The 551,638-nt window shown below is 39.1% G+C and overlaps 13 protein-coding genes and 2 long non-coding RNA genes across 27 annotated transcripts; 5 read left to right on the forward strand and 10 right to left on the reverse strand.

The window, feature by feature from the left end:
* Window positions 1-1,678: 1,678 nt before the first annotated feature.
* Window positions 1,679-19,718, reverse strand: LOC146655757 (uncharacterized). The gene is made up of 27 exons (XM_085428334.1): window positions 19,386-19,718; window positions 18,824-18,935; window positions 17,631-17,754; window positions 16,138-16,531; window positions 15,960-16,037; window positions 15,770-15,865; window positions 15,635-15,688; window positions 11,847-11,900; window positions 11,691-11,744; window positions 11,565-11,618; window positions 11,382-11,435; window positions 11,241-11,294; window positions 11,109-11,162; window positions 10,654-10,707; window positions 10,509-10,553; window positions 10,378-10,431; window positions 10,230-10,283; window positions 10,086-10,139; window positions 9,873-9,944; window positions 9,752-9,787; window positions 8,800-8,844; window positions 8,686-8,718; window positions 6,421-6,567; window positions 5,762-5,938; window positions 4,950-5,040; window positions 3,096-3,173; window positions 1,679-2,835 (listed from the first exon to the last, which is right to left on the reverse strand). Exons 2-27 carry the CDS (start codon window positions 18,900-18,902, stop codon window positions 2,633-2,635), a joined length of 2,292 nt encoding a protein of 763 aa, XP_085284460.1. The 5' UTR covers window positions 18,903-18,935; window positions 19,386-19,718; the 3' UTR covers window positions 1,679-2,632.
* A 513-nt stretch (window positions 19,719-20,231) lies between these two features.
* Window positions 20,232-117,792, reverse strand: dst (dystonin). 5 transcript variants are annotated; one of them, XM_085428342.1, is made up of 103 exons: window positions 117,641-117,792; window positions 117,148-117,361; window positions 101,190-101,251; window positions 98,946-99,035; window positions 97,262-97,297; window positions 96,045-96,122; window positions 93,492-93,584; window positions 84,292-84,458; window positions 83,978-84,090; window positions 83,762-83,868; window positions 83,559-83,678; window positions 83,214-83,309; window positions 82,994-83,121; window positions 81,535-81,628; window positions 81,295-81,449; window positions 80,733-81,201; window positions 80,507-80,635; window positions 80,312-80,389; window positions 80,044-80,205; window positions 79,691-79,795; window positions 79,384-79,479; window positions 79,174-79,299; window positions 78,934-79,086; window positions 78,687-78,841; window positions 78,452-78,578; window positions 78,100-78,283; window positions 77,337-77,494; window positions 77,068-77,246; window positions 76,831-76,969; window positions 76,552-76,745; window positions 76,276-76,438; window positions 76,115-76,198; window positions 75,791-75,898; window positions 75,601-75,699; window positions 69,278-69,424; window positions 68,019-68,107; window positions 67,825-67,933; window positions 61,785-67,247; window positions 61,535-61,681; window positions 61,203-61,418; window positions 60,981-61,124; window positions 60,654-60,890; window positions 59,805-59,957; window positions 59,483-59,716; window positions 59,088-59,372; window positions 58,263-58,811; window positions 57,670-57,846; window positions 56,706-56,829; window positions 55,826-56,034; window positions 55,385-55,702; window positions 55,135-55,301; window positions 54,842-54,998; window positions 54,316-54,442; window positions 54,078-54,128; window positions 53,582-53,817; window positions 53,306-53,435; window positions 52,834-53,033; window positions 52,238-52,736; window positions 50,661-52,129; window positions 43,832-43,993; window positions 43,561-43,731; window positions 43,115-43,281; window positions 42,816-42,975; window positions 42,268-42,594; window positions 42,028-42,112; window positions 41,091-41,332; window positions 40,789-40,995; window positions 40,576-40,695; window positions 40,338-40,445; window positions 40,032-40,250; window positions 39,741-39,944; window positions 39,198-39,429; window positions 38,744-38,970; window positions 38,517-38,639; window positions 38,331-38,432; window positions 37,365-37,466; window positions 36,838-37,011; window positions 36,422-36,577; window positions 35,959-36,156; window positions 35,502-35,630; window positions 34,767-34,937; window positions 33,629-33,784; window positions 33,079-33,285; window positions 32,702-32,821; window positions 32,002-32,171; window positions 31,763-31,922; window positions 31,032-31,226; window positions 30,817-30,945; window positions 30,317-30,460; window positions 29,839-30,027; window positions 29,584-29,713; window positions 29,228-29,391; window positions 28,978-29,140; window positions 28,739-28,893; window positions 28,584-28,658; window positions 28,366-28,383; window positions 27,424-27,540; window positions 25,432-25,549; window positions 24,687-24,800; window positions 22,485-22,675; window positions 22,126-22,236; window positions 21,447-21,573; window positions 20,232-21,329 (listed from the first exon to the last, which is right to left on the reverse strand). In XM_085428342.1, the coding sequence occupies exons 1-103, from the start codon at window positions 117,650-117,652 to the stop codon at window positions 21,073-21,075; spliced, it is 23,106 nt and encodes a 7,701-aa protein (XP_085284468.1). In that variant the 5' UTR covers window positions 117,653-117,792; the 3' UTR covers window positions 20,232-21,072. The 5 variants fall into 5 exon arrangements, with proteins under 5 accessions (XP_085284468.1, XP_085284470.1, XP_085284466.1 ...); XM_085428344.1 differs by lacking the exons at window positions 24,687-24,800; window positions 27,424-27,540; window positions 97,262-97,297; window positions 117,148-117,361; window positions 117,641-117,792 and adding an exon at window positions 115,893-116,048; XM_085428340.1 differs by lacking the exons at window positions 97,262-97,297; window positions 98,946-99,035; window positions 101,190-101,251; window positions 117,148-117,361; window positions 117,641-117,792 and adding an exon at window positions 97,199-97,216.
* On the reverse strand, window positions 69,441-71,976 carry LOC146655759 (desmoplakin-like). The gene has a single exon (XM_085428345.1). It carries the CDS (start codon window positions 71,884-71,886, stop codon window positions 69,787-69,789), a length of 2,100 nt encoding a protein of 699 aa, XP_085284471.1. The 5' UTR covers window positions 71,887-71,976; the 3' UTR covers window positions 69,441-69,786.
* Window positions 117,793-130,020: 12,228 nt separating the features above from the next.
* Window positions 130,021-139,123, forward strand: znf451 (zinc finger protein 451). Of its 5 annotated transcripts, none has more exons than XR_014914355.1 (14): window positions 130,021-130,111; window positions 131,184-131,247; window positions 131,491-131,574; window positions 131,677-131,790; window positions 132,312-132,423; window positions 132,807-132,954; window positions 133,062-133,188; window positions 133,276-133,435; window positions 133,618-133,756; window positions 133,889-135,405; window positions 135,475-135,543; window positions 136,821-136,886; window positions 138,244-138,349; window positions 138,428-139,123. XR_014914355.1 is itself a non-coding variant. In XM_085428351.1 (14 exons), the coding sequence occupies exons 3-14, from the start codon at window positions 131,188-131,190 to the stop codon at window positions 138,282-138,284; spliced, it is 2,637 nt and encodes an 878-aa protein (XP_085284477.1). In that variant the 5' UTR covers window positions 130,773-130,937; window positions 131,041-131,083; window positions 131,184-131,187; the 3' UTR covers window positions 138,285-138,385. The 5 variants fall into 5 exon arrangements, 4 of the variants coding, with proteins under 4 accessions (XP_085284475.1, XP_085284476.1, XP_085284477.1 ...); XM_085428351.1 differs by lacking the exons at window positions 130,021-130,111; window positions 138,428-139,123 and adding exons at window positions 130,773-130,937; window positions 131,041-131,083 and having other exon boundaries at window positions 138,244-138,385; XM_085428349.1 differs by lacking the exon at window positions 138,428-139,123 and having other exon boundaries at window positions 138,244-138,385.
* A 418-nt stretch (window positions 139,124-139,541) lies between these two features.
* Window positions 139,542-142,240, forward strand: bag2 (BCL2 associated athanogene 2). Its single transcript, XM_085428356.1, has 3 exons — window positions 139,542-139,800; window positions 140,084-140,193; window positions 141,453-142,240. The coding sequence occupies exons 1-3, from the start codon at window positions 139,679-139,681 to the stop codon at window positions 141,845-141,847; spliced, it is 627 nt and encodes a 208-aa protein (XP_085284482.1). The 5' UTR covers window positions 139,542-139,678; the 3' UTR covers window positions 141,848-142,240.
* A 575-nt stretch (window positions 142,241-142,815) lies between these two features.
* Window positions 142,816-149,864, reverse strand: rab23 (RAB23, member RAS oncogene family). Its single transcript, XM_085428355.1, has 7 exons — window positions 149,503-149,864; window positions 147,143-147,376; window positions 146,150-146,235; window positions 145,734-145,890; window positions 145,523-145,605; window positions 145,331-145,423; window positions 142,816-145,226 (listed from the first exon to the last, which is right to left on the reverse strand). Exons 2-7 carry the CDS (start codon window positions 147,295-147,297, stop codon window positions 145,093-145,095), a joined length of 708 nt encoding a protein of 235 aa, XP_085284481.1. The 5' UTR covers window positions 147,298-147,376; window positions 149,503-149,864; the 3' UTR covers window positions 142,816-145,092.
* Window positions 149,865-150,013: 149 nt separating this feature from the next.
* prim2 (DNA primase subunit 2) lies at window positions 150,014-180,632 on the forward strand. Of its 2 annotated transcripts, none has more exons than XM_085428354.1 (14): window positions 150,014-150,154; window positions 152,260-152,409; window positions 152,541-152,653; window positions 155,500-155,594; window positions 155,696-155,816; window positions 156,578-156,673; window positions 157,649-157,786; window positions 162,369-162,436; window positions 163,150-163,222; window positions 163,463-163,648; window positions 171,799-171,925; window positions 172,111-172,193; window positions 177,732-177,800; window positions 180,024-180,632. In XM_085428354.1, the coding sequence occupies exons 2-14, from the start codon at window positions 152,265-152,267 to the stop codon at window positions 180,249-180,251; spliced, it is 1,542 nt and encodes a 513-aa protein (XP_085284480.1). In that variant the 5' UTR covers window positions 150,014-150,154; window positions 152,260-152,264; the 3' UTR covers window positions 180,252-180,632. The 2 variants fall into 2 exon arrangements, with proteins under 2 accessions (XP_085284480.1, XP_085284479.1); XM_085428353.1 differs by lacking the exon at window positions 150,014-150,154 and adding an exon at window positions 151,307-151,427.
* Window positions 180,633-204,238: 23,606 nt separating this feature from the next.
* On the reverse strand, window positions 204,239-280,311 carry khdrbs2 (KH domain containing, RNA binding, signal transduction associated 2). Its single transcript, XM_085428373.1, has 9 exons — window positions 279,960-280,311; window positions 264,519-264,646; window positions 250,552-250,668; window positions 245,313-245,459; window positions 236,634-236,761; window positions 234,133-234,319; window positions 212,739-212,821; window positions 212,006-212,064; window positions 204,239-204,484 (listed from the first exon to the last, which is right to left on the reverse strand). Exons 1-9 carry the CDS (start codon window positions 280,048-280,050, stop codon window positions 204,390-204,392), a joined length of 1,035 nt encoding a protein of 344 aa, XP_085284499.1. The 5' UTR covers window positions 280,051-280,311; the 3' UTR covers window positions 204,239-204,389.
* A 4,467-nt stretch (window positions 280,312-284,778) lies between these two features.
* Window positions 284,779-292,994, forward strand: LOC146655765 (isoaspartyl peptidase/L-asparaginase). 3 transcript variants are annotated; one of them, XM_085428360.1, is made up of 7 exons: window positions 284,779-284,895; window positions 285,541-285,737; window positions 286,435-286,577; window positions 290,533-290,696; window positions 291,341-291,459; window positions 291,655-291,765; window positions 292,047-292,990. In XM_085428360.1, the coding sequence occupies exons 2-7, from the start codon at window positions 285,551-285,553 to the stop codon at window positions 292,253-292,255; spliced, it is 933 nt and encodes a 310-aa protein (XP_085284486.1). In that variant the 5' UTR covers window positions 284,779-284,895; window positions 285,541-285,550; the 3' UTR covers window positions 292,256-292,990. The 3 variants fall into 3 exon arrangements, with proteins under 3 accessions (XP_085284486.1, XP_085284487.1, XP_085284488.1); XM_085428361.1 differs by lacking the exon at window positions 284,779-284,895 and adding an exon at window positions 284,901-284,972 and having other exon boundaries at window positions 292,047-292,994; XM_085428362.1 differs by lacking the exon at window positions 284,779-284,895 and adding an exon at window positions 284,917-285,016 and having other exon boundaries at window positions 292,047-292,994.
* Window positions 292,995-294,347: 1,353 nt separating this feature from the next.
* Window positions 294,348-306,313, forward strand: phf3 (PHD finger protein 3). 2 transcript variants are annotated; one of them, XM_085428363.1, is made up of 16 exons: window positions 294,348-294,499; window positions 295,611-295,861; window positions 296,432-296,548; window positions 297,700-299,017; window positions 299,170-299,446; window positions 299,836-299,887; window positions 300,813-300,933; window positions 301,029-301,185; window positions 301,283-301,399; window positions 301,590-301,712; window positions 302,005-302,149; window positions 302,260-302,434; window positions 302,522-302,669; window positions 303,579-303,668; window positions 303,834-304,029; window positions 304,120-306,313. In XM_085428363.1, exons 2-16 carry the CDS (start codon window positions 295,627-295,629, stop codon window positions 305,904-305,906), a joined length of 5,058 nt encoding a protein of 1,685 aa, XP_085284489.1. In that variant the 5' UTR covers window positions 294,348-294,499; window positions 295,611-295,626; the 3' UTR covers window positions 305,907-306,313. The 2 variants fall into 2 exon arrangements, with proteins under 2 accessions (XP_085284489.1, XP_085284490.1); XM_085428364.1 differs by lacking the exon at window positions 295,611-295,861 and having other exon boundaries at window positions 294,355-294,499.
* A 721-nt stretch (window positions 306,314-307,034) lies between these two features.
* LOC146655767 (protein eyes shut homolog) lies at window positions 307,035-402,126 on the reverse strand. Its single transcript, XM_085428894.1, has 18 exons — window positions 401,920-402,126; window positions 395,596-395,786; window positions 395,387-395,478; window positions 373,813-373,925; window positions 373,264-373,520; window positions 363,384-363,560; window positions 354,243-354,393; window positions 345,419-345,527; window positions 338,162-338,385; window positions 323,942-324,114; window positions 317,694-317,876; window positions 315,137-315,303; window positions 314,046-314,190; window positions 311,888-312,062; window positions 311,463-311,635; window positions 311,181-311,342; window positions 308,671-309,277; window positions 307,035-307,230 (listed from the first exon to the last, which is right to left on the reverse strand). The coding sequence occupies exons 5-18, from the start codon at window positions 373,394-373,396 to the stop codon at window positions 307,035-307,037; spliced, it is 2,775 nt and encodes a 924-aa protein (XP_085285020.1). The 5' UTR covers window positions 373,397-373,520; window positions 373,813-373,925; window positions 395,387-395,478; window positions 395,596-395,786; window positions 401,920-402,126.
* On the reverse strand, window positions 394,717-441,436 carry LOC146655768 (protein eyes shut homolog). Its single transcript, XM_085428895.1, has 16 exons — window positions 441,355-441,436; window positions 439,330-439,527; window positions 437,643-437,764; window positions 434,667-434,788; window positions 433,540-433,799; window positions 419,707-419,803; window positions 419,205-419,312; window positions 417,874-418,019; window positions 408,459-408,630; window positions 408,026-408,104; window positions 407,363-407,562; window positions 406,195-406,288; window positions 402,520-402,705; window positions 401,920-402,133; window positions 395,596-395,786; window positions 394,717-394,779 (listed from the first exon to the last, which is right to left on the reverse strand). The coding sequence occupies exons 1-16, from the start codon at window positions 441,434-441,436 to the stop codon at window positions 394,717-394,719; spliced, it is 2,334 nt and encodes a 777-aa protein (XP_085285021.1).
* A 3,716-nt stretch (window positions 441,437-445,152) lies between these two features.
* On the reverse strand, window positions 445,153-448,850 carry LOC146655769 (uncharacterized). The gene is made up of 4 exons (XR_014914357.1): window positions 448,623-448,850; window positions 447,159-447,281; window positions 446,943-447,056; window positions 445,153-445,265 (listed from the first exon to the last, which is right to left on the reverse strand). It is a non-coding gene; the product is annotated as an uncharacterized LOC146655769 (long non-coding RNA).
* An 8,957-nt stretch (window positions 448,851-457,807) lies between these two features.
* LOC146655770 (uncharacterized) lies at window positions 457,808-460,489 on the reverse strand. Its single transcript, XR_014914358.1, has 3 exons — window positions 460,363-460,489; window positions 459,954-460,207; window positions 457,808-457,913 (listed from the first exon to the last, which is right to left on the reverse strand). It is a non-coding gene; the product is annotated as an uncharacterized LOC146655770 (long non-coding RNA).
* Window positions 460,490-461,445: 956 nt separating this feature from the next.
* LOC146655771 (protein eyes shut homolog) lies at window positions 461,446-480,780 on the reverse strand. Its single transcript, XM_085428896.1, has 8 exons — window positions 480,774-480,780; window positions 480,205-480,401; window positions 479,236-479,363; window positions 478,473-478,587; window positions 476,740-476,899; window positions 466,382-466,486; window positions 461,580-461,719; window positions 461,446-461,463 (listed from the first exon to the last, which is right to left on the reverse strand). The coding sequence occupies exons 1-8, from the start codon at window positions 480,778-480,780 to the stop codon at window positions 461,446-461,448; spliced, it is 870 nt and encodes a 289-aa protein (XP_085285022.1).
* Window positions 480,781-551,638: the final 70,858 nt, after the last annotated feature.

Below are 551,638 nucleotides of genomic sequence, written 5' to 3' on the forward strand. Positions count from 1 at the left end.
TGCTATCTCCAACCATTATCAAAACACTAAATGAGGGAATTTGTTTTAGAAGAACGGCGCTCCACCTCTTGGTGTTGTTCCAGAGACTTGTCCCCTTTAATTAGATCTCTCTCTGTATGGAAAATGTAAATGCTTCAGTATGACAACAAATTCTGTAACTTCTTTTTATTAACAAGTTCACCTTTAGGCAATAATATGGGAAAAAGGCAGATCAAAGACAGCTGAAATCAGTTAAAAGCCTCCTTTGTATTTGGCTGTTCATCACTGTAAGTGATTCCCATGATATGGCCCCACAGTCTCAGGCAAAGGGAATAAAGGCCTTTTAACAGATTCTTGCATTGCCCTCTTTTTCCTTCGTGATCAGAAGACATTTTTGCACAAAACTCAACCCCATAATATTTAACATTTATATCTGGGACGAACTCCAATGTCCTGTCCTTTAAAAAAAGAGAAGGGATGAATCAGTTTGAAGTCTGTTAATAAACTAAATGAATCTGGTTTGCCCAAATTGGAAAATCATATATCTGCATGAAACCATCATTATGTCATCTGCCCATACAGTGCCATCGCATTTGCCAGCATATTAAAACTTGTGAATGGGCTAAAAAGTAACATTAATGAAAGGTTTGCTTGTCTTTATTATCACTTTGCTGATTCTCACCTCTACAAAAAACATGACTATAAATTTGGCTTCTTACTCGTATCGACCAACATTTACAGCGTCTGGCAGCTGTTGCTAAATTTTAAGTAACTGTGTGAGGACAACATAAAACAGCTCTATGAGAATCTCTGATTTAACTCTGTAACTTCTGTCGGTGCTGTGCTTTTTTGGAAATCGAATTTCCCAGAGGAACCCACCCGAGGGATTAATAAAGTTCTATCTAATCTAATCTGATTTGGTGCCATCACTTTGAAGCTCAACTATACTGAGTCATTTTTAGTCAACTCATACGCATTAAGCCATATTTATCATGATCACTTGTCTGGTTCGCCACAGAGATAAATAGCAAGCATGTCCTGAAGCAAGTGGTTGAGCACAGAGCGAAAACTCGGAGGATAATCATGGATTAGTAATAGTTTCCATGACAGAGATTGCTATAGCATTCTTTGATGGTGCAAAACAAAGCAGCATGGCACACATGATGCTGCAGTCGCGGAGAGTCTGGAGGATGACCATCTACTTTTGATGGGCTTTGCAGAGGAGACAAACATAAGACACTGAGAGGAGCCACACACAGCGTTCCACGTGTGTTTCTTCTTTCTTCATCAGATTTGGACAGTGGAAAGAAATCTTTTTTCTCAACTCATTGACTCCTTTGTGGGCTGCAGGATTAATGGGACCTTTCCAGCATGAATGGATCACAAAGCAGGGAAATGCCCCGCGTAGGGCGTTGGCCAACTACACGGCAAATACAGATAGATAGACTCAGCACCTCTTACCCGCGAGCAATTTAGAGCCTTTCCACTTACGCAGCACCTTTTTCAGCTGGAAAGTCCACAAAAGGCTGAGACTGAGCCAACTCTGCTGCACTGCTGTGAAGCAAAAGCTTTGTAACAGTAGTTAAAGAGCTACTCTGTAGGAAACATTGCAGCTTGTGTCATTGTTGTAGGATTTTGAAACGTTTTGCTCGTTGAATGCAAGGACTCACAGATGTGTAAAATTCAAAAGGCTGAAAAGTACACCAACACCCGATTTTATTAAAATGCATCATGGTGACTGTGATGGCTGTTGGCAAATGTTATAAGAAAATTCAGTAAGTGCATCTTTGTGTGGGATTTTTCTGCTTCGAGGAGTTTCTGGAAACACCCATCCAGAGTTAAAAATACATTTTTAATTGGGGTTTCATTTTTCCATGTCTAATACAAAATGAACAATCACAGATTTCTTATTTCAAATAAGACTACAGAGTCTTCGTACTTACTTGCTGTAGTGATGGTTGCTGTAAATCAGTTTACAGGGTTTGGAGATAGGAAAATCTGTGAATGCAGTGCAAAACCCCTCAACAAAGGTAATAATTATTCACAAGAAATCAAAAACCCAAACTTGATATTACGTTCCAAGTTGGCACCCTATTCAAACACTGCATGTTGCTCACCGAGTCCAAACACCAAGAATGTTTCTCTTTGCTTTTGGAACACTTTAAGCATTTAGTAACATCGTCTGACCCAGACAATTAAAGCAATGATAATAATAATAATATTAAAATACAGATAAATCTCTTCCAGACTTTTGGAAAGATTCAATTCCGATATTACTGAAGGGGAATGTACTGTTGTGGAATTTGTGCAGCACACTAACGTCACACTAGCATCCAGTGCCAGTTTACAAAAATACATGCACAGTGTAGCAATTGATTAAGAATTAATTAGCAATTATTAGCAACCATCAAACATTACATGGTTGTTGCACACACAATAACATGCTCTCTTACCAAAAATGGATTTTTATTATAAAGATGTGTAATTTTGTTTTTTACAAATATATTTTTTGCACCACTTTTGTTCTCACACGATCAGTTCACGTTTGATTTGCATATTTACATTAAATTTAAATGTATCGTATCAGATTCTAACAAACATCATGCATGTTTTATTCCTTTAAGGTCAGTATTGAACATCTATATTTCTTCATCTATGGCTGATTCCTCAACCTTCGCTCTGCTGGCTGCGGTGTCCCACCAGTGGAGTTCAGCTGAGCACACCCAGAGGTGACGCACACACCTGGAGGTCCTCTAAGACCCGGATGGCCCCTGAGCCCAGGCCGGCCCGTATGCCCCCTTTGACCCTGCCTTCCAGGCTGGCCATTGAAGGCTCTGCCAGGACGTCCACGCTGACCTGCGACGGAGTCAAAAATATTGTTTAGTCTTCAGTTCGTGCAGTCTGCTCAGTGAGCTGAGTAATGCTTCTTGTGCAGATTCCAAGACCAGCGTACTTCCAGAGAAAAATCATTTCATTCTGTCCAAGAAGTACTCATGTTACTGTACACCAGCCCCTTTTCCCTGGAATTTAAAACTAAGAATAAGCTGAACATGCTTAGCAAAGATGTCGACATCAGTTGATGCCTTAATTTCAGTTAAAAAAAAAGTTAAAAGTACCCTTTGGTCCAGGGTCTCCAGTATTACCAGGCAGGCCGTAACCCTTGGCTCCTTTATCACCTTGCTCTCCTCTGTCACCTGCAATCAAAACACACACGCAGATGCATGAGTTCAAGAAAGATCTATATGTTTGGGCTGCTAGACTACTCTTTACATCATTTCCGCTTCGCCATGCTCTCAAACTTAAGTAGTCATCACTCTGGTCCACTCATTTTCTTGGCTGCCTCATATGAACCAATCAGCCTCTTTCCCTTTAATTCTCAGTACTCTTCTGTCACTCTGTCTTTTAGCCTCACTTCTGTGTGTGACCCAGTTTCTTTGTCACGGCGGGGTGCGCCGATGTGTGCGGAAACAGGACCCAAAAGCAGATGATGACGAGGAATAGTAATGATTAACAGAAAAGTGAACCTTTATTGCAATGACGGCAGGAAATGAACCAAGAGACCAAAGCAAACAGGCAAAACACTAAGAAACAAAACACTGAACTGGCAAAACACTAAGAAACAAAACACTAAAGGTACTAAGACCAAAAACTATAACTATGACCGAGGTGGAAAATAAACAGGCTAAGGCTATGACTATGACTGTAACTCTGGTGAGAATAAACAGACGAACTGACAATGGCATGAAGAAAACAAAAGGCTTAAATACAGACATGAGGTGATCAGGGGAAGTGGCGACACATGGGGGAAAACAGCTGACAGACATAAACCTAATGACAGGACCAGGAGAGGAAAGCTAAATACAATGAACAAAGAACACATGACATTGTCAGAATAAAACAGGAAATGACAACACAACTTAACAGACCTAATACGTGATGAAATAAATAGAAAACCCCAAAACATAGAAAACCCAGGAACAATAACTGCCTAAACTAAAGGCAAATAGGAAATAACACAAACTAATAACATATCAAAAAATACAAAGAAAACTCAGAGTGCTGGGTCGGAGACCCAGCCTGTGACATTCTTCCCATCTCCACCTCATCTTGGCCAGACAGAGATCCTCATCCAAGTCTACACATGCTTCATCTTTGCCACCATCAGCATCTAGACGCCGCTATGTAGCTTAACTGGAGTGTAATTGCCAGAGTTCTGACTTTACTACTCAAACTCTATATTTCAGGAAATCATGTTCAGTTCCTTTCTGAACTCTACTAATGACCAAGCTGTTGATGTTGATTAAACACCATACGTGTTACTGAGATCACTGGTAAATTAATGTTTAAAACACCTTATAAATATTCTTCAGTTTCATTGGCCTGGCAGGGGTATGACCGTGACATCACACTCAGGCCTCAAACCATAAATAAGAAAATGTACACGTTCATGACCAGGAGCTGAGCAACCAAACTGTGCACACGGCTAAAACTTGATGTTGATTATCTATATCAGATATTATGACATCATCATGTTGCTCAAAAATATGATCACACAGAGCACACCTGGACCCTGAGCCCTTGAAGGGTGCAGGTAGATGCTGGGCTGGTGGAACGCTTAAAAGACTCAAGAGATTTCTTTTTCAGTAGTGTCCATTTGGGACATGATTCTACGACAGTGCAAAATCTGTGATGCAGCGCAGCTCAATTTGCTGCCCTGAAGAACTTGAAAAAGAGTCAGACACCATGTATTTTGAGTAAGCGTTCCATTCATAATGTACTGATGTATTTCTGGGGGGGTTTGTCCTGATGGTAAGAGGCCAAAAAATAAAATGATGTCTGTTTAAGTATAGGATATCATAGCCTTCTTTCCAGCACGTATTCTACCTAAAATAAACCTTGATTAGTTATTATTTTTTCATGTATATTAGACTGTATTCATAAATACAGTCTCCCTTGTTTGTTATCCATACCTGCTTCTCCTTTTCGGCCTGCTTCTCCAGCTTCTCCGTAGAATCCCGGTGGGCCCACTTCTCCTTCCGTGCCATGATTACCAGGATCCCCCTGACAACATCATCAACAGGAAAACACATTGTTAATCTTTTGAGTGTTTTCAGCTTGAACCTGGCCACCACTTAAGTCCTGTTTCACCTCTAACCAGCTCTGAACAAAAAGTCTGAAAAGATTTATTTGGCTGATAACTCAATACTCTGATGGGAAAACACTGCATTTTATTGGTGCATCACTTGTTTTAGCACCAAACGCCACAACATCAGGCTTACCATCCAAAATCTAATATAGAGGAATATTTTTATATAGTCATGGTTTCAAGAACATTTATCAGCCAGAGAGTTATTGTGATTAGGAGTTGTGGGACATGAATTGATTCTACACTGTAAAATAATGTGGAAAAGCCTTTCTAATCCAAGGACAGCCTTGATACTTTCCAAAAACCATGCAAAACAGACCAAGTGTCTAGTCTGTGACTCCTTATTTGTCCTCATGGAGACGTGGAAAATTGTAATGTTTTCATTCCAAGCTTTTCTGCCAAATACTTCAGCTCTCTTAGTCCAGTCCAGACCTTCGCAATGTGTTTGCATTTTACTCAGCCAGGCAGACAATAATGAACAATGTATGGAGAATGTACTTGGATTCTGACAGTGTGTTTAAGCTAAAGGTCTGCACAGGACATGTGCAAATTTTTGTTCTTTTTTTTTATAGTAAATGTTCCTAGAGTGTAGACTGATATGTCTTGAACAGTGAACACCCAAAGTGTAAAACTCACAGGTGGTCCGGGGGGTCCTTTCTGTCCAGGGGGACCAGGGGCACCCATGGGAACATCCCCGTACAGAGGACAGACAGCAGCACATGTCCTCTTCACTGAGTTGGCAAACATGGACATCTGCTCCAGGACCACTTTCTTACAAACCTCAATCACGTGTTGAGCAGGGAGGGTCGGACCCTGTGTAAGAAATCATTACCACATCCATCACTGGAAGGATTCCAACCACGGGACATGTAAAATGGATTATTACAGGACGGGGCACGCTGAAGCAACGGCTGCCTCTCTGAGGGAAATGCAGCGAACAAAGCCAACAATATTTCCCGAGGCTCATTATGGATTTATAGCCACACTAAACGAAACTCTTGCTGTGACTCACTACTAACTGCAGGCTAATGAGACACTGTTTAAATGTGTTCTTGACACCAAAGCTGTTACCAAACACTGTGTGTGCCAGTCAGTGTAACTACTAGAGCAAATGATTACTCTGCGCTTTCTGTGCCATTTTTCACAGAACGATGACGTGCCAATTATAGTAGAGACTGCTTTTCATGTCAGTTACAGAGCTAAATACAAACAGTACTACTCTATACTGTAAGCATTTAAATGTTATTTGTATCAGCCAAAAAAAAAAAAAAGCCGGAGGCTTGTATTTTACTTACTGGGGGACCCGGCGGCCCCTGAAAACCATCTGGTCCAAGTTCACCTCGAACACCCTTGACTCCGACAGGACCTGAACGTCCAGGTGGGCCTGCAGGCCCGCGCTTCCCTCGTCCTCCCCGAGGACCCTGCTTACCCCTGTCTCCAACCTACACAGGATGTTAACAACATCAGCAGGACACGATTAAGGATGGAGCAAGCGTATACGTCAGGATACAACATGTAATCACTTCTGCATGGATGCAAGCTTTATGGAAAGCATTAACTGCTTAAAATCTGAATGATATGAATGGTTATAGGTTTAGGGACAAATGTTATACTGAATACAGGAAATAAAGAAAGTGTAAACAGACATTTAAAGAGTAAAATCTTTCAACCTCCCAAAACCTGCCCTGGAAGTATAATGTATAAATATATTTTTAAAAAAACATGATATTTTTATGGACGTTTGAAAATAGAAATTAAATCCGGCAGAGAGCTTTGAGAAATGTGCAGAATTCATTTTAGTGCATTTGTGCTTCTGTTCTTATCACATTGACAGATGTTCTAAATATGTTTGGAATGTTATTTAATGGATTCGTATCATGTGACGATCGGATTTTCTAATCGCCGTAGCTGCAGAAATATTATAGTGTTAGGAAACTCCACACCTGCACAACTCCTCTCTTCAGTGACTCAACTAATCACAACTAGCCTGATATATTAAATCGGAGAACTGGGTTGATTGCAAATGACAGCTTATAGTGACAGAAAAAAGGTTCGTGATCCCTCTGGAATTCCCAGGAATTCTGAATTGATTATTCCTAAAATGTGCTCTAATCACAGTTATAGCTGCAATCTAAACTAATAACACAGAAACATTTGTACTTTTCATGCCTTTATTCAACGCATTGAGTAATCACTCAGCGCATTCTCCTTTACTGGCCAGGAAGTGTCTCCTTTCAGCAGACACTTCCTGCAGCTGCTTATGAGTCTTGAACAACAATAAAGAGGAAATTTGGACCATTGCTCCTACAATAAGTCTTTCAAAACATTTCTTGGATTGTTCTTGATGGAACGGACCTCATCAAGTCAAGCCAAAGCTCAACTGAGTCAAGATCAGCAATCGAAATCAGAAAAGGGATTTTTTGTTTCCCCTCCCCCTTTTCCATAATTCTTGTGCTGTCTTACTCGTGTGCTTTGGGGTATTGTCCTAAGCTTATGTGATGCTGCCCTCACATTCACCTGTACAATTTATCTCAATGGCTGCACGTCTTTCAGAGGTAAGGCAGCAAAACAATTCCAAATCATGATACTCCCTACACCATCTGTGGTTGGGATGAAGTTTGGGTGTTGCTGAGCAGTTCCATTATTTCCACTTAAGTCTCATCTGTGGCAGAACAGAGTCTCAGATGTGTTGTGGAACATCTCCGTGGACATTTGTAAACCGAGGACGTGTTGCAAAGTGCAATTCCAGTAACATCATTCTTATTTTTAAGTCTTCTCAAGTGGCATTTAAACACTGTAGCAAGTTTTATTAAAGTGTTTTTTTGTTACCACCGAGCTCTTTGCAGGTTGTGCTCTTGATGTGATCATTGGAGAAGACTTTTGCTTAAGAAAAGTAGCAACAGTGTTCAGTTTTATCCATTTTTTTCTTACTTTGGCTTGAACACCTTGAAAAGTGTACTAGAAAGCAAGATTAATGACTTAGCAAAGTAGGTCGAGCCTAGAGTTGGGAGTTTTCAGTGTCACAGAGGTGACCTGACCTGGCTAGATCATTATGGCAACTTATGTTGAACACATAACTTGGTCTTTAGTAGATCATGTTCAGAATTGTGTTCAATGAATACAATTAATTTCACTTCAATTTTGTGACAAACTAAAGCTATTTCCATATCTCCTTTATTAGACTATGGGAACTCAACAAACTGAGAAACCTTTAATTTTCAATTGTAGACAATGCACTTTAAAATTTCAGAATTCTTAGAAACAAGCAGCAGCACAGTGAGCACACTAAGGGGTAATATGGATGCATAAACTCGTAAGAAGTGCAAAACTTATGTTGTAATTCTCTCTCACTTAGATGACACTGAGTCTGGAACTTCAAGTAATTACACAGCGTGCAAAACGTTTTTCCTGTAACTGCAATTGAACTCTTTAAATCAGTTTGTTCTTGAAATGAATGTTGTACACCAAGACTTTTAATCATTAGTCGGTGTTATAATTATTATGCTCCAATTTATCGTTAAGAAAAAAACACACATACAGTCTCATGTATGAAATCTCACCTGTCCTGCTGGGCCCTTAACTCCTTGTTCTCCCTTTAAAAAAAAATTAATTTGATGTTAAGATAGAAAAAATGAATATGTTGAGCAACAGGGAAAAGATAAGTAAGGCAGTACCTGTACACCTTTAACTCCTTTAATACCCTGGATTCCCGTGTCACCCTGTACAAGGCAAAAGAAAAATAACATTTTCATGATTTTTTGCAATTATTTTGGTTCATTATATTGATCACATTCACACTGAGCAGTCCCACACATACTTTAGCAGGTTAGTCCCATACACTAAAGTCCAACACTGTTAGCTACTCTACTCTATCATTTTTTGCCAGTGTTCATCCCACATCCACTGTGGGCTGACAGCTGAGATGATCCAGTTGTAGAGCTATGAAATATTTCAGTAAGCATATCTCCTGCATGCATTCTAATACCATATGTCCATCCATGCTGACCTTTACCAACCCATATGCGAAAGTCATGTTTGCAAATTGAAAACACTTCTGAACATGCTTTATTTTAAATTACTTTTCATTTATTGATTTATTTGTTACATAAATTATTTGTTTTTCTTCTTCATGTGAAGTAAAACAGTGGTTTCTGCATGAATATCTCCCCTTTTCATTGGTGTGGGATGTACTGTAAACACTGAGAGCAGGTCCTGTGGGGGAGTTTAGCACTTTTAGTGACCTCCTGTCCATATGGAGAGACAAAAATACACTGAGCCAACATGCCCTGAGCAGCAGCCTCTGATTTGACATATTAAACTGTTTCCTCGAACTCTACCAACTTATGTTACATTAGTGGGCAGCGAAATTAGGGATGGTTTATACAACATTATAAAAAAGTGCTGTCTAGTATCTAATTGGACCTACCATTGTTACCTAAATACAAGGTTGCTTTCCAAACCAGGAAAATGTCTTGGTTTGGACAGAGAATCCATCTGTAAATCTTAAATTCTATGTGGCTCATTGACCCAGCAAATGATTCCCAAATAGCCGCTATAATTGAACCATTAACAGTAATTTTGCCCCCATTTTATTTCTCAAATGGGTAATGGATAGGGATGTATTACCTTGGGCCCTCGTTTTCCAGGCATGCCCACATGTCCCTGTAAAAAGATGACATGGTTTAATAGCTCGAAGAAAATGAACTAGTGTTTGGAAGAGTTAAGAAAAGTCATCTGGAGCACTTACAGTGGGTCCAGGTGGGCCAATAAATCCAGGTCTTCCTGGCTTTCCTGCAGAACCCTTGTAACCTCTGGGGCCCTAGAGGATATAACATTTATTAACCAACCTAAGCTACAGCTTTATTCTTTGTCATTTCCCTTTAGGATGGCAAACTACTTTACAAACAAAATGGATTATGTGCCGTCTTTGGTGAATGAAATGCCTGAAAATGTGACTTACAGTTTGCCCTCTGGGACCTATTTCTCCTGGTGGCCCCAGGGTGCCTTTCTCCCCCTGTAAAAGGAACAAATGGCCAGATATTAATCTGCCAAAAAAACTACATTTTACACTTATTTACAAAACTTAACAATATCAGTGAGTTACCTTTGCTCCACTTTGTCCAAGTTTTCCGCTGAGGCCCTGTGGTCCTTGATAAGCCTGTAGAGAACAGATGACATTTACAGTATAATGATAAATGGGCACTGCTTCCAAAATTCTACATAAACATGTCATTATAAGAAGAATATAATACCTCTATTCCTGGATCACCATCTCTGCCAGGTAAGCCCGGATCTCCAATAATGCCCTAAGGAGACATATTATTTTTGCAAGTGCAAGTGAGCCCTCGGGTGTGATGCGCTGAGTGTGTTGGCAGTGAATTACCTTTGGTCCTATGGTGCCAGCTCTGCCCACAGGTCCTTGAATTCCCTAGATTTCAAGACAAAAACACTCATAAGAATTCAAAATTATGTTGTTATAAATTTAATCAAGCAAAATAATATATCCCCACGGTTGATCTGTGACTTACAGGTCCCCCCTTCAGTCCAGGAGTTCCCCTTTCTCCAGGATCTCCCACAATGCCCTGTAAATTCATCATACAAAGTGACATAAGTTAAAATGTTGCTTTATCTGCAATACATTTGTTTCAGTAGTAAATTAATAGGACGTGCCCTCATATAGTTCATGCAGTGTAGGTATCATGTAGGTTATCGCTGCAGTTCAAGCCCTTCTTCCAGTGACTCACCAGCTTACGTTAATATAGTTCAGGCCCTCAGATCTCAGCCAAAATCCAGCCACATGAACTAATGTTGTTTATGGAGACGGCACATAAGCCAAAAACATAGCTCTATTCCATTGTTTTACAACATTAAAAATGATTTACGCACCCTTCATGCTCACATAAGGGGATTTTGAAGGAAGCGCACAAAGACTGTAGAGTGTTTTTTTATGGATCATGGAAAAGGGAATCCCACAACCACCCACCTGCTTTCCTCTAAGCCCAGGTCGCCCTGTTGCACCAGAAGCCCCTTTTTCACCCTAAAAATAAAAACATAACAGTTTCAGATTATATAATATGAGGGAAAAATTAAGTAAACTGTCAGGAAACTTGAATACCTTAACTCCTTGAAACCCAGGAATCCCTTCATATCCTCTGATGCCTTTAATACCCTTCAAGGAGGTCAAAATGTTAGCTATACAGTAATTATATAATGATTTGCTTAAGGACTTACCACTGGGCCTGAAAGGTTAACTTACAGCTTCTCCCGATTTTCCAGTCTCTCCAATGTCTCCAGGTGGTCCTTGAATTCCCTGTAATTACAGTCAAATGTCAACATTAATTTCTTTGAGTCATCTATAAAGTTATATAGCTACAACAACAAACTTATAACTTCATTAAGTGGCTTGCCAATTAAAGCAAGAACTCAAAAGGGTTATTACCGTAAAGCCCGTTGCCCCTTTTAATCCTTTCAGCCCTTTGGGACCTCTGTCTCCCTGTTAACACAGCATCCCATTAATATTCATCATCATTTGTAAAATTCTGAGGTAAAGAAAATGATAAATTACCACTTGGCCCCAGGGTCCTCTCATTCCTTTCTCGCCTTTGATTCCTTCTTCACCCTGAGGATACATACATGCATACATGAGGCTTCATTAATGAATCTTGAGAACGAGCCAAAGTGAAGTGCAGCCCTGATGGGATCGTTTAAAGACAAATCTCACCTTTGGGCCTGGTTCGCCAATGTTGCCATAATCTCCTGTGTTCCCCCTTATGCCCTGCAAAATAAAGTTTGACTTAATCAAAAGCAAGACTTCTTGCACAACAGCTATTTGTTGGTGAAAGGCCCGGGGAGCAGCGTAAAATTTAATTAACGGTGACTGTTCTCACTGATTACAAGTTAATAAGATTTTTGTCGTTAAACTTTGGATACATCAGACTAAGAGTCTCTTACACTTCAGACTTTCATCCCTAATAAACACAAGGAGGAAAGGTGAAGTGCTAGAGAGATGAGTGACAGGGTGATTTGGGGCAGAAGGACAGCAGCAAGAGAGACAGAAAAAGGGAAGATCTTCAAGCTGGTGTCATATATGGTTTGGAGTGAGAGTTCAGATTGAGCAGTTTGGAGACAAAGTTAGAGAGCCGAGGCGGAGATGGTTTTGATATGTGCAGAGGAGGGAGAGTGGATATACTATACAAAGGATGTTGAAGATGGAGCTTCCAGGCAGGAGGAGAAAAAGACGACCACAGAGAAGAATCATGAATGTAGTGAAGGGGACCATGTAGAGTGTTGGTGTGACAGATGAGTCAGGGAAAGGGTGAGATTCAGGCAGATGATCCACTGTGGCAACCCCTAAATGGAGTAGCCAAAATGATCATTTGGCCACTGTAAGACAGAGCTAGAATAGAGAAAGAAACATCCATCCATTCACTTCCGCTTATCCTTTTCAGGGTTGTGGGGGGACTAGAGCCAATCCACAATGTCTTAGGGTGAGAGGCAGGGTACCTCCTGGACAGGTCACCTGTCTGTCACAGGGCTAACACAAAGATGGAGACAACTATTCACACTCGCATTCACACCTATGGGCAATTTAGAGTTTCCAGTTAACCTATCCCCACTAACTGCATGTCTTTGGACTGTGGGAGGAAGCAGGAGTGCCGGGAGAGAACCCACGCAAATACGGGGAGAACATGCAAACTCCACACAGAAAGAAAAGGAACTCAGGACCTTCTTGCTGTGTGGCAACAGTGCTAGCCACCATGCCACTGGGCAGCAGAACACATTTTAAATAAAAATACAATTCTTTGCTTCCCTTTCCCACCATTAGCTAAAGTAGCAAAACCATTATCATTGTGTCAAAATGATAACGGGCGACCGTGGCTCAAGGGGTTAAGAATCACATCTGTAACCGGAAGGCCGCCGGTTCGATCCCTGGGCTCTCTGGCCTGGTCGTTGTGTCCTTGGGCAAGACACTTTACCCTACTTGCCTACTGGTGTTGGCCAGAGAGGCCGATGGCACGATATGGCAGCCTCGCTTCTGTCAGTCTGCCCCAGGGCAGCTGTGGCTACAACCGTAGCTGCCTCCACCAGTGTATGAATGTGAGAGTGAATGAATAGTGGTATTGTAAAGCGCTTTGGGTGCCTTGAAAAGCGCTATATAAATCCAATTCATTATTATTATTAAAACATAAGATTAAAAACACTGCAAAGTCTACCATATAATCAGTTGTTTGTTTTTGCATTATTTTTGCTTATTTTCCATTATGCAACATTATTATTATTATTATTATTATTATGCAACAAATTGGCCTAAATATCAGCTCTAAAGCTAAGGTTAATACCTTAGCTTTAGAGCTGATATTTAGACGCACAGCTGGTGAAAATAGCTTTCAGTAGAGAGTGGGACAAATGCTTTGTACAGTGTCACAGCAAATTATTTAGACAAACATAAAAGCAGCACACAGTAAATAATGTTCTTGGCAAATAAAGGAAGATTTGTTTTGCCTTTTTGTTTGTGTTTTAGAGAAAAAGCTGGCTATCTAGTTGTTAACCGTGTCTGGTATTGATCTTTTGATTTAATTCCAAGCAGAAAGAAAAAAATGAGACAGTATATTTCCTAAAATGTCACATTATTGCTCTAAAAATTAGTCCCCAGCCAGAATAGAGTGAGTTTAGTTTAGCCCACTTTGACCTGGTGGGAGAGATGGGAAAAACTTGGTTAGTCTCTTTTAAGATCAGTCATTTGGTGCTCATGTGTAATAGATAGGTGTAGTATCTATTTTATCATTGATTGATTTCTTTTTTTTAATCTTTTGATCTTAGACTAGACCATCTAATGCTAAGCTAACATTTTCAAGGCTAGAACTTCCAAGTATTAAGCTTACCATTTGGAACAAGTTTATTTATTTTTCTTACTGTCAAACTAGTCTGAGAATACAAATAAGTTTAAATACTGTAAATGTCAGCGCTCTCATATTAGTCACTTCAATGAAAAATATACACTAGCACTATTTAGGAAAGCTTGGTATAACATGGATCACTGTTGTTTGCACAGATGCTGAGTTCCTTAGTAGTAGAAGGAAAAGTGTTTCCCAATTGGCTGCATTTCACTAAGTCAGCAAACACATCAAGCAAGGCCAGGATGCCTTTGTCGTGACAGTTTATTTGTCTATCTCACTTAAAGCTGTCTTTACGCAGACTCAGCTGGATGGAGTTGAACCTCTAAACAGTGAGCCGAGAGGCATGACCTTGAACTTTATGACATATCAGAGGCAGTGAGGCTGAGAGGAGCAAAGGACCACCCACCACCTGAGATGGCCAGTTCATATCCTCTGTGCCAGGAAATGCCCTCGTCAGATGCCAGCAGGGAAGGAGATAATCAAGCTGGGGTTGTGTACTTCACAAGCCAGCAGGAGATCAAAACTCTAACCACTTACACAAGACAGATGTTTATTCCCAGAGGCGCTACAGCCGCAATTTGGGACATGAATAATGTAGCATGTACACTTCTGGAAATGTGCTCTAAGTGTATGTGAGTCGACACTCAGGCAGCATGGGAGATTTCTTTGAGAGCAAAGGGCATGTTAAAAAGCCAAACTGACGCACAAGTATAAAAAAAATGCTCCTTCTTTAAACACATGTTCAGAGACTTTCTGATCCGTGCCAATAACAGTGACTGCTAAGCATCAAAGAGATTAACAAGTCATAAATTTAAAGTGGAAATAATCACGTCTGCAGCTCTCTGAAGGATAGAAAAGTGGGAGTATTTATTCATTCACTGATGCATGTATAACTGGCTCCGTTAGCCTAATGCTTTAATCTTTCGAATTTTCTGACACCTTTTCTCTTTTTCCCAAATCAGTCCTCCTCTTGTAAAAGAATTTGCCTTTTAGAGAAACAATACATTTGACAATTTTTACACAAGAGTTAAGCAGTCTAATGCCACTCATTACCAAGCACTTGGAGGGCATGGTTATTGCTCAACTGCCTTGTTTTCCTGTGTGTGGGATTCATTACGTTTGGCACGGTTTCTTCCAAATGGGAAAGCAAAACCATTACAAATCCTGTGATCGTTTGCCAGTTTGAGTTTAATCCTGTATTCTAAAACAACAGCGCCTAAATTTTAAGATGTAAATGCATATTTCAGAGCTACAACAACAGCTTATTGTCGCATCCATGTTGGTTCATGTTTATCTAGGATTCTTCAACATGAGTTTTCGAACTGTGAATGGAGCCCCCGTGTTTACTATCGCTAAGCGCTTCTGCTTCCAGATCTGTTTCCATCCTGTCGTCTCTCAGTTGTGCCTCTGTTGCCATTTTCCACAGCTTTGCTGCTGTCTCACGAATGAAAGTTTTACAGTCTCCCTCACCCACAAGCCAGCTTAACTCTTTATTGAGCGGCAAGAGGAAGAAGATTCTGCTCATGCTGAGAATACGTGATGTATTGTATACTGCAGTATGCATTCATCCAGTGAGGTTTGACGCTTTCATGGAATATTGTATATTTTTTACCCAGTTCCCTGGTCTCCCTGGGTCTCCATCCTCTCCCGGAAGGCCTCTATGACCCTGCAGAAGAATAAAAAATATGGCATGACAGATTCAACTTGTCTGTCAACTTGAACCAGTTGCATGCAGAATGACATTCACCTTTGGTCCTGGAGCGCCCTGGATGCCAGGCTGCCCATGCATACATTTGCAAGAGGGTCTTCCCCCTGTGAGGCCGATCACTGCATATCCTCCACACTGCAATGGACATATAGGTAACCATGTGACTCCACACATACTCCACACCTATCACTAAAAACAGAGATGCAGTAATGTTAGATGGATGACTCACCACGCTCGAGAGCTCACAGCAACCTTCTGAATAGGCCTTTTCTGGGTCACATGACACTTCCATCTGCTGTAAATCCACCTTGAAAGAAACGGAAGATAATATGAGAAAATAAAGCTATATAAAAAAAATCAAAACAAAGACTAGTTAAGATAATTGCAAATGCAAAGTGTCAACATACAGACACAGAGCGATCTCCTGCAGCACGCTTTACAATGGAGGTATATCCTTGGTGGATGATTGGCCTTGGCTCATCAATGGACTCCACTCTGATCTCTTCACAGTCTATCAGCAGTTTCACCTGGCTGCCCTTCACACTCAGTCCTACCTTGTGCCACTCTCCATCAAAGACCTTCTCCACACCATGGAAGGTCCTCAGCATCTGGCTTCCATGGGGGCTTGTGAAGAAGAAGTCTAAGGAACGTGTATCACCCTGGAACCGAAGGCCAACCTGCTCTTGTCCCTCAGGGTCACTGATCTGCCACAGGTTCCAGGACTCCTTGGCAGTGTCTTTGGTCGCCCGAAATGTTGCAATGACCGAGTAGTCGGAGGGAAGTCCATCTGGGTACACGTCGCTGTGGCACAAGAATCAGGTTTAGAGGGCTGGGTGACTAAACAGAGGGTACTTTATTTCAAAAATCAGCAAAAAAATTCTGGGAATTTAATAGTTTTATTTTATATGAAGAAGTAAAAACTGAGACACTTGAACTATGGTGGTGGTGGAGTTTTATATATCACTAGTGCCAAAGTTAGCTTGGTAGCTAATCTACAGCTGTAGTCTGCACAAAACTAAAAAGGAAAAAAAATGTTAAAATGCATTTTCTACATAATAAAGTGTCAATCGATGTTGCTAAGCTTTTAAAACAGATGTTTTAAACGGTGAACTTGCACAAAGGCAGGACCTCCCTCTCTGAGCAAAACGAAGCCATCATTAACACCTGTGATTTTCCTACTGTGACAAGTTAAATTCTCTGATGTGAAAAAGCTCTACTGTGGGAACTTGACCTGCAGTGACACCTGTACCAGAATCCTACACCACAGTTGTTTGTTCATACTGCAGACACAACACAGTTGTCAGTGTTAAGTTGTTCAACAAAGAGAAATTTAACACCAGTCTTGAAAGATTAAAGGACTCAGCTCCGTTTGCACTCCTGACCAGATGCAGTGTGATCAGAGGTGTCCTCTGCTGCACCTGTGACCACACCTGATATTCAGTGTGCACTCCTACACACACCTTGGTTACACCACTTGAGATCCGTATCAAGTAATATATTATATGAAAGGGAATGAAGAGAGCTGTACAACAAACTTTTTTATTTTGTCAGCATGATGCCCTAGGATTTCACAATGACGCCTTATGGTTTGGCAAAATCGCACACGGATAACTATATCTTTATATTCTCAAGTTTTCACAGCTTATAGAAGCTAAAGATTTCAGGCAGTTCTGCTCCAGTCATATGAATAAAGATAATTAAAAGTCAGCATGTAATGCCTCAAGGTCATAGGCCAAAGGTCAGACATCAGCCAATAAGAGGAGGCTGACATCCTCATATTATAATAAAACAACATAAAACATCAAAGTTTTAGTGTAGACCTTCGGGGGAAGTTCTCAGAGTGCTCTTAAGCTAGTTTTTAATTATTTCTAAGCTCTAGTGAGGTTTAGCAGATCTGTACCTCATGGACTTCTGTAGATGGATGGAGGGGTTGATACGGTAGGCCACTGCCTCAGGTTGAGAGCCGTCCACCCTCCTCACTCCTCTTGAGTCAGGCACATGAAACTCCTCCAGTAAGTCAAAACCTCGCAGCACAAACACTCAGGTTAGTTTGCTTTATAACTGGTTGAGCATCAAAGGTGTTGGACTATTTCTGAATCTTACGTCACTGCTGATATCACCGACTTTTATTAGATAGATGCATTACTCAGTGTTGTTATTAATGCCATCTAATCAGTGAGGTAATCCATTAAACCCATTAGCACAACAAGGCTGTTTATTTTCCTTCATGGGTGAATTTAACCACTAAATTTTAAACACTGGATGCTTTGTACTGCACTCTGAATGAGATCAGCATTGCTGCAGAATTTCCTGTAAATGTTCAGATTAAAGCTGGGGAATGTTTATGATTACAGACACTGTGACCTAAATATACACCTGCTAAGAAATATTAGCCTTAGATTTTTTGGAAAACACTGTTGCCAGGTTATTTTTATGTGAATTGGCTTGTTTGTGACTTTAATCTGTGGATACTGAACAGGACACCATAGCTAAGAAAATGTAAAAAAAAAAAAAAAAATGTTTCAGGCTGCACACTCTTTGGCTCCAAATAGTAATCTAATCCTCAAAACATTTGTTCCTGATTTCTCTCTTTTTTTTTTTTTTTTTTTTTTTTTTTGCTGCTCTGTTTTCTATCAAAAGAAATAAAAACACAACGATAACTGTTTTTTAGTGATAGCGTAACTCTGCTGCAGGAGTTCAAAGTTTAATGTGCAAATCTTAACCCTAGATTGACCTCTGCACACCTTTTACTGTGCATATTGGCATGGAGCAGCTGTTGGACCAGGCACTGGGCTGACAAACAGTGACATCTGCTGGTCAGAATACAGTAGTGGGCTACCGTTTAGAAAAAAAGAAAAAGAAAAAAACAACTAATTCTTAATATGATATTTAGGATTATAACTGCCGTTTACTTTTTTTTAACCACAAAGGGCTGATCTGAGTTTAGATGGCATCATGTATAACAAGAGCTGCACCCACACAATCAACCAACACCTGTCTACATTTGGTTATGATACATAAAAAATTGTTCTTTTTATACATTCGAAAATAGGCAGTAATATGAGGTTACGCATTTAAAAAATGCAAACTTACTTGGCAACTTTTGACACTGGGCCAGTCGCAAAAGAGAAAAGAGAGCCACAAACACCAGCATATTTTTCTGAGCTGGCATTTTCAGTTTTTTGATGTCTGGAATTATAAGTGCCTGTAATACAGCAATTAAACAAACCAATAATTCTAAGAGATCAGGTCGCACACTATGTTAATATAGGCTTTGTGAAACCCTCCGATGTCTTCCAAAAGTACTCCCTACCCATGCACAAAGGTTAAAGATATCAAAAGAATAGAAGGAAACTAAGAGTAATAATAATACCAATAAGAAAGCATTTTTCTGACTATGTTTTATTGCAAGATTATCTTCAGTATGAGCTGTAGTTACAGCTTTGCCTACGCAAATGATTTGCAGTTTAAGCACCTAGATTGTTACCTATACTATGATTACAAAACTAGATAACATGTGTAACTGATCCAATTAAAATGTCCTCAGCTCAACAACCTGATATCATTTATTGCTTTTAAAACTTTCCTGCTACCTCCTTAAATTGTATTAAATGTAAAAGTTAAGAAAACTGTATGGAATATTAGAATTACTTACATATTCCTGTGAAGCTTCTGGGAGTTCCCGTTGATGGATCTTTCCCAGTTTCTGGTGTGTGGATTTAAACCGTTCTAAAGTGCCATCACAGGGCCGGTGTTTGAGCTGAGCAGGAGGATCATTCAATCACAGGATCCCTGAGAACCCCTGAGCTCCACTCCACCTTTGGTCCCCAGAGGATCCTTCTCTTCTCATACGTCAGCCAGACCTAAGACGACTAAACAGCCCTGCGTCACCACATTGAAGAGGTGCAGGCATACTTCATGCAAGTTAAAACTACTGAAATGATGCTTCAGTGTTGGAAACTAATCCTGTCCTTGAACTTTGATCAAAATTTTGATCAGTTATGCTAAAAAATAGTTGAATTTAGTGATTTGCCTTCGGAAAATCAGTTTCTCTGAGAGAAAGATGCAGTATGTCACAGCTAAACACAAGACGCTCTGCAAACATTCCATGTAGAAAAGATCACACCTTCAATCTAACCCGCCACTGCACCTAAACACTGCTGAATTATACTGCATACAATAAATACCTGCAACACATGAAAAAAAACCCCAAAAAAACAAAACATAAACTGTTCTGTTTTTGCTTAATAAAACAAGTTCCCATTTCCCAAGTTCTCCAGCTTATGTAAAAAAAAATTGACAGACAAACAGAGATGACGAGAAATATCCATCCAGTCTCTTTCACTTATCCAAATCAAGGTTGCGGGGAGGCCGGAGCCTATTCAGGGAAATCTTTCAGACAGCTATTGAGAGATTGGCTGGTGGTGTGACCAACATCAGAGCTACAGGGCCATTGTGAAGTTGCCCATGCAGCTAAAAATAACAGAGGAGACAGAGGCGATTCTGTGGTGCACACCAGTCTCTGGTGGCTTTCTGCAAGCAGGTTTATTACAAAGTAATGTTACAGTAACAATTTCAGCTCTACCGAAATTAACCATACATTGACATGGGTGCACAGAGAATGTCTACATGAAGTGGTACCTCTTCGAGGTCAGAGTACTCATTTGCTGTGAGGTGGTTAAACAAAAGACGGGCTGCAGCTGCTGACAAACGGGTACATAAAAGCATCATGGTTACGAGGTTTTTGCTACTTGTCTTAAATAGGGGTTTTCGAAGGCTTCTGCAGTGCTTAGTGGGGTTTATTGTAATATATTGCATTGCCCTTTAAATGCATGTTGGCAGTATAACATAGCACTTAAATAGATAATCGCAGTGTGTCAAACGGTACCATAATGCACCATCTACTCCAAACAAAAGCATACATAAATAATAGTACATTCAGTAACTCTTAGAGCACTATCCTGCATCTTTGCCCTTCATTAGTGTAGAAATGTTAGTTCGGCTTGATCATTCCCAGATTTTCTAGTGTTCATCAATCCTCTTCGGGATTTGCATAAATAAAAATAAAGTACAATAAAAACAATTTGACATATTTTCACAAAAAATAAAATACATTAAAAACAAATACACAAGGCCATTGACTTTCCATTCTCACAAAATATTAAACCATATTGCCTCTTAACAGAATATTTTACATCTTTGCAAGAATTTAAATAACACGTGACACATTTGCAGTCTTTTTTACTTTTTTTTCTTTAAGTTACACATCTCCAGTGTCCATTATGTGTTTAGGGTGCAAATAGCTCCTGGGTTTGTTGTTTGTTTGTTTTCAAGGCCACTGTCTATCGCTTCAATCCCTTGGCCAGTTTGCTTGTAGGGGTCATTCTTCTTTGAGGTGTGGGGATCTTAGAGGGTTTCCCTCCGTGTTGACGGGACGCGGAGCGCGGCGTCGCTCTGGCAGAGTCGCCGACCGTCTCGGAAACATCTGAGCACACGGATTGGATGTCTGAGATGTCAAAGTCGGAGGCGTCACTTCCTCTGCGACTGCTTCCTCTGCTTCCGGCTTTACTTCCTGGTCGGCTGGAATTTTTTCTCGATTCTAGAGAGATAAAATCGGGAAACACTTTAAGAAACACTGAAAAGGAATTCAAATTTACATGTGAATGCGATGGATAGATGTGGAGAAAAAGTTGCAAAGATGATGCTTTCTACTCACCACCTATTGCCTGCGTTCGAGCTTTTAGTACAGCAGCACTGATCAAGCTCCCTTCTTCACCTGACTGAAATCCTTTGCCGGACAGGTACCCAGGCAAACGCAATTTGCTGCCTTGAACCGCATTACTCTGCGAAAGAAACAAACTTTTATTAAAATGTAATCAGATGCAATTATTAGTAAAAAAAAATAGAAGACCAAATTTTTAAAAATAAAAGTCTTGAGTATGTATATGTAATAAAAATTAGTCTTAATTCTTATTTTTTAAAAAAGAAACATTTTAGTAAAATCATAATTTTTCCCATAACTGAGGTGTATCTGTCAGATGCAGTTAGTATGAATTCATGTACAGCAGAGCAATACGTCATTAGACATTAATGACATGCAGAGGCGACATATGAAGTTGTACATGATGTAGTGGTATAAAAAATAAAGGTTAGGAAAGAAAAGAGCTAGTGATTGAGCCAATTATTCAAGAAAAATAAAGGTTACAAACCCAAATAAAATCTAATAAGCTCATTTTGCATCTTCAAATCCAATGAAGTCAGAAATAAATCTACAAAAAGGCACTTTTTGCTTCTTCTTTTTTTTTTTTTTTTTTTTTTTTAAAGATTTTTCAATAGATTTCAGTTGGGTCATATATCTGAAGTGTTTCACATCATGTGCTGCATTATGACTATACCTCTGAGGATGAACCTTGGCTCCCAAAGGAGTCTGATGATTTAAGAGGAGTGGAGGGTTTGCTGTTTGTAAGCCATGGTTTATCATAATTGCGGGTTATGTGTTGGGGATTCTGGGGAACAACGGCAAATCAAAAGACAGAGAAATGGATTCACAAACTCAAAAACTATCAGGAACACTAGATGGAAGAAACACAGAAATCAAACAACAAAATGACCAAATTCTGCAAGGGTAATTAAAAAAAACAAAAACAAATTAAAAAGCAGATAAATGAGAGGAAAATCATGATGGTGGTGGAGAGGTTGGGGGTGAGACAGAATGAGGCAGCAGCCAGCTCTAATGGCAGATGTAGCCTCTCACCTTGGGTGTGCTGGTCGCTGCTGGGTTGATGGGGACGGGGAGGCTCTGACTGGAGGTGGATCTGTTGGGAGAAGCTCCTCGAGATGAAGGCCGAGACCTCCGGCCTCTGTAGCGGAAGCTTGCCATCACTTGAGTGGTTCCCTCTGGGAGGATGAACTTCTCTCGCAGCTCCACATTGGTCCTGCCTTTAGCTAAGAAAGACACTCAAAATGAGCCATGATGCACAAATACACCTGTCACTGTTATTTTTGTGTTAATGGTGATTAAGATGATGGTGAGTTAACAACCCACCCCCTCATTTCTTTATATTGTGCCAGAAAAATGGGAAAGAGATGCCGAGATTTATTAAAACATGCAGACTGAGAGTAAATGGGAAAACAGTATATGAGGCGAAGTCTGAACAATTCTAATGAGCTTTTATTCTTCAGCACAGTTTGAACTCTCTTATGAAAGGCTTCTTATAGTTTCTGATACTTAGTAGTCTTCAGGAATAGCTCTCCAATCTTACTGAAGGATATTCAAATTTCTTTTTTAGATGTTGGCTGCATTTTGTTGCACAATAATAATGTTGAGCTTCAGGCTCAAGGGAGCCCAATCCATGACAGACAGTGTTTCACTGTGATCTCAGGATCACTGTCATCCTGTTAAATGACGCTGTTGTCAGTCAGATCCTCTCCAGATGGTATTGTATGTATGTGGATCCAAATCTAATGGTAGTTTTTTCTGTTCATGATTCCAACAATTTTGACAAGATCCCCGACACCACTGACTCCAAGCTCCAAACCACGACAGAACCCCACTGAGATTTACAGATTGCTGCAGACACTTACTGCTGTGTCTGTCCTGACTTCTTCAGTACATATTGATCACTATTTGAACCAAAAATTTCAAATTTAAATTTATCACTCCTTAAGACATGTTGCCACTTATTTTCAGTACAGTTCTTGCCTAATTTGGTGCGCATCAGCCTCTTCTCTGTTCCTTATTCTTAAAAATTGCATCCTGACAGCCACATGAGTTTTTGCAACAGGCTCTTAGTAACCAAGTACCTAAATATACCATTTAAAACTGGCTCTTTGCTAGATTGTCTGTTGTGTGTAGATAACACTGCGTAAAGTGCCTTGATTTATGTTTTAATGATTCACAGGACGGTGTTATTCATCTTAACAAACAAAAAGCATTCCTCTGATGCTGGTCAGAATAAAAATGAGTGAAAAAGCAGCCAATGTCCAAAGAAACATTTTGAAAGACCTCCAGAAACCCAGAAGAACTATTGCTCAAGACCACTTTCAAAAATTTACCAAACATTCTGGATCCTTCGATGCAAAATATAAAGAAATGAGGGGTGGCTCCAGACTTGTGCATGTCTTGTCGTGCACAACACTGCATGCTAAGCTGTATTCCCGGCTGTGTAGAAATCTGTTGCTTCTAACGGTAATATCATGAATTGGAAATTTACCAATGTATTTTTCTTATAATCATCACTGAACTACACAGCAATTTCCAGGCGACCCCAAAGAACAGACCAATGAAATGTTATCATGATGTGACTCAACAACAAAACAGCTCATGCAGTTTCATATCTCATCCATACTGTTGAACAGACGTCCAGTTCCTGTTGCAACGGTAGTGGAATAAGTGACAGCGAGAAAACTAAAATAAATCAAAGTGAGTCTAAATACTCTCACAAACCAAAGAAGAAGAATTATAGGAAACTAAACTACAGTGTATAAACTAAACAGTACGGTTACATTGAAAACAAACAGACCTGCATGCAGTTTTAAACACTAAGCCACCCTGTCAAACAAAGTAAATGGTGTAAGAAATACTGCTTCGGTTTTGTGGCGTGTGTTTCATAGAGGCAATGTAACCATTTTCCCCTATGAAGGAGCCTATACTACCAGGCAATACAGTCAGATAAGCACAGCTCGAACCCTGGACTGTAAAAAGAAGCTTGACTCAGAGCTCCCTATGACATGCGGGCGAGTAAAATGAGCCAGTTTCATTGTGCTGAAGTGCTCGAAGGTGATGTGATTCCCACAAACAACTGCATGCATGAAAACCAGCCGCAGCTGAACGACAGCTGACTGCAGGTGGAGCCGGTTTCCGAGGATGACATTCTTTCACACTGAGCGCTCACACGCAGCTACAGTACGGCACACACCAGGACCAACACAAGCTCGGATGTGCAGACACACATACCACTGGTGGGTTCATGGAGCAAGGTGAGAAAGTTTGAGATTTGCCAACCTATAGGAGACTGAGTAATTGAAGAGTTTGATTCCGAGCGCAACATTTTGCTCCCGTGGTGATGCACTAGAAGAAATGTTCATGTTGAGCAGGAGGCGGGTTTAGTGGGAAAAACAGAAATTAATCATTAATACAGATGCTAGCAGAAACATGTCGGAGTACCAAAGCTAAATGTGGGTCGCATTATGGTATATATAAGTATATATGTAGGCAGCACTGTTAATAAAAATATGCTTACAAATGAAATATATTTTTAACAGATGATTTAACTGTGTTATCTCATTCAAGCATTCAGTGTTGAGATAGCGGGAACAAAAGAAAATAAACTCATTTTAACCCTCAGAAAATTGCAGTATATTATGTAAAGATATAATATAATATAATATATTGCATGAATTATCGATATATGTGATATATCTTCTATTTTTAAGCTCCAAGTTGCCATTTCAAACAGGCCTATATAAATAGACATTGGACAGTAGTTACGTTTCATGTTTCAATAACTGAGCTAACATCACTGAATACACAGTAATCTTAATCCAGATCATCATCATCCTCCATGTGTGGGTAGTAAAAAACAATGATATACAATCAAATTCTTTCATCGCACGCGAACAAAGAAAGTGAAAGTCAGTACAACAGCTGACCTTTAAACAAAATTGGATCGTGACTCCTCAAAGTTAACCTTTGAACTCACCTCGACAGGGGTCATTCTTCACCAGAAACTCGTCCAGTGCCATCCAGCCTCCTCCCACCCGCACCATCACAGTGCTGCGCAAAATTCTCACAAGGCGAAGCTGCTGAGAGTCTCCAAACTGCGATGGGGGAAGGAAAATAGAGAGGGGAATGTGTGAAAAACCTGACCTTCCTGTGAGCACATCCACACTGCAGACCAGAAGCTGTGCAACACTGGAAACCAGAGTGGAATGAAGAGTTACATTTATTCCAGCTAATTATTTTAATTGTGGGGGAGCAGATGGCTTTCATCCAGATTATTTCACTGAGCTTCAAAAACGACCTGTCGGAAAAGATTCACGTCTGCTTCTGGTTTCTCTTATATGTTGTACAGGTTTAAACACACACACGTAGACATACAATCATAAACACAAACAGATTTTGACACAAAAACATGAATTTTATCTTTTCATTCTCAGACACAACAGAACACAAATTACACAAAGGTCAATCCAACTTTTTTTTTTCTACAAGCGTGTGCTATTGTTTTACTAGTTCTAGTTACTAGTTCTAGTTACTCATTGAGTTCATGCTACAGTGAACTGACTACTTCATAGTCATTGATTCATGTACTATACACTACAACTTGAAGTAGAGCCTGACTGATTTTGTTAGTTGATATTCATTTACTTCAGATATCCCATACAGGATATTGGTATCTGTGTAAATAAGACAATAAAATAATTACACAACATAACGTTCAAAAAGAGCTTTTTGTGACATTATCATGAATTTTGTGAAGCCCAAATGATTTTTACTGATACCCGTACCAATGATATTCCAATGGCCAATATATTTTTCTCTGTCATGCACAAAAAACCTCACATTGGTTATGTGAAGTTATTTATTTACATGCCCACCTCTGCTCGGAATGTTTTCAGAGCGCCCTCTGGTGGACACACATCAACACTCATAACATGGTTGAATGGTTATTTCTCCCGTCTCTTTTTTACTTTTTAATTTTCATTTATCAATCCCAATAAATGCTGATGCTGACAGATTAGCAAATAACGTTTTTTCCTTTAATCATATAATTTCATTTGTATTTTTAATTAGAGCTATCAGAATCAGCCTCAAAGCCATATCATCAGTCAGGCTCTACATTCATACCTGCTGCTGTTGAGGGTTAACTTAATATGAGATGTTGTAAAGCAGTAAATACATCAAACTTCACAGCTTTACAAACTTAACCAGCCTATTTTTTCCTCTCTTTTTTCAGTGATCACTGTGTAATTGTGGTTTCTGGTTGTAATGTCTATGTGTCTGGCTTTATCTCAGCAATGTAAGACTCCACTTTTACTGCAGAAGGAGCCTGTGAAGAAAAAAAAACACCATAACTGAAGGCACATGATTACACCACCAGGGGGCCCCAGTGTGTAATAATTTGACTTCATGTCACCTACCACACATAGCAGACATAGGAACAGTGAGCATGTTATGGGGAGAATGATTCAAGCTTTATGAGGGCATACCACACATGTCAGCCAGTTGGATGAGACCATGAGCATCAGGCACAAAAACGGAGTTTGCAATTACAGCGTGCATGCTTTCTGTCAAAATCAACATCACATTCTGATCAAACGCACAAACATCAATCTCCTACAATCCAGCACTTTGTTGCACTTTCTACAGCTACAAATACTCAGGATGCATTGACACTGATGCAGATCCAATGCAGCTAGCTCCAAATGGCACACATGAGGAATGGTTCAAATCACTTCTGTCTAAATCCACCACCACAGTGTGACACGCAGACATGACCAAACACTGATGACGGTCCACTAACTTCCTATTATCATATGGTATCTCTTTAACTGATAACAAAAATCCTGCACTTGTATGATTATCATAATGATTTAATGCCACTGGTGAGTCTAGTGATCAAATACATTAAAGGTGATGATGATCTGGAGTAAAAGGAGGCACAAGAAACAGCTTAAGAATAACCATTTACCAGAATACAGCTTTCCAAAACTGCAACGTGTAGGTGGGGGGTAAGATTTTGATTTTCCCTGTTTGCTATTGTCTCATCGCCGATTAAGGAGTCATGTAAGCAGTGAACCAGACCAAACTGTCAAAAGAATTATTTTTAATTTATTGTTGTGTGATAACAATAATACAAACTAGTTCATAAAGCATCACTAACGCCCCTATCCCCTCTCACTGACCCCTCAGTAATGACCTTTTTCCGACATGCAGGTTGCCAGCACATATTAACAAAGTAAGAGAAGTGAAAAGCAACGTGTTCATTGAAATCATCAAAGTTGCCCAAATAATGTAATAAATAGTGTCAGCCAGTGCTGAGGTAAATCATTCCCATGACACTGAAGCACCAAAGGCAAGCACACAGAAAGCATTATTGTATGCCCAGCAGATGAATTTATGCCCATGAACCAGTAAAATATGGGCTGAAATGGTACTGGCACGCCAATATTGCATTTTCTGAAACTCAAAAGCAGATATACAGATATATATATATATATATATAGAAACATTAATTGCACTAATTATAACGCAAATAAGTCTTATTTCCCCCCAAAAAACATAACCTATGTGAAAAGAACAAATTTAGATTGGACATAAACGTCGACTGCCATAAAACTTGAAAGCATGCTTCTTTCATTTACTCATTTTAAATCAGATTTAGAGTTATGTGTGAAGCTACCATAAATTCTCAGACCAAACACACATCTCAGGCCAGTGTTAAATAAAGTTAGATTAAATCAGCAGGCCATAGACTTTTTTTATTTCTACTTCTGAGTTCCAGAACATCTGAGAACATCAGCCAGGAATCTGGGCAGAAAGTGTTAATTGGACAGCAAACGTGGTAAACGAAAAAAGGACGCAAGGCTCGATAAGGCACAGAAGAGAAGGAGGGAAAGAAAAGAGGATGTACCTGATTTCCAAGGTAGAACTGGTGATGTGAGGAACAATAAAAAATATAAAAAGGTTAGCACACATTCGCACTTTTGTCATCATGTTCAACACTTACCTTTAACAAGAGTATTCCCTGAAAAGTCTTTTATTTTAAATTATTTCATAACCATGTCACAGCTTGTATTGCTTAAAAAAATTTCACTGTTAGATAAGCCAAACACATAAAAATGTGCTTACCCGGTATTTATTGGCACCAATTTGCTCCACCTGGAATCGTTTTGGACATTTGCACTTCGCCACTTGGCGCGTGACCTGCGAACGCATCATTTTTTTTATTAAGCGACGCCTCACATTTGAAAATGTGAAATTAATGCCGCAGGCGTTCTTATTACCTCGTCCTCAATTTTGTCAGCATCTGTTAGTGGTTTGTAAGCGTCTTTGTTGGGATGTAGAGCTGCTACAAACTCGTAGTAGTCAATGTAGCCGTCACCGTCTCTGTCAAAGATGTCTGCCACGGCGCTCATCTCCAGACGACTTGTTGGGAATTCTGTTGAAGAGACACTGAGTGTTGCAAAAAGGAGCATTTTGTTCAGCGGTGTAGATGTTTTTCAGCTTTGAGTCTGACACTTACTGGAGGAGAGGATGCCTTCTATGAACTCCTGTCGCGTCACTTTGCCGTCTTGGTCTTTGTCAATGCGGCGGAAGAAGTCCATGACGCGAGACTTTTTATGGTTCATCCAGCGCATGTAACGTTTCCGCCACACATCAAAGTCAAAGTTGGCAAATTCTTTCAGCTGAGCAGATAAAGAAAGAAAGGTCAACATTAATAACTAAAAAGCTAGAAATTTGCAGAAAAATGTCTGCAGATTTTGCTAGATTACCTCCTCCAGTCTGTCCAAAGCATCATTGAGTTTCCTCCTTCTGTCCAAAGCCAGCAGCCACACGTGCTGCCACTTGGTCACCAGCAGGTTAACCCGTGGGTTCTTTGTTTCAATGGGAGCTTGTGTTGATGACGCATACATCGCTTGCGTGGGAGAACGTTTTCCTGTAAGGGAAAGACAAAAAACTTTAAAATGACTGTGTTTCCACCATATAATCAGGAGGAATGCATTCACACTGACATCATTCCAGGTGCTAAAATGGGCAAATTGAGGATGTCGTGTCACCCTGAAGTGATTCAGAGCATGGCCAGATGGCTCGGGTCATACTCTATGAGGAACAGTGATTGGATACATACTTCCAGCTCTTCCTTTGTCCAACACGGGGATCTGAGACTGGATCTGGGGCTCCGCAGCAGCCTTCCTTTTGTGTGTCTTGGTGATTTTGTCAACATCTGGTTGCTTCCTGGTCATTTCCTCCATGAATGCCTGCAGGGGGCGAGCAGCAGTAAACTACTGTTAACTGAATGCCCACGCAATCATTAAAATATGGAATTAAAAAAAAAACTAAAGTTATAAAATTTGATTTATTATCATTTGCTTTTTTGATGTACCTGGTGTTCTGCTATGAGGTTTTTGACCTCCTCGATCTCCTGAGGGAGTGGCTCCTTATCCTTGTCGTTGAGGTTGGTCTCAGCCCACTGTAGCCACGTCAGAAGATTTTCCAGCAGCTCCTGAGTAGCTAGCAGCTCAGTGAGGGCTGTGGCCAGTCGCTGCTGGTGCTGTCTGGCCCAAGCCTGCACCTGTGTAACAGCAGTAATACACTTATATTACTAATAACTAAATTAATTTCAGATACACTGAAATCAAGTTAACTGCACACAACTTGATTTTGTTTACCTGCTAAGATGAATCATTATTACTTTTTTTTATATAATGACTATCCATAGTAACTTTTTCTCTGATTTTTTGAGTGCTATAAAGAGTTTCTGATCCAACCCTTGTTAAAATGAGTAATTCTTCCTTATTTTAATTTATCAAAATAGGTTAATGTGTTCTGTTAAACCTGAAGGTATGAAACAGTGGACTGACCTCTTCAAAGCGGGCTTTAATGATGGTGTTCCAGTGCTTGATGGTTGTGATAGAGTCTGGATGGCAGATGCTGAGAATGGCCTCCCCCATACTGGCCGCTTTATTTAGAGCCACTCGCTTTTCTTCCAGTTTTTTCATGAACACCTTTAAAAGAATTTTTTTTTTAAATTGAAAAAGCGTTGGGATTCGAAACTATCCCATCCCATATCTAAAAATAAAAACAAAACATTGCTCATACTTGGTTTAAAACCGGAGCAGAGCCCAGTAATTCTAATCAGATGACCTCATAGTTAAGAAAAATATTTTTGGCACTGAAAGCAGCATGCCATCTACTTTTAGACAGGCTGCAATTACAGAGTCAGGATCTTAACTGTTTATTCAAGCAAAGTATTGGCAATGTGTTTTATTTCTTTAATAAAGCAACAAAAATATGAAACAACTTAAGACATAAAAGTTTTTTTCTGAAATAAAAAAAAGCAGAATCATTTGCATTGCTTTACCTTGTGTTGTTCGATAAGCGCTCGCAGAGCTTCTTCATCGTCGGGCAAGCTGCCATGGAAGCGCAAACTTTGCTCTGCCTCAGCTAGCCACTCCAGCAGGATGTGAACAGCAGAGTGAAATTCTTCAGCCTGCAGTGGGAGAAGACGCATATGTCAGGCTAACATACTTTACTTACCTTCTACCTTGTGATTGTTTGGAGTACTGTCAGGAATACCTGGCCCAAAGCCTGCTCCAGCCGGGTCTGCTTAGACACAGACAGGTTGCACACCGTCTCCCAGCGCGTGCTCAGCTCCAGCATCTGGACTTTGACCCAGGAGGAGTCATCGTGAGTGTTCTCAATCAGCTCCCTGGCTGAACGTTTGAGGGCCTGGACGCTTACCGTCCGCTTTCCCAACTCCTTCTGAAAAACCTGCAGTAACGAGACATTTGAGGACACAGTCAGCCAAAATATTAACAATATCCAGTTTTTTAAATGACAAATTCTTAAATTAATTTTAAACATTATTTCAAAAAACATCTTTTTGTCTCTATTTCACAGCTGGCCCAATGACAAGAAGCATAAAACAGGGTGCTTTTAGTATCTGTTGTCCTCTTACTTCAATAAAATGCTAACACAAAGAATGTTATTAATATAATATTAATAATGAGTAAGGAAAAACACACCAGCATCAATTTTCAAAGCTTTGCTCAATACACAACCCGAAAGAAAACAGACTCTCAATGAGAAAGTAATACAATGCCTCCCCTTTTGTTGTTTTAATGTATTGTCTATCCCCCGTGTTAGTTTAAGATTCTTTCGTCTTGTATTGTGTTAGGAATGATAAAAGGTTTGGGCGTGGCAGCAGTGAAAGGTTTCACTTGATTTCTGCCACTAACGTCAGCAACAAATGGGCCAATCAACAAAACAAAGGGATCCTGGGTCTTCGGTGTGGTGCTGTTCTCTACCTTGTGGTTGTCTATCAGGTTGAGAACCAGGTCTATGTCTCCATGTACGGGCTGGTCCTCAGCCAGCTGAGGTTCCACCCTGTACAACCAGTCAATAAGAGCCTGGAGAGCATCTGTAAACTGGCCGGAGAACAACAAGGCCTCTTCCAGCTTGTTTTGTCTGCAGAACAGAACAAAATATTCACAGTGAGGCTGTTTAGCAGAATGAAATACAACCCTCATTGGGAGAAAATCCTCACCTTTCCACTGACTTCCCACAAACAGTGTCCCATTTGTCCCTCAGTTCACTCAGCATGTCGTCCAGCTTCTGTCTGTCATCCTGTAGAGTGGTCTTGTCTTTCAAGGCCCGTCCTGTTCGAGTGGTGGTATCATACACAGAGTGTTTGCTGCCAAGAGCTTTCTGGAACTCCTGCACGATGGGGAAAAAAAAGGAAAAATAATATACACAACCCCCAAGTGGTCCGGTTTAGTGGACTCATAATGCCTCTATCTTCAAATGGAAACAGCAAATCATCTCAAGAGATTTTATTATTATTACTACTGGCATGTCAAACAGTATCTTAATCTGCGTGTGGTGTGTGCTTTTTGTGATTAAGAATACAGTCTTCAGCGAGAAGAACAAAAAGGAGGTCAAAACTCAAGAGCTCTTGCTCCATAGAGATTAAATGTATCCAAAAGCTAGGGCAGCCTTAAAACATTTGGTCCATTCAGGGATTATGACAAGATTAGCACAATCTCCCAGCATAACACCACAAACACAACAATAGTCAACAGCAATGTAAGCATTTGGATTCTACTGACTCTGTAATTTCAAATAACAGATCCCATTTTCAAATTCCAGCTCTGGTGTTTCAGATATTTCTGTTTAATGAATGAAACGTTTTTTGTAGATGTTGCTCCATGTCTCTGGCTGTGTTAACACATTTTTCTCTCAGTTACCTTGTGCTGTGCCAGCTGCGTCTTGATTTTATCGGGATCATTGGCAATTTCCACTTCAGAGTCCAGAGTCTTCTCAGATTCATCTAACCACTCCATCAGTTTATTGAAATTTTCATGGAACTAATGAAAAATTAAGAACAAAAAACAGTGTAAAGCATTTTAAAAACAGGTATGAGTTCACTAGATTTATGGCAGAGCCCTGCTTAATGTTAGCATGATTGGAGCAGAAGGGCCCTATAATTCAGAAAGTTCTGTAATAGGCTGCAGAAAGAATAAGAAACAGGTTTAATATCCTATTTCCAGAGCTTTCCAATGATAATAAAAAGTCCTGATGTCATGCCTGTTCAAACTCAGCATAAATATTCACAGAACAGTACCTGCTTCGCCCTCTTCCTGGCGTCGTCCAGTAGACGACCCCGCTCAACAGACCTCTGCACCAGCTTCTCCCAGCGCCCTTGCACGCTGAGCAGCAGGTTCTTTATCAGGACCACATCCTGTTTCTGGCTGAAGTACTTCAGATGTGTGCCCGTCTTGTCCAGTTCAATAATGTGTTCTCTGTGGGAGTTTACCTCCGTCACAAACATCTGCACAGACACAATGCGAGGGAGAAAAGGGAAAGGATTCAGGCCAGATGTTCTAACAATAAAAAAGGAATAAAGGTTTTTCAACTGACAGCAGAGGAAATGTAAGTCATGTGGGTAATGTGCTAATGAGCTCTGTTCTCAAGGATAATACAGATGCCATTAAGTCATTGTTGGCTTTAAGACAAAGCAGAATGATGAGCTGGTAATCATGAACCGGTAATCAGGGTACTAATAATTTTAATTTCTCACCGACTCAATAAGACTACTAGACGTTACCGCAGTAATGTCTAGTAATCAAGCAAAGTTGGACCAGAAGGCCTGTCCTCCACGTGCAAAGACGTACCTTATGCTCATCTATCTGAAACATGATGGTCTCCAGTATGAGGGAAGCGGGCGAAACTGTGTTCAGCGTCTGCTCTGCTTGGGTTAGCCAGTTGATGAAATCTTGCAGGGAGTTGTGGAAATCTGTAGCCACAGTCAAAGCTTCTTCTAGTTTCACCTGTGGAGACAAAACGTTAAAAAAACTGAAGTAATACTGGACAAAAATCAAAGAGCGCTATCCTGTTTATAACACATGTGCATTGTTTAGCGGTGTAAAGTATCTCTGGTTGTTATAGCAACAGATAAAGAGGGCACTGCGGGGGATACAATTGCACTTCAACAGTGCCAAACATGACCTCTATTTAAAGAGAGGAAGTTAATATATCTGGAGGGGACTGATGGCTGAGGCATCATGAGGTTTTAATTGAGTAAAGGAAACAGCCACTCCATCACTGAAAAACATCCGTTTGGTACAGCTGAGGCCGGTGGCTCAGGGTCATCACATGGCAGTAAATGCTGTGCTAATGACATTACAAACCTGGTGAGAATTACGGCTGCTGATGTGTTTTTCCCATTTATCGTGGGTCATGTCGAGTGTCTTGCTAAATATGGAATTGTATTGTAGCAGTGCATATGTCCTACAGAAAAATAAGCCACTTGACTGCAGAGGTATCACAGGGAAGGCTGTAGAGAGTTTGGCCAGCAGCTCTGACCAGCGCTAAGATTTACCAGACTTTGATTTCCTGGGAAGAGGGCCAAAGTTAATAGGATGCAAAAGCAAGATGTTACAGTAAAAGTTGAAGCAGCTAAAATAAGGAGAACCATATCTGAGAGCAGTGGTGGTGTTTTATACATTTTAGCAACAAAACTAAAAAAAACCCAAAGTGAATGATGACATTTGGCTTAAATATTAGCTGATGTTTTGTCAACCCTACACTGTGGAAACGTATGACACCACTGTTGTTCCACTCTGATCTACAGTGTAACCGCATCCTGTGTGTCCTCGCCAGCGCTCTGTCTTTACACCATTGGTTATCGGCACTGGGATTAGAAGCTTTCAACCACACAGTCATGGCTCAAGTGTGTGTCAGCGATCCCTTAATCTGAAATCCTGAGTCATCAAGCTAAGGGCAGTGAAAGCCATTCAGTCATTCCCCTACCTTTCTTTCAGCGACCTTCGCTTGCACCGCTTCCCATTTTTCCTTCAGGTTGGCGAGGTCCTGCTCCGTGTTACTGTCTGGACCCTCGGGCATCATCGTTAGCAGTTGCTGACCCTTGTTCTGGAGCTCCTGATACAGCTCCTCTTTTGACTCAAAGGCAGAACACAACTCCTGTGAGGAAAAAAAAACAACAACACAGAGGAGAGTGATGGTTTTGTCAAACAGGCTGAATTACAGTTAAAGACCGATCTATTGTTACTTTTGGATTTCTGCAGTGTTCAATGGGATGAATTTGTCAGTCGCTAGTCCAAATGTAACTCGAAAATGGTTAAAGAATGAGCATGGTGAGTCATGCCGAGCATCTCAGAAGCATGTTTCTCACAAACATTTGACCAGGATAATGTTACTAATTTGATGAAAGTAATCTGTCTGTTTTCAGTTCCCTGAACTGTCACCACTGCTGCCTCTTAAGGGAGAGCTCACTGTGAAAGTGTCTCCATTACAAAGTAGGAAGACAAAGCAGGAAAACATTCCTAAATTCATTATAGTCAGATACGGATGAATCAATTTGAAACACTTGAAGAGGTCTTTTTTATCACAGACTGCAGGGCAATGAGAGTAGTGTATTTTGTAGTGTCGTTTAATTTTCACACTTCAGATAAAACACAGAAAAGACAGTCACCTCCTCCCAAGTCTGCCATCTGTATGCAGCCTCTCATATTGTTAAACACATACCAGATGGGCGTTAAGCTGCTCCCGGGCCGTGTCTGGTAAGCCTCCCACAGCCTTTGATGCCAACAGCTGACGTTCTGTGTCTTTCAGCCACTGCTGCATGTCTTCTATCTCACCATGGAAACCCTGAGCCTGCAACACAATTCAACCTGAGTCAGGACAAAAGGTGCCTCACACACTCGCTATTAGCAACCTGTGATTCAGAGAGGAGGATGTGTGAGTTTTTAATTCCTTGGATTCATTTAGCTCGGTATTTATAAGCCTGTTTCATAATGAATTAAAACCTTAAAGTGAAAACAATAGAATGATTTACTTTAGCTTTCAGGATGCAAATCGAATAATAAGAAGGGGGTAGGGAGAGAAGTCTCTCCTCCCTGCAGAGCTTTTTGACTTCGACCTAAAAACTATTTTCTCACAATTTAACAAGAAATGAGACACAGGTTAACTTTTTTTAATATACCTGAAGCAGAGAGCTTTCCAGCTGTTGCTTCCTCTGCTCCGTCTTTTCCAGGATGGCTTTCCATCGCTGGTTCAGATTCTCCAGTTTGCTCTGCAGACTAGAAGCTTCCTCTCCAGCGCTGGACTGCACCAGATCATTGCCGGCTTTGTTCACTGTCTCGACTGTTGACTTGTGAGCCAACACATCTATCTGGAGGACCTGCAGAGATAAATCAGCAGGAACGGCAAGATGTTGTGCAGATGGATATTAAGCACAAAGTGGATAATGACTAATTTACTGTAATAAACAGCACACTGACAGATACCATAAATGTTTACTTAATATGGTTTTAATGCCTGTGAAGTGTTTTACATTTTTGTATGTGATACTGGGCTATACAAATAAAATTGAACTAAACTGAACTGAAAGGACTTATTTGAAAAATAGCCCCCTAAAAAACCACAAGATAAGAGGTTTGTCATACGTTGTGCTTGGCGAGCTCTATCTCGATGGCTTTGGGGTCTCCTCCAGCATTTTTCTGTTCATTGAGCAGCTCCTCAGTGTGGCTCATCCAGGCCAGCAGCTCATCCAGTGCATGCTGGAACTGCCCCAGTGCGAGAAGGCCTCCCTCCAGTTTGTGCTGGATTAATGACAGATTAAACCATTTAATTTTGCAGGGAGAGAAAACAAACTGTTTAAGCCATTGCTGAGTCTGGTTTCTAGCCCACAAGAAGCTGTAGAGGTACTATACAATATATTTCACAGAATGATTGCAGACCTTGTTTAAACATGATATTGCCATTCCTTTTAAATTTAGATATCAGTGTCAGCGTTTCTGTTTTCTTATATAGCTTGCACTTTCGGTGTGAAGCTCCCCTTCTGCTTCTTTCTCTCGCTGACCTGCCGACTGATGATCTTCTCATCCAGGTTGTCCCAAAGCATTTTGAGTTCAGACATCGGCTCCTGGATGGCGGAGCGGTCAGCCTCCTCTGTCACCTTCTTCAGCAGGAGGCCGGCCTGGTGGTTCAGACGCTCCATCTCAATCTGTAGCTGGTACGCTTCTCCTTTGAACTCCTGGCAACCCAGCACATGCAGCGGTACACCCAATCAGTCAACAGAAAGAAGGACGCACAGACAATACCAGCTTTGTGTTTTCAGAACAAGATTTGTCTTATTGTACATCAAAGTAAATCCGGCTACTTTATGAAGCCATTTTCTTAGTGCTTTTGAACTAACACAAAGCAGACCATGAATCGAGAACTCAGCATAAACACAGCTGGTGTTTGACACAGCTGCTCTAACATCAAGGAGTCAAGTTAAAAGAATTGAAAAGTCTGAGAAGAGCTATAACAATAATAATATTTCTGTTTTTGTGAATGATGTTTTGATCTAAAAAAACAAAACAAAACAAATCTACAAGACTGTACCTTGAGTTCCACAATCTGCTGCTTGACGGTTTCCAGATCCGTGCCCACAGGTGACATTGAATCCAGCTTGCTCTCCAGAATATCCACCCAGTCAAACATACCCTGCATACAGCGTTGGAAACCATTGTTAGTGAGAGAACAAAGCTGGGTGCACAGGGTGTCAAGTTTCAAACTGAGTTTAAAGTTATGCCCTGAATCTTACAGTTGGTCTGTTTGGCTGATAAATTAGAAAATTATACACAAAGAAAATGAAAAAAAAAAACCCAAACAAGCCCTGAGGTTACATGCCAATGTGCTGAAGAAGTGCAAAGAGGAGATTTAAACTTGTGTAAAAGAATCCTTCCTCACCGTGAAACTTTCTTACACACTAGTTAATGTTTGAGCCAAATATATCACGACCACGCTCTGGCTGGTGTTTCAAAATCAGTAGAGCTCTCATGAGATGTTATATCAACTGTTAGATCAACTGCATGGTAATATGTGGTTTCATCAAAAGGCCTCGGAAACTCCCTGGCTCACTGTATCTGTTAAATATCAAACATCTTGTGATGAACAAGTGCTTGTATATTGTGTAGCTTGATATTAAGTATTTAGCCCTTAAAGATGACATTCCCTCTTAATCTGACACCTCTATATATATATTAATAAAGATGTGGTTTGATGACCCTTAGAACAGTTTCCAGGTTTTTCCAAGGATAGCTACACAGGCAGAGACAACCCTTATTAACTTGCATGCTCAGTGTTTTGTTCTATAAGCAGGCCTGATATATGAGAGAAACCCCACGTCAATAAAATAGCTTCAAGGGTTACTCCTAGGCTTCCAAAAGATCACATCAAATAAAGTTAAAAACCACGAGAACCGTGACTGGGAAGTTTTGGAAAAGGTCTGCTGTTTCAAAACTTTTTAAATATTCTAAACCCTTTAATTTTCTGATTGTGTTGCTCTTGAGGCAGTGATCAAAGCACCTGCAGGCCATCTTGAAACTGCACAGCAGCTTGCATGGCTTCTTCCAGTCTCTCTCCTCTCTCCTTCCACGTCTTATTGAGATTCTCCCACGCTGTATTCACCTGAAAAAATAACACAAATATTTTAGCATGATTATCTTGTAGGCAAAACCTGTAGAGTGAGTGCTTTTCAGTGTAGTCTATTACTTCATCCAAGCTCTTCTTTATCACAGGTTTATCGGGTTCCCCGCAGGCAGTCATGAGCTCCGCACCCTGGTTTCGAACCCCATCGAGTTCCTCCTGCAGCCCATCAATCTCCTCCTTAAATCCCTGTATGGATGCATTGTTTTTTTAAATTATTTAATAATCAAAGTGCACCACCTCTCTTAATTATCCATTTGTTAATGATCAAAAGTAATAGGTTTTTTATTTACCTCCACAAATTCCTGTTGCTGTTTGACGACTGAAGGATCGACTCCGGGCTCCTCCAGCTCCCTCAGCAGGTCGTGGCTGTCCTTAATGGTGACGATGAGGGCGGTGTGGTCACACCAGAACTTGTCTGCGAGGTCCATCACATCCAGCAGCTTCGCCTCCCGCTCTTCCACCAATGCCTGGATGTCGTTCCACAGGAAAACCATGCGGTCCAGTTTGTCTTGCACAGCTTGTACAGAGAAAAAGTCACAATTAGGAGGAATACAAAATGAGGCAAAGAAAGTTTTTCCACGTTTACAGCAACATTTACAGCGGGAAACTTGGACTTTTTCTTGATTCGTTAGTTATCCTGAAAAAGGAAATACATAAAAGCTACATGCACCTGGAGAAAAGCTTGATGTTTGATAAATAATAATAAATGTATAAAAAATGATTGAAAGCATATCTATACCGTACCTTTGGCAGACAGGTCCTTGTCTGCCCCTTCGGATCGTGCGATCATCTCTTCACCTCGTTGCTTCAGTGTCTCATAAGATGGCTGCAGCTTCTCCAAATCCACAGAGACCGTCTTATTTTCTGTAATCTGCTCCCTGATCTTGTCCACCTCCACTGAGATGGATGGAGGCTGATGGAGGCGTTCAGCAATCCGTTCCAGGGATTCGAGCATGGGATCAATTTTATCATGGAACTGGAAAAGGAGGAAAGGAAACACGTCAGTTTGCATATATAATTTATATCATGGGTTTTTATTATGGAAAGTTACCTTGAAACAAGAACACGTCTGTATAATTATTTTTTACTTTGACAAATTTGCACATATTCAAAAATGTAAAAGCTACTCAACTAACTGAATAGACAATTAACAGCCAAGGTAATGTTGATGTTTACATTTGCAAACTATGACCACCATTTGCACCAGACATCACTATGATCAACTTAATTATTCCCAATAATCATATATTATCAAATAATCAAACCTAATAAACAGCTACTGCTTACCTGAGTGGATTTGGAGATGGCTTCATCCAAAGTGGCAGCTCTCTGCTTGACATCAGCTTTCAGTTTGGTGTAAAGTTGGTCAGTAGCTGTGTATTTCTCTCTGATGGGCTCACCCTCCACTGGGCTGAGCTCAAGTAACTGAGGACCAGTTTTATTCATCTTATCAATATGGGGCTTGTGCTCTGCAATCAGTTCCCGCATTTGCTGGAGAGGATGTGACATGATCAGTTTAGTTTTTAATTATGTGATTAAATGTTTTGTGTTGAGCATCAGCGCACATTGACCACTTACCCTGAGGTCCTCTTGTTGCTGCCTGAGCGTGTCGTACTCAATGGCAGGCGGGGGTAACTGGCTGAAGGTGTTTAAAGTTTCCTGAAGCCATGGCCCCAGCTCCTCATAGGTCTCCCAGAACTGAGTGGCAAGAGACTGGGCTCGCTCAAGCTGCAGACAACGCTCTGAATTCAGCTGGCTGACGACACCATACTTCTCGAGGAGAGTCTGTGTCTTGGCCTGATTGAAGCCCAAGAAGAATCATTTTGAAATTTCTGTCCATTTTCTTACTGAAAAATGTCTGAAATTTGAAATATATTTTCTTACCTTTAAGATTTCTTTCTCCTCTGGGTTTTTGCTGGTCATGATGGCCTTTCCTGTTTTCACAATCTCATCTACAGCATCTTTGTGTCTCATGATGTCCATGGAGAAAATCTGTAAAACCAGTAGAGTGAGTTTGGCTGTATGTCAACAAAAGAAACCACTGTGTTTACTCTAATTTGTTTAAATAGAGATCTGTACGCACACACACAGACATGCACACACACACACACACACGGCTAACCTTCTGTGCTTGGAGCTGAGCTGTGGTTTGGTCCTGCTCCAGCCTGATCTCACCCATCGATAGCAGTTTCCCCTCAGCGTCAGTCAGCCAGGAGAGTTCATTGTCTGCGGCCTGTTCAAACTGGAAACAAGAAAAAACAAGAGATACATTTAAAAAATAGAGAGAGACAGTCGAATGAGAATAAAAGGCAGTGCGTTAAGTTATGTGGTTTACCTGTTGTGACTTGAGTATGTCAGCATTGATCTGGTCGACCTTCTGGGTCAAAGTGTCATAGGCAGCTCTGTACCTCTCATTATCCTCAGACACAAGTTTGTCCAAACTCTCACGAGTGTGCCAGGGGATCAAATCCAAGAGTGAACTGCTCAACTCATTCAGCTGGTCCAACACTGGTTTTTGGTCTTTGATCTCTTTCAACATGGCCTGGACAGAAAGCACCAGTTCATAAGTAATAAATGCATTGCTGCATTGTATGAATACAATTACAATGTTTTGGACAAAGTTGTAGAAATCCTTACCTTCTGCCTGCTTTGTGAATGAATCAGCTGCTCGCCGACTGGCTCCTGATGAGCAAAGCTGTTAATCTCAGCCTCTGCTTTCTCTAGCCATGAGCTCAGATCCGTGTGAGTATGCTGCAGCTTAGAAGACAGACTCAAAACCTGCTCCAGTGTCTTTAAAACACTGGCACTCATAGAGTTTATCTCAGCATATTTTGTTTTTATTCCATCCAGTTTGCCTTGGATAACGATCACCTCATCACCTATAGACATAAAGTAAATAATAATGTTCACTGTCATATGCTTCTTTTGTTCTAAAACAGAGATACCTTATGCTAACAACTTCCTGCTAGCTGAACTCCGGGCCAAAATTCATGAGGTTAACAGAAAAGAATAAGCCTGCATCCTACACAATGTTGTCATTTACAATCTGCATATTAAATTTATAGCAACATACATCTAGCTGAAGGTTAGCTAAGCTGATCACAAAGGCTGCAAACATAGAAGGAGTTTTTTTAAAAATTGTATTTGTCCTGTACTATGCAAATCAGAGAACAGGGGTTTTATCCATAACCTTAAGTTTACCTGCCCCTGTCCAAAAGTAACAAAGCGTGCTTATTTGCACAACCAGGGCTCTCTTTTTGCTACAAAATATATACTTATATGGAGATTTATATTAAATAGATGGTGGCTAGCAGCTACTGTGTTTTAAGCATTTCTATTATGCTAAGCTAAGCTAACTGGCTGTTGGCAATAAACAAATATAAATCCCATTGGACAGACAGGTGTTATCTCACCATCATTGAAAAATTAGAAATCTATTTCTCTGCAGAAGTTCATAGATGTGAAAACAACGTAATTCATGCAAAACGTCACTGCTCAATAAAAAGGGCAATAAACCTTATGATGAGTAGTACAGAGACAGAACTGTTTGCTACACTGATAAATGAAGACGTGCCTGTTGTTTGCTTCAGTAGCTCTACCCCATTGGAGATGGCTTGGTCAACATTCTTCTTCCTTAAGCCAATATCATTTTGCAGTGCCTGAAAAGAAAAAAAAAACAGACTTCAGAGAGTCACTGAGAGTAACAAGAAATGTTCCTATGGTGACACACAAAAGAGCAAAATAAACTGAAACATGATTGATGCAACTTAAATGAAAGGGCTACAAAATGTGTGGCCTGAGGAGGAGTGTATACCCGTTGGTCTGCCAGCTGCTTTTCAAGAACCTCTAGTCTGTAGTCTTCCACCGACACTTCACTCAGCCTTGTGTGTATCTCGTTGAGCCAGTTCATGAGAGCCACTTCATCCTCTCCAAACAGCTGGGCATTTGCCAAAGCTTGCTGAAGCATTTCAGCTTTCCTCCTGCATCGCTCCTGGAGCTCTATGTAACTGGCCTGAGCGGTGTCCAGTTTAGACTGAACAAACTCCTTATCGTCCACTGAGCTCACAGTTTTGAGCATTTGGCCAAGATTGACAGCCTGAAACAGGTCTTTACTGTGATTCATAATCTCCTCCTCTAATGCCTGGCGGCAGGGGATGGGAAATGGACCAAGAAAACATGACAAACAAAAAACAAACACGTGATAAAAAATATTCAACTGAAATTTAGAAAGATGAATGGGAAATAATGAGAAGCGCAAACTTACAAGTAACAAGCAAAATGAATAAAACTGAAGTGAACTTAACTGATAGTTTAAAAAAAGCATGAAAACAAATGGAAATGATGAAAAATGATGGATATTACCTTGTGCTGAGATATCTGATCTTCCAGCTTAGAAGTCTCAGTGCCTATTGGCTCAGAGTTGGCGAGGTGTTTCTCTGTGGCTGACAGCCACTCGCTCAGCGGCTCCAGAGTCTCATGGAACTGCTGAGTCACCACTAAGATGCTCTCTAGTTGTTTGTGCCTGGAGATTGAAATCATACCAACCAACAGACTTACTCCTACTGGTCATTAGAAAGAATGCACCTTCGCTTTTAAATATTGAGGATCCACCCATCTTTTATATGCAGTCTATGGTTTTACATTGCAGTGTTTATACTAACCTGTTTTCAGCCTTCTTGAGAAGCGTGTCCCACCTCTGTCCCAGGCATTCAATCTCTTTTGCCACTTTCTCCTTATCCACAGACTCTGCCAGTTCAGCAACCTTCCCTCCCTCCTTTTTTATTAGCTCCACTGTCGGCTTTCGGTCGTCCAGCAGTCTCTGTAAGAGCTGTCAAAGGCAAACAAAGAAAGAGAGTCATTGGGTGCCTTTTCATTGCTTTATTTTGAAGAAAAAAAAAAAACCCAGTAAATTTACCCAACAAAAAAGAAGTGCTCTTTAAACACAAAGCTTTGTGTACCACACTTGTTTTTAACAATTAATGCCAATTAAATAAAATTAATGGCGGGGCCAATGTTAAGCAAACATGAAGTATTGAAGTGCTAACATTAAAACAGACTTCAATGTGTTTTCTCTTTGTGTGAATCTGTGATTGCACCACTGGCTTACCTTCTGCTCTTGTATCTGTGCCTTCACCACTTTGAACTCGGCAGACGGAGGTTTTTGATTGGCCACGAGCTCCTCCGTGTCAGTCAACCAGCTGAGTAGGGACTCCAGAGCATCCTGGAACTGGCCACAGTGCAAGAGGGCTTCGTGCAGCTGGGCTGAACGCTCAGCAATCTGCAGACCAAATGGTAAATATAGATGTCACCTGTTTTAAGGGCCAAGGTCAAGTCTTCATATTTTCACAATGGAAAAAAAAAACACAAACACGTGTAACCTTTTTGTTGAGGGTATTCCACTTAGAGTTGACACCTTCCAGGTCGTCCTCGAGTTTCTTAGTGCTAGTGCCTTTAGCAGCATTCTGGATCAGACCCTGCCCGAGGGAATTGATGTCTTGAAGCTGGTTCTGCAGTGGATCAATGTCCTCTTTCTGAAAAGCCTAAATAGACATGGAACAAATCATAATGAATATTTTAGAATTGCTCAAAATACAATGTCATTAATCTTCAGGACATTATTTCCTGTGGCCTTGAAAAATCACATTCATACAAATCCAATTAAACTTGCATTATGTGTATGGAAAGAACAGATATTTCCATGAATTCATTCAACAAATCTGGAATTTGAGAAGGTGAATTACAATAATGTCCTGTTTTATAAGTTAGTTCAAAAACAGCTAAAAAAAAAAAAAAGACACACATAAAAATTCATAAATTCAGTGCATAATCCCAGGAAGTTATTTCATTATTCATGTCCAGAGACTACAATCGCCACATCAACACTTTTGGTTAACTTTTAAAAATCCAGCTAACACATTCAACTGTTTAACCAGTTAAGGAGTCATCAGCTTGGTTAATGGTTAAATCCCAGCTGTACACAATCACGCAGACAGACTTCCAGTCTGGCTGCTGAGAAAAACCTCATTCACCCATCGTGTAATCAGATATGTAAGACAAACACCAATCCATCATCCATGAAAAACGTATCTAAAGAGATGCATAATAGTGGTCAAAAGTTCAGAAATGGAGGGAGAAACTATTTTGGGCCACCTGTGGGGTCAATAAGCCCATAGGGTCCATTTCGGGGCACGCAGCAATGGCATTCAGTAAAGCCTCGATCTCTTGCTCCCCTGCGTGCTGGAATGTCTGTATACTTTTAGGCAGACAGGCTTCCAGTGACTGCAGAAACTCCTCCAGCTCCTCCATGCTGTATTTGGATGCCCCTTGTTGTACAGTACCGGGTTGTGTTTGCTGGCAGCTCTCCGTGGGTAGAGTTACAGAGTTTCCGTAAGTCTCAGGCTGTGTCACTACCACACTAACCAACTCACAGTCATCCTGAGATGACACATCCTCTAACAGTTCAGCAGTGGATAGCTCATCATAGTCTGTTAAAGTCCTGGAACGCCATCCAGGGGTGTCATTTTGAGCTCTGGAGGCTGACCCTGAAGATGACTTCCCTGTGGAAGATTTATAATCTCCATTGCTTAGGTTATCCCTTTCATTAACCTTGCTCCCACAGGATTCTGTCTCCTGAACCAAGCTGCTACTGTGGTAAAGAGATTGGTTGTCCCTCACAGGCGAGAAAGGAAAGTCCTCCTGCCCTGAGCTGAGCGATCGCCCTGTTTTCAGGTCCCCAGACACATGCATTGCCTCGGAAGATGAGAAGCTTCTTGTTCCGGGGCCTGTTCTTATGTGGGATCTACGACCATGTCGCTCCCTCTCCACAGTAGGGCTGTACAAACCCGAGTCCTCTTCAGATGTCAGTGAGCTGGTCCTACTCTGTCCTCTTTTGCCATTGATCAGGCCAGGCCTCTCCGCACTACCAGAACTCACTGTTCCACTGCGGCTTGCGTATTCGCCCAAATTAGTGGGGGCAAAAGTCCGCCATGACCGCCGATGATGACCGCCATGGTCCTTTTTCTCTCCTCCCTGCAGACGTGACTTCGACATTACTGTGTCATTCACCCTAATAATGTCCCCATTCAGCTTAAGTCCATCAAAGATGGCACGCTCATCTAGCGTGACAGGTTTTCTGGTTTGGATCTCAAATGAGCTAGAAGGAGTGAGAGCTCCATTTCCACACAGGCTGCTGAGGTCTAACGTGCGATGGGTGTAAGGGAGGTTGCCTGTGAAGTGACGGGAAGAAAGACTACCTTTAGAGCCCGAGTCTATTTGCTCATTGAGCCGGACGGTGTCATAAATGGATCTCTGGGGCACATAGCAGTCATCAATGTTCATATCCTCCTCCTCCCCCTTCCCAACACAGGAAGGGTTTTGTCTGAGGCAATCTGGTCTGCTCAGAGGCTTGCCCATACTAAAACAATTGTCACAGCTTACAACAACAAAAAAATATAAAGGAGGTATTGAAATCCTTTGAGGTATAAATTTAGTGTATGCTGAGTAGTTTAAAAAGAAGCCAACATGTGGTCAAAGTAACCGTGTGCAAAATAACACTGTTTGTCCTCTCTTAAATGAGAAGCTAACAACTGAACATAAAACATTTCAACTATTTTTTAAATAAAATATTCTCTCAAATTACAAATTCAGCCACAATTAAGATGATCAAACTTCAAAACAAAAGGCTTTGGATATACAAAAATATTCAAACAATATCTCCCAAAAATGCTCGGACTGTAAAACAACTTTATATTCCATAAAAGGAATGAAAGTTCAGTCTTTCAATAAAGTCACCTATTCCAAAAATATATTCCTCTGGGCTCTTCTCCAAGTATTGCCAAATACATAATTACTATTCCTCTGGTAGAAAGTGCTTCCTTTTTCCTGAAATCCTTACAACATCCACGTAAACTTCAGGAAAATCCTCAGTGCAAAGTGAAAATATCCAGAAACAAATCCAGCAGGCTCCACTAAAAACTGCAGGCAGTTCTGAGGAGAGCTAGTACTCCTGGATAAACAAAAAAGCCTGCCCTTCCTCTCCCATCGCTCCCCTCGCACTGACAGACACTCTGCTGGCAGAGGGTTTCATGCCCCGCCCCCGCTCATTATTCAGACAACATCTGCCACAACTCCTTTTGTGCTCTGAGCCGCTCCGGCCCATGTTGATTGGTGGGCATATGACCCTTTTCCCCCCCTGTTTAATTCCCCCTTATGTCCGCACGGCCCATATGACTTCACTTCTAACCCATGTTTGCATCATGACACATACTCTCACTTTTCCCTTTTTTTCCTTCAGTGACTGAGGAAATGAGAAGGGGAAGCAGTACGCACCAGCTCTCACTGTGATGACATCACACTACGCTGAAACACACACACTTTTTTTTTCCGTCTTTTCTCGCTTTGCCCTCTGCTTTCTTCTCGTGGACGGTTGCTGTGGACCCCACAGATATTCTTAATTACAGTGGAATGCTGAGGGAGGCACAGGTCCCAGGTAATTTAACACCGACGGCTCTGCCAAGTGCATGACGCGACTTTTTAATGTCCACTGACCGGGGGTAGGAGAAAAATGCAGGATAGAGAGGAGATAATGAAAAGAGTTTGTATCTGTTTCCTGCATTGTCAGCACCGCAGCAGCTCTGCGTGAATTTCAACAACCCAAACCACGGTTTCCAGTTCTGCACGCTTGAGCAGAGACGGAAAGAGGAAGACGTTAGGGATAAAAAAGCAAAATTTTAAAGCGAGCGTGTGTGAAGCTGGGACAAGTCTGAAAATTTCAATATATGAATACCAATTATTTTTCCTTTTCAGCTGCTACAGGTCTCTTTGTCACTCTTTGTAAGTTACATGTAGCTTTACAACCTGGCAAACTTTTCATAAATTGTGAACACTACATTTTATTTAAGTTCTAAAGACCAAAAGTAGAGGGCACTAAAGGTTGAAGAGGTGGTTTGTTTGTTTTTTAAATTGAGTAAAGCTCTTTTATTATCACCAAAGATGAGCAAACATTATTTAGAGTGCATGTAGTGTGTGTTCGAGGGCGTGTGTGCACTTCTTACAAGGATTACCAAATCTCAGTGATGCTTTGCTTTGCTTTCGTCTCTATCGAGTTATTACTTTTGGCCTGTAAATGGTAAATGGCCTGTATTTGTATAGCGCTTTTTCTAGTCCCTAAGGACCCCAAAGCGCTTTACACAACCAGTCATCCACCCATTCACACACACATTCACACACTGGTGATGGCAAGCTACATTGTAGCCACAGCCACCCTGGGGCGCACTGACAGAGGCGAGGCTGCCGGACACTGGCGTCACCGGGCCTTCTGACCACCACCAGTAGGCAACGGGTGAAGTGTCTCGCCCAAGGACACAACGACCGAGACTGTCAAAGCCGGGGCTCGAACCGGCAACCTTCCGATTACAAGGCGAACTCCCAACTCTTGGTTGAGATGGCCTGAAACAACATTTCACTCAAACTCACTGCTTTCACACTAGATGGGTCTTTTTTTTTTTTTAAATCCTATTGCATCTAAACTTTATGTCTGCTCTCTCCAACACTAGAAACCTTTAATGAGTAAAAACTCAACATAACAACTCCATTACACCGCTCGGCTGGCCCACAGGGGTTTCATGTTTCACATTAATAATAATTTCTCATGACTTTGTGAATAATGAATAATGTGGCTCCAGTGACACTTTTTACAACTATCATCACCTTCAATGAGCTGGAGTAGCTACAGTGTGATTCAGAAGGTAGACATTTGTCTTGACTTGCAAGAGACACTGATGTAATGTCTCAACAGTGAGAAAAAGTTGCCACACCAGCCCCCCACCCGTACAGTTGAGTCACTAAAACATGACCTTGGGTGCACATAAAGACACACAGGGCTTCCAAGCTCCTACACAACTCACGGGAAAACAACAGCAAACACATGAAGTCGAAGACGTCTCATTCGAAACTTGACCTAAAATGGTAACAGCACATGAAAGAAAGGAATCCAAGCGCTGTCTTTCTCTGTTTATTTCTTGCTCACTAGCTGCCAATAAAGTCCACTTAACCAACAGCAGAAAATAGCCTGATTCACTGGATATAAAAAAGAAGATGACACAATTATCCAGACTGCTGCTAAATAAAGAAACAACTTCAGGTCCAACACTGATTTGCTGTCCTGGACCGTTCCCCCCCTGATATTGTTACAAATGAGTGTAAAGAGGATTTTCCGCTGACAGCTGAGGCCGTGTATGCCCTCTAAATGCAGAGTGGCAATAAGACAAAGACTTGGGGGGTGAATCACCGTGACAATGCTGCTTAGCAACAACTTGAATCAATCACTTTGTTAATAGCTACCCTGCAAGCTCTTTAAACTAAACTCCACACTAGAAGCAGGCACCTCCGACCTTGCTACCCCAATGATATTTTAATACAAGCATCCCTTGTGGGGGTTGGATGCTCCCCTGTTCGAGTGCAGCTCCCCATTAATTGAGAAAAAACAATCCCTTGACCTACATACAGGACAGATCTGTGTGGTTTGCCTATACACAGCTGTTTACATTGTTTGGGGGATTTTGGTAAATACTAATACTATAAATAAAGAAGGCCTTCATCATTGCACCTCTACAGCAAATATAGGTTAATCTGCTTTTGAATCCACAGGAATTTAGGAGCTTTTAGAATATTTTGCATCCGTCTGTGAACCTTAGTACTGGCTAACCCATGTTTGATCCCTAAGTGATATCAGCAAAGGCACCCATAATTTTGTTAACAATGTGTGAGAGTTCGATTAACTTGAAAACAAACCATTATGTCTGTAAAACTTTCCAATATGCTTAAAGGCCCTACAATAACGCTCCAATACACTTAAGTCTATCAATTTTACACACTGAATCCAAAAATTACAGGCAAAAGTTGAAATCAAGAATTTATAGACTTTGGGATTAAAGTGTTCATTGGCATAGGCTGTAATTACATAGCAGATAGTTAAAATAATCAACCTATTGATTGATTTAAAAATGCTTCACCAATTGTAATGGACACTTAACTGAGCACAAATACTATATTATTCAGGGGATTTAAAAAATGACAGCAATGTCTTTACCAACAGGGGTCAAAATAACAGACATCGACTTTGAGCTCAGAGCTGCAGATGATCAGGTTGCAATGGTTTGGATCAACCATATCTGTGTTAAGAGAGGAAGATGCAGGCTCAGCGTCATCATAAACTCAAGCAACACCCTGCTGGCAGCCACCTGGCTATGACGGCCCTTCCCTTTTGCCCCATCACTGCATATGGAGCCCTAGCTCTTTTGTTGACACCAGATGCCCTAAATGAACCAGGAGTCCCCAGAGGATTGTGTGCTCAGTGTGCTGGTATAATTTCTCCTGTGCGAGGTTCTGTGGGTAGACAGCATGTATATGTAGGTTTTAAAAGTTGTTCTTTTTTTTCTTTAAACTAACGGAATCCAGATTTAGGCTTAAAATTAAAGCAGGATTCCAATTAAATCTATGTAGATCACAACTACAGTTCCCTCAAAGTGCTCTATACTGTAAGGTAAAGACCTAAGAATAACTAAGAAAACCACAATGAGACAATCCTCTGTGAGCAAGCACAGTGGAAACAAAAAACTCCCCTTTACAGGAAAAACCCTCCAGCAAAAAAATAGATCATTCTTAACTCATTTTTTTGTAAAGCACTTAATCCACTATTGTAAAATGAAAATTTTTACTTTAATGCTTAAAATGTAATTTTAGCAGGAATATCAGATATATTATATATATTGTTATAGATATTGTTGAATTTATTATATTATATTCAGTGTTGCTAGAAATTAGTTTGAAAATATTAAGCTTTAACTTTATTTTGGAGGGCTTACATCCGAAACAAAATCGTTAGAGTAGAAACTGACAAAAACACAGCACACATGATAAGATATCAAATGTCTACTGCTTTTCCAAAAGTAAAAAGTGAATGCAAGGCACAAAAATTGAGATTTTTTTATGATCATAGGAAATTACTGACTTTTGAAATAAGCTAGATGTATGAGGAGGTATAAAGTTCCTTACAACAATGATCATCAGCTTTACTACTGTAGCAACACTGATTCCCGGAAATCACAAACCAAAAAGGTGCAGATATACTGTGGTTTAATGTGTTAAAAATGCCATATTATCAGGCAAAAAAACTGAAAATAAAGCCTCAGATCAGGACAAACATACCTTAAAAGCCTCAAGCTGCTGGTTGATCACTTCTGTCTCCATGCTGACTGGCTCCTGGGACGCCTCCTTGTCCACAGCTCTGCAGAGTTTATCTTCCATTTGATTGAGTTTACCATACAGCTCCTCTAGCTTTGTAAGAGTACTCTGCACCTGGACCTCTCTTCCTTTGGCTCTGTCTAACAGTTTGCCACACTGCTTACTCAGAGCATGCAGATCTCTCTTCAGGCCCAGAAGGTCAGGTGAGGGTTCAGACTCTAACATCTTCTTACAGCTGTCTCCAGCATTGGCTGTGTTAGCCATGAGCTCTCGCAGCTTAGTCACAAAACTCTGAATGCTGTCCTGCTGTTCTTTAAGAGTGTCCAAATTGAGATCCACTGGGGACATGCTGTCTAGCTCATCATCCAGCTCTGTGAACTGTGCAAACATCTCGCGGATGTTGTTTTGAAACTGTCCGATACCCTGCAGTTTACCCTCCAATGCTTGACATGTCTCCTCCAGTTTCTTATTAAGGTTGCTGTAGTCCTTTTCTATGCTGTCTGCCTGTAGTAAGAGGTCTGTCACTCCTTCAGCATCTGGGACATCCACCACAAGGTCCTTGGCCAAGGCCTTCATGTGCTCTACTTGATTCTGCACAGCCTCTAAACTCTTGTGTTGGGCTTTCATGTTGGTTAGGCTCTTGTTGCTGTGTGCCTGAACTCCCTGTGTTTCATAGGCATCCACTTGCTTCTTAGCTCCCTCAAGCTGAGTCTTTGCCTCTTTGCACGCATCATTAAATTCCTTTACTGTGTGCGAGATCTTCTCTGAAGATTCCCTTTTGCTCTGCAGACTTTCCACTATATTGTCTACTCTTTTGCCAGTGCTAGCCTTCTCTTCTTTTATAGCGTCAGTGTCTGTGTTGGCCACTTCAAGAAGGCTATCTGCAGCTGCGTTGAGCTGCTCCACCAACCCTCTGTGCTTATCAACATCCTTCTGGAGAGCTTTCAACTGAGAAATGGAAGTCTCCACAGCAGCAGGATCAACGGTGAGCTTGACTCGGCCCTCGCTAGCCTCACACTCCTGAATCCAAGAGTTAAGCTTCTCCGCATGCTCCTGATACTTCAGTGATCTCATCAGAGCAGTTTGGAGTTTGTCAGCCTGCTCTGCGGAGCTCTTCTTCACTTCTTCCCAGTTGGATGAGAGGGTAGTAAGCTGACCTTGTAGTGCTAACTTCTCTGCACCATCAATGTTGTGCAGAAGCATCTCTCCCTCTCCAATGATTGTATTAAAAGCTTTCTCATGTTCACCGAGAGCCTTCTGGAGTTTACTGTGCTCCTCCACAGTTTGTTGCAGAACCTCCACTTTGGCAGAGATGGGTTTGGGCTTCGATTGGTCCTGGAGCTTCTCACCCAGCCATGACTGTAAATCTCTGGAAGTCTGATGAAACTGCTGAGAACTGGCAAAGGTGGAGTTTAACTGTTCAATTCTTTTTGCTGGAACAGAGAAATATGGAAAACATATTCAGTAAGTTGATCAACACCAGCGATAAAGTGAGTTTTATACAATATAACCAAACAGATTTTAATTTTCAGGACACTAACCTGCTTTCTCTTCCAACTGCTTAAAAGGCTTGCAAACACTCTCCAGCTGCCTTGCGAGGTCTGCTTTGAGGTAGTCCTCAGTCACCATCGCTGTGAGCTCTTCATTGATGGCCTCAGCCTCCTTCAGCTTCTTCTTCTCCTCTCGCAGCTGAGCCGAGATGTTCTGGGCATCCTCCAACTGCTTCTTCACAGCATCAGGTTGCGTGCTGAGGCCCTGATGGTTTGTGAGCTGACTCTCCAGGTGAGTGGCAGTGTTACTGAGGCTCCTCAGTAACTCCTGAAACTTTCCGGTTTTCACCACTGCCTGATCAATAAGGCTGTCTCGCTGGTCCAGCTGTCCTGTGAGGCCTGCCCACTTCTGAGTGACTGCAGCAAGCTGCTCGTTCACCAGCTTCCCACTCGAAGGGTCCTGATCACCTGATGAGCTTAGGATGGCGGAGGCAGCTTCCTCGAGTTGTTCATATTGAGGTTTGCGGCTCTTAAACTCATTCTGGAGGATCTGGGGGATAGAGAAAGAATATCAGATGACGATGAGCACACCTTAAGAAATCCTCAGGAAATGCTCAGTGAAAATGAGTCAAAGGCGCCATTCTAACCTGGACTTGTTGCTTCTGCATTTTAAGCATGTTCGGGTCTATGGAGAGGGGTCCAAGGACACTCATCATCAGCTCCTTCTCTGAAAGCCACTGACCAAGCTGCTGCTCTGTTGTTTGGAAGATGTCCAGATTCTTGTTGGACTGCTCCAGGTGCTGCTTCCTCTCCTCAACAGAGCCACTGATGTCTGCCCAGGCAGCATCTGAACAGGAGGACAGAACAATCACACCAATGTCCATTAGTCAGCACAACAGCACCTTTATGTCCTCTGTCCCACTGTTCTCCTAGCAAGCCTCCCACCTATTCACAACCTGGCACAACACATGTGTTAATTTAACCAGTGTACCGGGGGAAGGGACTGAGGTAGGCTCACATTTTGATAAATGAATTTATTAAATGCAACATTAGAAGTCAACATAGACACATAGACATAAACAACACGAGGCCATTTGAAGCCAACACCACGAACCACACCTATTTCTGCCAGCATCTGCTTCCATTTTGCTGCCTCGGGTGAGTTTGGATGAGTCTTAATCAAGTCGAGAAGCTTCTCTCTGAGCTTGTGAAGCACCTCTTGTTTTTGCTTCATGTTGTCTTCAAATGCCTGAAAGAGCAAAACAAATCATAAATACCTAATGATTTCTTTTAAGATTGTCCAATGGCTATCATATTCACAGTGAGAACCACATGCAGTTTTGTTATATAATTAAATGTAACACTCCACGTGGAGAGCAGCAACACTTTTTGTACCTTCTGCTGTTCAAGCTGTGTTTTCACCGAGTCTTTCTCTGTGGCTGCACTGTTCCAGGACTGTGCGGTCTTTTTCATGTCCTTCAGCCACAGCATCATGTCATCTGTCTCCTTCTGGGCCTCTTTCACCTTCTGCAACAAACTACTCAGCTGTGCTGAGCGATTCTTCAGCGTTTCTCCGAGGTCCGTGTACCCCACATTGATGGAAGACATGTTCTGCTGAATAACCATCAGCTCTGAGGATATGAAAAATAATCTCACTGTTATAATTTTATTTTTTCCAGACATTTATAGTCAGCATGAGATATTAATAATAGTAATACATTAGCAACATGCTATATGGTATAGGACAGTGTATTCAGAATATGAGGACATTTCTTATTGTCTTTTTTCTTTAACTAATAGTTGTAATCTGAAGATACTTAGAGGTTATTTACGCAGCATGGACCACATACACTCTGATGACAAAGCAGCACCCACATACACACTTCATTACCTTTGTTGGTTAGGTAGGTATGGCTTGCTGGACCATCACCATTAGTAAGAGCTGATGCAAAGACATGAAACAAAGCTTATGTTAGGAACAAGCAGCTGGACCAGAACTCATGGCACCAGATCCTTCAATGATCTTTAACAGTTAGTAATTAAACAACACTCAGAAGACAACCCAAACACTACCCATCTGATTCAGTTTTATGACTCATATACACGAGTCTATGTGTGCTGATGTTTACCCGACTTGTTGGGAGTCTTTGTCTTGGTAGGTGATGTGAGGAAAGTAATCAAGTTGCACAGCATCGATCCTTTAGTGTTCAGGTCTTGGACAATGGGGCCTTTGGATGTCCATTCATCTAGTAATCCCTGATAAAACATTCATTATATGTCATTTAGAAGATAGATAGATAGATGGGTAGATGGACAGACAGACAGATCTTTTTATCTTTTCTGTGAAGAAAACAGTCTCTCTGCTGGACAGCGCACTGTTTCACTCTTAGATATGTCCTGTATAGATACCAACTATTTAGCTGTCATTAGCAGGCAGAGTAAGCACATTTGGGTAGTTTGGACTTTAAGGAGACTCGGACTATAATCTACTAAAACGTAGTGACTACCTATTGCAAAACCCATGAATTCCAAACTGCTGTGTCAGTGTGTAAACAGCAGTGACTTCTATTCCAGCACCTTAACTGCAGTAAGATAAAACACATATAAAAATAACACTCTCTCTAAAATATACTTTGTATTTATCTCATGACTCACGGTGACTATCTGCAGGTCGCTCTCCAGAGTTTTCTCACTGCTGCTTGGCTGATCTGCAGGTACTTTGTCATTAGCCTCCTCCAGCCACTTAGTGAGAGCGCTAGCTGCAGATCTGAACTCTCCCAGCTGGTCCTGACAAGATGACAGTTCCTCTTCCCTGCAAGCAGGCGTGAGGAATCAGTCAGAGTTTGCATCCATTTGAATATTACAAACAATGCACAAATGTTAAAGTTAATAAAAAGAACTCAAAATTAAGAGTTAAAAATAGCAAAACCCTGTTCTTCCAGACTTACTTTTCTTTGATGGTGTCTTTAAAGGTGCTGAAAACATTTGAGAGATTGTCCAGCTTGCTCTGAATTTGGGCTTTGTTTCCATCAGGGCTTATTTCAGACAGTTCCTTGGACAAAGTCTGCAGCTTCTCCAAATCACCAGCATATTCAGCCATATCAGCTTTGGTGTTCTGCAGAAAAATATCATCTGTCAGCTAATCTGTGCATGATGAAATTAGATTAGTGAGAAAATAGTCAAAATTTTTAAACGCACCTGCATTAGCTGAGACAGTTCATTGAAAGTTTTCCCTGGGCCGTCTGTTTCGTGCAGGTCCTGTGAGCGCTTCAAAACAAACTGCTGGACTTTTTCGGCTACATTCTCAAACTGCTCTACCTTTTCTTTCAGCTTCTCCAGAGTAGCAATTTTTTGCCTGTGCTGATCACACGCATCAGAGAAGCGCTGGGAGAGAGAGTCCATCTTAGACTGCAGAAGCGCGGCAGCAGAGGGATCAGCCGTCTCCACAAACTTCTTCACCTTGGCTTTCATGGCTGAGATGCTGCTCTGGCGACTTGCTATGTCCTGCTCTAAAGCCTTAAACAAAAAAAAAAGATTGAAAACAGTAAAGTTTTATTAGATTATTAAAATAAATATGAAGCTGGTACGAAATTTTAGCATTATTAGAGCGCTGAAATGTTGACCAAAAAAACCACATACTGCTTCTTTGCTCAGGATGCCTCCAAGAGATGCAGAGTCCAAGGTTATTTGCCCTTTTTCTTCCACACTGGCCTCAACTCCCTCCATCCATCCCATCATCTCATCCAAGCCATCCTGAACACTCATAGAGCGAGTCAGGGTGATCTGCAGCTTCTCATTTCGATCGCTTACAGACTTGGAAAGGTTGTCGTAACGCTCCACTATGTCATCTAAAACGCACGAAAACAAATCAGGTTCTGCTTAAAACAGGATCATGTCTCGCTGTCTGGAACACACCATAAGGTAAACATTTCAAACTAAGGTAGAAACATATTTGGCTTTTATGAGTTTGTTTAGGCTATAATGTTGGCAAAGGACATCCATTAGCTTTTTGGTTGAGGTAACAGCATTTTAAGTACATGCCAAGAAACCAATAACTGGGGAAAAATGAACACAAATGATTCAAAAGCCATGAATCACACTGATAACATTTTTCTGTTGTAGTAAAGTAATGGTGAACTCTTTGTGGTATGTTGACACCAACCTAGCTTGATAAATCATGGCTTTCTTTTTTACATTAACACAGTGCTCGATTAGTATTTCACAGGGCAGTTTAAAATATGTAAAATTTTCCAAAACTACTTCCAAATTATTTAACTGTCTGCTGCCTTTCAAGTTACTTATTTAAAAGGTCTAAATCTGAACAGCAGGAATTTGGGTGTCCCTTCAGCCCTGAGTAGCTTTTCCAGACCATGGATTAGGCCCAGACTAAAAGAACAAGTAGTGCAGACTTTCATTAAAAAAAGTTCATAGTCTAGGACACTAGGCTTAATGTCTGTCTGGGAAATTGAGCCATTAGGTATACAGATCATGCTGTGCAGCTGACTTTTATTTTTCTCACCTACTGTCTCCTGGATCTCATCTGGATTGCTCAGCAGGTCACCTTCAGATGTTATTAAAGACTCAGCTGTTTTACGTAAAGAATCAATAGCAGTCTGGTGCCCCATCATCTGACCTTGTAAAACCTGGAGATTAATAAATAGTGACAAGAAAGGTAAAAAAAAACAAACAACAATCCTCATAAATACATGCTCTGTTTCTACAAAATCTACTCTTTTTATATAGCGTACTTGATGATAATAACCTCAGAGCGATCGTGTCTGGGTTTAATATTGGTTAGCTGAATGCACCTATGTGACTTCACAATTACTCTTAGAGAAGTGCTTAGAATTTCTGCAGTGATTTCAAGTCCAAGCCCAAAGTACTGTGTTTCTTGGTTGGCTCACAGGCAGCTCTTATCTGTGCATATTTATCCTGTAAGTCACTACCTCGCTACAGAGAAATGTTGAAACTAGCTGCAGCCAAAGCCTTGACAGAGACAGCTCTGTCAGCCCAGTTCGTTATCTTCTCGTAGGAGTATGCGCACTACAAATGACCAAAGTTAAACTATTCACATGTGGGTTTGAGTTTAAACGCAAAGCTAAAAATAACTTTGTTGCACTTAAGTCAGTGGAAACACTGTATATGGCGAGGCAAGGTCTATTGCCCTTATAACCCCTATAACTGTCACGTCTAAACAAGGCTGTTCCTTCTGTCTGTGCTTGGATTGCGCCTAACCTTTAGAGTTGACGCCGAGTTGATGAAAGCTATAATGAGGATAAATAACACAAAAAATAACATAAAAAAATGTCTAAAAGTATCTTTTCACATGAATTCTCTTTGGCCTCGATAACAAGGGATAACAATGAGATTAAAGAAAAAAATACCACAGGGTTGAAACAAATCTCGGCTTTTCAACACAACATTCTTGACTTGACTTTAAACTCTTAGGCCTAATTAGTTCAGCTTTTTGCTGCGGTTCTTGCCTTGGTGTCCTCCAGCTGTTTCTGTAGCGTTTGAGGGTCAGCTGCTATGGCCTCTGATTGCTGCTTTCTCGCCTCCTCCTCTGAGCTGTTGAGCCACTTCAAAAGACCGGTGCTTGAGTCGTCATACTTTTTGTACTTGTCAACCACGTCTTTGAGGTTGTTGCCAAGCAGATTGCACTGTGACAAAAGAAAAATAGATTCACTTTGGTTGTTTAAATAAAAGAATAATAGCAAAAATAACTGACCATAAGATCTCGATCTCAAAAAGCCATTTTCACAGTAAAGTTAACTAAAAGAGGTGCTGCAGTTTTACTTATATTATAAAATAATATTTTCAAATCTAATTTCAATCAATGTTTTCTGTTATTTATTCCACTGTAATTCCAACTAGGACAGCTCTAAACTTTCTGTGCAGCAAATCAGCTTCATGTTAAACTACATCAACTTTAACCTTAACCTTATATACATTTAAATAAAAATTAATTTGCCATTTAAAACTTTTTTTGGTGTTTATTTTTTATTAGGACAGATGCTGCCACACAGTGGGAAAAATAAGCCATTACGCCCATTCTGATCAGCTGCATACTAAATACCTGTGAGTGTAGTGTTTTATATCGACTGGCTGCTGAATCTAGTTTATCCTTGACAGCAGAACAGGTCCCTGAAGTATCCACATGCAGCAGCGGATTCTTAGCTGCCGGGTCAGCTGATCCAAATGCCTTAGCCACGTCCAGCACTTTCTGTCCCGAAATAGTGATGAAGCGAAGGTCCCCTTTGTGGGAAATCACATCCTCCGAGAAGCTTTTCTGTCGCTGAAGGTTATCACTGAGGATATTAAGGGAGCTTGCAGGTGCTCCCAGTTCCAAAATCTCTTCTTCAGCCTGGTTTAACCAGTTTTCAAACTCCTCACAGTCGTCCTGGAACTTCTTCAGCTCCTCCTGGACACACTGCACCTGCTTCATCTGCTGCTCAGCCTGAGTCAGGGACGTCTCATAGCGCTCCTTTAGCTCTTGGATGTTCTTCTGCAAAGCCTCCTTCTCCTGTGGAGACAGCACGTTGGCTTGCTTGTCAAGCATAGCCTGAGCTGACTGGGTGGCCATGATCAGATCCTGCTGCTGGGACAGAATCTCCTGGTGATGGGCCTATGGTCACAATTATAGCAAAACATGTTATTAGTATGCCATAAGATATTTTAGACATTTTTGAGACCTTAAGTGTAGTCTTATCTATTTTTTAATGTTTTGAAAACACTCAGAGGCATTTCTTGTCTCCACCATCTCTTTAATACACGTTATATTTCAGTTATTAAGACAGCTTCATGTTTTCAGTCTAGTAATCTTAATATTGTGAGCTGTTAGGAAAAATGGTATGAATCACTATTGAAAATAAATAAATAAACTCCAACAAACTAACTATACCTTGAGCCCTTGGTACTGCTTATCAAGATTCGGGGATTCATTGTCCTCGCCACTGGTCTCTCTGCCAAAATCCTTTTCAGTGGCCTGCAAAGCGTTTCCGTTGGCATTATCATCGTCTGTTATCAGTCCCTTAGCTGAAGGTTCCTCTGGCAGGTTTCCATTTTCCTGACTTACATGGTCTGTTTGATCCAGGCTGCTCTTGTTTTTATTTCCTACATTGGAAATCCAGTCCAGAAGACCTTCAATTTTGCTCTTACTCTCCTCAAGCTGTTCGACAGCTGCTGCCTGTGCCGACAGACCACACATTAACAATGCTGATTTCACTCTAACATACAATTCAAATTCTCAGGAAACAGAGAGTTTTTACAGAAAGCACACATGGAAGGAAGCCAAACCTTTTCGCTCTCCTGCTGTATGGCTGTCGTGACAGCTTTCTCCAAATCTTTTCTGGAGTCCTCGGCTCGCTGGTTGATGACCTTGGCTTTGCTTTTAGCCTCTTCCAGCTTGCTTTCAATAGCGGTGATTTGATCTGGTGTCATCTTGCTTCGGTTTTCCACGAGAAATGTATTAGTACTGCTGATCACATCATTTAAGGCACTGGCATTTGTCAACACGTCTTTTTGGAGAGCCTTGTGAAGAAACAGAACGTTTTTTTAACTGATGAATGAAGCATAATATATTTTTTTGTAGGGCAAACCAAGTGAAGTTATGACAAACCTGATGCTCCTGCTGGTACTGCTGCAGGTCTGTAATGCTCTCAGCATTTTCAGCCTGTTGCTTATGGCCAATCAGGCGGTTCTCAGTCAGCGTGAGATTATCACACACGTCCGCCAACTTGTCTGTAAACTCCTTCTGTTTCTCCAATAAAGACTGACATTAGAAAAAAAAAGGTCAAACTTTATATCTTTAAATTTCGTGTTGCGCAAATCTATTCTCACTAAAACATTCATGTAGACACAAACATCAAAGGTGTAAAATAGTTTTCACATAATGAAAATGAAAGGAAGGAAAGGAAGGGAGCAAGAATTCGAGCACACAGAGGTAACGTGCAAAGTTTGCTTCAGAATAAACTCTCCTAAATCAAACCACTGTAAATATCGAGTTTGCTGTAAACATGCTGTTTGCCAATTTGTTGCCATGGTGCTAAAAAGCACAGGAGGACATCATATTGTGTGTTAGTCTGTTTGTTTTTCAGGACATTTTCCAACAGAGATAGCACATTTTGTCCAGTTAAATGTTCGCCGGAGTCTCAAAGCCTGTAGAATGAAAACAAGCACAGAAGTTAGTCTGCAGCAGGGATCGAGCACTCAGGCATGCAATGCTGTTATTTCTCTGAGCACTTACAACCTCAAACTCTGGAAAAGAAACAACAAACTCAGACCAGAATACACTGAAACATGCAGAATGTCTAAAATAAAAATAAAAACCCACTCAGATTTACAGCTTAAATTCAAGTAAAACAACTGAAAATGTCAATCTAAACTGCAACAAAAACAGAGCTACACTTTTTCTTTCCAGGAAAAATCTCAGTGAAATGATATATTTATAACATATACACAGGCAGACCTCTGCCAGGTTTTCTCTCTCTCTGGCATCAAGCAGGACATCTAAGGCACTCTTCTGTGTTACAAGCCTTTCTATCTGGTCTCTGAATGCTCGCTGAGTGGTGCTGAGGAACTTGAGGAGGTAGCTACTCTTAGCCGGACTCAGGAACTGAGTGTGCTCTGAAATAAAGCACTGGATATCAAACGTGACATCCTCTAACTTGAGCCTGGCTTCTTTTTGCAGATGGTCCTCCATGTCCTGGGAAAATAAAACATGGAAGGATGTTGAGGGTTTTTCTCCTCTTGTTTACTCAAGCTGTGCAATGCTTTAAACTGCAATTTAAGGTACCTTATTCTGCTGGCTCAGATGTTTCAGAGTGTCCACATCACATGTGTTCAAATCCACACCCAACATCTCAGAGTTATTTTGAATGAGCCCCGCCAGCAAATTGAGATCACTGAGATGCTGCTGATATGTTGATTCCAAGTGTACCTAAAATCATATATAAAGGGGTTAGTGGCTGATGCTACTGCTATATTATTGTATTTTAATTACTGCGTTAAGACTGACCTTCCCTGTTTCCATCGCTTGAATCAGAGAGCTGCTTCTTTCTGCACACATCTGAGACACAGCAGTAAAATCTGGCTCTAACTCCAGATATATCGAGGCCAAGTCGTGGTGGATCTGCTGGGGAACGTCTTCATCAGCAGAGTTTATGAGTTGTTTGGCTTTCTCCATATCGACTGTCAGAACATCAGCCAGACTAGAAAGCTGAGACTGCAGAGACTAGATAGAAAAAAAAAGAATTTGATCAGGAACTGAAACACATGTTGACATTTGAAATATGTTAAAAATCGATCATTTATTCAAAAACAAATGGGCTTCAGCTGGTCATTTCTAACCTGACATTCCTCTATTTGGTTCTGCAGTTCTTCCATGTTGTTGTCTGTGGGTATTGGGGTTGAGAGGTCTTTTCTGGCATCTTCTAAAACATCAGAGTGATCCTGCAGTCTCCCAACACACTCCAAATAATCGTGGATGGAGAACAGCTGTGGGTAAAGAAAAAAAAATGAATTCACAAAAGGAACAGATGTTACTAATGTCCAAAACTAAGAAATGATGAGCTTAGCATTCAGCCAAAATAAACCGCACCTTATATTTGACCTCCTCAACTTTGCAGCCATATGAGCTGGCAGAGGCCTCAACAGATGGTTGGTGAGTCTTTGGAGCACCGTCATCCTCTCCCGACTCCTCATCCTCTCCCTCTGAACTTTCCTCTTTGATGCTCTCCAGTGTGTGCCACTGTTCCTGCTGTGATTCACACCCCAGAGCGCTGCTGAGGGTATCCATCACTTCCTTAAGCACTGAAAGGTCTTGGCTTGTGGAAACAGTCTTAAAAACCTGCAGCAGCTGCAGCTGGATATTTGGAGCATCAGACTGCTCTGTCTCTTGACTTCCTCTTTCATCCTGGCTTATCAGTTTTGCTTTCCTCATGTCCTCGCTGTCTAAACTGAGAGAATTTTGCTTCAGTAAATTCATGAGGTGATCTGGGTGACTGCTGTCTGTGAATCCTTGAGATGTGCTACTCTCGTGGAAACTGTTTTTATGTAAAGATTGTGCATTATTCTTATCTATAGAAAGGGCATCTTGAGAATCTTGAGCTTGTGCCCTTTCCAAACCACTGCTCTTATCACTGTGTGTAATATCTTCCCCCTGGTCATCTGCATATGTCTTTCCAGGATTAGAAAACACTAATGGGCCTGAAGAGGAAACAACAGGTATTATACTGCTCTCAGACAGGAAATCCGTAACTGTGTGAGTATCCACAGAAACACACACTTCTAAACGTTGATCCTCTTCTATAGGATCAGATCTCATCTCTTCTCCTATTCTACTTCCAGGCTGTCCAAAGTTGTCTGATAAGGGAAACGATGGATTTAAACAGGACACATTTCTATCACTATCAGGATCGTCTGTGTCCGTTCTTGATGCAGAGATCTGTTCAGTATCAATAGCGAAAATGCTGTTGTTTTGCCTCTCTGGGAAAAGCCTCTCAGCATCACCTGTAACACCAAGCACTGGCTCTAACAAGTCTTTAGGAGTCACCGCTAAATCTTCAACATCATTGCTGCTGTGATAAACAGTATTTGTAACAGCAGGTATCTCAGAAGAGGAGCTCTGCTCTTGTGGAGGTCTTTCACAAACAGGTGCACCCCTTTGGCAGAGAGGTACAGAAATCTGTTCAGCATCAATATTAAAAATGTCATCATTTTGCTTCTCTGGGGAAAGCCTCTCAGCATCACCTCGCCCTCCATGGGCTGACCCAAACAAATCTTTAGGAGTCAGGGCTGAATCTTCAATATCATAGTAGCTTTGGTTGATAGTACTTGTTGTTATGTCTCTATTAACAGAAGATATCTCAGAATAGGAGCTCTGATGTTGTGGAGGTTTTTCACAAACAGCTGCACTCAGGCTCCGTTCTCTCTGACAGAGAGATACAGGGATTTGCTCAGCATCAACAGTGAGAATATCATTGTTTTCCCTCTCTTGGGGAAGCCCCTCAGGATCACCGGCACCTTCATGGGCCGCCCCTAACAAATCTTTAGGAGTCAGGGCTGAATCTTCAATGTCATTGTTGCTGTGATTGATGGTATTTGTTGCTGTTATGCTGCTGTAAACAGCACATAACTCAGAAGAGGAACTCTGCTGCTGGGGCCCTTCACAAACACCTGCACTCAGGCTCCGATCTCTCTGACAGAGAGATACAGGGATCTGTTCAGCATTAACAGTGGGAATGTCATTGTTTTGCCTGTTTTGGGAAAGCCTCTCAGCATCACTTGTAAGGCCACAAGTAAACCCTAACAAATCTTTAGGAGTCAGGGCTGAATCTTCAATATCATAGTAGGTTTGGTTGATAGTACTTGTTGTTATGTCTCTATTAACAGAAGATATCTCAGAATAGGAGCTCTGCTGTTGTGGTCCTTCACAAACAGGTGAGCTCAGGCTCTGATCTCCCTGACAGACAGATACAGCATCAATAGAGGGAAGGTCATTGTTTTCCCTCTCTTGGAAAAGTCTCTCAGCATCACTTGCACCACCATGGGCCGACCCTAACGAATCTTTAGGAGTCAGGGCTGAATCTTCAATATCATTGTTGCTGCGCAAGATGGTATTTGTTGCTGTTATGCTGCTGTAAATAGCAGGTAACTCAGACGAGGAGCTCTGCTGTTGTGGAGGTCTTTCACAAGCAGCTGCAATCAGGCTCTGATCTCGCTGACAGAGAGCTGTGGAGATCTGTTCACCATCAATAGTGAGAATGTCATCATTTTGCTTCTCTAGGGAAGGCCTCTCAGAATCACCTGCTCCACCATCTGTAAACCCTAAGAAATCTTTAGGAGTCAGGACTGTATCTTCAGTATCATAGTTGCTGTGATTGATGGTATTTGTTGCTGTTATGCTGCTGTAAACAGCAGGTATTTCAGAAGAGGAGCTCTGCTGTTCTGGAGGTCTTTCACAAACAGCTGCAATCAGGCTCTGATCTCTCTGACAGCTGCTGGGCTCAGATTCATCATTATAATCACTTTCTGCTTGCTGACGTAATGCAATTCTGACATCTTCTGCCCTGTTTTTCACAGAGTTACAATTACCCCTGGAAACCGAGATGACTGCACCCTCAACCAAATCCCCAAGCGATGTGTAATCCACACTCGGAGCTGGCTCACTGCCCAAAGTTGACCGAACCCCACTTTCATCTTCCACTCTAGCTTCCAAAGACAAAGCACTGGAAAATGAAACTGACGTGCCGGTTTCACTCTGAATGAATGTCTGTTTTCTTACACTGGTATCATATCCATCACCGAAAACATCATCATCACTGGGTATGCTGTCAGATTTACCGGAGTGATAAGCAAAAGTGGCAGACTGAGTCTGGCTTTTGGAATCAGTATTGATGCCAGAGATTCTTCCTGTCAGCTCGCTATCCATTAAGGTGTGTGACTCACTGTCCTCAGCCCCTAAAGGCAATTTTCCTATATGATTGATACGCTCTGCTGTAACCTGATTCCAATAAGAGGGTGAGATCATCTGAGGCATGTTACCACTTTCTGATGGAAGGGAAAGATGTACTTTATTAGTCATTGTTTCTACACTCCCCACTGCCTTACACGCCAACTCTCGATTTCTATTTTCACTCTCTCCTTCTTTGTTATTAGCCTCTTCTTTGGCTAAATCAAGCACCGTGACAGCAGCATTTCTTGAAATCACCTGCTGTGTGTTTTCAGCTGCGTGAATTAAACCCAGATCTTGATCTTCAGAAAGAGAGTAAACACGGTTTTCCTCTGGGTAAAAGTTGTCTTGCGAATCTGAATCCCTGACTAATTCAAGCGGGAGTGCCTCACCAATGCTCCTGCTGCAATGAGACCTCAAAAAGCTCTGCTCTGTGTGACATCTGCTTGACAATGCCTGTTTTAATCCAGAAAATCTGTCTGTCTCAACCATCAGGATGGGATTTTTTTCATCTGACTGTGAGTCATGCAGCTCTAGTACCATCTTATCATCCACTAATCCTTTATTAAGAGCTTCCTGCAGGTTATAACAATTCCCAGAGGTGACGTCCAAAATGCCCTCTTCCTCCATTTGGGTTTTCAGAAGCGCAATAGCACTCTTCCACTCATTTCCACCCTCCACTGAGTCCTCAGAGCTTAAAAACTGAGGTTGTTCAATATGAACACTTGTTGTATCAAAGCACTTAGCCTTATAGTGTGGTGGCACCTGATGGCAAGATTTAAATGAGGACTCAGAGCCAATCATCACTGAAGGTGAGCTAATATTTCTGCTTTCCCCAGAGCAAAATGTGTGAGGGACTGACACATTTAGAGAACCTGGAATATCAAGACCTTCCCTGGCATAATCTCCGGCCTCCTTTTTCAAAGTATTTCCAGAAATTCCTTCTTCAAACTGATCTGACTTTGTCCACCATGTGTCGTTTTCAAACGCGTTTTCCACCTCTACACCTCTGGTGTTAAAATCAATGTCACTACTCACTAAAAGGTCCTTGGCATGATCGTGTTTTGAAGCTTTGTCATTTTTATTCGATTTTTCATCAAAGGTTATTCTTCCATTGCCAGAGGAAACGAAATTATGAGGCTCAAATGTGTGTTGTGTGTTTTCATCAAAGGTGATTCTCCCGCCGGTCTGGGAAACAAAGTCATAACGATCAAACATGTCCTCTGTGTTTTTTATTAACTCCTCTGATTCATCATTTATGTGTAGCGACATCTCAGAATCTGCGTCTTCAAAAGGATTTTTGGCATCAAACAAAGTCAAATCAGTCAAACCTTCATCATCGTTCGGATAAAATAGCGTGTCTTCAAGAAAAGCATGAGCCATTTTGTTTAACTGATCATCAAGTATCAAAACCCTCTGTTCTGACTTTGGATCAATGTAACTGTTCATCATTAAGTATGAGATGAATAACTGTTTTGCTTCCGTGGGAGAGGGGAGATTAACTTCTGAACCATCATGAGGCCACCCATCAACTGCCAGCTTTTTATAAGTGAGCCAAGATGAAAACTTTTCACTAAGGTGATCAACATCTGGCAGCACATCTGGGATCTCTATGGATTTCAGAACCTCTGCTGTGTGACTGTCGATCCAACCATTTTGAATAGCGGTAGTGATATCTATCACCTCTGAATTTTCTGGAATGTAAAATGCTGCTATTTTCCCTCGATTAGTAAAAAGTCTGCAGGTAAACTCACTGGAGGTGCTTTGACAATCAGATTCATGCGAGGCAGACACCGTTTGGATTTCCCCAGAGTGAGGCAACGCAAGTCCCATGAACTGTTGCTGATTTCCCAGGACGATGAGTGTGCTGCTGGAGCTCATCAAGTCACACTGAATGGCCGCATCCACCTTCAGCCCACCTCCAGCATTCTGGAAGTTACCATTTGACACCTCAGTTTCATTCTGACCTTCTAGATCCCCCTGAGCACCTAACAACCTCACCATAATCTCCTGATTACTAAAACCACCCGAAGTCACACTGTTAATATTCCCCTCTGATGTCTCTGAGCTCTCTCTGCTCAGGCCCTTGAATATCAGTTTATTAGCCTCACAAGCTTCACCCTCCTCTTCAGGCTCTAAAAAAGACAGACTTTCTGCAGTGCCAGGATTTATCATATCCTGGTGAGACTTTTTCCTCTGAAGGATGTTTACGTAGACAGAAGCAGGAATTAAACCACACTGAAATGCCTTCTCCAGGGTCATCGTGTCCCCTGTGTAGGACATCTGCACTTCATCACTGACCTGGCTGGCCTCTATTATCTTTATGATCACATCTTCACACATGGACCCTTCTCTAGCTGCTGCTATGTCAGACAGGGACACAGAGGAGACATGTGAACTCTGTATGCATTTGCTTGAATCATTCAACACTGGCAAGTGATTCAGCGTTGATGTGTAGATGCGATTTTCTTCAATAGCTTCGTCACACCCCAGATGAAATTGGGGTTCAGAGAGGTTAGAGGTTAGGAGGGGCCCTTGATGATTTACCAAACCTCTCTGATCAATCAGGCCAGTCATTCCAGTCCCAATCCTATCAAGGGGTTTGAAATCCTGCAGGAAATGAAAGCATGACAATTAATCTCACTAGCTTTGGCTTCAGCCTCAAAATTTGTTCAAATTTTACTAACTGAGGCAAGACAAAATCTATACTCACCACCACACAGACACGGGTTTGTTAAGACAGCGTTTGTGCAAGAGCAAGACTGCAACGGGGTTGCAACAGGAGGGTGATGGAGAGTACATTTAAAGCTATCATGCATCTGGAATATAAGCATTCAGCATCTTGCAAAAAGAGTGTCATTAGTCACACAGCACACTGTAAAGTTATATATCTGCTATCCTGTTGAGCTCTTAAAGAGAGCTTAAGCACACTGAAAGAAGTGAAATATCAGACCACAGCTTGGTGCAATTAGCATGTTTACAGCATACTCAGTATGGCTGAAACCAGTCAAACCTAAGTTTCTGTTCCTAAGGAGCCAGTCTAAGAGAAAGTGCGACAGAATTTGGCAAACACTGTACTAGGGAAAAGAGGATAATGGTTAGACATGCAATCGAACATCAGGGGGCACTGTTTTCCAACACATTATAGGGCACACTCCATTAATAAACACGAAGCCTATAATCCAACCTCATCTGCAGAGGGAGTCTGATCTGAACACTGCTGGGAGAGTTCATTGTAGGCCTGAGTGAGAGACTGCAGCTGCTCTTGGGCCTTCTTTCTTTCCTCTTCTGTCATTCTGTAAAGACAAAAAAATATTAAGGATGAAGCCCCTAGCTTTACCAGTCAGTCTTTTGCATGCTAGTCCAGGTAAGGAGGCTTACTTGTCACTGTGTTTGTTTAGCATCGTTTGTGTGGACCTCAGCGCTTCTGCAATTTGTTCTTTTTTAGTGACGATTTCCTCCACTGACACCTAGAACATCAAACAGCAACAACATGCATATCACCATGTTAGAGTCAATGATGCATAGTGACTTTTATGGTAGTTTTACTTTACAATTGCAACAAAAAAACAAGATAATCCTCAAAAATGCACACACACACACAGACACACAAATACTTTTTACAGACTAAATTAAATTTTTCATGATTCATTATTTACATGAAGCATACTGCACACAACAACTTTGCAATAAATATTAGCAATGGAAACCTACATAACATTTTAGTGTTTCTCCCAAAGAGGACTTGACTGATTTACACAGTCTTTAATGAGGCTATAATTTTAACACTGTTATTTCTGATAGCACTGTGCACATTGTGCTTTATTCTGTTTTACATAAGGGGCATGATATCAGAAACATAATAAGGGGAAGGGGAAGGTGATTTTGACATAATTTGACAAAATAAAGTCTAATTATGTTACACTATAATTACTGAATTGTGATTTTACTTTACAGACATTTATTTAAGTTTATGAAAGTATTACTACAGAAATGCAAAGGTCCACTACTAACATCAAAAGATATATAAGAAGTCAGTGATCTCATTAGCAAATGACATGTAATGAAAATCTAAACTTCTTTAATTCACACATTTATTTTATTTTCTATTCTTTTATGTTGGGCAGATTTAATTATGGACCCCGTGATCATAAACTGCCTCTCACCACTATTTAGCCATGATTTAATTCCTTTTGCAATATAATGAACACATCAGGGATAGTTTTATATAAATTTCATGTAACCTTAAGGTGAATAATATCAGTTTTGGGCCACATGTTAAAATATTTCAATAACCCGTGAGACTGACGTCATTTATTATTCAGTGAAGTGCATTAAATATGGGTGCTTGTGCAACATATGCATTTGTTTTTATTATGAATAAAATGAAATAAGTATTTCATATTATCTTTGTAGGTCTTTGTAAGTGCATTAATTAAATCCATGAGCTTCACAACATATATGGATAAAATGAATCAGGAAGTAAACAGTTTGTTTTATTAGAAATCAAACGCTGTGACAGCAAAGGGTGGTGGGATCATTTTGATTGGAGTGTTTTTGTCATTAAAAAAATTCATATATAAACAAAAGTTAGCAATAATAAAAAAACAGGACACACCAGGAACATACACATTATTTACCTGCGGCTTATTAGAAGCATCTGTGTTGGCATTACTATCTTTCAGAGCATCCCCACCATTGCTCACGGTCTGTTTCACATTGGACATCCACTGCAATAGTTTGTTAACCTTATCACCATTCTCTCTCTTCTCCTCATCAACAGATCTCTAGAATTAAAATAGACGGACTTTTAACAAGATTGTTAACTTTGCTACAAAAATAAACCAAAACACAGGAAGAGAGCTGTCAAAATCCATTCATGATCAAGTTAAAATCAGCAAAAACCAAAAGAAGAAAACACAAGAAAGCTTTGGACAACCATGTACTGAAAAACTGTTTTGGTCAGAGCTGAAGAAGAATCAGCAGCACTGAAACACAAATATTTTTTACCAGTTTAGCAATGCGAGGCTTCATTGGTAATACCACAAGAGGCATCTTTGTTCATCAAAAGGTCAAAGATAACGAGAAAAGACTCACTGACTTTAAATCCACCCCACCAAAGGCTAATGCTATAATAACTGACAGGTTTTTATTTATATGCCCAAACATAATGAAATGTTGACTTTGGTCCAAAACCGTGGGATTTCGTAGCTTCCAGTAACCTTAACCCGGTGTGGCAGTCGTACACGCTTCTCTCCAGAGCCTCTTTGAATGTAATTCTTCTCTTGGTCCTTGGACAGGTGAGGCTTTTGGTGTGGAACTTCTCGTCTTTGAGTACAGTGGCGGTAACTTTATCAACGAGTCCGCTCTGAACGACTTCTTCAAGTGAGATTCTGTCGTGGGTGTCAGGTTTTATCAATCCTCCAGTCAGGAGCTGGAATTCAATACAGCGGAAACCGGCGTCTTTTGGGAGGAGATTTTCCTGAACAGCCTGGGAAACAGACAAAGTCTTTGCAGTCTTGGGATGAATGAAGCCATTAAGTGCTTGGTCAAACTGCAGAAGCTGCTGACTCAGTGCTTCATCCAAAAGACCTCTTTTGAGAGCCTCGGTGAGGGTAACTCTCTCTCCACATGACGGGTCACAAATACCTCCAGTGCAGGCCTGGGCCTCTAACAGCCGCAAAGCAGTAGCTCTGTCAGTAAAGCCCTGTTGAAAACCCTGAAAAACCGAAAGCCTTTTCTTCTGAGTGACATCCCAAAGTCCAGCAATGGGGCTGTTAACATCTTCCACAACAACCATTCTTGAAAATATCATGTCTGCGATCTCAGTGATACTAAGAAGACCTCTGCGATAGCTCTCAAGCTCAGACGATTCCAGGAATCTCTGACTTAGAGCCGACTCAAGGCAAAGCTGTCGGCCACCTTTGACATCAGTAATGACGTGAAGTGGGGTTCCACTGGGGTCAGCTGTGGACTTCTCCTGCCATTCACTCTCCTGCTGTGACAGAAACAGATATGTCTTCTTGTCAATGTGTTTCCCCTTGAATGCTTCATAGGCTGACATCTCAGTGCCACAGTTGCTGTTGACAACTGACACCCTATGAGAGCTGGCAGGAGATGTGCTTGTTAGGTGCCTCTGACCAAACGGAAAGAGAAACACTCCACCACTGATGTCGTACAAGCATGCCTTCAGTATGTCAGAGTAGTATGCTTTCTGTCCAGTGTCAGGGTTGTGATAACCTTTGGGGTTACTGACTGGATCATAGAGACTCTGTAGAGTCTCCTTGTTCAAAAGACCCTGATCTACAGCAATGTGAGCTGTTACCCTGACCCCAGTTGCTGGGTTTATCAGTCCTCCAGTAGCAACCTGGACCTCGAGGATCTTTTTGGCTTTGTATCTATCGAGAATCCTTTCCTCCATGGCCTGAAACACAGACAGCTTTTTGCCTTTAAAGATGTAGCCACTAATAGCTTTCTCAGCCTCCATCAGTCTGTCTTTCAGGCTCGGATCTATAATCCCCCTCTCCAATGCCTCGGCAGCTGAATGCGTTTGTCCGGTAGCCAGATCTGTAAGGCTTCCTGTTGCAGCCTGAGCCTCGAGAAACTCAAGGGCATATGTCTTTGCTAGGAAGCCCTTCTCAGCAGCTTCCAGGAAGGATATCTTCTTCTTGCTCGACTCCACATAAATTCCAGCAATAGCAGCCGGTTTGCCGATGTACTCTTCATCCGAGGGCCTAAATTTGACAATATTTTGAATGCTTACACCCCCTTTGAGGTCTGGGAGCTTTTGGGGAGTTGAATATGTCACGCTCTGCTGTCCATTGCGGTCTGTTATACTACTCTCTGATGCGCTTTGGTACATTTTTGTCTTGCTGACATTAGTTTCGTGCAGCTGTTTGTCTTTAAGTCCCAACAGAGCCATGTATCCCTGTGCTGTCACAGAGCTTTGGAAATCAGTGTTAACGTGGCTCTTGTAAGTCACACTTTGCACATCTTTCTTGAGAAAAGCGGGAGTTTGATAAGGGGAGCTATCCAACATTGAGTTTGTTGTTGAATCCTGCTGAAGGCTTTGACTGTGAATGATCTCCCTCTTATCTTGTCTGACATGTTTAATCACTTCAAGGGTGATTTTGTTCTCCGTTGTTGCCATCTGTAGATGTGACATTGGAAGAGCTATTAAGTTTTTACAGCTACAATTATTAATATCAACTAACAGAAAAAAACAACTACTGAAAGGAGCATACTGCATTTAAAAATACTGGATCTGTTAATAAATGCACTATTATGTTCCTGTAATGCAAAATTCAGCCTTGTGCGTACCTGTGAGGACTTTTTCACTGAGAGAATCTCTTCATCTCTCCTGCTTTTTGTATCTTGATTTGAGTGCACCATTTTCTGCATTATAGCGACATCTGCATTCATCAGATCAGCCTTGTTGTCTTTCACATACTGGAAACTGCACTGAGTCGCCTCTAATCCGAGTGTCGAAAGCTTCTCCTGAAGGCCTTTAACCTCTTTGACGTACAGCACTATTTGTTCCCGCAGAGATCTTGCCTCATTTTCTCTCATTGTGAGTTTCCACTCGCTGTCTTTCAACAGCTGTTGAAACTTTGTCCATTCACCCGTTTGCTCATTGCAAAGGCTTTGCATAGCACTGATTTTTGACTTGAGTTCGACTTTTTCTTCCTCGAGTTCGTCTATTTGAGATTTTGCTTTTGACAAGTCTCGCTCGAGCTTCGTTCTCTCTTGCTGCACTTTGTCCGTTTTGATTTGAAGCTGTTGGTCCAGTTGTTGCTTTGAATCAGCTGTGCTCTGATGTTTTATCTGCTTCATGTCTTGCTTGAAATACTTATTCAGCATCTCTGCTAGTTCAGCGCTGTGCACTTTGGATTTCTCGCTGTCGTTTGTGAGCTCGGACTGCAGTAAAATGATTTTTCTCTCTATTTCAGTTTTCACTAGCAGCAACTGCCTGTCATAGCCCTCTCTCTGGAGTTCTAGTTTGCTCTTTAACTCCTCCAGCATTTTCTTACACTTATCCAGTTGTTCCTCCATCTGCTGGGACCTCAGCTGAAGCGCAGCGTTTTCTATTTGCTTTTGCTCGGCTTCCGATTGGGCGTGCTGAAGGTTTTCTCTCAGTTTTCTGACTTCAGATCCCAATAAGATGCTTTTCTCTAATGCCTCAGCTTTCTCCCTCTTTAAAAGTGTATTCTCATTTTGTAGGTTTGATCTGGATTTCTCAGAACTGGACATCATTTCTTTGATTGCTATTCTATTTTTCTGAAGCTCAGCCTCCAGCTGAATTAGTTTGGACTCTTTGACTTTTCTCTCTTGGGCCTCTTTCGCTAACTCGTCTTTTGTTCTTTGCAGTGAGGAGCTTAAATCTGAAAGTTTAGCGTTCAGGTTCTCGGCTTTCCTTTCCGTTTCTCTCTTCTCACTCTGAAGCGTGTAAAGTTCCTGCTTTACGTTTTCTGTCATTTTCTCCGAGGTGCTGGTTAACCCCTTAAAACTGTGCTTTTGTTTGAAAAGCTCATCTTCTAAAGCTTTGATTTTACTGAGATGCTTTTGATTCTCTGCACATTCCTTCTGCAGTTGTGCATTTTTAGCATTCAGCATCACTTTCAAATCATTGATTTCAGCTTTCTGCATGTGGACCTTTTGATTTGCCGAATTCTTGTCAGAAAGCACTGACATCAGCTCAGTTTTAAGAGAGGTTATTTCTTTCTCATAACTGGCAGTACTTGAACTGAGAACTTTGATTTTCTGCTGCAGTTCAGTCATTTTCTTTACCTCCTCACTGTAATCTTGCAGTTTAATTTGAAGCTCATGAGAGCTTTGCGATTTCTTATTCAGCTCCTCCTCGATAATTCTGACCTGTGATTTGGTGCCCTCTACTTGAGCCCTGAAGATTTTAATTTGCTGATCCTTGCTGTCAATTTCCATCATCGCCTGATCCAGTTTAGCTTTGATGTTCTTTAGATTTTCCTCCATCTCCAGATTGATCTGTTTCATCTCATCTACTCTCGCCTGCCACTGAGAAGCAGCTAATTCACTTTTTTGAAGTTCTGCTTCCAGATTTTTACACTTGCCCTGCAGCGCCTGCTCAGATTTTTTCATTAAGCTACTTTCTTCCTTTGCTGTTTGAACTTGCTGTTTCCAGCTGTCGATCTCTCTCCTTAAAGACCTGAGCTTTTGTTCTGAAAGTGACCTCTCTTTTTCCATTGACTCCATCTGGATGTGAAGACCTTGAATATTACTCTCCGATGAGACATTCATCCTCGTCAGCTCACTGCATTTAAACTTCAGCTGATCTATTACTGACTGCTTGGAAGCCAGGTCTAATTCTAAGCTGTTAATCTTGTAACTATTTTCCTGTTCAATGGAGCTTTTTTTCTGCAGCTCTCCATGGGCGATGTTCAGCTGCTCTTTAAGGCCTTCTATTTCAGTGCTGTGAAAAAACGTGTTTTGTTCCAGAGAGGACTTTGCTCTTTTGAGAGATCTGATTTCGTCTTGAAGCTCATTGATGGATTTCTTCATGTTCTGTGTTTCCTGCTGGAGTTCCTCTGATTTCTGTCTCATGCTAATCCTCTCAGCTTCCAAGTCCATCTGAAGTTTCTTCAGTCTGTTATTGCTGTCATCCAACAGCTTTTTATAACTCTGTGCTTTTTCTTCAGCCATGTCTGCTTTTCTCTGGACCAGGACCAGCTCCTCTAATTTCTGCTGCAGAACATCCACCATCGTGCTGTCATTTTCTCTGAATGCAGATGATCTCAGCTCACAGTCTCCTGCTGACTGGCTGTCAAAGGCCAAAGGCTGCTGAGCCACACTTTTAGCATGGATTTGGCTTTGCAGCTCATGAACAGTGGCAAAGTCTATTTCCTCCACATCTTTTTTTCTGTGAAGGCTTTGGGTATTAATATCGTGGCCATCGTTTCTATCTTTTAAGAAATCGTCTAGCTTCTTCTGAGTCAAAGACCACGTGGCCTCTGACTGCTCGATTAACATTTTTGTGTGCTTTAATTCCTGCTCAATTGCCATTTTGTCTTTAACTGCTATCTCTAATTTAGCATGATACTGATTCAGATCATGCTCGAGCTGGGATTTCTGACACTTTAGATCACCAATTGTCTTCTGCTGTGTTTCTATTTCTCCTTCCAACTTTTCCAACTGTTCTTGCCTCTCAGTCAGCAAAGCCTCCTGCTCCCAGACCCGCTGCTTAAGTTGACTAATCTCTATATCCTCTGTAGCTTTTTGGAGCTCCATGCTTTCTGTCCACCTTTCATTCTCTGCTCTTTCAAAAGCTTTTCTCTTCTATAATGGGAAAAAACACAAATCATCCACTGTAGACATTGTAAATTAGCGCCATTAATAATAAAACAATCTCTCCAGGAATTTCCTTAATGAGTTTTGTTTATAAAAGAAGAGATAGTTGTACTGTAAATGCCTAAAAACTGCAAACATACCATCAATATTTTAGGTTTGATTTTATTTCAGTTATAGTTTTATATGTCAAAACTAAGCTTTAGAACTAATGCACAGATTCCTGGAGAGACATTTAAAAGAGACATATAAGATCTACTGCAGCAGAATTAGAAAAAAGCTTTCTCATCCCAGCAAGTCAATATCTCCAGGAAGGAGCTACCATCCATGCAGACATGCACTGCTCCATTTCCTTTGCTTCTTTTGTACAATGAAGCAAACTCTCTTCCCTCACGATGAGACCTCCATCTGGGATAATTGTCTTGGAGTGAGTCAAAAAGTCAAGGTAGACAAGTAGTGGAAGTGCTGTGAGCCACTAAAACAAGCTGATAAAAAAGAGAAGACCACCCAGGAAGCATGCCCATGTGCGACAATACAGCTACATTGGCATCAGGAAACAAATGGTGAACAAATTGAAATTGAAAAAGTGCCACACGAATCCCTGTTACCACAGAAAGTTTTATGTGTTAAAGCAAGAATAACTCACCTCCTCGTCCTCAGTTCTCTTCAGCGTTTCGCTGGCAAACTTCACATACTGAGTCATCAGAGTCACCAGAGCAGTGTAGCGCGTTCGGAGATCCATAAACTATAAACACAACCAAGTATATTACTGAGCAGGCACTGTTGTTCATACAGAACTCATTTCTTCTGCTGACAAAGCCAAAATAAAGTTTGACCTCCTGCTGAATGGCATCAGAAGAACTCTGCATCCTCCGTTTCTTGAGAGGAGATTTGTGCTGGGAGTCGACCATCGCTCTGAACGTCATCAGCTGAAGTTCATAATCCTAAAAAAGAATTTCACATGAATTGATGGTGAACTAGTTTTTGTTAGATTATTATTGCTCAGTCTCCTTTCACCAAATGTCAACAAAATGTGACTAACTGCTGCACTATTCAGAAAAAATATTCTGCAAAAGCCTGCAGACCTGATGCGTTACTGTTTAGATAACAGAACTGTAAAGTGGGGGTTAAACTAAATTAAAGACAACAAATGGCTTCACCTTAACAGCAGATGAGTACTGCTCTGAGTACTTTTGACATTCGTCGATACTGCTCTGTTTCTTCTCAATTTCAGCAACAAGGATCTGAAAAACACACATTTTAATACATTGTGTATCTATATAAATGTTTTTTGCTGTGAATAACTTCTGTGTTGTCCTACTTTTTGTTTGTTTAACAGCTCAGCCAGTGCCTTGCTATCCTCAGGCTTGTGTTCTTGGGCCTTCAGCTGTGCTGCCTCCATGTCTCTAACCCATTCATCAAGGCTACTATAGGAGTCTCTGTAGTGCTTCAAAGATTTGCTGATACCATCCAGGTCGCGGAGCCTGAAAATTGGTTGGATAAGCTTTTAGTGATCAATACATACACTGACTATTTTCTGCAAAAACAGCTGGTGTGCTTGATTTAATTCAGAATGAATAAATGAAAAAAGCCAAACCTGCTATCGATCTGCGAGTGGATGTTCTGCCACCTCTCGCTCAACTGATCCGCCTTTTCTTTGTGCCAGTCGAGGTCAAAGTCGCGCTCGTTGTGCGCTTTAAACATGCGGTCACTGATGAGTCGCGCCTTCTGCAGCTCATCCTCCATGTCGTGGAATGACTCCTGTCTCTCATCAATCTCTGTCCGCCAGTGCTGTGTGCAGAAGCAGGAATGGTTAACAAGTGAAATCAAAACACTGGGTGTGTTGGTGAAATACTGTATCATGTTGGTGTAACACCTTTAGTGTGGAAATGACATTTTCAATGGATTTGACATCAGGGTTCATGGCATCTTCTTCATAGAGTTTGGACTCATAGGCCTTAACAAGCGCCTCTGCACTCTGACTGTGTTTCACCACTAAACTCACAGTTTTTAATCTGCAATAGAAGAAAAAGGTCTTTAGTTCTAATATTCTTTTGTATTACAAACATACATATAAATGAATTACCTAATTACAATGAAGGGAAACTCTTACTTGTCCATATAAATGGAAGACATGGAGTACACTTGGCTCATGCTCTGAATGAGGACTGTGAGCTCAGATGAAAGCGTTGCCACAGACGGAGAACCTGCGGCCTGTCTGAGGAACAGCTCGCACTTCTCCTTCATGGCATCCAGATCCTCCTTCAGCTTATTCAGCTCTGCCGTCTTCCTCTGTGAGAGCAGATGAGGGCGGGGGGATGATTTAAACTGACAATAACAGCGAAGTTCTCGAGTATCATAAATGAGTATTGCAATGTGTACCTCATGCTCTGTGATACGCTGCAGACTCTGCTCCAGGTCATCTCTTTCCAGGGGTGAGCGTATTTGCCTGATCAGGTGTTCTTCATGGGCCTCCAGATGCATACGGAAGTTGCGTATTTCCGAGATGTAATGATTGTACACCGACTCCTCGTGTTCCTCTGTGTAACAGAAAAGGATCAAAGTCTATTAAAAATACTGACATCTTGGTTGCATTTTTCTTTTTGAGAGTAATAAATATAAAGCTTTGCGTTATTTTGAAAATCATCCAAAGGAAAATAATTTAAACCCAAAAATACTGCAGTTTAAACTGACTGCCTCTAGGTGGCACCCTTATTATGCTATAAGGTCAAGTAAGGTCTGATGCAATGGAGCTCAATCCACTGAACTTTGTATTCTGCTGAGGTGGAGTCAGTCCCAAAATGAGAAAATTATGACTAGTGCATTGAGAAAAAAACAATCTTTTAAAAGGAAATGCAAATATTTTATACTGTATATGTGAATACTGCCCACGTGCATATGTATCAACACAGCGGAACAAATATTCTTCAAATTTTCCCAAAATTAAAATTCATGACTACACATAACACTTTAACGGCATATCAGTGCAGTATTTACATTCACAGCAAAATCAGAGTAATTCCAATAGGTATTAACTTAAGGCTTAAAAGGCTTAACAGCCATGTGTTTCCCTTTGCTGTGTTTTGTACAATGTACACAAGCTGCTTGTTGTTACGCAGAAGGGGAAGGGAGATTTGAGCCTTGCCTCTCTCTGCGGATCTGAGCAGTTCCTGGTAATACTCCTTACACGCCGCCACGTCTCTCTCGAGCTTCGCGCAGTCCGCCATAGTGAATACCTTTGACTCCTCGCTGTCTTCCAGGAACTCATCAAAGTGGGACTGCAGGTTGCTCAAGACCTGCTGATGCTCACCTGGCAACATGGTCTTTATCTGGAGTGATGAGAGCAAAACAGTCAAACAAATAAAAACAAGTGTAAATAACACAAACTGGCATTTTCCTTAGAATGATCGTTATCAAACTGAAGCGTGATTATCACAAATGATCGTCAAAAGAAAAGCTCGACTGACTGCAGTCTGAAAAAACAAACTTCGACATACTGAAGCCACATTCCAGTTGCGGATGGCTTGAATGTCAGCCATTAGATAATGCCAAGACACCACACTCTTCATGTTGACGTGGGAGTGGTGCCACAGTGCCAGGACGTTCTGATATAACTGCTCAGTTCTGCAGAAGCAAAGGTTATATTATTAATATTATTTGCTGCGTCAATGAAATTTGTGAAAAAGATTACTATAGGGGAACTGTAGGAAACTTAGCATCCTACCAACTCACCTTGAAGCCATATCAACGGCCTCTTTGTTGGGTGGAGGGACAGTGAAGCAAACAGAGGGAACCATCGCCTCATTACCTGCTGGGTTGATGACTTTCCACTTAGCCCGGTGAGAGTTACTGGCCAGTACGCACTCATCCTCTTTATAAATGGTAATCTGAAAGAGTTGACAAACCGTAACTGATTTACTATAAATGTTTTATATAAACCGAGATTAAATGTGGTGATTCACGGCACCAATAATAGTACCTCTATCTGACGATAATCACAGATCGCTTTAACAGGGATGGAGGATCTTAGTGGATTTTCAGGGTTTCTGGGCTTGAGCTGCACAATATTTTTAGCCCTGCCCACCAGCCCAGCCACAGTGCTGCGGTACTGAAGGAGCTGCTCTTTCTCGTCCTAAGGACACAGAAACCCACAAAAAAATGTGTTTTCTTCATTTTGCCTTTAAATGCACACACACTTCATATCTTTCTGTCATTTTACCATGGACTCCTGAATGAGATCCTCCAGTCTGTGTAGGCTACTTGTTCGATCACAGCTGTACTTTCTTTGAATCGAATCCTGCAAATTTTTCAGGTAATCCATGGACTCTTTGGCATCACTGAAAAACTGCACAGTGAGGGAAAGAGAGTTGAATTAGATGTGGCAAACACTTTGCTGCATTCGCTGAAACAGTCCACGGCAGCAACTCACCTCAAAATAAATGGCATTCTCCTTGAGATGTTGTTCGACACATGAGCAGAGCTGTAAAATCCAGCTCCACTGGGTCTGCATTGCAGCTTTGTATGCCTTAAAAACAAACCCCAACATTAATTTTTTCAGATTAAAAAAATACATACATATCTTGGCATCATAACTGGAAAATTACAAGTTGAATCAGGACTTTATAATCTTGTAATCGCTGTGAAAGATGAATGCAGGGTGGAGTCACTGCTGCTAGTCCAAAATTTGGATTCTTAATTGTCATATTGAGGATGCACAAAGAACACAAAGGGCTTACTTCAATAGTTAGCCTGGCTGGGTGGTTCTTGAGCATAAGGCGCTCTGCCTTGTCCTGCACAGACTTGATGGCTTCCTCCTTTTCATCCAGCTCCCTCATCAGGTCCTGTATTAAGACATTAAGCTGAGCATCACTGGCATTCTGCCACGGCATAAAACCAGTTAGTCCATCATCTAACAAAATCTCATATCCCGTCTCACTGATTTTAAGTTTAAAGCTAAACATTCAAGCCCCAGTTCCTTTTGATGCGAATGGTGCCTCATTAAATAAATGGAGCTATAACGTAAGCAAAAACTAGAAAGCCAAATCGTTGTTGATGGAAGGTTTACTAGCTTCAACAAGCAAAGACTTACAGCGTGGTAATCCCTTTTTTTGGAGATGTTAATGTTGCGATCGCTCCAGTCAAAGGCAACCTCCTCTTCCTCCTTCTCGTTCAGCCAGATGAGCTCTTGAGTTGCCTGTGATACAAAGTCATGCAGGCTCTCCAGGTGGCTTTGCCGCTCCCTGGATGAGCTCTGAAAGAGACGGGCGAGTCAGACAAAAACAAGCACGTAAGCAGTTGTAGTATTTATTGGAAAGCCATTCATAAATTCGGAATATTAAGCTCGACAAATCTCTCACCAAGAGTCGTTCATACTGCTTTTCCAGTTTGTTCAGTTTGTCTGAAAAGCTGAGCTTTAAAGGCATCGTCATCTGAATCTGAGAAAAGAAAAACATGTTTGTTTGTTTTTTATTTATTTATCTTTTTTTTTGGGGGGGGGGGGGGGGGTTCTAACACAGCTAACAAAAATTTATGCAACTGCAAGAAATACTTACTTCACTTATTTTGGCTTCTTTAAGACTCATTTGGAATTCTTCGATCACTCTGTGTACATTTTTGTGGTTATCTAAATTCATTTTCACACTTGGCATATCAGATCCCCACTCTGAACGCTCCAGCTCCATCTTAACAACAGAAAAAAAACTCAACACAGATACTCAGCATCTCATTTTAAGTGCCTTAAAATAAACCCACACCAAGTTATAAATCAGAGATGCTCACCTGCATCTCTTCTACCCAGTTTAGAAGGTCCTGAACAAACTTCATGTTGACCTCTTCTTCTGTCAAGCTGGGGTCTGCCAGTGAGGACTTCAGTAAGGGCTTCCGGATCTGCATGTTTTTCAAATGCCTGAGGCTACCTGGGACCATGTCACCACCGCTCCCCAAGTAGCTCTGGACTGATGCAGGCTGCAGACTCGGGGTCAAGGCAGGAGTCAAGGATGGGGTGAGGCACGGCGTAAGGCTGGAGGTGAAGGTGGACCCAGGGGTACCTATTCCCCCTGGGGTGAGTGCAGGAGTAAGGGCTGGTGTCAGGTTAGTGTTAATGCTCTGGGAGAAGCCAGAGTTCAGACTCTGTGTGATGCCTGAGATCATCATTTTGGTTTGCTCTGTTGTCAGGGTGCGGCCTTTGCTGTACACAGAGGAGCATTCGGCTCTCAGGGCTAGAAGATCATCGCGGAGTTTTGACACCCTGTATAGAAGCAGATGACAATTTGAGACATATTTTTTTAATGACATGAGGAAATTTCAGTGTTTTATTTATACAGAAGGATGTACTTTGTACCTTTGGACAAGCTGATCTGCAAATGGGAATTTTCCATCCAGGAGAATCTGGATATCCACTACTTGTTGTCTGAGAATATTCTCACACTCCAACAGGTAGCCAGCGATCTCAGCTTCATTTAGGAACTGAATACCAGACTCAAGACGTTTTGCATCCTTTGAAAAGAAAAAGAAAGGACTTCCAACTCATTGCTATTTTATCACAGCTTGCTGGAGTATTAAACTGAGAGTGCATGCTTACAGACTGCAGGGCCGTTCTCGCCAGTGCAAGCTTGTCCTCGCCGTTAACACAGTCTCGCTGAACCCTGTTGGCAATCTGCTGCAACATTTCAAGCCTAAAAAAACAAAGATGGAAAGTTATTTTACTTGTTTTCACTTGTTTAAAGTCAAAATGTCTAACTCCCCCCCCCCCAAAAAAAAAAATTGAGTTGTCACACAGTGCGCTCACCTGGATCCATAGGCAATGTTGTTATTGAGAAACACTGAGCTGTTAATCTGTAAAGGCTCAGAGTAGACGGTGTCACCAGAGCCGTAGCTGGTGAAACTACTGTTGCTCCCGCTTAAATAAGCCATCTTACTTTACAATGCAAAACTCCTACTGCAGACAAAATCACTGTTTTTCATCCTAACCATCCCCCGAAACAATATCGGGCTCCAAATTCGACAGCTCGATGAAAGCATTCGCAGACCTAACTGAGGGAGCTGTTTTCAACTTGCTCATATTTATAGTGTCACAGCCAGGTGAGGAGCGAGTACAAACTCCCACCCTGAAATACTATGCCGCCCTCGGGGAATAAAAATTAAACGGCAGGTTGAGACAGTCCAGCGTTGTCAGAACTGAGTCTGTTTGGAGGACAGCCAAACTGCTGTAATTGCTGTTTCTGCCAGTTTTCACCACACCCTGAAATAATGCAGTAAATATGATGTGTTTATAGACCATGGAGGAAGGAATTGATATGTAAACTTGTTTAAACGACCATCATTCATAGGGAATTTGGGAAGGTGATGTGTGAGTTTCCATAGAAATACCAGCTACACTGTAAAGCAAACAACAGATGGGGTTCAAATACTTGAAAGCCTTCGCCAAAGAAAATCGCTGCGTCGGTTCACACTTTGACATAAACTTGTGTTGAATCAAGATAATCGAGATTTGTTTTTGTGCTGCTGACTTTGCACTTCATTATTCAAGCAGAATGTAGCCCATCCTCATCATATGCGTAGCATGCACTTTGGCTGTAAACCTGAGCTGAAATATATCATGTAAACGAGATCTTAGATCAGTTGGGGGATTTCTGCTTTAATGAGGCAAATCACTCTCCGACATGCTACACTGACCATCGGTGTCTGGTTTCATTAAAGCCATTAGCAGGCTTGCAATACGACACCGAAGCACTCTCCTCACGCCACCCTCAGAAAATATTTTGCAGACTCACTTAGCATGTGTCTTCATGTTTATCCTTTTTTTTTAAGAAAAGCAGCTCATCAGTGATGGTTTGATTTCTGCATGTGACCTCCAACACACACACAGTTTGTCATATTAAATACCCACTACTTTGACTTATGCGCCTACACATTAGCAGAGTTAATTTCTTCTGCCCATTAAAACCATAAAGTCATAAATAAATTAGTTTATAGAGACTATAAAGATGAGACCTTAAATCACATTAGGATGAGCCTGGGCAGAAAAAGTGCACACCTACCTTTCCACCTCTGGCCTCAGGCTCTTCTCTCTTTCCAGCATGGCGACAATTAGTTTACCCCATTCCTTCTCCACATCATTCGGATGATGACCTGGGGGTAACTGAAGACGTCCAAACTCGATCCACATCTGTCAGGGACAACGCCGGCACACTTATTATCGCTGCAGTGCGTAAGACCATAAATGCAGGAAATGTGTAATCCAATCGTGCACATGTGTACCTCAAGCATTTTGTAGAGATTTTTGATTTTTGTTTTCTCATTTTCTTTTTGTGGGATTTCATGTTCTTTGAATTGAAGATATTGTGTATAAAGTGCCTGTAAAATAAAGAGCAGATTACATAAAAAACAACTTATTTAAAAGTGTCCGATCACTTTTCTGTACCCCCTGCATAATAATCTCTCATGCAGCAAACGGATGCAGCTGCCCTCTCACATCATTAGCATCGCTTTAAGTTGAGCATTAAATTGCAATTATCCTTTACCTTTCAGACATACAGATATGCCTACATTCCAAACACAGTGTAAAACGGGATAACTGGAGCTCATCTTGTTGTGGTGCCATACCTTGAGTTCTACAGGGTTATTGGGGAATGATCTACTTGACATTATGGCCACATTGTGTTTGATCCACTGGCTGAGGTATTTGATCATGTTCTGGTACTCCACCCATTTGATATCAACGTCCTGTTTATAAGAGAAGAAGAATCATGAGAAATAAGGGATTTCTTAGCATTTTAACTTGGACTCGTTGAAGTCGCTTAACTTACATTAGGACTAACTCCTTCAACTCCATCGGGTACTTTGGGGAAGGCATCGTACAGTGTTGAGACGTAGGTGATGACTGATTTTTCATCAGGAGACTGGACGTCAACATCTGATGAGAAACGTACAAACCCAGGGGTCACGAATGACAGCAAACAAGAGCAAGCTGCACTCTGAGAGTTATTTTTCATGATTTGAATGACTCTGTATGTGACTCTTACCCTCAGGATCCAGTAGTCTGGCCACCCCCAGCTGTTCAGCTACACAAAATGCGTCTTCTAAATTTGATCGGTTGGTCTGTGTTGACACACGGCTCATGTCCACAAGGTCCGGTCTGTAATAGAAAGAGGCAGAGGTAGGTAGAGGTAAGGTACACACGGTGTATTACTGTAAGGATAGGGCAACTAAAGCTATAAAAATAAACTCAAGCAGTGATGTCCATATTAGCTGCATTTTTTGAATAAATCAAAAGAAAACCAAAAGCACTATTGTTCTGCAAAAACATGCTGTGTTGTGTGTGTGTTTGTTATAGTACCTGTATTTGTGAATAAGGGCATTAAATAGCCTCCCATCCCTCCACGAGGTTGTGAAATTTTCACATCGCACACCTACGTAGCCCTCTGTCGTCTGCTTGGACCAGAGCAGCAGTCTCTCCTTGGCTGTCATGTCCTCGGACTCTCCCGTCACATGGATCTCCGAGATCTGCCGCAAGGCAAAACAAAAAAACAAAACGCAGAAATGAAATGGCATGACTTCCACGCCTGAGGGTTCAAAGACATCAAATCAAACACATAAACTTGCGATGCACTGCTCTGTGGCATTAAAACTTTATCTTCACTGATTTGCCTGTTTTATAATGGGCTTTAAATGGTCTGGCACCTTCATGTTTCTCTGACCTTTTGCACCTCTGTGTTCCATCCCATCCTCTCCAATCTCAGGCCCCTGGCCTTCCAAAAGTTCCCAAAGCCAGAAGAAGAACTACTGGGCAGCGTGCTTTTTCTTTTCGTGCCCCATCTTTAACTTAAGCTAAGTTAAAGACCAGCTTGTTCACTCTATCCTGCTGGTCTTAATCTTATGCCTAAAGTTTTTACTGGTTCTTATTGCTGTTCTCTTTTGTTTTATCTGTTTTTAACTGTATTGTTTTTATTTATTTCCCATTTTTACCTTCAAATAGCAATTTATTTGAAAGTGCATTATAGATAAAAATTTTTATTATTATTATTATTATTATTATTATTATTAATATGAGGGGAAGGGCATGCAAGAACAGCAACACCAATGGCTGTAACTTAAATGGCTGCTGGATCGACACCTGCGTGCCTGATAACTCGCTCACAGTGAGGATACTCAACTCTATAAGGAAAGTTTTAGTTTTGATTTGATTAACATGAAAAAGTGAAATGGTTGTCTGTCCCTGTGTGTTAGCCCTGCGACAGACTGGCGACCTGTCCAGGGTGTACCCTGCCTCTCGCCCTATGACAGCTGGGATAGGCTCCAGCGCCCCCCGCGACCCTGAAAAGGATAAGCGGAAGCGAATGGATGGATGGATGGATGAAAAAGTTTGCTGAAAATGTCTGCAACATACCAGCAACGTGAGACAGAGTTGCATAATAAATTATCCAATAGTTTTACAGCACACTATACAGCTTCAGTATGGTATAATGACGTAAAGCAAACACTGCCACGTCACAGGTTGATTTTACAGCTGCGTGTTTATAACGTGTATTAAAAATGTGTGGTTGGTGCACTAGTTTCAAAGTTTATTTTCATATCTGGAAAATCTCTTTAACTTTGGTTCAAAACTTTCTAGGAGTTTGTTTTTGTGGAACACAGATACCAAGTAGCCGAAAGTATGGAAACATTATGCATGAGAGACAGGCTTTACACATAAAGCAGAAAAATCACAGACTGTGGTTTTTTTACAGAATGAACTGCAGTCAGTTCAGTAAATCATCAGTCAGTTGATCAGTAAATCAATCTATTCAGGTAGGGAACATGGTGACAACAACAAAAAACATGGCAAAAAAAGGAACAACAAAATCCTTAACATACACATGAATAAAATACAGCGATGTATAAACCTCTGTTTAACTGGACACCACTTTAGTCCTTTTATGCTTTAAACGGAAACCATATATAGTGAGCACAATCGGGCACAATTATGCAACAGTTATACTATTATTATTATTATTATATTATAGCCACAATTCCAGCAGATCAGCTGATCTCAATGCCAGTCCACATCAGCTGATTGCTTATCTGATATCAATATAAAACTCACTATCCGACATACAGGAAATCAGACTGTTTAGGCTGCTAGAGCACTTACATGCTCATCTGCAAGCTGCTTTGCAACCCAGCTCCAGCTTTCACATTGAGAATCTCATATCTGTCACTGACGCCATGTTCTGTGCTGAGGACTTGCTGCTTCTGTCTCCTGTTTGCATGTATACACGTGAAAGGGCTTTGATTTCCCAGAACATGCCACCAAATATAAATGACTGCAAATCAAAATATCAATCTTCCACTTGAGTATAGATCTGACTTAATTATGATTGTGGTGGTAAGTCAAACTTCCCAACCAGGGATTATTACAGACAAGCCAGGGTAACCACAGCTTTCTTCAAAGTGAAAAATAGAAGTGTTAAAGAGCTTAATCTGATTAACTTCATTAATTTAACTGAATGCCTTCATATGACTGTGGCATCCATACCACAACACAACACAAGGGTAAAGGAGATTTAATAAGACTAACAGCAATTTGGTGGATCATCAGCAGGGATGCATTTCAGGGTGAATCACTATATCATTTACTTTTGCACATTTTAGCCTCCATAACCCACTGAAGCTACAATACTATAATAAAAATATGTAAAAATACAAATTAATAATTGAGCTGTTAAATATCCAAAAGCAAAATCTGAGTAACTATTTTTCTGATATGGTTTCTTTGTTTATTTTTGTAAACAAATGGGGGAAAAAGTGCCAAAAACTACTGATGTGACTGAGTTGCAAAATGGTTTGAGGTTACACTTTTTTTGTTGCATACGTGAATACAAAGTTAAATATGAAAGCGCAAATACTTTTGTCACATATCTGACACTTCCTCCCAAACAGCCAATTGATAATGCACCACAGATATTTACTTTATCTCCTACCAAACTTTACTCTGTGGAGAACTACAGTTTTCTCTCTTCTCTGTTTCACCATAAGTTGCTGCTAATGACCAAAAGAGATGAAGATGAAGATAAATTTGAATGATTCTCAGCATTCCCTGATAGTGTTAGCCAGCTAACGCAGATAACATCAACAGGAGTTTGTAGATTTTGTTTGAAGGAGGAAGAATAATGACAAACAAGTTTCGAAGAAGCATGACACTAGAAATAGCTCCCATACTTCAAGATAAAGTCATCTGCCAACTGAGCAAAGCAAAAATGAATCATATACATCTCAACTCTTAGATGTAATAACAGTAATATTATAAACTGTTCAGTCTATAAGGAGATCTATAGATGTGCCTTATATAGAACAAACACACAAAAGTTTGGACCAAAATATTAGATTTGCATTGAATCAGTGAATCTCAGGTACACAAGTACAGATACTGAATTTCCTCTCTAAGCATTGAGATGAGTGCAGAATAGTCGCACATTAAAACACATTTATACAAAATGCTTTCACTCGTTCACAAATGGTAAAACAACAATTATGAGCTTATTTTCACTGTTTTTTTCCATATTTATAAACTATTTTTGAAATACTGTTAAAATATTGTGTACTGTATGTACTGATCATCAGTATAATATGAATTTTTTTTAATGCAAATCAAAAATGTTCTATATGAAATATACAAAAACGTACACGTATAATGAATTATTCTATTACAGTATATTCTTCTCAGTTCAAAACAATAGTTCTTAGCTAATGTGATTATGTGACCTAAATGGTTTTCAAATCGTTTTCTCTCACGTGATCTTTAGTTATTGTGTCTACAAAAAGCTTTTAACAATGCAGAGTGACCTATTTTATCATCTATCATGTACTTGGACACCACCATTGCACTGTTACAGTATCAGACTTCTCCCTAATCTACATGATTTACCCCTGTACCGCCTACAAATAGCACATGGTTTCTTGGTTTACCTCGTGTTCGCTGGAAATACATTTGGCCAGAGCTGGAGCATGTTCTACGTAACCAGAGCAGGTGTAGGCCCTCCGTCTCCTCCTTCGGTGTGCTTGAGAGCCCCATATAATCTTGGCAAAGGTTTCCTCACTTCCAGGTCTGTCATTACCCCTTAGTGTCCGTAGCGTGTGCTCCACTGCTCCAAAGCTAACCGCCCTCCTTAACTGGCGTTGTAGAAGCTTCTTTACAAGCAAACCCTCCTTAGCCGGGACACCTTTGGAAGTAGTGCTGACACCATGGAGCTTCTCTTCCACAGAGGACCTCCTTCTGTCACCATCTGCCTGGTTTGTAGAAAACTTTTCCAACCTGCACGTTAACCTTGTGGCAAGAGGTTGAGTCTGACCATCCCGAAGGATCAGAACTGGTATTTCTCCAACATAAACACCTTTGCTGATGCTGTCTTGCCTAGATAGAGGTTTGGCCACTCCTGATGGCTCATCCAGCTCGGTTTGGTTTTCTCCTGTGTTGCCATCTGGGTCATTTTTACACTCTCCACCACTGCAGATTGCTTTGGTTGTAACAAAAGTCTCACTTTCAGGACTTCTGAGAGATCCAGCAAGCTTTAAGTCTTCCGATTTCCTCTTTTTCCTCTGAAAATAGCGGCGACCTTTAAGATCTTTAGATTCAGGTCTCAAAGGAGCCCTTTTGGGGTCCAAATAATATTCCTCTTTCGGACCCCGAACACAACCACAGGTGTTTCCCATGGCTGTAAATCATATGGTGTCCTAAACATCCACAATGTTAAGCTCCAAACAGCGACCGGTTTTAAGGCGAAGTATCCAGTAAACTCTACTCAATCTAAAACAGCAGGATCCCATCGACATGAAGCCATTGACAGCTTTGCAAGTAGAGCACCGTAAGCAGCGCTTAGCAGGGCAGCCAGACATAAAGCTGGCTCCACTCAGAGCAGAGCTGCCTCCGTCCTTTTGTTGACTGCGGAGAACCGGTCAGCCCCTCGCTCTCTCTGTCTCTCTCACTCTGCATTTCTCACTTGCTCTCTCATGCGTCTCTCCTCTGACACTGGAATCTTTTTTGACCTTTGAAACATTTCTCTGGCTTTGATAATCCAGCACAAACACCATAAATGCACACACAGACGTGTGCTGGTAGCCCTCAGAGCAGGAATGAAAAAGAGTCGTGGATAGACCTGTTTCAGGATGACAAGTCTGTTGCAACAAAACAGTAAACACGCATATGATAGCCGCCTCTTTCCTGTCCTAATATTTATGTAATGCCATAATGTTTCTTTGGGTAAGAGGAGAAGGATCTCAAACTGAAAGTGCATTCCAGTAGAAAACCACGAGCTATGCTGCTTGAGAATTTGGTTCAACAAGTTTAAAGTTCCGTTTAATGCGACGAGTCAGAACGGCTTTGAAAAACAGCAACATATATAGGCCACAAAGAGCAGAACAAGCTCAGGCAGATCCGAGCCGGACAACATAGTGCTTTCACTTTGTCTATCGCTCAAACTCTGCACAATGGCTGAGCCAGAGGTTGGGCTTAAGTCCAATGGTTTAACCAAACAATATGATCTCAGCTGATCACCATGGCAGCAGTTCACATGGGGGCAAATGCTGTGCCCGAGAAATGATTCACCGCATAAAACTCTTCTAGCAATTCAAAGAATTATATAACACTGGACACTTAAAACACTGTCTGAGAAAGAGCGGGACAAACGCACTGCAGAAAAAAATGAGGGAAAAAAGTGGATAATAAGTGTGTTAAAGTGTAACTATAATCCCACCACACAGGAAAGCTTAAAATAGCTTTGAGAGTAACATTTAAACGAGTCCCTGAAGGTCAAAGTCACCTGACAGCCAGCACAGTCCAAACTGCCGGTCACTCCTGCTTCTTCTCACGTTCACCTCATGAGACAACTACGTTGGCCAAGCTGCAGTATTAGCCTATGTTCATACATCTGACAGTAAACATGCTAATATCTTCAAAAGAGTGTGTTAGCATTTGGATTTTTGTTAATGGTAAGCTCTATAGTGAATGAAATAAAACATGAATGAATCACTCATCAATGTGTGTGTGTGTGTGTGTGTGTGTGTGTGTGTGTGTGTGTGTGTGTGTGTGTGTGTGTGTGTGTTAGGTAAATGACAGCACACATGGAAAGAGTGATACTTCATTAGGGTAAAACAAACTGGTTCAGTCAGCAGCAGCAGTGCTTTGTCATGCCAGCGGCATCTAGCCCTCCACACTAAAATTAATATTGTACTAGTTCCCCATGTCACAGGTAAAAAAATAAAGATAAATATAGTGTGCACCATTTTGAGAATAGGAATATCATCGGCTTTGTGTAGCAAGGAAACCTCTTGCACACACAGGAATAAACAATGAAGAGCGACATAACGAGTTAACTGAAGTCAAATATTTGCATAAGTCATAATAAAGTAGCCTGCAGGTATAAGAAAAGCGTGTCATGGAAACAACCCTTTGTTTTCATGCAATATAAAAGTAGTGTTGAGTTCATACATGCCAGTGTGCTATCAGCTGTGACATTTAATAAAAACCAAAGCTGTACACTTTCAGTAAAGCTCAAGTTCTCTCCTGAAGTACCCTTGTATCCTTTTTAAATCAAGAAGAAACAGGCCCCTCGCTGCCACATCCACAGCTTAAGGGCTTGCGTGAGACCGACAGCAGCAGGTGTTGGCATCCTCGCAGACGCTACCTGTCAGCATGTCCAAGCAAAATTATATCAGCTACTTTTCCTCCATTAATTCACTCAGGGCTAGTCAGACAGATGTTTGTTCTATTAACGCTATACGCCTGTAAGACACAGAATTATTTTTGCAATATTTTTCTTCTGACTCACAACTGCCACGTGCCAAAAGCATAGTTAATCTAACAAAAGAAATTGAGATGGGTGAAGTTTCTGCATGCTGTTAGACTTCAGAAGAAGACTGCATGCTGGGTGGACACTCACATTCTTCTGGCACGCACATGCAGACTAGCTCGCTTGGCATAATGTGCCACTGTTCAGTGAAAGAATATTTTTGAGAGCATTCAGGAGGAAATATAACCAACTCTAGAGCACACGATACCCCAAAGCTTTTTTTGTTAATGCACATTAATGCTTAGTTGTACCAATGTGTGCACAAACATTCCCGAGATACTGAGAACATTAAAAAAATTATCTTTTTCAGTAATTTCCCTTTTGTTTAGACATTTAATATTCATTAAAGGCCCTTTAGGCTGCTAGGAGCCATCTGATGTTACAACTGGATATTAATTAAACATGAACTAAAGTAAATTGTCAAGAAAGACAGAAAAAAGCCCAGAGAGATGAATGTTGATGATGGGCTTGATGGAGGGTATGGCACTTGGCAAACCAGCTTCAGAAGGGGTAAGAACTCATTCTTATCAAAAGGAATGGCCTTTTTTTTTTTACTATGTTTAAAATATTAACAAACTTAATTACAAATGAATCAACTGTGTCTGTAACAACTTGTCACATCATCCCTGTGCTCATAAACAGCTTTGTGTCTAAGCAAAGCCAAGCTGTGACGAAGCACTTCACACATCAAGTGCACAGGCCAGATGATGACACTCACGCAGGGGTGAAGAAACACCATCAGAGGTGATGATAGTGATTCTAAATTACACAATTGATATTGAATACTACTGGAGGGGCTATAATAGAAGCAGTAGAATTATGCTGCTGATACTTCCCAGTGCAACAAAAAACACAGGAAACACACTGAATAATATCAGAAGGTACGACAGAGGCGTTCCCTTCAGACGGGAGGCGTTACAGGTGCTCATGTTGGAGGGGAGATGTATTATATGGATATCGATATCTATAAGAATTATCTATATCATTTGTAAATATAGCTGCTACTGCCAACAGGGTGACGAAGGAAGCCAACCAATCTACTGCTGGTCAGCACCCACTAAGAGCTAACTAAAGCTACTAATCTGGACTAGTGCAAATATACAAGACTTTTTTTGAATGTGGAGTCAGCCTCTGCAAAGAAAGACATCTCTGGTTGACAAATGAAGCAGTGAAGTATAGCAAGCATGTCCCATCACAGTGGCATTATGGGTGTCGTCTTGATGATCGTGGTGAGATGATGATCTTGGAAAGAAGGGTTATTTGCAAGTGGTGGTCTGTTGCGGTGGCTGGGCCAGGACTGTGGCTGGGGGGAACCTACTGCCCAGTGAACATCAAGAAGTTAGAAAGGTGCTTGGGTCACCCTTTGGCTACAGCAATTCATCTACCAAATGTGACAGCGATGAACTTCCAGTGTATATGCCCAACAGGATGATTTTCCAGGGCCTGAGAGGGGACACAGTTTCTCTTTGGTGCATCCCAACAGTGGAAGACAGGCCTTGTGATGGCAGATGCTTTCATCGCAGTGGATATGACCACCATGAAATCCAGAGAGGGGTTTCAAGAAACTTAAAAGGCATCAAGAAAAAAATGGCTAAAGTAATGAATATATATGAAATCAATAAGCGGTTATTTTTCGTCTAACTTGTAAACATTTTTGGATATTTTTGTAGTGTCCTTAAGTATGTTCCTCAGGAATCATAATAAGGCTGATGTTTATATCAAGCAAACAGCCTTCCAACAAATAACATACCCACACACACCTACAGTCTCCACTTTACATGGCTTAAATTCATGTACAGGATGCTGTTTTTTTACATCAGTCTAGACAGATAAATCATTCAAAGCATCAGGCTTTTCTAAATGTTCATGCTGCTTTTCCCACACGTTTGCATGAAACAGCGAATGTAGTTTGTTATTTTCTTACAACAACAGTTACGAAGTACTTTTTCACAAGTGTTTACTTAGGTCAGTATGATCTAAGTAAACACTGTCGCTAAGTTACTTATCAAAACTAACCACGGTAACAAGGACCTATGTCACCACAAACTGTTGCGCCTTTTTATACAGCAGAATAAGACAGTCCAAGGTTAGATGAAGTTAATAGTTGATTCTTTTTGTGTTACTGCGTTTATAACTCCTGAAAACATTTTAAGCTGTTAGCTTCTGCAGGCATTAAAATACACGTTTTCTTCGTCTTCTGTACCAGTAACACCTCTTCAGTATTATAAAAGTACAGACTGGGTGTCTGTAGGTTCTGACCCATTGTCTCTACACTTTACTTTTTAAAGGGATTTGTCAGTTTTTATTAGAAGTATGGCTTTGGCCAGTAGGGGTGCTTATGAAAATGTAGCAGTCTCCTTCACTTTAGCCTTTAGAAAATTCATTAAAATCTTGTACTATTGGGCAATCCAGCAAGTTAATCATACAAATTTAATAGGAAAGCTAAACTGGACCCCTATGGTGCTATAGTGCTATGGCAACGCTGAAAACATGAATAATGTGCTTCACTAAACTCAGCATAACAAATGCTGCACAACTTTGACACCTTGTGGTTAAAAACAGAAACACCCAAGTAATGTCGTTAACTAATTTTAAAACAACTGACCTCATTTAGCCCAACACATGACATTCAAAAGCAGAGGGTGCAAAGATCTTAATTACTTGGCAATTAAAAGCATGAGGGTGACAAAAATAACTGGAGTGCAAGACTGACCTGAAAGTGCAGAATTATGGTCCAGATCAATCCCAGCGTCAGTTTTGGGTTGCCGTCTGTGATGTCATCATTTCTTATATTTACAAGTTTGACCTGGTAGAAGGAAATGCAAATTTAGCACATGCAGACTTATTTAAGTACCGTAGTCATAGCCTGCTTCTTCTTTTTTTATATATATTCACCTTTAAGCACTAACAATGAGTTTTCCTCTTCCATATTATGCCTGTCATTCCACAACCACCACAAGAGGGCACAGTCGCCATTGTATTGTGCTAGGGAAGATCGTTACCATAATCACAGTGTGGCACTGAGGGGAACTCGTTAATGTTTTGTAGTAATTAAACGTTTTATAACATAATATAATGAAAAAAGTGCACTTTTTAAACACCCCCTTCAAATAAAGCAGGAAACTACTAAAAAACTAAAATAGTCTGACCACGGTTAGATATTATAGCATTTAATAACGAACTCCTCTACCGCCCATCAGATCATCTGTAACAGCTGTAATCAATCAAAGTTCAGCTTGGACAGTTTACATGCTATGACTACAGAAGTTGCATCATGTGTCTGGTATGTACTGAAGCAAAACAATAGGACAACTCATTTGTTGCAATCTATGAATCCTTTGTCTCGAGCCTTACGTCACATCTGGCTGTGGCTCAACCAGGCTGCCTTCTTCTCATCCTGAGCATGGTGGGGGAGGGGGATGCAATCAAAGCTCTCTGAAATCCCACTGTTGGGATTTGCAGTCAGCGCTCCTTAAATGCTGCTATTACTGTTCATGTTTCATGAATTTTTTGTAAGGAAACAGAAAAATGCCATGAATCCAGCTGTGTCTGATGGTGGCAGTGTCTGAGAACCTGCTTGAACCCAGATATCAGCTTTTTTGCTGTATAAACAAACAGATAGCTACCCCTAAACATGAACTGATATATTTGTGTAAACCATTTGTAAGCCTTTATGTGTACTTAAATCCATAGGTTCTTGAGGGCATGAGACAGTTAATTAATGTTGCCTCTGTACACCAACACAACAATTTTACTGCACATTAATCAAATTGTAATCAAATGACAATGTAACTGAAATGCAGACATTCAGTTTTAATTCAAGGGGTTTAACAAAGCATTGCAAGGGCTGTTTTTAGTAGCTGAATGAAAATCCTTTGTAGTCAATGACTGTCTGAAGTCTAAAACCCATAGATGTCACCAAAGGCTGTTTCCTCCTATGAGGTGCTCTGCTAGGCCATTACTGCAGCAACATTCAGCTGCTGCTTCCTTTTGGGTCTCACATCTGAAAATTATGCTCTCTTGGGGTGAGATCAGGTGACTCATTTGTCATTAAAGAATATGCCATTTCTTTTTCCTTGAGAGAGCCTGGTTTGGTTTGGTAGTGTGCTTTGGGTCATTAACCATTTGTACTGTGAAGCTCTGTCTGTCAGTTTTGTAGCATTTGTCTGAATCTGAGCAGAAAGTACATTTCTGTACACAGTTCTTCCTACTACATCTATCAGCAGTCACAGCATCAATAAGCACTAGTGACCCAGTTCCAGTGGCAGTCATAGACTCCCATCCGATGATATATTCTATATCATGTTTGATAGATGAGGTGAAATGCTCCAAGGCCATTTCTCTCCTTCTCCATACTTTTCTCTTCCCATCACGCTGGTAAAAATTTATCTTGGTTTTACTTGTGGCTCTGGCTGTTTCTAATCTGCCCTTCTTGTTTCTTGAGAGCACCCAGTGGCTTCCACTTTGTTGCAAACCCACTGTATTTCTATTTATGAAAGGGTCTCTTGAATGCAAAATCTGGTAATGATACACCTACCTCCTCAAGAATGTGGGCTCGACAGGGTTAGATATTAAGAAGCTGATTTTCATAAACAAATAAAGATTTGTGTTATATTCTACTTTTGTTGTCTTCTGTGCAGACCTTTTGTTGGTTCTGAGCAGGTCAGTCCATTCCTTTCTAAGAAGGTACCAGATTATTGACTTGGCCACTCCTAAAATCTTAGATATCTCTCTAGTTGGCTCATTTTGGGTTTTCAGCCAAATGACGGCCTCCACGGGACTCCTATCGAGATTTAGAGTGAGCAGCTGCAAAGCTCCAGCTCAAAATCTGGAATTAATGCTTTATCTGGAATAATGAGAGAACATGTCTAACCACTAAACAATTAATTATGAGCCTCTGAAAATGGGGGGTTGTCCATAAAAACTGCTTTCCTAAACAGTTAATGCAGTACTTTTGTAATACCCCCTGAATTGAAGCTGAAAGCCTGCATTTATATCAGATATTAACTGTTTTATTTAAAATTCACTGTGGTGGAATACAGAGGTCAAATGACCAAAATAAAAGCATAATTGGCCAAAAACATTTGGATCTAACTCTAATTCATTACCAAATCAAAGTATAAAAATTACAGCTACTTTTTATGGAAACTTTCAGCTGTTTTTTCAGCTTTGTATGCAAGCTGATTTCCAATAGTCAAGCTGATGGTGTATAATTTAAAGAGTGTGTGGCAATATTGGTGAAATTACTCCAGTCACTATTCCTTACCTGCCGCCTCTTTAAATAGTCCAGCGCTATCTGTACATTCTGGAGTCTGTGGAAGCGCATCCTCCCTCTTTCCCGAGGCTGTGGACATAAAAAGGGAAAGGGAGCCATGTGTGCAAATCAGGATCTTCTCAATGTTAAAGGACACATTTTAAAACAATACAAATGACATGGAGGAAACAGGACATGCGTCTAAGGTTCTTACCCACTATTCTGGTAAGATGACATAAAAGAGCAAACACACAAAAGCTCTTTGCACAACAACAGTGGCCATCTCCCTAAAGAAGATATGCTACATATCACGTACCATCTTAGAACATTTTCCACCATTACCACCTGAACATGTCATAACAAATCACGCTTCCTATGACCTGAATAAATCAATATTATTTGCATGTCTGTCTTCAAATCATCACAGAAAGTTGCATAATATGATCACTTGCGGCAGATGCTTGTGAATAGTCAGGGGCCACTGAATGAGGTCATGAAATGGAAAATGCATTCAAGCCAGGATGCAGCAGCAGCTAAAGACTTGCACTGCATTCAGCTACCTTATTTTGTTTAGTAACGATGAAATGACACCATAAATATAAACCCCATTTGGGTAGTGAATGGTACTCAGTTCCCCTTTTGAAGCCTTCTTCTCAAAAGCAGCATATGAAAAATGTCCAGATCATCACGCAAGACTGAAGAGTTTTGACTGTATGACTAATGATGCGCAAAGCTAGTGAAATGAGTATAAAGACCCAAGCTTCATGGACAGCTTCTGTCATATTTTATTGAATCTTTTTAATGATTTTGCAAGATCAGTGAGCCAAATCGCTCTGTCTTTTTTTAACAGGAACAAAAACTGAAAATTAAAAAGCCTGGGTCTTTGGATCAAGGGCACATTTTTTCTGTGCCATCGGTATCACATTCTAATATGAAAGAAATTTTATAATGTGCTCATGAAAAAAGGTGACTATGAAACAAAGTGCTTCATAGAAGGAAAAATAAAATGGCCAAGTTGTAAAATTCGTCCCTGCTAAAGCAAGTATTTTAGACTACAGTAAGCACAAATCCTATAGTGGGATTGTGTCTGTGCTTCTGTTAACTGGTCACAGCACGCCCTGAATTAGTTTGTTACTAAAGGGGGTGGGAGGGCAAGCCACACGTACCCCCTTATCATCATCCACCGTGTCTCCATGCTGCTCAACTGCGCATGCGTCTGTCCCACTCACCAACCGCAAAGTCTTCAGAAAATCACGCTCCCTTGGCTTATCATCGAAAAGGCAACACATGGGGAAGAAGAGGAAGACATGGACACACACAGCGGCCAAATCATAAGGAAGTTAGACAGTGGACAGAAACAAGTCAAAGAGTGGAGAACAGAGGAGGAGGAAAGTGGGATGTAAACAGAAAACTGATATGCAGGAGGATGAAAGTTAGTCATACTAATGGGGAATAACTGCTGGGATTCCTTGCATGGGACTACATGCAGTCTAAATATACAGACTAGCAACATATTAACACTGACATGTACTACAGTATGCACAAAAAATATCTGAACGTACTTCGGGTAAATAAAGGATTAACAGGTTAACAGATGAATGAAATACTTCAATACTGAAAACATGCAGTACTTCAGGAGCAAAGCATTGCAGCTACATAGTTTTTACTTTCAGTTTTGTTTGAGTATACATTTTCACAGTACGACTACTCGATACTGCAGATTAACATATTTTAAAATGCTGGTCAGAAACAGAAATTTAAAAAAAAAAATGTGACTGGTGATGTTGGGAAAAAAAATCTATCTCAGTTTCACTTCCTGGTCATTCCAGGTTTTGCATGACAGAAAGTGGCTTCAGCAAAGTGTTGCTAAAGAAATCCCAATGCTTTGACTTTAACTGTTTATATTTTTTCAATGCAATTCTGCCCACTTAAAAAGATTTTACATCGTATATATAAAGTCAAATAAAAAATATTTAATTTAATGCATATTGTCAAATTAAATTGACGTGTTTAGCATACATCAGTTTAAACCAAGTGTATCCTCTTTAATAATTAATTGTTTTCATAAATGAACCTTGAATTTTATTTATTTCACATGCATTTTACTCTAAATTATTGCTTCGTGCTCATGAGGGTAGAGACTGTTTTTTAGTTGTTTTGAGTGAAGCATTGAAAGTAAAGTGATTATTCCTCTGAGCTGTGATGCAACATTTTATATCACTTGTTTTAAAAGCAGCCTCAGGAGTTAGAGGGCGAAAAAGCTTGTTAGCAAGTTTGTTAAGTGCCCCAATTAATGTGTCAGAAACCACAGTGGGCAACCACAGAGCTGATTTAGAGTTTACATTTCTGAATGACAGACTACTTAAATGTTATATCAAATCCCACATGAGCTTGGCACAACTTGAGAAGTAATACTGCTACTACTATCACAAATAAACAAGTAACAAAATGTGAATGTAAAAAACAAAAGACATACTCTACTGCTCACATTCATCTTAGACTGAGTAGAACAGCTCAAAAAATTAAAAGAATGACCACATGAGGAAGTTGCATTGATGTCACAGAGAAGACAGAGAGGAAAATTCATTAAAAGTGGGATTTTGATGAGTGGGTTTTGGTGGATACAAAAAGTGATTGGATGGTTTTCTCCCAAGAATCCCTCCCTCCCACAATAAGCCATGTGAGTAAGAAGAGGGAAGGGCCAGTGCATCAGTTATGAGATGGTATGACATAGTGCCCCATGGGAAAAAGAACAGTTCTCGCACTCTGTTTATTAAAGTCAAATGAGAATCTGAATGGGTTTGTAAGACTGGTCTCATAGGAAACTCCTCAGGCTAAGAATTCAACTGGATCCACAAGTACCAAAACACTGTCAGTGTTTATGACTAGAGTAACAGAAAAACATGAACTCACCAGTGTATCTCCAGACAAAACCTCCAACAGCGAGATCAGGTTATGTCCATCTCGTAAGTCTTCATACAGATCATTTATATGCTTTCGTACCTACACAAACAGGGAAGAAACGACACTGTAAACTAACTGCATGCATCATATTAATACCAGACTCTTTTTTTTTAATGTAGTTTTAAAAACATTTTAAGAACAGATCTCACAAACAATGAAGGTCTATCACATTCATAAAGTTGGCATGGCAGTCATTGTTTTTGTTGATGCTTCCATGTGTCAATCACTTAAATTGGTTTCATTTAAGGTCTAATTTTGGGAAAACTTGTTTTAGATCACATTCTTAAAACACGCTGAATCTGTTGAGTTGTAGCAGGATATCACTGTGACACCTCATCTTAACACCTGCGAAAGGCACTTTGCAAATCCAGTTTGATGCTTCCTCCTTACAGCAGGCCAATTTCTCCTTCCTGCCGTAAATACCGCGCCTCTGAAATCACCCTGCTGCCCGATGACCTGCTTTCACACAGGGCTTCCAGCACTGTTATCGCAGATAGTGGCCACAGCTGTAGAGCCAAAATAGTCCTGTACCCTTATGTTACTGGATCAGCAAAGCAGGTCCCCGACTATTATTCAGCACCTCTGAATTCTCCGGGACCACATCTGAGGCCTGCTCACACAGACATTACAATAACTTAAAGTGGCCCGAAATCTGTCGGTGGATCAGAGAATACAATGTAAATATTACAGTAAAACCATTAAGTCAAGTTGAAACAACTAGGGGTAAAATGTTTCTGATGGTATTACTATCTATAGATTTATTGATGTGTCATGTACAGACAGAAGACATTATTTCCTTATTTCTTCTGCCAAGATTGTGGTAAAGTTTACATGGTGTGTTGATGCAAGCTGTAGCAAGCATTTCCTCAAGGTAGGAAATAGTAGATTCTTCTCGTTCACCCTTTTTTTACTTTTGAAAATAATAAAACATTTCTGCTTAACCTCACATGTAACCAACCATCCATAAGTCATAACCAGTCACTGATAACAGGAGGCCCATAGAGGACTGATTTTAAGAAATCAGTTCTTTATTCCAAGTTTATCCTCGTATTTGCTGATAATTGCATGAAAAGCACAAAATACGCTTATTTCATATACAGATTAACCAGACACTTTAATAGGTATACCTGTTCAAGTGATGGTTAACTCAAATATCTAGCCAATCACATGGCAGAAACTTAATGAATTTAGGCATATAGGTGCATTTCAGTGCAAGCCATCCTTCCAAGACCAGAAATATCACAATCTTAATAGCAATCAGATGCATGCATGTCTATATATATATATAATATAAAGTCAAAATGCTTTTTTATATTTTGCTTTGTTCATTGAATTTATTTTTGCAAGACACCACATTTGACTACGAATGGATTAAAAACGCTCCTCATTCGGGAAGCTAATGCAAAGAGTTGCAAACTGATTAAGTGGCTGCACAGAACAAAGCCGGACATTTATTTTTGCTTCAAAATGTTTGTCGTATTGGCATTTATTCAGTTTTAATACAGACAGATAAAGACGTCCTACTCACAGGAGCATAGGATTAGGAACTAATCAGAACTAATGAGCAGCTCACTTTTTTCTCTGCTTCATTATGTTTTCTTTTCTTTTTAGGGACTTTATTTAAACTGAAGCAAATGAAAAAAATGTAACTGAACTACATATTTATAACTCGCATTACATACTGGACATAATTGAGACTTTGGTGATTAATGTACCACTTATGCAAGAACCTCATAAAGACAACACTGTAAATTGCGCCCAGATTCTTTTATTACAAAGACATATTAGACGAGACGTGCCGGTGCTTGTCTGTCTGTCTGCTAAAGTGTTTCATTAAATCCACACAGATTAAAACGCCACAGTAAGCATTTCAAATTCCTGAGTCAACAAAAGGCAATCATTTGCTGCAACAGTGCAGCAGAGCATGTCCTTCTAAATGACTTTTAATAAGTTTTAATAACATCTGAGGAGGAATGTTAACGTGTTAAGACCTAACAGGGAAAGTCATATTACTTAGCCAATAAATAATGAAGAACATGAAAATGGTTTTTCAAGCTGCTGTGGAGAAAAAATGTTGGAACACTAGCAAGCATTCAGACTGAATCTATAAACGCCATGGACACAGAAATTGGGATATTAAAAAATAATTTAGAAGTTCAAAAGAAGCACTCATAAATCAGCAATGATTCTTACCTTCACCAGATGCTGGTTTATCCATTTTGTAAATGTCTTCTTTTGCACTCTGTCTCTTTCATCTGCAGAGAAAAAAAACACTTTCTTTAGATTCGGTGTTTTGGCAACATACACCCCTTTTTGTAAATGCCACCACTAAAGAAGCTTAATCCTGCTATGCATACCTATTCTACATAACCTTTTGGGATGCTTTGTGTTTAAAGTAGCAACAGGACATTATGCAAAGTGTGAAATAAAATCTTCCCCAATGTATGTATGAAGGTAAAGGTGGTTGTTTTTCCCCACAGACGGGCATCTAAAATGTGCTGTAAGTGTTTCAAATAAAATAATATATTTCCTGTGCCAGTAAGTCACTCTGTAATATTAGTTTGTGGATTTACAGCTTTGATGAAAATCATGTTGAAAAGTAAGTAGAGAAAATATGCCCCAGTGTCTCTAAAGAGACAGAAATAACTGTATGACAGTGTTTTTTTGTTTTGCGTCACCATAGCAGCCAGACTTCTTGCAGAAAATGGCATATAGGTGGAACCAGGAAACAAATGGATGCAATTAAAGGAGAAAAAAACAAGAAAACTAAAAAATGAAATCAAGTTAAGTTTTAAAATATGTTTCTCAGTAACATAATAACGACTGAGAAAAACTACACTCTTTTCTAAACAGTGACTTGTTTAATATTTTTCATCATATTTTTCTTTGAGTTGGACGTCCATTCACTGGCAGAGGCAAACCAGAATCAACCCTGTCACCACAGCTATGACTCATTTCCCCTGATTCCACATCTTCCAGCTTCCAGCAACTTATCCTCATTGAACAGAAAAAACTCACATGCTCAATCAATAACATGACTACACCATCTGTCAGCCAGATCACATTCATTCCAGCAACACTGTGGAAGCCTGAAGCTCTTACTGCAGACGAACAACACAGATAACCTCCTGTCTTTACTAATCTTCAGCGTGGAAGATTAGGCTTGCAAAATAAGTTTTGCGTAAGGACATTTTACCTGCAGTTAATAAGAAGCAAGTACAGGCATGACTAATCTTTTTAAGGAAATGACAAAAACCAGTAAGACGAACACTAACCCATGCAGCACATTAGCGCTACCAAGCGCTCCCTACGTTCCCTCTCTGTCATTAGGCGGTACTTCATTGTCTGCACCCCTTCCTGAGGGCTGTCGAGAGGATCGCGATCCAGGTACACAGATGCCATGCGGATAAGTGACTGAAGAAGAGGCAGCAGCAACGGTCTCCCTCTTCTCGCCTGCTTGCCAACCACCCTCTAGGGCTCTAGCTGTGACTCCCTCTCTCGTCAAACTTCCAGAACGAGTCCTGTCAGGTTTTCCATGGCGGCTTGCTAATTTTGGTTTCCATGTGGTTCACTGTTTATCTTGCAGCAGCGCTCAAAAATCATATAAGAAAGTCAGTGTGCTTCATGGAAAAAAGGAAAACGGAGAAATTGCTCCTTGTTAGCTGACTATTAACAAAGAACTAGTTTCTTTAAACCATGTATCACACTTTCTCATGACATCATGTTTCACTTAACTATTTCACATATCAGATGCATCTTGTGCAATATAAACATTATCAACTGTGAGCCCCAATTTTCAAGAGTGCAAAAATAATCATCTTTCTATTGTTCAACTGCCGCCAAGACTTAAAATGTTTACTCCAGGAAAAACAACTGAGAACACTTTAAGTCAAAGAACGGCCAAAACCTCCTATTACGCAACATGAATAATAACAGTTTTTAGTTGAAGTCCTTCATCTGTTTTCTTATCATACTGAACATCACAGTTATATAAGACAAAAAATGAAAGTGCTCTTGTAGTGACAAATGATGCTTCAGAAACTTGCATACTTGCATCCAACACACTGTATTGCAATGCATGGCTATATACATAACTATAATATTTGTTTGTAATATTGTAATCCTGCATTTTGAAAGCATTAGTTTCTAACAAGAACTGAGCCACTCTGTATCTACCTAAGTTTATAAAGGACAGCATATTCTCTGTGGAGTCACAGAGTCTGAAAGATGCCCACACAGTATATAAGCTCCCTTTTCAATGATATAGCAGCTTTGCATGTGAAGGGAAAGAGTCCTTCAGGTTTATAATGAAGCTCGAAACATGCATTTACAGAACAGGGCGCCTTCAGAGCTCTGTGACTGTATTCTCTGCAGATTTGTACATTTAGCTCATCTAAAAATAGTGCATGATTAAAAGCAGCTGAGAATTCAAAAGTGGGTTGGACTGATAACTATTACTTTTTTGATAATCTGCACAAAGCTCAAAGACTGAATTAAAAAAAAAAGATACAGTGCAACAAAACTAATCAGGAGAAGCAAACTGAAAGGAAAAGCAAGAGTGATGCAGTGAAACCCCTTCCCAGCAGCACTGCTGTGTCATTGCTGATGTGAATGTCCCCGTGACTCCGTCGTGCAGCTGAATCACACAGAAATAAAGCAGTGCACTCTGCAGCAGGACACCAATTTGGTGCGTAATGCCCATGTCTAAGCTCTCTGCTGCATAATGCATAAACCTCTCCTGAAAAGCTCATTAATATAGATTGACTGGGCAAGTTTTCCAGGAAACTCTCCAGCTCAGAGCAGAGGTCAGGAGCTGAAAGAAGTGTCATCAACCAGCTTTCAATCACAGTCAGTAACAGATAACCTTAGAGCACATGATTTCACATACTTCACAGATTACTGATAGCGCACAGTCAATACACTCATATCAATAAATGTCACAGCATGGCAATCAGGTTGACATTATTGCTGCCATTCATGTTTAAATACAGTATAAATAGATAATGAACAATTTAGCATATTATTATGTGCTACAAAGCAAGTCATTTCTGTAAATAAGCTTCCTAAATATTATTAAAGTGAGTTTAGTGGAATGGTGCCCTCTTGAGGACTTAACAAGAATAAAAGTGCTCTATAAGAGCAGCCTGAAAAGTATGCCTTATAATTCTAGTGATATATTATTTGTCTATGAAATCAGTGAAGATCAGATATTAAACAGCAAGTACTCAATCTCTGCCCCTCTAAACTAAAGTCAGACCTAATGTGTTTATACAAACGTCTCGTCATGATATAAAACGTTATCAGCCTTATCGCACACTTACTTATTACAGTTAATAAATTCTATGATTGCACTGCTTGGACTTTTGTTTCATCTTATATGCGGTGCCACATTTAAGGTTCCAGTGACACAGGCGTAGAGACAGGCCAATGACACCCCTGACAACCACAGGTCGTTTGAGAAGATTGGTTGCCGAGTGCTTGCACACGGTCAAAGTGACCCCTGCTAGCGATTGCTAGCACACACTGTGACTTTGTGATCCACTGACAGCCAGCAGCTGCTCACCAACCGGTCCAGCAATACACATTTTTCCCAGAAGGTTGCTGGCCATGCTCTTGGCCTGTGTGGCTGAGGCCTTATTGTGCTAAAACAATGCTGTGCAAACGTGCATTTGAGCCATCTACTTTCTTCCACTTATCCAGTTCAGGTTTGTGGGAGCCTGTTCCAGCTGTCACAGGGTGATCGGGAGGGTGCACCCTGGACACATCGCCCATCTGTCACAAGTCAACATGTAGATACTGATACAGCATTTCAGTTATGACTAAAACATGTGTTATTTATTACTGAAATACTGAATTAGTATATCATTTGAGTATGTAGATGAAATCTCTTTAATATACTGGCTCAACCCCATTCGGTTACATCAGTGACACACAACATCCATGCAGTTCATTTTAGCAGTTATCTGAATGATGCCAAAAACTATGATACTGTCAATAAATAAGTAAGAAAGTGAGGAAAACATCATATGAACTAATTAATAACTCAATACTTGAGGTAGTAAATGTATGATGTTCGGAAACCTTTGCAAAGTAATTAAACTTACAGCGTGTGATTGCTTGTACGTGTCTGTTTAAATGTTCTCACTTTGGTAGATGATTCACCTCCACCAAAAGTCTGGGAACCGGATAACTGGATTGTGACCTCTGACTTTAAACGGTTGATGTTTGAAGAATCACAAGTTGTAGAAAGCCCGACCCGACAAACCACCATCCTAACGTCTACAACCTCAGGCGATGTCTACAGAATGCATTTATCAAAACCTTCTTCCGATGAGCAAATTTACACCGAGGCAGGAAGTCAAACTGGTAGTAATTAAGGTGTTGTTTACTGCACAGTCTTACATCGCAGTGTGTGAACATATTCAAGTGAATAGTTTCTTTTAACAATGACAGCAAACAGCAGTGCTGTGAATCATTAGCCACAGCAGCCAGTCTTGTATAAAACTAGATGATGAGCATAACACTGTTGTGAGGCCTGTGTGCACTCGGTCTGCAGTCCATGCCGAGTGCAAGCCAAGAGTCCACCCACAGCATTCGAACGGTCAGCCTGAGACACTTATTTGTAGACCTCAGCAAAGCACATGTGCATGGCTATAAATAGCTACAACCCTAAACCATGCTGCCCCTGCAACTGCAGGCTACATAATCTGTGCCACTCAGGTGACATCCTTCATTTTCTGCCACGCAAAGATGAGTGAAGCGAAATCGTCCTTGTAATAGAAGTGAATGTATTTATTTGAACAGAGATTAAAGTTGCATAAGTTTGTATCCTTTGATTTTGGAATCTGATTGATGTAGCGCAAAACAAAACGGATCAAATCCTATGATATGTTCTCCAGCATCGAATTTGCATATTCAAAACTACATATTCAACACATGAAACTGATTTTGTACCCAAATAAACAATTCAGATTCTAATTTGCTTTCAACTGACTTTCAGAAAATGAAAAATCAACCCAGCAGTAGTACAGCCTACCCTTTGACTGGCTGTTCAATTTGTAATTTCATCATTCTGTTTAAACAGAAGCAGAAACACAAACAGATGAATTTCAGTTTTCCTGAGAACATCTGGCAGAGAAGGACAGGGACACCCTTTGGTATTTTGTTATGTCACAATGCCTAAAATATCCTCACATTCTGAGAGGAGCAAAGAAAGCTCTACCAATCACAGTCCACCCTATGTAATCCCTTTGCTCTCATATGTGAAGGAAATAAAAACAAGCATAAAGCCTAAACTCAAGAGCACTCAACCTTCAACCCACTGACGAGGACGCACTGAACGTTCTTGCTCAACGGCCTCCTTTCACAGCTCTTATGCTGCAGCCACTTCAGTAAGCAAAGGCCTGTGTGCTTTATTTAGAGTACAAGGTAACCCATTGCACCTTTATTTAATAGTGACTCTGGTCATTTAAAAAAAAACCTCAAATAATTCAAATAATAAGCCCCTCCTCCACACAGTGGTGATCCTGCTCATACACTAACATACATTAAAAAAATTAAAAAAAAATAAACCTTTCACTAAATGCTCCATCAGGACAAAACCTGTTCAGTCTTTGCGTGTTCCTTTTGAAAATGTTGAAATAAATCTATTTATTATATCACTCTACATCATAATTATGGTGTTTATTATTTAAACGCTTATTATGTTTCGAAGCAAGAGTGCACACTCGTGGCCTACAGCTGTGGCTTTGTGAGGCTGCACATTAGAAGAGTGGCGCTTTGAGCAAAACACCAACATGCTGGTGACCCCTGGTTTTTGTCAATCGAAGGTCGGCAACCTTTGCTATCGAAAGAGACATTTTTGAGCTATTTTTCTACCCCCCAAAAAATCTATATGGAGATGCAAAACGTGGCTACTTATGATTATTTGATACTTTAACTGCATTTTCAGTTTCTTATTTTGGATGTTTTGCTAATTATTTTAATTCTTTTTTCTTACCAAAAAATAGATCAAGTAGAGGAAAAACAGTCTAAACTACTACTTCAACTGCCTTTTCTTCTACTAACATTATGCTTCTGAAGCGCACATGTACATAAAGACAATGGCGAGTCAGAATGTTTACCAAATACATACCATATTTGCTATCTTAGCATATTGCCCTAAATAGCATAATCGCATTTCCTAATTAGTGATAAACACAGTCTACGGCTAAGCTGGTATAGCTTTAGGGCTGCCACAAACGATTATTTTGATAGTCGACTAGTCACCGATTATTTATGCGATTAGTCGACTAATCAGATCATCATCCACTGGACGTAAAACTACAGCTTATTGCACCAGCAGCATCTGCTCTTATATAACTATCATTAGCTTACAGCTTTAAGCTTTTAAGGTGCTAACTAAAAATAAAGACAAGATGATAGTTTATTCAATTTTAATGAAATTTGCAGATTGTTTCGGTAAAGTTTAATAAACTCCTTGCTATCTAAAATATAACAGGACACCGGAGTATATTCTCCAGCATCTCACACTTCTGATAATCAGCTGTCTGCTTGACGTTTATTCAGCTGTGTAAAAACTATAACTTTAATCTCAGCCAAACCGATTTACTCAGGAACAAATAAAATACTAAAAAAAAAGCCAAACAATAACATTTTTAATTTATCTAAGTGACTCATATATATTTAACCTGAGTCGCGAAGGACGGCGGTGGGTTTGAAAACAATTTGCCGGGAGTCCGGTGTTCTCACGGCGCTAGTGACCTAGCCCCCGGCTAGCTATCGAGCTAGTGGGTAACAGACGTCTCCGAAAACGTCGGAGCGCTTTTGAAAATATGTGGTGTCCTGATAAACTGAGCAGATATTTGAGGTTTACACAGCTACATTCTCGCCTGAAAATATGTTAAACGTTTATTTTGTGACCCAGAAAGAATAATAAGAGTAATATTAAAACTAACTAGCTACCGCCATTGTTGGAAACTAAGCTGGGCCGCGCTATGAATTCTGGGACACAGCTGCTTCTTCTTCTTCGGGGTTTAACGGCAGCTGGCATCCTTGTACATGCTGTGCTGCCATCTTCTGTTTCAGTCCGTTATTACACTCTTAAATCCTGCTATTATTCCTGCGTCTTTTGCGATCTTACAAAGCTTCAAACGACACGTCGACTATTAAATCAGTCGTCGACGATTTTGATAGTTGACGTAATCGTGACTAGTCGACAAATCGTGGCAGCCCTATATAGCTTTGAGGGCCATAACTCATAATCCAAACTAAAATGAAATGTTAATGTGATGGTGATGGAGCTATGTAAGAGACACGTGACACATACCACAGTCAATCAAATCAGAAAAAAAAATAGTGATAGGACCGAGAGACTGTCAGCCCTTAAACATCAAATCTCTTGCAACTTACAGCAACCTAATATTACTGATTCTATTATTCAACAGCATATGCCTGTCAAACTATAAATTGGAGGTTTATATAAGCTGAATCACAACAGAGGACGACTGGTGGCTCAGTTCAATATGATCAGCTGCAATCAGTGTGTGTTTTAATAGGCACGCTGACAACATTGTTCCTGGTGTAAACAAAGACAGAAAAACATCATAGAGGGGGAGATACCGGAAGGTGCATTTTTCCCATTCTTTGTAAGTGAAATATTGTAGCCAGTAGGGTAGGGCAAAGACAGAGGTATGTGACTGGAACAGGTTGCCAAGCCTTCAGAGCAGCCTGTTCAGTCAGTCTTTGCTTTTTTGGAGACTAAAGTAAAGAAGAAACCATAATATTAATTTGTTTATGACTCCTTTCCTACAACTGCTGCTGAGAAAGTGCAGGCTCTACATTAAAAACGGGACAGCATGAACCAATGCTGCATATCCTTAAATTAAAAGAGCCATCGCTTTCTGAAAACGTGCAGTAGCTGCAATTTTAGCTGGATACACAGACAGAAAATAATAATTAATGACTATTCTCACCATTTCTGGTGTAATAATGATGCGCCCTGCTACACCCATGGGTGAACTGACCCTTGATGAAATACAAATGGAGCATAAAGATGAAGCTGGCAGCTTACCCACAGACATGAGCTGTAACTACTCAGGTACTCAGCAAAGTCCAGCAGAGGAAACAGAGAGCCATTAATGATAGCTAATGGCACATAAATACAGACTTACGGCACTTGCTTGAAAACACACACTCACACACGCTCAAACACACACAGCTGCAAACAATCCAATAGCTTCCATTTCTTCAGCAGCTGCACCTGCCTTATTGGACCATGACACCAATGAATATTTGGCTCAAATGTGGCCCATATCTGTAGATTTCTGTGCGCCATATTTGGCCTTGACTAAGACCATTGACTCAAGGTGAATCAGCCACAGGTTCACTCTATATGTAGCCCACAAAACACTTGTCATAACACACATCAAGCCCATCTCATAACTTTGTTGGCCAGGTTTGCCCGACACAACGTTTGCCAACGTCCTAATTGAGACGTCACTCAGATTGCACTCAAATTTTGCTGCTCTCCACTGTTGTAAAACAATGACCACTCAACATCAACAACTGATTCTTTTTCTTTTTTGAAATTAAAGAAACACCGATTCACAATTCACACTGTTTTACAGACCATAAGAATAAAACAAAATTAAACAAAGCCACATTTTTCCATCATTCTGAATTATTTTGTCCTAGTTTCCCTCCCAGTTTCTCTCCAGGTACTCGGGCTTCCTCTCAGAGTCCAAAGTCATGTAGTTACTGGGGTTAGGTTAACTGGTGATTCTAAACTGTTGATAGGTGTCAATGTGAGTGCAAATAGTTGTCTGCTTCTCTGTGTTAACCCTTTGACAGACTGGCAACCTGTCCTGGGTATACCCTGCCCTTCACCATATGGTATCTGGGATAGTTTTAACCCCTCCTTCAACCCTAAATTGGATAAGCAGAAGAGAATGGGTGGATGGATGGATGGATGGATGGATGGATGCATAGTTCAACTGTATAAGATACACAAAGCTAATAATTATCTAGATTTGTTCTTACAATATTAAAAGAGACAGAATATTCAATGGTATCTATAAGGTGGTTCAGTGGTCCTTACTAAATAACTCTGCCTTTTTTTCCCACAGATACTTCCTCATAAGGAATAATAAGATATGATTAGCACCATTCCACTTTCAGTCAAAACAATGATTCCCTTCACGCTGTACAAAAGCAGGTATCCCCGTGCACTCATTCAGGTTTTTCCACTAATTTGCCATTATTGCGAAGCTTATATGCTACATTAATTTCTTACAAGTGAGCATAGCAATAGCTAAATCTAATATGAATTCATAATGTTTTCATTTTCACCAGTTACACAAGGTATAAGGATAATCACAAGAGTATTGAAATGGTTTTTAACCAGCAGGTTTCGTGATGTGAAGGCAAACCAAAAAGCAATGGAACAACTCATTTAATGGCTGTTCCACTTTAAAACATGGAGCAAGGAAACCTGCTTCCTCTTGCCACTGCGCCACTGTGGCACTGCTTCCCAGCAACGGCTGCATTTGGGAGAGAAGGGTGTTGCTGCTGGAGCGGGAGAGGAAAGGCTCCAGAGCATGAGTCAGGGGTGGGACACAGAGACTCACAAGATGATCTCATGTAAGCGGAGCTAAGCGGGCCTGTGGAATGAGGTTCAGTCATGCTGGTCTCATCACCATGACAGCATATAAATACAACAGAGAGCATGTATTGCACTCAGGCACAGATTTGTTTTAATGCAACGACACTGGACTGCAGTAAAGCCATATTATAGATAGATAGATAGATAGATAGATAGATAGATAGATAGATAGATAGATAGATAGATAGATAGATAGATAGATAGATAGATAGATAGATAGATAGATAGATAGATAGATAGATAGATAGATAGATAGATAGATAGATAGATAGATAGATAGATAGATAGATAGATAGATAGATAGATAGATAGATAGATAGATATGACAAAAATAGTAAGTTGCAACATGGATGCTGGGTCTCTCCTCTGCTCTTCTCTGAGTCGGGGCTGCGGTAGTACCTGCGGTGGTCCTACTGAAGCTCTCGTGCTCTGGGGGGCCTGAGGATGTCTGGAGCCCAGGTCTCCTTCATGTCTGCTTCAGGTCCTCAGCTACCCACTTACATGGAGAAACATTACGAACACAAGCGCACTCACACAAACAGGTGTACATAAAAGTGTTCACACAGGTGTTCACGCAGGTATTGACAAACACACTATCTTGGGCTGCTGCTGCCTCTAAAAAATCTTGTACTATTACTGTGTGTTTTCCAGTAACATTGTTTTTTATGCATATATTGGTTGTTGCTGTGGTTGCTCTGCTTTTTTTTCTCAACAGCTGTTGAAGCAGCGTTTTTCTTTCTTTATCCCTTTTCATGTCCTCTATTTTCCCTTCTTCTCCTTTTGTTAACTTTCTTCCCAACTTCTCTTTCCTTTTTTTTCCCCTTTTCCGCTCCCCAGTCTCATCCGTTATGGTTGTAATAATCCAAAATAATAAAAAACTAGTTAAGTTCTAATAAAATATGACTATCAAGTGGACAATTATAGTGAAAACCGTAAGGCTTCACTTGTGAAAGTACATCTGTTTGGCATTTTTTGGCCTTCGGACAACAATTCAAGACAACAATGCCGAACAGGACGCGGGAAAAAAAAAAAGAAAAAGATGATAAAGCTGAAATCAGAAACTGATCCAGAAATCTAATGTAATTTTTCTGTCATGAGCAAATGAATCTGCAGCTATCAGATGCATAATATGGCAGGACAAACCTCATTTTCTTCCTTTAAATAAATTCCTATAAATAAATGAATTTCAGGAGTATCACCTTAATCACCATGGCACATGAACATGTGTCTGCAACTTGTATCTTGCTTCCATTAAAACAAAGTATCTTTTGTACGGTAGCAGACTGTCTCCATACAGCCAGCCTGCTTTGTGTGTGGGCCACTAGGCCATTTGAATGTGATGAGTGGGCTGTCGACATAGAGCAAAGGGGTTGGGCTGCACAGCCCAGGAGGGTGGACAAAGGCAGTGACTGTGCAAAACATGCAAAGCTCTCACTTGCCTCTGTGTGTGATAAAACAAGGCAATAAAAATATTAAAAGGGGTTAGCTTAAATCATACGAAGATATTTTTAAGTATCTGCAATAGTCCTGCAAGTCATAATGAAGAGCACAGAGACTCACAGAGAGAAATCTGACAGACACACTGGCAGACCACACCCTAATAAAAAACAGAACAGGCATCCTAAAGACTGGTTCAGTGCTTTGTATGAGTACTTGCAAATAACACACATTTTTAGTACCTAGCTGGTTACAGTACACATCTTCTTGAAAATTTATTACAAAATTGGAGGATTTTGTGTAATGTGCTTTATTAAAATCTGCAAACAAAAATGTATGTGTACTGTAAGGTTTACTGGTTAAATAAACATTTCCAGCAAGATTCTCCTTTATCAGCAGGCAAAACATGTGCATGTGGGGTTCTTATTTCAATTATTACATTGTTCCTCCAATGTAATAAAACCATCCAGGCCATCAAACTTCTTAAGAACAAAATGAACTGCAAGAAAAGCTGACTGAACCACCAAATGGTTAATCCATTAAATCTTTCCTGATTTCGAAGGATCATCAGCTGTTAAGAAACCCAGTGGCCCCTTCATCCTGACAGCCTACCAAGCAGGCTCTGCTAGAACAGTGTGATCCCATACAGCCACTGCCCAGTGCCATTAAGCACTGCATGTTTCTAAAAAACATGTCTTTAACTCATTCCTCGAGTTTACAGTCTTTTGTATGTGTACCCTGCATTGAATTTCAGTTCAACCCAAAGCAGTCGCTCTGTTTAACGTATTATTAGTGCAAGTACCTAATTAGTGCCACATTCCTACATCAGGTATAATAACAGCAACATACTTGCCCTCATTTGATGGCAATTGTGGCAATTCTAAGACCTATGAACTCACATTAGCTCAGAACCACAGTATGTTTGTAAATTGATTTAACTCTTCAATGGTAAAGTGTACAGAAGGTAATATAATATATTAAAGCCAAAAGTGTAAGGACAATAATCAGCATAATAAACGTATACGTTCCTTGTGTTTGCATTATAAGCATGAGTGATAAATACATAACTGATACCAAACAATTATAAAAGTTATTATTTACTGAACAAAGCATTCACACTCAGTAGTGACCCAGTGCAGCATTATCTACCCATCCATTTTTTTTAACTGCTTATCTTCTTAGAGGTTGCAGGAGCCTATCAGAGTTGTCATAGGGCAAGAGGCAGGGTACAGAGCACCAGTCCATCGCAGATAATACACACCAATCACCAATTATCTTAACAAGCATGTTTGGACAGTGGGAGGAAGGCAGAGCATCCACTGAAAACCTACAGAAACAAAGGGAGGACATGCAAACTCCACACAGAAAGCCCTAAGCTGACAAGGAGCATCAAAACTACACCACTATTCTATTTTCACTAATAACATGTTTGACATAATTTATCTAATAGCTTTATTCAGTGAGCGCAGAGTATTCATGGTTAAGTCTTAAAGCTGAAGGCACAGTATAGAAGTGTATACTTAACATGCACACTTCATTATTTCTTTACTTGTCACAAATCTTGTCATCACTGCACTACTGAGAAATGTTATCGCACACCGAAATGTTTCCTGACATCACGGAGGCCTAGTGTGCCTGAATTTCAACAGGTAAAAATGAAAACAAAACAAACAAAAATCTGTCTCTTAGCCTGCTCACTGGCTTTTCTGTTTACTGGTCTGTGTTTGCTTAGTTACTGTTGATGAATTTGCTATGAAAAAGCAACTCTTTGATACTCTGGCCATCACATGGAGAGACGCTTCAGGCTGTGATCGTATCAACTGGAAATAAATAAAAAATAAAGCGATTTTTAGACAACGTCCAATGGAAAAATGTCTCAGCTCTGAAGAAAACAACATACTTAATGAACAAAAGGTTGCACAGGATTGATTTAAAGAGATTTATCAGCATTACCCATATGGAAAAGATGTATATAAATCTTATAAAGTTTGTATCTGTCTTGTGTGAAACTTGTTTGAAAAGCATACAAGAGTGAAAACAGATATAAGATCCCTAGAAAAATTATATAAATGAAACTTCTATGTTTTGGATACTTACTAAAACAATATATGAAAGTGGCCACTTTCATGAGTAAATCATATAAGCCTTATATGATTCACTATATGAAGTAGGCCACATCTGATGCAAGTCTTTTATAAGTTTTTTCTATTTCTTTTCCATATGGATATCATCCGCTTATAAACACGACTTATTAAGGCAACTCAATCCAGTAATTTCATCAAACTTCTCCTGTTGTGTAAAACTGCAGATGCAAACAATCCAGAACTTTGTAAAGAATCACTTCAGCTCATAAGTAATGTGTTTCTGCTTTCTTTAACAGACTCTGGTAAATGAATACTGAAAATCTTTTTACTTTAACCGTCAAAGTTTGTTGTTTTTTTCTCCGATGAAGTGCAGAACGTAACCAAAATAGATTGGCTATAAGAAAACTCACAAACAAACCTTAAGTTTTAACCAGGGTCTGTCTGTCCAAACAATTCTGTGCAGAATAATATCAATAAGTCCAAAACAAGGACACTAAACCTATTTCATTTTTCTTGACATAGTGATAAACTGGTTAAACAGTAACATATAAGCATTATTCTGCAACGACAATGCTTCAGACTGATGCAAAATAGTTTCTTAAAATGATGAGGAAAACAGAAAAGAAGCACCTTACCCTTCCTTGATAAGTTCATATTTCATGCAACTGTTGATGCAGAGTTAACGTTTTCCCTAAAATCAGTTTATAACATCTAAAGCGGATCACAGACTAGCTGTGATGGCAAAAGAACACTCAAAAATAAGTCTGCTTGTTGTCTTATTGCAGCTCTTCTGCCGGAAGACACCAGCCACAGATTCCTAATGATGCTACATCATATGATCCCATTAGAGTGCAGTCGGGGCGTTTAAGCCTTATACCACAGCTGACTGTGCCTGCTGGCTAAAATACTCAACAGCTGAGAGAACATACTCGCAACAACTATCTGGTACAACAGGGCATAGTAATAGTTACATGTTGTTCTGATGCTTCAGATTCAATGAACAGGAAATACAAGAGTTGAAAGCATGACTGTCTGTTTGAATTTTGCCCTACCGGATCTCCAGAGGCCTGCTACGAGAATGCATGATTATGAGATGTCAAGATCTAGCCGTCGCATATATGCTGAATGAAGTTAGCCCTTTATGTGTGATGGATTTGTTCTATTTAATGAGATAGACCCAAAAGGAGCAGCCAGAAAGCTACTGATGAGAGCTGACGCGTAGCCTGCTATGTCATTGTCCTGCCAGGTCTGAAGCACCAGACATTTGAATTTCATTCCTGTAAGCGAGATCATTTTAAACATACAATAATAATAATAATTTACATTTTGAAAATATGATTTGCTCATACTGAAGACTTGTTTTATCCACTTGGACCTTGACGCTTGCAATCAGAGTTTTTCCTAAACATATTTCAAGACTAATGTTTTTAATATAACAGCTAAATAAAATAATTAATAAGCCTCCTATTTAGTGAACAACTATGATGACAAAAACCCTTTGTTTGGACTATTCAAAATCAACCTAAATGTGATGTCATGCAGGAAATATTCCCACTTTTTCCACAGCAGTGATAAAGACACGAACACCAGCCAGTCACCAGAGAGAGAGAACGGGGGGGCAGGCTGACATTTGTTGAACTGTCAAGCAGCAATCAGGCAATTTCTTCTTCGCCCTAAAGCTGACACATATCCATTCAACACTGACTCTCCTACCTTTGTATTTTTCCAATACATCCTCATAAGCTTGGAGGTATTCCTGTTCGTCCGAAAGCGCATAAGCCGGCGGTGCGTACTGAGCCATAACCCGGGCTTCCCAAACTGGACATTCACCAGCGACGGACAGGGACACAGCACGAGTGAGTGTGTGCGTGCGTGTGTATGTGTGTGGATTCAGAGTGTAATCGGCGGTGTTGTTGTACGAAAGGAAACGCCCTACAACCCTCCCTTGTCTGCGCTCCGACCAATAGGCGACACTTCCTCTCCGGACTTCACCAGATTGATAGGAATGACTGTCGTACAGGCTACACTGGAAAAAACAACCTAAGGTTCATTTTTTTAGCATGTCACTTAAATCAATACTGGCTTTAAGGATAAATTAAAGCCATTTCAAAATCTTATCGCGAGTGATTTTCATTAAACCGGAAGGACCTCATCTCAGTAGGATTTTAAAACTGGGCTGAATCATGCTAACTTCTCGTTTTTTTAGAGTGCGCAAAAATAAACGCCTATTCTTGTCAGCCTCTCCAAATAGAGACCGTGTAGCTATCGCGTGTCCGAGCGGTTTTGGCTGATTTGGCCCAAACAAAACGTTTGAAATCGTATATTTATCTTTGTCGCCGACATAAGCTCTACATTAAATCTACGGATACCCAGCTTTCATTGAACGCGTCACGCATGACAATCTGTATCTGAAACGCTATTTCTCGTATTTTACGGCGTTAATTAGAGTCAAAGTATCATTATAAAATGCTTACGTGCTATAAAACAAGTTTTCCGATCAACTTATCAAGTGTGAAGAAACTGCCAGCCCATGGCAGGGGGATAAAAAGCTTTAATTACCCACTTCGGCGCCAATAAACGTGTACTGTGACTGTGCATATCAGCAAATACATTTTAAAAAATTATTATTATTATAATAATTTTTTACTTTTTGGTTAATAACAAGGGACAAATGTTAAAACTACACTAGACAATCAAAATTTTGTTGGTTGGGTTTAAAGCATCAGTCTAAAAGCAGAAAACAGGTAGACCAAAATACCATCACATGTGCCACAGATCCACGTCACTACAGACAAGCTTGTCCCCAAATAAACCTGAGCTCACGAGAAAATAATAAACTTAAGGAGGTCTGTCATTTTTTTTCCTCTAAATACATCATATGTGGGGATTGTAACATATCCCAAGACGGTTTTTGTCCTTACTGCACATTGCTATCTAATAACTCCATATTAAGGAGACTCCCCCTCACCTGCGATCCTGAGCACAGCTCTCTCCGCCGGATCCAGCACGGATCCTCCCTGGATTTTCCTCTTGGACCGCTCATGTCTCGGCAGGTTCCAGGGTAAAGTGTCTCCGGGTGCGGGAGACGCCGATCCAGATTTAAGACTGTACTCATCCTCGTCCGAAAAATCCGCCGAGGAAGACATGGAGCAGTGTAGGGAAGGATTGCCCGAACTGGAGCTCTGTGAGACAAAAGAAAAATGGGGATAAGGGTGGAAAGAACAATGCTTGTCTTGAAATGTATGAGAAACACAGCTAAGCAATTAAAACGTTCACAACCCATCCCCTCCCCGCCTCACCATCGCGGGTCAAGGTGCATAAATATGGGCACGTTAGGTGTGAGGACGCACACTTGATCCACCAACTCCAAATGACCCGTAACAATAAGCGAACGAGGCAAATGAAAGCGATGCGAAATCAATAGTATCTGGCTCCCCCGCCAGGTCAATGACAACACTTACCACTGTATACATGGAGACCTGTCAGCTGGAAGAAAGGCAAAAAAAAAGAGAGAAAAGAATCCTTATGCGTGTTATTGGCTTTCAGACTTCATAGACATTTTTCACAAGGTGCCACGCCCTTTGAGTGATGCTCCGGCCACGCGTTCGTTCCTTGTCGGAGCATTAAAGATGTGAGGTGATGTCAGATCTCCAGAGGGCTGGAGGGATGATACGCTGTGTGTTGTCGAGGCAAAGCTGGACCGTGATGGGAGAGCAGAATGCATGTGTCTGCGCGTCATACCCGGTAGCCAACAACAGCAGCTCCAGGAGCAGCGACGGCGGTGTTAGAGCGCCATCCTTGTACAAATCTGATGTGTTGCTACAAATAGCGACCTTAAACGCGGGGTTAATATGAAGACGGGGGGTAATCCCACTGATTACCATGGCGAGGACTCCACAACAGACCCCCCTGGGTCACTGCTCTGACTTTGCACACAGTTACACAATTACGTGCGGATGGACACTGAAGTGTTAAACAGAGTAAACCACTGTGCTAGTCAGAGTCCAGCGGTTGCACAACACGACACACTTGGTTTAAATATTAAATCAGAAATATATATTTTAGAACAAAACCAAATTAACTGACATTTAGTTCCAGGATTGACCAATTAGTTCAGTTCTCACACATTCTCCTTTTGTAACACAAGTCACAACAAAAACGCTCAAAGGCAGGACTGGTAAATGGATTACCTTCTTTTGCAATTCCTTGCTGCACCCTAACACACCTGAGGTTGGGCAAGAGAACAAATACAGGCAAGCACAGCCCAGTGGATAGGGTGGGGCAAAGTTATAGCAACTTCAACCACTTAAGTGACAAAAGTGCAGTTTAATGACACTTGAAACAGATAATCTGTGCACAGGAAAGGAAGAGGTCTGCCTTCCTCTTAGTCCTGTGTTATTAAAAGGTAAACCTAGAGCTTCTGCACAGATTGTGAAAGTGGAGGATATTATTTCTTTGGAGTGACAGAAAGTGATTTGTGGCTTAAAATAGCCACTGCTTTCATGGCTGTCTGCAGAGCTGATAAAAGCAACATGCTGTTAATATTAGCAGCCTTTTTTTTTTTTAATTGTCGCATCACTTTTCATCTGGATGAGATCAGTCCTAAAAAGTGCAGCTTAGTGTTGCAGTTTTTATCAGCTCTCTTCATAATTCCTACTCATAAAATGCAAAACAACTGCACGATTCGAGGAAAGTTAGTACTAACTTACTACTGGAATAAAAGCATGTTCTCAGAAGTCCGTTTGCACTTAGTTTCATTTAAAGAAAATTACAGGCATAAGACTAGCTGAAATATTAGATCCACTCTCACATCACTTGGGGAAGTAGATGATTCTTTATTACTTTTTAAAACCTCATAATCTTTGCCCAAGAGCTGTTACTGGCGCTAAAAATAATATGAGCATGATCATCACGAAGGTTACTCTTTACCGGTGAAGACTTCTTTTGGTTACTGTAAAAGAAACCAAATTTTTCCACTCACGACCTGGTTTGAATCAACACTGGGCTGAAATTGCTTGTTTAAGCTGTATTCTGCTGCTGGTCAGTGTCATTTATATAGATTACATGTTTATCAAAAAAAAACATACACAAAGAACATTTGGTTTTATCACAACAAGCGAACCATGGTGGATTATTCATTTTAAACACACTGTTGTGAGCTAGGCATGTAAACACATTATAAATGATGTATTGTGGCCTGAATTAGGCCCGTGCTCACTGATCTTGTTGTTTTCATAATTGCATTCATCTCTTAATTGTTATTCTCATTGTAATTCAAGTAATTTGCAAACCTCCTTTTCTTGCTGTGTTGTTAAACTAACAAGATTGTGTCATGGCATCATTTATCTTTTTCTTAATCCTTGGTTAAACATTTCACCTGCATAACAAATGTATAAATAAAACGTCACATAAAATGTTAACTGGTGGCAGCAAAACATCTGGTTCAGAAGCCAAATGACTACATCTCATAGATAAGTCTTTCCTCATAGTTGGCTCCAGTCAAGTTGTTATTCATCTTGTCTGCTGACCAGTTAAATAGTAAAAAGCACAAAAGTGTTTCTGTTATCTACAGTATTGCAACACAACAAACAACTATTGGTGGAGTCTGCACCAGTGATGGGTGTGAGGAGATCAATATCATCCTTTGGACAGTTTGTCAGTCTAAATTTATACACTCATACTAAACAACACCAATGTAAAGCAGTAGGGGTATGCTGTATGCTGGTTAGTGTATTTAACATTCTCAATGCAGTCACATTTGAATCAGACACATTCAAAAACACCCACAGATGAGATGATTTTGTGAAATCAGAATTTCTGTCTCAGGAATTCAAATATATATTCCCAGATTGGAGGAGCAATACATAAAGAAAGGGCATCAAACCAAAGGACTTTAATGTGGTTGCACCTTTTGTTTCTGTAAGTCACCTTCTTTAAGGGGAGGTCCCCTCCTTCTTCTGCTTTGTGCTCCTGTAATCATACGTTATCCCCCCACCCACTCGGTCTTTGGGTCAAATGTTGTCCCTGTCTTTCCTTACTGTAAATTTTTACCAGCACAATCTGAAAGTGACAAAAGTATTGAAGGACAACAGGCCCAGTCGTGTTCTCAAGCAGTGCAGCTCACAGACAAGATAACACAAAGAAGGTGGAGATGTGGAAAAGGTGAAGATCTAAAACTGCGGTGAGTTAAAGGGCACAGGGAGCGTACCATATTATGCTTCCAAAGGCACGCACTAGCGTGCAGGCTAGGATGACTAATTCAAATTATTTAAGGAGTCATAAAATCTAATAAAACGGGTGATTCACTTGTGAACTTCAAGCTGCAGCAAAACCAGAGTTTATTACTATAATTATTGTTATAATTAAGTGAAATATGTTTGGATTGTTGAGTCCACTGAACCTTTTTAATGATGCAGCTCCTTTAAAACACCGCGGCATGGGGCATATCCATAGAATACTTTATTTCTGTTGAGTTCATGTACTTTTTAATTTCTGGGGAAAAATATTTAAAGCAAAGATTACAGGATCTGTTGGTAAATATCTTTTTTAAATTTTTAAATGTAAATGCTGCTGTTGATTATTTGCACTACTGTCCATGTACAGCTCAAAGGCTACTTTATTTTTTTTTATTTAATGTATATCTTGCACCACTGACACTATTCTACATAGTGGCAGTAGTTCCTTAGAGTGTCCTTTATCTTTTCTTAATTCTTCTTTATAGTAAGACTAGGGAGAGACAGTATTTCAATTCTTCACTATGTCCTGTACAGGTAGCGGATTGGCAGTAAAAAAAAAAAAATCTTTAAATGTTTGGTCTTGATTATGATGATTAGAAACTGAACAAGACACCCTGCAGTACCAGCACAGCAACGTTTCATTTCTTGGGAAGAAACCCATCATTCAACAGCACACCAAAGTGTCAGGTTCCTTAAATAAGCATCTCCCCTTTGCCCTAGAGCAAGTTAGCACTCCTTTCCCAGAATCAAATGTACATTGTGATGTTCCTGTTGAGGGGAGCAAGCAAATCCAGCGTATTGTTTTATCATTACTCTTAATGGTAACAGTGAAGTGGGGTACCTACAGGTTTACGTGTAGGGGTGACTTGTACAGACTGGTAAAATTCTGGCAGGACTCTCTTCTTCACTTTGCGTTTTCTTAGAGACGATGATGAATCGGGTTCACTTTCAGGAACCCCGACCAGATTGGGCTTTTCCTCTGTCACTCGAGCATGTATGCTCCTTCTCGGGCGATGTGGACTGTGCCTGAAGCCCTGGGGAACATGAACATGTCAAGCTGGTAACAGATTATGCATTAAGCATACCTTAGCATAAGAAGTTAAAAGCTGTGTTAGATTATGAAGAATTACAGCGTTTGCAGTTCAGGTTTAAAGTAGAGGTGGGATGCTGTTACTTTATAGGCTGATCACACAGAAACTTCAGTCACTCTGAAGAGAAAATGTGCTTTTTGAAATTACATTTATCTCAAGTTTTCTTAAAGATTGAGGACACTGTTTTACAACATTAAGGCTCTAAAACTGCCCTGCATTTGATGTCCTTGAACATGATACTGAATCCCTACCAGCTAAAGTACTGAGTCAGTAGGGATTCTGTATCATGTGGTTCAATAACATGACCTACAAATGAAGGCAAGCTTTTGGTTTTGCAAATATAAAAACAAGAGAACTGCATTCTATTCTATAGCAGTGTGGTTGGCCATAACACTGGTCTGCCAATGTTGCACTTGAAATAAAGAATAGCTTTACTAAAACCTTACACTGTCATTAGTTTCCAACAACTCCATAGTTGCAATTGTAATTAAAAAGAGGCTATCTCTTTCATAGGCCAAGTCAGGAAGATTAAAACCGGCTACTAAAACAGCTTTATCCATAACATAATGTTAATTTTTAGTTTAGCATAGCTGTTGTAGCGCTTATTTTTATTCGTAATCATTCTCTTCCAGGCTAAAAGCTTAGTACTTACATGGCTATTTTCTTAAACCATTTCTACTTTTATTTTGAAAGCAAAAAAGCTTAAAACGGAAACGGATCGACAGAAAATGGTCTTCGTGTTTTCAGTCGTCAGCACCAAATGACATTTAACATAATGATATTGTGGATCGTTTTTAAAAAAAAAAAAAAAAAAAAAAAGCGGTTTCTGTGGACTCAGAGTTAGCTCTAACCCATGTGTTTCTGGGGAAAAACAGTAGTGAAACTGCAATATCACCCACATCATTTATTGATAACACATGCGCACTGCGCACAGCATAGACCCTAAAATAGCCATGCAGCCCTCGATAAAAGTCTAAAAGAAACGCTCTTTAAGGTGAAGCGTTGGTTAAATCACAGCTTAAAGCTTAAATGTAGTCTCACTTTAACACAAGTGATCATTCCTCCTGGCTATTAGGTGACAAAGCCATTATGTAAAAAGTTCATCTTACCTCTGATCGAAAATGATGCGTTCGCAGGCCAACTATAAGACAGATAACAGATGTTACAAAAAAGATGTTAGGATGTAAAACATTGCAATGACTGCAGCTCGGCTAAGAGATATGCATTTGGTCAGAAGTAATAACAAGTTTAAGATGCTTCAGGTTACTTTACGCACAGCATCACCTCTGAGTCTCACAGCCCGAACAGGCGTTAACAGTGATGACTCTGCTTTTATATACAAAAGATAAACATAATCAGACTATGAACGATTACACGTATCTCTAATGTCTGTAGGCTACATGAATATATGTACCCTGAGCTGTCAGGAGGAGAAGATGGGGCTGGCCTGTACGCTACTCACCGCGGTTCTTGGGGCGTCCAGAGAGCACAGATTTTATTGGATGCTTTCCATTACGAAGCCTGCGATGCCAGCAGCAGAAAAACAAAATTGTCGCAATAGTCCCCAGCAAAAGCAACAACAACAGCAGCACACATTGAATACTGTACGGCCTTAGTAGGACCAAAAACGCCGCAGCGATCATCATAAGACGAGATATAGGGCAGATCTGGCAGCCTCAGACAGCCGGCTCCTCCGCTGCCGTTATGTCGCTGATAACTCGGCAAGAGAATAAAGACACTCACTGACATACGTGAAGCATCGCACAGTAAACCGTGGAGAGCGCACAGGTCCAGAAAGGACAGCCCAGACTATTGATATCATTATTGTGGGGTACAATGCATGACTCAGCAGAGACGCCACTTTAAATTATTTATTTATTTTTTAACAGGGGCAGGGAGAGTCAGCAGATTCATCCCAGCATCACTCTGCTGCAGAGGGGGCTGCCCACACGAATAACGCTGCAATAGTAAATAACACTAATCCGTGTAGACCCGTGGATGTACTGCACTAGTAGGGTGGATATATATTTCTTTAATATTTTTAAATGTGATCTAGAGTGTCATCGCCACTGTATACACATACAGCATGTTTTTGGCCGGAAATGAAATATCGTTTGTATTTTGTAGAGCAGGTCTACCCAGTATGGTTTTAAAATGTATGATAGGTGCTGAGATGAGGCAGGTCCTATGCACAGATACTTTGAGGATTAGAGCGAGCAGAAACTCTGATCATAAGCCAACACGGGTTATGTAATTTTGGGGTGAGATGACATCATCTCTCCTTCTGCTAAATGAAAGACTCAGACAAGCAAAGTGTGGCAGGAGAAAAACACGTGTTTATACAACACCGCACATTGTGGGCGTAGGTATGTAGATTACGACTATTCTATTTAAATTCTTAGACTAGTAAATAAATAGTTTTCCACCTACGTATAACAACATATGTATAGTTGTATGTGTCACTCATACATTTACCAACTTACAAATATAATCATCCCAATAGTTAGACATAAAAATCGACATTTTATTTTTCAAATAAAAGAATTAGTTCTCATTATCCATCAGGTCATCTTTGATGTTTAAGAGTACAGCTTTCAGTATTATTGAATTAAACTGTGTTACAAAATGTCAGCTTTATAAGTTATTGTAAAAGCTGTGTACTTACAAACTGCAACTGATGCCCTAGATTGCACAAGGCTATACTAAAATGTCTGAAGGTGTTATCATTTGTCATAAAAAAGCAACAACAACAACAAAACACAACCTACAGACCTTCTTTCACCTTGTTTGAATCCTGGTTATGTCTGTGTGCTTGGCTTTAACTTTCTAACTACATGGCCTGCTATAAATATCACTGCATATTGCCATAAATGCAGTGATATCATATTGCCTGTGTCAAATATGTAACATATGAGTTTTAATAAATAGAAGAGAACAGAACAGAATGAAACCCATATCCCAAAAAGTAAGATGCTGTATAAAATGTAGATAAAAACAGATTGTAACTGAATTTTTTAGTCACAATAGAACATTATAAAAAATCTAATCTTTCAACTAAGACATTTTACTATTTCATGAAAAAACAACAACATTATTATTATTGATGTCATCAGCACATCTAGAAACAGTCAGGATTTGGGCAACTAAAGCCTGGAGGTGGTGCTAAAAAGAAACAGCTGGAGTAGCATGTTGCAAGGGACTAGGCTCAGTGCCAACAGGTCAAAACAGAGTGTTTCAGAAGTAAAGATGGCTATAGGTTCACCAGTCGGCAAAAAACGAGGTTAAAAAATGTGGAACAGTTTCAGAATGACGTTCCTCAGTGTAGAATTGTGAAGACCTTGAATATTTCATTGTCTACAGTGCATAACATCATCAACAGAAAATCAAAATTGGGTGCCTGCGATATTTGAGCCCTCAAACAGCGCTGCATTACGAACCTGATGATCCTGCTATGGAAATCACTGCATGTGTTTTGAACAGAGTTCACAGTACCATCCACAAATGCAAGTTAAAGCTTAGGCATGCAAACAAGAAAACCTTATGTGAACATGATCCAGAAATGCTGCTGTCTGATCTGGGACAAAGCTCCCTTAAAATTGACTCTTTTAAAGTACAAAACTGTTCTGTGGTTGCACATCTGGAAGGCCACAATCAATGTTGTAAGGTGTGCATATTTCAACAAGGTGACACTAAACTCTATACTTTCACCAACTGACAACATTTGACACATCACAAAATAACATAAAACAAAGAAGACCCAGGAATGTGGAGCAACTACAATCCTATATAAGAAAAGAATTGGAAAAGATTCCTCTCCCAAAAGTCCAACAATTGGACTCATTAGAGAACCTAAACGTTTACAGACTCCTTTTAAAAGAAGAGGGCATGCTACACAGCAGTAAACATGGCCCTATCCCCCACCCTTTTGAGATGTGTTATACTTTTTTTATTGTGAATAAAATATTTGTTTATGAGATTTGCAAATCAATGCATGATGAAACTGGAATTACACTCAAAAAAATAAGTCATTGGATGAACTCAATTGGACTGATGGCAGGTTTTCCACGTAATACATCTATTTTGGTCCAACCTAATCTACATACATCATGACAATTCAATTAAATTGAGTCAGTAGAACACAATTTCGTAAATACTGCTAAAATGAAAAAAAGTACATTAAAATGATGTGAAAGGTTTTGGTTGGTCCAACTCAATACAATGTCATTCACTTGAGCTAGATTTTCATTGCATTGAAATCATTATTTTGAGTTCAACTAAATCATAATTTTCATTACCAGAAAACTAATTTAATTATTAAAATAATGACAAAATGAATTTGTTTTTACAACTCGGGTTTATTCACTTGAATTAAAAGCAGAAACAGAATATTTTGTAAATAAACATACATGTCACATGGTCAAATCAACCTTAACAAAAATCAAAGTGCTCACAAAAAAGTGCTGACGTACATTTGTAATGAATGTCAAATCTGAATAGCACACACCTCTGTACTACTAGGCAATACTGAAAACAAACTGGAATCTGTAAAATCAGATTTCACTTCAGAATCATTGTATATATTTATAGTGACACTTGCAAATTCACAATGATAACCTACTAAACATTGCAATTCACACCATAGTATGGCAGTCACTGAAGATTTGAAACAACCCAACAATACATAAATACACACATATATACATATATATGTGTGTGTGTGTGTGTGTGTGTGTGTGTGTGTGTGTGTGTGTGTGTTTTCATGACGAACATTTTTCTGTTACCAAGGGGGAGGTATTTTAATAAAAAAAAAATCTTTCAACTTTACTTCTCCAAAACCAATTACATGTAAACATTTACAAGCTTATAAGAACGGGAAGACCAACTTTAAAACACTGGAAGACACAAAACTTGTCAACATTTTTCTATTACCTTTGCAAATCCCAAAAGCAATCAAAAAGAAAATGGTGGTTACAACCATGAAACTTTTTCTGAGCTAAATCCCCAGTCCTTTCATCCATCTATAGTAGTACAGATTAAAAGTCACATCACTCACAACAGAACAGCAGACAAAAATAGACAACTTCCATTTGGCCAAAAAAAAGAAAGAAAAAAAGGTCACAGTTTGAACAAAAGATATAAAATACTTGAAATGTGCAATTCACTTGTATTTTTATTTTTATTCCTATTTATTCTATTTATCCCCTTCGTATATTTTATTTATATTGTCTCTGTATTTATATATGTGTGTGTGTGTATAACTCTGTAACTTCTGTCGGTGCTGTGCTTTTTTTGGAAATCGAATTTCCCAGAGGAACCCACCCGAGGGATTAATAAAGTTCTATCTAATCTAATCTAATCTAATCTAATCTAATCTAATCTAATCTAAAAAGGCCAAAATCAACTTTTGTGCTGGGTCTTGTTTGCCTAAGCAAACATCTTCATTTTCATTTGCTGCATCTTTGTACTGAGCCTTTGTCCATCCAGATTCATCAAAATCTTCTGACAGAACTCAAAAGTGTACTTGTGGTCATTTGGATAGCTCAGATCAAGTGCATAAATCAGTCCAAAGAGGACGATGAATGCCACGATGACACTACCGAGGTTGTTCATAACTGTAGTACCTTCAATGACAACTCCAACATCCTCTGGCTCCTGAATCCCTTCTCTTCTGATGGTGTAAATACAGTGACAGTTGCTGCAGTGGACCTCAACCGTTCATCCTCAGTGGAGGAGGTCTGAAAAACAGGTTGTTTCAGGTTTAAGGGCTCTGTCACTTGGAAGGGGACATATTATGCAAAACTCAGCTTTTGTATCCTTTTGTGCTGAAACATAGGTCTCTACCGCCTCTATAAACACTCCAAACATAAATAAAACCCGTCAATCTGTTTCCTATCAATAGTTTGGGTTCAGGTATTATGTACCTGCCTTAGGGAGGGGCTTGATATAGAGCAGCAGCTCCTCCAGTGTCTATCAGTGTGTGTGTGTGTGTGGGCTGGGTCAATTTCCCTTATTTCATCACAATTGGGAACCTTTTGAAACAGCTTGTTTTATGCACATTATTCCTGAAACCAGGAGATTGCTGTAATGGCAGTGACACTAGTTAGTGTCTTGATGCAATCTGCTGTGTTCCTTATAATGAAGACTTTTTACTAATTGGCATAATAAACTGAACTCCATTGGAGTGTTTACTTTCTGAAGTGCCTTGAGATGACTGTTGTTGTGATATACCGCTATATAAATAAACTGAATTGAAACACTGACAGAAAATGGATGAATGTTTTGTCCACATTTACTGTGTTTATAGAGGCAGTAGATACCTACATGGCAGCACCAAAAGAATGAACAATTGAATTTTTGCTGAAACTGTCCCCTTAAAAAGTGCTCTCCAGTGCAAGTTTTAACAATGACTATTAAGAATAATACATATTTCACAATTATATTGTCTCTTTTGAATATATGAGGATTTTGTGTGCGATGAACCTAACTCAAATTGAATCTAGAAAAGAAAGTGTGATAAGCGTACCAGATACTCCTTGAACAGTAGGTCTGGATCTTCATTAAAGTAGATCACCAGGCTTTTAAGAGTATGCTCCCTCTTTATGTCGATGTCATCATACTAATGCAAGGGTGGAAAAAAAATGGTGAAAAAAATGGAATTGATTGATTGCATTTAATTGATGGGTTTATCATTAGTACCGACCAAACTACTGATCGTCATGATATCCTTGATCTTTTGGCCCTTTGCTCCCCTGAAAAATTTGCATCAGCTTGTCTGTTAAATAGTCCAGCTGAGCCAAGAACTTCGCCTGCAGGGGTTTTGTAGTGATCTGCAGGAACTCTGCATTCACCTGGAAATAAAACATACATAAATATAGTAAACTAGAAGTTTAAATACAGACTGCTGAATCAACACACTGAAAGTTGCTAAACATTTGAACCATCAGTGAAGTTTGTCAAGACCTAAACTGTTTTTAGCTGAGTTTAGGAATATATCGCCACCTGTTGCTTTGGCATGTTCCTAGCAGCGTTTTCCTTCATTTTTGCGTTTACCTGTGGACGGGATTATTTTTTAAAACGAAAACGGAAAATCTCCGTTTTCAAAAATACCTGTGTAAGTGTGGACGTAGCCGAAATCTTTTATAATAATAAATAGGTTTGAACGTCATGGGAGTGCGCATTGTGCTGCCTGCAGTTACTCTTCCGGCCACATGGTTCGCTTTTGGTAGCACCCTCAGTAAACTATGTAGTGCTTTTAAAGACACCTCAAAACGATACTTTCTACTAGAAAATGGCATATAATAATAAACACAGAATACATAATTTTTAGATTATAAAAAGAAAACAGTAAGAAAGAAGTTAGCTATAGGACATCATCTTTCATTGAGCACAATGGCTAGCTGCTAATAAGCTAGCACATGCTCCGACTTAAAAGTTGGCAGCTACACAATTTCTCCTCTAAAACAAGGCACTTTTGAAAAGACCTGGCTATATTGTCAAAAAAAATAGTATTCAAGCAGAGAAGAGAATGGTAGCACCACCAAAAGTTCAAAAAACAACTGTTACAAGCTTCTATGATAAATAGCATTGCCATAGATTTAGCTGATAAAGAAATACACAATTGGATATATGAAAAAATAATATGTTACCTTACCTGAAGGTGTAGTTTTATCCAAAAAGTACAGAGAGGCCAAGAGCAGCTGGATTCATTTAGGTGATCCTGAAAGAGCGCAAAATTTTCAAAGAAGGCGGACCGTTGTGTAACTCAGTAACTTTGTGTTCTTGTGACAAAGACTGCTTTGAGAGAAAATAATTTAGGTTCACCACACGAATAATAATTGCAGTAATGCTGGAGTGCTACATTTGCGTTGAATGAGATTAAAAATAATGTTTAAGCTTAAAGAGGGGCTTGAATTTATTTCTTTGAGTTTACAAATACTTAAGTGCAAAAATGCACTCCTCCTACCCCCAGTGCCCCAACAAACTCATTCATTTTGTGTTCAGAATCAGCCTCTGCTGGTTTTGAATAATTTTAGGTTTACACAAAGAAAATCAAATTAATTTGGTATTTTTTAATTGCATTTGTGAACAACTAACATAATTTGCATGTGTTCTTTGAAAGGAGGACCTGAATCTGTTTTTTGAGTGTACAGAATAGAGTAGATGTGTATTCTGCATTCAACAACGTGGTAGAGAAGGGCGCAGATGAGCACCATGTAATGCTGCTATTTACATATGTGTTTGGTGTTTATGTATATGAAGGTGTACAATTCATCTCTCCACTAAACGATGTTAAATATGATACATAAATATGAATCTAGGTAAAGTTGGCGCCTCTGGCGGGGATAACTAGAATATTAAAATAGTTGTAGTTGGTAACATCATCGCGCTTCGACCCGGATTAGATAAGAGCGCAGAGGCGGACTTTGTTCTCTCGTGTATTTTGTAGCAAGCCCAAGCTCCGTCCACGCGGCGCACACTCTGCGAACAAAAAAACCGCACCCGCGTCCGCATGACGTCATGACGTCCGGACTAGCTGCGTTTACGTTTATTTGGGATGTTGTAGCAGTGAGCTACCAATCTGACAGAGTGAGCAACACAGGCACAGGTAATGCGATGCTTATCTTAATTTAAACCATGAGTCTCAGTTATGCTGCATTTGATCGGTTTTACCGGACGTTAGCCCCTCGTCGGCATCCATTTATTTTTTTTAGAGAAGGTCGTGTAGCACCTTGTGGGAATGGGGGTTTTAGTTTCAGAAACACTTCCAGTAATACCCTACGAAGCGGACATTAGTTAAGCGGTGTGAAAACGCCAAAACTGCAAACACTCGTTTACAGTTTTTAATTTTTTAAAAATCTAACATTACACAACATAATATTATCTTGCATATCTCACACAGTGAGTGTTTGGGACCCATGAGTTATTTCTTTCAGAGTGGAGATATCACTGCTAATAATAGTCTTCACCAGAGTATGGTTGGTAGAACAATCCCCCAGCAGAAGATGAGTGAATTCTCGGTGACATGTAGGGCTTTTTAACTTCGATCATTTCAATGTGTGTAAAAATCGCTTTGATTTACATACTTTGATCATCGAACTTCATGCAGCCCGTGAACGCACCACCATAGTGTAGTGGCGCGTAACTTCTTCTTCGTTCCACTTTTGAAGTGTTGTTTAGAAGCTCGCAGCTCACTCCTGCCGCCGCTGGTTAACAGGTATACTGCAACAACACTGATTTAAGTCGTTGAATAGTTGCTGTAGAGCAGCTCCCACATGAGAGGCAGCACCGAAGAGAAGTACTAAATGAGGTGGCGAAACGAGGAAGAAACTATGCCCCCATGTTGAATTTCTACACGGGTGACCCTCGTTAAAGCAAGTCGTATTTTCCTACTTTTAAAAGGCTTGACAACGACAAGAAGTTTTCAAAAAAAGGTGCATGCTAATATTCGTTTGCTCAACGTCTCGCATATTTGCTACGAGACCTAAGCTATCCAGCTGCTACTGTTTCCTTTGCCTAACTGTCTGTGTTGTTCAGGCTTAGCTTAAACGTAACTGTTAAGCTAATTGCACCAAAAGAGGTAATTATAATTGTTACTGTGTTGTCCGAAGAACTGTCGCTTAGCTTTATAAGCACGTACTCCAGCTTGAAAACGTGTGTTATCTTCCCGTTACCTTTAGGAACATGTCCTCCACAGTTGACGCAGATGAAGATGAGGTGGAAAAAGAAGTCGAGTTTGTATCAGTAAGTCATATGCACTCTGGCTCTATTAAATAAATATTAGTTGAAAATGATAACATTTTGGTTTTCAAACTAGTGGCATTGTTCACTGTCACGTCAATGAAGCCTAATAAACAGACGGCTATTTTTTCTCTCAATTCACTGATGTCTCATACTGTCCAGGTCCTTATGATTTGGACTTTAGATGTGTTTTATAAGCCTGAAATAGTGTTGATGTTTTTCTTTCTTTTTCTTTTTTTAATGCAGGAGGGCCCTCTCAGACCAGTATTGGAATGTATTGACCTGTTGAGTGACAGTGAGGATGAGGGATGTTCATCATTGCCCAATACAGTAAGTTTTTTTTTTAAACAGATCATTTGGTTATTTAATCCTTTTAATTCACATGTTAATATCCTTTTTTTCTTAAAAACACATTATTTCTTTCAATTGTAGCTTGAAGATAAAATCAGCCGACATAAAGCACGTGTTACATCTACCCTGGACAGACTGGCACACCAAGTGGCTGTACAGAAAAAGGAACGAGCAGATAAATGCAGAGCATTCAAGGTAAGGTTGTTGACAAATAAACTGAGCCACTGTCATTTGTTGTTTGTTGGACTTTCATTAATCATTTAGCCTGTCAGAAAATTGATTCTGTTTTCACTGTTTCCATTCAGATCTGTACCTTTTTTTTATGCACAGCAGGAAAGAAAAGATGCATTGCCTTATGCTTTATGTGAACTGTTGTAAAATAAATTTTACTATGAATTTTAAATTGCTAACACATACATGTGCTCATTAACATATTCACAAAGAACATGAAATTTAAACTCAACTTTAGATCCTCACCAAGATTTTACTGGGTTAGTGTATGGGTAGATTAAGCCCAACTTTATGAGCAGCAGTGCCCCCCTGTGGGCACAAAAAATGGGGAAGGTAGTCTATTCATAACATGCAACATTACTTGGAGAACCAACATTAAACAGTCAGCTGGTTTTCACTGATGTGTTGTTTTGTTTGTTTGTTTTGTTTTGTGTTTTCTATGTGAGGCAAATATCTTACGTGTTACATCTTTGTCCCTTTTTCAGGAGAAGCAGATCCTACAAAAAGCTCATGGACAACAGGAGCTGGCTGTTAGCGCTGTAAATGGGATTAATCAGGAAGCCAAACGTTGTGTAGACATGTGGTTAAAGATGCCAGGTAATTATTGATCGGAATTAGAAATCTGTTGTAGTTGTTTTACTCAAATAAGTAGAACGACTTTTAAAACATTTTCCTGTTACGTAGTTGCTGTTTGTTTCTGTCTTTTTGGTTTGTTTTTTACATTTCTATCAGTATGCTAATTGCCTCTGCCAAGGAGGTCATGTTTTTGGTAGTGTTTGCATGTGTACATGTTATTCTGTCTATCTGTAAACACAATGGCTTGAAATGTTTTGAATGAATTCTAAACAAACCTTCTAGTGGTGTAGAGTGGCTTGCATCCACCGGGGTCAAATCAATGATTTATTGGTGCAATTTTCTGTTATAGTTGTCAGTGGAGTGGCTTGTGGGACTTAACATACTGCAATATTGTGTTTATCTAGGTCTTAAACCTGGAGCGATCAGTGCTGGTTCCGAGGGAAGACAAAGAGCTTCTTTCCACAGAACTATCTCAACTAGGCATACTTGTCCAGTAATTAACTGTGGTCGAGTTTATGATAATGCTTCCCTCCTTGATGGACACTTGAAAAGGTAATAATTCTTCATTCGTGAGTGTGTTGGTACAGCGGCTTAACTGTTTTCCTCACAAAAAATGGTTGTCTCTTGCACATGTATTGAGTAAAAGCTCTTGTATGCAGGTTTGATCACTCCCCATGTGACCCGACTATCAATCTTAAAGGAAGTCCATCAGAGTTTTTTGCCTGTGTTGCATGTGGAAAGAATTTTCAGGCCAAAGAATCCTGGAGGAACCACGTTAAGTCGAAGGTCTGTGCACTTTTCTGACTGTGCAATTAGAAGTTGCAGCCTGAATCCCTGCATGGTGTAATAATTCAGAACTGTTTTGGTTACTAGGTGTCCTCGTCTAATGCCGATGGTCATAGCATCAACCAGATGTATCAGCGAATTGTGTGTTTTGCATGTCCTGCCTGCTACAACCTCTTCAACCTCAGAGACGAGTGTCTCCAGCACATGTCAGCCGAAAGCCACTTCAAAGACTCACTCGCCTTAAGAGGTAATTTTTTTCTTTTTTTTTCTTTTTTTCCTCTAATAAATAAAATCATTACTTAAAAACAGCATTTTATATTTACTCAGGTTACCTTTGTTTGTGTGGTTCTAGAAGATCTTAGATACTGGAAAGTAGCTAAATGAGCCAATTTGCATTTTATTTTACATTTGATTTTAAAAAACCCACAGGAAGTCCGCTGCCAGTCCCTGTCCCTCAACATGTCAAGAATCGTCTCATCGCCTTGTGCAAAGATGTAGCGTTCAGTGTCCGCTGCTCTTTGTGTCATAACGTACTGATCTCCCATCAAGCAGCTCAAGCTCACTTTAAGTATGTTTTGTTTTTGTTTTGTTTTTTTACATTTGAATGTAGTGAAACCTCTTTATATATTTCACTGATTGTATTCAGATCCTTTATGAAACTCATTTTTATGGCCCTTGTCCCTCATTTTCCTCTTTTTAGTGTGTACTGCAGACAGGGCTGTGCTGTGGCCAAAGCTGACAAGACGATAGTGCAGGTCATGAATCAGCTGCAAGTGCGAGGACAGTGTTCTGTCTGCTGTGAAATCTTCCTCAGCCAAGCTGAAATTGAGAGACACAGGGAGTCGATGCAGCATGAAGTTGAACTCAACCAAACAATGGCAAAAGCACTTCTTCAGCACTGCAGGTTTAGTGAAATTCAACACTTGAAGAGAGCTAGAGACTCAACAGACACAGAGGAGACCACTGGCCTTGCAACACCTCTCAAAAGAAACAGGAAGAGCGACGACCATGACAGATTTCCAGCTAAACAGCAGAGCTTGGGGACAAGTGTGACTGTTACCAGTAGCGGGAGCGTAACAGCTTGGTGTTGCGAGTGCGGTCTTCAGTTCTCAGACGAGGCTGGAGCCAGTAAGCACCTTCTGGCTGTGAACCAAATTTTCCATCAGTGTGGCGTGTGTGGCAAACATATGGGGGAGTCTTCCATTGCACGTCTGCATATGAGTCGCTTTCACGGGGGCGCTCATCTCTCAAACTTCCTCTTCTACTGCCGCAAGTGCAAAGTGGAAATGCCTCGGTACGAAGACATCCTGTCACACGTGTCCGGAGCTCACAGCGGACACACGTATTTCAGTGAACAAGAAGTGCCTGAGCAGCTTCCCATAATCGTTGATGTCAAGCCATCCACTAGCAGTGACGTCACATTTCACTCCTCGTCTGTGGCCAAAGTCCAGCTGAGCACAGAGGTGTCTTCATCAAAAGTAGAGCAGTCTTGGATGTGCAGGATGTGCGAGGATGTCTTTGACTCGGAGGCTGCCGTCCGTAAACACTGCAGCGATGTTAGTAGTCACAGCTTTCAGAGATTCGTCTGCGGACACTGTCCACAGAAGTTCTTCAAAGAGTCCACCGTACGGAGACACTGTATGAATGAGCATGATGGGCTTGTAAAAACTTCCTATTTCTGCGGCCTCTGCGACAGCATGGAGTTTGGATCTGAGGAGGAGTTTTTTGAGCACTACAAGAATCTTCACAGTAAGGACTACTACTGCATGGATGAGGTTGAAGTTGTTCAGCCAGATGCCGCTGATGCTGCCGCTTCCGCTGAGAGGACCAGTCAGTTTACATGCCCGTGCATGGGTTCGGAAAAAAGTAAAGAGGACATGAAAGCCACTTACACACAATGCATGAGGAATCTGGCTGCGGAAGAAAAATGCCAGTACATCTGTGTGCCTTGCGATGTATCTGTTCCATCCTATGCACAGATCAAGACTCATGTCCACACAAAACACACAGCCTTGAACCTGGACAGGAGCTTTGACATCAGATGCAAAGACTGCCAAGAGAGTTTTATGGATGTACCGAGTTTCCATAAACACTACCACTTGCAACATTGTACACTGGATCCCTGCATGAGTTCCAGGACCTGCAGGAAAAGCTCAAAAGCCGAACCCACCACTCCAATAATACCTAATGCTGCGGAGATCAAACCAGACAGCAATGGTAAATCTGTTAAAATGATTCACATTTAATGTCTTGTTTTTGGATGTTAATTTGTATTCATGTTCGCAGAGATTGACGACGAAACGCTGACATTTTTGAACATTGATCACACCAATGACGAGAGTGAAGTGCAGGAAGGTAGGCAGTAAACTATACATATATATCACTGATATACAGATGAGGCCAGAATTATTAGTCCCCCTATGAATTTTTATTTTTATTTTTTTTAAAAAGTGCTGTTAAACAGAGGAAAGAATTTTAATCACAGCTTTTCAAAAAATCTTAGATTTTTATTGGTTACATTATTTTTATTTTGCACACAGGAACCAAATTATTTACACAAACTACCAGATAAGTCATCCTGATGCTAATAGGTGGTGTATCCTTTTTGCTGGATAACAGCCTGCAATAGTTTTTTGTAGTTTTCAACAAGTCTCACACACATCGCCTGAGCAATCCCTATCCATTCCTCTTTGCCGAGTCTCTCAAATGCGTTCAGATTTGATGGGCTCCTGGCATAGTCCTTGGTCTTCTGTTTACCCCACATCAAGTCAGGTCTTTGAGCAGTCCAACCAGTAATGCTGACTTTGGTCTTCTGGAGGTAGTTCTTCACCAGGAGTGACTTATTGTTTATGTTGTCATGTTGAAAGACAAAGTGACTGCTCAGACCCAATTTTCCTGGTTTTCTTTAAAAAATTTTCTCATATCTTTTTTTCCTTCAGGATTTCTTTGACTTTGACAAAGGTGTTTTTCACATGATAACTCAAACTCTTTTTGAGGTTCTTATGCTTTCTTTAAATTGGAAGATGAACCCACAGCTTTAATGATTTTAAAAGCTTTGAGCATTACAAAAATAAAGCACATCATTGCACAGTGGTGGTTTTTGCTATAGCTAAATAAAAAGGCCAGTTTTCTCAGGGAGCAAATATTATTGACCCTGGTAAAAAAAAAAAAAAAAAAAAAAAAAAAAAATTCTGAAACAATTCTGTTATTGTGTGCAAATAGAAATAATTTATGCTTCCTAAAGAAAACTAGTGTGTTTAGTAATCCTATATTGAAAATCCTTAGCTCTATTAAAAAAGTACTAGAGCAAGTTTGAAATGGACAAAATTTTTTAATTTAATTTATTTTATTTTAATAGGGGACTAATAATTTTGTTGTCACCTGTAACTAGAAAGAAAAGACTGGATACTAAATAAACGCTACTTCTTTTTTTCTCTCTTTTCGTCATGAGACCCTAACGGCTGTCTGTTTAAAGAGAATTCTTGCTTTAGCTCAACTGCTAATAATTATTTGCATAATTAATCCTATGAATGTCCTCTCAAACAAAAACACACTGATTTACTTGTCTTAAAGTATCCTCATTAATCTTGATTTTTAACAGCTTGGATAAACGACTCTGTATTCTGTTACAGTTGAATCGGATGATGAAATGAAACGCGCGCTGTCTTTGAGCGCAGAAGAAGGACAAGAGTCAGCAGGTATGTGTGTGCAGGGCTGAGGATATAGTCTCTTTCTCTTTTGAACAGTTTGTAAGTCAGTACAATACGACATATTGTATTTTTTTGTTATTGTATTCAGATAAACATCCAGTAAGTTATACAGTCGGTGATTGTTAACATTGCCCTGCACATTAAGGAATGAAAATGTCAATGGATAACATGCAGGCTTAAAAAATATTTGAACAGTTGGTTCAGTGAGGTTTATTCCCAGCCTTCTGGGAGAGTTTTTTTGTTCTTTTATTAGATAGGAACAGACAGGAAATATGGGAGATGCAGTGTGATGTGCACTCGCAGTCTGGCTGGCCAGGAATCGAACCGTGACTCACTGCTTGGAGGAATTTGAACACATTTAACAAACATCGAGATAAAGAATGTGTTTGATCAAAAGGATGAAAGAGAAACTCGACTGTAGTTTTGTGTACTAAAATGATGTCAGGCTTACATTTGAGAAAGCAGGAACCTGCTGCTTAAATCGGAAAGTAATGTGATGAATTACATCTGTGTAAACAGGTTCTTCAGAAATTCATAAATTCCCTTCCTACTGGGGACAAACAGTAAAAGACTGTGATGTGAGCTCAAGCATAGGATGACACGTTCATCCGACCATCTCAATCTTCAATCCTCCATGGTTATGAAATCTTTTCAGAAAGATGAAGAGAGAAGTCAGTCCTCGGAACAAAAGGCACTCAGAAAGGCCACCATCAGATTACAAAAAATGCTTAGAAACGCCACAGAGGAGTGCTTTGAGCAGGATTACAGACACAGCTCATTTCAAAGACCAAGTGTGGGTAGAGGGGAGTGGAAACTATCCAGCTCACAGACTGGGACAGCTAGGCTTAAATTTACAAATAACACGCACAGAAAGTCTGCAGCTTTTGAAGGTGTTATTTTCAGACAAGTCCAAATTTAGCATTCATGCTGATCTCTTGAATGGAGTAAGAAACTCCAATCAGTGTCCAGATTTTAGATTTCATCAAAATATGAAATCTAAAACAAAGCAGCTGCCTACTGAAAGAATATTTTTCCCAGGAGAAGATTTTTAGAACGATGTCGGCACGGAGTGAGAGTCAATCTTTATGGCACCTGTGAGACATCATGAAGAGGGGGGCAGGGAGTGTGGATGACCTAAAGGCTCTGCTGGCTCAAAGACGAAGGAAACATTTTGGGGATCACTATAAATAGATTTGGAGATATGAAAGAATAGAAATGTTAAAGTTATGACATTGTGGTCAACATAAAATGTTCTCAGTGTTGTTGAAATGATGCAGTTTGTAGTGTTTTCCATATGGCCATGCTGGTATGAATGAAGGTTTTCTCGTGTAATTTGTTTTCACAGAGTTGGAAGAAGCTCTCAAAAGAAGCCTCCTGGAGTTCTGAGAAAGCCAGTAGTGCTTTTGTAACATGCTGTTCATCGAACGTTATACTAGAATGTTTTGTACAAGGTAACGTGTTCAGAATATAATAAAGAATTAAATGTTTGTCCTGTTTCTTACTTTTTCTGCGTTTTTCATTATTTGCAGTAAGTGGACACCAAACTGAACCTTGCAGATTTGCAATTTTGTAAGCTTGATACTTGTGAGGAGCCAGAGTGTTTCGACACGTGTGCTATAGATGGCATCCACCACACTGCAAGATGCCTGAGCTGAACATGTGACCACAGTGCTGTGTCTCCAGTTGCGCTCTGTTTTCCAGTGTATTGTATGTCACAGACTCTTCGCATGGTGTCATGTGAATCCTGATCCTTCTACGCTAGAATGTTAGATTATTTTTCTTAAGGAAAAAGCTTTTGCAATACCCAGAAGTCTGCAATATAAATTCACATAATTGTTGTGCTCCAGAAATGTGTTAATTTGGTGCACACACTTAAGAGTGCACTCGAGTAAAACTCGTATACCCAGCAATTAATGTTCCCAAGGGGCCCACATTACAAACTGGGACTACCGCAGTACCAGTTTCTCATGTGGGCTCTTGGATAAAATTAACAGCTCATCCCTGCATACACTGATCTGGGTAGCCAATTCCTTTTCATGGATTAACACTGAAAATATGAATTCAGAATTATTATATTGTACTCAACTGCAATATATCCGTCAAAGTTTCCATTCCCTTGGCTGTTACAAGCCAGATATCTGATTTTGGGCAAGTTGGCTAAAGAGCAAACGCTTTGAAGATAGTTGACTATGAGGTAAGTCTTGGGTGTTGTGCACTGACACAGTACAAGTTAATTAGCACTGGGCTCCTGGTTGTAGAATTTGGCAGCTCCAGGCTAACTGCAGTGCCAGAGGTGAAGATGCCTTTGTTGGTGAGTAAAAACTCCTCATGTAATGTAAGGAATTTACAATATAGTATAATTTTTTTTAATATATATATTTTATAGTACTTTAGTCATTGACATAAATCACTGTCAGAGTTAAAAGGTTTTGGTGGTGGATTCAGCAAAGTCTATTAACTAGTTTTGTTGAACAAAAAATAGTGACTGTTATCCTATTAATTTAAATCCTAGCTCGTTTTTCTGTGGGCCGGACGGCCGTTTCCGGGGTCCTTCAGGGGGTCCTCGGACCCTCGTTTTGAGAGCATAGTTCTGGGCTCCTCGGGAAGCTTCTATGAGGAGTGAGTGAAGGAAGTCACAGCCCATGTTTGGAAATGTTCTCCCAGGGGCGCTGCAGCAGCAGCCGGTGGAGCTACAGTCAGCTGGACAGCTCGGAGTTGACCGCACACGGGATTTGTTTTTACTACGGAACGGATCAGCCTTGTGACGGGTGTTCATCATCATGGCTCAGGCAAAAATACAGGCGAAGATGAACGAGGCTACCTGTAGCAAGTTCAGCAGGACGCTATCCATGGCAGATCGCTCGGGGCGGCTGCTGGAAAGTTTGGACCAGCTGGAAATGAGGTAGTTAAGTAACGGGCCTTAGCATGAGCCACCTATTCAAGCATTGTCGTTTGTGGGATATATATGACTGCTCACATTTTCTATAACAAGTTATTACAGCGCTTAAAATGTGCCATAAAAGTAGCTTTAATTTCTTAGCGGTTTTCCGAGAACCGTTAATGATCACATGTTTTATAGGTGGGTTGCTTTAGGTTCGTAGCTCACAGCCTCATAATCATTACTCTCGCAGTTTAAGGATGCTTTTCAATGGACGGTTATTGTCATGCTTTGTTGTTTCCAACAGGGTGGAGTCTTTACGCGAAGCGGCATCGGCCATGGAGCAGGAAAGGGAGTGCATCCTGGAAATGATTCAATCTCTACAGAACAGTCAAGAAATGCGTAACATCTGTGCTGGTGAGGCGGCTTGCTGACTATCACAACTTGAACTCAAAAGTCACGCGCTGGTTGATGTCACTGTGAACATATAGCCTCCTAGTATCATTTTGCTGTGTTTTGAATTCCTGTATTTTCTGCTCTGATGCCACTGCAACATTGTGATCCAATGAAGACACGCTTTGAAAGTTAACTTTGCTGTTGGGTGGAGGTGGGCTCGTGAATGTCTGAGGATTTAAAGAGTTCCACCCAAGTAGTTGTTTACAGCTCATGGATGTCATTTATACATCAAGCTCTATTTTAATGAAGGCACTAAACTAGGCTGAACATGCTCATTGAAAACCACCTGCAGTCTTTATTTGATTACCCGTATTTCTTTTCTTTTTTTTTTGTTTCCAAAGAAAGCGTCCACTTGCAAAGAAATCATTACAGTGTACAGTATTAGGCAGAAGTCTTGAGCCACTCCTTATTTCTTTCTACATTGACAGTAAAGTGGAAATAAGTGCAGGGATGTAGTAAAACATGCACAAATAAATAGAAATACAAAATATATGTGGCAAAACAGAATTTGGGCTACTGCCTTTTGTTCTGTTCTCTGTCAAAACGATCCCACCCTGCTTCAGTAATGTTGTGCTTTGGGCTCTGGGGAGTCCAGTCCATTACAGATAGTGTTCCATTGTGTGTTTCCTCTGTCTGGCTTTTAATCCATTAGCAATGTGTTTGGGATCATTGTCATGCTGAAAAATGAAGCCAATCAGATGCTTTCCAGATGGTACTGCATGGTGGATCAAAATCTGACGGTAGTTTTCTGTGTTCATAATTCATCAATTTTGACAAGATCCCTAACACCGCTGATACTTACTGCTGTGTCTCTTTCCTGACCTCCTCCATACATACTGATGACAGTTTGAGGCAGAAAATTCAAATTCAGCAGACTTGATTTTCTTTCTATTTATCTGCTGTAGATTGTTTTTACACCAGCTGCTTTGTCTCTCAGAGAATTTTTTTAGAAAGGCTTTGCAGATCTGAAGTGTAGATGTGTAAGCCCACCCTGTTGTTTTACACTGCATAAAATAACTGTGTCCCTGGCTTCTGGTAGACTGAGCACAGTCATGAACATGGAAACTTCAGATAATAAAGACAAGGGCAAGGATTTGAATTTAGATAAATCTAGCCAACATGCTACCCCTTACAAAACCTAGTTATCTGTGGTAAATGTATTTTTTCACTTAAAGTATGTATTTTATTTTATTTTTTCCCCTATGTGTCATGTCTCTTAGGAGAGAGAGAGGAGTTAACTTTAACTGCAGACCGTTTAATGGGCCGGACGCTGTCTGTGGAAATCTCTGTTGGGACAATCAGAAACCCGCAGCAGGAGGAGGCGCTACAAAAAGCCACATCCATCATAGATGAAATAGTGAAAAAGTTGCTGGACGACATGGAGGGGAGCAGGCAGAAGCTACTGGCCCTGCACGCCGCATGTGTGACTGAAGCACCGGCCATTCCCATCGACCAGAAGTTTCAGGCCATTGTGATCGGTTGCGCTCTGGAGGACCAGAAGAACATAAAGCGGAGGCTGGAGACTCTATTGAGAAATGTTGAAAATGCTGAAAAGAACATCAAGATTATGGATCATCAAAAACTCGAGAACACAAAAGCAAACGGTAGTCAATAAGACTCATCACCAAAGCATTAAATGTGCCTTGAATGTTCGCTTTCAGAAGGCTGCTACTTGTAGCAAGAAAAGTGAGCAACAAATATCCAGTTTTACCAAATCATTGTCATTTTTACATTGATCTACTTAATATTGGTTACTTAATGTTTATACAATGTATGTGTGTGTTCACATATGCACCTAGTGCAGTAAAAGATTCTGAACAGCAATGAATTAAACAACTCTTTTTGTTTCATTGCCTCACTTTTAAATTTAGGTAGTTGATTTTGTAAGTGCACACACTACCTCTTTGTGTGAAATCAACACAAGATATATGGATTTTATTTTGTATTTGCACATGAGTTTTATTTCAGATCACGTGTCAAAAAACAAAATAAACCTGTTGTCTTATGAGTGTCGGGCAGAGACTTCTTTAAATATACAGTGCAGCATGTGGCAAGTGCCTCTGTTTATTTAGAGGCATTATCCTCTACACCACGTGTCCACACACGTGGTGTAGAGGATAATCTATAGGACAAATTTAAAAATCGAGACTTACAACACTTAGTTGTTTTGTGTCAAATAGAAAAACAATGTCAGCAGTGCAAAGGGCATACAATGTTTTAAGTAAGTAAAGGTTGCCTTTGTCTAGGAGCCCTACATATTATCACTTGCTCTTCCCCAGCGGATGGCATTTGAGCAAACTCATCTATTATTTGGCATTTGGCATAAGGATATGAAATAACATAGAATATGAGGATCATGAGGTATGAGTTTCTCGTGTCAAGGTACTAAGAGCAAGGCTAAACTTCTACACCCATGTTAGTTGTTTATTAACTTGTAAAACTGCCACGGGTACAGACAACCATCTTTTATCCAAACTGTCTGCACTTCTAAAATTACCTAACCTTATTCACTCTAACTAAATGTACCCAGTTAAAATAATAACAACATTCTGGTTAATGAAACTGTCATGAAATCATACAATGGATGCTCAAGAAATTTTTTATTTATATCAGATTGCCACTAAACACTGTCTCACAAACAAAACAACAGACACACAGTTGTGTGGCACACTCCAGGGTGTGACACAACAAAACTGCAAGTCGTGTCGTTTTTCTCAGGCTGAAAGCCAACACAAGTTGGTTTGTCTTTCTAAAGGTGTGAATCTGCTAATGAAGTCATGTGAGAAAAAGTAAAATTAAGACAAAAAGATTACACCTGAGTGACAGCACTTAAGTATGGTTAGTTTTAACTGCTGATTCTTTAAAATTATACGCCATCTTAATGATAAAGTGCAGTGAATCAAGTCAGTCAAAAGACAAAGTAAACACAAACTAGCACAAGCTTGAGAAAAACATTACTTACAGATCTACTGTGAAGGCAATTAAAAAAAAAAAACAGCAAAAGGGTGGATTAAAATGTGTACTCTGAAGAATGTAAACATTGACAAGGCATTGTAATGATTAAACATTCACTGATATGGGAGGGGAAAAGGCCTGCATGCATTACAGTTATGCCACTTTGCTTGTCTTCAAAACAGCAGTTTACAAAAAAAAAAAAAAACCCTAATGGGAAACTGAAATGTGACACAATCTTAGTACCAACGGTGTAACTGTAGAACACATTTTAAGCACCTTTTGGTATTTTCACAATAGAAAAAAATTCTGAACACAGATCTGAAATCTTTTTTTCTTTTAAGAGTAAAGCATGCATGCACATGTATTCCCAGATGACCTATGTATTATAATTCCATTAGATAGCTACAACTGAAACTACTAAGGAAATGTTCATTCAAGACAGAAGATTTAATCTAAGACTTTTCTATATTACTAAATATTTTGTTGTGCTTGGTAAACCTGTGTAACCCAATAATGAGTTCTGAAAAACAGAAGGAAAGGTGAATACATTATACATTTCACAGATAGTTGTATTGAAAACTAAGGATTAGGACTGGGAGATTGTTTCTGGGAGTACTCTCATTTAGTTAGAAAGAAATGTAATTTTCTTGCATAATCAGGCACACGTAAGCGCTTCAATAGCAAAACATCCCCTCTTGATTGCCAACTTTTTGTAACACCTTCTGAGAGCATTCGTTTACAGCCCGCCCTAAACTCCACACCACAGGTACAGTACCTACTGAGCAGTGAGCTTTCATTTTTCTTTTCACTTTCTGGCCCCAATACAGCTCCTTTTTTATAGTCTGGAGAAAGTTCTTCACAATCCAGGTCAAAAAACTAATAGGAGAATTCTGTATTGTGTTTAATGTACTCTGAATATATATGTCAAAGCTATAGAAATAATAAACAAAACAATGTAAACAACTGCAATCAAAAGCATAGTATTGTATTGTAACTGACAATTGGTTGTAACTTGAGGTACTATGATTGAAATAACAGATTTTTTTTAGTGTAAATGGTGTTTTATGTCTAAAATAATTTGTTTAACAAGTGTAAGCAGACAGAAAAAGGACTATTTTTGTGTCATTGGTTATTGATATTTGGTTACATACCTATATCTATGAGAGCACATGTTTAACCACAGCTCAGAAAGAGAAAATTTGGCACATAAGATCAGTCAAAGCTATTGTGCTTCGTACAAAAATACTTCACGCAGAGATTTAACTCAGCGTTCAATCAGGACGAAGAATATAGTTTGAACCATTATCTGTTTAACAGTTAGAAAAATATGGAATAAAATAATCTGCTTATCTTTTATAATACATGCAAATGTATTGCACAGCTGAAATGTTAAACAGAATAACCACGTACAGAAGGAAAAGTCTCGATGGAGTGCAACTTTTGCTGTTACATACTTTGATGAGAGTCGGTATGTCAAGTTTCATTAAAACAAACAAACAAAAAAAAAAAGAGTGAAAAAAAAAGAAAGAGCAAAAGCCTCGGCCATAAGGGGGAAAATCCACCTGCACCAACAGCTAGAACTTCAGTTGTTTTGGGCATCATTAAATTAATAACACAACATACTGTAGCTGCAGTTGTTTCTTAAGGCAACCATTAGGAGGATCCAAGTATGTACAAAGGTTAGGTTTTGTGCCCAGATCGCTGATGAATATTCGAGACCGCAATACACCTATCAACATGGGGCGAGGAAGATGAACATTAGGTTAATAAAGTAATATAGTGTAGTGTAGTGTTTCCCAGTCTATGTGAGCTTTGGTCACTAACTGTCGCTACCTCAACAGCTTACAATAACGAGCAATCTAATGTCAGAAATAACTGTCGGTCAGTAAAATGAAATGATTTTCTCTAGAGGAGGCTGCAGCTTCCAAAGGGATTTTTAGTCTTCTTGGTTCTTTGCTTGTTAGGACGCAAAGTGATGACTTCTCTGCCGTTGCTGGAGCTCTGGTTGCAGACATTACTACTTGTTGTATTAAAAACACCTTTGGAAAAAAACCCAGAAAGAATGAGTAAAGGCTATTTAAAAGAAACAAAAACAAAACAAAACACCAGAGCTTAAATTGTGATACGAAAAAAGATTTCTTACCTATTTTATTGCTTGTTGTGTGGACCACCTCTGTCTCCTCTGCTGTTTGCTGTTTGAGTCGCTGTAGATACTTCTCAGCTAAATACTTAAAAACTAAATGAAGACAACAAGCAGAAATGTTATGACAGTAACATTAAGAAACAAGCCATTTTACTTGCATCTGATCAGTTGTTCAGATTTTCAGTAACCTACCCTCATTCACATTTAGGTCCTCTTTCACTGAAGCGCGATAAAATCTTAGCTTAAGCCTCTTAGCCAATGCTTCTGCCTCCTCACTGCAGTACAAGTGAAGGAAATACAGCACTTCTTAATTTTCTTCTAAATTAACAGGCTTATTTTCAATAAACAGTCAGCACTCTTTTCTTTAAGAGTTAATTGCTTTTCTGTACCACCGAATCCTTACTTTTTTATAACAGTCTCTTCCAGGAGGTCAATTTTGTTTTGCACAAGAACTGTGGGAATATCTCCAACTTCTGCTTCCACCTTCTCCTTCCAGCTGTCAATAGCCTGAAATGAGTCCCGGTCTGTGGTGGAGAAGACAAGCACACATGCCTGCGCACCTGCAAAGTAAGATCACATACACAAACAGTTCACGTTCTCAAGCTGTTACATCTTGTAAAAAAAAAAAAAAGCATGTTGAACATGTTGCATAATTCATTGTCCAAGAGCAAAAACACAGATTGGATTTAAGAATAAGCCCTCTAGGAAATATATATGTATATATATACTAGTGCTTACACTTACACTGGTTGGAAGCCTAGAAATAGCCTAGAAATATGGGATAAGCAAACGTTATTTGTTGCAGAGGTGCAATCTTACCGCGGTAATAGGCCTTAGTGATGGCATCAAACTCCTCCTGCCCAGCAGTGTCCCAAAGCATTAATCGGACATCTTCATCATTTACACTAAAACGATGAGAAAAAAAATTGACTAGTTACATATTCATCCATCTATAATATCCTATTATATCCTACCCAGCACACTCTACTTGTTTTTCTATGTTAATAGACAATCACAAAAACTACAATTTTAAGACATTTGGAATAAAACATTTCCTTCAATAAACAAAAGTAATAATATTTAAATATATTTTTTAAATTCTCGTCAAATAACTTTCTCTTTTAATTATTATTTATAACATGGAAAAAAAATATTTTATCATGTTTTCTTCTAGGGTGGAAAATTATTTCATTTAACTCAAGAGGGCTCTTGTTCCTCCAGGAGTGTAATGACATACATGCGTACATACATACAGTACACAGTTACTAAGTAAAGTAAAATAAGTAAAAACTAGATAGGCATTCAATAGAAGAATTGAAGTAAAATAACAAAATAAAACAAAAAAAATCTGGTTAATTAACCAACATGGATGTCTTTGGACTGTCAGAGGAAACCAGAGTACCCAGAGAGAACCAACGCAGTCACAGAAAAGCCCGAGCCAGCCTGTGGATTCAAACCCAGGACCATCTTGCTCAGAGGCCACAATACTACTGCACCACTGTGCTGTGGTTAATAAAATATTAAATAATAATAATTAATGTTAATTAAATAAAAGCTAAATATAATATAACAAAGTGGCCTTTTTAAGTAAAATGTGTCAAATTTAGTAAAATTCAGTTTTTTAAAAAAGAGTAATTTCTGATTAAACCTAAAATGTGGGTACCAACAGGATTCCACATTCCAATATGTATTTAATATTGTAAAACAATTTTATACAGCTGAAGTTGTAGTTAGTTAACAGACCCTCTGTGACTTTGATTATAGACTATAACTGATAAATAATGTGGAACATCTTTCAAATGAACATCTTACAGTATCTGCCTTTCCAGGAAGTCCACTCCAATTGTCTTTTTGTAGTCTTTAGTGAAAATGCCCTTGCAGTAACGTTGGATCATACTGGACTTGCCGACAGCTCCGTTGCCGACCACGACCACTTTGATGGCCACTTCCATGTCCTCCTCCAACATGGTGATGACGTCTGGCTGATTTTCTCAGTTCCACTGTGCCTGTATTGTTTCAGAGCTGTGATGGGAGCACATGTACCGGCTGAAAGTGTAAAATAAAATATTAGATACTACAAAAAAAAAAAACACAAAAAAAAAGCCACACAAACACTGGACAAGTGCAACTCAAATGTGGTTTATATATGAATCACTCACTTCAGAGACATTGTCAGTTGAACAAATATGATGAAAACCAACTTTGTTACTCAGTTTATAAGTTACTTATAAATGCTGTTAAAGTGCGGCTGACAATCAAGCAAATTAGCAGAGGCGCAACTGACTGCTACTTCTTTTTAATACTAATCAAACTTATTTTCAGTTTGATATGTCAATATACTGTTACAAATGTAGTTGTCAAAGCCTAAAACATGTTTTACAATACATTTTTATAGCCAACAGTCACAACTCAACTTTTATAGGCTTAATAGTATAATTATCATATTCGCCAGCAACACAAGCACTTCATTGCACTCTAATACATGGTGTCACATACACAATGTCTGTAATTAGCTTTTAAACTGTTATGGGTGCACATTTTACTAACTGTTGTAAAACAAATTTTCAGCTTGACTGGAGAGGTGGTTCACTATGTTTATTGTTCCATTAGTGCAGAAAACTGCAGACTCCGCATAGCAACCGGGTCCCAACAGCTATATATGTGGAGTGGCTGAGTGCTATGCTAAACAACATATTGTGGGAAAGCTGTTCTCAGTGGACACTGACAGCCTACTGCGTGACTGTAGTGTTCAACAGCCTGCTTGAATTTGAGTCACAATATGTATCTGTAATTGAGCTGAATGACACATCAGTTGGTATAACATGAAGGCAAAACACAGCTGAAAATAGAATAGTATGCTCGTCTTTTAATGTAAACTCTGTAAACTGTAAAGTCTTGACTTTGGATTTCTCTTTAGTTGAGCAAAGACCTCCTCTTCCTTTCAAGCAGCTAGTCCTCTCCTATTCAAGTGTAGTCGGTTCGCGATTTGTACTTTAAATATGTTTTATCATCACAGAAACTGTCAAACTGGGAGGTTAAGAAGCTGGTTATGTATTGTTTATTTATAACTACTATAAGTTCAGAGCAACGTGATTCAGATTTAGATAAATGATGATGATTCGCTTTAACAGTGTTTGAAAATGAGATCTGAATAATTGTGCTCTTAGTATCAACAACAATGTGGGGCAATCTTTTTGCACTGTGGTCATGTCTTATACCCCACATTTCTGAAATGAATTACAACTCTCCTCAGGTGATCTCAATAGGTCATGTTAGGGCAAGACCTCACAGAGGTTTCATTCTGAACCCCCACTGATGGTAATGTGAGTGACCCAAGTTGGGGTTTTTTTTTGTTTTTACATCTTAGCTCATTTGGTGACTCACATTATCAATAAGGATCACTTCCAAAAGGGTACCCCCAGGGTAAATACTTGTGACTTTCCATCATTTGTTTTTTTAAGGGAAAACGCCTCTTGAAAGAAGTCCAGCTGCCTTCTTTTTTCAAGCTCTAAAGAAGTGACTGGAAGGTGCAGTTTAACACTTCAAGACAGGTATCAGCTACACATTTAAACACAATATTCTCCATACCTGCACAAACAACTGTCCTGAGTAAATTCTGGGCTTTCAGGTCATCATTACCATATTCATACAATACAAATGTGATAACACAGAATCTGAAATATACAGGCCTACTGCATTTTTTACATAACATGGTAGCAGGGTATGTTTTACATTGCTATGCACATAGTACTGAATTCTGCTCAGTATGAAGCAGATAATACACCCCCCTTTGCTAGACAGTGAGTCATCTTCATAGACTCACCGTTACTTGTCCAGGCCTCAAGGCGGGGCACCACAATTTTTTGAAGCAAAGACTGAATAACACAGATCAAAACGCCATGACACGCAACTAAGCTATTCAACTCTGTCGAAGACTTTTGCTATATGTAATGCGTTCATAGTCTCTGATGGGAATTAAGTTTGAAGTCAACTTCCCACTCCTCTTCTTCACTCAAATCCCTTGCCTTGGTCAAGATAAGACCTGTTGAATTGCTGAAAGGAGGCTCCCCTTGAAGTACAGAGCAGCTCCCGAGGTAGTGCGTTAAAGCTGGGTGAAATAAACGGTGAAGAAATGATGGGAAAGCATGCCAAAGAAGCGTGCAGTTTCTTACCTGTAAAACGACGCTACAACTCATCCAATGACATTAGGCGAGCTATGCAGTCAGCTAACCCACATCCACATATCTACAGCCTCCCGCCGCTCTTCTCCGTGGCAAGAGACGCAAGAGACTCCGCTGCTAAGGGTGCCTAGCTAAGATTAGCCACTTTTCACAGAAGAAAGACAACCTTCTGCTCCGTTCGCTAACGACTTCTTCCCTGTGTAATGCAAAAACGTTCTCTCCTAAACGAAAGATACCGTTTATTGACTGTCAACACCTGAGGTCACTCTCATGACATTTATAGAATGGATATGCATTGCTGCCTATTTCAGTGAGCTACGTTGCGCCTGAGAGCTAGCCAGGCAGGCTGTTGGCTAGCTCGCTAGTGTTTGTTGCTAAGCAGCAGAGCCAAAGAATGCACAAAGCAAGAGAGTCGGCGTGGACGCGCCTCTGTCCTCGGGAGTCTTGGGAACACTTGTAGTTCTCATATGTTAGCCCTAAAAGTCACGTCTGTTTAAACGCTGAATTATTGTTGATATTTTTTTTATTCACAACCATTATATATGTCTTCTACGCGTGTTTTATGTGGACGGATCACAACAACCAAGAAAAAAGCGTGTGAAAATTACTCACAACCGGATTAAAAAGTGAATTTTACTTTCAGGTATGTGAAGTAAAATGCATGTTATAAAGCAGAAACACGGAAATGTGTTAAAAGGGAGTAAATGTACTTTCCACTACAGTTTCTCCCTTTCTGAATATGTGTCATTAATGTGAAACTATCAAATAGTTTGTTAAATAACTTTAAATAACTGCAGCTTCATTTTTTTTAAAAAGGCAGAAAACACCTAACCGTCTGCTGAGAAAATTGTAGCAATGGTTGATGTTAGTTAAAAACGTACCGACGTTTGTTTTTGTATAGGTTCATTTTACTGTATGCATATGAAACTTACCAAAAATGAGCAGAATTTGGGTTAGAATTTTTGTTTTGTTTTGTTTATTGAGTTAGCCACAAAATAAACTAAAATGTCTCTATAATATAACATGACCATTTACCAATTTCTCTAAATACAAAACTTTTGTACGTCAAAACAGAATACTTTGGATTACATACAGTGGAAAAATAAATGGGAAATGTCTGATCTATTTCGACCACAAAAATCATAGGAATAAATGACATGGAATTTAAACCTTTCCTGAAAGTGCTTTACAGAATATATTCTGTTTATTTTAAATCTAACATTCTTGTGTCAAACATGCGGTGTTTCATTCATTCCTACATACACACCCGTATATCCATATGCAGTGTCTGTGTGAAGAGAAGTTTATATGCTAAGGACAATGCCAGTAATCCTTATTTGTGGAAATTTGCTGATCTGATAGGTAAACTGTCTGTGGAGTAGTGATATTTCAGAAGAAAATCAGTTCAACCAACCTTATCAAATGGGCATTTGGGAAAGGGGTTTCTGTATGATTTTTTTAATATCTTTAAATTTTAAAGTTTAATTTCAAAGCTGTTATTAATCGTTTGAAAAACAATGATTTTCTTGATTTGAAGATAAGGTGAACCCGCGTTTTAGTGGGGCATTTGTTATGTAATACACGTGCGCCCGTGAGTTTGTGTCGGATTTGGTTCAAACGCCAAAAAACAGAAATAGAAACATAGTGTGAAATAGCAGTGGCTTGTCTTGGCTCAAGCCAAGTTTGGGTAATAGTATTTTAAAAGAAACTGTTTGCCTGTTTTTTTCATGGAGGTCATCGTTACTTTGAGAGACGGGGCGGGCTGTCCTAAAAAGTAAAACGAGTACACACCACTTCACAACTTTCGTTCTCTTCCGGTGTCGGATGCAACGTCATATTTTTACCCGCGTTTGTTGAACAGCCCCTTTTGTTTGGCGGGACTGCGTTATTTGGAGTCTAAAAGCTTCATCTAATCGGTAATGTAACGACAGTATTATATGCTTCTTGTTGCTCCTCAACCGTGAAATAAGTTTCTCGGGCTGTTTTTGAGCTCGGTCTTTTCAATGCAGTTTAAACTCAAATCTGATACCTAGCAAACGTCAAAGTTGGATTGTTTTTCACTACCCTTAACGTCTTGCTATGGGCTCTATTGCTAACTTAAGCTAAATAGTCTCTGTTAGCGGCTACATTTAGCCTTAAATGTAGAAATTGAGTTTATGAGAACGACAGTTACTGACTGCTGAGCCAGTGTAACATAACAAAACATACACAGCTTCACACTGTCAGTTCAGTTTGTGTGCAGAGGCTGATTTTTAGATGTCAGGTACATTTCGACTCTTCATCACAGTCTCTCAGCTATGGATTGAAGAGACGATTAGTCAAGGAGAAGCTCCGTTTGCCAAGTTTTGCTTTAAGTGATACCGGGTGCCACTTATGCACTGACTGGTTAAAGGTTAATAGCAGATGCTGTGCAGAAATTCGTTTGTTCTGATTTTGTATGGCAGCATCCTTTACCGTTTGAAATCAAAGAAGCTCAATGAATTTCTTAATGTTTGTTAGTTATAAGCGTTTTAATGGTGGCTCGGGTCTTCTCCACAATAGTGTGTTTTATTTATTCAACTCCTAGTAAGGAGAAAATGGCAAAATCAAGCGTTATGCGTTTGAAATAAGAACAGCTTATTTAATTTCCATGAATTTGTATTGAATGTCGCTTTGGTCAATGGCTCACTACATCAGATATGGCAGGTTTGGGACCCAGCTTGTTAGCAAGTGGTACATTAAAACATGCTTGATTTCTTTTACCATCAGGCACTATGCAGTTTGGAGGCAGAAAAAAGAAGATTAGCACTATCCCTCAGTCGGAGCTCTATGGGCAGCACCTGCAGTTTTATGGACAGCCTCCTCTTGAAAACATCTCTCTCTCTGAATTTGAAACATTTGCTGCGGAACGACTGAAGTGTAAGATTTGTCTCATACTACTTGTGAAATCAAATGATGAAAATTACTGTAAGCATTGTTTTCTCTGCTCTTGTGTAATACATTTTATTTAGGACATGTGGTTTGTAATGTTTGTTTTAATGCCACTGTAGTGTTGAAGACTGTGGAGAACTTGGGTGTGAGCCATGTCAAGCTTACAGATCCGTATAGACGCAAACTTGAGAGTCAGCTTAAAGCTCTGAACTTTCCTTACAGACCAGATGCTGTGAGTATGTTTCCCATTGTGCACCTTTAAACGGTATTAATGAGTCAGTTATTGCATTGTGTTGTCAACAACTTCAACTAAAGCTTTATCACAAAGAGATTTCTTTTTAAACTTTTACCCGCTATGTGTTTTAATGAAAACACAGGGGTTGGATTTGTTTAGGGTCCTGTAATATCGCACTGCACTTCATGGTGCTTGTCCCCCCCTTGTGAGTGAGACATATCTAATAAACTGGCATAGCTTTTAGTAGGGCTGAACGATTATGGAAAATAATCTAATTGCGATTTTTTTTGCCCCAATATTGCGATTGCGATGCGATATGCGATTATTTTTTAAGGTCTTTGTCTTCTGTATTATTAAACAAAGACAAGCAATACATCATATAGTATGGCCAATACTATATTACATTAATTTTAAACTGTTCTTTCCTGGAAGACAGACCTCTGTTATGATGACATGAGGTGATGCATGAATTGATGACTGACATTTTTATTTAACTTCTTCAATCACAACAGTATATTTGAACATACACAATAGTTTATTTTTAGCTTACAAACATCTGAGCATAAAGTGCTGGCAAGGAACCCTGGTGTAAACATTAAAATGAAAGTCAGTGCAATGTGCAGATTGCAGAAATATACATAAAAAAAAATCGGTGGCTTTACCACACTCAGTTTTTCGACATCTGTGAACTACTAGACAGTCATTAAATTAAAAAATAATATTAAATAAATAAAACTAATAAATAAAAAATGCACACATCTTACTGATCTCTGCAGTCAGTAACATTACACATTTTTATATATTTTATTTATTGTTTACTCTATTTAATTTGTAAAATATGTGTACACACACACACACACACACGTGTAGAAAAATATTTAGTATACACATCCAGAAATGCATATACTATTATATATTGTACATATATTTATTAGTTTCAGATGTAGCCATTCTTGTATTTTGCTTGTTTACATTATTGTATTTTGCACAACTCTGTTGCTTGTGAAGCTCGCACACAAGAATTTCACTCACATGTGCTGTACCAATGTACCTGCACATGTGATGTGACAATAAAAGTGATTTGATTTGATTTGACATAAAGTGCAAACATAATAGCAATTGTATAAACAATGAGTATGGCTCAGCTAGCCATAATCATCCTAGCTCACAGGTTTTTTGCTAGGAAGACCAGCATATCTACTTTTGCTGGCTTTAAGGATGAGCGAGTGCAGGTCACTATATTCCCTCCAGTGCTGAACAGACGCTCTGAGGGGGCACTTGTGGCTGGCACACACAGATATTTGCGGGCCATCTTGCACAGTCGTGGAAAGTGAATGTTGTGCACCTTCCACCAGGCTAAGGGATCATCCTCTCCGTCAATGACAGGGGTCAACAGGTAACTATTCAACTCTGTCTTCACGACATCTTCAAGTGGCAGAGGCAAAGCTGAAGAGGCCGTACTGGTCCTCAGACGGTCGGGTAGGCCGGAAGTAAACGGCCATGAAATTGGACGGTCTAGCCTTCTGATTAGCGTCACCGCTGTCTCGGTGGAGCTTAATAAACTCGGCCGTCTGCTTCTTGCTATCTAAAATATAACCAGACACTGGTGTAAATTCTCGACTGTCTCATACTTCTGTTTAATAAGTTTTCTGTTTGACGTTTAGTCAGCTGTGTGAAAACCAAGGAGGAACCCACCCGGGGGATTAATAAAGTTTTATTTTATCTAATCTAATAACTTTAATCTCAGCCAAACCGATTTAATCACGAACAAACAAAACACTGAAAAAAGCCCAACAATAACATTTTTAGGTTGTCTAAGTGACTTATATATTACGTTTAACCCGAGCAGCGAAAGTCCGCGGTGATCTGAAAATGATGTGCCGGGAGTTGTGCCGTTCTCGGCCGCATCAGTAACCCTCGAGCTCCCGGCTAGCTATCGAGCTGGTGGGTAGCAGACGCCTCCTAAAACGTCGAAGCACTTTTGCAAATATGCGATATCTTGATAAACCGAGCAGATATTTGATGTTTACACAACTACTTTCTCGCCTGAAAATATGTTAAAAGTTTATTTTGTGACCCAGAAAGATTAGTATGAGTAATTTTAAAACTTAGTAGCGGCCGCCATTGTTGGAAACTGGAGTTTGGCTGGGCCGTGCTGTGAATTCTGGAATATGGTAGGCCACGAAAGACACACCCGACCCATCCTTCAAATTCGGGGAAAAGGAGGACGCATTTGTCGGCTACATTCGGAGGAGTCTACGAATTTGGACAGCCTTCGGCGCGTCGCTGTGACGTAATCGGTCTACAAATGCGGCCTCAGGAGGATGCAGCCCATGAATTTGGACATGTCCAGAGTATAATCGCAGCCTTTGCGGTTAGAAAATTGCACTTGATCATGTCGCGATATTATCGCAAATGTGATATATCGTTCAGCCCTAGCTTTTAGAGTGAGACCAGTGTTTAGCTCGATGTGTATTGACACAGTATTGACTTTGAGGAGTTAAGCTTGCGCAGGATCCATCAAATTCTCTTTGCAATAGTGATGAAATAGCATGATTTAGCAATAAAATGTATTTGTATTAGTAAAGAAGAGACACTGCTGGGTGTTGCTGAAAACGTGACTCATTTACTAACATTTTAAGACCCTATGCTGAATTACAAGAGCCTGAGATAATGGAAGTTAGTGTACAGCTACCATAAACATGACTTTTAGTACATGATAATTTTTTCATATATGTACATAAAACAAAAACTGTACAACATGACAAGAAGTGGTGAATGATGATTAAATGATTGACATCTATTTGTCTTTCAAATTAACTAATTGTTTTCTAACTCTTAAGGATGACAAGAAATCTCAAAGTGGACCAATTGAATATGAAAAACGAAGAAAAGACCATATCTCCCACTTCATTCTCAGACTGGCCTACTGCCAAACGTAAGTCTTTAGTCTCCATTTAGGAATACTGGAAAATGTGGTCAGAATATAAGTTGTTCAGCTGCAAAAGATAAATGTTTATTTCCATTTGTCTCTCAAAGGGAAGATCTGAGGCGCTGGTTTATACAACAGGAAGTTGATCTTTTCCGCTTCCATTTTACTGAGTTGGTCCCAAAACAACAACTGGCATTTCTTCACAAGAATAATCTCCATTATGACACAGTAAGCTTTCCTAAAGAAAACACTTGACATATTTCAAAAATATTTTTTTTCTGGAAATTTAAGTTGAGGAGGCTTACCACAAAAAAATTCCAACTGGGAACTTTTACAACTGGGAATTTCTGTCTTCTTGTAATAGTGACTTATTCAGAAACACACAATTAGTCTTTTTTTTTTTTTTTTATCACCTTGAAAATTTACTTACTTATATTTGATTAACTTACATTTAAGTGCCTCTTTACCATAATGTGTTTTAGAAACTATATCTTGGATTTTGTTTCTATGTCAGGCTCAGAGTATGTTGAGGACACGGGCCTAAATCCATGCCAGTTGTTTCTATACACAGCATAGTGGTGTTCAGTTGTATTTTCACTAGGTGGAGCTGTTCAATCATCATAACATCTTTCATCTTTAAAAAGTTGGCCCTATTCAGTAAAAGATTTAATTGTGAAAAAAATTATATTTCAAATATGTGTGTATTATTTTTTTAAATAATAAATCCCAAAACATAAATATAATATATATAGTTTACACTATATATTATATAGTGTACTTAGTCTCTGTTTTGCTTTTAGGCTCACAAAAGGAAAGAACTACAGTAGGTTTGGATAACATGGTGGTGGCGGGGTGTAAGCAAGAATGCAAAGCCAACTTTAGGTTTTTGTTTTGTTTTTTTAAACAATGTTTGTTTTCCACAAGCTTATTAACATCATATTAACAGTTCAGCTTATGCAACTCCTCAATGAAATCTCACAACTTTTCAGATTAGCAGCGAGGAGAAGACTGCGCTGAAGGATCAACTTATAAACTCCAGCTTTGGCGTCAGTGGAATCAAGGTGATGGAACACGAGTTCTACAAGGTGAGACATATATATAGTGTAGGTTATAGTTTATATTCACGAACACACCACAGAGGGAATGTAACTTCCAAGACATCTAGACAGTGGCCCTGTTAGGTTGATGTGTCATGATGGCTCGAGTTCTCTTTCTGCATAGTTAAGAGTCATTCAGGAGAGTTTTTGAAGTAGCGATCATTAAAGGTAATAGCACAGTGCAGGATAATATATGGTGTAAGGTAGGTTGGTCAGACTTTGCAGAACATCTTGGATCCTGTGTTTTGAATTCTAGTAACGTCTTCTTTTTGTCCAGTATTAGACTTGGACAAATTACCCCTCAAGCTTTCTCATTTGCATCATATCTATTGTGTAATGCTTACATGTGTGAGAGTACTTTTATACACTGGAGTAAAACTCTGATTTGTCTGCTTAGCGCTACTTTTTTTTTTTTTTTTTTTAATAAACCCCTCATCCCCTGGAGCCAGTATCTCATCAGATAGAGACAGATCATCACCGATATGAAATAAATGAGCAAATATTTCTCCCCGGGGCAGTTTAAACCAACATTATGGAAAAAATCCAGCTTTTCCAAATGTAGAATTACAACGCCACATGTGTTTATCTTACTAAAGAAATGCATTGACATTATGTTGTATATTCCGATGTGCATAGTAGGCAAATCTTTTAAAGGCTGTGATTATGTTCTGTCAGTCAGGTCTCTACTCATAATGATTTAACATGCAAATGGATTAAATGCAGTTTTTCTATTAACAGAATTTAAAAGCTAGAGTTTAATTTAAATTTCCTTGCTACTGACAATCATTTTCACTGGGAGAATGTAAATCATCCCATTTGGTTTGCTGAGCTTAAATTGTATCCTTGGATCACAATTTAAGCAGCCAAATTACTAAGGACACACGGCTGGCCTTTATACTGTGAACACATTAATGATTTAATTGGTTTTTTTTTTCTTCCTCCAACTGTCATTATGTTTTAAAGGTGCCTTTTCAAGATGCCCTGGATCTTGTGCGACTGAGGAAAGTGTACCTCAAACAAGGCTATGCATACATTCCCCATCAGGATATTGTCACCATTGTTCTCAATGATTTCCGCACAAGGCTGTCTAAAGCTCTTGCAGTAAGTGAAATTTTATTTTTTTGTGTTGTTAACACAATAATGGAGGAGCACAATTGAGAATTCTCAGCATTTTGTTGCTTTTTAAGCCTAAACATAAGAGTTCAAACTTAAATCTGAGCTTTTTAAAACCTCCAAATCTGAATATGCTTTGAACTCCAGTATTGTTCAGACTACAGTACACATGTAGGCCCATTTTATTGCCTCCAGTACAATACTATCTTTAATCATCACCTTTGTGACTAGGGGTGGGTTTTGATCATCGATTTATCGATTAAAATCGATTCTGGCTTGGATAACGTGATATCAATTCATTAAAATCCTGAATCGATTTTTTTAAATATTAATTTATTTTGACCGAAACGCCAGAATCTCAGGTTAAACCTCACAAAATTTCAAGAACCACCAAACAGCTAAAACAGTAAATGAGAGCAGGTACACGGATTCTGCACAAAGATGTAAACACAAAGCTCGGAGCCTCCAACGGATCAGAATCAGTGAGATGTCGCATTTCTCACCCGACGGCACGGACACGGTCGGGGCTGAAAGCCGACAGCTCGCTGATTCTGATGTTTCGGCGTGTCTGCGCTTTGTGTTTACACCCTTTTTGCGGCGATTCTAAAGCTGTTAGTTTTATCTCTCTCCAAACAATATTGACCAAACCAGCAGCAAAAGAAGATCCAAACTAAGCTTCACAAAAACATCGTCATGAATTCCCTCTGACTTTTGCTGTTTTGCTTCCACCACGATAAAATCACACGTCATGCACAGCTCTCTCTCTCTCTCTCTCGCTTTCTCTCTGTACTTCAAGAACAGTTTCCCGTCTAAAAATCTGTTTTCTGCATTATTCGCTTGCTTGTTACGCACAAGTCTACCATTTACAGCGCTGTCGGCCGCTGTTTTGTTTTTTTCCCTTTTACTTACTTCCGAAAAGAAAACCTAATTTCTGCCGTTCAATAGGCTTCTGAACAAATTTAAACTCTTTAAAATTATGCAAAATGCAAAACGCTTAGCCGTGTCTCTAATAAAACCGCTGTAACTTCAGAGGTAATGTTCATATGTTGATTAATGGTTTTCTTTCATTTTTGATGTACTGCAGAATATTTTTATAAAATCTGCTGTGATGCTTACACCTTTGATAAAGTCTTGCGAGTGTCAGCTTCCTTTTTATAGATACAAAAATATGTAAATGTACTGATCTGAATTATAATATTTCTGACTGTCTGAGGCAAAATTTGCCAGATTTAAATAGAATTAAATCGAGTCGTGGATCGAATCGATTCTAGAAATCAGTGACGATACCCAGCCCTATTTGTGACTCACTCCATCACACCTTCACTTTATATTATTTTACACTAGTGGCCATTTTCATGCCATTTGTGCATGCAGAATCCCCGATTCCATAAGGAGAATTATTAAATTGCCATTGTTGCTTTCAGTGCCCCGAGGGAAATGGTAGAAACACAGGGTTCAAATGAGGGGAATTAGTATGCACATGTGGCAGAAAATATCTGGAGGAAAGATTTGGGACATCTAGTAGGAAAGTGCTTATTGTCCCTGCAGGCATGATGTTTTTTTAAAGGCTGCTGAAGGGGGTTTATGATGGGGCCGTATCACCAAGCTTTTGCATTGCTTAGAATGTCCTGAGGGACTTGAAATGCAATGTTTTGGGAACCAGAGGCCTTTTTCCCCTTTTTTTTTTTCTCTTTTTTTAAATAAATATATAATATATGTGAGAAGACAACCCAAGCTCAGCTCCATGGTGGCGAGTAGTCCAGATGGCGAAATGAGCACAAGGAGCAGCAACTAAAGGCAGTGTCAGTTTGTGGTTTATGAATTGACATTAATCAACGTTAATTAGGCAAGAAATCTTGAAATAGATGACTTGCTGTACTGAGACACAGAAAACAATATTTTATTTCATTACAATTACCAGTATTTGTGAATTACATTTTGTGTTATAGAGTGGTAAGAGCGGTGGATACAGGAATTACACATATTTCGAGATTAGAGAAGCCACTGTTTAAAAGAATTATAGAGAAGACGTCGCTTTATTTTTGGCACAAGAAGCTGAAAATGTAGGAAGAAACTCAAAGTTGTCTGAAGTAGACCACACTCTGCTCATTAATTGGTACAGTAAGGTGGAGTAAATATTGGATCGATATGAGGGGTCAGTGTTTTATAGTTTGGCACCCTTTGCTGAAAATTGGCTCTTTTCCTGGTATAGATCCACATCGGGTGGTCAGAGTTCACTTTATTTGGACATCAAAACATCAATACCCAGGTTCTCACATCCTAATTAACCAGTAGACGATAGACATACATTTACTCTACATGACAAAATTACTCCTTTGTACGGCCACATGTTGTAACACAGCCAAAGACGACCTTTGAGTTTATCAAAAGTGCACCTGTTTAAAAAAAAACAAAACACTAATCACTTTTTATTTTTATTTGTCTTCAAAGACCTTTCATGATTATTTCATTTGCTTTTTTCACATACAGTATGTTATCAGTGCCTGCAAAATATGTGTCAGCCATTACCGTGCATACCTTTCATATTGTTTTCCCCTCTGTAATTGTACATCAGTCTTCCGTGTAGTGTTTTAAACTAGAACGCTGATTTTAGCGACGGATTTTAAGTTAAACGGTAGCTTAAACAAAGGAGCGGCAGTTCTAAGAGAAAATCATTTCAATGCACACTTCAGCCTTTGTGATGTGGTTGTGTTACGTTGTCTGTCACTGTAACAGAGTAGCCACTTTCACTGTCTTCTCAGTTAATACCGTGTCCTCATGACAAAGAGTGGGCTTCTTTGAGCCACTGAGCTAAAATGCTCTCTGGCAATTTGAACTACTTATCTAAAACTCCCTTCTGTCTAAATGAATTGTTTGATAACCAGAATGATTGGATTGTGATTTCTGAGAGTAGTTTTAGATGTACCTGAGAATAAATGCAGAGCAATTTGGTGCTTTTTATTTCTCAAAAAGAAAGAAGTGTAGCATTTAGGTGTAGTAGAATCATAGTTTTCCCTGTGATTCTGAAAACCTCTCAGGTTGTAGTATAACCAGTGTCGGTAAACCCGTTTGCGTGGATGGTATAGTACAGGACGTAAATGGTAAATGGCCTGTATTTGTATAGCGCTTTTCTAGTCCCTAAGGACCCCAAAGCGCTTTACATATCCAGTCATCCACCCATTCACACACACATTCACACACTGGTGATGGCAAGCTACATTGTAGCCACAGCCACCCTGGGGCGCACTGACAGAGGCGAGGCTGCCGGACACTGGCGCCACCGGGCCCTCTGACCACCACCAGTAGGCAACGGGTGAAGTGTCTTGCCCAAGGACACAACGACCGAGACTGTCCGAGCCGGGGCTCGAACCGGCAACCTTCCGATTACAAGGCAAACTCCCAACTCTTGAGCCACGATCGATGTCACTGCATTTGCACTATTGTTGACATACAACAGTTGTTCAGGCAGGACCAGCTTAGAAATTAGAAGAGAAAAATAAAGCTCAAATGAAAAAGTTGTTCGGTTCTGCAATTCTCCAATTTTCAGGTAATTATCCAGACCACTAACTGCTGGAATGGAATAATTCAACAAAACTAGTATTCTTGTAAGTGAGCCAGTGTGTTACTGTAATGGTTATTCTCCTTTGCTGGGGACAGCAAGGGGACATCACAGAGAACGTGTCATTAAAAAGGTATGAAACGGAAAGCTGCCTCTCCATGTGACTCCATTTATTGGTTTGTTGTTCAGTTTAACAAACAGAATGCTGCATCTTAAAATGTCTTTGGTGCATGGTTCAAGGCAGACCTGGAACTGACTAAAAGTCAAGAGTCAGGATTTAGACTCAAGCTTTTTTTGCAGAGGAATGAACATGGATCTTTAGGGGTGTTTCTTGTTTTTCTTTTTTCTTTTTTAAATAAAAAAAACATAATTCAGGCCTACAGCTGCCTGTTTTTAGACTGAGACAGCATACGAAAGCTTCAAGTCGGAGGATGTTGTAAAGAATAGCCTGACAGTTGCTGTCACATGTTTTAGGATGGTGTTAAAATATGTTGCGTAGATGATTTGCTCAACCTGAAGTCAGAAAAACCATCTTACTGTTTTTTAAGCCAAGGTTGCGTGGAGATGCATTAACGTTATCACTCTTAAGGGCGTTGATACACTAAGCTGACAAGAGGCTGCAAGGATACATTTAGTAAAGCAGGATTTTTGTAATTTGTTTTGAATGTCGTGGATTCACATAGGTGTCGCAGGATTGATCGCACAGCCAGCAATTTCCTTTTTTCTTTTTTTCGTTGGAAATTAGTAAACACTGAGCAACACATAATCAAGGTCTTTAATGATAGATACTGTGGCGAACTTAACTTTTGGTTTAAATTGTTTACACGTTTCTGATCTGTTTGGATAACGGCGCTCCAGAAAGACAGCTTTAATTACGAGATTCTGTGCGCTAGTTTAAAGTGCAAATAGTTTAAAACGAATCAGGTGCACTTAACCTGCAACTTTGGGCCGTTATAACACTTTGACCTAGACTGTTTGCCATTACTCATGTGATGCCCATCTCTCCTGCAGTTGACGGCTCGCTCGCTACCAGCAGTGCATTCTGATGAACGGCTCCAACCTCTCCTTAACCACCTCAGGTAAGAAGCAGGATGAATAACATCGCTGCTGTTTCGCCAGTGTGGCCATGAAAAAGACTTCTAGCACAATTGATCTTCTGCACCAAAGTGTCTTTGGTTGGTCTGAGTTAACCCAGACACTTTAAATAAAGTCCAGATGTTGTGGAAACTTTTTGCCCCTTAGTGCGTGTTCAGCATAATGCTTCCAGCGTAAGGTTACTAGAAATATCCAACTTGTGCACTGTTTTATCTACCATGCCTGCTGCTTTTCTGGGAGAAAATATTGGATGGTAGTCGTGTTAGTTCACATGGGTAATTACAAGGTAGAGAGACAGTCGCAGTTTTAAGAACAGGGTAAGGGAATAAATGGTATAGATCTTTGAGTTCATAGAAAATATTTTGATTTTGGCTTCTTTTTATTATTTGTAGTCTTGGTTGGACAAAGCAAGACAATTGAAGACGTCATCTTAAGCTGTTATGGGTGTTTGTATAATACTTTTAAATCTGCTGAATGTATCTAAAAAAGATCATTTGAGTTTTCTACTTTAAGTTCCTGGCAAACAGTAAACACTGAATAGACTGGCCAAAAGTACTATAGCATCTACAGGTGCTGTTCAGCCAGGAAAGCTATGATATGAAGCTCCTGGTGCACAGGTTTGAGGCTCTGCTGTCATTGAATCAGCAGATCGTTGACAACTACACACGTGTATAATGTATTGTTTTTCTTCTTTTAGTCATGCCTATGTGGGACAGGATTACAGCATCCAGAAGAATGTTGGGAAAATCTCCTTGGATCAGATTGATTCAGTAAGTTGCTTTAAACATCTGTTCTTGAAATTTCTTCGCATAGCAAATTCTTCAAGGTGCCTTTTTGCATAGAAGGGCCTTATTGCTGGTCTGGGGCAGTGAATACAAAAATATGTGGTGTTTAATTTCACTTAATTAATATCCTTTGTACTCCATAGATACAAAATATGTACTTATAGGAAAATATAAATTATATAAGGCATTTCTTCAGGTTTGTCATTAACAATTACCTGCTTACAGCTTTCAGGGAAGTCATTCCCATTGTGTATGAGGCAGCTCCACCAGTCTCTTAGAGAAAACCATCATCTCCGCCACGGAGGTCGGATGCAATACGGTCTCTTCCTCAAAGGTATCGGCCTGTCTTTGGAGCAGGCACTGCAGTTCTGGAAAATGGAGTTCATAAGAGGCAAAGTGGATGCAGACAAGGTAATGTTGATACATTTTAATGCTTTGTAAATGAATATTTTCTGAGTATCTTTAAAACAAGATGTCAACAGATGCCTTCTACCTGCTCTCCTGGTGAAGGGTGGTTCAGTCCATCCTATTCATAATTGGTTCATTGTCAACAAAATGTTACATAACATACAGGCATCACTCGCAGGGCTCGCAAAATCTATCTCAGCCCCCGCCCGTCGGGTTATCATATACCCCGACGGGCGGGGTTGAGATAGATTTTGGTCGCCCGACCGGAGATATCGCTAGCTCCGGGACGTTGGGCTAGCGATTTTGCGAGCCCTGACTCGGTAACCGTTCATCCACCCCAGAAATGATACGGGCTACAGTTTTTTATTTTTTTTATTTTACAGGCTAAATTTGATCCCATTTCAAAACATTCTTGGTTTTTTTTGTTTTTTTACAACATATGATGGTACATATGTTGCTGGAAGTTAAGTAAAATATAGTGATACAGTGATGTCTGAATTTCTCAGACTGAGGGTTTTTGGTCTGGTCTGCTCAACACTTCAGTGGGTGGGGCTGCTTTTATTGGAGATTAAGTGGTTCCATCAAAGCTTTATTGATTGAAGGAAAGTTCACTGGTGTCATTAGGTGCACTCAGTGCTTTGATGAGGCTAATGAAAACTGAAGTGGTTATGAGTTGGGTTATTATGTCTCTCGGTAGGAGACAGACACAGTAAAGACATTAAAATTGTTCTGCATGAAGAAAACGCTCACTCTTTATGTGAGTAAGAGAGAGAAGTGACAGGAGACTCCACATAATGGACCAGCTCAGATAGAACAAATAGAATTTCATGCTGTGGAGTTAAGTAGCTATGAATCATGCTTTTTAGTCTTGCAAGGCTTTAAATATAAATTTATTAGACTATTAATTTTTTTAGATTTTTTTGACTTGACTCTAAAAGTTTGGATATGATCGTGTTGTTTGTGTTATGTTAACAGGGCCGGGGAGATTTGTTTCCCGTGTTGATTCACCATAGTTGCAGATACTTTAGGAGGTGTGATCAGAAAGTTCAGTGGGTTTATTAAAAGCACAAACTATGCTGCTATTCACTTTCAAGGCCATCCTCTTATTCACCTCTGGCTTCCAGCGATATAAACACACTTACTCGCCATGCATGCTGGATTTCCTCTCTGTGTGAAAAATAACAGCCTTTAAAGGTGGAGACTTTGTTGTTGATGTCAATAAACATGCATATTTTCGAGCGCTTTGTGTTGTACTCACCACAGTTCAAGCCTTCCCTTTGATGCTTTATGCATCAAAGCGCACAAAGTATTTTTGGTTTGCAGCATTGCAGGACTTTGTGATCATACCTCATTTGTTAGATGGGATGTCTCTGAATTGGTCTGGCATGCGTACATCGATTCAGATAAATGTTAAAGCATTTCCTTATCATCTATCAAGAAAATAACTTCTTAATTTCTCTTGTTGTATCAAATTGCTTTTTTAGTTGCCTTTACAGTAAGCACTACAGAATGTGGGAAACCTCCTCACATGCCTCACCTTGTCTGGGCTATCTTAGACGTGAAATATGGCTGCCCTGTGGTTTTTGAGTAGGCTTTTTGTTTTAAAATGCTCCATCCACAGTGTGGGCATTTGGGAATTTCTTGAGATATCACGTTTCCTAAAAGATGCACTCTAATGTTCATTAGATGTGAAAACAATCTCTCCTAAAGTTGGGATCTAAACATATCGGGTTAAGCATACCTTACTCAACCAGTTCTTTGAGTGTGTTTTGCTCTTCCACACTGAACTCACTGTTACACCTTATGACTGTTTGCTGCTCTGTTCCAACCTAATTTAAGAGCTGATTAGTCAGCAATTCTATTCACTTTAATTATATGCACCACTCAACATGCAAAATCCAAAATATTTGTCAGCTTTATTTTCTTTAAATTGGTACCTTTCATTGTCTTGAAGTCTGGAAACCTCTAAATCCTGGTGCGTTTGTTCTAGATTAAAAGATGCATTGAGAAAACGTTTGTTGTGTTAGTTGCAAAAGTACTTGCGAATGAGGTGTTTTTACCTGCTGTCATCAAATCATTTATATTTTATAAGATGTGCAGAAATACTGTGGATCTGACTAATGCTGACATCCATGCAGAGCTCACACATAAGTGGATTGCAGCTTTGAGTGCTCATCAAAAGATACAGTATTAACAGACTCCACAGTAGAGCAGGGCGATATGGCCAAAAATATTTATCACGATATATATTTGAAAATTTGCGATAACGATATAACCGACGATATAATTGATGCGAGACAAAATACAACTCCACAACATTACTAGCGCAAAAAGACAACCTTCCATTTATTTTCACTTAAACAAGAAGCTGGTTTTTATGTACATTAAAGCTTTATAAAAATGTAACAGTGCAAATGCAAATTCCTTGCTGAAAGTTTAACCAAAAGGCATTTCCAGTAGAAACGGGCTGACATATCCTGAGCATAACCATGTATAATATCCACTGAAGTTAAAAAGAGGTGCTTTGCAACATTAAACTGCAGTGTGCAGTACGCATTTTTCGGACCATAAGGTGCACGGGATTATAAGGCACATTAAGTGAAACAAAGCAGTCAGATAAATCAAACTTTATTAAACTCATTCTTCTTGCTTCCTCCACTTCTGTACCATTGATTCATTAATGTTGAATTCTCTGGCAGCTGCTCTATTCCCATGTTGCTGCAGTATATTAATGACTAACCTCGTATTGTGGACGGATTATCTCAGTTGTTCTCCTGACTGAAGTTTGGTCCGTTTACAGCATCCTGCCATGCGATTGCATTTGTCTCTAACCATGAAGAACCTTCACGTTAACTTTTATAAGTGGAAAAGTGTTAGTGTTCGTCCTCCAGCTTCACTGTTTATGTTATGCTAACATAGCTGTGTCGCTAGCGATCACGTAGCACATCATTATATACCAGCTAGCCCAACTTCAGTAACCCTACAAACGTCACTGCTGTTTAGTTTCCTGTCTTCATTTATGTTGGAAGTGATAGCAGAGCTGTACGTTTGATTTTTTTTCAGAAATCTCTCAGTCAGAACATGCAATATCATGCTTAGGTAACTAGCGAAACTAGCGAGCTAACTTCCGCTAGCTTCCTGCTAACTTCTAACTCCGTTAAATGTAATAACTTTTGTTTTCATGGATGCCTGGAAGTTGAACTTTATAGTTACACCTGGTAAAGCAGCAATGCTGATCGTTTTATTAAAGATGAAAGAATTTAGACAGTTTTTAACTCTAAGTGATGCTGCAGTGTTCGTTTGACCTGAAGCATACGGAGTTTAGGACCCAGATTACTCCCAGATTTAAGAGCATCTTAGTCCGACAAATATGACAATAACAACGGCCGCTTGCATGTTCTGCAAAAAAATGTGCTTTGTTGTGTATCTGACGGACAAACACCAAACCAGTTCCACATCACGGAAGTTGCACCATTTTTACAAACCAATTCTGGTTCATCTGTTTCACTCAACAATCGGCCATGTGCGTATGAAAACAAAGGCACTGCGCATGCGCGTTTTACTCCCATTCTATCGCGATATTTCATTTTCCTATCGTTGCCTAACATTATACCGGTATTACCGTGAACGGTATAATATGGCCCAGCCCTACTCCACAGCAAGTGCCAAGAAGTGATTGTGCTGAGTTGAATAGACACCTGATGTAGCAGTCTGGTGTGGTTGTCCTTATGGACGGGCCTTGATCCCAGAGCCCTGTAGTCTTTGAATACTAATTTGTAGTAGTAGATCACACGGCTGGCATCCTGGTCGTGTCACCCCAGGTAGCCTGCGCTCTTTCCAGTCTGGGTCATGTTTTGCATCAGCCAGACATTTTGTCCAAGCATGTGGGATTGTCTTGAGCCCCTGTTTCTTGCTGGTGCCTCAGTTGAAAGAGTAATGAGGAAACAGATTACAGGATTCTGACCAGAATGGATACACAAAGATGCACATGGTTGTAGCTGCGTAGAAAGCAGGTGCTTTGTCATTTGTAAGGTTCAAATCTTTTTGCTGCATGGGAAAGACCAGCTTTGCAGAAGCAGGGTGTACATGGGATCAATGGGAGGCTAATGAATTTTAGCAACCCTGATGTCTAATATTAATCGAAGAGACACGAAACTGTTGTTCACTGCTGTTTATTGCATGATTGCAATCCATAAAAGCCACAAAAAGTTGCATGTTTAGGACATACAATTTGATTGGAATTGTAATAGGCATATTTTTTTGGCAATATGTAGTGTTTGTATTTTGGGAACGGTTAATAGGAGTGTTATTAAAAGATGTACTCTGCCATTTCAAATATAGATATTCACTCCAAAAGATAGTTAAAGTAGGGTAATTCTGGTTGGAGAACATACAGATGCATGCATACTAAGGAGATGAAAAGTAAAAATATCACTGAATAATTTGTGGAGCACTCAGAAATAGTTTTGCACTAATGCGAACCATGATTGATGTCAGGATAGCTATTTTAGAGTTTAGTTCAGTGAGGTTTTTTTTTTCTTTCTTGAATGCAGATATTTAAATAAGGAATTTTACTTGAGCCACAAAGGCATTCCATTCACTTTTTTTAAGCTGTTAATTTACTAACCCTAGTAAAGCAGTCTCAGTGAGAGCCCCATGGTATAACACAGCCCTCTTTAGCACCCTGTACAGAGGTGGCTTGGGTCCCGTGTACAAGTTCTCAGAGCAAGTAGCTGTGCACAAAGCTCTGCTCTTCTTCCACAGCAGAGGCAGCAGAATCACGCTGACCAGATCACAGCTCTCTGTGATGTATGTGTTGTGTCAGGGACTGCACTTTGTGCCAGGCTGCACAAAGCTTGCTCATTAGTATGCGACAGGCACAGAGGAAAAAGATGGGAGGCAGCATTGCCAAAAGGGAGGCCCGGAGGAAGAGGCAATGTAATATTAGACTAGAGGGGGAGAGAAAATTGATGAAATCAACTTGATCTATCCATTATTCTTGCTACAGAAGTTGGCCAATTCATTTGGAGGAGTGTCTATTTGTACCACATTTGAGTGTGTTGCATTGCCTTGAGGGGGTTGGCCTGCTTTTAAACTACTTGTTTTTCAAATGTTAATTTAAGGTTAATTAACTTCCACTAACTGACACATTCTTTCATAATGTAGGTTAAACAAATGAGTCATTAGATGACATGTCATATTAACTGCTTTTGGAGATGTGTTACAAATGTGCACCTTGCTATTTTTATCTCAGTATAATTTAAAAGGAGCCCCACGCTTCTTTGTTGCTACCCCATATTAAATAAATCCTGAGATGATTTTTGTCTTTCTTTCTCTCTTTTTATTCTTTCTTTCTTTCTTTCTTAAACAACATTCAACTCATTAGTAGCATCAGGATGTAGGAATTAATTAGAATTTTTGTGTCTTTTCTCCTCTTGGACCACTATTTTAGCAGCTTGAAAAACTCAATTCCAGACCCAAATTAACAGAATATTTGCCAGTAAATCACATATGTGATGTATAATGTTTAAAAGCCAGATAGTCTGAGACTTTCCTTTATTTTTACTGCTCATGCTGAATTTAAAAGCTACCCAGTGGCAATATTTTGGTCACAATTCTTCAAAATTTAAATTTATGGGATCTGTCGGTAAAGAATAACAGCCCATGTGTCATGGCAGTGATGTCAAATTCTGTATTGGTGAAGCTATAATAGGCACCTACTGCAAGTTATGACATGGGATAGCAGATATGACACAGGTGCTGCTAATAACATTGTGGCCCTGTGCTTTTAAGGCAGAACGGTCAGCCATGACACTTTTGACAGTGAGACAGCAACACCAGACTCTGAAGCTGAAGAAACCAATGCAACCCCCTACACACACACACACACACACACACACACACACACACACACACACACACACACACAGCTTTCCTAGTTTGACATGTCAAAATAGGCTAAAATTAAAAATTCCTTAAAATTCCAACTGTCACAGTGAAGTTTTTTTAAGTCCTCCCATTTAGTTTAAGCTGTTTCATGAGTTACAGATTTTGTGTCTCAGTGACTTTGCTGCTCTAATTTTTCAAATATTTAGTTAAATGCTAATTTTGCGTGAATGACCTTTTTAAAAAGCGATCAATGTCTTCTTTTCTGCAACATCAAACTACTGAACTGCTGCTCCTGCATTTTATAGTCACTCACCTTTATGTTGTAGCTTTTTGGTGTGAAAAGGCCCGTTGTGCAGATTGAAAGGGAAATGTATTATAATGGTATTTAACATGAGAGGGATTGGAGCTATAAGCACATCAGTCACTATGGGCTGAGCCTAAGAAGCCATGCCAAGTTTACACACGCGCACACACACTCTCACTCACTCTTAAGTAATCCCTTTTGATTGTGACCTAATTCAGGATTTTGTGAATGTGCTGTAGAGTGTGGGGGGATGTTATAGTGATGTAGTCCCATGAGCCAAGATATGCATAAGAGCAGCTTTGGCTCAACTCCATTGAACGCATCTTTTGTAAATTTGCTCAGTTTGGGGGTCAGCTGTATCGGGGTATATCCAGGATTATCTGAAGTGTAGGTTGAGGCAAAACAAAAACATAAAAAAAACACATTTAGAGGGGTTTCATTCACACGCCAGGTTGTGCTTTACCTCAGCTTTGCTGGGACAAATGACTGTTTAGTATGGTTTTTGAGGCTTTATGTCACTTTTAGCCTAGAAATGATTGTTTTTTAAATTCCAGGTAACATCTTGAATATGCTGTAACACTTGTAGAGTTCCCGTGCTTTGTTTTAATAGAGTAAGGGAGTCTTAAATCAGGAAAGACCTCTTATATTTATTATTTGATTTATCGTACTTAAAGAAGGTTTTACAAGTTTTTAAATTGCCACTGCAGCTTGGCACATTAGTAAGTTTGCAGGGTTTTATTGCAACATTAATGTGTTATGATGGGTGCAGTCATGTTGATTGTGTTCTGCCACTGTCAGAGCGCCCTCCCTGTATTTTACAGTCGGATTTTTAAAGGCACGGTCACTGCGATGCATTTTAATGACTGCACAGAATTACTGTGCAATAAAAAGTTCACTGCAAAGATTGTGTAAAATGACCCCCATCAAAAAGTATAACCAGCTAGAAGATGATGAGAAGGATTTCAGAGGTCTGTAATACAGTTCATATGTGTCCTTGACTTTGATCTCCAACTTTTAGGGCAGATCAGGTAAAGGGTTTTCAAGATGTCAAACCAGGATTTGCATAGTTCTGCTGCCTTTAAGCCATTGAACTGTTGAATAAGATATAACAAGACCTGGCTTTATCTGAGTGTAAATTCAGTCTGACTGTACACTTGATGGTTAGTACTAATGCAAAGCTGTAGTATAAATGAAAATATTCATGTTTATGCAGGGCAAAAAACACGATCATTTTCATTGTCAAGAAATCTATCACTATTTTTTTTAAGTCTATAAAATTTAAAGAGTAGTAATTACAGTCCATGTATTCAGCATATCCATCCCATAATATCATCAATTTTCTTAATTTGCTTTCCAGTTTGGGATCATAGGGGGCCTGTCCCAGCTGTCACTGAGCGAAAGGCAGGGTACTACTCTGGGCAGGTCAAAGCTAAAACGACTGGCATGTTGAGCATGTCACCTTCAATAGGTTGAATCCAAAACGCCTGTTACACAATGAACGGCAGACATTCACACAAACAACTGCTGTACTGAAATATAAAATGCTTGCTTTACTTACAGTAAACTCATTAGAGCAGTTTAGAGGATTGAACTGCTCATCTGAGTGTGAGCTGCACATTGAGGATTACAAATGTGCTTTGTACATTAAACTGTGTTCTGGGGCCTTGTTTTGTTGAATTTAAAATAGACTTCATATTGAATTGAGTCCTTCTACAGGGCAGTGGGCAAAAGTTCTGAGAAAGATGGCCATATTACAGCATCCGTGGTTCAACTATCTCGAGTGTGGTGACACCTCTACAGCAGGTTCTCTCTAATAGCTCTATATTTCATTGAGGAAAACACCCTGTCAAAACTGACATGATGTATGACAATGACTCTTTTCACCCTTACCTTGTCCCTCTTACACTCTCATCCTCACTAATGCCTTTCGCTTCCTCTCTCCTTCTCTCCCTTTCTGTAGTTTGACAAAGCATATGCCTACAGCATCCGCCACATGTTTGGCAAAGAAGGAAAGCGAACAGACTACACCCCCTACAGTTGCATGAAGGTGATTTTATCAAACCCGCCCAGCCAAGGAGACCATCATGGTGAGTTGACGGCTGTTGGAAGAAGTGGTTGGTTTGGAAACAGTAACACATTTGTGTTCGCTAAATCTTTGCAAATCTGCAGTTATAGTTTAATGTGCTTTCATGCTCCTTTATTTTCTTCCAACTGTTGAAATTCTTTATTTGCATTTTTTCCCTTTAAATAAAATCCCGCCTTATCTTTGTAGGATGTCCATTCCGTCACAGCGACCCGGAGCTGCTGAAGCAGAAGCTTCAAGTGTACAAAGTGTCTCCCAGTGGAATCAATCAGGTGGGTGCCATCTGTCCACAGTCGGTTTGTCAAATGGTTGAACAGCCCTCTAGCCACAATTCCCTTCTCTGACTGGGGACAGCATGTGGGTTATGTTTCTTCTTCAGTCTCACAAAACTCAGCCAGCAATCTTATTGGATTTATAAAAACTGTCAAAGAAATAATTTAGAAACCACCAAATAGTACTCATGTTAGTAGCCAATGGCAGTTTGTCTTAAATATTGTAAATGCCCCCTACAGAATAGAGCTTCTTTTGTTTTTATATATATATATATATATATATATATATATATATATATATATATATATATATATATATATATATATATATATATATATATATATATATATAAACCAGCTGTTCTCCACAGAACCAGCAAAGGTGTACTCTCAGTGGCAAGGGAACAATAAGAGAACAGCACCACCAAGGCTGGAGACAGAGCAATACTGGAAGAGCATATGGGAGAAGGATGCAACCCATAACGGCAATGCTCAGTGGCTAGTGGATCTGAGGGCAGACCACAGCGACCTCCCTGAACAGGGTCCAGTAACCATCACAGTGGCAGATATCCAAGAAAGGGTCTCCAGTATGAAGAGTTGGACAGCACCAGGGCCCGACATGGTTCACGCCTACTGGCTGAAGAAGCTGACTGCACTCCACGAGCGTCTGGCAGCACAAATGAACCAGCTGCTAGTTAACGAGAGACACCCGGAATGGCTAACCGAAGGTCGGACGGTCCTGATCCCCAAGGACCCCAAGAAGGGAGCGGTCCCCTCCAACTACCGACCAATAACCTGCCTCAGTACTACATGGAAGCTCCTGTCAGGCATCATATCGGCTAAGATGAACAGGCACATGGGTCAATACATGAGCGGGACACAGAAAGGAATTGGCAAGAATACCAGAGGTGCAAAACACCAGCTACTGGTAGACAGAACAATCAGCCGAGACTGCAAGACCAGACTGACCAACCTGTGCACTGCCTGGATTGATTACAAGAAGGCCTATGACTCAATGCCCCACAGCTGGATACTGGAATGCCTAGAATTGTACAAGATCAATGGGACCCTAAGAGCCTTCATCAGGAACTCAATGGGGATGTGGCGTACAACACTAGAGGCCAACTCCAAGCCCATAGCACAAGTTACCATCAAGTGCGGGATCTACCAAGGAGATGCTCTGTCCCCACTGCTGTTCTGCATAGGCCTGAACCCCCTCAGTGAGATCATTAACAAGACTGGCTACGGATACCGACTACGGAACGGAGCAGTTGTCAGCCACCTCCTGTACATGGATGACATCAAGCTGTATGCCAAGAGTGAACGAGACATCGATTCACTGATCCACACTACCAGGCTATACAGCAATGACATTGGAATGTCGTTCGGACTGGAGAAGTGTAGTCGGATGGTAACAAAGAGAGGGAAGGTAGTCAGAACTGAGGGGATTGAACTACCAGAAGGCAACATTGCAGACATAGAGGACAGTTACAAGTACCTGGGGATCCCGCAGGCAAATGGGAACCATGAAGAGGCCGCTAGAAAGGCTGCAACCACCAAGTACCTGCAGAGGGTCAGGCAAGTCCTGAGGAGTCAGCTGAATGGTAAGAACAAGATCCGGGCCATCAACACATACGCCCTGCCCGTGATCAGGTACCCTGCTGGGGTAATAGGCTGGCCAAAGGAGGAGATAGAAGCCACTGACATAAAGACAAGAAAGCTCCTGACCATGCATGGAGGGTTTCACCCCAAGTCCAGCACCCTGAGGCTGTACGCTAAGCGGAAGGAAGGGGGCCGGGGACTGGTGAGTGTCAGCACCACAGTCCAGGATGAGACAAGGAACATCCAAGAATACATTGGGAAGATGGCCCCAACTGACCGAGTGCTCAGTGAATACCTCAGGCAGCAGAAACCCAAGAAAGAGGAGGGAGACGAGGAACCATCATGGAAGGACAGGCCCCTGCACGGTATGTACCACCGGCAGATAGAGGAGGTGGCTGATATCCAGAAATCCTACCAGTGGCTGGACAAAGCTGGACTGAAAGACAGCACAGAGGCACTAATCATGGCAGCACAAGAACAAGCTCTGAGTACAAGATCCATAGAGGCTGGGGTCTATCACACCAGGCAAGACCCCAGGTGCAGGCTGTGTAAAGATGCCCCAGAGACAATCCAGCACATAACAGCAGGGTGCAAGATGCTAGCAGGCAAGGCATACATGGAACGCCATAACCAAGTGGCCGGCATAGTGTACAGGAACATCTGTGCCGAGTATAACCTAGAAGTCCCGAGGTCAAAATGGGAGATGCCCCCAAGGGTGGTGGAGAATGACCGAGCTAAGATCCTGTGGGACTTCCAGATACAGACGGACAAAATGGTGGTGGCTAACCAACCGGACATAGTGGTGGTAGACAAACAGAAGAAGACGGCCGTAGTGATCGATGTAGCGGTTCCGAATGACAGCAATATCAGGAAGAAGGAACACGAGAAGCTGGAGAAATACCAAGGGCTCAGAGAAGAGCTCGAGAGGATGTGGAGGGTGAAGGTAACGGTGGTCCCCGTGGTAATCGGAGTACTAGGTGCGGTGACTCCCAAGCTAGGCGAGTGGCTCCAGCAGATCCCGGGAATAACATCAGAGATCTCTGTCCAGAAGAGCGCAGTCCTGGGAACAGCTAAGATACTGCGCAGGACCCTCAAGCTCCCAGGCCTCTGGTAGAGGACCCGAGCTTGAAGGATAAACCGCCCGCAGGGGCGTGCTGGGTGTTTTTTTTTTTTATATATATATATATATATATGTGTATATGTATATAAAATAAAAAAGAGAGTATTTTTTTGATTAATGTTTTGTTTCCTTTACAATATTATACATTAAAGTATAATATTGTAAAGGAAACAAAACATTAATCAAAAAATTGTTGAAAAACAAATTACAACATTGTATAAAAATTACAATCATCAACTCAAATACTTGGTTCTAATTGAACAGAAATTTCTATGAACTTGTAAGAACTGTGTAGGACATGAATCAGTCTGTGTCAGATCCTGAATTTGAAATTTCCACTGAAGTCACGGGTAAGAGACAAGTGGAACCAAGATCTAGGCCATTTGCTTTTTGAAGTTTGCAAAGACTGCTAAATTTTACCAGTGGTAGTTCACTCTTTGCAACATAGTACGCTGTTCTAAACAGATTTTTCAGGTTTATTTTTAGTATGTTATTTGCAATTGGTGTTTGTTCTGGGAAAGATATTGCAGACTGAGCAATAATGCATTTCTTGCATTTCTCATGGGTTCTAATGGGGGTTCTGGGTTCTGTTTGTACAGTTATGTTTTTTTTTTATGTTGCCATAGTGACGGGTGACGCCCTCTCGCTGCGACGGTGTGTCCTTCCGGGGTCAGAGGGCGCCCTGTGTGTTGTTGTTGTTGTTGCTGTGCGGTTGCCGCGCTGAGCAGTTAGCTAGCGGCAGTGTTCATCTGCAGATGTGCTCCCTGGCTAGCTCACGGGAAGCAAGACCAAACGACACCTCTGTCTCCTCCTTGTCTGAGCTCGCCACAATATTAAACATATCAGGTCCCCATAAGGAGAATCATGTGCTAACGGCTGTCTAAATGACTCGGGTAAAGTTTGTAGCATGCTTGTTGTTTTCGTCTGCTTCCACTTGTCTTTGCACTAGGATGATGTCGGCATAAATGTGCAGTCATATTCGTTGTGTTCCCACTAGTGCTGTCAGCGTTAATCTCGTTGAAATGACGTTAACGCCACAACACGGCAAATCTCCGTTAACGAGCTACCCCTGATCGCCCCGTGCGTAGGGCTAGACGGCCAACACGTTAACGAGCTAACTGCGCTAACACACTAGTTCCCACCCATGTAATTGAGCATTGCGTGGCACATCCAACATACTGTCTTACTTTAGTCCATGATGCGCTTACCTTCAGGGTCATACGTCACATGAAAACCAAAATAATTCCAAACGCCAAATCTGAATGAGGGTGGGGGAGGTTCAATTTGCCATGTTGCAAAGAGAGCTTAACTTCTGTCTCGCTAGCTTGCCCTGCGCTCTTTCTTCTGACGATGCTGTCTGTGTTGAATGCTCAGTGGATCTGCGCTCGACAGTGCAGCCTAGGCGGAGTAGTCGAACGCAGATTCACTGAGCGCTGTATCACTGTATCGAACGGTTCAATATCGATACGAGTATCGTTGCACCCCTAACACATATATATATATATATATATATATATATATATATATATATATATATATATATATATATATGGACTGGTCTCTGGGCTTTAATCACTTGACCCTACCTACATTATCACCTTTTTTGTCACACATCTGATCGGGACAAGCTAATGCCATGTGGTACAGCTTTGATTTGGAGCAGTTTTACACAGAAAGATCAGTACAGGTAAATACAACTACATATACATATTTTGAGTTTTACTGATAATAAACAGTCTTCTAAAAATTGCTGAACCCTTTCAGCGGGGAGATGGTGTGCAGATTGCTTACAAAAAAAGGTGAAAAACTAATATACAAGTCAATGATTTATGGCAATCTGTGCAGCATTTGTAGAGACGTTTGGGTATATATTCACACATGAGGTTTTGTGAATATAAAAGAGATTTATTTCTGAGAGACCAAAAAGGTAAAGATAACTAAGGCTGTAATAGTATCACGAAATGTCTTGTGAATCTAAGACGTTGTTCTATAATCCCAGAGGAACCTTCAGAAATAAACCTCACAAAATAAAAGCCTTACCATAATAACACAGCTTGTATTGTTCCTATATTATCCATCATTTGTGTGCATTTTAGCAAATGCTCCTCATATTCCACTAAGCAAACTAAAGCTCTGATAAAAACGGCAAAGTCTGACTGAAACGGTGCGTAGCTCGACACTGATCTAACCCCAGCCTCAGTGTTTAGCATGCTGGTGGCAGTTTCATGCTGGAGGCAGCCTTCAGGAATCTGGGGAATAATGAAGGAACTAATTTCAGGCAGACTCCTCAGAAGTGTCTCTCTCCTAGTGAGTACTGATAACTTGGGATTTTTCTTTTTTCAGCAGGTCACTCACCCCGAGTATGCAGTCTCACTGCACACTACAGTGGCTTTATTACCAGAACGTTGCCGTTCTTATGTGACCCAGTAAAAAGTTGGGCTGCAGGCTGGGTGTTCACCCTCTCCCTTTTCCGCTTTGTAGAGCTTCAGAAGGCAAAAAAAAAAAAAATCCCCCAAAATTGAGATCTGTAATCATTGCCACTGGTTATTCTCCAAAGAGCTGACCCAGGGCATGAATATTTAGATTAGCCTAAATATGTATGTGATCTGTTTTTATTAGGTTTGAAGAGATTTTTTGAAGGATGTATTCACTTCTGTCATGATGATTTACTAAAAAAAAGAAATGTGTAAAGTCATTTTAAATAGAGGGCTGGGGAAGCAAAAATTGGCAACAGTATTCTCTGTAGAGTTGCTGTATCAGTATCTAAGGTGTAGAAGTTTAACCTTAATTTTTGTGAACTGTGCCTTTTGTTGCAGATCCTGGAGCTGGTTAAAGGAATGCACTACCAGCTGGCATGCCAGAAATACTTTGAGCTGACACACAATGTAAGTGGAGTCATTTGATGCAGGGAGTAAGCAGGGGTACCTGTGTCAGAGGCAGGGGTTTGGTCCTTGCATCTCATGCATGAAGGCTCAGGAGAGACCCAAAACTGTCATCCCATCCATCATTAGCAGTCTGTCACAGCCGCTTAATTTTCATAGGTTTATTATAGCATTCCAATCTATTTTGCCTCCCTGTTGATGCTTATTTAATTTAAGCTGTTTTATGTGCGTGAGTCATCATCCTGTTCAGTCAGCAAAGCTAGGACTGAAAGTGACAACACATTTTCTTGTTACTGCAGATTGTTCAGGTCATTCAGCTGGAGTTTGCACACATGGATGCACTGCATTTACACAGCTTTTGGTGTAGTGTGAATGGACAGTAGAGGTCAGTTCATTCATTCTAATGACCAGCAGGGGGCAACGCCTCTGGCTTCAGGAACAAGTCAAACTTTACATCTAATCCTACCTTAATAAACACTTTAATACTGAGTCTATCCTCTTAAGCACATCTTTACATATACTTATATTATACTAAGATTAACAGCAAGGTATGAGTCAGGATGTGGCAGCTTCATGTTTGACATTTGACTCGGTGCGTAATGAGAAGATCCAGGCCTCACATGAGGCCTAAAACCACTAGCTCACAAACCAACAGGTGATTGTGTTCAGTTTCAAAAGGAAGGCATCACTACAATTAATGCTGATAGGGGAAAATGACACATTGCACTTTTAGTAAGGTAACTATTTAGTGTTATTACAAGTTCCTATCCTTATTTAAATGGACTCAATGTATACAAATGTACACTACATGAATTTAGATAGATTTTTAAAATTCAGTCTTTCTGTCAGTGATTTATATCTCTTCACTCTACTAAAGCAGTATAAACGAAACAATGGTCTGCTGGGTTTGGGATGTGAATCCCTGTGTGTATTGCTGAGTACATTAATAGTACATCTAGTAGTACAATTCAGCATGGTCTTAATTTAAACCATAGATCCATTAGCCTGTGTTTATCATGTTACATGTCAATCTTAAATCTGTAGATTTCCAGGACTTTACATTCATATCTTCTTTTTAAAAAATAATGTCAATTATTTTTATTTCAATATACATTAGAACTCTAATTTACTCTAATTTGCTAAAGATTGACTTACTTAGTCTATTTTGTGCCTTATCTTTTTGCTGCTCATTATAGGAAGATTTTTACATATTGAAAATCTTACCACTTGAAACAGTTACTACTGGTAAAATATATCTTTGCTGTCATTATTATCCGTATAATTAAGTAGTGCAACAAAATTTGATTCACTGATATAAACTGTGCTGGTGTTGAACATCTGCTCTGATGTTCCTTTTGTGGGGAAAATTCCCAGGGCTATTTGGGTTGTTTATTGTTTTTTATTTAGAATTTGTGGGTCACTTGTTTAGTTAAAGTCATTACATGTACATTTATTTTCTCCAGGCAAACAAATAATAAAATAACAAACAGTATGTTTTGCAGTCATGTGTAAAATAAATTTATTTGCCTCACATGGCAATATACAGACTGAATGCACATTTTAAATTTTTATCATCCCAACAACTCTAAAAAAAAAAAAATGTTAGGAGCTGACGGACTAGCATTTAGGTCTACTACTTGCAGATACCTTAAAATACTATTAAAAGGAAGGCCGGTACTCTAGTGGTTCAATAGGTACGAATAGCCAGTGAAATATCTCCTTGGTAACTGAAGATGCTGACACGCTGTTTGGGTATTTTAAATCATTTACTTTTTCCACAATGAAATGTTTTGAAAACATCAATCAAATTACCTAATTATTTAAAAAAATCACAGAAAAGGTCACAGAAAGAGAATTTGTATTCCATCCACTAATTGATTAATGGGTTTTTTACTCATCATGAATGATTTTGACATTTTTATTTCCTGAAAGGCCATTTCATCTTTTCACTGTGCTCCGATAGAATAGTTAGCAGGTGACTTTGCGCACTAATGTGGCTGTGAAAGCCTCCTGTCCTCATTAGTAAATCGTTAGTAAATTAGTAAACCATTGCACATCCCCCTTACTGACGGAGATGCTAAATGACCGTCTTATAAAAGGTGACATTTTATTGAATCAGTCAATCATTGCCCTAGCAACCTGCCACTTTTGTGAAAACTAAACCTACTGTTCTTACTATCTCCTGACCTTCCTTCTCCTGTGGTTTCTCTTTTTTTTTATTAACAGATTGAAGACTCATCTTTCTCACTCAATCACCCTAACCAGTACTTTCTGGAGAGCCAGAAACTTCTGGGTGGAGGCAAGGACATAAAGAGAGAGATGGATGCTCCGCAGAGGTCACAGGAAAACTCCGCCTCCAAAGGATCAACCGGAACTCAAGAGGTGGCAGCAAACACCTCCCAACATTTGGCCGAGATGACAGAAGATTTGGAATCTTTCTTTCAAGAGGCCTGATTCTCAAATGTTTAAATACACATACAAATAATTCTGTATCTCTGGACATGCTCTGAATTCTGCTGAATCTTACAAATTCCCTAAACTGTTGTATTAAGTATTAAAGTTGAAAATCTGTCTTTCAGTCTTTTAATTCCAGCATAGCAGACTTTGGGAGAAAAAGTGAAGAAAATTAAAGGAGTGCACCACAGTGCTCATGGAAAGGAAAAATAGAAAGATTATGACCAAAAATAACATTAAAAAAATCTATAATTGAAACAGTAAGCTTTTGTATTTTGTCTAAAAATGTTTTTTTTTTCTATTTTCTTTATTGCAGGTTTTGATTCAACCTTTCAAAAATTCACACAGACGTTTCTTTTTTTCCGCTGTATGATATTCTTTGCTCACATGTCCGTGATCCTGCATTTATTTCTGCCTAACCATGCGTTAAAACTGCTCTCTTGGTTTGTTTTCCTTCTTTGTTTTTACTCTGGTCTGAACTCAGATGGCTTATATTCTCAGTGCACAGTATTTTGGCAGAGACATGGTTTGGGGGGTGATGACTAGAACATTTCCCAGCTGTCTCAAAAACAATGTCATTGTATTTGCTGGCAGCAGTGTGGATGAATGGTGGCAGGAGGGCGGATGAAAATAAACAATTTCCACACTTGTATTATGCTGCCTTGGAATATTGCCTCCTAGTGCACAATGCAATTTATTCAAAGCATACGTGGTCAAGAGATATTTCCTCACTTTCCTCTTGAGCCTCAGTTCAATAATTTGTTTAAAAAAAAATAAAAAGGTGGCTGTCTAAAAGTCTTAACCTTTTTGTGCTGCTGTGGAATTAGCAACACAGACTCCTCCAATCTCGGTTCTTTAGGAGGTACAGTTTTGTGCTCTTATCTCCCCTCATACTATGCACTTTACCAGACTGCTAACTTTGGATCCAATTAGAGGGACAGCAGTGTTAGTTTATGAATGTAAATGCATTTTTCAGGAGGCTGGAGGAAACATTTGGGTCATTTTGTGGAAACCTCAATCTGTAATGTAATCATAGATGAATTTAAGACAAATGTCCCTGATGATGACCAAAACATTATTTGTACCATTAATGCACATTTCTGTTTCACGACTTCCTGTGGCATATGCAAAGCATCCTGCATCAGTGTCTCTCACTTTAAACATCAGAGCGCCCGAGCTGCACATGGCTGGAATTAAATTAGGTCTTAAAATCCAAGCATGGTGCTTGACATGGAGAGGATTTATTCAGTGTAATAAGGCAACTGGATAACAGTGCACAGCCGGGCTGCTGTCAGCAAGAGACCCTTGATGTTTAATATTTGGTGGAGCATGACTACATCTGACAAAGCTGGCACTTTCTTAGACTGTGGGCAGGCACTTGACTAGGACTGTTTATCTCCTTCAAATGGATTTACAATCATTAGTCATGAACTTGCTTTCGTTGTGTGATTTCTTCTCTTCCTGTAGTCATTACATGGACCAGGGGTGTACTGTGGGGATGGTGCATTACGCAAAGGGTGAGAAACATAATCCAAGACGTAATCGCAGCATTTGTTTCAGAAGCCTCATATGGAAAGTGACGTCCATGCCTTTACTGCGGCTTTGTGAATGCACTACAATCTGGAAAATCCCCAAGTTCATCTGTTTTCCATGCACAGGCAAATAATATTGACTAACACTTAAAAAATTTAAAGAGGCACCTTGAGCTTAAACTATGAGCCAGTTACAGAAAACATAAAAAAAATACTCAATTGTTATTTGTTGAGATGTGAAAGAGCACCACAGCGAATCAAAAGGTTATTCATCAGTGGTAATGATTACTTCTCTGACTCTATTGTTCGTTTCTGCTCAGCGCATGATGTATCTTTTTGTCCTAATGCAGCATAAATTTACCCAGGGGACTAAATTTGCAGCAGTGTCATTTGTTATTCAGTACGCCTCACCAGAGGCAGCTCTGGTTAATTTGGAGATTTGCGTGCACGTAGTTTATTTATTTTTAAGGATTAGATAGCATCTAATAATGCATACTTGTACATCTCACCCTTGAGCTGTATTAAAATTAGCAAAATGTATTTGATAACTGTCTCAGTCCTTATTTCAGATCGAATAAATGATTTGCAGTCATTACGGAGTGTTAGCTTTTCAGTGGGAGGATTTGGCAATGTTTAGTTCTTTTTAAATGAGCCAGCATCCTTGGTTTTTTTCCTTCAATCTAAAAAGTTTGAGCTTTTCTAGAAAAAGCCTGTTGCAGGTTAAGTTAGTGAAATCTTGAGGTGAAGGCCTGTGATAGTCTGGAAACCTCTCCAGGGTTTACTCTGCCTAGCTCCAGTGACAGCTGGATAAGCTGGAGGTCCCCTCACTCCCAGTTAAGCAGGTGATTGATGGATGGATTTTTAGTTTGGTGAGTTTAAAGTCATGTACTTGATGCTGCTTTTTTCCCCCTCTTTCTTTATAGTGGAAAAAATATAAAAATCTGTCTTTAAAAAAATGGAATCGGAAGGTTCATCATGCACTCAGTCGCTGCTTTGACTGCGAAACCATTTCCACAAGACCATGAAATGTGAGTTAGCGCTACGAAAGAAAAACAGCTACTGAGTGAACTCTTTAAACTCAATTTAAAAGAACTAAAGATTGTTTTGTCAAAGTTGTCGTTCATTATGTAAAACTGAGTCAGTGAGCCGTTCTGCATGCAGTGGTGTGTAAGATGTTTGCTGAGATGTAATGTTGGTATTACTTAGTTTTACTTCAGGGCGCATTTTAGTTTTGAATGCTGAACTGACCAATACTATATTTGTTAATAAGCTTACTCGCCTGCCACTTTGTTGGGTGCACTTGCTGGGTTGGATTCCCTTTTGCCTCAGAGCTTTGTAGCATAGATTAAGAAAAGTGCTGGAAAATTGTTCAGGTCTTGTGTGACAACAACACCACGAAAGCAGCCCAAACTGTTGATTCATGTTTTCAAGCTGTTTTACGTCAAATTTTGATCTTAACGTCTAAAAGTTTCAGCAGAAATTAAGGCTTCACTGACCAAATGATGCAATATTCTATTGTCCATTTATAATGAGACTGACGCTGCACAGTTTCCTGATTTTAGCTGGTGGGAGTGGCACCTGGTGTGGTCTTCTGCTACTGTATTACATGTACTTCACGGTTTGATGTGTTGTGAGATGCTCTTGTGCATACCTTGGCGGTAATGAGTGGTTATTTGAGTTGCTGTTGCCTTCCTATTAACTTGAAGCAGTCTGGTTATTATACTCTTGCATCAGCAAGACATTTTCACCCAGAGAACTTTCACTCAGTGAATATTTTTCCATTTTTCTGAACAATCTCCATAAAGCATAGAGTGGGAATCCCAGCAGATAAGCAGTTTCTCAAAGCCCATTTGCCACCAACAACCATTCCACTTCATCTGGTCATCTGAACATGTCTAAATACCTCAATTGGCAATTTTATTTATATAGCACATTTCATCATATGAGAACTTGATGTACTTAATATGGAACAAGAAGACATTTAAAAATGCCACAGAGCAGTGAAAACAGCAAAGGGGAACAACACCTGCTAACTGTAGACATGTGTAATTGAAATTGTCTGTTTTTGAATGTACACACAGATATAATTGATCTCAGATCAGCAGGCAGCCTTTTGCAAAGAACAGGACCACAATAACTGAAAGCACTTTCAGCAGACGGAAATCTGATTCTGGGAACAATTATAAGATCTGAATCTGATGACCTGAGAGGTCTGACTGGGTTGCAGCCAGTGAGCAAGTCAGAGATTGAGAGCTTTGTGAACTAATATAAAACATTTTAAAGGTAAGTCTAAATTGCTCTAGGAGCCAATCAAGTTCCTGAAGATGCCTACAGCTGATTTGGGGATTCCTGCAAACAGAGCGTTACAATAATTTTACCACTTGGTCTACATGGACCAATTCTCAGAGTCACTTCGAAACAGTAATTAACCTTGGATATATTTTTTAAGTGATAGAAAGCAGTTATGGTGACCTTATTGATGTGATTATCAAAACTTAGATCAATGTCCAAAATGATGGATGCCGAGGTTCCCGACTTGGATGAAACATGATAGATATGAACTTATGTGTGTATGTTTGCATTAAGTTTCAACCATGTGGTTGGCTGATTAGATATGTGTCAACGAGCAGTTGACTAGGTACAGTTAGGCGCAAATATTTTTTACACATTGACACAAGTTTAGGTTGTTTTTTTGTTTTGTTTTTTACCTGTTTACTGAAACGTTCTTAACATGTGCCACCCTCTATTTAATGGGACCAAAAGTAACTGGACAATTGACTCAGACTATTTCATGGGCAGGTGTGGGCAATTTCTTTGCTATGTCATTATCAGTTAAGCAGATAAAAGGCCTGGAGCTGATTTGAGGTGGGTTGCTTGCATTTGGAAGATTTTGCTGTGAACAGACAACAACTCTCCATGCAGGTGAAACAAGCCACCATTAAGTGAAAACAGAAGAAAAAAAAAAAAAAAAAACATTGAGAAATTGCTAAAATATTGTGAGTGGCAAAATCTACAGATACATCCTGAGAAAGAAAGAAAGCACTGGTAAACTCGGCAAAAAGAACTGGACGTCCAGTGGAGACAACAGTGGTGGATGATCACAGAATAATTTCCATGGTGAAGAGAAACCCCTTCACAACACTCTCCAGGAGATAAGCGTATCGATCCAAGTCTCAGTAAAGTTCAGTTCTGGAAATAGTATGAAGAAGGCATGGAACAGCTCATGATCCAAAGCATACCACATCATCTGTAAAACACGGCGGAGGCCATGTGATGGCTTGGGCGTGCACGGCTGCCAGTGACACTGGCTGTTTATTGATGATGTGACACAGAACAGAAGCAGCCGAATGAACTCGGGCATACATACAGAATTACTTTACTGTCTGCTCAAATCCAGCTATATGCAGTCAAATCGATTGGGCAGTGTTTTGTAATACAGATGGACCCAAAACATACAGCTACAGAAACCCAGGAGTTTATTAAACAAAAGAAGTGGAATATTCTTGAATGGCAAAGTAGTCACCTGATCTTAACCCAGCTGAGCATTTCACTTGTCGAAGACTAAACTTCGAACAGCAAGACCCACAAACAAACAGCAACTGAAGGCTGCTGCAGTAAAGGCCTGGCAGAGCATTACAAAGGAGGAAACCCAGAAGCTGGTGATGTCCATGAATTCAAGACTTCAAGGGTTTTCAACCAAGTATTAGAAATGAATGGAAATTTTTATTTTCACTTATTTCATTTTTCCAATTACTTCTGAAGCCCTGAAATTCAGGCATTGTGTTAAAAAAATGCTTCAGTTCCTCACATTTGTATGCAATGTTTGTTCAGCCCACTGAATTAAAGCTGAAAGTCTGGACTTGAACTGCATCAGAGTTGTTTTATTTAAAAGCCATTGTATTAATGTACAAAACGTTAGCTCTGTCCAAATATTTCTGGACCTAACTGTATATCTAGCCATGTGGCTACTGTACAGCCTATTTAATACATTTCTAAAATGTCAAGATAATGAAAAACAAGACGTAACCTGACCACAGTGTTCAAACTGATCAAGGTAGTTGGTTTTATTAAAAGTGGATCTATTACACTTTCTTTCTAGGTCACTATTGCTGATATACTAGAATTGCTTTGCACAGTTCACAGTTTAAAACAGTACAGCCACAGCTGTGTGCCTGGCTGTACTTTACCCGTCAAAGAAAGGTAAGGATATCACATCTCTTTGACATCACACATCCAAGTGAGTAAACTATTGGACTGTAAACTGTGAGAAACCATGTTCTGAGCTGTCTGTAAATTTGCTGATCTAAAATTTGAAACTCTGGTCATGTTTTAACAGGAGCATCCATCACTGTAGCAGTATATGGCAGACAAAGACCAATAAAAAGGTCTAATAAAAGCTCTTTAAGCTTCTTTAGGTTTGCTGTTAAGTGTATCTGTGTGTAAATATGAATGTAGTTTTATTTAAGCATCTGATTCCTGTGGTTTCCCAATAAACCTAAGTGGTATAATCCAAATATTGAAGGAAAAAAAAAAGAATATTCAGAGTCTGTCCTCCATCTCAAAGCCCTTCTGAAACATATAAAACCAACATTGTTTGGGTGTTTACTTTTCTGGCAGACAAACTATTTCTGTAAAAAACAAAATTGCTTCCATCCACTAACAGCAGCTAAAACGACTGATGTGCCACACAACCAATCGGGAAAATATTTTTTAATTTTCAACAAATTCACTTCCCCGTGAGCGCTCATATGACTCACTAATAATGGAGACACTTATTAAAGAAATTGCCCTGCTAGATTAGTTTGCAAAGTTGAAGGCAGTGGCTGTACAATTGTGTTGCAGTTTGTTGCAAGACCGATAATGGAAATTTCTATTTAAAGTGTTTTTTATTACTAAGCACCGTTTTCAACATTTAGAGCTTTGATTACATTTCTGTTTGATTTTCATTGTTCAGAGTATTTTAATCATCCGGAGCATGCAGTAAAGTTCACAGGACTCAGTTTATGAGTCAATGTTTAATTCAACCAGATTTAAATTCTTTCAGTATCCTCATTTACCTGCTTGTTTTTTATGGTAGCTGTTTGGAAATGATTCTCCAGGCCTCTGGAAGTCTTCTGGAATTCTACATTCTACTAAAACATGTCCTCATTTGGTGTTTTGATCATGATGGTGGAGAATGGCAACAGGGTGCCCCAAAATCTCTCATAGGCCTTTCTGGGTGGATGATGGTGATTGCGAAGGCTGTAGCATACGGCACTCATTATTTTATACTTCTCAAATCATTTAGTGATGTCTTGTGTCCTGTGTATGGGGAATTATTGCCCTAGAAAACCACTAGAATAGAAATGATTTTTTTGTGTGTGCACAGACTGAGTCATGGTAAAAAGAAAGTACACCCTCTTTAAATTGCCAATCCCAAGTACAGCAGCAAATCTCCATCAGAGTAGCTGAAAAAGGGGAAAAAAAAACCTCAAGGTGCAATGGCCCAGTCAAAGTCCAGACCTCAACCTGATTGAAATGCCGTGGAGAGAGCTGTGCATAAACAAATGCCCATAAACCTCAATGAACTGAAACAATGTTGTAAAGAAGAGTGTGCCAGTATTCCACCACAATGATGTAAGAGGCTGATAAACCCACAGAAAACCATTACTTCAAGTTATTGCTGCTAAAGGTGGTTCTACAAGCTACTGAATCATGAAGTGTACTTGCTGCTTCTTCATTTTAGCTTAGTTTTAGTTAAATAAATAATGACACTGTGTAATATGTATGGTAATGACTAGATAATTTTTATTATGTCCTGATATGTAAAACCTTAGAAGTGAAAGATTGTACTTTCTTTTGGTGGCTTTAAATTAGAGGAGAGCGGATCGATCCGAATACTGATGCTACGGATACCAACGCACAGCACAATGTTAAGAAGTGGGCAACAAAAAGGCCTCAGTAGAAGAAAGAAAAAAAGTTCTAATAGTGACGAGTAGAAAACCACCAAACTCACTTAAAATAGAGTACACAAGGTTTATTTTTCTTTCTAAGCAGAGTAGAGGAGTGAAGGCTTAGTTCTGGCCTGGAATTCAAGAGCTGAAGCCACCACGGTTACAAACAGGAAAAGGTCTGCATCTTCCCGACAAAGGCTTTTTACCCACCTTGATAGGCTTTGCATTTGTAGGGAGTACGTTTTCACAGCAGGTCCTGGGAATACAACTCTAAAGCTCTTCTCCTCCAGGTCGTGAGCGATTTCTTCTGGTTGGCCACCCCCTAATTACAGAGTAGGCTTAAACTTCCTAATACACAGGTCCAACAAACCAGCAGCTTACAATCCGGTCTTTTATCACAACAAATCCATATAAACCCAAATTAAAACAAATCCTCCTTCCAGTAAAATTTAATTATTCTAGCAGCTAAACCATCCAGGCCAGGTTAAAACTATTGTCCTTTAAAATGCCTTTTTCTCTCACCAGCTTTAAACGTGTCCTACAACATACTTCCTTCCTGTTTCTGCCTTTCTGTCCTATTTATAGAGAAGGGCCCAAATCCACACCAATCAACTACTCTCAGTACTCAGCTGGACTAGAGTGGAATCCCCACTCCCACATGGGTGTGGCTTATATTTCACACACAAACACAAAATACAATTATTGAACTGGAAAATAATCTTAAACCAGTGTTTACAGTGAGATTCTTTCAATTATCCCACAACGACTAGTTAAAAAATGCATTTTACTTTGTTTTGATTTTTTTGTCACATTTGTAGGTGTTACACACCACATGTCTTTGTCCGTGCACCTGTTGGCATCGTTCCACTGATCTAAATGTAGAGAACCGAGAGTGTCCGTTACCGTCTCTCAGTGTCACTGCGTGGTATTGATTGTAACACCAGATGGAAGCATCAGTTACACTCCCACCAGCATTTTCTCTCATTCTTGTGAATCCTGGCAATTCTTGCAGTGCTGTAGAGTGTGATGTTGGGCTCTAAATGATCATTTAAGAAACAATATATTTGCCATCGAGATTGTTCCCAAACACTAAATTAGCCTCGAGACGTGACAAAACTCTTGATTGCAAAACTGGACACAAAACCACCTGCAGCTGTATGTAAATGCATCACTATTCCTGCGGGTGCTGTCTCATTAACCTGACAGATGTGTGAGTCTCTTCTCATGCGATTAACTTCGCTCGCAAACTCCGCGCTCCTTCTAAGCCTTACCTGCAGCCACGTTGTCGCTTCGTGTTGGACAAAACCCGTGAAAGTGGTGCGTTAGTTGCTCTAAACATCCCCTTCGCTCCTGCAGGAATGTTTTAATCAGCAGCAGCACGCATGCGACTTGGCTTTACGCTTCTTCGTATTGTTCTGGATCAAACGGCTTGGTAAACAGTGACCATCTATTTCCGCCCCCAAACACTACAAAGTTTGCTTAACTGAACGTACATTTACATTTTTCTTCTCTCTCCCTCTTTCTTTCTCTAGTTATTTTCCCCTGAGTTATTTGAGCTTTGAAGGTTGGATTTAATGAGATCATATTGTGCATCCATATTTGACTTGAAAATGACTTAGATCTTTGTTTACAATGCTTTCCTTCGTTTTGCTTGGGTGCATGTTCTGCTTGGATTATTATAAACACACGACTGTAGAAATAATCACAGTATAAGTTTGAGCACCTTTAAATTTTCAAACTCGCTTTGCTTTCTCTCAGACCGCATCAGTGACTTGATAAGTAAAATATGTTATCATCACAAGAGGGAGTAAAAAATTTTTTTGTAAAAATAAATGGCTTCTTATCTAATAGAAAGCTAATTAGAGTGTTTCTAAAAATCAAACTATTCCTTTAAGTAAAAACACAAACTTTTTTTTAAAAATGCGTTTGCGGCCTACTGCAAATATCTGATGATAACTCATCTATAATTGATTTTGGTTTAAATTAATTCTCAGAAACTCCCACTTGAATTTAAATGTGATGTCTGTATTGAATGGCTGCTGTTTCTCCACAGGAAAAAAAGAAGGAGAAGAAGCTCCCTCACGTCTTCCTACTACCAGTTAAGTGGATTCTGTCACACATATTAAAACCAAATCTGCAGCAGAGTGTGACACATCAAAGGGGAAATGGGAAGCGAACCCCCTTGTTAATGGAGGGAATTGTGGAAGTGGAGACTGTGAGATGTTGGGGCGACATAATGGCACTGACAATCAACCAGCTCTGTGCCCATCCCTTTTCCCTGCAGGGGGATGTTGGTGGAGAGGGAGAGCTGGAGCTTGTTGATGCTTCGTGAGCTGACACTGAGTTAGCAGTCTGAACAGACAGTAGATAAGAAACTGAAAGATGGGCAGTGTGAGGGGGGGAAGAAAGAGTTGGGAGCAATCTCCTGGATTGTCTCTTTGACGTTGATAAATTGAGCAGTCAGATCTCGCCAATCCACCAGATTGCCCCCTTGAGATTGAATGATACAAAAGAATTTTTTTTGCCCCTTTATTTTTACTGCAGATAACCTCCTTAAGGGGGTGTTACAGTAAGATGAAAACACTGTCAAAATGTATTGTTTCTTAGCCGTTCAATTCGAATCTAAAGCCTGCTTTAAGATGAAGACCTTACACGATGTATCCCTTTGTAAGTTCCTGAAGGCAGGCTGGTTTAACCGCTTTGCTCATCTCTGTAAACTGTTGTCAGGCACATTTTGGGAAATGAGATAACAGAGGAATGGTCTTTGCTGTCTTCTCAAACATGGTTAGTTATAAAAAGAAAATGAATGCCATAAAGTGAAACATCAGTATATTCTAAAATTGGTAAGTTTGTTTTTATTCTCTCAAAAGCACTGCATTCATCACTCAGAGAACAAACCATCCTTTGGGCCGTGGAAGTTGACACAAATTATTCGCTCCATTAAATCACACCTGCCGTTGAACATTTATTAAAAAATAAATCTGTTTTGAAATAATCTCAGCCAGAGCGGGGGTGGGGTGCAGGAGCTCACCTCTCTCTCTCTCTCCCACAGCTGCATTGGTTAATCTCCTCCTTGTAGTTCATAGCCTCGGCACCCCTCGGGGAGGTGGGATTTTTTTTTGCACTACTCACATGCATGTTTCATCTTCACAGGGTCTGAAGCAGCACTCGCTATAGAGAACTGCAGTTTTCCCAGGCCCCATAATTGTCTGTAGTTTGATGTCTTAGCTGGTCAAGACCTCACATGTGTGCCAGCAACTTCAGAGAGAGCTACAAAAAGATACCTTTTTTTCTTCTCCTGAATTACATCAGTGTGACCCTACAGCATAATTCCAACACCAAACACACACTGACTAATGACTCATATTTTTCACCCGCAATTGAATCTATGTCATACTTAGCTTTATACATGAAAATGTGTACATCACAATCAAATCAGGCTCAAAACCTACAGAATTGAGCGTTTAAAGTAATCCGTCAAGTGCCTGCATTCAGGCTAAGAAGAATTTTCTGTTAAAGGCCTGTTAACATTTCCTTGCCATTCACACATCATGGTTGAAAAGTAAGTCTGCGGAGAAAAACTAAGAGAAATGTTAATTCAAAATGCCAGAGAGGCTCTGTGTGCAGTTCCCGTATAGTTGGCTTTTCTTCGATCCTGAAAATGATGTGAAAAACATTCACTGAGACAAAGTGCTAATACTTCCCCGAGGGTTCCCTCGCTGATAAGGTGAAGTCAATGTAAGCTTGTAATCGATTTCATCAGCTTGCTGCAGCAACCCTCAGAGCATTTTAGTAAAGAAATGCAGCAGTGAAGGGATAATTCAGTAATGCCTTAACTGTGACTTGGGAATGTTGTTTCTGTCTGTGATTATATTAAAATTAACCTTTGGTTACATAGAGGCCTAAGTAAGCCTATATAGTTAACAGACAATTAAAAAATATCACATTGTTAGTGACTGGTGGGTGTATGTACTATATTTGCTGTCAGAGCTGCATTAATTCTTTCAACAAGGTCCTGGAAACATTCATGAGAGACGTTGGTCCATGCTGACATGAAAGCATCACATAAGTGCTGCAAATATGTCAGAGGCACATTCATTAAATGAACTCCAAAGGTGCCCTGTTGGATTAAGATCTGATGACTGTGGAGGGCATTTGCTGAAGGAACCGGTTTGAGAATACCTGAGCTTTGTGACATGGTGAGTTATCCCGCTGGAGCCATCAGATGATGGCTCCAGATGTGGTGATAAAGGGATGAACATGGTCAGCAACAATTCTCAGGTAGGTTGTGGCTTTTAAAAGACGCTGATAGTAAAAGCTTTCACGTTGTTTACGCCAAATTCTGACCCTGCAATCTGAATGTCATAGCAGAAATCGAGATTCAGTAGTCAATAGGCTTAATAGTCAATGTTTTTCCAATCTTCTGTTGTCCAGTTTTGCAAATTGTAGCCTCGGTTTCCTGTTCTTGGCTGACACGAGTATCACCCACAGTTGCCTGCTGCTGCTGTAGCTCATGTGCTTTCATGGTTTGGTGTGTTCAGAGATGCTCATCTGCATACCCTGGTTGTAAAAGTGGTTATTTGATTTAATGTTGCCTTCCTATCAGCTTGAATCAGTCTGACCGTTATCCTCTGATCTTTAGCATTGGCAAGGCATTTTCACGCATAGAACTGCTGCCCAGTGGATATTTTCTCTTTTTCAGACCATTCTCTCTGAACCCTAGAGATGGTTATGTGGAAAAATCCCAGTAGATCAGAACTTTCTAAAATACTCAGACCAGTCCATCTGCTAACAACAACTGTGCCACTTCATCAGGTCATTGTGAACGTGTCTGCCTGCATAAATGCAGATTCTGGCTTATAGCTCATGAAACTCAGAGAGATCAATGAAAAATAAATGCTACACGATACAGAAATTTCTAAATTCTGAAATGTAAGTTCATTTATACACTCAGAACTTGATCAGGGCTCCTGTGCCACAACTTACTGCATCACCATGGTGTGGCATGAAGGTGTTACTTTAGCCTTCCTTTGATAATGGCCTTCAGCTTGTCTGAACCTTCTATAGCAATAACCCAGTATGACCTGAACCCCCATAATGTATCATTGGGTTTTGTTTGGCCAATTAAGCACAGTGATAGCATGGTCTTCAGTCATTTAATGGTAAGGTTATGAAAAGAATGAATTTTTCCACAGCATTTTATTGCTTTGAGATGCATTAACCTACAGTAGCTGGGGAGTGGTGAGTACGTATGGCTCCTACAGGTGGATGTTTACTGGAGTGGTGGAGGGCAGTAAATTTAACATGACATTTTGCAGCTTATGCAGACAATAACATGGAGAGAGTGCGTTTGATATATGATGTGAGGCCACATATCTATGAATCAGTACTGCTCTTTGCCTCCCGAGTTTGCAGGCTTTGCTCTATACATGCATATGTGCTTATTCTAATTTCCTATAGGAAATTAGAATCAACTTCTTGCCAAGAGCAAATTAAGCGAGCTCACTAAAAAGCAAAACGAGGCAAGGGAAAGAGAAACGTATGAATAAATTCTATTAGCACAGAAATTGTAATTTATTTTACCAACTGGCTGGCTTTTGTACCCCGCATTTTAACTAGCAGCATTATTATTTTTTGATTCAATAAGTTACATAATTGATCATCTTTTACCACATTTTCTCCACGTTGGACACGTGCTAACAGAATATGTGTGTATATATGTTATGTTTAGGTTATGCAGGGGATTTAATATGCATGGACCTACAAAAACAACATTTAGTTCGGAGTGATTATGAGCATGCTCGTACTGCACACACTAATTGTCAGCTCAGTGTTGAGACATATAAACTTTTAGCATTAGCTGAAGCCATCACTGAACGCCCTTTCCTGAGATGTGGCACATCTAATTTTCCTTGTGTGGCTGTAAAGAGTTCCCTGTAGGAAGTGCAGACTTGTCATGTGCTCTCCATTAAAACACCCAGGGACAAAAAGACTCAAACATGACTTTGACTGCATCAACGGCTGAATCAATTGTTGGCTGTTTTTATGTGGGCCTCATGAATCACCTTGCCCTCCGAGCAATAGTTGTTGTTTACTTTTGCCATCCAGATCAAAATGAACAACTGTGTGTTATTTCCAAAGCTGCGAAAGAAAACACAATGAAGGCAAAACAAAAGGGTTTCATTGGGGACATCTGTGACTCTGAATCCTGACAGCTACATTACAGTGTTGCCTGTTGGAAGCATTTATCCAACAGTGTTACCCATGGGTGTATGCGCAATATTAAAGAGCTGGGAGAAAAAAAAAAGATACCTGCTGTGGCTTCATTTTTTACAATCTTGAGTAGTCTGTCAGCTAATTGGACTTTTGGGTTTTTAAGACTAGAATAGCCCACCTTAAATGAGAAAAACTCCAATAAAATCTACACCATGTATAAAAGAATATCTAATGGTTATATATTCATGCTGTAACAAGCAGCAGTAAATGAGATTGGAAAGAATACAGCAGATCGGGATAATAAGCAACAGCTGAGGGTTAACCTGAAGCTCCCTTTCAGATAAGTGAAAAGGCGAAATATCACATATTTACACAAGCTCGCAGGGCAGAATTAAAGCACTGACTTTTTAATACAGGATGACAGGAAATATCCATCTGTATTAGTAAAACTGCACTAATTCAGACTGGATCTTAAACACAAAGCATATCTGTTTCTAGTAAAAGACACGAGATATGAATCACCTGCCATCATTAGACCACGCGCCATATTCAGGCACAATTTATCCCGTTTATCCACTATATGTGTTTGTGGTCTGCAGCAGCTCAGTTGCCAAGGAAATATTAGATATTTTTACATAAATATTTGTGATCTTAAACAGGAGATGTATGCAGAAGCTTACAGCTGTCTACATTATGCATTAAAAACACTCACTGGGAACAGATGCAGACATCAGTGTTTGCTTTAAGACATTATTCAGTGAGAACTGGTTTTATTTTTAATAGAAAGAGACTCGAGCAAATTCCGATGGGATCCAAAATTTACTTAGAAAATTAATTTTTTTTAGAGGCACTTCTTGTGTTGCTTTATTCCTTTTATAATGGAAGCCTTTATTATTTAATATACACTGCGGTGAATTCAGCCGGCACTATACTGTATTTATGAAGGTGTGGAAGAGCAGTTCAGTTCACTTCCTCCTTAGTTGATCCATGTGCATAGTGCAACATAATATGTCAAAGCTCATCATCTTTCTAAAATTACTGCAGCTCTAATGAGTTAAGGGGGCGGGCTTTGGTGCTAGAAGGAAGCTAAGATCAGCTATGGTAGTCGTCTTACAGTAGCACACACCTACTGTCACCTGGATCCCAGCCTGCTGTCGCAAGGCCAGAGAAACAACATGAAAATGATCAAAACACATCCAGGGCTCTAACTCTGCACACCATTTCATCACAAGCACTACACTGGTGAGGAGGCTCTTTTAGACTCTGGTGATTATAAGCCCTCGTTTTCTATTCTGGCTCATCAAACCAGCTGTCTAAACAAAGCGGAGTTTGCTCAGGTAGCCGTTCTTGGATAGAGGAAATGCTGTGCGTGTGAGAATTATCACCATGCTCTGTTTTGCATCATTGAACATTTCTGGGTACTCGCCTAGATCCTGACCCACTTTGGTGTCTTTGTGTTTCCGATATTTAGATCAAGTGATTTTTTTCAGGAAGATAAATGCCATGCTGTCTGACTGACTCTGTGGAGTCTATGTCATCGAGCGAATGAATTAAACAAATGTCAGAATGAGGGGGGGTGGTGGTGGATATTTTGACGAAACAAGTCTGCTGTTCATCTGAGCGGATTCACAACACCCCTTTCCACCCGAAAAGATAACACAAAGACGAACACCCGCATCAAATTTGAGTCGTTAAACCTGCGAGCTGTTTGACTTGAACACATCGCGAGAAGGTTTGGTGCGACTGGTTTATGAGGCAATCGATTTATTGTTTTGTAAATCAAATACGAACACACAAATCCAGAAAGAAGACAGTCGTGAACATTTATTTGAATTGTAGGGAGCTTGTATTGCTTCTATCAATCTCAAGCGTTAATCACCGTGAACCATATGTAGAGCTGGAGACAGCACCGTTCATTATGACTACCACTTTGAAAATGACAAGAGGTGAGCTGTGACTGGCTGCTGGAGTGTATTGTGGAGGCAGTGACGGGTCGGGCCCGTAAAGTAGCTTTGACACTTGGCCAGAATGCCAGCAGTGGGCTCGACTTATTTAATGAACTAACATGTTCGTGTTGGCAGCCCTAACTGAAGCATTTATTAGAGAGCTGGGAACAGACACAGGGTGCACTCAGGTTGGTAATGACAACAGCCACCAAATGACAGCACCTTTAAATAAAATAAGGTGCAGTCGTGTTGAGACTTTAAAAAAAAAAAATATATATATATTTTCACTTTAGGCCACAGCAAAATAAAAGAATACTGAACAGAAGTGACATTACGCCAAAAGTGCATTTCAAATATTAAAAATAAATGAATAGGACTTTTCAGCTCCAAAAACAGGAATCCTAGTTTTCTAACCTTGGGAGATTTTTACAGGTCAAAACTAAATAAATAAATAAAAGTCTGTATATATAATACACATGTAGTCTAAGGGCGTAAGCACACATAAAAACATTAAAAAAATATATTGTCCACCAGGAGTGTGACCTGCTGTCTTCTTAGTGCACAGCAACCTGTAACACAAATAGAGCAGAGGTAAATGGACTTGTGTACTGCTGGAAAAAAAAAAAACTGATAAAAGTAAATAGTTGAAAAGCATTTTACAGGTTTGCTTTTTTGTAATATTCTACTTTCTTGGCAAGAATTGGATGAGAAGATTGACACTATGGTTGTGCTGCTACTCTAATTATAAAGCCTAGAATAAAAACTGGATTTTCCCAGTCAATCCTAGTCAATCAACCTGAAAATCAGGGAGGAAGGTCTTCTGAAGCTCACTAGTAGATTGAGTTACATAGATAGAGATATAGATAGCTTGCAGAATTAATGAAGAAATAGACTAAGTTAACCATTTTCTGCCTGTGTGGCATGGACCCTCTTTATCAGACTCTGAAATATGAATGAATGTTTCCCAAAATGTCAAATGATTCTTTTCTTTCTATACATCAATGAATGGAGCTATTCATGTGACAAACATGTAGTCGTGTCGTGTGAATGGATTCTGATTTGTATGACAGATGACACTTGTGTCCTTGGTGTGTAGCTGTTTGTTTGTTTATGCGGAGAGCCTTTGAGCCCCGAGTCTGACATTTTGGCTGGATGTGCATCAAATGCAGTGCGGTAATTCGCCTCCATCCACTGGCTGTCTCTTTATGAATCCCCCAGTTATAATCTGTCAACACGCGTCTGACATCCTGGGTGATGTTTTGTATAGAGACGCAGCTTTTAGCCGGAGACAATCAGCTCGTCTTTGAGATGGATATGGAAAGAGGTAGACCTCTTCTCTCTCACCTAGACCTTTTCAAATGAGCTTTTTATTGTCTTGTTAAAAACAAATAGGTGCAATTACTTGAGAAAATAAGAAAGTGAGCACGAGAGCTGTCAATAAAGAGTGTGAAGCCATCGTTTGCTTGCACAGCTGCTTTACAGAATTAGCGACTAGCCTGCAGCATGTTGCATGTCTGTGAATGTCTCCGTCTCTCTCACAGCCAGTCTGAACCCATAAGCAGATGGTATCATTACACGACTGCAGAATGTGTTGATATAACTTCAAGCTGTGCAAGGACTATTTTCTATCATTTATATTTATACTTATTTTCCTGTCTGATTACCAAGTCAGTGATGACACTTCCAGAGTGTGACTTTTTACACCGCTTGGGAATGATAGAAAACAAACTTACCTTCTAGCTGTATTCTGTCTACTATATCTATTTATTTAGGTCTGTATAAGAAATAAATACAATATCATACAATTCAAACAATAAAGATGGGACACAGGACAGAACAGCCAGTCTGGTTTTGTCTGCAGTTCATCAGTTAATTTGCTTAATCTGCACAAAAAACATACAAATCCATAATGGTTTTATAGTATTTAGTAGGTTTTATGTATCAATATCATTTCTTGGCTGGACAAAATTCTTCTTTTTGTGCTTAGGTAAGCTAAAAAAAGTGCTTTATAACTCCATTTTCTCACAGACCTGCTTTCAGCTAACTTGTGTTAAAAAAGCTTCATTGCAGTGAGTGTTTTACTTTTAGAGTGTTTTGGCCATTGTTACTGATGCCAGATTTTAACAGCGCTACCTCATCTGTTATAAACAACTACACAGGCCAACGGGAACTATAATGAAGAAGTAATATCAAAACAATCACTTGATGATTCCTCACAGAAATTATGGCTAACCTGCTTTAACACAGTTAAAGCAGGTTAGCCATAAAAGTTTGTGTTAATAAAAGTTTCCTGCTATACCTGCAAAACTGGAGAAAGATTTACCAGAGTGTGAGAATTTCCTTTTAAATATAAATCAGATCACCTCTTGATGAATAAATATGAACGAAAAGGTTAAAAAAAGAGCAAAGTAAATGATCATAGTTACCAGTATCTCCTTACCTATTTGTGATCTGTAATCTCTTTCCATCATGTTGCATCATCCCTTCTCTCCAAGTCCAAACTTATTTCTGTGTACAACAAACAGAGGAAAGAAATGATCTTTACTTTTTCATCAGCAAAGATGAAAATCCAAGAGAATCTTTACTGATTCGGCTTTTGTGTATTCTATTAGGAGTATTGAGGCTGCATAAACGTTTTTGCTATAAAAAAAAAAGAGAGAAAAAACCAGCTGCTGGTTTTTATAGTGCCTGAGGCTGCAGCAAAGGTCTGCGCAATGTACAAGAATCACCATGGATACGTGCGTGGACTAATGGCATCTGAGGAGATGCAAAGACAACTGCAAAGTCTTCATGAGTTTAATTCTTTGTGCAAAGAAAAAAAAAGTCACAATGAATAATGACTCATTTAAAAAGATCCCTTTTGTAATCTCAGTGTGGGAGCAGTTTTATTAGCGGCATTCATTTTAAGAAATACATCAACATCCATAGCAGGCTTTGGGATTTCATCTCTTGGCTGGTCTTGAGCTGGCGGCAGGCTTGTTATGAAAATGGATCCGAGAGCGCTTCTGGCAAAGGGGGCATGAACATCACTGAGATGCACAGAGTTTCCAGCAGCAATGATTACTTCCAACTCATAGGTGCAGATAAACAGGAGAGCTAGTTTTAAGAGGAAAAGTACTACTGAAACTATTTTCGATTCATACTGCAAGTATAAAAATCAAACTTCAGCTATTTAATCTATAATTTATTCATAGCAGTCATGTAACCCCTGCACTTGTTCAAAGAAAAACTGAACAATCACATGTAATCCTTTTAATTAACTGCAGTATCGCTGAAATGTTTTCAATGAAAATGCTGTTTTCTGTGGGTTCATTTAATAAGACGCACAGTGCTGCGGCTCACTGCTAGCCTACAATATTACACTGTGAAAATAACCTTGGAAAATATCCTGTGTGACAATGCTACTGGTGACGTACAAATTGACGACATCTTGTGAATATTGCATTATGTTGACACAAACATTCTTTATATATGTTCCCCAAGTAAACATTTTCACCTTATTGCTTAGGGAGGCATTATATAGCTGTTTTGTCAGGTGATTTATGGAGGACGACACCGCGTACCTACCTAGATACTTCCCCGGCCAGTGAAGGACCTGAACTTGCTTGATGGCAAAGTGTAATCTTCAGGTCTGTAGGAGCCGTTTTCAATTTCTTCTGCTCTGGAGAAGAGTAAACAATGACAATGCAACAATTATGATTGTGTCTTAATTTTACAGTACATGACTTTTGTCAGAAATGTAGGACAATGTCAGTGTGGTAGTGTGAGGTATGTTTGAATGGCTTCTTGAAGAGGCTTGCTCAAAAGCAGTTCTTACCCCCGTCTATAGGTTATATATATGTCCATAATGGAAAGATGCACATCCACAATGTGAATCTCATATTCCACCTCATCCCAAAGGTGCTCTATTGTTTTGACATGTAGTAAATGTGGGGGCATTGTGGGTACAATGAACTGATTGACTTGTTCAAGAAACCAGTTTGAGCTCTGTGACATGACACATCAGATGATGGGTACACTGTGGTCATAAAGGGATCAGCAACAATACTCCGGTAGGCTGTGGTGTTTAAATAATGCCCAGTTGGCACTAAAGTCCCCAAAGAGTGCCAAGAAACTATTCTCCATACCATTACCTATGATACAAGGTAACCGGATCCATTCATGTTTACACCAAATTCTGACCCTACCATCTGGAAGTTACAGCACAAATCGAGACTTGTCTCACCATTGTTTACTGTCCAGTTTTGAGTGAACTGTAGCCTCAGTTTCCTGTTTTTTGCTGACAGGCGAGGAACCCAGTGTGGTCTTCTGCTGTTGTAGCACATCTGCTTTGAAGTTTGACATGTAAAATAAGAGATGCTCTTCTGCAAACCTTGGTTATTCGGTTACTTGGTTATTTAAGTTAGTCTAGTCTTTCTATCGGCTCTGAGCATTTTCGCCCAGAGATGTGCTGCTCATTGGATATTTTCTATTTACCGGACCATTTAAACCCTCGACATGCTTGTGTTCAGCAGGTTCTTGACCGTGCTTAAACACCTAAATGCACTGGGTATCTGCCATTTGGCTGTGATTAGATATTTGTGTTAATGAGCAGTTGAAAAGGTGTACGTAATAAACTGGTTGGGTATAATAATAATAATAATAATAATAATAATAATAATAATAATAATAATAATAATAATAATAATAATAATGATAATAATAATAATAATAGTAAAAAGAATTAGAGACTAATAGAAACAGTTTTTGTCCTTGATTAAAAGCAGTATTTTTTCCCAGTGGGGACTTTTGCCCTTGGACGGATGGATGAATGAATGACATTCATAACGGTGTGTGCAACTGTTGCGATGAAGGTCTTAGATAAAGCAATGTTAATAATTAGTAAATGCTACAGCTGTAATAAGCTGTGTGTGTATTATTGTGGAAATGCATAATCAAAAATGATTGTAGTGTGAGAGGTGAAAACTCTCGATTCTATTCTCAACGATTCAGCACTAATATAAACAACTACTGATGCTACATCTCACAAGGTGCATATATCTTGTTATGCATGACATGCACGGGTGTTACAAAACACACCCTTCTATTGAAAAAAGTCAATAGAAGTGGACGAGTTATGAATAAGTCAGCAGGTATCTGACCATAGGGATTAAGCGGAACTGTATTTGCAGAGTAATAAAACAAAAACTGAAGTGAAAAATGCACACAGAGATACAATAAGAGCATTACTGAACAGCAGAAAGGAAATGTGCAATAACGGGTCCAGCTGAGACAAAAGCACGCAAGACTGACAGCATATAATCTTGGCAATAACACACACGTTGCTTTCTGCAACTCCAAAACCTCCCCCCTCATTTCTGCACATACAATTGACCTTAACATCTCGCCTTGCGCAGCGCAAATACTTCACTCTGAGCCAATCTCATACAGTCAGTACTCTACCATTCTTCTAATCAGATGATTAATTATTTCTAATTATATTGCAGTTTTAGTTAGATTCTGCTTCCTATACATCTTTTGTTTCCATTATTTTAATTGCATGTCTGTGCTTTATTGTGTTCTTAATGAGCTGTCAGACCTGTGAAAGCTCTCACACTTACAGCTAATGTAAACGAGCATTAATAGAGAATCTATCAGAATATTCCACGAGATGGAAATTATATTTCAATCCCTCAAGTGTGACACAGCCAGCCGCAAGAAAATATTGCTCTTAATCATAGAAATATAAACAAACATAATGTGGTTTATAATACTGTGGATAGTGAGCTAACGTTAAAATGAACATTCAGACATCAACATATATGAGTTTTCAGGTGGTTTTAATGTGTCACCTATGATTTCAAGTTAGCATTTAGAGTTTTTGCTGAATGTGCGAAAGGAATCCAGTGAAGAAACTTTCTAATCCTCTCCCAATTATGCCCCATTTACATGTTAAAAGTGTGAATCACTGATTATTTCTGCAACTGAGGTCGTGACAGTGTCTCCACTCACCTATTACATTCCTCTCCTCTTTGACCAAAACACACCGCGGTGTGTTTCCTTATCTACGGAGAAGAACAAATCAGCGTTATAAAGAATGAATCGGTCCTATGCATCATCGCTAATCCACAAGTATAGAATGCATGCATGCAATATTTACACACAAGCCTTGTTACATTCCATCACTGTGAAAAAAGTAAACCAATTCAAGGTATTATAAAAGTGACATTTTATTAGAATTACTTTTATACCACCGATGTGGTGTTTAGTTTGCCGAACAATATTTTAGTGTCTTTTTATTAAAATTTATTCTCTCTTTTATAACAGCTGAATTCCTTGTGGATCTAGTTAGAGATGGGAAGGGATTTTAATTCAACAGTGCATTTATTTGGGGTTAAAACGGGCAGGTTTACTTTTTTTTAAGTGGAGGTTAGATTAGGATTATCATTAGGGTTACCTGCTTAGTGTTTAGTCTTCCTTTGAGTCCCGTGATCTACACTCTTAATGAGAGTCAGGCTTCAGGTGTACTAATCACAAAAGAGAATTCAAATTGCTAAATAGATCTCAGCTTCGATATTTAAAGAACGGAAAGTTACAGAGCAGGTTTCTCAGGTTAAATGACAGAAATGCAGAAAGGCGTTAGCAGAGACATTGATGAGTTGCTGAGGCCGTTGTTTCCCCCCCTCAGCAATGACATTCAATCAGAAGGTAAATACCAGCATCTAGATCCCGTATTGCCCACATGCTTTTCTTTAAGCTCCAAATGCTGAGAATTTTTAAGGCATTATTATGATAATATATGAGGACTTCTTACCTCTTTAAACGCCATATCAGAGTCAATCAGTGTCTGTTTAATGATGTAAAACTTCAGAGAATGAATTAAGAACAGAAATTTATTAGTTTCTTAAGAAAGTGATCAGATATTCAAGGATAACATACGGTGTTTTACAAATGATTCATTTGGGACAGGTTGGTGGGTTTTCTTTATGAAACGAGTTAGCCGTTACCTGCAAGCAGATGTTAGGTTTTAGAAACAAGAAGCTTGAATTGCGTCACGTATCGCGTTAACAAACTGCAGAACAATAGCAATTTAATGCTTCACAGGCTGCTATTTAGAAAGTCTTACACACTGTGTTGGAGGTTTATGCTGTTTTTATTAAATGCCTTATGTACAAATACAGATTACACACAGAACAAAGCACGCATTAGAAATTACACACTGTACATTGCTTTCAACCAAAACTGTGTTTTGCATGATCATGATCTCACATCATTTTGTATCATTTAAAGTCACAACATAGCCTAGGGTAATTTTGCCTGATATTTCAACATTAAACATTTTTTTAGAAGAAAATTTTAGGTCATTTAGACACTCTGCACTCAGGTCTTCAACTCTTCTTCAGGATAGGTTTCCATTTGTTGCATTTAATGTTATTTGTGTTGTGGGGAGTGTTTAGACTTGCCGTTGGTTAGTTATAGTTTTTGCAAATCAAATCAAAGTTGCAGATTAGTTCTGTTCAGATAAAGTGAGAGAAAAGCAACAGTTTTTATTTTTACTAAACCAAATCATCAAAAAAGTGGAAAAAAAATTGCCTTGAAGAAATCAGTTTGAATTTCTCCATGAAGTAATTTAAACCAGACAGCAGCCACCAATCAGTGAACTCTGGAGAAAGGTTGAAGTTTTTTAAAAAAAAGACTTTTTCAAATTTAAAGTGAACACATTTTCTCCGTAGCTGTGGCTGGTTAAAGACTCATCGTGCCTGTAAAGTCACTGACAAAGAGCTAAGCTGGATTTTGTGGGCCGTTTTCCAAATTAGGAAAAAAGTGCCAATAGGGTTTGAATAACTTAAAAAAAAATACTCGCATAAGAGGGCAAAACTAATTTCCCCCTAGACAAACTCGTATTTGAAGAACAGGCACAACTAAAATGAGAAAAAGTTTTGCTTGTTTTCCACATCTAGTAGCGTGTCACGGTGGATAAAAACGGACATGGCATCACTGGATGTTTCGCAACACCACGAAAATGCCTCTATTATGTGGGGCACCGAAGTCTCCTTAGCAATTAAAGCAAGTAGAGAGACGCAGCAGAGTTTTGATAGGTTCTCTAAGTCAAATTATGTCTCTATGATTGCCTGCTTTAACACAGTGAACAGGGGTTGGCTATTAAACCTTAGTAATCACTACATTAAAGACACTAAATGGAAACCAACTAGTCATGCAAATCCCACAAGAATAAATCTGCAGATTAATGTTTTAGGGCAGAGGGAGCTGGAATGAAGGGCATTTAAACAGCCAAGAACAACCTTCCTGCATATGGATGAGAACTGTTAAGTGTCTCTTTTGTTAAAAAAAAGGCTCAAACATCAGTATACTGCAATAATTGTTGCTTTATGCGCTTTATGGGGGTGGGGGTGGGGATTTTCTTTTTACTTTCTGAAGAAGATGGGCCAAAAATAAAATAACTGTTACAACATTTATAATGGATTTAAAAAATAGATATAAATAGCTGAGAATTGGAGGTCTGGACCACCTTTAGTATCTGCCATAAGGATGTTTTCTGTAGCCTCCTCGCGTCAGCCGTAAAACAGGGGCTTTGAGACTGGCTCGGGTAGTTCCCCACTCCTCCTCTGCAGATTAAAGCAAACAAACGGTGAAAAAAAGAGTTAAAAACGCATTGCAGAAAGCTGCTGCATTCACAACGGAAACGTCATGTCACAAAGGCAAACTGTCTCTCTTCTCTAGCCTCTCCTAAATCTATTTTACCAAAGACAAGAAAATTTAAGCAAGCAAATTATATCCCAGGTACTATGGGGGCTTCTCTTCACACAAAATTAATTTCATGAGCTCTTTGCCCTCTGACGGACCAACACTGAGATTCGACTGTCAGCAGCTCCTTCCTTAGAGCCAAATTACATAAAGATGCCCACCTCTGCTGCGAGGCCCAACGCACCGCTCCCAAATAAGAAAGTGTTTATGAAGCAGAAAATCAAATCATTGCCCCGTTGGTTTAGGTTTGGTCTGACCTCAACACCCCAGTGCACAACTCATTGTGCTGAAAATGAATGAGCCCGCAAACCTGCTGTGGCATCCGGCTTATCGCCGTTGTCATGTGACAAGGTTGTAACTCGACTTCTGGTGATTTATGCAATTTTATTTAAATAGCAGTTTTAGATGTTTCTTAATGTTTTTAGTTGAAATCCAGAGACTCCTTTATAAAATTTGGAGCAGGTGCTGATTTGGAAATTGCAAACTGGCGTTTTTTTCTTCTTTTTTTGCGAGTTTGTTTTTGGGCACAGCAAAGGTTAGTCAGCCGATAGTAACAGCTTTCTGGAATAAGCCTTTAAAGGCACATGCCCAAAAGGCAAAACAGTCCACCTCTGCAATAGGCACTGGTTAGCCCCATGAGCTTCCACTGGCACATTTACTCCTCTGGCCAAATGCAGCGAGGAGCCAGGAAGGTAGGAGGAATTTGATGCACACAGAAGTGGCTCCCTGGGTGAAGATGATTGCAAGTGGGCCGAAACCACAGTTTTCTTTTTCTTTCTCGGCTGTGATTTTTTTTTTGTATAGCAGTGCAGCAGTGTCAGCCAGGAAAGTGTGGTCAACACAACATTTTTTTCTTGTCAGGATTTACTTTAAATCAAATCAAAGGATTTTTGAGAATGTTTTCTTTCTATTCTACTATTTGCCCATGAATGTAGGGTATTACCTTTAGTAATGCTAATACTTTAGTGGGAACTGTCTTTAGTGAAAACTTCTCAAAATACAGAATGATGGATAGTGCTGACCAAAAAATCACTGGTGCTAGATATCATATAAAAATATGACACTATGGAGGCATGTGACACACGACACAGGAGCTCTAGTTTTACACTCCAACTTGATTCACCTCCAAACATAAACTGAGCATATTGCGCCCAAACACAGCAGAACCCTTCCTCCCAGCTTGGGTGTGAGTGGAGCCCTCTAATGGGTCGCCACACATGTCCCCCCTGAACACCCAAACAATCCAGGACCCGGGGCTTAATCAAACGTCCAGAACGGCTGAAACGGGGAGTCCGAGAACTGGCTGTGGGTCCACCAGGCCAGGAAAGACATGCCGAACCCTCTGCTGGCCGGACGAGCACCGGCGGGCACGGAGCGATCTCAGAGGGAGGGTCAGAGTCCAACATCCCGGCAGCAGGTGGGCGGTCGCGGCAGGGGGCATGGGCCAGCACCACAGGAGCATTCTGCAGAACGTGTGCAGGCTTAAGGCGGTTCACTGAAACTACCTCCTACCGTCCCCCAAATCCAAAACAAAATGCTTGGGACCTGATGCAATAACCCGAAACGGGCTGTCGTAAAGCGGACGCAAGGGGGGTTGATGGGCGTCACGCCAAACCAAAATGAAAGGAGAAGATTCCAACGACTGCTGAACAAAAACATCTGGCATGCAGTGGTGCACCGGGCCAGTGACAGAAAAGGGGCCTCAGACAGTCGACCCAGTTACCACTCGTTAAAGAAGCACGGAGCGCGGCCTTGAGTGACTAGTGAAACCGCTCGCACATCCCGTTAGCCTGCGGGTGGTATGCCGTGGTGCGGTGGACCTTCCATCGCAGACCAAAGTTCCGACACAAACCGAGGGCCTCTGTCCGAGGTAATGTCAGCGGGGGGACCAAAACGCTTACTAGCCACGTGCTGAATGTCTGTAGTAAACGACTGAAAAAGGTGAGGGGCTGCCAGATGCCGGACTTCGCCGACTTCGCCGCGGAAAACACACGGAGGCAGTCAGGGGACCAGTCAGCGGGTACTCCTTCAATGTTTTAACCGAGGCGGGACGCGGAAAAGCTGCGACGGCTTGCACCTTGTCTGGCAACGGGACCACGCTACCATCGGAGATGCGGTGCCCCAGGAAATCCAGGACCGGTAAACCAAACTGGCACTTCGAAGGGTTCATGATCAGGATTCGTGCTGGCCACCAATATGTCATCCAGACAGACGAAAACGAAAGGTAGCCCACGCAAAACAGAGTCCATAAGTCGCTGAAAGGTCTGGGCGGCACCTTTCAACCCAAACGGCATGCGCAAAAACTCGAACAAACCAAAGGGGGTGATGACAGTGGTTTTCAGAACATCCTCAGCGCGCACTGGCACTTGGTGATATCCCTGCACCAAATCGATTTTGGAAAAAAATCGAGGTCCCGGCAATATGGGCGGAAAAATCCTGGATGTGGGGAATCGGGTAACGGTTGTTCTCTGTAAGGTTATTTAAATCCCCGTATTTTAAATCCCCACAAGGTTGCCACCGCCCATCTGGCTTGGGCACCATGTGAAGTGGAGAGGCCCAGGCGCTGTTCAAGCGTTGCACAATGCCCAGGCGCTCCATAGCCGCGAACTCCTCCCGAGCGACGGACAGTTTCATGGGGTTGAGGCGACATGCGCGGGCGAATACCGGGGTCCGACTGTGGGGATATAACACAGCAGCAGAACCCTTCCTCCCAGCTTGGGTGTGAGTGGTGCCCTCTAGTGGGTCGCCACAATATTAAACTCTTCTAAAGAGTCTTTAGGGCTGCATCTAACCAATATCTTCATTTTTACGTAATGCTTCAATTATTTAAACAATAAAAAAACAAACAAAAAAAATCAGAAGAACCAAAATATATTTGTTTTTATGTGAACAACAGTGAAAAATACAAAAGTGTTCACTTTATATCGATAGCAAAATACTACAGTAGTGGTCAGCAGCTTGTATACACTCATCATGGGCATGAATGTCATGGTAATTTTGGGATTTTACTGAATTCTTTGAACTTCTCTTTATCCGAGGTGTAATAATTGAACAGCATAGATCTTTAATAACTTTACAAAAGAAAGACTTGTGTTCACAAGTTTGAATTTATTTTTGACTGTGTAGATTTTCTCTTATCCACACAGAGTCAAAATTACAGGCTCAAATATATACATACACTTACTTAAATCTTTTAATAAGTGGTGCTCAAGGTTCTACAATTTACACAAGTTGGAAAAATCTCTCAGGGCCAAGATTATCAATTGAAACAATTGTACGTAATTTTGATGTGTAAGTGTTTACAATTAGGGTGTGTCACTACTTTACCAACCCAACTTTAAATGAAAAGAAAGGGTTCAGGATCAATAAATCTACCAACCTCCATAAACTGCAAACTGCTGAAACACCAGCATCACTGTATTGTGAGTTTGACATTGCCATGGGAAGAGAGAGCACATCGAAAAGTCAAATGCTGTCTGGAGAAGTTTTGTCTTTAGACAAGACAAAGATTGAGTTATTTAGTCAAAATGACAGGAGGAACTTTCAAGCATGTTGGTGGTAGCATCATAGTCTGGCTGTTTTGCTGCCACTGGTACTGGTACATGAGAAGGAGGATGCAAAGAAGTATTGGAACTACCTTCTCTATCTACAAATTAATATCTTTGATCAACAACTAGGCAGGCAGCTGAATTGTGGAAACAGTCGAATGATCCCAAAAACAGAACAAATTGATTCTGAAATGGATAAATTAGGCCAACATAAAGCTTACTTAATGGACTTCCCAAAGCTCCAACCTTCGCCTGTGCTTAAAAGCCGGCTCAATGCCAGGACACCAGCCAATTTAAAAGACCATTATCAATTCTGTTAAGAAGAGCGGTAAACTATCCAGCCACAATTATGCCTAAATAGTGCTGATGGCTACCAAAAGTGTCTGTTTGAGGTATAACTTATTAATGGACAGTTAGCCAAATATCAGTGGGGATATGGTATACATTTAAGCCTGTATGTACTCTTTTGATCCTGTGTGGATCACAGAAAATCCAAAATAAATTCAAACCTGTGGACCCAATTCTTTCTTTTTAAACTCATTAAATATGTATGCTGTATAATCATTCCACCCTGGAAAAAGAAAAGTTTGAAGAAGTCACAAAGAGCCCAAATTACCATGAAACAAATGCCCAACACTGTCTGTGTCATTCAGCCCTTCTGATCACATCTGTAGATTATGGTTGTGGTTATCTGTGGTTTTGTATTCTGATGTCGCCATCGTAGTTTTTTGATAACAGACATGAGAGCTGGCTGAAAAACAATGAACACTGAATCCATTTATAGTGGCAACTTTTCAGTGAAAAGTTAGCCAAGCCCTGAAGCATACTCTGGTTTATCATCTATTTGAGTCTAAAAGAGAGTGTAATTAACAGAAATATGCATCATGTCTTATTAAACAAGTGCAATCAGACAGCACAACTCCCCCCAAAGGGCAAGGGCTATACTAAAACATTTATGTTTTATGCTAATGTCAGTATTGGTAATATTGAAATCCTGAATAATGACAGAGTTATTTTCACAGATTACTTGTGCTGATGTCAGCATTGCTAATATAGAAATGTAGTGTAGAACAAGGTTATTATCGTTAACGAAAACTAACGAAATAACGAAAACTAGAAGTGAAAAAACATTTTCGTTAACGGAAATAAAAATAAAAACAAAAAAAGGAAAACTAACTAAAACTGTAATGAGTGTTCACAAAACTAACTAAAATTAAATGAATTTATAGCAAAAATGTGTTTAGTTTTCATTGATGTGTGCGTGTCATACAATAGTCAAGGGTGAAAATGAAGTTTAGTTTCCAGATTTATTTCTTGCTGTCTAATTATGCCAGCAGGTGGCAAGTACGTTAGTCGAGTCGTCTGTGTTGTTGCTCCGTCCACGCGCAGAATCATGTCAGGAAAAGTCGGGAGCAGTGTTGGTCAAGTTACTTGAAAAAAGTAATCAGTAACTAATTACTGATTACTTCCCCCAAAAAGTAATCCTGTTACTTTACTGATTACTTATTTTTTAAAGTAATTAATTACTTAGTTACTTTTTAAAAACACGTTTTACAACCTGAATAGGTGATAAAGCGATAGATCTTTCAGCCCAATTCTACTTTTTCTACATAATCCATCATACAAAATGTAATCAAATGGAAAGGCCCCTTTTTAAAACTTGTTTTATTAGTTTTAATCTTTTAACTTTATGCATCAAGCAAAAATTTATTATATGCAACATTCTCTGACTGGAAGAAATTTGTTTAATATTTAAACCTATTTTCTGCACATTCCAGCACATAATTTTTTTTTTTGTGTGTGTGTGTTTACACTCACTCTTTCAAATAGATGCAAGTAAAACACAGCAGAAAATAAATAAAATCAAAGAGTCCTGTTGCGGTCCTGTTGCTCTATTTTCACCTGTAAAGCAGGAGTGGGGTAGGCGGAGGTATACCCTGGTGCAGATGTGCCGCAGCAGTCAGTGGAAGAATCCACGAGTTTCTCTGTGAATTTCCCATCACGTTGTAGCGCACTCGGTGCTTGCTTGGAAGTTTAGGGGGTTTTTTCGCTGTAAAAAGAAGTTTTCTTCCCACGCACAACGGACACTAATGTTTTTGTCACTTTTTATGGAATCAAACTCAAAATAAGGTCAGTACTTCCACGCTTTAAATGCTGCACGCTCATACTCTCTCCCGCACTCGATATATTATCCATTGTTGATCTGCATACAGCTGTTGTCACGAACATCGCACTCACTTACGTCACTGTCATGAGACATTCTCGCAAAAGAAATCAAGGTTTTAGTAACGCAGTAACGCAGCGTTCCTACGGGAAAGTAACGGTAATCTAATAACTGTTTTTGCAATAGTAATCCCTTACTTTACTCGTTACATGAAAAAAGTAATCGGATTACAGTAACGCGTTACTGCCCATCTCTGGTCGGGAGAAAGCGCCAGAGTCCAATTTGGGATTACTTTGAATATGACTGTGTTTTGGATAAAGCAAGTGTCTTGTAGTGGAAAGAGACAAATTATGAGGGACATTTCTAAAGGGAAGAAAATCCCACAAACTTTAAAGTGCACTTGAAAAGCTCACACAAGAAGGCTAACCTAGCTTACCTTGAGAAGGTAACCCTCATCCCCAGAAACAGACGCTAACCCCAGGCAAGGCAGCGTGATGCATCCCGAGACAACAGGACTGGGATATCTACATAACTGTGTGAGTCAATTGCCTTCAAAAAGTTTATCAATTCACTTGAACCAAAATTATGAACACCCGGTGCTGCAAGAGTTAATAGTCTCATTGGGGCCAAGTTATACATTTTATAGTTGCCTGGTATCAATGGTTGTTCATCTGCCTTTATTTATTTATTTAAAGAACCCATAGGTGGGAATGTGAGTTGTCTGTCTCTGCGTGTTAGCCCTGCGACAGACAGGCGACCTGTCCAGGATGCAGGGTATGGTAGCTGGAATAGCAACATACCCAAGGATAAGCAGAAGAGAATGACTGATATGATGAAACTGGGATTTTGTTACACTTAATTATTGCAAACACAACTAAAACTATAACTGAAACTAATCAAAACTAAACTGAAACTAAGGATTTTCAAAAAAATAAAAACTAAACTAGCAAACAATTGGTAAAAACTAATTAAAACTGATATAAAATTGAAAATCTGAAGTCAAAACTAAATAAAAATAAAAACTAATGAAAATTGCAAAACTATTAAAACCCTGGTGTAGAATATTAATTCTTTTGTGTCATTGTGTATTCATAAAATGTCTTTACTTAAAAATAATGTTTTAAAGAGCTCAGAAAAAGATATATTATTGTCCCCCAAATAAATTTTTGAGATGTTCCAGGGGAAACTAAAGCTTTTTCCTAATTTCCCGAATGACCCTGATTTTTGACCTATGACCATGAAGCATTACATATTAAATGGTGTATTTTATTACCTTAACCCATGATGATTGGAGAAATATTTGGCTTCTATAAGCTGTAAAAACTCGAGATTTCAGACCTGGATGCCAAAAAACGGTCGATGTACAAACTAAAGAAAATCAGGATCAAAGAAAATCAACACATTCTTACAGCTGAGAACCTGGAACTGCAGAGCACAGTGCAAGGTGAAAAAGGACTTCACCATTTAATCAGCCATCCAGCTGCCAAATCATTTTTATGAATCGACTAATCAAATAATCAACCCATTTTCTCATTTTTAATAATGGGGTTGTGTTGCATTTTAGCTGGATTCAACAATTTATAGTGAGTATCAGTACTGAAAAGTGAGGATACATGAAAAAGACAGTGACTCATTTCTGTTCTTGTCGGTATAAAATAAGCTCTACTTACCATAGTTGTTGTAGGATTCATCACTGGTTCCCTGCCCATATTCATAATAGTCTGAAATGCTGAAAGCAGATGAAGCGAAAACACGGGTCAAAGAAAAAAATAATAAGCTGCAGACGACTTTTCTTTTTTGTCAAATAAGGAATAAATGTGATTTCTTTGGGGGGGGGGGGAAAGGACTGCAGTTCTATTATCAACAAGACCAAACACTTTTTTACAAAATCTCTCAGTAGTCCTCTCCACTGTCTGTGTCACTCAGCCCTTATCTATTAGTTCTTAATGAAGAGACAGATCTTTAAAAAGTGGTCATAAACATATCTTCAACCACAGAAGGGCTAAGTTATTCCTAGAAAAGCTGGGCAAATTTGAACAAATTTTACTCCATTTGTTGGGGACTCAGCTGCGGATTTAGTGCATCACTAAATATTTACAGCAGCATGATGGTGTATGTGGGATTAACTACTGTGCCCATGTTGCTCAAGTTGCTCACTGATGTGTTTTTAACAGACAACAGACGTCTCTGGCACACTTTCATCAGGCTTTAGTATACACACATACTGTAGCTTTGCTGTTAGGATCAAGTCATTGTTGGTTTGGGGATTTCTTGCTCTAATGTACACCTGTGATGGCCCAGCTGGTCACAGTGGACCTTAAACATTCTGTATTGTAACAACAGATGGATGGTAACTGAGAAAAGTTGAAAAAGCCTTTCCTGCTGTGTGTGTGTTAACGTTACCTCTTTGACTGATTGCTGTAGTTATCTTCATAGGCTTCATAACTCTCATCATCATACTCTCCACCGTATCCGTCGTCGTAGGCCTGCGAGGGAACACGCGGTAAACATTAACATTGACTTGTCTCCACATCTCTATCCAGTCTAACTGGTTGGAGATAAATAATATAAAAATAATCAATAGTTAGTTCCATGGGCTAACTATATTACAGTGAGACGGTAATGGGAGAGGAAACAGAAAAATTAATGTCCAACAGGGATTATTGATTAAGGTTCGCAGGGAGCATGTCTCACTGGTAAAGCTTATTGGACACCTTCTGAGTCTCAAGCTGCAATATGGATCTGCACTATTGATAAGTAGCTATTCAGAAAATAAGCACAAAATGCAGCCAGGAGCTTTACACTCGTGTTCGATAACAATACAAGTGGCTAAACAGCACGCAGCCCACAGACAAGCCCTAAAGTTAGATATTTTGCCAACAACCTGTAAGTATTAGAAACCACTTAATTAGGGCTGCTCGATTATGGCAAAAATGATAATCACGATTATCTTCACTGGAATTGAGATCTCGATTATTTGACGATATTTATTTAACCCTTTAAGACCTACTATAGAACCATGTCCGCCAGAGCTTATATTATTTTTTTACATGTTGTAGTGCCATTTGTGGGAGCATTTCAATTTGCTATGCAACTGTTATAGCCCATATTATAATAATATGTATACATTAAGTCCATAGTAACTACATTAATTGCAAAAAAGTGCAATAAACTACAAAAAAATTGAAAATTGTTTTTGGTTTTTTTTACATATATTTCTACGGAGAAATTTAAGAGGTTTATCCCTCAAAACTTTAAATACAAAAAAGTTGCAAAAAATAGTTTACAACTACAGGAAATTTATTTTGAGTGTCTTCATAGTTTTATTTTGGAGAGACACCAATTTTTATATACTGCAGGAAAAACGAAAAAACAATCCTATGATGCAAATTAGTAAAGAAAACAGCATGTGCATCAAAATAAACTATTTCCAGCAGTGCAATTCGAGTTCTAAGCATCCCAGAAACTATTTAGAAAAGTCAAACATGACCAGTATAGGCTTTTAAGGCCTACAAGTAAAAAAACTACATTTCCGCGAAAATGACGTCACTTCCGGTTTTGGCCAGGAAATGGCGGACATGCGATAGTTAGCGGTGACGTCTGTTTCACTGTGGGAAGTGTTACGAACAGCTGATCGGATCGGCAAAGCGTGTTTCTGGAATATTATGTTTTTGTTGCTGCAAGCGCTTTTTATGCAATTTTTGCAAAGCTTTACAGTATGTGGAAGGAAACCGTGACCGAGGAGAAGCTGATGGCATAAGATGTAAGTACAACTCCTCCTGTTTCGTATGCAAAACAAATTATTGCGCTAGTGTTACGATCCAATGTTGCCAGTGTTTTGTGTTAGGCGTGACTGTTATGTGTTTCCTGTTTTACTTTGAAGGTCTGTCTTATCTCAGTGTGTTCAGTTTCCGCTTCCTTGTCTCGTCAGTTCTGATTTGCCCCAGCTGTGTTTCCCTCCTGTTGTCCATTCCCTGATTGCTCCCTCTATGTATTTAAGCCCTGTGTTTCAGTTTGTCATGGGTCGTGATCATTGTGGTGTTGGTATCGTAGTTTTGTAAATAGCTGTAAATAGATTTGTAAAGTAGCAATTGAGTAATTTGTTCACCTTGTATATATTGTTCACTGCAGAAGCCTAGTAGGCATGAGAAGCCATTTTTGTTGATTACGTTTTCTCCTGTTTTTGTTTAGGAAGTTAGGTAAGTGAATTGTCTTTTGTTTGGTTTTTCATTTTGGGTAGGAAAGCGTAGGGACCATTAGGGAGTTTTGTTTGTTATTTTTGGCACTGCTCACTGCTGAAGCAAATAAATGGCTGCTTAGCATTTTAAAAGATACTATTGTTTGGGTTCTTGTTTTGGGTGGAGTGTGGTGGGCCAATGTTTTGTTGCGTTCAGGACACGCCTAGACCTAGAACGTAACATAAACCTCAGACCCTCCAGCGAAGACATTTATGTTACGTTTATGTTACGGTATGTCACACAAAACACTGACAACATTGGATTGTAACACTAGCTTACACGGTTCAGGTTCTACAGGGATTTAAAAATAGTTACACAAAACGGAGCGTGCTGCTCTGACCAGCTTTAAAGGGTTAACGATAACTTTAAAAAAATAATATAAAATAGTGTGCAACACCACTGAAGTTTTTTTTTTTTTTTACCTCTCTTTTCAACCAACGGCAGTCACTCTCTCCTCTCCAAATAACTTCTGTTTAGCTTTCCGAGCTTCCCCCGGGTCCTCTTAATCAGCGGTCTTGCGCCACGGACCGGTTTATGCCCGACAATATTTTCACGGACCGGCCTTTAAGGTGTCGCGGATAAATGAGGGAGGGGCTAATAATCGGCTTAGTCATTTTTAATGATCGTTGAAAGCCCAGATCGGAATCGTGATTAAAATTCGATTAATTGAGCAGCCCTACACTTAATGTATATATGTATATATATATTAGGGGTGCAACGATACTCGTATCGATATTGAACCATTCGATACAGTGCTTTCGGTTCGGTACGCATATGTATCGAACAATACAACATTTGTAATTTATTTTATCAACTTTCCTTCTGACGATGCTGTCTGTGTTGAGCGCTCAGTGAATCTGCGTTCGACTACTCCGCCTAGGCTGCACTGTCGAGCGCAGATCTACTGAGCGTTCAACACAGACAGCATTGTAAGAAGGAAGAGCGCAGGGCAAGCTAGCGAGACAGAAGTTAAGCTCTCCTTGCAACATGGCAAATTGAACCTCCCCCACCCTCATTCAGATCTGGCGTTTGGAATTATTTTGGTTTTCATGTGACATATGACCCTGAAGGTAAGCGCGTCATGGACTAAAGTAAAACAGTATGTTGGATGTGTCACGCAATGCTCAATTACATGGGTGGGAACTAGTGTGTTAGCGCAGTTAGCTCGTTAACGTGTTGGCCGTCTAGCCCCACGCACGGGCGATCAGGGGTAGCTCGTTAACGGAGATTTGCCGTGTTGTGGCGTTAACGCCATTTCAACGAGATTAACGCTGACAGCACTAGTGGGAACACAACGAATATGACTGCACATTTACGCTGACATCATCCTAGTGCAAAGACAAGTGGAAGCATACAAAAACAACAAGCATGCATGCTACAAACTTTACCCGAGTCATTTAGACAGCCGTTAGCTGATATGTTTAATATTGTGGCGAGCTCAGACAAGGAGGAGACGGAGGTGTCGTTTGGTCTTGCTTCCCGTGAGCTAGCCAGGGAGCACAGCCGTTTATTGACATCTACAGAAGAACACTGCCGCTAGCTAACTGCTCAGCGCGGCAACCGCACAGCAACAACAACAACAACACACAGGGCGCCCTCTGACCCCGGAAGGACACATCGCAGTGAGAGGGCGTCACCCGTCACTATGGCAACATAAACAAAACATAACGGTACAAACAGAACCCCGAACAGCCTTGACCCGCTACAATATGCTGCTGAGAATATAGCCCAGAAGATGCGTATAGTATAGCTTTTATTTTGGAAAGAGCCATTTCTCTGTAATAAACTCTCCTTTCCAAAGATGAGTGATTCCTCAATCAGATACAGGGCTTGCAAAATCGCTAACCCGACGTCCCGGGGCTAGCGATTTTTCCAGTCTGGCTACCAAAATCTATCTCTGCCCTGCCCGTCGGGCTATTGTAGGAAGGAAAAATATATGTCAATGCTTTTGCATTCTTTCGGAAATGTAGCTGGGGAATTATGTCATTGGCATCGGTGAGCCACTGTCAATATGTGACATATTGTAATCGCGTTTGAATTTGCGCTTGTTTTTTGCTTTCACTTTGCAATCGCGCGAATTGTGTATAGAGAGCGACAGCACTGATTGGTGAGTGATGATAATTTGCGCACCAATTCCTCTGACATAGTCTTATCAATTGTTAGCTTACTATGCAAACATGACAAGTGAAATCTCCCGCAGCAAGCTTAAACATGTGAGAGGTTGATCGCGCAGAGAATCGCTGACCGTTATGTGTGTGTGTGTAAAAGCAGCACGATATATATTTTAGTTCTGCTGAGCCAAATAAGACAGGTCAGGGTGAAGAAGTGACAGCCAAAGAAAAGCTTACCACAAAACGGAAAAGTTATGACAAATCAGACTATAAGGCAAAAAGAAAGTGCAGCTTTATGGTTTCATGGACAAAATTTCTGTGGCTGCAATATGACGAGCTATATAACCGGGGCTGCACATAAGTGGTCCGCAGGTGCGCATTCGCTGTCAAAAAAAACCAAAAACGCGCACAAGATATGAAGTTGCAACGCGTGTTTGCATACATAAGATTTTCTGGAGGAGGACAGACATTTGTTTAGAACTCTTAAAGATGTCGAAGAAGCAAGCTCCTTTAAGCAATTACTTTGGTGTTCCTCCACCTCCAAAGAAATGTCAGAAGGAGTCCGAATCACAAAAGAAGCACGTATTCTCGGAAAAGTGGTTGCAGGAGGTGAGCTGGCTTCAGACAAATGATGAACGCACAGAGATGTGGTGCGGAATGTGCCGTGAAAATCCCACTCTAGCGGACAAAAACAGTGCTTTTTATATGGACGCAAACGCGCGTTGCAACTTCTTATCTGGTGCGCGTCTTTTATTTTGACAGCGAATGCGCACATGCGGACCACTTATGTGCACCCGTGTAAATAACATAATGTTCTGCCGGGTGTGTTGTTGGTTTTCTCTCGATTTCTGAGTCGACAAGCGCCTTTGTTACTGGGACCAGTCATTTTAAGAAAGGCCCCCATTAGAACCCATGAGAAATGCAAGAAATGCATTATTGCTCAGTCTGCAATATCTTTCCCAGAACAAACACCAATTGCAAATAACATACTAAAAATAAACCTGAAAAATCTGTTTAGAACAGCGTACTATGTTGCAAAGAGTGAACTACCACTGGTAAAATTTAGCAGTCTTTGCAAACTTCAAAAAGCAAATGGCCTAGATCTTGGTTCCACTTGTCTCTTACCCGTGACTTCAGTGGAAATTTCAAATTCAGGATCTGACACAGACTGATTCATGTCCTACACAGTTCTTACAAGTTCATAGAAATTTCTGTTCAATTAGAACCAAGTATTTGAGTTGATGATTGTAATTTTTATACAATGTTGTAATTTGTGTTTCAACAATTTTTTGATTGATGTTTTGTTTCCTTTACAATATTATACTTTAATGTATAATATTGTAAAGGAAACAAAACATCAATCAAAAAATTAATCTCTTTTTTTAGTCGGGCTACTTACATTTATTTTGGGCTACCAAAAACTGAAGAGTCCCTGCCCGAAGGGCTACCAGGGATTTTGAAATTTTGAGAGCCCTGAGATATATTTATTTTTTTAATTACTTTTGTTTCAGCAACATTAAATTTAAAAACTGTACTTTTGAGTTAAAATATATATTTATAATTTTAATAAATGACAAATTAAAAAGGCATGAACATTTTTTTTGTATCGAAAAAATATCGAACCGTGACACCAAAGTATCGAACCGAACCGTGAATTTTGTGTATCGTTGCACCCCTAGTATATATGTATGTATATATATATATTAGGGGTGCAACGATATTCGTATCGATATTGAACCGTTCGATACAGTGCTTTCGGTTCGGTACGCATATGTATCGAACAATACAACATTTGTAATTTATTTTATCAACTTTCCTTCTGACGATGCTGTCTGTGTTGAGCGCTCAGTGAATCTGCGTTCGACTACTCCGCCTAGGCTGCACTGTCCAGCGCAGATCCACTGAGCGCTCAACACAGACAGCATCGTCAGAAGGAAGAGCGCAGGGCAAGCTAGCAAGACAGAAGTTAAGCTCTCCTTGCAACATTCAGATCTGGCGTTTGGAATTATTTTGGTTTTCATGTGACGTATGACCCTGAAGGTAAGCGAGTCATGGACTAAAGTAAAACAGTATGTTGGATGTGCCATGCAATGCTCAATTACATGGGTGGGAACTAGTGTGTTAGCGCAGTTAGCTTGTTAACGTGCTGGCCGTCTAGCCCCATGCACGGGGCGATCGGCGGTAGCTCGTTAACGGAGATTTGCCGTGTTGTGGCGTTAAGGTCATTTCAACGAGATTAACCTGAAAGCACTAGTGGGAACACAACGAATATGACTGCACATTTACGCCGACATCATCCTAGTGCAAAGACAAAAACAACAAGCATGCTACTAACTTTAGCCGAGTCATTTAGACAGCTGTTAGCACATGATTCTCCTTATGCTGCTGAGAATATAGCCCAGAAGAAGCGGATAGTATAGCTTTTATTTTGGAAAGAGACATTTCTCTGTAATAAACTCTCTTTTCCAAAATGAGTGATTCCTCAATCAGATACAGGGCTTGCAATATCGCTAGCCCGACGTCCTGGGGCTAGCGATTTTTTTAGTCGGGCTACCAAAATCTATCTCTTCCCTGCCCGTCGGGCTATTGTAGGAAGGAAAAATATATGTCAATGCTTTTGCATTCTTTCAGAAATGTAGCTGGGTAATTATGTCATTGGCATTGGTGAGCCACTGTCAATATGTGACATATTGTAATCGCGTTTGAATTTGCGCTCGTTTTTTTGCTTTCACTTTGCAATCGTACGAACTGTGTATAGAGAGCATCTGTGAGTGATGATAATTTGTGCACCAATTCCTCTGACATCGTCTTATTAATCGTTAGCTTACTATGCAAACATGACAAGTGAAATCTCCCGCAGCAAGCTTAAACATGTGAGAGGTTGATCGCGCAGAGAATCGCTGAGCTTATGTGAGTGCGTGTGTAAAAGCAGCAGGATATATATTTTAGTTCTGCTGAGCCAAATAAGACAGGTCAGGGTGAAGAAGTGACAGCCAAAGAAAAGCTCACCACAAAACGGAGAAGTTATGACAAATCAGAGTATAAGGCAAAAAGAAAGTGCAGCTTTATGGTTTCATGGACAAAAGAATTTCTGTGGCTGCAATATGACGAGCTAAATAACCAGGGCTGCACATAAGTGGTCCGCAGGTGCGCATTCGCTGTCAAAATAAAAAACACGCACAAGGGTTAGGGTTAAATTTAAAAACTGTACTTTTGAGTTAAAATATATATTTATAATTTTAATAAATGACAAATTAAAAAGGCATGAACATTTTTTTGTATCGAAAAAATATCGAACCGTGACACCAAAGTATCGAACCGAACCGTGAATTTTGTGTATCGTTGCACCCCTTATATATATATATATATATATGTATATATATATATATATATATATATATATATATATATATATATATATATATATCATTTATTACTTGTCAGAGTCTGCACGTAGAAAATGATTCTTATTACAGATCCCCTAGTTGCCTCAGATGGTGTGTTAATCCAGTTTGTGCCTGTTTACTTCTACAGAGGATTCTTCTCAGCTAATTTATGCAGGGACCCTGTTTTTGGATCAGTTCAAATAAGAATTAACATTCAGAAGAGGGAAGCTCAGAAAGCCTGGTTAACAGGTCTCAGTCATTAAATCCTCTAATATTTCATCCATTACAGTGACATGTGAACATATTCCTTAAGTGTTTTGTCATATTAGTATCATCTGTTCTTTCCCACTGTGAAGGCTGTCACTTTCTAATAAATCACTTTTAGTTTCTTTTGACTTATGACTCAAATCTCTTTAAACAGAACACAGTTATCAAGGTGCCAAAACACAGCTCTGAAAAGAGAGAACTTGACCAAAAAAACACTCATTAGGATGGGTTTTAATTGCTACTGTGCACTCTGGGGAATGAAATGATATGAACCTATATGATGGCATAGTGGACCTTTTCCAAGGGTTTTGCTCCTTGAGAAACTTTCTGGAGGAGATTTTTAGATCAGAATATTGCAGGAACCAACAAAGGTCAGAAATAGATTCAACCTCCACTGACTTTCAAAAATTATTATTTTTTATTTATAGTTATAAGCTGGAAGTGAACATCACTGAAAGATAAGGTGCTGTGCCCTTAAAGACGGGGCATTATTTATTGTGAAGCATGAGGAGCGTGGTTTAGAAGCATTGCATATGTCACCTCCTGCATAAAATATATAAAATTTGATGGAAAAATGTGCATGTCAGTGCAGAAATTCTCTGATGCTTACAAATGTTTTGGAGAAGGGAGCTAAATGAAGTACATAAGACTATTTCTTGACTATCTTGACTATTAATTCTTTGTTTTATTATTAAACTATTATAAAACTGCTAAACATCTGGTGCTGCTTCACAAGTTTGTTCCCAAAAGCTGAAAAACACAGAAGAGAACTGGAGCTGATTTGGTGTGGGCAACAGAGCCTTGAATTGCAGGAGATGCCAGAGTGCATCAGGTGGCAGATTCTGCAAAATCTGGCTTGTCCTTACCAGACAGCAACCACAAGCATCCTGATTTCATGTCATGTAATCACATCAGCGAACAAAATAATAATCATTTTATTTCTTAAAAACCGAATTGTGGAGAAATGTAAGGATTTATGTCTTCTAATACATTACTGCAAGGATTTTTAATAGATTTTCAGAAAAATCCCTTTATCGAACACTTTCCAGGTGCCCATGGAGCATAACACCAAGCTATTGGAACAACTTTTCAGTGTTTCTCTCTGGTAAAAACAAGTCAGTCTGCACCTAAGATACTAAAAAAAACATAAACACACTATTTATCATTCTGTGTTTTACTAGATTTGATTTATTTATTGCTTTTCTTGCATCGAGACACCACTAAAGAAAGTCATAAAAGAATGACATGAAGCACACGGTGCTCCTGAGTATGGAACCCATGCCTTTCTGCTCCCCAGTGCCCCCTCAACCACTTGGCAATCATATGATGTTGGCATCTGTGTGATTTTGACCGCTATGTACTTGTTTGTATGGCTGAATTAAAGCATGAGGAACAAAACAAAAGCAATGAGTCACGGTATACTGACTGGTCCACAACAGAGAATATCTTCACTTTCTTTAATTCCAGGAACTGTAATAGCTGCTGCAGATATCAGCCTCACACAATTATTTTATTTCTAACACCCACTCTAATCCCCGGAAGAGCATAATGTCAGTCCATATTCACGAGGGACCTGCATCGACTGTTTATTGTTAATCGCGTCAGTCTGGTCGATAGAAAATTATGCTTTCGAGTTGATTATGATTTATAAAAAGAAGCGATGTCATATTTTATTTGTTAAAGTGAAATCTGAAATAGCGTTCACCTTTTGGGGATCACTTCCCACTTCTGAAACCAAACTAACACCTTTATGTTGAACGATCTGCCTGAAGAGAGCACACTATTCTGCTGTATGGTTTATTCATGACGGCAGGGATAATCAGACCCAGCAGACCAAAGGTTCATGTAAACAGCATAACCTGAAACTGGAGTAAGGCCAAAGGGTGTGGAGAACAGTAGACTAAGGTATTGTCTCTTTTTGTAATTGTTGGATCATGCTCATTTAAAGAGGTTTAGTGGAGTTTAAAGTGCTTACGCTTCTTTTTCATCATGATCTAATCTCTTCTAATCCTTTCCAAGCTTGCTATTTCGAATCAAGCTTTACTATGATACATGCAAGTGTTCAGTTCCTTTTAAAGGCTGAATGGATTTTAAATTAGCAGAATAAAATGTGTTGAAAGCTTCAGTGAAACTGGTTGATGGCGGACGGGAGCTTCATAGCTCAATATTCCTCCAAGTCTGCCTGTAATAAAAGAACATATACAGTCTATGTAATGGAGTAATTGCATCTTGTATTAGGTGTGGCTGCCTCTGGTAATGCTCTCTGTCACAAAAGCATAGCTATCAGCGTGAAGGACATCAAGTACAGCTATACAAAAGAAATTACATTCAAAGCACTAGTACACACTCTCCATCTCCTGTCGGGAAATGCTGATTCAAAGTCCTCTGGTTCCTGTGTGGCTTTATTTGTGTGAACACGAATTTGACTAAATTAAAGTTAGGGATTATGTCAGGGATTAAGTTGTTCTGGGGATCCTATACTTCTCTTTTTTCTTGCATGAGTCTTTCCTCACAAAGGCAGCGAGTCAGAAACGTGCATATCTAAGTAATTAACCGTTTTGTTAGCAATCCCACACGAAAAAAAAAAAATCTTCACACTGGACCACAAATATAAGAGGGGATTATTTTCAGTCAGCTGTGAAATAATCATTTAAAAAGACTTCCATCATTGCTGCAATGTAAAGTCATGGAAAACTTGCAGTATATTTATTTTAAGGATAAAAAGACTTGTGTCACTGTTACAGATACAAAAAAAGAGAAATCTAAAATCAATAAATGATACAGAGGGAGAATTCATCCTAACATCCCACGGCCCAATTTACTGTTGAGGCTACTTGTTTACGAGATAGATGTGTGCGTGCTCAGCTCACCAGAAGGCGAGTATTCATTGTCATGGGGTTTGAGTTTTTGTGAGTTCACTGTTGTGTTTTGAGTAGGATTTATTTTTGGCTTCTTTGGGAGTTCTTTTCATCTTTGTTTTCCTGCTTTAAGTTGGGATTCTAATGGGATTCCTTTATATGTTGAGTCCTTAGTTCTTGTTAGTTTAAGTTACTGATGATTTTGTGGCGTTTGTTTTCGGTTAGTTTCCCTCTGTTCCCTTTCTGTCCCTCTGTCAGTGTTGTTTATGTGTTTGTCTTTTGCCTTGTTCAAGTTCATCTGTTACCCCTGTTTAGTTGTGTCTTACTTCCTGTTTTATTTTGTTAGCTGTTGGTCTTTTCTATAGTGTCTAGTTTTACTTTAGCGTTTTCATAATTAGTTTTAGCTTAGTCTTGTTGTTGTTGTTGACGTTTCCATTCTCCCTAATTACCTCATGTGTATGTATAGCTTCAGTCTCTCATTCAGTTGTTGTCAGAGTGGCTGTTTATCTTTCCTGTTTGTCATCTCAGTATTTGTTCCCTCGTGTTTGTTCCCTTCTGTCTTCTGACTTTGAATTTTGCTGATTTTCAATTATGCTCATGGACGTCAGTAAACCACCAAATAAAGGTGTTTTTTTTAGTTTATTCTAGCCTGCATTTGTCTCATTTTCCCTGCATACAAAGCAAGTGCAAAAAAGTGTACCTGCAGAAAAACACAATGAAACTATCAGTCATGGACTGGCCTCCCCAGAGCCCGGACCTCAACATTACTGAAGCGGTGTGGGATCATCTTGACAGATAATGGAACATAAGGCATCTAACATCCAAAGATGAGCTTTGAACGTCCTTCAAGACCTAAAGCCTAAAGAACTTATTCCTGAAGACCACTTAAAGAAATGACCAGAAAGCCTTCATTCAGGCTGCGTTGAAGAACAAAGGTGGTGATAACAAATATTGACTTTCAAGCTCATTAGAGTTGTACAAACTCTATTCTCGCCTTATATAGTGTGTTTCAATGTGTGTTTGCACATTTCAGTAACCTGCTCCACCTATTTCCCATTTTTCTAGCAAAATGCAAATAAGTGAAGGTTAACTCAACACTTTGTATCTTACTATAATTTACAAAATCTAAGTCTTTGTGTTTGTTGCTGTGGATCCTCTAAAACCTCTAGAAGAAGCACTTGATTTAAGAGCAGTTTCTTTTAATCTGTTCACATCAAAAACAAAAATAATACAGTGAAATTTATATTGAATTAATCAATGGATGCCACCACTAAACATTACCATGCTCTGTTAACCAGCTGATTTCGTTAAAATGTCTTATATTAACAGTAGTAATGTAGCAATGAAGAACTTAATTTCACGTCAGCATACAATTTGCTAACTTTTTATAAGCAGATATAAAAAAAGATGGATATTGTGTCCAAGGTGACATATTAAGTCAGCCACATTTTTCTAATAACAACAGGGGTTACAAAAAAGAGTTGTACAGAATGAATTGAGAAAATGACCTTTGAGTTAATGGTTTCTGATGTTAGTTTGAAGTCTTATTTAATACAGCAGGACCTTTATTTTACAAATAAGACTTTTATTTAAAAAGGGAAAGTAGCAGATATATCTTTATCCTGTGGCTACCTTGAGATTGACAGGTTTCTACTCTACAAGCATGCAGCTTCCTCCATTTCTAAGTATGATCCATCGCTTACTCATGAGCAAAATGGCAAAGACTAAAAAGCTCAACTTCAGCTTTTAAAACGGTAGTTCACAAACCGATGGTGAGATTATTGTAGCCACCTCCATCGTTTATGTGCAAACAGCAATGTTATGACTGTTCATGAGTCATGAAGGAGCAGTTTTGTTTTGGCATCTGAAGTTGTGTTTATGATGGATTATACTAGCGCTTACAATTGCACTGTGTGATGACAACCCAGAAAAGTCTATCCACTGAGGAATACAATGAGATACAGTTGCAAAGCTGCAAAAAAAGGTAGGTTACCCTTGTCGTAAGACATTTCTTTTTAACCCTTGTGTGGTGTTCGTATTTTTGTTACTCAGCCAGTGTTCATGGGTCTGGTGGACCCGCTAGAGTTTTGGCTTTCCAAATTAACACTATCAAACAATTTTATGTTAAATTACTCAACAGATGTTTACTTCATCCCAATTACAAGACATATGAACAGCAAACATGGTTAATTTTTTCCCTTTACCTTTGTTAGATCACATTTATGAATTAATGTGCTTCTCGTTTTTCTTTTATATAAAATGTTATAAATAAATCAGTTATAATCAAGTGGAGTGAGTGGAAAGACACAACACATTTACACGTGAAAAAATAATTGTTTAATTTTTCTTTTGAAAAAAACTGAACACGGGTCTCACAGACCCGAACACCATACAAGGGTTAAAGCTAAACTATATCTGTATGTTTCAAATGACAGAGTTTGCAATAAAAGCATCACAGGGGATATGCAGCATTCAGTGATTCAAAACTCAAAGGAAAAAATATAAAAACGTTTACCCTTTCCTTTCTTCGAGTACTCCTGACCTTAGCATTAGTTTCATGAACAAAACATGCAGATCTGAAGAGGTGCTATGTGTAAATACTGCTCCCTCTAATTAATGAGGCTTGATTCCTCTCGTTTGACGTTCATCTGTAAAAACAATTAACACTGCTCCTTTTCAACAAGGCAGAGGACATAAATCAAATGTTAACACAAGGCTGGAGAGTTCTCACTCAGTGTAATTAGGACAGCGAGAACCTAAAGGCCCTTAGCACTGTGCTTCATTATCAATTGGCAACCTGTATGTCCCCTGACAGTGACTGATCTTCATAGGGAGCAGCCTGTGAATGCCTCTCCACGTGGCAGGAATGTGGGGGGAAATGAGATTTGCAGCCTTTTGTCTCACTGAATAGATGTTGCTGTTCGCTGCTTTCTACCTGTGCAAATTCAATCAGCATGCACCTTTTGTTGTTCCGAACGCACATAAAATACAAGTTTACTTCCGAACGCTACTCTTGAAATTGTGCCATGGGAAATTTGATAGGATGATAATATTTACTACATTGAATAATTATGATGAGCTCAAACCTTGATTACTTTAGGGACATTAAGCAATCGCTCTAGGTTTAGGGATGCTCAAGAAGACAATAAATAAATACAACAGACATTTTCCACTTTGAAAATGTTTGTCTGCGTATACCCTCACAGGTAGCTTAAGTCCCTGATGATACAACTGAGGCTATAATGCATTCTACCTGAGTCTTTACCTCTACTCAATAATCCAGAGGAAATGTGTCATACATCTGTTTTAATGAACAGGAGAGTTCTGCATGAAGAATTTCCATAATTAATATAACAAATGTGAACTCAGCACTGTATCTGAACCTATTGTTATGAAGCAATTATAGCAGATGTGCATCCCACCCACAATGGTGCCCTTAGAAAACTGCCCTCCTTTAAGCAATACACAGAACCTTACAAATCTTAGACATTTTTTATGTTCATGCACTAGATGATACGGCGAGAATTTTTCCCCCCTTTTCAAAAGGGTGTCCTTTTGCTTTTTTTCCACAGTTGATAGATTAGAGTTTTTTTCTTCAAAGCCTCCCAAAGCTCTGTGTTTAATCACATTATGGCATTTCCCGCGCTGCCTCAGTATGGTTGCAGGGCTCAGGTTTAAAAAAACCGAGCAATGCGTTTCAATTTTTACCAGCAATTTGTACAATTCATGGTCTGCTGTCAGGGACGAAACACTGTATCACTCTCAGACTCCTCTCTTCTGTCATCAGCCCTGACATTAAAAGATAAGATTTGATCTAGATGGGATCTGATCTTTAACTAAGGCCATGGTCCCAGTCTATACAAAATTCCATTCATCACATCTTTAATCTTCCTCTGCTCTCCATCTGCACTTTTCACATGGAGTAACTTATACAGATTACAGTGTAATGTTTCTCTGCTGCTCTTTCTAGGGGATCAGTAAAATTCATTCCTTAATACTTCCACCAATGCCAGTAGGTAATGGCTATTAATGGTAACTTTAGCACTTCAGCAGCGACTTAAATTACAAACCTCAGTGCAACACCTACAATGACATTTCTGAGACGAGTAATTTTCTTATTAATATCTCAAAAGATGGGAAATCTAGACGATCTTCCAGGATTCAAAGCTTTAAATCCCACAATGGCAAAAACACGTAGCCAGAAAAGTGTTGGCACATCAGATCAGATACTGTAAGAGCCCAGTAGGGAGAAGAAGCTCCTGTGGTGTGACTACAATACATTTAATAATAAGAGCAATTCCAACTGTGCTTTGTGGAAAACATGAAAAAAAAAATCAGCCTTAAAACAAAATCATCAAAAGCAGCCTACATGGTTGGGAAAACAAAAAAAAAAAGCCACATCCCACAGTACTCCAAAACCTCGATGGGGAAAAGACATTTTGTCTGGAACAATTGTAAAACAATCAAAAATACAAACTGACACTGAAGACAGTCGCTGCTCGCTGGAATTGTAGATACCTTATCACTGAAAAACAGGCTTCTTTCCCTGGATAACAGATCTGGATTTTGAGCACTTTCACATTAAAATATGGTAGAAGGGAGATTCATTTTGCAGCAGCTTCATGCAGACCGGCTGCTGATTGCTTAGATACATTATTAATAAACATGACAAATATCTATCAGACAAACTGAGAAAAGGTTAACCCAGCATTAACTGTTTATATTTCAAATTATTTTCCTCTGTTTATTAAAATGTATCAAGGTATAGATGAAAAACTGAAAGCGAAGCCTACTTAGGTTGAGTGTATTATGGGTGTTTTTTTATAATCTTACTAAAAATATAAGGAACACCAAACCTTAAAGGACCAAAATGATGGCCTAGTGATTGCAAACAGATTAAAGTTTTACTAAAGGGCTTATCGGTTTATCTGAAATGATGCAAAAAGCCCAGCGGCGCTTCACTGTAGTACACGGAGATCTGCACCAGACACACAGCAGATGTTCTGGGTGCACTTCATCTGCAATATGTTAATACATTGTCTCAAAAGTGAAAGCCTGGCTGTCATCATCTCTGGATTAGGAGCGTTTCAAATGTCAGCACGTGAAGAATCTGTTAGAAACACCGTTTAAACGTGTTCCGCGGACTCAATGTCTAGACTGACACCCCCTAAACTTGCTCCATGGCAGAGCACTGTAATCCACTTCACTTGTGAATTGTTGCCATCATTTAAAAGGGACAATAATGGTCACTGTCACTGTATTAGTTTTACGACACTGACAGCGTGACAGAGTCCATTCATCACAATAGTCTCCAGAGGAGCCCCCGTTACATGATGACCCGCAAAACAGCAGAAAGGTTTACGGGAGTTTCACCTCAAATGAAGGAGAAAACAACACTCTGTCATTCATTCGGCACACAACACACTGACTCTAAACTACACAATGCATACAGTACATATAGACATATGTATGTGCTGGTTATTAATAAGCACTGCTATGCAAATTGGTTTCTACCAGAAGCGCAGTGATATTAATAACTTGTCGTGACTGTGTGTAAAAGCAGAAGCTAAAATAAAAATTGTAAATTTCACTGCTGCAGGAAAAAAAAGATTGAGTTATCATCAAAGAGTTAGGTAACTTTTTTGGCGGATAAACCTTTGTTTACTGTATGAAGGCTTGATTTCATCCATTGGTCCATGTTTTTCTAGTTATCCAATACAGGGTTGTGAGGGGGGCTGGAGCATATGTAGATCTGTCTACCTTATAGGGCAAAATGAGGAAAGGTCTCCATGCTGTCCCAGGGCTAACACAAGAGACAACCATTTGCACTCACATCTATGACCAATTTAGATTTAAACTTAACCCCACTAATTGCATGTCTGGACTACCCAGATTCCAAACCAAGACCTTCTTGCTGGGAGGCAATGCTGCTAACCACTGCACCACTGTGCTGGCAGAGTTTTCATATTCTTTTAAAGGAGAGATTTTAAAAAATGACCAATTAATTTCTAACTCCTTCTCAGGAGATAACAACAGAGTAGGTGTGCAAGCCTCGGAGATCCCTGGCTCCTAGTGTACACGTGGAGAAGACAGCAACAGAGTAGTTGGTTTAGTACTTGTAATCCTGCCAAATCAAATATTTTAGAAAGGTGTCTCAAAAATATCCACGGTAACTTTTTGGATGCTTAGCCATAAATTAAAGTGGAAAAAAGTCCTTTTTTTGACTGGGATTACCTACCGCTGTCTACTAATATAGTGTTTGTGAGTATAAGTATATACTTGATAGAGCTGCACGTAAGAACTCGGCATCCTCCGAGCTCCCTAATGCAACGTCCATGATTTCCGGAGGCGCCAAAGTAAGAATAGGTGCAGGTAATAGTCCAGAGACTTCACAGTGATCATCCCGATGCTCCTAAAAGGGTATTTCGAATAATGATAACACATCTGAAGCAGATCCCCCACTGTGTGCTGCCTATATGACTTTTAAAAAAAGCCATTCAGCATGGTTATGTTAATGAAGGAGCACGTATCTCTGGCTTTGACTGATGATGTGAAAATTGTAGCATCACTAACTGGAATCGGTTCACAAAGAGCTTCGGTCTGGCAGGAAGGAGGAAAGAGCGCTGGTGTAAAGGATACAGCAAGGTGAGATTTGTGGGAGAAAGATAGAGAGAAAGCACTTTGTTCATAAATTATAAAGCAAACAATGATACACGATAACCGCCAGCTTCCTTGTGCTTTCCTTTGAAGTTATAAATCAATACCACCCTCGATTAGGTACAATTATAGACTTTCTCACAGTATTGCATTTATGAGACAGACTGACAGTTTGACAGAGTCCATCAATCAACAGTCTCCGGAGAAATTACACAATACTGATACACGCTATATTTTCCTAAAGACAAATACAGGGTGTAGCAACAAAATCACAGCAACTGCTGCTGATATATTGTCGTGTTTCAATAGATTGTTCTTTGCAGGCTTCTTGTAGCGAAATAACAAGAAGTCATACAGCATCATGTACACTCATTGAAGGAAGAAAATGATAATAATAAAAAAAGCCAGGACCTGCATAAAAAGTCCTTGCTGCAATCTGGAAACATGCTTAAGGAAAATTGCGTAATGTAGTAGAAAAAAATAGCAAAGCGAGATATGAGTGAAGAGAATGTTCAGGACAAACTCATCTTTCCATAATCCCCTAGTCTCTGTGCTCCCACCCTCCTTTCCAACCTCCAATTACAAAGAGAAGAAATGCCCCGCTTCTTCACTCCACAGAAATACACAGGCTCTACATCAGAACTCAATTTGGTTTGGTAATGAGACTGCGCTTGTGCATTTCCCCATGCAGACAGCCCAATCTTCAATTGCCTGCACACATGGGGGCTTTTCTTAGCAGGAAGGCTCTGAGGAAATAGGCTGGTAAAAGTGTTGCCTTTTTTCATTTGGATGAAACTTACAGCTCACCTTGTGTAGTCTTTTGAAAAATGACCTTGAGAAATTTGTGATATCTGAAGACAACATACTTTTAAACTGAAGCCTTGAAGATTTATTTCTTTTTTGGATACAGAACATGGCATTATATGAAGTGATATAAAAGATTTTACAGAACGCCAGTCAAGGCACTGATTATGCCTTGAAATGCAGCATTTTCTCTTCACAAGCTGATAGTGCGGCGACTGTATCCCCAATGCAGAGCTTCACGGGTTTCTGATAACCCACTGTACAATGTTCTCTTACATTTACAGCACAATTTACTTAACCCTGCACTGTAAAAAAAAATTGTGATATAAAAGTATTTTACTGTATATTTTACAGGTTTGTACTGTTCTTCTAGAATATCATTAAATTCACATAAATAGACTGTGATTTTACATGTCAAATGTAAATGAACGTAAAATCACTGTAAAGTAATAAAACATAATTTTCTTGTTTTTTAAATGTATCTGTCTATTAGGCCTGCCACGATTAGTCGACTAATCACGATTACGTCGACTATCAAAATCGTCGACGCGTCGTTTGAAGCTTTGTAAGATCCCAAAAGACGCAGGAATAAGTAGTAGGATTTAAGAGTGTAATAACGGACTGAAACAGAAGATGGCAGCACTGCATGTACAAGGATGCCAGCTGCCGTTAAACCCCGAAGAAGAAGAAGTAGCTCTGTCCCAGAATTCATAGCCAGCCCAGCTCAGTTTCCAACAATGGCGGCAGCTAGTTAGTTTTAATATTACACTTATTATTCTTTCTGGGTCACAAAATAAACGTTTAACATATTTTCAGGCGAGAACGTAGCTGTGTAAACCTCAAATATCTTCTCAGTTTATCAAGACACCACATATTTTCAAAAGCGCTCCGACGTTTTCCGAGACGTCTGTTACCCACTAGCTCGATAGCTAGCCGGGGGCAAGGCTCACTAGAGCCCGTGAGAACACCCACCGCCGTCTTTCGCTACACAGGTTAAACATATATAAGTCACTTAGATAACTTAACAATGTTATTGTTTGGCCTTTTTTTAGTATTTTATTTGTTCCTGAGTAAGTCAGTTTGTCTGAGATTAAAGTTATAGTTTTTACACAGCTGAATAAACGTCACCAGGCAACTGATCATCAGAAGTGTGAGATGCTCGAGAATATACTCCGGTGTGCTGTTTTTCTTTTAGATAGCAAGGAGCAGATGGCTGAGTTTATTAAACTTCACCTAAACAATCTGCAAATTTCATTAAAATTTAATAAACTATCATCTTGTCTTTATTTTTAGTTAGCACTTACCTTAAACACTTAAAACTGTAAGCTAATGATAGTTATATAAGAGCAGATGTATGCTGTACGTCTAATGGATGCATGATCTGATTAGTTGACTAATGCAAAAGTAATCGGTGACTAGTCAACTATCAAAATAATCGTTTGTGGCAGCCCTACTGTCTATACATATGCATATTTTGATTGTTAAAATACATTCACAAATGCATCATAATTTCACAAATATTTGTCCGTTATTTGAAAGATTGAACTGTTAAATCCAAATGTAATGCTATGGAAAAATATATAAAATGATTCGTATAAACTTTTTTTTACAATGATTATCATTATTGTTAGTTAGGGTGATCGTGGCTCAAGAGTTGGCAGTTCGCCTTGTAATCAGAAGGTTGCCGGTTTGGGTCCCGGCTCGGACACTCTCGGTCGTTGTGTCCTTGGGCAAGACACTTCACCTACCACCTAATGGTGATACCCTGAGGGGAATTATAAAGTGGAATTGTAAAGCGCTTTGAGGGTTTTATAAAGTGCTATATGAATGCAATCCATTGTTATTTAAACCAACTGTTAACTGTATATTTCTGTACATTTAAATATTATTATTCATATTGCCACATTCATTGACCTTTTTTATAGGTAGTTTCATTGTTTAATCACATTAAATAGTTCCCAATTTAATGTTTAAAAGCACTTGAAAAAGGCAAAATCCCATGTAAAATTAGGGCAACAAACTATATTGCCATTACTGAAAATAACCGTATTTTCATGGGAAAGTTATTTTCTGGTATTATTTTGTCATCCCAGCTGCCGGAATATTACTGTTTTTTTAGGATTTTTTTTTTTTACGGTGTGCAAAGCCTGAACCGTTAAATAATTGTCAGAAAATTAGAATTTTTTAAAAAGTGGAGTGTTTATTGGACCTTAGGGCAAATAAAAAAAAATAATTTAGTGTTTTATTTGTATCATGTTTGCTATAATTATTGCATTAAATGTGCTGGTTTTGCTTGTTCAGGGTTTTTCGGGGCAAAAACAGCCAAATATCACACTGCTGATGCACAAAAACTCACGTGTCTAATATGACACAGGGTTAAGGAGACAAAGAGAGTTCCCATAGCTCACATGAATGTTTTTTTAATTAAACTCCAAACCAATAACACCAGTAATTATTTTCAAATAGCCTGTGTTTTAAACAGTATGTAAGCTGGTCTGTTTGCTAATCATTTCTCAGATTCCAGGTCAGATTCCTCACCTGCATGGATGTACATGGAAACTTGGGATACTACACTACCTAAACTGGGCTGTTCCTCAAACAGTCTGTAGTTAGCATAAATGTATGTGCAAGTGGTGCAAAAATACTTATCTAATACAGTGGCTCTCAAAGAGGGCCGATAACGCTTTCAGAATTCTTTTTTTGAAAAATATCTCATAACAAATAAATAAATAAATAAATACATCAAATTAAAAACAGGGTAAGGAATAAACACACAAATTACCATATTAAAAAGCTGTGCACAGCAGTCAAAAATAGTGTCTGGGTACGAGGATGAAGGTTTGTCACTATAAACAGAGCTTAAAGCTGAGACATATCAAACCTCAGCACAGTCTATGATGGCTTAACCCGAGCCAGCCAAAAATAAATCAGGCTACACAGTTAAAGATACTCGATTTAAGGCTTTTTTTTTGGGTCAGGTCAAAGCATGACTTGCCTGTGTGGCAGAACTGAGGCAACGGTGAAAAACAAGCAATATGTCTTCAGGTTCTTGCCTCCTTTTCTTTGAAAACTTTGATTACAGGTTAATCTTACTTTGAACACAAAAAACAAACAAACATTTTATTAAGTTAGTGTGACAAATGATCATTAGTTATCATAAGTTTGGAAAATATGTTGTGCTTTTAAACGAGATAAAGGGAAACCGATCACTGCCTGCAACTATGTCGAACTCAATGATCCAAAACCATCATTATACGCTTCTGCAAGTTTTTAACATTTAAAATAGGCAAATATACAATGTAATACTTGCTTGTCCTACTTTTTAAAGATGTCCCAGAATGCCCTACCTTTCCATGTAAAGCACGAATCATCCAGATTACATGAAAGGGAAGTAAATCAAGTCTGATTTACACACACTTCAAGTAAAATTACTATCAGCTATACTTTTCAGTGTGTGCAAAGAGGATTGGACTTACATAGTCGTCATATGATTCATGTGTGACTGCTAACAGCGGGGGCCTGTATCCGACACTTGCTGCTGCTGCCCCTCTGGCTCTCGGGACTTGTACCTCCCTCGTCAAAACTGTCGTGGGAAGTTTGCTGTGTGCTGCCGTCGCTGTCCCCCGAGGTGTTGCCGCGCTCCTTCCCGCGCCTCTGTGGCCCCTGGTAAAGCAAAAAAAGCAAACAAACATGGCCTCAACATTGCCCTAAGAACCTTGCTGTGCAACACTCATAAATAAGCCACAGTAAATTAAGTGGGAAAGTGGAATTAAGAAGAAAAAAAAACCCTCAAACTATATTTAAATCCTTTTTAGTGCTGCATACGTCCACGCTGCCACAGCTGGTGGTTGCCTTACACTGTGCTCAGGTGAAACATAAGATAAACACAGCACTGGGGTAGATCTTGTTATGATCAGAAGGGTGACGAGTGTCACTTTGTGTTTTGTCTGCTCTGCAAACATGCCTGTGGGATGCAACATGGTTATTTCAAAAATGTGACAGAGCGATGTCATGTCTCCGTTTGCACGATAACACATCTGCCTGAAACCGCTGATTAATGTCAGGCTGCAGGCGGACAGGTATAGTTTTCAAATACAGCAAGTTGTTACTTGACATGCACCGGTGGAGAGCAAGGGCCAAAGGGCTGGGGCAGACATGAGGAATTTAAGGTAGGTTGTTTCTTTATATAAAAGTCTGACTATCCAGCAGCTCAACTTCATGCTCGGTGTAGGGACTGCAGGGAGGATTTAACATTGCAAAGATGCCTATTTTCTGCTAACTTACATTTTTACAGCATGATACAGCTAGGGTATGGCAATTTGTCTTCCTCCAGCTTATTCTTCACTAGCTGGCAACCTATTGTGATCCAAAAATACAGACACTCAAATGGGAATTATTGGTGCATATTTTTAATGGAGATTTACAAAAATCGCTTATCATTGCAGCATAAGGGGAAAATCTGGAAAAGAAAGTGGTGGTACTGGTGGTGAATTGGGAGCGTCCCAATGTTGCTGGTGGATTTTGCTCATATGGATGTGCTGCCAGAAATAGGCCAGGCTTTCATGGCACACTCTACCTGGTTATTCCAGAGGGACTTTCATAGCTCACATAGATTAAGGTCAGTTTGCTCAACAATTAGATAAATAAATAATTCAAAAGGAGACTTATAGAGGGATGCGTGAACGTCTGATCCAATGAAATGCTCTGTAGCATTTATTGTTTCTGCATAGGCTGGCCTACAGGAGCTACGCGGAAAACAATTCACATTTTAAATTTAAAAAAAATGAAAAGAAACCATTAAAAAATATTAAATACAATATGATTAGGAATACTCACAACTGGTTTGCATAAAATACAGAAACATGTACAGGTGAACCAATTAATGTCAAAATTCACCATGAAGGTGGGTGCCTCATTGTTATTTTTTAACACATTTATTTTGTCATTCAGAGCAGGTTAGGTGCTAGGCTCTGTATTACCTGCAAATGCATAAAATTACACATTTTTATTGCATTGACTATTAGACATGAGAGATCTTGTTTTTCTTAAACCAGCCTTAAACCATGACATAGCCCCTGTCATGTTTTACAGAAGAATATAGACTATAGATATGGAATATGGAGTACCAAAAGACCTTTTTGCTGCTGATTTTAAAATCAGTTGTTGTGTAATTTTTCATACCTCAGCCTTTTCTTCCTGTTTCCCTTGTTTAAGAATGGCTTTTTGACAGCTGTGCTTCCATGGTGATGATTTCTAATGAGGTTGGGCGAACAGTAGACGCATATTTCAGGTCCTGTATTCCATCTTTGCTGGATTTTTTGCTATTTCTTAAAGACATGACTTTGAGATACTGTTGCTGTAGATATACCAAGTTTTCAGCAACAAGCTCTTTAGGAATCACTTTGTTGGTGCAAAAATACTATTTTATGCCATTCATGGTAAATTCAAGTATTTTCGGATACTTCAGCTAAAGAAGTTTTAGCAGCAGCCAAGAAGTTACAAAGTAAAAAGTGCCTGAAGCAATTTAGAATTGTTTCTTGTGTAAACATGAGACTGGTTTGGGTGATTTTTTTATGCTTGAATGCTCCATAGGTCAGTATTAAGTGGCCTAACAAACAAGTGGTCAAGTACAAAGTCTGCGCTTAAAAACTGGTAATAAACCAGCCAGTGTCCAAAGGAAAAACTCGGAAAGACCTTCAAACATAAAAGTATAGTTTAAGAAGACTTAAAAAAATGCAGTTCAGAATATAAAGAAATGAAATGTGAGTTTGGCTTTTGCACAGATGTAAGCAAGTAAATTCATAAAAGAGTAGAAATAAAATGAAATGGTTTTAAATATCACACAAGAAACACACCAGTAAAAATGATAAAACACCAAAAATAAAAAATAATTTAAATAAACTAATAATTAGGATGAGAAGTGTCTGTATAAATATTATGTATTTATGTGTGCTTGTGAGTGTAATTAAAACTTTACCTTGTGGTTATTGCGGTTGTTGGTCGTAGACACCTCCCTTGAACACTCCTCCCTCTGCTTGATTCGTCAGAGCCGTTCAACAGGGATAACTCCCGGAGTTGTTCCTGCCTGATCTCGTCATTGTAATCCTGTGGAAACAAAATGCAGCACGTCTCGTAAGAAAACAAAACAGACAAGGTCATTTGTCTTCTGACTGCAACAGATGCTTGCAACAGCAGCAAATGTCATCAAATTAAAATTATCTCGACACCCAAGGGGAGCTTGTGGCTTTGCTGAGCGGTGACTAGCCAGTGAAGAATCTTTTGGTTATGGTTTGACTCAAAACGCAGAGGAAAGATTAGTGGTGGAGAAAAAGGCAATAAATATTTCTCAAATGAGCCGCGGGTTTGTTGGGGAAAGAAGAAAAACTATTTTCCTGTTTAGGTTTCGAAGACTAGTGTTAACTTCCCAGATGGCCTTTAAAAAGAAAAGGTGTCTAACCAAAAAATTTAGGGCAAAATTTATCTTGATGTTGGATGAGGAGAACAGAAACGGGAAATTAAATCAGACAAATATTTTTCTCACTTTAATGCAATACAAAAATAGCCCTTGATTTGTCTGCACACAGACTGTAATTGACACTTTCAACAACTTTGCGTGGAATATCGCTATCTTGCGATTCTGAACCATTTTTCTCAGCCCGCTATCAACATGATATGGATCGCGACACAGCAGATAAGGGAGTGGACAAAACAGCCTTCATTATCTTGTCACTGGTGACAGATAAACAAGTGTGGGGTTTTTTTTTTTTTTACGAAACACTTAAACCGAGTCCACGGGATTCAATACCATGGGCGAAATGTTTCTATAATGACACCAAGGCAGCAACAGATTTCTTTGGCTGTCACTGCTTATGACAGCACATTACGACCGCATGATCTGGTGTCACAGACTAAAAGGAGAGCCCCAAGAAAAATACGTCCTCTCGAACAAACATAAAAACCCAATATATGTTACTATGAGCAGCAATTTCAACTTTTACTCATGAAAGAGCCAATTTGTGGTGTCCATTGTATGTGCACATTTGTCACACTTCACATTCCAACAAATTTTAATATTAGACACTGATAACCCGAATAAAAACAAAATCTACGTTTTAAATCATGATTTTATTTATTAAGGGGGGAAACAGATGTTCAAATTTATGTGGCCCTGTGTAAAAAGGAAATTGCATCCCTTCCCTTCTCCTTGATAAAGAGAAGGGAAGGGATGCAATTTGTCTGACAAAGTGAAGTAGGCTTAAAGTCCTCAAAAAGCAACACATCATGTCATGATTTAAAAAACCCTTAAGAACAGGCTTAGAAACAAATGCATTGACATCTATCAGTCCGTAAAAGGTTACAATCCTTTTCTAAGGGTTGGGACTCAAGTGAACAATGGTGAGAACAATTATCCACAGATGGAGAAAACAGTGGTGAACCTTCCTAGGATTGGTGGGTCTGCCAAAAATACTCCAAGAGCGCTTCAATGACTCATCCAGGAGGTCACAAAAGAGCAGGGAAAAGCATCTAAAGAGCTGCAGGCCTCTTTTCCTCAACAATAAGAAACTGACTGGGCATAAATGGCATCTATGGGAGAGTTCTAAGGAGAAAACCACTGCTGACCAAAAAGAACACAAAGGCTCACATTTGCCAAAAAACATCTTGATGTTCCCCAAGACGTGAAAATGTTCTGTGTACTGATGAGATAAAAGCTGAATTTCTTTGGGAGGTTTTAGACCCGTTACATCTGCTGCAAAACTAACAGAGTTTTTCATAAAAAACTCTGTGGTAGTGTGATGGTAGTGTCTGGGGCTGCTTTGCTGCTTGGTGATGGAACCATGAATTCTGCTCTCTACTCCTGAAGGAGAATGTCCGTCTACCAGTTTGTACCTGAAGCTCAAGCTCACTTGGGTTATGCAGCTGGACAATGAACCAAAAAATTTCAAAAACAAAACCAGAATTAAGTTTTTTTGAGTGGCCTAGACAAATTTCAGACTCAAATCACATTGAGATGCTCTGGTATGACCGTAAACAGGCTCCTAATGTTGGAAAGCCCTAAATGTGGCTGAATTAAAGCAATTTGGCAAAGAAGAGTGGGCCAAAATTCCTCCACAATAATGTGACTCATTGCCAGTTATCACATGCTTGATTACAGTTTTTGCTGCCAAGGGTGGCATCAGCAGTTATTATGTTTAGGGGACAATCAATGCAAGTTATCATTTACAACAATGTTAAATAAATATAAAAATGGTTTAAAAATGCAATTTTTTATTTCTATTTTCAAAGTCATCTGTTTTTTTTGTCATGGGCGGGTGGACAAAGGAGCCAGAGGCACAGGTTCAATACCCCTGACGTGGAGTTTAGTCCTTTCCTACCTACAGGCCAGGCTTATGGATCACATCACATTTAGTCATGAGGATATTACAAGACATCCTTTACCCACTCTGTGATTTGCATAGTTAGGACTGAATGTAATCAGATCTTCAACAAAAGCTTATTATTAGATTAAACTAATTCTGTGTGAACACAAAAAAATCTGAACTCATTAACTGTCTAAATGTGTGAAATGTAACCCTTTTTGCAGACTTGTTATCAGTCGTCAGTTTTAGCAGACAAATCTGCAATCACGCTCTTCTTTAATTTATTCATAATTTTCCTCAGGATCAAATTTTTCAGCCACATATTGTCGAAGGATTTGCAGCACACACTGTTCATTTTTCAAACCATAGAAAGAATATCTAAAAACAAGAGGTTAGTGTCTCTCTACTTAAATTGTCTTCTCCTTCTTTACATGTCTGACCTTCACTGTTTCTTAAGAAGTTAATGGAGCATGATTTTGAGGTGGAAAAAAAGAGAAATTTTTATCATTGTTATAGTGAGCAACCTTGATTCGGTGAATGTGAACACATTCGATACTGTTGCAGCAAAACTGAGCATTCATTAAACTGCAGCATGTCAGACATGTCTTCATTTACAATAACAGGCTGTGTGTCATGCACAGGCCATATGATGAACAGATTATAAAGACTGAAAACACTGACACCAACATACCGTGAAAGAAGAAAATGAAACCATGGTGGTGGACATGTGACAGACTGTGCACGTTCTTATAATGAACAAATAAGGCCTACAGCATTCTGTTTAATTCAAGGAGACTGGCAGAGCTCTTAATAAGAAATCTGGCAGCTCATTCAAAGCTCAACAAACCTGCCAGAGCTTGTGAAAGTAGACTGTTGACAAAGGTGTTAACATGAGTATACAGAGATAAAGCCCAAGCTGAGGCTTCTCGAGCCAGATTGTTTGCACACTGTGATTAATTCTGACCATGCATGACCTTGTACACATGCAATGCCCTTCACAGAGCTTAAGTTAGACTTACAGAGGTCAACACATGAAGTGCAGTGTTACCAATCATTGTGATGTTTGCGTCTGCCAGCTATTTGTCTCTGTGGCCAGAAAATAACAAGTCAAATTAATTTGGCATTCTTCAATCATCAGCTTTATTATAAGTGACGCTGTCATGTCAGATCACCTTTGACACCTGCGGCAGTATTGAACAAGGTAAATACATTTATCCAACAAAAACATCATATTAAAAGACATGAACAAACCAAAGAAAATGGATCAGTCTTAGCTTTTGAATAAATCGTGTGACATTTGTTGGATTACAGTGATTATATAAGATTGTTTTGTTTCCCAACATAATGCATTTAAGGGGTAGAGTCGTGCTATTAGTGCTATTATTGTGTTTGAAGAATCAAAAAGCTGTGTACTCAGAGACTCACTGGATTCGTAGAAATGTCTGGCAGTGTGAATGTATGTATTTGAATTTGAAGGTGTTAACAAAATCTATGTTTAAATGTGGGTGCTATGCATCAGGTAAACTATGCCAGTACCAGGCTGGACCCTCAGAACTGCCTTCATTCTTTGTGGTATAGATTCAAAACAGTGCTAGAAACGTTCCTCTGATGTTGGTTCATCTTGACGTGATAAAAACATGCAGATTTATCAGCTCCACATTCATGATGTGAATCTTCTGTTCCACCACATCCCAAACGTGCTTTGTTGAACTGAGATCTGGTGACTGTGGAAGCCATTTGAGTACAGTGAACTCCCTGAGATGTTTAAGAAACCAGTTTGAGATTATTTAAGCTTTGTGACATGGTGTGTTAACCTGCTGGAAGCAACTTGACTTAGTGTTAAGAAATATATTCTAAAACACTTCTTCAGTAAAGACTCAGAGAAGAGAAACACACAGAACTTCTTGCTAGCAAGGGCAGTCTCCAGAACTGAGACTCGCGCTGAGAAACTGCCCCGGTCTTTATTTATACTTCAGTGAGCGTTTGTTCCTTACATTGGAATGTGGAGGTGTACGTGTGTGTGTATGTGACCCCATAAACGACTTCCCTTAACCTGCTGGTCTGGAAAATCCAACAGTTCATCTATATGTAAAGAAGGCACTTAGACTAAAACTGACATAGCTACGTTAATCCTACCGTAAAACAATAAGACAAGGTACGACCTCTCCCATGCTCCTAGGATGTGGGGGTGAACACCCTGGAATGTTACAGACCTCCTAGGATGAGACATTCTTTCAATATGCCACCAACTATATACTTCTACACACAAATGATTACATGCAGTATTCTACCATATGCAAACTTATATCATTAAAAGATTATACTGACTACTAAGTACAATTTTCCTATTAACACTTAGTTATACTAAGACTCAGAAGATGGGTGCACTGTGGTCATAAGGGCATGGACATAGTCAGGTATGGTGTGGCATTTGAATTATATTCAGGTGGTACTGAGGAGCCCAAAGTGCGCCAGTGAATTATCCCTCCCATATATCCTCGAGTATAATCTGAACTGTTGATACAGGGCAGGATGGATCATGTTGTTTGCACAAAATTCTGACCTCACCATCCAAATGCTGCAGCAGAAATTGAGACTCATTAAACCAGGCAATATTTTGACTGGTTTGATAAACAACCATGTCACATTCAAAGTCACCTTTCTTCCCCATTCCGATGCTCAGTTTGAAAGTCGGCAGCTTGTCTTGCCAATGTTCACATGACTAAATGCTTTGACTTGTTCCCATGTTACTGGCTGGTTAGACACTTGCATTACCAAGCGGCTGAAAGGTGTATCTAACAAAGAGTGGGGAATAGACTGCCTCAGGAAAAGTGCTCAGACATATCTTGTCCTCTGTACTAGATAAAAGACTTCATATTTTTTGCACACCAGTTGTATATAATACAATGATAAGCTCTATTAAAGAATCAAATTCTAACTAATGCATCTTTTTTTTAAAGATCTTTCTTTACAGTAATTTGACATTCAGCATGGGTCCCTATGTAGTTAATTATACTAACAACCAATCCAAGAAACCTGTGATGCAAGTTTTGGTTAATGTGTCACCTGGTGCCACATCGTAATATTTTACTGCTAATAGATTTTATTATTTTATAGTTTTCATGTTTTTATTTTGGTATGATATTTGTATGTTTTCTGAAACTTTTTGGGGGGTTGTCTAACGTCCTTCCAGCATCTACCAAATGAATGCAATGAGGCACACTTGCCCTGTCAACCATGTTTAAAAATGAAGACAAGAGAGCGCCACAACAAAGCAAGGAAAAAAAGATGGGCAAAGGCACCCAGGGCTGGGAGGCCATGGAGTTGTTTTCTTGGGATGAATGCCTGGCACAGAGAAGGAGTGAGCTCTGGCAATAGCAGGAGACTCGGCAAAGAGAGACCAAAGAGACAAGTGAAGATGAGAAGGACCGAGTAAACTTCTGCTATACTGCTGGGAGTGTGCTCTTGAGAGACTGTTGTGGCTTTGGGGTTTTTCTTTTTTTTCCCCATTTTTCAGCTGCCAAGTTTCTTAGGAGATGGATATTTTAGGGCTTTTTTTAAAAAAAGGAAAAAAAATTAAAGGAACATTTTGAAAACACATCAGATCTCAATGGGAAAAAACATGCTGGGTGCTATAATGATATGGGGTGGGATGTGTTAGAAACAGAAGGATGCTGCATCATTTGATAGAAATATGATGTATTAACCTATAGAAGGAAATTTCATTGCAGCAACTCAAAATAATACTCAGTAGTTTGTGTGCCCCCCCACGTGCTTGTATAGATGCCTGACAAAGCGTGGGCATGTTCCTGATGATGTGGTCCTTTGATCTTCTACCAGATCTGGACCACAGCATCACTGAGCTTCCAGATAGTCTGATGCACAACCTGGCAATGTTGGTTGGACGGAAACATAATGTTCCAGATTTGTACTATTGGATTCATGTTAGGCAGGCACAATCAATGGTATAATTCCTTCATTCTCCAGGAACTGCCTGGATACTCTGGCATTAGGAGGAACCCAGCAACTATAGCACCAGCATATGGTCTGACAATAGGTCCCTGACAACAGTCAGGGTGCCGTTGCCTAGCCTGTAGCGGTCTGTGGATCTCTCCATGGATGTGCCTCCCCAGACCATCACTGATCCACAAAAAACTGGGCATGCTGAACAATGACAACATAAAGTTTTCCATTGCTTCTCCAGGCCCTTTCATGACTCTCACATGTGCACAAGGTGAATCTGATCTCATCTGTGAAAAGCACAGGGCACCAGTGGTGGACCTGCCAATTCTGGTATTTTATGGCAAAGGCCAATCTGCTCCCATAGTATTGAGCAGTGAGCACAGAGCTCATTAGACGACGTCTGGGCCTCTGGCCTCCCTCATGAAAGTTGCTTGTGTTTGTTTGGTTAGAGGCATTCATACCAGTGGCCTGCTAGAGTTCATTTTGTAGTGCTCTGGCACTGTGCATCCTGTTCTACTATAGTTGTGTCTTTAAAGACAGCATTGCTAAGCTTGGTTTCTTTACTTGGTTTCGGCTACTAGACACTGCTCAGCTCACTCTGGGTCCACAAAGGCTTCATCCAACTTTTCTTTCACATATGCATGAGTACACCGCAAATACACCTGTAACCATATGTTGCTTTTCACGATTTATCAGAGCACGTCTCTGACAACATGTTTTACAATGCAGCTCCTAATGCATTATGCAGCAATTAAAAAAAAAATAGCAGGACATGTATATGCCACTCCTCACCTGAGGCGTGAAACATCTGTCACTACTACTACTGACAGATGCCTGCTGTGTTGCATTATGTGCAGTTTATTTGCAAAATCCTAATAATATTCCCGAGGCAGCGGACATGTGCTCTGAAATTGGTACTAAAGTTTTTTTAATGTGATTTTATTGTCATGTGGAGAAGGTGTAAGCTGAATTTTGATGTTGCCTACCTTACTGCGTTGTGTTTTTTTCAAATTTCAGTAAATACGGGGTTTATTTTTCTAACTCAGCGTGAAATTAGTGTTGGAAATGTCTGATTAACTAGCAACATTTAACAGTTTTCTTAATCTTGCATTCATTTTGGATTAAAGGAGCATTTTTGTTAACATCCACCTGCCCAAAATGTACTTCCACGGTAATCATTTTCGGATTACTGCAATTAAAAGCTTCTTTCCCAGGTCATTTTGCAGACAAATCTTTACAAAAGATCTAAAATAACTAACCTAAAATCTCTGAATGAGTGGATATATTAAAAAACAACTAGTCCTATATCACGGCTGGTCCTGTGTACACACTGATTAGCATCAAATAATGCAGTTTACTAAAAAAAAGTAAGAGGGGTCCTTTTTTAGAAGAGATTACTGAGTTTCTCACAGGTGCAAAAATAGGAAACTAAGGGGGAAAAGGCTTAGAAAAGCAGGTTTAAACATAAGCTGCTAAAGGTTCAACTAATTGCTTTGCATGCAACACTTTACAGCACGGGTAAGTTCTCGTGGTTGTTTTGCACCACTTGGTAATGAGTCACATGTTCACAAGTTTGTGTTAGGAGCAGCAAGAATGCACCAAGGAACTGAAAGTGGTAAAATTGTTCCCATCAGTTTTCCCTTTCACCAGCCAACAAACACATAAATAGATTCTCTTGGCTTTTAGCTTAACTTCTGATGGAGTGTTTAACCACTGTTTTCGAGCATTCTCCCTAAAAGCGTGCACACAGAAACATCAGGAGCGGATCTATAATCAGGTACTTCCCTACTGTTTTTTGGCAGACTTTGTGAAGTCATTAGTAGCTGCTTTTGTTCAGTGCGGTATCATCATCCTCCTGGCCCACCAAGACAAAATTCTTGCATGAATATTGGTTCAGTATAGCAAGAAGCATGAACTTCATAAAGCAGACTCATGCAGCACAGCTCCTCTATTAGACTTGTCACATTTGCAAAGCTTGATTAATATTTACAGCTTAAACTCAGCGAGAGTACACAACATGCACATTAATTATTGCTAAGTTCTCCAGGCTAGGTTGCTGGAGTCTTGGAAGTTGTTCCATACTGCACTTTAATTGCTGAATACATTATTTTTCATTTGTAACTAAGGGCATGTAGTGTCGAACGGTAGTTGTAATGCAGAGAAAAGCTTCACGCTCGTATCTTCCTCTTATTTAAACAAACCCCCGATACTGTAAACTCAGTACTGCTGCATGCTAATAAGGGTGATGAAGAAATGGTCAAGTCAGCAGTAAATTCCTACAGGACGGTGTAGGAATAAAAATTACAAAGAAAAATCGTGTAAAGTATTAAACTTACTGGTACTAGGAATTTCTTTATCTCCTCCAAGGCGTGACTCATGCGGGAATAGGCCTCTCCAGGTGGAGCAAAGACCTCAATTAAAACGTGCAGATCGTTACTCAGATGGGCGTATTTGGCCTCCCCGCTTTTCCTTAATTCTTCTTCCTGTAAAAAATAGAAGAGGAAGGGAAGTTTTTTGTGTGTTTTTTTTAGAAATTCACCAAATTAATATCTTTAATATAAATGTTTAATTTGAATAAATCAAGGCGCCATTTATCCTCCCTACAGATGCTGCACATCTGTAAACTGCTTTGGAACGCCACCTCCACCCCAGCTCCTCCTTTTCATGCTTTTTATGTCTTATCTATTGTCACTGATCAGTTCTGTGCCGGGGGCTTCCCATCATTCTCCCTGCCTCAAGCTCCTCGTGTATGCAGATGGAAAAGGGCGGGGAGGTGTGCTCTCCCCGCATTATGCTTTCCACGTCTGCACATGCCAGGCGCGAAGGGGGTCCCTGAACAGAGTCATGCCGCCAGATATCATTTACTTCATGTTGAAGAATGGTCTTTTTATTGTAGTGGTCTTGACTGAAAGAGCACAATACAAGCTTCGGGTTAACACATAGTAATTGCACTACTGCATAAATTGCTGGATTATCAAAGAGCTGTTTGATTAATTATTAATTTTGATATCAGTTTTTTGTTATGTGTTTATTGCAGATTTCAGGGTGGTTGAGGAGCAGGTGTACTAAGCAGGCAGACAGAGTGAGGTCTCCTGGTGGACAGGTGAGGCATTAACCTTTCAATAAATATTCTGAGATGGAAGAGAAAGGTAATGGATTGCCAGAGGAAAATATCCATCAAAATTAAGTTAAATGGGAAAATGAACAAATGCTTGCTGAAGCTATCACACTGATTTCCATTCTTGCTAGAATTCCAGCTGGATGCTTTTCTAGTAGTCATTTCCCCTATCATTGTTAATATTTGGTAAAAGCTGTGGGATATGGAAGTGAGTTTTTGTCAGCTTATGGAGAAAGTCATGCCAGGGAAATAATAACAACCACTGCTTTAAAGCAACGCAGCACTGCACATTTAGCAAAGATGCAGGGCAAAAAGAAAGAATTTCAGGAGAGAAAGTTCAGTTTGGATAGGGCACACTGCGCTGATCTCAATCTTACATTGTGCACCGAAGTAAACATGTTTTCAATACAGACTCCCACACAAAACTCCTCCAGACTCTGTTCACAGGAGCACCTTTAATTCTTCACCCGGGCCCTGCAGAGACCTGCCTTAGGCTTCACACTGACATTAACGGCTTAAAAGATCTGCAGTATAGCTCGGGGCAAGTGGTAACTGTGTTTTAAAAGGAGCGTTAAATCAATTCCACATTTAACAAATAATCAGAAGTGATGTGAGGCCTTTTTTCTACTTGTACTAGTTACAAACGCAGCGGCTGCATTCTGAACAATGTACAGAATATTCAGTCATGTCAGAATAAAGACTGACTAAGGATTTTTTTTTAAACCTGTTTTCATTCATCCTTCGCTGCAACAGTTGGGTATTGAGTGCTTTTCTCAAGGACACCTTGATGGTGGCTGTTAAGAGAAGTGAGAGTGCCACTCATGCACTTTACTTTATCAGCCAATCTGGGGCTTCAAACTTTTGTCCTTGCATCACAGAGCCGATGCCTTCCCTCTGGGAGAAGCCGGCTTTAATTAAAAATTTCTCCCAAGATGTCATCATTTTTCACTTTCTCTGTCAGCGAGCCTAGGTTATTGTGTATCTGATCAAAACATGCATGTGGGCAGACCAATCTGTCTGCAAGCTGGTACAGTAATTTGTCCCTGAAACGCTAGATAGCGTGACTGCCTGCTTAATTGAAGCTATTGTGTGGTTCACTGCTGTAAGGATTATATGTTGTGTATATAAACAATATTCTGTCCTGCCTGCGGTGTTAACCTTGACTACCAGGAAATAGTCTGGAACCAGAGAGGTGAAATAAGGACTTTTCAACTCTATGATTAAGCACCACATAAACTCTTACTTGTACACGAAGTGTAATATTGAGCATATGGTTTAATATTAGCTTGTGAGGTGCTCTTGTGAAAATGTTCCCAGCCTACCCTCCTTACCCTACTGCTGGGCTGATGCTTCTAAATGTGGAACTGGATAAGGTGGCAGAAATGTGTGTAGGCAATGTGCTTTTGAATGTAATAGGGCTTTGGCGGCGTCTGCTCGACACTGCCTTGTGGCCAGATGCCTTGAAAGGCTGCCAGCCTTTCACTCAGGACCTCTGGGAGCCAGTCTCATCACAGAATGCCTCAGACTTGCCTAGACCGTACACAAAATCAATACCCCTCAGATAACACCAAGCAAAATCAGATCATTATGTAGCCATTGTTGGTAAGAGTCAACTGTTAAGAGTCTATTATTGTCCTGTGTGCTGGGTGAATACAGCCGGGGACTTTATAAGGACAAGGACTAGAAAAACAACACGTGTCTTCCTCAAGATGAATTTCCATGTCAGCGACATAGCAGGGGACATAGTAAACATTAAAATTGCCGCTTGCTCAGTATAACAATCTCAGCAAAGCATGCAGGTAAATGAACTGTTATGTTGCTGACAGTTTGACTGTTATTAACATTTTAGTGCCTCTTTACTTAATTTAGCACACCAAAGACAAGTTAATGTAGCACATGAGCAAACTCAATGGACTTAGTGGCAGTAAGCCAAAATTGTAAATGAACTCCTGCACCAGCCAAGGTACATCCAAGAATTAGATGGTGCAAAAAAAATATCCTCATCTCAGTGCCTTCAAAAGGAAGACTTTCCATCTCACCATTAGGTCCATAAAAGGTCACTTTTATTGTATTAATTTCTATTTACAATACAAAGTTTAAACACTTATTACTTAGTCTCAGTTATTCAGTTATATAAATTTTCTGTAACTGATATTTGGTATTATCACACAGAAAATGACTGATTTCATCTATTCTGCAGATAATCTCAATCTATTTGGTCCATTTTAAAAAAAAATGTGTTTGCATGTATAGCATTAATATTGATCTTGGTAAAATAAATATTAATAACTGCATGTGTCTTGTATTAATAATGCTGTTTCCAGACATGTACTGCAGAGCTGAACATATCTAGACATTACCTGACTCGAGGTGCATGTGAGAATCATAACGTCTAATGCAGCCAGACTGGACGTTAGCCTCTCAGCTCTCTAATAAAAACACTGTGTGATGTTAGACTGTGCTGATGTGCGAATAGAGCAGCTAACTGTCTGGTGCATTCATCTCCAGCAGGTGACCATCACGTGTGCACGCTCTATCCTGACAGCTTGTCTAAATCACACTACTGAGTTTTTTTAAAATGGTAGGACTCTGTGTGAAACAGGCTATTTTCTGCTGCGTGTTATCTTAAAAGAAAGTGTGAAAAAAAAATCAAACTTGTTCATGTCTAAAAACAGAAGCTTCTTTAGTTTGGGCATACATGGCTAAGTACATATCAAGATCATCCTAAAACTCCTATACTGAAAATCTAAGGGTCACAGCATAACTTCAGCTGGACATGCTTAAATTATTTTAAGCATCAGTCTGTGTGTATGTAGATGCAAGTATATGATCTAAAGGCTGCGTAATACACGTATTCATAACCTTAATCAGAACAGTTATTAAATGGACTGTATATAATTTACACAGATGAACATTAGAACAGATTTGTTTGAGGGGTTTAAGTCTCTCTGGTCCTGCGATTACGTTATTGATGATAACATAATTACATAATCATATGTAATTAATTAAACATAATTACATTTACTGTTCCAGTGGCATTTATTGGAAGTTCATGTTTTTATCTTTCTGTTAAATATCAACAGAATCCAAATCACTTTTATTGTGTACACACAAAAGAAATTGATCTCCCGTTTCTTTGCTGCACTCAATGGACTTAACACAATAGACAAACAGACAATAACAATACGTGTTCTTCTTTGAGGACTTGACAGTATGTATGTAGTATATAGAATATACAACATACAGTATATACAGCGTGCTTTTGTAGCAGGTATGGTGGCTGTTTAGTACAGACACCATGTGAGCGATTTAAGTGTTGATCAGAGTGACAGCCTGTGGAAAGAAACTGTACAGACGTCTGGTTGTTTTGGTGCTCAGTGCTCTGCAGCACCAATCAGAGGGGAAGAGTTGGAGGTGGCCGTGTTCAGGGTGTGCTCATTTCCTGATTCTGGATTTTTTTTTATAAGCCCTGAATGGAGGGCAAGGTGACACTGGTGATTTTTTTCTGCAGTCCTGACTGTCCGTTGTAGTGTGTTCTTGTCCTGCTTTGTGGGTGATCCAAACTAAACAGTGATGTATGTGCTGAAAACCCCTGCTGCTAAGTGCTCCTCCATGTTCACAGGTTGTTCTCTAACTATGCCTGTCTGCTATATGTTCCTGAGGAAGTGCTCTCCAAAGACACTTAAGAACTTGTTTTTGCACATAACTGCGAGCTGCAAACAAAGCTATGGGAATGCTGACAGTGAAAGGAAACAGCAGTGTTGGACAGCCAAACTTTATGCAGCATGCTATAAGCTACACGAGTTCAATAAACCTGAAGAAAGCTGTAAATTCGAATAACAAATGTCTTGTAAAAAAAGAGGGAAAAAAGTGTAAAAAATGAAATCAGTTAAAGCCTCTGTAAAGTTGCTCCAACAGCCTTTGCACTGTTTTGCCCTCAATATGTACTCGATGTATTGAAATGCAGCTCTAGTTTCACCAAAGAGGCGATAAGGCTGAAAGTCTTTTGTCATGTCTGAATGTCTGAATCAGAGGCTACAGTAATAATAGCAATGTAACTCTAGAGCAGCACAGTGCGACCTGTTATGAGCGTGAATACCAGATCCAGCAGGCTGTCTGTGTACACGCTCGGATAAGTTTGGCTCCAGGGGACCACATGTCAGCAGAATAAATGACTTTGGCAAAGAGATTCATTACTTTGCCTTCATAATTGACGATTACAGAATATGCTATTAAACAACACAGAAAAACATTCCCATTTTTCGCCTACATATGTTTGTCAAGTGAAAGCTATTAATTTTATTCTGGGTGTTATTCATCTCAGTTACTGCTCAGATGGTGTTGGTTAAAATATTCCACTGTGCTTTTGGTAGGATTTCAAGAGCTTTGTCTTTGTAAATATTTATCTTTGATCAGCCAAACAGCTATATCTCAGCACCAATCGATAGACGCCTTACCTTGTCTTTATCTCTCATGGACCCTTTGCCAAGGATGGACATCTTCACTCCTGTCTCCTCTTGTAATCGTTTCATAGAATTTCCCCGTGGTCCCAGCAGCTTCCCTACAAAATTAAACTATGCAAGAGGAGAATAATGGCAATGAGAGACCTTATCAGAGTGTCCTGCATACCTAAGAAGAGAATTAATAGTTAAAAAGCTGATTTATATTTCCATATAACTGTTTTCTAAGCATCCTCTCTTTTTACGTGCTGCATGTAAAAGGGATTTGATCTTTTCAGAGAAAAGGTTAACCATGAAAGATCACCGCTGGCCATTAGTTATCTATTATCGATATAACCTCACATTCCACTGATCATTTATCATGTGAGAAAAAGCTGAAATGTAGCCTGTAATAAATCAATATAATGGTGCTCTGTGTGTAGCACATTAAAGGTAAATGCAACTCTCATCTTCATTCCAGCATATGTGTCTGTCCTGTGCTTGCTCCATGCCCTCGATAGTCATGCGTCTTAGTGGCGTTTAGGGTCATCGAAGTCATGCTAAGAGAAAGGAAACGAATGGGAACATGGACTCAAACCAATAATATTCCTGAGACTGTTCCAGAGGTCAGTGCTGAGATAAAGTCAGAAATAATGACTTTCTTCCCAGTGGGAAATTAAGTAATACTATCCTGATGACAAACTATTAGATTAAAGCCTTGGGGCTATCATTTCCCTCTTACTGTGCACCAGCTAGTGTTCATACTGAGAAAAGTAACTCTGGGTAGCCACAACACTGCTGAGATTACCAGTTATTAAAAGGTAAAACTCATAACGCGACTGCAGTGAGTCTGGCAGTTTTTGAAAACATGGGTGGGGATGACTATTAACACTACTTAACACACAATTTTTAATTGTTAAAAAACCCAGCTTCGACTTTCAAATGTTTCCTGTTAGGTGAGATTAAAAGTAGACCACCTCCAGAGTTGAACAGGTGGTCAGCCGCCTACTGCAACACACTCTGTCCAGCCCTAAAATGACATTAACCTTTTCACAAAGCAGGTTCTCCTACCGTGAGAAGAGCTCATAACCTTACTGCCAGCTGTGTGCAGCTGCTGCAACGCAACTCCAATAACTGCTCGCTCAGCTTATTCAACCTAAAGTGTCCCGTCAATTTATGAAACAGACACTAATTTTCCATCTATCTTGTGCCGGGCTGACTTATTTTAATGAACATCATTAACACCACAAGTGAATGCCACAACCAGGATTTTGAGGCGCCAGGGGATGTGTATATGAAGAAAAAAAAATCTGCTGTCCTTGCCTGTCCTCTGATCTGAATGATTAAGGCGCCTTTGTGGATGCCTTTCTTCAGCTGCTTTGACAGGACTATCCTATAGCTGGCAGGGAGCTGGAGAGCAGATGGTCGTTGTGGCTACATCGGGAAGCCGCTCGCTGGGTGGTAGGAGAAGAGTGGCCTGTTTTCATTAAGCTAATGAATGTCTGGAGCCATTCTGCTGCTCCATGGTGAGCAATTTGAGCTTCGGAAAGGGGTATGGTTCAGTGTTAAATGAGGTTTGAAATGATTCTATATACCCCCTATAGTCTTAACACTGATAAGTGTGCAGATATTAGAAGGAAGGGTGTTGTGCATGCAACAATTAAGCGCAAAGACATTTCAAACATTGAACAAATACTCGATGATAAAATGGCTGGAATGAAACCCTTGTTTGTACTGTATGCTGTATTGCACACTCTGGGTCTTCTTTTTCTTTTCTTCTGAAAACCAAATTTTAATGTTTTGGTCTCCATACTGATTCTAAAATACGAAGCTCTGCGCTGTGTAACCTTACAAGTTCACAGGGTATAATGAAAAAGGTGAAGATTGAGTTGGACACAGCTTACAAATGTAGCTGAATAAAGCACTTTTCAAAAGCACCTCAGTGTGTCTGTTTCGTGGTTGTGCTTCCTTCAGTGGCCTGCATCTGCAAACAAACAGTCTGAAGACACGTGTGTAGCATTGTTTTTTAACTGGTTTGCCTTTTGTAATGGCATCTCAGTATTTGCAGCATGTTTCATTGTGTTGCAAATGCGCTGTCAAACTGATGAATGTACGTCTCAGCCGTCTTGTGTTTTGCCTATTTGCATACATTTTTCTAAAGGAGAACTCCATCAAGAATTAATCCAACAGAGGTGTGTGAGCAAACAACAAAGTTCTGTGTGGCTCCACAAGGTGCTACAGTTAATAAGGCACCTCACTAGAGAGAAATGCCTGTGAGTTTTCATTTAAAAAAAGGGGTTATTTTCTGTTCACACTTTTTGGTTGTTGTGTTTGCATTCACACCAAATGTGAAAGCTGCCTTCATCAGTGACTGAGACCTGACATTGGATTCTTCGTCACCTTTGCAGACTTGTAAATCAAAGGATGAAAATGTGTGAACCAAGAGTGATCCCAAACATGGAAAACTTGGAAGCAACGGGAAATTATATGCACTGTATTAGTTTAATCCTGGTGAGCTGCACAACTTAATGTCTCCAGCTTGACAACTACCAAATCCTGTAGAAAAGGTTTTGTAATTTTAAAGCATCACATTTAAATGAATGAATGAGTGAATGAATGAATTAGAAGGTCTGATTATATGGGGAATACCACATATGTACATTATTCATAACAATACTGCCACTGTTGTCTATAAGGGGCTGGACTGATTTGGTGAAATCACTCCTGCTGGCTTTTGCCTTTTATGTTTTTTTTATGACGTCCTATGTTTCCTACAATGCTGAGATCTTTGTACACTTAAAACAGACCCATTTGTGAGTACAGACCAAAGGTCTTTTTTCCATACATTCAAAAAATAATGACACTTTGAAAATACATTACAAGTTCATTTTTATGCTCCTAAATTTAAAGTAATAAATGTGATTATATGAGAAAAGCTAAATAAAAGGCAAACATCAAAGGAGGCACTCAGCGCCCTCCTGATGTTTCCCCTCATATTTATTTATTAATTTTATATATTTTTAAGTGCTAAAGCAGCTTGTTTCCATTCTTCAGTATAAGGTCAGTTCCAAGGGAAGAATACTGACATTTTGCACCTTGTCGAACCACTGTGGCATTGCATATCTAATAACAAAACAACTTTTTAGCTTTCAGGTTGGAAAATTTGTTGCCCTTTTATGCAGTGCACTGGGGCCAGTCAAGATCAGCAGATGTCCTGAGGGCACTCACTGCCAGGTTAGTGAGCTGTGGTACTGGGGAAGTCCAGGTCCTCTCTGATAGGAGGATTAAAGCTTTAGGTAGAGGTTTATGCTTTAATGACAGCTTGGGATGACTGGGCTGCGAGCGTGTCAGATGAGTGTGTCCTATCAGCCCCACGGACATTAAAGGAAGCAGATGAGTGGTTGTTTGGGGAGCAGTGTGGCAAGGGGAGGACACCTGGTGAGCTTTTCAGAAGGGCAACACAGTCAAAAGCCAGACGTGTTGAACAGAGGTTGTCTGTAAATGTTAATGCTAATCAGTCATTTCTGTCGTGTATCTACAACTTTTGTCTAAAAAATGAATAAAAAAAGAAAAAACATAGATACAGACCGTCTTTAGGTGACATGAGACATGTGATACAAGTCATACTTCAAGCTGGATTTTCTAAATATTTACAGTGAAATACTTGGACTAGTTCATCACAATAGAAATGCAATATTTTCCATTCATATATATAAATTCTGGAATGTGAAATAAACAACATGCTGCGATCTAAAAGACAGCTGAGAAACAAAGTCATTGACATCTAACTGTGTGGAAAGGGTTACAAAGTCATTTCTAAAGCTTTGAGGACTCCAGAGAACCACAGTGAGAGCCATTATCCACAAATGGAAAACAACTGGAACAGTGGTAAAGCTTCCCAGGAGTTGCCGGCCTACCAAAATTAATCCAAGAGTGCACTGACGACAGTCAAACATGGTGGTGGTAGCATGATGGTGTGGGGCTGGACGACTTGCTGTTATTGATGGAACCATGAATTCTGCTCTCTACCTCAAAATCCTGAAGGACAACTTCCAGCTATCAGTTTGTGCCCTGCACAATGATACAAAACATACCAGCAAGTCTATTCTGAATGGCTAAAAATTGAATTATGACTGAATTATGACAATACTCCAAAGAAAAGTGGTCCAAAACGCCTCCACAGCAATATGAGACTTAAGTCACTGTAAAAGCTTGGTTACAGTTCTTGTTGGTAAAATGAGTTATTATTTTAATGAGGGAAATTACTTATTCACATAGGGTCACAAAGATTTGGATAGGTTTTTCCCTTAGTAAAAGATAAGCTAATTTAAAGGCTTTATTTTAAATTTACTCGGGTTAATTTTGTTTAATAATAACATATCTGTGATGAACTGAAACATTTAAGTGTGACAAATATGCAAAAAACCTAAGGAAGAGGGAAAGAACAAAGACTAACAAGTTCACACAAACCCAGCTCCCTTCTCGCAAGTCTATAACAGCTCCATGGCTTTTAAATAAGAAATACAAGTTGTTCTCTGAAGCTTAGTTTAGAATAAAGTGTGGAGGTTTCTTAAAATGAGAATAACATCCAGTTCATTTAAAATTCACAGTGTATTGAAGTGAAAACAAGAGAAAGACAAGTTTTTACTACTAATTAAATGTTAACTATTTAACATTACAAAGCTTTTCTGGTCTTTTGCAGCTGAAATAAAAATTACCTTATAAATGATCTGTTACTAAAACTGTAGTTTTGTAGTATCATCAGTTAAACTGAAATAATTTGCAAACCACTGCATTCTGTTTTTATTCATATTTTACACAGTGTCACAACTTATTTGGAAATAAATGGGGTTGCATTTCCCTCTTCTTTAGTTTTGTTTGCATATTTGTCACACTTGAATGTTTCAGTTCATCACAGACATTTTACTTATTCAGCGTACTGAGAGCTTTACAAACCACACTCAAGATGAAACAAAACGAGAGCGCATGGTGAACACTTTCACTGTGTTTCACTGCACATTAACACAAATCTTCATACAAGGTTTGTGTTAATGACATTAATGCAACGTATTATGGAATCCAGGCCAACAACTAACTAATGGGATAATTAATCAGTAATAGCTTCTTGGACTAAAAACACTATTTGGTTGCATCCAGCAGACTTTAATTAGCATTAGCGACAACTTGCAGCCATGCTTGTGTCTATCAAATGAAACCAAAAGCAGTATTCACTGTCAGTTTTGCTTTAGTTTGGTATCGAATAACTTAGGCTCTTTAGCTGCTAATTGCCTGGCTGTGCTCACCAGCTGCATTCTAACTTTATCTGATGAGTGCTAACAGGCATCTAGCAAAGAATGGGTTTATCTGTGTTTTGTCACTAAAATATCCGCCTGGTGAAATAAACAGGAAAGATGAGAGCGTGAATCAGCAAAGTAAAACTGGGCTTTGAAAGCAAAAATGAGCTGACAGATACTAAAATGCTCTGTAGTGATGAAGGGGGGAAACAGTGTGAAGTTCTCTGTGAGCTCATTGATATGATTTGTTCTATTCTATTGATTAGACCATTGATTGAAAAGGCAACAGAGTTGTTTTCCAAACATTTATTAATTTTTATTGTTCGATTTGGAGCCAGAAGTGATATTGCAAGGGATGGATCTGAGGAATGGCACACACAGCCCAAAGCACACCTATTTTTAATACCTACTTTACTTTAAATGTGGCTATACTTTACAAATTAATGTCATCCTAAATAATTTCAAGCGACTGGTGACTGAGTATTATTAGAAAATTGTTTACCGAGGTCTCAAGTCAAGCGAGGATGAGGGCCATTTTTTCACAGACATCGATAGAAACTGGCTTCTTTTTGAAGCCCCCTGAATTTCCCCTGCTGGCTTTAAAGCTAATATTGAAGGCTGCATCTATCTTTTATACAGGCTGTGCCTTCTTGCAGATATCTATCCATTACAATTTGCATGAGATTCCTATAGTGCATTTCATTTTGAGATAATAGTGTCAATCAACAGCATACTGTGGATTTTTTTTTTTGCCATATCCAGATATTTCACTTGATTCTGTCACATTTCTAAAAACGAAGGCATTATGTAGGGGAGAGCGGGGTAAGTTGTCACACTGTTCATAACTCCAACACTAGAGGCTCTATCTCAAAAATGAAATAGCCACTTTGTGTGACTTCTTCTTCTATAGTCAACCTCCTGTTCACATGTGGTCAAGACTGCTCTAATCTGAGGTGAGCACATCTTTTTTATTTTTTTGACCTAAAAGGAAAAATAAATCACTTTAAATTTTCTTCAGTACAATTTTGTTAGGTATAGATGTTACAGATTATTATTTTACACAAAATAGAGGAGACATTAACGTGTCTTTTGATACTTCAGCTGATGTGCTATGTTGAGCTAACCCTGACATTTAGCCAAAATTAGCATAAATGTCAGTTTGGGGCAAGTTGTCTCATTAACTTTGGGGCAAGTCGTCACATGTGACAACTTGCCCCAGTACAAATAAATGCTCCAAAAAATTGTGATATTGTAATTCATTTGTATTTGTAATAAGGTTTTTGAAGAAAGGAAGGAGAGGCAGGAATTAAGGAAGGAAGGAAGAAAGTAAGATGGTTCGAAATTATCAACGAAAGACAGAGCGTGGCAGAACACCACCTGACATTATGTTAAAGGCAGTCAGGCAGGTAAAGATGCAGAACAAATCAATCACAAGTACAGCAAAGGATTTTGACATAAATTACCGCACTGCAATTACTGACAGCGGACTACCAACTCCAGAGGACATCCAGCCATATCCAAAAGCTGGCCGCCGAAAACCATCCAGCAAAGGAAGAAAACGATGCAAATCAGCAATTCTAACCGACACGCCAGTGAAGCAGCAACTAGAAAAAGAAAAGAATAAGGCTGAATCTAGCAAAAAGCTGTTTCAAAAGAGGGACGCGAGGGGGGAAAACATCTGGACCTATGAAGAACAACGCAGCTAAAAGAAGAAAAATAATTCAAGAGTCATCATCAGATGATGAAGAGTGCTTCTGCCTTGTCTGTGTGGAGCCATTTTCAAACAGTCGTCCAAAAGAGACCTGGGTAAAATGCGTGAAATGCAACAAATGGGCCCATGATGCTTGCACCTCAGGCCAGGCAATTTATGTGTGCCAGAATTGTGACTATGAAGTTGAGTCTGATTAATCAGAAATAGGGCATCTGTTTTGTTCAGAGGATAAACATGTTAAGTAAAGCAAGTTATTTGCAGCATTCCATTCAGTTATGATGGATTTATGTGCAAGCCAGAGAACATTTGAGTTTAAAGTTCAAACTAAAGTTTTCTTTCTACTTAATGTTTTGATTAAAATGTGTATTGGATTGAAATAATTGTTTTTTTCCAAATTCTCTTGGCATAATTGTTCAAATTTCCAGTTTTGGTTTGAATTTAACAATTAAAATCAATAATCATAATTAAGTATTTGTGTTCATATTTTAAGATAATCTAGTGTGACAACTTACCTGCCGATGGGGCAAATTGTCACAAGTGCACATTCTCCATTCAACAGTCTACAACTCCGTAATGAGATAAGATATGAAAATGTAATGAATACATCATATGTGCCCCAGACTTCCGTCTTTCATTTGGTGAAACATTTATTACGTTGTGATGTATGGTGCTCAGTAAAAGTTAGTCAGTGTGAAGAGTGTGACAACTTACCCCGCTCTCCCCTACTACCAGAAATGGACTGTTGTTAATATGGGAAGGCACAATCTTACAATTTTTTAAGTCTCACGAGCAGACATCACATCACACAGTCATCACATAAACACTAACTCGGTAGGATCCCGAGTTGGAATTGTGATTGTATCATATAAGTGCTTAATTTTAATTCACACCCTGTACTCCCTTGACTGTATTCAGTACTTATCTAAGGAAAACACCTTTCCCCGTGATAGGCCTTTCTTTAGGACATTGACATCTCTGGGCAGACAAAAATGGGATTTCTGTATGGGCAGCACTGCAGCCACAGCACTATTTAAAGGTCACAATAACAGACAGATAAGCTCAAAATTGTGGCATCCACAAGGACAAAATACAGTTTAATGTGTTTTGGGCTCTCCATTTACCTGCAGAGGAGATAGTTAACCTGCTGAGATAATAGTTTGAAAATACCGGGTTGAAATGTGTCCATTTTATTTAAGAAAAATCATTATTCTAATAAAAAGGGAACAACTATTTTTTAGATAATATTCTCGTATATTCAGTTTTGCAGAAATCCCTAGCTCTACACTCAAGGTAGCTGACAAGGTCAGCCAATTAAAAACCACTTCATACCCCAAGGTTAAGAGATGCTAATCAAACTGTCTCATTAAACAGCAGAGGATAAATTCTAGATGAATCTAAATGATAATGTCTTTGCTGATTATCTTAATCATATTCTTTTGCTGAGTAAATAGTAACCTTAGAGCAAAACTTCAAGACTTTGACGAGAACCCTGTGTAAGGTTCATTTGTTTACATACCAAAGAAAGGACAGATACAGATGAACTTCTTTCACCTGCTAACTGAACTCAACGCTGTTTCAAGGTCTCATGGTGTTTTTAGAGAAGATTAAAAATAGAAATGTTGATAAGGTCACTGAAGCAATGTCTCAAGGCCAAATTTCTTTTTTTTCACAGGCTGTATAACAAAACAAACAAACAAACAAAAAAATTGCTGTAGATTTTGCAGAAAACGTTGCAAAAAAACCCCACACGGGTAATTCATTATCTGATGGGTCAGTCTGCAACAGTACATAAGATAAAAGTAGAAAGGTGGTGTAGAAGCTGCAGTTTTACCAAGCTGAATTCATGTATTCCACACATGCTGCTGCACAATTTTATCAAGATTAAGACACTTTTACAAACACACTGTTTGCTGTAGCTGAAGTATTTGATCTCAATTATGAGGTTGGCTTACTATATTATATTATTTGAGCATTTCCATTGTAATTCCACAAATGTTGAACTTTATACACAGTAAAAATAATCTGCAAAGATACAGTAAAATGTGCTGTTTTAAAATGAAGGAATTTTCCATATTATTTTTTTTACTTATGTTTTTAAACCACACGTTGTTTTTTTTGCCATTTACAGAAATTTGCTGTTAAAAAACGGGTAATGTGCTGGAAGAAAATTATCAAAACATTTTCTGTTTTCTGTTTTTTCTTCTTTTTTTCCCCACAGTGTACTGATGAGCCAAAACATTATGAACAATCACAAGTGAAATTATCTCAGAAAAACAGTGCATTTCAAGATCTGAGATTCAAATGAACAGGCTTTGAGTCACTGTGTTTGATGCTGGTGAAATGCTTATGGTAATGGTTATTGTCAGACAAATGGGGCAGAGAATATTCAAAATGGCAAGGTTTGAGAGCAACACCTAGTCACAGCGGTGGGTACCTGGATAAAATAGTTTGGGGGCGTGGGGGGCAAACTATAGACAAGCACCCCAGTGTTGGCGGAGACGTGCAAGTGAAACAGTGATCTGCTCCAGTGCACAACTTTAATGATGTTGTGCTATCGCAGGTTAAGTATGCAGGATATTCGTCATGTTTTAGCTCATGAGTGTGGTTTAAGTGTGTGATAGTGAAACACAGATTAAAGTATGTTCTCAAGTGATCATTTTGTGCGGAGAAAGAAAGAGAACAGTGAAAAAATGATCTGCTTGTGTCAGAGGAAGATCTGTCCAGAGGTTCTAAATGACCTTTTTTTTTTGCTAATTTTAATGATGAAAAACAGTAAAAAACTGTACATTACCTCATTTTTTTTTATTAAAATGCCAAATTACAGTTATTTACTTACATTTCTGATCAGAAAAATTTGTTTTCTTGGTTCACTGTTATGATTTATTAATTTTTGACTTCTCGGAGAAGGCCAATGTTTGGGCATAAATATGTGATTCAGTCCAGTGAATTCAGCTGAAATAGTTTCTTTTTCCTTGTTTTTTTATGAAAGGTGGTCTAATAAATTTGTGCAGCACTGATGTGCAAATTGCAAACCATCTCTTATAAATGAAAACCATATCCCCGTACTATGCTGTGTCTGTATTGATTTGGCAGCATTCTTTGTATCTGCATACATTTGAAATGCAGTCAAGTGATACTGTATTAACAAGCAAGTATACTGTGTGGTCTATACTTGAGTCAATGACGTTATCTAGCATTATTATACACTTGTGTGACCCTGGATTGTCTTAACGTGACTTTAACACGACCATTATCACATCTATAGCACAGAAACATTAAACTAGACTACACTGCATACATGAATTAGACTAAACAGGACTTTTCATAGGCAGTATAGACAGTTAACAAGAGGAACAAATGATAAACTAAGAATATTTGAATCCTCACATTTTTATTAACAATACCGTGCATTTCCTGCTGTGACATGTTAAAAGTGAAAACCTGCAGCGTGTCTGTCAATGTGCCATTAGGAGTGATTTCATTAGCGCTGGTAGTTTTACTCACAATTACACGTGATCTTGTCAAATCTAAAACTACTCAGAAGGATTCTCTCATGCAATAATTTAATTACTTTGCATTTAATTAGTCTTCAGTAAGATGGAAGCTGTAACCAAGAATGAGCCCTGCCAGACTACTGAAATGAGAGAGAACAGTGTTTTGCACGGCCACCGGTGACAGAAAATCTGACTGGACGTTATTGAAGAGTTGATGTCACAAACACAGAAAATTCCAGTGTAATTAAACCAATTAGTTTGTGCATCTTGGCAGGGCCAGATGTTGTGAAAGTACAAAATCAAATATCGATCAGTGAACTGAGGACCAACATTCAGATCTGTGTGACACTGATGCAAAAACATTCATTTAACTAGGTTCCCCCCCCCCCCCCCCCCCCCCCCCTAAAAGTTCTGGATATTGTGCCCAATTTACCTCATGGCTCCAAGTTTTGCTCTGCTTTCTTTTTAGTTTGGCTCATTCACTTTGCAGGCCATGCACTTGATCAGAGAGTTGCTTAATATGCCAAATTATCATTAAATGAAAGTGCAGTGTTACCAAGATGTTTAAGATAGTGAGACTGCAGTCTTGCGGGGTGCTGACTGTGCAATCAGGTCACAGAAGCTGTTGTTGGACAACTGTTTTGTCCCTCTGGACTGCAGCTTTGCTTACTGTGCAGCATTGGCAAACTTGAGCTTCTCTATTGCACCTGTGAATTTCATGTTTAAAATGATGAAAACACTTTAAATGTATTTGTTATGTACCTCCGTGCTTCTCGGGTTTTCTTAACTGCAAGCTCCACTGATTTTCATTAACCATCTAATCAGGAGCAGACTCACACATGGGACTCAAAGTGAATGCAATTAATCAGCAGGTAGGATATAAAGCAGAACATGCGCTATCTACAGAAATTTAATTTTACCTCCAATTTTTACGTTTTCAAGAAGAAAATCGATGCTTCCGCAGAATCCATATGTCTGGCGTTATAAGAAAACCCACCAGCTGAACTGATGGATGCCTGTAGTGTGTGTCAGTGCTCTTCACACCCACCCAAAAGCTTAATATACACTAAATATAAATATAATATATTAAAAGCAGTTTGTGTGCTCTAAGTGAAACGATATTTTAACATTTACAGTGAGGATGCAATTTTGACCAATAAGACATCTTATATTTGGATAACAGATGTGGGGGAAAAAGAAGCACAAAAACACATTTCTTTGTCTTTTTTCCCCCCCAAGAAGCCAATTCAGTCACTATTTTTCATAGTGTTTAAATCAATTTAAATGAAGAGGTCCTGAACAAAGCTTAATTAGTTGCTTAATGCTGACCTGAGGAGGAAACAGCAAATTGATTTGTATGTAGAGTCCTGTGGGGCTCCTTGGACTAAAGCATTGCCTGTGCTCAGGACAGTTTTCAGATTTCCCTCTCCTCCCAGCACCATCTATTTTCTAGTCGTGTAACACTGTACGATGAAGTCTTGAATGTACAAAAACTGAAATATATCAAAGTAGAAGCAATAACTATATGATTTTGTCTCTGGGATAATGAAAAAATACGTCAAAGAAAGTATCTGAATTTTTTACAGAAAGACTTCTTAACAATTTGTCTCATTGGCTAAGTTAAAATGCACTAATCTTCCACTATTTTTGGCAAGATACTGAACGTGGTGAAAACCATTTGGGTATTCAGAAGGAGGTGGTTTTCAATGTAGGACTAGTATTTTTCAGGTACTGGGAGTAGGATGTGTTCCAATATGTGTCTCAGTTAAGTAGTGACACGCAGTCTTTTCCCTTCTGTGCACAAACTAGACCAAAAGAAAGGCACACATTTCCTGTCAGGAGAAACAAACTTACTTTTAAACATTATGGAAGATGTGAGCAGGTATGTTGATATGTAAAAATATGGTAGTGCTGACCTTTTCAAGAGGGTGGTTAGAGGAATGAAAGAGGAAGACTGTGTTCTAAAATCTCATTTTGATGAGGTAAACTAGGCTATAAATTGTACATCCATTTTTCTTTATCAATGTAGCTTAGTGGTAAAAGTGGAAGGAACCATCAGAGGATAGGTACACTGTGGCTAAAAAGGGATACACAGGTAGGCTGTGGTAATTTAAATGATGTTCAGTTGGTATTGAGGGGAACGAAGTGTGCCAAGAAAATATTCCCTACACAATTACACTGCCACCACCAGCCTGATCTATTGATGCAAGGCAGGATGGAGCCATGCCTTCATCTTGCTTATGCCAAATTCTGACCCTACTGTCCAAATGCTGTAGCAGAAATCAAGACTCATCAGACCAGGCAACATTTTTCCAATCTTCTGTTGTCAATTTTGGTCAGTCTGTGAGAACAGTAGCCTTGGTTTCATGTTTTTAGCTGAAAAGAGTGTCACCCAGTGTGGTCTTCTGCTGCTGTAGCCCATCTGATTCAAGGTTACACGTGATACTGTTACTGCTTTCCTATCTCAAAGCAGTCTGGCCATTCTCCTCTGACTTCAACATTATATTTTCACACAGAAAACTTCCTCTGACTTTTCTGATCATTCTCCGTAAACCCTAGAGACGGTTGTGTGGTGAAAATCCCAGCAGATCAGCAGTTTATGAAATACTGGCCCCAGCCGTCTAGCACAAACAGCCATGCCACCTCCAAAATCACTTAAATCACCTTTCTTCTACATTCTGGTGCTGAGAATGAACTTGAGCAGGTCGTCTTGACCGTGTCTACAAATCTAAATGCACTGAACAGCTGCTATCCGATTGGCTAGTTAGATATGTGTTACAGAAAAGTTAAACAAGTGTGCTTAACAAAAATCACGTTTCTCTAAATTAAATAAAACATATAATAATACATATTATTATACACATAATACAACATCTTAATGTCAGCTAGACACAGAGATGTTATGACAAGGGAAAAAAAGACAGGAAAGTACAGCGTGAGTATGAAGTGTATTAAAGGCTTTTTCATGAATGTCTGAACTCAAGGGCAGTGGAGCTTTCCATGACTGCAGTGGCAGTACAGCCTTTTGCTGCTCCTCAAGCAGCTGTGTGTTGCTTAGCTGCCTGACGGAGCAGCCTCATTAGACCACGTTTCAGACTTTGTCAGTACTGACGTTGCATAACTCAGACACAGAGCAGTGTCATGGAGTGATTTATGGTTACTGTTCCTCACTGTACCCTTGGGTGCTTTAGTCTGCTGAAAACTTTGGTTTTTGGCGACTACATCAAAATAAACAGACAGCATCCGGTGACTTTCTAATAGCCAGTTTGAGGCTCATGGGGATTTTAGTGTAGAAGTAGGAGTTGTGAACAGGTGAAGCCGACCTGGAGGGGAGACTAAAATGCTGCTAAAATGACTGAAAAAATATAACACATACTCTGTTCTTCTTGCACTTCCATCACAGTTTAATTGTTCGGATCACTTGCACATTTCCGAAAAAAATAAAAAATAAAATGTAGGACCCTGTAGAGCTGTTATGTCTCTTACCTTTGGATACTGTTGGACAGGAATGAGAACTCTTTCGGAGAGCTTGATGTTTTTATTGCTGATAATGTCTAGGTATTTCTTGGTGTCACCATCTTTTCTTAATTCATCACCTTCGTACTTTTCAATCTCTGCGGAGAAACAAAATAAGTAAAAAACAACAATAGATGAGATAATAATGAGTTTGTTATGTAACTGAAAAAGCATCAGCCAATAAGCAACTGCAGAATCACAACAAAACAGCGTCATTTTAGACCAGGAACCATTAGCAGAAATTTAACTCACACACTGAATATTTTGCTGACTATTTCTTATGTCAGCTGTAAATATGCTCACGTTGCAAACTTAATAACAAAAGATAATCCCGCTGACTCCTGATATGTCCTTTCACATCAGGCCCTGCAATCTCATGATCCAGTAATTCCAATCAAAATAACAATAGAGCCAGTCACACTCAGCTCGCACTACCTCACTTCATTACGAACTGAGCTCTTGCGGGCTGTCAGGAGTCTCTCCAACGCAGCACAGCACTTGTGCAGATGTTGGCTTAAACATATAAAACGTTAGATATTAGCGGGTAAAAGCCATTTGGGGCGGTTAAGATAAGATCTGTAAAGTAAGATATTAGGATCCTATTTGCAGATCATTGGTTTCAATCAAACTGCACTGTTTCTCCTTATAAATTTGCAAGGTAGGCAAATCTTGTGCAAATTGACCCAAAAGTCATTTTGTGCATCCCCAGCCTTATTGCAATAAGATGAAAGATGAAAGGTGGATATTAGGTGCCCAGTTCAGCATACTATATCAGCTTGACAGGAGTGGAAAGACTCCCTGAACAATGATATCTTTGGACAATTTTTTACAACACCTGAGCTGCAAGGCTAAAAAGGCATTTAGAAATGAAGCTGTTTGTTGTGCCTACACCCTGCTTTGTCACTAATTATCAATCATTGTAAGTTGTTGCATCACAGAAACTCATAGATGTGACTACTCCTGAGTTTATATATAGAAATTCAGGAGTTTGTTTAGAAGGGAGTATTGAACCGTTCAAAACAAATATGTACGATTTTAAATTTAAATTGATCGACTAAATTGACTTAAAAAAAAACCTAAATGTCTCAATTCGACCATGTGAACATTCAAAGCTTTAGCTCAATGTTCCGGGTCTTTTAGAGAGTTAGCTTTTGCAGTTTTATGAAGTGAAGTTGATTTTCTTCACTACTGTCTGTGAAATCACATAGACGAAAATTCAACAGCCTGAAATGAACCAATTTCTTCCCACTCGACACAATCTCTGATTGTGCCTGATTGTCCGAGGAAGATCGTTTAAATTGGATCATGTTGTCTCTTTTTTGCAGTTTCTCTGAGATGACTCTCACCAGAGCTGCAGAACCGTCTGGGAAAAAAATGGAGTTCATGAAAAGTGAGCGCAAGCAAATGAGAGGGTGCCTTTTTAGCTTTTTAGATGATTAAATATGCTTAATTACAAAAAAGTAAAAAAATAAGGTTTTGTTCATCGCTTCTAAAAGACTTTCTTCTATTACACAAAACCTTATATTTTTATCAGATCACTTCCACTTGTATCAAAAATATGCAAAACCATATTTTTCAATGTAGCCCAGAGCGGCAGTGACAGAAAGGACAGCTTTATGTAAACCAAGCAAACACTGAGCAACACTCACCCAGACCTTCATTACCTGCCACTGAAAGCAGACTGCACCTAATGCTGCTTGTGGAGAGCACAGGTAAACAAGACCCCTCCAACCTTTTATTTCCCTCAACATAGCTGATTCACCCCTCCTTATGTGACACTTGACACCAGACAAGTGTCCCCAGATAAGAGGAGCTAACATAATACGCCTTTGTAAAAATAACATTTTGCCAAAGGAGATAAACCAAATGCAGCTCAACACACTTTTATATTTTGAATTACTTTGGCTTTTCATACAGTGGAAAAACAAATAGTAAAGCGCTAAAAATGAAAATGAAGCATGCTATCTGAGGAAGCTAGTCTGTTTTTAATTACGCTAGCCATGGGGATGTCACAGTCAATCAGTTGATTGTAAAATGTACAAACTTGTGATCCTTTAACTTTTTCTCTATTGGCATTATCAAAAAACAAACAAAAAAAAACCCCAAACCCATATCTACTGTCGTTCATTGTTTATTCATGGATTTCTAGCAATTGTTAGCATGCTGGTGGTTAAAATTAAAATATAACTGTCACGGTTCTGGGTCATGTTGACCCAGCTTTCTGTTTTCCATGATTTGGTGTTTTTCTAGATTATGATTTATGATTTGATTAATCAGTGATACTGTTTTGATTATGATTATTATTTAGTAGGCTTTGGTCAGTGTCAAGTCTGTCTCTCTCTGTCTAGTCCGTGTCTTAGTAAAGTGTGTTTTGTTTCCTGTTTTACTTTGAAGGTTCTTGTTCCTGTCTGATGTCAGTGTTCCGGCTTTGCTCTCCCTGTCTCGTTAGGTCTTATTTCTCCCAGCTGTGTTCCCCTTCTGTCTCTAATTGTGTGGATGCTTTAAGCATCCACACTATTGAGTTCCTCTTGGGACTTCCGTACACTTTTTGGCACTTAACTACTTCCGCAATTTTCAGCCGATTTTCACCGTTCAAATTTTAAACTATTCTGCTATTTCTGCTAATGTGTGCTATGTCTTTTGGTATTTTTCACTATTATACTTTTTAAAATATTAAGCTTAATTTGTCCCATTGAAATGAATGGGAAACTTCTGCAATTCTGCTAAAATTTGCTTGTTTCTGAAACTTAACTACTTCCTCATATTTTCACGTAGAACAAGCATTCAAACTTTAAAATGTTCACAAATTATTGGGCTATTCATGTGTGATTCAGCTTTTTCAAATCTTTTACCGTTTTACTTTTATGCCTCTTAAAGTTTTGAGTTGCACAATTGTGATTTTTCACAAAATACATGCGTTGTTATGGTTGCTATGCTCTTGGCTTCCAGTGTGCCACTGAAGCTTTTGCAGTCTTCTCTTCATGTCCGAACAACTGTTTGCTACTTGCTCAATTTTCACTCAACTTCCACAAATTATACATCAAAACGTAGGTATTTTTGCTGGCTTTCAGGAAATGTCACTATCATTGTTGTGGGATTTATAGAATTTTGGCAAATCTCCTCAGACCAACACAAACTCTCAAAACTCTGCATAGAAAGTCAATGGAGAGCTTGTTCAAAATCATCGCTGGATTTCTGTAATGAGAGGCATATTTGAATCGTCATATCTCCTTAACGAAGCGACTTTAAGACATGAGGCTTGTCCCGGTATATCTTCAGACACTCCTGACGCTCATAATTCAAGAATTTCTTTCTCACCTATTACCGTTCTGAAATGAGTTGGACTTGTTTGAGGGTAGGAAATTCGTCCGTCGCACAGATTTCTTCAGATTTTAAACTCTGGAAATGAACCACTTTTTTCTCTCGTCATAACTTTTTGTTGGATTTCCACAGAGACCTGAAAATTTCCATGACTGTTCACCAAAGCCTGCTGTCTCTTACGGTGAAAGAATGATATCAATGCTCCAAATAGATTTCGAGTTACAAAGCGTTGTTTGAGGGCAAGTCAAGGCAGTTTTTGCTTCACTCTACTCAGTTATGGTGCATTACAAGTCAAATATCTTTAATAATTCATATTTTAATGATAAATTGTTAACACTGGAAGATTCCCCCATCTCTTCTGAACAAAACGGTGTAAGAATGACCGCTCTAGCCCCTACGGTTAGGAAATTATGGTCATTTGTTTGAGGGGAGTCGTCACTATGAGAAATAGACTGCAATAATCCTGTGCCTCTCTGTGCTGCCTGTGTAAACAGATGCACCTGTTTTGGCGGGAAAACGTAAACAGCCACTCTGATTGGTGGATTCAAATTCAGCAGCTCCCAGGCTGACCTAGAAACTTACTTCTCTCTCCCTGTGTGTGTGTGTGTGTGTGTGTGTGTGTGTGTGTGTGTGTGTGTGTGTGTGTGTGTGTGTGTGTGTGTGTGTGTGCGTGTGAGAGAGAGAGAGAGAGAGAGAAAGGCTTTTAATGGGATGATCTCATTCTAAGATTCAAATTCAATATATTTAGACTGGTTGACTGAATTGGATCTTGTGTGTGTGTCTCTCTGTGCATGTGTGTTTCCTTCTGTGTACATATTTCTGATTGTGTGGCTGTTATATATTTTTTTTGCTGATTTTTTTCATTTAACAAGTATATTTGAGGGACTCTCAGCATGTTCAGCATTTTTTCAGCTGTCCATTTTGCTTTTCCAATTTTTCTGTTTAACTTATTACTATTGTGCTAAATCAAACTATTTCTGCTATTTTATAAGATTTGTGCTTAATATACTATTTCTGCTTTTAATAGGATTTGTGCTTAATATAGTATTTCTGCTTTTTATAGGATTTGTGCTTAATATACTATTTCTGCTTTTTATAGGATTTGTGCTTAATATAGTATTTCTGCTAAATGTAGTATTTATGCTTAATCATACTATTTCTATATATTTCTGCCAGGCAGCCAATCCTCTGTGCGAACTCAGACACATATCACATATCAGGGCCTGCACGGCTTCCCAGCCAGCCAATCATGTCTGAGGTCTTCCGTTTCCTCTCTCGTCATATCTCAGCGACGGTTGTACAAAGAGCAATGAAAATCGCAGTCAAAGTACACCAAAGTCCGCTGATTCACCCAGCACAAGAAATATGCCTCTAGTCCACCTAGTTTTTGAGTTACACAACGTTTTGTAACTCCAAAAAACGGCGTTTTTCGCCTCTCACCGTGATCTAATTCTGACTCCTCATCACCCTGTTTTTCAAGATGGCTCCTCTCTTTCCCAGTGGCGCAGTTGGTAATGACACGGGTCTGCAAGCCAAAGATCGTGGGTTCGATTCCACCTTGGTCAACATGTTTTTTTCCCTACAAATTAATACACTGTCACAGACCAGTAATTCATATTCATCATTTATTACAATTCTGCAAACTGTTATGATTTTACTAGCTTTTCTAATATGGACCTCACATTCTTAACACTCCATGGCACAAATACTCTTCCCTTTAGGCTCTGTGTATGTGTGTGTGTATCAATATTTCTCCCATTTTAAAGTATTACTCCTCTATAATTGTATTTCTGTTAAATCAAAGTACTTTTACTACATCTTAGTACTTCTGCTCAATCATAGTATTTCTGCTAAATCATAGTATTTCTGCTACTTTTTGGTACTTGTGCTAAATACAGTATTTCTGCTAAATCATACTATTTCTACTATATTATATTTTTCTTTCTAAATATAGCATTTCTGCTATATAATTGTATTTATGCTATGTTATAATATTTGTGCTAAACCAGAGTATTTGTGCTGAAACATAGTATTTCTGCCAAATGATAGTATTTCTGTCAAATTATAGTATTTGTGCTAAAACATAGTATTAATTTAAAATTACAATATTCATAGTTCATCACAGTGTCTCTGGTAAATCACAATATTTCTGCTAAGTTCTGCTATGCTATTGTATTTCTGCCAAGTATTATGTTTCCTCTAAGATATTGCAGTTCTGCTAAGTTATTACATTTTAGCAAACTTCTTTTGCTTCTGCAAAGTTTTTACAATTTCTGCAACTTTTCAGCTTTTTCAGCTAGTTTTTGCAGACAGCTTCAGCTTAAAGCATCCACACTGCATTTTCGCAGGAAATGCAAATTTTTCTAGTTCCTTGATGACTCCCTCAGTGTATTTAAGCCCAGTGTGTCTTTGTGTCAGTGTTGTGTCGTTAACGTCTGTTCACCCTCGCTTCCTCTGTGTGTTCTGTTTGCCAGCCTGCCAACCTGTCTAGTTATTCTGTTCACCCAGTTTAGTTAGTGTTTTTCCTGTTCAGTTTCATACCTGCAATAAAGCTGTGTGCTTTGAGTTACTTCCGCCTCCGTGAGTCCTGCGTTTTGGGTCCTCTCTTCCTGCCTGCCTACACACAGACATGACAATAACCTGCTGTTTTAGCCAGTCAGACATTTAGTTTAAATACCTCTGTGCCTAATAGATTTTAAACAATGTTTTGTTTCCTTCGATTAACAAAGCCTTTTAGTGGAGCAACCTCAGAGATGAGGTTCGGGTCAGTGGATGGGTGAACAAAACATTTTTTTGATAACAGATGGAAGTTGACTTTGTGTTTTACCTTAGGGACTTTTTTAAAAGTATCATTTACTTTCTGCTGGGTAGGCAAGCATTATTTGCCACTCTGTTAGTCATTTTAAAGGAGGCAGATGTAGAACATCATAAATTTCCTCTTGTACTCTGTGCCGAGTTGTGCCCTGTAACTGCCTGAAACACGATCTGTTCATAGTTCATCTGCAAAATATCCATTTGAGAGCTATTTGTTGTTACGGTCAAATCGACTCATTTTATTTTGAGAGATAAACAAAAATATTGGGATCAAAATGACCCCAGTTGGTGTCACCATACAAACATAACAAAAATACTGTTTTCTGGAAATTATATAAAATGACATTTATTGAATCAGAGAATAATTAAAAAAATCATTTAAAGACTAATGTGGATTGCACTAAAATGATAACAATCAGGCTATTTTTCAGATGCTTTAAGAAGAAATCTGTTAACATTTTATTGTGATGGTTGTTTCTTACAGTAGTTTGGTAGCACTTGTGTTTTGCTGTTGGGATGAGGATTGATGGGATAGACACTTATTCTGGTCTGCAAACTGCAGGTGAACCAAAGAGGCAATTGCATATAAAGGAAAAGGAAAGAGAATAAACAGGCTTGCAATCTATAAATCCCGAGACACACTCGCACTGATATCATCTTTGTCAAAATAGCAGGAAGCAAAAGGAGACTAAAGATCAGAGAAGCAAGAATGTGCTTTGAAGGTCACTGGTTACTGTCTGCACACTGGACAGAAAAAAAATCTCATTTGGGGAGCTAAATGAGTAAAAGCCTCTCAGTGACTATTGTGGTGCTCTTGATCTTCTTTGTTGCACTGCCCAAACTGCTTCAGCAGAGCTTCTCAGCAGCCACGGCTGAAAAAAATGTTGGTTTTACTGGGCAGCTAGCACATATATGTGTGCAACTGTACAAGTTGAGAGACAGAGTTTTGCTGAGAAAAAAGAAAATATGCCCAGTCAGCCTGCCGTAGCTTAAAGTTAAATACATCTGCTGTATGTGACAACAGAGAGCATCAACAGAGACTGAGAAACAGCTTGAAGTTTATTTATCTTGGACACTATAAAGATGTCATGCAAACCTGTCTTCACAAATAAATCACCTAGTTTGTATTTGAAATTCGGATGTCAGGTTTAGCTGTATGTTTTTTTTCTCCCAGCAACTTGTTGCTCTAAGTAAACCATCTGCACCACAAGAAAACTTGATAGACAATCCTAACTTAATCTTGTTTCCAAGCAAAGTAAAAATATCCCGTTTCCCATTAGCAGTTCAGTGACAGCAGAAGAAGGAGAATTGAAGGCATCATTTGATGCCCGACTATTTTTCCTCACATTGTAGCTTTACTGCACTAATTCTCAACCTGGGGAAAGCGTAACCCAGAGGGCACATTAAAAAGATTAGCTCAACTAATTTAAAAAAAGGGAAATTACAAATTAATTTAAGAATTTAATGGGCCTGAACAGGTTTAAGCAGAAAACAGCTAATTACAAGTGATGTGTAAGCAGTTCTCATAGACTGCAGACTTGACATAAATAGCAAACATTAAAAAAATATCTGTAAAATAGATTATTAGAGTTTTAAAAGTAATGGAAAAATTATTTTTTTTAAAGTAACCAAGATACCAAGTCTCTGGACTGTTTCACTGGTTTCCAGTTATTGTTGTTGCCATACAGGCTATTTTTTGATTATGCAGTTTGTTCTACTGCTGACTAGCAGCCATTGTTTTTTTTTTAAAAAAAAGGTGTGTCTAAGATATAATTATATCCAGGTCTAAGATGATTTTGGTGAGATTACACTGTGCTTATTTCTCTGATTTTCTGTTGATGTTGTGTGAATCTGATGTGAATAAAGAAAAACGTAAATCCAGAGAAAACAGATGTATGGTGGTAAAATGAGTCACCATAATGAATCCATCCATCTTCTTCGGTTTATCCGGGGCCGGGTTGCGGGGGCAGCAGCATAAGAAGAGAAGCCCAGACCTCTCTCTCCCCACCCACCTCCTCCAGCTTGTCTGGGGGAACACCAAGGCATTCTCAGGCCAGCCTACCCCGTGTCCTGCCTCAGGACCCAGAACCTGCTACCTTATTGTAGTGGAGGGTTTGTGTGTCCCAGGAATCCAGGGGGCTATGTTATCCAGGGGCTTTTGCCCTCTGGTAGGGTCTTCCATGGCAAATTGGTCCTGGGTGAGGGACCGGACAAAGAGCGATTCAGAAGACCCCTATGAGGAGAACATCAAGGGAACAGTTCACCCTGCCCAGGTTACCAGGGCTCCACCCTGGGTGCCTGGGTGAAAGCGTCTAGAGGCCAGGCCTTAGTCCATGGGGCCGGCCAGGCACAGCGCAAAAAAGGGACATGGGGCCATCCTCCTGCAGGCCCACCACCTGCAGGAGACGCAGTAGAGGTCAGGTGCACTGCATGCTGGGCGGCGGCCAGGAACAGAGGCCCTGGTGGACTGATCCCCAGCTACCAAGACAAAATGAATCCAATCAAAATTATATCCGTCCACTTCTGCAGGTCTGATCAACTTCAATTCAGCACAGATTAAATACATGATGTATATCAAGACATCCAACGCAGAGCAAGCTCAGGATGTCCTGGAATCTGACATGTGCTTTGTATAGACAAACAATACACTCAGTAAGCATCCTCCTCTTTTCACTCTGCTCTTTTTTTATTTTGCAAAGCTGGTTGAAAGACTTCAGACCTTGAATAATCTGCAGACTGATTGATGAGTATTAAAAAAAAACTGCAGACAAAAAATTGCTAGACGACATATTCAGACTCCCTCAGTTGTACAAGGTTTGTATGTTTGCGGTTGTATTTTCACTTTGCAAGGATTCAAGGTCTTTCTGTACTTTACAGATGTGCAGAATTCATCTGCTGATTTGTTTTAAGTTTCCCTTAATCCCTAAAATCTGTTGGAAAAGTCAATTAAGGTAAGATTAGAGACTCGCTGACTGATATTAAAATTCTCAAAAATCTTTGATTTACACAGTGGTGAACCAGTCAGTGCTGAACTGAGTGATTATTAATCAGAATCAGAATCAGAATACTTTATTGATCCCTGGGGGAAATTATTTTTTGTTACAGTGCTCCATTTTAAACCAACATTAAGACAAGACAGACAATACGCTAACTAAGAATAGTACAATATATACATATATATACATACATTACTTTATGTGCTTTAGTGCATTGTGGGCATTGTTGAGCGCTCCCATTAGTTAGACAGCTAAATTATTCACTGATTTCTTTTAGCCACTGAATAGTATATCTAGAATAATGACTTCACAATGGAAAAAATAAATCAGTGCAATTACTCTCCAATAAGTGATTGCTTGTTCACATCAAATACAGAAAGACGAAGCAGTAGTGCTTCGCCTGGCCAGAGTGGACCTAGTAGGGGGAATGAACAGCAAGACATGCAATTAGCTTTGGCTCTTTTTCACAGTTTTGACCGATGAATATTAAAATGTTGGAAATGTGCTCCTCTGTTTGGCCACATGCTGTTTATGTGTTTTCAGCCGAGCTGCACTTAGGCAAATGTAGCACTTGGCAGACTGTTTAAGTTGTAAATTTTTAGTGTAAGCATTATATTTTCAGAATGTGTGATGAAAGTGGAACGAGCAATTACTAATCATACCATTTACATATGAAAAGCAAGGAAATGTGCATTTTAAACTCATCTCATGACATGATTACAATGACAAGATAGAAACAATCGTTTTGATGGAAGATTTTTCTGGTACTGTTGCACATTTGCAGGGGTGGGCACTCTGACTTTTTTTGGGGTTACATTTTTCTCTGTCTCCTACTGCCTTATTTGTAAGTTCCCTGTGATATGTGAACATTCAAGACACACAGTAATATAATCTGTTATCTAATATCTATTGTCTGAGTGCTGCGGCTTTGGCTCATTTCTGTTGCTCAAGATGCTAGTGACCTTGGAATTTAATCTTATTCGACCCATGCACTCATTGTAAGTCACTCTTGATAAGGGTGTCGGCTAAATACTGAAAAATGTAATTTCAATGTCTCACCCGCCCCTGAAATGTAATTTTTATGTCCTTTTGATAGGTCATAACACATGGGGTGCTGCTTATGTGTCACAGCGAGGTGGGTCACTGCTGGATACTGAGCACGCTGTAATGGATGTGCTGAAAATGTAAGCAACCATTTATAAACGAGAGAGAAAGATAAGTGAAAATCAATTCTTAGTGTTCACAGATATAATGGCTCTCTGTGGCAAACATCAGAATGTGAGGTATACAGTGAAAAGTTTAAGGCACCTCGGATGTTTAGCTTCTTCTCATCCATTCTCTGTAAGGAGGAACTCCGACTGGTCCCAAATTCTGCAGCATGACAATGAGCTCAAACATCCCGCCTGAATCATAAAAACACTATCTTCAGCAACAAGAGGAACAGGAAGAACAGCATGATGTGGTATTCCCCAAGGAGATGCTGAGATTGACTAAATGTGCAGAAAAACTGTGGTAAGTTTTCAAAAGTGTCTTGAACATTCTAAAAGCCATCTGTGTACCAAACAGAACTGATGCCTTACAAATCGGTGTGTAAGGTACAAAGCAAATAAAGGATATACAGGCACAGGTGTAATTTTTAAAGAGTGGGTTTTATTCTAATCCAAAGAAAAAGTAATCACAGAAATAAATAAAAACTGAAATAGACCCATAATAGAGGTAAACTAAGCAGAACTTTACTCCATAACACTGCTTAACTTAACAAAACCTTATCTTAACAAACAACTCAAGATATACATTAGTGGACTAAACCATTAAAATGCAAAGGGAGAAAGCAACGAGACAATAACTAAATTGGTTGGTTGGTTCAGTCCATTTGGTTGGCCAGCAACACCCTCAACCTCTTCCTTAGCTCAAACCAGGAAGGACTGCGGAAGCAGGCAGGTAAATCACAAAGGCAATAGTAATTAATAAGTAATTAATGCAGCTTCTATAAATCAGTGACAAAACAATGCAAACCCAAAGTATGCATCATTTAGAATAGTGTAGTGCCATAAAGTGCATCGGAACAAATTAATCTCCTTCCTCTTTCGGCTATTCCCTTTGCTGCCACAGCAGATCACACTATCCCCTGCATCCTCTTCTGTCACACCAACCTTCTGCATTCATTAGATCCATGAACCTCCTCTATGGTCTTCCTCTTCTTCTGCCTGGCAGTTCCATATTCAACATCAACGGTCCAGTAACCTCCTGAGACACAGTCCACTCATTTATGTCTTCTGTAATGTACATTGGTCTATATCTTTTGACATATTTGAGCTACCCTACTAAGTTCTGATGTCCCCAATCGAGGACATCCTGGCCTTTGCAATGATATCCCATGTTTTTGAGTGGTCCTTTTAGCTCCAAAGAGGCAGGAAACACAAAAAAAGTTAAACTGAAGGATAATTTTTTCCCTCGTTTCTCATATGTCCTCTATCCCTCCTCCGCACATGTCCAAACCATCTCACTGTTGCTTCTCATGCTTTTTTCCCCCAAACGCTCAACCTGAGCTGTCCCTCTGATGTACTCATTTCTAATCCTGCCCGTCCTGGACTCTCGCAGTCAAAATCTCAGCATGTACCATCTCCAGCTCCACCTCCCGTCTTTCTCTTAGTCCCACCGTCTATGAACCATAAATCACAGCATAGGTCTCACTACCACCTTGTAAACAAATTCAGCAACTTAATTAAACCAAAGAAACTAAGTGGTTGTCATGTAGCTCTAGAGACTGCAAATTTACTTAAATGTGGGAATGTTGTGGGAGACTGAAACCATAACTCTGTTTGATTTATGCGTGTGTGGAGAGTGGAAGAATATTACCACATTATTAATTTAACTGTGTGTTTGTGGTTGTGTACAATCACCACAGGTTGTTTTTTCCACCAAAAGAATTAATAAAGTTTTGTATTTCCTGCTGATTTTTTTATTGCTTAATACTATTTAATCACAGTTTTATAAAAAGCATACTCATTGAAACGAGAAATTTATAAGCGTCTGTGTGCGTTCTGAAGAGTGCTTATACCACTGCAATATGTACTCTAAGTGTATTCTTAACTATGCAAAAAGAAAGCTCATGTATTGAAGAAGATTTTTGAAGCATTATCTTGATAATCAAACTTAAACACAAGTCCAGAAAGTGCAGGAGAGGAATCAGTGGAAACCTTGAGTGCTCATATACTAATAGCAGTAACTAAATGTAAGGAGAAAATGAACAGACTGAGAAGAAAAGTTCTTCAAGATGCAGATTAAAGTGTATTTTGATCCCAAACTATGCTAATGTCTAAAATTGCACTTGGCATGGTGTTGGGCCTCCTCCATATCTATATTCCGATTTGATTCAGAGAAGTCTACATCCTTCAAATTTCATGCAGATTTTATTTGCATTGTCACTCTCGCTAGCAGCACTTGTATTTGAGATAATATATACCCTTTTACAATGCTTAGTGAAAATGTAAACTATCTTGACATGGAGAAATGCCTCTTTCAGAAATGGAATGACAGAGTAGTGCACACATTTAGTTTTTTTTCTTAACAGACAGTTTTCTTGTCTGTCTCCCTGTCTGCTTTGCTTGCTGCCTTATTAGAAATCCCACCGGTTTTCATGGCAAGACGAGGCTCCATGGCATGTAGGCAAGCCTTACAAAGAAAACCACTGGGATCTATTAAAGGCTTGCCTTTCTTTACACTGACATGAGCCCACGTTCAGACTAACTACACAGTTCTTTAGGCTGAGGAAACTTAAAGTGCAAAACTTGAAAGAAGTGACTCTTATCTGTCAGTCTGAGGAATCATTAACCTCATGCAGCAATGTCCAAGAAAAAAAATCTTCATTTGAGATTGTGGAGCAAAGTTGTAGCAGTTTCAAAATACTCTACATACAGTTTTGATTGTATAATATACCAATATATTCATACATTCTGTCTAACAACCCTTGCTGCTTCATAAGAGGAAGCTTAGTTTCAGCTCGACAAGAGAATTATCCCCACCCACCCGTAGTTTACAGCCGCGGACTGGAGCTTTGTTCCAAAGAGTTTTAAATCAGCTCAAAGAGAGACAAACGGTTTTAGAAGCAACATAACATAAACACAAACAGTAAATAATTCGTTTCATAAATATGGAGATGCTAACTGTGACCATGGTTAATCCATGTTATGCTGTCGATTGTGCATGATGTTAATAACACAGGATTACATGCTTTGATATTCAGTGATAAATAGCTGCGAATCTGTAAATCTGTAAACGCAGTTTATCTTGCTGTCCACTGATACCCATAGACTGACAACACAAGATAACAAGTCTGTGCTGAACATTTTTTCACATGCTGCCCACGGCTGATTGTTTTGGACATTGCAAGACTGACTGAACTGACAGTTTATTATACTGATTGGCCACTTTTGTGTTTGATGAATACAGAGAGGTTTCTGTTTACTGACTTTGCCAACAGCATTCTTCTCAGACAAATGCATTGCAATGTATTATATACTTCTTTTTTTTTTACAGTATTGTACTCTAATATTGAAGACTGTACTGTATTGTTAATTATGGGGCATTGTAGTGTGTGTATTTGTTGTGAACTGTTGAAACTGCTCTGAGAAAAAAGTCAGTAAAAAAAAACAAAAACATAGGTATCCTCGTGTAACATGCTAATTGCAGTTCATAGTGGTGGATGGCATTCTTTGATTGCATCCTGACTGTGTGAGTTAGGCTTGAGTACATATGGCAAAGTGTACTGTGTGACAGATGATCCCATCTGGATCCCAGTTAGCGACAAGAATGGGAGTGTCAGGTGTCTCATCAACACATTTCAACAGGAAAGCTCAAGGGGTCGAACAGCAGATCGCGCACACACCCCGTCCAGCAGCTAATTAACACAAAGTGTGACTTTACATTTTTAAACAAACATGTCAGAACCCAAAATTAGCATACACGCATGATCTAATAAATTAGTTAAATCAACTGCCTTCAGAATCACCAACATTTTTAGCACACAGGAAAACCAGTAGAAAGCATTTCACTGAGTGTTTTACAGTCATGTAACATATGACAGCATTTTATGTTTAATTTTGTCATTTTATGGCTGATATATTGTTTTGTACAGGAATACGTTCCTGGTAAGTCCACACAGGTTAATCCATTCACATTTATGATAATCATTCAGCCTTTCACTCCAGTAGCACGTCACTCAAACCTTTATCCAAGCTTTTATAGCACTGCACATCAACCAGACTTGTGCAATTACAGGAAGAGAGACCACGCAGTCTACGAGAAAATGCAAAAGTTGCATCTCTGGGCTGAATGAGCTGAGCTGAGTTTTTGTGTTTGCTTTGAGGTGACACACTTCCTATCAGAAGTGACACATTCTCAGCATGTGAATGAGATGAAGGCTACAAAGTACTTTAAATGCTGCAGGCTGATTGCGGCACTCTGTTGACATACAGTAACATTATTCTGGAGGAAAGGCTTTACAGCATGTTTCACTGACATTTTCTGTTCTCCATTACCTTGATGGCATTTATCCTGTAAGAGGAGGTGTGCATCTATCAATTTTCGTTCAGTCAGAAATCTATGACTCATGATGCAATAATTACAAACACTTTGATTTTAGCCTCCAAGGTTTAGCTCACGTGGAATAATTAAAATATTAGAGAGGTGATATTTGGCTTGATAAATGACCACACAATTCACATATTTAACAGAAAAAATACTGGCTGGCAGCACACAGTATAACAGGATTAAGAGCACGTTTACCTTAATACAGTACTATGATTGTTGGACTGACGAATGTGGCACCTTTTTGATTACTCTTGCCCTGAAGTCAATGAGAAATCCTCAAGGAAGACATTGGCTTTATTTTATGTGAGCCAGCGCATTGATCTTGGCGGACAGTGGGGTTACAATAACCCCCTCTGACTGTACACATACTTTATTGTCTCTGCTCACAGCATTTGTTCACTTGAAGTTTTGGGAAAAACCCAACAAAAGTTCCTCACTGGAGCCGAAGAGCAGTGTCTACATTAAACGCACAGCACAGAGAATTCAACTGTCGCCACGCAAGCACTCAAAGTGTGTTAAAAACAAGCTCACATCAGCTCACTGTACTGCCCCAAAATTCAATGCAATTGTGCTTTCAGAATTGTGTTAGAATGAACATCGTGACTGTCGCCAAGTCCAACATTCAGAGTGCATTAGACTTGAAAAAAGATATATATTCTATATACACACACATATATACTTCACTTACCTTCTGCAAGCAGGCGCACCGCATGCACAAAGGAGGGGTCCAGGCTGTTTTTCTCGGACACCAGCTCAGGTAGGTACTTATCTGGATGCATCTTTATCACAGCGGACCTCTTCACCGGCAGTGCAGGTGAGACGGCAGGAGTGCTGAACGTCACAATGCAACTATAACCCTTGCCGCTCCTGCTTCTTGGTAGCTGTAGTCTACCGGTCTTAATGAGGAACACCAGCAAAACCCCCTCCAAAAATTGGTCTTCCAGTGTCTCCCGAGATGCTTGACTGGGGTAGGGGTGGGGGTGCTGATTTGTGATTCAAAGGTGTGAGCCCATCTCTGCTACCGCTGCCTGCTGCCTCTCCTCGGCACCCCGCCAGACTCAGTGGGTCTGCAGACCGCGCTGCTCCCCGCCCCTCAGCAACATTATTGGCCATATTCTGGGACTGGCGCTGCTGAAACACCAAGAAAGGTCCCCACTGAGCGTAAAGGAAATGCTCAGTGTTCTTTAAGGGAATTGCTTTAAAAAGGATGGGGTTGCATTTGGTTGCCGTTGACAACGGTCTCTGAAGCTGGAAACTTTAATAATATTGGATATAATACTCCGCGGAGAACAAATAAAGCATGCTAGTAAAGTTTTGTTGCGCTAACAGACTGTACCATATAAATGTCGCTTAATTAAATGGGGGTTTTTTATGCAGCTCGTGAGTTTCAAAGTAACTACAAAGTCAGTACAAAGTAGCCCGCAGGCATTCACCTATGAGGGACAACACAACTATTCATGGTGCTAAACACTGGCTGCTGTCTGATTTGTTTGTACATATTGAATTTGTCTTAGATAACCAAAAACTAGCTTACAGCATACTGTTCTTCAGACTCCACATCACATGATCAACTTCATTAACTCTATTCCACATGCTAAAGCAGGGGTGTCAAACATAAGGCTTAGGGACCCAAATCAGTCTGGCAAAGACTCTAATCCTGTCCCACTGGACAGCTTTGGAAACTGTCGACAAAGGCATAGACACATGGCTATTGATGCTATTTTTGTGTTTTGTACTGTCTACCACAGAAATTTCACGGAGGGGAGGGGGGTTTGATTTATTGTGTATCCATTCCACAGTATCCATTGTGCACATGGATTAATTTTTTTCTGTTTACATCTTTAAGTCATACTGACAGATTTCCCAGCAGCATTTCTTTACCATGTAGAAAAACCAAGATGTACTTTTGAAACTGAACATTATTTTTCTTATATCAAAATGTCTCAAGGTTTAAATGTGCAATTAAACTTGCACATTTAAACCTTGATACCTGGTAAATGATACAAAATAAGTTTTACATTGATGCTGTGAAGGAAGTCTGGCTGTATTGTCACAGAGTGAAAACATATATTTCAAGGTATGCATGCTAAATAATCCATTCATTAGTTTTTCCATGTTACTTAATGAACTTATGTCAGCAAAAACAACAACAACAACAAAACCCCCCAGAGATGCATAATTTGCAATGCTGGTCAGATCTTTTCCTTACATCCTTTGAGGTGGATCCCCTCTTATGGCTGAAGAAGGTCAACTCTAGTAGAGCTTTAGCTGCTTGCATAGTTAGTGGCAGACTTGGCTTAAAGAAGCTTTAATATAAATAGATATTTAATAATAAAGTGAATTCTTCACTTACTCATCAAGAGCCAGCGTTAGTGGTGTCTGCACTGTAAGCATGAATGTTTATGTCTCTTCAAATGGCTCTCTTGTCCCCAAGCCATGATATTGACTTGAATCCAAAAGTCATCTTCGGCACAGCATGCAGGCTGCTTTACTAACTCACAAATTAGATTTGAGCAGATGAGGCTGGTGAACGACCAATTCTGGCTCCACTTGACCTTTAGAGTTGTTTCTCCCCGCACTGATCAGAATCATAAAGGCTCCTCGCGGCTGCAAACAGCAATGCTTTGTGAATATGAGTCAATTATGTTCATAGTATTTAGGATTCTTCTCAGTTTTGGTAGAATTTAATATTTTCTGAGAAACCAGAACATTTGTCTCGGAAATCTAGTGCTGTTGTTTTGGGGTGCTCTGTGGTACATTAATGGCTGGAAATACCCATAAAACTGAGCCAATGGTTTCTTTCATTTAAATTGTGTATTGGCATTGAAGATTACAGAGTATGACTTTTTTTTATGGCTTTTTAAGGTGATTTAAAAGACTGTTTTAGAGGCCAGAATACCCAAGCGGGTTTGTCTGACAGAACTATTTCATTAATCTGCTTATTTCTGCAATGCCAAACAAGCCTTAAAGGAGTTAGTATTGATTAAAACTTCACACTTACATCCTCTTTCCATTTATTTTTCATTAAGTTCTCTCTATGAAATCAGACACAGCTTTATTTTTCTTTTTGAAAGCCTAAAACAAGCAGCTATGCCCACGTTGGCCAGTACTGTCTTTGCATTTCATGCTCGCTGGACCTTCACTGATTTAATTCCATTCAATAAAATGATTTATGACAGCGTTAATGCAAATCATGCTGCTGTTGTTGTGACTATTAATGGTAATGAGGGTTATGACGGTTAATGTGTTTGAGTCTTGTAAGTCTATAGTATGTTTGTAGATATAAACTAATGCACGCACATCGGAATAGACACACACCACACACACCAACAGATGAAAACAATAGCAAAAAAAAAACATAGACAGCTTATTAAAACTATAGTTTTTAATACATTTCTAAATATTTTTATAGAAAAATGTCTGCTTTCATCATCTCAACGAGATGGAAAATAATCCAAAATTAAGACAACACAAGACTGAAACTAGTGGAGAGGCAAAAGCAAATCAATTTCCAAAAACTCCCATCTTAACATTCCAAATTTTACTGCATAAAAAAACTGTTATATTTCTTCTCACTTCAACTTTTTATTTTTAAAAATAATGAAAGAGATGGTTTTCTCTATGAACACTTCCCAGCTGCTCTCCAGGCTGTAGTGAAACAGTGAAAAGTGTGAAGCGAATCAGAAATGTAGATCATTTGCTACAAAGTAAAAGTTGCACCTTTTTCTACCAACCGGTGGTTATATCATGCCCAATATGGCAAACAATTATTGAGCAATGTGCACGTGACTTTACATGAGAAACCTCAACATGACCCAAAGTCTTTTTTGCAAACAACAGCTATCACCATCTGGTGGCCTACGGATAGATTGCAGGTTCAAGACACTTCTCCAGTGGGTTCATATTTATGACCCTTAAATCATGTCCATGTTTTATACTGTTTATGATGTCACGGTGGCAACATCCATCTTTTATTTACAGTCTATCAACAGAACTACTAGGGTCAGAACTTAAAATTAGAAAGTTTAGCTTTCTGTGTGTGAGTAAAATTTAAACTTCTTTTAACTTCTTTAAGAAAATACTTTTATCAAAGTATAACTGACACTACAATTTTAATATCAACGTTTCCTCTTGGTTTGGTCATAACTAGTATGTATGTTTCTTTATATGCGGTCTATGCATTTGATGGACTCTTGCAGCCCTCTACTGGTCAAAGTGCAACGTTATACATTTTACTGACGGACTGGTAACACTATCGTTAAAAATTTACATTATGGCAACACTTTAATGTAAGGCATTTAACACCAGAACACCTCTGGGTAACATCAAATTAGTTTAGAAGAAGTTGTTTATCTCCTTTTGTTCGCTTTAATCTGTTTTCACATTTTCACGGAGCTATATTTTCCTTTTATAAAAGTTTGTATTTTAAAGTTTGTTGCTGATTCTCTGTAAAAATGAGTAATATAAGAGTAACTTTATTCTAATTTTTCTGCTTTCTTTTCAGCAGTTGTGTCGTTTGCAGATCCTTTTCTGGGTACTTACATTTTAAAAAATGTTTTAAGGAACTTTAAAGCATGCACCCTACATAATATATACGTTTAAGAATTCAATAGCCTATGATATAACCTGCAGCTGGTGAAAACTAGCCCATGTGTCCACGTTATATAGTCCAACTGCTTGACCATTTGTTAAACTCTGTCCTCTTTTTGCCCTTTTTTAGCTCCGCCTTTATCGAGCCAAGAACACGACTCCAAAAATTCAGACGTTTTCACAATAAAACTACATTACAATACCCAAGTACTTCAAAATTCAAATTCAAATTCAAATTTTATTTGTCACGTACACAGTCATACACAGTACGTTATGCAGTGAAATGCTTAGACAACTGCTCGTGACCTAAAGAAAAAAAAAAAGGAAAAGGCTATGAATAAGATAGGAAATAAATATGAAAAATTTAAAAGGGTAAATTTAACTAGGAAGGAACAAAATATAAATTAAGGTTAAAAATGAAATAACTGTACAATACAAATTAGAATGAAGGGTAAATTTAACTGGGAAAGAATAAGATAAAATATATAAATTAAAGTTGAAAATAAAATAACTGTACAACAAAATACACAATACACAGTATAGAACTATATAAGAATGTATGAAGAAATATAAATAAATAAATATATACACAATAACAGCAGCTGTACAAGTATTAACTGGAAATGAAGAATATAGTGACCAGTGTTGTGCAATCCACATTATGTCTTGTGCAGTGCAAATATGCTTAAAGTGATTTAAGTGATGAAGTGAAAACAATGTCCAGAATCAGCGAAAAGGAGCATAGCTGTCCGTATATGGCGTTATTTTTGTGCCACTTTACGTGCGCTCAGAATAGTGGCACAAAAATAACGCCATACAAGATGAGCCTTTAACATTGTGCTTCTTAGTTTGCTTAGTGGCGTGAGGATTTAATTTTGAAAACTTGTAGGAAGTCTTTCCTCGGTTGTGGCCATAGTGTCAAACTTGACGTCAGTGTGCAGCACGCGCTGGTTAAACCGCGAACGGTAGTCTCTTGAAGTCACGTGTCTATGGCGAAGTGTTTATCCTTCCGGAAATTCTGAGGCTCGGAAAAGGTAGGACAAAATGCAATGTCTCAATATTGTGGTTGGTCCGAATGAAATGAATAACTATCAATATCACGTCAGCGACTGTGAGTAGATTACAATACATTAAACACAGTTCAAGTGCATCCAGGTAATAGGAGAAAAATGTTTATGTGCACATAAAAATTGAACCATAATAAATTATGAGAAGATCAATTATTATAGTTTAGTACTTGATTGTAGCTCGTAATTCAAAGCTGCTAAAGCCATAATACATTTAAGATAACTTATTATTAACAGCTGTTCTAATTGAATTGGTCTTCTAATAGCCAGGCAATAGCCAAAAACTGGCAACACGGGCTACAATGACCACATCTCAAAGTTCAGTCTTGATGATATGATCTTCGATAGAAGTTGTATCAGTTGTTCCAAGGTGCAAATTCATGTGGTGCAAATACATTACCAGTGGAGTGCAGAGCAAATAATTAGTTTAGCAGTTTCCGTTTATTAAACGAAAAACATTTCTTTGTATGTAAAAGTTTGAGAAGTATGTCTGGATCAAGGCAAAAAGAAGATACCAATGATCACTTGGTGCTTTTCCTAATGTTCAAAGAAAAAGTGAATTATTCTCTGGGCTGAAACCTGTTAATAAACTACTTTGTCTATTCCATGCAGGAAAGCAAAGATGTCAGCAGTCTTGGTTGTGCATGGTGGGGCATGGGCCATACCGGATGAACTGGCCAAGGCCTCTGTTGATGGAGTAAAAACTGCAGCACGCGAAGGATTTTCAGTGCTGAAACGAGGAGGAAGTGCAGTGGATGCTGTTGAAGTGGCTGTGAGGGCTTTGGAAGATAACACTGTGTTTGACGCAGGTACAGACAGTTTTTATTAGATTGGGACACATTTATGCCAAGTAGTTCCATTTGAAAATATGCAAGTTATTAAATGGGGGCTTCATCTTTGTATACGGCATTTGTAGCACCCTCACCTTTACTCAAATAAATAAGTAAAGCCTAAAACCCCAGTTCCTTTTACATGTCCATAGAGCAGCCAAATGAGAATGCCCATTTTCCTTTATTGTTTAAGCTGGCTTCAACTGCAGAACAATGTCTCCATCTACTGGTCATGATGAGAATATCCACCAGGACTCCTTTAAGAATATGAGAGATGATCTCTGGCTAAACCTTAATATCTGTCTATTAACATCGTCTGTTGCTTTCTTTACCCTGACAAGTTGTCAAACATATAAAGTGCCGTCTTTTACTACACAGCCCAGAGTCAGTTGCACACTGAATCAATTAAAAAAAAAAATCTATGAGTAAAAATATGGAGTTGGAAGTCAACATAATGATACGGGTATGATAGAAAGTATGAATATCCCAAGAACTTTTACAATCATTTGTGCCATTGAAAGTCAGACAAACTAGACATCAGTCAGTAGTATGGTGCTGCAGTGTCTGTACTGCTTTGCCATTACCCTGCATATTTGTAAGGGTGGAGCTGGCATAATTTAAGTGAACACATGGAAACATAGTTTTTATCTCATCTCTAACTTGTTTTTCTCTGTAGGGCACGGAGCAGTACTAAATAAAGATGGAGAAGTGGAGCTGGATGCCATTATCATGGATGGAAGGACACTTGCCACTGGTGCGGTGTCCTCAGTAAAGAACATTGCCAACCCTGTTTCACTGGCACGGGCAGTGATGGAGAAGGTCTAAATTTCTTAGTTTCTATCTTTTTAAAAATATATTTGATTACTGGTGTACTAATCTGATTAAAGATTTTGATTTTTTTTATCAATACTATAATGTGTTAGATCCCAGCTACTTGTGAACAGGTGGTGTGGTACAGTTCTCCATTTGCTTTAAAAGGAATTGCCAGAAACTTGGCCAGGAGAAACGGCCAGCTCTAACTGCCTACCTTTTTTTTTTTTTCTAATAATGCACTTAAGTAACCCTATTCATCAATTATACTTGTTAATAGCATCTCTTCCCATAAGGATCTGTGCACTTGGCAAATTGCTACATTTTTTTTCCAGGAAAATAGGTAACAAGGATCTGTTTTCTTTTATGTGCTAGAACACCTTGTTAGAAACATCAAAATATGTAATCATTAAACATCCACAATTTAATTTTTAACTGCAAGTTGAATATTTACTTTGGACGGGGGTAAAGCATGCAGCTTCGCACAAATCACTTTATAAATCACTTAGACTAGTCATTAGAGCTCAGGCTGTGTATCTATTACTGACTTTGTGAGAAAAAGAAGAGAGGATTGTTGCCTGGCCACAACAGAAGTCCTTCCCCAGCCATGAATGATGTAGATCAGATGAAAAAGTAGTGACTTTGTCCAAATTCCCCTAAGACCCCTGAAGTCTTTAATTCACCACAGCAAAGAGAGCAGTGAATTATTATAAATCCAATTTTCAGAATGTAGTTGTTTGGCTTGGTTAATCTTTTGATACTCCTCATTTTATAATCCACCTGTGAGTGCCTTAGGTATAATCCTTTCTTCAACATGATCTGTCTGCTCCAGAGGAATAACCTTCTGTCATTACTGAAACATCACTTTTCTTACTCTTACAAACTCTACTCCCCCCACACCACCACACACACTCCTGCTGAGATCACTCTCGTTTGCACACGCCTCTTGTTGTGCCGTACTTGCTGCATATTTTTAACCGTTACTGCATGTTCACCCTCTGACTTCCAGTTCATAACGTTGTTGAGCTTCTCTCATTTACAATCATCACTGAATGATTACTTTACCCCATGTTATTACATCTGTAACTGTAATACTGCATTTACAAAAATACCATTAGCACAATCATACGTGCTTCATCTGAACTCTGCACTTTATCCCTTTAAGTCCCTTATTTTGGCATTCCTAAGTGTATGAGGCATTGGGGATCCTGAACCTTTTGACAAATTTTATACATAACTGTGTCCATCTGTTCAATAATCATGAAAAAGAAATATATGAAAATGTAGAATACAGAAAAGACAATCGGTGAGGTTGAAACAAAGATGGTGGTTGTCTTACCCCGTCCCCAAAGAACCAATCAACTGCAGGAAGAAGAAACATTTTAGCCAGGCATGTTGCACTGATCCATGCTGTAGAGGTTTCAAAGCTCTTTTTAAACTTCATCTTTACTTTAGTCACCAAACTTTTGAAGGCAGGATTTGCTCATAGAAGTACTTTGGCTAAACGGAATTATTTTAACTTAGTATCACTACTTTAGTGCAGAATACCCTTTGTATTATATGTATATAGAATATATATTCTTTTAAAACTCAGGGACAGGAATTAATTCAATGAAGATGTTAAGACTGATGAGCCGATGAGCTTTGAATAGCAATCTGATTCAAACTAACTGAAGCTTTTATCATTCAAACTATTGTCAGAGCAGACTGTCTTCATAGTACCAACAATGTCAGCTTTGATCTGAAGGCAGGTTTCTATGCCTGTTGGTTTCTTGTATCATTCTGAACCACCTCTCTGAATTTAGAGGTTGTTCAGTATAGAGAGCAGTCCCTGAGGGAGCAATCAGTTATATCACCTTGTCCATGAGATGTCTGAAGGCTTCAGACTGCAACAGTTATTTAAGACACTCTGAAGTCTTTCCAGTGATTGGGCACATTGAGACGGCTTGTCAGTCAAACGGAGATATCCAGGTCACTGATTTTAACAACACTCTGCTCTTAACTACAATGGGCTTTAGACTCCAAAATTTGACTTTCATTTCTTCAACAATTTTACTTGATATAAAATCTAATTAAATTTAAACTGGTAAAAACAGCAAAGAGTGATGGGGTCAGGAGAGAAAAGACAGCTCTGTCAGTCCTGTTTTAATGGGTGTGGTTAAAGCAGTTCTAGACTACACTTCCAAATCCTTTGTTTAAAGAGATTAACTTTTCAAGATTTTCCTAATAACAGGGTGATTTCTCTTAAGCAGAAGCCACATTTTTCTTTGATCATGACTAAAAAACAGGAAGTAATCATTATGCAAACTTTATAAAAAATAAGAATTAGAAGAACTGAGTTCTATAATTCATATTTAAAAATGTAAGTGAGTACTTCAGACAGTGTGCTACATTTAGGTAACCACAGTGACACAATTTCAATAATAGCTTATGCAACACTAATTCTGTTGTTAGACAAAGTGGTTAGCCATGAACTCATTTACCACTTGTCCTTTAACCATATTGATAATTTATCCCTTATTTTACATAATGCTTTAGTTTAGACATTGCTGGTGTAACTTTGCTTTACATAGTATCCTGGGTTTGTTTGTGGTAGCATTAGTTACATCTATTACATCCATGGAAATGTTTCTAAAGCAAATACTACTAACCATCAGGTCATTTGAATGTTCTTCTGTTCACAGGTAAATTTCTAGTAAATTGTGTTTGCTTATGTTGTTTACCATGTTTAGGTTCAGGTCCTATATCTAAAACAGGTGTGTGGGAGGGGCCGCCTCAGTACTTCCTGTTTATATAGGGTCATGATGTCATTGAGCGCGTCACTGGGTGAAACCAAATTAAGGGTTTTTCATTTTGCATAGTATTGTTTATTTTCTTTAAAGTAACCTTTTGATTTGTATTGTATGCAGTGTTTAACTTTTCAAACCACTTAACTGTGTAAAATGAAAAATGAGTTTCTCAATCGGATTCATAATCTTATTCCTGTTTTTTTGTTTGGAATAGTATTGTTTGGTCTATATTGCAATGGTAGAGACTAATGAGGTTCAGGTGTGTTTAAATTCCTGTTTAAAGCAAGTGAGAGTTTTACCTACCAGAGTTTTAAAATGGTATAACGGAGATGCCAGAAATAAAGTACACTTAAAAGAAACTTGACCGGTATGCTGATGCTATCTACTTATCACCTTCCTTGCCACTTGGTCTGCACTACCTCATAAGACTCAAGAAATATAAAAGTACAAAAGTAACTCTTTCATATAACCTAAAGAAATCATGGCAATGTGTTTTTAATGACACAGTAAATGAAAAGCAAATAAATATTTGCATCTTACAGTAAATCTCATAAAAACATTTAGTTTAGGACATTACAGGATTAAATAATTTATATTGACCACATTCTAGTACCATTTTGACATTTCTTCAGTAAAGCAAATGCAGTGTTTTCACTGCTGGTATACATATGAATATATAGATGTATGGTAGAGGCACAGGTGATTTCTCCAAAGAGTGGAGAGGCAATCCCTCAGGCTCAGGACAGAGTAATAGAAAGCCTATTATATAGTTCTGGAAATAACACTTTTGTCCCTGAATTGTCCATTCTGAAAACAAATTATGAAGTCCCCCAAAGTAATTTTCTAAGTTCTTTTCAGGTCTTGCAAAGAAAACACAGTCTTATTGGTAAACTTGGTTATTGAGGGTGTCTTACTATAATTCAAGCTGGCATCTGGATAACTTTCTGGGCAGAGGGAGATATTCCTTGTGTGCATGGCCAGTATCCTGCCTGTTGCTTTTATGATTATAACTTTAAGGTCATTTTTAGGGCATTTCTGTGGAATCGCAGTTTGATACATGAAGCTGCTTTTGTCTCTAGTGGTACCTTATAGCAATGTTATGTTTGCTACATTATGTTCAGTGCTGTGAGATTTATTTAATGTTTCAACTTTGTCTTACCTATTTTCTTCCTCAGACATCCCATGTAATGTTGACAAGCCAAGGTGCAAACTTGTTTGCAGAAAGCATTGGTATAAGCACAGTCCCCACTGAAACACTGGTGACTGAGTATGAGAGGAGAGAATGGGAGAAGCACAAGAATTACATGACTGGAGTAATAGAAGATTTCAACACTCAATGGTATGCATCTGCGGGATCAATTTCAATTCAGTTGTATTGGATTTATATAGCGCCAAATCACAACTGCAGTTGCCTCTAGGTGCTTTATATTGTAAGGTAGAGAAAACCCAAATAATCAAAAAACCAAGCAAGCATTTGGTGACAGTGGGAAGTAAAAACTCCCTTTTAAAAGGAAGAAACCTCCTGGAGAACCAGACATGAGAGGCAACCATCTGCTGCGACAGCCGGTGGGTGAGGGGAGAGAGACAGAACAGAAGACATATTGTAGAAAAGAGCATTTAATCATCGGTTATTATTAGTTATTAATAATTGAATGCAGAATGGCACATAAAGACACAGAGAGTAAACAAGGTGAATGAAGAAGAAACACCAATAGGAAACCCCCAGCAGCCTAGACCTAGGTTTATGAATTTCCAAAAACTAAAAATGATATTGATATTTATTAGGCAAATAAAGGTCACATTTTGAAATTTGGGCCAGTTTTGGCATCAACCTTACATTGATCAGTTGTCTAAGCACTGTGTGTTTTAATGAATCAAATGAGCTTCCTCCTTGTGATGCTATGTCTGAAAACATTTCAGATCTAATTTGCATTTTCTTTTGCAGCTGATTTTTTTGAATAATGTAACATTTCTTCATCCCAGGGCTCATGATACCGTTGGGGCGGTAGCTCTCGACTCTGCTGGTAATGTCGCATGTGCAACATCAACGGGAGGGATTAGGAATAAAATGGTTGGAAGAGTAGGAGACTCCCCAGTCATTGGTATGACTTCTAAAACTGCTGTTTTAACACTGACAGTAAAATGATAAAGTCAAACCAAAGACCTTACATTGTCCAAACATTTCATTTAATCATACTCTTCACTTTACTACAGGTTACTTTAGCATATTCACTGCAATCTGCAAAAAGGTGTTTTAATGTTTGCTTCTGTTGTTCACGTTGTCTCATGTAAATAAGGCTGTGGAGGATATGCAGACAACTTGAGTGGTGCAGTATCCTGTACCGGCCATGGAGAATCTATTCTTAAAGTCACACTGGCCAGACTCATTCTTTCAAAAATTGAACAAGGTAAAGTATCACAAACGCAAACACTTTGTTTATGGGAATTTATCAGTTCTTCATGTTTTAGTCCATTATCCTGAACAGTGCAACTCATGCAACTCATGTGAGTAATTCCAGTTTTGCAATATTGCCTCTCACAGTTATTTAGTAAATTGTGTTTCTGAGCAGATTAAGAAGATCTTAGAAGCAATTATTAAAGGAGAATGTGCTGTGAAATAACACAAGCTGAAGTTAATTTTCCATTTTTCATTAGCCGCCTGTGTTCCTATTTCTTCTCCACTTTACAGGTAAATCAGTAACAGAGGCTTCGCAGATGTCTCTGCAGCACATGGGAGACCGTGTCAAAGGAGCCGGAGGTGCAATTGTTGTTTCTCCTTCAGGCCACTGGGCTGCCACATTTACCACTGAGCGAATGGCTTGGGCTGCTGTGGAACAGGATGTACTGTGGTATGGATTAGACCCGCATGAGAGATTAAAAGAGCAGTTGCCCCAATAAAAGCAATAAAAAAATAACACTTATTTCTTCTTATTAATCACTGTGCAATGTGAGACTGCGTTATAATTTTTCTTATATAATTAAATTTTATAATTTTTAACTCACTTTTTCTAACTTTTATTAAACACATTTGCTTCAATATAAATAAAATGCATTTATTTTATTTTAAAGGTTGAATATTAAAATAAGCATTATATACATATACTGTGAAAATGTGGTAAAAAAAAATTTTTTAGAGATTGAAGTTTAGTAAGTGTTAAACATAGAAATGCATGACTCAGTGCATTCATTTGGTTTTTTTTTTTTTTGATAAGAAAATCTTTGCTCTTTAATCTTTGAATCCTGGATCACATTTCCAAGTAAAGGATGTCTGACTTCTTAAACGTTTTTCCTAAATTTTGTAATGAAAAATTACTTCAAAGTTACACTGTTTGAAAGACTATATTGAAGTAATGTTAGATCCTATTGTGGTAGGTAGAGTTGCACTGAGTGATGACTAATGGATGAATGCAATAAAGGATATATATAGTATGTGCAAATGTGTTATTTCTTTTAATGTTGATCTCTTGAATCTTAAATAACTGAAACACATCCATCCTTTTATTTAATTAATTTAATTAAGCATCCCTATTAAAGCAGACTGTATCATTCATGAGCATCTCGTTCATCATTTAAACAACATTGTTGACCTTACTTAATATTTTGAAACAACTGGACTGCAAGACTCTTACATTTTTGTATTCTTTTTTAATCTTCATATCTCGGTTATTGTGCTGGTCTGGGGTGTAAATTATATGACATCAGTTTCAAACCCAACACTATAGAAAAGAGATATTTGGATAACACACAAGATGGGTTCAAGAGATTACACCAGCAAATTGTTTTCTGAAATCTCAGTTAGTAAAACTTCACGATAAGGTTGACTCAAAAATGTCATTCATTATGTTCAAAGAAATAAATGCAACATTAACTGCCAATCTGAAGAAGTTATTTACTACAAGATTCAAATCTGCTGAGCAAAGGAGAAAGCTTCATTTATTTTCTCTAACCAAAGGATCATCAAGATGTTTTTGGCAAATAAGACACAAGCCTTTGCACTCTCTTTGGTCAGCAGTGGTTTTCACCTTGGAACTGCATCGATGTCATTTTTGCAAAGTATCTTTCTTGTCATTTACTCATGAAGACATGTTCGCTGAATTCCCATAGTCTTAGATATGACTCTGTAACCCTTTTCGCACTGATAGATATCAGTGACATTTGTCTCTCAGCTGCTCTTGTGTTTCTTTAGACCTTGGCATGATATGCTGTTTTTTTTTTTTTTTGTTTTTTTGTTTATCTTTTAGTCTACTTTACTTTGTCAGGCAGGTTCTAGTAAAGTGATTTCTTAATACCCGGGTCTGGCAGAAATCAACCCCAGGTGTGTCTAGAAAACATTGAACGCAGCTTTCCAAAAAATGTGGTTCACGTTTAATTCATGATTTCCAAAGAGGTGCAATTACTTTTTCACATAGGGTCAAGTAGGTTTGGATAGCTTTTTTCCCCTTAATATATGAAATTGCCATTTAAAAATTCTTCTTGTGTTTACTTACGTTCTTTGTCTAACATTTAAATATATTTGATGATCTGAAACATGGAAGTATGAGAGATATGCAAACGACTTAAGAAATAACAATCCTTGATGATCATGATTTTATATATTTTAACTCAAATGAACTCAAACATCATGAATGGTATGAGCCCTCGAAGAGTTAAACTTAAACTTTAAGGAGCTTTTGCTTGCCTTTTTCTTATATAAAAATGTGTCTATTACAGGACATGCACTCAGAAAAGAATGGCAAATCTACTTTACTAAGTAACCGACTGTTTTCAATACCAGGCTGTGTTAAATATGTAACTTTGCCAGTTTTATAAAGCGAAGTTTTCTTCGAGCCTGTCCAGCTTCTCGTGTTCTCTAAGTGCGATGGTCGACAGTTTGATAAAAACAAACCGCTTGCTCTTAGTGAAAATTAACCATCCGGACACTGACAAAGCAGACACAACAAAAACAAACCATCCAGATGTGCTCTCTCTGTACAATCGGCTGCTAAGCTACCTGTAAACACAAGCCACGTGACAACGCCGCGCTGCCTGTCAGGGACTTTGCAGCATCGGGGCGAATGACGGCTGAGTTGGAGGAAGTTACTGGGAGCTGCTTTGCTAGTATGTAACCGTACATGAGTTGGCAACAGCATCGCGACAAGAGAGGTGGGAGTGCTATAAATATGTATATGTAAAAATAACTACTTGTAAATATTTGAGCTGCAAGCGTTGGAACAGATGCATGTGGGGGGTCATCAAGTAACGTCCGCTAGCTGCACTCAGGCTACAAACAAACTTGGCAGCTAGGGCCTGTGCTATAGCCGCCTAGCTAGCTCGCCGTCGTGCATATTTATCGTCGAGCTGTCTAACCATATGTTTGCACATTTTGTTTGGCGCTTTTGAAATTTTCGGGCGCGGCTGTTTATTGATACAAATGTGCTGCCTGTAAGGCTGAATGGGTTTCAAAAAGTGAGTTAGCTTGGGTGGTAACTTCCTCCGTAAGTTACCGTTAGCTTGCTAACATACGCGATTGTCATAAGCTGACATAAACGTTAGCATGTTAACTAGCTAACAACTCATTGGCAAAACCTGGCGTCAGGAACGCCGTGCTTCTCGTGGACAGAAAGATATTTTTGGCTGAACTTAAATAAAAGCGTCCAGAGATGCGCTTTAGTTTGCTAACATTCATGTAGCGTTATTGGTTTGCACACTGATTGTGGCCTTCTCCAGGCTGTGAAGTCGTGGTGTTGCTTGATGTGAAAATAGTAGCATTTACTATTGCAAGTCGGTGGTTTTAGACATGCTTTTCTTGTATTTACATTACTCACCCGATAAAAGTCTTTGAAAATGCACAGAAACAAAAATAGCAGTGGCTAAGGAGCGTTGGGTTAACGTATTAGGACTGCAGAGTAGCTGGATGAGGCTTCCCATATGTGGAGATTTAAGGTATATACCACTTTGCTCATCAGATACAACATGTATACACTGAACTGATGGCAAAGTCTTCAGAAAGTGCACCGATCGCTCGCTGTAACTTTGTTTTTTGTTTGTTATCAGTCACAAAGTTTTCGCTGTCCCTCGAAATCAGGGAATATTTTGTGTTTTTGTTGGGTTTGCTTAGTTTGTACTACACTTGTCCCCATAATTGGATGCATTCTGTGGTGCAGGGAGAAACATAAGACGTTGCTGTCTTTGAAAAACAAACAGAGAAACATATATTAACAGTTTATCAGTTGTCTGCTATTCCTGCATCTTTTCTGTGTTGTTTTTGGTGCAGGAAGGCAGCAGCATTCATGGATATTGTGGACACCTTTAACCATTTAATACCCAGTGACCAGTTGGATGACTCCCTGGTAATAGGTCAGAATTTGGAGTGTGAAGCCAGTAATGAGTTTGGGACAGGACTCAGACTGGAAGATTCACTGAAGAACATGCTCAGTGACAAAGATCCCATGTTTGGATGTGCAAGCACTCAGTTCAGTCTGCTGGATAATGAAGACCCTGCTTTTCAGATTGCTGGCTCCACAAGTATGTTTGAAGGCACAAAAAAGTGGCCAAAATGTAGATAAATCAGTGTAGATTCAAACTTTGAGTGAAAGTTAACTAACAAATGCATGTGTGGCTGCCTGGAAAAAAAAAGTCATCCACACTTTACTTGAAAAGTTGATGGTGAAAGTTTTAAATATTAAGTTGTTAATGTATAACTCAATGTATAACTCTGATTCTTCACCTACAGACTATTTTATCTGTGCTGATTTTTGCTCAGTTAGACTTTAACTCTTCAGGTGCTTCAAAAAACAAACACTGTAGAGGGTCGTCTTGTACTGAGATATGCAGGGAACATTTTCACCGTGCTTCTTTGCTTGTCAGCACGTAAATATCAGCGTTAGGGTAACTGAAGGTAAATTAAAGTAGTGTTGTTTCAGTAATGATGGAGAAAAATACAAAAAAATTTTAAAGAAACAATATAAAAGGATTCAGTATTATTGTAAATGTAGCAGTGTTAGACTGCCATTGAATTTGGACTGCAGTCTTTACATTTTTTTCAAATTGTATATTTATTAAGGACATTACATTTATTTATTTTTGCTTTTGCAGGTCTCGATAGTGGTTCGGCACCCACAGGCCTCCCTGGTGAACCAGCTGTTTCAGAGAGTGCACAAGTTAAGCAACTTGATGTCAGGCAGAAGAAACGTTCACGCAGTTTAGAGAACGGTAAGTCGATGCAAGTTTATTTTCTTTCTCTTTCCACCCTGTGAGACTTTTAGGGATGTACACAACTAGATGTTTAAACATTGCTGCCCTTGCGATTTGGTTACATTTAGTATTTTTATTAATGTACAGTTGCAGTTACTGGTTCAAAGGTGTTACGACACCACAGGGCTCCAGTCCCAACAGACTGTTTTTCTCTTCTTCTCTCTCTGTTTTTTTTTTTTGTAAACAAGCAAGGGGCAAAGCAAATAGATGACAGCCGTACTAACTAATGTGGAAAAAAAAGAAAAGGAATAAAAGAGCAGCAGTGTGTCAATTTTTTTTTGAATAAAAAGTAGAATACCAACCTAAGCCAGATGTAACCATATTCTTTAGCCAGATGTGGACAGACAGAACCAAATATATAAAGGATACCGGTGCTAGTACTGCTAAGGTTACCCTAGCTCTGCAAAATAATCTGATATTGTGTGTGTTTGCAAAACTATTCACACTGGAACATGTTGCACATTTCACTGGGGAAGGTCCTCTAAAATACACAGGAAGTATTTATTTGGCTAATGTAGAACTTTTTCCATTTAAAGTGCACTCAGTTAATGTTTTCTATGTTTTTCCCCCCTGTCTTTTAGAGTAGTCGACTAGTTTAACCTTTATTTAACCAGGAAAATCCCATTGAGATTAAAACCTCTTTTTCAAGGGAGACCTGGCCAAGATAGCATAATAAGATAAGATAAGATAAGATAAGATAGAACTTTATTAATCCCTCGGGTGGGTTCCTCTGGGAAATTCAATTTCCAAAAAGCACAGCACCGACAGAAGTTACAGTTACAGTATATTATATATATATACACACACACACACACACACACACACACACACACACACATATATATAAATACAGAGACAAATATAAATAAAATATACGAAGGGGATAAATAGAATAAATAGGAATAAAAAATAAAAATACAAGTGAATTGCACATTTCAAGTATTGAGGTCTATTGCACCATTGACTATTTACAAAAAAGTATTGCACAAGGTATTGTACAGTGAGGTGAAGAGGCACTACAGCTTAGTTGTTCCCCTGAGTCACCAAGTCACCAATAGTCACCAAGAACATCAGCAGCTTTTAAGTTTTGCTTTTGTTTATTTAAACAGAACACAGTGGTGACCAGGAGCCTAACACACCCACCAATACCATGACCCGAGGGCGGCCGGCAAGAAAACCAGCCAACAGGCTATGCAAGTCATTTCTTATTGAGAAAGGAGTCACAGGTCCTGATCTAAAGAGAGAATTAACTCTCGGAGGACGTGTCAACATTAATGAGATTGATGGTGGGGTCTGGCTGAATCCAACTGTTGTATTGAGACGACTGACAGTCACAATTGGAGGTTTCAAGATTGAATTGCTACCAGGACCCTCGTACACACAGGGTGTCGATGCAAACCAGTCTGCATGCTCGGACGATGGTTTTTCTTACGGTGGGGAAGTTGGTTTCACAGTTTTGCCAGATGAAGCAGCCAGTGTACAGAATCCCGCAGCAGAGAGTGTGGAAGAGATGGATGTAAGTCAGAAGAGCTCAGCTGATGATGCAAGTCATGGGCTGGGCCCATATGTAAATCCAAATGATGTACAGACGACAAACGGGACGTTAAATACTGGCACGAAAGAGGCAAAACTTGACAATCAGAGTGTTCCAGAGAAGCAAAAGCCAGTCAGTAAAGGAAATGATGTTATTAAACAGCCACAGAGCAAAGAGAACAACACAGCTACTGTTAGTAACAAGACAGATGGTAATGAAAAACAACTGAATGTGTCTAAAATGCTGCCAAAGCCTAAACAAGGACCGACATCAGTAAAGAATAAGGAATTCGTTTTACATAAAACAAGCAATACAATTAAGGAGCATAAAGTTACCCAAAATATGCCATCCAAAATCACGCCAAGAGGAGAGCTGCACAAAACTAAATCTGGAAAGGAAAAGCAAGATGTTGTACCTTTGAAAAGGCCTGCAGAAAACATTCAAAGTGAGCATGCTACTAAAGTACAAAAGCTACAGGGTGCAGTAGATGCTAAAGTGAAGCCAAAATTACCAAGTTCTCCTACTTCTGTGGGAAAGAAAATTCCATCATCTGGCAACCGCGTTGGTGATCAGCAGGGACCAGCCAAACGTAGTACGCCCCAAAACAGCTCAAAAAGTGAGACTCCTCCCCCGCACAGTCATCTAGGAAATTCTTTAAAAACACCTGAAGAAGGAGGGCAGGAAAAGTCCAAAATGAAAAAGCTAGAGAAGATTCTTCAGAGACAAAAGAGTAAAAATGCAAGAAGCATCTCTGTGGACGAGCCGCAGCTGTTTATTCCAGATAATGCGCCCGTTGTGAAGAAGGACGCTGTGGACGAGCAAGTCGCTAATAGTGAGACTGTGTGGGATGGAAACAACTGTTGTGGCCTCTGCAAAAAGCACCACAATAACATGTAAGTGTTGCTCCTTAACCTAAATATAAAATCAAGTTTAATCAGCTGGAAAAGAATTTCTGCCTCTGTCCGCATTCTGTTTCTGTCCCAGTGCTAAGCTGCAAACACGCCTCTAATAATCGTACTTCGGTTTTTTTGGTTGTTTTTTTTAGGTTTATGGTAGGTTGCGGTCGCTGTGATGACTGGTTCCATGGTGACTGTGTTGGTCTTGACCTGGCGAAAGTGCGAGAAATGGAGGAGGAGGACCAGATGTACGTGTGCTTGAAGTGCTGCGAGGAAGAAACCAAGAAGGTGGGGCCTGAGCCAGCGAGTGCACCCAAACCAGAAGCTCCAGCAAAGAGCGAGACACCCGACCAGAAGCTGCCTCCTAAACCTCGTCCTGGGTCCTCTCAACCCCTCACATCAGGGGGAGTCAGACCAGTAAAAAAGGTAAGCAGTATCTCTCAGTTAACTCTAACTCATAATAGAAATATTTATTTATATCTAATAGATTTAAACTATTCACACACAGCAAATATTTATATCTTTCCCCAGCTAATTTATCCACTGATACTAATCATAGCCACTGTTACCATTATGCAATGGTTTGTCTCTTTGATTTAACTTTGCCAGCACAAGAGGTGTGCACATGGGTGTGTAATCAACACAGTGCACTCGCCATATTTTAGTATGATTTTACACACCAAAAGCTCACTTTTTTTTTTTTTTACTTTAGCTAAGGGGTATAATGTAAAGTGTGTTGTTGTTGTTGTCATATGTATGTTTTCAGCCTTATGATATATAAAATAAATGTAACGGGGACTTAATTCTTACAATAGGATGCAGAGAGAAGGCAGTCCACAGATGCCCGAGAAGCAACTCATAAAACAGGTAATTTTTCATTAGCTTTGAATGTATAATTAACTTTGTCCTGTTTTAATATCACATTGGGTTCAAGGCCAGGCTGCATTCACTGGGTGTGTAAACAAAATTAACTTAGGACCTTCACAGCACATGAGCAGTATATTAATGACAGTTAGTACAGTCCTTTGAGGTCTCATTTATATATGAGAGAGCTTAAAATTGCATCACCTTAAGTAATAGCATTACTTCTGTAGTTGACATCAGGGTATTTACTTATCAGTTTACTCTATTAAACATACAGCTACTAAAGTAGGAACATAATGCAGCACAAGTCAGTGAGCCTTTTAATACTAAAATACAACAGTCTTTTTTTTTTTTTTTAATTTCAGACACACTCCCCCTCAGCATGGAAGATAACAGTTGCATAAATTTGTGTTTATAATCTGTGATTTAATAATTTTGTTCTCGGCTGCGTTTACGCGGACGAGTTGTATTACTCGTTCTCTTTAAAATGTGATCAAAGTTAGTCTGCCAGATTTCAGTCAGGCAGTGTTTTTGGACAGCTCTTAATTTACTCTGTTTGTGTTTTAGAAATGTGCTTTGGATGGTAATCTGCTCAGATGTTGTCAGATGTAATTACACGTTCTGGTTTGAGTTTTCACAGCAGGCTTTTAAAAAGTATTTATTTTTAATTGTTCGTATGAGAAAATACTCTACATGCCATCTTGGAAATAAGTCCATTTTGTAACATTTAACAAAATGATATTGTGTATTATAAAGTATAAACATGTCTGTGTCATATTGTACGTAGTTTTTGTTAATGTTAGGATTTCAGGATGTCCTTTTTTGGGATTAGTTTTTGTAAGCAAAGTCTGTGTGGAATAAATGTTTCTTTATGACGACAGATTTTTTCCCCACTCACTCAGTGGATTTTGTCACTCTGTCTTCACAGGTGTCTCAGTGAAACAAGAGTCAAAACATAAGGCTCCATCCTTGGCTTCAAAGAAACCCGTGTCTCTGGAGGCAATCAGGAGAAGTGTGCGTGATTCTCTGAAAGAAATCCTCGTACAGAGGTCAGTTTTTCAACACTTTCGAAAGATGTGTGGATGTTACATTTTTTAAAATCAGGGCACTTTATAATCGCCTATGTGCACTTTCTGCATTTCAGATTGAAGGACTCTGATTTGAACATCTCGGTGGAAAGGGCTTCCGAACTTGCAAAGAAGATAGAGCGAGAACTTTTTCACTTGTATAAAGACACTGACAACAAGTACAAGAACAAATACAGAAGCTTAATGTTTAACCTTAAAGATACTAAAAATAATGTAAGTATCATTTTATGTCAGGCATGGTCTAAATGTAATGTTTCCACTTTTACTATAAGAATAGTTTCATTTGCTTTGTCTTTATTGATCTTTTTAGATCCTTTGTAAGAGGGTTCTCAAAGGTGAAATTTCTCCTGCTAACTTAATTCGAATGAGTCCCGAGGAACTGGCCTCAAAAGAACTGGCTGCTTGGCGACAAAGAGAAAACCGACATGTAAGTAATGCTTGTCTTTTTTCCCCCAGTAGTATTGCATAAATTTACCAAACAAATTACAGTAGTTTACAGTTGTGATGTCCGATTTAAACTGAGTAAATATTATTAAGGTAATAGTTTAACAGTGTATTTTTAAAGATGGTTGTATTTTAGAATAGAAAAAAAAACAAATTAATTCTTTGCTTTACAGACTATTGAGATGATTGAAAAAGAGCAAAGGGAGGCAGAGAGACGGCCGATTACTAAGATCACACACAAAGGGGAAATTGAAATTGAAAGTCAAGAACCAGTAAAAGCACCGGAGCCTGTAGAGGTGAGGGTATCGTTGTGCTGTTTATGCTTAACATGCATAGTAAGTGAAATGTGATGAGATGTGTATCCTTACATTAGTTACATCGCTTCATATACCATCATCAGTTCTGTTCATCTGTCTGATTACTTTGTGAAATGTGCTGCATTCATATCTTTGTGCCTCATGTAAAAAGCTCCTACAATTCTCCTCCCATGTAATCCATTTAAGCTGAATATAGCGACAGATTGCTTCTGTTTACATGCAACAGACTTAGTGACGTGTTTGCTTAAACTTATTTCCTATTTTTTTCCAGCTTGAACCTCCTCCCAGAGTGACTGAAGTCTCAGCAGAACCTCCAAAAACTCCAGAGAAGAAGGAAGAGAATGCTAACACAGCTAAAGACACTACAAGCCAACACAAGTCTCACTTATTTGACCTACACTGTAAAATCTGCACAGGTAAATGATAACATGAGAACAAAAAAAAGACTAGAGATTAACCTGTGTCTTTAATAAAACATCTCATTCAGTATTGTCACCATTGATCTCTGGTGTTATATTTTCTGAAGGTCGAATGGCACCCCCTGTTGAGGAGGCACCAACCAAAGTGGTTAAAGTTGCAACTACAGTGGTTAGGAGGCAGTCTACCAAAACAGAGGAGACAAAGGGCACCACGCCGCCCGCAATCGACGATGACCTGCACCTCACTGTCTTAGAGGAGAGCTTCCAAAATGCTCAGATAGGGTACGAAGCAGTTGTTTTAGACATTTTGTCTGGATCTGGATAATGTTTTCTTTCAGTGCTTAATTCATTTCTCCTTCATTGTCACAGGTCTGATCATGCAGCTGGAAGAGAGGAAGAAGCTACTTTCCTTTCCAACCTGAAGTGTCTGTGGCAAGGATTCATTCATATGCACGCTGTGGCAAAGTTGGTGACAAAAGCTTTTCCCGTCTCAGGTGTTTTGGACAACTTGACAGAGGTAAAGTTGACACATCAGACTGTACTTGGGTTTTAAACAGCTGTTGTAAACTATGGTTGACAATGAAAAGTGTTTCAGAAAAGAGACAAATTGAGGAAGATGAAAGACAATAAATACAAATATTCACGGTTCGTATGGGTGCTTGAAATCCTTGAGAATGCTTGAATTGTAATATTGTCTTTTCAAGGTTTGAAAAGTGCCCGATATTCAGATGTGGTGTTTAAAAGTGCTTGAAACTGTATTTCATTCAACACAAATAACTATCTAACCAAATAGTTTTCTTATCAGATAGAAAAATAAAATGAGTCGCAAAGTCTAAAAGCAAAATTTCTCTGCCTGGGCTGCCGAGCATCTTTGCATGTCAGTCTGTTTCAATTTGTTTTAATTTTTACATGGCCTTACTGAGGTGATGCTAAGTGAAACATGCATTCTTTTTTTTTTTTTTGGTAATGTGCTGAAAAAGCTTGAAAACTGACCTTGAAAGTGCTTAAAAAGTGCTTGAATTTGACCCTGAAAAATGCGTATGAACCCTGAATATTAGTATTCTTTGACACAGTTGTTTAAGCAACAGCCAGGCAAGAGCCAGTTCTGATGAATGGCAGTGGGATAAAGATTGCTTTTAGCACAGATACAGGGAGAAAATGGCAGTCAGACATGAGTATTTATGTACTAAAAAACTAAAACAAAACATTGCAGAAATGTGCTGACACTTGTTGTTGTAGAACAGTTTATTAGGACACAGGAAATATAAACCACAGTCCAGCTGGAAGAACTAGATTTGTAACATTACTCCCACGTAACTACAGATTTATGAGTGATCAAATACTGCCAACTACTTTGTATCTCTAACACTCCATAAGGTGTGCTCTTTTTATTTATTCATTTAAAAACATGTTTTTTCTCCAATAGGACCTTCCAGATAGCATACAGGTTGGTGGGAGGATTAGTCCTCAGACGGTGTGGGACTACTTGGAGAAAATTCGGGCAACTGGAACAAAAGTAAGTTTCTCTTGTTTTCCGAGATTTGCTTATGATTTGACAGAAATAAATTGGCTTTAATTATTCCTGATATTGAGTAAGTCGAACTGAATACCACTCTTTAAAAGTTCTGATTTTTAACAGAGTTACAGATTTTACTGACACATGCTTTTTGTTTTATTAAAGGAAGTGTGCCTGATTCGCTTCTCCCCTGAGACAGAGGAAGATGAGATCTCTTATACTCTTTTGTATGCCTACTTCAGCAGTCGTAGGCGTTTTGGGGTGGTGTCCAATAATTTGAAACAAGTGAAGGACATGTACCTCATCCCTTTAGGTGCCACAGAAAAAGTTCCACATCAGCTTGTTCCCTTTGATGGGCCAGGTAACCGGAACACAATTATTTTTCTCTCATTAAATTAAAAAAAATCTTTTTTTTTTTTAAATGTTCAAACTTAATCTTTTAATTTCTCAGGTTTAGAAAACAACCGTGGAAACCTCCTCCTTGGACTTATTATTCGCCAGAGACCGAAAAGGGATTTTCTTACTGTGGATGTGAACGAATCTGCAAGGATTATTCCTGAAATAAAACCTGTGGCCATTTCCACAAAAGAAACCAGGGCAAAAGAGGAGGATGAGAAATTTTTTCTCTCTTCCTTGACTAGTGCACTTCAAAAGGAGAAGGAAAAACCACTTAACACTACTGAAGATGTCGATGAGCCTATTGCACAGTCTTTTGAAGAAACATCTGCATCAGAGGAGACCAACAATCAGGAGCCTCAGAAACCCCTTCGCTTTCTTCCAGGTGTGCTAGTAGGCTGGGGTGGAGAATTACCACCTCTGCCTGATGTTGGGTTTAAACCCTCAAGTACAGCACAGGATGCCTTGAAGACTCAGCCTGCTCCAAAACCAGAGACATCAGTTGGGAGCTCAAAAAGTCCAACAGCTGCTGCCCCACGAGAGCGCTTTGTCATCAAGAAGAAAGAAGCTAAACCTGCTAAAACTGAACTGGAGCTATCAAGCCCATCTGATACATCAGCTGCTACCAACTCGCTGGAAAAGAAAGCTGCAGTAGGGAGCCAGGGTACATCTGTCTCACTCAAAGATAAGCCTCCAGATGTATCGACTGAAGACTTCCTGGCAGGCCTGTCAGCAGCTCCAAGCGGGACTGAAACTAGCAGTGCTACGTCGGCAAACAAAGGCGACACTGGCCTTTTGTCTGAAAGTGAAAAAGAAACAACTGAAGGGAATTCTTTGTTGCAGCCAAAATCCCAGTCTGCTGCAGATCACGCAAGTAGCTCAAAGCCTCCTTTAAGTGGAATATTGAAAAAATCTTCAGCATATTCCAGTGTGAATGAAGATAAAACAATGGTGCCACAGAAGGATAAAGCCAGCCTCCCAGATCCTTCCAGCCCTAAACCTGTTCCTGTGTTGAGCAGCACTAGGAATGATCTAATCGTCCCATTTCACCAAGGATATTTACAGCTCTCTCAGGCCAAGCACAAAGCTGAAGAACAAAGTCAAACAGCCGTTCAGTCGTTTCCTTGTAAAAAGAATGAGCCTGGTGTAGCGCAGGCTGGTGCTGTATTGACTCAGACAGTGAATCCTCCTACGGTCCAAGGAACTCCAGCAGAGTGTCAAACAGGAGCCTCTCAGTCCCAGTATAACCCAGCAATGGCACCAGCTCTCCCAGTAAACAACAGCACAAGACCGTCCCCGTTGCAGCAGCAACAGCCTCAGGAATCTGGCAGCTATGATTCTCCATCTGCCCCTACTTCTAATACTGTACCCACCCCTCACATCCAGAACCAGAACCATAGCATGCAGTGGGCTCAAGACAGCACTTCACAGGCTCCCCCTGGACCTCAGTCACAGTACCCCGAGAGTTGCTCTGAACCATCTGGCCAACCCTCATCCGTGGACAAAGACTACAAGCGTTTAGAGGAGCGATACAGTGACCCGTGGGAGAGGCCGCGACACACAGAAGACAAAGACCACGGAAGGCACAGCTACCACAGGGACTCCTATCACGGTAAAAAGAGCAGGCACCACGAGCGGGAGAAAAAGCACGATCGCAGCTATGATGATAAGTACAAGGAGAGGGGCAGGCACCACGGACATTCGGATGACCGCTATGCTGAGAAGAGGAAAGAGAGGCATCACAGCGACGACTACAGCAGCCGTCACAAGGACAGGCACAGACATAGACGGGACTCTGATTACGAGAATGGACGGAGAAGTTCAAAAGACAGTTACTCATAGTTTTGTTCAGAGAGCGTTTGGGGCTCTCAGGAGGACTGTTCGGTTGTTGTTGGTCACACAGCTGGTACAAACCACTTTGGTTGGTGCTGGTGGAGTTGTTTTACGCACCAGTCTGCATCTGTATGCCGTGTCTTTCACTAAAGTTACGTTTTATGTTACTCAGCGTACAAGCCAAAATAATATAATTTCAATGGAATTATGATATTATGGATCAGTTCAGTTAAGACCAAGAAAAAAAAAAAAGTCAATATTGGAACATTTTTAACTTTTAAACTTTTTACTGTAAATATGTTGTTCATATTGAGCTGCTGTACTGATTGGTTTCGGTCTCAAGGCAACATAACAACAAACAAGTGGACTACTTGGATAATTTATGCTGAGTTCATTTGGCCTGAATGTAATAGAAGGTATTTAACTGAAAACAGCAGCTTGAGTTTGTTTTTTTTAACATTTCTTTTAAATTGCTTAAATATTTTATAAACCTGCTTTCTATTGAGAAAGCATGTACAATGTTGGCTTGTAATATACATTAGAGATGAAGTGTGCCTTTGCACTGTGTTATTGTACAGTTCGTAATAAAGCTGAACCTTTTTTTTTATTAATTATTTAAAGAAATTCTTTGTCTAAAAAATGTATTAAAACCAACTAGGTCAGAGGTGTTAAAAATGAGGCCTGGGGGGGGGAGAATCGGCCCAGCAAAGACTCCGATCTGGCCCACTGGATGATTGGGAAAAGTGAAGGAGGGCATGTGTTTTTGAGTAAAGTGTATTTTTATAACTAAGTTTTACAGCTTTTCCTATTGATAAAGACCTCCCCCGTGGCCATTCTTGTTAAAGGAACGAAGTAATAAAGAAACAAATGATAGGAATGTGCCTCTTTTTCACCAATCTATAGAAATTTTGGTAAACTAATATTTTCTGTGAATTAACAAAAACATTGAGCTACCAGAATGGTTTCCATATTTTCATGTTAACATATAGAAAAAGTGAGACGTGCTGTTGAAATTGTACTTTTTATATTAAGATATCTCAGGGGTTTAATGTGTAGGTAAACATCTTTACTCTGACAGAAAGGAGAGATTCACTCATCTGGTCCCTTCAAAATCAAAGTGGTCTGTATGTGATGGAACTAGATGTTAGCATTGCGACCTTGCAGCAAGAAGGTCCTTGGTTTGAATCCATCATCTTGACGGGGAACCCCCATGTAGAGTTTGCATGTTCTCCCATTGTGTGAGTGGGTTCTCTCTGAGTACTTCGGCTTCCTCCCACAGTCCAAAGACATGCAGTTTGCGGGGTTAGTGCATCGATGTTTCTTTTTGTTAGCTCTTAAGCAAAAGAAAATGGATTAACAAGATGGGTAGATGGGTGTCATGTTAAGTTTTACCTTTTGTTTGGAAAGTGATGTAAATCAGAAAAGTCAGCCAAGGAATCAGAGAGTTTAATTTGTCCTTTAACACTTTAAATGTATATGTTTCATCAAACTGAATTTTAAGTGCAACTCAGAACTGGTATGTAAAGTGTTGAAGAAACAAGTAGTACAATTCAATTGCTTTAAAAAACAGGACTATATGCAGTCCTGTGAAAAACTAAGTGCACTCCACGATTCAGTACTTGGAGGACTACCGTTAGCGGCAGTCTTTAAGTAACTTTAAATAACTACTCTGTATGACTATCAGTATCTCACATCAGTATGAAAGAATTATGGCCCATCCTTTACAGCATTCCTTCATCTCTTTGAGTTTTGAGGGTATTTGTTTTTGCACAGCTCTTAAGTTTCCACCACAACATTTCAGTCAGGTTGAGGTGATTGATTCTGTTGTAGATTTGCTGCTGCACTTGGGATCATTGTCCTGTTGCATGACACAATTTTGGACAATCTTTAGTTAAGTGTACAGAGGAGTTCATGAACGACTCTGATTAGATGTCCAAGTCCCAGTCGTCACCCCTCCACCACTGTGCTTGACGGTTGGAGTCATCTGTGTTGATATGCTGTTTGGTTTTCAGCAAATGTGCTACTGTGCATTACAGCCAAAAATCTCCACCTTGGTCTGTATGAAGAACATGAAGACGGTAAAAGTGCACTTGGATTTTCACATGACTAAATACTAGAAAACACAATATCAACTACCTTAAAAGGTACATTTCCTACTGTTGTAAAGACCAGAACTTGCAGTTTCACTTACTCGTTTCCATCAAAGATATTAAAACCTTCACTTTTTTTAAGAAACAGCCCTTGCTTGGTATCTCCAAACAAACAGACATTTCTAAGATTCCCCGCAAAGCCATTTGAAAACATTCCCAAGGTCACAACTGATATGTTTCTGTACAGTTCAAACCCTCCAAAGTAAAACTGCCCCCCGTAGTTTAAGGCTACATATCGCTCAAATGGATCTACATTTTCAGAGAGGATCTCCTGGCTGTTCAGTAACACTTGAATAACAGTGCTATTTAGAGATATAGAGACATTGTGCCATTTGTTACAGCAGAGAGTGAGATTTCTGAAAACCAATGGGAAGGAAAGTCTTTCTCCAAGATTGACTGTTATTTTAAGATAGCCCCCTTCAAGTCCAACTGCAAGGTGGTCATCATCTTCGTGTTCAGCCTTTCCCATCCACATGATCAGACTGTCATTGGAGACTGTGAGAAAGCTGAAAGAAACCTGTGTGTATTTTAAGTTTCTTGTGTTGTATTTAGAGTCCCAGTATTTAACAAAAGAGTTTCCAACAAACTTCAGAGTGCCTGTGGACATTTCCTTGTCACAGTACCTCCCGGTCCACCCTAAGGGGCAAATGCAGTGATACGAGGTGACACTAGATGCCACGCATAAGGAACCATGTTTGCAGACGTTGTTTACACAGCTCACAGACTGGTTACACACAGAACCGGTCCATAATGGTGGACATACACAAGTGAACGAGTCACTACTTGTTGCCCTGCAGTGACCTCCATTCTGGCACACCTTGTACCCGCAGGCTGTCCCATCCCAGTCACCTATGTTGGCCCCACTTAAAGCTCCCCTCTCTGTTAACTCAAACTCTCGATCATTGAGTGTTATCTCTCGCAGGCCACCAGTGAAGCTCACAGGATCCCCTTCAGTTGCATCCGTGGAGACAAAGCTCAGAGTCGACACGCCTCCGACGAAGACGTCAGTAGCAACATCGAGTGTGGCCATGCCTTCAGTCACATTTTCTCTAACTTCCTTGTTATCCAGACTGAGGAAGCCTCGGTTACCAGTTCGGCCAGCCTTAACCGTGAGCCAGGTCCTGCCGCTTAAGTCCACTTGTTCAGAGGACTGCAGGATGTGGGTGCCGTCCCCAAGATTGTATCGCAGCTGGACAAACCCAGATGCCAGTGAGAGGCAGAAGAAGTCTCCTGTGGAAAAAACAATTTATGAGTAACTTGTTTGAAAAAAGTAATTTCTTCTACTTTTACTGTGGTAAAGATTAGTATTAATATTAGATGTGCACAGTACTGTCTTTTAACTAAGGGCATTATTATTGATTTTTTCAAAACTAAAAATTAGACACAGATGCAGTTAGGCCCACAATTTTTTGACCAGTGACTTTTTAAAATTTTATTTTTGTAGTATTTTTTTCTCTACACCGCAGTGTATTCTAAATTGAAATACAAAGGTTCAGCTTTAATTCAAAGGTGCCCTCTATTTTCAGAATTTCAGTTTTATTTTGAAAAGTAATTGGACAAAATTATTGTTCTGTGACAAATACATAAAAGATCTGGAGTCGATTCAAGATTTTGAAACTTTATTTGGTGGCTTTTCTTTGGAACTGAACAGAAGACCCCAAGAGATGTTAATGGAAGGAGAAGGAGAAATAAACCCACCAGAGAAACAGCAAAAGCTTGTGGCCAAATCAAATCTCAAATTCATCAAATTTTGATGTATTATTACTATATTACTAAAAGAGCAAATGCACTAAAGTGAATGGTTGAGAAAAATACCTTCACAATATCGAACCAAGTCGAGAACACTCTTGAGAAAGCAGGCTTAAAATGATCAAGATCTGCAATCAAGAGACGCCTTCACGAATCGAAATGCAGAGAATTTAGAACAAAGTGCAAACCAGTGAAAGCCAGAACTGGAAAGCCAGATAAGACTTTGCCAGAAAACATCTACAAGAGCCTGCACAGCCCCCCCAAAAATTCTTTGGGCAGATGAAACCAAGATTAACTTGTACCAACATGATAGGCAACAGAAAACCATGGAGAGGAAAAGGCGCACCTCATGATCTGAAGCACACCACATTATCTGTCAAACACGATGGCATGGGCACGTATGGCTGCGGGCGTCACTAGTGTTTATTAATGACGTGACTGCTGATAGAAGTAGCGGGATGAATTCTGGAGTGCACAAGGCTACGCTCTCTGCTCAGATTCAGTCAGATGCTGGAAACTGATCTGCTTCACAAATGGATAATGAGCCAAATCGCGCAGCAAAAGCAACCAAAGAGTTTCTGAAGCCAAAGAAATGGAATATTCTTCACCTGATCTCAGTCCAATAAAGCATGCTTTTCAGTTACTGCAGACAAAAATGAAGGCAGAGAGACTTCAATAACATTGTCAATGATTTAAAGTCACCTGTGGTGCTGTACAATGATGAAATTAGATGAAAAAACCTATAGACCTAACTGTATATAAAAAATAAAGGATGCATTCTCTTTGTGTCTCAATATTTCAAGGCCCTCTCACAGGTGAATATGTCTGTGGGTTGTAAGTGGTTGAACTAAAGACATATTTATTTTATTCTCTCCCAACTTGTCAGAGCAGCATGGATTGATTGCCATAAATAAACTCATTGATGAATTTAAAAATACCATTTATGTCATGATTAATAACTCCAATATTTAGATAAAAAGTTTCACTTTGACCTAAGTTGGCCTGAATTTTGTTGTCAATCATATGACACTCAGCAGAATACTGATATACACAGTCGACAACGAGAGGATTTGACATTATAATTTAAGAAATAGGACCAAAGCACCGTGTTCTACATTTTTAATGTCAGGCTTAAGGAAAACAAATAAGAATGTGTAATAAGTATACTTAACACTGAAATTATATTCACCATATTTAAATTTGAATGCTAATTTTATTGGGCATGAACTACTAGCTACACATAGCAATTGGTATGTGTAATGAGTGCTGTGGAGGCAGGGCATAGAGGGGTAAAAGAGCAAATGGCCTAATATGTTACAGCAATCATATTAATTAACACAGTGTTAATAAAAGCAAAGCTTCCCTAAATATTAATTGTCCTCACCAGCTCTGGCACTGAGATGTTGCGCAATGTAGACGAGGATGCCATCAGGTGATAACGGCTGGAACTGCACTTGCAAATCAGTCCTGTGTCTTATACTCATAGGTGGGAATGACATCCAGGAGGAGAGGTTAGCACTGAAGAATGGATCACTGATGGTCACAGCTGAACAGAAAAAAACAATTTAGCAGTTAAAGAATTTAATAGCAAAGGCCTTATTTAAAAATATGAATTTAATAAAAATATAACAGATGCAGGTGAGGGTCACAGCTTCAGTGAGGCAACCTTTCTCACAGTAGACTCCTGCTGTTCCCAGGGGGCACTGGCAGGTATATCCATTCGGCAGAGGGATGCAGGTGGAGCCGTGGGCGCACAAAGGAGGGGGGCTGTGCTCGACATCACACACTGACACGGTCTCGGAACAGAGCGCTCCCTTCCATCCAAATGGGCACTGGCAACTGCAGACGGGCACAGTCAAACACTGTGTTAAAGCTTGTGAACACCGTCTTCCCCTTCTGCAGCATTCACACAGCGAAACCGGTTTTCTGTTTGTTACTAAAGCATAGTCACAATGCATATGGAAATATACATAAAGCACAGCGTTGTTTACTGTATTGTGCTAATTAATAACACCTACATGCGTTATTCATGAGGAGACTCATTAGAAACAATTGGAAAATGAGCCCACGTAGAGTTTAATTTGCACTTACTACACAGATGAGCCGGAATCCACGCACGTCCCGCCGTTCCTGCACTTAACGTGAACGCAAGGGGTGACGCCACACTGACCCACGCTGCGCCCAAAGGCTGGATGACCCGCAGGTTGTCCCAGCGCTTGGAACTTTCCGTCTCTCCTTGTGCGAAAGTGCACATCAAAAATGCACCCTTTGAAAAGAACAAACGCATCGTGAGATAACCTGCGCACAAATCAGAGGTGCATTTCATTTCATCTTCAGTTTCCTTCTCCGGTCTTTCCCTAATAGGAAATTATAAGATGAAACGCAACACGCTTTACTGTCTTTGTACGGAGATCAAAAGGTATGCATACTAAAATCTGCCCAACACAAACGAAAACACGTCTGACAATGTGTGCACGGTTTGAAATGAGTTTCTTTGATGGGTGTTTATTTCATCATGTGAAGGTTTCACGCTGGGAGACATACACTTAAACCCACAAAACTTTATTAGATGTTAACTCTCAGATTGCAGTTCGTCTAGTTCGCATCCAAGATGCCCGAGTTGGAAGGACTCGAGTCCAATGTTTTCCCACCATGAAATCACGCCATCACACCTCTCTCTCTCGTCGTATTTGCTTATTGGTTTCATAATTCAGTTTTATCAAGACAATATTTGTTTTGTTTTGGCCTGCACCTGCAAAGCACAAGGCCTTCTATAAATATAAGGCCTGAACACAGCCCTCGTAGTCATCTGCACATGCAGACTCCCTTCTCTCTGCTGCATTAGTCACTGGCATAAACAGGATGCAGGAGAAATGTCATGCTCATTCATGAATATTCATGGCATGATGCTGTCTGCTTGGCAGACTCGAGTGATGGTTGTGGTGCCGCAAACACAGACCATCAAAAAGCGAAGCAGATTCATAAGGAAGATTATGCGAGATAATTATTTTTGTTTCAGCTGTGCGCGCATCGCTTCTTGTAAAAGAACCTCGAAAGCTGAGGTCTGAAGTCGAGCGAGCCTTCCCGTGTGTGCGGCAAAGTTCTTTTTTCGGGAAACATTTGATTTACAAAACCGGAAAATGATTTTAAAACAACATTTTCTAATGTCCCTGATCTTTGCAAGTCCAAGAATGAAAGGTAATTAAGCTCAAAATCTTTTAGGAAATCTAATAAAAAACATTTCAGCATCAAAGCGGTATGAAATCAGAGTTTTCAAACGCCAGGCTCGATAAACATCCCCATTTCTGTATATTTGATCAACAGCTTAAAATGACTGATTTTTTTTTTTTTTTTTTTTACCCACACAGCCTCTTCTTCCTTCTTTCCACAGGGGAGTGTGGATCTTTTGATAACTGGGAGTGAAGTGCATTATCAGTGTGTTCACTGCCAGCCATCATGATTAGGGCTTGATGAAGGTCACACAGATCTGATTAGGCTCTCATGAGTTCTCATTACATCCTGAGTAGAAAGGTTATGGTTCCACCAGTGTTGCCTGTCTCCGGTAGTGCTTACCATTACAGGGAACTGTGATAGCCTAATACCGCATGGGCAAACTGATGCTTTATCGCAGCTGATTTGATTTTTGAAGGCTTATTTGCAGAGTAGAAAAATGAATCAGATGATGATGAATAGGCAAACACAAAAAATCGCTCAAGTCCTTAAAAATAAAAAGCTTTTGTTCACCCCAAATGGATCTGCCATGACATTTTATAATAACAAGGTTCACTGCTGTAGTGCAGAGACTGCTGAATATGGTTGTGATGATATTCATAGCTGTTGTCATCGTTATGGTCATGGCAATTTTGCGTCACAGCTCTGCACATTAGCAGGCAATATGAATGCTCTGCAAAAAGCATTCCTACATGAGGTCACCTGAGAGAAAGCATAAATGATGTTGATGATGACAAAGATTATTTGGATAGCACCCTTGTTCAAGTGACTTATCAGCAGAGGAATGGATTTACACACAACACACTGTATTGGGTGCAAAGCAATTACAGGGCGCAGATACAATCAACCTCAAAGCTTTGTTCCGGCCTCATACACAGTCTGAGCCTGTAACTCCCTTTTCATTACACACCTTCCCCTCTGCTTACAAAAAGACAGAGATCCTGGGAGAAACTCCAAGCCACAGTGCTCTTATTCCAGATAGCAACGCTGCGTTCTAATAAAGCCGTAGCAGTCTTACCCTGAAAGCCATGACGGAACCTGGAGCCAAGTGGCAGTAGTTCAGGGGTGTACTCATTATATCCACCTACAAAGAGCTGGTTGAAAACATTGAGGCCCACCAGAGGTCCTGGAGACAATCCTGTCCTGTTACGTTGGCCGTCAACCTGAAACACACGTAGTAGAAATGTCAATATTCAAGACGGCTCACTGTCAGTGAGGGAGCACACTTTCTATAATAATCTGCTAACTCTGCAATAAAAATCTGTGACCTGGGATTCGTAACTGACTGATTCAGCGTATGTCTACTTATTAGGGAGCAGCTACTATACATCCCTGAAACCGCCTCCTTTGAGGCAAGTCGCCAGGGATCTCAGCCCTCGCTGTCTCGATAGTATCTATCCTGCAGCATGCGGATTTTCCCAAAGCATTCAGATAGGTGCAAAAATATATATAAAAATCACTCTTACCCTGATCATTGGACTAAAATTATCTGTCGGTACAAAAAAACCTGATGTTTTTCACGTCTGTATGGCAACATTTATCAGCCCTCACTATGAAAACAAGGCAAGATAAAAACTTACGTGCACAGTAAAAACAGGGCTCACTGAGTGGTTTATCACAGTTACTGTAAATCCCTTCTTCCAGTAAATCTATTATACATTCAATCCCTCAGTTAATCTTTGCATCCACTTTTAATACTCTTTGCATTATCTATTCAGATGTTCGAGAAACCTAATGTGTACAAACGGCAGATAAAGATAAGTCTGATCTACAAAATTAAAAATGAATGAAATAGAATTGACTTTAGCAGAGTCCCATTAAGCGATTTATTTTTCTAATTTCTTAATTGGAAGGACCAAAAGACCAAACGAAGCAATCAGTATTTCAAAAGAAAAATATTTAGAACTTTGTGTATCTTGGTGTTGTTTTGATTCTTTAAATATCTTGTGAGCTCCTCAAACTTACCCTGGGACTAAATGATCATGTGCCTCTAGGCTGGGACGCTCTATTTTATTGAAATGGTTACATGATTTAATTTGAATGTCTCTATACAGTAAGCACACTAGACATATACAGTTACCAAAAGGGACACAGTCATCTTCAAATCACCTTCAGCCATCCTGTTTTCTTAGACCTTCCAAACGTGACGGTGTGGATGTTGATCTGATGGTTCAGTCGATCACTAACGATGGTTGCTATCCCCGATCCGAGGTTGAATCTGTGTACAAGTCTTCCGCTTTTTAATCCCAAAACAAGGAAGTCGTCCCCATCATTGCCTACAAAATATGAAGAAAGTTACCCTCCAACACAGTACACTCAAAATACACAGGCAAAATAAAGTGCTCCACTTTCATTAATACATTTACATACTTTGACTAAACACAATGGTTTTCCTAAATGGATAATTTTATCTTAATAGAGTGAGAACTGAAGAACAGCTATTCCATGACCTCCAAACAAAAGAGTCCAGCTGCTGTGGAGTCATAAAGTAGTTTTCTACTGAGGTGGGACGATGTGTAAAGGCTTTGTTGTCTGTGAAGCTCTTTCAGTACAACTTGTGAGTGATGATCTGTTGTCTGTGTGAGACCTATAATGGATTAGCTGAACGTTTGAGTTGTATGATAAGGAGGATGTTGCAGAAAGTTAGCCAATCTATCTCTGATTGATCTATATTCAAGTCAGATGTCTGGAAAGTAATTCTTGGAGTCAAAATGAACACAGTTTCAGTAAACATAAAAGGATGAAGTTGTGGAAGTCTTGAAAATAATTTTTTTTTAGTGGTCTCATTCCACTGTTTGTCCTGGCGATTAGATTTATAGGGTAAGTTAAAAGTTTTTCTAAGAGGGTCTCGGTTCATGAGAGAACTGCAAATAAAAAGATGCTCCGGGCTTTTTTACGTCTCTTAATGCAGCGAAATTCGTCATTGATTTTAAACGTAAGGTTATGACAGATAGTTGCACGAGAAGACGGAGATAGTCTGAGGTCAAGTGTGTCGTTTCTGCTTTCCACCAGGCAGTGAGGATGATATTTATGGTGAGAAATTTAAAGTAGCTGTGGGTCTTAACTGATTTATCTATGAATAAAATATGTCGAATGATTTTTAAAAAGAGTATTTTCAATATGAAGTCCGGCAGAGCTGGAGTAGTTTCTCCAGTGTTGACTATAATGAACAACAGGCCCAGCGGTGCAGTAATAGGGATCATTGCAAACGTTATATTTTCAGGAAAATTTAAACTTTGATGTTGGAAATGATATAAAAGACAGATGAGTTTAATCAAGCCAACCAGATCTTGTTTAATGATATTTAGTAGTAAGTTTGAAAATATAAACCGGGCTTGTTAAAACTTGGATTTTGAGATTTTTAATGGACTTTAATGGCTGTGTGAAAGAAGCACGGCCAAAGCTGTTAATCAGATAGTGGACTGACAAAGGATGATACATTTGTTATATCCAATATTGCTTTCATCTTTCATTCTGTTTAATGGCTCAGGGAAGCAGTTCTACAAAAAAAAAAGCAAACTTATTTAATACTACTCCTTATATAAAATGATCTAGACGGCCATTTGTTGGTGGTTACAGATGCAGATGTGTATTCATAAGATATGAAAAAGGATGGCCTGGCTTTTCAAATACTCTCGTTTAACATTTTGTTAAAATTTCATATGCCAAGTCAATTAATCAACGCAGCTTAGGTCGACTTCAACTTTGGTATGATCTCTCAGAGAATTTAGGGACACAGGCAAACACATTTTTAATGATTGCAGTACCCCTATTCTTCATTGACACAGTTGATTTGTTCTTCCTCAAAATGGCAGCAAGTTTTTGACAAGTGGGGAAATGTTTGGAGACGTATGCATATAAATTTACTTCTAACTGCCTGGTGACAAACGAAGTGCTCAAGCTGCAGACATGAAACCTGCTGCCGAAGGTTCTGGAAGAAGAAGTAAGAAGGGCAGGAGAAGATGATGGTGTTTGATGGCTACGCAGTTTTACTGCTTGGCCTCAAAAATATATTGCACCTTTGAATTTGTAACATTTCAAGAATGCTCTTCAGTTGTTTGAGTCTTTCATCATTCATATTACTCTTATTTTTTGTGCCTCCACCTTGATGGCTCTTAAAAGAAACAAGTGCACAAGACCCATGATCTAGTGTTTCTATTTCATTACCATCATTATTTTTTTATTATTACTTTAATGAAATATGCTGAGAACAAAGGCATAGCTTCCAAATCTGGCTCCACAGAAAGGAGACCCTGCTGACCCCAAAACAGTGCACATTTACACCTAATAGTCCATCTAATTTAATTAGCTGTTTAATTATTTTAAGAAGCTCGGTTCACGTGTTGATTTTAGCCGAGGAATGCTTCTTTTGAAAGTAAAAAACAACAAGCGTTTAGAAATCAACAAAGTGTTGAACTCATTAATTCCTGAAAATCTCATAAGAAAGAAAAATCCTTAGGGAACGGAGGATCTCAAAGACTTGTGGAACTCCATTAGACAGCCATTATCATACACAGCAGGTGACACTAAATTGCACTAGTGTTTCTTTCAAAATCCTCAAATCAGTTTGGAAACTAAAACCAACAAAGCAAACTTCTCAAATTGTTTTTTCACTGGAGCTCATAGATAATGTAAACTGCTATCCAAGTGTCAGGATTGTGCTCACCTTGTCCTTTACGTCCAGCAAACAGCATAAGGTTGTCTTTGACGGCAGAGGAACTGTCTGCAAGCGTAAACTTCAGCTTGAATTCGTAGAAGAAACTGAGGCTCGGGATGGAGGAATAAGCCACGAAGGAGGTGTAACCAAACTCATCACTTCCACTGAATCTGGGACGAGTGATATTGACGGCTGCAAATCAAACACATTCAGAACACGCTCGAAAGCTCACATTTGTACTGTACATGCTTATGGATTAGCTGCTGCAGGCTCTGCGGTGCATGTGTGTTCATTTTGTTCAAAGTAAGAAGTCTGATTCATCATTCACCTCAGAGCCTACCAAAAGATGGCACTATTGCCACACAATACAGACCAGGAGTTGGTGAAACGTTTCCTCATCCGTTGCTCAAGCATGATGACCTGTTTTCAAATACTACCACCTTTTCTCATCCTATTCTGTTTTCATTAGTAGCTGTTTAGGAAGGATTCTGCCAAGCAAGCTTAGCATCGTACCCTTTGTTCACAAGGGTATTGCAATAACCCCAACGATATTCAATAACAGTCTCAAGTTTACTTATTCTGAACGCATCGTTGATTCAGTAATGATCCTGCTTGTACTCCATTTCAGCATACCCATCCACTTGATTTTACACAGGGGATTCAATGTGAATTTGCCCATGCTTATTGAAAACTACATGCCGCTACGTGGTTGTTGTTGCAGTGTGGATTCAAACACAAAACTGCTCTTCTTCACTCAAACACCTTGCATATTCTTCTTCAGCCCCAGGAGATGGCTTAGAGGGCTTCAGAGCACCCCTCCGCGACTGCCCTCAGCTCTGTTTGGCTGCTAAATTATTAATAAACCCGTAAATGCTTCTGTTATCATCTCCAGTCTGCTAGAGCTGGTTGTGTTTGTCTATTGCTTCTTGTAGTGTAGTGGCCACCATGTTATAGAGCCAACACCTATTTTTAAACTGTGCTGTTGTTGATTTGATATTAAACATGATGCTTTTCCCCTATAATAACAACTAAACTCTCTTTTTCTTTCCACATCGGCACCCTTAAAATATATATGTTTTAAATGAACTGCTGTGTTTCTATGTGAAATAGTTTATCCCTGTAAATACATAATTTGACCAAAATTTATCATGAAAATGTATTTCCATACTTTGACTGACTTAACATTTGTGCCATTGCTTATGAAAATTGTTCTTTGTGTAAGTGGTGAACATTTCATCTTTAATTAAACAGCTCCTTTTTAATTACTGAGCATCTTATCTTTCGAGACTAAAAGTTCCTTACTGTATAGATCTAATGCACCAAAGTTTCTTTTATTTTGCATATGTTGTTAATTTTGTGTCATCCAAGAGACATAAAACAGAGCTAATTTAAAGAACGCCACATATTTGATATGTTATGAAGGTCCAGAGCCTAGATCTCAGCATTATTAAAGCAGTGTGCAATCACCTTAAATTAGATGAAACAAAAAGGCATCCAACACCCAGAGAAGAGCTCTGATTGGTCTTCACGAAGCCTGGGGGATTATTCCTGAAGACTACTTAAAAAATGACAAGAAAGCTTCTCTAAGAGAGCTCAGGTTGTGTTAGAAGAACAGTGGACATAACTTCCCATTTTCATAGCAAAATATAAAGAAATAAGAGCTGGTTGTTAGAGACCTTTGCACATTACTGTACATCTTATGTTTTCCTGTTACTCATTAATTTCACTAAGCAGTTACTACTACATTAATAGTATATTGGCATACAGTTCCCATTTATAGTTTCCTTTAGCTAACTCTTGTACCTACTGTTGAGTGGAACTGGTGGTTATGGAACATATTATTAACAAAGAAGCTTATGGACTGCCTTCACGAAGTGCATCCATCTGTGGATTATAACACCACATCCTGTCGAATAATATTACATGGCATTTGAACTTTGCTGTGTGTTTGTGTAATACTGTGCACAGGAGCTGCAGAGGAAAAACAGAGTGACGTGCAGCTCTGGATCGTGAAATGAATTCAGACATAAAACTGCATGTATACAGTATGCAGCTCAGCTGAAAAAAAATATTGATAAATAAATGCTGGGCAAACAACACCTTCTCAGTTTCTATAGAATGAAAGGCTTAGAAAAACTTACACCACTGCTAAACTAAATTGCTAATCGACAATAATGTTGCACTTTGTTCAAAGAGTGAAGCTCTTTAAGATTGATTATATGCAAATGCAAAAAAGACATTAAAATAACTCGTGAAGGTTAAACAAAGTTGTTGAACTCTGCAACATGTAAAGTCTTAGAACTTTTTGAATTTATTTGGCCTTATTTGATTCATTAAGACTTGCATGGCAGGTGAAGAATTTATAATTGTCAGCTGATGACTGCTAGAGCTGATGGTAGCACTCAAAAACCATGAGCTCCTCTAAGCAAGTACTGAGATCTGAAAATGAAGCTAATTGATGCCTACAAAGGAGGGAAAGGCTATAAAAAGATATCACGGCGCTTCAAGCTTGCAATTTCTACTCTATGAAATGTCATTAAGAAGTGGCAGAGGATGGAAGATGTGGAAGTCAAGACAAGATCTGGAAGAGCAAGAAAACTTTCTGATAAAGCTGTGCAATTTGCTATGCTGAAAGACAAAGCAGATCCATGGGATGGGTTAGCTGATGGCGTGCAGTGTGTTGATAAACAGGGTATGCATGGAACAACCTTACCTGTGTCACCATCCCAAAAAGTATTCAACTAAGGTTTGCTGGAAACTGTCAAAAGCTAAAGTTAAAACCTGGCTCCTAAAACCATATAATACCAATAGTATTGTATGGTTGAAGAAAACTGAACCCAATTTGATAAGACGTCGCACTGGAAATGCACTGCTTTAGGGTTGTGTGGCACCCAAATTTTAAATGGATAGAAAAAAATCATTTCAAGTATTGCATGAAAGCAAAAAAAAGAGAAAAAAACAACAACTTAAAAAACCCACCAAAAACCTGACAACAGGATAATGATCCCCCAAAAGGCTGATAATCCAAGCTGAAATAAGAAACACGGACTAAATCTGAAAGGTCCATGACCTGCACATGCCCTGAACATCTGTAGTCAGAGCTGCGTGTGCAAAAAAACCCCCAGGAAGTGTCCGTGAACTAGAAGTGAACTTCCAGAAAGAGTCAAGAAGACGAAAGTAACACAAAAATTTCATGAAATCGTTTTTTCCCCCTTTTTTGGCACAGTTCAAACATAACAAAATATGTCATTTCACCAATTTGACACATAAAATTATAAAGATGAAACAGCATTTAGCTGTATAATTACCAGACAAGACTAGTGTAAGACACACACTATAGCTAAGTGTGGAGTAAAATATATAAATCTGTATCTGTAAGAACATGTGCTATACTGACAGTATCATATACTGAAAATGCGGTACATCATTTTCCATGTTTTATTTCTATCAATTCCAATCATGAATCTTTAACAGGAGGTATTCCAACTTGTGTACAAAGGTACAACATTAATATTTCTGAGTGAAGGCATCTTCAATACGCATGAATGTTTCATGAACTTGATTCTGGAGGCATTTCAGCTTTGCTTCCTAGTCTTGCCTTTCCTCCATTTCCTGGTTGTTCAGACCACCTGATGGGAACTGAACCAAAGAACTGAAAATATGACATTAAGAAAACAAATACAAACCATATTGTTACTGTTTCATCTGTCCTAATAGACACAATAGAAGGACAAAAATAAATAAAAGACGGCCCTGCTGCCGTGCTATCACGGCTGGTATTTTGCTAAGGGCACCACGTTAGGAAACAAGCTCCAAAGTAGCAAGTAGTCCTGGAAGGCAGGAGACCTTAGGAGTGATCAGTTTGTCTCTGATCTTGTCTGATGTTATCAGGATTAAAATTCAAATGTCAGCCATATACTTAGTGTGAAACTGGAAGGTTAAATTTCTGTGTTTGGCATGTGGGTGCTGAGATTCTGACAGGGGCTGTGGCATGGCTGAGCGACTTATATGCCAAGCACCCTGCTGCCACCACAGCCAGTTTAGTCAAGCAAAACCTTTTGTTTCTGAGAACCATGACCTGTGAAGCCCTCTTCTTTATGGCATTACTTTTTGGAAAACAGTCACATAAAATAATACAGAAACCATCATAGAATAGAAAGATAATTGTATGAAATTAAAAAAAAAAAATCTATTTAATCTTTTCTAGGTATCTCATTTTTCTAAAACATTTGACTGAAATCAAAAACATTTTTAAACCACGTTAGCTGTCATGGACAGTGAAAGACAAGGATGCATTTTACTCAGTTTATAGGTTTAGTCATTCATTTTGGGATATGTTAAGTATCATTTGTAAATCCATCATGCTATATTTCAAAATTAAGGATTTAGTGGTATGTCACTGCATGCTCATTGGCTAAAGACTCGTGAATCACAACTTGGTAGCCAGTGATAACTGAATATAATTTGTAGTTTGTGTTGCACATCTGTAGTAAAGAATAACTTAGTTATTGATATGGCACAATGCTACGTGACCTACACTAAGTAACCTTTGTGGATTTAAACACCTCCAACATAACAGCGACCGCCACCAATCAGAGACGTTGCTCTTTCAATTTAGGATTGTGGGTAGAGTTTACATCTTTAATGAATGTAAAAAAGAAAGAATTGGGTGCACAAGTTTGAATTTATGTAGGATTTTCTCTAAAACATACAAGATTAAACTTAAATATATACATACAACACCACTAATATGTGGTTCAATGTTCCTCAGCAAGCTGCATCTTGACCAGAAACATTTGATAGCTTCTGGCACAAGACTGCCTGGATATTTAACCACTCTTCTTGGCAGAATTGGTGGAGTTCATTTAAATAGTTTGGTTTCCTGGCACAGACCTGGCTTTTTAAGGGTTGTCCAGAAATTTTCACTTGTGTGAGGTTAATGTTAGCCTGATTTATCTATTCAAAAAAACAGTTTTGATGTGTGTTTGTGATCATTGTTCTGTTGGAACATCCAACTTTGTCAACTGTCTATTTGTTGATCTGAGGTGAAGTTGAAGAATTTGTGCAATGTCCCAGAACCATAGGCAGCAAAATAGCCCCGGCGCATGATGCTACCACAACCATGCTTGACAGCCGGTACAGTATTCTTAGGTTTGAATGCATCACCTTTACTTCTCCAAACAATCTTTGTCTCATCAGATCATAAAACCTTTGTCCAGAAAGCATGTGGCTTTTCGATTTTGGAGCAGCAGCTTCTTTCTTGCTTTGAGTCAATGGTGATGTAAAACTTAGTTCACTGTGGACAGTGACACTGGTGTTCCAGGAGTTTCCAGTTGATTCCTGAGTTGTTCCTGAACATCCTAATCAAATTTCTCTCATTTCAAGGTGACAATCTGGCTCTTCTTCCAAACATTGGCAAAGCATCAACACATCTGAATAACTTGTACAATTGTTTGAAGTGATGATATTTGAATTTGCATTCCAGAAATGGCTCCAAGAGACCTTCCCAGCTTTTGTAAATCTACAATTCTCCTTAGATCTTCAGTAAGTTCTTGAATTTTCACATTATTTTGAGTATTTGAGTGAGTGCTCTCAAACAAATCTGACCTGTAGTCAATCATGATCACTAACGAGAAGTTAATAAACCTGCCTTGTCAATTTAAAAGACACTGCAGAACCTTCAGCACCTCTTGTTAAAAGATTTAAGTAAACATTTTATATATTTGTGTCGCTATAAGGATTGTTTTGATCGCTGAATCATACAAAGCTACTCTAGTATAGTCTGAGAATAAAAATAGGAAGTTAGAAATTTGCATGATAGTTCTCAATTAAGTGTCAGCAACATTTGCAAATAGTACCAAACACAAAAGTTATTGTAGTAAACTGCTTATAACCCTTACATTTAAAACACTACTAATGCAGAGGAGCAGCCTGACATAAGAAAAAAATATATATGTGAGACAGTGCTGAAACGACAGCTGTTGGGAAATAAGATCTTATAAACTTGAAATAGGCTAAAATATTCAAACAAGTAGCCACAACTTTTGTCCTGATTATCTGACTCCATGGATGGAGGAAGATTTTTTTGCTTTTTCAGCAAAATTTGATTTCATTAATCGTTTTATTTAACAACAGACGCTGATTCTACCAAATGCTCAAGGCTCTAATTCACTACATGTCTGCAGATCACTCTCTTAATGAAGCTGCTACATCTGCCCTGCATTGTTCCGTGTGTAGCTGCTCTGTGAATCACTTACTTTGGTCACACAGCAGACCCTGTCTTCCATAGGGACACAGACAAACGGCCTCTAATGGTGACTTCGGGATGCATGTGGCTCCGTGACTGCAGGGGTTGCGCTCACAGGAGGTGAGCTGGCACAGCCGTCCGGTGTATAATGGGGGGCACTCGCAGAACCAATCCTCAGCATCACTAAATGTACAGACAAGCACGTACAACATATAAGAAGTGGAGTGAAGCTGAAACTACGCACACTGAAATGCATAATTTCAAAAGAGCATGCAATCCATGAGATGTCGGCTATACACTTAGTGACAGTGGTGGAGAAAAATATAAATCCCAAAGGTTTGGATGTGTGAATCATAGAAGTAGCCGCAGGAAGCCAGCATCATTAGCGTACAACATCACATGTACGCTAACCAAAAACAAAACAAAACAGAATTTTTTGGCATGTCAAAAAACCTAAAACCAGATTTTTCTGTCTAATTTCCACCATTAAATTGTGTACTTTCTCTCTTGGCAAGAAGCAGAGGGTGACCTAGCATGCAAAGTGATATCCAGACAGGGACTTTATAGGATGCTCGAAGATGTGCAAAGGTATAAAATCAGACAGAGGAAGCATTGGTGGGGTTTCAAATCTATAAATTAATAATGTGTTTTGAGCAGTGCTGCAGAATATATTTTGCTCCTTGAGAAAATGGCTTCTAGAAATGAAATATTTACGTTCTGTCATCAAAGTTGAGAACTGTTTGATATGACTATATTGAAACACAAAGGGATCATGCTTGAACTGATGGTTATTAGCAGGCTGCTTGATTCCAAGCTAGTTTAAGGTATCGTGATGCACAGCTGTCCAGTGTCACTGACAACTGTGAAAAATGGTTTTAAAGCAATACTGAAAGATGGAAAAATGTCATGTAGTGAACAGAACAGGCGGTGTTATTTTTTATAGGCTTTGACAACCTGCAAGAGGAAGAATTAAATATTAAATGCTACTGCACCTCCTGCTGCAGCTGTTTTGATTCAATGCTTTGAATCCTGCTAATTTGTCCCTTGCATCGTCACTTAGTGTCAGTGTTTAAATGTTGGTGGCAGACAAATTGTGTGGGTTTTCCTTCAGAAGCGCCAGATTTCTCCCACAGAAAATCTGAGACTAAATTACACATAAGTGAGACTATATGTGGACATGTTTGTCGTGATGCTTTCGCAGGGAAAGACACCGATTCAACAATCCAGACCTCTGCACAGGAAAAGTGAGGACAGAAAAAGGATAATTGGACAGTTGAACAATAGGGGCGGAGCCAGGGGCCACACCACAGGTGGCTATGCATATACTCGTAGAACTGTTAACTACTATTTTTTTGAGCTGGACTTATAAAAATGTTTTTTTTTTTTAAAATAATTATTGAAATATTCATTATTAAATGTACTTCTACATGTCAATCATATCTGCACAAATGATAAATATTGGCCTACAGCTATTTGATGCATATATTAAACATATTTTTCTTTGAAAGAATGTATGATTTACCACATAGCAAATATACTATTAAATATAATAATATTACAATTGCTTCATTTACTGCCAAAATATATTTTAACCTTTTTTCCAAACATGGGTTTTGCGGCTTAGCCGAGAATACATTTAATATTTAACTTTCTCTTTTCTCATAAAACACAGACCACAAAACAATTAGCTGCCATCTGTAGGCAAGCAGCGATTCTCCATCACTGAACGCGGCTTACAATTAACAGAAGGATCAGTTGCGCGCGAAATTCTGCCCGACCTAAGTTTACCTTCATTATCGATCAATTTTGATCCTCAAAAGCAGTAAAGGAAAAAAGACTTAACCTACCAAACTCCATGTAAATGGAGGGAAGATACATCATTAAGCTTGAATGGTTAAATGACTTGTGCAAAAACAGGCTGCAGATATTTCTGTCTCCAAAAAAGTAAAGTGTAGATAGAGCAGCAACACTCGAGTTTTAATTGGCCTAATCAAAAACTTGATGTGTGGGGTGACAAAAGGTTATTCTAATTTGCCACAGGCAATCACCCTGATTACTAAATTGTAGTAATGTTTGCAGATAAATTTGAATATGTTAATCACAAATGCATAACGCCATATCTCCAGCCAATCGAATCCTTACCGCTGCAGCACACACGCTGGATAAATAATTAAAGAAGACATACATTTTTAATCTAATGAGTACCAGATAAAATGATGAATAATTGACCGGTTAGCTTATGATATTCCTGTCAGCTAGAACAATAAGATGTGCAGCCACATGTATTTCTCAGATTTCAGTAAGTTATTTACAGAGGGCTTGTTTTTAAGTGCTTGTTTGTATGCAAATACACTTCTACAGTAAGGCTGAAGTCCTCAGCTCTCTGGATGAAAGCATTTATAGATTAAAAGACCATTTGCTTTCCAGAATGTAAAGAGCCAGTTGGATGGACGTATACTACACATGCTCTGTTTGTTGGTGGGTGGGAAAATTATCTGAAAGTGTCTGTTCCCTCACTCAATTAATCTGTAACTTGAATTCCATTATACGCCAAGTGATGAAGTGGAATTTACACACGGCTTTGACCTGACATTCTCAGACTTCTGAGCGAGCGGGAGGCTGTTCGATATTTTTCTGACCTCTTCCAGGCAACCTTGCAAACTTTTCCTTGCCGGTGGAGAAGGGTGATGTTTGTTAAGGCTCCATCACAGAGCCTTTTGAAACATACTGCCATAGAAATGCATACAAAGATGAGACTTGAAATAAATCCATATAGAAAGGCAGTATAAAGCATGAAGGAACTTTTCTCAAGGGATCAGACAATATTTGTATGGTCCAACCTAGAACACATTGCACTCTGCAGAAAACTGTGCTTTTCAGTAACACTTTTGGAAGTATGTTCACATTCAAACTTCTCACTTTTGAAATATGCCAGCATATCTATTCAAGTCTTATTTTATACTGCAAAACTCTTTAGCCTTAGAATTTTTGTGGAACATTGTCCTCTAATAAAACCGAACGCACTGCCGTGATGTCTCATGAATGAGCTATTCTTGACATCGCTGCATTTTTGCAAACTTACCAACTCCTTAACCAGCAAGAAATTTCCAATGTTTAATAAAAACACAGAAAAGGAGTGTGGAGAGTGCACCTCATACGAGAGGAGCTACACTGCACAAAGACTGTGTTTGCATTTAGACCCATGCTGCACTGATAAAGCGGGAGGCCCAGAATGACACAGTTTATGGACAAATCGAATGCAAACCCATATTTCAAATGATAAGTGAATAAAAGTCACATCAACCCCGGGCCCGTTACACTGACAAACAGCCAATCTGATCAGCAGTAACACCGAGGTTTATATTTACCATTCGTGTCAGAGATGCTGTGATTTAAACAAACTGTGTGTAGTAAGAGCTGAGAGTGATAAACTTGTGTATTATCTTTGTCCACGGCACACAGTGGACCGATAACGGACAAAAACTTGAGCGTTTTGTTGCTGCTCTGTGACACTGCAACAGGAAACAAGAACTCACTGAACATACAGTGTTTAGGAGAACACTAAAGAAAGAAAAAGCGAACGTTTTATTTGAAGTATTACTCACAGAAAAATATCTGAAACAAGCAAAAAATGATAATTAATGATAATCTGGAGCACACACGCATGCATAAATGTGCATGAAAGAAATAATAATTAAAAAAAAATCTATGCTGCTGTACAGATTTCACAGTGTTTTCTGTCTTGAATCTTAACCTCAGACAATAATTGCATTTAAGTTGACGGTAGAGTAACTGTATGCAGCGTAGTTTTCACACAGTTTTTATTTGCTCCTCATGTCTGATATGAACATTTACTTTGCACTAAAAGGACGTTTGTGTAAAGAGCTGCATGGCACCGGCTGGATATATTTCCCATGATAAAATGTTAGTTACACAGCAACGTTCAGTACAGTACCTCTGGGATTCTTTTCATTACAAAATATTTCAAACATGTCATCTTTTCATACACTAAATACATACCCAATATATTTGTGTTTCCACAGTGTTTTGTAAGCTGACTTCTAATTATCTTTGGCCAAGGGATTTTGAACATAAAATACACTTAGGGAAACATTATTACATACACCTTGGTAGTAATGGGTTGGAGTTCCCTTTCCTGTGCACCTCAATTTCTTATAGCATGGATTCAATAAGGTGCTGGAAACATTCCTCATAAGTTTTGGTCCATATAGACGCGACAGCATCACAAAGTTGCTTTAGATTTGTTGGTTGAACATCCTTTATAAAAATTTCCTGTTCTATCACATCCCAAAAGTGCAGACGCAGCACAACAGCTTCTGCAGCAGAAGACCACATCCAGTGTGGTGGTCTTAATGGTTATGCGAGTTACTGTTGCCTTCCTATCAGCCTGTTATCAGCCATCCCAGTAGATGTGAAATACTCAGACCAGTCCGTCTGCCACTAAAAACCATGACACATTCAAAGTCACCTAAAGTCAAAGTCACTTCATCATTATGATGCTCGATTTCAACTTCAGCAGGTTGTCTTGACAATATAAACATGTCATGTCATGTGATTGGCTGATTAGATGCTTGCGTTTATGAGCAGTTAAACAGGTGGACCTAACAAAGTGTCTGATGATGGCATTGATCAAAAGCCTTTTGGACATTTACAGTGTAAATGTCCTAACTTTGTTTAATCTTGCAGGGATTTTGAAGAACCAGCAGAAAAATAGGCCTATCTATATATGAAAGGTGAAATAACAACATTTCTAGCCTGTAACAACCGAAAAGTAACCAACACATTTTGTCATCATTATTATTTTGCAAGGACACGAGCATGTTGGTAAAGCTACCTTCTTTCTAAGAGAGTTTGAGGAAAACACTTTTTAGGAGATGAAACATGTTGCACTTATCCTGCTGAGTTGTTGGAAAGTTTTCAAGAGATAACATTAACCCAAAGTGAAGCGAGTCCTCATCATGTAAAACTCACATTTGTGTGTCCTGTGCCTATCTGTCACACACTCACACTGTCAGGCTCTTAAAGCGATACAATCAATTTCTCTCTTTTTGAGCTCATCATCCATGACAGCTGTAATTCTTGGCTGTTCTACAGGAGACATTATTATCTCCATGGCAGCAACACATTGAGGAAGCATTCACAAAGTCACATAATCATTCCTGCCGACTGACTCTGCTGAGAAATCTGGTATAAACAAACTTCAAAACATTACAATTTTGAATTCCGGCTAACCAGAAACACTGTGGCTAAGAGGTAGTCGTCAAAAACAATACTTGATGTCAAGAATCTTCAGTTGTTTCATTGTGAAACATAACACAACTACCAATCCTAATTTACATTATTTTATTTCTGCCAACAAAGCCTACCGAAACCTTTTTCACTGAGCTGTTTTTTCCTCTCACACACGAAAGACCAGCGTCACTGAACTGGTGTTTTCAGGGTAGTTAAATGCAATGAACATGACCGCTGCAGATTACTTTAAGTCAATAGTAAATCAATATTTTAGTCAATATTTAGGCCAATCGAGCATCAAATCTGTCCACAACTCATGTTAGCGCTCAGCAAATGCAGGATTTATTGCTGCTTGAGTGACAGCGCACAGCTGTTTCAGGAAATCTGTTAGCCTTTAAGAAGAATTAACCTACATTTAAAATGTGGCTCCTTTTAAAAGATTTACATCTTCAGCAGGAAGCATTAGATGGGGGTGTTAAAAAAGTACTGAGAGACTGATTAACACATTAGCGTTTTAGTCTTAATTAATGAATTTAGTAAGAGCAATAGAGAGATACAGATGTCATGTTAAAATCTCTATTGTATTTCATTACACTTTATTTAGAGTCAAAATAATGATAAAAAAAAAACAGATCTCACGGGAAATTTAAATGCTGAATGCCATTTTCCTTTCATATTGAGTTGTGTGCAACTTGCTTCCATTTACCTATTATCATTATTTGTTACTTATAATATGTCAAGGTTATACAGGAACTTATTTTAAACATGTTTACTAGTGCAAACAAACCAACATAAAAATTAAGTTAACAAAAAAATCTTCACAGAATTGTTTTGAACGCACTCGTCCTCCAAAATTCAAAGACGCAAATGCAATAAAGTCTGTAATGAGCGAGCTTTCTTTGGAAATATCCTTCTGAGACCACAACTGTGCTCAGAATGCTTCTTATGTTGAAGTGGAATAATTGTTTCTTGGACCTTGAGTTATTTTATAGATACTTTGAAACAAGCATAGCTGGAGGTCTGATTAAGGTAAAATTAGTTGCACTTTCTTTGTGAAGAACACTTGCCAGAAGTGAACTTATGAGGAGGACTGAGTGCTACCAAAACACGGCCACCACAGAATCAGCAAAGCGCCATCTCTACTTCAACCAATTAGCACATATTCTCCTCTGAGTGTGAATACAATGTGCTCTGTTCATTTTATCCTTATCCTATATTATCCTTGTAGACCATCAGCTCGTTTCCTTTTACTTCCCTGAGAAGATCACACAATCTCACTCCATGATGAATACACTAAAGCAGCTGCAATCAATAAGTTTCCATTAACAATAAATCAGAAATGCTTTTATTAGAAATGTGTTCGTCAGAGTTACAGGCTCACAGAGAATCATTTTCTAACTCAGCAGTTACCTTCAGAATTTCAGTATGTTTCATCTAATTCAGCTTTGGTTTTATAGCTCAAGTTTTAGGTTTTGGGGTCATTTTCATCCTTGTTAGAGCTCTCATCAACTGTACTTTACCGGTTTGATAGATGGACTTAAAGAAGTAGCTTGACATGTTGGATAATAAGCTTAAAGGGCTGAGAAAAAAATTCTTTGCCCCCTAACTTGATTTTTTTTTTTTTTCCTGTCATGCTATCTGCCCCACTTACTTGTTTGAGATCATTGTGGAAATTTTAAATTAGACAAAGACAGAGGGATACAATCCTGTGTTATGGTTAAAAAAGCAGTATAAAAGCTGTTATTTTATAAAGAAAATTATTTGCCGTATTACTTTCCAAAGTCCTTGAAATCAAATTTTGCTTATGCGACAAACAAGGCCTAGATATAAGCACAAAAAGACAAAATAGGACCTCGCTGGGGAGAGTAAACATCGGTTCCTAATGCTCGCAGCCTAACCACAGACACCCTCAGGCGCTGCCAACTGCTCACTCAAAAGGTTCAGCGCACGCACAGAGAGAGGCATACTGGGATGCCATCAGCATCAGCACCCCAGCAGGACACTCACAGTCAGGGAGAAGAGTATCCAGGGACAAGACACTTATTTAAAAAACTATCTAATCATCATGATGCCTTTTGACTTATTATCTAACTGTATGAAATCAGGTCTGCGCATTTACCTCCAATTAAACAATAAATGGGTATAAAAAGAGGATCGCAGAGAGGCTTTCAGAAGTAACTATGGAGATGGGTTCAGGGTGCTGTAAAACACAGTGTGGGCGAACAGTTCAACAATTTAAGAATATTGTTTGTGTGCACAATTAATGTGGCTATTTAATTATGCAAGGTGCATAATATCATTAAATAAATCACGGAATCTAAAGAAGTCTCTGAATGCAAAGCTGGAAGCCATTGACACAATTGTGTGGTAGAAGTCTGTATAATATCGGCAAGTAACAGCTGAAATATAAACAGAATGTTTTTCTTATGCTGTTATCAATAAAGCAAAGTATTAAAATGACTTGCAAATCCATGCATTCTGCTTATATTTACACTGTCTTCTAACCTTTTTGAAAATAGGATTATATGCGTGTATATGTCTTGAAAATAAACTGCATTGACACTCGGTCTAATAACATCTGCCTGTGTGACCTGCAGCCGAAATTTATAAACGACACAGATATCAACCATCGCAGGGCTGGCACTGAAGATAAAAAGGACACAGTTTTCAGGTGCTGATTGCCTGGCTGGTTAATGTGTATGTATCACACAGCAGCCACAAGCCATTATCCTCTTGGGTTTAATATTGATATTTCTACTTGCCTAAATGAACAGGAGCCACATTAAAAGCAGGCAGTGGTAAAAATCACCCCAACTGAACTTCTGATAAAAGTCCTTATTCATCTTATTATGTTGCAGTAGTGCAATTCAGGGCAACTACCACATAGACCAGAGCTCTCTGAACTCCTGGTGACCTCCGCATGCTGTGTGGTTCAAGAGGATACTGCAATAACGCGTATTCATCACACAGATAATTGCAAGGCCCAGTCTCTCGCACATGACAAGCCAATGCCACCAGCTCTTAATTGGTATTCTTGGAGCTATTCACATTCCAATATTCATGGTGTCCTTTTTCATTTCCTGTTGAATAAATGCATCTGTTAATTGATAGTGTCATAACACAATGAAGAAGGCATTTAGAGCAACTATTTTCTGGATTACCTAAGGTGAAAGAGCATCATGTGTAGTTAATGCATATTTAAAAAGACAGGCAAAATGGCTGGTAAGTGGGGCCTGATGGCAGTCTGATGAGCTGCACTAGATAAAGATAAAGGAAGAGCAGATCTTTGCATATTCACCTCGGCATGCAGGACTAACTTGGCGTAGCGATTGCCTTTAGTGGACAAGAGAAAATTGACACGAAAAAGCGAAAATTAACAGGCCATGGCTACATTACTCTTTTAGGGAGATTTTAATTTGAAGCTGTAAACAACACCCATGTGTCATCTTTCCAGCCTCCTTTCAAGATGACAGAAGATCACACATCCAGCAGATGTTACGCTGTATTTCATTTGCGACACATTCTGATGACCTGATGAATTAAAATCCAATATCTCTTTTCTTTTCTCTCTCATTTGACTTCATCATTTCCCAGGAGAAATAACTCCCGTCATCCAGTAAATGTATGTTTACCTGCTGGTTGATACCTCTTGTCGTAATATTTGACAGACAATGGAAAATAAGATTTTAGAGCCTTTTAGCTGAAAACAGCTGACTGCACTGATGACACCAATAAAGTCAGATTTAAAATCTTGGCTCGTAAAACCCAAAACAATAAGCTCAGAGAAAATAGGCTAAATAGTACACCTGAGACAAATGGATCCATTTCCCTTAGAAGAAATCACAGCTCTAAACAGACCAAAACACACTAACTGGCCAATTTGTGAGGTGCACCTGTTCAACTGGCTGTCAATGCAAAATATGCAAATATCTAATCAAACAATCACATGGCAGGAACTCAAGCAGCAGCACTTCCTGTTATTTACTGTCCTGTGTTTTACATCGACTTTTCAGAGCAAGAACATGTTATTTCAGGAGATTTGAGACCTGAGGCAGAATACTCATAAGTTCAAATTTTGAAATTCTCAATAGAACAAATGTTACAGACTCTGGGATGATGTAGAGATGTAGACATTTACCACACAGGAAGAGCATAACAAAAGCTGCATCACAAGAACTGTGGGTCCAGTGTTTTTATTGAAGCTTTAGAGGAAGTAAAAGTCTGGACATCATGGCCTCATCCATAAGTCATAGACTTGGTTGACTGATCCTTGGCTTGCTCTTTTCACATATCATACTGTGCTGGAGAAAGACACCCAAGAGTATGTGTACAAATACATTGCTTGCAAAACAACCCACCTGTAATGTAGATGTAATGTGAATATGTTGCTAATTTAAAAGAAAAGTGATTTAAAGGATCTAATTATGAAGTATGCATTCACTGAGAAGCACTTCATTAGGCAAACCTGTTCAATTGCTCATTAACACAAATCATCCAATACTGTGGGAGAAACTCAGAGCATTTAAACATGTAGACACGGTCAAGACGAGCTGCTGCAGTTCAAACTGAGCATCAGAATCGCGAAGAAAGGTGATTTAAGTGACTTTGAACCTGGCATGGTTGTTGGTGCCAGCAGGGCAAGCCTGAGTATTTCAGAAAGTCCTAATCTACTGGGATTTGCCCACATGGCCATCTCTAAGGTTTACAGAGAATGGATGATCTGAAAAAAAGAAAACATTCAGTGAGTGGGAGTTCTCAGGGGGGAAATGCCTTGTTGATGCCAGAGATCAGAGGAATACGGTCAGACTGTTTTGAGCTGACAGGAAGGCAACAGTAACACAAAAATCCTCCCACTAATTATGGCCAATGCATGCAGAAGAGCATCTCTGAAAGCACATCAAACCTTGAAGCAGATGGGCTACAACAGCAGAAAACCACACAAGATGCCACTCATCTCAGCTAAGAAGAGGAAACTGAAGCTATTTCACACTGCATCATCAAAATTTGATAGTTGCAAATTGGATAAACCTTCCCTGTTCAGTTGAGTCTTGAATTTCTGTTGTGACATTTAGATGGTTGGGTCAAAATGTGGGGTATATAACATAAAAACATGTTAATCAGATCCATCCTGCTTTGAATTAATGATTCAGGCTGCTGCTGCTGGTGGTTTAATGACGGTTTTTGCCTGTCCCGTTTGGCTCTTTTGCCATCAGAATTATTGTCTAAAGGCGAAGAAAGATGCCCAACGGATTTACTTTACCAAATAGACCATCCCAGCCTTGCCGTTATGGTCTATTTGATTCACCTTTTATTGTTTATTTTATTTTATTTTCACTTGCTAAAAACGGGACAGACTTGACTGGGGAAAAGAAAGGGGAGAAAGAAAGAGGGAAAGAAAAACAGCGGAGAAGAGGGACGAAGGGCAAAAACAAAAACCAACAAAATAAGCAGACAAAAAATACATATATCAATCACCTGGATCACCTGTTGAGAAAGAAAAGAGAGAAAACAAGCAGAAGAAAAAGAGAGCAATAGAATAAACAACATCACGATGATCTATGGGAATATAACAGTAAATACTAAATATTAAACATTATTGTGCAGCATGTAAGATGGACAGCGCACAGTGTGCTTTGAGGTAGGAGCCAAAAAGGGTGTTGTTTGTGTGTGTGAGCACCCGTGTGTACACCTGTGAGCATGAGCGCGCTTGTATTTAAGGGGTCCCAGGCCCATCCGGACCAGGGCCCGGTTCAGCCGCGCCGCCTGGCCCCACAGAGCCCGGGACAGCCCACCCGACCCCACCACAGAGAAAACTGCACCCACCCCATCATCGACTCATCTTCCAGACTACACAAAACAATAGACGCCCAGGCTGAGATCTTCCTCCACCTCTCCTGTATCTCCCACTCCTGCAGAGTGAGTTCCTGAAGAGAGGAGACCTCCTGCAAGATGTAACAGCCTCCCCCACCAGCTGAAGAGCCCCCCAGGTGGCTTGATGCACTGGCGGCACCCTGCGCCAGGGCTGGGGCCCCATACACCCACCCGCCCACAACCCCGGCAACACACCAACCAGGACCCAAGCCCCCAAGGCCCAGCCAGGGCCCCAGCCCAGAGACCGAGCACCCCCAGAACCCCACGTCCGTCCTGGACCCACCCAGGGGCAGCCAGGCTACCAGGTCAGTAACCCACGTCTGTCAGCACAGACCCTCCCCTAGCCCCGCTGCACGCAGCCACGAGGAAACCATCACCTAAGAGCCAACAGAGCCCTTAATAGGCCATGACCACAACCCCGGGTTGAGCCCTCCAAGGAAGATGCTCCTGGGGAACCCCCCGACACCCTAAGCCTGTCCCTACCCCCACACCAATCACAACAGTGAAGGCGGGACCAAACTATGACCCCCCACCCCCACTAGGGGATGGAGCTGATCAAAGGAGCCCAGAGCAATTGATCTGATGTGGTGGCAGAGGCTGTATCAAGACTAATGTAATCTAATAGATAATTTCTATATTGGTTAGAATTAAGATTATTTTTATTTTTCCAGTTCATGAGGACTGTTTTCTTGGCTATGCATAGGGCAGTGAAAACCATATGGGCGATATTCTTTTCTGAAGTGACATTATCTAAGCTGCCCAACAAACACACTAAGGGGGAAGTTGGAATGTTACATTTCAGACACTTCGATAAGTCTTCACATATCTCGCGCCAAAACTTCTGAACTGGTGGACAGAACCAAAGAGCGTGGATATAATTGTCCGGTGAATTGGTTTGGCAGTGTGAGCAGTTGTTGGTAGACGTAAAGCCCATCTTGAACATCCGATGCCCTGTATAGTGCACTCTATGTAATATTTTGTATTGAATTAATTGAAGACTGGGATTTCTAATTAGATGAAAGGTTTTTAAGCAAATCTGAGACCAGAAGTTTAGGTCTAAGTTAACTGATAAATCCGCTTCCCATTTTGCAATAGGAAGTGATATTGATTCATCTGTTTTAGAAAGCATTCTGTATATTTTGGATAGTAATTTTGGGGTTTTAAGAGTAAGAAATTGAACCACACTTGGTGGTGTTTGTAATTCAACTTGATCTGGTTTAAATTTCTTTTTTACTATGGATTTAATTTGTTGATATTCTAAAAATCTTTTCTTGTTGATCCCATATTGTGTAACTAGTCCGTCAAATGAAATAAATTCTGTTCCTTCTAATATATGTTCTAAATATTTGATTCCTTTACCACTCCAATCTGGAAAGTTTATCATATTATTGTTTTGTAATATGTCAGGGTTGTTCCAGATAGGTGTACGTTTGCATGGGATTAATGAAGACGCCGTCAATTTTAGAAACTCCCACCATGCTGTCAGAGAAGAGCTGATGTTGATGCTTTTGAAGCATTCATGTCGTTGGATGTTTGAGCTGATAAATGGTAGGTCTGAAATCTCTAGATTATTGCAAAGTGCTTGTTCTACATTTAGCCAAGGTTCATCTAAGAGGGTATGTTTTAGCCATCCTGAGATAAATTGAAGCCTGTTGGCTAAGAAGTAGTGCCGAAAGTTAGGTAGTTCTAATCCTCCTTTATCCTTGGTCTTTTGTAGTGTTTTTAAGCTTATACGTGGGGGTTTATCTTTCCAAAGGAATTTGGACATATATGAATCTAGAGATCTGAACCAATCTTGTGGCGGTTTAGTTGGGATCATTGAGAATAAATAATTTATTTTTGGTAAGACCATCATTTTTATAGCGGCAAGGGTTTTTTCTTGACATACCTGGGCCTCAGGTAAACATCTTTTAAATGTTACAGCCTACCTGAGTATTATTGCTGACCATGCCCATCAATTTATGACCACAGTGTACTCATCTTCTGATTGCTGCTTCAAGCAGGATAATTTGCCATGTCGCAAAGCTCAAACTGCTTTCTTGGACATGACAATGGGTTCACTGTACCCAAAGGTCACCAGATTTTGATTCAATAGAGATTCTTAGGGAAGCAGAATAGCAGATTGGCATCATGGATGTGCTGCCAACAAATCTGCAGCAACTGTGTGATGATATCATAAAGATATGGACCAAAACCTCCGAGGAATGTTCCCAGCACCTTTTTGAATCCATGACATGGAAAAGCTGAGGGAAAGCAATATAATAAAGCCAGCAGTTGCTTTTTCACCTGAACCCCCTTTCTTTGTGTTGTTCATAGTGCAATCAGTGTTTTGGTACAAGCTTTCTGAGAAGGCCATCATCCATTAAAAGAAGAAAAATAAATCAGCTTGCTAATTGAAATTATTTTTGTTTACTGCAGAAAGACAGCATTATGAAGTGTTCTTGACCCGCCTGCTCCAGACGTCATTACAGACATTTCAATGACTCATAACGCGCATCATTGTGGCTAGAATACAAGAAAGAGCAGAAATTGCTAATTTAGATCAAAACTAGACAAAAATGTCTGTCGTGTGATGACAGTTTATCATAGAAATTGCCAAATATTTTTCTCGCTTAATAAAACAAAAAATCAAGTTACAATTTTTTTTGGTTTGTTTGTTTGTTGTTTTTGCACTGATAGCACGGCACAAGCCAATGTTCCATAGAGCACAGCTACCCTCCAGTACGCCCACACTGGAATTAGATCAGTGCTGATATAATAAGGCTGACAACTGATGAGTTTTGCATTAAGAATTGGTTAGTGAATAGCCATATTTACATAAATACCAACATTGGTTTCAATTACATTATTTTATGTGATACATTCAAGTTATGCATGTAATGGCATTCTAATTTATATACTGATTTATTTATTTTCTTTTTTTCTTGGTTTTTGATTCTGGCAATTTCAGTCTTCTATACAAATCTGGTGCAGTTCACGTCAAGTTACTGAGTCCAATGTATTATTACTCCATAAAGAAGGACAGTTGGATTTCCTATATTCTTTGTACCTTTCAGGTTTAAAGATAATTAAGTAAACTTTAATAGGGTAAAAAGTGACCCGTTACCTGATACAAGTTCCTCCATTACGACAAGGAAAGTGCTGGCAGACAGGAGGGTCACAGTTCTTGATATTTCTCCCTCTAACTGCCTCACCCATCAGGTAAATCTCCTTTGAGTTGACCTGAAGTTCTTTGATACAACCAATGAATCTCTTCTCTGCTTTTTCACTCTTGTCATGCATGTCCCACCGAGATGAAACATCCCCAAGAAATATGGGTCCAAAGGTCCCCTGTAAAATAAATAAATAAATAAATAATTAACACACATAAGTGATCAGCAGTATATATTATGGTAAGCAGCTAGGGAAAGCATTATGTCAATTAGATGTCCCCACAAAGGTATGAAAACACAGTGTGTGTGTGTGTGTGTGTGTGTGTGTGTGTGTGTGTGTGTGTGTGTGTGTGTGTGTGTGTGTGTGTGAAATTATTACTGCTATTACATTATTAGGACCTTAATGTATCCTGAGATGATGAAGAAGAAAGATAACCGACTCAGCTACTGTTACCCTTTGGTGTAATGCGGTATTAGTATCACCTAGACTCTAACTTTTATTCTTGTTAATAAGTCAGTTACACTATCTGTTACATTATTACACTAGACCCCATGTTTGTTTTTTGTTTGTTTGTTTGTTTTAAATGTTGTGCCTTTTTTAACTGTTATGTTAAAACTTATCCTCCAGTTGTGAAGTTAATGGGTAATTAAAGGCAGTGGATGGCGTGTGGAAAAAAAACAGTGGGTGCAAGGGAAGTGAGGATTCTGGGCATTTAATGTATTCCATGTTTAATGTGAGACTAACCATCAAAATTAATGCGTTCGTAAGTTTAGAGAAATATGAGCACCGAGTAATGTTTTCTTTTTCAGTTCTTTGGATGTCACATATCTAGAGATAATGATCATTAAAAAAACAAAAAACACTGGTAGGTTCCTTTGATGTGCGGTAATTGGGTAACATTTGGCTAATATAGAGAAATTGTGTGAACCTGTAACTTATTCTTTTGTAACAGTCAACTTAACAACTGCAGCTGTGTCTGCAAAAATGCTACAAACGAGTACATCACATAAGCATAAAAGTGCCTATATTTTATTCCATCGTACTGTATAAATTTCCTTCCTTTACATTTTGTCATTTCTCTTCAACCTACAGAAGATTTCAAGTTCTGTCCTAAAAGATTCTAACTGTTCCTGTGGTTTACTCTGAGGTCTTATGGGTAATAAAACAAAACAAACTATAATAAAAGAGAAATGTGTTGATGTGAACATTTCTGAGTCAAATTATGGACACCGGATGTTAAGATAAGATAAGATAAGATAACTCTTTATTGTCATTGCACAGTCATACATAGTACAGTAGTACAATGAAATTGGAAAAACTGTCCTACGTCGGCACTACATATAACACAACACGACACGATATGACACATCACAACGTAACAAACAACACAACACAGTATATTAACTTAGTATAAAAAAGAAGAATAAGTGTATGTGTATTGCACACTGTTATTATTGCACATTAATTATTATTGCACCTTGTTATAAATATAAATATTATTGTTATCGTTTTAAACATTGTTACCTCCCCCTAAAAAGTCCAGGGAGGTATCCAGTCAGGTCAGCTATTTACATTGATCAGGGCTATTGCCCTGTTGTAAAAGCTGTCCTTGAGTCTATTTGTTCGGGACCTCAGCAGCCTGAACCTCCTGCCAGACGGCAGCAGCTTAAACACCCGGTGTCCTGGGTGTGTGCAGTCCCGTAGGATGCTGCGTGCCCTCTTGAGACAGCGAGTGCTGTACAGGTCCTTCAGGGAGGGAAGAGGATGTCCAATGATTTTTTGGGCCATGTTGATGACCCTCTGGAGTGCCTTTCTGTGTGCTGTGGTGCAGCTGGAGAACCACACACCGATGCAATATGTCAGCACACTTTCAATGGAGCAGCAGTAGAAGACGGTCAGCAGCTCCTTCTTCAGGTCCATTTTTCTGAGGATTCTCAGAAAGTGGAGACGCTGTTGGGCCTTCTTTAAGACCGCAGAGGTGTTAGAGCTCCATTGGAGGTCTGTGTCTATGTGCACACCCAGAAACTTGAAACTGGAGACCCTTTCCACGCACTCCCCGTTGATGCTGACAGGCTGCAGCTCGGACTTCCTCCTTCTGAAGTCAACTACCAGTTCTTTTGTTTTGGTGGTATTGAGGTCCAGGTTGTTGTCTGCACACCAATCTGACAGCCTCTGAACTTCAGCTCTGTATGCAGTCTCATCTCCCCCTGAGATGAGCCCCACCACAGTGGTATCATCTGCAAACTTGATGACTGTGTTGTCTGGGTGGGAACTAACACAGTCATGTGTGTACAGAGTGTACAGTAGGGGACTCAGTACACAGCCTTGTGGAGAGCCGGTGTTGAGGCTGAGGGCTGAGGAAAGATGAGGCCCCACTCTAACTCTCTGTACACGGTCTGAGAGGAAGTCTCTGATCCAGCGGCAGGTGGTGGAAGGAAGTCCAATTTCCAGCAGTTTATCTATTAGTCTGTCCGGGAGTATCGTATTGAAAGCAGAGCTAAAGTCAACAAAGAGCAGCCTGGCGTAACGGCCCTGCACTTCCAGGTGAGAGATGGTGGTGTGGAGCGTTGTAGCAATGGCATCTTCAGTTGATCTGTTAGCTCTGTATGCAAACTGGAGCGGGTCGAGTGTGGGTGGCAGGCAGGACATGATGTGACGTCGGACCAGTTTCTCAAAGCACTTCATTATAACAGGTGTTAGAGCAACTGGTCGGTAGTCGTTGAGGCTGCTAATGTTAGTACGCTTTGGCAGTGGGACAATTGTGGCTGACTTTAGGCACGGCGGGATGCAGGACTGGGACAGTGAAGTGTTGAAGATCTTAGTGAAGACCCCAGCCAGCTGGTCTGCACACTCTTTTAGGACCTTTGCGGTTACCCCATCTGGTCCGGTGGCCTTCCTGGGGTTCACTGCCCTCAGTGTGCGCCTCACCTCATATTCCTGCACTATGAGGCTTGGGCTGCTGCTGTCCGATGTTTTTGCTGCTGCTGCCTCTGGTCCCTTCACCTCAAAGCGTGCGAAGAAGTGGTTCAGCTCCTCTGCAAGCTCCGCGTTACCCTCAGTCAACGTGGTATTGCCAGGTTTGTAGTTGGTTAAGTGCTGAACTCCCTGCCATACCTGTCGTGAGTTGTTGGTGGTGAAGTGGTCTTCGATCCTTCTCTTGTACGCTGCCTTGGCCTCTCTGATGCCTCTTTTCTTTTAACTACGAGATTAAAAAAGCTCATTTGCCACTTGCCACTAGTGATAAAATGCAACCTTGTCATGTAATATACTGGATGTTAACAGTATGAAGAGCTCAAAGTACACTGAATATTACTGTTTCCAGTTTCGTCTCTGCCATTACAAAATCACATCAGTCATGTCAGAATGTATACATCCTTGGCACTCGTCATAACTGCTTGCTGGCATCGGAGGAAGTGTTGGACAGCTGAAGTGGAGGTGTTCAGTGAAGGGACACTTAAGTGTTAGACCACATTATCATTTAGGACGTTGGCTCAATACAAGCTTTAAATGACATAACCGCTGCAGATTTAAAAGCCTATAAAGAGACATGCATGACAGGGTTCCTGTGAATGTATGTGCAATGAAGCCACACTTGTAAGGACCTTGAAAGTATCTTTAAAAAAGCTTAGGATTCATATAAAACAAGCAGCGCGTGATGGCTGCTTTTAAAACATGCTAAACTGTGCTTGTATGTGATTCACTGTAGCTGTGTGATGATGATGGGCTGATGATAATGTATGACTTTATGGTGCCTTCAAGCATGTTTACCATGTTTATGAGAAGAGTCCATTTGAAAAGCCCCACTAATGTAAAATTCATGACTTTGTAAGTGGACCCACAGCACCGCTTTCACACGAGCAGTGTGCTCATTTTCGAATTTTATTTGAAGGCAGGGCTAGGCAGTGTGGAATCTGTTTCATATTCTTCTTATGCACATGTAAGGCCAGTTTAGATGAGTAAAACTTGGCCACAATAAAAACAGACAAAAACCTTGGGGCGAGGTTAACTATGCCTTTGGGCTAGTGCGAACCATCTTTGGGCAAGGAAAAAAACATACTGTGTGGATTTACTCAAGATGCATAGTGAAAAGTTTAAAAGCCAAGGCCGTGTTTTATTTGTGGATAGCCTTATTGAATATATATTTGAAGGTGTTTCCCTTTCGGACCACAGCATTTGGCAAGGGGATTATTTAAAATGCTTTAGTAATTGCACCATTATCTAATAAAGAAACAATATTTCTGTCTTTTAACACTTTGCATGGTTTCACTAGTTGCTGCTATAACAAGAAAAGAGAGGGTGTGTCAAAAGGGCTGTGTTTCTTTTTGATTGGCAGTAGGGGGACATTATCACAGCTTATAGATTGCTACAGATACATTGTTATATATATTAAAAGAAAAACACGCTGGAAAAAATCAAGGAAGACCTAAAACCTCCAAACAGAATTCACAGCGAGCCCACTGCTTCCAAACCTTCATTTCATTTTCTCCCTCTCGTTCTTCTAAAGGGGTCAAACAAGATCTGACTCTTACTTTTACAAATGTCACAGGGCCTCATGGCATGCCTCACACCAACAAATATTTCATGACACACATGAAATCTTCAGATTGAATTTTCAAGTTATTTCTTCTTTTTTTCCCTCCACAATTCAGGACCATGGAGAGCGCACGTGCACGCACGCACGCACACACACATCAATCCTACTACTTATGGTACTACAAATGACCCTTTGTAGTATTTATCAGAAGTTGTACACAAACACCTTAAAACATATGCGTATATTATGCCTGTCAGATTAAAAGTAACTGTATTTGTGCTGACGGCAGGTTACTCATGCATGTCTGTGACCCTATGCTAATTTGTACTGCCCTTGGTAAATTTTTTTGATCATTACTGGAATCAACTAAGTGCTTTTGTTTTCAGAAATTTGGCAATTGTTCGTTTGACTCGCTGGCTTAAATTGCTACTCCAATCTGCACTTTTTCTGATTGCGGCTTAAAGCCAATTTGCTCTGCTTAGTAAATACTGGATAGAGTGTGAATAAGTAGAGGTAATATTTCAAAGCCAGAAAATAGATATGTTCATTTAACGCTTCAAAAAAGTTTGATTGTTTCCTTTGTCTGATGAAAAAAATACTGGCCTTCAGGTTAGAGCCTAACCATGATTACGTATGTGAAGGGTATGCGAAATGATCATTGCCCTTAGGTCTACGTGGTGCTGTTTAGTTTAACATGAATCAAAAATGTCAAGAAAATGTAAATATAAATACATGTAACAAAACGTCAAAAACAAGAAGACAGAGAAAACCAACAGCTATAAAAAATATAACCAGAATAAAGCTTTATATACACAGAATACAAAACTATAACCAGTGTAGAATGTAAACATGAAAAGTGCAACAAGCCAGACTGAGGAAACTTACTTGTAACTTACTTTTCCTACACTAACTGATGTTGCTTATTAAGCACTTTAATGTACTGCAATAACAACTACATTTCACCACATTATTTTAAGATTGCCATATTATTAGTATTTATATATCTACATGTATACCTTCATTCCCTTTATCTATGAGTAATTATACCCCTACGGCACCGGCTACTGGGCATTGAATGCAATCTGGTCTCATACACCAGTAGAGCAGCAAGCCTGCTGTGAACCCTGACACAGTAGCTCTATAGCTGGGTGTATCCTGTCTTTGTACTAATTAAAAAGAAACTGATCCAAAATGAAAACTACAGCCTGCCACTTTGCCACAGCCCTGAGTAACTAGATAACAGTGTTTAGTGAGAAATCAAGATACTTCTAATTTGACATATACTAACAGTGAAATAGATGGCAATATTGCTTCACCAACATCTGCTAAGCTGTCTGATTAGCCTCGGCAGTCTAGACTGGAAAGTGACAGCAGCTATCTCTCTCTGAAGTCTACAGCTGGCTTTAGTTTTGAGCCCACTCACTTCTTCTCTTGGCTGACAGTGTCAGATAAAGCCAACACAAATACAACACAAATAACTAAAGCACATATTTGTTTCCAAGACATTATTAAGATCTTCATTTGATACAAAACACTACAAGTAGCTTTTTACTGGTATTGTTTATCCACAAATATACACAGCGTGTAAGTGTAAGTGTAAGTAGTATTTTTTTATTTTTAGAAACACACTCATTCACTTCATCTTTAAACCTGACAATACAAGAAAAAGTTTAGCACTGTGATGTCTAATTGTAGCAAAGATAGTGCTCGTGTAATGAATGAGGAACAAAGAAACATGTTGGCATCTCAAATTAGAAGACCATAAATCACACTGAGGAGTGGGAGGCATGTTGGGCCAGTGGGAAGGTTGAGACTCTCTCTGCATATTTGAATGTGAAAGCAAAATTATTAATTAATAACAAATATAGGTGTTGTTAATCAAATTAATGAGCCAGAAAAAAAAAGACCAGCCTGTGATTAATAATAGAACAAGCTTGATGTGGCTTACATGTTTGCCAATTGTGATTATCTATAGATAATACTGTAAAAGATGCACTTTTTTCTAAATTGAAGCCTGTTTTGTATTCATAAAGCAATGGGCTTTGGCAGCACACAACAACATACAGTCAATCTACTGATGGCCCTGCTGTCATGAGTTCTATAAGTTGTTTATTTGAATGTGGCGAGTCTGTTGGCACTGTGGGGGTGCCAAATGTATAGGGCTGTGGGACAAAAATGCAGGGATGTCAGGGAAAAAAATTTGCCAGTAAACATCATCTGTCTATATGACATAAATGCCAGGGCATATTTCCTGTGTTGCTCTTTAACATTAATGCTGCATTTATACTGTTTTACTTCATAATTGTCACAATGACATTTAGCAGATTTCAGAAATTTTAGATAACAATGCAGCCTTTATATAAGCAAAGACATTGACAAACAACCCTGCTACAAAAACTAAAAGCCACTGATGGCTTTGTGGCATTCATTATTAGAGCAGCGTTTAAATGCTGGAATGGCTCTCGATGGAAATACATGCGTATTTCTTTAATTATTATTATTTACTGAAGAATATCGGGATCCACGGGCGATGATATTACTGCTGTACCAACATTTCAATGTTTTTAAGGCAAACTGTGCTGTAAAAGGAATAAGATAACTGAGAGATAATTATGTGTTTGAAATGAGATGATGGTTGTACAAAGGGTAGATTTGAGTGCAGAGAAGTCAGGATACCTGTGACACAGGGTATGAGATGTACTCCTCGAGATGCTGAGCCGTGCCATTATCTGCAGCTATTTCAATCATACACGGGCCTCCTTGTTTGCCAACAGGCAGATTGTATCTGTTAAAAGAGAAGACACAGAAACCAGGGGTAAGTTAGGAAGCCCTCTCCCTGCCATGTCTGATACTCACAATAACGCCAACAAAGTGTGGAAAAGGCTCTGATGGAGAAACAAACAGAGCAGACAGCAGTGAAGCTCCTAATGTGACCATGGAGAATATTCCATAAACTTACTAGATATACATTACACATCGTTTTATAAGACACTTTATGCACTGGCACACTGGGTCTGAAGTAATGGTCCGTTTGTATCACAAGCTCTCACCCTAAACCCAGGAGAGACAAGAAAAAACAGGCAATGTTTTCCCCAGTTTTGGATTTAAATAAGAAAGCCAGAAACAGGTTTTGGCTCAGTGCTGCAGTGCTTTTTATTTTCTGTAAGTAGTTGTGTTTCTCAGCCAAATTGAAATGGACACAGTAATGCAACAGTACCTATGGAGTGCCTAAAGAAAAACCACAGAGTGAGATCACCAATCATAACCAGGTACATGATCTGTGACATAAATACCAGTTTTAATAACATTTTCTATGATTTTCTACCACTGCTACTACTGATAACAATGATAACAATAGGCCAAAAACATGATTATGGGTATGAGTGCTCATTATGTCATTCAGGATTAATTAATGATAAAAACGAGGGCACAAACTAGATATACATTACAAACCTAATGAGAAGGAAGATAATTTTATCATTTGACCCTCAGCGTCTCTCTGGGGAAATATACAATTGTAGTAGTCATTAATGTTGCAGCCGTAATGTTAAGTAGATGGTCTACTTGTGTCATATTCCAGCTCTGGCAAAGTCAAGTGATCCCCTCTCCCCAATTCATCACCGGCCTTATGCTGGCAGTACACAATAGAAGCCACTTTAAAAGGCTCAACATTATGCAAAAGGTTGCACGCTCTCCGCCACACACGTAAACACGGCAATGCGTGATGCCCTTTGTGTTCTGTGGGTTTCTTTGCCACCAGCCTGTAAACACGCCACACAACTACGATTGTGCGTATTTCGTAACTTATTCAGCCATTCTTTTTGACTGTACCGATGATGACTGATGAGGAACAACCCTCAAACGTCTGCTTTAATAGCCAGATGGAAACAATCAGAGCAATCGCCCTCCTGCTAATTTGAAACAGCCTTCCAGGACACCTCCCTGCGGCAATCATACTCAACTTCAGGTAGGACTAATTACAGGTGTGGAAATCATAAGAGCCGTTTTGTACACACTCACTGATAAATTAAGGCACATTTACATTGGCAAATGTGAAAGGCAACCTAATGTCCACAAAAGACATCCATTAACATCCTGGTGGTGCTCAGTGTGTTCCAGTGAGCTCACTCTCTTACATTGGGATATTGCCCCGCTGTTCCTTGGATCCTAATGAAAGGGATAGAGTTGTGCGATATATCAATCCTTATCTTTGTGCAACAAAAATGGACCATTTTGCGAGGTATGAAACATCACAACATCATTACAACCTCTATTGCTGAGGGCGCTTGATGAATATTTTGGTGCTTACCACAGTAGCTTTTATTCGGGCTACTGATGCTACAAAAACTGTCCCTGGGAGATATGGAAAGCATGCACACAAAGTAAGCGAACTTGATGAGTTCTTATGAGCACATTTAATATTCCAGCAAGCTAATTTACAATAGTCTTGCTTTAAGGAAAACGTGACTATTTATATATTTTTAAAAATGAGTACAACTACTTTATGTGGTGTAGATAGCTAGAAATATGACCTACAGCTCCACATTATAATCGCCACACACATACACACAAGCCCAAAACCAAACAAACAAACATATGAATGAATAAGAAGGAAAAGAAACAGTGGTTTTCTCTAATGTAGGGAAGAAACTGTGATTTCTTATTGGGCCCCTTGTGCACCATTCATTTCTGGGTCTCACAGGACCCACGCAGCAAAGTTCCAGTTTGAGGTAAACAAACAGAGACGGATAAATATTTCTCCAAAGACAGACCACACCACAATATGGCTGTGATCATTTTCCTAACTCAATCATCATTTATGCATTTGTTCATCTGGCTAATGTTCTAATCATGAGTGATTTGTCATCTCTAACATCCTCATTTAGACTGCGTCTGGTGTGTGACTAATTAAGGGCAACTGCATTACAGCAACTTTCCGGAGGATCACCACTGAAATATTACCTGGAATGTTAAGGGACCTTGCAAATATTTTCAGGACTGCACCTTTACACAGAGGTATTTGTTAAACCTGAAGGTGGGTGTTTGTCTCTACAATCCAATAAGAACATTCCCTCTTCACAGTCCCCTGCAGACAACTAATAATAAAGGAGGACAATCATTAAAATATTACTTTTGCATGAAACATCTGAAAGTATTGGCAACAGATGGCAGTAAAACATCATGCACTGCACGGTGCCCTTGCAACAGTTTTTAGTGTCTGGGGGAAAAAAGGCACAAAAAAGCCTTGTTATTCTAGCCATATTTCTGATTCTTACAAAGAGCAAATCATAATGTGTAACATGTAAGTTGTGAAGTTATCATTTGTGAGTCATTTGATTGATTTAAGTGTCTGTTAGTTCTGCAAATGGAGACTATGCTCAGTAGGGTTTATTATCAGTGAGCTGTAGCTGGCACACACACACAAAGAAGACAAGTACCAACTGTTACTTTGATATTCTTATTAGCACAACAGGTCGCGGCGCTGCATCTGATTTAACTGAAAATAACCTTACATATGGTTACAAATCACACCACTGCACCTATTGCACAAGATATACAAAGGGGTCTGTTTGTTGTTTTTGTTGTTGTTTTTTCCATAAGTGCAACATGCTCTTTATCAGATCATAAACTACACCTACATTGACTGTAATGGCTGGCTCTGGTGCAGTTACTTTCACACAAGCAGCACTGCAGCATTTGCTGCATAATTTGTGCTGTGACTGGCAAGCCTCAATTAATTTGGGTAGCCTGTGTTCTATCATTATATCTCCAGCAATACAATTAGACAGCACACAGCAACACTCGTGGTATTGTGAAGCTTCACAAAAGAAACTCCAAGTGAGCAGGCAGGGCTGCTGCTGAATCTTTCATGGGAGGACTTGTCAATACAACTCTGAATAGTGTGTAATTGATACATATACCTTGCTGTGAAAAAAAAAAAGGACGTGGTTTCAAAAACAAAAACGGCCCTTATTAAATCAGATACTTTTGAAACAAGCGCACATATGGCGTGCCATTTCCCCAAATACATTTTTCTCTATTACTCTCCAAAGGATTAATACCCAGCAGGGAAGTGTTCACTTGTAATGTAGCAGTTTGGTAATTACTTTCACAAACTGCAAAGGGGTTATGTACCCATTAATAGGATAGACGCAAATCATAAGATTGATCTAACCACATCGTATAACAAAATGCACCATTGATTGACTCGCACTAAAATGCCCTCTTAGTTCTATATCAGCAAACATTATGCTGAGTGAAGTAAATCAGCGTTTCGGAGCTGAAGAGGACTCGAACTCAGAAAGCGGAGTTTCCAATGTTTCTGTGACAATAATTCAAAGAAGTCAGATTCCCCGACTCCCTGAGATGCCCTGAAATAAGTTACTTTTTTGAAATTCTTTCCAGTGTTTCTTCTCACAGCATAAGTCTGTTTTCTTCCTGGTACCAGCGGCTGTTGCTAGGAGACATTTCACACCCACATGTTCATTTTTTTCTACAAAACTATTCGATGATCACTGAACAGGCCATTAAATATAAGTTTAACGATTAAATAATTAAATAATCGTTAAAGTTCAATATGCGATGCAAATGATAGCATGCTCGCTGAATTAAAAACTGAACGAGAAACTAAAGTCGCCATTTTTTAAATTCTTTTATTATTGTGAAAAGCAACAGTTAGAGAATCATAATAATTTAATCAGCAACTAATAATTAATGCTCTTCCTGTTATTTGCTGTCCTGTGTTTTGTGGTCAGAGCAAGCACATACTATTTCAGGACACACAGGAAGGGCATAGCAAGAGCTGCATTAGAAGAATCGTGAACCAGTGTTTTGTTTTCGTTTATCGGAGCTGTAGAGGAAGTAAAAGTCTGGACATCATGGCCTCATCCATTAGTCATAGACTTGGTTGACTGATCCTTGGCTCATTCTGTTCTGTGCTGGAGGAAAGACACTCAAGAGTATGTGTACAAAAACATTGCTTGGACAAAACAACCCACCTATAATGTGGCTGTAATGTGAATACGGTGCTAATTTAAAAGAAAAGTGATTTAAGGGATCTAATTATGAAATACACATTCACTGAGAAGCACTTCATTAGGCAAACCTGTTCAATTGCTCATTATCACAAATCATCCAATTCCGTGGGAGAAACTCCGAGCATTTAAACACGTAGAAAGGGTCAAGACGAGCTGCTGCAGTTCAAACCGAGCATCAGAATCGTGAAGAACGGTGGTTTAAGTGACTTTGAATGTGGTACGGTTGTTGGTGCCAGACGAGCTGGTTTGAGTATTTCAGGAACTGCTGATCTACTGGGATTTTTTTCCACACGGCCATTTCTAGGATTTACAGAGAATGTTCTGATAGAGAGAAAATATCCAGTGAGTGGGAGTTCTCAGGGTGAAAATGCCTTGTTGTTGCTAGAAGTGAGACTGCACTGAGCTGACAGGATGGTAACAGTAACCAGAATAGCCACTCGTTACAACCAGGATATGCAGAAGAGCATCTGTGCAGGCAGATCAATTTGAACCTGAAGTAGCAGCAGAAGACCACACCGGGTGCCCGTCCTGTCAACTAAGAACAGAAACTGAGGCTACAGCTCACACAGACTTACCAAACCTAAAAAGGAGAAAAGTGGAAAAATGTTGCCTGGTCTGATGAGCCTCAATTTCTGCTGCAGCATTCAGATGACTGGTCTGAATTTGGTATGAAAACCATGAAAACCTGGATCCATCCTGCCTTGTTTTTGCGGCTCAGGCTGCTGATTGAGGTGTAATGTGTGGGCGGTACTTTGTGGGGCACACTTTAGGTGCCTTAGTACCATCGTTTAAATGCTATAGCCTACTTGAGTATTATTACCAACCATGCCAATCCCTTTATGGCCACAGAGTGCACGCCTTCTGATTGCTGCTTTCAGCAGGACACGGTGCCATGTCAAAAAGCCCAAATCATCTGAAACTGGTTTCTTGAACAAGAACAACACTTTGCTCAAATGGCCTCCACAATCACAAGATCTCAATCCAACAGAGCACCTTTGTGATGTGGTGGAGCAAAAGATTTGCATCTGCAACATCTGTGTGATGCTCTCATGCCAAGACCAAAAGTCTTGAGGATTGTTTCCAGCCTCTTGCTGAATCTATGCCATGAAGAATTAGGACACGAATTAGGACAGTTTTAAAGGGAAAAGGAGAGTCCAACCCAGTATTGTCAAGGTGTACCTAATAAAGTGTAAATACAGATGTACATTTCTTTTGAAATCAAAGCAATTCAAGACAGAATTAAAACAACCTGCAATACTACCCTATGGCATCACCAAAGAAGACTAAAGGCAAGTTTTTTTGAGAATCTTTGCTTTCAGTGATCAAGCAGAACGCTGACATTTTCATCCTTTCAAACAAAGGTTGTAAGAAAAGACGTGATGACGAGGTATTCATGCACTGCTTCTACACAAACTGAAAATTTGGTGCATTTTCAACAGTAAAAAACATCAACATGAACATCAAAACCCAGAAGGTGCTAGACACAGGATCCTCAGTCAGACAAAAAAGAATATTTTTCAGTAAGCCTGAATCATACTTGAGACACTACTCCCATTCCTTTGACTGAAGAGAAAAAAGCACCAACAAAAGCAGCATAAATTTAAATAATCATGTCTGCCAGGGACTCCGAGTTCACCTCTGACAAGGTAAGAAATGTGATGCTGCAGAATGCTGTGTGTCATCCTTGTTGATCTTTGACTGAGTGTAAATGGAAATTACTCCAACAGTGAATGGCAAGTAGTACGGGATTCAGCTAAAAGCATACACACCTCACAAATGACCAGGGGAGCGTTTGGAGTCTGCCACTCTCAAATTTAATCGCAGCAGTATTGCCTTAAACATCCCCAAAGGAAAACTTCCCAACATCAAAAACCAAGCCAGCAACAAACATGTCCTCCCCAAATGAAAAATGACACAGCATCCCCCCTGCACACTCCCCTTTGTGAATTTATCTGGCAGCAAGGGGCATTTCAGCAGTGGCTTTTTGTCTTGCCAGCATTTGTCTGCTCTGGAGTGCTACAGCCCATTTGTGCTTTAAGTGAAATAATACAATTAAACATTTCTGGAGAGGGAAAATATAATACAAAGTTGCTGCCTTGTGGAAATGTTTTGCATGCTTCACAGCTGTTATCAATCTGCCTTTGCGTTACACACGGTTTTGTGAAAACACAATGCACCGTAACACCATTACATTTAGAAAATCTGCATAGCTATTGATAGCGTGTCTGAATAAATATAATATAAGTTATTATAATCCATTTTCCCGAAACCAAACTCAGTGTTTCTACACAGCCAAAGTGTTCATAATTCAATGGAAGCTCACTGGAGAGAAAGGTATGGACTTTATATTTCATGTATGTGGCAGCCAATTTAAACAGTCCTGAATGTTTCAGTGAAATGAATCACATTTTCCTTTTGAAGACCAACAAAAGGAAAATGTGATTCATTCAATTATGTTTACTGTCAGGACTGGCTTCTAAATTCTTGATTAAATATTCATAATGTCTTTTATCCCTTTGTTGAGGATGATTAGCAAGACGAAGTGGTGCACGACTGCTAAACAGTGTTCCTTCATAGCTAAGAGGATTTCAAATAGGGCGAGGAAAAGAAACATTAACACTCTTTATCATGGTTTTAAGTTGGATTTTTGCTTAATTATATGTGATCATAATGTAGGGAAAACAATTTAAGTAAAAAACAAACAAGCATTTTTGCATCTGCGACGTCGTACCCCGTGCAGCAGTTATGTCACCAGAAATAAAGCTTATGAAAAATGAGTGTCAATGTTTTCATACTATAGTACTGAAGCTTGGTCGGGTAATGTTGAATAGGCTTTGTAGCAACGCTGCTGTGTGGTGCAACAGACAGACATTTATGGGTATAACATGAGAAAGTCAAAGGGGTGTAACTGTATTTGTATAAAAACAGGTAAATGTTTTCCCTTTCCGATGTTAGGTGCAGTGGCACCACACAACCCGAGATGACAGCAAGATAGAAAAAAAGAGCATTTGAGAGTCATGCAAGAGGGAAAGATTGGGAAAAAAAATATGGAGATGAGACTGTGTTACAGTGCCTTCAGGCAATTTCAATTTTTTCACCGGTCATTGGAGTCTGGATTACAGTATTTACAGTTAGATACAACCACAGCACTGCACTGCATACATGCTGACAACAGCAAGGCATCTGTATTCAGTGTTGCCAACTATCACCCAAGGAAAGTAGGTACTCTGTGCTCAAACATGACTTGATGATGTCATGGGCTCATTTGCATATGAATAAAATTGCCGATCAGGAGCAAATAGAAGCAGAGCTCAGCAGCAGGCACTCTCTCATTTCTCCTGCTGGCTTACTCTGCCCCACAGTGATGAAGCCTCTAAGCCTTTGTGTGCAGTACAGAGACACAAGATCAGCAGTGCAGGGGGAAGGATGGCTGATCAGAACTATTTGAAAGGAACAAGCAATAAGTCAAAATATATATGAATCAGGTCTGGTAACGAGTCTACTGCCAAATGTTTGAAAGTGAGATGTTTTCCCATGATAAATCTAAAGAGTAGTTATATTTGTTGCTTATGCCTTTTCATAAGCAGTATTACTAAAGGACATAAAAAAGGAGCTAAATTTAGTTACTAGTAAGATGGATATTTTGCTATTGTTTTTATGCAATTTGTGTATGCTAGTGGAGTTTTAAAACTGTTGATAGGTAAAAAATAATGCCGATAAGATGTAAACAATTTACATATTACTATTCATTATTTTAGTTCACAAATGTACAGTTACAGTATGTAAAACACATTTTAGCCAACAAACAGAGATCAAAAACATTCATTTAAAGAAGATTTAGATTGTTTCTACTATTGACTGTTCCAGATCCCGATTTGCTCCTGAGCTTTTCCCAGTCTGTGGAAGGCCATCAACCTACTGTTTACCTCAGCTGGCAATGCTGACTGAGAAGTGTCCACCTTCTTTTACGCTAGAAAAGTCTGTAACATTTTGTGAAAGGAGTCCGTTATGGGTGGATGTAACTTTGTTGGAGTCTGTTGCTTGAAAGACTGTAACGGGAAAGTGCGATTTTAAGGACAACTGAGCCTAACATTAGCGGGCATAATGTTAGCTTACAACTAGTTGTTGTTTACTCAGCTCTTGTCAGCTGTACAGACAATGAATGTTGATAACAAATTATTGAGACAATATCGGGAATACACAAGCATGATGAACACATTTTGATCCTCTTTGATCCTCCCACAACAGTATTTTTAATAGATTTATAATAGCTTTTATGAGAATGCATCAGTTTGTTGGAACCTATGAGTACAGTTTTCTTTTTTCTATTAAATAACTTCAAAAAATGACTGACTGTACCTTCAATCGTTCTAGGCCTGCTTGACACATGTTACAAAAAACGTTCTTCCCTGGCAGTTGAATTCTAGGTGAATGACAGCAAAGTAGAAGCACCATATCGTTACCTGATGGTGACTGACGTCCATCTGTTGTTATTGATGTTCTGATTTACAGCTGCATGCAAAATATGACTGCCACCACAACCAAGTTTAGCAACAGGGCTTCCATCTTGAAGGAAAACATGAAGGAACTGATCCCCAAAGTTCTGCTCCTGAGCTGGAAAGGTAAGAAAATCACAATTAGTAAATAGCCTCTTTTTGCATATTGCTGTATTGTATCAGTACAATATTCGTTACATGATTTCAAACTTATCAAAGATACTGAGTGTATAAAATGAGGCCCCTTTGTGTGTGACTTTAAAATCTGAAAATAGAAGATGATCTGATTTGAACATGTTCAGTTGAGTAACTACGGTAGCTGCACAGGGCTTCTTCCATATGCTTTCCTCACATTGTATGCTAATTTTTCAAAATGATCTTTAATCTCTGCTGTGTGATGCATTTTAATGTGTTAAAAATAAAGATGCAATACAAATACAAATACAAAAACAGAGGTAATATACAGGACCACTACCTGACACCTGAGGGAAGATTGCTATCTGCCAACAAATGCCATTACACAGTCAAAATACATGCCTCCTTGAAGCTTACAAAGACCTAGTTCACATTGCTGTGAGTTCTACAATAAATGCACAAACTGGGCAATCATTCCCTCAACAAAACAGCTAAGAATAAACTGACTTAGACCTGATAAAATCTAAAGTGTAAGGCTTAAAAGGCATTGCAAGCACTCGCACTGTTTTTTTTGTTGTTGAAGGATTAAATTAGGATGGACCAAATGGCATACAAATCATTCAGTCTTAGCAGAGTTAAAAGTAACAAGAAAATATGAAAGAAATAGATAGAAATCTACTCAAAGGTCATGGAGAGCTCAATTGAAAAAGTATAGTGAATAATAATCAATTCTCGCTGAGAGATCGAAACTTTCCACTGGATACTCCCACCTACAAGGGGGAAATTGTTGAAAAGAGAAGAGAAGAGAGAGGAGACTGATTCGAGATAAATCTTCTCTGCCCACTGCTGCAGACACCGTGTTAGTAAAGACCTACAAGGAAGTAAGTACAGGGCTCCTTGTCCCTTATACCACTGGTGGAAACTGAAACTTTGGTCCTCACTGTCTGACAGACCTCCTTAAATCAAACTGCTCCTTTCACAGTCTGAGCTATATGAAGCTATCTGAGACTTGGCATCGAACATAAAGCGCTGTTCACTTATGAGTAATGATTCATATTATAACATACCAAGACTGCATCAATATGAGCTGAATCATCCCTGTGTGTGTGCCACACAGGAACCACACTATTCAGAGCTACTAGGATAACAGTAAAATGTTTTTTTATTACCATTATGCCATGGTATGGTTAGCAGAAAGCAGTGAGTTTTCTGCTTCAAAAGATAAAGATCCACTCATGTGCACATAAACACACAAGTTTTCAGTAGGTTTATTGCAGGGAGGAGAGGTAAGAGGTAGCAAGCAAGAGGGTATCCTCAGGATATAAGTATCTTCCCCATGGATCACTCTAGTAGGTCTCATTCTGCCTGCCTACCAGGAGAATGATTACCAGGTACTTTTATCACAGCTTGGGCTCTCAAGATCCAAAACATTTTTTTTTTTAAATTTAAGCAGAACAATCTTGCGACTGGAGGACTGATGGTAAATCTACATTTTGCTCCTGCTGGAAAAGCCTCTGGGAAATGGCAGCTGGTGCGACTTTTCCCCAACCTTTGTGGTCTTGATTGCAAAACAGGAATATGACCTCTACAGTATGTCACTTAACTCCAGCACATTATATCTCAATGGGAGATTTTGAGTGTCTTGCAAGTGAGACAGTGCATTGTGGGAGCGACAGCCAGCAGCATGAAATTCTCCCCCACACACACTATCGAGGTCTTCAACTGTCTAAGAACACAGGAGCAAAAGGGGAGCAACATAAAATGCAGCAGGGAGACAGAGACCAAACTTGCCCACTGTCAGGGAAGACATTCCTGCAAGTCAGAGGACTGAACAGCAATAGTGCCCAGTTAGAGGGACCTAAAATATTTCTTTGTTTCCAACAGGGCTTATAGGGCACATTTCAGCTGAATTACAGAGGGCGACAGGGGACCACACACCCAGAGGGAACTACTGAGTAGACTCAACACAATCAGGGTTGGCCTATTTCATTTCACAATGACAATGGTAACTGCGTCAAAACTCTTTGCTAGGCTAGGACCAGGACAGAGGTGTGTGGGCAGAGACATTCCTGTGGCATCTCTCTTGAAGTAATGAAATGAGTGGAGGATTTGGACACCGGAGAAAAATTGAACAAAAGCAGAGCTTGTTGTTTTAAGGGTATATGGCAACTCATGTGAAAGCTCAGAACAATTCCTCCAGGGCAAGAAGGGCATCAAGAAAATCCCCATCTCTTTGTCCACAGGAGGCAATGCTTAGCTTAATATGCTACACTCAGATAAATGTATTCTTTAAGCCGACCATTCTTTGTCTTAGGAAACAACAGGGATGCATTTAACAGTGCAGTGCCATACTACAAGCCACTGTTGCAGAATGACACACAGGAATAAATATCTCACTCCTATAATTTTCTGATCTTTGTTCTGCAGAAGGGTAGGACTCTTAGCCCAAGAAAAAATAGCAGTAGGGACACTGTAGGTAGCAAGGCATCATTCATAGTAGAATAAGAGGCTTTTAAATGGCTTCATTTGTCTGGAGCATTTAATTAGTTTGCATCCTGCTCGAAGAGATAAAATTACTCTCATTCACTTGTTCAGTAATCTTCCTTTCTTGGTCGTCTGCTCTTCTGTATGATCATGCTGCCAGCACATGATTTCATCCAGAGACACAGTATTCATTGTTACAGCTTTCCTAAAATGTCCTGTGGTCGTGGCATGGATCCTCCGTGGATCCGGCTCATGCTGTGGATGCTTTATAGCATCAGAATCTGGGAAGTTTGGAGACTGGGTCAGTGACTAATAATGCTTTTGGTGGGCAGAATGTGACAAATTAACATCCAGTCAAAAGTCATAATCCACAGTTCGGCAGTAGAACACCGCAGTGTAACATGTAATCAGATTTTTCAGTTCACCTCTCAGTGATTTAATAAATCTCAGCGGTATTTAAGATGTAAAAAATTGTGTCCAACTTGCCTTTTGTTGTCATTCAAATCATAAAAGTCAACCTTCTTTTGATACCGTTCTCAATAAAGGTGTTAACTCTGGATCGTGCCTGCAACAGTACCAAACCGCTTTGTTATAAAATACATCTTATGCAAGAGACTTCATGTCAAGGGCAGAAAAAACACATATTCTGGTGTTCATCTCTATTTGGCGATTTCCATATATCTATCTAAAAAGGCTCAGCTGATTCCAGTATATTAAAAGTGCTCTTTTTCACAAATTATTACAGGGCTGGCAAGCGTCTGAGAAGCTGATAAATCTGTGTCCAGTCTGAATCCTTCCAAGAGCCTTTGTTTAGTCAAAAATGTATTGTTTGCTTAAATGCAAGCACCTGTTTAATTTTAGAGCAACACGGACTCTTTATACGTGAAGACAAAATGCAACTGATGAGTTGTTAAATGCAGTTATGTTTTGAATATAATCTTTAGTCAGCAGCATGAAATGAGATAATAATTTGAGATACACAGTACTTGACTTTCCTCTAGCAAACAATTGCTTTTGACGCTTTTTGCTTGTGGTAAAGTCACAAGGCATTATTAAAAAAAAGCTTGCGCTGAGAGGAAAAGCTTGAAAGTGGAAAGGAAATATGACTCAAACATTATGGTATGGTGCAAAAATATTCGGACACCCGGGGCCTGTTAATAGCAGTGCATATATTTGCTGTGAAAAACTTACATGAGGTGAGAAACAAGGGATGCTGCAGTTTTTTTTAAAATCACCTTCAGAAGGGTTTAAAAAACAATTATAATTTTAAAGCAAGCAGTGGGCGGTGCTGGTTGGAACAGGGCAGCAGCCAGTGAGTCACTTTAAATACTGAAGGAGACTGAAATGTTTAAGTCTGAATTTAACCTGCTGCTGTCATAAACATGCTGCATTCTGCCAAAGAAATGTAAAACTAACTAACCAGTAAAATATTCTTTAACAAAGCAAACAAAGCAAAAAAAACGAACAAAGGGCAAAAATTACATTAAAAGGGCAACATGGAATGACCATTTATTTTATTTATATAACACCGAATCACAACAACAGTTACCTCAATGAGCTTTATATTGTGAGTTTAAGACCCTACAATAATACAGATAAAACCACAAGAATCAGATGACTGTGAGCAAGCACTTTGGTGACTGTGGGAAGGAAAAACTCCCTTTTAATAGAAGGAAACCAGGCTCAGGGAGGGGGAGTCATCTGTCATCTACCAGTTGGGAGTGAGTGGAAGAAGACAGTACAAAAGACTAAGATATTGTGTATTAAAATACTGAATAATATCCTTTTTTTTTATTTTTTCAAAAACACAGTGGGCTGTCAAATGTTTATGAATGGACTAACAAAGGAAGCCTTACACTTCTTACTTCCTACTGCAAAAATAAGCCTCTCTCATCTCCTCTCAAATCAATTTCTGCTTAGCTCTATAACTCATTCGCTGCCAGATATTATTTTCTCTAGATGTCAATGTTGCAGCATCTTTTATTTTGCTATTTTTCTTCTGTAAGGATATTGTTTCCTACAGTCCCCATGGCCCTGTTACTCTGTGCTGAACTTAACAGAGCGTTCGTCCTTCTGCCAGTCGCTGTCACCTGTTTTCTCTCTCTCTCTCTCGCTCTCCCCCTCCCCCTCTCTCTTGCTCACCCCACCTCCTCTATTTTTTCTTCTCCAGCTGACAATTGAAGTCCAGGGGGAGACTCGCGAGTTTGCTTCAGGGAGAGGTGTAAAGAAAAGGGGGAGCAGAGAATAAGGAGCAGGTCTGGCGCGGAGAGTCTTCGCATCTCAATGCACGTCTTTTGGTTTTCTTCTGATTAACTTTGTCTGTTTGATCTCTCGAGTTTTCTTTTCAGTTCCTATTCACTGATGTGAAAGAGATGGGTGCTATATGCCAGGAAGTATTTCTAGATAAAAGGCACCGTGCCCACTATTTATGCTTTCTGAACATCCATCTCTTTTCGTGACAAGGCTCGCAGTCTGCTTTCTGTGCCAGTGAGATACTGTAAATATTACTGAGAACAGTGAGCAGGCGGATTTAATTGAACCAACTAACCTAAAATTATGACTATGTTTTGTAATTTACAGCCGTGTTCACGTCTACAATTGAGTGTGGTGAAAGCTGGTTTGGAATAAAGATGACATCAGGTTGAAACAGCAGTCAGTTTTTCAAACTGATCTATAGTATAAATCTGCAAAGGCTTAGACTGGTATAACTTATGATCCACACAGCTAGACAACTGGTGGCAGTGAATATATGAGGCGACTTATGCCAGGGTGGAAGTGAGACAATACTGCTATCTTGACGTCAAGTCACATCTGACAACTACAAAGGGGGTGTTACTGTACAACCTTTGAAACCACATTCTTTCAAATCACGTCGTTGTCTTTATTCCTTAAGAATAAAGATAAATTGTGTTACAGAGTCCTGATTTAAGTAATTATAATATAAGTGTTTCCTGTTATTGTTCTGCATATAGTACGGGAAAAATACTAATTAGAGAACTCAGGCAACAACTTGCATTAAACTGTGTAGTTTGTAATGCATAGCTTTGTATATAAAATACATAGCTTATGACTTATGACAGATGCAAATGCATTCTCAGTCATATTATGAAAAGCTTTTCTCGGGCAGAAAAAAAAGCTCCCTGAAGCTATATTCTTTTTATCCATGTAATATTCGGTTTTTCAAACAGAAAAGAAAAAAAAAATCAAAATTCATCATTTGACATTTTTAAAAAAGTCCTTAATAATATACCCTAAATCTCTGCAACACAAACCAAATGTAGATTTGGATTTTATAGATAAAGAAAGATTTTTAGCATATAATAAAAATGCACATATATTGGGAATATGTCATTTTAAAAAGACTTTTCATTCCTTAATTTACTGACTGGTTGATTTTTGAACACTGTAATTAAGCGCCCGTGTCAGACAGGATACCGTATAGCTGTCTTTAAATTGATGTTACCATTGTCTATGTCTATTTAAGGTTTAGCTGGCTGACCTTTCAAATACACCAACCCTATATAAAGCACTAATTTAGACTTCTATTACATTCTGAGTGCAGCCTAATTAACAGCTCTTTAAATACAAAGATTTAAGTCTTTGGTGCAACGCTAATTCACTCAGTAGCCATCGTGGGAGGCCAATGTCAGCCCAGTGAAGAAAAGTCAAGCTATTATTACCCCAAAGAATAGTAAAAGTAAAACCACCTTTCCCCCCCACAAAATAGCCTATAGTGTCAAAAGCACACAGAAAGAATAATTCTGTTAGTTCTTTCAGAATTAAACTGCATAACAAAAGTCAGCTGGTACAAGCATAACTTCCTAGTGATAATGTAAGACTGTTAAATGAATTAACATACACTCTTCTGCAGTTGCATCACATATTTTGGGTTCGAGGGGATATTTCACACCTGAATTTTAAACAACTCCTGGATTTACTCCTCGCCACTCTCATTACAGTTAGTCAAGCCAGAAATTCCACATTATGATCAAAGGAGAGGAAATACGGTTTAACCCTGAGGTGTACTGAGCTGTTTAATAGGTCCAGGACCTGTAGACGATGTCACCGATAAGAGGTTGATCTAGGTTACACCAGAAAGATGAATGTTATGATGTCTTCTGCTGGTGGGTATAGAATAAATTACCCATGATCGCCACACAATGTATGCTGATTACAGTTCTGTTGCACTTGCACCTGACTTGCTGTGCTGTAACACGGGAACAACGAGAGGCTCCTAAACTCAAGGTGGATGCAGTTTTTAGAGCGAGGAGCCGGTCCACGGAGACCCAGAGTTGGATGCTTTTTTATTAGAGCAGCTCAATGCGTTCATGCTCTGGATTCACCCCTAAGCTGGCTGATACTTAATATATGCATACATATTTTGAACAGATGTGTAATACACACAAAGCAGGGTAAATTAACTAAAGTTCTCATGGCTCAGCTTTCTCAGTCCTCAAAAAAAAAAAAAAAAAAAATCACTGACTCTTCTCTTCCCAAAACAATACTCCATTGTTATGAGGGTCTACTCGGGGTTGCCTGGCCTACCCACCCCAATCTTCTACTTTAACAAAGGAGAGTGTGTATGTGTGTGCACAGGTGTGGGAACAAAAGAGCTGGCAGCAGGCAGACATACAGTGTAGAGCTCACAGTGGACATAAAGGGTGATCCCAATACTATCTCTGCGTGTGAGTGTCCAGCTCTTGCCTTATGAGGATTCCTTTGTTCGCTTTTACCTCACAGCTCAATCATCAGCACTGTAACAGCAAAAAAACTCCCAGCTGTCGACAGAAGACAAGGCTATCTGTAATCCTCCACCAGAGCACTGTTTGCGTTTCCTTCTGAGAAGTACATGGTGCTCCTGACACATTATCTTAACATTTGGTTGTAGCTGAATCCACTTATTTGCTGAAAATGTCATAACTAATTAAACATTGACTGAATGGCAGCTATGGCACAAGATACTCTCTAGGTTTCTGTGTCCTTTTACTTGCAGCCTTGGAAACGTAAGAGCTGTATTTGTATCCCACAATTCCCTGCATCAATAGATGACTCACTGCATGCCCTGGGTGACATTTAAAGTCAGGCCAGTGGCTTTTTTTTAATATTAATACTTGAGATTGATCAGTGCATGTATTCTTTTAAAGTGAAAGGGAAACACAATAGACTATTGCTTTAGCCCAGACTCTTTACATATCTCTTGTGTAATAAATATGCCGCCACATTCTCTGGAATAATGTCCAGAAGGACCTGAAATTGTCAGAGCTGGTTACTTTGGGGGGAAACTGAAGTCATTTCAAGGATGGAGAAAATAGCAGCCTCGGTCAGGGTGATTGCTCCTAAATTTGCAGTCAAACTGTTTTTGAGATTCGATGTGTTTCGCCCTTGATTTGTTTCACTATACATGAAATGGATATTGTGTCTGTGTAGTTTGATAGTTGTAACTAGGTTTGCTGCTGTCTTGGCCAGACCCTTCTTGAGATTTTACGTGATTAAAATGAAACAATCAAACAAGAAGAAAATATCTATATGTAAAATAGCATTAGGTACGTTTTGAATATGTTACAGAACGCTGATCAAATGCGATTCTCATTCACTCTCGTATTTCTTGTTTTCTTTGGCATAACAACTGTTGCAGAGCAGTTGTGTTTGCTGGAGCTTATGTAAACATGTCAGTGTAATCAACTTCTGAAAACATGACGTTCCCACAGAGGAGGTCGAGAGCATCTATAAAGAGACAACGAGCATGACAGCAGATGAATTTTTGCTGCTTGTCCAGAAACCATTAAGCAGTATAGACTTGTCTTCTGAGAGGCTCTTATCAATGCCACTATGTCTGTTTTCTGCAAATAAACCTGTTTCACTTGTTCTGCCAATCACCCAAGAGTCAAGATGCATTCTGAAGACGTTAACACATTCTCTTACATTTACTAAGACAATATATATTTTGTTTAATTCTGAGGAAATAAGAGGAAATGGCTTTTTAAAAGCAAATTATTGCATCTGGACAAGAAATAGTCCAGCACACAACCCCAAAGTGTACTTCTCATGAGTACACTTTGTTTTTGTGCAGATTGCACAAATGAGATGTTAATGAAATGCTAATTTGTGAAATTTAGAGTTGGTGGCTATTGGAATTGTGTTAATTTCAGAAAGCACAAGATCAGCTAAGCAAATAGGATGCTGGCTCTGGATTAAATTTAAATGTAAATGACACAAATAAGCTATTGAGCCTCTGATTTAACTTCCTGAAAACAAAGCAAACTCATTTTTTGGTGTAAATGTTGATACAAGTAGAGGAATTTCCATCAATGGCAGCTGAATTACTTATTGGATAAATTAGCATCTTCTTGCACGACAATGCAGTATAAAAGAAGTGATGGCTTTTATTTCACCTTATATTACACCTGTAAAGATATAGTTAAGGGGGAAACACTCTATTATAAGGTTCCTTTGCAGGTCTTTACTGGTAATGGGAAAGACTGTACTCACTGTAGAGGATCGTTCCTTGTCTGGATCGGGTTTTCACTGTCAAACAGAGAAAAACGGGGGTGTCCTTGACTCCTGCGGGTCGATTATTGCTGACACCAGAAGGCTGGAGAAGCAACGCAAGCGGCCGTAGCTCCAAGTAGGAAGTTCCATCGAATGAAGGGATATATACTGTGGCATCTGGAAACAAGCATTAGATGCAAATTGATGCTTTGAGCTTACATGGTGTAAGAGAATTAGAATTGTAATATTACTTGGACAAAAAAAACCCCTCATACACACTTTATTGACCATTAGACAATATACTTATATATAAATGAAGAATGACATATCTTGTAAAAGCAATGCCCTACAGGGCTGTTGTTTGCAAACAGAAGAGCAAAAACTGGCTGCTGTGTGCCTTTGCAGCATAGACAGCCATCTGTGTGCAGAATCAGCAGGGCCTTGTCAGGGCTATGTGCTAGAGTGTCATTTCCCATTGGATGACAAAGTGATATGACTATAAGGAGAGGTGGAGGAGGTACACACTCAGGTCATCAACTTCGCAAGCCTGTGATGATATGTTGGCCTTTACACAAAGGACTTTGTACACCTGGTGGATAGCTTACTGCTCAGGTACATGACAGCCAATTCAAAATAGGCCACCTTGACTTCAGCTCAGGGGATTCTAACAAAACAGTCCAGCTCTCAAGTTGAGAGCTCATAATATACAATATGTGTTGGGTACAAAAAAAATAGAGAGATATTTTTTTATTGCATGATATATGAGAATGTTCTTTCATGACTCCAGTGTTCACTTTTTTGCGTTTTGATGTTGGATCAAATGGATTTTTAAAGTAGGATGTGAATGATTGACAATATTTAGAACAGACTACAAAGTAAAAGAAATGGAATAAGAAGAATATGAAGTTGTAGCAGGGGAAATCTCTAGGGATGCCTATAATGGAGGCGATATTATAGACTAACTTTATGCTTATACAAGGTATGGTTAAAAAGTTCTCGAACTCCATCGATAAAAACCCCTGCTATGTTTATGAAAGTACAGTTCTGACCACTTGCAGTGATAAGAGGGGTTAGGTCTCTGGCTGCAATGCTACAGGGAAAGCAGAGGTTGGAGACCGTGACATGAACAGAATTACTACGACTGTGTGCAACGAGCTTGCGATCTCATCTCGTTTGACATGGTTGCTTTCAAGATGGGGACCAGAAATGTTACCACTCGCAGTCAGTTGCCATCTTCAAAACGATTATGATATGTTAAGAAAGCGATAAAATGGCAATAAGGCAGAGTACGTCTGCTGTTTGTGACTGAATGGAATCATGTTGGCAATTACGTGCAATCTGTTTGTGATAATACACGATTAACTGAAGTAAATTGGCAAATATCGTAAATCTTTTGCCATCTGTTGCAAATCTGCTGCCTTTAACATACACAAAAATTCATATTAACTACTGACATTCAGAGTCCAGCCACATACTCACATATCTGAAACAAGAATGTAGAAATCGTTCCACAAACAGTAGTTGCTGATGAACAGTGATTTCATCAGTAAAGAGATACATGGCAGACAAGTTGAGCTGAATCTAGTTGATTGCAGCATGTTGGAATCTGTCCATGTTTATGAAATATCATTTGCAAACCTTCCCCATTCTTTTTGGAGACAGTTTGCCTCCCACCGGGCAACCATTTGGTCACAGGACGCAAAAGTTAGCAAACCTTGATTTTTAGTTGTAGCAAGGAGATTGCCATTCTTACTTTACTCTAGTGTGACAGCACCAGAGGAGGTACAGGCCTTATGTTTTTATCTTTTATATGAAATATTTGAGGATTTTTGACCAACCACAGATGTTATTCAAGTAATGTGCTTATAGACATGTATACCTTACCACAGCTCTGTGACACTACACGTTTATTTAAAATCAGGTTAAAGGTTAATCCGATATCTAATGTTTTCCTGCAGCAAACATTGTCTTTTATATGTGCTCAGCCTTACTCACATTATGCAGTATTGTTTCAAGGTTTTGAGAAAATGCATTCTCCTGTGGTCACATTTATGCAGCGTATTGTAGCCTGCTACTGGTTTGTGTAACTGGCTGCAGCTCTTTTTCAAAAATTACTGTTGGGCTGCTTGATTTGTGAGTCAGGAACTACTCTTGGACAGCTAATGCATTGTTAGTGGGTTCACTCATGGCAACAGGGATAACGCAATTCCTCTGTATCAGTCATTCGTGTCAACAGGGCATTCTGAAAATGGCCTTAATGAGCCTAGGAAAAGGATTCAAGTCGTACAGTAAGTGAAAATATCACCAAGGTGAATTGCAGGGTTTGACAATAAGGACTGTCCAGTGGCCCGGGGGCCCATGGGACACTGACTTGGTCCAGTTTAATGATCAGTCGCTAGACCAACACCAGAGATGAGTTTCCCGTCATATCATTTTTCACATAGTTATATTCCTTTTTTTTTTTTTTTTACTTTGCTTGGACTGAAGAGCCGCTCAGACACTTTCCTACCCTCGCTGATTTCCTGACCAACCAGAGCACACGAATCCTCCGAGTTGCACATAGAATTATGTGGAGCAGACATGACAGCCAATGCTTCAAATTACACAGAAAGAGAAAACAAAAATTGTGTTGCTTTTGTTGTGGAAGGCGTGGTTTCCTTGGGGGTGAAAATGATAAATCAATCCTATAATATCTGTTGGCAATTTCTGAGTAAGGAAGACTGAACTGGCTCATTTTAAAAGGCACCAGCCATTACAGCAAACACACACTAGATGCCCACATAAAGAGCTGCCAGCACCTAGCCAGTGAGTTGGCAAAGCAGGAATCTGACAACCCCTCATCAGGTCCAATTAATGTCAAACACGAAACGGAAACAAAAGCAGGAAAGGTTCACCACAATGTCTTTTCATTTTTTTTAATGGTTTATTATTTCTCCCAACTACATTTATAGACAAGGTTCCCACTTTCTGATAATATCATCTCCATGGTGGCACATTTGGCATTTTATAAGATGATTTTCTAACAAATATATTTGTTACTGTTATAAATAAAATCAGTATAATTAGCATGATTGTTTGGACTGGATAAGGTCAAAGGAAAAGATGTAAAAAGATGCAGATAGATACATAAAAAGGCACTTTAGGGAAAAACAAAAATGAAATGAAAAAGCTTCTTGGACTGATGTTGTGGTTAAACAAAAGTAGTTAAGGACTCAATTGAAAAAACCTCAACTTTCATTGTATTATTCATTTCTGGCCAACATCCAAAACCATGGCTTCAGATTCCCGAGAAGCAAAGACACAACTCAATGAGCTAAAAGCAGTAGGTCATGATTAATACACACCAAGCCTGAATAATGGTTTCACCTTTTATATCTTCTTCTTTCAACCATTTACTCCATGATGGTGTGTGTGTGTATAATTTTTGTAGTGTCTTTTAACTGATTTCTTGCATGCTTGATAGAAAGTCTTTGCTGAGGTCTACTACCTACTGTGCCTTCTCTGAAGAGACAATTTATCATACCTTAAAACTCTGATATGCTCAGCTGGACTGCTTTTATCTTGACAAAACCATGTGATGGGTGGCTAGGTAATATCGAACACTCACTGAACCAAAAGCACTAGCCTGGATTATGGTACATCCTACCAGCGGAGCACTTCCAGGGCCAAACATAAGTGAATGCACTCAAGCTCCTTAAGTAGGAACTGCTCATATGATTCAGACTAAAGCTGACTCCGATGTTTTTGGTCATAGTTGTTATTATATCGCATTTTATCAATTTTGTGATAAAAGAGATGTGTGCTGGCTGCAAATGTAGAGCCACATTTCTTTGTTGACTGCTAACACGTGTAGTTAGGGGCAGGGATAGCTCAGTAGGTAAAGTGGTCGCCCCATGATCGGAAGGTCGGCGGTTCGAATCCACTTAACGGCTACCCTGAGGTACCCCTGAGCAAGGTACCGTCCCTACACACTGCTCCCCGGGCGCCTGCTTAGTGGGCTGCCCACTGCTTCACTGAGTGAATGGGTCAAATGCAGAGAAAAACAAGTAATTTCCCCATGGGGATCAATAAAGTATCCATTATTATTATTATTATTATTAGTTGTGGTTGCAGTTCTAATGGAGCTGTGACCAAGTATACATATAGTACATACATAAATACAGTAAGTAAATGGTGAATGGCCTGTATTTATATAGCGCTTTACTAGTCCCTAAGGACCCCAAAGCGCTTTACACGTCCAGTCATTCACCCATTCACACACACATTCACACACTGGTAATGGCTAGCTACATTGTAACCACAGCCACCCTGGGGCGCACTGACAGATGTAAACACATTCATTATAAAAAAAAAAGGCACTTATGATCTATTAAAAGTATCATAATTATTACAGAAAAATAATAATTTGGAAAATAATTTAAGGAATGAAAAGCAAAAGGGTGGATTATGAATGATAACAATATAGATTTTGGTTTCCTTCATTTCCTTCTTTTTCTTCCTGCTCCTTTTCTTTTAGAGTAAAAAAGTATATTTCTGGAACACATTTAATGAACCATCCACTTACAAAACAGATGATGATCAGCATGGGGTGCCTTAAGAAAAATAAGTGTAATTTCAAACAGTATGTTTGTTTTTTTTCCACACTGAATAAATCTATTGCCATTACAAAGAAAAGCTACTGTCTTAATTTACTGAGACAGAGCACTGGGACTCTTTAACTTCACTGTATTACTTCAGTCTTACATGGCTAAGTAGGCAAAAACTATGGCTCAGATGAAATTAGCCACTCTCGTGTCGTGATTCATTCTTAACTGTTGGTAACACAATACTTCCTGGTTGTTGTTATTATTATTATTATTATTTTTGGATATGTGAAGTATGACATGTCAGCGTTTCATCTAGGACACAAACAAGTCCACATCATTAGTCACTATGCGGTATGACGTGTCTATAATTAACTGAGAGCAGGGGTGACTTGCTCCACTGTTCTCTTGTGCCCATTACTTAATTCAACAAGATGTGAAGACAAGGTTGTCACCTAGCAAAGATGCTGCAGCAATTCACATGCACAGACTTTGTCAGCATGTAAACAGCCCCGGGACTCTGTCTGCGGGCGAAGAACTAGTCTTGCAAAGCACATCATACGATGAGTGCCCACATGAGACTGCGCTCTGTTAAACCTGAGAGACTAGACTGCTTTTGAGGAGGTGCAATTTCACAAACTCAGCAGAAATGACACCAAAAGGCCACTGCTGATATTTAAAGGAAAAGTTTATGACAAGTTGAGGAATAAGCAGGAACTCACTGCTTGAAAGGGAAAGGCTGAGGGCACAACCCGTGATCGTGAGACTGTATCATCAGCTCTAACATAACAGTGGATATATTTTATCATGGTGGGAATTTACTACATATAATATGTAACAATCATGTCATAATGCAGGCTTGATTTATCAGGGTTCATTTCCAATTACGGTACTGAAGTCAGCCTTAAGCTTGCTCATGTGCAGCAGCTACAAATGATGATATTTTGTGACACTTTTTTTTTTTCCTGAACTTGAAATGGTTGAAAGAACAAATGAGTCAATGAATGAATCATATTCTCTGATCTCTACAGGCTGTTTAGACGCTGGCCAAAGGATCTTTAATAACCGGCTTAACAAAGAAGCATCTCTGTCATGCGAGCAAAGGGGGGGCACTGCTTTCCTCGACATAGCGCTCTCCCACGGGAAAATCGAATCAGTGTGAAGCCTTAAAAATAGCATCACTTTTGTTACAGCGCCTGGAGAGAAACATAATATTTCAGTTGATTACTTAAACACCTGTAAATTAGCATTTTGAGAACACATGGCAGATGTGTCAAATCAGGGTGCCAGGTGCATACAGGCTGCTCCTGCCACATTAATGACTGTTAATATTAGCTTTGAGCAGCGTTCTGTCAGGATTCCACATGTTTCATAAACATAAGATTATGCCATCTGATTTAGTCATTTACAAAGGTTGCAAAGGTGAACGCAAACCTAACACTGTTTTCGGAACAACTTTAGCACGAAGAAGAATGTAAATCTCTCAAAATTTTCTCTGCACGTATCACATTTAGTGGCTTCTGTTATCAAAAGATCCTAATTTAGTTAAAGCCCACACAGAGAGCATTCAAACTGTCAGAGAACTGAGTTTCTCAGAACAAGTAATATCTTCTCACATGGACACAAATAAGCAAAAATTGAAAACTATTCACAACTGATGGCTTAGATTACCTTTTGAAATTGTTTTTATTTTCATCCAGCAGAACATTGCTTTTGGTATTACTCACAACTAGGGTTGCCAACCGTCCCTTAAAAAACGGAATCGTCCCGTATTGAGCTAATAAGGGACGCACTTTGTCCCGTAATACAGTGAGAATCAAAAGTAGTCTATAAATGTTAATGGAATTAACGCTTTGTTTGAAAACATAATTCCCAGCCCCTCTCCTGCTTTGTGATCAATGAGCTGACAGCACACTTATGACAATTTGAGTATGACAATTCAGATTACCGCTTATCTCATTGGTCGAGGAAAGGTCGCTTGCGGAGAAAATACCGGAAGACAACAGATGACCACAACAACAAGCATGGTCAACAGGGAAACATACGCCGACACTGCGGTGCAAGTCTCGGACGACAGTACACCTAAAGCTGGGCAGACACTGTGCAATTTTTTCAGTCACGTTATTCAGCTCCTGCTCAAACTGCACGATTGACTCACAGGGGTTAGAAGTTGGTAGGTCACGATGCAGGTCTCACACTATACCGCCCGATGCTCTGATGCGACCTGAGTGCTCACACTGTGCCTCCATAAAATGAAGGTTATAACAGAAATTCTGTTGCTCTCTCTGTCTTTCACTCACACAGACACACCACCACCATCAACTTTGCTAAATTGCTAATGAAAAACACTGATCAGGCAGCTGTGATTAAGCAGCAGTGTAAATCCAACTATTTTCACGGTTGTTGTGGTCGTGATAATTTTGTGATGCCACATCGAAAAGGCTCGGATGAGCTTTCCAAAGTTCTACAAGTTGCGCCTCCATCGCTTGTGTCCAGATCATCTTTTTCACCGACGTTTACGTGTTTGCGCGTGAGCAGTGTGAGCGGCTGCGGTGACACCCTCACGAGCGATTGATGATCGGGAGCTGCTCGTGAGGTGTTAATCGCTTCTCGTTACCCCACGTATACTACACGATGCACGATGAAGGCCAAAATTGGGCCGATCACCAAATCGGTCGCACGACTCAAAAATCGGCTCAAAATGGGCCAAAAATCGCACAGTGTAAGCCCAGCGTTAGAGCAGCAATGTTTGTTCGCTCAGAGAAAGAAAAAAAAAAAGGCTGCAAAAGTACGGGGAGGAATGGGAAAAGGAAAACATCTGGCTGGAAAAGTGCACGATAACACCTATAAAGCGCACTGCACTGTGTGCCGGCACACTTTTTCCATAGGCATGCTTCTAATGGTGGGCACATGAAGAACACGAGGGGCATGAAAGCTCGGGGAATCCTTAACCAATTTTTTGTCCACCAGGCCAGGCTGAAGCAGATATGGTATGTAAACACTGGTTTGTTTTTTTTAAACCCTCTGGTTAAGGTTAATATGGGCATGTGCAGTGAATAGCAGCGCTATGTGGCCAGAAGTGTGATAATATCATTTATTTTGTGTAATAAACAACTGCAAGGATAGATGATTACAACAAATAGATGACAGTAATACATAGATGAGTAATAATGATGAGTTAAGATGCGTAATCATGGGAACAAGCGGGTTTACAAACAGGAGCAGCTGATTAGCTTTAGAAAAGCTGAAATAATACCTCAAATGAAGCCAATTGTACTAAATGCACTATATGTGCACTGTTACAAGAATATTTTTCGTTCTATTGCTTTCTATTAATTTATATAATTTTAAGTTAAGCAGGACAGAGTTCTTTTAAAGAAAGATTTACTTATATTCTCAAAAGTTAAGCATGACAGGCTTCTGTTTAAGAAAGAGACCTGTTTTACTGTGTTAATGTTGTCATTTTGAGCTAAAAATAAATGGCTAAATGATCATTTGTTTCCCATATGGTCATATCACAAAGAATATGCATCTGCTCAAATCAAATTCAAGTCAAATGGTTAAAAAATAATTTCACACACACACACACACACAAAAAGAGCTACCACACTGGGAAGGGTGAAGACAACTGGGTTGCCCGGCCCTGGCCACGAGGTGTCCCTTATTTATTTTTCAGGGAGTTGGCAACCCTACTCACAACTGAATGTTGACTGTGTCCTCTCCCTTTCCCTGTCTAGCCACCTGTTCTTGCACATGGCACCTGCAGCTCAAACAATAAGAGTGGCAGGTTTAACACTCAAAATTTATCTGTTGTTATTTTTAAAACAAGAGATTAGGCAGAAATGGACAAAGAAAGGCTTCAGTTTTCTTTTTGTTTATCACTGTGATTTTACATAAGGAAATAATAGGCTTTACAGGAAGATTCTTATCGACTGTTGTTAGCTAACTAAGCTACTGTTAGCACTGTAGTTGCTAGTTCCCATATCATGATTTGACATTTCACCCACAAATTTTAAAACAGCACATCTTCTATCATCAATAAATAGTAAAGAAAGTTTTCAGGTAACATATTTAACTACTACTCTTTATTTTTTAATAGAATTTTTATGTTTGCCTGCTTTGTTTTCCGCTAATATCTTAGAGTGGATGGGACTAATTGATAAGGGGATGCAGTGATTTACGGCTTAAAACGAATGTGCAACAGGTTCCACCTATTTCAGGCAACGATGTTGGAGCCCCACAAATTACTAGTCATATGCTCTCTTGCCTCAAAATAAACATTGTTTTTCTACTACAGGTAGAAATCATCCAAGGAACCAGCACTCCTTATACTTATGCTCCTGTTTTCTTGGTTCTGAAAGGACAGCCACTGATAGAAAGAGGCTAAATTGATACCATTTGATTTCCAGTCCTCATTACGTTAACTTTAATTGCCCACCATATTGTAACAAGAAACAGGTCAAACACACCACAGTTAATTTAACAAATGTAATTAGCCATCAACATGTTTAATTCATATTAGAAGTACAATACTCTTTTAATCCGTGTTGAAATGTTAATCATATATTGTAGCTGCACTGCACACTGCTATCACAACACAGAATTTGAGATTTCTCTCAGCAGCTTGGCTTGCGTTATCAAGTACACAAACTATTAACTCACACATTCTAGTGTTACTTCTGTTATCCCTGACAGGAACTGACTACAATGGCAAAATACAGGAAGCATTTATTTATTTATTATTTTACACTTTCAGGATATCATGCATGGCAACAGAGGGATGTCAGGAGGTACATCAAGAGAACTGTGAAGGAATCTGCAAAGGAACAGCTCCTTGGTATGTGCGTGTAGTACTACCGTCTCCCTAGTATTAGTGTCGGAGTGTTTGGTACAAAATAAATATTTTTTGGTTGGGACAGACGTGAACGCTTCAGCTGAATGTTGAACAAGTGCTGCAAGGTCACATTCTCATTCTCAGCGTGTTCTAGGGGTGAACTTAGAAGCACACCAATGGTTTGAGCTGCTTATATAGATCTTTCATTTCATTAATCATATACTGAATAATTCACATCACTCAAAATTCCTAATGCAACCGACTATTCTCCCTCATAGTGAAACCTATTAGCCAAAGAGGCTCAGCATATATTAACCAACATAATTTGTTGGCTGTCTCTTGATGATTCCACTGTAGAGGTCACAGTACAGTAGGTCTTTAAGCTTTGTACAGCCTGTGTGTGGTCTATGTATTGTGTATATGAATGTAGCGTAAACACCACCAGGTGAATGCAAAAGCCTACCTTTTTCACAAAACGTTCCAGTGAAATGAAGCGGACAGTGACAAGAAAGCTGAGCTTCACCAGGTGGCTGCAGCTGAAGGCACGTCCCTCCGTTGTGGCAAAGACTGTCGCGGCAAACTTGAGGTTCATTCATTGGATGTTCTGGCGCTTGTGTGGGAACTGCAAACGTTGTTGCAAACACTATGTCAAAGGTAGGTGATTGAGCTTCCAGACTTGAGGAACTTGTTGTGGAGGCTTGTATGGCATGCACAGTGAATCTGGAAGATTGATCAAAAGTTTGAGTGGCCAAAAGCCAATCTGACATAAATTATACAGGCTTTAAAAAATTCTGATTTGTATTAAGTGAAATTACTCAGTAAATAAGAGGCGCAGTCATTTAACAAATAGACATATTTTTGACTGCAATCCCAGAAAGAAGTAGAGAATTCAAGTTTTATTTGTCATGATTACTAGTCAGCTTCCCCCTGGCTTCGGACAAAGTGTAATGCACCTTGGAAAAGTGAGTACAGTGTTTTTAGCAATAAAAACCAAAAAATGCAGAGACTTTACCTGCATCGAGCTATGTTGCTGCCAGCAATCGCATCCGATGTGTAGAAGCTCCTCAGTTTATTAATTTCAATGACTTCAAGACAGCCAGTGTAGTTGTGGAAAGGTTCTGCTTTCTTAAAAAATATATCACATGCAGAGAATTTATTTTATTCAGAATCTTTAACAAGCAGTAAGTTAAACAAAAAAAAAACAAAAAAAACAAAACAAAATTTTTTTTTATGTGGGATCAGGCCCTGGAGCCTTGCCTCACCTCACTGAGGACCTTGGTATGGTCATGGAACAAGACTTTTGAAAAACTGTCAGACTCCCAGAAAGGAGAAGCAGAGCTCTGCTCACATTATATGCAATGAATGCTACTGACCCAGTTAGGCAGTGGAAGGAATATATTGAGGATCTCCCTAACTCCACTGACATGTCTGTGAAGGAAGCAGGGACTTAGGAACGGCTTGGCCATTACTGAGGCAGGAGTCAGAGTTGTTTTGGTTGGCATGCCCCCGCAGCATTGCATGGAAGTCAGGGACAGTGCATCTGGATTGGGAAACTAGAGATTTTGGTTCCCGTTTTCCAAGAATAAGAACCAGAGGGTATGCTCCAACTTCAGGGAGATCCCACACCTCAGCTTCCCTGTTAAAGTCTATGGAAGAGTAATGAGAAGAGAGTCCACCTGTTAGTCAAACCTCAGGTTTGACCAAGTTGTGAGACAGTAGACCAGCTCTTGACCTTCCCAAGAACACTTAAGGGTGCACAGGTGCTTTCCTAACTACTCTAAATGTGCTTTGCAGACTTAGAAATGGTATATGACCACATCCCTTAGCTCTGGGAGTGTAATTCATCTGACTCATTGTTGTGGGCTATTCTGTCCCAGTAAACGATAGTGAGAGCTTCCTCCTTAATATGTCTGGGCTCATCCTTAGAGACAGGGTAAAGGGCCTGGCCATTCAGAAGGGATTCAGAATATAGCAGTTACATTTCTACATTATAACAAGCTAGTTGAGGTGGTTCAGGCATCAAACTAGGATGTCTCCTGTGCACCTGCTAAGTGGAGTTTTTCAGGCAGGTCTCAACAGGAAGAGACCCTGGGGCAGACCCAGGACATTAGAGAGATTATATCTCTCACTGGGTCTCAGTTTCCCCCTGAAGTGCTGGAAGAAGTGGCCATGGAGAGTGGCCTGGACTTCTCTGTTTTGACTGCTGCCCTCATGACCCAGACCCATGTGTGGATAGGTGTATAGTAATTATAAGTTGTACCTGACTGGGAATAAACTGTTGTGGCAAACCCCCTGTGAAGACATTGTTCGTTCTTTGGATCATGTGTCCCAACCAGTAATTGCTTGCAGTACTTTTAATTTTCTCATGGCCAGAAAGAGTGAGCTCTGCTTCACAAGGTGCCAGGCGTTGTCTGTAGAACAGTATGAACACATCAGATCAAAATGTATAAGAAACAGAGGTACACTATGTGTTAAAAAATGTGTTTTGTATTAATGTTGTAAACAAATCAAACATTGTGCATTATCTGTATAGAAGTTAGATGTTATTTTCTTGTATGCTGTGGTACTATGGTAGATGATTAGCATATCTTCCACTAATTTCAGTAAATGCCAATGGTAAAAATCTTCTCACTAATGACATTTTGAACTCCATTTTGTTTTTGTCGAGGTGTCCTATGTAAGTGCGAGTCTCCACACAACTATTTTGGATCCACCCCACAGCCATTCATAGATTTCAAAAACCAATTCTCCACTCTGCAACAACAGGGGAGAGCAGATAATTACCTAAGTGCAGATTCTGGACTAACCAACTGCAGCTTGAGGGTACTCAGGCCACAGATGCACAGTCCCCTCTACTGCGTCTCCTGATACTCCTTGTTCCCTAAGTGGAAGTTAGAAGGCCCACGAAGCAATCTAGTCTGATTTGTTAAGCCTGTACTTTGCAGGCTGTTGCATATGCCGGCTAAACACTCGGGGCACTAACTCCGAGCTGCATAAGTCCTTCCTCCAGAGCCAGCATGGAGAAGCGGTTAATTTAGAAGCAGTCTGCCAGAGCGGCCTGGCCAGCAGCCAGAGGGCACTGTGTTCACTGTCCTTGAGAAGTCAGCCCCACTGGGTTTCTATTTAACATATTGAAAAGCGTCTTTGACGGGAAGATATATTAAAAGTCTATAATGAGTTAGGCGGTGACGTTGAGGATGGCCGTGGTGGTGTAGCTGTGGGTCAAATCAGACAAAGATGGACGGACTCAGCCATCAGACAATTACAGAGAATTTGCTTTGTGACACCAGAAACTATTTTTCCACACTCCCAACCCTCTAGTTATGACAGCTCTCTTTCTTGCAGTGTCTCAAGGGGTTGGTACCGAACATTATGATTGATTTCTACTGCTGCTGTATTTTTCTTGTAGGAAAGAAAGAAGGGTGGAGCCCTGTAGCCTCTCAAACCTGACTGGTCTCTTTTATATTTAGAGCAGTGCTGCTTTCTGCCAACCCCCCGCCAAAAAAAAACAAAACATGAGGCAACTTTCCCACTCAGCATTGTTCTAGCAGGAAATCATTTGGTAAACCATACTCAGTCACATTCAGTATTTCAACTTTTATCTGTTTGCATCTCAAAAAAAAAAAAGTCATAATCACCAACCCAAAATTAATTTCTGTCTCTGTCTTACAATCTGAAACTTTTTTTATAAGTCAGAAATGCTCAAAAGTCATTGTAGTCTCTACTCAAATGCACAGCAAAGTGGTTTGATATGAGATGCTCTCTCCTTTGTTTCAGCTTCCAGTTCATACATAATAAACTCTGTGTCTTGAAGCTAGACCACAATCTTTCTTATGTCAGAATATAATGGAAAGGGCTGGCAGCAAGACTGCACATGGGCTTAGAAACAATATAACTAAAGGGGCCACAGCCTCACTTTAAATCATTTAAACATTGATTTTGTGCTCGGCTCTTGCTTGTTAATCTTTTCGTAATGAAAAACTGCAAATGAAGACTTTAGAACAGCCAATAAAACACGGCTAGTGATCACCAATGCATTTTAATAGGCACATTCTGATGGTTGTTTTAGTTCTTCAAAATGAAAGCCCATTTGCCCATTTGTAATAAAATCTAAATTCTTAGTCTGGTGATTCCTGCCAATTACGTATTTTCCCCCTGTTTTAGTTATAACCTTTCTCTCTCTAAAAAAAAAAAAAAAAAAAAAAAAAAGAGGAAAAGAATCCACCACACTTGGAATGACTGAATAACTAGGTATCAAGCTAATACCACCTGAGGTGCTCACACAATTCGAAGAAAAATTGTATATTACCAGGCCCTAATTGGCTTATCATTGTAATTGCACTCCTTTTCTCAACAGGGGATGCACTTATGCATGAAACAGAGACATGTTAAAATGCATCTAGGTTGATGTCTATGTAAATGCACCCTGTCAATTAAAATATATAACATTAAATTGCAACATAATGACATCTTTAGAAACAAAAATACATACAACTGAACAACATTAAAATGAGCTGACTGAACATAACATCCAACAGCAGTGCGTTTACAGCCTGTTCTGGTATATGTGTTTCTTTTCACCATGCATGCAGTACAGCTCTTGAATCTTGAGCCACTCTATTCAGGTCCAACAATTATTAAGAATATTGAAACATGCACACATTTACAGAAATGCAATATACAAGGCAAAAAGACTTTTGTATAATTCTAACGAACTTGAAAATCAATATTTCATATAACCAGTTTTATTCTTCAACACAGCCTGAACTCTCCTTTAATTCCTGTAAGTAGTTCTCAGGAATAAATCACCAGATGTCTTGAAGGACATTTAAAGCACTTCTTTGGATGCTGGCTGCCTTTTATTCTGTTCTCTGTCAGGATGGACAGAATAATTCATTAATGTTAATGTCCAGGCTCTGGGGAGGCCAATCCATGACTGATAGTGTTCCACTGTATTTTGTATTATCTGGTATAGTTTTACTGCATTGGCCACGTGTTTGGGGACATTGCTATTAGGGGTGCAACGATACACAAAATTCACGGTTTGGTTCGATACTTTGGTGTCACGGTTCGATATTTTTTCGATACAAAAAAATGTTCATGCCTTTTTAATTTGTCATTTATTAAAATTATAAATATATATTTTAACTCAAAAGTACAGTTTTTAAATTTAATGTTGCTGAAACAAAAGTAATTAAAAATATCTCAGGGCTCTCAAAATTTCAAAATCCCTGGTAGCCCTTCGGGCAGGGACTCTTCAGTTTTTGGTAGCCCAAAATAAATGTAAGTAGCCCGAATAAAAAAAGAGAGTAATTTTTGGATTGATGTTTTGTTTCCTTTACAATATTATACATTAAAGTATAATATTGTAAAGGAAACAAAACATTAATCAAAAAATTGTTGAAAAACAAATTACAACATTGTATAAAAATTACAATCATCAACTCAAATACTTGGTTCTAATTGAACAGAAATTTCTATGAACTTGTAAGAACTGTGTAGGACATGAATCAGTCTGTGTCAGATCCTGAATTTGAAATTTCCACCGAAGTCAAGGGTAAGAGACAAGTGGAACCAAGATCTAGGCCATTTGCTTTTTGAAGTTTGCAAAGACTGCTAAATTTTGCCAGTGGTAGTTCACTCTTTGCAACATAGTACGCTGTTCTAAACAGATTTTTCAGGTTTATTTTTAGTATGTTATTTGCAATTGGTGTTTGTTCTGGGAAAGATATTGCAGACTGAGCAATAATGCATTTCTTGCATTTCTCATGGATTCTAATGGGGGCTTTTCTTAAAATGACTGGTCCCAGTAACAAAGGCGCTTGTCGACTCAGAAATCGAGAGAAAACCAACAACACACCCGGCAGAACATTATGTTGTTTACACGGGTGCACATAAGTGGTCCGCATGTGCGCATTTGCTGTCAAAATAAAAGACGCGCACCAGATAAGAAGTTGCAACGCGCGTTTGCGTCCATATAAAAAGCACTGTTTTTGTCCGCTAGAGTGGGATTTTCACGGCACATTCCGCACCACATCTCTGTGCGTTCATCATTTGTTTGAAGCCAGCTCACCTCCTGCAACCACTTTTCCGAGAATACGTGCTTCTTTTGTGGTTCGGACTCCTTCTGACATTTGTTTGGAGGTGGAGGAACACCAAAGTAATTGCTTAAAGGAGCTTGCTTCTTCGACATCTTTAAGAGTTCTAAACAAATGTCTGTCCTCCTCCAGAAAATCTTATGTATGCAAACACGCGTTGCAACTTCATATCTTGTGCGCGTTTTTTTTAAATTTTGACAGCGAATGCGCACCTGCGGACCACTTATGTGCACCCCTGGTTATTTAGCTCGTCATATTGCAGCCACAGAAATTCTTTTGTCCATGAAACCATAAAGCTGCACTTTCTTTTTGCCTTATAGTCTGATTTGTCATAACTTTTCCGTTTTGTGGTGAGCTTTTCTTTGGCTGTCACTTCTTCACCCTTACCTGTCTTATTTGGCTCAGCAGAACTAAAATATATATCCTGCTGCTTTTACACATGCACACACACACACACACACACACACACACACACACACACACACACACACACACACACACACACACACATAATAGTCAGCGATTCTCTGCGCGATCAACCTCTCATATGTTTAAGCTTGCTGCGGGAGATTTCACTTGTCATGTTTGCATAGTAAGCTAACGATTGATAAGACTATGTCAGAGGAATTGGTGCGCAAATTATCATCACTCACCAATCAGTACTGTCGCTCTCTATACACAGTTCGCGCGATTGCAAAGTGAAAGCAAAAAACAAGCGCAAATTCAAACGCGATTTCAATATGTCACATATTGACAGTGGCTCACCGATGCCAATGACATAATTACCCAGCTACATTTCCGAAAGAATGCAAAAGCATTGACATATATTTTTCCTTCCTACAATAGCCCGACGGCCAGGGCAGAGATAGATTTTGGTAGCCCGACTGGAAAAATCGCTAGCCCCGGGACGTTGGGCTAGCGATTTTGCAAGCCCTGTATCTGATTGAGGAATCACTCATCTTTGGAAAAGAGAGTTTATTACAGAGAAATGGCTCTTTCCAAAATAAAAGCAATACTATACGCTTCTTCTGGGCTATATTCTCAGCAGCATATTGTAGCGGGTCAGGGCTGTTCGGGGTTCTGTTTGTACAGTTATGTTTTGTTTATGTTGCCATAGTGACGGGTGATGCCCTCTCACTGCGACGGTGTCCTTCCGGGGTCAGAGGGCGCCCTGTGTGTTGTTGTTGTTGTTGTTGCTGTGCGGTTGCCGCTCTGAGCAGTTAGCTAGCGGCAGTGTTCTTCTGCAGATGTCAATAAACGGCTGTGCTCCCTGGCTAGCTCACGGGAAGCAAGACCAAACGACACCTCCGTCTCCTCCTTGTCTGAGCTCGCCACATTGGTGTCAGAAGTGGGATGATGGTGGCACCCCATGTTCTGACCCGAGTGACTTTTCCCCCGCCGGTCGTGACCGGCCGGTGCGCCAAAAGAAGGCACCTGGACATTTGCAGGACTTTGTGTGGGGTAATGGGGTCGTCGGGGACGACTGACCCCTTAGGTGGGGGCTATGTAGCGGGTCAGGGCTGTTCGGGGTTCTGTTTGTACAGTTATGTTTTGTTTATGTTGCCATAGTGACAGGTGACGCCCTCTCGCTGCGACGGTGTGTCCTTCCGGGGTCAGAGGGCGCCCTGTGTGTTGTTGTTGTTGCTGCTGTGCGGTTGCCGCGCTGAGCAGTTAGCTAGCGGCAGTGTTCTTCTGCAGATGTCAATAAACGGCTGTGCTCCCTGGCTAGCTCACGGGAAGCAAGACCAAACGACACCTCTGTCTCCTCCTTGTCTGAGCTCGCCACAATATTAAACATATCAGGTCCCCATAAGGAGAATCATGTGCTAACGGCTGTCTAAATGACTCGGGTAAAGTTTGTAGCATGCATGCTTGTTGTTTTTGTCTGCTTCCATTAGGATGATGTCAGCGTAAATGTGCAGTCATATTCGTTGTGTTCCCACCAGGCCCGGCCCTAACCAATCTGGCGCCCTAGGCAAGATTTTAGGTGGCGCCCCCCTACATCGGCAGTGTAGTGTATGTACTCACAAGAAACCGAATAGCTTTGTCTTTGACCTTTTTTTTTTTACTTAAAGAAAGCAAATTCACAATCAGAATAATTAACAAGATAAAAAAAATATATGAATAAATAAATGAATACAAAAAATAAAAAATGAATATATGAAATACAATAAATTTTACATACATAAACACAATAAAACGTGTCAACAAGTTGGATAAAATAAATTAAAAATACAATATAAATAAGGCAACAGGAACACCGATTGATGCTGCTGCATCATGGCTGGGTTGTGCTGCTGATGCTGCATCACTGGTGGGTTGTGCTGCTGAAGTGGAGGCAGCAGCGGTAGATGTGGTAGATGGCCCAGGGGTGGGATTTAGAAACTTCAACAGTGCATCTGAAGAGAGGAGTATGTGACACCTATTAGATTATTCTGTTATTATATGTTACCTTATATATGTAATCAAAGTAGTTGAATTAGAATACTGCTGTAGATCACATTATACCCTTTAATATAGAGTGTGTGAGCTGTATGTAGTTTAGTTCTCATTATACTTTTGAGTTAACAGAACATATTCACATATTAGTTCATTAGATAAATGTGCATCACTCTGTATCCTTGATCTGCTGGGAATGTGTTACACTGTTTTCTTGACATGCTTAATTGTTGAATCATGAAGAGAAGGTTGTAAGCAGGAGACTCTGTGTCTAAAGACAGGGGAGATAGATAGACCACATTCCACACCCCCACCTTACAGAAAGCAGAGAAACAACTGCCGAGGTCATAACTTAGGCGCTGTAACAGAGAAAAAATGTGATGTCTTGGCTTTTACGACTAGCTGGGGGCCACTAGAGACTATAAAAAGCTGAGCAACCCGTCACCATTTTGAGACATGTGCCTGACCCTCTGGTAGCATCTCTCCCGTCCGGACGTTGTAATGCTCTGACTGTTGAATTGTATGGAAATAAATGATTGTTGATTGAGCATTTATACACCGAGTATTGTCCCTCCTTCAGCCCAAAGATTCAAAGAATTGGGAGATTTTAACAACTTGGTGCCGTGTGACCCGGATCTTTGGTGTGCTGAGGAGGTGCAGATTTGACCTTTGGTGAGCTCGTGAGGCGAGGTGAACAGAGGACCGGTCCAAAAATAAAAAGGTAAGCACAGCCTGTTGTATTATAAATACCAAATGTGCATATTGGGCTTTCCAAATTAATCTGTTCACTGAGTTACATGTATTTTCACAGTAAATTTGTCGGTGTCTGGTTTTTGGCGCAAGATACTAACAACATAAGTTGAGGCTGAATTCCAGTGTGTTAAATAAACTGCTTCTACCGAGATACTAATAACATACTACGTTGGACTAGTTGCAGTAAACTGCTTCTACCGAGATACTAATAACATACTACGTTGGACTAGTTGCAGCCACTTTACCTTCCACATTTAATTTTGTCTAATACTGGCTTCTGTAGCAATAATACATTAGAATTTATTCTGAAGACGCGGCCATTAGTCCAGTACATTGAAGTCGAGGTTTGTTTATTTTGTTTATGGTGTCAGTGACGTCCTGGCTTTTGCCGGCTATGAAATAGAAGTTGATTTAAGGAAAAGTAGATGCTGGCTTCACGGTGCAGTTGAACGCTGGCAACGCGAGAGCGAAACACGTCCGTAGGTTTGGTTTATGATACGGCGTGTTCCGGTGGTGCGGCCGTGAAGTGCAGTAGTGGTTGGTGCTAGTTTTAGTACATTGGATAGAGGTTTTGACGGTGGTTTGTGGCGTCAGTCGAGTTTTAAGGGCTGCGGTCATAATACAAAGTAAAATTTTAAGTACATAGCAACACCTGGTTTATGATGTCAGGTATAACTTCGGGGATGCAAGCATCACTTTTATGATGCGACTTTGCCCCGTTGTGGCGGTCATAAGCGCAGAGAAAGGGGTATCTTGGTCTATGGTGCAGTGTGCTTTAAGAAGATCTAATAGTTGAGCTCAGAGGTTTCTGTGTAAAATTCCCGCTGAGGAAAAGTGTTGTGTGTGAGTGTGAAGGCGCGCTCTGAGTGAGAGTGTGTGTGAAGCTGCGAAGCGCGCTCTGGGTGCTGTCTTGTGTGTAAAGCGCGCACTGAGTGAGAGTGTGAGTGAGGCGCGCTCTGAGTGTGTTTTTTGTGTGAAGTGTGAAGCGTGAACACAGTGACAGTGACGGTTGATGTGTTTGATTAGGAGGACATTAGAGCAAATACACATTTTAGGATCAAAGGTTGATGCCTAGTGTACCTGTGGAACATTTTGCCCTAGGAGTGGCGACCCTCCTGTTCGTGGACGCGCGGCCAGGACCGGCGGCGTCCGGGTGCCGAGGTGGTGACTTGGGGAGGTGAGGGCCCCCGCATAGCTACGGAAATAACACTGGAACGGCCGTGTAATCACGGGTTCACATTTATTCCGGACTAGAACAAGACACATTTTGCGAACAAAGGTTGAGTCTAGATTAGTAAAGAAATATAAAAAGGTTGAATTCCTCGTTTCAGTGGTTGAAATTGTTGTGTGCCTGTCCCCTGACGAGTGTGAAATTAAAATAAAGAGGGAATTTGGAGCCACATAGAGATAGACGGGCATAATTGGGTGTATTACTCTGTGGTGTAATAAAAATAAAAAGGAGAGATAGTAAGAGGTGTGCAGTGGAGAATTATGGAGGAGTACAGAGAGGAATGTGTTGGGAGACTGGCGTACAGTTTACGCTGTCAAGGTAGGCGGGTTGCCTGCTTATCTGTTTAACAGTGATGAAAATGAAATTAAATAAATCTCTTAGTGTGTTAATACAGGAAGCTGCGGACCTGGACCAACTGCCCCCACAAGCACAGCGGCCGAAGCAAAATTATAGGTAATGGGAACCACACCCAGCACGAATCAGCAGCTGTGAAAAAGACAGCAGCGAGGAGAGAATTAGAGGAGAAATTAAGAGAAGTTTTAACACATAAAATTGGGGCCAACGGACTTGTGGAGGTTGGGAAGGCGTCCGGAGCATCACAACAAAAAGGTGAAACAAAAACACACAAGCAGAGAAATCTGAGAGAAAGGCTCCTTTTAAGGTAACGCCTAGTTTGAGAAAAGATAAAATTAACCTGCTTTTATACAAATGCACACACACGCAATGAAGAAACAGCTTACACTCATGAACACGTGAAGATTTTCCAGCAAGGTTAAAGAAAAATTAACATACTTAAATGATGAAGTCTATACATTACTGACAAAGAAACCCTCTGGGTTGCAGGACAACAATTTAACTAAAAAAAAAAAAAAAGGAACACTGGTCTAACCAACCAGGCAAGACACAACAAATTTAGTGGTTAAAAGATTCAAATTGTGACATGTTTTCTGTTGATTGATTAATAAAAGTGATTACTGAATGAAAGAAAGTTCCTTTTTGGGCTTTTAAACATGATCTTAAGAATTTTAACATATACCGGTGTTGTCCTGTCAACTTGGTGGGTTAGGAGTTGATTATATCGGGAGACAAAAAACAAAAAAAGGGGGAGAGAAGGCTGACACAGGGCCTGGCCCCATTGTCTCCCCTCTGAATAACACAGCCAACACAACATCATTTTCCTGTTCGTTTGTTTTTGTTTTTTGTTTGTTTTTGTTTTGTTTTGTTTTTGTTTTTTCTATACATATTTAATTACAGGCTGCTTTGCCGGCCCTGAAAGCCGAGGCTGACTGGACTCCTGCTCTCCCCCATACGTGACACTGACCAAATGCTGCAACAGCTGGACCCACAACAACGACCTGAGAATGTCAACAGACCTGCAGGAATGTGATCTCAGGCAGCCGAGACGGAGAGCACTAAACCTAAGGCCCGTTTCACTACACGGGGGAAAATTCCCAGACTGCGTCAGCTGACAGAGCTGTGACGAGACGCCCGCCAAGCCCGAATGAAAAGTAAGGCCGAGCGAAAGAATGCTGACCTTGATAACTTTGCATTCACACTGTGCAGGACAGTGATGGACCAACACGGATGATCGGGTGGCGAAAAAGGGCGTGACCGAGACAAGAGGAGTAACTGAGGACAGAAGGCACCTCAGAATGGACAAAAACACAGAAGAAGATGCAGGTTTCACCTGCGGTGAACATCGACACTGGAGAAAGGACTGCCCCAATTGGGGTCAGAACCAGGACGGACTGAATTTTGAGCAGCAGCAGCAGCAATGGTCGCAAACAAACTGAAAAGGAGGGGGGCAGGACCCCAGGGCATGCTTCAGGCCGTGGTTTACCCAGAACACCAGAACAGGAAAGTGATGAACACAAACACCCACACAAACACACACATCTACATGCACTGACTCAGAATGAAGAGAAACAAACACACACACACACACACACACACACACACACACACACACACACACACACACACACACACACACACACACACACACGTCTCCAAACACACAGATTCAGAATGAAGTGAAATACACACATGAACACGTGCACTCGTTGAGTGAGTGAGAAATGACACACACACACACACATACACACACACACACATTGGAATGCTGATTCACTGAGAAGTGATCCACATACACACACACACACACGCTGATGCAATGAAGAATGCTTTGCTTATGCTGATATGCAAAATGCTGCACACAAACATCCCAATGCATAATTTTTATGAGGAGCCATTGATTACTTAGAATGTGTTATATGTCACCTAGAAGGCATTTATGTAGATTTTAGGAATAAGCTCTAAAACGGTTTGGTTATGAAAACAATGTCTGTGCGTGATGTCTGTTTATGGCTCAAGGCCTTGACTGAATTCTTTGCTGTGCTTCACACAGCCCTGATGAGGAACAGTGGCACAGAGTGAAATTGATGAATTAATAGTGTAAGGTTAGGTTGGAGTACGGCATTTTCTGTGATTGAGTTTTAATTCAAGGAGGAACAAAAGGTGTTACGGCACCTGAGGTTCTCATTCCCACACAATATTGTCCCGGCAGGAAGCAAAATTTTCCTGTGAATTTCTGGTTGATTGTTTGGTTTTGTTTAGCGCTAGCTTGATTTTATCAGTGAGCTTTGGCTTGTGTTCTTTCTCGTAAGCGAGAGAGGATAGTTTTATGCTTGGACATGTCTGCAACGGGCCCTAGTTTGTGTTATTGTTGTTAGTGTTTTGTTGGTTATGTCTGTTTTCGTTTTGTTACAGTGCACTGAGATAAGAAAATCTGAGAGGTGTGATCCACCGGTGGTGATATGTTGATATTTTGTGAGTTTATGATTTAACAATCAGCTCTTTAAACCAGGCCTGAAAGATTGAAATTTAAAGTGCTATGAAATATTCTTACAAAAACAGTTGCAAAGTGTGCTTCTCCATGATTGTAATTGGCTTGGGAGAAATTCACTTATAGGGAACACTGATCTAAAAGGATTGCACCGAGTCAATCCGGCCCAAAAAACAACAAGGAATTGTTTTCCTTTAAAATGATGACGTCATCTTGCTGGTGATGGATGCTCGAATAGGTTGCGCGTGAGACTCCATTATCAGCAACATCTGGTATGAATGTGTGTGGAGGTATGCATGTGAATGGACTGTGATGGACTGACGACTAAAAGCTTTGACTGACTTGATACTGAGACAATGACTGCACCCACTTTAGGATTAGTAAATGCCAATAAACAATTCACCCAGCCGACAAGAGAAGGGTGGATGCTTCGCTTTGTTTTGTTTTGTTTTTTCAGGAGCAGGAGGATAAGAGAGACTGGAGGAGGAGACTCTAGCTTCACATAAGTATGAACTGCAGACTTAACACTGTGGTTGCTGATTTTGAGTTACTGATGTTTGCATTAAGAAAACTGTGCTATATTAGCTGTGTTTTGATTAAGGTATCATGTTATATTATTGGGAATGCCAAATGCTACAGTGGAGATAACTATTGATATCACTCATGACTGGAATATGTTACTATTAACCACAGCAGGCCACTGTAAAAAAGTCAATTAAATTTTATAGAGGAAAATCGCCAAAATTTAACAATACCTATGAATGACTGGCCACATTCAGAATAGAGATATGCAATAATAAACATTGGTCCACGTGATTTAGGTTCTCACTTGAAATAGTAAGTTATTAAATGTAGAATATAATCGACAGGGACATTTGATAGGATGTGGTACTGAAAAAGAACAAGAGCAAAGTAAATAAAGAAAATATTGTGTTTAGTTTGGATAAATTCAAATTAAAATGTACCATTACACTCAGAGGATCAATATGGAATAAAACATATGCAAAATTTGTAGGAAGTACATGACTGATAACTGTTCTGTCCTGAGCGTTTGTTTCCAGAGCACCCACTTGACCACACCAACAGTTTCTCGCCACCGAGGAGGGGTACTTGCAAAAAGAATAAAATAAAAATCTGAGTTTAACAAAACATTTTAAATGTAAATATCAAGCTTACCTTTCTTTTTCCATGAAATGTGCTTGTGGGCACGCCAGCCATTTTGAAAAGGTGGGCAAAACAATTGGCAAGGCCACACCCCCACACGTGTGATATAATTTTAAAGGTACTGTTGCCCTCTCTAAGAAACATCAGGACTTAGAGGAGTGGCAAGTAGAGTATGCGAGCTACAAGCAAAAACTAAAATGTGTACTACAGTGTGCAAAAATGAAATACTGGGTCATCAGGGGGACATGAGGGACATTTATAAAACTAAAAGTCCCACTAACCTTAAAGTGCACTTGAAAAGCTCACACAAGAAGGCTAACCTAGCTTACCTAGAAGACCTCATCAGGGGGAGCACACTCCCCCTCCTTGAAGAGCTCACCCACTCAACCCGCATCCCCAGAAAACAGCTAACCCCAGATAAGGCAGCGTGATGTATCCCGAGACAACAGGACTGGGACATCTAAATAAAGGTGTGAAACAATCCCCTTCAAAAGGTTATCAATTCACTTCAACCAAAATTAGGACCACTCGGTGCGGCAAGAGTTAATAGTTATTAGTCTCAACACCCAAGGATAACCAGAAGAGCATGACTGATATGATGGAACTGGGATTTTGTTACACTTAATTTTTGCAAAACACAAATAAAACTAAATTGAAACTAAGGATTTTCAGAAAATAAAAACTACACTAAACTAGCAAAGAATTGGTAAAAACTAATTACAACTGGTAAAAATTGAAAATCTGGAGTCGAAACTAAATAAAAATAACAACTAATGGAAATGGCGAAAAGTTTAAAACCCTGGTGCAGAGATTGGCAAATCTGACCAGGAAACGTTATAAAATGGATTGTCAGGATAGTCAGCGTTAAAGCCACTTTTGACAGTCCATACTAGGATGGCATTGGACATCTTCGGGGCGGAAGAGGGTTGGTGTGACCAAGGTGTGGTTTGGCTTGTTGTATGTACATTTCAAAATGTTACAGCTCTGGATGGACCAGTTACCAGGGCATGGAAGGATGACAGACTTTATTACATGAGGAGAAGGGACATTTTCGGGATCGAAGATCCTCAGGGATGACAAGGCTGGAGCAACGGTACTCGAGAGAAGAATTTCTGATACTTTCTGAGATATGATGTCACCAACCTTCTCTTTTAATTGTCTAGCTCCAATGAATTGACACATGGGAGTGTGTCAAAAAAGGGGGAAGTTGAGTCCGAACATCAAACAATGGTTTTATGAACATCTTATGAAGTTATTTCTGTGTTTAATAAATTAGCTATGGTAAAACTTAAGCTTATAATGTGTTAGACTTAGAAAGGGTTCACTAATTTTTGATTTCTTTTACACACACATAGATTATGATTAGAATAAGTCCTGAACATAATATTTTAAACCAAATTTGAATCATTAGAACAACAATGGATAACAATATTAGATTATCAAGGCTAGGGAGAGAGGTGTTTTGGTTTTCTGTCTCTTGCAGAGAAAGGAACAGACACCAGACGGGGACACGGAGAGGTGAGGACCCTTCACAGCAGAGACAGATGTAGGGACTGCCGAGACAGCAACTGGGGTCAAGTGTCATGGCGTTTGGGCTCCTGGAGAACATGGATCCCACAAACACAGCAATAACCATGAAGGGGTTGGCGAAAACCAGGAACACCAGACCAACGAGGTTCAAGAGGCTCTTGGCAAAAAGGGGGACACGCCGGTGAACCCAAAACACACAGATCTTTGTTTGAACTCAGGGCCGAATAATCCCCAGAACTGTGCAATGACTAAAGGGTGGTCTAACCCCGGAGGTCGAAGAAAGAAGCTGAGAATCACCCAACTGGAAGACACTGGTAGCTGCAGCAATAAAAATAAAGGTTAAAAGCTCCTTAGACAGAGGTTCTAGTCTAAGTACATTTGAAAGGTATAAGGGGGCATTAAAATGGGAGTGGAAAACTGGAGCACCAAAATAAAGCTGTGGGAGAATTGGGGAGTGATGGGAGAGTCATCTGTAACTGCTGTTATGGTTGTAAATCTAACTTTGCTGGCATCTGAACTGCGTGAACACAGAGGTCATCCCACATATGGTCCACCCGTTAAAGGGGGACAGAGGGCCTCAGGATCAAAAAAACTTGGACCTTGCGACCCTGGAGTGCATGTTGTAAGTGATCTCTTTCAGAGATCAAAAGGGGGAATTATTAGATTATTCTGTTATTATATGTTACCTTATATATGTAATCAAAGTAGTTGAATTAGAATACTGCTGTAGATCACATTATACCCTTTAATATAGAGTGTGTGAGCTGTATGTAGTTTAGTTCTCATTATACTTTTGAGTTAACAGAACATATTCACATATTAGTTCATTAGATAAATGTGCATCACTCTGTATCCTTGATCTGCTGGGAATGTGTTACACTGTTTTCTTGACATGCTTAATTGTTGAATCATGAAGAGAAGGTTGTAAGCAGGAGACTCTGTGTCTAAAGACAGGGGAAATAGATAGACCACATTCCACACCCCCACCTTACAGAAAGCAGAGAAACAACTGCCGAGGTCATAACTTAGGCGCTGTAACAGAGAAAAAATGTGATGTTTTGGCTTTTACGACTAGCTGGGGGCCACTAGAGACTATAAAAAGCTGAGCAACCCGTCACCATTTTGAGACATGTGCCTGACCCTCTGGTAGCATCTCTCCCGTCCGGACGTTGTAATGCTCTGACTGTTGAATTGTATGGAAATAAATGATTGTTGATTGAGCATTTATACACCGAGTATTGTCCCTCCTTCAGCCCAAAGATTCAAAGAATTGGGAGATTTTAACACACCACTGAGTATTAAAGTCTAATAATAAAAACATATGATTCCAGGAATAAAATGAAATGATATAATATAAATGAAAAACCAAAGAGATATATGTATGATGTTAACTGATATGCAAATTAGATTAGATTCAATTTATTGTCATCATTACAGTGAAATGCTGAATAGCAGAATGCAAAGTAACAGTATAATATCATATGAGAATGTTATGTTATGATTATCTTTGACCGAATCACAGCAGTGCTCATATTAAAAAACAGCATTCCCTCTCATGTGATATTGCTTAATTAACATTAATGATGTGCACTTTAACAACTAGGCTTACAACTATAATATATACAGGGGTGGAAAAGTGACTATTACCTGCAGGGTAAACGTTAGCTAACCAGAAGGCAATAACAATGTAAACAAAAAACACCTGCTTAAAAGTTGAATACAAATGAGGAATGGTGGGAAAGGTGGGAGTACTGTAATTACCTAACGTTACATTATTCTTTTCCATAACAATTTAGCCCCCTCCACAATATTAACTGACGTTAAAACAGTTAACTAGCTATTTATTGATTAGCAATTAGCGAATCATGTAACATTAGCTTAATGCTAAAAATTTAGGTTACTATCACATTCAGACAAATAATTTCATGTAGGCTAACGTTACCTACCTCTGTCTTTTTCTCGTTTCTCCTCCTCTTCTTTTCTCTTTTTTCTTCTCTGGGCACCTGACAGTTTTGGCCGTTTTGACATCTTGTGTTGATTTTTTGATGTGGTGACGTCCAAAAGGAACCATGATACGGGAAGGGAGGGGGCGCACCGTGCGGGGAGGGGGGGGGGGGGCGTAATGTTGTAACAAATAATATTTCTAGTAAATAAGCTTTACTTTGCATTTTAATTAACGTGGGATTATTTTTTGTATTTAGGAATAATAGTACCAACTTTTTTTTTCTTTCAACATTTGTGGCACTGGCGTGGCGCCCCCTGATGGACGGCGCCCTTAGCATTTGCCTATACGGCCTATGCCACGGGCCGGCCCTGGTTCCCACTAGTGCTGTCAGCGTTAATTTCGTTGAAATGACGTTAACGCCACAACACGGCAAATCTCCCTTAACGAGCTACCCCTGATCGCCCGTGCGTGGGGCTAGACGGCCAACACGTTAACGAGCTAACTGCGCTAACACACTAGTTCCCACTAGGGTTGCCAACCGTCCCTTAAAAAACGGAATCGTCCCGTATTGAGCTAATAAGGGATGCACTTTGTCCCGTAATACAGTGAGAATCAAAAGTAGTCTATAAATGTTAATGGAATTAACGCTTTGTTGGAAAACATAATTCCCAGCCCCTCTCCTGCTTTGTGACCAATGAGCTGACAGCACACTTATGACAATTTGAGTATGACAATTCAGATTACCGCTTATCTCATTGGTCGAGGAAAGGTCGCTTACGGAGAAAATACCGGAAGACAACAGATGACCACAACAAGAAGCATGGCCAACAGGGAAACAAACGCCGACACTGCGGTGCAAGTCTCTGATGACAGTACACCTAAAGCTGGGCAGACACTGTGCGATTTTCAAACTGCACGATTGACTCGCAGGGGTTATAAGTTTGTAGGTCACGATGCAGGGTCTCACACTATACCGCCCGATGCTCTGATGCGACCTGAGTGCTCACACTGTGCCTCCATAAAATGAAGGTTATAACAGAAAATCTGTCACTCTCTCTCTCTCAGTCTTTCACTCACACAGACACGCACACCACCACCATCAACTTTGCTAAATTTCTAATGAAAAACATTGATCAGGCAGCTGTGATTGAGCAGCAGTGTAAATCCAACTATTTTCACGGTTGTTGTGGTCGTGATAATTTTGTGATGCCACATCGAAAAGGCTCGGATGAGCTTTTCAAAGTTCTACAAGTGCCTCCATCGCTTGTGTCCAGATCACACGCTGCACAGCCGTGCTGCTCCGTCTTTTTCACCGACGGTTACGTGTTTGCGCGCGAGCAGTGTGAGCAGCTGCGGTGACACCCTCACGAGCGATTGATGATCGGGAGCTGCTCGAGGTGTTAATCGCTTCTCGTTACCCCACGTATACTACACGATGCACGATGAAGGCCAAAATTGGGCCGATCACCAAATCGGTCGCATGACTCAAAAATCGGCTCAAAATGGGCCAAAAGTCGCACAATATAAGCCCAGCATTAGAGCAGCAATGTTTGTTCCCCTCAGAGAAAGAAAAATAGGCTGCAAAAGTACAGGGAGGAATGGGAAAAGGGAAACACCTGGCTGGAAAAGTGCACGATAACATCTATAAAGCGCACTGCACTGTGTGCCGGCATACTTTTTCCATAGGCATGCTTCTAATGGTGGGCACATGAAGAACATGAGGGGCGTGAAAGCTCGGGGAACCCTTAACCAATTTCTTGTCCACCTGGCCACGGCAGAAGCAGATATGGTATGTAAACACTGGTTTGTATTTTTAAACCCTCTGGTTAAGGTTAATATGGGCATGTGCAGTGAATATCAGGGCTATGTGGCCAGAAGTGTGATAATATAATTTATTTTGTGTAATAAACAACTGCAAGGATAGATGATTACAACAAATAGATGACTAATACATAAAAGTAATACATAGATGAATAATGATGATGAGTTATGATGCGTAATCATGGGAACAAGTGGGTTTACAAACAGGAGCAGCTGATTAGCATTAGAAAAGCTGAAATAATACCTCAACTGAAGCCAATTGTACTAAATGCACTATATGTGCACAGTTACACAGTTCTATTGTTTTCTATTAATTTATATAATTTTAAGTTAAGCAGGACAGAGTTCTTTTAAAGAAAGATTTACTTATATTCTCAAAAGTTAAGCATAACAGGCTTCTGTTTAAGAAAGAGACCTGTTTTACTGTGTTAATGTTGTCATTTTGAGCTAAAAATAAATGGCTAAATGATCATTTGTTTCCCATATGGTCATATCACAAAGAATATGCATCTGCTCAAATCAAATTCAAGTCAAATGGTTAAAAAATAATTTCACACACAAAAAAAAGAGCTACCACACTGGGAAGGGTAAAGACAACTGGGTTGCCCGGCCCTGGCCACGAGGTGTCCCTTATTTATTTTTCAGGGAGTTGGCAACCCTAGTTCCCACCCATGTAATTGAGCATTGCGTGGCACATCCAACATACTGTTTTACTTTAGTCCATGATGCGCTTACCTTCAGAGTCATACGTCACATGAAAACCAAAATAATTCCAAACGCCAGATCTGAATGAGGGTGGGGGAGGTTCAATTTGCCATGTTGCAAGGAGAGCTTAACTTCTGTCTCGCTAGCTTGCCCTGCGCTCTTCCTTCTGACTATGCTGTCTGTGTTGAACGCTCAGTGGATCTGAGCTCGACAGTGCAGCCTAGGCGGAGTAGTCGAACGCAAATCCACTGAGCGCTCAACACAGACAGCATTGTCAGAAGGAAAGTTGATAAAATAAATTACAAATTTTGTATTGTTCGATACATATGCGTACCGAACCGAAAGCACTGTATCGAACGGTTCAATATCGATACGAGTATCGTTGCACCCCTAATTGCTATGTTGAAAAAAGAAGTTGCTGGAAATCAGATGCTTTCCAGACAGATAGTTGAATAGTTCATCAAAATCTGATGATACTTTTCTGTGGTGAGAACTAAATCAATTTTGCGAAGATCCTCAACACTACTGGGTTAAATGCAGGCCAAAACAATGACATACCCTCCAACGTCTTTTACAGATGGGTGTAGATACTCATTGTTGACCTCTCTTGACCTCCTCTGTATATACTGACCAAGGTTTGAACCAAAACTTTCAAATTTGGATCCATCACTCCAGAAGACCCACTACACTGATTTTCATTCCAGTTCTTCTCTGATTTGGCATGCCGCAACATTTTCTGCCTTTCCTTAGACTGGCTTCTTGAAAGCCATCCTTCCACTGAAATCATTTCTGATGAGATTTTAGCGAACACCAGATGCATCAACTGAAGGGTTTGCTGCATCTCTCAGGTCTTGTGTCAGGTTTTTGCTGGACTCTTTTTATTTTTAAGTATATGGCATTCAGATACTGTAGATAGTTTTTTTTTTTTAGGCCTGCCAGTTCTTGTTTTGTCCTCCTCATGTCCAGTTTCCCCTCCCAAAAAAATGTAAGGACACTACACATCATGCTGATATATGCCACGTTTTTGGCTAATAGCTCCTTGAGAACCAAACTGCTGGTATAAAAATACAATATTATGTTTGTGAAAATATGCTGTCTTTTTATTTTATCCTTGAATCATTCATATGTCAGTATTAAGTGGGTAACGTACAAAAACATTTCTCTGAAAATGGTCAGACAAGGACAGTACTGAAAATGAGTAAAAAAGCAGCCAAAGTCAAACTTTGAGAGACCACAAGAATATCCAAGTTAGACTGATTCATTGGAAGCAAAATATGACAGATATATCCTATCAGGACCTAGGGACTTCTAGTCCATTGTTCATTGTTCACTGTCTTTTTTCCATCTCATCTATATAATGCAAAAACAAGTGATGTGTTAGGAACTCAAGCTAAGTCCTCCATGGCCTGTTTCATGGCCAGGTCTGGAAAAGTAGTAAACGACTTATGCTACAAGATACACAGACCTCGCAGGTCTTTAAAATGGGATAATGTTTCTCTGCAGTCAATATTGCTTTTGCCAGCTTAAGGCTCAGTCCATTCAGTCTTCTATAATGAGTGACAAAATTTCTTCATCTGTAGCACAAAACTGAAACATGTTACTGGCATAGTTTGGATACTATATTCATTTTCTGTAGTGTTGTCTTCAGGACTAAGAAATGCTGCTTTATATGCTATTATATTACATATTTAAAACACAACACAAAAGGGGCTAAAGCCTCTGTAACATCAGCTTTCAATACATTCAGACTTTCATTATATATATAGTGTTTCACTCAGTATATTCAAGTTGCATTCAATGTATTCAGACTTTCATTCAGTGTATTTGAATTTCACTAAATACACCCAGACTTTAATTTCATACTGTGTATTCAAGTTTCTTTCAGTATATTCAAGGTTCAATCAATCAACATATTCAGATTTTTATTCTTTTATATATATATATATATATATATATATAATAATGGATTGCATTTACGTAGCGCTTTTCGAGACCCTCAAAGCGCTTATGTAGATCTCTACAATCTAAGACTTGATAAAAAAATAGAATACATACCTGATATTTACAATGTGAACTGTGCCATCATTAACATGATTTAATGTAGTAATCCATGTAACCTCTTCCTCTTCATTACAGCAAAAAGCATACTGAAACATTAATAGGGAGCTTCATGGGCTTTTTATTTCATTACAGAATATTTGTCTTTCGAGAGCAAAAATGACAAAATATACTTATTCAGACAATACACAATAAATTTAACCTACCTGTAAGATTCCATCGAGGATGAAGAGTTTCATGAAAAAGAAATCACCGTTAACAGGTCCTTGGTCCACATATAGTATAGTTCCTTGGGCCACAGTGGTTTGAAATCTCACAGTTATGTTGTTGAGAGTGCTGAGGTCAATACCTGGAAACTCCAGGTATGAACTCCCAAAATAATGAAGGTAGCTTGAATCTAGGACATAAAAAAGAAAGACAGATCAATTGGGAGGAAAAGGTAAAGGACTGAAGTTTCCTGTAAATTCCACTGAGAATCTCGACTGATCCCTGAAAAGAGAATTCAGCTTTTCATTTGGTTCCTCTACAGGGAGGTTTAGTGCATGGAGTAGGATAAAGAAAAGGCCCTTAACAATTTTAAAGATTCAGAATGTGACACCTGAGCAGGGCAAGTGGTTGCGCCACTTCTACTACGGACTTCCTGTTTTTTCTGCCTATGTTGCTTCACGAATGTAGATGCAATCTTTATCCATCAATTGATCTTGGAAATATGGATGGAATACATTAAAAAGAGATGAGAGGACAGTCAAAAAAAGATGCAAAAAGTGAATAATTACTATTTTGAAAGCAGATGAAAAGACTTTAAGGACTCTTCAAATATTTTCTCTTTCGCTCACTGTACACTCATACTATAAATAGTCTTATTTGCCAAAAAGCTGTGAAGCATGCAAATGGCACTAGATTAGGTGAAAAAGGAGTCTTGGCTGAAATGAACATATTCATACAAGTTTATTACATGCCTCATTTTATAGTGGAATAACTTGGCTTATATCATCCATGAGAATGGGCAATTATGGGGTATTTCAGTAAAAGTTCCACTGCCCGCAAGCTTATTGGGGGTAGTGACGCTGACAACTTTAAAAGACTGACTGAGACTGCAATTGGAGAAAAGCATTAGGGTGCTCATGCTCAATATATTTCTCATTTAAAGGAAATATTGGAATTTGTTGCAGAAAAGTCAAAGCCGAGAGCCTGTTAAAATGAAAGGCGTTACTGGATGCACCTGTCTCATACTCTATTGGCTCTCATCTTAGTTTAAGAAAAATATTATACATATAAAATTTTAAACCAGAGAAATCAGACACTCCTTTAAAGTTGTTGCAATGATTAATCGGGCAGTTGCAAGTGAGACCTTTATCAATATTTGTTAGACGTCAAGTCCTAATAGGCCAGACCTCCTTTGATCTGACAGCTTGCCCCTTAGGACATTTGGCAAACAAGCTAACCTAAATACCTCCATTTTCTTTCAAGAGAAGTATGGCCAATACCCTGAGGAAAAACACACGATAACATAAAGTAGGAATTATAAGGAACAGACCTACTGCGGTGTGTGAATTAATGAGGATAAATGCATGCAGCAACAATGCGGTGCTGTCTACTGCTTCATTCCTGACAATAGGGTTTGCCAATGCTGATGATGGAAAATTACCCCTCAGAGACAAAGCTATTCATTAATTTTAAAGCCTTGTTTAGTCTGATGTAGTCTTTGATGCAGTCTGAGGCTGCTGCCAGGAGGCAGTATCACGCCTCATTAGCAGTTAGCTTCAGTCTTTTCCTTCAAAGGTCTCCTGTTTTTACCACTACCCTACACTCTCATACCAGATGTTTTTTGGGGTTTTTAATGCGAATGCCTCAAGTAACCAGTCATGCTAAATCTAAATAGTATATGTACACAATGCAAACTATCTTATATTTTCTCACTTTCATATCCTGATAATGCACCACTAGGTTTCTCTTTTAAAAAAAAAAAAAAACCCCACAGTTAACATTACTGCTGACCAAGCAGTTTGCCACTTCTGGGAATATTGGTTGATACAAATCTCTGAGATCAGATTTAATTAGGGCCCGTCTTAATACATGACCATAAAGGAGGTTAGAAAATTGGTATGAGTCATATTTAATGTAACATAGAGTGGTGGAGCGCCATGTTGCAGCACAAAGTGTAGGTGGAAGCCAGACAGGTTAAAGCAGGAGATATTCAACTAGAAAAATATATTTGGAGTAAATGTGAACTTAAGATCACTTAATAGGAGGATAGACTCTGGGCGGTGAGAATTAATTGATATAGACCTAATGTCCCATTTATTTAAAAAAGGCAGGATATAAGTCCTGTTTGGTCCCTGATTTATTGGCTAAAGTAATAGACTGACTGATTGAACTTGTCACAGGACAGAGATATAATACTGCTGAGGATCATTCCAGGACCTCTGCAATTTCAGAGCCCTGAGGGAACAAAAAAGGTCATTGTGTACTTGGGAAAACTGGCTGAAAATATCTTATATTCAATATACCTAATACAAGAAGACTTAACTGAATATATTTACACTGTAGACAATAAATGAATCCTGTAGAGAATAATTCCTAAATATAATGCGTTTTTAAATGTAGTGTCTAATTATATCTGTGTTGTCTGGTTTTAAAAATAACAGATACAATTACACCAATGCACTGCACTGACAGTTACTGTACAGAAGCAGAGGCCATAAACTAGAGTTGAAATGATAAATTCAGACACTGCCTTTTTCATCTTACTGAGCCTTTCCTCCATGAATATTCATAACTCTGCATATCTTGTGAGTGTCAATATGACTCACTGGCAAAGCTGTGTCACTGAATATATCAGAATAGTTATAGGCGTACTTACCATGCACTGTCATCTAAATTACAAACAAACTGAGAAAAAAAAAAACCAACCCAAAAAACAAAACATAAACGCGTGGCACTGAGAACAAATGCATGTGCGTTAAAAGGAAGATTAACAAGGTGACTGCCTCGAGACAGGCACTGCATGTTTGAAGTGATTCACTTTTCACTCATCAAGTTGATTTTGAGGAACTTGAGTAATTTCAGTTTTGCTACATCTGGCAGGAAAAGATAACAGCTTCACCTGTGCTGTAGTGATCACTTCAAGGAAAGTCAACCAAATCGTGGCTTAGCGGCAGTAAGCCTCCCTCCACCAGCAGTGTCCTTTCTAGATTCTCATCAGTTCTCACACTGTAGAGAATAAATACTGTGGAGCTCATCATTGCACGTGGAGCGAGAGGGGGAAAAACATATAAATAAATAAATAAAACCCTGAAGACAATCACCTCATTCTGGGAGGTTTATTCATTTTTTGTTGCTAGTACTGCTTTGAAACTGAACTAAATCAAAATAAAGATGAATATATTTATCTACTGGCAATATTAATAGGTTGTTTAATTTACCGGAAATTCACTATCCACTCTATATTTAAATTCCCATTGATTTCATATATTTGAGAGGTTTGGGGAGTAGCTTTAAGTTTAAAGGAGCACTGTCTGAGTCTATTTCAAGCATCACCAAGGGCACTGCATGTGTTTAGATGGTGACCTAGTTAGATAAACTCGTGAGTTTCTGGGTCCCCTTACTTTAAAACTTATTTACCTTCATTATGCACGTATCGCATGTAAAAGAGGTGGTCGGGTTGGTTTTTTCTCCACCGCTGATTGGTGTTTACATTTAACCCCTTCCAAACTAATGCACGGGACGAGGGCTGGATCAGGTGCGGCAGGGAGGACTCCAGTATGTTTGGCCCACAGTGATTTTCAGAGTGCCGCACCGAATTGGTTCAAGCTTGTCTGTGTTCAATAGGTGTGTTTTACAGTTCTGTGAACAGTTTCAAAGGGAGACAGACCTCATCTGTCACAGAGTGACAATCTGCCCAGTGTTCCGAATTCCTCCCCTCACATAGATGACTGAATCCAATACCAACAATATATATCACATTGTGTTCTGTGTCGATCATTTGTCGATCGGATATAGCCCGAAATAATGATTGGACTTGTTACTCTTTGAAATGACTGTTCTCAAATAAAAATAGAAAGGGTACTTCAGTGGCAAATGCGGAACTAGATTTCAGCAGGATTTATTTTTCCACCACAGCTGCACAAAGTATAACAAGCTCTAAATCAAACCAAATATATCATCGCCTGCTATGTTCCAAAGACTCTAAAAATCACATTTGGAGTGCCAGCTTAGTGGGAGTCTCCCTGCATTGGAAACTGGCAAAGCTTGTGTTTGGTAGGAAGGACAAGGGAAGGATAGATTTGTAATTTGTCAGAAAACCAACCATCAGTACAAATTAATTGCTGTAATGGTTTATCATTTTAAATAATTTAATGTCACTTTTCAAAAGACATAACGTTAATGGAAGTAATAGCATAGTAATGGGAGCTATGACTCGATTGAGAAGTGCTAATTTAAGTTGATACACTGCCATATTTGAGTAGAACTGCCATTAAGATTCCATGCGTAATATCTGAGTCTGTGCATTGAGCTCTAAATATAAAATAATACAATAAAACTCACGATCATATGGAGTTGAGGTTCTTTATATGAAAAGAGCCACAAGAAAAGTACGTAGAACCATCCTATAAATAAATAAATAAATAAAAATCCTACCATTAGGACCAAAAAGTCAGAAGATTAGAAACCAATTTGAACAGAAGCAAAAAAGAAAACTCTAAATGTTTACAGCCTTTCAAGTTGTTCGTTTGACTTCCACAAACAACTAAACTGCATTTGAAGATTATTAGGATACTGCAGCATCCATCTTCATCCATCAGAGCCCAGAGGAGTACTCAGATATTTTACTTTTATTTAAAAAGCAATACGGCAGTGTCAAATTACTTCACTATAAGTAAGGCCTGCAGATAAGATCACATGTAAAAATAAGAAATGAATTAAATGTTCAGCAGCTCCTTCCACTCTACTGAGATAATACGTTTCTACATTGAATCACTTTATTATATACTCACCGGTCACTTTCTTAGCTAGATCTGTTCAACTGCTTGTTAACACAAATAACTAACCAACCAACCATATGGCAGCGCTCAGTGCATTTAGGCATGTACATATGTATAGACGACCTGCTGACGACCCTATTCTGACTGAGCATCAGAATAGGGAAGAAAGGCAATTTTAGTTAAGTCAAATGTGACATGATTATTGATGCCAGATGGGCTTGTATAAGTCAGAAACTGCTGATCTACTGGGATGTTTCTGCCCAATCATCTCTAGGATTTACAGAAAATGGTCCGAAAAAGAAAACACATCCAGTGAGGAATAGTTCTGTATGTGAAAATGACTTGTTGATGCCAGAGGTCAAAGAAAAATGAATAGAAAGATTGCTTCAAGCTGATAGGAAGGTGACAGTAACTCAACCACGGTATGCAGAAAAACATCTCTGAATGCACCTCAACACCTCAAACCTTGAAACAGCAATAGACCACAATGGGTGCTACTCCTGACAGCAAAAAACAGGAAACTGAGGCTGTTATTCCCACTGGCATTGTCCAATTGGACAACAGAAGATTGGAAAAATGTTGCATGGTTTGATAAGTCTCGATTTGGGCTGTGACATTCGGATGGTAGAGTCAGAATTTGCTGTAAATAACATGAAAAAAATGTATCCATCCGGTCCTCAACGGTTCAGGCTGGTAGTGTTGTAGTGTAATTTTCACCCCCTTAATACCAACTGAACATTTTTTAAATTTCTCAGACTATCCGAGTATATTCCAGACCATGTCCATCCCTTTCCGATCATAAGTGTGCACATCTGGTATCTTGAAGATGATATTGAGTTCACTGTGCTCAAATGGCCTCGGCAGTCACCAGATCTCAATCCAACAAAGCATCTTTGGGATGTGGTAGATTCACATCAAGGATGAGTAGTTGACAAATCTGCAGCAACTGTGTTATGCTATCATGTGAATATGGAGCAAAATCTCTAAGGAAGGTTTCCAGCACTTTGTTGAAGCCGTGAAGAATGAAGGCAATTCTGAAGGCAGTACCTAATGAAGTGGCTGGTGAGTGTATATGTTAAGAGGTTAAGACTGTTCTGCAGTTTCCACTCACTTGAGTCAGGGTCACATGACAAATGAGAGGGGTTGCGATACGATTAATGGGACAGGAAAGAAGAAAATGCAGCTTTTTTTTTCCTTTTAAATGAATAACAGAATTATACATTTCAGTTTTTAGACTTTCATGTTGTATCCTTAAGGATGAATTTACATGCAGCTATGTGAGGGAAGTATCAACAACTCCTACTATCTAAAACGCATAAGAAACCACTGGCTTGCTCCTTAGCGATGCATTTTTCATAAACTTACTGTGTCTTATGTTTATGTAAAATCTTTATCTGAAAAGTAGCTTGTAATTAGAGCTGTCATATAAATGTAGCAGACTGGAAAACACTTCTCTCTGACATGAGGAGGAGTATTATAAATTCTACATCTTCACTGACTCCCACCGCCGCATGTCCTCACATGAATGCACAGAGCCGTCCATACCTGTGGACCCCTCAGCTGCTGGTGCCGGGAAGAGTGTCGGCATCGGCACTCTGGGTGTGGAGCCGCGAGTGATGTTCTCGACTGCAGTCGCCAAGGGAACAGGATCCATAACAGGAGGCAGGCAGCTGACCTTGTTGATGCCATCTACACAGGAAAATGCTTCTGGACACGGATTCAGCAGGCAATCATCATAGTTGTGCTCACAGTTACTCCCCTGTGTATGTGGAGATGTGGAGATACTAAGTGGAATGTAATGTTTACAGCTTAAATAATAAAAGACAGTGCTATTATGTAATAAAAACAAGACTGTTTAAACTAAAAACAAATGCTAGTAATAAACCAACAAAGTCAGGTTATTTTATAGGATTCAAGTTGCCCATACAGTGTAGCAGTTACAAAATACATGAAGTGGTGCATTTTTAAAAAGCATTCACTTTTCCTGCATTGAAAATGCAGAGAAAAATGATTAGAGCATAAACAATAAAGAAATCTAAGTGGTAAAAGGATTCAAGAGCTGAAGGTGCAGGATGGTAGCTTTTTAATGGGGGAAAAAAAGAGAAACACCACAACGTATAGAAAGGATAAGGTGGAGAGGCTCACCACAAATCCAGGACGACAGAAACAGGTGTAGCCATAGCCTGGATCATTCTGAATGCATATCCCCTGGTTGCAGGGCTGTGGAAGGCACTCATTAATGTCATCCTCACAGTGAAGGCCTGTCCAACCTGCCAAGAACAAAAGCCCACAGAGTGCCGTGGTGAGCCCAGGCTCTCCCACTTCCACCCTCTGAAGTGAATATCAATCAGATTCTCTTACATTGATTTGCTTCTTTTTGGGTTCACACACATACATAGACAAGAAAAGGCTTTCACTAAAGAGTAAGATGCCACATACATTTTAATGAGCCAAGGCAGTATCGTCTTTTTATCACTGTCTTTTTCAGTACTGTATGACTACAAATTTCTCCCTGGAGAAAAAGGAGATGACTTTTGAATGGCTTTGAGGTACAGAAACTATGTAGGCAGTAGGGTAACCTTAAGTGGCAGTTTGTGCAGTCTCTTTTAATCAAATATGTGCATTTTAGAAGTATTAAGGTAGTTTTCATGTAGTAAACTGGACTCTAGCACCTATCAGAAAAAAAGACTTTTAGCTTTTAGTTCACTTTAAAACATGACGTCTTATTTAAGGCTGTAGTTTAGTAATCTTGCTCATGAGCTACAAAGGTTGCCTGCAAAAGGTCTTACAAAAGGGAAAAAAAAATGCTTTGGTTGCCTCATTTAAAAAAAAAAAGATTTGAGAAATTCACAGGATATCTGAGTGACTCACCTGGCCTGCAGTGGCAGATGTAGCTATTAATAAGATCTTGGCAAACTGCTCCGTTGTGGCAGGGAGCTGAGCAACATTCATTAACATCCACTTCACAGAAATCCCCCGTGAAACCTGGTGGACAGCTAAGAAAACATCATACTTTAAAACCTGTGAGGCTGTCTCACAGTGCTGTCACTTCCTGCTTGTGGGTTTGACACGCTGTATCCTAGAACTGCTTTTGTTATTACTTATCAAACTTTTTCAAAATTTTACAGTTTTGAACAGAAAAATACAACTTTGTGCATTTCAGTGAAACAGAAATAAACCAAACTACTATTGTACTCATCATAGTAATAACCAAAGCCCTATATAGAACGAATCACCCCATTTCCAGCATATTAGACGGCCCATTATGCTGGAAATGAGCATAATAGGGCTGCTTTAAGAAGCACACTCCTGACTGCCAAAGATGCTGTTTATAGTTAGATGAAATCAACCCGGACTTTCCACAAGTATTCATTAATTTCTTATATAAACCCAGAAGCTCACTGTGACAGAGGAGACCCTTTGCCAGCACCGAGATGTTGATTAATAACAATTTATTCCACAATAATAAAAGGGAAACAGTAAAAAAGAATGACAATATTTCGCACTAGAAGTCTGCAACACACTCACATCCTGATACAGCTGGTTTTAGCTAAGTGGGTCTGTTTAGGGAGTTTTAGCAAATCTAATGTTTGTCAGCATTTGGTGGCCCCCGAGCAGTCGGGGGGCCCAAAAACAGATGAGTGAGATTTCTGCTCACAAGCTGCTTATATAACAGAATTACAGGGGCAAAACAGGAGGAAAAAAGATTCACGATGTACCCCTTGATCGGGATCTCCACCAAAATGTAATAGGTTGTTCATTTGGTCCTCAAAATTGCTTCACTGCACCACTCCTAAAACTCCACCATAACCACTGTGTGTAATGGCTGCACATCATAGTATTTGTTTAGATTCATTGATCTGATATGTCAGTCTCTGGTGATAATAATAATAAAATAATCCCCTCTCCCATGGAAACAAGTTAGAGTGAATGTCAGTTGTGAGGAAGTGTACGAAGTGGACAGGCTTGTATGATGTCAGCCAAGTAATCCCGCTACAAAAACATAACCTTGGTCGAGGTAAGCTTGGTTCCTAAAGAATCCAAAACACTCGCTGCAGTGCATAACATCCACAGATACTCAAAGTGAAAATATGAAGGTGTGGTAGTTGTTTGACTTGGCTAATTACACAGGATAAGCTACACCTCAAGCAAAGACGGGTAACATTCAATTCTGCGGCTGTCATCTCTACTTGCTTTAAGATTTGTACAAGAGCAGTCATTTTCCAGATGAACAATGAGCTAGATCGTGCATCAAAGCTACCCCGGGCCAAGGAAGCCCAAGGTCTGCTGACTCGCATGGATTCCCAATTCACAGTCGCCACACCTCAAACCCACTCAACATCTCTGGGAAAAAATTTGATAACAGAAAATGTTATGCATCCACTGAAAACTGTTTCAGTGGATGCTAACAAGTGTATGTTGTGTTTACGAGGCTCTTCTGTTACAAACTGCTGTCTATAAAGCCCAGTCCATGTAATCATGTAACAGTAGAAAATGGGCAAACGGTTTAATGCGTGACCTCTTGGATGACCATCATTACAGAGAGAATGGAGTGGTTTTGAAGCCCATTTCCTGAGCAGGTGAACAAGTGATGCTTACCACTTTGCACATAGCATGCAAATATAACAACCCTCTGTAATAGAGGTACTTTGGACAAAAAAATATTGCATGACTGATTTAATATTTAAGCCCATCATTCAGTGTATTAGCCTAATCAAGGCCTTTGTATTCAAGTGGAAACCCCCACCCCAACCCTAGATAAAAACAAAATACGCTTGGAAATGCACTAACAACTGTAGCAAATCCACATGCTAACTTTGGAAGTGACAATTATACAACTAAAAGTTGCAGATAGAGTTACTTTTGTGGCTGATTTTATTGAATATTTGCAGGGGTTTCCCTTTCAGACGAACACTTTTTGTTTCTAATACTTTTGTGATATAGTAAGTTTTAACTCATTTTAAATGCCGTGGGGAGGTGTTCTCAGAAATACACCTGTGGATGGCTTAAAGCTGTGAATGTGGTGGTAAAACATTGGAGCTTTAAGCTCTAAATCCTATGACTTTCCAAAACATTGACTGTGGAAGACTCAAATTAACTTGCTCAGGTGGGCAAATTAGCATTAGTACGCAACAGCAAAACTGCTTAGATTGGAGTGTAATGTTCTGCAGGTGAAATTAGCGGATCAAAAAAACCCGACCCAAGAAGTCATCTGCAAACCAAAATCTTACTATGTAGGCAAATTTTTCATGTTTCTCTTCTGAAGCAGTCTGGCAATTCAGATCAATGAGGGGCAGCCGCAATAGAATCATTCTATTTTTGATGTCCATCCCTGGCAATTATCCACTGCTTCTGACACCATTGCCTCTTGAAACTCCAGAGAAATTTACACTCCTAATGACGAGCACCACAGTCAAATCAGACACAAAACAAGACACTCTTATTGCCGGCATTAAATTTAGTGCAATTTGCAGTAAACTGCATGCCATAAACTTTAATGAATCATGTTTGTGTGAGTCTTTTAAATACTTTCCTTCCAAATTGTTGTGGAGCTCTTACAAATATTGTCACAGCATCTGTTGAGTAAATCCCGACACGAGCTTTTTAACACCAAAAGAAGGCCTTGGCTGGAACAGACAATTATTAAATCTGGTTCTTGAAATGTTTTTTTTAAACAGACAGCTCTGACCTGCATAAGCCTACGGGTATTGAAATGCAAAATACTTTCATGTGGTAATTGTTTAAGGTGGTGAAATGCACAGGATAAGCTACACCTTGAGCAAAGAGAGGTACAGTCCTTTTCGCAGATGCCTTTCCTACCAGTTTAAGGTCAGATGGCGATGCATCAGAGTTTCTCATTTCTTTGACTTTAATATTTACCCGCAGCTTCACACAACATTCAGGAAAAAAGACGCTGCACACATTAACACATTTATGTCATTAACACATGGATTTGGCTAGGAATAATATTTCATGTTATTCTGCACACCCACAGGTCAGCTGTACAGTTCTATACAGCAGACGTGTTCGTAATAAAGCAGCCTGGCTCTGCATAAGTAGAAGTGGGTGTACAGACAAACTTTGCCCTTAGTGTGCACATTTATCTGTGAATGCACGATATGCATTGCCTCCTTGCAACATATATGCAAATAAACCTTAAATGAAGGGAGCGTCGTAAAAACTGCTGCGGCGAGGCATTTTGCAGTTCAGCACCTCAATATAACGCTCAGAAAGTGCGGCAACATATGTGGAGTTGTGGTTGTCATTGTCACATAAATCATGACAGCGAGCATATAGCAGCACATCAGCGAAAGGTTAGACAATGTAATTAACTGCGAGGCATTCAGGGAGCGGCTGTGTCAAATCGGCACACTCTTACTACATACACCTTGTATTCAGATACACTTCATCACTCCAGGGATGACATGCCTGCAATTAAAAAGTAATGATTCATTTTCTACCGCTGCACTGTGAGGCAGAACAGATGTAATGCAGCGCTATTATTCTGAGACAAGATACTTTTAATTTTTTTTTATTTTTTCACAGATCAGCAAAATCTTGATGCTGATGTATACAGTCAGAAATGTAATTTAATATTTTGAGATATTTAACCTGCCCACTGTCCATGAGCGGTTCAATAAGCTCCATTTCCTTAAGCTTTCTGGCTTCGATGGTGCGCTAGTTAGCCAGAGACACTAATGATTGAAGGTAACATTAGAGTATGTAAACACACAGTCCAATACTCCTTTCAGTAGCGCCACACACAAATCATCAGAGAAATTCAAAGGGGGTTAGCAAATGGTCGATTACAATCTGGGTACGGTGGTTTTAGATGTCAGTTTAAAAGCAATGCATGTGAAACATTCAGTTGGGTAAAGCTGCTGCACATTCAACTTTCAATAACTCCATCCAAGGACGACCTTTCAACGTCATTTTATCAAACATTTCAAAATAAATAAATAAATAAATAAATAGTGACCAAGCTCACCTGCATGTAAAGTTTGATCCTTCACCATCACTGCAGGTGGCTCCGTTAAAACACAACGAGACATTAAAAGTAGCGCCTTCGCAAACATCTATATCCTCCTCGCAGGTTTTCCCCGTGTAGCCGACCTGACAGAAGCACGCATATTTATCGATGAGATCGACACACAAGCCTCCATTCAGACAGGGACTGCTGGCACATTCCTGTCAATGAGAAAATACCAAAGATTCACATGAACGAGACACTGTGGCAGGAAGAGCTTTTTAAAAAGATGCAACCATAAAATACATGTTTGTCGATGTAAAGCTCATAAGGGGTGATTAAATAATGAAAAAAAAAACCTTTTGATTAAGAATGAATTGTTAGTAGTTAAAATGCAGATGATCAGATTATTGATTCAGCAGAGACCTTGGTAGCAACTCAATGTTTTATCGCTACGGTCCGGCACAAAGCTGTGGTTTAGATCAATTAGGCATTAGACTAAGCAATTCCTTTTTATCGGGTATTTGCACAATGCTTACATGATCGCGGTAGTTCAATTCACTTATCTTGTAGGAATGTCAATAAAGTTAAAGATACCGAAGGCCACACCACATCAGAGCTTACAATATTCTCCTGACATGTCGCTACAACGCACAGCTGCTTTATTAATTACACTCAACTCACATCGACGTTCGTTTCACATCTGCTGCCGGTCCATCCAGATTCACAAAGACAGGTGTATGAATATATTCCATCGTCACAGCTGAGAGAGCCACAACAGACAGGGTCAGAATTGATTCATCAAAATTATACTAGCGTGCAAAGTGAACTAAAAAGCATTTATTTGTGGAAGTCTTTTGCAGTATAGTCCATACAGAATCCTTAGAGACGGATGTAATCTTTCTATATGAATTAGTAATTCACCTTCAAAAGAATTAATGACTATAATTTAGACACCACTGAGACAACCTGTAAGTGCATTACATTAGCTCTTTACAACATGCGACATATGTCTCCACTCACTGTGCTGGCAAGAGGCGTAATTATAAATAATTCCATGCTACTGCTGCACAATTTGCTGTGTTTCTGTTTTAAATGATGGAGAGAAAATATGTACCTTCCATGAAGGCAAGGCGTTGACATGCATTCATCAATGTTGGCCTCACAGCGGAGCCCTGTGAAGCCACCCGCACACAAGCAGTTGTATCGATTAGGCGCATCAATACATTTTCCACTATTCTGGCATGGGTTTGGAACACACTCATCAACGTCAACTTCACAACGTGGCCCTAAGAAATGAAATATATGTTAGTCAGAATTGTTTTATTAGAAAAACTTATTTTTTAGTTCTTCAGTACTCCAAAAGTTAGACACACACACACACACACACACACACACACACACACACACACACACACACACACACACACACACACACACACACACACACACACAGAAGCACAATATGCGTCTTTTTTAAAATTGGAAAAGTAAGTTTGATTTTGTCAAGTACTCAAGTCCTCTGCTGTTTGCCATGTGCTTCTATGGCAGAGAGAGAGTTTATCTACGATATATACAAAAACTTGTCAGGAACAGCTCACCGTTTGCCATTTCAAACTAAAAAAAACGCCATCTTTATACTTTAATGGCAACCGCTGCATTATATTGTCTTTTCAAACTATGTATCCCTTACTGACTATGGTTACCACAACGGACGTATAATTTTAACCTGTCAAACTAAACCTGTTTTAAGTTATTTCCAGATACATCATATAGTATAGATGACATACATGCAAAAGCTCTCCTCACCTTTGTTTTTTGATGAGCATTTACAAGAATAATGGCCGAACACTTCATGTCAAAGTATCAAATACTTGTGGTAATTATGATCTGTCAAGACATATTGCCTTAAGCATTAGTTGGCTGGTCAGAGAGAAAGCTTTAGAGAATAGCAGTGCTGTGAAAACGATTGTCTGAGTTGATGAGTAATTTCTTCTTTGACCAGTAATCATTTATTTTCAAATTTCTGCAAAATCTGTCAACAAACTTATGGAAAAGTTAAGTAGCATAAGGAAATTTGCAGTTAATGGACTAAAGCCTTGAAGATGCAAAAATTTCCTAGCAGTGTGATCTTACTGTCCAGATAAAGCTGCCTCACCAGCATGTTTTTTCTCTCTGATCTGTTTGGTAAACTTTGATGCACTGTGATCACAGGCTGGCAGGAATGGTAAACATGGGTGTGCTGTTTAAGGATTGCATAAGGATTACTGGGTTGTTTTTTTCCTTTTTAATGATGTTATGTCTTGCTTCCATATTATTCTTTAATATGCAACTTGAAAGTTGTAATGCTTGCTCTGAAACACTCAATTCAAAGTGGTTTTAACTTCTTCGTGACCGTGCATTAATAGCACTGGCTCAAAGCACGGAGCAGAAATATGGCTATTTGCTGAAGTTGTTTAAGTTTTAAACCTCTACGTTCGATAAAATATCATTTGAACTCTGAGGGGATATTGGATTTTAGATGATAGGGCTTATGGGACTAATAAAACTGTTTGCTATATGGAGTGTGTAAAAATGAAAAAAATATAACTTCAGATCTAAAACAAGAAGGAAAACAACACATAACTGACAATAAAGACAGGGTCCGATTGTACTTTGTGAAAGTAAAGATTTAGGCATTCGATTGTTAAATAACTAAAGTTCAAAACAAGAGCTGAAACAACTACTTTATTATTCTTTTCCTGATACACAGATAAAGAATCTTCAGCATCTTTGTAAAAAAATGAAATTAAACAGTGTCTTTTAGTCTCTCGATCAGATCAAAGAAGCAATCTCAAGTCATTAACCCGAGGTTGACACATAAACACAGCACATAAACAGAAAAGACCACTTTTCATAGTAACCTTAATCTCAACACTTATTTAAACTCACTGGCCACTTTATTAGGTACACAATGGTAGTAAAAGGTTGGGTCACTCTTTCTGTCTTCAAAACTGCCTTACGGAGATTCAACAAGGTGTTGGAAACTTTCGTCACAGATTTTGAGCCATATTGACACGATAGCATCACACGGTTGCATCATCATCATCTCAAGGCCATCCTGCGCTCAATTCTGACATCAAGATAACATTCTTCACTCATAGCACTGAAACTCATGGATTAGTTTCATATTTTTGGACTATTCTCTGTAAATCCTAAAAATAGTTCAGTGGGAAAATTCCAGTAGATCAGCACTTTATGAAATACTCAAACAAACCTGTCTGACACACATCAACAACCATACCACATTCAAAGTTAAACAAATTTTTCGCCATTGTGTTGCTTGCATTAAACTTCAGCAGGTCATTTTGATCTTACCGCTTATCTGGAGGGAACATTGAGGTGTTTCTAGAAGAGCAAAGAGAAATAATCTCTAAAGCTAGTCCTGGATCTGCCCTGGAGCCTCCTCCTGGTACAACATGCCCCAAACACCGAGAAGGCATCCCTGAGGTATCCTAGTCAGCTGCTTAAACCACTTCAACTGGTTTCTTTCAATGTGGAGGAGCAGTGGTTCTGCTCGGTCCCTCTCGAATGGCCGAGCTCCTTATCCTATATCTAAGGGAAAGCCTAGCCACCCTTCGAAGGAAACTTATTTCCGCTGCTTGGATCTCTGACCTGTGTACTGACTGGTAAATCAATAGCTTCACTTTTAGCTCAGCTCTCTCTTCACCACAACAGATCAGTACAGCATCTGCATCACTGCAGATATTGTCTCAGTCCATCTGTCAATCTCATGCTCCACTCTCCCCTCAATCGTGAACAAGACCTCAACATACTGTACTTAAACTCCTCCACCTGGGATAGTACTGTAACGCCTACCAGACCCAGAATTGGTACTCCACCCTCTTCTGGCTGAGAACTATGGACCAGACTTTCAGGTGCTGATTGTCACTCCAGACGCTTCACACTGTGAACTTATCCAATGCAAGCTGCAGGTCACTACCCGATGAAGCCAACAGAAACACATCATCTGCAAAAAGCATAGATGGGATCCTGAGCCCACCAAAGTGGAGACCTTTCACCATGTAGCTACACCTAGATATCAGTGACAGAATCCATAACAAAAGGTGTCCCTAGCATAGTCCAGCACCCACCAGAAACTAACCCAACTTATTATGAGCACCAAGCTCCCACTATGGTTATACAGGGACTGAATGGCTTGTACCAGGCCAGACACCTAATATTCCCCATACTTTCCATTTTCAGAAGACTCCATTAAAATATAAATATACAAGTTTTATTTCTGTAACAATAAGTATGGTGACTAAAATTTCAATAAACTAATAAAATAAAATCACTTATGAAGAAAGGGAACTTTAAAATACAAAAATAAAACAAATACAAACTGACAATTTAAAGATATGTAAAGTTCTCAAACAGCTGCTTCCATCTACACCAGACTTGAAGGCATGTCGCTACCTGTCTTTAAACATGACTATAGTATTTCTTCATTAGACGGTAGCTGTATTGAAAACTTTACAGTTTTTTCTTGGAGAAGCCACCAAGAAACCACAAAACTGTTATTTTTTTAATGCATTTTCTTGTTTTTGTAACAGCCACAAAAAAATTCCAAATAAAATCAAAGGGTTTTGCCTGGCTACAGACTACTAAAGCCAAGTGCAATGTAATTTGGGTAGTGTGCCCCTGAGAGGGTTCACTGAACTAATGGAAAAGTGTGTCTTATACTTTAAACGCTGATCATGCTGAGACTGCAGTACCCAGTGTCTACAAGGGCAAACCCCCCACGCAAACTGTGCAATCAGACACATTTAAGATAAGGCTGAATATTCAGCTTTAGTGAGACTGTTGATAATATTCATTATTTATAAAAGGCAGCACAAAAATAGCATTCAGATCACAGAAGACGTGAAGAGGAGGAGAGAGAGTTCAAGCCGGGAAGGAAACACCAGATAACACAAACTGACAAAATTAGACTCCCTCCTGCCAACAAATCAGAATGCAAGTTGGGAAGACACACCGATGATGTTCATAGGAGTCTAAATTACAGCAGGTACTGCTTTGCAGAGGTGCACATAAGTGACTTTTTATGCAGAGGAATTAAAAATAAAGTAATGTGTTTGGTATAATTCTACAAGGAGGGATTTTGTGATGTTCTTTTTTTTTACTAAAGTGGTTGAAAAAGATTATTTAATAACCCTAAAATCCAGAGGTGTGGACTCGAGTCACATGACTTGGACTCGAGTCAGACTCGAGTCATTAATTTTATGACTTTAGACTTGACTTGAAAAAATGTTCTAAGACTTGTGACTTGACTTGGACTTTTACACCAATGACTTGGGACTTGAATTGGACTTGAACCGGTTTACTTGAAAAGACTTGATATTTTACCCCAAATATAAAATTTAACATGCATATTATATAGAGATTGAAAATGTGACGTCATTCACGGGTAGAACCGCAAAGGATTCTGGGAACTCGTGGCAAGCGGTACTAGCGCACGCAGGCTTTCAATTGAAATCAGTCACACAGCGATAAAAAGAAACACAAAAATGTCAAGAAGCTGTTGTATTATTAACTGCAATAGCCGGTCGCATGACAGCCACGGGAAGCCGACGGGTAAAGAGATCGGTTGTTATCGGATTACGTCGTTGAAGAGAAATTGTTCGAGCCATGTTTCCGAAGTAACAAAGACGCGACTGGATTGCAGCCATTCAAAGATCAAATATAACGTCCCAGAACACTCCAGCTCACAGGTTAGTCTGCTCCAAGCATTTACACAAAGGTCAGTCTGCTGTTGTAGTTAATGCGTCATTTTCATAACATAATTAGTGATATAGGTTACAAGCAAGTCTGGCGCTGAACAGAAATGGTCGCGCTATGCTCCTTTATTTATTGTGCATAAATAGTGAATTGTCCTGACACAATATTGCGTTTCGCTTCTGTTATTATGGTACACTGACAAAAACATATACTTTTATTCACAGAATAAAACAGTTGTTTTTTATCACTAATTGTCCAGTGCGATTACAGCATACAGTATTATTGTCACTGCTACATTTCTGTGATGCTACCAGAAATTATTTCCACTGCTACATTTCTGTAAGGCGTACCAGAAATTATTTCCACTACTAATTAATTACCGTTAAGCTCAAAGGTTATATTAATAAACGGTTAACGATTGTGTATTTATGACGATGATTTGTGAGACTGGTAAACTTATGATACGTACGATGGTCTTTACTTTCTACACGGTGCATTTCAAGGTCCTGTACCCATCCGTCGGTAAACTGTACCTGGGCTTGTTGCAGTGACCGGAAGTTACTAAACTTCACGAGTGTATGCACTCACAAGAACCGTATAATTATAAATATGCATATAAATATGCTACGATGAGATAGCTGACTTCATCTAACTAGCAAATGTTGTCCAGGCTACGTTGGTGATGCAGTTTTTTTAATGTATATGATATTTTTGTCATGCGATTTTAAAGCCGGTGTTGTGCCAAAAAGTGATTGTCTGCCAAAAAGTGATTTCCAGTGTTTCTGTGTATTTTTTATGTGTAATATCTTTACGTATGTTCGTAAATAGACTTCGGTGAACAGGGGATACAAAGGGGTTACATAAAGAATTAAAAAATTATCTGTTTTTTAAGTATCTTTACAACTTGTACTTACATTATAACCAATCCGGTCCTTTATCCCCACTTAAAATATTTTTACAGAACTATTGTAATATTTGCTGCCATTTCTGCTGTCCTGTTGGGCAACTTACTCTTACAAAATACATTTTTAATGTTAATGAGATTTTTTTTTACTGCATAAATAAAGGTTATATAAAAGTCGCTGCCAAAAACTGATTGCGGCTTGTATCTTGCTACACGAATGTTGTTTGTGGCTCAAGATGACTTTATGTCATCCATAAGGGATGCATTTGACATATGTTTAACATATTATAGCCCAACAAGTTACTTATAGCACTTTAAATATGAGCAATCGCTTTTTGGCAAATACCGGAAATCAGTTTTTGGCAGACAATCACTTTTTGGCACAACACCGGTCCTACAACCGCATCCAAGAATAACATGCAGCTTATCTCAGAACTGTCGGTGAAAATTATTCTAGGAGCTAGGTTTAATTGAGCTGCATTTTAAAGAGGTGCAATTTCACAATTTGTGTATATTTTCTAAGTTCACTATTTTGTCATGTGTTGAGAAAAACACAGATTTAAAAATTACATGGTCTAATATTTACATTTAGCATAACTGCAACATACTTTTTTTTTTTTTTTTTTTTTAAAGACTCGAAAGGACTTGAAATTCAAAATTTCAGACTTGTGACTTGACTCGGACTTTTACACCAGTGACTTGAGACTCGACTCTGACTTGCCTGACATTACTTGAGACTTGACTTGAGACTTGAGGATAAAGACTTGAGACTTACTTGAGACTTGCAAAACAATGACTTGGTCCCACCTCTGCTAAAATCTCTTCGGGACCTCCAGTAATCAAGAGATGAAAAATGACTACTGACCTATCATTAATCATTTGGTTGGCTTTTCATTTGCAAACCGAGCCAAAAGTAAACAAAGTGACAACAGGAGCAAGAAACTACTTTGCCTCCTGTGTTTATTCATGAAAGAGAATAAATAAACTGCCTTTTTTGTACACAAAATCTATCATTTTGTCTCGTCACTGAATGTAAAACGATTCATTTCTTGTGCCAAAGAGATGAGTTGTTTCTTTTAGCCAAAAGGAAAGCTATACAGCAGCAAGGAAATTCACAGTTTATGGCTCTGAAGATACAAAACAATATCAAATAAAAGATCAAAGCTGAAATTTAAGTTTCTGAAATACAAAAGTGTGAGTGTGAAAATGTGAAAAATATGAAAAATTCCACGTCCTAGACACCATCGTTTCATGCTATCATTAAAAGTGATGATCACACTAATGATTATTGCTAGATATACCATTTCAATAAAATGCAAGAATAAACTTTGTGTCACAAGTTGTGTTCACAAATGTTTTTCAGAGACACAAAAAGCTAATTTTAGATTCACCAATTAACTGAACACACACTCACAGGCACATACAGCACTTTATGCAGACATCAGCTATCAGCTGAGCGTCAGGTTCAAACTCAGAACCTTCTTGCTATGAGGTGGCAGTGCTAATTACTGCACTACTTTGCCACCCACAAACTAACAATACCTAACTTTAATGTTCAAATTATGTAAACATAAGGGCTAAACAAAAGTAATTATGCACTGGGACGCATTCCTTGCAGAACAGAGCAGGGTTTAAAAAATTGTTTATACTAAATAAAAATAAAGCTGAGAACCTTAATGGGGACTATAAAGCATTTACTGTTTGTTTGTGGCTGTTAGTTTGCACAGAAAAAAAAAACTGCTCACAATGTGATTATATATTACTATACATATGTTGTGCTAATATTGAGGGTTCATTAAAATCAATTTAAGGCATTAAATGTATTTGTTTTTTGTTTAATTATGAGAAATAAATAGAAAAACATACACTGATTGCTCACATGACACAGTTTCTAGTACTTCTACATCTGAAGAATTCAGTTAGAGATAATTGGTTTATAACTGATACCCTTCCATTGAGAAAGTCATTGGAAATATTTGCACAATACTGCATGCTGTGTCATTAATAAGTAAACACTACCAGCAGCAACAACAACATTTTGTGGAGCAAGTCCAGCCAGCAAGAGCTAGAATTTACTGAAGCCTTAACAGCAAACAACATCGCAAGGGTCAGAATATCATCATCTAGCAATGTGCTGACTGAGGAAAGTGTAATAAAGTGCTGATTGCACTGTACCATCACTCAAGGGAACATGCTCACTAATGATGGGTGAAGAAGAGAAAAGGGAAGGTGACAAAGAGCGTGGAGAAACTGTGATTTATATAAACAAGATTGCCAATTAATCATGTCACTGTAATGACCTTTGACCATAAAGAACACAGCACCTGTACACAGTTAAGTGATACATTACTGGGATTCAGAGACCTTTAAGCCAAATGCCCTAAATAATGATGTGACAGCAAAGATCCAGCCAGATGCCAAGACTGACTTACATTAAAGGACAGCATGTTTGCTAATACAATATATACAGAAAGAAAATAACACTGTATATACAAATTAAGCTTAATAGCAGGTCTTATCGATCCAGTGAAAGTTTAAATTATTAAGGCGTGAGGAATACGTTTACGTGAAGAAGCAAAGATTTGATCTCCGTGATCTTTACCGTGTGTTTTTATGAGAGCTGTAAAAAGGCTCACAAAACTATAGGAAGACCCCGTTCACTACAAAAGACATATGCACTGAAGAATATTCCACATAGGTACTGATTGAGGTGGGAATAAAGCGTCATTACAGCCTAATGACATCAACAAAAGTGACCTGATATAGCACCAGACTCATTTATTAGTGAGGGGCTTCAACTGTTACTATCAAAATGACTTTTGGCATTTGATATGCAAAAAATATCCCCTTTCTTCCCTGATGGCTAAAGCAAATAATATGTTAATACCATCAAGTGACACAATGAATTACAGTGTTGCAGCGATGACACATCATGCCATCAAAGGAGAATAACATTTCAATTCATTCCAATCAGGCTGCAAAAACACCGCATGATGAATCACCCTCACACAGCAAACTTACTTTAAGGCGAGAACAAAAAGAACACACAGCACAACTACAGTAGCATCGTAGACCCATTTTTTTTTCTTTTTTTTGTGCGTTTTGACAAAAGTTGCTTTGCTGTTACACATGTTACTAGAGCAAATATTTTGTATGAGTTCTAGTTGGTTTGAGCCAATCCACACTGTATCCTCTGGCCACTTGCTCTCTTGGGGGACCCTGTTTCCTCAGATGAGCTTAGAGCAACAGAAAAAGTAATGGCTTGTACTATGCTGTGCGTAGGTCTAATAATAAAAGCTGCTTCTGTGGGAATTGGGCCATGCGTGTCAGGTTCTGCTCTCCAGAGTAGCAATACCTCAGAGATTTTCCCCTCTCTCTCAACTGGGGAAGGATAAATTGATGATACAGTGTGGAAGACAAATGAAATTAATCTTCCCAGTATCTGACAGGAATCGGCTTTGGATAGCGCACACACAAGTGCACACAAGTGTGCACACGCGCGTGCGCTAAAATAGCTCGATATCCGTCTGGGTGGAAAATAAGACAAATGGATTGAAGTAAAACAACACTAGCGTTCTGAGACTGAAGAGGCTGATGAAATTAAATAAATGCAGCTAACAGACACTGAGACGTTTTTATCAGATAAAACAGGTGACATGAATTTATCTCTTGTTAGCTCTACTAAAAAGCAGGCACTGTATCTTGCACAGCGAGGCAGGCTAATTAAAAGCAAGCATTGTGAAGCATTTTTTACACTAAGCCAGCTCTGTGTCAGACTTGCTTCAATAGCGTGCAGCCACAAGCGGGCATGATAAGCTTTTTAAAGTCTTATATTGATCTTAATGTCGCCTTAGGGCGAAAGAGCTACCTGAGTATCCAGGGCGACAGACACACTTGAAACCCCCGGGCGTGTTGATACAGATGCCCTCATGTAGGCAAGGTGAAACTTCACACTCATTCACATCCAGGTCACACAGCGTTCCAAAATAACCAGGGGGACAGATGCAGTGGAACCTAAAGAAGAAATTAATAAGCAATGTGTCACACAATCATAGCCCACTTATGTTAATTTCTTATAACTTTAAAAATCATCCGAATTGTTTTTCCTCAGCCAAACATGCGCACACGCTCCCACAGCAGTTGCGTGCGTGTGTTCCAAACCCACTGAGATAAACTGCGCTGGAGTGATTCTCTCAACTGACCGGCAGCATTTTGCAGAACAATTAACAACTGGCAATTAAGTTTCCCAGTGTGCAACTTAATTTAAATTATGCTTCATGACTTGTTACTAAAGGGAAGGCTTAATCTGTCCGATGATGTGGTTTACTCAATTGAAATCCCTCTCTGAAGCTGTCGCTGGGCCTAACCATAGATCTCGCAGGAGACGAGGTAAAGAGGCAACGTACAATTATTCACCTAAGTGCTGCTGTAAACATCATTCATCGGTAAACAAGTTACATCACATCAAATTTATGAAATATGCTAATTGGTAGTTATTGTCACGTGGCGCATTTGTTTGAAAGCCTCTTCTGCTCTTGGACTGATTTATTAGAACAATTAACCCTTTCCTCGTTGCAGTCTCGCAGCTCTGCATAGTCTGATTCTTTATCGCAGTATAGATGAACTTGCATGGCTTGCTGGGTCAGGGAGATGGATTCAGAGGTGTGTGGCGGGCAGTGAGGTTAAAAAACACCTGATGTGAACTCCCAGGACTATGCAATCAGAAGAGTGCTCTGAGCAGGGCCAGGTCACATGGGAATGAAATCATGACGGAAGACAAACTGGAGACAAACCATTTAGGACTCAAATTGGCCCTGGGACTTCTCAACCCATCTGTCCGACTAAGCCTGGAAGCCCCGGGGCTCCCATTAAGCACAGCAGAGAAAAGCACCGGTGGAGTAAAGCCCAATCTAGATACATGATGTGGTCCTGCTGAGTTTGCTCTTCGTCTTTAGAATAGCAGCTTATGTGTGTCAAGGATGACAAGCTCGTTGTATAAACTGCAATACTCTAAGGAGGACTGCCAAAACCTTATAGTACTACTTTTTTTTCTTTGGAGAATGGTTATTGATCATTCAACTTTCAAAACAAAATCAAGCAATTAATTCTGCCTGGCCTTCATACGCAAGAAATTTAAACACGCTATGAAAAAAGGTTATGATGCAAGTAAAAGGGGGGAAAAATTGCATATATGCTTACTTGTTCACAAGATCTTGACATGTGCCAGCATTCTTGCAAGGGCTAAAGGCACACTCATTGATATCTTCCTCACAGAGAAGGCCAGAAAATCCCACCTTACAAACACAGCTGGAAAAGAAAAATCATTACTATTGATATTTTGTCTCTGATGGAAAATAGAAGATGTTTCTTACAAGCACGTGCACAGAGTGAGAAAATCTATAGGAATTTATTGATATTGATCACATTTAGTTTGATTGCTCACACTCTACAGCGACAAAGACTGGTTTAACTAAATTAAAGAACATGCACAGTAGCATATGATAAAAACAGTAACGACAAACATGTTTTGTTTCATCTAACTACAACCATAATAATACTATCTGTTAAATAAATTTCAAGCTAAGAAGAAGCATATTGTTCTGAAACCCATAAAAAAAAAAAAAGATTTCATCACTAAAACTCCTGACATTTTCTCACCCACTAAGAAATGAAAAGCTGGTTTGCGGATAACACTTTTTACCTGTAACTGTTGACCCGGTCCACACAGTCACCCTGGTTTTGGCATGGGTTTGAACTGCACTCATTGGTGTCAATTTCACACCAACTTCCTCCAAATCCTGAAAGATAGATGAGATGGTCATGGATCAGCAAACCCCACTACATCCTGAAAACGTCAGGACCGATGATAACAAAGGCCCCTGTGAATGCCATTTTAATGGAACTAGTAAGCCCTGTAGCATATCTCATCTTCCAGCTCTCAGCACTCACTGTTTCCCCTTTGAGAGTGTGTAAGTCTAATAATACTTTAGTGCCACAGACAGATTGGTCTGAGGGTTAGTGGTTTGGGGTTTGGGAGGTGTGTGCCTGTGTGTGCCACCGTGCATATGTCTCTGTGTCTGTCTGTGTGGGAGAAAGCGAGCGAGTGGGGGGACATCTTGTTAAGTTAGGGTAAGAGGGAGAGGCTAAGCCCAAGAGCTCTTTTGCCCTTGTTCATTAGGGGGTTGAGGGCCAGCATGGCTAAGCAGATCAGCATGGATGTTTTGTTGTACATTTGAAGGCAGCCTAGGAGCCTGTAGTGTTCTGCCTGCCAGAGGTATTCCTCTAGTGCTTGGCCTGGGTCTGGTCCATTAGATTGTTTTCTGCTGAACGAATTAACATTCGCTCCATGCATGACTGGGTTTCATTAAGTAAAAAAATTGACAAATTAAAAAAGATCACAAATTAACCAAATGCTCAAAAGTATGGAAACAATTAATGGACATGATCTGACTTTCATTAGCAGTGAAATTTAATCACCTATAAACATCAGAAGTACATCTAATGCTTAGACGTACAGTATAAGCATCCATCCATCCATCCATCCATCCATCCATGGCTTATCTGAGTCAAGCCTGTGGAAGCAGTAGAGCTACCCAAGCCCCCATATCCCCTGCCAACACTTCCAGCTGTTCAGGAGGAATACCAAGCCACTCTCTACAGTGTATCCGGGGACTGCATGGGAATCTTCCCAGTTGGGCATCCTTGAAAGAGCTCCTCATCATATCTCTAATACTAAACTCAGACACCCTTCATAGGAAGCCTAGTTTTATACTTTTGGCCATTATTTCAACTTAGTTTTCCCTTCACCATAACAGACCAGTGCAGCATCCAAATTACTACAGATGCTGCACAAATATGCCATTGTAGCTGCACAGAGTAATTATACAATTTCCTGTGCAATGCTGCTATCAAGCTACTTTAAAATTCTGGGCTCAGACTCCCAACAACGACTACTGTGTTTCCCCTGCAGAGCACCATCTGCCGAGCATAATTAAATGTAATGCAAGCATAGCAAAGGGTTAATATAACTAACCCATAATGAGTGTGTGAGTGCCCTTATTGTTTTCTTGTCTCATTATGTTACTCCCACTGCTTCAAGATAGAATTACATATTTTTGAACTGTAATGGGTTTTGCACATAGTAAATTTTATGCCCAGAGAAGTACATCTGTTCACAACGATGAGGTTCCTGAGAATTGTTTAAGACAGGAGAGCATGTGTTTTAATCTGGCATGTTTAAAAAATGTGAGACTCGAGCCATATAGGAAGAAATCATTCAAAGTATTGAATATGACATTTTGGCTATTTTTGGAATTCACGGAAACAGTCTAGCAGGGTCATACAGGGTCTTCAGTCCTCTGTGTAATATCAGGAGGTAACTGTATACTGCCTTTTTCTCTTTCGTCTTCACTTCAAGATATACAGATGCAGGAGTTGTGATTATTTGTAGTCTCCAATGTGTTTAAAATTAGAAAAAAAAAATACACTATGAATAATGAATTTTCTAAAGAAAAACGGAATGCAGGGTAAGTGACACAACTCTGTGCATCTTGGGATGTATGAATGAAGAGGAATCCATGAAGAGGAAACCAGAGACAGCACAGAGCATCTGGTGAATTATGGGACAGCACAAGTTTCCCATGCTGGTCTGTCAGTCAAAGCGATGGTGAAGCACCTTGGGGACTATTTCGAATGTCACTGCAATGTAATGCATCTTCTGCTACTAAGCAGTGACTTGAGGCTTCTCTTTGACAGAGTACAGAGCGGGATACCCAAGGCGCGTGGCTCACGTAGTCATTCCATCATCTGGCAAGAGCTACAGTATGTGATCACGGCTGCTGCCAGTAAATGTCTCGGAGGAGAAGAAATTGCGGGTGATCCCGAGTGGATAGCCAACTAACTTTGATTGACATTTCAATTGAAATATGAGGAATGTCTCCATTTTGAGAGAGCGAGCTTAGTTTGGACTGCTACATTGGTGACTGTTGTCTTCTGTCAGTCTGATGTAACGTTTCTTAGAAGGGGCTCATTTAAAAATTTTATAACCCAGCGTTTCTGCAGTACAGATTACGATCTCTGTCTGCAGCGGCGTCTGTGTGCCGTCATGCATCAAAATGTTAGATGTCACTGGTGGCTTAATCCAAGAGCAGGATTGTCATGTTGAAACTAGGATTGCGAGTTTTGTGCCTGGCCTCACGAGTTTTAGTTAACCTACTGCACTTTTTAATTTGCCAGTCAGTGGCTGGATTTTAGATTTATGACACAAGATCAGAGCGAGATTTACAGTATCCAAACTCATAAAGGCCCTAAAAATGCAATGTGCTAGAGCTTAACCAAAATTGTGAAAATAAGTGTGAAATAATCGCAACTATAGAGAACATTACAAAAAACAGACTAACTAACTAAGACAAACTAAGCTATTTTCAGCTGTCATTAAAATAAATAATTAAAAGATTATATATAAAATATCGCTTTACTGTGTTTTATGATCAATATCACAATTCTTGCTTTTTGCTTCTCAGCAGGAAGTGAGAAGCATTTTGCATTGTGTTGTACTACAGAATGGCTGTATCATGATAATACAATGGGTGATAAATTGCACTACTCTTGTATTGTAAAGCAATTGTATTGTAAACCAAACCATCCCCGCACCACTGATGGAACACTGTTGGACATCTTGGATTCTTTTCAAGTCTCTGTCACATTATTTTAGTTATATTTATTTAAAATGCAGCAACACGAATAGAAATAAAAACAGAAAAGAGTACGCTTGAAGGTCCTTTACATGCAAGGACCAAAAACTGGGTTACTTGAAGAAGTGGGTTAAGAATAGAAATCCTATGCATGCAGCCAATTTACCCCACTGCTACACACCTGGACCACCTCTTCGACACAGCTAATGCAGGAACAAAATGATTAAACACTGAGTTTATTTAAAATTTGTTTACTGTACAGCTGCTGCAGACCTGCTGCTATTTCATACTTTTAGTATAAATGAAACTACTTCTTCACAACTGATGTCTGGCCCTGTGTACACTCTTGATGTTATGGTTTGTTTGTTTCTCTAGCTTTAGTCATATTATTTATTTTAATGATTAATCTACAAATTAAAGCCGTTAACTTTGGTTTATATGTTTATATGTAGTAAGTTTTGGCTGTCATAAAACGACAAACTGCTTGTTTTATGGTCTGTCAAAGATTTGGCCCTCTCCAACTCTGACCATTGCCCCCTGTCCATTTGGAAAATCCTTCATGCTGTGAAACCAAATGTTACAGAATGAAGAAGTTTACAAAAAGACGAAAAAAAAACAGCCTGAGTGCAGGTATTTCCTCTCTGAGGTCTGCACCAAATACAGGTACTTTAAATGGTCTGAAATAATGGGGAAATATGAGATTTTGGACTTTTATTATATCATGCACACTCTCCATAACCATGACACCGTACCTCTTGAATTACAAATAAAAGAACAATCAGGTTATGCTTTGAACTTTAAAGCTTTGTTAGGCAATTTTGCTTAGAAAAATTCATTAAATCAAATGGCACTCTGTGGTGTGAGAGGGCTGAAAGCACAACAAATGCCACTGAGAATCAACACTCTTCACCATGATGACTACAGCTTTCTGCTTGGCATTTATGTTTGCTGATTCATATGTTTGGGCCTGAAGCCTATCACCTTGTCTTTCATACAACACAGAAGGTTTAAGATGCAAAATGTGAGCAAACACCATGCTGGCCTACAAATCAGACAGTTGTGTTTTGCATTTGCTTTTTGACTTAATCCTTAGTTTTAAATCTTTAAATCTGGACAGTTTATTAGTTATATTTGCTTATACCGGTCTGGACCCCCTTTTGCCTTCAGAGCAGCCTTAATTATTTTTTGGGATAGACTGAACTCAGGTACTGAGATGTGAAGACAATGGAGGTGAACTTGCGGTCATGTTGAAGAAAACAGTTTGAGATGATTTTAGCTTTGTGACACATTTTCCTGTTAGAGGAAGCCGCAATGTTGATGGTGAACAGATCAAAACACTGACAGAATTAGGGTTGCCAACTCCCTGAAAAATAAATAAGGGACACCTCGTGGCCAGGGCCGGGCAACCCAGTTGTCTTCACCCTTCCCAGTGTGGTAGCTCTTTTTTTGTGTGTGTGAAATTATTTTTTAACCATTTGACTTGAATTTGATTTGAGCAGATGCATATTCTTTGTGATATGACCATATGGGAAACAAATGATCATTTAGCCATTTATTTTTAGCTCAAAATGACAACATTAACACAGTAAAACAGGTCTCTTTCTTAAACAGAAGCCTGTCATGCTTAACTTTTGAGAATATAAGTAAATCTTTCTTTAAAAGAACTCTGTCCTGCTTAACTTAAAATTATATAAATTAATAGAAAGCAATAGAACGAAAAATATTCTTGTAACAGTGCACATATAGTGCATTTAGTACAATTGGCTTCAGTTGAGGTATTATTTCAGCTTTTCTAATGCTAATCAGCTGCTCCTGTTTGTAAACCCGCTTGTTCCCATGATTACGCATCTTAACTCATCATCATTATTCATCTATGTATTACTTTTATGTATTAGTCATCTATTTGTTGTAATCATCCATCCTTGCAGTTGTTTATTACACAAAATAAATGATATTATCACACTTCTGGCCACATAGCGCTGATATTCACCGCACATGCCCATATTAACCTTAACCAGAGGGTTTAAACAACAAACCAGTGTTTACATACCATATCTGCTTCTGCCGTGGCCTGGTGGACAAAAAATTGGTTAAGGGTTCCCCGAGCTTTCACGCCCCTCATGTTCTTCTTGTGCCCACCACTAGAAGCATGCCTATGGAAAAAGTGCGCCGGCACACAGTGCAGTGCGCTTTATAGGTGTTATCGTGCACTTTCCCAGCCAGGTGTTTTCCTTTTCCCAGTCCTCCCTGTACTTTTGCAGCCTTTTTTCTTTTCTTTCTCTGAGGGGAACAAACATTGCTGCTCTAACGCTGGGCTTACACTGTGCGATTTTTGACCCATTTTGAGCCGATTTTTGAGTCGTGCGACCGATTTGGTGATCGGCCCGATTTTGGCCTTCATCGTGTATCGTGTAGTATACGTGGGGTAACGAGAAGCGATTAACACCTCACGACCAGCTCCCGATCATCAATCGCTCGTGAGGGTGTCACCACAGCCGCTCACACTGCTCATGCGCAAACACGTAAACATCGGTGAAAAAGACGGCGCAGCACGGCTGTGCAGCGTGTGATCTGGACACAAGTGATGGAGGCACTTGTAGAACTTTGGAAAGCTCATCCGAGCCTTTTCGATGTGGCCTCACAAAATTATCACGACCACAACAACCGTGAAAATAGTTGGATTTACACTGCTGCTCAATCACAGCTGCCTGATCATGTTTTTCATTAGCAATTTAGCAAAGTTGATGGTAGTGGTGTGTCTGTGTGAGTGAAAGACTGAGAGAGCGAGCGACAGATTTTCTGTTATAACCTTCATGTTATGTTGGCACAGTGTGAGCACTCAGGTCGCATCAGAGCATCGGGCCGTATAGTGTGAGACCTGCATCGTGACCTGCAAACTTCTAATCCCTGCGAGTCAATCGTGCAGTTTGAGCAGGAGCTGAATAACGTGACTGAAAAAAATCGCAGTGTCTGCCCAGCTTTAGGTGTACTGTCATCCGAGACGTGCACCGCAGTGTCGGCGTTTGTTTCCCTGTTGGCCATGCTTGTTGTTGTGGTCATCTGTTGTCTTCCGGTATTTTCTCCGCAAGCGACCTTTCCTCGACCAATGAGATAATCTGAATTGTCATACTCGAATTGTCATAAGTGTGCTGTCAGCTCATTGGTCACAAAGCAGGAGAGGGGCTGGGAATTATGTTTTCAAACAAAGCGTTAATTCCATTAACATTTATAGACTACTTTTGATTCTCACTGTATTACGGGACAAAGTGCGTCCCTTATTAGCTCAATACGGGACGTGTACTTTTGTTTCTAAATACGGGACGATTCCGTTTTTTAAGGGACGGTTGGCAACCCTAGACAGAATCCATGGATGGCAGGCTTTTGAGTGTCCTTGCAAAGAAAGGTGGCTATATTGGTCGCTGATTTGTTTTTGAATGTCAGAAATGTATATTTGTGAATGTGGAGATGTTATATTGGTGTCACTGGTAAAAATAAATAATTGAAATGGGTATATATTTGTTTTTTGTTAAGTTGCCTAATAATTATGCACAGTAATAGTCACCTGCACACACAGATATCCCCCTAAAATAGCTAAAACTAAAAACAAACTAAAAACTACTTCCAAAAACATTCAGCTTTGATATTAATGAGTTTTTTGGGTTCATTGAGAACATGGTTGTTGTTCAATAATAAAATTATTCCTCAAAAATACAACTTGCCTAATAATTCTGCACTCCCTGTACATTAGTAAACATCATTGTTGCAGATGAGCAATTCTGTTACCTCCCTCTCTCTTTTTAATGATAACTATGTAAATAGCCACAAAGCTAAATAGCTTAATAAATAGCTAGCTACATTTATAGCTAGCTTGCGCGATATAGTGCTAGCTAGCTAGTTAGATATCTGTCTGCCCAAGTTCTACGGGTAATTCATCTTTTTTGTTTGCTTGTTTAGTTTTTTTAAGGTGGAAATGTTGGGTATTAGCTTAGTCCTTAAGCTTAAAAATTGTATTTCCACACATATTATCAATCAAAAGTTACAGTTATTGATTATGCCTAAACATGCTGTATAATTTTCACAGAGAAATGAGGATTGCATGCCAATATAAAACAATTCTGACTATTCCGACTTGGTATGAATGCAGATGCACTCATCTAGGTCACCTTAGGCTGTAACACTGTGCTTACAGCAGTCAGTGTCATGAGCTAAAGAGAAACTTTGGTACAGCAGTGTATTGCAGTTCCCATGACAGAAATACAAAAAAAGAAAATGTTCTCATTTTTACATCTTTTCACTCTATGAGAAGACATTTTTTAACATTAGGAAACATATTCCCATAGAAGACACCAGGTCTACTGTTAAATTTCTTTTGCCTTAGTCACAAGATGTGTTGGTTTGTAACACAATAAGAAACGTATTTATTTTTGAAAAATCAGGGTCAACTATTGTCCGTAGAGCAAACTATAAAATTGAAAATCACTGATACCAACAACAGCTACCCATATATACTACACCACAAGTAACCTGCGACATGTCTATATCATATCACTGCCAATCATTTCAGGCTGCATGGTTGTTCCAGACAAGGCAGACTTTATGTAGCTCATGCCTTTCTCTGCTTAGAGCAAGCAAATCAACGGTTCATGCTTCAGCGACCTTGTACTGCATGTATTTTATGGTGTATATATTGTATTATATGTCCCATGCCCTATTTTTGTTAAGAGATTACACGTGTCTTCTTATTTTTGTGATTTTCTTCCATGTTGTTTAGCAAAACACACAAACAATGGTGCTCTTCTTTCTGCTGTCAGGCTGTTGCCATCTTGTTTTAAATGCACGTATAATTGAATACCTATGCATACCTGTAGTACAAAAACAAAGTGTGTCTAATATCCACATCAGTGCTAAGCAACTGTCATTATGATGTATACACTTTGCTCAATGATATCTCGCAGCTTCTAAAAGTAAACCTATGGAGTATTTTTTTAAAAAAACCCAGAACATTCAATCAGATCTGTAGTAGCTTCCACATATTTATTCAGAGACTATTTGGGCATTTTACATGCTGTTAGGCATTCAGGGGTTAAACACCAATCTGGTTAAATCAAATAATGATGAAGAATTTTCATGAAGGGAAATCCTCTCACACTACTATGTGATCACTGATGCTTTTTTCCTGCCTTTTCCCCCCGCAGCTGTTGTTTGATCTGGAAACAGCTTTCAAAACTACAGTGGAAGAAGAGAACCACCTTTGCCCTCAGCAATGGAATATCACTAGTGTGGTGAGACCTTTGCCAACTGAAGGGGCACGCTCTCATACTGAGGTCGAACACCGGCTACATTTTAATATTTTCCCACTTCTTTGTGTGCCTTCACTGTGAGAATATTAGACCAGACAATAGTTTCCCAAATGGAGCTGTGATTTACATGACATGAACTCTGATTAAAATACAATATGGCCACTGACTGCCTCTCTGTCGTGGTCCATTATTCTGTGAGAAAGATTTATTTGGAACACCTTTAATCTCAGTAATTGTGCTATGAGAAGCGAATGGCTACTGTGCAGGCTCATAGTCACATTACATTGGTTTTGTTAAAATAAGCTGGGCAGTGATGAATCGTAACATATATAAGCTTTTTTTGGTTTCTGTACAGTATGCAAGTGTCTTATATGCTTGCATATAAGACACTTGTATGCAAGCATACAAGTGTCTTATATGACACTTGTATTTATATGCTCTAAATGCATATAAATGCATTTAGAGCATTTATATGCTCTAAATGCTAAAGGGTATGTCAGCCAAGTCATTTACTTAGACGAGATTTCCAATCCTGGTTTGACACTTTATTCATTTTTATAAATGAACTAATACAAACTAGAGCAGATAATGTGGATTGCATGAGGTAATTATTATAAAAAAAGCTCATCATAAAGATGGTAATCATAATAATCTAGAACAGCACACTATAAAGGGCAAAATATACTAAGTTGACTGAACCTACAGTATCTGTATTTCTAATTCCTTATACTAAGATAATGAAAAGTCTCATTGATCTTGCTATACATCTGCCAGGGCATCTGGTTTATTAACTGACACATGTCCGCTATAAGTCATATAGTCTGCCCCCTCTATAAAAAAGAATAATCACCTAAAATGAATCTACTGAGGCCAGACTTTTTCCAACACATTTTGGCAACACATATTTTCCACACATCTTTTTCAGTATCATATTAGCTATGTGTCAGTTCTCTTGTTGGCATAGCTCCACAGTAGCTCATTAACCAACTGTTTGGTAGGACACAATCTCAATCTTGTGGAAGGTGAAGGCTAGTGTAGCATGCCATGCAAATAAAGGGGTTTGTTCTCCATCTGGCCAGGAACACCTCTGGGTATATTCTGAACCATGGAGACCAAATGGTTTTTCCATGTGAAGAGACCACACAATGCTTTTGAATTAATTCCCTGTACTGCAAAAATTAAAAAAGAAAAAGTCTCCACTTCATATAATGGACTAGAGGCAAAGTGATTGTCCTCATATCACACAGCTCACGTTTAACACTTAAAAATGCCAACTTGTCACCCAAAAACCAATAAAAAGCTCATAATGAATATAGGCACTTTAACTAACAAGTCTAAAGCGTTAAGTGCTGCAGTGGCATAGTGTGATATCCATTGAAAATGCCATCCTAAAGAACCTACGAATGAAACTAGAATTACAATCTATTAATCTAATCCATAGAATATTATCATTTTAAATAATTGACAATTATAAATATTTCACATCCAGAATAATAATCAGTAATTCTGATGTAATTATCAAAAGGTTAGAATGTTTTGACATGTTTTGTCTTGAAGTCTCGAAGGAATCCTATAATCAGTTTTACAAAATCCATGAGAACTACATAAAGTAACTATGTGAGAATTATTTACAATCTCAGTGATTAAAAAAAATAAAGAAAAAAAGGTAACTCAAAATTAAACTCCACTGACACAAATCTCAAAGAAAAATGACTAAAGCTGAAGTTTTATTAATTAAGCTGTAGTTTCTATTAATTAAATTCAAAGGGGAAAAAAAGCATAAATATAGCCTTTCCGCTCTTCAGATAGTTTAAGTGGATGGAGCCCTGACTAAACGGCAGAGGCAGAGAATGTGCAGGAAAGGTCCAAGATAAGATTAAAGTTTACACATGTGAACTTGTCTTTGCTCAAGGAATTCAGCAAACCGAGCAAGGACAGCACAGACTATAGATTGTGTGCGAGACTCTGATGCGACTCTACCTTGTACCGCAGTCTTGGCTGAGTGATGCCATGTGTTGTTTGTTTCATTTGTTGCAGTTGTCGGCCAGTAACCCTCACCTCAACCTTCTACCCTAACTCTCCCATTTTCAGGTTGCTCTTCTATCAGGTTTGGCACTCCCTGCTGAGGCTCCTCATTAAGAGGAAAGTGGAACATCTGTGCTGGTCAGGCAAGATGACTTAGGCCTCCTGGCCAGAGCCTCAGCGGAGTGTCTCTGCTAGTAAGAACAAAAACTTCCTACAGGAGCCCTCTACAATCAAAAGAGGATAACTGCTTCACCTGTGTTTTTTTAAGACGAGACTTTCAGCTTGCTCTGGTTTTATTTTGGCCCCCAGCTTCTCACAGTACACCTTTGTAGACAGAACTCATTTCCATTGTGGCTGTGTTTTACAAATCCCTTTAATGCCGCTCCCAGTAGAAACCGCCTAATTGCTGCCTTTTAGATCCTGCTAAGCTGATGAACACTAAACTTGCCATATCAACCTTTTTGTTAGATGCGTAGAGTCTAGTGAAGTTTCTTGAGAAAGCTAAGACCACACAGCCAACTTTGTAATCTCTTCAGTAAAGCAAGTTTGGTATAATGACCACTAAAGTTAAAGCACTTAGCTTTTATAAAAGACCCCTGTCAGCAGCCATCAGATACTGTCACAGGGCTGGCTATGAAAGGTTTGACAGCCGCCATCTATTATCGCAGCATTAGCAGTGCCTCAAAGGCATCATCACAATGAATACCAGTGCTTCTTCAGTTGCACTCATGCAATTCTGGTGAAATGGAAAGAATAGAACACCTGTTATTCCAACCATGGATTATGCATTACAACCTAACAGCTGAAATTAGCGACTTTTGTTGTGTTAGACGCAGCAGTTTATTACAGAACAAAACCAGATATGAGCAAAGAAGGTTAAAGTAAACAAGATTAGCAGAATGGATGTAGCAGCAAAGTGCTTTTTTTTTGCATGTTTGTATTCTTTTCACCATGCAGGAGATGGTATTTAAGATATTATTAAGTTTCCCCACATTGCATTTCAATTTTTTAACACAAGACTACATAAACTGTTTATCTGATTGTTGTTTTTAGCAAAGATTCTTATATTCACCTGCATGTGTTTGCTAATACAAAGTTAGAATTAATTAAAAATATGTATTTAATCTTAGTTAACTGTATCTCAGTAACTAACCTTATTAACAACACAAGCCTTCATGTTTATCCTGAGGCTTGTTTTACCATGGTGCAACTTCCTTAACAGCTAACCATGCCTTTATATAAGAGCACATGCTCTCTTTACTTGAATGTGGATCATTGGTCTCGCTTGATCTTTGCAAAAACCACTGAATGAAGCTGCCATGTTTCTATTTACATATTTAAGACTCGGTATCTAAAAGCAAACAAGAGGCTCTAAATTTTAATTTTTAACTCAATTTTCTTCTTATAAACACTTACTGATGCTACACTGAACACAGTTACAGTATTTGCAAGCATTTAGTGTCATTTAAAAGCATAAAAATCATTCTCCTTAATTCAGTTACCTTGACAGTATTTGCTGTATTGTGTAAAAGCTTTTGTCTATGCACTGGGATGTGCTTAATGTACTAAATCTTAGATGCATATGCAGACAAATTTTATTTTCAATTAGTCTGAAGAATAGTGTTAGACCTACACAATTTCCTTGACAAATAACCTACAGTGAATACTAAATAACAAGTTTTTAAGACGGCTGCACTGGGATCAAGCCATGGGCTCCTTTATGTTTATTGAGTAGTAGCTATGGAGGATGGATTTAAGGTGAATAATAATGGAGAGTAGGTGAGTCACGGTTGTGTGAAGTGAAAACGACCAAACCCACCCAAAGCTCTTGGTGTAATGTATGCAGCGCCTAATTTCCTATTCCTCTCAAAGGAAGCTTTCTGAAACTAACCCAGCCGCTCTATTTATATCTGGCAACATCTTTTCATCTCTTTGCTGATGGAGCCATTAGGTACAACATAACCCTATACCGTCTTAACCTCCACAGTGAAAGCCTATGTTAAAATGATATTTCATTTACAATTTACAAGCTAACAAGATTTTACTGATAAACATCGTAATAGATCATTTTAACGAAGAAAGCGATCATTGCCAGTGCTCTATTCCAATATGTTGCTTGTGAAACAAAAACCTGACTGATCTCATGAACTGAAAATAAAACAGATTTTCCTGCGTTTCATTTACATCTGAGTGGATGTGCATGCCCGAGTTATTTATGCCTGCGAGGGCATGTGAATGAGCGAGAAGGAGCCAGTACTAAATGAGGTCAATGCTTTATTTTCTTTTAATATAATTTACAGTCTGACTCCTCAGACAACCACAGTTCTTTCATCCTGTGTCTGTTAGCTGCAAATTTGAACGGGCGTTAGTTTGCAATTTGCTTGTAAATGGGAATATTGAGAATATGTACACGTTGAAGAAAAAACATCTAATTGTGCATTATCAGTAACGAGTAATTTCTAAGACATTTGGATGCATGCGTGAATTCAAGACGTTCAGAATTAGCATCTGTCTTTAGCCAAGCATCTACTGTTCCTGCTGCTACAATTAGTAGGGATGCACCAATTTATCGCCCAATCATAGGCAATGGTAGAAAGTCCAGAAACATAATGACGATGACAGTGAATAATGATTAAATAACTTTACAGATATACTCTTAAATTGCACAAAAGATGTAATTTATCCCTGACAATTTCCCAATTTGTGATTGTGTATTGATTAGAGTTCAAAACAAACAAACAAAAAAGAATAAAAGATTGTGATGTAGAATATGTATTATGCATATAAAACAGACCAAAGTGGTTCACTGATTTCATTAAAATGTCCAAATTTTTTTTAGGTGCTCATGAACTTGCATTAGACTAACTGGGTCTTGCTAAAAGATTATGTGTCTTGTATACAGTAATGTTTTTATAAATAATAATCATATTAAAGAGTGGTAGTACCTGCTGATTCCCCATGTGTCTGTAGGGTCTTTACCTTAGAATATAGTATGCATTATGATGACTCAGCTGGCACTGATACACAGATTTACTGCTAAATAAGTATTCAGTTTAATTTAGTATTAATGCAATGAGGAGAAAAGCAAGCAAAAGACACCAATGTCTGGGTTTGTTGACCATTTCTTATGCAAAAATTAAAGTGGAGCACGAAAAACTCTAGAAATGCAAATTGTACCTCTGACTAACTTTCATTATGTCTAACACTCCTTTTAACCCATATAATAGCGAAAACCCGCCATATTTCACTTATATTCTTCTCCATATTACAGCAAAAAGTATGTCTTTCTTTTACAGCAACTTTGAGGAAAAGCACATTTCAGAGGGAGGATAAAACGACGATTTTCAAATGGATAGTGCTACTTTCTTTCTATTCCAATGAAATTATGCTGTTTGTAATTTTTAAATCCCTCAAGTTTTAAACAATTCTGTTGAACAAAATTCTACGATTATGCTGGGAAATAAGTCGAAAATAAAAACACCACGAGTACGAGGCTGCGGCGCCGAGTTCACTCACCAGCTGGGCATCTGCAGTAAGCTGTTCCATTGGAGCGTGTCAGGCAGGTGGAGTTGTGTAGGCAGGGATTGTGGAGGGGGTCACACGGGTCATAAGGCTGGTTGCACAAGGGGCCACTGAAGAAGGGGGGACAGGTGCAGGAGAACTCCCCAGGTATGTCTGACTCCTGACACCGAGCTCCATTTAGACAAGGGCCAGAATCGCACTCATTCACATCCTCTGTACAGTCCACACCGGTCCAGCCTCGTGAGCACAAACACCTTACATACACCAGAGAGATGTTACACAGTAGAGGTTATTTTACCATAAATCTAAATGAATCATAAATGAATAAACACTTTTTAAAATGTTCTAAAGGCTATGGCAGTCATACTCTTTGGGACAATTATGCTAAAAATGCATTCAGCAGATGTTCTGGGAGTTGCTGCAGACAAACTCCTGAATAGCTTGCTTTTTTTTTTTTAATGATAATTTAAATTACCCACAAAACACACTCTTCTACACAAAACCTCAGTGTTACAGTGCACGCGTTCTCCACACTGATCTCCTGGATCTCTGTTAGAGAAAGTACGAATTTTAGTGTTTAACTGCACTACTGGCAGCTTTTAATTCTGGACAGCTGAATGCAGGACACAAGAGGTTAGAGTGCTGAGTGGGAATTTAATGGAAATGTATGCGTTCTAGACAGAAAGAGAGACAGATGGAGACAGAGAAACCGAGAGCCAACCACAGTGTATGTAAATCTCAAGTATCTGCTCTTAAGGCAGGTGAATACTCCACTTGGTGGCAGTGAGTACCCGGGCACTACAACCACTCCACCTTGCATTTCTTTCCATCCCCCAACTTTTCTACCTGAAGCATTTTTATGTCTCCCCAGTGAGAGCGGGCATTAGCCGAAGCAGATACACCAGCTTTTTCCTCCAATGAGTCACAGATCCCCTGAAACCTTTTCATGCTGTGAGCCATTGATTGACTCATTTGTTTTACCTGCCATCTGCAATTCATTATCTCCGGTGCCAGTGGAAGGACATATTGCTATCTCTGAACGGCTTCTTTTTTCCCCGCATTTCTTAAGTGACTGATGCACCTCGCGAGGACGCTGCCCTCGAGCCAGCTCGCACACCTACTTGTAGCTGTTGAGAAGGTCTGTGCAGGTGGCGTTGTTTTTGCAGGGTTGTGATAAACATTCATCAATTTCTTGTTGGCAGTACTCCCCCTCCCAGCCAGAACGACACACACACTCATAACTCTGCGATACAAGAAAAAGGGAAACAATATTAGATTAACACTGGAAAGTAGTCACATTTCACATCTGCACTATGTAGAGTTAGTATTTTAGGTGGTTAGAATCGAATATTTAGGAGAGCAGTAGGCACATCTCACATGCAGGGACTGTTAATTAAGTTGTTACGGAGCAGACAGGGCATTTTGCCACTCGTTTGTTTCGTTATTTATATTGGTTGCATTTTAAAAAACAAATGTTGCAATGCTTAATATACTTGATTTAATTCATCTCAATGTTCTTGAAAACATTGCGGAATAAAACCTCCTACTCACACACACACACACAAAAAGCTTTCCTGTGGAAATCTGTTTAAAGTGAGGAAGAGTCATGCTTGTCTTACATTTCCACATTACCGTGCTGATGTATTCCTCCTACCACCCACCCTCTGGACAGTATGCAAGCCTGTTTTTTTCCATCACATTCAAGATACGATGATACAAAACCTTTATGAAGCGTACAGCATTACCACCGCATATTCTTTGAGGGATATTTTCACAGCCAAGCAAACATGTAAAACACGTTGGATTTCGTTTTGTCAGGTTGTTTTTTTTTATTCTGGAGCCAGTAAATGTGTTGTTAGTACTTTAAATTCAAAAAACGTTTTATACAAAGCTCAAACATTGCTAATATTTTATTTTCTTGCCTTTCCTCCATTCAAAACAGTATGTGGACCACTCGTCCTTTATTTCATCACTGCAATCGGCACTAAAATAATGAATTGCTGCAAGACAGATTAATGTTTTTCTTCCATTACTTTCCAAGAAGCCATCTTAATTTAAATTCCTCTTTGCATACGTTATGAACGTAGTCATATGGTCAAAGGTTGTTTGGGATTTATCATTGCCAACCCTCTGTCGAAAGGTCCCGGGTACTTGCGGTTGAATGCATGCTAATATTTATTTCATACACTGAAGGGGAGCCGTTAAACTTTGTCTGATATAATTTGTACACTGTAGGCCTTATGGTGGTGGGGGAAAATGCCGTCATCTCATGATAAATTAGATACCTCCAGGAGACTCCAATTCCTTACCCCTGGCAATAGAACATAATCTCATTTTTGCTGCTAAGTCACCTTCAGGGACTGCAATTCTCCAAAATAAGGTAAAGCTCTGTGGGACACAATGTTCAGAGAGAGAAATAGCTGCACTGTAAACAAGACTATGTGATGGGGTTTCCAAAAAACGGCCCTATTTGAATAATGAACCGAGAAAAATGTAACGGTAAAACACGGTGACTAAAAAAATACCTGTGGAAATTTCATTATATTCCTCTTATCAGATCCCATCGTCTTCTTACACGGTGTCCTTTTGTCTTTGGACTTGAAGTTTAGTTTATCCCAGAAAATGAAAATTACACTACAGTGTTTTAACCAGCTTTTGCACCACAATAGGCTTCCATTAGTTCCTTATAAACTACATCAAAAAGAGCCAGATAAAATTATTAGTAGAATATGTTGACTGACTTTAAAATTTTAATGATGGATGACTTTTATTTCTTTATACCGGCTGGATAAAACACAACCATTACTGATAAGCTACAAAAAAGGAAAGTCATGTTATAATCTTAAAACTTAGCTCTGCAAATCTTAATACTGATTTCATGAGAATTAAATTTGGTACAGAAACTTTATAAAAATTAATTTGTAATTACAAAGTGTTCTCCTCTATCTTAACATCACTACTCTAATGTAAGCCTTTTTAAAAACTCGACTACACACATCATAAGTTACCAGAGGGGGAAAAAAAGGCTAAATATATGGACTTTATCTATGACACATCTGTTTTACTACTGCAATCTGTTAGCAAAAAAGCAGCTGTTGGAAAAAGGCTCCTGGTACTCATTGCACAGTTAGTGAGCAGCATGCGGTTCCCAAGGCCTTTCCGCAGCTGCAACATATCAATGTTATTGGCTTAAAAAACATTTGAATAAGTACAAGAATAGAGTTGTGCCTTCAAGACACAAGTTTTAAAAGTTCTGCTTTTTTTTTGTTAAACTTAACTTCTGACATAAGCATTTTTTATTTCCCGTCAAGCCTGCCCATGTGTTGCATAACCAGGACGTGGCGGTCTTTAATGGGGAATATAGCGTGCTATAGATGTGCTTAGACACTGTAAAGTTATTAAATGGCTATCAAAAATATAAATAAAGAAAAACCTATTGAATATTTCTATGTTTATTATGACTTACACTTTAAACATAAAGATGAAGCTTTTTTAAATAATTACTAATTATCAGGTATATGTGTTGTTTTGGACACACGATCTAAAACAACATTGGTTAAAAACAGAGACGCTATCATTACAAATTAGTGTTTTCCTTCTAGGGATACTTTGGTAATCCTTTGGTTATTATGGTACATTGGCTACAAGGCATAAGTGGGACACTGTAATTGGCATAATTTTTCTATTATGAGATATAAATAATAATGGCCATCTATGGGACATAAGATATTAACAGTTCCCTACCTTATTTTCCCCCCAGACACCCAAAACAATATGAATCATGCTGGACCTGTAAACCAGATAACTGGCGAGCTGCTCTGGAGCACAAAGTCATGCCGATGTAATTTATTCGTTTTTAATAATGTGCCAATGTTCGAGTTACTGCACACTTGTTAATATTTACTGCAAAAGAAATGTTTTAAAACACCGAATGCACAGCAGCCATCAAAGGTAATATACAGTAACTAATGTGATTCATGTCTATCAATATTTTATGGAGAGTTACCAACTGTGGCGATTTACAGGACTGGGCAATTCTGAAGCATAGGCTATAACATCACTCCATTATACTGCCTTGGAAAAATGTTTCAACTTACCAGATGGAGGTCCTTACATACTGAGTTGGTGCTGCACAAACTGTTCACGCAGTCATCAATGTCTTTCTCACATCTGAGCCCAGCATAACCGGGACTGCAAAGGCAGTAAAAGCCATCTACAACTAAAGGAAAAGCCGGAGCATAGTTACAGTACCTTGCATCATAAATGAATTCACTCAAATCTCTGTGGGTCCTACATCTCTACACAGGTAAGTGCTGATTATGAGCATAAATGCCTACACAATGGCCACTGTGATTCTATTTTTAAAGGGTATGACCATTAAATAAATGACTTAGGCTGTATCAGTAAGACCTGTTGCTGGCAAAGTCCAAACTGCCTTAGTCTGACAGCTTTACACTCTAACCAGCTTTAAATGAACCTGTCTGCGATGGCCATTCAGTCCTCTTCTTGCCAGGTGCTTTCCTTGTCTCACCATATTTCTGCTCACTGAAAGCCTGAAAGTCTTGTCATTTGTTGCAACACTCTCAACATACTTGCAACACGCTGAATGATGGGGAAAGAGCGCAACAGAGGGAGAGGACCAATTTCAGTGCTATTCTTAATTCAGAAGCTACAAATGCGGCAATTTCTTCCATCAGAAGTTAGAATTTCCCATGGCTAATAATCCATTCCTTCCTCTCTTTATTTATTAATGATTTTAACCAAGGATGCATCATTCTGTTTCTCCAACACAACACTGGTACAGGCAGCCAGTGACAGAGGTAATTGCAGTTCTTACAGGAGTGAATTTATTACTTCCCCAGTCAGGGTCCCTGGATTCTTCATTATCCCAAAGATTTACCACGTAATCTATGCTGTCACTCTGTATTGGTGCGTGTAGATGCTATTACTCTCATTAAATGCTGTAAGTCCTCGGTGGCAGCAGCATTACTCATCACTGCCACTGTGGCTATGCAGTGCTGTCCCTTGTGGCTGGCTGGCTGGCTGGCTGCGACTGAGCACTGGCCAATAGGTCCAAGAATCCACCTTCACTAACCTAAGGTGAACTGGCTGCGCTCAAAATTGGCCAAGACAGCTTGTGGAGGCTACTGTAGCACTGAGAGGACAGTGATCCACTGCCATCACTATTTTAGAAAAAGCATAAGCCAGTTCAAAACTGGACTGGAGAGCTGGCAGTTTTCAAGAACGCCAGGAAGGGTGGAAGAAACAAATATTTTGATGCTTTTTCAAAACTAAACTAAATTTATGACAAAATCATGCAAATTCACAGTATAACATAAACAAAGCAAGATTCATTGACTGATAATTATTTCGAATTTATTACTTTTCAGCACTTTTCTAATGATCAGATATTTTTTTAAATACTTGGGCTAGAGATGAAATGCACGGGAGTAACCATTCAAAACCATTCATTCAAAGTCATTTAATATCCATTATTCAAATTGTAGCGCAACATCGATGACTGATCTTCTCTGACACATTATATTAAGAAACTAATCAAGTGCACTCCAGTAAAAAATGTCCAGCTCCTCTCTTCAGATGAATGATTCTAACCACAATATCTACAATGGTGAAGCAACTGAAAACTACCTATCACACTCCAAGTGAACAAAATCAAATTAGACACATAAATGGCATTTTAATGTCTAAATACACGCATGCAGCTTTGCTTCCGTCATGAGTGTATGTCATGAAAATGTTGGGAAGACGTAAGCTGTTTCGTACCATCATAGCAGAAGCCATGAAGACAGGGGCTGGAGCTGCACTCATCCACATTGATTTCACAGCGGGGACCAGTGAAGCCACGGCGACAGTGACAGCGGAAACCTAAAGGGAAATGGTCCTGATCCAACTCTTCCACACATACTGCTCCATTCTCGCAGGGATTACTGGCCTCACAGGGTAAGAACTCACAATTATGACCTGAGGAGAGGCAAAGAAATTAATACAGAATCCAGAAGACAAGAATCTTGGTTAAAAACACAGTGCAAGAATTGATCTCAAGATTTAAAGTGTACACCTCTATTATATGTTTCCTTGAACCTACAATAGAATTGAGAACACACACCAAATGTTAATCTAAGGAAATTTACTAATTTAAGAAGAATAGTTCAGTGACACCTTATACTGTAGATGATGCGATATTAATAAGGCTGAAAATTATTTTGAAAATTTTCCACAACTTGTAGACAGTTTTTTATAGAGTAGTAAACCCCTGAGTGTCTTTATATCTTAGAAACTCTGCCTCTCTTTTTATACGCAATCAGGTTACTGACCTAATTTATTGGATAATGTTCCTCCACGTACTTTTCTAACCTTTTGATCAAATTTAAAATAAGCTAATATTTTAAAATGGCAGCACATTTGATTTTGAGTTGAGTTTTATATGGTGTGTTGCATTCTTTTTTATTGACATGTAAAGTAACGAACATTATGTTAACTCTACGAACATTCAAGCTGTTACAATACTACATAACATATTTTTTTTTAAAAACCAAATTTATATATATATATATATATATATATATATATATATATATATATATATATATATATATATATATATATATATATATATATATATGTAAACCAATTTTTTTATATATATATATATATATATATAAAAACCAAATTTTTTTATATATATATATATATATATATATAAAATTTGTTTTTTAAAAAAAAAATATGTTATGTAGTATTATGTAATATATATATATATATTTGTACTCATACAAAATGAGTTTTGCACAAAATTTCCTCATTCAATGCAACAATGCTCCATGCTGATTTAAAACTAGTGATAAAAGCACACATCTGGCTACTTAACCCTCAATGTCATTGCTAATGTGCTATTGAATACTGCCATTTGCATCATGTTTGAGCAACTTAACAACAGCTTTGATTATGAAAACTGACAGAACTAGGCAGAAAAATGAAAGTGGATAAAAATCACTTCAGATAGATTGTGCATAAGGCTAATCTCTCCTGAGCCTACAGAAAGTAAAATAACATAATTATAAAAAGCAGTGCAGAAAATTAACCAGATCAGTGCAGATGATAAAAATCTTCAAATGTTGCAAAACATGCAAAAATAGACAAAGCACAGTGGTGGTGCATCCTACTGAGATCGTTTCTGTAAAACAATCACATGAAGGAAATGAGTGAAGTTGTAGTCGAATCAGTTTCTTATTTGTCAGGAAACTGCTGAGTCCAAATGGTTTCTTATACCAAATAATATATAAGAAGCACTTTGGCTGAGCTAGCAGCTGGTTAGCTGGTTGATCCGTGAATTATGAAAGAATCTGAAGTGTAGTTATGGCTATTTTAACATAAATGTGGTGAAAATATTGATTTTGATATTACAAATGCTTCTAATAAATTGTATTGTATTGTATTGTATCTTTATTTGTTTCAGACATATAAAACAAAAAACAATATATACACACTACATATATTTTCATTTACAGATAAATGGTACTTCTACTGTGACAGCTTCTCAGTTAGTTATCATTTGGTAAACAGTAGTACAACTTTTCACTGATATATTTGTTGTACGGTACAAGTGGGTGAAATTAAAGCTCCACAAAGCCATGGCTTTCTTGATACACTGAATCACTTGAAATCCTCAGATATAAAGCGAGTTAATCATTCACCCTCTGAGAAATACTCCCAGAAATGGCTTTAGCGTTTGACTTCATGAACTGTATAATTATTTCTGTCATAGTATAAAGGAGTAGCTTTGCACACTGATGCACACTGGAGATGCAGTGGCCACTACCACACTGTACACTGAAGTGGTGTTACAAGGGTAATCACTTGTTTTTGACATTACTTTCTACAGTTCTTTGAATCACACTAGAACACTTTCATTTTCAGAGCTCTGAATGTTTCTGCTTATGTTGTCAGTATGTCATTGAAGTGCCTTTTTTAAAGTCATTTTCTTCTGATGACTCTGCTGTAAATCCCAAATTTGTGAAATACTGCCCTGACTGTTGTCCTTCTACGATGATCTCACAGCCAATGAGCTCATTAGATCTGTCAAAGTGGTTGTTGGGTTTTACTGAGGTCCTTCTCAACTGGCTGCCTGATTTTTTAGGATGAATTGCTAAAAAGAGTCTGGCTAAGTAAATGTTTTCTCTTTTTTTTTCTTTTTGCCATCAAACATAATAAAGTTTTACTGTTTTGTGTTTTGGAGAAATCCCAGTTTTAGAAATGTATCACGCACAGTCAGCAGTGCATCTCTTATAAGACCAGCATGTGGATTAATAATATATTAAAAACTAAAATATTTACCAGAATGGGATTTAAACCCAGCTGTGCCAAAACGCAACATAAAAAAGTTTTTTTTTCATCATTATGCTGATAAAATTATCTCATCTTTTCTTATTCATTTATGTGGGGATATAGTATCAATAATAAAATGTGAAAATTACTTTTTAACATATTTATTGATTTATTTGAGAAAATGAAATGACTGAGTAAATGAATTCACCGTGATAAAGTAATGCATCTGACAACCAGTCATGGATAAAAGTACTAGGCCGTCATGTAAACCCATGCCATGAAGCTCAGCACAGTTTCTATGCTGATGTTAATTCCAATGGTTTGGAATATGTGGTCTGTCACTTTTTATATGTCAAAAATTAACAATGCAGTTTAACATAGTTAACTGATGTGCTGCATGTAGAGTTACAGCTATTTCTAATTTTCAACCCTTGTTTCTTTGTTGGACTTTTGCATTCACAATACACAAACAAAATTACAACAAAAAATTACATAAAACCATAACACACTATAATTACAAAATTATGAAGAATTCTGTGTAAAACATAACGTAAAAAAAAAAAAAAAAAAAAAACATAAGAAATTATTAGAACCCAGGCTCTGGGCTCTTTAGTACTGAAGAGGATTAGGGCCACTGGAAAAAAAATCTGAGAAAAAAGTCAGAATTCTGGGATTAAAGTCAGAATTCTGACTTTTTTCTCAGAATTCTGAAAAAAAAAAATTTTTGATGAAAAAGTCAGAATTCTGAGAAAAACGTCAGAATTCTGACTTTAATCCCAGAATTCTGACTTTTTTCTCAGATTAGGGCCACTGGAAAAAAAATCTGAGAAAAAGTCAGAATTCTGGGATTAAAGTCAGAATTCTGACATTTTTCTGAGATTTCTGAAAAAAAAATTTTGATGAAAAAGTCAGAATTCTGAGAAAAACGTCAGAATTCTGACTTTAATCCCAGAATTCTGACTTTTTTCTCAGATTAGGGCCACTGGAAAAAAAATCTGAGAAAAATCAGAATCAGAATCAGAATCTTTATTGTCATTGTCATGAGAACAACGAAAAAAGTCCAAATCCTGAGAAAAAAGTCAGAATTCTGACTTTTTTCTCAGAATTCGGGAAAAGAAGAAAAAAAAAAAAAAAAGACGTGCCCACTTTTCCCCCCCCGTGTGGCCCTAATCCTATTCCGTACTTTAGAACCCAAACTTTCACAGATATTTTCAAAAGTAGACTACATGGCTACATCTGTGATTTTATGAGAATTAAAACACCGGAATCCACAGACAAAGAGGGGTGATTAATTGCTTTTGTCTAAATTTTGCATTTGTTGCATAGTGACCAGCAAAAGATGTCTGCAGAACATAAAAGTATCACGTCACAGCGAAGTTAACATTAAAGGTTTTGGTTAAAGAATTTTATCACTTCAACACTTATCCAAAGAGATATTTGTGAAAAATGTAAAATTTATTTGTTAACAAAAGGTAACACTTTAATAGTAAATTGACTGACTTACTCTAGTTTTGTTTTCATTTGATTCAGTTTAGTTTTTTGTTTGTTTCTTTACTGGACAATGAAATTGTAATTCTTAATTTTTCCCAATAACTTTTCAGTAAACACATATTAAAATGATTATAAAGTTAATGTAAAGTTGTATCTAATATTTGAAAATGGTTTATAAATGTTGTGTAAACTATCTAGAGCCATTTGGATAATAACAAGTTATTATTATTATGAAGTTAAAACAGTTATTAGTTTACTTTAGGCAGGTGGCGTGGCACTGACATAAAACACAACAGTGAGCCTAAAGTGTCATGGTCATGCCCTATTTCACTGTTTTCTCATATTTATTTGCACTAGCTATTATATTGTGGTTAGGGTTTAAAAAACACCAAGTTAAAGAGTTTTAGGACATGTGAGAATAAAGATGTCACATGGCTGGGAGAAGCATCAACTGTGGCTTATACCTGCCTAGTTATTCAAGAGTTCTTTATTTAACTACAGATTAAGAATAAAGACTTACTAATTTTGTTGAGACATGTGAAGTTAGTTCAGACAGGTGAAAATAATAGTATGTGAATTTAATTAACTTTGCTTTTTGTCCCCATTCTCTCAGTGCTCATTACCTTTAAATGGAGCCACACACTGGCAGAAGTAATTACCAGGCTGGTCAATGCAAGTGGCTCCATTCTTGCAGGGAGATGAAGCACACTCGTCAATGTCGAGTTCACATGTTGTACCTTTGATGGGAAAGAACACAACTTGATAAATATGCTATGCCGAAGAGTGATCGACGTAAACATTCAGTAATTCAACCAATTAAAAATGACCTTTTCTGTATTATTATCTATGCTGTACCGCATGTTCTTGCTGTTATTTTACATCAATCTTTCACCTGACGAAGAAAAGCAAATTGAATGTGGATAAACAACATGTACTTTTGGCATTCTTTGTGGGGAGGGGATATTGCGGACCTTAATGCTACACACAGAGAATGAAAGAAGTGCTAAACAGAGCTATAATACCATAAAGGGTTTCCTGCTGTGCTGCAGCAACGTAGCTGGAGCAGCAAGAACATCCTCTTTCTATTTTACATATCATTTGTCAACATGCAAAAAGAAAAAAGTTTTAAATGCATAATCCTTAAGAATTTTAGAAAGAAGAGAAATCACCTCCTTTGTGCGTGTAAGATTTCACAGGATTGAGCACTGCACCACTTCTATTTTTGGGTCTGCACTGTGAGAATTATTAGCAAATTGCTAGGAAACAGTTCAAAAGCCATTGTTGTCGTTGACCTTTAAGTTTGGGAGTCTTACCTGTGGTTTAATCTACAGTCAACTTTGCACTATAAACAGTGAGCATCGTAGCACCACATGTAAAGCAAAAAGCACTACAGGATAAGATGAGTGCAAACGTAACACTGCTCTACTAATTGCTCCTAAATAACCATGACCATTTTACACCTAAATACAACAAAGCAGAGGAATGACTATGGCTGTAGATTCATGTTCACATGTTAGTGCGAGTCTGAACTATAAACTGCTAGCATAAACGTACAGTACAGTGCTTCATAGCCCAAGATCTGTTGCAGATTTAGTACTTGTTCAACCTCAGAGACATGTTCACGTCCACAACCCCCATTTTTGTGAAGTTTTATTGCTTCTCTGTTTATTTGTACTGGAAAACTATTCACACATTATGCAAAATAAATATATGTATAGGATGTCACATCACACATTACAGAAGTATTCACATAAAGTGCATTCACTGACCTGCAAAGCCAGACATACAGAGACATCCGTAGGCATGAACTAGGTCAACACAAGTGGCATTGTGCAGGCAGGGAGAGGACGTGCACTCGTCTATGTTGACTTCACAGTAGATGCCTATAATGTTAACAAGCAGCAGCAGTCACAAATGGTCAAAAAGTGCCATACAGCACAGATTTGACTGAAGGAAAGAAATATGCTTTATTTGGCATGACGGTTAAATGTGTATATGCATGTATGTTCTGTCCTTGTTTTTTGCTCAAAATAGAGAGCAGATTAGCAGCAAACTAACCAAGCAGCAAGATGATTTTTTTCCTTCACTATCGCTGTTTCGCACATTTACTCTCTGTAAGCTTTAGAGGAGGCTGTTACATAGTGTGAAATGCCAAAATGATAACGGGTCTTTGAATTACACCAACATTCCATGTAATTACAGTGTACTGTTTGTGCTGCACTTGTTACACTATAAACAATAGAGCTGTTTTTTTTAACCTCATCTCCTCCTTTGTGGATCTTTTCTAAAGATTTGCATGATAGAAGTATTAACACATCGGATTAGTCTTGCTGCCCATAGTGACGGTCAGCTTTCCCAGAAATAATTATCTAAGTGATCTCTCTTTAGCACAGTCGAGACATCCAAGTTTTTGTGGGTTTTTTTCAAAGTTTTTGTCCAGTAATGAATGCTACATGACATTTTATTAAAGCAGATTTGCTAAGACATATGTTCTATTATATTCTGGGAATTTATTCTGATTTTGGTGACTCAATTACGTCTTTAATTAAAAAAAGAGAATAACACTTTTCAAGTCAGTATTTGGTAAAATTTATGAAGTTTCCTCTAGATTTCAGTTCAGAAAACCCATGAAATGTCAATATCAAAGCCTTTTAGATTTTATTTAGATAAACACTGACATCTTATGAGTTTATGAATCCCTTATTGTGCTAATGACAATACCAAACAAACATTTCTACTTTGCACAGATGTATTAAATAATCTGTGAAAATTTTAATGGCAGCATTGAAGTTCTCAGAAGGATAAACATCCTCTGGCTCTCCTCTGACAACACAGACTACATTTTTATACCTCTGATTAGCAAGAGTGTAGTTGGGTTAAAGTAAACACTGCTTTTGCTTATTTTACTCAACACTTATGTTAAAAATAGCCACATCTGGAGGCATCAAATCCAAAGATATTTGTTTCCAAAAATCCAAAAATTACATTTACAGCAAGGAAATATTTACACAATTTTAGCATTACAATTTAAACTTACTGTATTACCTGTTTAAGGAAACATTTTTCAAGAGCTATGACTATAAGACATTAAATACATTCAGTGAAACTTCAGAAGCACCACATCCAACCTTGAGCCTGTAAAGTTTTATGCACTTTAAGATCATTTTCATACTTCAGCTGTGGGCAATAAACTCTTAACACTTTGATTTTTCTCAAAGTTGGATCACAAATCAAACTGCTAGCACTGTTTAATAAATATTTTAAAATACATTTTAAGGAAGCTGTAAATATATAGTAATAAAACAGAACAAGAAAAAAATACATATTTGTGTATTAAATTAATATATGATCTTACATTCATGGCATTGTGTCAAAAACAAACATACATTTTCCGTGTTGCATTAACAATAAATTACATAATATATGGATATTATATTTTTACTATGCTTGCTAATGTTTATAGACATTTGCCAGTTATTTCGAGTGACTCCTGCTCAGCTTTATTTTCATAGGTCACACATATAAGTTTGAGCAGTCATGGTAAGAACCATATAAAATACCTGTGATCCCAGGGGGACACTGGCAGCTGAATGAGTTGAGCTCATCTACGCAGGAGCCTCCATTGCGACAAGGCTGGCTGAGACATTCATTCACTTCAATCTCACAATTATTTCCTAAGAAAATATAAAAGAAGGACTGCATGTTGACAAATTGCTTCTGTGAATAAAATGCCACTTTAACTCACAAAGAATAACTTCAAGATAGCTTTCACTTACCAATAAATCCTGGTGCACAGAAGCAATTGTAGCCGTTCAAAGTGTCTTTACAAATGCTCAGGACTCCACATGGCTCTTTTTCACAGTCATCAATGTTTATCTCACAAAACTGGCCTGTTAAACCTGTGGAAAAAGGGTGAGAGTTTCTACGGGATCTCTCATTTTTACATTGCATTTCTTTAAAGTTATCCCTTTAGGATGCTTGATAACATACCGTTGTTGTTTTTTTTAAATCTCTGAAAGTTATATTATTTATCTCTATAACTCGAGAAAATGACAAAACGTACACTGAGTGTACTATTGTTAAGGAAAAACAAAAATGTAAATATTTATGTGGAATTTTGGACTCTGAAACAGTGTTTTTGGGACTTTTCTGCACATATTTCATTGTGCAAGGTTGCACATGTGCACACATGAGCAAGATAAGCTGATACCATAAAAAAGAAATGCATAGTACCCACAATGGTTTGGAAGAAGAAGACTGCGAGGAAGCAAATGTTAATAACAGAGCAGGGTTAAATAAAATTCCAAAATGTCTTTGTGTTTCATGTTAAGGGAAGACATGCGGTTATTGTTGCAGTGTGTTATAGGAGAAATAATTAATGAAAACATAAGCCTTTTTACAAGAAAACCCCAAAGTGCACCTTTTAAGCATAAAATCAACATGCATTAAAAATGTAAGATGTTTGTCATGAGCATGTTTGGTTTGAGGCTTTTTATAACTACAATTTTCTTCTGTTTTAAAAAAACCCAAAAAAAACAACTGGTTTTACTTTCAAATGAAAACACAGCACTTCATACAAGCAATGAACCCTCAGTGCCTTCCACACTGTTCACTTAAAGCTATGAAAGAACTTCTTAGAGAAGGAAATTAGTCATTCGAGATGTTGTAGGTAGACGACAGTTGATTGCTAATGAAATTGTTTTAGCATTTCTAAACAATTTGCAAAGATTGTCCTATTTTATTAACATTTTACTAAGTACCAAAATTATCAGTGTGATCTGGAGGTTTAAACATTTGTTATAACAATTCTTTGTGGCCACTGCTAGTACAGTAAGTGCGGCAATCACCAGTACAGGTTGCATTTTTTATCAAATAGAAATGAAGTAATGACTGCAATTTCGGATTGAAATATTTCATGTTATAATAATAGATGTGCTTACTTGTATTTTATCAAAGGGATACATTGCTAAAGGAACACTTGTGGAGTCTACGTGGGCAAAGAGGAATCCTAAACGTCACCACTGCTTTGAAGTCAGCTCACAACCTGATGAACTGAGCCTTGACTTACACATTTCATAAGACTGTTATGTGTTGTTGCTTAAGGCCAAAGAGATTAGACTCCCACAGAGAAGAAAGCTGAACAAGTAAAAGGCTCAAACTGGGAGTGTGTCTGCTATATACATGATTCATTCAAGGAAATGCCGCACCTGAAACAAGCCCCTGCAGAGTGATGAACCCACCTGGTAAACAATCACACTTGAACCCTCCTGATAGATTGACACACGCTGAACTATGTTGACACAGGCCATCAACGCAGTGGTTTATAGGTGTTTTGCAGTGCCGCCCAGTGTACCCATGTTGACACACACATCTAGAAGTATTTTCCAGCTTTTCACAGAGGATGGTTCCCTTGGGGTTGCAGGGATTTGACACACATTGGTTTACCGATGAGGAGCAATCTTTGCCAAGGTATCCTGTAAGAGGTGGGATCAAAGGCATGGTTGATGCTATGTGCTGTGTACAGTAAGCTGTTCCACATCTGTCAAAAATCATGAATTGTGATTTCATGTAAATATGTCATTGCCAGGATTTTTAGTCCTTGCTGACTTGCATAATTCAACCAGTCAGCGTATATATCAATAAAGCCAAAGAGAGACTTCAGAAATAGTACAGGAAAACATACAGTCAGCCTTTTCACCAATCTGAATATGTGTATATTGGCTTCTAATGATATTCAATTGGAGGTAAAATATGTGTTGATTATTCCACAGAAAACAACAACAGTGATATGTTTTAATGTGCACTAACGACTGAAGTTACAAAAGGGATTGGGCGTCTAATTAAGTGATGCTCAGTGTGGCTACATCGATTAAATAACTTAATACTATTTTTTATGAAGCCCACTGTTCAACATTTATAGATTAGTGACTGGAGCAATGAGTACATCTGATCAATATGTCAAAACAAAGATTAAATAAATGTATGCCAGTCTGCTGTGTAAAGGCTCGTTCAATACCTGCCGGACAAATGCACTGCGTTTCCCCAGTCAAGCTGTAGGAGCAGGTTCCTCCATTTTTGCAGAGGTCTGGTGTACACGGAGAGTCGGACAATGAACAATTTTTTCCTGAAAAGGTAAACATTGTTAACAAGATTGTTAATTTATCAAGGTGATGACGAACGATAGGACTGGAAACGTACAGAAACGTCTCAACAAGGTGACACACAAATGAATTTGACTGTAGCGAGGAAAGACCATTAAAGTGAGAAGTGTGTGTTTTAGTAATGAAGTCAGTAGGGGAGATAATGCTGTGTAATTGCCATATCTTTGCACTTTTAGTGTCTATCAAGTTTTTTTCTCACCGCTGAAAGCACACATAGTTTATTGAAAAATATGTTTGGGTTTTCTTTGTTAAACATATATGGGTTGGAATGAAAGTTTCATTAATATCCTAATTTAAAAAAACTAAATGAACATGTATTAGTTAGGGAAATTACCCAAAGTAATTTAAATGTTTGCACTTTGTGCTTATTAAGAGGATAAAGTGCTGTTTTGGATTTCTGTACCACATGTTCTATATGTAGACAGATTTATCCAATATTCAGCTTATACGTGTGGATTTTTAATTATCAATTAGATACACTCTTACATTAGTAAAGCCAGATATTTTAATGGTTATAGCTGTTTAACATTCATTGAACTAGGCTATGTTCATCAAGGCCCACTGTGAAAATGATAACACAGATAACTCGCCAGTAAAGCCCGCAGGACAGATGCACTCATAGTCTGCAACCAGGTCAATACATGTGGAGTTATTGGTGCAGACACATTCATCATAGTTGATTTCACAGTTCAGCCCCTTAAATCCTCGTATGGAAAGAAAAGCAAAAATCACATATCAGATATGGTGTGTGAATGTCAGTAAACACCAGACTTGAAAAGATACTAATTACCCATAAATTACAACCCAAAGCAATTTATGGCTTTCATCTAATTTTACATGACTTTTTCCACAAGTTAACAAGGTAGAGAATACACTGTGCCACAGGAAAATAAGATGTATGTTTTCACTCTGCGTGCTCACCTGTTTATGATTTTTTCTCATGGTGGTTAATTCTGAGTTATCTCACTACATTTGATATTTAAAAAATTAAAAGGTTGAAGTCATCATGTAAAAGTGAATGCTGCCAATTTCTGACATTTTAGTCCCTCATAAATATATTCCACCGTGTGGTCACGCTACAAAATGACTATCATTAGCACTGTCACACACTGCAGCTACAGGAGGCCCATGACTAATGCTTGGCTATCATCACCATCGGTGCAGGTCAAATTCTCATCATTTCTCAAACTGACCATGGAACCAATTTCCACCTCTCTCCAAGTCATAAAATTTGACAATTATCCTGACTTCATTAAAAATGCATAACAGGCTTCACCCACAATCACAGATTAATCAGAGGTATGTCTCACAGGTAAGATGTCAACCGGACCAAGAAATTACAGGAAAAATAGGTGTGATTTATTTCTTTTACACTAATGACACACGTGACAATTTCTGATTGAATGATTTTATGTGATCGGAGAAATCTAAGCAAATACTTGCCAACCTTGAACTGCAAACCAGGAGATTCAAAATGTTTAACTGAATATTATCCTGAGTAAAGCTAGCAATCAGCTTTGTATGGTTAAAAAAAAAAAAAAAAAACAGCTGTTGGGGAGAGTACAGTACCTTTACACAGATTTTAATTGAATTCTGCTCTTAGCTCTATTAGCTTCGTTTCAATTTTGACAAAATTCTATCCTGACAAATGAGACAGGGAACAATAATCTTATGTAGTTATGCTGGAATTGAGTCCTTGCAGATTCCGTGAAGGCCTGTGTGGATAACACTAGTTATTTCATTTTTGTTCAGGACAAATCCAATAGATCTAAGAGAGTCTGTGCTGCAATGCAATGCACAAGAATTCCACTGTTCACTTGAAAGCAATAAACTTACTGAATGTACCGTGCATTCTTCTGACATAGTGAAAAGATTTTTTGTGCAGGGGAGAGGAATCTGGAGGGGTTGGTTCAGTTCATTTCATGCATTAATGAGCTCATAAGATGAGAATTTTGGAGAAACTGCTGTAAGGTAGATAAAAATATGTGTTGCAATTGCTAAAATTATTCAAAATACAATAAACTATTACAGATGTTTTGATTCTTGAGATTAAAACTGAAGTAGATATCACTGTGAAATTAGAGCTCGGCTACTTTAAAAAAGGCAGAAGAAGCGACAAAGCAATTAAGAAAAATTCTTTACCACATTCAATTCTGTTTAAACAAAGTATTATGTCTTACAGTAAGTATCAGTCTACAGTAAAGTACACAAATGGTGATGGTGCCCTCATTTTGTCACCTGGATACTTTTATAAGAGTTTTCCTTGTAGCAAAAAGTAAAAAGCCTCGCTTCGCGAATCACTTGAATCGCAGCTGCAGTGAAAATAAGTCAATGTCTTTTCATCTCTGCTTGCCCATTTATCCCTAAGAATAAGAAAACGACCTCCAAATGGAAAAAAGAAAAGAATGTAAAAGTGTTTCTGAATAGCTATTTCATTTAAACCATGGTTATAACTTTAGGGCTGCAATTGCTTGACTGCCCACTTAAAAACCAACAAAGTCTGAATAAGCAATATAATGATATTATCTTGACTTTTGGGACATATAATTGCATTACAACTGAGCATAAGCACTGATACATGTCAATGCCATCCACGCAAATGCCACCATTCTGACATGGGTTTGACTGGCACTCATTAAGATTTACTTCACAAAACGACCCTCCAAACCCTGCAGCATATGTAGAAAGAAAGAAAGAAAAAAAAAAAAGCGTTATTTGAATCCTTTTTGGCTGGTTTTATTTCTCAGTCAATTAGGATCAGCATGACTTTGTTTTCACAAACAAAAGCTGGTTTTCAAAGCTCGTATTGATTCAAAGAACTTGCTGGGCACATGCAGACTCAGCTCACTGGATCATTTAATCATGTTTAATAAAAGGCAGTCATTGCCCTTCTGATTTATTACATTAAACAAGCCAAATCCAGTGATTTTTAAGATCAAAGTCAATCAATACACAAAGAGAACCGCATAAAACAAATAACATGCATCAGCGCACACATGTAAGCACACTCACGCGGGCCATTACAAAGAGGAAACATGCCAGTGTTTTAAGCACATTATTTCTGGTGCTACACAAGCTGTGTGTGGGTTAATGTCCCACTTATCTGCCACAGAGTAGTTGTTTGAGTGTACACAATGTTTCACACACAGTTATCCAAATGTAACGGTCTGAAGATGACCTTCACAATTAGAAATTTAGCAAAGATTAAAAGGACAAGGAATTTGTCTTACTGCAGGAAAAGAAGTTTATAAGTTTGCACAATAAAAGTCACGGGGTTAAAACGAAGAGAAACAGAAGAAAACAAACCCAGCTGCTGTGTTCTACAATCCTGAGTTAAATAACTTCATTCACTAAACTCTCTTAATGTAATGCCAGTGCAAAATGAAACATTTCCCAATCAACTTTCATGTTTTATTCATATAGAAATTACACATTTGCATGCAAAATCGACCAATCTGAGTTCATTCTCAGACCACGGATGGGTGTGCTTTAGCGTATGTACTAAATATTAGGTCAAAAAGTTGGCAGCGTGGGATAGTGAGTATAGTGAGGGGCATGAGTAACATGTTTTACAACACCTTAGGCTCAAAAGCATTAGATAATATGGATGCCAAGACTGTCGACAAGAAATATCTAAACAAAACAGCACCTCACAGCTTGACCTTGAGAAGTGTTTTAGGGAGAGCAGCTAGCTGCAGGTTGCTTGCATTTACATAAGAAATCACTCACGATACTTCACTGTGACATCTGCCGAGCATAAATGCAACGGGGGTAATGAAGTTACGGTTATTGATTAGGTTACATGGACTTTTATGTAACAACCATTCGTTTGCAGAGATAGAGGTGCTGCTGAGGACTAGTGTTGGCTGAATTATGACTGGTATGGCTAGCAAATGTTTATTATTCCAAGTACCCTAACTGCATCCAGAAAAAAAAAACTGCATGATTCCCCTTGTGTGTACTTACACAGCACCAAACTCACACACGCTACTGACTTGTAAGTCTCTGAAGCCTGGATAACCCTGGCAAGCTTCAGAGTATCTTAGAGATCAAGCCCCTTCCACTTACTCTTGTCTTATCCCTGTCACTTCTGGCAGCGACATGCTGTGATAACAGTGACATCCACATGGAAGGGAATCCAAGAGATTTGACTGACACACAAACAAAATTAAGTTTTTGGGTTTTTTTTTTAAGAAACCGTGACATCATCCTTTGAAAATCAGCATTTTTTTATCAGACAGTTTGGAACTTAAAAAACATAATGCATCAGTGTAGGTGCAAATTTTAATATATGATCTAAAAGAAGAAATTTTTCTGCAGTAAAGTAAGGCATGAAGTGATGATCTTTCTAATGAAATAATGATTTGCAGAGAACTGACATTTGCGAAGCTTAATTTACCAGTGAGTCAGTGGAGGCAATTTCATTTTTATGTAATTTTTTTCACTGTAAATATGTGGACAAATAAGCAGGCAAAACACAGATTTGTGTGCTTACTTTTAACCTGTTAAAAGACTTGCTCACCTCTTTCACATGTGCAAGAGAAATTCTGTCCATCCTTGGTCTTGGTGCATTTTAATGTATGTTCACTGCACATTCCAAACGAGCAAAGGTCAATATCCAAAGAGCAATCTTTCCCCTTGAACCCTGAAACAATGCAAAAGCAAAAATCAGCAAAACCTTGAGGAATCAAGGCACAAGCATTGAATACATAAACACACAAAATGCAACACACCTTTATGGCTGCATGTTTTATTAGATAAAGACAGCTTTTATTCAGCAGATTAATGGACATATTGATTTTTCTCCTTGCAATCTACCTGCTATGCAGTATGCTAATTGAGTGAATCATTGACAGGGACCTACCACACCGGACTGATCTATATCACATTATCTACCCCTACACACGCACATCTGCATGTCACTGATAGATACCTCTGTCAATATCTACTGCTGCAAATAAAGAACAGACAGATTTGGAGACTGGTATGCATTAAACGTTTCCAAAAATAGATAAATATGAATGGGAAGAGTCTTAAAATAGATCACCTTTTAATATGGGCAAAACTAATATGGAGTAATACTGAAAAAATATGATAGTGCTAGTCTAGTTATATTTCCATCGCAAATATCTGTGTGAAGTTGCCGTCAGTTCTCTTGGATTGTGTAATGCATTTAGCTAGAAGTGGACTTCACTTTCTTTAGACTGTAACCTGAATCCAGACCAGCTTACTTTCCACCAGCACATCTGATGACCTTCCAACTACCCTTTTTCCCCATTAAATTATGTATTACCTTGGCTAGTTAATGGACAGCTATTGCCTCCAACAGAGTGTTTCAGAAGTGTTTAATAACCAATTGTGCATGCAGTTCACTCTGAGGTTAATGTTGCATGAAGGAATGTCACATTTACAGTGTCACCATCTCCAAGTGGGACTCCCTATCCTATCTGACACCTACTAGTGGCTCAGTCCTCAGATGAATGAAAAAAAATTATAAAAAATTTCTTCTGGTTTCAAAATTCATACCCACAAGATATTCTAATGAAACACGCATTTACATTGAGTAAGTTTTGGGTTTAGCCTTCATTAATGATCTGCTTGTTAGGTAACATGGTAGAGTACAAACTATACTCTCTGGCCACATTGTTAGGTATAACTGTTCAGAGCTATCTAATTAGCCAATCAATTACAAGGTAAGAATTCAATGCATTTAGGAACGTAGACATGGTCAAGAAGATCTGCTGAACGTCAAACCGAACATCGGAATCGAGAATAAAGGTGTATTAAATGACTTTGAACATGGCAAGGTTGTTGGAACCAGATGGGCAGAGCAGTTCAGAAACTGCTGATCTACTGGGATTTTATACACAGCCAGGTCTAAAGTTTACAGAGAATGGTCCAAAAAAAGAGCGGCAGTTCTCTTGGTGAAAGTGCCTTGTTCATGTCAGAGGACAGAGGTGAATGGTCAGGCTGCTAGGACAGGCAAAGTCACCCAAAGAACCATGCATTAGAACCAAGGTATGCAGAAGATCCTCACTGAGCACACAATCCACTGGGTGCCACTCCTGTGAGCTGATAACGGGAAACTGAGGCTACAATTCATACAGGCTCACCAAAACTGCACAACAGAAAATTAGAAAAAAGGTTGCCGTGTCTGGTAAGTGTCAGTTTCTGTTCAGACAACCAAATGGTAGGGTGTAAGCATAGATCCATTTTTGGCTTGTAGGCAGTGGTGTGTGGAATATTTTCTTGGCACAGATTGAGACCCTTAATACCAACTGATGATCTTTTAAACCACACCCATCCCTTTATGGTCACATTGTTTCCATCTTCCAATGGCTATTTGAAGCAGAATATCACGTCATGTCACAAAGCTCAAATCATCTCAAACTGCTTTCTTGAATAAGTTTGTTGTACTTAAATGTCAGGTACTAGCAAGGTGCATCCAACAAAGTGGTCACTGAGTTCATACACAATTCAATTCAGGTAATCTGCCATAACACCATTTAGCCTTTAGTTCATGTTAAATGTTAATAATCCAACTAGCTGCATTTGTATGAATCAGTTTAGGTCTTGCACATTTACACCTTGGTTTATTTTACAACATTCTCAATTCCTTAAAATTTGGTGCACTTTTTTTTTTTTTTTTTTTTTAAATTGGAACAGCGAGACGTCAGTGCTGTATTGCAATATTATTTTGCTATTTCTTCTTAACTAAAATATTATATCTTCAGAATGTGGGCAGTTGCTGAGTTAAACAAGTACCATCTTCACAGAACTTGGGAATCCCCCAGGAAATACAGCTGCGATCAACAAATGAGCACAACTGCCAATCAGTGTGTGTGTTTACCCATCTAGATGCACCTTAAACTTTTTTTTCTGTCTCTAAAAAAACCACATTTATAAGACTGGCCAGTCTTGATTGAATAATCTTTACAACTCTTCTAATCTAATTCTGTTTCATATACATTTGGAAAAAAAATTAAATACTGTCACCCAATTCAAGCTAAACTGGAAAACACATATATGATGGACTGTAGCTCCAAACAAGACAAGGTGGCAGGAATGGACTTGAACACAAACAGGAGATCTTGTCTGATTCTTTTTGTGTGCTTTTTGTAGTAGGAAGCATGTATGTTTGACAGATTATCTAATTAAATTTCTCACGGGATAAAGTGATCAAAAGCACCTGTCTGTAAATCTGTCAGTGAAATTATAACCGTAATGGAACCATTACTCACACACTGGTGTTCTGTTTTTGACAAAATCTAATTTGAGAAAAAGGCAGAAAATAATAAGATCAGATTATTTACAGTGATGCATTTTTTAATATCTGCAAGGCCATAAAATACACGTATAACAGGCGCTGTTTCAAGTTACTTTTAATTCAACTACATGTGTTTATTTATTTGTTTATTCAGCGCCTTGAGGCAACTGTGGTTGGGATTTGGTGCTTAAAAAAAAAATGAACCAAAATGACTTGAATTGCATATTGTATACAACTTTTCTACTATTTTATATATTAAGAAAAAAATGGGCAAAATGACCTACTGCTCGACACCAAAGTGTTTTTTCTTGTCCGGTCAGCACCTATGTTTTGCGGGATTTATTTTCAAATATTTATCTGTAAATCCTGTTTTGTGGATTGTGATTGTTTGCAGTTCAATGTGACATTGGGCGTGTTATGCCAAGCGGCCTGGCTGTGGCATTCTGACGCGCAATCAAGTAATGAATCAGTATTTTATTACCACTGCACTCGAAGGACTACAGCACCTCCCTCTCTCATGGACTGATTATGGACCCTTCTTATAACATTTGTTATAAATATGCTAAATGTGGAAAACCTGATTAAAGAACAAGCTCACACCTACAGTAAGCAGAAGCTGAATTACTGTATATGTGGACAAATCAGTGTTTTACAAAACAGGAAAGGCCGTATCTTTTTTCTGGGTTTACTGGCAATCAGTTTCAACCGTGGTTATAAAAAGTAAATTTTAAAATGCTAACAGTTATTTTTTGTAACCCCAATCTGCAATACCAATTTATAGTTGCCTCAGGTAGAACCTTTTTCTTGCATTGAAACTTTCTGAAGAACAAAGATCTCTGGTAACTTTGTGCATTTTAAACAAAAAAGTGAGAAGCAAAGAAAGAAGTTGGATGTAACTGCAAGAAATTTCAGCTATTCCCATGGTAAACGATAGAGAAAATTAATAGCATGATATTTTTATAAACATACTTAGTTATACACAAGTAGACGATACTTACCAGTTGGACAGTGACAAATGAAGTCATTTATCAGATCCATACATGAACCTCCATTTAGACAAGGCTGTGGCCAGCAATCATTTACATTTTCAGAGCAGATCCTTCCTGCAGGGGTTTATACAGTATTACAGGACAAAACAAAACACTTTAAATATGTCTCTACCACAGATGTGACTGTCAGCCTGCCAGTTTAACAATTATTCCAGTGAAGTCCAACACGTGACTCATATTTGCAACCAGAACAACAATCAGAACATATGCAGTACAAATTTCTGCTTATTGTCCTCGAATCACATCAATAAACCAGCACCTGGTTTTATTTCATGAGGCAGCTGATTACTTCTGATTCTAGCGGCTTAAAATGTGATTGAATGATTATGTGTTCAGCATGTTGCTGCTTGCGTGCATGCATAAATGCCGTAGCCCTGGTTTTAGTATCCTCAGGGCAAGAGTTAGGAACGGAATTGATTAAAGATTTTTACTGACAAATTTAAAGCTGCGCCAGGTCTGGCCTCTGGCAATATTTCAGCCCTCTTAGTTCTCGGTGAGCCAGAGAGCTCAGAGAACTAACAGCCAGACATCCTCGGGCACTGCTCGTCTATCTGCACGGCTGTCTATACCAAAGGTAATTGTACTTTCACCATCATGACCCCATACACTGGTAGGCACTCCCTTAATCATGTACTGTAAGGTACTCAGATAATTAAAGCATCTGCTGACTGTACCTGCACATACATTCTCTACTAGATATTGTATACCCAGTTCAATAGTAAATCAGCCACCCCCATTAGCTTAGCTAACTGATTTTACTTTAATTCACCGCTGTTTACACATTCACATCACTTGTAAATCAGGTTGGTACTGAATAAGTAATAGGTGAAGTAGCTTTAAAATTTTTTGTTTTTGTTTATCTCTTTATGCAAATAATTCAGGGACCACAGTGATGTATACTCTGAGAGCTGTTAGAGTGTTCAGATTATAAAACCACTGATGCGATATTCTTAATCTCTTGTATTGCTCTTTAGATACAGGTGATCCAACCGAATGTCAAACTAGCAAATGATGCAGTGAACGACGGTCAAGTTAAGGTTGATGTTTTCACACAGGAGTTTAGCTGCTCCTCTCTATTGACCTACCACAGCAGCTGCACCATCACTTGCAAAGCCAATAAGCCATGCACGTAGCATTTCTTCAGAGGCCCCTTAACAGCAAGGGTTTCTAACAGCAGTATATGAGACAGCAGCCCCAGTGCACAAGTGCAATTCAACAACTTGAAATGAGAAGCTGCAAATCTCTCCTTTGTAGGGAATTCTGATGTAGGTGATCAGGCGTGTGTTTGACACTCTGTAGGAATGTTTCTAGGATTTTTCCTCACACTCTGAATCTTTTTCATTTTTGTTATTTAGCTAACAGTTATTTTCACTCTGCAGTGCTTAGTGATATAATGAAAAGTTGGAATGGAACCGGATACACGTGGGAAAAAAGTAATTCGGTGAAGGCAGCAAGATGTAGACCATATATAGATAAAGTGGGGGGAAAAAGATTAAGAAAACTCAAAGAAGTCCTGTGAAAAAGTAAGTACATCATTTGAGGACACTTTATTAGGCAACTTTATTAAAGCTGAAGTTTTGGCTGTTTGCTGGTCTTGTTAACACAAAGCTGCATGAATGGCTGATTCTTTGATTAAGTGATTCTTTGCTTTCTGCCACAGATTTGCTGCTGTGCTTGGGATCACTGCCCTGTTGTTTGGGTCGAGCCAATTTCTTTCAAGCTTTGGGTCTCGGACAGATGGCCTCACATTTGACCTTCTATTATTATAGAGGTGTTCACAATTACTAATGATCAGTCAGTAAAACACACTTCCTCATCCCCCCTTGCTGTTACTTACCATCTTAATTTACATGGATGCAGTAAGGGGGAACGTTTTTCACAGGACTGCAAAGAGTCATGTAAAAAATTTCTCTTTAACATGACTGCCTATAAAATTTTAATTTTATTGCTTTACTCATTAAAAATTATGATAAACTTGCTAATTATATGTTCCATAATTAGCACACTAAAAACTGCTCGAGAACCTCATATTCCTGTCACTGGTACTATTAATGATTGTAAACAGCACTGCATTCACATCAGATGGTCTCATACCCTCAAATCCTGGGGGACAGTGGCACCGATAATCACTGATTAGGTCCACACAGGTGGCACCATTTAAACAAGGGAGGCTGTGGCACTCATTTATTTCCACTTCGCAAAGCGGTCCTTCGAATCCAAGCATGCAACGGCAGGTGAAGTTATACTGCTGGTCCAGACAAAAACCATGTTCAGAGCAGCGGTGGTCAACACAGTAATCAATGTCCTCTTCACAGTAGATGCCTGTGTATCCTCTAGGACAAAGGCAGCTAGCAACAGATCAAAGAGAATCTCTTAATACTGTATAGAGTTAGAAGAATTCTTTCAAGCCTGAAGGAAAAGAGCAGTAAATGTAACAGCTTTTACAATCATTGACATTCTGGTGGCAGAACAGCCCCAAGACCATCAGGATTTGAACACTAACCTGTAACCATCAATCTCATCCATACAAGTGCCTCCATTTTGACACCCATGTTCAATACAGTCGTTGACATTTACGCGGCAGTCCTGCCCAGACCATCCAGGGGTACAGATGCATCGATAAGCATTGCTGTTATTTAACACACAGCGTCCTCCAAAGGCACAAGGCTGTTGATTGGAAATAGATGTTTTTAGATACACAAATCATGAAACAAGATATGCTCTTTCATGTGCAACTCTTTTATTTTGTATGATATTTTAAATGGGGCTGAGCTTATTCAGATTAAAGAAAATATAACCATCTTTTTTTTCTCCGAATCATTTCTTGCCCCTGGATCCCTGAAAATGAGCTTCATTAAAATAGCACGACAAAGTCATGAATACTGATTCATGCTTTATACTGGGGTCACTCGGGATTCCATGTAGCAGCTACATGTCATACAAGACAAGATCAATGGTCACTGAAGGCTAAACCTCCCGAGAGGAAATAAAAGTACACCTGCCAGCATGTGGATGCCACCGGGGAAAAACAAAGGGGCAGGGGAAAAGCTTGCTTGTGGAAAGGTCTATAATACAGGCATCATGGCACTTCTGTACAAGGGCCAACACAAGCATTGCTACACAGTGAGCGATCATCTCCATCTGTCATCTGAAGCACTTTCTCTGTTTACGCATACATAATATACACATACAAACATATACATCCAAATCAGGTGGCCTTTTCAGTTCTGTAAATGTGCAAACGTTGTTCATGCCAAAGACAATTCCAGCGTTGCTTTCCTCCAACATAATTTCTTATGTACTATATATGGAAACTGCATTTAAAAAAAAAAAAAATCTAAGATTTACTACACTGTTAACTAACTGTTAACATTATGCTTTTTATTGTTTTTATTTTTCGCACAGCGAATGTCACCAGCGCAGCCGCAACATCCGATGATTGCTATGTTTAGGGATTTTCACTTGGTGCCAATCTTCTATTCATAAAAGAAAACCATTATGAAAGAATATTCACCATTTCAGAAAAAACACTGACTCTCTGAAACCCACACCTTCTGAAGTTTTAGTTTGTCGAGATATGTCGCAGTTATATCCAAAACTTTGTCTAGCATAAAAAAATAAAACAAATCCACAAAATGATATTACTGAGAAGTGAGCTTATTTATATTTGCAGACAGTAGACGAGGACAAAAAAAGCACGTCAAGATTTTTTTTACACACCTGAAGGTGCTGAGGACAGGGTACACAGCAGGTATACTCAAGCCCATAAGGGAGATCCAAACACTCAGTATTTGGTGGGCATGTGTTGTTGGACAGGGCACAAGCATCTATGTCAACTTCACAACTCTTTCCTTGAAAACCTGCAAGAAAAGATGTAATACATGCAATCTGACTCGAGCGATGCTGGACCACAAAAAACAGAAGTCCTGAAATCAGTGCCACTAGTATCTAATATAAGTCATGGAATTAAGGCTGCTCCTCTATATATTTAAGAAACAAGGGCAAAACTGACCCAATTGTGGGTCAGCGGGAGGATTGGCCCCATTTTGAAGCTCAGTCGATGATGCTCAGTGTCCTCCACCCCCCTATCTGCCTTCTGAATTTTTAATTTAAACCTGAACAGGCAAACCCTAGTAATGCGCTTTCATTTCCTCCTCTTTCTTGCTCTGTTGAAAAAAATGCATATCTGTATACCGTACTTTGTGGCTGATAAAAAAGGTTTACTGTATCAGAGCAGACCTTTTTCCTACAAGAAACAAGAAATAATATCTGATGTTTGCTGTGCAAGAGGGTACACTTAGCATACCCTTTAAGTATATTTGAAGCGAGTGAATACTGCATTACTTTGACCATACACATGTGCTGTTCTATTATGTTTAAACAACATAATATAGTCAAAAGCAGGATGTGCTTTAAAAAAAGGTCACAGTTACAGTGGTTTATAATTTCAGCCATGCACCAAGATTTTTCTTAGTACTCTGGTCCAGCAGTCTGTGGGCTATTTTTTCACATGGCAGAACTCCCTTCACCATAAGAAGATGCAGCAGATGAGGCATATGAGCGGAAGAAGCTTAGGTTTACTGAGATAACAGATGAGATTTAGCAGCAACGCTGGAAAGCCAGGGTATGCCCTGTGGAATTTTGTTACCATGGATCTGCGGCCACATCTAGTACCAGTTTACTCAGGGAGTTAGGGATTCATGATCAGGGATTATGGCAGGCTGCAGAGGCAGTTTCAGAGGCTGCGGAAAAGAACAACTAATGGGAACGGCGGAAAAGAAAAGACAACAGCTTGTGTGCAAAGTATGGATATCTCATATTAAATATAGGAGATAGAGGAAAATATGTGTGTTACGTAAGCTGTCCAACATCACTATAGCGGCTCTGTAATCATCTTACATGTTTAAGAGCTTTTTGGATTAGGCCTACATTGTGCAATATTGACATAGTGTTGATATCAACAGTAAAAGGGGAATTACGGCTATCAGAGGCAGATATTTTAAATATGTTTGTCCCTAAATATTCAGCCTGGCTGGTGTAGAGGGGTACAGTCCTGCTCAGCCCACAGAGCAGGTGTAACGGGGGTGGGACACGGTAACTGTTGAGCCTTATAGGGTGTCATGGGTGCAGTTCAACTTGACATCTGTGATGGGAGGTTCCCACTCAGTCCAAACAATGACATAACCATCAGCCCTCCCCCTCTAAAGTAGTGCTCATAGGATTGTTTTCTGCTTTTTTTTTTTTTAAATTGCTGGTCAGAGAATGAAATTGAGGATTCTCATTAAGACTACCAGCATGGTGGATACTAGGATGAGCCTCACTGTGGTGTGTTCTCCCATATTTAAGAAATTCATATTTGTTAACATAGTTTCATTATGCTTTAAAGGTTTGATGCAAGGGTCAGTAATTGTATCTTTTATAGTAACAGTAGAAGCAATAATTTAATTGACAAAATTCTAATAATAATGATCTGATGACTACAGTACACTCACCGGCCACCTCATTAGTTACACCTTGCTGTACTGGGCTGGACTTCTTTTTGCCTTCAAAACTGCCTTAATCCTTTGTGGCATAGTTTTACAAGGCGCTGGAAACCATTCCTCAATAATTTGAGCCATACTGATATTAAGATGTGATGCTAGTGGAGGCGAGAATAGAGAACTCCTGCAGGAAGCAGCCATCAGTAGATGGTATGCTGTGGTCAAAAACGGATAGACATGGCCAGTAACAATAGTGTTTAAACAAAGCTCAATTGGTATTAAGATGAAAAAGTCTAATGAGAATATTTTGCCCAAAACCATTACAACATGTGGTTTATGGAAAAATTCTACTAACTCAGTGATGCAGCAGAAATTGAGACACATCAGATATATCAAAAATATTCTGCTGTTCATTTCTGACAGTCCATCCATGCTATCTGTAGTCTCAGTTTCCTGTACTTAGAAGACTGGTACCCAGTGTGGTCTCCTGCTGTTGTGTTTAAGTTTGGTATGTTGTGTTCAGAGATGCTCTTTTGGTTGGTTGGTGGTTTTGGCTTGGTACAACCTTGGTGGTAATGAGTGGTTACTTGAGTTATTGCTGGCCTTCTATCAGCTCAAAGGATTCTGGTCATTCTAATCTAACAATAACGAGGTATTTTCACTCGAGAACTGCTGCTCAATGGAAAGTTTCACTGTTTTGGGGCCATTCTCTCGAAACCCTAGAGAGAGTAATGTGGGAAAATCTCAGTAGATCAGCAGTTTCTGAAGTAATCAGACCAGCTCGTCTGGCACTAACAACCATGCCAACTTCAAAGTCACTGAAATTACCTTTGTTCTCCATTGCTCAGTTTGGACTTTCTTGACCATATTTACATGCCTAAATGCATCGAGCTGCTGATTGACTAATTAGATATTTGTGTCAATAAGCATTTGAATACCTTTAGTTAATTCAGTGTATATATGAAGCTTTTTATGGTTAGGGTATGTGGTTATGTTCATCACATACATGTGCTTCTACAAGTTCCACCAGTTTGTGTGTGGTCCTTAAAAAGTAAATAAAAGGTGTTCTGCTTCTCAACACCTCTAAAAGAATAAGCAGTGTAGGAAATAGATGAATTAATAATACTCCAAGCTACTGTATCATTCACAGTCTTAGACAATGGGGAGTTATACCTTTGATACTTCAAGGACTGGCAGTTCATCAGTTGCTAAAAATACAATGCCACCTCTGAATGTCACCTTAAATTGTGACTCTAATGTGGCTTGCTTCAGCAACTGATGAGGCGAACAGACTCTGTGACCTGTGTGTCATTAACACTGATGTTGTGCTTTAATGTTTAATTGAACAAGAGTGAACAAACAGAGTTTCATTACCATGAGTGTTACATTTCCCCTAAGAGTCTACAACAGCTAAAAATAACAGTAGCAAATTCTTGCGAGAGAAGCGTCACCTGGACACAGAGATGCTCTGCCCACCATGTCTCGGGTCTCTATATGCAGTGAAATGTTCCAGTAAAGTGGGCAAAAGCAACTGCCAGACACAGAAACTGTGCTGTGCCAACAACAGAAAGCTCCCGTCAGTCGTCCATCAGTTACCATTCAGTGAATGTAAATTCAGACTCAGCCGGTGAGGCACAATAAGCAATTACAGAAAAATTATATTAATGTGAATTTCAGAGTATAATATTTGAGCAATGCAGTTCCATTCATGAGCTCTGGCAATGAGTTTGGTATTTTTTCTCAGCTGTCAATCACAGGCCAAGAGTGTAAACTGATCCTGCAAATAAGGTGGCAAAGATGCTTGCTGCAGCTTGTTTCCTCTATCTGGCTCAGCAGAGCATGTTGTGATCAGTAGCATGCTGTGACTGCTATAAACAAGGAGATCAATAAAATAAAAACATAGCACGTGGAAAAAAATAAATATTTTAGTAAGCAGGATACAACTAAAAATATATGCATATGTATATTTTCATGTGATAAAATAAGTCATGATGTGTCACAGCCCAGAGACCCTGCTGGCAAAAGTTAATCACCTTTGGTTCCCAGGTAAGCGCCCTGGTGGGGGACAGAACCCCCATAGGGGTGACATTGGTGGTACAGAGGCGTGAAAAAGGTTGAGGGAACACATGCAGGTATAATTTTTTTTTTTTTTTTTTTAAATACACAAACCCACTTTTGATGGCTGATCATAATCTTTTTTCCCCACTAACTTTCAACATGTTTTTTTTTTTATTATTATTAATGATTACAGCCAGATGCTAATACCAATATATCAGCAAAAAAGAGACAGGAGAAACACCCTTCAACCATGCTATAACTGTTGATTTTGCACAGTTTGTCCAGCAGAGGGCAACTTCCATGTTGGCAACACAGGTTTGGAAGTACACAAACACAACAGCCAGCTGATGCAACCTGAGCGTAAATCACTAATCTACGATCTTTTATGACAATACACCAAGATTACGTTTAAACTGTACTGTTATACTATCTTAGTCAGGACTTCTAAAATCACAACACATAACAAACTTTGAAAGGTGAAGTCTGTTCATCTTTCACGTTATACAGAAAATATATCGGCTAATATATCAGATTTTTTTAATCACCAAAGATCAGTATCAGTGTTAAAAATCCTATTTTGAGTTGTTTTTGATGGTGATCATGCAGACTACCTTGATGATTAGGGAGACACATGAAAAGTATGTACAGAGGCACCAGTAAATCTGATTTTAAAAAGGTAACAATAAATACATAACTATATATAAATATTTTTAAAGTGACTTCACCCAAAACGTGATGTTAAATTCCTTTTTTTCTCTTTTTTTTGGACCTGCAAGTTATACTTTGTAACACCATATCATTTGGGAAGTTACACAACATCATGGCCTCATTTATGGCTCAATCCAGAGTGTCGACATGATCAATGTCTCTGGCTCATCCCACCACAGCCACCAAATGGTGTGCTTTCTCGAGCCAAGGATACAGTAAACATAAATTACCTACATCTTTACTACAATAAGGTCTAGTTTTGGACATAGCGCATACCTGTAGGACATTGGCAACTGTAGTCTCCTAGCAAGTCACAGCACTTGCCATTGTGCTGACAAGGTCTGGAGTCACACTCATTGATCTCAGTCTCACAGTTTGTTCCTGGGGAAAGAGGTTTTAGATGTAATAAGCAGCATTATATATCGCCACACTATTTTCACACAGTCCCGACCTCTGCACCCCAACATATTGCAGTTCATCTTTCGTGTGAATTGTTAAAATGCAGCACTCTTTTCCTGAATGACTCAGCCTAGCATAAAGACTGAAAGCAGGGGGATACTGCTAACCTGCTTCTGTCTAAAAACACACTAATTAATGCATATTTACAGTGTTTGCTCTGTGGAAAAAAAGTAAAAACCCCGACTAGGGGCTTATGTGCTGCTCTATTTTTTCAACTCAGGGCATTGACAACCGGGAGTCTTGTTATCACTGTGAAAGTGCCAGACAGATGCTGGTGGGCAGATGTGTTTTTTTGTTTGTTTGTTTATTTGTTTATTATGCTAAAGCTGGATTAATTGGCTGCAGGCTTTACCTTCAGACTTAGCGTACAGATATGACAATAATATCAATCTTCTCTATAGACCTTCGGCAAGAAAATGAATGAGCAAATTTCCCCCCAATTTTTTTAAAGAGTTGCCTGAAACTGTTTTAAAACATTTCTGCTGAAATAATAATTAGGTTGCAAACATTCACCTATGAAGATGCTCTAGGATTCAAGTGCTGAGGCCAAGTATATGCACAAGAGAAAACAGGCCCTTGATAGCATGGGCTCAGTTTCTTGTTAAGAAAATGGGCATTTAATGACAAGCTCTGTCTAAAAGAAAGCAGATGATGTGGGGGACGGAGGTTGCCTTAGAAGAGATTTGCTTGGTGCTCAGCTGCCTCAGCAGCTGCTAGTTCCACTGCTGTGATTGGGGGTGGATGCTTTCCCGTGCAGGTTATTAATTTAAAAAGTCCTGTCATCAATAACAGAGGTGCAATGACATGTAGTGAAAGTCCCTCCTTGACAGCAGCAACCTCGTGCTACGGCACAAACACTATGATTGATAACATCTGCACGGCTGATGGTACAGGTCATTATATATAAAAAAATGCTATGCAGTGGAACAGCAAATTATACAAATTTGTCCTACTAAAATCTGGAAAACAGCTAAAATCCTGTCTGGCTGTAAGTGAAATCAGTTATACAGATTTTTAATGAATATTTAATGATGTGGATTGTTGAGATTTATAGGACAAAAAATAGTGTTATCCAATATATAGCAACTGTTTAAAAAAAAGTAAAAAAAAAAAAAAGTAAAAAAAAAAAAAAAACACACACACATACATACATATATATATGTATATGTATATATATACATATACACATATATATGTATACACATATATACACACACACACACATATATATGTATACACATATATACACACACACACACACACATATATATATACACACATATACATATACATATACACATATACAAAAAAAAAAAAAACACCCAGCACGCCCCTGCGGGCGGTTTATCCTTCAAGCTCGGGTCCTCTACCAGAGGCCTGGGAGCTTGAGGGTCCTGCGCAGTATCTTAGCTGTTCCCAGGACTGCGCTCTTCTGGACAGAGATCTCCGATGTTGTTCCCGGGATCTGCTGGAGCCACTCGCCTAGCTTGGGAGTCACCGCACCTAGTGCTCCGATTACCACGGGGACCACCGTTACCTTCACCCTCCACATCCTCTCGAGCTCTTCTCTGAGCCCTTGGTATTTCTCCAGCTTCTCGTGTTCCTTCTTCCTGATATTGCTGTCATTCGGAACCGCTACATCGATCACTACGGCCGTCTTCTTCTGTTTGTCTACCACCACTATGTCCGGTTGGTTAGCCACCACCATTTTGTCCGTCTGTATCTGGAAGTCCCACAGGATCTTAGCTCGGTCATTCTCCACCACCCTTGGGGGCATCTCCCATTTTGACCTCGGGACTTCTAGGTTATACTCGGCACAGATGTTCCTGTACACTATGCCGGCCACTTGGTTATGGCGTTCCATGTATGCCTTGCCTGCTAGCATCTTGCACCCTGCTGTTATGTGCTGGATTGTCTCTGGGGCATCTTTACACAGCCTGCACCTGGGGTCTTGCCTGGTGTGATAGACCCCAGCCTCTATGGATCTTGTACTCAGAGCTTGTTCTTGTGCTGCCATGATTAGTGCCTCTGTGCTGTCTTTCAGTCCAGCTTTGTCCAGCCACTGGTAGGATTTCTGGATATCAGCCACCTCCTCTATCTGCCGGTGGTACATACCGTGCAGGGGCCTGTCCTTCCATGATGGTTCCTCGTCTCCCTCCTCTTTCTTGGGTTTCTGCTGCCTGAGGTATTCACTGAGCACTCGGTCAGTTGGGGCCATCTTCCCAATATATATATATATACACACACATACATATATATATATATATATATATATATATATATATATATATACACACACACATATATATACAGATATATATATACAGATATATATATATATATATATATATATATATATATATATATATATATATATATATATATATATATATATATATATATATATATTATGGAATGCCCTTTAGGAAAATATTATATATATATATTCCAACCAAAGTCTGAATATATAGAATGATCTTTTGAATATATAGAATGAAACTTGAGTATATAGAATGAAACTTGAATATATAGAATGAAGCTTGAATATATAGAATGATCTTTTGAATATATAGAATGAAACTTGAATATATAGAATGATCTTTTGAATATATAGAATGAAACTTGAATATATAGAATGATCTTTTGAAAATATAGAATGAAGCTTGAATATATAGAATGAAACTTGAATATATAGAATGATCTTTTGAAAATATAGAATGAAACTTGAATATATAGAATGATCTTTTGAAAATATAGAATGAAACTTGAATATATAGAATGATCTTTTGAAAATATAGAATGAAGCTTGAATATATAGAATGAAACTTGAATATATAGAATGATCTTTTGAATATATAGAATGATCTTTTGAATATATAGAATGATCTTTTGAATATATAGAATGAAACTTGAATGAACCTCATTTTTAGAGATGATGTGTTTCTGAATTCTCTGCCTTTACAAAATGGCATCAGCTGAACTATTTCAGTACTTTTTAGAGCTTGACAACTGTTTTGCGACAGCTGTTCAAATTGCAAATGGTAGAAATAATTTGAATTTATACTACATCACCTTGAAGAACACGTTTTCATTATTGCAACATTTCTAGTGCTCATGAATAATGTTCAACAAAATGTTTCTGGGAGAAGATTATGCACACTTCTTGAGGGAATTTATCAATCACTGATGGAGATGTCAACTGAGCTAACACTTCGAGCAGAAGCTGAAGCACATGTTATGGGCTCATTATATCATTCTACATCTCAAAGAGGAAGGTCAAGGTAAGTGATAAAAATGGAAACAAATTCATTCGTAATGTGTATGGCACTTGAAAGAGTCAAGAGATGGCAAACAAGATAATGAATGCAAGAAATAAGAAAGAAGTTAACATATTTCTTCTTTTGTTTCTAACTCTTTTAGGTACAACATACCAGCTACTGAGCTGACTGATATGCGAGACTTGGGGTTTAGTTGGATGGCCATATCTCAAATGTTGTCAGTAAATGTTCGAACACTGTACAACCACAGGATACAACTAGTGGACTATGGAAATTTGCAATTTGAACAGCTGTCGCAAAACAGTTGTCAAGCTCTAAAAAGTACTGAAATTGTTCAGCTGATGCCATTTTGTAAAGGCAGAGAATTCAGAAACACATCATCTCTAAAAAAGAGGTTCATACATTCTATATATCGTTAGCTTCATAGCATAAGTGCCTAAGTCATTGACTTAGTCAAATGACTTAGGCAATTATGCTATGAAGCTAACGATATTCAAGTTTCATTCTATATATTCAAGATCATTCTATATATTCAAGTTTCATTCTATATATTCAAAAGATCATTCTATATATTCAAGTTTCATTCTATATATTCAAAAGATCATTCTATATATTCAAGTTTCATTCTATATATTCAAAAGATCATTCTATATATTCAAGTTTCATTCTATATATTCAAGTTTCATTCTATATATTCAAAAGATCATTCTATATATTCAAGTTTCATTCTATATATTCAAGTTTCATTCTATATATTCAAAAGATCATTCTATATATTCAGACTTTGGTTGGAATATATATATATAATATTTTCCTAAAGGGCATTCCATAATATATATATATATATATATATATATATATATATATATATATATATATATATATATATATATACACATACATACATATGTGTGTGTATATATATATATATATATATATATATATATATATATATATATATATATATATATATATATATATATATATATATATATATATATATACACACACACACACATGTGTGTATATATATATATATATATATACACACACACATGTGTGTATATATATATATATATATACACACACACACATATGTACATATGTATATATATAACACACCCAGCGCGCCCCTGCGGGCGGTTTATCCTTCAAGCTCGGGTCCTCTACCAGAGGCCTGGGAGCTTGAGGGTCCTGCGCAGTATCTTAGCTGTTCCCAGGACTGCGCTCTTCTGGACAGAGATCTCCGATGTTATTCCCGGGATCTGCTGGAGCCACTCGCCTAGCTTGGGAGTCACCGCACCTAGTGCTCCGATTACCACGGGGACCACCGTTACCTTCACCCTCCACATCCTCTCGAGCTCTTCTCTGAGCCCTTGGTATTTCTCCAGCTTCTCGTGTTCCTTCTTCCTGATATTGCTGTCATTCGGAACCGCTACATCGATCACTACGGCCGTCTTCTTCTGTTTGTCTACCACCACTATGTCCGGTTGGTTAGCCACCACCATTTTGTCCGTCTGTATCTGGAAGTCCCACAGGATCTTAGCTCGGTCATTCTCCACCACCCTTGGGGGCATCTCCCATTTTGACCTCGGGACTTCTAGGTTATACTCGGCACAGATGTTCCTGTACACTATGCCGGCCACTTGGTTATGGCGTTCCATGTATGCCTTGCCTGCTAGCATCTTGCACCCTGCTGTTATGTGCTGGATTGTCTCTGGGGCATCTTTACACAGCCTGCACCTGGGGTCTTGCCTGGTGTGATAGACCCCAGCCTCTATGGATCTTGTACTCAGAGCTTGTTCTTGTGCTGCCATGATTAGTGCCTCTGTGCTGTCTTTCAGTCCAGCTTTGTCCAGCCACTGGTAGGATTTCTGGATATCAGCCACCTCCTCTATCTGCCGGTGGTACATACCGTGCAGGGGCCTGTCCTTCCATGATGGTTCCTCGTCTCCCTCCTCTTTCTTGGGTTTCTGCTGCCTGAGGTATTCACTGAGCACTCGGTCAGTTGGGGCCATCTTCCCAATGTATTCTTGGATGTTCCTTGTCTCATCCTGGACTGTGGTGCTGACACTCACCAGTCCCCGGCCCCCTTCCTTCCGCTTAGCGTACAGCCTCAGGGTGCTGGACTTGGGGTGAAACCCTCCATGCATGGTAAGGAGCTTTCTTGTCTTTATGTCAGTGGCTTCTATCTCCTCCTTTGGCCAGCCTATTACCCCAGCAGGGTACCTGATCACGGGCAGGGCGTACGTGTTGATGGCCCGGATCTTGTTCTTACCATTCAGCTGACTCCTCAGGACTTGCCTGACCCTCTGCAGGTACTTGGTGGTTGCAGCCTTTCTAGCGGCCTCTTCATGGTTCCCATTTGCCTGCGGGATCCCCAGGTACTTGTAACTGTCCTCTATGTCTGCAATGTTGCCTTCTGGTAGTTCAATCCCCTCAGTTCTGACTACCTTCCCTCTCTTTGTTACCATCCGACTACACTTCTCCAGTCCGAACGACATTCCAATGTCATTGCTGTATAGCCTGGTAGTGTGGATCAGTGAATCGATGTCTCGTTCACTCTTGGCATACAGCTTGATGTCATCCATGTACAGGAGGTGGCTGACAACTGCTCCGTTCCGTAGTCGGTATCCGTAGCCAGTCTTGTTAATGATCTCACTGAGGGGGTTCAGGCCTATGCAGAACAGCAGTGGGGACAGAGCATCTCCTTGGTAGATCCCGCACTTGATGGTAACTTGTGCTATGGGCTTGGAGTTGGCCTCTAGTGTTGTACGCCACATCCCCATTGAGTTCCTGATGAAGGCTCTTAGGGTCCCATTGATCTTGTACAATTCTAGGCATTCCAGTATCCAGCTGTGGGGCATTGAGTCATAGGCCTTCTTGTAATCAATCCAGGCAGTGCACAGGTTGGTCAGTCTGGTCTTGCAGTCTCGGCTGATTGTTCTGTCTACCAGTAGCTGGTGTTTTGCACCTCTGGTATTCTTGCCAATTCCTTTCTGTGTCCCGCTCATGTATTGACCCATGTGCCTGTTCATCTTAGCCGATATGATGCCTGACAGGAGCTTCCATGTAGTACTGAGGCAGGTTATTGGTCGGTAGTTGGAGGGGACCGGTCCCTTCTTGGGGTCCTTGGGGATCAGGACCGTCCGGCCTTCAGTTAGCCATTCCGGGTGTCTCTCGTTAACTAGCAGCTGGTTCATTTGTGCTGCCAGACGCTCGTGGAGTGCAGTCAGCTTCTTCAGCCAGTAGGCGTGAACCATGTCGGGCCCTGGTGCTGTCCAACTCTTCATACTGGAGACCCTTTCTTGGATATCTGCCACTGTGATGGTTACTGGACCCTGTTCAGGGAGGTCGCTGTGGTCTGCCCTCAGATCCACTAGCCACTGAGCATTGCCGTTATGGGTTGCATCCTTCTCCCATATGCTCTTCCAGTATTGCTCCGTCTCCAGCCTTGGTGGTGCTGTTCTCTTATTGTTCCCTTGCCACTGAGAGTACACCTTTGCTGGTTCTGTGGAGAACAGCTGGTTTATTCTCCTGCCTTCTATCTCTCTGGTGTACCTCCTCAAGCGGCTGGCCAAGGCTGTGAGTCTTTGCTTGGCAGTTTCCAAGGCCTCAGGTATGGACAGCTTGCTGTATTTCTTAGGCACCTTATTTGTCGCACCTTTCTGCAACTCCGTTAGTTGGCTAACCTCCCTCCGTGCTACTTTGATCTTGCCCTCTAGCCTCCTTCTCCATGGAGGGTACTGCCCCTTGTGGCTGTTCAACTTGTAGCCAAGCATCTCACTGATCACTGCTGCCGTATTGTAGATCAGCTTGTTAGTGTCGGTAATCGTGGTTGTAGGTATTGCCCGTAGTGCTGCATTAACATCATCTAGCAGACCTTCTGAGGGTACTTCACGTAATCTTGGTAACCGGCTACGGGGGATCCAGGTTTCAAGCTTGGCCATGATCCTATTTTTCAGGTCAGCTCCTCTCGCACTCAACGATCCTTCTCCTATCGCACTTGGGGCTATGTACCCAATCTCGGGTGGGGGTGATGATATCTCCCCCCTGACCTGGCATCCTGACTCCTCCTTGCCGTAGCATTTGTGTTGTACCTCGTCAATCTCTAGCTGTGAGAGCAGTCCCTTCTTTCGAATGTTGGAACACTGAGCTACTAGTTGTTTGAAATGTGCATATATATATATATATATATATATATATATATATATATATATATATACACACATGTGTGTATATATATATATATACACACACATATGTACATATATATATATATATATATATATATGTATATATATGTATATATATATATATATATATATATATATATATATATATATATATATATATATATATATATATATATATATATATATGCACATTTCACTGTTTTCTAATTGCACAGTCCTGAATCTTTTGGACAAAATACTAGCATCTAACCTTATAGTTAATTAAAAATACATAAGAGTCCACATAAATATGAAAAATAAAGCTTTCCACAAGGAAACCTGGATGCCGGGGTTGAGTAATGTATCCTAAGTTATAATCTATGATGAGTACAGTGGGATTTCAGGGCGAAGCTTGAAATTAAATTGGCCTTCCTATCCTGCATGGGTAGAAATTCCACCGCAAAAGTCCTGAGATGCCAGAAAATGATGAATTCTATCAGTCACTAAGAAGTGCCATGGTGTAAGAGACAATTTTCCATTACTGAAGTGGCAACAGATTTCAGCTTTGAACGGGGAGGGGGCCAAAACGTGTTCATGTAGTGCTATGTAAGGGCTTATCTGACTGACAGCTGAGTGTGTCAGGACTTAAGGCAAGATTGTGAAATGTGCTATAGGCCAAAACCTGAGTGCACCAGATAGGAAAAAAATCACATGTGCTGGCTGTTTAAGTAGTAAAACAACAGAGGAACAATTCAGAGCTGTACCATTACAACCTTTACAGTAAGTGTAATGTCTGGTAGCGATGACAATCTGTGTCATTCCATTTTTGTGTCGATGAACGTCTTAAATAATGTAACTAGGTCTAAACAGAGCTGTGTATATTTTGTATCACTGTGATGGTTTGCTAATCATATAAAAGCATGATACAGCGAACCGAGAAAAGCAGATGAAAAGAGTCTTTCTTTCTTCGGCAGATTGAACTGTTTAGATAAACAATTCTTCAAACATGATCTTCTGCTATGAAGTACAATGACAGCTGTGACCGAGATAAAGAATACAACTTCTAATCACATTGTGTCTGTCTCTGTGAATGTGCTCAACCTTTTTAAGCATGGTAAATAAAAAAGGATTAATCTTCTTTTCTACAACTGCTCCTTTTGTTTTTTCGTGCCTCTGCATTGTTTATTCAACCACTGTCACTGATAGCTTAACAAGTTTTGCCCATGTTCCGAGCTGGCAGCTAATTAGGAAGCAGTTTGCCAGATTACTTGGATTAAACACAATCAGCAGCAGGCCGTAGAAATGTCGAGCAGGCGAGGCCGCTGATAAATAAGATTCAAGGTAAAACAAATAAAAAAGTCATATCGCAAATATTACTGGATTTTGCTTTAAATCTGTGCTTGGCTTGTGATTTACCACCAATCTCTGGCCTGAATTAGATATTGTAGAATTAATTTCCACTTGGGAGACAAGAACACTTATGTTCTTAGCGGTAGCTGCTAGTTTTGTGCTTCTCTAGACAAAGTTAAAAAAGTTTTGCCTCTAGGCTACATCAGGTAGTGCAGCAGATTGAGAACAAATGGTACTAATACTACTACCGCAAATAAAAAATGTATAGGTCACCCCAGGGATGTTTTCTTTGTTTTTTATTTTTGTTCTACTCCCCCGGGAGGTCAGAGGTCAGCTATGGAACAGCAGCCCTTGAGCCAGCTGTGGTTCGGTCTTTTGAGATATTAATTAAATCAGATTCTTGAAAAAGAAATTACAGCATTAGACGTCTATAACAGAACTACAATGCTAACCCTGCTATGTGCCAAGGCAGGGGGACGGTTTCGAGATTGCTTGATGGAAGCTGCGTGGATATTAGCATATGGCTGATTTATGGATTTATATTTTAAAAACGTTCCACAGAAAGATCAAGAACATATTCTCACGAGGTTTGTTTGTGTTTGGGGATCCATCTATGGATTTAAGGTTGGGTTAACATTGTGCGTCTACAAATATGTAACATGATCGACTGATGTCTGAACTCTTCATGAACACCTTGACCATGTTTGTATGTCTTTTTTTGCTAGCTATGCATAATGCATTGCTTCTATGACAAAGTGACAGTGGAGAGTAGATTTCCCTATCAAAGTGGTTTTATGTGACATAAAATTTTAATGCACACTTGCCAGTTAATGAGAAAAAAACAAAGAAAACAGAAGAAAAAAAACATTTTCTGTCACTATAGACGACATTCAAGCATGATACCAGTTATGTACTTTTAATGGAATACATGAGCATCTCATAAGTTCTTTATGGATTTTATGCCTTTTGCTTTAAACCACCAACAAAAGTCAAAATGTATAATTTATGATTTGCTCTTAGCATGAAAGCTCCATGTCAAATGTCTTGCATGTGGACTGCGGATTGGCTATCTTAAAATAGTAAAATATTCAGAAAACGATAGCACTCCGTGGCTTTGTGTGTCGTGACTTTGGTTGGTGCTTATATAACAAGATGTCAAGAAATGTCAACACCATGTATCTGTCAGCCTCTGCCAGTTTTACATCAGATTTTCCCCAAACATTAAGGTTAAGGAATCAGTCATTCCTCATCCCATAACCGGCATTCCACAACTGTGTGTACAAATTAGGAGACAGAAGTCTGTTGCCAGGAGACAGATGGACAGACTCACTGAAAAGGAACAAAAAGAGATAATAAAACAAAGATATCTCACCTGTAAAGCCAAGGGGACATTTGCAGGAGTACTGAGGGGGAGATGTTGGCTGATTTGTTGCAATGCATGTTGCCCCATTCAAACAGCTGTTTGGCTTTATCTGACAGGCATCACCCACATATTGACAATATTCTCCAACCCAACCCCGGGCACAAACACACTGCAGGAATGCAGAAAATTATTCATAAGATCAGTAATATAGTAGAGTATACATCAATCTATAATAAAATGTATCATACAGAGCACACTGTATTAGAGAGAAATCATTGAATCGTGCACATTTTGAGCCTGGAGATGAATGAACAAATCACAGCTTCAAATAAATTTCAGTTCACCAAAAATTACTTCGAGAGATATTAAAGATGGTTTAATTGGCTTTGAGACGTTTTCAACCAAGATTTCTACCATCACCACGATATAATGGAGATTAATATAAGTTTTGACAGTCAGAACTCAGTGAACAGCTTTAAATAAAAATTCATAGTACTTTTTTTTTTTTTTTTTTTTTTTTGCCTTTTCATTAACGCAAATTCAATTACGCAGTTGTGAAGACTAAAATCCTGGATGGACAATAAGAAAAATCTGATCCAAATAAGCTAAAACAGGGTTTCACTCTAAATGTGCACCTCAGATGTTTCTTTGTCACAAACACGAGGTGTTACAAAGAGAAAAAACACAAACACTACTCTCTATATCTAGCATTAAAATGATTTTTATGTTATCTCTAGTTGTGCATATGGAGCTTCTACACGACACACTAACCATTTTATTACTACCCACAGTAAATATTTATTCACATTCAAACCCTAAAAGTCACAAAAATATAAGAAAACATTAAAAGAAAAACTTGCACTTGCAGTTAGCAACAATTTTTGACTATCTCTGACCAAACGTGCACCAACATAAAGCATGTAAAAGTAGATCGTAGATAAAGAACCCTATCAGTGGTCTAATGGAACAAGACTGATGGAGAATAATTAGGAGCTATGGGGCATTACAGAGCACTCTCAGGTGTTGTAAAAAATGCAGACATTTGAGAAGACTGAGAAACTGGGAGGCAAATTAGACCCGGACCTGTCAGTCTGAACAAAGCTTCCACATATACACCAGGATTTAATGACTTAGAATTGGATTACTGCTTTCTGTAGTCATAGAACTACCACTGATGTTTCTGTAATTCTCTTTGTATTTCACTGTCATATAGACAACATTAGAAAACCCCCCAAACATTTAAACATGTCTAAACCAGGTCTTATCTCTGTATTTGTACTATATGTACTTTATATTCAGGGACAACTGTAAGAACATCACGCAATAGTTGCCATTCTGAAGCATTCATCATTACAATCGATCCAGTGCATAACTGTTGCATCATTAAAGCAGATTTTATAGTCTAAAAATGAATACTTGCTAACAAAAAAGCCACACACCAAACAGATTCACAGGAAGGTCAACATGCTCAAATTTCTGAAAAGTGCAAAAGGTTACAATACACCATTTAGATCAATATTACTCTGGAAATGATCAAATGCAATAACGAAGAGTGGACCACTCCCATGTTTTTATCACAAAAAAGATTTTTAAAAATCTTACTACCGAAACAGAACATTTATTTTATGAATCCTAACAACACTTATGAATGAGTTCACGCTGCGTCGACTCTGTATGCGTCATGAGTCATATTTCGTGGGCTTTATTGCATTTCATTATGACTGAAACCTTGAATTACTTACCTGATATCCGCCAATTACACTCAAGCACAATCCCTCATTTAGGCAGCTGATATTGAGCAGACTGCAGTAGTCAATTATTTCTTCACAATTCTTCCCAGAAAACCCACTCAGACATCTGTTGAGAGGCGGTCAGTGTCATCAAAATCAATTCACCTTGAGCTTTAAGCACTAACAAGCAATGCTGTGTTGTTTCTTTATACGAGATTTCTGGGATTCTAATTCAGTTTTCCGCATGATCTGATTCTGATAAAGACAGGGGCGTGTCGCTAATCAGGTTAGCATTTTTTACCCATTTTCTGAAATGCTTAGCGATGTTAGCGTATCATACCAAATCAAGCTCTAATGTGAATCAAATTAACTATACTGTATAATATGCCAAATATACACTTCCCTATATTTGTATTATATTTGGTTCTTATTTAGTCAAATTTCTTGTGTGAGAGTTGTTATCTGATAAACAAATTAAACCAGTTTATCTGTTTTGTGGTCTGGTACAGTTTAATATCTGGATATCTTGAAAGATGGCAGAAATGAATGGCATGAAATGGAAACGTTTTCATAGGAAAAGCATTTAAGTCTCTGTTTCAACTCTCAACAATGACTTCCTGGAGCTTTTAAAACCGCTTTAAATCCTCCTCACATCAAAAGGTGGAAAAAAAAAATCACATTTTTATTCATTCTCAGAGGGAGACACATTCATAAGAAACGTGAATCATCTTCAAGAAGAGACTCTGATGTTCCTATTATTAGATCTCCCTCTTACCTGCAGATGTAATCATTTCCCCTGGACACACAGGTGGAATTGTTCAAACATGGTGATGGACTACACAGGCTGTTCTGCCTCTTGCACGCTGTGGCCGCACTACCATCTGCACAGACACATTCAGAGCCCTGCATGGGAGAAGCAATACAACCTAGATCACCTGCAAGCCTGGGATAGGACGCTTAAATTACACAAAAGGTACATTCGATTTCCAAGTGTAGGAACACGGAACATTATCAATAAAAGAGCAAATCACTGTAGTGATAAAAATGGGCCTTCATTGAGTCACAGTTATATTTGCTACAGACTTCTACACTTTCATTAAATATAATCTAAATAAATAATAGGTTTTACATTTGTTTTAATATGGTTTTTAGATATGAGAGGCTAACAAATGTTAATGTTCTTGTAATTCAAAGTCAAACAGATTATGCTTCTAGGAAAAAATATATATGTCAAGCAGCAGCAATAATGTGCATTATGTTGATAAATGTCCTCTTTACTCTTCTCTGCTCGGGTATCCTTAGGTGGGTCTCGAAAATGTGTAGTGCACTTGGCAAACTGTAATGAACAAAACAAAGGTCGTAGAGAAAGACAATTAGACCACTGCTGTATTTTCCCCAGAGTATCCTCTAGAGCATTAGAAACACTACCACCTCTGCAAAATGTATGAGTATACTAGCATTTCCCGTGAAAGGTGCAAATTGCAGCAGGCATCCAATTACAAAAAGGTTCTGATGAGAGCCATTTCAAACTGGCACTTAAATATGGACTGGGTCATTCAATCAAAATGTTAGAGAAAGCAGACACCCTTTCCCACAGCTCTTCTTCACCGGGAAATATTAATTGCTCCCGGAGCTTTTAGAATGAAGGCATTTGATCTCGCTTCAAGACACTATTAATTTTCATGTGCCATTTCTTGTTTACGTCCCACTGAGGGAAAACAAATAAGGGAAATAAAGTCCTCACGCGATCCCCTGCAGTGCACATTTGTTCCTCCTGACATGGGTACGACTTGCAATCGAAGTTAACTCGAGATTCGCAGTAGAGGCCCGCAAATCGTTCCGGACAATGGCAAACAAATCCTGTGGGACTCTCTTCACATGTACCACCATTTCTACATGGATTTGGGTCACAGGAGGCTTTCCTCTTCTCACACGGTGGGCCTGCAAAACCAGCAAAATAGATTACTGCACTTTTATTTAGAAACTATACTGCGTCTACTGGCGTTCTTAGCATAGCATGAATTTAACTATTCTGTATACTCTTGAATCTCAAATATTAAACATGGAAATTAACAAGCATGGAATGACTTCAAAGAATTTTCACACCAGAAATGAAATGCAGACGTTTGTTTATTGCAGTTTTTTCAACATTTTGTGATATGCCGATTATTGAAATAACACATATTGTGATTTATCACCTTTTTTCACCTGCAATTTATACCCTCAAAGTTAAACTATGACAATATCTGTGTTATTCAATAAGATAAGACTATGGAACTTATTATTACTTTTTCTTATGTTGTTGCTGCAAACCTGACATAAATGGTACCATTAGATGGAATGGGGTGATGTTCACAGTTAAATGTAATATTTTAAAAAAAAAAAATACAGCATTTACCTGTAATATACTGCTTAAAATTACATATCTGTTGCTGTCTATATAGGCAGAAGTTCACATTTAACAAAAAATCATATTTTACTATTACATTTGTGCTCAGCAACCTTCCTGTTTTATTGAATTATAACCAGAATACAACCAGCTGGCAGCCAAAGATTGATTCAGACTGATGGCAACATGTTAGGAATATGCCTACATTTATAAATTAGATGGCAATTATTTACAAAACTTCAGTCAGCGATTGCAGTCAGTCAAAGTCAGACTGCGACTGTTTGTAGACAGGTTCCTTCCTATCAGGCGTCCCAGTGTGTTGGATGATTTTTTTGTGTTCGTTTGTTTTTGGTTGCTGTGATTTAATCTAAGTTTGCTCAGCTAACGTTACCTCAGGATGGTGGCGCATGAGATGAACCCTGTAGTTCGCAGTATTTTCAGAGTATTTTAACTTATTTAATTAAATATCTATATTTAGTGCCCTTGTATCAATATAATATTGTCACACAAAATCTCACAGTAAACTGCTGTATCGATTTTTATTAACGCATGGTAAATGTCCTGGAACAGTTTTATACTACAGCTCAAATACTATTTTATTTTTATTCTCATATTTCACTGTTCTCATTTTATTTTTTATTTTTTAAAAAGTATACAAGTTTATTCATTAAATTCTGCTGTATTATTAAATTTTTTTATGCGCACAACACGGTGTTATTTTTTTTTATTATTTATACATCATTTGATATACACCAAATTAAAGTTAACACAGATTTTTAACTGATAAACATGCATTTTACTAAGTAGTGAGCACCACAGCTTTCAGCATATTGTAAGCATTTTCTTAGATAAAGTAACTTTGACCTAAGCTCTAGCCAGCAGTTTAATTTCACAACTGTGAACTTAACCAGGGACAAAGTAATGCTGCAGTGATATTGTGCACAAAGGATAAAATTAGACTGAAATCACTGCAAGGTCAAGGTGAATAAATTTTGATGTTATTCCCTTGTGAGGTTTTTTTTTTTCCTTTCTCACATGACACCTACACATTTATCTTTCTAGTGACTTCTTTTTTTTGCATATTTTCTTTAATCCCCCTGCTGATACAAGTGCTCATGTCCCAGAGGCTCCTCCTAGCCTCCTCTGTGGGCATCAATCTTACTGTACCCAACTTCAGAGTTTGCTTTTTGCTTCAGCTCATTTTACATCAGAAATTGAGTTTTCAAAACTGGTCCACTCAAAGCTGCACCTCTACAAACTGCTTTCCTGTAGAATTTCCATCTCTCATATGTATTAATGAAGCATAATAATGATAATTCCCTCTGTAAAATGCTAACAATGTTAGTTAACACCGACGATGGTTTATATATTTATTACAGTCATTTACATTTGTGCTCTCATCTAAAACACCATTGTTTCTGCAGTGACTTTGAATTGCATCCATCTAATATGCATAAAACACCAGCATGTCAATGCCTAATTAAAACAGTTTAACAAGGCTAATGACTGCATATATACACCAAATTAAACTTACAAAACTTGGCTTTATTACCAACAAGATTTTAGAAACAATTAACACCATATTCCAAATGAAAATGGTCTTATAAAGATGGTAATACTTAACAACAAATGCCCTAGAGGTAGAGTAGAAGACAGTCAAATCAAAAGAAAATCTCATTTGAAACATCCCATGAGTTTGGCTCATTATTCTCTGCGCATAGACTTTGGCCTGTGAGGGCAGCCAGCACTGGAGCAGCCACTAACTTCCACTTGATTAATGAGCCAACTGCAGCAGGGAGGTAAAGGAAGCACGAGCTCTACAGAACTCCCAAGAAGCTGATGGGACACCAAGACACCATGACTGTGCGAAAGCACCCAGTGGAGTCTGCTTATTTGAGGGAGCAGCAGCAATTAAAGCCAATTACAAGAAGCTGCAAAAGCAGTCAGAGCATGTAAGTCCACAATTTGTTTCTGATGGAAATTATAGGAATTATCTATTTGACTTCAAACAAGGGCAGATGTTTTCTTTAATAGGGCCAACTATTTGGTTTTAACAAATGTAAGTAGCTGGTGATCATTATACTGTCATCACTGACAGCTTGGGTTAAAAGGCTTGCAAAATGCTTCTTTTACATGAAACAAAACAAAACAAGAGCAAAAAACAGCTAACACAAAAATCATTTGACTCTTTTTTTCCCCACTAGTTTCACTCCTAATGCTGTAGTTAGAGAAAAAAGTTACATTTCAAAGAGCAATTCAGACTTGAATAAAAGGAAAATATGATAAAGTTCATGTGAACCAAATTTAACATACAGTCTAGTCCACCGGTGTTGCATTAAGGAACTAACATAAGTATAATGTCCTCTACCTGATCGAAAATATTCAGTATTCAATTCAGCAGGTATCTGGCATTCACTACCAACAAGGGGATGAAGGCAAAGTGATAATTTCCTCTTTCAAAGATTTTGAAAATTATCCTGTAATCTTGCTACAGTAATCTTTTTCTCTTTTAAATCTTCAGAGCCATTTCACAAAACATCCAAGAATACCTTTTAAAATGACTTTTTTTTTCTCCTTCTTTTGTATGGCCTTAATAATCTCTTGTTATAAAGAAAAAAGAATATGCCAAACAGTACTGGAAGTAACCTTGAAACAACATCTCTAAAATAATAAGCTGAAAGCATGGGCTGGACTCGAAAGGCGAAGCTGTGACACTTCAAGAATGCTGCCAGGACAAATTGTGCTCCAAACAAAACAATGAATCAATGTGAAAAGCCACTTGGAGATTTTACTCCAGAAAGTTCATTGCAGGCTTGATTTTTACAGCAGAGAGTGATATCGAGGGCAGCCCGAAGAGCATCTAGGTCTTGTAACCATTTGTGTGTGATAACGATTGACCCGACTATACAAAAATACAGCGGATGAGACTAAATAATGAGTGAATCACTAATGTGCCATACATCTTCGCCACAGCAAAAGTCCCACTCAGCGCCTATACATGAGCGTCCAGCACTGTCTCTGAAGTGGATGGTCTTGGCTGGGAGTGAAAAATGTGTCACAATGCTCTTTGATTTGCTTTTGTAAGTGATTCTTAGAGACGGGGATCAGCTACTTTAACCCTAAGCCTAAATATAATATAACCATGCAATTTGTCTCTGTGAATATGAGCAGAGCAGAAGAAAAGTGATGGATTTCCACATAACTATATCCAGTTCTCAGATGTATATTAATGTGTATCAACTTTACATCACGTGTTGTTCCTGTTGTGACCGAAAAAAGTGACGCGTTCGTTTTATCCTGAACTTGGAAGCCTGATGTGTGCCACCTGTAAAAGGCAATTATAAATACTATCATAAATGGGACTTATTCTTCAAATAACGAGCACTGAATAACATTCATTTTTATCTTTGCGCTCTCAGCAGAAACAATACACTATAAATTACATTTTACCTGATTGCCGTAAACCTTTATTTTATTAACTCCGGCATGCTCCGTTAGCTAGCAGTATAGCCCAGGCCCTTTAGAGCGGCACATCACTGGTTGTAATATGAGGTATTTGATTTGAAGTGGCCCCTTCATATATTATGATGACAAATATAACATCGAGTGGGATCACGTTTATAGCCCACAAGGAAATGCTGATCTTTTTATGATTTATGATGATTTGAAGATAGCCCTCCTGTTTGAGGGAAATTACATGGTTCTGGGAGGTGAGGGAAAAACACTTTCCATTGTGCTTTGTATACAGAATTGCAGTAAACTGTGTGATTTGCTTGGTAGTGATTAAAACTGTGACATGCTGTTTAAAGAGCAGCTCTTCATTGTTACTGAGCCAGACAGTCCATCTACGTTATATAAACAGCCTTCTAAAATAAGAGATGCTTACCAGAGAAACCATTGTCACAGATGCATTTGAAGGATGCAGGTGATATTTGAAGGCATGTCCCATTTTCACAGATGCTGTCACAGTTTGCTTTCCCAATGATTTCAGAGCAGTTAACCCCTAAAACAAACAGCCCATTAGATGATTATTCACAGAGGACCAGGCACAGAAAAAAACAGTAGATGAGCAGAATCAAGTTTGCTTGCATGCACGGAGGTCTAATGCCTTTGATTTTAATTTTGTTAAAGAAAAAAAGTCATTACTGTAGATAATTCAGCAAGGAGCTTAAAAAAGGAAGTCATCTGGAATGCAAGCAATGTAAAAATTTATTCTGTTTGCATTACATGAGTGTGTCGGAGGGTTATGGTGAAAAACATTAACTTGATGTGTTCAATAAATCCATAATTGAGAAGCTGCTTTTACGTTCTTTCAGCACATGAGTACGTCTCTCAGAAACACTTCTTCTACAAACTTTGATTTTGTAGCAAATGCAACATGTTACAGCCACAAGTGATGTATAGGACTATTTTTAGATGCTCTGACCAAGCCCTTATTCAAACAATTACGAGAACTCATTAAATGGGATCAGTGACATTTGTGCTCACCTGTAAAATGTGGAGGACACAGACACTTATATGTTCTGTAGTGTGGATCTGTCGATCCATTGCTCAAACAGACTCCTTTGTTTTCACAGGGGTTATCCAAACAAGCATCAAACTTTTCACAAAACCTCCCGGAATACTTGTGGTGACATCGACAGTGGAATGCACTCTCTCCGACTCCTGTTTGACAGACACCGTTCCCCGAACAAAGTCGAAGCATCGGGGAGCTCCGACAAAGTTGGGTTTTAACTGTGACGTTCAGCCTCAAACCTAGCGTGCACAGCTGCGTGTCTCCTTCGTGCAGCGCAATAAAATAACGGTGACCCGGCATGAGCCACCTGGCATCGACTTGCTCTCTTTCATTTATGTTGTGAGGGAAGAGAAACTGATCTTCTCTCTGTCCTGTTGCAGAACAGCTTTCAAAGTTCTCTTTTGACACATTTAGGAGTTTGATGCCATATGACTTGAGTGTTTCATCAGCAGACATCAGCAGTTTGTCTCCATGTTGTAGCTGAAGTGGGCATATCTGTGGGAAGTTGAAAGGCTGCTCACTTGACTCGTCTCCCTGCTGGGAATCCCAACACTCAGAAACACTCCTGCAGATGTTCCCTATTAGAGTCCAATTCATTTGGATGGTGTTTTTTTTAAGGTGCCATTCGGTTGAAGGTTGCCTGTTGCAAAGGATTTGGCAGTGGATCATATGAATGGCCACAAAAATGAGACTCACGTGAAACAATGACGATCTCATGTCTCCTCTTTCTCTGTATTTAATCCAAATCAGTTTGGGACTTTTAAGAACGACTTTATGTGATGCTTTACTCCAAAGTCCACCAGAGTAGCAATCGCCTGAAGAAAACAAAGAGATTTTTTAAAATATGTTTTACGGCTACACACTGTTGCTGCTTAAAACTTTACCCAGAGCACTAGAAGTGACTGAGCCCATGCTGTTATTATGAAGATTTCATTTTAGAATAACACCACAGACCTATGGTTTCTGCGAGGGTAGCAGGAACTGTTATAATCATATGCAGTGCTGCTGACCACCAAGTGTGTCACAGCAGCCTCAGCCTCCCGGAGGTTTCTACAGAGAGTGACAATGTCAGATAAAATATTCTCTCTCCCCTGCTGGTGCCTGATACCTCAGTGTCAGGCAGCGAGATGAGTTAAAGCAGACAGCATCGTCTTCCTCCCTCAGGCCTTTTTCATACGTGTGCGCCAGATAAAACAACAAAGTAGAGAAGCCTCGCTGCAAGAAAAACTCTGCTTCTTGATCAGCTCACAAGGGCTGATATGAATAACTGCATGGCGATAAGTAATAAAACGCTGAATATGGAACACCAATATCAATAGAAGAGGGAGTGATAAAATGAATGAGATTGCAAGTATTGTCTTGGGGGTTCTGTGGGGACCCAGAAGACTTCATTTACACGAGATGAGGATGACTATTGTGTTTCACCGAACAAATTGGAAACCTGTCAGCTGATTTGTGAGAAAAAAATATTGAATTAAAATTGTAATAAAAGAAGACAAAATGTGGGATAGGTTTAGTGATTGCAGAATAATAATTACCAGCACCTGTGCAATGGCCATTTACATGTAGTTATTCGTTTTTTAATTAACTTTTATTTAAAGTTCAGTATTTTTACATTGACAATGAATCAAAGGAGATTAGATATGAAAGGATTCATTCATAGCAACAGAGCATCCCTTTATTTTTTCAGCATTTTGATGTTTTCTATCTGGTGCGAGCGGTGCTGGTGAATAAGCCTACACTTCAAAAAGTATGAAACCCGTACATTAGAGTTCTATAGCAGAAGTTGTGGTCATTGTGTGTGGGGAGAAAATGTGACAGATGTGATCCTTCTCCATAGTTACAGTAGTTCCAATTTTGGGTCCGGCAATTTCGTGGTGGCAAAAAAAGTGGCCAGACAGACAGGACACTGATGCGTTGTAAAAAGATGTCATTTTGGCAGTCTGTTGGTTTTAGTGTAAAAGCACCAAAAAACACATGATTGAGATTCTTGCCAGAATATTGTAACTATACTGTAAAACAAAGCACCTCACAAACGTCTCATAATTATAAAACAGGAGAAAAGAAATCAATGAATGTCATTATGAGATAATAGAAAAAGCTCTTAAAAAACTCAATATATATTCAAAGAAATTTAATTTGTACATTAAACCTTTTTTTTTTTTTTGAAAAAGAAAGACTTTGAGCAGATCTGTTTACATAATATGCCAGGAATCTTGAGCTGCTACTGGAACTAATGATTCAAGTTCTTCTAAAAGCAAGTTTTAGGTATTTACTTGGAAGTTATTATAATACACAAAGGAATCCTGGTTCGAGACTGGATGGAGACACAAATCCCTAAAAGGGTTGGGTCAGGAAGTGAATAAGCAAGTTGCCAAAAGTTTTCATCTAAATTACCTTTAAATGGCCACTGGGACATAAAAAAACAACAACGGACATATAGACTCATCAGTCAATCTGATTTAAAAATTGCTTTAAAAAGGGTAATTTTAAAAAAGCTTTTTCCCCCCGGAATCAATGGCAGCCAACCAACAGGTACAGAAGCAGGACCTCCTGTAAAGTGAAAACAAGCAGAAATAAAGCACCTGTTCTACCATGGAAAATGTCTTGAGAACCCAGATTGGTGCCACTGCAATAAAATCAAAACAATTGCCATTGCAAAATATTCTTTTCTTTTGACATTTTTCCATTGTTACATTTATTAATATAACCACAGTAGGAACAAAACTCTAATCCACAATTAAGTTTAATCCTTGATTAGATGAAACTGTGGATTTGGAGAATCGTCAAGCCTGCTGCTCTTGGCTTACAGGTTGTAAAAGTATGTTAAGCATCCCTGTCGCATGCCTACAATGTTTCAAAAGACATGTGAAGATATGGAATTTCTTATATTGGTTTTTAAAAAGTGGCTAACAAACAACTTTAATGGGTTACAGACTAAAAAACATCAAACAATTTAAAAAAAAATGAAAACATGGTAACAAAATTGTCAATAAAATTGGAAATCAGAGTTTTACATAGATAGTACAATACAAAAGTACAGAGTAAACCCTAAACTCTTTACAGTTTGATTCCATGGAGTCAAACTTTCTTTCATTTTTAAAGTGGTCTGGAGAAACAGCTTTCCAGGCTTCTTAATGATCCTTTAAAGGTTTTCTTTGGACATTGGCTGCTTCATTCATTCACAGTCCTGTGCTGTGATGAATCTAAATTTTTTTTAAAAATTGGTTCAAATCAAAATCAATATATACTGGAGAGGTACAAGAGTGAGTGCCACCTGTAAAACACATTGGTTCTGTCGTGGTTTGGTTTGGCTACATGTCCACCAGTGGTGTTTGGGATGGAATTATGAATACCGAAAAGAACCATCAGATTTCAATATCCACCATAAAGCATATTTAAAGCCTCTGATTAGCAGCAGCTTTGTTTTTCAGCATGGCAATGCTCTCAAACACACTGCCAGTGCAGAACAAAAGGCAGCCGACATCCAAAGAGTTCTGAGTTTCCTTTAAAAACTATTCCTGAAGACTACCTGTACTTAAAGAAATTACAAAAAAGCCTAAGAGAGTTAATAAAATTGGTCGAAATACTGACTTTCAAATTCCTTAGAATTGTACAAACTCTTTTTTTGCCTTATATAAAGAGTACTGTAAATTATCCACAACAACCCTGAAACTACCAAAAACAGCACAACACCAGAATCTAATACTGTGTCACTGTAAGGTGTTTTTGTCTATTAGTAGTAGCACAGTAGTGGCAGCTATGTTTACTGCTATCAGTCGCCTGTAACCAGTAATGTGATTTAGGCAAGAGGTCAGGATGTACTGTATACTCTGAATCGAAATTGGACTTTCACAGTATCAGCTACAATTCAATAATGCACTGCATAATGCTGTATGCTGCAGTACACGTGTTTATATCTCAACTACCACATAATAACAAGACCCAGGTCACCCCAACAGCCTCACCATGAATTTCCCATAGTTGGAGTGAAATGAAGACCACCTTATACCACCATGCATGTGGCAGTAAATTGACAACATCAACAAGCAGAATGAGTAAAAAGATAACAGAAGGCACACTAAGGCCAGGAAAGACTATCTATTTGCCACATTTCCACTGGAATTCAGAAAGAATACATTAAGCAAGTAAACCGAACGGTTGTAATCAGCACATTTGTTTCAATAATCAGCTCCCTTTGTTCTTAAATAAATGGTTTAGGCAACTTAAATGTGAAGATTACCAAATGAAGGACATTTTCCCCAATTAATGTCACTTTCTTGACCAAATGACTCAAGAAAGAGATCAGGAGCTTACTCGGTAATAAATAGTCAACACAGCGCTGTAGGTTAGATGAAGATAGGTTAGATGAACTGGATCAAAGAGGACATTTGACATAACAAAGCTTAGTTTGATCAGAAACTAGGCCACATCTGAAAACATTTGCTAACTTGCCAACTAATGAGAAAGATTACATTTTCTTGTTTTCTTCACAAGTAGCAAAGTTTGGCTCATTAAGCTGTCAGCACGATGCACAGACAGTGATGAAGATGGTGGTTAGTGACTGAGGCACAATTGCTAGTTACAGTACAATGGCACTTCTGCAAGAACGAGGACGCACAGGTGTAAGTTGAGGCAAACATTGTTGAGATAAATAGTGTAAGCGTCCTTGTATATGGTAATTTCTCATTATCATTTCCTCAGAACTTTTCACAGCCTGGCAGCTGCAGTGAGTGAATGCTGATGGTGTTTGCTATTGTGCTGTATTGAGTGTATTTTTTGCTTTTTTCCCCCTCGCTGCATAGGGACTGGAGATGACTTATCGGAAGTTTATATTTGTACGGCATATTGAATTAAATTAGAATTCAAGTTGTAAGCCTCCTACATTGATTAAATCTGCTGCTGTTCTGTCATAACATGTCCCTCAGGATCATCGTAACAAAGAAAGGGTCTTTTGCAACTCTCTGTGCCACAGTGAATCTGCTGAAATGATTAAATCAGAAGGCGAAAGAAAATCATCTCTCAATTTATCGCCACACATGAGGTATGCGATGAGATGAACTTCATGACCGGCATTACAGACTCGTAGGCTTTTATCAACTTGACAATATTTGGTAGAGCATCATTTGTCATCAGCATACCAATTCATTCTAAAAGCTTCCCGAGTGAACAACACAAAACAAAACAAAAAAAACAACAGAAAAAATCTGGAACAGATATTTTACCTGAGAAAGTCTGACTGTGAAGTAAACACAGACTTTAAAGCAGCTAGCACAGAACTCATTTCTCTGTCCACTCACTGTTAAATTCACTTTTGTCAACACTGTGGTGATGGATTTGGTAGATGTTGTCCCATTTCAGAGTAGGTTAGAGCAGAAAAAGGTCAACTGCCACCATCATTAAGTGGGTTCGAACACAGACCGGCTCGTGAACATATTTACAAAGCCAAAACACTTCAGCTACATTTAATAATAATAAGAAGAAGAAAAGGAGCTTTGGTTATTATTTATAACCTTCAAACTGATACAAATCAGCTTTATTACTATATCAGCAGCGGGATGTCTCTGAAACAGCAGTGAACCACCAGCAGGCTACTGGCCACAGCTGCTGCTGGACTGATCGTTTGTGCTCCCTGGGTAGATGTGTGGATCGCCACTAATCACCTATAACAATGATGAGCATCCAGGCCTAAAGCCCCCTGAAAATTAGCCCGTACATCAATTTTCTTACTCTAAATGAAGTGATTGATGCCAAAGGCAAAACCAATTTTCACTCAAATTTCAGGTCTGTTTCCTGAATCATGTAAAGTAATACTGAGAAGACAAGTCATACAGTTCTGGCCTTTATCTTATAGAAGTGCATAGGAAATTAAACTTCACAGACACCTAGTTTTTTTGTTCTTTCTTTACTCTCTAAAACCTTAAACAACATTTGAAAGAAGCAAAACTGCAGAATGTTTTCAAGTCTGTAATATCTCAAACCATGGGTTAAATTAGGCCAAAGCCAGCAGGACAACAGCTTTGCCAGCTTGAAATGAATTGCTCTTTTTTTGTTTGTTTTAGGCACTACCTTTATCAGTCACCAGCCCCCCTGTATAGTCTACAGTGTTTCCTGTTTATTTGGGGCTCTGGAGGAGAACCTCAATAAGTTAAGGCTGTGAGTTTTTGTTTGTTTGTAACACTTGTGCAGTGCTTTGGGGATTTGCAGTATATACACTTTCTGCCACGCAGAGCCCTAAGAGCTCTGCATGAAGGAAATACTGCAGGCACGTCTGTGAGGCAGCTTGGTTATCATGATCCAGAATATGTGGCACACCTGCAGACCAGAAAATTGCTTTGGAGAGTTTCGTTTATTTAGTTATTTTTATCCATAGTTTTTCTTGTTTGTTCTGAGTCACCTATATAGAGCTTGTGGCATGCTAATGTTAGGTGTGGATGCTGGAGGTCAAGCAAAAATCTCTTCTCCATCTCCACCAACTCTTCTCTTAAAAACTTCACACGAGTGTACAGTATACCTAAGACTGTGTATTTTCCCCTAAACAACATATTTGTGTTTTAAATCTTATACAACGAATAGTTTCATGTTTATCAGTTTTTTAATCACCAGAAAAACATGTTTTGGTTTCATTTGACCTAAATAGGCAAGTTGTTGTGCAAGTTGTCCATGCCATGAGCACACCAAACCATACACAGCTAATAAACTCATCTTTAACCTAGAGAAAGTATCATTCATAACTTACAAAAAAGGGTTTTTTATTTTATTTCCACTTCACCTCAATACTTCTTAAATGAACTTGGGACCCAGAAAAGCCAATTGCCTTCTGAATCTTGCTCATATGCAGTTCAAGTGGTTTTAACTCGTTATAGCTGATATCTGTGCGGCTATATACTGTTAACTGCCAGTATAGTTTTTATTAGCACTGCTGAGCCAGCCAGGGATTTCCACTAGAGTCACTTAAGGTTTTAATGTGATTCTCCTGTTCGGTATTGGTTTTGACACTGTGCCCTGTGCACACAGATTCCATGAAACTTTTAATATAATCCCATGTAGATGACGAAATCCCCAAATTCTTTGCAATTTTAAAATAGAAAAGAAACTCTTACGTTGTTGAAATATTTGCTCGTGAAATTTTTCTTTAGTGCGAGGGGGAAAAACACAAAAAAAACTGAGTTCTTACATTGAATATATTGTTTATTTTTTAATTAAATGTGGGTTTACTATTTGTGGGTTTACAGCGAAGCATCTGCCTTCATCTCACTCTATCCCTAGCATCCTGCTCTGTCACAACAACCCTCTGCATGTCCTCCTTCGCTACCTTCATCAAATTCCTCTGTGGTCTTCCTCTTTTCCTGCTGCCTAACAGCTACATATTCCACATCCCTTGTCCAGTAAATCCACTATCCCAGACTATCTCAGCCTTGTCCCTCTTTTTCTCCAAAGTGCTCGACCTCAGCTGTCCCTCTGATACTCTCATTTCTAATCCTGTCCACTCTGGTAATTCCCAGCTTATTGCATTTATTGATCATTTGTTTATTCCTGTTACATCTATTTAAAAATCTTTTTTTTAACTTTTTGATTTAGATCCCATTTGCACGTGGATCCAAAATGTACCATAACCGGTGATTTGTGGACAATTTTCATAACTACGTGACTCACTTGAACTAAAATAAAAATGTGTGCTGCTAAAGTTAGCCAGCTTTAACAAGTGGCGCATGTCTTACTATTTTCCCCCCATGGTGATGTCACATTTTGATTACTGAACACCTCAGGGTGTGCTGGATGACATTATACAAAAAACCTTTTTGGTTCAACACCGGTCATAAGTAATTTCTCCTAATTTAAAGACATTGATTTTTTTTTTTACACTAACAACAACAACAACAATAATAATAATAACTGTGCACACTACTACAACCTATATCTGTCTTAAGAGTTTGAGAAGTTTTAAAAAGTTATTATATGGTAAATGGCCTGTATTTATATAGCGCTTTACTAGTCCCTAAGGACCCCAAAGCGCTTTACATATCCAGTCATCCACCCATTCACACACACATTGGTGATGGCAAGCTACATTGTAGCCACAGCCACCCTGGGGCGCACTGACAGAGGTGAGGCTGCCGGACACTGGCGCCACCGGGCCCTCTGACCACCACCAGTAGGCAGTGGGTGAAGTGTCTTGCCCAAGGACACAACGACCGAGACCGTCCAAGCCGGGGCTCGAACCGGCAACCTTCCGATTACAAGGCGAACTCCCAACTCTTGAGCCACGATCGCCCATAATGCAAAGATGAAAGAGGCTACGTCAACAAGATTGAACTACAGCTTAGCATTAAATGTAGCTAACGCGTCCCTCTGCCCCCATCCTGCAAATGCTAGGCCCAGGATTTACTATGGACGGCTAATCTTACTAGTAGGGAGTACACATGGACCATCTGCTGCAAGCAGAAACGGTGCAGCAGACACCTCTCTGCTGACTTGCAATTAACGCCGTTTCATCGTCTGTGCCGGTGGGATATATGCTCACCATTAAGTTGCAAAGGTGTTCCGCCCTGGGACGGTGACTTGTACCATCATTCTGGAGAATTTGCTAGTCAGAGGTGAGATGTGTATCTCCGTGGGGAATAAGACAGCTGAGCCGTCTAAGCGACACCGGGGGAAACACGTTGCTAAGGAAATGTGATCAGAAGCTGAGGGCTGAAGGCGTGCCTGTCTGCTGAGGAGATGGCCCTCTGTGGCAGGTCAGGGCGGGGATACGGGGCTGCTTGATTGATTATTTAATTAGGCTTAACAAAATATTCATTAGCGAGGCGAGTCATTATCTTGTGTAAACAATTGAACCTCTCCTACAAAATGAAAATGGTTTTTATATAGCCTATTACCTGAGAGGTGAAAAAAAAATTGACTGCGGTCTCTCAAAGCCTAGCTATAATTGATCCTCTGCAGGTCTGGATTAGGAACGCGTTTAATAAGAACTAAAACTCCAAAACTGTTGTTTCGTGCATCTGGTTGCCTAGCAGGCTAAATGAATTACTGTAGTACTTTGTCATGCATGCGCTACTCCAATTGCTTGGGCTGATGTGAAGATTACACTAGACTATCATAATGCAACAATTCAGAATGTGAATAGCTTTATCAGCTTTTAATTTTTGCACCGGATTATTGGGAACATTTTTTAGGAAATGCATTTCCTTTCTTGATGAGAGTTAGAGGAAGATTGATTTCATGTGGAGCTTTTGATTAGTATTTGCATAATGAAAAGAAGCAACAACGGCTATAGCCTGGCCTGTATGGAACGCCAGGACTGCCATAATGAATTAATTAAATACACCATTAAATAATTAATTAAATGTGGCAATAATTAATTAAAATTGGAATTAATTAATTAAATAGTCATGACACATGTAATTAATTAATTATTGACACATTTAATTAATTATTTATGTATTTCACATTTTAATTAATTATTGACACATGTAATTAATTAATTATTGACACATTTAATTAATTATTTATGTATTTCACATTTTAATTAATTATTGACACATTTAATTAATTATTGACACATTTAATTAATTATTTAATGATATATTTATTTATTTCATTTTGGCAGTCCTGACGCCTGGCTCTCGTCATGAAATAATTTTATCTGTCAGCCTCACCCATCAAACTCAGGGGGCGGGGTTAACGCTGCCCATGCAGCTTCTCTAACATTTGATTGGTTGCCGTGCAAAGTAAGTCAAAACAGGTCGATCCTAGAAAATCGATTGCTTGTGTAGACTTGGGGCAGCCAGTTATCCCAGAATGCAGATCAAATCACAGGCAGCAATGGTGGTGGTGTAGTTTTAAAATACCCCGTTTTTCTGTCACCAGCTACACTTTTAACAGTGTTTTAGCCGCGAATGTCGCGCCGTATGTCTGGTCAGGTTGTCAACATAGAACATGTTTGCAAAAGTGCTCAGATGTTTTCAGAGATTTCACTAGCTCTGCTAACAGTTAGCATGCAGAGTGCACCGAGGGGGTTACGTTAACCGGTTTGTTTACATATTCCACTCTCCGTGTTCCACATGTTGCATTCGCAGATTCTCATTTTCACCGAACGATCGTCTCTTTCCGCCTGGTCTTGTGTCTCTGTGCTTCTGTAACATAAAGAACGAGCTGACATTTTTCTCACGAAACCAGCGATCAGCTCAGCAGACCCTCAGTTTACCTGCATGCATCCTCCTCCTCATCTGTCAGCTGTTTAACACCTGCTGCTAATTCAAGAAACACGCCTAGTTACCTGGTGATAGTCACAGTTTAACTGGGCAGCCGGTGCTCGATATAACGCAATGTCAGCGCATTTTTCTGCACAAGATAAGTAAATATAGTGTTTTCCCCGAGCGTTTCCTTACAGAGCACTTTATAGGCGAACAGCTTTATCAGCGGCTGATGTCCAATCACCGGCACACAGCTTTCAAACCTCAGCTGAGTTTTAGCTCTCAGTGGTTAAACGCTGGACTTCATTCACTCAGGTTCTGTCTGTCGGGTCACGTTTACTTCGCTGTTTTATTTACAACTGAGCAAATCGGTTTGGCTGAGGTTAAAGTTACGTTTCATAACTGCATAGTTTGACAGACGTTTAATGGTTCACTGGCACATGTGTTAGACTGAACTATCATCTAAATATCATCTGTTTTTTAATAGTTATTCAACTGTATTCTAAGCACCAGCTGTCTGTTAGAATGTGATTTTTTTTCTCTCTCTGTTGGCAGAGGTATAAAAATGCGCAGGAAAATCTGACATGCATGGCGAACTTCACCGACGATATTTAGGGAGGAATAAACACACATCAAACATAAATGAACCATTTGTCTGTCTCCATAATTGAGAGAATTTTCTCTTCTTATGTCAACACTCTCTCTCTTTTTTTTTTGCTTTTTCGGTCATGTTATGTTTACCTGTCAAAGGCTTGTTACAAACTATGAAACACATTGTGCAGACTTCTGGATGTTAGAAGAAAACTAATACTGCTCATGAATGAGACTAAAGGCAGGAAGGTGTCCTTTAAAACTAAACATGTTAATAGGACCTCCCTGTTTATATCATAGTTTATGATATAGCACGTGTATTTCAGTAATAGCCTGCTGAGGCCACTATACGTGCTGGCCTCATATCAAATGTGAAGGCAGACTGAGTCTATGTTTGACGTTTTTTATATCTAATCTTCCTTTTCAAACATTTAAACAGCAGCGAGTCTGCAGCTGAGGGAATACAAATTCAAATTGTCGGAACAGGTTTGCTCGTTTCTTGGATTCATTTGGTGATTTATTAAATGTATAACTGTTATTCTAATCTGCTGCCGAGTCTCTTACACTTTTCTTTATGCTGTATATTTTCACGTCTCTGGAATAGTTGGCAGTTAGATAGTCAGCTGGGAAACTTTGTGTTAACTCATGGAGCTGAGGATATCGTGGATATGCTGACCTCGCTGCGTGGTGTACAGAGCGAGGTCAGCATGATTAATATTCACAATAAAAATATTAGCCGAACATCATGAAGTCTGTATGTGTTTCATAGTGTCGAACAACCTTTGTACAGTTAAAGCCAGCAGTTACTACATGACGGAAACACCAACGTTATCTCTTTTATGTGTTTATACACAGGTCACGCTGATTACTGAACAAAAACCCAAAGATCAGATGTTAAACAGATTTATTTGCTCTCTCTCCTCCTTAAACATGTTTTTAATGTTAGTTATAATTCAGAATTGGCGACTGAAACACGTAGGACACATAAGAACATCAGGAAATAAAACATCGATAAATATAACCTCAGTAAAAGAAGTCAGCGGGGGTTACTACAGCTGTGTACCGGGGCCTGCGCTTTGTCGGTGGGATTGCTTGCGAGGCGAGCGGGTCTATCCCACGCTTTGCCGTGAGACTGGGCAGACATCTCCGAAATCATCGAAACACTTTTGCAAAGAGGCTGTATCTTGACAAACCGACCAGACACATGAAGATTAAACCACTACATTCTCGGCTAAAAAAATATTAAAACGGTATTTGGTGACACACAAACAGGGTTTTTCAAAGCTCAGTTCTGTTAGCTTCCACATGCCGGTTGTTGTGTGCTAGAAACAATGGCCACCAGGCCAAAGCAATGGTTTTGACTCGATCAGCGTTAACCCCGCCCCCTGAGTTTGATGGGTGAGGCTGACAGATAAAATTATTTCATGATGAGAGCCAGGCGTCAGGACTGCCAAAATGAAATAAATAAATATATCATTAAATAATTAATTAAATGTGTCAATAATTAATTAAATGTGTCAATAATTAATTAAAATGTGAAATACATAAATAATTAATTAAATGTGTCAATAATTAATTAATTAAATGTGTCAATAATTAATTAAAATGTGAAATACATAAATAATTAATTAAATGTGTCAATAATTAATTAATTACATGTGTCATAACTATTTATTTAATTAATTAATTCCAATTTTAATTAATTATTGCCACATTTAATTAATTATTTAATGGTGTATTTAATTAATTCATTATGGCAGTCCTGGCGTTCCATAGGCCTGTCCGCACTACTGAACAGTTTCTATCATCGCCTCTGTTCAGTGCACATCAACTGCTTCAGGAGTGGTTATGTGTGTCTGTGTCTGTGTGCAGCAACTTCCTGGAATTGCCACTATTGGCCGGAAGTCAGTGGGAAAACTCCTCAAGGGTACATTTGGTACCATTTCACATCTCACTTCTTTTTTTACATCCTCTTCGATCTAACGCTCACAGAAACACGCGCACATAAGCAGCAGGGGGTACATCCATAGTGGTATTGTGTTTATATCATATTTAATATTTATTTGCAGAGGGAATGTTTTGACAGCTTGTGTGTGATTTTGTTTTTCATTTTTCCTTCAATGACCTACATCCTGCTTGCTGTACAGGTATATTCACACCACAGAGCCATACTGCAATCAGTCTTCTGCTGGTTGTTGCTGAAAACAGTATAAGCAAGGGGTTAAGTGCCTTGCTCCAGGGCATTTTGGCAGTGGCTGCTGAGGGAGAAAGGAGAGTGTTTGCCATTTTACATTCCAACCCTGATTCCTCCAGCTGGCCAGTGACTCTCCATCCATTAGCTTGTCACTGATTTATTTCTGTTCTCTGACCAGGAAACATACCCGCGTCCCAATAAATACAATGTAGTTCCTCAAAGATCCTCCTCTGTTATTTACATTGGCACCAAGGCGTTGCTGATGTTACCAATTATGGTGATGAGTTTTATGCAATGGGAAATAGTGTTGCAATATCTGGGACTGCAGAAAACTGCAAACTACTTTTTTTTTCTAGCAATAGAAACAATTAAAACAACATTTTTGTTATTATTTCCCCATGTCATTTTATTGCAGTAATAAAGAGAACATGTATTTGACCCATTTCTAAGCTCCACTGAGAAATTGAGGGAGATGACAGATATTTTCATAAAGGTCACCCTCTTCTCTTTCACCTTACTTTTCTTGATGGTTTGCTCACAGTAGTATTCTCAGCACACTTCACTCCTTGCAAGCTGCTTCTGTGGTGTGTCCTCCACACTCCTCCTCTGCTAGCCACAGGCTTTTGCCCTACAGAAGCTCTTCAGATCATCACATCAGTAGTCAGTTTCAAGTAATTTCAGGATCAATTTTTAAAATGGCTGTTCTTATCAAAATACATCAGTGTGAAGCACATATCTGACCTTAAGAGTTGACATATTCTATCTCCTATGCTTATCTTGGTGAAAGACACTTAAGTTCTCAAATTTGGTTTGCTTCCCCACTGTGACTAGATTAACGAGCTGCCCTTTTGCTTGTAGCATCAGCCATATTTTCTGCAGCTTTAGGTAGCTTCATTATATACAGAAATATTGACCTTCAGCACTTTTTATGAGAATGTATAGCAGGGAAAAGCAAGCATTTATCTATATAGCCCTGCAAACTATTCTCATCATTCCATATCTTCCAGTACTGTTCCAAGTCCTTGCTGGTATTTTGGCTCTTTGATATGAAGTGAATATTTTACATTTGAGTCTTGCTTTTTCACTAAATTCACTTTGTAACAATAACATTAATTACGCAGTCATTATAACAAATGACTGTACAGCTGTGTAATTTGCATCATGCTGCCCTGTAATCTGGGGTTAAAGTGGGCTAGAATGGCATTCTGGCACCTTCAGTTAATAAGCAACAAAATCTAATAGGCAGGTAATGCATATTACTTTTGAATTAGTTATTTTTTCTGTTGCAGCCTGGTGTTGCTTCCAGTAACTGGATAGAGATACTTGCTCAGTAATAACAAAATAATGACATCCCCAGGCTTACACCTTTTTCAACACTGCTTTTTCCTTCTTATCCTTGTGACGTAAAATTCCTGCACCTAGATGAGATGAGAGATTTTTTTCAATGGTAACGCTATATCATTTTAGCATTTTTAAATCAAGCATTAGGTCTATACAGTAAGAGTTTCTGAATTATCGCGACTAACTAGTCAAATACAATTTTTTTAATATTCAAAGACTGCATGAAAATACTGGGAAATTTAATGGCTAGTATTTTCATGCAACCCTAAATTCAATCACCAAATTCTAGTTTTTCTAATGCCTTACTGTCCAGGGGTTGCAACTCAGCAATAACTTGTGAAACATCTGCTTAATTCTTTCCACACTGAGTTGGCTAAATCCACTAATCTAATCTATAGGTATGCCAACACTGACAACCTCTCTGAAACCCTACAACATAATCTACACAGTAACCTCATTGGAAACGTATCTACATGCTGTGTCGACATAGCTCGCAGCTGTTTTGATCGGCCTGGTTTTTGAATTTATCAGTAAGAGAATAACAGTCATTGCCTTAATATAATGACAAATGTCAGCAAATTCCTGCAGGGAGGTTCTAGGTCCTAGCATTTTATTTGTTTCTGTCATGGCTGGCACCAGATATAAAACACCGGGACAAGACCACAGTGGAATTAACACATAAAACATGACACAAAAGCATGAATGCTGGTAACAGCATCAGCCACCAAAGAAAGTCTAAAGCAAAGAAAATCTGCTGGAACTCACAAAACAAGTTGCAACTTATTTCTAAGCAATTTTTCTCTCCACACTGCACCACTACACCAGATCTTAGAGTTCCTGCACCTGCCAAATGCCACTTTAAACCCATGTATGTCTTGGGTTTGTAATTCTCAGTATCACCGAACAAGGAAATTAGTTTTTGTTGCTGTTGTTTGTTTGTTTTTTTAATGTAAAAAAAAAAAAAAATGTTCATCCATTTCCAGTATTAGTACACCAAGAAAGTTTAAGTGACACAGAAAGCCAGAAAATGTACTTTAAATCCACAGTGATTAAATTTATACACATTAAGCCAACTGCAACAATCACTTTTAAAGGAATTAAACAGAAGTTAAACAATAATTGATTAGCAATCATTTGGGGTAGTTTTTAGTACCTTGCTGTAGGTTAGAAAGTCTGTGGGCTTGATGCACTTTACTACAGTAAGTGCTGACTCAACAACTTGTTAATCAAGCCTGCAGTTATGCACACACAGTCAGCTGCATGGAGCCCGCTGAGAAATACTTGGATCCCTCTTGAATATAGATATAATTAGATTGTTGCACAAGATCTTGCTGGCTGAATTATCAGCCAAGCCACACGCTGCATGTTCACTAAACAGAATGTAGTGAAGGATGCAAAACGACATCAGTGGGATATAAAAAACACACAAACTCCAGTTTGACATTCAAAAGTTAAAACACTTTACTTAGTTAAAGATGGTCAGATAACATTCTGCACTGCCAATACTGTCAGCCATTAACTCTAACTACCAGTATAAACGTAAAAACAGACCCAAATAGTCGACATTTGAAGAACTTCCTGCCCAGAATGTCAAAAAAGAACCCAGAAAAGTGAAAATAATGAATCTAGACAGACATTACTAAAATGTCACAGAAAAACACTCAAGTATTAATTACTGATTCACAGGCCAAATGCCATGTTGTAATTGCCTCAAAATTTAAATGTTTAAGGTGCTAAACTAAAAGTTATATTTCTTAATTTTTTCCCTGAGAACCGCAGATATTAATCAACATTTACATGTGGCAGCAGTTATTCTGCTGCCCCTGAGTTATGTGACCTTTTCCACTTTCTCAACTGCATACCACAGTGTCTCCTGAGGTAAATGCTGTTGTACTGCATGTAGCATATGCTCATTTAATAAAAATGCAATATATTATCCTGCAATTCCCCAAATTGACCTACAAAGATTGTATTCCCATCAGGCTTGGGGGCAGAAAATATGTATAAAATGAGTAATTGCTGCAAATGCAAGGAATGAATCTGTGTTTACACAGTTACAAAAATCCTAATAGGCACACAGCAAACACATATACTCACAAATACTGTAGAAGTGGGCAGCGTTGCCTTAAGCATAGCTTGTGACTGGTAAACAGAAGAAACATAAATATATACAAATCCAGAATATGAAATATGAGAAGAACCACAAACCAGCATATTTTTTTCTGGCATTTCTGTGTGTAATTTTGTGCATTTGTAGTTCCCATGTCATTTTTACCAGTAATCAATCTTAGGTAGTCTAAAAAAACATGAATTGTTATCCCAGATTGTGCTTTGCTGTTTGACTGATTACTCGACTCAGTTGATAGAGTAGAGAGGGCGCTTGAAACAAGGACACCGCCATATTTTTTCCTCTCTACCTCCGGGATTTAAATATTAAACATAAAGGATGGCAGATTATTATCCCTGTCACCTTGCCTTAAGCAATGATATTCTGTCTTAACAGTGCCATACAGTACCTGCTGTGTCACATATTGGTGGGATTACTCTGAAAAAGAAAAGAAACTGTCTGAAGCATGCGAGTTAGGGGACCAAAATTTGCTCCATTGGAATTGGCTTATTTACTGTTGTAATCTTTGGTTACAGTTTAAAATATTCAGAGGACCTCTTTAGTGAAAAATATCATTGTGCTTAATATTTATACATAATAGAAAATCATATTGAGATGTTTTGGTGTAAAATGGCTTTTTAAGTCCTTGCTTTGTTGTAATGTCCCCATTTACAGTGCTACATTCTGATGAGGCCATAATGATCTTTTTAGCACCACAAAGCAACAGAGTAACAAGCGCAGGACTTTTAATATTTAACCTGTCTTGCTGCAGGAGAATAACAACATTTCCAACATGGTGTTAAAATTCAAAAACAATGGATTTCGAGAGAGCATTTTCCCCAACATTTGTCAAAACTGAGCATTTAATATATCGTTAGCTTGATAGCATAATTGCCTAAGTCATTTTTGGCCAATGACATAGGCAGACGGACAGGATGATGCAGCAGTGGTAGGGGAGTAAAGTTAGGCAAAAATCTCAATTTGACCAAAAAATGACTTAGGCACTTATGCTATGAAGCTAACGATATATTAAAAAACAGGGATGCATTGGTTTATCAGTAGAGCAGCTCTTATTTTCCCTGTTGACTATCATAAGCCTATCAGCGTTATGGGCGGCTGTGTGCAGGCCAAAGACAGAACACAGACAAAGAAACCAAAGACTAGAAATGATAAATAATATTATAAACTCAAACCTCAGGCATCCTAACAATCAGCCAATAAGATGAAATTCACTGGTGGCAATTTTGTTTCCCATGAATTCAGGCTCTAACCTTATAATTTTGTATGATACCATATTTGTTCATTTAATGATACAGTGATGCCCAAAATGCATCTTGACCACCCAGTTAAAAAATAACTGAACAAATTCCTTTGTGAAATCAACATAAAAATAGGATAGAAAGTACAAGCACTGTATCTAACTTCTGATTGGGTGGCCAGCCTACACCATGTGTCCGAAGTTGCCCACTGCCAAATCTCTCCTCTGTTTGTTCAAGGAAAGCACAGAACTCTGAAGCAGGCCTAACAGCACCACACTGAATGAACTCTAATGGCTCAGACTGCACACACAGCACCACTGCTTGTAAAAAATACACAATACACAAATATAGTACAGTAAAAGCTCAAATGTATGTACAAACTAGCACATTTTTTATTAGTATTTCTAACATTAGTTTATGTTAGAGAACCACAATATCTGGCGAAATCAACACTGGATGCCTGAGATCTTCGAGCCTTCGGGCGACACTGCATTAAAAACAGCCAAAGCTCTTCTAAAATGGACTGAGGCAGAGAAGAAAACTGTTCTGTGATCAGACAAATTGAAATGGTAAAAGTATTTCTGGAAAACATGAGTACTGTGTCCTCCAGGCTAAAGAGGAAAGGGACCATCCCAGCTTTTTATCAGCATTCAGTTCAATAGCCTGCATCACTGATGGCATGGAGCTGCCTCAGTGCCTGCGGAATTGGCACCTTGCACATCTGGAAAGGCACCAGCAAAGCTGAAAGGTATATACAGATTTCAGAGCAACATATGATCATTCAGACAATGTCTTTTTCATGGAAGGCCTTGCACATTTAGGAAGACAGTGCTAAACTGCAAACTGTATCTGTTACCTGGGTTCATAGTAGAAGAGTCTAGATGTTGAACTGGCCTGCCTTCTGTCCAGACATTTCACCAATTTAAAGCATTTGGTGCACCATGAAGTGATGAATATAATAAAGAAGAAGAACCAGGAATGTTAAGCATGTATAATTCTATATCAGGCATGAATGGGACAACATTCCTCACCCAAATGTCTAGCAGCGGGTCTCCCAGATGTTTATGGCCTGTTGTTAAAAGACGAGGGAGGCTACACAGTTGTAAACATTGCCCTATCCCAATTTTTTTTTTAGATTTGTTGCTTCCATCGAAAAAAAAAGGAGAAAGAAAAAATTACATTTTCTCAGTTTAAATGTAAGACATATTTTCTATAATCTATTGTGAAAAAAATATGAGTTCAGGAGATGCACACCTTGGAGTTGCACCAGTTCTTGTTCCTAAATTATAGGAACTATAAAACTGTAAAATCTAGAGTTAAAGCTATACCTTCCTCTTGTTTTCCTCATTTCTTTCTGCTGCCATAATATAGCATGCTCTAGGTATTCCTGGAGTGATCACTTGCTGAAAGCTTTTAAACCAACGAGAGAAAAGAACAACAAAACATCAGTATCAGCGCAGAATCTTAATATCGGTGCAACTGATCTACTTGCAGTTTAGCACTACTTGTAGGGTTAACTAGTTTATATTCTAGTGGGTTAGGGTATGATTTTAATTAAAATGGGAAAAAAAATGGAAAATTATCAAATTCAGTGTCCTGAACACATCAAGATATGCTGCTGAAATACAGAGAAAAAAGGCTCCAACAACAAAGCACAGCTCTGCCACACAGCTGTGAGAAAATGATGATAAAATCAATGCTCAGAGGTCATTCTACTTAGAGCCAGTGAAAAAAAATCCTTGTGAGCACTGGGAATAGAGAGCAAAACTGCACAATGGAAGGAGGGTTACAATATTTGCACAAAGCTGGGTTTATCCTGTTCTCAAAAAACTTTGTGCAAAGAATGGCATCGTGTACCTGTATTTCATGCATTTTTAAAAACAACAACAATATCAACAACAACTTCAGACTTGCAGCCTACATTTCACGTTGTGCATTTCTGACATGCCAACACAGTACATTTCCAGCAGGAAGAGCTCATACCATTTACTTATTTTCAATAGCTCGTTTCCATGACAACATTATCAAAATTCTGTTGCTGGCATCTCTCTGCTTTACTGGAGGTGGGTATGACATACCAGGGACCATTCAATCCACCCAACATTTTAAATATGAGGCATTTAAAACACATTATTTTACCCAGAATACAGAGTTATTTTGCAGATACACACAGTATTCACAAGTTCACAGATACTTTAATAGCTTCTTTTCATTTGTGTGTCTGGGAGCAGAAATGTAACTCCAAAGCAGCTTTAAAGCTATAGCAGTTTTCAAAAGAAAAAACTGGGTTATCTTAAATTCCACAATAGGATACTGTAGAGGAGATATAGAGACTTAACTGCTGTGACCATAAATAGACTCAGATGTGTAATATTCAGAACCACTTCAGCAAAAACTTGTTTTCCCAAACTTTATTCAACGAGCTGGCTGATGGATTTCACGCTAGTTTAAGGAAAGCTACAGAGTCAGAGGCATCATATTACAAGTGTCAAACTTTGTAGTGTCCTAAGAGAGCTATGTGAAATCCTCAAAGCCGGCAAAACATAAATCATCACAAAAGACATATCAGATACTGCTCTCTACACTCACATGAAAGTCTCAGTTGATGCTGGGAAAATCAGTGAAGTAAAAATGTCACTACCTGTCTATACTGGTGTGCTTTCTGGCTGTATCCTCAAAGTCTCCCCGCGCCTTCGCCGATCCAATCATTTGGATCCATGCTTCGTGACACACAAAGGAAAACTACTGTACCCCAGTTTCCTTGACAGTGTCTTATTTTATAAAACCCACTTAATGAAATGTATGCCACATTAAATAAGCAGAAATGATACAAAATCAAAATATCTGATCAAAGCTGCAAAATGAGTGATGAGTTCTGTTAGGTGTTCACTTCACTTGAATTAAATCAAACCAGCTCTTGGGCTGCAATTACACTGATACAGTAGATATTTCATATGATGTTTAAGCAGCTATTCTCTCTGCCTTTCTCCTTTACTTGTGCATTGCACTTGAACTCCTACAAATACGCCTGGAGTTTTCCACTTCCAAAATGTTATAAAATATGTAGTCAATCATGCATCCTGCGTTGTTATCATGGGAAGATTTTTTTAGCTGTTGCCAACATTGCTTATTCATCTTTAGTGAGTGGTATTTTGGAGTAAGTGATGCTCTGAGGAGATCATTTATTCAGCTGTGAACTATTTCAGATATACATGTTGCACAACTTACCATTGCAGCTTTTGAAGTAAACTCAGATAAGTGGGAGAAATGAAAGCAAGGAAACGTGCGGTTTTTAGTATTTTAAAGGCATCATTCATTACAGTAGGTCGTTTTTACATCATGCACCCCACTTAAGGTGACCACTGGTATGTTTTTTTTATTTAAAAGTATAAAAAAAACACAATTCCTTCCATCCATCCATCTATCCATCCATCCGTCCATCGTCTTGCACTTATCTAATTCAAGATAGCGGTTGGGTTGACCCTATCCAAACTGTCATAGTGCAAGAAGCTGGACAGGTTGCCAATCTATGGTAGCAAATTGCAAATACAAATTGCAATTATTAGCTACATTAAATAGTTCTGTAATTAACAACTTTTACTTCATGGCATGTCAACTCTGCAACAGTCAGTACTATTACAGTTGAACTCTGCAAAACATTCATTCTTTAGGGTAAAAGATTTACATGGAAATAACAGCACAGGAAAGGCAGATGGAAAATAGCAGTTAATTCCAATGGTTTGTAAATCTTTGCTTCAAACAGTTATTGGGTGGTATTTACATTCCCAAACATCACCCTGAGGTCTTGTCAGACTTTGCCTGAATATAGAAAATATATCCAGAGATGTTTAAATAACATCAGATTTCATTTTACATTTATCGTCTACAGGTTAGTTTGGAAACTTCTTGCAGATATGTCAAGAAGTCATACTTTCATATATTTGAGCTTGTCTAATAGCATTTCTCCTCTGATGTAAAAGACTAAATGAATCAGCCTTTGAAGTGTTCCATATATTTAATACCATCCATAAGCAAATATCCCTGATATTTTGATCATGACCTGCACACCTAATACTCCAATTCCAATTCAGATTCTCTTATGAATATTAATTCGTAGAAGTCATTAGCAGTGAGTGCTCTGATACACATGAAATACATTTTCTTTCAAGCTTTTTTATTAAAAGGAAAAAGGAAAAAGAGTAATTGAAGCCAAATGGTAGTCATAGGATTGGAGGAAAAGGATCAAGCACATCCTCCTTTTGACCTAGTTATCAGTCGACTTGGCCTCCCTCCAACTGAATCATTACATTTGTGGCGTGATCCGAACCAAACGCCACTACTGTCCATTACGCACAGGTGTCTTCAAGTCACTTCTGACTTTGCTCAGTCTGGCTGTAATTCCCTTGATATATTATCGGATGGTAATTGGATGGGGAGTAGCCATGACTCAGAGAGGCCTGAACATGAATCAAGTTGGACAGAGCATATCTTTGTACCCAGTGACACCTAAGAGGTCATTGCTTTTGGAGTCCAGAAGCATAGTTTTCTTTTTGATGGCTAATGACTGAACTAAAAACATCTTTAGTGTTGTGCTATTATGCTGTAATGGCTGAATATACAAGAGGAAAATGCAGCGGCATTTTTTCTTTTTAGTTCAACCTGACCTAATGCCAAATAAGTTTATGTTTGTTGCTGTATTTTTATGTTAGATATTTGTGTGAAAAAGAATTACACTTCTGTGTCTATTACCACTTTGGGAAAAAAATAAATTTGGTCAAACAAGGCTGTGGTCATTTGTGTGTGGATTGTCATTTTTATCAGACACCACAAGCCCGATTTATGGCAATAGGAAGTGGTATCACTTGCTTTTCTGCATACTGAGATTTAATAAGGTGATACAAGATGTGACATGTGGGACTCCAAACAATAACACAGTAAGGCAATGTCAACAAAACCACCTCACACACAAAATTCACAAGATCAGCGCTTGTATTTCAGAATAGGATGCACAGAGGGTGGCTATGCTCACATCTCTAAAGAGGCTTTGAAACTGGAGTGCATTGCATTGTCCCTGCTGCATCCAGTACTCAGCCCTTGGTTATTCAACCAGGTGCATGGACTGGATCAACTGTGCATTTGTGAGGCTGTCCGCTTTGGAGGTTCCCTTAGTCAGCAGCCTGGTTCCTTAGATGTAATATTCTGTTTCTATACCGTGTGCTGCAGGTTATTTGTTATATTTCCCCTGGTGCTTCACACAATATGCTGTTCAAATGGAGCTGTGCCTTTGGAGTAACACGCCAATTTACAGTTCACTTTAATAACAAAATGCGCTGAAAAATTAGAGGTCAGTGGTTAAGAGATGACGCTCCTGCACTGATATTTTCTGACTAATCAACATGATGCAAAATGTTGCAAATTATTTTTCCAACTTTGTCAAGCACGTGTGGTGCTTTAGTCTGTTCTACGTCACTGTTAAACGGAAATACTACATGGTGCATTTCCATCCTCAGTATTCTGTATAATTCCTAATAAACCGTGCAAGGTAAAACTGTAAACAAGAAATAATACATTCGTGTACAGTATTTTTTCATATCTCTTGCTCTCTACATTTTTCTGCCACATTGTGCCATATTTTGCACAGTGTAGTGTAATTCCCTGAAGACACGTATCTGCAATTGAAATGTGAATTACTTAATGCATGTCATTAGTTTTATATGCACCACACTCTCTGTAATGCTATGAGTAAAATAAAATCAATAACATTAACTTATTTGCATCTCCTTAAGACTTAATATGGTTAATCAAGAGATATGAATCTCAATTTCCACATTTTAACCCACACGGTAATCATTTCAGAACTATGGGAACAGAAACAAAGTCATTTTTATAATGTTTTGAAATGCCATCATTTTGACCCATTTACCCATCAGACTTTATTTGCACAGACAGCAACATTCTCTGCGTTTGTGCTTGGAGGAAGCGATTTAGCCTGCTCATTGCATAATCATTTCTTCCTCCTTTGCTTGCTATACTTAGCAAGTAACCTGACATGCCTCACCAACAAGGCCCACAGACACCTCCATCCTCATGCAATGTTTTCCAAGGACTTTTTCCTTTGATGTATGAAGACCCGGCATTGTTAACACTGGGAAAGTGTGTCTAGCATGCTAATACTGCAGATATTTATTTGTAGAGCAGTGTTTCAGTAGCCCCTTTCTCCTTGCTGCCTGTGTTGAAGGTTAGATTCTGAATCTTGCTGTATTTAGTATGTTTTCATTTTCCATTAATATTCTCCACAGAATGTATGCACCATGTTCAATAAATATTATTGGCCCATATATTTTACCTTTGTGCTTTAGAGATGTTAAGTGATTTCTATAGCCTTAATTCCATGTATATATATGATATGATATTATGCCTAATTACTTTCTTCTTCTTTTTCTTCTACTTTATTTTCTTCTTTTTATTATTAAACACACACACACCAAATAGCTACAAGGATTAAGTACCCATAGTCGGCATAATTTGTCATAAGATTTTTCAATTCCTGACATTAAAAAATTGAGTACGAGACCCTCTTGGAAACTGTTCACTCCAAACAGCCCCTTTGACCGAAGTAACTGTTGCTACAGTATATCACAGGGATTCACACCTGTCTCTGAACTTCACCTTCATTTTGACATCAGCTACACACGTGTTAAGTTATGTGACAACATCGTGATACACATGGCTGTGTTCTTGTTGTGTGGATAGAATCAGTTCACACAGACACAAACATAAAAACACATGTCAATTTATCAAATTAACTTTGTGGTAGTTCCTGCTACAGTATGTGTCCCTATCGCCACACTGTGCCAACATACAGTATTGTGCAAAAGTCTTGAATCGCATATTATTTATTTATATTTTGTTATGAAAATAGGAAATAAGTGCAATGACTTATTGAATCCTAGGCAACAATTGATAGAAATGCAGTATATAAGGCAACAACACCATTTGTACAATTCTATCAAGCATGAAAGTCAATATTTGGTTTCACTACCTTTCTTCTTTAGCACAGCTTGAACTCTTTTAGGCGAGCTTTCTTGTAATTTCTTTAAGTAGTTTTTTGGAAAAGTTCTTTCAGCTTCTCGAAGGATATTCAAAGCTCTTCTTTTGATTTTGGCTGCCTTTTTTGTCTTAGTTAAGATGATCCTAGACTACTTCAATAACTGTAAAGTCCAGATTGAACATTGTGTGTTTTTCTATCCAGGTGTGCTTTTAAGGCATTGGCAGTGTGTTTGAGAGCTTTGTCGTGCTGAAAAACGAAGGTTTTGCCAATCAGAGGCAAAACCTCTGGGTTCAGGGGTTCAGGACAAACGGGCACACAAAATAAAACCTGCCAAAGTATTTACACAAACACCATAATGGCAGAAGTTTTTCTTTCAGGTTTCTGGCAGAAAATTATTTCCACTTTTGAATCATGGTTTGGTTAAGTTTAAGTATCAAAACAATTTGGTTAATTTTTGGAAAATTAACTAATAATAATGAGCCAAAGTACATCCTTTCAACAACGTCGTAGCTTGTCAGACAGAAAGCTTTGAAAGAAAGCGTTTCCCTGTGACACTAAAACAAAGACAGACGCTCAGTGTGGAAACAATACCAACCTCACTGTCAATGCTGGTAATAATACTGGTTACACTATTGCAGCTGATACAAACAAGCAAAGCAAAGTAAAGCAGAGAAGGCAAACAAATAAAATGTCAAGTCCAAATTGATGACCAGGAAAGGCGAAGGAACAAGCTTCACTGCAGACTGCAAACTGAGTGTCAAATATAAAAGCATTGTGTTGAATTTTAACAGATGTCATTTTTTGTATGCTTTAATTTGGAAAATGCTCCTCTGGTGCCGGCAAATGGAGCTCTGCTACATTAAACCCACTCGCAAGACAAAGTGATGTGAGGTATTGTGCTGGCTTTGTTCTTTCAAGCAGGCAGGTTTTGCCAGGTATGAATGCAGCAACAATGCCAACCACACACACACACACACACACACACACACACACACACACACACACACACACACACACACACACACACACACACACACACACACACACACACAACTCATTTTGGAGGTATGCACAACCCTAACTGGATTATAGAGCTTGTAAATGTGGTAAAATGACTGCAGATGAAATATGCAGTATATTTGTAAGTATATTAAGTATAAGTAAGTGTCCATGACACATGAAGACAAGTAATCAAGTCTTTTTGCTGGAAAAAATAATCATATTTTCAGTATTGCTGCTGACCCGCAAGTTCAAATGTTGCTGGAACACATGAGCAGCTATTCACTAAAGGCCATTTGAGAGTACATGCAAGAGTGTTTTGTGAACTTGGGAAATTTGATCGTGTCTATTGGGTTATGTGTTGTTGGTCCTTTGGTAGTATGGATTAACAGGCCCATTCTTATGAACCACTGGGGCAACTGTAGCGAGAGTTTTGTCAGCAGAGCTGTTCCAAGTGGACACTGAACACCACCACAGCTGCCCTTTGTAACTGGCTGCATTAATACGGGGCGATCGTGGCTCAAGAGTTGGGCGTTCGTCTTGTAATCGGAAGGTTGCCAGTTCGAGCCCCGGCTCTGACAGTCTCAGTCATTGTGTCCTTGGGCAAAACACTTCACCCGTTGCCTACTGGTGCTGGTCAGAAGACACTGGTGGCGCCAGTGTCCGGCAGCCTCGCCTCTGTCAGTGCGCCCCAGGGTGGCTGTGGCTACATCACCAGTGTGAATGGGTGGATGATTGTGTATAGTGTAAAGCGCTTTGGGGTCCTTAGGACCAAGTAAAGCGCTATACAAATACAGACCATTTACTTGACAGAATTTCGTCAAGCGTTGGCCTCTGGATCACCTCTCTTCTTTTTGCAGATGTTGTGGTTCTGCTGGTTTTATCAGACCAGTTCACACTAGTGTGGTTTGCAGCGAAGTGTTAAGCAGCAGGAATGTGAATGAACACGTCCCAGTCTAATGCTATGGTTCTCAGCTGGAAAAGGTTTCAGTGTCTACTCCAGGTTGCTGAGATGTTGCTGCTCGAAGTTGAGTTAAGGTTTGTGAATGTGTGTGTGAATGGGTGGATGACTGGATATGCAAAGCGTTTTGGGGTCCTTAGGGACTAGTAAAGCGCTATATAAATACAGGCCATTTACCATTTTAGGGGTTTGCTCATGAGAGAGCAGTAGACTGGATTGGCAGATAGATGGGGGAAAAGTTGATAGTATTGTGGACACTGTACCAATCTATTATGGTGAAGAGAGAGCTGAGCAGGAAAGCAATGTCACCTACTGTAACCTACAGTATGAGCATTAGCTCTGGATAGTGACTAAAACAGTGAAACTGCAGATACAAATAGCAGAAATCTACTTCTACTTGTCTGGGCTTTACTTCTGGGGTGAGAAGCTCCTTCATTTGGGAGCAACTTTGTCCACATTGAAATGAGCCATGGGGAGATTATGTTTATTGAGGTCTAGGCATCTCTTTGATCAGATTTTGATATTTGCAAAGCAGAAAAGGCGAATAGTCATCTACAATAAATGATATATTAGTACCTTGAAAAAAATCCAACCTAATGCACAGAGCCGTTGGCACTAATATGTAGTATCTGAGGTTGAGTTGTAGGTAGCCTCAACATTTTCCTCCAATCAAACTCTAGCCATTTATTTGAAGCTATTAAATGTCAATATGATTGACCAAACAGGCTACTTGCTGTAAGGTTAGGGTAAAATAACAGATTTTACTGAAAATGTTATCTTTTAATGACACCTATTCCTACGCTCAATGCAGGAAAGTTTATTGCAAAAAGGAAGAAAAAAAGATTTACGTTTTATTAGGTCCAGTTCTAATGGCTGCTCCAGTGCTCTGAAATCACAGTGATTCAACCATAAGGGCATGTTTTGAAAGCTTTTTAACCCTCTACACTAATGGCAGGATGAGCACTCAGACATAGCTACCATCTTATGAAATACACAGACAACATGCTCCCACTCACTCTGCTCCCAGAGTCTGTGCTCTGCAGAAAAATATCTCCTGCCCCACGCTGCCAGTTTGAACTGCTCCCAATGGGTTTCTGTCTTTGCCATACCGCGTGGACAACAGATAGACATCGAGCCTCCTTCCTGCCGCAGGCCTTCCGGCTACTAAGCCAAACTGGACAACAACAATAACTCATGCAGCTAATGTAGAAACAGCTTTTCCTGCCTACCAGTAGTAGCTGAATAAATGCGTTTACTGTTATGCCCAATGCCTTTATATGTTTGTAGTCTAGGTGGATGTGAAGCACTCTGCCCTGAAACACCTACCCATATGACATGGAAAAATACAACAAATATTGAAGATAATTACACTACAGTGAATAGACTTGTATTGAAGCAAAATGAATGAACTTTAAACACAAAGATCTTTGATGATTTAGTAATGCACTATAGTTTTTCTTTTTTAAATCTTATTTCTATTGTTACTTATAGAGATATAGATATAGATATAGAGACACAAAATAGTGTTGACATCTGAATGTTTCAGCACTGCATTTGTAATTCAGAGCAATAACACGTTTAAGTCCTGAATGTTGCTGACAGTGACACAAAGCAATCTGGTGTCATTACATAAAAACAAAATTGTCTTGTTTGCACAAATGCATAATAATAATGAGGAATTTTTGCAGAGAGTAGAGAGGATAGGGGACAGGAGGGGGGCAGAACAAAGGGATTCTGTGTTATAGACTAATAAGAGCTTTAAACCAAATAATGATGAACATTGATTTAACTGCATTCGGTTGCCCCTGTGTCTGCAAATGATCTCATCAAACACCCACTTCTGATGAGCATGTAGGTGAATTACGATGGACTGTGAAGTAAGTTTGATTACAGCATTATTCCTCAAATTGTGTTATACTAAAAAGTGGGTTAAATACTGAGTTAGTCATTTTTGATAAGGATTGTGCATTCTCATGCTAATTATTATTTTCATATTAATAATTATATTTGTAATAAAATTGTTATTGTAATTGTAACAAACACATACAGTTGGGGTCATAAGTTTACATTCATCATGAGCATGAATGTCATGGTAATTTGGGGCTTTTAATGATTTCCTTGAACTGTTCTTTTTCCAGGGTGAAATGAAGGTACAGCATACATCTTTAATGACTTTAAGAAACAAAACTTGGGTGCACAAGTCTAAGCTTATTTTAGATTTCCTCTAATCTATTCAGGGTTAGAATTATACATATAGGCTAAAATGTGCACATGCTTGCTGTGCTGGACAGTTGGCATAGTATTCTTACATTTAAAAGTCTCACTCCTCCAAACACTGGCCATATAGCTAAATCTAGAAGGCATTTGGTTTGTCCATGTGGAAAGCTGCAAATTTCAATCGAACTTGAAGGTGTCCATTTTAGAGCAGGGTCTTCTTTCTTGGTCAGCAGTCTATTAGATCTCAGGGTGACAGTTTGGGTATTCTTTCAGACCTTGGCAAAATGGTGACACATCTGCACAATTTTTACTTACCCAGAATTATTTGAAACGATGATCTTGGAATCTGCAGCTGTTTAGAAACGACTCACAGAGACCTTCCCATCTTATGTAAATCTATAATTCTCCTTCTTAGATCGTCACTGAGCTCCTTGGACTTTCCCATTGTTAGATTATTTGTTAGGATGCCTGGGTCGTTGACCCAGGGTTTTGAATTTATTATATTATTTATAATTTCTAGTCTTTGGTTTCTTTGTTAGAGTTCTGTCTTATGGTTTATGTCTCTGTGTTCTCTAGTTGCTCTGTCTCCCCTGTCAGCTGTATCCCCTTGTCAAGTTCACGTCTCTGTGTTATGTTTCCTGTCTTACTTTGAAAGTCTGGTTTTGCTTCCTTTGTCTCGTTAGGCCTGATTTGCCCCAGCTGTGTTTCTCTCCTGTTACCCATTCCCTGATTGCTCCTCTGTGTATTTAAGCCCTGTGTTTCTCTGTGTCGGTGTTGTGATCTACCCTTATCTTGCTGTGTGTGCTGTTTGTGTAGGTTTACCTTGGAGTCTTAGTTTTGTTAACTTTTGTCTCAGAGTGTCTGCACTTTGGGTCCTTTTCCTGCCTGCACACTGCCTTCACATAACATTGTTGATCAGATTAGCACTGGTGAGCAAAGTCTTTTTTTATATGCTGGCAAAAAAAACCCCTACTAGTTGTATTCAATCATGATCACTAATAAGAAGCTAAACACCCCTGTCTTTTTCAGGTTCAGAGACCTCATTGAACCTTCAGCACTAAAATATTTAAGTGAGTGTTCATGTATGTATTTGAGCCTGTATGTATACTTTTTGATGCTGCATGGATAAAAAAAAAATTCTAAATAAATTCAAACATGCCAACAAATTCTTGGAGGTTTTTTTTGTCATCAAAGATGTACGGTGCACAATCATTCCACCCAGAAAAAACCCCCAAAACAGTTCAAATAAATCAATAAAACCTCCAAATGACCAAGACATTCATTCCCATGATTGAATACACCCATGCATGTGAGTGTATGGAAACCTCTTACCACAACTGTACTCTTGTCTTTAAACCCCTGATCTAATAAAGTGAAAAAAAAAAGGATTCATAGCTGCATCTGTAATGCTTTACTACAACTTATTCTGGATTAGACTACTTTAACTAAAACATGATTACAAGCCTCTCTATTGTCATTCTGTTGACTAGATTATACCCATGGTGTGCTGCAGAGGTTAACCTGAATGCTACATGTGCAGGAAACGATGATGTAATTACTGAGATGACTGTAAGCACTCTAGAGACCTGCTTTGGCTCACTATGCAGCTGACAATAAACAAACTCAGCAACTAAATATGACTTGTCATGCCTTTGTAGGAAAATCTGCAACACAAAGCAGTAGCCTACACAAACTGATTACAGACAGTATTGTAAAGATACTGCGTAGAATATAATAAGTGACTTAAAACAACCTCTTTGTAGTATCTATCGTTTTTGAAAACCTATAGGACAGAAAGGAGTGTTAAATGATGTATTACATGTTCAACATTCATCATGTGTGAGAGACATTTAAAATATTAAACTGAAAACATGTAGATGGTGAAGCACAGTATGAGTTTGGTCTACTTACTTCTGCTCCTATGGACTCTGTGAGCCTGTGTGGTGCAGTATAGCTATGCTTCAAGAGTCTGTTTTTGTTGTCAGCAGGATTTTTTTCACTCCTACATAATTCATAACTCTGTCCTTCACTTTCATATAGTTCTACTTGAATGCAAGTCAACCCCCTTTCACACAGACATAAAAATAGAATTTCGTTTTGAACATCCATTTCCTGGCACAGTAAACCTCCTCTCTTACACTGAGTGGAAAACTGAAATCTTTATGTGGCAAGGATTTGATCAAAATGGAGGTTTGTACAATGAACTGTATAACAATATGATAATCGGAGTTTTAAATATGACATTTAAACAGTTTTTCAGCAGGTTCAAGGCTTGATAATATCTCCTGGTTTGTAATCTTCTATGCAACACTGAAAGGCAAAAAATCTTTCACCAACATTAAATAAACCTGCGTTCAGATTGTAGACTAGTTATTGATTAATTCTGCTTGCAACAGTAGGTGATGAGTAAGTTTTGCACATTTTGCACAAGTGTGTTCAAAGTAGAGTTGTCACAAATAAAAATGATCAAGCATATTCATGTTCATTTCTTGTGTTTTTCTACTTTGTTTTAAATGAGCTGCACAGATTTCCTTCTACCCTCGACAGAGCCCTCAGTTGCTGCTTCCCAGTTCTCGTTTTTATTTGTTCAGGCCCAGAAGACAAATGGTTCTTCAGAAAATTTGTTTCCTTTGCTGTTTTTGGAAAGGTTATCTTGCCATAGCAAATCACATGGCAGCAACTCAATGCATTTAGTTCAAACCAGTCATCAGAATGGCAAAGAACATTATTTTAAGTGACTTTGAATGGGGTTAGCTCTTGATGCCAGATGGAGTGGCCTGAGAATTTCTGAGTACTGGAATTTTCCTGTGCTCTGAACAGAAATACTCCATACCCCACAGGAATAGATATGTTGAGGGATAGCAAGAAGAGTGAATCAGAAGTTTAAAAGATGGTAGAGAGACCTGTCATGATGTGTGGTTTGGAAATGGAGGCACTAACAAAAAGACAGGAGGCACAACTGGAGGTTGGAGTCTCCAAAGTAGACAAGATTGCAAATATATCAGCGGGACATTGTAGGTTAAGCAGTTTGGAGACGAGGTTAGAGATGCAAGGCTGTCATGGTTTGGACATGTGCAGAGAAGGCGCAGTCGATCTATCGAACAAGGATATGGTATCTTTTTGAGCACTTACAGTGCTTCATACAACATGCCTCATTCACTCATTCACAAGTACTTTTTTAAGTACTAGAAAAAGTACTTTGAATTTAGTGTTTTCCATCTAACATTCACACTACGACAAAGTATTTTGCCTAAGTATACTTTGCAATGCAGACTGGAGCAGCAAGGGATCGAAGCAGCGATTAGTAGGTGACCTGATACCTCCTGAGCTAAATCCAGCCTGTTGCTGAATAAGGAGCTGCCAGGCAGGAAGAAAAGAGGAAGACTACAGAGGATGGTCATGGTTGTAGTGAAGGCAAATTGAGGCAGATGATTCCCTGTGGCAACCCTTAAGGGAGCGGGTGAATGAAGACGACGAAGAAGAAGAAGACAACCAAGGTAAGTTCAAGCTGACATTGGTGGTGTAACAATGTGTTAGATATTTTTTTAGTACCAACTGAGCATTGTTCAAATGCCACAGCCTGCTGGATTACCTGAGTAATATTTGCTTTAAAAAAGGATTTCTTCCGTCCTTGCAATAATGTGATCTATTTCTCACTTTGTAAGGGACAGCCTTACCTGATTTAATATGGAAACAGTCATAATGGTTTCTGTCAGTGATCCAAGTTTTGACATCATACCATGACAATTTTTTTACCTGAGAGATGATGTAAGGGTTTCAAACAAACACATTTGCAAGGTGAGTTTTGAGCACTCAGATGAACAGCACCTTTGGGATATAGTGGAAGAAGAGCTTTGCAACTGGGTGCTATCAAGTCAATATGGACCAAAATAGTGGAAAATATCCTCCCAAGACGTTGGTGAATCAGTGCCACATTTCTGAATGAAAAGGGAGCCTGATCTGGTACTAACAAGGGAAGGTGTACCTAAAGAATTGTGTGGTGACTGCTCTAGAACTAGCTTCAGAATAAAGACATGAAAGTGGTATTAATGTATTGGTATTGGTACCGAAAGAAAAAGAAAAAAACTGATTTTCCCAAATGACTAACTGCTTCTTAAACCACTTTAAAGCTTTTATGTGGTGTGCTATTGAGGAGACAGATTCATATTTTAAGATGTCAAAACTTTTAAAAGGAAAACGGTCTCATTTTCCGTGATATTTATCTTGTGCCATATGGGATCCACAGTAAGGGCAAAGGTTTTATTTCGAAACGTGCTAACTCAGTCATTGTATGGGATGTGTCTCCAGAATAGGTCAAATCATGTTGCTATTAATATTTCAAACATGCTAAATGGAAAAAGATGTTCATATGGTTGCAGCGTCCAAATAGCTATCCCTTTTTCTAATAAGATGATATATATGAAAGACAATTTCCCACATCAGATTGGGTAGATGGCCCTATCTATTACTTGTTGAGCCATTTATCTTACCAGCATTGATGAATTCATTATGGTGACAGTTCTTGTCGGCATAATGAAATGCCACCCAAAAATTGGGTGGTTGAAATGGAGATTACGGATATCTACCCCAATTATTGTAAAGATTCACTTGTTGGGAGATCCATCTTTCTTCTGTAGGCTCATATTACTCAGCAAGCTATTGTGTCTGCCATTGCTGAAGGTCTCTTTGACATCTAAATGAGTTTAGAGCTCTCCCCCCTTCAGCACACATTTTTCTTTAATTGTGCCCTTGTATGCAAATAGGAAACTTCAGCTCAAGCTCGCTATCGATAAGATATGTTTCCTGAGTACCACTTTAGATTTTATCACAGCACATTATCAGGTAAAAATAGCTTTTAGCCCCAAATATCGATTTTTAGACTTTACTAGATGGTAGTTTATTAATACTATTAGCATTGTGCTATGACAATTCTTCCTAAGATTGGCAGCTTGAGAAAAACTTGGACTTAATGGGATATAATCATATTTAATCAGATAAAATACTGAGTTTCCAATGTGGACAAGGCAAAAAAATAAATAAATAAATAATTTAGCAACACAATTCATTGTGCGTCACTTAAAAAGACAAACTGTAGACACCCCAAACACAGTGTTCCTTTACAAGCTCCTTTCACTCCCAATTGCCCAAAGCTGTGAAAGTTTTGATGGGATGTGTGTCGCTGGATTATGGTGCCTACATTCCCCTCCGGGCTTTCATTGTAGGTCTGTGACATGGGCACAGGCATTTAGTGAGACTCCCAAGTGTCACTGGCAGCACAGCAGGACACTGTAAGGCTCCAGAAAACACCATCTATCATTGTCATAAGACCGATCATCCACAACAGCAAGGCCTTTCTTTCAGCAAGAACCATGACACCCATTAAGTGCTCTCACTGACCCCTTTATGCCTCAGATTTCTTTTCTTTTATCTTCTTTTTTTCTGTGGTTAACATAATTTAATTCTGTCTAGATGCTATATTTGTCAAAACCAGCTTTTGATGAAAAATGTTTATAATCTCAGGGCAGAGTTTACATTAGGTAGTAATTGCCTGCTAGATATCAAGCTGTACTTGTGCACTTTATGATCCAGATAAAAGTCGGGTCAGTCAAAATCACAGTTGTTTGATCATCCTGCTTTGTTCCCCACCAGATGAGAGATTGTGCCTATGACAAGAGTTATGAGATACTGGATCTTCAACATTTGCTAGCCACTGAAGGCCCTACTGTAATGAACTTCATGTGGTCAGAACCCTAACAGGAAATAGAAACCATATGAAAAAAAGATCATTTCTGTCATAGAGAGGAAGATATTTGCAGATGTACACTTGTAGAAAGAAATATACACAAGCAGAAACAGGCAAGCTTTTAAAGTTAGTCAGTGTGCCAATTTTATATATTATATACAGTATGTTATTTTCTTACCACAGCTGTTCATTTTATTTTGTTTCTTAAGTTAATATGCTGAAGCTTACGTTGCCATGTCTGGTTATTTAAAGTGAAAAAAAAACTGAGTCATGTTCAAGTTAAAATCCACTCGTTGAAGTGCCTAGTGAGCCAAGAAGTTAATTTCAAGCCATGCCTGCAGTACACAAATGAACTGGAGTTTATTTTGGTCAGTTTAAAAGTTTTCATGAGCCTATATTCCTTGCACGCTTGTATTTCACTTTACACAGCCTGGAGCCCAACCATAAAATCCACCTACAAAATGTAAAATTACTGGTCAATCAAAACTGCACATCCTCGATCTCAGTGCACTCATGGTTCTTACAAGACATCACAATTCTTATAGTGCATGCATAGCTCTCTGCCCACGCTGCTCCCACGTTCCCGGAGCTTGTTAATGCAGATCCCAACAAGGAGTCATTTTCTCTCTTTCTGAAATAGGATGTAAGCTCATTCGGTTTGATGGAGCTTGCTGCTTTGGCTTATGAAGTGAGATGCCGCCTTGGTCAGCCTCTTTGCAAATATGAACACACATCTGGAATAATCCACCTGAACCTGTGGTTCATTTCAGGGCATGCAGCTGTGTTTCAGATGACCCATGTCAAAACGGCTAACAGGCAACGACATGCACGAGTTTCTTCAGTTGTCCAATCAGAAAACAGTCAGTGCTATGCTTTTTGTTTGCCATTTGACTGATTTACTGACATCAGCTTGATCTTTACTTAAAAAAATAAAGATATTTTATTCATATTTCTACTTCTATTTTCACTTTGTACATTTACATTTTTGAATCAGTTCCCAAGATTTATGATGTTGCTTGAAATTGGAATAAAAGCAACATATGAAATGTTGAAACTGAGAATCTGTTATGGACACAACAGGGCCTTTCTCTCATTCTGCCAAACACCACTAACCTGGCTTTGTGCCAGACTGTTATACCTGCTAATGTGATAGCTGCACACTGGCCCGCTTATCAGAAAGTCATTGAATTACTGGAAACCAAAGTTACTGTTCTGAATTAGATGCCAGCAGTATATTTCATTTTTCCATTGTGTTTTTGCATCACCGCTTTATTTAACAACATACTAAGCATTTGGAAACTAAGTAGGCCAGCTGCTGTAATTTTGAAAGAAAATTTTTCTATCATTCTTGCTAGGACTGTGTCTACCCAGGAATCTTAGGTATATTTTTTGGAAATGTTTAGTTTAAAAGAAACAAGAAACAAGCAATTCTATTGCTGCAAAGGAAGAGGTTTAACACTGTCAGCTGCAGGTCTTTTGCTTAAACAGTTAAGTCCTTAAGTATCTGGACGTTGTCACAGTTTCTATAATTTTGCCAGTCAAGATGTTAGAACTTAACAAGAACTTAACAAAAGTATTTCATTGAACCTTTAGGATTTGTAGACAATTTTGTACATGGTTTTTAAAGGCTCAAAACTTAAATGGTCAATATGAGGTTCAAAGAGATGTCAGTACATATCATTAGACTGGAAACAAACAAACAAACAAAAACTTTAGGGAAAGACCAAATCAACAATCTTGCACATTCTTGAAAAGAAGGAATACACTGTCCTGCTCAGCAACAGCAAAGGCTTGAAAGCCTGCAGAAGACAACCAAATCACAGATGATTGCAGAATGACTTCACGACATCTAACCAAGTCAAAAACACTCCAGATGAAGAAGCTGTGTCACTGCTGAGGTCTACAGTCAAGAGACACCATCAATACATGTAGAAATACGTTGACAGAGACTTTACAACAAAGTACAAATCACTAATTACACCCAAGAATGAAAAGACTAGATTTGACTTAGCTAAAAAAAAAAAAAACAGCTAAAAGAGTCTGCTCAGTTCTAGAAATTTTGTTTCAACAGATGGAACCAAGATTAACTTGTATCAGAACGACAGGAAGAGAAAAGCATTGAAAAGGAAAGGGGCTCATGATCTGAAGCACACCAGTGGAACTGGGTCACTAGTGTTTACTGATGATGTGACTGCTGATAGAAGCAGCAGGATAAACTCTGAAGTGTACATAATTCGGTTATTCTACGCTCAGATTCAAGCAAACACCACAAAACTGATGAGACAGAGTTTCCCAGTGCAAATGGATTATTTATTTATTTAACCTTTATTTATAAAGGTAGTTCCATTGAGACTCAATGTCACATTTACAAGAGAGACCTGTTTCAGGTAATTACCCAAAGCATACTGCAAAAGAATTTCTCAAAGCAACGAAATGAGATATTATCATCAAGCCATTAGTGCATGCTGTTCAGTTACTGAAGACAAAACTGGATGCAAAGAAACTCACAAACAAACAGCAACTGAAGGGAGCTACAGTAAAAAAACAAATTTCTGAGTACATGCAGTAACTTCCACCACATAACGTATCTGTTTTTTTTATAGCAAAGATCATAGATTAGTTTCACAACACTGAGAAACATTCTTTAATTGATGAGATATTTGCCCACATAACTTTCATTAGAGATAAGTCCAACAGGCAGCAATAAATTACTGTATTTTACAGTTAATGTTATATGATGAAAGTGCATTACTGAGTCTGTGGGCAGCTGTAGACTCTAAAGAGGTCAAAGCTCCAGGAACACTTGTAGGATGAAGAACAGCTTTATTACCTGACCAACGTGTTTTGGTGTCAACTTTATCAGGGTCATCAAGAGCTATATTGCAGACAGTGCTTTGAATACCAAACATGTTTAAGTAAAGAAAAAATTCCAATGAGAAAAATTTGACACAAGCAAAACTGCGTCTGGTATTCGTATCCACAAAACCAATCAACCGTGTGATTTTACAGAAAATAAGCCAAAACAACACAAAAAAAAGGAAAGAAAAATTTTAAAACTCCCAATTGTTTGGATCCAGCATATTTTATATTTCACAAACCGACCACCAGCAAGGATGGGTGGTCGTGTGATATAAGGCTGAAAAGGAAGCGACTTATGTCAAACCTAGGTGTGTTTGGTACCTACACTGGAAAAATATCAATTGTTGTAGCAGAAACTTCTGTTCTGGCAGCTGAAGGCTCACCAGGAAGTTAATATTCAAAAATGGTAATGAAATGTTTAAACCTTTGAATCGTTTGATCACGATGTAAACTGAACAAAAGCAATATGTTCAATTGATCGCAAACATGCTCCATTACAATGTATGACTGTTTTGTGCAACAGAAAATTCTTTATAACAAAAGTATTAGATAAAAGAGCCTTGCTGAGTTGAGTGAAATGTATACATCAATCCTTTTTTTTTTTTTTTTTTTTTTTTTTTTAAATGACATCAGAAACAGCAGTATGCGACATTACGTGATGGCATAGCTTCAGTTCATCCTTTGTCATTTTTTTTTTTTTTTTTTAATAAATAGGACAGGGGGAATGAATGAGAGAAAGAGGGGGAGAGAAAGAAAGAAAACCAAAGGGGAGAAGAGACGGTGAGAAGGGGGGGGAAGAGAGAGAGAAAAAAAAAAGAACTCCTGGGTCACCTGTATGGAGAAAAAAAAAAACAAACAACAAAAAAAAACAAACAGAGGAGACAGCAAACAACAAAGAGCAACATAATAATAGAGAAAACAAAGCACCATCACAATAAACTAGCTAGTCATAGATATCAATATTTACTAAATAATAAACGATATTGTGCAGCACGCAAGATAGACAGCGCACAGTGTGCTTTGAGGCAGCAGCCAAGAAAGCTTTAGTCCGCGTCTGTGAATACCCATGTGTGCATACCTGTGTGGATCAGCATGCTTGCATTCCAAAGGTTTCTCCATGTAATGATCTGCTAGGGAGTGTGGGGGGGCCACAGCCCCGTCCTCCAGGGTGTGAAGCGGGTATGGAGGAGATCAAAACTCCAGACATCCAGAGGCCCCCAGAACACAAGAGACCATGGAAGACCAACAGAGGGGCAGCCGCGCCACTGTTCCAGTAAGAGCCGAGGAGAGTCCCAGATGAGGGCTCGCCCACCAGCCGCGGAGCAGAAGTCAGTGGGAGTTGCAGTGACGCGCCCGTGAGCTCCGCCGGCCCCCAGCTGTGCCTGAGTGACCGAGCCCCAGGCCGAGAGGCCGGGGGCACCCCACCTCCAAAGGGGGCCCGAGCGAGCCCCAGGCCCCGACAAGCGGCCGCCAAGGAGTGAGCCGGTGTGTACCCGGACGCCCACCCCCAGACACAAAGAACCACCAACACACCGACACCTGAGGGAGTCCGCCACCGGCAGGGGAAGTGGTGGTGGGTGGAGATAGGCCTCCAAACCTTGGAGGGCCTGAGGTGTCCCCAGAGAGGTGGCGTCTGATACCCAACCTGACATATAGACACAGACATACAGGCACACACAGACACAAACATCCATTCCCACCCTCATGCTCTCATATGCACTCACTCCACACTCAACCAACGTGGAGACAGACATAAAGAGACGCTGTACACACAATCACACTCCCCAAGCGTACTCTACAAACCGGGTCTAGGTACCCTTGCCCCTGGAGGGGGGAATTGCACCCAGACCCAGGTGGTGTTACCCTTTTCCCTGCGGTGGGGAGAGGCAGACCACCCCGACTCCGCAGCAGCAGGGAGGCCCCACACCCCAGACCGCAGTCGGACGGCCAACTCCTCCTACTAGCCCTCCCGCTCCAGCAGGCCGCAGAGAATGGGGGTGGGAGAAGACTCCAAACCTCCCTCCACCCGCTCATTGTAGTGTTGATGCATATGTGTTCTAAGGTGCAATTAAAACCCAGGAGGGCATGGAGCTACCTGCCAAGGAGCAGCAGGTAAGCGCATAGTCCCTCCTGCTAGCCCTCAATGACTAAGTGTATTTAAAATTGAGAGGTGGGCAACGACGTCAGGGGTGAGGTATACACCCTGATGGTAATTTGGACTCCGTGATTGTGCCCACCCCCAAGATCCTATATGTATACATCAATCCTAAATGTACGCAAGGCTGGAGAAGGCAGCTGTAACACCCCAAGCTGCAGAAAAACTACTCTTGTGGTGTCCTTTGCACAGATTTTGCTGTAAGGGTCTGTGTTGAACAGCAGAGCTGGAAAACATCCTCCAGCCTAACAGTCATAAACAGGATTGATGTCCACAACCAAGGCGTTTGACTTTATCCAGTCGAGCTTGAGAGAGATCATTCGGCTTCATTGAGCTGTACTGTGGTTTTGATAGAATCTTTTTTCCCCCATAATATTTTCTTTGCCTGTTGCAAGCCATTATCACAGGGTAGCATGCAATGTGAAGATTAAATGTTCTCTTATACTATTAGTTAAAAACTGAAGTTCCTTTAAGTCCATACATGTTAAATGTCTCATATAGACTGTCACAGTCCATTCCCTATCGGTTTGTTTGCAAAAGAAGAAGAAGAAGAAGAAGAAGAGTACTGGCAAGCTGGAATATTAAACAAATTATCAAACTGAAAATATCATTTTATTTTGTAGTTATTTTCCTGCTTGCTTGTTATGTTTTTCAACAACAAAGATAGCATTAATCTGCTTCCCACTAGCATTCACATAAAATTGTAATGATGCTTATATTAATGGGGCTTTAAAAGCGATTTGACTGCATCCCAGTGTTTATTAAACCACTTTAGAATTTGTCTAGCAGTGTGAAGGGACATATTAGCATCAAACAATATTGGGCCATAATGAGGGAATACTGTTTGGACCATAGGATACATCTGGTCCTATAAAATGGTCTCATATTCTTTGGTAGCTACTCATAATGCACTGCAATCATGGGACCTATTGTCTCATGAGCTGGATGTCTATACTATTATAGGACCCCTGCCATCCTGTTAAACAGTCTGCAACAGTCATTGCATTTTGAATGCAGTCTTTTATTTTCTCCAGACTGAAGCTCATTTAGACTTAGAGAAATGACCAAAAGAAAATCATTTTACTGTCTTTCAGTTATTCAGAGGTTGTTTGTGTGTGTGTGTGTTTTAGTTCTGCTTGCTTTGTTAAAACATAATTAATATAACAGCATAGTAATTTTCAGTGCAGCACTTATTCTCCAAGCTGTTCTATGTCTATAAATATGTGAAACTGAATTTCAAAACAAATATATATTACTTATATATTTTATTTGCTTTTAATGTGAACAAAGCTTAATGACATGTAAAATGTAACTCAGCTTTAATTTGTTATCGATGTAAGTCATGATTTTATTATCAAGTACAATATTTGTAGGCTTTTAAAATTAAAAACCAAATATTGAGTATTTAAAAAAATAAAAACATTACCTGCCTTTTTTATGGCAAAATGACATCATCCAGTTGTATCATATTTTAATCATGTAGATTAATATCATTTCTTATGGAACTGACAAAGGATGCATATTGAAATATTTTCCAGACCAAAGAAATGCATGTCCATTGATGGACGTTCATTTATCAAATTAAATGATGCATTAAAAGTATTGAAAAATATTAAGAGAGTAATACACTAGTCCACTGAAGGCAGTAAAAAATGAGTCTGTCTAATTTTTTTAATACAAATGTCCTGTTTATTGTATAAGTTTACAGATCTTACACTTACAGGTGGATAGAAAGAGTCTAAAATGTGTTTGAGCTGAGGCAGAGTTCCAGTTGATTTTCATCTTTATCATCAGCGTTTATGCAGTGCAAGTTATAATGTGCAGCCTGAGTCTGGCTCATTTTCCCCAGTGCAGGCCAAACTGTGCTACTGGGGTGTGCAAATCAGCCTGTGGCATAATCTGTGGTAGAATCGACACAAATTCTACACTCAGACTCCTCCTAGCATTCGGTTATCCCAAAAAACTGGTGAAGTGCTACTTGCTGCACATAAGCAAAATTAATAAATAAGAGAGCTAAACCATTTATCCTAAATTTTCCTTTCAAAACAACTGAATAAATGATTCTTAAATGTATAATTAAAGATTGTTTTGCATTCCTTCAGTGTACTTGTCATAGAAAAAGGATGTAACTTTTTAAGCAAACTTTTACTGACTCATTAATGTGCAAAACGAGCACTGATTGTTTTCAAATTAGATTCAAGCTTAAGTAGTTCTTGCAGATTTCATACGAGAACGAAGGCGCAAAAATTACAAGACATGAAGACAGTGAAGTAAAATAACAAAGGGATTAAAAGTGACGAACCCTCTATCATACAACTGTCAAGGGGCTATTTTTACAAAAGCAGTTACTTGATAATGGACCTTTAATCTGCAGTGTTTGCCAGAAACCTTGCACCCTTCTACACACTTTTCTCTGTTATTAATTCGTTTTAATCCACTGCAGGACTTGAACAATGAAAAGTTTTTTCTGTTAGTTTATTTCCATTAGTATCTGGATAAATCGATCCAGCAGGATCCAAGACTGAAAAGCTATCTTCTTCTTCTTCATCTTACTATTATTATATTTAATGTCACATTTAATGAAAAGAAAAGGCAATAAAATAAATAAAAAGGCAATTGGACCAGCAAGTCTGAGAAGACTGCCAGTCATTGGAATTCTTTATTACTAATGTGTCGAATAGATAAATGTTGGGTTTTTGGTTATATTTCCAATATTCAATATGTAATGAATTAGGGAACCAAAAAAAAAATTCCTAAAAGTCTTAATTTGATAGGGACCACATGTACTAATTTTTTCTTAAATGTTTCCTTTGCCTCAGTGCCTTGTTTTTTGCAAGTTTAGTAAATGACACCAGTAAGGAAATTAATTTATCATTCAGTATGTGCAGATTCACACCCAGCAGGATGAAATCATGCAACAAGCTACCATAGTACTAGCACTCAAATTAAGCAATATACTTATTAATTAATAGCTAACGTGACCACGAACCAAAAAGATAAAGATAAACAGAATAATACAGAGTCAGCGTTTTTCTTTGCATTTCACTTGCTAAAAGGATGATGGTGAAATCATTAACATGAGGTCCATTTAAAGCTAGAGGAACGCTGAAGAATGCAACATCCCAACCCACATACCTAAAGAAATGTATACCCCACATTAATATATATATTGGAAACAGTGCAGAGGACATTAATATAAATAGCTATTTTCTATATAGATCAGTTTTACTGGTCAAATGTCATTAGTGTATCACGGGTTTACGAACATCACTGCAGTATTTCAAGCTACATGAAATGAGACTGTTTTGCAAAAGTGATTTCAGTTACTGAAAATAGTGAAAAGTAAGCACTACTGTGCATGCATGACAGCTGCGTGGGTTGCAGTGAGCATTTTAGAAATCCTAAGTTCATGACTCCAGAGTCTCACATTAAAACTCAACTGTCTGAAAAATGTACCTTTATATTTAAATGTTATCTTTCTAATAAGGTTCGAAATGTTTTGGTTTTTTTTTTTTTTTTTACAAAACTACTCCGCTGGTAGAGAATTCAACTGTTTCAGATGTAAATTATATTTCCCTTCTTTTTTTTCTTTTTGCACAACTCCTGACATTTTAAAATAGTATGGCTAATTAATATCAGAATCAGCCTTAAAAACAACAACATTTGTTATATGTGGGATGTAACCTCCTTTAAATGTCATCCTGGAGCAGAATGGTCTCAAAGAAAAATGTATAACAGCTTTTTACAATAAAGAATATATTTTAATCTCATTACTGAATCTTTCCCGTTGTAGTTGTGCTGCTTTTGTTGGTGTTTTTTCTTTTCAATGACATAAAAACTTGACAGATAAGATGATGATGTGGGCAGAAAAAAAGTACTCCACAAATGTAGAACCTTTATTATTAATTTTTTTTTTTTATTGTAGTCTTTTCTATTGTTGCTTTGAGAAAAGACTCTCCAATTTTTTATTTTATTTAGGACATGATCTCTGTGTCTTATGTGACACTAAAAAGAAGAAATCACATGTTTCTTTTCCTGACGAGACATCTTGATTGTAGACATTAAAAACAAAATTAATACAAAATAAAATGCAATTATTAACCTACAGTTTTTTGCAGTTTTGCTACTACAGACTTTTTAAAAAAAATTAATTTACCATTGTCAATCTTGGATCAGTTATTATGCCAGAAGCTTATGGAAGAGTATGGAAACATAACACACTCCAACAGTGGACAGGTGGACATGAATCAGTCAAATTTAACAAAACTAAACTAAACCTGTGACCATAATTTATGGCTAAAATCTTCACTGGATTTATTCTACATATTGTACAAAACGTGCTTTTTTAATTGTATTTTTGTGTTTGTTTGTCATCAGTTGTTTCATCACACCTCTGCTAATCTTAATTATGAATTTAACAAAAAATGAAACATAAATATGTATTTTTTTTCTCCTTTTAACTGTACGTTAGCAAATTGATTTTGTAAAAATTCCTATTGTAAATTATTTTACATTATGGCGATTATCACGTGTGACGACAAAGCAAGCAAAGCAAAAACACTGGAACTGGGCCGTGTTACCATTAACTTATTTCTTCATCAATGTAGGCACTTCTGCTGCTTAAGAATGGGAAACATTTTCCTTTGAGCTCACACTGTTTTTTGACAAGAGACTATTATATTTGTATACTTTGGTTTTAAACTATACCTGCTGCACAAAAGCAAAATGTGCAAAAAACGCTCTGAGCAGAATCATGCTATCAACTCAGCAGGAATTCAAAGTATGAATATAATGAGGAGAAAAAGCCACTTAAATGACTGCGTAGTTGTATTGAAGCTTTGAAATAAATTTAATTGTAAACCTAAAACATTAATTTTTATGACACATACCCATGCTTTCTTGAGTGTTTATCTGTTGTAAAATAATACACATAATTGCCATGTATTCAGCTGTATGCCATAGGTGTTTTCTGTATCTGAAGACACCATGCCTTTTTCTTGAATTAAAAAAAAAAAGTGAACCTATTGTTCCTGTTCTGACTCTGCTTTTTATCCTCCTTCAACAGGTATTATCTGTTTACAGCTCCCACTCTGGGGACCCAGTAAATATTGCTACTTTAACACTCTGCAGCCTCTGAGCTGTTCAACACGCTTCAGTTTTCAATGGATAAAAGCTAAATGTGTTTATCTCCTCTCTGCCACTGGAACTCTAGGAATGAATTTTAAACAAGGAACACAAACCAGCTAGCTACACCACAACATTAACACAACTGCATGTAGAGTCAAGTGGCCAAGTCATTACATTCTGCCCACAACTAGAGATGGGTTAGCTTATATTAAAAATTAATGTCCCAATATGCCTGCAGGGCCATTGTTGCTAACCTTGGTCCAGATACAGGATGCACTGTGTCCTCGGGGAAGGACCCGTGCCACCTGGAGTTACTTGGCTGACCTAAATCCTGGGCAACACTGATAGTGCCTGCTGTGACTCACCTTCTGTCTTTGGGTCTAAGGATATAGCAGGCAGTCTACCTGCTCTTTTGTGTGCTCTCAGTCAATTCCTGCTATAATATCAAAAATAATAAGAGAGTGATCTAGAGTCGTCTTTTACTCCCAGAAATTAGTTATCGTACCAGCAAATGTCTTCACAAACAAGCACAACAAACACAAACTTATGATTATTTTTTTGATGATCAACTAAGGCAGAGACTAGTTGTCCATATTTGTATATATATTGAAAAATATAGAAACTTGCATCAAATGAATGCTCACTATTTAGCTAAATGGAGGTTGTTTGTGGTTTATTTATTCAGTGTTCTTGCTAGGCTGTTGTCACCTTTGAGCAAAAGCTGAAAAAAACCTTACATTCATTGAAGAAAAAAAAAATCGATGTTCATATATGTTTCCAGACATATAACATTATCTGTGTTTCATGATCAAGCTCCTGTCATAATCCTTTATAACATGAAAATGAACAAAGATGAATGAAAAATGATCGATGTCTCAATGCGGGCAGCTTATTTATCATCGGAACCTAATTTCTTTGATCTCTGACATCGTAGACAACAACTACTGAATGAAAGCGCTTTTCTCTGCAAACAAAGCCAGCTGCGACTCCACGAAATCATACACTATTTGTCCATCTGCTGGCAGACAATGTTCAAGATTTATCAGTGTCAAACATTTATTTTTTCCCCCTACTGCACACTAAAGTGTGTGTCATATCTAATACGGCTAAAGTGCACACGCTATCCAGACAGTGATTGTGAATAATCATATTCATTCAATTTGAACTTTATAAAGAAAGGTGGAAAGTCTGTTTAAAAGTACTTATGTTGAAGATAATGTAAAAGACTTCCCATTTCCTGTACTTCTTCATTGAGTTGAGAATTGAAGTGGATAATTAAATGTACTGCCCAGTGTAATTTGTCATGTCATGTGAAGGACCCAAGGCATTTTCACAGCGAGCAGATGCTACTCAGCACTTCTGTAGCAAAATCTTTAATATGGGTCACAGTTTCCTTAGCTGTTGTTCATGCCAGATGGCTAAGTTACAGGGTTTTGCCTTTCAAATCCACCTATGCTCACATTTTAATAGGATATAATTGCCTGTATTAATGAGATTCTAGTATATACTTGTCTCTGTGGCTGTGAGAAAAGTAGCTGAATCCCAGTTGCTCATACCGATCAGTAATGCTATATTGGACAGACAGTGTGTGTAGACACACTGGATAAAAAGGAAGAGGGCTGCTGGGTTGTTACATTCCTAATAAAGTCGAAGACATTCAAGAAATAACTATAAAACTAAATTCAACCAAACAGCATAGTTTCACTAAAAAGAAACACATCAGCATGATCGTCATGGCTCTGAACTTTAATATACTGTATGTACAAAGAGCTAAACAAACAATCAAGATTTCAACATTTATTTATGTTTTATCCTAAGAGTAACATTTCTTTTAATAAAGGGTGTCTATATTTACCGCAGATTGTGCGTAACCCTATAAGCACACAATTCCACTTTATAAAAATCTCTATAGTAGTAGATAGATGTGTCCACGACAATAAGGCCAAAAGAACAAGTTTTTCTTTATCAACAGGCAAATAGAAATGTAAAAAATAAAAAAGCTACAGCAGAAAATTACCTGTGACTAATCAAAACTGTCAATTAGAAAAATTATACCAGCCCTACAACAACGAGTCGGTAAGATTGAATCCATAGAAATGATTTTAGAACATTTTCATTTTTAGCTTGACTGCAAAACAAAAATAAATGTTTCATTTTCAAGGAATGTACCGTGCTAGTGCCCATTACAAGAAAATGGCCCATTTAGTGTTTTTTATTGGCCTGGCATCTGTACAGAAACCTCCAGGATACGAGGAGTTAAATACTGAAATGGTCTAAGATGTTATTACACAATTGCACTGACATTTACACAAATCACAAAGTTTTTCTCTGTAGGCTTTAAAAGTTTCTGAAAGTGCACTTTAGCTTAAAGTTTTTTAGTCAATTAGAAATGTATTTTAAGCCCTCCACAATACAAAAGAAAATGCAGAAGACCTGCAAACAAGCATTTATAGGTGCGGAACATGGTCCATCTTCGGTAGACACAGCATGACAGATAGGTTCTTTTGATTTGGCTCAAATGAGAAGCTGAGAGCAAAAGATGTAGCATGCTGAGAAACAAATGTAACCTCTTTTATCTTTTGCAACAAATACAGCCTGTAATCACATTCTGATCACTTCCACATTTATTGCAAAAACAACTCTGTAAGAAATGTACAAGCTAAAAAGGGATGCTGTTCAATTGCTTTCCCCAAAATAATACAGTAAAGTATAACTCGTGCTCTACATCACTTAACATTTCAAACGATGCTTAACCACCTGAAAGTGAGTGAGAAAAATGAATGGCCATGTATCTCATCACATGAATGCCTATGTGAACAGCATAAAGTCTAAATGTATTTATTCAGGCCTAACAAAGCATGCATTTAAATCCAGAAGCTTTTTAGAACCCTACCTTTTACTAAATTTGCATCTTTTTGCATTTAAAGTATTTAATATGTGGATAATATTAGCACTCAGGTGTTATCATTATATACAATTCCATAGCTTAGGAAAGTGCCCTTCTAGGAAGCGTGCTGCTTTCGCTCCACTCTGTGTTGTGATGAAAAAAAACACTGACTTTATTGATTGTAGCAAAATAGTGGCTGTTGATTAAAAGACAGAACTGTGAGACTTTGACTTTTCAATCAATTTAAGGCTTTCTGGATTCCGATTATTTATTTTTATTGAATATGAAAGATTTTAGATTGAATGATAGACTGAAGTCAAGTCAAGTCAAGTCAAGTTTATTTATAGAGCACATTTAAAAACAACCAAGGCTGACCAAAGTGCTGTACAGTAAATACAGATAAAAATACAATAGAACACAATTTCGTAATAACACCTCGCTGATAAAAATAAAATAAAAATATATAAAACAAATAAATTAAACCTTTCTAAAAGCCAATGAAAAGAGGTGAGTTTTAAGAGCGGTTTTAAAAGTTTCTAGGCTTTTGGAGAGTCTGACGTGAGGAGGTAAACTGTTCCACAGTCTGGGTGCAGCCACAGCAAACGCCCTCTCTCCCTTTGTCTTTAATTTATACCTGGGAACATCTAAAAGCATCAGGTCGGCTGACCTCAAAGATCTCCTGGGGCGATAAGTACTAAGGAGTTCTGACAGGTAAGAAGGTGCAGTGCCATTTAAAACCTTAAAAGCCAGCAATAAGATTTTAAAATCAATCCTAAAGGCAACTGGGAGCCAGTGGAGAGAGCAGAGAACCGGAGTGATGTGGTCTCTTTTTTTTGAACCGGTCAACAGGCGAGCGGCAGCGTTCTGCACCAGTTGAAGGCGATGTAGACAGGAACGATCTAGGCCAGCATAGAGGGAATTGCAGTAGTCCAGCCGTGAAGTAATAAAAGCATGGACCACTCTTTCTAGATCGTTCCTGCAAAGGTAAGACTTGACTTTGGCTAAAATCCGCAAATGATAAAAAGATCCCTTAACTACAGAGCTAATTTGTTTATCAAGTTTAAAAGCATTGTCAAAAATAACACCAAGACTCTTAATGGAAGAAGTGCAATCGGAGGTTAGGGGTCCCAAAAAGTCAAGAGAGAAGTTGGGATCTTTAGGAAGTCCAAACACAATGACTTCAGTTTTGCTTTCATTAAGGTGTAAGAAGTTAAGAGTCATCCAAGTCTTAATGTCAGACAAGCAGGAGAGTAGCGGCTGCAAAGAAACATTGCAGTTCAACCTCAGAGGGAGGTAGATCTGAATATCATCGGCAAAGATGTGGAAGGACACATTATGTTTACGGAGCACATCGCCCAGAGGGAGCAAGTACAGAATAAACAACAGGGGGCCTAGTATGGACCCCTGAGGTACGCCACAGGTTAAAGGAGCTCTGGGAGATGACAGTTCACCAAGGTGAACAGAAAAACTCCTATTATTCAAATAGGACTGGAAAAACTTTAAGACAGTGCCCTTTAAACCGACACAATGTTGAAGGCGGGATAGCAGTATGTTGTGATCAACAGTGTCGAAGGCTGCTGTCAGGTCCAGGGTTACTAAGACAGCAGCACAACCAGAGTCAACAGTTAAAAGCAAATCATTAAAAACTCTCAGAAGGGCGGTTTCTGTGCTATGCCGAGCTCTAAAACCAGACTGGAACTTCTCATAGAGATTGTTATTGTCAAGAAATAGCTGGAGCTGCGTGAGGGCGGCTCGTTCCAGTACTTTAGACAGAAAAGGGAGGTTGGAAATGGGCCTATAGTTAGAGAGTAGGGATGGATCTAGATTAGGCTTTTTAAGGAGAGGTTGAACAACAGCGTGCTTGAAGGGTGTTGGAAAACAACCAGAACTGAGGCAGGCATTGATCAGGACCAGAAGGAAAGGTCCGACTGAGTCCAGAACCTGCTTCAGAAGCCGAGAGGGGATAGCATCGGTGGAACAGTTGGTAGTCTTAACCTTGCAGACTATTTCATGCAGCTGAGAGAGAGAGATTGGTTCGAACTGATTAAAGGCAGAATGGCACAAAGACAAAACACAGGGATTGGAAGGTGAAGATGGAATGACAGACTGCAGGGAGGAAATCTTGTTTACAAAGAACTTTAGAAAGTCATTACAGAGGGTGGCAGAAGGTGTGAGGCTGGTGGATGTGTAAGGATTTACACATCTGAATGTCCTAACTCTGCATTATTAAGTCTGTGGTCATCTTTTGTGGTCATCTTTTACCTTGTTATCTTTTAGTCATTAAGCTCTGCAAACCTAATTTACCAGTCATGTCATAGTAAGCCCCTGTCTTAAAGACTGCTGGCTGTGTGCAGGGAGAACATCTGAAGTTATTGATCCACTGGACTCATATGACCTTCTGATCCAAATCACAGTAAGGCCTTATCAGTGACATCCAGGGATTTCTCTAAAGCTCTAATTGTCACTGAAGCTTTAAACATGAATGCTAGACAGAATACCAGAATATGCAACTTCTCTTTAAACGCCTGCTTTTGCCACGTCATAAAGCGAGACACAATGCGGTCCTGTATTAAAAACAATTCACCTGCACCTGTCACTTCTAAAACTCAGTGCCAGCTGCCACCCTGGAGGTTGGCCAAAGTGGCAGATTGTTACGTCAGCTTCCCTGAATTCACCCTAAACCCCCCCAAAAAACTGGCTGGATTTTGCTTATTAAAATACATTAAGTTATGTGTTATTGTGTGACTCATGACACGTGCTCATTGGCCAATTTTGTTCTTACACTGACAGTACAGCCAGCTATTTGCAATCAGCACAGTGCCACACCTGCATTTATCTGTCTTATTTTAGTTTATCGAGCAAATATGATTTAATGGGCATTTCTTTTCTTTTGAAACAAATTGGTTAAAATCCTTTGGTTTTGTCTTCACAATGTGTTTTCTATTTCTCAGTGTTTTTCTGAAACTACACACCTTGACAGGCAACAACCAGACAGAGATGTTTGGCTATAATGGTGAAAACCAAACGCACCATATTAGTGCAAAGATCTCATAATAAAGACCTGGACACCTTGCAGTCAGAGTCGCCCATGAACTCCTCAGTATACCAGAGTCAAATGTCAGGCCATCTGTCTGACAGCTAATGTTGGGCCAAAGTGGGTCATGCAACAGGACAAATATAGAGAATGAAAGAATAAAAAAGAAAAGAATCAAGGTGTTGCAACTGCCCATTCAAAGGCCACAGCTCAACCTGGTAAAACTCTTATGTAAACTTTCTTTTCAGCATCGCTCAATATATTGCTAAAACATTTGTTATGATGCAAAAAAAAAGAGGAATAATTAAAAATGTGCAGAAATTACCTTCTGGTGCACCAGGGGCTTCATGCTGAGGATCACACACCTCTGTCTTTCCTGTCATTACCTGATTGATGTGCCAGGAATACCCAGTCATAGCAAAATGCCAAACATTACTGTTACAAAATAATTTGTTACCAAAAATAATGAGCCCTCCTATTATTCACTTTTACAAGCCATCCAACCTGCTGCTATTACAGGACACAGTTCTGAACTATTGGAATTTTCAATCCACTACTGTGATCTGTTTAGTCAATAACAGAGTCCCACAGTTAGACTTGAACTGAGGGCACGCTCAGCATTTTAAAACTATTATACTAACAAAACACCCAGAATGTTTTGTTTATTTGTCATGTCGGTTTCTTGCCAAAGGGTTGTTCAGCATAAATGCATGTCAGCAGTACAAAGACAAACAGCACCAGCTAGGAACATCTGGAGCACTCGTTTCCTTAGTTTAAGATTTCAAGATGATTAATAATATCTTAAATAACCAATTATGTGGGCTTTGTCCATTTGCTTAACATTGAAACAACATCAGTGAATGTACACTGCATCTAAAAGTATTGTATTCATGCCTCGTGACTAAAATTAACATATACAGACACATTGTTGTTGCGGTTCAGGATCAGGGTCAGCCATGGATTTGAGAAATTGCCATTTTCAATCACGAATGAGAAAGATTTCCTTTTTCCAAGCAGATTTTATAAATTGTTTGTTACAGCGGAAAGCAGAGAAAGCTACAAGCAACTGATTCTGTTTGATGAAGCCAGGTGAGGGGCAGCCAGTCAAAAGAAAGCAGGCTTTCACTCATGGGGTCAGGCGCTATTATGGCTTGTTGGCGGCAGTGGATGATTTTATTTATTTAGTTATTTATTTTAGTTAGTTATTCTTAAAAAAAAAAATAAAACGCTGAATGAGGGCTGTTCGATATAACGATATATATCGGATGACGATATAAAAACGTCTATCATTTCATTTTACGCTATCTTTGTTTCATGGTGTCGCAAAATAAACTGTTTACGGCTATATTTTTTCATCGTTTTGATGGTCACTGTAGTGGCTATATTAATTTCTTGAAGTTCTCTCTTTCTCTTATATTTAATATAACCACACTACAGACGGACAAGAGCCTGTTTTTATGCATTGTCGTTAGCAACAACAACGGTAACACCATTGCGTGTCCGTTTGTTTATGTTCCACATAAACCTTTCACAATAAAGCTCAAAATCCTGTTGAGACTTTTCAAAATAAACTGAATCACGTGAAAGAGCAGATTATTTACGGATGAGAAGTAAAAAAGAGCCGCCAGGTGCTTAAAAATAAACCTTAGACTCAAACATTAGAGCAGGCTTTTCCCCGCAGCACGCTGTGTAATAAATACTCACAACTTATGTCTAAAAATGTATAGTTTCATGCATCTGTTGAAACACTGGACTCCAGCTGCATGACGCGCAGCTGGAAACACTTCCCGCAAGTCGAGCTGCACGATATTCACAGAATTTACAGAAAATGTTACATTTTTGTGATTTATATCGTTATCGGACCATAGAATTCTTATTTCGGGATATGATATTTTGGTCATATCGCACAGCCCTACTCTGAATCAAGCAAAGCTTCTCTAGTACAGGTCAAGAACAAAAATAAGCTTCTACAAATGAGATTCGATCCAGTTTAAGATTTGTGAATGATTATGGTTTGGATTGAATGTGAATAAGAATAGTGTCTCAAGACACTGAATAAACCAATAACCTGATCTTTCCCTGCCAGTGCCAAAGCATAACCATAAAAATATAATATTAAAAAGTGACTATGAGATATACAGTACACCGTTTTTTCGATGGGATATGTAATGTATATGTACACAATGTGAAATATGTGAATGTCTTACTTGTTTATTATCAGCACATTGAAAATGTAACTTTAGTTTCTGGAGACAGGGTTGTATCAGTAAAAAAAAAACAGCTAACTAATTTATGACTACTGCTGGCATTATCTTGTGCAACACTGACTGCATAATAGAATATTGCTCTCATTCCCAGTTGGGTCAGGGCTAAAAAGTAATACATGAAATCTCTGTGGTCAGATGACCTGCTTCTTTTGAGAGAAGCTCACTCTTTGGACACACAAGACGAAGCCATTCAACTCACCCTTCTCCTGCTATCTTTGTTCGATTTAAGAACATCATTATGATTTTCTTTAAGTCACCTTGTAATTTGTATTTATGAAAAGAAACCTTCATCTCTCCATCTTAATGAACTATTTAAAATTAAGTTTCTATGTGAAAAGAGGCTTCTGACCCGGCATACATAAAAACTCCAAATTCTACAAAGAGTCAGCTGGAAAACCTAATAATGACATTTAATACTATTGATTTACTTAGGTTATTCACTTTCAATATGTACCAAAGTTTGCTTTTGTTCTCAGGAATTCTGAATGCAACAAATAAAAACTACTATAGTATAAACTATAATAGGTCTGACTTCTTACCTCTAAAGAGATTAGGATTCATCTCCAGATGCAGAAAACAAACTAAAGTGAAACACAACGACTGTCCTGAGATGACAGATGGATGTTGTAAGCCCACATAATCATCACATATTTAATGTTCCCTTTTTTGTAAGGCCAATGACTCATTAGCATTATAGTCTGCAGTTTCATATAAAATATTAATGTGTCTCTACAAGTCTTTAAAGTCTAGCCAACTTAACACTTGCAGCACACCTAAACCCCATATCAAACAGCAGCAGCTGCAGAGAAGCCCCAAGCCACCTCAGCTTAATCCAATTTGACTGGCCATCACTGTGGGCGATGCTGGATGGAACATTATGTGAGGTGGATAGAGCTTTTTACTCTGCATTAGTGGAAAGGGATTTATCACTCAGCATTTGACTTTGCAGTGAAAAAGTAAAATGGTCAAATCTTAATATTTACACACTTGTGTTCAACGATGGGGCTGTTTGAGTGATAAAATGAGCAATCTACCATTAACAGTAATAGAAACATACAAACAAAATACTGGGTCTTAGTCATTGGAATCTAGTATTTCTTTTATTTTTTCCTTCTACTTTTCATAATTAGAAACATGTAATTTTTTTAAGTAGCTCACAGGATTGTAAGCAATGTTGGCTATCACTCTTTGACCTTGAAATGAAATCGGCTGACTCTTTTTAAGGGTAGATGCACAAGTTGGACAACCTCCATTTCTGCTGCTTGGATGCTTCACAGCCTGCATATAATTTGTAAACTGGTGAATTGTCGGAGGATTCTGAGCTCCAGTGACAGAGAAAGTGCAAAAATAAGCTTTTAGCTAATCCACGCCAAACATATCAGACATCTGTCACTCGCAGTGCCGGCCAGCCTTCTGCTTCGCAAGCTCATTTGGTGCTTGAAACTAAAGATTTCAGGCACCATCTTCAAATTTTGCTGCTATATTGCTCTCTATACCTTTCCAGCTGCATGTACTCTATTTTCACTGCCAACATATCAATGGTTCCCTGTGGTTTAAATGTCAGTAAGATGCTCATTCCAACCGACAGAATTGAATTACAGTCAGCTCAGCAACGGGGGGCCCAAATGATGGGATACACCACATCAGGAGATAATGGCACTCACCTGAGCTGCAGCACAGTGAAAACAACAAAGATGTGAGCAGATGCAGAAGCACGGTGGCACTGTGATGGCCCCAGAAAAAGAAAAGCAAAAAAAAACATGCGGGATTGTTTTTTTCAGATTTTATTTGAGGGAAAATATGGTAAAATATGTCATGATTCTGCTCTGTCTTTGACAACAAATAAAGCATTAGTGGGTACCGTTCCTTTATATTCACACATTCAAAACATGTACATTCTGTTGCATCTCTATTTTTCTCCCTCTGTCTGTCTCTCTTAAAACAGATGGTGAGAAGGATTCAATCCTGGATCAGATGCGCACACAGAACAGGTACCATATATAGCAGCAACTCATTTCTCTTCAGCACTGTGTTACAAAGGAGTCTTTTTCAAAAGTGCTCCACTCTAAGGAACAAAACGTTGCTCAATGGGATAGCCCATAAGCCTAACAGTGCTTGACACAGTTGTTTTTTTAGCACAGCAACTGTTTGTGTCCTAAATGAGCTCTAATTATTAGGAATACTTATGTGATCGTGGCTGAAAGAAAGGAAGAAAAACTGTGCCGAGGAATATTGCAGTATTGTGTTTTTGTGAGTTTTTTAAGAGTGTAAGGAGACCGGCCTTTACATTTGACCCATCCCTCTGTTAACTCGGAGCAATTGGTATAACTTAGCATCTGTATTTCCTTAAAATGTGAAACAGAAACATAATCATGTGCTTTAATGGGGATTTTTAAAAAGTGTGCTTCAGTGGACCTGGGAAATGTAAAACTGAAAAGCTTTGGCACCCTCTGCTGTTAAAGTGATTTCTAGATGGCAGACATTTGTGCAGACCTTTGATACGGATATGGCAGAAAGCAGGAAGGCAGTCGTGCAGGCTGATGAAAAGAAAGATGAGAAATTGATTCTTTGTGAGATTTCAGGCCAGTAGTTTGCTGTAAATAAACTTCCTATTGAATTTCTCTTTTTTTACAAGAAGATATCTCACTTTGATTCATGTTGGCTTTTTTGACAAAGCTTTTTTTATTCATTATTTATACAAATTCACTACTCTCCATTGAAAACACACATTTTCTTTTCACGTTGTTCAAAGTTCTTCTACCCAGGTGACGATTCCCAAAGGAACACCAGACTAATTGTTGCTGTTGGCTGTTGCATATCCACATAATGCCGTGCATCTTTTCTCATGCTCCCTGGAGTACTGAGCATTTCCGAGACTGTTATTTGTCGGAACAGCGCTTTGCCTGCATGGTGTATGGTGCGCTCTGGTTATCCAGGGTGAAGTAAGACAAACATTAATTGGTGGTACTGGATCCTTTGCTCTGTACCTGCTGTGAGCCCACACCACGCTTCGGTGTGGCAACCCCATCATCCCTCCCATCCGAAATCTCCTCTGACAGGGCCAGTAGCACAGAGCTCCTGGTTATCATTTATCATCTCAGCAGATTGGCTAGTGTAACATGCGGCAGACTGATGGGTCATCCTCATGCTGGGGACCTGGCTGGAGTAAAGCCGTGGCGAGTTGTCTGCATGATTGGAGAGCTGAGAAATGGAGAGGACGGCTTGTCATTAAAGAGAGAGGCTGGACCTCTCTAATTCATCTCACTAGTCACTGCGTTGTGGTGTAAGTTCTTCAGACAGCTCCAATATCATATTAGCACACCTGCAAAGGCCCCAAGAGGGAAGAACAGGCCTTCGTAGTGGTGTTCCTCACGTGCTCCCTCAGAGATGTACACCAGAGATTGCCCCATTAATATATCCCACAACTCACTGGGGGGTGGGGTGCGAGAGGTAGCGCCGTTCCAATGCACATCTGTAGGATACCACAGGTGGCGTCTTCCCTGCCACCAGGGAGGTAGCTTGATGGTGTTTTTCAGGGCTCATCAGCTCAATTGAGAATTTCTGGTGGGCTCTGTTGGCTGCGGTGTTACATAGTTTACAAGCCATCAAATTACTTTTCCCATTTTGAGTGCAACCCTGTGCAATGTTCAGCCAATTTTATTTTTGACTTAAAACAAGACTTTTCATCTTCACTCCCATTCATTTATTGTGAATGCCTCTGTACCATCAAAGGATGGTAGCTGACAGGGCATCATTTAGTCATAATCTCTCCAAAATGCCTTTGTTCCTCTTAAGAACTTGGGCACGGCAATAAATACACACTCGTACGCATGGACTGTTGTTCTGAAAAGGTCAAAACAAATATACTAATCAAAGATAGTGTGGAGCGATACAAGCTGCTCAATTAACCAGGAGGTGACTTGGTGGACTCCTGGGGATATTTGATGTAGTCTCTACACATTAATGAGTTAATTTCATAGCAATGCTCAGCTAGAGAATCTCTCTCTCTCCCCTGAACGTCACCATGGATACGAACTCTTTTTCAGTGTTAATGGGCCAAACATGGACAGTTTTGCTTTGATGACAAATTGAAGTATTGGCTGGCTTTCATCTGTTTTAGAAGAAATATGGCCTTAGACACGAACCTAGATTTCACCATCCAAGTTTATAGCGGCAATATAAACTGTTTTAAGGTTTTAAAGTGCATTTTTACCTTAATGGAAATCACTTTTATATTTCATCTTTGGCATCCAGTACCTCATCCGTCTTCCTGTTACACATCTCCTGGGATGGACAGCCTCAGACAGGCCCTACTCAATATTGCAGTGTAAACTGTGCCAGATATTTTTAGTGGTTTAATGAACTAAGCTACTGGATAAACAATCATTTGAATAGGTGAAGGGTCTTTAAAACACAACACCGAGTGATCCATTATTTTCATTTCATAGTGGAAGATTTTAACACGTACTATATTAAATTATTTTCTGAGCGCAAAATCTGTCAAAACTCACCCGCTGAGATACAGTATGCAGACATCAACATATTAGCAGCCAAAATGCTAATGGAGGAAATTCTGTGAGGAGTTGGGTGCTGCGATTCAAATGGACTATCTGGTTGTGATGACAGAGGCATAGTTTTACCATGACCATTCATGCTGCTGAAAGCAGCTCTCTGAGCAGATGTGATCAGCAAAGGCAGTACCTCCCTCCAGTCCAGATTGACAAGCCAGACTAGACTCGGGAGATGGATATCACAAGGGACAGCTGAGCTGCAGGAAACCAATGGTGCAGGCAGTTTTCAGCCAGTCTCATTACAGTAGACAGGTTGATCCAGGCAATTGCTCCTCAGACAAGGTTGTCTCCAAAGTACTAATTGTGCAGTGCAGTTTTGGGTGACATTTATGATGCAATTCTTTGGTTTAAAATTGACTGTAAACAACTGGAATGATTGTTTATACCTGAGAAAAACAAATTCATGTCTGAGCTGTAGTCGGCAACACGCTTTGGAAATATTAAACACTAAAGTAAGGTGAGATATACTTTCATTTAGTTCTTTAGACAGGCCACATTATTCAGAATTGAACCAGTGAATGTCCAATAGATTTGAACGATGGAAACATCTGATCTGGAGTTTGCTCATTCACCAAATCTAGCTTTCGTGCATTGTTTACTACTTGTTTACTACTTAGCATAAAATCTGCAGATCACTTATAGCCGCAGTCTGTCTGCATTTCAGCCATGTCTCATGTGCCTCATTCAGCATGGCAAAAACATAATCTCTGAGCATTAATCTTTATTATTCAGCAGAGCCTCTGCAGAATTTAAATCACCAAACATATATTCAAGGTCACCAAACATATATTCAAGGTCACGATACACACAAAAAAAGAAAAAAAATGTGCGGAGATTACGAAATCATATTGAATGCCTCAATGAAAATGTAAGTAGAATGCCTGCTATTGACTGAGGCACCTTTATTTTGCTCACTAAAACCATATTAAATACATATTTCATAACACATCCAAAGGCACTAAAGGTATTCAGTTGAAAGATGCATTTCAAATACTGTTTTTATGAATGGGGTGATTAAGCATTCTGAGACTGTAGTTTTTAGAGACATTACAGGTCAGTACTGACCACATACAGCATACATATTGAATTTATCAGAGTCAAATTAGAATTTAAGTTCTTGTTGTCGCTTTAACAGAAGACAATTCTTTTCTTCTTCTTCTTCTTTTAGTCATTTTGTATGAAACACTATATGAAACCATACACCCTTTTTAAAATAACTATAGACAACTCATATTTTGTGTCTACCTAGTAAGCCAGCATGAGAAGCAACATGTTTTTGGCATCACTGTAGCAGACAAAGACTCCTTTGCTTTGCTTGGGTTCTCATTCTGGATCCTATGATGAAAGAGCTTATCTAAGCAATAGTTTCAGACTCGATTAACAGTATAGCAATAGTCCATGTAAAACATAATCAGTGTTTGTGTCCTTACTGTGAAAGGGAATAATTTATACATTATTTGTTACTTTTTACAAAATTGTAATGGATTATGGTTTCCTCCTGGTAGAAAGTAAATCATTACAATAATCGTTACATGACTTTAGTCCCATTTAACAATATAAATCTAAAAAGTCATTTTTTTAAAAAGGAGGCACAAGATCTTTCATCTAGGGTTTGAGTTTTGATACAAAATCGGCTCATCGGTGCCTTTGTTATCTGCTGAAAATCAAGACTTTTTTCTGCTGCTGTCCTTGCAAATGTTTTGCAAAAAGTTGATGTCATGTTAGCAGCAGTGGAAAGCTGTTTCTGGAGCCACCACATTCCTGTCCTTTCATGCAATGCAAATTAAAGTAATGTCTAGGTCATCATTCCTCAACTCTGCTTATTTTCCCTTTCCTCCACACAAACCCAAGTCAGCTGATTAGCACAAACACAAGTCCACAGGAAAAAGATTTTTTTTCTATCAACCCAATGTCCAGAGATGCATGAATAACTTGTGTAGTGCAGGGAACAACATATTTATTTGGTTAGTGTTTGTAAAGTGATTATTAAATGTATTATTTAGAGCAATGTGTTATATTGCATTGCTACAGGAAAATATAATGTGATTACAGTACAGTTTTTATACCAAACAGTGAATATATGAAACTAGAGGTGCAACTGGATGGACACAGAACATTCACCTAAGAGAGCAGGGTTTGAATCCTACTGTATGTAAAGCGAAAAGCCAGATTCCTGATCCTTAGTGATCATAAAACACATGCTTATACCCATTTAGTTTGAAGGGCTTAGAATGCAGAAGGGAACTTCTCTCTTTTTTCAGATTCTGCCATTTTTTTTCCTAGATTTCTGCCTACAGCAGCTTATATGCTAACTGGCTTGGAATAGCACTTACTGTAATATGGTAAATGTGAGTAAGAATGTAAACAAAACAGAGGGTTTTTATAAACGCAATACACTGGGTTAAGTTATCTTTTGTAAAATGACAGGCTTTTAAAAAAAAAAAAAAAAAAAAGCAGATGACTCTGTCACTCACCATTTACTAAGAGCAAACATGAAACCAGTGACTCATAGGAGATAGAGAGTAACAACCAGCCAAACAACCGGGTAGCTATCTTTGAAAGACAGATGTTTGCAGAAATGAGATTGGTCGAAGTCCTAATGAAGAAAATTCTTTGCAAGTGACTACTTGATTTTTTTTTTTATCATACCTGAATATTTCCTGTAGTTGTGACTTTATTACCCAGTAGTCTCTACAATAAGTTGACTGGACCAAATCAACTGTGGGTCTCCTACAAGTGCATAACTTGAAGCGTAGAAAGAATTGTCTCATAAATGGGATCTTGTGGATGTCCTGAGAATCCAGCTGCCCTACAAGTGTTTGGAATCAAACTGAGCTGTAGTATGCTCACTTTAACATATACACTATATTGAGATTTTCAATTTAGATGAGCCAACACAGAGTTACAGTTCATAATGAAATAATTTCTGACAAAATGGCCATCCACTGATCTTTTGCTCCATCACAACTGTCAGCACATCTCTTTGTTTAATTGTACGTAGAAATAATGTCCAGTTACACACATCTACTAAGCTGTATATTGATGCATTCCCATAACAACACATAGACTATAGCCTACCAATAGAGACCATGTAGTAGTGAAAAGACTCTTACCTCAAATATTACGCATCAGTTGATGTAGGTCTGCCGTCTAATCATATCGGTCTCTCTCCATCACCGCCATGGGCATGTCAGAATGAAGTCACGAGGAACATTATTGTAAGAGTGACCTATGCCTCAGTGACTAAATGCCATTACCAACAGAGCAACAACAGCATTGCATAGGCTATGACTGAAATTGTCTTATTTGGCTTACTGACACAATAACAAAATAGTGTGTCACAGATTTGGCTTGAAGCAGCATTTACAAAGGAAGATGCACCAGTGTCAATATATCTCCAATTACTAGTCCAAATAAAAGTTGTGACCGATGAGGATATGCCCTCAGCTGCCTCAACCCACAAATCATTTTCCTGGCCAAATTTTCAATTTCTGAATCTAGCAGACGTACTGCTGTGGCAATGGCTGGAGAAAAGGAATGAGGTGCCACATCTTCCTGTGATTACAAAGAAATATGATAATCATGTTAATTAAAGGTTTGTAAATAAGAAAATATTAACACAAAAACTGTGTAATCAGTCTGCGCTGAGAAATATTGAGGTAAATGGGAAACCACATTTCTTGAGACTTACGAATTATTGTAAAATATCATACATGACAAAAATGAATTTGCATGCGTTCATCATAGATTTCGACACAAATCGTGATTAACAGTGCCAGAAAATGTGTTAATTTACGAGGAAAAAAATTATCTGTATTTTTTTTATGCTACTGAAGTTCTGTTGAAGTGTGGGCATGCTCTCAGGTGAGGAAGCTTATACTGTTAATTAAAATATACACACAAGCATTCCAGTCTAACCAAATTGGGGTTGTCCTGTCGGCAGCAAACGTGAAATGCTTGAAAAGTTTCTTATCACTTCACTTGAGCAAAAGAATTTCACTCTCCATTGTCTGCCAGAGAGGCTAATTATTTTATCACCAAAATTTTAATTAGCTGAATCTCAGCGTTGTCCATGGAGCTACAAAGCTTGATAGAGCCAACAGTGTGTGTGTGTGTGTGTGTGTGTGTGTGTCTGAGGCTTTTCATATTAAAAAACTATGCTTCTGCTGGAAGAGTAAAGGATGAATAAGAAAATGTTCCTTACGCTGCTTTAAAAAAAATGTCTGAATAACAATCTGAAATGCATTTTGGGAATGCCCATATTAATGTCGAGCCGATATCACAAGGCAGACCTCTCTGATTCTAGTTTCTACAAACAGTAGCATCAGAGAAAGTGATGAAAGGCTTGTGCAAAGATACCAGGATTATCAATAAATTAAACTACTCCAGATCTGCTTGCACAATGCCTGAGATCTGAATTTTACAGCCGTAAAGCGGAATTGAGGGGGTTAAACATGACAGAGACTGAATTTAGTTCATGGCTCATGATTAATTACTGCAACTACAGAATAGAGAACTCAGCGGTGTTAACAGTGTATAACACCAATAGCAAAATTATGGGTTTAACTCACATTTTAGTCTGTTATTAATGACTAAGCAGCTCTTTTCCAATGAACTCCAAGACTGTCAGTTATTTCTATCCCACCCCTCTCATTTCCTCGCTGCATTGAGTAAAACAAATTACAGACAGGAAAATTAAAACGTGGCAGGCGATTTGTCGCAAAGATAGTTTGTTATTGCGTCCATTGAGAATTGATAATTGCCAAGGTGACCCGCGATCTCCTTTATTAACAAGGACAAATCTCTCTATGCTGACTGTTCAGGGGATCTTTCAATGAATGACTTGGTTTTTTTGTATGAAATGAGTTAAAGTGATACGCATCAGTCATCTATCTTTTAATTTATATATTTATAGACTAACACATGAAAAAAAAATGGTTAAATTATTATGTGATCATTAGTTTTTTTCAAAATTCTAATTTTATATTTATACACATACACACAACTGAACATATAACAAGACATTACACTGGCTGTTTTACTTATAAAACATAATGTGGAACTGCAAGGCAAGAGGAAAGATCTAACAACTGGTAAGATGAAGCACTGGGCCCCAAATCATTAAGTTTGGCTTCCAACCTGCTGTTTAAGATGATGCTTTTAAGTCAGGAGTAGTTGTCAATCCACAGTGTGGGGGTATGGAATATTTACATAGCCAGAGAAGGGGGTTTGTGGGAGTCTAAGGCCTAGTTGGAACCACATTCAAAGAAAATGGATAAAGGCCCCGAGGAATCATGCAGTGCCGCATTGTCTCTGATGGGGGGGAAAAAAACAAAAAAAACAGGAACACTGCTGGGGAAAAATACCTTGATTTAAAATTCAGTTCCAAACCCAGGCATGGAAAAGCAAATAGAGGTGCGAGTGGAATGTAAAGCAGAGCTGTATGCACCAGACTGCCATAGTTTAGGTCACACATGCATGACAGGCTCTACATATATTTTTTTCCTGAATATTAAACTCCAGCAATAGAAATAGTGCCTGTTGATTCTTTTCCAGGCAAGACTGCCCTGCAATCATATACAAAGCTCATATACATTTTTAACACTTTATTTCTAATTATTTAATAATAATTCCAAATTATGCATGGTTTAAATGAGGAACGGTTTTAATATATTATTTAGCTCCTTTTTTGTTAACAGGTAACTCTGTAGCTGTGAGATTTGGACTGGTTTGGTGGAGAGCAGTGTCATTTATCTGAAAAAGAAAATTCCTTTGACTGGAAAGCAGAATAGTATATTCAACATAAAAAAAAACCCTAGCAGAGAAAGTAATCAAAGATGCTGGGAAAAAAATAGACGAGTCATCCTGGGAATTATACAATACTCTTGATGTATGATTACCTTTTTTTGTGGTTGCTTGAGATAGAAGCCGCTGATGATACAAAAGACTGGCTTTTAAAAGTTCCAATAAAATGGAAAAATTAGAAAAAGTTTTTATACCTAGTTCATAATTATCTAAAATACAGTGTGTGCATTTCAACAATAAATACCATAAATATGATCAAAATGGTCTAAATCCCATTACTCAATAGTCTGGTGTTTATATATCAAAATTACACACAATTAGACCATTACTGGTTCCTGAACCCATCCATTTTTGCTCAGCCCTCCCATCATATTAAACCTGCAATTTTCAGAGTGGAAATGTAGCATGTCTGTGCTGGTGGCTATAGTGGATTTATTTTTAAGAAACAAGCAATATCCATTACAATGTTTTTCTGGGCACACTTTAGGCCCCTTAGTACCATCTGGGGATCCTTTACCATGCCAGTCCTTTAAGGGCCACAGTGTATGGATTTTCTGATGCTGATTCCAGCAGGACATTATGTCTTGTCACAAAGCTCAAATGACCTCAAACTGGTTTCTTCAACACTGTAATCAAATTGCTTACAAGGTTACCAGATCTCACTTCAATAGAGCACATTTGGGATGTGTGGGAATGATCATCTCATCATAGATATGCAGCAGACAAACCTTCAGCAGCTTTACTACGCTATCAAGTCAATGTGGCCCAAACTCTCTGGGGAATGTTTTCAGCACTGTGTTGAATCTTTGTCAGAAATATGTAATGCAGTTGAGTAAGGAGAGTTCTATTTGAGGAACTGAACATGATTTATTGAGATAGAGAAATTAATCAGTGTATTTTTCAATAAGACTCCCGTGGCCCATCATGGCAGAACATAATCCCAGTGGTAATGGGATTTAGAACAGGACCCCTTTGGAGTCTAGATACCAGTGGTGAAGATGAAGACTGAGACTTGGATGGAGCTCTTAGTGACTTGAGTGAGGTGGAGATAGGGAGGAGGAGGGTTGCACGAAAGAGTCTGAAAGGGAGAATGATGGAGAGCCCAGATTTAAACCACACAAAGGCACGGCTGATTGGCTCAAAGAAGGCTGGCAAGAAGATGATTGGACTAGAGTAATGATGCCAGTATTAAGACTGACAGCGTGGGAAACTGGTAGCGATGTAAAGAACAGACAAGCAGCTGAACACCCAGGAAAGCAAGCGGATGAGTGATTATAGATCTTCCTTATTGAACTTATGCATAGGCTTCATTTCTGAAGGCAAAAGCAGGCCCAATATGCAGTAGTACCAGTAAGGTGTACCTAATAAAGTGTCCAGTAACTGTATTAAAACACAGTGTTTTTGACCATCAACTAATAATCACACAACACACACTAATCCAATTCTGAAAGTCTAGCATTTCAAATGGATCAGCAACTTTAAAAAACACTTTAAAAAATCCCCAAACGTTACCCATGTAGTACTGTTTACTCCTCACAGCACTCATACAGTAACTTTGTTTCTTTGATTTCCACTACCTACAAAAATAACTGTGTGTTATCAATGGTACATTCAATAATTCTGATCATGTTCAAGGTTCAGTTATGCTTTCAGGGCTTTTAGCTGAAAACAAGCAGCGGTAAGGGTTAAAAGCATGGGAGTCATTCCTGCTAAAGATGAGATCATATCACTCCTAAAAAGCATTTTCACTCTGCTGACTGACTTTTAGATCTCCCGGATTTCTGTGAAGACAGCCTGGAAACACCATAGGAGGCAGACCTTGGCCTAATGTCTCTGAGCAGAGACATTTCAAGACTTTGTTCTTACCCTGGATGGTATCAGAGTGCACTATGTCAGTACACCATAGAGTTCACCTCATTAATCACGCAAGGTTATTCTAAAGTGAGGTTTTAAGTTGAGAGAGCATGTCTCTGCAAATAAGGTAGTAAAGAGTCTGTGAAAAACATCAGAAATACATTTTCCCTTGTAAAAGTAATGAAGAATATTTAAACTTTAATGTTTGAAGCCTGTTAAATGCTTTACACACATTAAAGTTTTGATAGAAGTGGACCTCTGATACCTTCCTTTGTTCATTCTGTGTTTAAAAGATAATTTCCTCATGACAAATTTTAGATGATAAAGAATTAATTGAGGGAACTTCTCGCTGCATATTGCAATAAATGCAAATATGAGTGGTGTTATTTACACTGTTGCCTGTGTTTGTGAGGAAAACATGGATTAAGGGAGAAAAAAACATAAAACGATATAATGGCATTGTTTTTCACAGCACTGTGTTTGTGAAAACACAACATTTTCTAACGGCATCAAAAATTAAATTAGCACGCTAGCAAACTAAATGTGGTTAATAATGCATTGTTATTGACTAGCAAAGATCATGTGTGCTCAGGAGTCAAAGGGCCTTTTCATGGGGGACTCATTTTAATACACTGATTGCAAGCGACTGTGCGGTCTTAAAAATGCTCTAACTATGCATCTTTTTTTACAGGCATTGATTAGCTCATATGGTTAACATACATTTCCTCTTGCGCCCACTTGAAGTGTTTATCGTTGCCATACAAGAAGTGTAAGAACTGCCCTCAGCACTTAACCCCATCCAGACTCCAGCACTCTGCAATTTCTGCACCAGTTTTTAATTAAACATGAAGAAAAATGGGAAAACAGCCCTTGAAGGGATGCACTCACACTTTAATTTGTTAATAGAGTTGTACATCATTAGGGTAATGATTGCACTGAACCATAAGACACAAGCCTGTATACACTGATAGTGACATCCAGTAGACATGATGCATAAAAAAGCAAAAAAACCTAAACAACCAAAACCATTACCACTAGCATGAATCTTTAATGCA

The sequence above is a fragment of the Rhamphochromis longiceps genome, linkage group LG13 (genome assembly GCF_057381845.1).
Source record: "Rhamphochromis longiceps isolate RC_006_pf linkage group LG13, R_longiceps_female_GT1.1, whole genome shotgun sequence".
Lineage (NCBI taxonomy): Eukaryota > Metazoa > Chordata > Actinopteri > Cichliformes > Cichlidae > Rhamphochromis > Rhamphochromis longiceps.

Bases quoted from the DNA above. Each gene is read 5' to 3' on its own strand.
- LOC146655757 (XM_085428334.1), bottom strand. From the start codon at position 18,902: ATGCCAGCTCAGAAAAATATGCTGGTGTTTGTGGCTCTCTTTTCTCTT. The intron at 16,038-16,137 runs GTATGTTGACAC...GTTTCTTTCAAG, and splicing joins CAGGAGATCGCTCTGTGTCT to GTGGATTTACAGCAGATGGA. The intron at 11,745-11,846 runs GTGAGATTTGTC...ATGTATCCTCAG, and splicing joins TTGGCGAACCAGGCCCAAAG to GGTGAAGAAGGAATCAAAGG.
- LOC146655759 (XM_085428345.1), bottom strand. From the start codon at position 71,886: ATGCAGTATGCTCCTTTCAGTAGTTGTTTTTTTCTGTTAGTTGATATT.
- dst (XM_085428341.1), bottom strand. From the start codon at position 88,643: ATGGGAAACACCTGTGGTTGTGTTCGGGGTCCGAAAGAGGAATATTAT. The intron at 31,923-32,001 runs GTGAGGATTTTC...TCTGTTCTGCAG, and splicing joins TGTGGGAAGTCAGTGGAAAG to ACAAAACAAGCTGGAAGAGG. The intron at 22,676-24,686 runs GTATGTGTGTCT...TGTCTTTCTTAG, and splicing joins GCTCCATGAACCCACCAGTG to CTAAAGGCAGGACCAATGTG.
- znf451 (XM_085428349.1), top strand. From the start codon at position 131,188: ATGTCCTCCACAGTTGACGCAGATGAAGATGAGGTGGAAAAAGAAGTC. The intron at 131,248-131,490 runs GTAAGTCATATG...TTTTTAATGCAG, and splicing joins AAGAAGTCGAGTTTGTATCA to GAGGGCCCTCTCAGACCAGT. The intron at 133,189-133,275 runs GTCTGTGCACTT...TTTGGTTACTAG, and splicing joins GGAACCACGTTAAGTCGAAG to GTGTCCTCGTCTAATGCCGA.
- bag2 (XM_085428356.1), top strand. From the start codon at position 139,679: ATGGCTCAGGCAAAAATACAGGCGAAGATGAACGAGGCTACCTGTAGC. The intron at 139,801-140,083 runs GTAGTTAAGTAA...TGTTTCCAACAG, and splicing joins TTGGACCAGCTGGAAATGAG to GGTGGAGTCTTTACGCGAAG. The intron at 140,194-141,452 runs GTGAGGCGGCTT...CATGTCTCTTAG, and splicing joins AATGCGTAACATCTGTGCTG to GAGAGAGAGAGGAGTTAACT.
- rab23 (XM_085428355.1), bottom strand. From the start codon at position 147,297: ATGTTGGAGGAGGACATGGAAGTGGCCATCAAAGTGGTCGTGGTCGGC. The intron at 146,236-147,142 runs GTAAGATGTTCA...TCATCGTTTTAG, and splicing joins TTCCTGGAAAGGCAGATACT to TGTAAATGATGAAGATGTCC. The intron at 145,424-145,522 runs GTAGGTTACTGA...GTCTTCATTTAG, and splicing joins GGACCTAAATGTGAATGAGG to TTTTTAAGTATTTAGCTGAG.
- prim2 (XM_085428354.1), top strand. From the start codon at position 152,265: ATGCAGTTTGGAGGCAGAAAAAAGAAGATTAGCACTATCCCTCAGTCG. The intron at 155,595-155,695 runs GTAAGTCTTTAG...TGTCTCTCAAAG, and splicing joins AGACTGGCCTACTGCCAAAC to GGAAGATCTGAGGCGCTGGT. The intron at 177,801-180,023 runs GTAAGTGGAGTC...TTTTATTAACAG, and splicing joins ACTTTGAGCTGACACACAAT to ATTGAAGACTCATCTTTCTC.
- khdrbs2 (XM_085428373.1), bottom strand. From the start codon at position 280,050: ATGCATCCAGATAAGTACCTACCTGAGCTGGTGTCCGAGAAAAACAGC. The intron at 234,320-236,633 runs GTAAAGTTTTAA...TTGCTTTACCAG, and splicing joins ACAACCGCAATAACCACAAG to GGGCCACAGAGGCGCGGGAA. The intron at 204,485-212,005 runs GTAAGTAGAGCT...TTTAATCTGCAG, and splicing joins TGAATCCTACAACAACTATG to AGGAGGAGTGGGGAACTACC.
- LOC146655765 (XM_085428360.1), top strand. From the start codon at position 285,551: ATGTCAGCAGTCTTGGTTGTGCATGGTGGGGCATGGGCCATACCGGAT. The intron at 290,697-291,340 runs GTATGCATCTGC...TCTTCATCCCAG, and splicing joins GAAGATTTCAACACTCAATG to GGCTCATGATACCGTTGGGG. The intron at 291,766-292,046 runs GTAAAGTATCAC...TCCACTTTACAG, and splicing joins TCTTTCAAAAATTGAACAAG to GTAAATCAGTAACAGAGGCT.
- phf3 (XM_085428363.1), top strand. From the start codon at position 295,627: ATGGATATTGTGGACACCTTTAACCATTTAATACCCAGTGACCAGTTG. The intron at 299,888-300,812 runs GTAATTTTTCAT...CTGTCTTCACAG, and splicing joins AGAAGCAACTCATAAAACAG to GTGTCTCAGTGAAACAAGAG. The intron at 301,713-302,004 runs GTGAGGGTATCG...ATTTTTTTCCAG, and splicing joins AAGCACCGGAGCCTGTAGAG to CTTGAACCTCCTCCCAGAGT.
- LOC146655767 (XM_085428894.1), bottom strand. From the start codon at position 373,396: ATGAATGAACCTCAAGTTTGCCGCGACAGTCTTTGCCACAACGGAGGG. The intron at 315,304-317,693 runs GTGAGCACAATC...CATATTTTGTAG, and splicing joins TGCTGGACGTAAAGGACAAG to GCAATGATGGGGACGACTTC. The intron at 311,343-311,462 runs GTTGCCTCACTG...TTTTCTGTTCAG, and splicing joins AGGAGTCTACTGTGAGAAAG to CTGTGACCATCAGTGATCCA.
- LOC146655768 (XM_085428895.1), bottom strand. From the start codon at position 441,436: ATGTCAAAAACAAGTGATTACCCTTGTAACACCACTTCAGTGTACAGT. The intron at 406,289-407,362 runs GTGAGCTTGGTC...TAATGTGTGCAG, and splicing joins GGATCAAACTTTACATGCAG to CGTCTTTTTTCCTGAATGTT. The intron at 394,780-395,595 runs GTAGGTTAAATT...TGTATCTTGTAG, and splicing joins TCCTCGATGGAATCTTACAG to CATAAGTCGTTTACTACTTT.
- LOC146655771 (XM_085428896.1), bottom strand. The intron at 479,364-480,204 runs GTGAGGACTTTA...TCTCCCATGCAG, and splicing joins TGTGCACTGCAGGGGATCGC to GGCTCTGAATGTGTCTGTGC. The intron at 461,720-466,381 runs GTATGCGCTATG...CTTTTCTTGCAG, and splicing joins CAGTTGCCAATGTCCTACAG to GTTTTCAAGGAAAGAGTTGT.